We start from the raw sequence: 423160 nt of genomic DNA, 5'->3' as shown, positions 1-423160 counted from the left end.
AAAATATGGGGAACGTTATGGACTTGAAAGACAGTTGTTCAATATATAACACATTCATCGTACGTTGTCAGTTTGCTATTGACATGACGATCTATCATTTGAATATGAGGCAGGCATTAGTACCTGTATGAAATTATTATAGGCATGGTTATCAAATTGCCCTAAAATATCCTTATAATTGCCTTATTTTTACACACAGTTACGCTATCCCTTTAAACTCGTCACAGTTTAATCAGAATCATTAACATCATACATTAGTACCATATTCAGTTCCATAGCTGATCACGTTTGCTAATCAATTAAGAGTAATTGTCTAGCATGTGTCATATGGCCAACCTGTATACACACGTATATACACACACACAATGCTAAATGTATGTATCAAACATCTGTAACACAGCTTTGAACTAACTATAGGAATTATCGCTGCACTTATCATCCATACTTTTTATCACTATCTGAAACTCCACAAAAACCACTAATTGACAAATAATCATCAATACAGAAGACTGAATACCTTTTTTACAATGTATAGCTTGTTACATGTATAAATCAGCACAAAGTAACCACGACTACATTGTGTTACTGAATTAATATGAACAAATTTCATGTTGTGACAGTATACTATATCAGTTTGAAAAGCCCAACCTGCAAAACTATAATTTTGCAGCAGTCGAAGTAATGCAGTCTCCAACGCAAAACAAAGGTATACTGTGTGAGTGTGTGCGTATAGGTGTGTTTACATGCAAACGTGATTTCTACATGGACGAAGGTGTAGTACTCTATTGAAGAAAAAAAGTAAAAAAAATATATTATTTTCTTTCGTGCTCTTGTGAGGATCGAACCCGTACGTGTGCAACCTCACGTTTCTAAGACGACGCCTCTAACCACTCGACCATACGTCTCGACGAGAAAATTAGAGGAACGTAAGCTTATGTACGTGAAAGATGAATCAGGAATCGTTTGGTCCGCATTCCATTCTCATTTTCAGTTTTAAATTGCAAAATTGTCAACCTCATGAGGAGATTTCAAAGAATAAAATGCATGATTACTGCAGCTTATTGTCACAGCTACAACATAAATAAGTTTCAGAGGAAATGAAGCAAAATCAGCTGAGATAAAGGTGCTTAAACGTTGTCAAGTCAATGCATGGTTTCTAAAAAAATCACCTCCCATAGACATAACACGTAAACTTGTCCGATTTTGCGTCTTTACCTTTAAACACAATTTAAAGCATGATGACGTCATCAAATTTCAAAACCATGACATGGACTTGAAAGGCAAATGTTCAAAGTACAACATATCTGAATTTGGGATAATATTGAGCTTAAACAACAGAGATACGAGCAAATGAATGTCAGAAACAGTACCTCAAAAAAATTAATTCCACTTTTTTGATTTCAGATGACGATATGATGACGTCATAATGTAATTATGGAAATAATGATACTTGAAACGTCATGTCCAATTTATATGCTTTTGTAATATGCAATAAAAACATAGGGTCACCTGACGTTTTAAAGAGCTATGGCGAAATAAACAAAGACATGTTTTTTCACTATATTTGCACATAGACGCGCAGGCGAAATTTGAACTTTGACGCAAGTGCATTGCTTTGTTATTTGTAGGAATCGATTAGAAATCAATGGATATTGTTGCTCAAAGTATCAGGAATCCAAATCTGTCAAAAAAAGTGTATTTTCATGTTGCTGACGCGCTGTGCGCGCGAAAATGCGCGGACGGACGCGCACGCGCAAAATTGTTTGAAACGCATAAAATTGTCTGAAACTTCGAGATTTCCCATTGGAAAGTTGTTTTGAGCCTTTTAAAATTTTGACGCGCGCTTACGCGCACTTAATGATGTCCTAGGTAATTAGCATCAAAAGAAGTAAGATAGAACGTGACCTGAACTTTATGTCCACAAAAAATGATACAGAAATGACCTTTAGTTATGAAGTTATGATCGATCATGTAACATGGTCCAAAAATCACAAAATGGCGCCTAGACGACGTCATAGATATGTTACTGTCATGAAAACCTTATTGTGGCTAGATATTGTCATGAGACATGTTCCCTGAAAATGTCATGTTATTCCGTAATGTCATTCTTGAGATATTGATGACACAAAATTGTCCAGAAAGAAAGAAGAAGAATAAAAAGAAACTAGACTTGGAATTTGTCAAGACTGACAAATTAGGTGATCCGATTTGTTTTAATCGATGATTCGAGTCCTGATCGCAATAGGCATGACCATATAGGTTTCATCTGTGTTTAGAGACATTGGCCGTGTGATGTTTGGATTCCCATTTAGAAAAGAGAGTCAGGTCTGCCATCTTTGGTACCAAATTCGGTATACACTATAACGAAGATACAGAATGAAGTATATTTGACCATTGACCCAACTTTGCGCAGCCAAGATGGCATCTGAGCAAAAAGTGGTTATTTTGTGAAATGATTCTTGTAACATGGTCTTTGCGTGTGGAAAATACGGGAAAGATAGGACATGTATTCACCAAGATACAGGTTGAAACATTTATGACCTTTGACCCTAATTTACATACCCAAGATGGTGTCTGATCAAGTAGTTGTTATTTTATGAAATAAAGTACGTGACATGACCTAAACATGTGCAAAATATGGGCGTGATAGGGGCTGGTTTTTTTAACTTATTGCAAAGAAAGTGGCATAAAGAAAGAAATATCTCAATACATCGAAGATAAGTATAATTTCAACCAAGTTTTTTGACGTGATATCGGCGCCGTATGAAAAAATGGAGGGTATAGTCGCGATAGCCCAAAGTCTGAGCTACAACATATTAAAATCTGGGAGAAATTCACGAAAGAGTAAGTGAGCTAGTGTTCGATAAAGACCGTCATGTCAATTTTCATTTCCAGAAAAATTCCCTCCCGTAGAGATAACACGTAAACTGGTTAAATTTGACAAGGTTACATTATATCTATTTTCACGAGGTGAAGACATCATCCGATTAAAACTTTGATTGAACAAAACTTAAAGAGTATTACATTGGCTACAACATACTGAAATCTGGAAGAAATTCACCGAAGGGTAATTGAGCTAGTCGTCGATAAAGACAATCATGTCAATTTTCACATCTAGACAAATTCCCTCCCATAGAGATAACACGTCATAATGAAGATAAAGAAAGAAGTACATATGACCTTTGACCCTACTTTGCACAGACAAGATGGCGTCTGAGCAAAAAGTAGTTACTTTGTGAAATGATTCTTGTAACATGGTCTTTAAGTATGCAAAATATGGGAAAGATAAGACATGTATTCACCAAGATACAGGATGAAACATTTTTGACCTTTGACCCTAATTTACATACCCAAGAAGGTACCCGATCAAGTAGTTGTTATTTTATGAAATAATGTACGTGACATAAACTAAACATGTGCAAAATATTGGGCTGATAGAGCTTGTTTTTCTTGAGTTATTGCAAAGAAAGTTGCAGAAAGAAAGGAATATGAAAATACATGGAAGATAAGCTTTAATTTCAACCAAGTTTTTGGGCATGATGCCGACTCCGTATGAAAAAACAAAGGGCACATTTACGATAGCCCAAAGTCTCAGCTACAACATACTAAAATATGGGAGAAATTCACCGAAGCATAAGTGAGCTAGTGCTCGATAAAGATAGTCATGTCAGTTTTCATTTCCAGAAAAACTGCACTCCCATAGAGATAACACGTAAACTGGTCAAATTTAACAATGTTACTTTTAATCCCTTTTTACGAGGTGATGCCGTCATCCAATCAAATTGTTGTTATTATATATCTGAAAGACCATTTAATAAGCTACAACATATTGAAATTTGGACGAAAATCAACTAAAGAATAAGTGAGATATGCTTGAATGAACTTGAAATTTGATGACGTCATTTTGAAAATTTACTTTTTTAACTTTATTAAGAAATTTGATATATTTTAATCATTTTTCCAGCATTGCCAACCCATGAAATGACATGTACAACTCATCAGCTTTCAGAATATGTAAAAAAAATGGGGGGTCACCGTCCATCCTGACGAGTAAAATTGGATTTAAAATTGGCAGTTTTTTGGCATTGTTGCACTGTATATCGCCATTGACGCGCGCGCGGAATTTCAACTTTGACGGACCCGTATGACGTCATCTTGAGTCGGATTGACTTGAAACTTGGTAGAAATATTTCTTGACATTTCACACATCCGATCAAAGTGAAAAAACGGGAAATTTTCATTGCATATGAGCTGTGCGTGCGTATATGTGCGCGCGCGTACGCGTCCGTCCGATTTTTTCAATTTTTCAAAAAATGCTCCAAATGGTCTGAAACGTATGCAAAAAAAATTTGAGCTTGATTGGAGCATACAAATATTTCAACGCGCGCGTACGCGCACGTCTTTACGATGCGAGGAATTTTGAAAATATGGGTAAAATTCCCTTGAATTGAAATTTATGTGACGTAAATTTCATTGAGAAATTCCACTCCATTAATGAGATATGATTGAAAATGTGTTTTCATATAATGACGTCATAGTGACGTCACGGTCGACTGATCACTACGATTTTACTTGACATGTCGTCTTTGGGACATGATACACATATGGTATAAGTTTGACATTCATAGGCAATGCACTTTCTGAGCTCATCTCTACACAACTTTTGCGGAGAAATAAAGAAGAAGAAGAAGAAGAAGAAGAAGAACAAAGAATCAGTACAGATACAGAAGGTGATCCGAGAGGATTCTCGGATCACCTAATAAAGAGAGATTTTGACAATCACAATAGGTGATACGCTGATAGCGTATCACCTAATAATCAGTACTTGCAAGTAGATGTATAAGGAAGGGCTGTTGCGACACGAATTGTCTCCCAGTCACAAATTGTCGCCCCAGAAACAGGCGACAATTTATGCATGGAGCTGACGGCACATATTGCCGCCCGCCCTCGAAGCACATTTTGGGGGGTAATATCATTCTTGACATAGTCATTGAAATACCAACACATAACTTACATTGCTACATCCACGCAAACAAGCCACGGTGTGGTTTCAAGGAAGAGTGTATAAGCGCGTGCGTGTGTGTGTGTGTGTGTGTTATTGCATTTTATGGAAGAATGTGTGTTGAGGTGGTTTGGATTATGTATTATGAGGATTTGTTTGAGTGTTTGTTAGTGTTTGTTTACAAATACGTATGTATTTGCGGTGTGCATATATATGGCAGATCGTTTGTACTAAAATCAACTAACGATTGAGAAATTATTTACGGCTTGTCGAAATTATTCGCTCATGCATATTAAATGGATATCCCTTTCTAGGGGAAAATGGCCTAATTGTGATCCCATAGTCTTCTGTAGACATTCAAGTGTTCAGTACAAAAAAAAAAAATGAGTTACAACCCATCTCCTTATCATTTACAGTCAGTCCGCAGCGCGTGCGATAATGAGACACGAACGACAATTTTATTCAGAATCACGTTTGCGCAGTTTGTGCCCTTGAGACTGACGAGATTTCGCGATACTTTGCGAGAGTTTTTGCAGAGGTCGCAACAACAGCTTTCATAGCTTTCGCAGTGCATTGTTTGACCCAGGATGGTTGGGTAGGTTATAGAGCTGATTATGCTCAATAATTTGATACCTAATTTCCCTATTTTTGATATCAATATAGTAGTTCATTTTGGCATCAAAGTAAACGATTGTTTTGCCAGTGTTCAAGAAGCTTTTAGATCATAGTTTGATGTTTTGCTAGTTCCTGACTGGTATTGAAAATAGATCTCCGTAATTTCTTCGATTTCACAATCGTGAAACTTGAGCGATTATGATTAATTAAAAAACGAAAAGGGGCACCATTTTTAAGGTTGTGAATTTTCCTGTTGAAAACAAGGCAAATTATGTTTTCTTACCGGAAGTGGGGTAGTGAATGAACACGCGTGGAGTGCGTTGTTGATACCCAGACAATGGTCGTGGACAATGACCAGGATTGGAATGCTTCATGAGGAATTCCACTATCGCAGCTAGTCTTTGTTCATTCTGAAATGTGGTGTGTGGAAGCACATGGAAACATGTACTTACTTCTTTCATGTGCATGCATTTCACCCTGTGTCAAGAATTCAGACTAGCAGTGCTCAGGGCAATCCACATGAATAATTGATAAAGCATTCATGTGCCTTGCAGCAGAGCTCGGGACAGGTGGTAGCCAGGTCCATTGTTCAGGGTCATTGTAAGTGCACACTCACATACACATCATTGGTTCCTGTGTAAAAAAGTGCAAGTTTTGTATAGAGAGTGAAAATTCGATCACAATCTGGAACCTAACATTAAAAAAAAAAAAATCATGGATTTCATGAAACTAATATAGGCTTTCATTTTCAAATTACCTCCTACTCAATCGTACACTATTCAGCTATTACTCATATCAATGACACTTTTATCTGATACATAGTTTTTGAACTCACAGCATTGAGTCAGCAGCCAATGGATACTACGCAATGCGACACGCCGCGTCTTGCGACAGATTTTGACCAATCACAGACCCGGAATTCCGGTGCGAACGCGAGGATAATCTTTTTAAACTCGACGCTAGACATGTCTCTGAATTTTGCTAGTTCCTGACCCGTATTGAAATGAAGATGAGAAAACGTGCCCTTATTGTGATACTATATACTTCAGCGGACATAGTCTTTACCAGATTTCAGGTTAGTTTTTTGGCGTCAAACGTGAAGGAATATTTTTGAATACAATACCGAACTTCGAGAGAGATTTTGATATTCTATATTCTTCTTTTCCGTTATATTTTGATCATGAGCATATTTGCTAATATTTTCTCTTTCAGTCGATATCAAAAGTGTCGAAAACTTACAAGAAATACTCGTTCAACACGGATTTATTCATGACCATGTATCTGCTCATTACGTATGTAAGCACTGCTCAGCAGTGCATACGACTTGAATAAATACGTGCGTTTTCGCTCGCGCTGCGGACTGACTGTTTAGATTCACAAATTTAATCATGCTATGCAATCAGCAATCACCAGATTAAATCAAAGTTGCCTTATAATGAGAAATCAAAGGTGATCATTCTTCCTTTTGATGATGACGTTGGTTACCATATCGAAGACTTAGACGACGTCGAAGAGTAGAATTGCGACACAGCAGGGATTCTTTGAAAATCTGTAATATCTTTAAATTTCATTAAAACTTTCTCAAATATTTTAAGTCAGATTTGTAGGCAGTCAGATATATAGGCCTATATTTTCCTTCAGGTAATGATTTTATTAACATCACTATCTGATTGTTTATTTCTTTTATTTCACTGAATTGATATTCATTTGATTAATATTAACTTTTACTCTGTTACCATTTTCTTTCGAGATTTCGCCAACTGGGACTTGCAGGTTATCGACAACAAAATGGGCATGAATGAGGTTGACAAACTTAAAAGTCAACATTAAGTTCTCGTGTTAAAACACTTAAAGGCCCTGTCACACCTTTCCGAGCAAGCTACGCGGGCTTGTTGCGTGTATGAATTTTCCAGCATGCAGGATAATTTTGTGCAGGCGGACAAGGATTTGGGCGAGTTTCACGTGCGTCTTACCTGCGGGACGTGTGCTACTTACGTTCTACTCACGTTCTAGTTACGGGCAACTCCCGCGACTCACTTAGGGAACAAGTTTGAGAATGCTCAAGGACCCGTAACACCTTTCCGGGCAAGAATAAACATGGCTGCGGGTAAGTAGGGTCTGCGTGCAAACCTCCGGGCAACTACGGGCAAGATTCGTGCTACAGATAGGTACTGTCATGTGCAGGCCATCTTCGGGGACCTCCAGGTATCAAAAATTGTTCCAAGTAAGTAACAAGCAAAGCTTGTCCGGAAGGTGTGACAGCATTATCATAGGACTTGGTTGACATTTAGAACAAAATTGAATCACTTACTTGATGGAATTTCATGTACATCACCCGAGGATCACTACTGAACGATTCGAACAAACAGGTATCCTGGTGCAGCTACAATGTACGTTAAGAATAGGGTGTTTTCGCTACACGACGGGAAGATCGAGAATACGCGAAAGCAATCAGCTGTGACAGTCCCCGCACTCAGACTTCAGTCTCCATATCTAAGCAGTATCGCTTTCCTGTTGGGACGGAGGCGTGGGGACAAGATCGCTGATTGGCTGGCTGGCTGGCTCACTCCTGCCCTGTATCGGGTCCGAACACTATTTTGGCTTAGTACCATACTCTTTTTTCCCAAGGACGGGACGTTTCTCCGATTTGATCATGCGCAGAAGCAAATTTTGCGCACGGCACGCTCAACCATACTGGCTGAGTCGTGCTTTCGAAAATTCGCTATTACATTGAATGTAGTAGAAGTAACGCTACTTATAATAATTATAAAAAGAAAGTGATTTTGCAGCCCAACATGCTGCAGAGTGCAAGGGGTGATCAACCGGACAAACATCTGGCATAGCTTCGCTTCCATACCTGACTAGATTTAAAGTACAAACCATGGAGCTACAAACCCACTCACGCACTAACAGGCACGAATCGACGATACGCGTATAACGTACGCCATGCACATTACTGCATACATACTGTATTATGCATATTCCTCGAATGAGAGAGATTTATCAAAATGCATAAAATCTCAGTAGTCTTTGGTTCAATTAACATAGACTTCAACGAATACACCTGTTTTTAATTTCGTTGTTTTGTATAATACCAAAATTCTGGGAGAGTATATATATATATATATATATATTATAAACCTGCGTTTGATACTTTTTTTGAAATTTTTTTTTTATCATTAACTTGACGCAGTATTCAGTGGTATTATAGATGAATCCCGTGAGCTTATTTATAAGCAGTGTTTATGATGTGAGTAGTGTGTAATGCTTTTACATGATTTGCACTTTTTGGGGGGTTGAAACTTGCGTGTCATCCAGTCTTTATGCCTCAATTGTTTTGGGAAGTACAAGGTCGGACATTAAACTTTCCGGTTGGTTTGGTTCATGATATTAAACTTTCCGGTTGGTTTGGTTCATGGTATGTTGTGCACAGACATTAAATAGTTTAAATACTGATCGGTACATTGTATTGTCTGTGATGTCCTTCCCAAGCTTTCCGGTAACTTTTGGTTCCAAAACTGAACAGACTATTATAGTTTACATGTAGCTATTAGTTGGGGCATGGCAAACCATCGTCTGCGTTTTTGCTTGTCATCTACACTTCGATTTGTAGTTTATGTTCATATCATCAATTCCAATGAAATGTTTCTAATCGTCAAACTTTAGGGATTAATGACCGAATGACTGTCATTGTCTTCGTGCATACAACGTACACTACAACAGTATTAGCATAGCCTCTTGACAATAGCATAAAATCCTCAAAATAAGTTCTGCAAATAGTTTGATACATGATATTTCTCTTATACCTGTACTATCTTCATAAAATATGACATCATAAGGAGGCCTGATTAAGTATCTTTAAAATGACACCTCACTTGCTGTGATTGGGTATTCTTGGAATGTGCAAAACGGCTGAGTATGGGGACAGATCAAAAGTGAAAAGTCACAACAATTCTGCTATCGATGATGTTCAGTTTTAATGAAAAAAGGCCACTGGAATAAGCAATGCTGAAATGAGAGTACTTTCAAAAAATCCCATCTCCTAGACATTAGTTTGATTTCTTCATCTGCAGATACTACTGCAGATTTTAATTCATGGATGAAGCCTGGAATCTAATGATAATCTCACAATGCAATCTTTTCAAGCACATTTCTTCCCTGAAACGACAAAGCAAATTGGAATTACACTGTTTGACATAACACGTTTGCTCTATTTTGCAACATTTCACATTTGACCTTTCCTCATACTCAGTTGTACTGTTCATTCCAAAAATGCATAATGTAAACAACTGAGTTGTCGTTGTAAAGAAAATTAATCAGGCTTTTTTATGATGTCACATTTGAATGAAATGATGTACTTTTAAGAGAAATATGATACACCAAATTGGAATTGCAGGACTTTTTCTGAGGGGTTTGAATTTTTTAAGCTTAACTCTTCACTTTATAATAGGACCTATCTTTATGTCTAAATACGGAAGCATGCATGCGTAGAACACTACTTCTAATTACATGCAGTCTAATGGTCTAAGTGCAATGGTACATGTTTTCTCCCTACATGAAAGAGAGAGGCATTAAGTTGAAGAGGGCGCCTTTATATCTTTCACCGAGTGCGAAATAATACTCCATTGCATGAATCAAATCATACATTATTTGTTTTATACAACACCGCGGACATCAACAAGTGTGGCCCACACTGATTCTTGAATTTGATATAGAAATGCCGTTTGTTTGTTTGTTTGTTATTTCATGAAATTAAGGCGAACGGGAAGCAAAGTACTTTCAAGTCAGTCGTACGCGAAAGCGAATGATGAAAGTTGTTGATTATGATAAGCGGATCAGAGTGTGTTTGTAGGATTTTTTTTATTGCTTACAATTCTTATATCGTGAAATGACAGTCTTGAGAAAAAGGGGGAAATAAATGCAACCATACCTCTGCCCGTGTCAGTTACAAGCTTTTGCTAAACAGTCTGGTCGCGGGCGCGGCTCGCAGGCAGTAATTGTCGCAATTTTCAGGAAATGTCTTTATGGTAAACTGCATCTTTCGACAAACCAAATGGCCTCCTTATTGGGAGTATGGATTTTTTTATTCAAACCATAAAACGGGTGAATTGATTGATCATTCAATAACTGATTGACAAAAGTGGCCATGTCTGCGACTTAGCAAAAGCCTCAGTTACATATTACATCCGAAAACCGGACATGCACGTGTTTAAGTGTACAGTTAGGATACGTAATCATTCAAAACTGCGTTGAAGTGTTCCATTCTTCAAATTTTACAGCAGGTAAGGAGTAGGAAAAAAACTTGAGTGATGTTCGTTGTTCTGTACGTTCGTAATTCGACACACACTGTGTCTAATGTCCAATACAAATATGTAAACATGTTCTGTAATCCGAACACTTGTGGCGTTACTTCAAAAGTCCGTTAAAATGAAAATGCTGGTTAATTCTTCAGCACCTTAATTTGTTATCATTATTATTATTTCTCGGGTCTGAACTTCTCCTTAGCTCTCCATTTCTCATGCGCAAACACCGATTATTTGGTATAATTAAACAAGCTTACTTTTATGTATAGGTCACGTCATACCTTTCTTTGCCCAATCCGAACCGCATTATCGATTCCGACTAGTTCTCGTTATGCTGTAAATAACTATTGTATCTCACCTCAAACCAGTTAAAATTTAGGGTGCAGTTTATACACCGTTACAGCCATGACTGCGAGATAGTATGCAGACTGTGTTCGCAAATGTGTACAATCTTCCATTCTCATTTGCCTGTGGATGGTTAGGATAGTTTAATGTTTAGATAAATACGAATCAGAAACATTTTGATTATTCGAAGTTTATGGCGCATCGCAGAATTGACGTTAGCCAATCCGCTAAGAATACCCATGGCAAGCCACTTGTCTACGTAGACCTAACGGAAGAAACATCGCCCCGTTAGAAATGATATTCTTCCGTACTCCCTATCCTAACTATACAGAGCCTAGATATGATCGTTTATGCATCACTACCAGGTACTTTTCTCTTTGTTAAAGCGTAAGCAGTCTCGGGAAAGGATGCCTTGAAGCTAGCTGAATTTGGTTGAAACCACTAGCCATGGTTTCAAACTTTACGATTACATATTTCTTGATTTTAATTTGCCTGAAGTAAAAAAAAAAGAAAAAAAAACAATGACAAGTCATGTTATGAATCTGGAATTTCCGTTCAACCCTGTGAAATGATTGCTTTATTACGTCATCGGGAAAATCGAATAAAGTGTTCCCCAAAGGAAAATATACTAAGAAGTATGCCCAGGTAAATATTTTTCCCCAACGGCCCCTCCCCTCCCCCCTCAAAAAACAAAAACAAAAGCAAAAGCAAACACAAAACAATACAAACAAACAAAAACAAAAAGAGGTGTTATTTATTCATGAATGCTGTTTATACATCGCTTTTTTAAAGTAATTACTGTGCATATCATGAATGGATATTCTTTTCTTTGTTTTATGTTAACAAGGTACAGGAACTTGTGCTATTTCTCTTGATGCAAAATTATCTGAAATGTTTAACATAAATTGAAATTAAAACTGAAAATAAAATAAGGTTTGTTATTCCAAAGGTTCGCTGACTAGGAAGCTAAATGAAGTTCCTTATTCAGATTGTTCGTTAATTTGGACATTGAAAATAAAAAGACTTTTCTTTGTTTCATTTTCCATTTGCCAATATAGCCAGATAATCCACATTGAGATGTTCTATAGCTGGTCTTTCATGCATGGGTCCTGTTGCATGTGAGGCAGGGCCACTTCATCGAGTTATGTTTCCTGCTCTTTGTGATAAACAAGATTAATTAAGCGAGATCTTTTACCTACATCAGTTGTAACTTTCTCATGAACTGGACCTCCATTTTTTTCTTGTCCAAGGGACAGAGTATTTTGCATCCCTTTCTAGAGTGGATGGCGTGATTACACCCAACATTCATAGCATTGCTTGTCATTGATGACTTCGCTAACGATCCCCCCCCCCCCCAAAAAAAAAAGTGCGCACTGTCAATAAAGCAGCCTTGCTAATAGGAAATACGAGCTTCACTTTATTGCCATTAGCGAATAACGAATATGTAGCCAAATGATTACACTGTATACAAGTATAATGAATCAAGAATGTCCCTATAGCAACCGACATGACATTTGTCAAAAAGCGTTTGTGGTCTAATCCATGACCATGACCATTTTATTTTGTTAGTTACAATCACACTTATTCTATTTATGGATAGCTGAAGTGCATAAGTTTTACAGCTGGGTTTTTTCTTGTTTGCTTCGCCAGGATGTAGATCGTTTATCCATGTGTTTTCTCTATTTCCTTTCCCCTTAGTTCTTTATTTTATGTATTATTAAATGTTCTTGCTTGAACAGAGGATAATACAACTGTCAGATTGTATCATTACTTTGTAAACTGAAGTGCATCCATTTTGTTGCTGTTGACATACCTTCTTTGTTATACACCTTGTGACTTTATCCGCTTTCCCATTGTTGTTTTAGGTTACTACTATCGTATCTGTGACGTTCTCTGACTTTTCAAGAACCCAATGACCTTGAAGAAAGATCTGAAAGTACAAATTTATGCTTATTGCATTAGCAGAAATGTCCAAAACTTTACAGCAATAACTTAATTTGCGTTCTCCATACCGTTTCTTATGTTATTTTTTTTACAATTTAGATTTTTCGTGTTCTTACATGTAACCTTTATTTCTAGTTGATAGAGCCTTTAACGTTTGTCTTTTGAATAACCATTAACAACTCATTTATTCTGTTTATACTTCGATACTTCGATTTTCGTATTTATTCATTTATTTATTCTGTGTTCTTTATACAGGGTAGCCTCATCAGTACATAAAACTACTTTACAAGTGAGCCCTATCTCACATAAAACGATTAAAATCCAATTTACAATTACAAACAGATTTTGAACATTACAATGTTACAATCCCTAACAATACATTACATGCAATACAATACAAAATACGAATAACTGAAATGTTGCAATCCCTAACAATACATTACATGCAATACAATACAAAATACGAATATCTGAAAACAGCAATCAAAATATAAAGTTGTACATAATATTAGATAAGTATGATATATAACAACATACAATTGAAGTACGTCTTACATTCAAAATAATAACATACATTTATTATAACCAGTAAAATATCACACATGATTGAAAGAACAACAAGTGTGATCCATCCATTATTCCCTATCCCCCATCCCATCCACCTCTTTTCCAGATAATAGTTGCTGTAGCAAAATGTTTTCGTTAAAAAAAAAAAGAGAAATAAGTGTATATGGTTGGCAAGGATATATCCAACTAAAATAAAGAAGATCAGACTTTGATATTTTACACAACTTCTTAAAAGTTCAATCTACACAAATTTGTGCATAAATGATAAGTCACTATTTGGTTTGGGTTAAAACTCAGGTGGCAAGAATATAATATAATAATAAATTAAAAATCAAGTTTACGCATTTACACTTTTTCTTAAAATTGTCAAACGACGCAGAAGTTTGGACTTAAATGGGTAACATATTGAAATACCATGTGCGTTGATACGATAATATTGACCTCATATATTCTCTACGTGGTTTAGGAATAAAAGGAGGTTTGTTTGCAGCACATCGTGTATTATGAAATATCGGTCTATTCGAAATGAGATTCTTTAAATACGTAGGTGTGCGATTATTCATGATTTTAAACATCATTAAACTGATTGAATTTAATCGTATCTGGGTAATTACCCCAGAGGGCAATTACCCCCGGCTAAATACTGGTTAGTGGGAAGGTATAGAGTAAAGATTAGGTTAGGGTTATGTTTAGGGTTAAGAGTTTGGGTAAGGGTTAGGGTTAGGGTTAGGATTAGGTTCAGGATTCGGATTAGGATTAGGGCCAGGAGAATGGTCCGGGGTAATTGCCCAGGGGGAATTGCCCTAGACCCAAATTTAATCCGTTGTTGCAGTGATTGCCATTTAGGTGACCTTAACAAAATGTCAGTTGATGTATATCTGTCAGCATTTTATATCATTCTAGCGTATCTGTTCTGAGCATGTCGTAATCTCATTATATCACATTTTATCGTATTGCCCTAGATAATTCTACAGTAATCAAAATGAGGAACAAACATAGTTTAATATAAATCAATCAAATTTTTCTGCTTCAAATATGATTTAATTCATATTTTCACCACAATTATCCAGGAAAGTATACTTACATGGTTATCAACATGTTTTGTCCATTTATATATGAGGATCAAAACATGTTTTGTTCATTTCATATGAAGATCAAAATAACCCAAAGATATTACATTTTATCTACAATTTCCAATCTCAAATTATTCCGTAATGATATCAAAATTACAATTTCTTATTTTTTTGATAGAACCACATATCATAACCTTCGTTTTATAAACATTAACAATACATTGTAGTTCTATCCAGCCAATCAATTATCATGTCAAACTGAGACTGTAATATAATCTGTAATTCTTCCATGGTTTTTGCCTTGCATAAAAACAAAACAAAACAAAACAAAACACAGTATCATCAGCATATAATGAGAGTTTAGTCGATGGCATAAACTTAATTTTACAGATATCATTAATATACATACTAAAAATCAATAGCCCAAGGGTGGAACCTTGTGGGATTCATGTTTTCACCACAAGTGAGTCACTCAAAATACCTTCGACTGGAAAACATTGAGATCTGCCTGTAATATGACTCGAACCATCTATACTCTGGACCCTATAATACCATCTATAACCACATTTCTTTAACAGTTTATCATGTGGTATGACATCAAAAGCTTTCTGAAGATCTACACCACCTATTACAAATTATTAGATCATTTTAAGTTATATATTAATTGTAGATATAACATGAGAAATATATTCGTTTTTCCTCTTGCCGAAACCTTGCCATAAAAAGAATAATAATAATAATTAAATAAATAGATATATGTATGTATGTACGTATATATATATATATATATATATATGTATATATATATATATACAAATATATATATAATCATATGTATATATATGATTATATATGTATTTGTCAAGATATGAAAGGAATTCCTTCAGATATTCGAAGAAGCTTCAAGTCATTACGATTATTTCAAAGGAGATATAAATGTCATACCTTTTAAATCAGAACAATGGTTTTTGTGGTTGTTAGGCTGTTTGTATGTAGGTGTGACTATCTGTGTGTGCATGTGAAGGTTCGCGAGTATAATTTTCTTTTAATTTGTTGAATTTGAGACTTTTCGTATTTATCATACAATATTTCAATTACATATGTCATGAAATAAGTTTGTTTGGTGTTTTTTTTTTTCGTTGATGTTCTCTGAAACAGGCACTATTCAATATTTTTTTTCTCGTATATCTCATGAATGTTGTTGTAATTCTAATCTTCTTTACTAATTATGTCTTATTTTGTATGCTGTCTGTCTCTGTTATATATTGATTTTTACGGAAGTGTTGAATAAACCTCAATCAATCAATCAACTGTGATATATTGTCCAATTCATATTGGGCAAACTTGAATGATGGAGGCCACTGCCCTTCAAAATCTTGGAGAGGGTGTCACAGATGTTTTCATCCGTCGACCGACAACCATGGCAGCGCACGACAGTTTCGTTGAAGGCATCTTTCACGTCATGGTGACAATCAATCCTCATTTTCAGCTCCAACTCAGATTGGTGCCCAGCTGTTGGTCATAATTCATGAGGGAGCTATTCGTGTTGCAAGATTCATATTGAGTATGTTTAAGCTCGAGCTCGTTGACTCTGTCCGGGTTAATCTTTGCCATGCCTAGAAAATGTAAAGATTGAAAGTATTTGGTTTGTTTCATGTTCTATTCTGTTGTTACCATTATTTTAGGAAACTATTCCATAGGAATGCATTGACCCGCGATACCATGCTCAGGTGATAGTAGAGCTATCTTGTTACTAACTATATTTCCGAAATCGTGAGGAAGACGTTTGCTGCGTCGAAAATTTGTTACGATTAAACATTGTTGGACGGTAAATGCAATATTCTCTTAAATATAATATGATATATATATATATATATATATATATATATACATATGTATATATGTATATATATATATATATATATATATATATATATATATATAATATACATTACGCGAATAGAAAGAGAGCAAACAAATTTTCGAGTTCATACTTTTCATAGTTTTTGATGAAAATCAGTGTTTTATATACCATGTTAAAGGTAATTTGATTGGCTATAACCTAGTAGTTCAATCCAAATGCAAACTTTCTACACGAGTGAACACATTCGTTTTTGTCCTCCAAGGCACAAAAATAAAAGATTGATATCTTGTCTTTCATTTGCAAATGTACTTCAAGATAATAATGATAAAAAAAGATCAGCTTAACACAATGAGAAACATAAATGAAACAGCAAAAAAGAATAAGTTTTGTTCTCTTTGTCTCCTTTTAACTTCAAAGAAAAACAAAGTGGTAAACTGAAGGGGGAAAATAAGAAGTTTCTGCCAATTCAAACTTCAAATGACGTATAGAGACTAAATGCACAAAGATGATTAAATAAATGTAATTTCTTGATTGAATTCTTTAAATTAAGTGATTTAAGAATTCATGAGCCAAATTCTAGAAACAAATGCCATTTACCATTATCTTAGTTTGAAAAATATTATTCAAATTTCTACCATTTTTTAATACTACTTCTTTTCTAATTTCATTTGAATTTTGATTTGACAAAAGATTCTTCATTTTCCTCAATAATTTTCAGCCTTTATTGAACTATTTTGGTTGTACAGATAGAAAACAGATCATAGATTTATTTTTGCAACTTCATTCATGTTTCTTTATGTGTTACATTTATCTTTTGTTCTCATTGTTATATGGAAGAGCAATTGACATTAAATGACAACTTGTTCTTTTTTTGCGATTTTCACTGTTGTGCCTTGGGAGAGAAAATCAAAGGTGTTCACTCATGCGTACCGTTTCCTTTTTTTTTATTGACCTACCAGGTGGATAGCCTATTAAATTACCTTGAATGTGGTACATAATACATTAACTTTTAGCCAAATGACAATTATAAACTTGATTATAAACTTGCTGAGTGTATATATATATTAAACTGTTAGAATTTCTGGAATACTAAAGAAGATATGATAATATTGCTAATGTTATATAACAAGAGAAGCCATCAATATACGGGCATTTCGCGTTACTTCCGCGAGAGCCCTGGTACTTGTACTCGGTTGTGCCTCTTACTGTATCTTGTATTGCCACTATCAAAATGTATATGCTCGCTGGACTTGAAACACATGTAGGCCTGCATTATTTAGAACAAACTTAATAACTTGCTTGATGGGATGTAATTCGAAGTACGTCGCGACGGCAAGATCCAAACCAACTGAGGTCACGGAGCCGTCAGGCGTATGTGCAAAGCCCAAAATGCTGCACTCACACCAACAAGGTATCAGTTGTGTTTTTTTTTATTTGAATGTCACACGCGTATACACACTTACACTCAAAATGAAAAAGAGATGCATGTAATATCATACAGATTGAAACACAAATCAAATGGCTATATTTCTCTGAAGAGAATGTTTTATCAAAGTCTATTTAGCAAAGTTTATCCAAGTTATCAATTAATGCTCAGCAGACTTTGCTTCCACAAAAATAGATTAAAGAGAAAGACCCATTAATCTAATACTCCCTTTCAAAGACAGCCAAGGGCTTTTGAACAATATTGTCGATATGGAAATGAGTTCAATGTTCGTATTGCTTTTCGGATAATAGCGTAGATTAAACACAGCTAGTCAAACAAAGCTATCAAAGACTGTAGAAAGCAAGGATACATATCATCCCTTCTCAGCAGAAATCATATGGCACCAATTGAAGAACATAGAGCTACCTAGCTCTGTGGATAGAACAAACGCCAACAACATTGGCCACTTTTGAATCGGGCACAGGTATTACAGGTGTTTGTTTGCTTGTTTGTTTATTTTCCATCTGAGAAGATGGCTGAATAGCCCATATTCAGCTACGTTAAGCTGGTCTTCCATGGGGTCCAGTTGGATGTGAGGTGGGACCACTTCACCGGGTTAAACACCCTGCTCTTTGCGATGAATGAATGAAGCGGGATCTTTTACGTGCATGAGTTGTTACTCTCTCATACACGGGACCTCCATTTCATGTCCTATCCGAGAGACAGAGTGTTTTGCCTCTTGCTAGAGGTGAGAGCCAGAGTTGACTGCAACACAAAATAATTAATTAATATAATGTAGATTTCACACGAACGATATCCGCGCAGATACAATAATACAAGATCTGGGGGGCATTTCATGAAGCATTTTTGTCCGACAACTTGTCGGACAAATTTGCTCTCAGCCAATCAGATGCAAGGATTTCTGTAGCTTTTAACATTTTGTCAGACGAAATATCTGACAAAACGCTTCATGAAACGCCCCCCTGAAGTCGTATAATCAGTGACTGATATTATAAATAATAGGAATATGAAATAACCTGTTGCGTTGTAAGTATTTTTAACCCGATTTGACCTCGACGGATAGGGCCGCTCACCATCTAATGTGTTAAAGTTCCACCGCAGCTTTCACAGCAATAAACGGTCTTCGCTGGTAATCTACCAATCTGGTCAAAATAATAACCACAGGTACACTGTAAAAACATCGGTGTTAGATTTAACACCATGGGTGTTAAATTTAACACCGATCAAGTGTTAATAGAGGACCACACCTACAGGACTGGTGTAGAAAATGCACTGTGATGGTGTTGAAAAGTGTTCACCTGACACTTCGTGGTGTTAATTTGACACTGTACCTGGTGATATTTTGACACTGTACTGGTGTTAATTCAAAAATGACACCACATGGTGTTGATTTGATATTTGTTGGTGTTAATATCAATGGTTTAACACCCGTCCAGCTTCAATAAGAGACCACACCAGCTGGTGTTTCTGTGGTGTAAATTTATTTTCACATTTTTTTTCAAAAATCTAGTATTTTGATGTAATATTCTTGCTCGTCTTGTTTAAGTAAAAAAATCAACAAGAAGTGCAGTTACTAAGAAAGTCTTTAAAAAAACAGTTTTATATTTGGAAATGACACCCGGAGGTGTTAATTTAACACCATAAATGAGCACCGAAAATTTAACACCAGCTCGGTGTTCACTATTTAACACCGGACTTTTTGCAGTGTACATGGCAATTGATCATCGATATTTCTTTCATACAGCCACGTAAAATTGCAATGTTTTATTGCTGGTGGATATAGTATACGTCATTAATTTTTCTCACAAACGAATACGGCTTTACAGGTGTGAAAGCCACAAACATGTCGACTGGAAGACCCCTCCCTTCAAGATGACTGCAAAATCACAGAAGACGATAGTGATATTTACATTCATACTTCAATATTCATAAATGTTACATTCACCGTCATATCGGGTTTGATTGCTTGTTTTAATCTCGTTGATAAACTAGTTTTGATGACAGTACATATTTCTTTTTGTTTTTATTGCTGCTGTTGTTGCTGTTGTTGTTGTTGTTGATGATGATGATGTTGTTGCTGTTGTTGTTGTTGTTGTTGTTGATGATGATGTTGTAAAGCAGCCAGCGTTTACCGAAGGCCCAGAGTTCTATACAATTAAAATGATGTCATAGGCACTGGTACAATAGGATCCTACTTATTACCATACTCTTAAAACGTCAAACAAAGAATACGTGGTGCATGGGGTTCATCGCGATGAAAAATAAAAGAACACCTGAGTATTTTTTTTTTCATCATGCGTAAAGGCACAATTGGAAAATATTTCAAAGTACACTAAGTGTGATATAGATGTTATGAAAGAAGGAATGGTTACAATCACATTACAAAGAGGGAAGAGTTTGATTACCACTCATATTATGTGCTGGATATAAAAAAAGACGTGCTAACATAGCAGAAGTTAAGAGTTATCTTTAAAAAAAAAGACATTGATCTAGTTGATCAGTGGTTGCTTGTTTAGTTTAGTTTTGTTTATTTCACACGAAGCGAGAAACAAACAAACAAACAAACAAACAAAACTAGTGTTCTTCTCTCCGAAATTGTCCGTACACCGATCTCACCAGCACAAAACTTTTGCCGTCGCTCGCCTGCTTAACGATGAAGCTTCTATCCGAGTTATCGGCAATCTTCGCGACGGGCCGACTCTCGAAGCTGTCTGAGGTACTGCTGCTCTTCTTGAAAGCGGAAACGGCCACTCGCCCGCGCGGCGTTGCTATGCGACATACTTGCTTCGATGACAACACGTGAGTTGTCTCCTCGTTGTTTTGGTCGCGGAGGACGACTTTCACTACCTGTGAGGTGGCATTGTATATGTGAGAGTTGTGCTGAGGTAACATCATGCTGGCGAGGGAACTGAAGATGCCTCCAAGACCGCTGTTTCGACTGGGCTGGACCGGTGTCGGGTGATTAACATGAATGTCTAGACGCGTCGGAGCAGTCGTCTGTTGCGAAGTGGGCCTCGCCGGTTTTGTCCCCTTTGGCCTAATCTCTTCATCGCCTGATCAGGGTAGCAATTATGATGACAGAGATAAAAGTGAAGGACTGGTGATATGTTTAATAGATTAATTTTCATAATTTTCATAATAACCATAGATATCCCCAGATGCCTGGGTCTAGGAGACCCTTTAAAAGATATTCCCTTCGATTAGAATTCGAAAATATCACCTTTTTCTCTGAAGTGAAACATTATCCGCTAAGCCACAACACTCCCTTTTCGCAAAGACGATAAGTAGTTTTGACGATACCGAAGGCTTGTGGCCGTTTGGTCTCTGATAGATTGTTAAGGCCTAGTGCATTAGGTTTAGATTGCACGCCGCGCAAAGAGGTACTCCCGCATCGACTTTAAGAATGGCAACTCTTACTGGAATGAGAACAGCCGATCAGGAAGCTGGATTCAAATGGTTACTATGACAATTGCCATTCCACCTAGAGTTGTTATCATATCAACTTTTTATGAAATGGGGCCCAGAACAACATGTTATTGCCTAATGGCCGCGTCGTAGGATTAGCATCGAAGATGGACAGCTCGCAAGTAAAGGGCCATCGTATCACGGTAGAGAACCGCTACGGAAAAGCAAACGTGCCACCGAGAGGCATCAGCTTCGATGCCTTTCTGTTTTGTTTTTTTTTATTTGCTCTTTCCTCATGTGGCTAAATCTACACTGTAACGAACATTCATGCAGCATAGTCCCATTGCATGCTAATCTTCTGCGCGACTATTATCCGAACGTCCGAGTACTCCGAACTAACAAGTCCGTCTTGTTTAACATGAGCTAAATTGGTAAGTGGAGGTTTAAATTTCATCATAAATTTTTTATCGTCATGACAATTTGTGACCGTGCATCACAAAACGAACAAAAAGTCGCACACATTGATTTTATGTGAGGACTGAAAATTGGTGAAATGGGTCAACCGAGCAGATCTTGACTTTTTCATATTTTCTGAAAGAGCAAATCTTCTTCAACACTATGCTAAAATTTTGGATCATTAAACGGGCAGGAAAGTGTGTTTTTGAGCAGTTTATCTCAAACATTTTTTGGCAGAATAATGTGACTAAGTGTGTCTTTAGAGTCCCCTTTTCATTTCTTAAAAACCTTCTTTGCTCTCTTCTCTTTTAACTCCTATAACTTTTGAAAAGATGATGCTACTGCTTTGAGAGTTGGCATTAATTAAGAACAGATTGTGTTAATAAGGCATGCTTAATTTCAGTTTAATTTGATGATTTCTTCATTGCTGTTACTCCAGTCGTTTATATCCTGTTTTTTTTGTCCCATTCACCACGACACAGCCAGCACGGCTTGGTAAAGATTAAGCGCTTGAATAGACACTGTACTTCAGAGCCTCTTTTCTCCGCTCACACTTTTCCTGAGTGTGTGCCTTCTTCCCAATATTTACATACACATTTGTAGGTGAGGAGAGTCCATTTGCTTTGAGTTATACATCATTTTAAAGCTTAAAGTCTGCTCTTTCAGAGTATGTTCTTAACTAAAATTTCATGTCTGGCGACTTTATGTTTGTTTTGTGATGCAGGGTCACATTGATCAATGTCATTGGCAAAGTCAGTTCACTATGAAAAATGAAAATATCTCACGGTTTAAACTCTGGTAGATTTGCAGCAGTATTGATAACCATCATCATTTTCAAAACTTTAAACGGTTTGCCTTTTTTTCGTAAAGTTTTCGTGTTTTTTCGTAGTAATGCGACAATTCAGCCCTATGAACTGAAGACGTAAAAGGAAATTCTTGTGTCAAAAAAGAAACAGAAAATAACATGTGCTGAGGTATAGCTTATAATTATAATCATAAGATAAGTTGTCATACTCTTTCAAGGCTGCTAGAGCATAAATGTGGCTATTTAACGCCACAGCTCATATCGCTCGCTTTGGTGTTGAGATGTCTTTTAAAGTTGGTTTCATTTGTTTTGATGTTTGTATTTTACACAAAGTAAATCTAACATTGAAGATCAGTCAAGAACATGCTTCCAAAAGGCGCTAAATCCATCATTTTTTCAATGGATTTAGCGCCTTTTTGGAAGCAAGATCTTCTACTACAAGATATTGCATGCATACATTTAAAATATGATTATGTATGGCGTATTATACCAATGTAGAGATATGTGAATTATAGTAATGTACAAATAATATTGATAAACAAGTAGTCATTCAATGAATTCGAAGAAATTCATGGAGACAAAGGAAAGCTGAACTGTCATGACGCCCTCTAAAAATATATGATAAACTTGTCATTGCAAATTATTGTGCATGCTACTTAATCATGAAAATCCTGTCTTGCTGTATTAGACACCAAAGATTCTAAGTAATTATGATATATGGGCTTCTAAAATTTCCTTCAGTTGATGTATACATATGAATACTAATGTATGCGTTTCTCTAACGTTCTAAATAACATTACTACAACATAGTGATCAGTTGAATATTTCGCGATCTCATTTATTCTAGGAGTATATTATGTAAAATATCGATGACAATGATAAATGAAGATGATAACGGCAATAATGATAATGATATGAGGTATAAGTTTTGTCTGCCCTCTGTACAAAGGAAATTTGTAAGACCGCAACTGCTGACTTTTTCTTTTTCTTAACAAACATATCGGAGAAAAAAAAAGGACCAGCGGGAAACGAACCTGTCATCTACTGCTTTACCGATGGTTCCCTTTTTCCAACATATTATATATATTTTTAAAAAAAATTGTAGATAAGCAGTTGTGGTATTCAAAGTTCCTTTGTACAGAGGACACAGTTAGAAATTGAAGAACACTCATAACTCATTTCCTTGCCCCTCTGCTTGATAATCTCTTGCTTTCAAAGATAATAATGTAATCAATGATGACCATATTAAAGAAGTTCATATGATAGTAATAGCTACAGATGTTATTTTGCTGGGCAAATGTGAGTAAACTACATGTATTTACATTTTCGCAACTGGTCGCCTAGTTGACCGAGGCCACTCTTCTCCAAGATGTCAGCGAGAGTTTCTCGAGTGTTTTCTTCCGTGGGGCGGTCACATTGCCAGCGCACGAGAATGTCTTTGATGGCATCTTTCATGTCAGGCTGATGCTTAGTTTTTACTTGCTCCAACTGCGCATAGCTGATGCCCAGATTGGTGCCCAGCTGTTGATAGTAAGAGGGCGCTATTCGTATTGCAAGATTTTGAAGCTCGACCTCGTCGACTCTGCGCGGGTAAGGTGTTGCCATGCCTAAAAAAGGTTAGGAGTGAAATAATTGACTTGTTTGTGCTCTTTTGATGTTATTGTCATGAAAATCGTCATTAGCACTATACCCTATATTCGGGTACCCCTTTATTTTTGTCTTCTATTTTTGTTTCTTTTTTTCCCATCTTTTGTTGTCCTTTTCGGTCAAATGACATTTAAAATACATAAAAGTTTTACACTATTTATTCTATATGTAATGTGTTCTGCTCCTTCAGTTAAAAAAAAAGTAGAATTGTTCCAAGCCGTAATGTTTAGAGGCCGTTTTCTAAGTCAAGCGATTTGATTATTGACAAATGGTCTCCTCCACCTGTACACTTTAAGATTGTCGCCATGAAACATATGCGTTATTTACATGATAATGTATTGAGAACTCCTGTTTATATGTTCATGACTAGTGAATATGTTTGATATTGTCATACTTATTTTTTTATACAAGAGGAGAAAAAAAAATTACTGAAACTAAAACTGAAAATGAAGAGCAAAAGCAGTCAGGAATATAACCTGATATAGAGATATTTTGTATATTAATACTGTTTTAACATTAGAGTAATACTGAGTAATCATATCAACGTTATGATAGTTTTGTTATCACTTTGATTCAGCGGAAGAATGACTATGACAGTGGGTGATATACATTTCTGTCAAAACATATACATATGTTTGTCAAAACATAAACATATACACGTACTTAAACTGACATTCAAATACACACCCACACTCATACACATAACTTTCAATACTGTAATACATTACTCAATTAGACCAATAATCATTAATACATTCACTCACTTTAAGAAAAAAAATACAGTCCTTTTTATTTGACACACATTTACACACGTCCTGCATACATGCACATCACACCCGACACACAGCTGAATCGTACTTATACACAGGTTAGTATTTAATCTAATGTCATGTACTAAAGTAATAATCTCTGACATTTATATTAGTAGCATATTATTCATTGTATGTCTATCATGTCTATGTAATACCTGTGTTCTGTATGTATATCTACGTACATTTATGTACCGATGTAATGTGTACGTATGGAAACGAAACAAATTTCCAGAAATGGACCATAAAATGGTGTTGAATTGAATTGAAATGAATTTAACTGAAATTAATTGTGTCTTGCAGCCTTTCTCGTCTGCTGGGAGAATGGACTGATAAATGCATACAATAATCTATTCTATATGTATATAATGTATAATATTATATATATATATATATATATATATATATATATATAATAATGATAATATATATAGATGTTGAGAATTCACGTATTGGCTCCAATATAACGAAGAATCAAGAAATAAACTAGTAATGCATTATTTCGCCAATAAGAATGAGTTTATTATACTCAAATTTTCCGTGGAGGCCACCGAAAATTTGAGTACAATAAACTCATTCTTATTGGCGAAATAATGCATTACTAGTTTATTTCTTGATTCTTCGTTATATATGTATATGTATATATATATATATATATATATATATATACATATATATACATATAATATATATGTATATACATATATATATTATATATATATATATATGTTTTATGTTGATGTATAGATTATACATACAAACATATATACATCTTTATGATATCTGTTAGGTATGAAAAATGTGGCCTATTTTTAATCATAATTTAAAGAAAATGCGATGTTAGAAGTGAGGTTATGAATGGATTTCTTTTTTTTTCTGTTTGATGATGAACTTACCTCAAAATGGTCAAAAATGGTGCTTTCCACACTTTGAAATCAAACACTTCATATAATTATGATTATATAGGCCTCTCTCTCTGTCTATAATGAGTGTGTGTGTGAGTATGTATGTGATTATTTGTCTGTGTATGTGGGTGTGTGTGTGCTTTATATTTACTTCTTCATTGAGACAAGCTAAACTGAGCATAGGGAGATTACTGCAAATACAAAAGTTTTACCATTTTTTGGAATACCATGGGGATACATCTTTTTGAAATGATTAATAACGATTCTTGATACACGAAACAGCAAGAAAATCTTCTGGCATTGAGTCAACTACGCGAGAAGCTATCATTCGGGCACTTCGAGTGAGGTAGTACAACTACGTGACATCCCTGGCAGGGAAAGATGGCGTCACACTGTCCCGAAGATGACAAAAGATGGCAAAACGAATATGGAATGAATTTCAACTTAGTCCTGAACTTGATCAAAAGCCGATAAACAGATGATAGAAGCAAATAGGGGTCTGCGATCTTTTGGTATTAGCCTGAGAAGCTCCGCTTGAGATTATACGATGGCTGTTCAGTAAGCTTCCGTCACGAGTGTCCCGATGTTTATACGGATCAGAAACGATTTTGAAATATCCTTTATTGTGTGTCCATCGTTGCTCAGCTTTGGGAGAGTGTGACGCCAGTGGCGCCTGCTCAAGTACTCGGCTATGCCTTTTACATTGCTATAATAGGAAAATATGCGCTCGCCGCACGGAATGGACACATGTATGCATGAATTCAGAGCAAATTGAATAACTTACTTGGTAAAATGACACGAAGAATGTCATTCAGGCATCAAGACTTCACGATTCTACCAACAGACACAATGCACCACCTGTGATAAAATGCGCTACGTTCGAAGTCCAACATTATGAACATGATGGAAAGAGGGTGAGGGGATCACATGGTTACCCTATAAATGAGGTACAGTTTCGCTTCTGTGTTTGAATATCACACACGTACACACACACGCACACACTCACACACACACACACACACACACACACACACACACACAAACACAAATAATTTTGATAACGAGATACATGTAATGACACACATGGACATTACCATACGCATAGCCATGTTAATTTTCTTGGAATAGAGTTATCAAAGTCCATTATGATAAAATAAATATCAGTAGACTTTGGTTCCGCAAACACAGATAAAACAGTAAAATATTTTTCATTACTGCCTCGTGAATTACTGGGATCTTTTGCGCACGTCCACAAAACACCATAAAATTCACCTCAATGTTCATTCTGTTTTTAGGACCACTGTGTGAATTACACAAAACGGTGAGACAAAGTTGTCACGCATTGTAGAAAACAGCAATACATCCGTTCTCAGCAAAAATGATAGATTGATTGATTGATTCTGATTTTATTTCTGAATTTATTTTTCATACATATAGATGAAGTACAAAGTAAATTGAACAAAAAAAAATGAGCACAGTTTAAATTGAAGCTGACAATTGAAGCAAATAAATGATTTCATTCAAATATTCAACTTTCCCCTGATACAAGTCAAAATGAAAATAAACTATTTTGGGCATAATCAATTAATGCCAACATAAGTTACAGTATAAATTATCACTTGCTCGAAGACAAATTAGGCAATTCTTGATGTACAGAAATTCAGGAGACCATCGTCATAAGCAAGCGCTTGACGAGGACAATGGTCTCAGAAATGATTGTTTAAACGATACAACATTTTAAGAACATAACATAACTAGACAAGCACTCTGAGAGCGCAGGCCTCCGCCAAGCATGCAAATCATTTTCACCACTGATCTTGTTCTTCCATTTATCATGATAATAGAGATATCAGTGGTTTCCACCCATACGTACAAAGTTAATCGTTTGTTACTTGTGTCATTCTCAACCTTTCCTGCAAGTTTCATCGCAATCCGTTCACTACTTATTGAGTTACTAGTATTTTGCACACAGACAAACTAACTAACTAGCTAACTAACGAACAAACAATCAAACGGTAACGAAAACATAACCTCCTCCCTTGGCGGGGGTAATAAGTCACCACTCACTGAGTGGCGATAAGGAGAAGGGAGGAAAGAATGAGGGGGGGGGTGGGGAGTGCAGTGGTGCAGTGATACCGAAAAAAAAAAAAATAGAGGTTACAGCCTTCGGTTAGAAAGCTTGTACAACAAGACATTTTAGAAGTGGATCTCGACGAATTTCTTACTTTTCTGATAGAGGTTGTTGTGCTCTGTGACTCTTTGTGCAGTTTGTGTGTTAAAACACGTGCTTCCTTGTTTAATTCCACACTATCTCCCTTCTAATGAAGGGGACAATCCGTTAAAAGTCTAGATCGTTAAATTTTCGCTCTCGCCATTTCTAGATTGAGAAGACTACAACATTTTGCGACATTTTTGTTTTCATATTGTTACCGACTTCTAGCTTTAAGGTAGTATGTATCCCCCTTTTTGTTATTGTTGTTGTGCTGTTTGTTTTCTCAACATTTACCACTTAAAGACGAAACGATAGTTCTAAAAGATAACTTACATAAATTTAAAAAGATAATTCTAAAATGTGTGTTAGGGATAAAAACAGCTAATGTTAAAATGTTGATCAGCATAATCAATGTTAAGTATTGTTAAATACAAAATGTAAATATAAGTTTAAACGAAATTATTTCTAGAGTAAACCATCTATAGTTATGGTTTATTTAGAAAAAATAGTGATATCTCTTGATATATTAAGTTTTATTGCCAAAAGAAAAAAAATATATATATATCATACGATATTTTGTGATACAACTGACCTACACATTATGCATCAAATGAGATAACTCTTTGACATTTTGCTACTGCTCCAAATGGTAAACTGCACCTTCAAGAACAACATAGAATTGGGTCAGAAACAATGTATAGAATGGACATGTGCTCACCTAATCCGTGCTGAATGCAATCTCTCAACCGAAAAACGAACGAATGCAATGTGAATCATGCGAATATTACAATAGCGCCCTCTTACGGGAATTTCATAAAAATTCTTAGGAAACATTTCAATCGAGTTGATAAAGCAAACTCAAACAGAACATAAAGGATAGCTGTTTCATCGGAGTTGAACCCAACAGAATGGAAAATGGAGTATCTAAAACTTCCACACGAGAGAACTGTGATAAATAGGTCACAATCAGATGATGTAATAGTATAATACCTTCCGTTATCTTGCTCACAATAATTTTGACTCAAAGAGGTATCGATACTCACTACCTATTGAGGGCGGACTATGAATTGTAAACTGTGACCGCAAGATAGGGCGATTCTCAAACTGCGTAGAGTAATAACACTCGACAGTGTAATTAGTACAAAACCCCTTTGCCATGAAGAGATTTTGCTCTTTAACATGAGTATGAGAAAAAAATCTTTTAAAACGTTGGTTGAGCATTGTAATGGTTCTGCAATGGTTACGTTTGCAGAGATAAAGGGTTATCACTTTCAAGTATACATTTACAATGTTATTGTGTGTGTAATTTTCTTTTTTTTTTTTTTTTAAAAAACCAATATCTGTAGGGTCCGCCCATAAAAAAAAACCAGAGAGTAATGCTGTTGCGCGTTGACATTATAGCTTCTTCATATTCAAGTATAATGTACTGGTACGACATACACATCATTGCTTTGTAACAGTTGAAAACCAGTCCAAATGATATTTGTTAAATCAGGAACATGTGCCGTCTGAATTTGCTTGTTAAACTTTATTCATGTTATTTGAATCAATTTGAACTGGTTTTAACATGGAGCGAGCATCCATTTAAGGTTCGCCATAACGGCGGAAAAAAACATGTCATCGTGGCTTGTGCACGCGCGCCCTTTGTTTCCGGTAAATTTAAAATCAGTCCAACTATTATCTGCACCATTCTTCATTACCATGACAGCATTAAGTTACGGCTGATTACTGATGTCTGATTGTATCTGCTGGATCTGTGTTCTGTTTTTATGCTGAGGTTTACATCATACAGATGACACTAAAACAGAACGAAAGAAAGAAAGTAGGGACGTAAATGAGAAGATGAATACTTCTTTTTTTTTTTCAAAGGCAGCTGAATATGAATTGGTATGGCAATCAAAAGTCAAACAAGTTACAAACCCGATTAAGCAGTAAACGATTAAAGATTGATGGATGGTACGCAAGTCTCCCAAGAAAAGGGAACTGCTGAGTTCGATACACTGAATTCATTAATTTTGATCACTTATTTTACATGGATATTCTGCAAGGCGTTTGTTATTCATTGTTTTACGAAGCAGGGGACATCAAACTTTCTTTATTTGAAGTATATGGTATAGATTGCAAATAAAAAAAGAAAATCGTGATTTTCTTCTTCTTTATTTTTTCTGTTTGTTTCCTCAACAATTTATTATTGCCTGTTTTCATCACTCCTTATCTTTGCTAGCCCTTCTCTTCCTTTTCCTATCCACTTCTCATCCTCCATCTTCTTCTTTAGATTTTTCGGCTAATGAACCTTCTTTTCCGTTTCCTGCATGTACAATTCTTGAATTATATTTCTTTACCCCCTACCCGCAATTCCTCTCCTCCTGAGTTTCTTATCTCGTTCATTTCTATCTCTTTTCTTTTCCTTTATTAAGTTTGAGGATTCTTCTTCTTCTGATTAAGTCTGCCTCCTTCAATAGGCTGATGATTCTTGCAGACTGTGCTAATTACATTAAAATACAGTTTATTTACATATATTTACAAGTACATTAAAAAAAAATGAAGAAAGTAACTAGCCACTGTGACCAACAGTCGGTTACGGAATGATCCCACAGATGGCGCTGCTCAAACAATTTCTGACGACAGGGAATTCTAGTCCCTTACAGTTCTTTGAAAGAACGAATGGCGAAAAACAAAAGCAAGCATGCATCCAAAATAAGCATCTTCATCTTCCCTTACTGAATCTAAAAGGACTGCCGGCAGCAGAGAAAGAGAACGACATGCGTTAATTAGAACAAAAATAACAACACAGTAAATGGTATTTAGGTGCGGTAACGATATAACCAATATGTTTTTAGGATTGAACCGGACCACGACGAGTGTTAAAACTAACAAATCAATTAACCAACCAATCAATACGTGTAACAACAAAAACAAAATTCATAAGACAAACTAGTAAGGTGCAAATTAAAGTGTTGCACATGGACTGAATGTTTAATACGGAAGATTGAAATCCAAGGACACTTCACTCGAAAGATACAGTATGATAAATAGTGGTAATTCTTTGCTTGCATATTATTATGAAGGCCTGTATGGTATATGAAACTGATACCAGCGAAGGCACGTGCAATTCAGTGCTACATTGTGCGGTTATCCTATGTTTAGGGTATCAAACAGTTATTATTCAAACTCAGATAAAGAGATAAAAAGTCAACCCCTGCTGTATATCATTGCGTTTTATATAGGTGTTATGGTCAATATCAGGTTTAAAGGAAGGATTCCTGGTTTGTTTGTTTGTTTCTTTTCGTACTATCCTGTGGAAAGTCTATGATTAACTGAACCAGTAAGAGAGGGCTTCAGAGCAAAGCATTCATGAAAATAATTCAACCCGCACAAGATACTGGCAGGTTCTAAGTGTCAGCGAGCTAATTTGCAGTACCTGATACAGTCACGTACAGTAGATTGTATTTGTCCTTAATCCTGCTAAATTCTGACACAATTTGTCATTTTCCCGTTTCCTGGGCAAAACCGCATATACAGAAAAACTGAAATGTGCAAAAAGCAAAAGCAAAAACAAACAAACAAACAACCCCTGATGATAAGTAAACAAACAAACAAGCAAAAAGCATACAAATATTCGTTAAAAGAAAAAAAGAACATGTAGGCTTACAGATTAGTGGGTCAGATACACCTGGAATACCCAAATGCAAAAGAATCCAGGAACCGAGAAAATCAAGCCATCTAACAAGGAGGATCAACCCAAGCCTACCTATACAAGGTACAAGGGAGAGGGTGTGTGGTACCTTCTTGGTATAAGGCGTATACCAGCTATCTTTTCGTTTGTTCTTTCGTTCTTTTGTTCTTTCTTTCGTTCTTTTGTTCTTTCTTTCGTTCTTTCTTCCTTTCTTCCTTTCTTTCTGTCTTTCTTTCTTTACTTTCTTTTTTTATTCATTAATGTATTCATTCATCAATTTATTTGTTTATTCATTCATATGTACATTTATTTATCTATTTATTCGTCCATTTATTTATCTATTTTTCATAATAAATATGTTAACATTTTTATGTATCTATTTATCTATTTACTTATTACAGTGGGTCAAGACGGAGTGCTGTTGGTCACGTTCGATGTTACATGATGATGTGAGAGCAAAATTCGAACCAAAATAAGTCCCCTTATACCATACTCGGCAGACAGGGGGCCACCGTTCCCCCTCCTCCCTCCCATTACCCAGTGTACTCGCGTCAGCTGAAGAACATGCTGTTCGTTCGCTAAGGTTTGGTTGGGATGGGGTATTCCAATTTTAACTTCTTCTTTTTTTGCGAGAAAATGAGAAACCACTCATATGAAATATTAAAGAGCATACAATTCTAAGAGGATTTCAAAGTTTATTTGATGAAAATTGGTTTTGAATTGGTTGAGATATCAAAAAAAAAAAGTAAAACAAAATGGTCCTAAATGAAAGGTGGGTCCCATCTTTTATTACGGTTTCTTTATTTCTGGATATCTCAGCCATTTCTCTTTCAGATTTCATAAGAGGTTTCTCATTAGGCTCTATATCCAACAAAACAAGTTGGAAACCTGAAACCCCATCTCAACCAAAACTATACCATCCCTCAATCGACGGCACGGAAGGCAACACTGCAGGTAAGGGACGAAATCGTACAATATCATCGTCATATTTTTTCGCATTTTACATGACGTAAGAAGTGATGCAAATGACGTCACAGTTATGTCGGAGAGAAAGGGAAAGAGGGAGGGGGAGAGAGAGAGAGAGAGTCCGATATGCTTCGTTGCACAGCTATTTTCTTTTTTAAGAGTACAGTAACCAGTTGTAATAACATAGGAAGCGAATGATTCATCCTTATAATCCCCCATCCCTTTATTTCACGTATCGTATCAGAGCCTGATCTCGTTTCCGTTTCTTCATCATTTCTCGGGAAGTTCTTTATAGTGTTTGTTTGTTTACTTTTTTAATCCGTTTTCCCAATTCAATTATAGAATCATCCATTTTCGTCCAACAAAAGACTGAAACAAAACACTACTACTTGTATTACACAACATCTTTATCATTGTTTTATCACTTTGCTAGAAATGCACAATGCAGTGCATATCATAAAATATAATATGTGTCATTATTACTAAAATGACCAGCGGTTTTCTAGTAAAGAGAAGACTTTGCGGTAGAATAAAACAAAAGAGAATTACTTAGACTGTCGGACCATCATGTCTATACGCCTTTCCCTTTCATGATGATCCATGAACTTTGCTACATTCATGCAGAGCTTGAATGTCATCCCGTAATAGCAATCTCTTATATCGATAGTAAGCATCATATTTTCCAGTCGCGATCATCTTGTTATCGCTATTGTCCAATACTCTCTCTCCATATACTGTCTGTATGGAATTATGCATGTAGACAAGTACTAGCATACCGAGGAGGTACAGTACTGGTGAAAGATCCTTGATAATACTTTCCATAATAACATCTTACCTAATTCATTCTTTGTTACACTCGCGTGTGAGTGCGTGCGCATAGGCTTGAATGCACAACGCGCAGACAGGGTAAAAACTTGACCCTTTGTGACTGCAGTCTTCCAAGGACGACTACGGCCGAAGAAAAAAGGCTGAAAGTTTGTTGACCGCGATCGCGCTGTCTAGTCTAGATACAGAGACATAATGAGCAGAAGATAACACACACTCGGTTCACAATATCGAATTTCGTGGTGAAGTGGACTATGATGTACTACATGAATGACTGTGTGAGCCACAGTAACACGCAGAGGGTGATGTTTTTGGGGAAGTGTTTGATAATAGGTGCTGGTACTTTTTATATCAAGTGCGGTTCAGGATACAGACTAAGGTCGTTGTTATTGGTAATCAGCTGGTTCCGTGCCACCGGCTTCTCGATCGTGCCGATTTCTCTCCCAGCAAGCAAGCGCGCGGACGGGCATCAGCCGCCGTCATCTATTTTTTTCCGAATCCCGGGAAAACCTTCAGCCTCCCTACAACCAAATGTGTCGTATCGTATCGTCCGTGCGAGATGAGGCCATTTCACAGCGGTGTATGCTCTTATATTTTCACGTCTAACTGCTGGGACGTAAGAACCAACTTCTGCTGCTAAACCGTGAGTATGATTTTGCGTATATGAAATTCATCCTCTTTCTCCGCAGTAATGGTGAGATACACGTACCCTGGTTACTGACGTAACGGTTAGAGCTATGTCTATAACAAGAAAAGATGAAACTGGCGGGGCAACGTGAGTATTCTTAGGCGGTCGTGCACATTACGACTCGGGACTTTGCGTGCTCGACCGTGATTTTTGTTGGTTTTGTTTTGTTTTTTCCTTTTTGTTTCACTTTCCGTGAGAAAAACTCTCCATTGCGAGTGCAATCACGCAACACGGGAATCAATCGTCCCTTTCTTTCCCAGCCTTCGCTCTGTGTTTGTTCAAAAGCGCACGTGCGCATAGATCTAGTGGTTGTAAAGGGATTAATATCTCGTTTCCTCATTCTTTCCCCCGACTGCTCAATGGATTTTCCTTTGTTCTTTTCTGTGGATATAGCTGCCGGAATAAGTACCAAGTAGTACTAGAGCTAGTAGTACATTATATCATAATTTAATAATAACTGGTAGTTGTTGTAGTTGTACTCAGTAGTAGTAGTAGTAGTAGTAGTAGTAATAGTAGTAGTAGTAGTAGTAGTAGTAGTAGTAGTAGTAGTAGTAGTAGTATAGTAGTAGAAGTAGGAGGAGGAGGAGTAGGAGGAGGAGGAGCTAGGAGGAGGATAGGAGCTGCTAGCTATAAAAGACCAGTATTTATAAACACTCTTACATTCAGTAGAGTTTTGGGGGCATGGGCAATCCTTTCACTGTCTTGATTGCCCATGCAGTTTATGACAATCATCTCTGATAATGCATATTGAACACAATTGTTCACTTATCAGCATGTTATGTAAATGATTAATATCATTGGGCCTGCAAGCTCAATGTTAGCCTGCTTGTAGGCCTATGACCTGAAATTGATGCAAATGATATCAAGTAAGCCCTGCCCCTGGTTATGGTTAATTTCCATCGATCACATTTTGCTTGAAAGGGTGCCTGATGGACTGTGTAGAGCCATTATTACTGCAGAACTCCCGTTGAAAAGGCTCGACCTTGTAGGCTTGATTTAATAATGAATTTAGTAATGCCCAGATGGTTATAGAGCTCTCTTTTCAGTTTTGCCAATTTGTGTTTGTATAGAAGAAAGTTTTGCTAAGGAGAACACCAAGTAGGCCTATATTCTAGTCTACAGAGTACTAGTACTTTCACAACTTGCAAGCTACTGGGATCCGGAACTATAGCAACTCTTACACTGGCACCAATCCAATGGTCCCGGCCAGACTGGTAACAATCACTGACGGGCCAGTAACTTTGCAGGAATTGCCAAATTTACTGGTCCGACATGACCTGTATAAAAACAACTGCATTGTAGGGGCGAGTTGAAAAAAGATCACTGCCAGTAAATTTTGAGGTTCAGACCAGTAAAATATAGAAAAACTTGCTATCTACTGTAGTAGCAGTCGAGAGATCGGACCAGTAGAAATTATGGGTTAGTGTGCAGCCCTGACTATAGGAAAGGAAGTGATAGAATTATTCTGATTTGAGAAAAGGAGCTTCATGATTTACCATTGATTAGAAGAAAGTAAAAGAGCAAGCAAACTTGAAAATTGAAAGGAGTGATTAGGAAAGAGAAAGAGAGAAAGATATAAACCCTAGATAATGGAAAAGGATGGGGAGAGGAGAAGAGGGAAAGAGCGAGAGAGAGAGGGAGAGAGGGGGAGAGAAAGATACAGATACAGAGCTGCCAACTAGCACTGATTTTCAGTAATTTCTACTGAAATTGGAGAAGAATACTGAAGGTTGCAAGCAAATTACTGATTTTAGAAATCATTGTCTGTGATATATTCCATTACACTGTTTAGGATTACTGATTTTCGCTCAAAAAAGGTACAAATTACTGATCTGCAGCCATTAAAGTACTGAAAGGCATTTACAAAAGTTGGCAGCTCTGCAGATAAAAAATGAACTGAAGGACCGAAATATATTATAATGGATTGTGCTATAAAAGACCATCCACAGATTAAAAAAAAAAACAACAACATGATTTAAGGAGATACGGTAGAAAGAAACCCATGTCTGTATTTGCTACTGGATAAATTTCTTGAAAGTTAAAGGCATAATTTACCATTTGCAGATGAAACAAAAACCCGGCAGTAGTGCTTTAAAATAGTTGTATAATGTGAATTAGGGATAGAAACAACCACTGTAAAAATTTGAATCTGTAAAATCGATGTAAAGTATTGGTAATAAAACTGTGAACAATAGTTATGATAAAAATGTTTCCAGACTAAACCATATACAGTTATGGTTTAATGAGAAAAATAGTGGTACATGTATCTGCATATATTTCAGGATTTACTGCAAAAACAAGGAAAAATATGGTAGGATGTCTTGTGATACAACTGACCTACACATATGCATATCTTGAACATTTTCTAAATCACTGCTCCCAAAAGTTAAACAGGATCTTTAATGATTAAACTATTTGCCTCATAAAACATAGCTACATTGTACCTCAGGTGGACTGCCTATCTGTTCAGGATGTTAATCTAAGTGGTAAAAAGCATCAAAGTTCAGAGGATTTCCTTGTATTTATACTGCTAATTTTGGCAGCCATAGGAACTCAAGTCGTTGAACATTCAGTGTACTGTCTGGCTAAATAACATCAGCTGGTGTTAATCCAAGATAGAAACAGGAAAGTTTGAAAGTCATGGCCAATTTCTCCATTTCTTTCTTCTTCTTCCTTTTCCCACAGGGAATGAAGTCTTTCAGAGTTAGCTTTGCCAGTAAAATAGCTGCCCAAAGAGGAAAGATGATTTTCTATAAAAAGGCTTATCTGGCAGTCGATACGGCCTATCTCTTCTTTGCCAATATTTGAGTTGATAGTGACAAGAATGTTGAGTAAGGAGGACGCTCTATAGGGTGAGCTTAGGGTCATTGTACAGAATGTCACAGCCCAGAGCCCACTGGAGTGCCTCTTAAAGTGAAAACTAAGTTTCGGTAAGTGCTTGAGAACCCGTCTAGCACCATTTCATTTTTGCTTGCAATATATCGAAAGAGTCCACTAAGAAACTTACCTGGCTGACGCAGTTTGCCGGAATGATGAGTCGGTTTGGAGTATTTTGAGAAAAATAATAATAGTAGGAAAACCGACTTTTATTCCAGAAGGCTCCAGACTAACTCGGGTTCGGGAAAAATTCGACCCTACTTCAGACAATTCACACGCAGTTCGTGATCACCACATTCTACTGGCCACTGCATAATACCAAATGAGGCCTAACTGAATTGCATGGACAGGAAAGTGCGTGCTAACGTAATCCTGTACAAAACAAAACAAAAATGACAGCACGCGGTCCTCAATTGCTGAGACGCGCGGTCTTTGGAGTTTTTGTTGTTGTTTATCAAGGGCCTTTGATTGTTTTAGAGGTGCTTGATAGGCGCACACTAATTTTGTATGCGCGCAAAAGAGGTTTTTGATGCGCGCGTTGTAACAACTCGGACCATTACTGCGAGTAGCCAGAACACGAAGCGCTAGTTTATACAGGCCGCTCCCATAGGACAACATTGTACAATCAGAGGGACAACCATTACAACTCATCCCGCCGTCAAAGCGAAGCTGAGTTACCCCCGAGTCCGAGTTTAGCCTGATCCCGTTCGGGTAAGTACTGAGACTGAACCTTTTTTGGTTAATATTTCGCATTTTCGTCGTTACCCATCGAATATCTTGTAATAACATCGCTATCCTGCACATTTCCTAAGCATACGTTCACATTTGGGAGCGAAATTTGACAACTTTTGCAGGCGTACCAGTGCTTTGTTTGGGCTTTAATGGTGTAGTTTGGTCTAGGGTTGTGCATAATATTCTTTTCTTCCAGGTACAGTGACAGATGCATATTTGTTTTTATATGAGTATGCAAGGAAAGAAGAAGAATCAAATCAGCATCAGGATTAATCAACTGTGTGGAAAACACTATCAAGACCTGTGGAAAAAGGTGCTGTACTGACAAGAAGACTTGGATCATTTGCAAATTTGTTTTCAAACAGAATGCACGAGGAAGACTGAATTTAGACAGTTGCAGACAAGACAATGGGTCTAAAGTTGCAGCTGGAGTGGAATTTGGTTCATTGTACCTAGTGGCAGCTGTGATTTCTAACTGTCAAGGGTTTGAAGGATAAGCCCCCATTTTGACCTGAGCATGCACATAATATTATAGCTGTAACACTTCCAAAGCTTTTGAATAATCCCCTGAAAACTTGACCTTTCTTCTAGAGTATAATAGACTTTGGCAGAGGCTTAACTGTTCCACAATCCCTTATTAAGGGGATAGATGATATAATAGGGATTAGGGGGATTAGGGGGATTAGGTAATCTCTGCTCCCTGACAGTTAATAGCTTCTGGACATCCGTGCCAGTCAAGCGCAGAAAGTGCTGCAGGAGGTTACCTCAATGGCTTCTTCTTCATCACTGCTTCTTGTGCAGGCATAGCACGACATACATCAGTACTGGTTCAGTTCAGTTCAGTTCAGTTCAAATTTATTACTTTTTTTTTTCCACAGTGAAATAACATATAAACCTAAATCTCACTTTCTTCAGTGACAAAAATGATGCATGTAGATTTACACTAAGAAAACAATTATTAAAAACTTACAGTAAGGATACATTACCATAGTTGGTAAAGACAAAGTATTAAATGAAATAGAAATAATTGTCAATATGCATTGTGTGAAACAAACAGAGGGACCCACTAAAAAAGACAGAGCTTGTAGAATGTGGGCCCTTCTTCGATAATTTTAGATTTGGTCGAAGATTGATTGAAAACAGCAACAAAGCGGCACAGAAGGTTTGGGGGCCCACCGAGAGACAGACGGACAAACAGTTACACACAAAACAACAGCAAGCAAACTAATTAAAGCAAGACAAGACTGGGACAGCAATATGACTACTTGTAGAAGAAAAAATGACTTGACGACATGACACGACAGGAAACAAAACTATGATAGCGTGACAAAAAAAAGGTAATCAAATAGGCATTAGTATGGTGTAGAAAATCAAAGTGAAGATGGAGTTGGCACGTGAAGGGTAGACAAGTGGACATAGAGAGAAATGCAAAACAGGATGATACTATTTTATGGACATGGCGAATCACTGGGACTGCATGCAATTCATTTGAAAGAGAAACTAAAGGCATTTGGACAGCAAACTGAATTTCTGTGAAAGATCACAAGAGAGGGGTAGAGAGTGAGAGAGAGATAGATAGGAAATGATGTTTCATTACATTCTTTCAGTGATATTATTATATAATACACACCCATAATATCTGTCTATCTATATGTGTTATGAATAGACATTAGGGCCTGTATCACACTCAATACATGTATATTGATGAACGACTAGCTTGCTAGATAGATGATTAGATGGAGCGGGGGGGGGGGGGGGGGGGGGGGGAGGTTGGGGACTTACAAAGAAACAGAATTTGCCTATTCTTTTCCCCGTGTGATGAAAGAGTGAAAATCAAGATTGCAGCTGAAAAAAGGGAGCTTTTGGGACAGTGGTCTCTCATACGGAGCTGTTCCTCGCACACCATTTGTGGTTTCTTGTGTCTGCAGACTGAATAACACAGCCCACCACTTACATTGCATGTCCTGAGGCTGATGTCATGTTGGTTAACACTTAGAAACTCCATCAGGCATTACGCATCAAAAGATGTATTCATTTGTCTGAACCTTTTTGCCCCGCTCTTACATTTTTTGCCTACTTTTTTTTTTCTTTCTTGTCTGTCCACCACAACAGCTGTGATGTGGACTGTTGTCTAGACTTGTCTGGTCTTTTTGCTGAATGATGTTAGTCTTGTATTCCAGCACCTATTTTTTTTTTCAAATACCAAAGCAATCTGTTTAAAAAAAGTAGGAAATGAACACATTACCTACTTTGACACATTTTCCAAAGTTCTGTACTTCAATTCCTTGATATCTGTCCACCCCCAAGAAAAGCACAAAAGCAATCACAGGCAATGAGGTGAAGCAGTGAACTTAGATCCAGCTAGCAGGTGCTTACAATTTTCTGGCTTCATTGTAAGGTTCTTATTGTTGCTGTCTTTGTGTTGTAGATTTATTATCGCTTGAAGATTTCAAAGAGAATTGATATCAGAGACTTGAGCTTTCTCATCTGCAGAAAGTGAACTTATACCATAATTATGATTGAACTATGCTCACGCGAGCTTGCATTCAATTCAATTCAATCAAATTCAATAAATTCATTTCTATTTTGTCTTCCACTCCATCGAGAGATTCAAAATCAGTTCGATCCACTAGCCATGTATGAGTATATGCAGTGGCAGATCCAGGGAGGACCGCAACCGGTGATCACCCCCCCCTTTATTTTTTGTTGAAACAAAAGAAATTAAAAAAAAAATGGGGGGAGGGGTGCGTGCGCCCCCCTTTAATTTTGTAAACGCGCCCCCTCTTTACGGAATTCCTGGATCCGCCCCTGATATGTGTGACTCCCACAGTTTAGGTTTAAAAAGTTCTGCCATGGTAAAGGAAAGGCATATTGATAGCTTATGAATGAGACCCCAAGGCATGTAAATGCTGTTCCATGTCCCTGGGTATAGGCTGGGGGTAATTCTACCTTTCAGAACCCATTGAGGACGTTTTGATTTTGCTACAACACACATTTCCCACAGACACCTGCCGGAGTATATTCGAGGCTCGTCATCAGTGGGTTAATATTCTTTAACCCTGAGGAAATGCTTTGCTCATAACATTAGTAAGTGTTCTAAAGGGCTTTTTACACGTGTAAATTTTTGCTTAGTCCCGTACCAACGGTGGGGCTAAGGGGGGGGGGGGGGCCTTAGCCCCACCGTTGGTACGGGACTATCCTTAGCCCACTTTCTGTTTACACTCGTTTTTGCCAAAGTGGGCTAGCCCCACCGATAGTCCAGTACTATCCGGCCCTGCAAAATAGCAAGGTTTGCAACGCAATTGTGGTGCTAGCACCGCAGTTGCAATGCCAAGCAAGTGAGTGTAAACAGAACGAAAAAATAATCCTGGGCTAAGCGACGGAGACGAAGTCCGACCCTCGCTGACCAATCAGAAACGAGGTAATCAAGTGCTGCCGGTGCGTGCGTGTACGTGTACAGTACACAGCGTAATCATGAATATTCATGTGGTTTGGAAAGTCCGGGGCTAAGATATATGAGTGTAAAAGGGTCAGTTTTCTCCTTAGCCCTGGACAAGAGATAGTACGGGACTAATTGGCGAGTGTAAAAAGCTGAAAAAATTGGTACGGGACTAACGATAGTCCTGGGTCAGAGAAAGTCCAGGGTTAAGAAACACAAGTGTGAAAAGGGCTTATGTGTTACCCTGTATAACTTTATATGGAAATAAAATTATTTGAATTGAATTAAATTGAATATGATGGCGATACAATATGAGCACATACAAATGAAGATCTTTGTAGACCTTCTCTTGAAATTGATTTTTAACTGAAATGTTTGAAAAACTAGAAAGAATTTCATGAAATGTGTCATGTCATATCATATAATTATATAACGCCGATATAGATCCTTGTCATTTGATTGGTTGTTTGACACTGATCATTCTTCCCATTTCACTATGACGTCATCATCCCTACAATTGTGGCTCCATTTACCTTGCAATTTTGGATCCGTACGATTTGCTCCATTGTACACATGCCGAGAGCCCGGCATACTACGTGTGTAGAGCGCTTGCTCTCAGTTAACACTCTCTCAATCTCATATTCTCTCTTGTTTCTAAATTAATGAAGCATATGACAAGGATCTATTTTAGGCATTGTATAAAACAAATAATAAATGTTTTTCATTCATGCCATGGACAGAATATTTCATTCAGTGAAAGATGAAATATTTGATCCACTCAACCAGGCTGCACCTCGTTGAATGGATCATTTCATCTTTCACCTCATGAAATATTCTGTCCACTGCACTCATAAACATTCATTATTTGTATAATATTTCATGTCAGATATTTCATGTCATGAAACAGAATGTTTATGTATGAACTTGGTGCATATTAGAATGTAGGCCTACCCGTAGGCAATTTTATTTTCTCTTTCACACCAAATGAAGTAAAGCTACAATGGTATTCATGCAGCACCTTCCTGTTCTTGGCTGTTTTCAAACTGTTCTTCTAATGAAAAGACAATCTATGTTTTGGAAAGTCTGTGATTCAGAGGTCATGACAGACCAATGGTATCTGTGAACTGCCTTATGGGAGGGCTTGTTGTAGTCCCTCCTGCTTTTGCACCACCTAGTCACCTAATGATATTGGTTACAACCACTGATCTCCATAGAGAAATCTGGATATCTCATATTGGCCATATCATGCTGTACAAACAAATGAAGCTGTGATGCTGCCATTTTGCCGCCATTCTACCATGCATGCCTTTATGCGGGCCTGCAACATTTTCCAGCGGAAGACTGTAGCCAAGATCATGTGATCTTGTGAGCTCCATACACAAGTGTATGGGTGATGTGTGTGGTAAGATGGAGGTGCGATGGCTTCAAAGCAATTGGCCAGTGAGATATCCAGATGCTTTCTGTAGAGATCAATGGTCAGAACCACATTTCATGCAGAGTAGATGAGTCATTGATATACTTGATGCACAACATTCCTGATAATATGTGACCCGCTACAACAAAAGGATCCTAAAGTCGCTGAAGGCCGACCCGAGAAAATCGAGTTTGAAGTCACATCATCAAAATTGGTCAAAACAATTGGATTTCTGTTTTTGGTATAATTTTGTAGTCTAATGTTTTGTCCATCATCTGCCGAAATTTCGAAGCTAAAGGATCAAAGGAAAGGCAAGAAATCAGCATTTTTCTGGGCCATGATTTTCCGACTTTCAGTGTAAGAGAAATGTGTCCGAAGATTTGGATTTAGCGCCGCAGCTAGACTCCGCCCATAGCAATGAGAGAGTGATCTTATTGGTCAGTGCGTGGCATCCTGATTACCGATTGGTTGTGCGTAGACCGCTTGCGCTAAGCTTGACTGACCATGGCGGAGGTCGCTAGGAGCATACCTTCTATTGTCAAGCGGTTATAACTGTCTCGCCTCTCCATGACCATAATAGCCTCGGAAGGACATCTTTGAAGGCATTTTTCTCGAAACTCTTGATTTCCTCAACCACCTGACATGCGCTGATAAAATCATCGATATCTCTGCAACCGAGTACTTTTATGGGTTGTGCTATATGAAATTAAGATAGAAGAGTACTGGAACATTATCATGCCATTTTCAGAAAATTGTCCTCCCCCGACTTTTAGATCCTTTTGTTGTAGTGGGTCACATATGATAGGCATTGTCAACAGTTCTGCAACTTTAACCTATACATGCTGAAATGTCTTCATTGCTCAGTTATTGCTATACAGTCCAGGCACAGTAGTTGGGAATAACTTTTACAATTAATAGCAAGAGCCATGTTAAAGTGTGACACTATCTTGTGAAAAATATGAATGATAAAAATAACTGATTTTTAAAAATGTTTTTAATAACATCCAACTCCAATAAAACTTCTATGATTCTCATACCCAATTCTAATCTTAGTCATTGCATTTTTTTTTGATACTTGAACTTTGCCATTGTTTTAGCCGATTCACCTGGCTATAACTCTTTCTCCTTCTCTCTATTCCAAGTCAACTTTAACATGGCATGAAATTACCCAGAGCTGGAAGGATACAGTACCACTTCTCTTGGTTGCACTTCATAATTCCAAAGGTTCACTAATCCAGAAATGAAATATGGTTTGTAGTTCAGAATGTTTGTTAGTATGCACCATCTTTATGTTTTCCTATTATTAACAATTTTACTATATTTTGGATCGACAAGCCTTTTGAATAACGAACATAATTTCATTTTCAGATAAACAAATCTTCCATTAATGAACATCACCCACTTTTTCACCCATGGATTGTGTAGCGGTTTACTCTTGAAATTTAAAGCAGCAGTGATCATTGTTGTCCCATGCATTGTAGATTAGATTCCTGCCATTGTTTCATGCTGCCACAGCAACCTTTCTCACTCACCGCCACTCTGAAATAAGCACTGAACCTGTTACACACACGAGTTGCCAATGGTAACAAAATATTGAGGAGAATAACATGCTATGAACAATCACTTTTTGAAATGATAGTAATAATAGTGGCCTCTTAAAAAGTGTTCATGCTATCTAAAAAAGATACTCATCTTGCTGTGGAAACCATGATGAATGGGATATAAAACATTAAAAAAAATGGTGCATAAAATATAATTAATGTAAAAGATCAATGTACATTAGAGAGGAAAGTTTTAAAGTTCGATTTAAAAACATTAATTTTCAAATTGTCTTCCCTATATTTACACTTTATTTGGGAATGTAGTATGAATATATCACACTACATTTCGGAAAAGAATAGTATAATTCCCACATTCCTGAGTTTCCTATAATATTCAATGCGTATAGTGTACACTTGTAGACAAGAACTTTCACATTTTGCGTATCGTGCCTCTTCTGAAATTTGCGAAATGAAAATGCACCCAAACATTCCTCATTTTACAGTTAGTGTGATGAACATATGAACAGCTGCCTATTTTAGTAAGTAAAGGTCAATAACTGCAGACATTGTTCACATGAAGTTACTTGACCACCTATGCCCACCCCCCCCCCCCCCCCCCCCCCCGATATGAAGTGGGAGATCAGCGGGTTAATATCTACACTAGACATAAGCAACGTCTTGACTCTTGTGAGAAGATATCTTAATGCCATGAAGGTGTTTAAAAATCTATTTTAGTGTCTTGAAACCTATGTAATTATACTCCTCATCAAGCAATGTTCTTGAAAATATGCTTTTGCTGACCAGTCTATATTACAGGGCAGACAATGGGTAGGGCCTACTGCTAAGAATTACTTAGCCAAGTAAAGTATTTACCTTCCTTGTGGAGTTGGGGGGGGGGGAGGGGGCATGAGTTGAGGGGGGTATGGGGTAAGTACCTTCCTATAATGCTGGCTCTATGAATGTGTGGGGATGGGTAGCAGGCCAAGATATCTAGCTGGGAACATTAAAATGTGATCTTTGCAGTCAAAGCAAGTCATGTACAGGAAGATTGAGTCATACAGTAGTTGTCTGTCGCACACCAGGGCAGTGACCTCAAATCCAAGTCAGCTGACAGAGCAGAGAGCATGTGAGCAGGTAAGTGAGAAAGAGGATGAGAGATAGAGAAGGAGGGAGAGAGAGAGGAAGAGAGAAGAGGTAGAGAAGGAAAGAGGAAGGGAGAGAGGGGGAGAGAGAGACAAAGAGAGAGACAGGACAATGAGATCATCCGAAATCAGAGAGATAAAATTTGCCTCTCAAAGGCTCGTACCTCGATCTTGCCGGTGAACTGGTATGACCCTCTTTTGCAAAGTGTTTTATCAGTCAAGGGTGTAAAAGAACAACTAGATGTCAAGATAAGAGACATCTCGCCATGCATTAATGATCCTGGGTCTTTTTGGTTTTCAATGAATAAATCTGTCTTTGGGATTTCAACTGATTAATCTGTGCTTCAATGCCATGGGAAAAAAAGAGAGCAGAAATTGAAAACAAAAAATTGTGATGGGGGTGGGGACTCTGTTGACTGTTTTATGCGGAAGTGAGTTTCAACATACAGTGGCCAAACAGGACTATTTTTGACTCAAGATAACATATCTGTCACTTTGTCGAACTACTTCAGTTTTGTTCAACACATATTAATAAGATAATAACATGTTTGGTTCATGTTGCATAAACAAAGTTGATTGTCAAGATAGGGTTGAACCTAGCTGATGATCATTCTATTTTGTGTGCTTTTTATTTTCATTTAAAAGGGGACACAAGAGGTAAAACATCCGACATCTGTGCTTCAATGCCATGGGAAAAAAAGAGAGCAGAAATTGAAAACCCTCTTTTGCAAAGTGTTTTATCAGTCAAGGGTGTAAAAGAACAACTAGATGTCAAGATAAGAGACATCTCGCCATGCATTAATGATCCTGGGTCTTTTTGGTTTTCAATGAATAAATCTGTCTTTGGGATTTCAACTGATTAATCTGTGCTTCAATGCCATGGGAAAAAAAGAGAGCAGAAATTGAAAACAAAAAATTGTGATGGGGGTGGGGACTCTGTTGACTGTTTTATGCGGAAGTGAGTTTCAACATACAGTGGCCAAACAGGACTATTTTTGACTCAAGATAACATATCTGTCACTTTGTCGAACTACTTCAGTTTTGTTCAACACATATTAATAAGATAATAACATGTTTGGTTCATGTTGCGTAAACAAAGTTGATTGTCAAGATAGGGTTGAACCTAGCTGATGATCATTCTATTTTGTGTGCTTTTTATTTTCATTTAAAAGGGGACACAAGAGGTAAAACATCCGACAACAAAAATTGCTGTGTTACATATATAGATGTGTTATTTGTGCTGCAATGTTTTTGTAATTTTGCAGAAATAGGGTCATAATGCAAGCTTTCTGAATGATAAACCATAAACAGCCTATTCCATTGTCTTTTTAGTTACTGCAGGCAGACGGCAACGTACATGTGCTGCTCGATTGTCATGCTTCGACTGGAACTCAATACAGCGAGCAGCTCCACAGAGAGTAACAAGAGGCGTAAATTCCCTTCTAGGAGCGTGATGTGAATCAGAATTGGCCACCATCCCAGTCGGTTTAAAACGGGGCAGTTGACACCAGACATGGCAGCAATGATGTCGAGAAAGACCTGCTGACATAGCCCCTGCAATTGTCACCATCGACGGCAAAATTCTGGTGACTGGATGGTGCAATTAGGACAGCGAGAACCCTCAGCAGAGCAAGTAACAGCAAAGTCCACCGAAAGAGGGGCTTGTGTCTTGTTTATCTGTGATATTTCTGGATGAAGATAAGAAGTACATTTTGTTGCTGACTGAGGCATTTGTATTGAGATTCATTGTCAAGGTGAGTGTTGATTGTCAGTGCTAGCTGTTCCTCAGATGCTCTCGATGTACTATGTCCCTTTGGGTTATTTTAGTACCCTGGTAACCGATGCTAACTTCTTTGTGGAAAGGAATTCCTGAGAATCATACAGGAGTGTGTAAAAAAGTGTGAGGGTACGCGAAGGAGAGGTCGTTTGAATCTAGTGGAGACATTTGTTGCAGAGGGAGGAGCAGATACATAGATTGCTTGCAAGATGGAAGAGAGAGGGAGGCTGTCCGATGGCAGGCAGTTGTGTCCAGTGGTAGTGGTGGACGTGGAGGTGGACCCATCTACTGACCGCTATAGCCAACTCAATGAGGACATTCTAGAGGAGATGGGTGATGCTAGGGCTGCTGCCGGTGACTCCGATTCCGACTCCAGTTCGGACTCTGGCACCCTGCAGACAGTGGTGGTCGTCGACCAGACCAGGCAGACGATCGACCGGACGAAAGGAAGCATGCCAACAGGGGCAGCGGCATCGCAGGTGCCACACTCGGAATCCTCTGACGAGCTGGTGCAGTCGGTGAAGACGCTGACGACGCAGATCAAGCAGCTGACGGACAACACGAAGCGGTTGGCGCAGGAGGGACTCAGCCTCCGCAACGAGCTGGAGCGCGTCGCTGACCAGGTGGACCAGGCGGAGAAGTCGGACGAGCTGACCCAGCTCCTGGCTGCAGAGAAGCTAAAGCACATTGGCCAGTCTGGAAGTGACCAGACGAGCCAGGGACATCAGGAGCAGCCTATGGTCAAGGGGTCCTACGCACTCGGTAAGCCTAATACCTCTGCCACCTTTTCTGTTATCAGATGTGGGCTGTGTAGTAGTAAAAATGTGCAGGTTGTGAGTGGGAATCTATTGATGATTTGTTCAGCATGTGATTTATAAGTGAAATTTTGAGAGCAGCAAGGTGCAAAGAGTAGGCCTATGTTGTCACAAATGTACACACTAGTAGTTATGTACATGTATGATGTACTGTATGCATGGTTGTTTTAATGTGTATGTACACAGGTTGACCAGATTCATGGAGAACATTCTATATGGTATATATATAGTACATGCAGGCTGACCAGATCAGAGGAGAATTTTCTAGGTGATATACAATGTAGCTATACAGTACATGCATGTAACAGGAAATACATTATAGCTCACTCAATCTAGATTGATTTAACCCGTTCCAGAAAGTTCTGGGAAGTGCTTACATGTTTGGCTGAGTGAGGCACTGTCCCTGTAGCCCAATGTGATTGGTAGTTATTTTTGGTAATGATGTTTTGTACATAGTTAGGCAGTGAGTCATCCAGGTTTCCTGGAACTTGGACTGGCTAGTAGGTTGGAGAGAGTTATAGAATGTGCTAGAAGGGGTGAATAGATAGTATATAAGCTAGAGAAATTCTGCAGTAGGCAGAGTACCCAACACCTCTGCTCTGAGAGTTACGTCACTCCTGGCTCTGAAGCGACTTGTTATAGTCAGTCCTGTGTTACCTGCTGACCTGTTATGTTTGTGGAGATACTTGGCCTGGGAGACATTTTGCCTGCAGAGAATTAATGTGCCTTCATTGGACTCCATATTTTAATGTCAATGGACATTGCTACGGCAAAGCTGTGACGGGCTGGATTCATAGCTGGACAATATAAAGTGAATCATCATTCAACGCATCAACTGGACGTGGTCGTCACAACGTTTGGACTCTGCACGTTTCGCCGTGGACATATTTCGTGGATTTTACCCCGGATCTATAACGCGGACTATTGTAACCTGTGCCTCTGGATTTACGTCGCAGGAATCATTCATCGGTGCATCGCGGATCATTCATTTGTGCATCGAACATCGTATCTGGACACTATCAGGGAACTGTAGCGACTTTGTGATAGTTTGGATGCATGTAAGTGATTCCATTACCGATTTGTAATTGTTTCTATTGATCATTGTTGTACTGATATGACGCCGATTACCAGTCTGTACCCACAATATTACTGTTAATAAACCACCTGAACATCAGTTGATTGTTTCTTTTGTGCGATCATTCTCGGAGTGATTTTGGTCGTAACAAAATTGGGGGCTTGTGTCCGAGAAGTGAATTTTAAGCCAAAACTTAGAATTTGGAATGTTCCGGAAGCCAGAATATTGGTACAGACATAATACCAGTTAAGTTGATTGTTCAATTGTATATTGTGTGTAATACATTGTGACAATGTCAATCAGTACAATGGATGTTCAGGCATTTGTTCAGAGGACAGATTTGTCCCTCAAAGATTTGCACAGGTTACGCAAATGTGATTTGACCGCTGTTGCACAGCATTTAAATGTTGATGTTCCACAAGGTGCTAGAAAGGCAGAGATTCTTGACTTAGTAGCTGGTCACATGGAGCTCAAAGAAGAAATTGACACTCCAGATCGAGCTCAAATGTCTGATCAAACAAGGCTTGAGCTTGCGAAATTAGAAGTGGAGAAAGAGAAGATGAGATTGGAAATGAAGGAAAGAGAAAGAGAAAGAGAAATTGAAATGAGGAAACTTGAAATTGAAGAGAAGAAAATGGAGCAACAACTGAAATTGCGTGAGATGGAATTGACTCATGCACAGACTGTTGGAAATCGTGAAAGGGCTCCCTCTGAATTTGATTTGGCCAAGAACATTCGATTGGTGCCAAAGTTTGAAGAAAACAGAGTTGATGCATATTTTGTGTCATTTGAGAAGGTGGCTAACAGTTTGAATTGGCCACAGGAATTTTGGCCCTTGCTCCTGCAAAGTGTGTTTGTCGGCAAAGCAGCCGATGTGTACTCATCTCTCTCTGAAGAGCAATCACGTGACTATGCTACAGTCAAGAAAGCAGTGTTGAATGCTTATGAGTTGGTGCCAGAGGCGTACAGACATAAGTTCAGAAATTCGTACCGTAAACCAGGCCAGACACATGTTGAGTTTGCTCGTGAAAAAGAAATGATGTTTGATAGGTGGTACAGGTCCCTGAAAGTGGATCAGGACTTTGATAACCTACGTGAGGTTGTTCTCTTGGAAGAATTCAAAAAGAGTGTTGCTTTCAGTGTGAGGTCGCATTTGGATGATCACAAAGTGACAAGTTTGCATAAAGCAGCCTTGATGGCTGATGAGTATGAGCTGACCCACAGAAATGACAACAGACCACCTTTCAGGAATTTCTCTGGAAATAAGAGAGACAAAAATCAGTCGAGCAGTCCAAAGAATGCTGGTTCTGAAAAAGGCACGAGTTCTGAAACTTCATCGGCACCAAAGCCTCAATCTGACAAAGGGTCCAGTACAAGTGCAAATGTCATCAAATGTTTTCACTGTAACAAGACAGGGCATGTAAAGTCACAGTGTTGGAAGTTGCAAAACAAAACAAAGAAGGACTTGGGATTTGTCATGTCAAAAAGTGTCCTACCCGAAAACAGTGTCCCGTTCAGTGAAACACAGGCCATTGAAAGTCAATCTCCCAAATTTAAAGATAGGCTGAAGCAGGTGGATGAGAGCTATCGTAGCTTTTTGTTTGATGGTGAGGTGACCCCATGTACTTCTGGTGAGGCAGGTAAGCCAGTGGTCATCCTGCGGGATACGGGGGCCTCTCAGTCGTTGATGGTGGATGGTGGTTTGACTTTTCCACCAGACAGTGCAGTGAATGCAAAAGTCTTGATTCAGACTGTTGATGGCAGTTATATGTCAGTGCCACTGTATAGAGTGGATTTGAAGTGTGACCTAGTTTCTGGTCCTGTGACTGTTGGAGTTGTTCCTGAGTTGCCCATGGCAGGGATTGATTTCCTGTTGGGGAATGACTTGGCTGGGGACAAGGTGGTTGCGTCTCCAGTTGTTTCAGATAAACCAGTGGTGGTTGCTGAAACTGAGCAGTTGCAGGAGGAGTTTCCTGGGATTTTCCCAGATTGTGTTGTGACTAGGTCTCAGGCTCGTAGAGCTGTTCAAGATGATGCGGATTCTGTTGATGTGGAGGAGAATTCCGGTGTTTGGTTGGCAGAAACCTTTTTCAAGGACTTGAATGATGGGGTTGCTGTATTAGGCTCCGAGGCTAACAGTGATGGGCTGTTTAGCAAGTCTTCCTTGGTTGAAGCACAGCAGGCAGACTCTGAGTTGAAAGGCTTGTCTCAGACGGCGTGTTCTGAGGCTGAGGCTGAAAAGGTCCCTGAGTGCTATTATGTCAAAGATGGCATTTTGATGAGGAAGTGGAGACCTCCCCATAGGCCAGCTGATGAGGATTGGACGGTGGTCCGTCAAGTTGTTGTCCCTCCTAGTTACCGCGGTGAGATCTTGAGGATTGCTCACGAGTTACCTGTTGGCGGCCATTTAGGCGTCAGAAAGACAAAGGATCGGATCATGAGGCATTTCTATTGGCCAGGGTTGAATGTGGATGTGGCTGAGTTTTGTAAGACTTGTCACACATGTCAGGTGGCTGGTAAACCACAGCATTCAGTGAAACCGGCGCCATTGATTCCGATTCCTGCGTTTGAAGAACCATTCAGTCGGGTTTTAGTCGACTGTGTTGGACCTTTGCCTAGGACTAGGTCAGGTCATAAGTACCTCTTGACAATCATGGATATGTCTACACGGTTTCCAGAGGCTATCCCCTTGCGAAATATCACTGCTAAGACTGTGGTAGATGCTCTAGTGCAGTTTTTCACTAGGTATGGGTTGCCCAAGGAAGTGCAGTCTGACCAAGGGTCAAATTTCATGTCAGGCATATTTCAAGAGGTGATGTATCGTTTGGGTGTGAAGCAGCTGAAGTCGTCAGCTTATCATCCCCAGTCCCAAGGTGCGTTGGAGCGCTACCACCAGACCCTAAAGACAATGATTAGGGCATTTTGTGAGGAGTATCCCGAGGATTGGGATAAGGGCATCCCTTTCCTGCTGTTTGCAACGAGGGACTCCCCAAATGAGTCGACGGGTTTCAGCCCATTTGAGTTGGTGTACGGTCATGAAGTCAGGGGCCCACTGAAGCTCATCAAAGAGAAATTCATGACGGAGGATGATGAGGTCCACCTACTTGACTACGTGTCAAAGTTTCGTGAAAGGCTTTCAAAGGCTTGTGAGGTAGCTAGGGAACACTTGAAAGTGTCACAAGACTCTCTGAAGAGAAAGGCAGACAAAAATGCCAAAGCACGAACTTTCAACCCAGGTGACAAAGTTCTTGTACTGCTGCCCATACAAGGTGAACCACTGAAAGCCAAGTTCAGTGGCCCATACAGTGTCAAAAAGAAACTCAATGATGTGAACTATGTGATCAGTACGCCAGACAGAGGCAAGCATCAGAGAATGTGTCATGTCAATATGCTGAAAGAGTGCTATGACAGAAAGTCAGTTGGTGTGACATAGTAGAGGATAGCGCAGTAGAATTTAAGGGTGAAAAGTTTTCATCGCAAATCATTTCCAGTGTATGTGTTTAGCATATTCATTAATGTGTGCAAAACAGTTTGATATGATTGTATAAGTTCCGAGAATCCAAGCAATATCATTGTAAATAGTATCCATGGAAAGAGAACATGGAATTAATACAGCTATCCAAAAGGCATGTGATAGTATGTGATTATTGTTGCTTGACTTGGACTTTACCTCACATTCATTGTAAATAACAATGAGAAATTGTGAAGGTAAAAGAAACCCTTGCTACAGCAAGGCTTTCTTTTTCCCATGGGGGATGGTGTCACAAATGTACACACTAGTAGTTATGTACATGTATGATGTACTGTATGCATGGTTGTTTTAATGTGTATGTACACAGGTTGACCAGATTCATGGAGAACATTCTATATGGTATATATATAGTACATGCAGGCTGACCAGATCAGAGGAGAATTTTCTAGGTGATATACAATGTAGCTATACAGTACATGCATGTAACAGGAAATACATTATAGCTCACTCAATCTAGATTGATTTAACCCGTTCCAGAAAGTTCTGGGAAGTGCTTACATGTTTGGCTGAGTGAGGCACTGTCCCTGTAGCCCAATGTGATTGGTAGTTATTTTTGGTAATGATGTTTTGTACATAGTTAGGCAGTGAGTCATCCAGGTTTCCTGGAACTTGGACTGGCTAGTAGGTTGGAGAGAGTTATAGAATGTGCTAGAAGGGGTGAATAGATAGTATATAAGCTAGAGAAATTCTGCAGTAGGCAGAGTACCCAACACCTCTGCTCTGAGAGTTACGTCACTCCTGGCTCTGAAGCGACTTGTTATAGTCAGTCCTGTGTTACCTGCTGACCTGTTATGTTTGTGGAGATACTTGGCCTGGGAGACATTTTGCCTGCAGAGAATTAATGTGCCTTCATTGGACTCCATATTTTAATGTCAATGGACATTGCTACGGCAAAGCTGTGACGGGCTGGATTCATAGCTGGACAATATAAAGTGAATCATCATTCAACGCATCAACTGGACGTGGTCGTCACAACGTTTGGACTCTGCACGTTTCGCCGTGGACATATTTCGTGGATTTTACCCCGGATCTATAACGCGGACTATTGTAACCTGTGCCTCTGGATTTACGTCGCAGGAATCATTCATCGGTGCATCGCGGATCATTCATTTGTGCATCGAACATCGTATCTGGACACTATCAGGGAACTGTAGCGACTTTGTGATAGTTTGGATGCATGTAAGTGATTCCATTACCGATTTGTAATTGTTTCTATTGATCATTGTTGTACTGATATGACGCCGATTACCAGTCTGTACCCACAATATTACTGTTAATAAACCACCTGAACATCAGTTGATTGTTTCTTTTGTGCGATCATTCTCGGAGTGATTTTGGTCGTAACAATGTGTAATTACAAAACACTTTGTCTGTGCTCAATCCAGTTAACCTTACCCTACCCTGCAGAATCAGTACCATAGAAGCAGTGCCTTTCAGAAGAATGAATACAGCAACCTCACACTGGATATGAAACAGACTCTTCAAGGGAAACATTGTGTTAATGCCTTCACCTTTGCATGAGTTAACTATCACTCTGCCTTCTCAGAAATGCATTCACAGAACAGCGGTCCATTCCATCAGGATTGCCAACAATTACAGTGTAGTTTTCATACAATCTCAATGGCATTGGATCCACATCCTGATTTTGAGAGGGTTATTAAAATTAATACAAAGAAGGCTCCTGAGGGGTTTAGAATAGGGCCTTCAGTGTTCATTCTATCCAGTGGTTTCAGCCACCGTGTATGTAGTGCATTTATAAGCAGCACAAAGAATAAGCAAGAGGAGATTTCCAGTAGAATGAAACGGGACACTCCAGTTGAGTGCACAAAAAGGCTGCAGAAATTTCTTCTGATGCACCTGCTCTTGGCTTCCTATAGAAGCTCAAATGCATTTCCCTGACATTCTCAAACTGTTAACCCGTTTCCTATGGGAACTGGGTGGCCTGTGTATTAAGTCTATGGGGATTTCAGAATTCAGTATGGAATGGGTTAAAATTCAGAAACATGAATGTCCATAACAGGTAAGGCAGTAAAATGTGATAAGCGCTAGCTTGCAAATGATGGAGGTGTTATAAGCACACATCTTTAGTCAGTATCACTTTTGTTTTCTTGATTTTTTTCTTCGCCTGTGGAGCTCTGTTTGATAAAAGTGAATACAAGCTATCCATTTCATCTGAACACATCATAGATAAAGACTTTTTCATTATATATTCTACTCTGTACTCAGTATTCTTGGCACTCATTGAGTAGTTTTACAATTTTTGGTCTAGAGTCAAAGTTAAAACGTTGATAAAGCTCCTGCCCAGTACAGGCAAGTATCCCCCAATTCCTTGTGTGCCTTATTGTATTACCTTAGCTTAGATTATTACAGTAATAGTACTGGTATCATGGTATCCATCACATCACATCACAAGAGACCATAATTTCTCCAAAAAAAGAAGTTTAAGCATTTGTTACTATAGTATGAAAGTTGCAGTGATATCATCATTTACATTACAGACTGCCCGTACTAATCTTAGCAGCATCACATACCCACATCTGTGGATACCTGTTAATATTCCTTGTTTTCAGTTTAGAATCATTAGATTGACTTTAGTAATCCATTATTTATTCAAATATACCTTGGAATATACTGGAGTGTACATGGGTCAATACATCAATCTGGATGAAAATATGAACATTACATGGAGTCACTAAGACTATGCAATAGCATTAGGTGATAGGGAGAAAATCTGTGTTCAGCATTTCTGAAAATATCTCTGTTTATCTGTTTCATTTTGGTGTGTGTGTGTTTTTTTTTTGTCCATAGACTTCATATTCAAAGAGGTGTTTGTGTTTGACTTGTTGGAAGCATTGAGTGTTTCTACAGAAATGTTACTGGCATACAATCTGTACGTGGAGATAGACCATGTATACACAAATGCATCCAAATTTATACGTGCTTCCTCCTTGAACATTATCCAGGGCGCGCCTAATGCCTCCCAAGTCTCCGGTGACATAGCTACTCTTTATGTATGCATGCGTAAATAAAATACGCAGTTGTGGACGGGACATTTTGAGGGGGGATGACATGAGTAATGCATAGGCAGGCATTTGACTAAGAAATACCGATCTGTTTAATTCAATGACTCAATGTTCCCGTCTATGCTAGATATTTGATGACAATAATCCCTTGCATCAAATCTTGCGAAGAAACTGTAAAAAGCATTTTGTGACCCAGTTGTTAAATCTTCACACGAATGGGAAGAAGAATTTCATGACTAGTTTGTAGGAGATGGCTTGAGATCATTTAGTGTCAGAATAATTAGCATGTAGGGTCATGTATGAAAACTTGTAAGCTATTAAACTACATACTGAAGATGTTCCATGACCTTATTTTTAAATAACCTTTTATAGCCTGTTTACTCCCAAAATATGATAACTCAATGTATTTTGTGATCTGCCACAGTAGCCACTTTTACCCACCGAACAACTGTCTTTGACTGGGACCCCCCCCCCCCCCCCAAAAAAAAAAAAAAAAAAAAAAGAATGCCTCAACCTTGTGTGATTTTCAGCATTTCAGGCATGAATAGTTGGGTGAATTTGAATAATTCAATTGGGGAGGGAGTGGACAATACTTAATCTTTATTCACGTTCTTCTCATTTCATTTCCTTGTTCTTTACCGTGGTTACCTAGTTGCTGAATGTACATATGTAAGATACCCAATAAAATTGACCAAAAAAAAAATGCCCAGAGCAACAATGATCCACATCCAGCAACTTGATTACTAAGTGCTTTTTTGAAATCTTTTTTTTATTCCCATTTGAATACATACGTTGAAGTAGTTGAGAATTAATATTCTCAATCAAGCCACTACAGTGTGACATGGTGTCTTTATTAGCCTTGTACAAAGTGAAACACTCACAGTGGTTCCTTAATGACAATTTTGTTATCAGTTTCACCTTTAAACACGCTTAAACTCATATCAATTTTCTTTCGATGATGGATTGTATTCTGTTTTGATTAACCACTTAGATGTGTGATATCTCGATACATAACTTTTTTTTCCCTGTGCCAAATGACAAACATATAGTACTCTGTGATTATTTTTATTCATGATTCATTTCATGTTTTCATTATCCCATTTAATATTAAAAAAATATCGATAAAATATTTAGAATGATGGTATTCCTCTCTTGTTTGTGAATAGAGACCAAAAGTTTCCCAGAGGAAGTGTGAGGTACAAGGGGGGGGGGGGGGGGGGGGGGGGGGTCAGAGGTTGCCATGGGAATGGACAATTGTGATATCTTGTTTGGAATGAAAACAGAAACATTTCCAACAGGATTACATTCATCTCTCGAAAAAGAAAACAACGCCATTGTGTACGCTTTTAACCCTTGATCTCCACAAATCCTCATGTAACTGCTAGCTTGGAACAGCAGAAGTTTCCATTCAGCTGTAAAAACATTTTCTGAGAGTGCGCTGTTAAAAAAAAGAGAACTTTTAACAGAATAAACACTCAAACTCATGGTATCCCCATTTGGCGCAGAAAATTATGCCCTGCTATCACGTACCATTACCATTCCTTTATGGAGCATCAATCATACCATCATTTTATGATGCAGTTAAATCAGAAGTTTTCGTGTGCATGAAACTTTCAGAAATTTTGTTAGGAGCTGAGATTCGTGGAAGTTAAATGCATGCAAAAGTGTTTCATACAGTATGTACACAATGCATTGAATGCCGGTGGTCATGCACAGAGGTGTAGGAGGAGTGTTCAAACTGTGTATGAACATAACTTATGTTGTGTTTAAAGGGTGTGTAGGCCTACAGTTCTGGTCGAGGTGAGGATTTAGCTTTTTAACATTTTGCGAGATATTCAGAAACCACTCTATAAGATGTCAAGGAGCATGCAATTCTAAAAGGTATCAAAAGTTTATTTGATGAAAATCGGTTTTGAAATGGCTGAGATATCCAAAAACAAGGTGAAACAAAGAGATCCTAATAAAGTTGTGGCATGTCGCCTTTTATTATTATTACTTTTTTGGATATCTCAGCCATTTCAAAACCAATTTTCATCAAATAAACTTTTGATACCTTTTAGAATAAATAAATAAGCATTGAATCCTTCTTGAAATTACATGCTCTTTCATATTTCATAAAAGGTTTCTCATTATCTCACTTAGAAATGTTCAAAACATGAATCCCTTACTTCAACCAGTACTGTACAGTCCCTTTAACATTGTCAAAACTGTATTACTTCCCATTCAGTCAAATGCTTTACAGCTGACATAGTGTGTCCCCAGAGCTGGATCCAGAGTATTATTTATAAAAAAATGAAATACTTCAAATAGTATTAGTAATGATGTGATTTTCTGGCTTGTGACAAACTGAGAGGTTAGTCTCAGGCCTGTCTACAGCCTCAGGGGTATTCATAGGGTTAGGGAGGCAAGAGGTCAACCAAGTTCAACCCAAATCGTGGGGAAGAGGGCAGGGAGGTGGGGAAATAAAGTACCGGTACCAAGGGAATGCTCCAGATGCTATCGTTCATGGGGCAGTGACAGTCATGTCATGCCATTCATTACACAGGTTCATGAATATGTTTTTACTTTTTACTGCTATTTCTTTGTCAGTTGCACTCTTGCTGTTTCATTGTTTGTTGTACTCTTTTTTTTTTCATTGTTTAAGTGCAAAATCTTGCATTTTACCCCATAGGCCTACAAATATTGTACATACTTTCCTGGAATTATGAATACATATTTTCTTGTCGCTGTTGCATAGATTTATACCAGGGGTCGCACTTAACTTTTTTTTTAACTATCCAGGCGGACAACTTAGAATCAATTTTGACACTGAAGCAATATTTTGGCTTAAGCCAGACGGACTAGTAACTTCAGAATTTTACGATTTTTAGCTAGTCCGACGTGATTTCGGGTGGCCAATGGCCAGCGGACCATCACCAATTTCGAACCCTGTATGCATACCTGGTGCATAAAACACGCAGATTTTGAATGAGGAAACCTAGCCTTTAGAGTAGAGTTTAGTGGAAGTACCCCTTCCCCCTTACAAATTTTCAGGACTAAATTGAAACCAGTGGATTAACCCATTGAGGACGAGTTCTTAGTATAATACTCAGGCAAGTGTCTATGGGAAACGCGTGTTGTAGCAAAATCGACCCGTCTTCAACGGGTTAAGAAAAATGAATGACACATACCATTAAAATGGCACTGACGAATCAATGGTGCCTTTCGTGCATGAAGAAGTTTTGTCTTTAACATGTCTCAGTGGAGAGTTGTGACTTCAAGGCATTGGCATGGGTCCTTATGAAACAGACTACATTTATCTCTAACCCGAGAGAGAGTATAATGTTTCAAAACGAGATTGGATTGGCATTTAAATTTGTGAATGTGGTTTGACTACCGTGATTCTTGGGGTGCCACATATATCTACCCAACATCCAATTGCGATTCAAGTGTTGTCACTGTGCAACTGCTTTGCGCAGTACGACCTGGGAAGCAGAGGTCAACTGAAGCCTGTGTTGTAGCCTGTGAGTTGTATATTGCATGGAAGCTGACCTTTTCAGTTCAGAGGTGTAAATGCATCTTAAAATGGCATTGCATGTATCTGCTCAGAAAGACGATCATGGTCTCAAATTCGTTTCAAAATTCCCTCTGAATCGAAAGGCAGTTCAAAATCAGCATTTCTAAACACATATGAAAACACACTTGCATTCATCTTTCATCCGAAAATGCCTGAAATGCGTTTAGGATCATGATTCTGCCTCAGAAAATATGTAGATTTAAAATGCAGCCATGGTGTATCTACAGGTGTAGGGCCTATTGAGGTATGCACAGTCTGTTACTTCACTTGATTGGCAAGTAGCAAATGATAATGAGAAGTCATTGGTGATTGGGATTATGGTGGTGGTAGTGGTAATGGTGGGAAAAAAAAAACCACAACTTATACAAAAACAAAAAATAAAAAATAAAAACACAGCAGCGCCAGAGAGTTTTGCCCCAGCTATGACGCTGCTCGCCAGACAGGATTGGAAATCAATACAGAATAATCCACATTCGTAATGGAATATAGCAATGAATGACAGGAGTGTTGGAGTCAGCCGCATCTATTGACTGTCTAGCCTTGAATGTGGCCCACTAGCCCACTAGCAGGTCTTCCATTCGATAGGTAGTCTAATCTTTTCCAAACCTCAAGTAGTGAAAGATATCACTTTTGTTTTTCATATCTTTCTCATTCATCTGCCAAGATCATCATTGTGATACAGTCAAACCTGTCTTAGCAACCACCTGACTATAGCAGCCACCTGACTGTAGCAGCCACGTGCCATATATATGATCACAAAAAACCATTCCCTCCGAGAGAAAAAGCATGTTAAAGAATCTGTCTATAGCGGCTACTTGTCTATAATGGACACTTTTTTCGTTTCCCTTGCATGACCACTATTGACAGGTTTTGACAGCAGTTACATCTCAGTGGTTGATATAGTTGTTTTAATACATTTCAAGTTATGTCTAGTGGCCTTTTCATTGAATAATGCATTGATTGATATATTCTGTCTGTTCATATTATGTTATTTTTCATATATATTGAAAGCAACTTTTATGAGCTTCCTTGAATTACAGTAGCTCATGATGTATAAACTCCACTTTTGTTTCTAGCTGAAAGTTTTACATGCTGGCAGTAGTAGCACATAGCCTTGAATCTGGGACCTTGCTCCATGTATTATTTTGTTTTCTTTTTGTTTTTTGTACACTGATTGCTCAAATTGGATATGTCATTTCTTTAATTGCATAACGATGCTCAAGACAAGCTGCACAAACGTCTTATCTCTTTTCCATTTGTTTTTCCTGTGAATGAATTGTGGCATTAGACTGTGGAACAGCCATAACGAACTAATCAATAATCTTGATTTGCTGGAGACTGCATTATCAATTTATGAACTAATTGGGAAGTGTCACATATATTTTAGTTGATATTTCTACCACAAATGGAAGACTCAACACCTCTTTTACATTCTTTATATTCAGAGATGGCTCAATGCCAAGTTGGCTGGATCAAAAGCAAAGAATTTCTCAAATTATTCAGTCATCTGAGAACATTACCCAACATAGATAGAAAGATATATTTTAAATTGCATTTAATCATAATTCTTGCCCATTTGTCCCACTCTTTTATGATTGTTTTTGGTATGTCTTGGTTCCTTCCTTTTAGATGTTCTTTTCTTGTCCTCATTCATTGCAAATCCGGTTTCTTTCTTATGTGACTCCTAATTTATGAAACAGTGTATAATGACATACAGTTTTAATATTGTATATTTGTTCCTGGGATCAGCCTCGAAAGGCCAATGGTCTACTGCTGATTTCCTCCACCATTTATTGTCCCCGCCGAACGAGTTCGAGCAGGGGACTATGAAACGGGCTCCGTACGTGTGTTGGTCCGTGTGTCCGTCCGTCCGTCCGTCCGTCTGTCTGTGCGTCCGTGTGTGATCAAAATGTTCAATTTGCTACTTCTCTGTCATTTATGAGCCAATTTTGATTCTGTTTGCTGTATATGATGGCACTACATGGGAGCTTTGAAACTTCTACACAAAATTTCAGTTGTGACCTTTGACCTTGACCTTTGACCTATATTGTACATTTTGCTTCAAAATGCTACTCTTTCGCCATTTCTAACCCGATTTCGATTCCGTTTGCTTTATGTGATGGCACTAGGTGAGGGCTTCAAAACTTCTACACAGAATTTTGACCTATGACTTCTTTGACCTTTGACCTTGATTTTTGACCTTTATTGTACATTTTGCTACAAAATGCTACTACTTCGCCATTTCTAACCCAATTTCGATTCCATTTGCTTTATGTGATGGCACTAGATGAGGGCTTCAAAATTTGTACACAGAATTTTGATCTTTGACTTCTTTGACCTTTGACCTTGATTTTTTACCTTTATTGTACATTTTGCTACAAAATGCTACTACTTCGCCATTTCTAACCCGATTTCAATTCTGTTTGCTTTATGTGATGGCACTAGGTGAGGGCTTCAAAACTTCTACACAGAATTTTGACCTTTGACTTCTTTGACCTTTGACCTTGATTTTTGACCTATATTGTACATTGGCTACAAAATGCTACTCCTTCGCCATTTCTAACCCGATTTCGATTCCGTTTGCTTTATGCGATGGCACTAGGTGAGGGCTTCAAAACTTCTACACAGAATTTTGACCGTTGACTTCTTTGACCTTTGACCTTGATTTTTGACCTATATTGTACATTGGCTACAAAATGCTACTCCTTCGCCATTTCTAACCCGATTTTGATTCCGTTTGCTTTATGTGATGGCACTAGGTGAGGGCTTCAAAACTTCTACACAGAATTTTGACCTTTGACTTCTTTGACCTTGATTTTTTACCTATATTGTACATTTTGCCACTAAATGCTACTTACGGCGGGGACATATGTTATGCACCGCGTAATTTCTACTTTTCCTTGTTGTAATTGTTATGTCAATCTTCAACAAACACTTTTTAACTTTTAACTATGATCATGTACTTACCCAAAATATTTGTTGTTTGAATATGTTTGATTTGATTGATTGTATGTTTTTTGACTGAACTTGTAGAAATAAACTAGACTGAAACTGAATATGTGACTGGAATTGTCTAAACCACAGCAATGTTGTGATAATACAAATAGCTACAGTCTGTGGAAATAATTTATGTAACCTTTCGAAAGTGCAGGGGAAAGGAGGTGCTAATTCCAAAGTATTGTCTTGTGTACTCATGTATATTTGTTTGAAGTATAAGAGTAACATTAGCATTAGCAAGCTTCAACCGTAGCTGTGTGCTTTTACACACATGCACACACACACGCATACACACAAACAAACATATGCACATGTATGCAGAATCCCCTGAAAACATACGAAATCAACCAACTATGTATCAGTCAGTTAGAATGAAATTTAGTGTATGGTCACAGGTTTTTCTCCCATGGATGAACATTATTGATATTGTATTTACTGCCAGTCTCTGAAGTTATGGCTTAAACAAACAAAAGAGACAGTAACACCCTGATATTTTATATGGTCTATTGTGTCAAATATCCCATGAAGGCGATAAACTGAGTTTATTGCTCAAAAACTCAATTTAGCAGAGATAAATCAAGTTTATTGATTGATAGATAAAGTTTTTGGATTCATGGGACATTCGGCTTGCTATACCCATGGAGTTACAATGTATTCATGCTGTTAAAATCCTGCTTCTCTCTCTCTCTCTCTCTCTCTCTCTCTCTCTCTCTCTCATATCACCCTGCATACATATTAGTTGCCATGACAATGATTACATATACTTACCAGTGGAACAATCCACATGTTAGCCTCCGGGGAGTTATTACTTCCTTCATTTTTTTTTTAATTATTTTTAATTTAGGGGGAAGTATAGGTGTTTGGCTAAGATCTGTTTTGATTGCCAGCACATCCTAATCTACCGGTAGTTTGCATACTAGTATCACTTTTTGATAATATGATAGACATGACAAAGACATTTTGAAATCATCCAACTTTCTTTAGTTTGGTTGGATTTTCACAAAGCATTTTTATAGGCCTACCATTCTGTTAACCCATTGACAACATGTTGATTTTGCTACAACACGCATTTCCAATAGACAGCCACCCGAGTATACTCAGAAATAGTCTTCAATGGGTTAATGCTTTATGGAGTATAATTCGGGTGCTGTTCGTTATTCCGAAGTTTCGCTATTCCGAAGGTTCGTTAATCCAAAACACAGAAATTCCCTATACCTAGAGGTTCATTAATCCGAAAATGAAAAAGGGTTCGTTAATCCAAACATTTGTGGCAATTTTCCGAAGGTTCGTTATTCCGGAGAGTCGTTAATCTGAAAATGAAATTCGGAATATGTTAACGAACCTTCGGAATAACGAATGTTCGGACTAAAGAACCTTCGGAATAACGAACCTTCGGAATAACGAGCTGTAACCTATAATTCAGCCAACTTGCGTTATGAACTTGGATTTGAGTTTATGCTGTAAGTGTTTCAACGTGTTTACTGTACTGATGTAGGCCCATTGGATGGGTTTCTATACAACATCCAACCTGTTTGGACCATGAAATGGACACAGAACAGGTGCGAGGGGAATGCTGCAAGCATGTGGTCAGAGTGCTTGTGTGTTGTGGTGGGGTAAAGTGTGTCAAAGGTGTGTGGCATACAGGGTGGGTGTTTGTGTTTTTGAAGCATTCATGATTGATGCTTTTGTCACAAACATGATTGTATACAGTGTGTGTATGTGTGTGTGATAGAATAAAAAAAAATTTCATGGATTGTTGTTTATTTCTTGACATATTTTTGGTTTTGTTAGCTTTTTACTCAATCCTTTGATAACCTACAAGAGTGATTGATTCTCACCACATTTCTGACATGCAAACTTGTTTGCTGCATATAAGTGCATGATGTTAATTTCCTGAAGCCAAAACATTCAGATCTGAGGTGCGAAAACAATAGGGTGTGAAAAATAGTCTTTACACCCCACCCACAAAAGGATTTTGTGTTCATGTTTAATAATCATTTATTTTCAAAGGCAGTCACAAATATGCCAGGACAATTAAGGAGTTAGCAATGAGTGGATATTTATGAAGTATTGTTAAAAATAATGTTTTCCTCTTTGATAGTGAACTATGTTCAGTGGATGATTGAAGTTCATCATCTTGAATCAATCAAAAGTTCTATATTCCATGGGGTGTGCTTCCGTTGATATAATAGTACATTTGATGCATTTCATTTGAGAGATATGATAAGTAGAGCTTGAGAGACATTAGATGAAATGAATCTAAAATGAAGTGATCACATTTACCTCAGATTTACCTGCAGATCTATTGATATAAGACGAGGTATGCAGTGGTCAAATAATTTGAGTGGTCAAGCAGATTGAGTGGTCATTGTTGCTGGTGGTATGAAATAGAGAGTGCATATCTTTATGATGCAAGAGTTGTATAACAATGTAGGCCTACATCGTTTGGTTTCAGGGCTGAGCTGTTCTTGGAAAAGACTTCCACCATACATGTAGTCACCTCAGACCTAGGCATAATGCGCCAGGTAACTCAATGTCAAATGCATAGAGTGATGTAAAACATTGGCACACAAGTCAATCTGAATGTCCAAATTGTGCTGTAGAATGTGAAATACGAGCCTACATGACTCGTGCACATCTTTTATTGAGGCCAACAGGTGCTAAATGTCATTATTTGATCCCTTTTATTGATATTTCGTGCTTCTTAAAAAATAGGCCTTTATTTTTCTTTCTATGGGGAGTGATGGGATAGCTGAATGTAAATTAGGCATGACCCACTGATATATCTCTGCTTTGCAAAATATTCATGAAATGTGAAGTTCATTTAAAGAAAAAAAAAGGAATGAAATTGCTAGTGTGTGTATGTGTCACATGCATGAAAGGTATGTTACCATTACTGGGTGGTGGAAACAGCATTGCATGATTTATTTGTCATTCTATTTTTGTGGTCATGAATTCTGGTCATATACATGATCTGTAGTCATAAAATCCCCGTTCCACTTTTAGGGTATACAGTTGAACCTCTCGTATTCGGACAAGTCGGGACCGGGGCTCATCCGGATAAGGGATTTGGCCGGATACGGGAGACTCAATGCTTTATACATGTACATATACATACACATGTACTGATGTACCAGGGTAGCCCGTTGTATAGTACCACATGTTTATAGTAATGTGTATACTGCAACTTTTTCGTTGTTACATTTGGGGATGGAATGTCTGAAGGTAAGTAATTTGGAAGGAAATTTGATGTAATGTAACAGTTGGAAGTAATATGTAATTCATGAGTGTTTGTGTAGGAGTTCTCAAGGAGTTGGGAATCCCTCTTTCCTCCCGTAATTATTAAAAAAAATCATGGCGAGATTGCGTCCGTATAATAGAGAGATCCGGATAAAGGGAGGTCGGATAAGAGAGGTTCAACTGTATTCAAACAGACAAGAGGGGAAATAAAACTTGTCTGTATTACCTAAAATAGAGTGTGATGATAATGAAAACAATTTGATGGTTGCTATTTCTAAGTGGTATTCCAATTTTAGCTGAAGTAAAGTATCTAGTATGTAATAGGAAAGAGAAGGGAATGTGTTTCTATAAATCTTGTTCTTTCTTCTGTGAGCTCTTCAAACGCTGCTTGAATGATGTTTCTGCTTTGTCAAATCTGAGACTCACAGTCTTCCATTGTACTACTCAAGTTTTTGATATTGTGTGATAACTGAAGAAGATAAATAAAAAAATATATAATGGTTGGAGCAACAGACATTAGGAGAGGCATAAACCATTCTGTAAAATGTTTATTAGCTTGGGGATATTAAAGAGTGCCAAAGTGATGATGTCACCGTCTTTTGCTATAGCTTGGGTTGGAAACAGGTGCGAGCATGGTTAGCAACAATAGTATTTACAAATATTTGGACCTGCGGGTAAAGTTGTTTAAAACCAGTTTCTGTGGCAGTGAAAGGCTGACATCACACTATATTAAATGGGTTAGTCAAATACCCATGATTGTGATTGGCTAAACACAGTCACGTGATGGAGGCACATTTTGTTATGTTCGCCCATGAGCAGAACATTTTTGTAATGTTCTCCCATGGGAAAACATTTTCACGTAACAAATGACAAACAATACCGAACGATTGAATGATCATATTTTTACGCAATCGATAGGATAAATTTGCCGTAAAAAAGCAGATGACCTATTATTGTAATGCGTATGAAAGTGTGATTTGACTAACCCATATAATATAACAGATGATGACTTTTGTTGTCGGGAACATGTACCAAACGTTCCACCCTTAGGGTTTGAAATGCTACTAGTGTTTCGGGGGGCTATAAGTCCCTTGACTTCATCTCGGGACTTATAACCTCCCTCAATAGCATTTCAAAGCCTTGGGGTGGGACATTCGGTATGTTCCCACCCCCGCTAGTCATTACCTATATATTGATTTATTCTTTAGACTCTTGATAGTGACACTGACAGCATGATTCTCAAAACTTTTATATTCTGGGGTTTTTGTGCATACATCCAGCCATCTTCTCAGATGGAACATGAACAAACAAACAAGCAAACAAAGAAAGTTTATAACCAAACAAACAAATGAATGTCACGGTAGAACTCAGTCAGCCAAGTTTGGCAATTTCTGAAATTTAGGCATCACATTTTTGAATAATTCAAGAGCAGTTAAGATGTAGAGGCATCTTTGTGCTTCCCCAAAGAAAACAACCTTAAAAGAATTTATGGTTGGACTGGTGTGAAATCTATGTCTTGTGCCATGTTTGTTTTTGCTCAAATCTGTAAGGTGAGGTTTCTTTATGAATGCACTGAATGTTTCTCCCTGCGTTTCCTGTGCTCTACCAGTGGAGCCTGTCATCAGTTATTAGATCAGGCACCCTGGTGTCATGTTCATACAAACATGTGGAAGAAATGATAGAGCACAAGTCTTCTTTTGATTGACAGAGGTCAAAGGTCATGGCTTAAACATATAAACTCTTATGGCCAAATCTTGGAAACTCACCCACGCTCTCCCTCAGTACCTGCAGTGCCAATACTATATTTGGTATCACTTTGAAGCCTTTTGCATCACTTCCCAATGATACTCACGTTTTCTTGAGACTAAATGTAGGCACAGAATATGCAGTTTGTCAGAGTATCAAGATCAACTAGATGAATAATGATATTAGCAGTAGCATGACTGTGGAGTCCTGTATTATTTTGTGCAGTGAATTTAATAATTCCTCTCACAGGAGTGTGACTGGAGATTTTGATCTATAGGATCATCTTGAGGCAAATGGTGTTGATGGACTCTTGTCAGGCATGTATTGTATCCTGTGTCAACTTTTATTGATCAATACAATTATTGTTACAACTGAGTTCATGAATTCGACACTGCTGTAAAGTATATTAATTGATGCAAAGGACATGATTTCCAGATGATACAACTGCATCTTGAAAGAGATGGCATAATAATTGACATTCAAACAAAACCCAGTCAGAATGATTCAGTGCATTTTAGCAGTCAGCAAGTGAGCTTTAATATCAACATGATTTTCTTTTCCTTTTTTAACAAAAATGAAATGGAACATAGAAGGCTGTGGCTTACCAGTTTGTAGCTGCATAAAAGTACTGTAGAGTCAGAATAATGGAAACAAATTCAAAGTGCAGATACTGTTATTTACTTAGAAAGTCAGTAGCAAGGGGATGATCCAATGTTTCAGTTTAATCATGGTCTAATCAATAGTCTTTGCGAGCTCTATTTGATCCATGTGGAATTTAGGTATATAGACTATACATGTAATTGTTTATTTGTATGCCTGCCATACAAAGTATGTTTTGATAGGAGTTTAGTAGACATTCATTCAGCTATAGTTATTGAAGGTGACTCCCTTTGATCTGCAAGAAATTCTGTCGCTATATGGTGGTGGTAAAATTCTCACTGCAGACTAGCAGTTTCTCTCAGGATGTCGTGTTGCCATGGAAACGATGACTAGATTGTTGTGCTCTCTCTACAGCTGAGGTGCTTTCTGCCATTATTTGCACACTTCCTTCAAGAAGTGAGAGAGTGCCTTCACTGTTGCCAAGAACTTGTTTAAAGGGGATGGCTAGTAACAGATCAGTGGGAATTGGTGGGAATGCTTGGGGATGATTGTTCCACTCCTTGTAGGATTCATTTAAGAGTACATTATATATCTATCGTTGTGTGAAAATTATTTGCTTCAGAATGGTCTCATATTCAAGTAATGTGCAGTTTAATGTTTAATGATCGGCCCGTCACTGTACAGGCACGCTAACCTGGAAACATTAAAGTACACATTACTTGAATATTAGACCATTCTGAAGCAAATAATTTTCACACAACAATAGATGTAATGTTATAAAGTACTCTTAAATGAATCCCACGAGGATTGGAATAATCATCCCCCAGCATTCCCACTGATCAGTTACTAGCCATCCCCATGAAAGTGTCTCTGAACACATTTCGTGCTTGGTGAGTCAAGTTTGAAGACTAGTCCCGAGTATATACTCGGGCAGGTGTCTATGGGAAATGCGTGTTGTAGCAAAATCAGTCCATCCTGAACGAGGTTATCATATTTCTCACCATCAGTTTCTCAAATGACATTAGACAAATTGTATATTAGGACACTACCCCCCCCCCAAAAAAAACAAAAAACCAAAATAAAACAAAAACAAAAACAAAATCAAAAACAAAAACAAAAACAGTACAGGTTTGTAGTGACAGAGTTAGAGAAAAGATTACGGTAAAGTTTTGGTTTAATAAAACCATTGTGATGTGCCATCACACTAGGTTGAAGAAGGCTACAAAAATATGCAGTGTCAGTTCCTAAGCAGTCATGTCATACCTCATTCAAAAGGCAGGGGGAAAATTAGCCCTAAACAAATGTCCATAGCAAGTTGAAGAAATGTCTACTTTCCATAAATGAAATAAGGCATAAATGAAAATCAAGTTGTATTTTCTTTGTGTCATTCCTTCTTGTGACATTGCAAATGGTTGCAGCCTTCAATATCCAGGTGTTACAATAGCCCTACTTGGATTTAACCAAAACCTTGACAATAACTTTTTGATAGAACTTTCCTGATGTGTTCTTAATCTTCTCATATTTCTACATTCACCATATCCACATGACATGTTTGAGCCAAATTTCTCTTTATCTGAAAACTTTTTACTCTCTCAGCCCCCTTCAGTTACTCATCTTTTTCTTTCTCATGATAGAAGGACAACATCTTTTTTTTCCCCCGACATGGGCAGTCATAGAAATGAAATAAATAAGATAAACACAACAAATGCATCACAAACACACAATTCTAAGGATGCTTTCCCAAACTTGGAAAGAATTGTAAAAATAGCAGAGATGGTATTTGTGGGATAAATTATGGCATTCTCTTCTGAGAGCTAATCTACCAGATAGTGCTGGTGGGGGGGGGGGGGGGAGAGAACAAATTCCCCTGCTGTCATGAATCATGGCCTCATTTGTGGAGGATGGCATGTTTACGATGATTAAGTTGTATATTTTGCAGGTGGGTGCACTGTACTTTTTCTTTGGCAGAGATGGTGGTGGTGGTGGTTGGGGGGGGGGGTGCACAGACTGCCATCAGAGTGTATTTGTATTTTTTATTTTGCAGTGTCTTATTTTTGAAGCTGTGATGTGGCACAGGTGAATGAAGGCAAAGGTTGTCATGGCAACGAGTGATGAAGGTTTTTTGTGTACCACAGGTGGTTAGGTCAGTGCAAAGATGGAGATTAGGAGATCAATGCACTAATGATGATGGGGATGATGAATTGACTATAATAATAAAGATCATGGTATTAATGGTATCATGGTGATGATGATATTGATGATGAAAATATGTTAATGATAATGATAATGAATAGCACCTATATAGCACTTAATGCTGATGTTTCTAAGGGCATTAATCCGGGGGGGGGGGGGGGGGGAAGATATTTGATGATGGTAATGATGTAATAATAATAGTAATGTCGTAATGATGATACTGAGGATGGTGACGGTGGTGATGATGATGATGTGATGACAGTGCTAGGGATAATGTTGATAATAACTATGAGGTCTTTGTTATATAGAGTGGTATCTGCAATGGTGCCACTACTCTACCAGAGGGCCCAACTACTGCTGATGGTGATGGTAGTGACATGATGGTAGTGATATGATGATAGTGATATGATGATAATGATATTGATGATGCTGATGATGATAGAAGATGGAGGAAATAAGTCCTGTTAGAGAAGTTGGTCTTACAGTGCTACTACAAGATGAAATTGGTAAGGGTGTGATGATAATGATGATGATGATGATGATAATGATATTGATGATGCTGATGATGATAGAAGATGGAGGAAATAAGTCATGTTTAGAAGTTGGTCTTACAGTACTACTACAAGATGAAATTGGTAAGGGTGTGATGATGGTGATGATGATGATGATGGTGATGATGGTGATGATGATGGTGATGATGATGATGATGATGATAATGAGGATGATGAGGGTGATGGTGATGATGATGATGATGTGAATAGTATGCTTATTAATAATGATGGTGATGATGAAATAGACAATGTTGACATTGAAGACAATGCTGGTTGTCATGGCAGTTATGATGATGAATGTAGGGTCAAAATGTGATGATGATACTGTTAGAAAAGATATAAATGCAGAAGATATTAGGGCAATGGCAAGGTTATCGACTTTGGGCAGCAAAAGAGAAGAGAGAAAAAAAACCAACAACATTTATTCTTGTACACACATTTCCACGCAACTATATTCCTGCTGTTTACTTCATATATTGTGTGTACCACAACAGAGGGGGCAAACAACTAATGATCCCTTGTGCCCAGATGGCATATATGAAGACAATAACTCCCTGCTACTTCACTCTGCTTGATGATCCATTTATGTACTAATATATGCCGCAAGAGGATGGAGCGCGGAGACCTATTGTAGGTTTTGCAGTGTATAGTAGATGGTTATCTATTCATATCATGTCTGGCATTATACATTATATTCCTCTACTAGAGCAATGCACACTATGGGTTGGGTGGATATTTATAACAGGCATTAACTGCAATAGAAGCATCTAGTAATGAGGATCAAGAGAGTCAACACTTTTTGCAGACATGGCCAAATTTTGGGGCATGATAGATGGCTTTTTATGCATTATGAAAAAAAAAAAAGAATCAAACACACGCAACTGCAGTGCTGAAGCCTTCTTTGCACTGTGCAGCAGTTTTTATATAGCCACTGGGGTGTGTACTCCATGTTTTTCTTTTATCTGAGAATATATAATGTGTTTGTGTGTGTGTTTGTGTGTGTGTGTGTCTCTGTGTGTATTTCTTAGTATGTAGTCTATATATCTGTACACATTATTGTATGGGTATATGTGACTTCTAAGTGTGCATAATAGATGCAGTTTCAAGTATCTTGGATAGTGTCGTCTGCATCATTATGAATAGTGCATGACTTTCCATCTCTAGTCTTGGTTACAGACTTACAAATACACTCTTGTGATTTTTTTTTTCTTTGTCATGCCAAGTTAATTGTGTTTGTATTAGAGTGTGTCAACCTGTGACAAAGTTTGTTGACCTTTCTCCCCGTTGATGCAATTTTAAGTTGCCATTGATGTAATTAAGTTGGGAGCTGTAAACTGTAAAGCTGAGAGGAAAAAGGAAAACGGTCGTACAAGTTGATCTTGGTTGAAGAATCTGAAAACTTTTGTTTGTTTGAAAAGATCAACACTTTGTCATCCTAAGTGCCTCCTTGTCTAATTTGTTACAATCTTAATGTGTTATTGTATCATATGAAACTTTGGTTTTTTTTTTGTTTTTTGAAGCATGTTTTTTGAAATGACCTATTTTGTGTGAGTGCTTGATCTCCACATACTTCACTGCATCTACATTTTGAATCCTTGTTTATTCAAAACTGGATTGTACACTGCCTGTGTGATATTTTTGTTTTTCATTCATTAAATACATCTTATTTGTTATCATTATGACACTTTCATTGAAGGCATTGGGACAATTACAGTGTGGAAAAGTTGACAATACCAAACTTTAATAGGAGATCAACATTTGACAGCATATCAAATTCTGGGTGTGCTTATTTTATGCCACATTTCAAAAATTAACATTTTTGAGTGTGGAGAGTGTAAACACTACCATTTCATCTTGGTTATACAATGTTTGAGGTGAGATATGATGATAGAAAAACAATGTTCAATCTTGGTTTGTTTGTTGTTGTTGGTTTTTTTGGGGGGTGGGGTGGGGACATTTGAAGAATATGACAAAATTGAGTTCACTCTGCCATTTCTGCTGTCAGGAGGCAATCAGTGGCAATCAAACGATAACTTCCTACTTGTCCATAAATAAATGCATCCATGTTAACTGGTAAAAAAAAAAATGCATCTAACAAGCAATAAAAATTTATTTTAGAAAACGGTTTGTCTATGGAACTGATAAACCACAGTCTGATGAATCTGCACCCAAGAGAATTTGTTGCACAAATTTGGACCTTCATGTAATGCAGTGCAACCTTTCGTGAAAGGAAATGTCGTGTTACTCATTGTTAGAGATGTCATGTACCTTTGAAATGGTATTCATCAGCTCTGCCTGACCTTTGGCAAGTATAAGAATTGGTTGCCATGTTATGTCAAGAAAGTTTTCTCTAAATTACGGGGCCTTCCACGCTGCCAGTTAAAAATCATCATGCTAAAAATGGAGATTGAATGACATACTGTAAAACGAGGAATGTTCCCCATGCATTTTAAGTTCGCAAATCATGGCTGTTGCAAAATTCCCTAAAATTAAAACGCACAGGAATGTTCTTGTATACGCTATGCATTGAATGCCAGCGGCAATTCATGAAAATTTCATGCCATGTAATAAAATGCCATCTGCTCCAATTCGCGAAAATGTAATGCTGCGAAAATATCTTGCTTTGCAGTAAAGTATGTCTGTAGCAAAAAAAAAAGAACATTACCTGGTACGAGACTTTGAAGACAGCTGTGTGCTAGAAAAAAATACCAGCTATCTGCCCAGATACCAGAATGAGGATGGTGTTGTTTAGGGCATATGGAGTGTCTTAAAGATAAACCCATGTGCTTTAGGGGTAATGATTAACCCTCATTTTTTTCAAAATTTCTCAATGTTGCAGGCTTGTTACCATTGTTGTTACGCTTGGGTGGAAAAAAAAATCATGTGGAAGTCTGATGTATCAAAAAGTTGTGTTTAGTTTTTGTTTTTATTTTATTTGTTTGCTTGTTTGTTGTTGGGTTGTTGTTTTTTTTGGGGGGATTGTAATCACAGTATAATAGGTTGTTATGAAGCAAAGATACATAATATTTAGGTTTAAGATATATATACATTTGTTTTACTCTGGTCTTCTGATTGTAAGTAATCTTTGTTGAAAAAAAAAGAGATAATATCTTCTTCATACTGTGCCTTTGGGCTGATCAGAAACGAAGTGAAACTTTGTAGCATTTTTTTTTTTGTCTGCTACTTACTTGTATATGGCTCTGTAGAAACCATATAAAGTTAAAATGAGTCTGACAACCAGTTGGAGGCAGTCTCAGAGATGGAAGGTACCACCACCTTGAGATGGCAGAGAAACAGGCTCTAGACAGCAGGGCATCCATCTATGATGCATGGCTTCATCAGTGCCTCAAGTCAGCCACACACCTGGGCAGCCATACATATATCATCCTCTACTCACCCGTTCTCTTTCCCCAAAAGAGATAAATTCACACAAAAAAAAGAGAGAGAAAAGTGAGTGGTAACCTCATTCCCATTGTGATCCAACGGAACTTAAAGTTTGATGCTGTGACGATATGAGTGACATTGATAATATTTATATAATATTGGATGGCCTTGAGATTAATCCAAGGAAATATTGGACGAGCTATGCACAAATATTGGACGAGTCGAAGACGAGTCCAATATTTTGCTTAGCGAGTCCAATATTTCCTTGTATTAATCGAAAATAGGACATTCAATATCATCATTATTATCCTACAGAGGATTTTAGCAAAGAATGTTTTCACTTTGGCCTACCCTTTCTGTCTCCGACTCCGAGTGCTGTTCCTACTGTGTAGTGATCCTGACATGGGGTATGGTACATGTACACTCTTCAGTGCAAGTTAATCCACTTCAGTCTCTGATAAAACAGTGATCTCTGTATCCAAGGTAGCCGTCATGTTACTGTTAGACCGAGATCTAGCTAATTTAGACCAGAATTAGATGTATTTGTATCCGAGATCTGAGAAACAATTCACGTCACATCTACCGTAGATCGTGAAAGATCGAATTAGGCTACTACTACCACAACTAGTCCTACTGTGCTGTATATAACGTACTTGTACACACTTACGTACATGTACAGTAACTGTAATATGCATATCGCGCATGCAAATGCAAGCGCAGCGGCGGCGGCCGGCTACATTATATCGCGCGCGGGCTATCTAGCAGTAGCGCTGAGCATGCAGAGCTGCAGATCAATCATCGCCTTGCGCCTGCATGCACAAAAAAATGCAACTTGTTTTCATCAAACCTAAATTTAACTTCCTTTTATGAAAGTTATATTTGAAAAATTGTATGAAAAACGATTTCAACTAATTGATATATGAAATTTGTTTGTATAAACACAGAATTTTAGAAGAAACGATATTCTAGTTAATTCGTGATTGACCAATCACAGACGTTTTTACTCCTTATTTCAGGTCATCTCGTATATATCTCAACCAATCACGGTGCAGTTTACAAAAACTTTGGGGAATCCCCCTCTTGCCGTCCAATATTTTAAATATTGGTCGCCTCGGCAAAAAATATTGGTCGAGTTCAACAAACTTTTTAAGTGGGTTGGAGGTTATGAGGTGCGTCGACAAAATAACACTTGTATTTGGGCTCTAAAAATCCTCTGTATGGATAATAATGTGTTATATTAGTTTAAAAAAAATATTGTTTAAAAAAAAGCAAGTGAGTGGGTATTCATGAAAAGAATTATATCCATATATGTCTATGTGTATGTGCAAAATAATATGTATGAAGGAAGATAAAAAAATTGTTTTCTCTGAATACCCATTGACTACTTTTTCTCCATTGATATTGCAATATCTGATGTCCAGTTTTGCTACAGTAGTTACTAAAGTTTAGCATTCATTTTGGTACAAGTTTTGCCATAAGGAATAAGTAACAAGTCTCCATGATTTTGCAGGAGACTGCCTGGGAACTTGGGTGCATTTGAATCTGCAAAATATCTGAAGCAGAATCATGATATAAATGCGTTTGTGGCATTTTGGGGCAATAGATAAACCATGTTTTCAAACATCTTGAGAAACGCCAATTTCAAACACCATTCATAGGGTGTTTTGAAATGTGTTTGAGACCACGAGTGCCTTTCTACAAGTAGATTTATAAATGCAATATAATATTTTCTTGCCTACTCCTATGAACAAGACTAACACCACTTAGCACGAAAGCACTCACTGGCACGCACTTGATGCACATTTTATACAACATTGTGATAAAGAGCAGGATACAAGATACACATGTTAACTCATTCACTACCATCTTTTTTTCCTTTTTTTTTAAGCAGCCACCGCCTGCTGAAGGATGCAATTCCTTAAATAAGAAAAAGAAACAGCTAATTTGGACATGTAATGTTACATAGGAAAGGAAAAAGTATAATTCGTCAATTGGTATGTTTTGCAATACATGTATATCCCCCATATGCCGAGTGAAGTTATCGTGCAAACCATGGAGAGCTACAACCAGTCGTAGCTCTTCGTGCAAACTGAGAATATTGCATGACATTAATATAAAATGGGGACTGGTTCTTACTTTCATGGTGAAATTTGTTTGATTTGAAATTTGAGTCACAGCTGTTTTGAGTCTATGACAAGGAAGTGAATAATCAGAGAAAATAAATGAACAGCAACAACAACAACAACAACAACAACAACAAAAATTTGGGTGTTCTCCTTCCTTCATCCCATTGAACGTGAGTCTCAAGTATACTCGGGCAGGTGTCTGCGGGAAATGTGTATTATATAGCAAACTCAACCCATCCTCAACGGGTTAAAGGAGACCTCCGGATGATTTTCAGATTTTTACTTTTGAACAACTATAATATGTGCTAGTGATAATGAGGACAGAGTTTCTGAATTTATGATGATTGGGATGAAGAATGAGAATATTTTCAAAATTGATAACAAAATTGCAATGAACAAGGATGATGACATGGCAGAGTCACCATGAGAATGCATGAGTTCAGGCTCGAGGAAGCAGCACAAAAGAAGAAGGCATGCATAGAATATACACAAGTGAACTCGCAAGCAAGCGGTATTGCAATGGAATTACACTGCTACATTTCTGAAATATGTGAACCTCTTATGTCATTATCCTTTTTTCAGTGTAATTTGTTTAAGGTTTTTCAAAATATTGTTTCTCTGCTCAAGAACCACAATAAATTACACGAATCTATACATGGAGCTGTTGATTTATGTACCTGGTACTACATGATGTGACATTATAAAAATCGTCTGGAATGCCCCTTTAATTGGGATTCACAATTCAACCAACCAATGCAAGATGTCGTCCTCAAAAATCTACTGAACAGCTGACCAAGACAAGCCAAGACTAGAATGAATGAATATGTCTTTACTTACTGACATTTTGTTTGCTCTTGTTCTCATGGGTGTCACAATCTACCTGTGTCCCTCCGATAACCCCATTAATTTGTTGACATGACCTGGCTTTGCAGAGTAATTATAGGCCTGCTGTTGCATAGATCACACACACTTCTTGGGAAAGGGGAGATAGAATAATCTTCTTCGCTGGCTACCTGTGCAGTAACTCTTGGCAGCTAACCATCTGATGTAATGTTATGTAATCAGCCAAGGTGTCCTGAAGATGACCTTGACACTGTGGACTGGGTGATTGATGAAAAGGGTGGATCAATGACAAGATATAGGGATGGTCAAAGGCTGAAAGACTGAAGATCACATCATACATTCACTTGCACTTGTGTGACATTAACCTGTAAACTATGCTTGTCAAGTACAATTCAAGCTTAGATTGTGTGCCTCGACTGCCTGGAAGAACGATAGAAATGCATGGGATGCATGGAAGGTGTGCCCAGAAGAACGATATGAATACATGTGAGGCACGTTTTTTGTGTAAAACTTTAAATTGGCCTCGGCAATATTCACATTTTTATGCCTCCGCCACGAAGTGGTGCCGGAGGCATTATGTTTTCGGGTTGTCCGTCCGTCCGTCCGTCCGTCCTTCCGTCCGTCCGTCCTTCCGTCCGTCCGTAATAAATTTTGTGGACAGGGTAACTATCAAAACCTTTTAAGGTATCCTAATGAAACTTGGCATGTATGTGTATTAGGGGGTGAAGTTGTGCCTATCAACTTTTGGGTGCACATGGTCAAGGTCAAAGGTCAAAAGGTCAAGGTCAAATACATAAAATTTCACTATTTCCTCCATATCTATGCAATGCCTGAAGATATTTTCTTGAAACTTAGTGCAAACATGTATTACCCAATTAAGATTCTCTGGTGAAAGTTTTGGGTCATGAGGTCAAAGGTCAAAGGTCAAAAGGTTAAGTTAAAATATTAAAACTTCGCTTTTTTCTCCGTACCTTGGAAATTGTTCAAGGTATCTTCATGGAACATAGTATATATACACGTACTGACTGGCAGTTATTATCTAGAGAATCTAGGGTTCATAGGGTCAAAGGTCAGGGGTCGAAGGTCAAGTGCAACACTTCAATTTTTTTCTATTTCCCTCATACATGTATTTATGTAATGCCAGCAATTTTTTTTTTTTTTTACACTTGGTGTATGCATGTATAACCTAGATTATCTGGAAATTTTCTTTCTCTCTTTTTTTTTTTTTTTTTTTGGGGGGGGGGGTTTGCCTCAAAGGTCAAAAGGTCAAAGATCAAGGGAAAGTGCGGAACTAACTTTTTCCTCCATATCTCAGAAGTTGCTCAAGTTATCTTGAAACTTACTACATATTTATGCATGTTCTGCCTGACAGTGATTATCCTATGAATTTTAGGGTCAAAGGCCAAAAGAAAATGGTAACAGTGTACTTTTCAATACAGAAATTACACTTTTTCTCCATACCTTGAAATTACAGTATTCATACACTTATGAACGGGTCAAAGTCAAGTTAAAGTCCTTGAATCCCCAAATACATGCTCTCCTATTCTTCTAATTAAACCTAGGTAAAGGAAGGTGAACATTCAACACATTTGTGACAAACATGTAATTTCAATATTTTGCCAATATCTTGAAAATGTAATTATACATTGTCCACATATACTATACACCTATTAGGAGAATCATACATTATGGCGGAGGCATAGCAGTCGCCTTAGCGACATTTCTAGTTTTTTTTTTTTTTTGGGGGGGGGGGAGGGGGCACATGATGGTACTGTAATATTAACCAGTTGAGGATGAGTCCCAAGTTTACTCAAGTAAGTGGCTTTGGGAAATGCGTACTGTAGCAAAATCAGTCCATCCTCAATGGGTTACAGTGTGCTTTGTTTAGCGTTTGGCACACAGGATGAAGTGCTTCTTTGTCTGTTGAGACAGATGTCTGGAGAGTAACTACCAATAAATATATAGAGCTTACCTAATCCCCCTAATCCCAGCTATGCCACCTTGGCCTTCCTGCTGGACCAAGGTACATTATTACATCTGAGCGGGCTTGCTAACTTTATAGAATACAGCTAGGTCGAATTTATAATGTTCATAATGTGTAAACAACACTGAGAGGAGAGTTGTGACATGATAGCACAATTGCTTTCCTGAGTTTCATATTTAGTCGTGATGAATATCAAGTGCTGTTTGATGAAAACTTTGACTTTCATAATTGTTGTGTTCCATTTCTCCTTTGCTAAAATCTACTATTCTGTTTGTTTGCTCAAAACCACCAGTCTTTGTAATACTCAAGTCAGTTTTTCACGCTGGGTAGCATGACACTTCAAGAGTTCATGCATCTACTAGCAATGATTTATTTTAGTTTTGTCAATGTATTGCATCATTGGCAAGAAGTGAAATTCCCTCCAAATTTTGCTGCAATGTTAATTAAAGTTTGTCCTTATAAAGAGGAAGTGCCTGTCACCAAACATAGTAGATAGGGGATATTGCGATGAACAGTAGATTGTATTTTCAACCATTACTTTTGTTTTTATCACTTAAGATCATCATCATTGATTATTCCCTTTGTCATCATCATCATCATCGTCATCGTTGTCGTCGTCGTATATCCTCACTTTGTCATCTTTTCCATCTGCAAATTGGCACAACCAATGGAAAAGCCAAATCATCTTCAGAATTTTCATTAAATGTTATCATCATCTCAACCTGTATTATACTAATGATGCACAGGATAGAGTGCGTTAGTGTAGGCGTAGTGCACTCTCGGGTATTTACAATGTAGTGCAACATGCACTCGGCTTCGCCTCGTGCATGTTTCACAATTGTAAATACCCTCGAGTGCACTACGCCTACACTAACACCACAAAATAATCCTGTGCATCATTTGTTTTATAAAATGGGTCGAAAATTCGAAAACTAACATCATTTTTCAGCGTTTTTCACGTACCTTTGTGGGTCAAGACGTCCGCAGATGTTCGTCCCAAACTTTTACGCACGTCGCACTCGCGGAAGTCCCGCACATACAGTATAAGTATAATGGGGGGTTGGGTTTCCGGACACCCGCATGAAAACTTACTTATTTTACATAGAATATGCACCCTTTACCTTAAAGACTTGATATAGACTCCTCATATAGGCCTACTAGACAACATACTCTGAAAACGGCGTGAGAATTAACCTGCTAAATCGTTGGATTTGCTCTTCAAAGTGACTCCATGTACGCGTCCGGTCCCATAACGCTTGGTCTACTGTACTGTACAAAGTGTACGTATAGTACAGTATACGTACGTACGCCACATATGTTATGCACAAGGGAAGACAGGCCGGCCGGCCGGCAGCCCGAACTAGAAGTTGTTTACAGGATTGACAGCGCGTACGCATATGCATGCAATTCATCAAAGGAGCCGCCGCGCGCACAGACGATCGGCAATCTACCATAGGATTACAGGCAGTGCAGTTGTACTGAAGTAAAGGAAGGAGGTGTGTCTCATTTCAGCGCTTCCTATTGGCTACATTCTTGAACCCATTTTATAACAATCATTATCGTTTGCATTCATCAAAGCTTGTCTGTTGTTGCTGCAGAACTTGGGTCAGTTTCCATGACAACTACTATATTTCTGTGTTCTCCTCATCCAATTGCTTTCATTCTGTCTATTTTGATGAGATTGTATTAATATAACAGATAGTATCTTCGCACACAGACATTCTCAATAATTTTTCCCCATCTTCAGAATGTGTTTTGATACATTATGAAAGTCTTTTGTTCCTACTTTAGTGGCATTGATGGTTTCATGCTGTTTAGTGGCTGTTCCCAGTCACTTGGGAGGAAACTTTGGGGGCTTAAATCATTTGCCCATTTTCTGGCATATGTTTGTGTTTAAAGGGACTGTACAGTACTGGTTGAGGTAGGGATTCATGTTTTGAACATTCCTAAGTGAGATAATGAAAAGCCTCTTATGAAATATGAAAGAGCATGTAATTTTAAGAAGGATTCAACATTTATTTGATGAAAATTGGGTTCCAAATGGCTGAGATATCCAAAAAAGTGCTAATAATAAAAGGCGACATGCCCCAACTTTATTAGGATCTCTTTGTTTCACCTTGTTTTTGGATATCTCAGCCATTTCAAAACCGATTTTCGTCGAATAAACTTGTGATACTCCTTAGAACTGCATGCTCTTTGACATCTCATAGAGTGGTTTCTGAATATCTCGCAAAATGTTAAAAGCTAAATCTACACCTCGACCAGAACTGTACACACCCTTTAAGCTTTGATAAATGCCTCCAGGCTTTGGTTTTTGTTTTCCACACTATGTGTCTTCCATGAGACTAGCAGCATGGCAAGGGGTGAACATGCAAGGGAGTGGCTTTCACCACTTTCCCTCTCTGTTCCTCTACTATCATCAGCTATTTTTCAATAAATGTGAGAGATGTGGAATATAAGCATAGCAGCTAAGAGGCCTGACAAATGGCTAAAATGAGTGGGGGAGGAGGAGGGAAGGGTGAATCACTTTAGCAGGTTTCTGCTAAGTGCTAGCAAGAAGTGATGGGGATCACTGATTCTTCGACCTGCATTGATTATGACTCTTGCACATGAAGACCTCCATGTTTTTTGTCTTAACCCGTTCCATACTGAATTCTGAAATGCCCATAGACTTAACATGCAGGGCACCAGGTTCCCGTACAGAACAGGTTAATACCTGAAGGGGCAGAATGTCTGGCATTTTGGTTTACAGTGGGCTTTCGTTATAACGAAGTCCTTGGGACGGGCAGTTTTCTTTCGTTATGTGGAAATTTAGTTATAACCAAATAATTAAACAGCTGAAGACATGGAGTGGATAATGTTAGGACCTGAATTTTACTTTGTTGTAACAGGAATTTCGTTGTAACCGGAATTTCGTTGTAACCGTGTTCGTTATAGCGGAAGTGCACTGTATAGGGAGCGCGTGACTGCACATAGCTCAGCTAGACTCTGGGGGCTCGGATCACAGTGACTTTAGCATGGCTTTTACACTACCAGCCGAACCACCTCACCACACCGTGTGCACCTCCTGATCAGACGTCTCAATTCATCTTTGATGGAAATCATCACATTCATAAGAAAAAGGAACATTTATTATGCTACCTCTGACAGCAAGAATAGCAAGCTTTCGATCGGCAATGCGAACGCTAATACAACGCAGCCTCCCAGGTTGACAATCGAAACAGAGCATCTCACCAATGTGCAGAAAACCTGTTTTTGCCTGATTGAGGTACATTCACCATCACTGATCTAAAGCCCACTAATAACTGCTGAACTGTAACAAAGTGCATTTCACTTTTCAGCATGTTTTAACCATGGGAATTGACTGTCCCGGGCACTACCACCTTGAAACAGTAATGATATTTGCATACCATTAAGTGAACAAAGTAATTATAGGTGAACCAAATACCAATGATTAGGTCATTGAAATGAAGCACTCTCCACATGTTCGTTTCAGAGGAGGTATATCTTGTCTTCCTAGGGAGAGAGAGAAGGAGAGAGAGAGGAGGGGGGGGGAGAGAAGGAGAGATAGTATTGTCCACTCCTTCATCACTCTGCTCTGTACTATGGAATAATCTTCTTCCATTAACCCGTTGAACACTAGTCCCAAGAATAACTCGTGCAGGTGTCTATGGGAAACGTGTGTGATAGCAAAATCAGTCTGTCCTCAAAGGGTTAAAGAGATTCATAGAAACACAAGTATACTGGTAAGCGTAAATGCTTTTGAGAACAGCACAAGCTGTACCATTAAAACCTGCATTCGTAATGAGACAAGGAAATTATTCATCTCACTGCTTGGTGAAAGCTGGGACGCACGCAACGCAACTCAAGAGGTAATAAGATACAACCTGCTTTTTTTTTTAATGTTGATATGTGGCTTCTTGTCTCCTGTTGAGTATTGGCAGAGACTAGCACTTGGTGAAAAGTTTGATGACCCCCCTCTTCCAGTAGTTCTCATCTTCTAAGAGCACGCTTCTTCTGTCGTCGCAGTGAAGTTGAAGTGTTGCTCCCATGGATTATTAACATCACGTTGAAGCCATACATGCCTCATATTATTCGTGTGCAACTTCAGCGTAGCTTTTCCTGGTTAGTCTCCATGTTTCAGACCCTTGTCACAGCACAAACATACATCTTGGTGCTCTTCTACAGTGATATTATTAGAAGCTTAACACAGCCTCATGTCAGACTCCTGCAGCATTGTTTTTTAGAGATTAGTCTACAAAATTCAGACCTTTATTGACAGATATGCTGAAATGTGAGTATCCGTTCAGAAGTATTAAATTCTGATATATACTTTAGATACTTTATAGATACATACAAGGACACAGTGAATATGCCAGGGCATTGGGAATTTGACATTTAAGTATGATTTTCCAAGGGACCAAGGCCAGCTAGGGAAAAACCCGTCAGAGGCATCAATACTGGTTGCAGGCAGGAGTGAATGTCATAGTCATGTAATTGCATGGAGTTTACCTGTTCTACCTGTGAGTATTTGGCATGCTGTGTGGGTGCTGCACAAGAGAATCGTGGACATGCATTCATTGTGTATCGCTGCGAAGCAATTTTAGCAGCTTGCAGTTGGAAGCAAATAAAGAGGGGGAAGAGGAGGGGAGGGAAGGGGAGGGGAGGGAAGGGGAGGGGAGGGGGAAGGAGAGGGGAAGGGGAGGGGGAGATGGATGGTGGGGGGATGGTGGAGTAAAGACAAGTACAGGGGAGGATAGGGAATTGAAGGGGAGAATAAGGGTTGGAAGGGATAGGAAGGATACAGGAGAGGGATAGAGAAGGGGGATAGAGAAGGGAAGATATACCGAATGTGTTTTCTTCTCGACCCCTCGGTAGAACAGCTCCACCATGAGGGCGGAGCTAAGTAGGGCCATCCAGCCGCAGATTCATGTACTTTGTGATAATTTCTCTGTATTATTCAATTAGAAGTGATGTACATATTTTTTTTTTTGCGGAAATAAAATCAATCAATCAATCAATAGAGGAGTAAGAGGGGAGGGGGAAGAGAGGGACTGGTAGGGAAAGGTAAGTGGAGAAGTAGAGGGGAGGGGGAGTACTCTGAAAAAAATTGAGTGAAAATATTCACTCTTAAAGGAGTGAATACAGAAAAGAGTGAATTTAGAGTGAAATTGGAGTTAATTTTGAGTGAAAATGCTCATTTTCACTCATTTTGGAGTGACCTCAGGGATCACTCGAAGATTTTGGAGTGATCCCTGAGGTTACTCTATAAAACGAGTGAAAATGAACAATTTCACTCAAAATTCACTCCAATTTCACTCTAAGCTCACTCTTTTTTGTATTCACTCCTTCAAGAGTTAATATTTTCACTCAATTTTTTCTAGAGAGTAGGATGGTAGATCTACCCTCCCCTTCATCTTCTCTCCTCTTCTACTCTACCCTCCCTTTGTCCTCCTTCTCCCTCATCTTCCTCAGCTGTACTTTCTCTCCATCTCCTCCTCTCTATTCTCCTCAATGTTTCCAGTTTAGCGTGCCTGGTCAGTGACGGGGCATTAATCTGCACATTACTTGCATATGAGACCGTTCTGAAGCAAATAATTTTCACACAACAGTAGATATATAATGTACTCTTAAATGAATCCCACAAGGATTGGAGCAATCATCCCTCAGCATTCCTACTTATTCCCACTGATCAATTACTAGCCATCCCCTTTAATGTCTCCCTTTGACACTCTTATTCTCATCAGTTGTTTCCCCCCCCCCCCCCTTCAGCTGGTCCCCTCCTCTTCTTTATCCCCTCTTCTCCCACCCCTCACATCCCAACGGTGTGATTCACCTTCAGCTTGTATGAACACAGGCATCTGCACACACTCTGGTGCTGTGTGCCCGGCTGTAAACACAGCTTGAGCCGCAAACAACTCTTGTTTCCGAGAAGCCTGCAAAATCGGGTTATTTGAAGTCCCTGAATATTCAGTCCCCTTGGTCGTCGTGATGTAATCGATTGTTGTGATACCCAGGAGGGAGTGTAAAGACTGCTGTCATTCTGGTACGAGAAGATGATCGCAAAATATGAAATTTGTGGAGAAAGAGGGATCTTTGTGAAATGAAACTGTTTAAAATGTGAGATATAGTCTCACTTCTAACACAATTTGTGCAGTCCTGGATACAGAGAAAAAATGAACTTCTTTGTGATGATGTGTTTTCTTGTATGTGTGTCTGTGTTTGTGTGTCTGTCTAGTATGTAGATGAAACAATTGTGCAAACAACACATTAAAAAAGAAAAGCAACAAGGGTAGAACTGGGAAAGGGGTGAAGCGGAGGAACAGAGTGATTATGTTGGAGTGAGATTGAAATCTTGATACCGTGACACAAGCAAGGGGGAAAGAGGACCGGAGAAAAGGAATTTAGGAAGAAAATACAAAAATGAAATGAAAACAGATCAAACATATGCACAATTGATGGATATATTCAAGATGGAGGCAACATAAGGAAGGGAATTAAAAAGAGATAGATGGAAAGAAAGTGTTGAAAGAGATAGGGAGAGAGAAAGAGATAGAGAGAATAGGAGAGAAACACATAAAGGGATAGAAATAATGTAGAAATAATGACAAGGAGAGAAAAGAATAATTAAGTGGAGGTATGAAAGCAATTTTGTAGTAGAATTAATAATGATACAGCAATATAATGGGAGAGTGAGAGAGAGACAGGAAGTTACTGTGGGAAGTAATAGAGATAGAGGGAGAGAGAGAGAGAGATAAGGAAAAATGAGAGAATGAAAACATTGAGAAAGAAAGAGAGTCAGTTACAAAATGACATTTACGTATAATATAAATTATAGTGCCAGGAGAAGGAGAAAGAAAAATTGGGGGGAGGGGGAGACCAAAAATATCTGATAACAAGAGATATGTTTGTTGTAAAGGTCATTTAGCAAATAATCAAATTAAGCCAGTTATAGCGATACCAACATAGTGCATTTCTTCCTCAAGAGTTCGAATTCTGAAAATTAATTTACCCTTCAGAAATGATCTGCTGGAAAAACGAGCAAAAATAAAACATCCATACAAAACTACAGAGAATGTATTATTCAACATCTACTTTAGATAGAAGAAGCTTGTAGTTAATGTAGGCTGTAGTTTCTGTACACATTGTACCACCTCTTCAGTTAGTGTTTGTTTCAAGCAATGGATACAAGCATGACTAGTACATGCAGATTGATTTGTAGTGATTGGAAAATCTGGGGCATTCAGAGTATAAATGATCAGATATATGCCTACTATGCATTAATATTTACCCTATAAATGTTTTCTTGTATAGTCTGCATACTGCATTTATGCAGAACTGTACCTTTTTCTATAAAAGAGAAAAAGAATGAGAGGATGCACAATGTTGGTCAATTAGTCGTTGCAAAAATGTGGAATTTGACATTCCATTCCACAGTCAAGTCAGTGAAATAGAATATAAACTCCATACATTTCATCAAAAATCATTTACGGTAAAGTTTGATTTTAAAAGACGATTCTTCTTGAAGCATTAGCAGAGAGCACAGAATGGCCTTTTACATTAAATTGCAGTTTATTGCTGAACCAAAAAAATCTCATTAAGACAATTAGGCTGATCAACGATGGATTGCAATATTTCTCAGACATCTCAGAAATGCATTGATTAGTATGTTGCCCATTTTACACATGTCATTAGTTACTCGCAGTTCAGTTGGTAGGTTAATATGTGTTGGTTTTTACTCCATAAGAACTGTGTCAGTATTTTTGTTGACAGAGTCTCATTAGAAATGAAACCCTTCAAACAGACATGGACAAGGATTTTTCTATATTTTCATTAGTATTATTGAATTCATAACAAAAGAGAAAAATGATTTCTGATTGTCCACATAATTGTCAATTAACTGGATCCTCGATAACCAAATCCCAGACTCTGATTTCCTTCTTTTTCCTTTTTTTTAGGTTTTTGTTTCAGCGCTTAATAATGCAATGCATGTTGCTGTCGCCCGCTGTCACAGGAATGGCATGGACACACATCTGGGCCACATGTGCAGTAATTGACCATGTTCAACGAATGATGTGACATGATTATTAACCAAGCTTCATCAGTTTTATCACCCCTGACGACCCCCCCCCCCCCCCCCCACTTTCTATTTGTTGTGGGAACTCGGACCAACGTTGTATTCAGTGATTGATAAACAGTGTCAGGAAGCCACTAGCCGTTAGAGCCAATTAAAATGTTATTTATGAACGCTGATTTATTGGAGATGTCGTTGGGAGACTAAACAAAGGTCAGTGTTTTTTGTTTTTGTTTTTTGATGAGATGGGATATTAAAGGCCTATCTTGCATTGCGGATAAAATCTTATCCTCGAATTCAGGTTGTTTGGGGGGTTTTTGCCCCATGAGAACTTAGTTCCTATAGTCCAACTATAGGCCAAAGGTGAACCTTGATTAAGATAGACAGTTGTTTCATATAATGAGTCCATTTGCGAGTTGTAGAGTTGTCATTCTTGTTTAGTTTCAATAATACTTGTATATCTTGTGTCAATTTGAGCATCCCCACTTGAAGAGAGGTATTCATATAAGTCTGCTTAGCTCCATATGTACATTTAGGGGGTGTTTTTCACGCCAGCCAGTGTATTCGCTGTTTTTGTTAAACCTGTTGAGGACGGACTGATTTTGCTACAACACACATTTCCCATAGACACCTGCCCGAGTATACACTCAGGACTCGTCCTCGACAGGTTAAAGGTACAAGCAGAGTATCTCTGCTCACATAATCATACACATCTGCATGATTACTTTTGAGATCATCTTTCTTTGAGCATCGTAAATGTCCTGAAAATAGGCTTTTTTTTTAGTCTGCGGGATGTCGACAATGACTTTAAGATCTGTCCAAGACTTGCCTGAATTAGCGACAACAAAGGAAGGCTAATCAGGCTACAAAGAGATACAATGTAAGAAACAGAGTCAGTGAGGGCTTGTCACTAGTGAGTGCAGCCAAAAGTAAATTATAACATCGTGTAACCGTGCATCACAAAACCAACAAAAAGTCGCCAGACATACGAGATTTTTAGGTAATCACAGATTCTTAAAGAGCTGACTTTAAGCTTTAGAATAATGTATGATGTGATTCAAATTGACTTTTCTAACCTATATTGGAATGAAGCGTACACTCTGGAAAAGTGCATTCTGAGAAAAGAGGCTCTGAAGTATAGGGTCTCAAACTATTAAAAGCACTTCATCTTACCAAGCCATGCTGCGTTAAATGAATGGGACAAAAACAGGGTGCAAAACTCCACTACAGTATAACAATGAAAGGATTACTATATCAAGCTGAAATTGAGTATGCTTCATCAACACATTCAACTTTCAAGGCACAGTGTACAGTAACACATCCACCCACACAAGCACACATAAACATGTAGGCCTAGGTATTTTATCTTCAATTTATATGCGTGTAAAACGTATGTAACTGTATTGCGGCATCTACTCCTTGCCCGACCCTGTGAGCGCTTTATTGATGTGACTGCATGTGTACCAGGTATGTTTGATACAGTTAGTGTAGCCACGCATCTCCAATTATTCAATCCATTTGTGAAGGACAATGCCGCAAGGGGGATTGACAATGCAGATTGCAAATTGCATGTAGGATAGAGAGAGCGTGGGGAGATAGTGTATGGGGGGGGGGGGGTTTGGATGTCACTGAGGGAGATGGAGTAGATAGGGAAGAAATCCCTTCCTTGTTCCTGGGAATTTTTTTCTTTGTATTCTCCTCCTCTCATTTCCTTTGTTTTCTTGTGTTCTGTTATTGTTCTTTCAACTGAACCCTGCCATACTCCTCATCACAATATGGCCTCAGTTCCAGACTTGTGTATAATTTTTTTTCTTTTTCTTTTTTTTGTAGTTGGCTTTGACTGATTATGTGGGTTTGACTGATAGGTAGTTAGAACTGACCCATCTGAAGAATTCATTTCCACTTTTGTACAGAATCAGTCTTCTTTCTTTTTGTCAGTGACACAAACTAACTTCTTTATTTTGTTTGACCAAAGTACTACTGATTTTTATTGTGAAATATGTAAGAGGATGAAAAAATATTTCCATAAACACTCATGTATAAGGTGCACAAACTCCTGGTAGATGGAGAATGAGAAGAATCGTGAAGAGTCTGGGCAAGAAGTCTACTCACCACTTCATGTCACATAGCATCATGTTTGAGGTGGAGAAAGTGGCATATATTTGCTGTACAGGAGACAGGGACATAGCAGCTGTCCTGTTTGAGGGCAACATTTTTCTGTTCATTTTATTCTTTATTTTTCAACTTCTCTCGTTTCCTGCACTTGTGCTTGGCCAAGTACATGTGCACATCTTCTGTGAACATTCGCCGGATGTGCATTTCCCGTTTTTCAAATTGACCACCTCCTGTTTCTAGTCTGGGTTCAAGGCTTGCAGTTGATTTTCTGCAATTTTGCAAATGCCTGCCGAGTACAGTCCACTTGAGACAATTATAGCAAATAAGGTATACCGGTACACTTCCTTGGTCTGAAACTACCAAGGGCTTACCTGAATCAGGAAGGATAGCCTCCCTCAAGGCTGTCTACCATTTTTATTGATTCGACAACGCATTTGTTAGAGATAGTCATTTAGGAAAAACAAGGTTCTCCAGCTTGAATATAAGGCTTCTTTTCATCCATTCTCTCACGGGCATTTCTTGACATTTGAGATGGAAATGTCGTTCAAATTAGTCACATTTAAAAATCAGCTTCTCTTGTACATATTCATCACTTTGCAATTGTACAGTCTGGCAAACAACCTGCATGTGAGTTGAGAACTGAGTAGGGCACCAATCTTGCTCCATTCCGTGTATTGTTATTGTCAAGTGTAGTTCAATGTGTGTGTTTGTGTTATGTGTGTGTATGTGTGTTTGTGTTTGTGTTTGTGTTAAATGCGCGTGTGATAGTCAAGGGTAGTTCTATGTGTGTGTGGTAGTCCAGGGTAGTTTATTGTGTGTGTTTGTATAATGTGTGTGCATGACATGGGAATAAATTAGCATATCTTTGCTAAGTTGGAGAAATGAAAATGAGATTTTTTTTGCCCGAAATTCTAAGACATGCAGTAAAGGTGAATTCCTGTAAATTTTCTGGTCATATCCTTGGAATTGCACTTGTACATTATCACTTGTTTGTTTTGTTGTTGATGCTATATGTTGCAGCATCAGATGCTTGGCTGAAATGATTACAGAGGAGACAGTATAATGTGTTAGAGTCAGCAGCTAGAAAATGTCGAACAGTGTGTGACAGCTGTGAGGAGAAATGCTCATAATTTGCTCGATTCGCTAAGACTGCACGAGGATCCTGCCTCCGCTCGCATATCGAGGCACGGGTAGTCGTCATTCGTCTGTTATTCGTCTGCCTAATGCGCGACTCTTGGGAGTGAGAGTGAGCGAGCGAGAGAGAGGGAGAGAGAGAAGGGACAGATACGCTGTGCAGTATGTGAATGCCAAATCATCCGGCTCAGAAGCTGCCCTCAAAGGTGAACAAACTTTCCCCTTATGAATAATGCATGAGACATGCAGGAAGTCTGAGTGGGGGAAAAAAATAAAAGAAGAAGGATCTAGTTGCTCTTGCCAGACTGTGTTTCTTGGTATTGTCATTGTTCTCTCCTTTGCAGGCGGTTACCTTGGCGATTGCTGTTCGCTCTCTGTACAAGTGTCACTTTCGATCTATAGGTCTATAGCTCTCTCTCTCTCTCTCTCTCTCTCTCTTTCTCTATTTCTCTCTCTGTCTGATTCTCTGTCTGTGAGTATTATTTGTATACTTTCCTCTTCTCTTCTTCCTGTTTTCATATCTTTCTTTCTCTCTCTCTGTATATATCATGCTTAGTGAATGTCTCTCATCTCTTGTCCCCCATTTTCTCTCACATCATCTATCTCTCTTTTGTGCCACTATTATGTTTGTTTCCTTTCTGTCAGCCTATCTTATCCCATTGAGGACGGGCTGATTTTGCTACAACAGGCATTTCCCATATAGACACTTGCCCGAGTATACTCGGGACTCATCTTCAATGGATTAATATGCTGTCTGTCTGTCTGTCTGTCAGTCTGTCTGTTCATTCCTGTCCTCCATTTGTATTCCATGCTGGTTGCTGGTTATCCTATTAGTTATTTTTAATTTCTTTTTTTTTACAGCAACTCATGTGTAGAGTTTATTCCAATTAATGTCATTATGATTGCCTTCAGATGTTTGGATGTAATGCTGTAAAGCAAGATTTTTTTGCAGTGTGAAATTTTCAAGAATTTTCACTGGAATTCAATGCATATAGTGTACACAGGAACTTTAGTGTGCATTTACATTTGAGAATCTTTGCATGTGCGTTTGAATTGCAAATCGTTTCTCTCACAAAATCTGCGAAATTGAGATGCAAATATTTCTGGTTTTACGATACTAATTTGTAAGAGTTTGGCAGCTGTCTATCCTTGCTGTTTGGAAATACCTACTGTGAGCATTGACGATTTTTACATGTATGGGTCTTGTGGTGCAAGACTATCACACCCAAGGCAGAGGAGGAAATCAGGTGGCATGGATGAAATGGATATATGGTGAGTGAGGAGTTTAGTCTTTCCCTCTCAGATATCAGACCTCTTGCATATTTCATGAACAATCCTCCTAATCATCACAAATTCTTTTCTTATTCGTTTTGATTTTCAAATGATGATGAGTCTGGCTCCTGTGAGTGCAACGTGCTGACTGATATCTGAAATGATATGCTGCCATCGGATGAAATCAATTATCGATGCGTACCGGTCATATTGCCAAAGTGAAAAGTAGAAACTAGAATAAAAAGGAAGGGATATATGTGGAGATGCAGAGACTACCATAATAGAAGACTGCAGACATGCTAGGTATTATAAATTGATATGTGTGCACACAGAAGTGCTGTCAGATTGTACTAATGGAATTGAAACCATTCCAGAGTGTGTTTCAAATATCACTCTGTCAGTGTCAATCAGGGATGAGGAAGTGTGCATAAATCATTGTTTTATTTTTCTTTTCTTTTCACCATGTCATGATGTTTTGTATTGCAAATAGCCTTCCTGATGTGTCAGACCATTCTCAGAATGACGGACATGTTTCATTTTCGTGAATTTTATAGTACTGTAAAAGTGGACATTTTCACGGTGTTCAAATTTTCGCGCATTTCGCGCAACCAGAAACTAGCGCGAAAATAAAAGCATGCAAATATTTTTGCTTGCCATATGTGCCTGTGGGTGATGTCTTGATTCCGCGGAATTAAAAACACGCGAAACTCTTCCGACCCGGCCAAGCGCGAAAAATTAGTCACGCGAAAATATCCACTTTTACAGTATATTTCTATGGTCCAGGTCACAAACCACTGATTTGTAATCAACTTCATCTCGCTTTACATACCTAGATCCATTTAAAGGCAGCCGATCGCCATCCCTAATGGTACGTAAACTCCGAACGACCGAAGTTTGTGCGTGCAATTGCGCAATGGCAGACTCGGTGCTATATCCATAAACGTGTGGGACAATGCTACCACTGAGACAAGTGTGTGTGTGTGCGTGTGTGTGTACGCATCATACACAAACATTGTCACCGCGAGCTGCGGTGATTGGAGGAGAGAGGCCAGAAGACGCTGCGGCGTGTGTGTGTGTGTGTGTGTGTGCGTGTGTGTGTACGCATCGTACACAAATATTGTCACCGCGAGCTGCGGTGATTGGAGGAGAGAGGCCAGAAGACGCGTGGCTCTTTTGGCCTCTCTTCATGCGCATGCGCACTGAGAGTGTGCGTCCATTCGGAAGCTCTCGGGACAGCCATTTTGGGTTAGGAGATAAGCACAGGGAGCTCTCTTGTAGCCTACCGTATTTTCGCTGACCCATTGAGCCAGCGCTATTCTCATTCGGGGGTCAGTACATTTGATAAAGAATGGGGGAGGCAGCGTGTTGCGTTCGTCTCCGTGCCGCACAAACCACTCGCCACGACTGAGTGTCTTTAACATTTTCCATTCTGATGCTATAGTAGGGCAGATATGTAACAAAAAGTGGTCGAAATGCTCACATCCGGCGGAAAGTATGAAATTTTGCATATAGGGGTATTTTGGGGCGCTGATTTCAAATATTGCCGGATCCAAGAGATTTGACCACGGGGTCGGCCGCCATTTTGAATTTCAATATGGCCGCCATCACAAAACAAATTCAAAGATCCCTATATCTTCAGTTCTGAATGACCTGTGGCACCAAAATTTGGTACACATGAGCGTTTTGACACATTGAATTTGATGACAGATTGATTCGGAGTGTCTGACCAACATCGAATGGCCTCCATTTTGAATTCCAATATGGCCGCCTCGACGAAATATTCAAAATCTCTATCTCGATTTCTAAGTGGTGAGTGACCCTGAAACTAGGTGTAAACAAATATTTTAACATACTGAGTTAAACTATTAACTGATGTGATGTGTCTGACAAACGCAATGCCTGCTATTTTGAATTCCAATGTGGCTACGAAGACAAACATCACGACTAACATTCACAGGCATGTCAAAAAGTGCAGCAAAAAGGAAGCATAATGCACCTTTCACTGACGTCACAATGTAAATACATCAGCGCGCACTCAATCAGTTACAAACGCGCGCTCAATCAGGTAGCCTAATTTACAAACCCGAGATAGAGATTTTCAACACTCCAACATGGCAAATGTGTATTAAATTCAAATTGGCTGCCGTGCAGCTTGTCAGACATATCAAATAAGTCTGTTATTGAAGTCATCATATCTTCATGCTTTTATATATCAAATTCCAATGGCTAATGTCATTCAGAACTGAAGATAGGGATCTTTGACGGCGGCCATTTTGGAATTCAAAATGGCGGCCGACCCCGTGATCAGATCTCTTGGATCCGGCAATTTTTGAAATCAGCGCCTCAAAATACCCCTATATTCAAAATTTCATACTTTCCGCCGGATGTGAGTATTTTTTTCACATATCTGCCCCACTATAGTGTTTTGCATGATAAATAGCCTTCCTGACACTTAAGTGCATTCTCAGAATGACAGGAATGTTTCATTTTCATATTTTTATGCTATTACTTCTATTGTCTGGGTCATGAACTATTGATTTGCATTTAGTGTTCTTCTTTTATCTTAACCAGTCTCTGCAGAGCCTGTTACAAACATGTACCCCATATAACCCAACAAGTTTGCGGGGATTTAGTTGCAGCAGTGTTACCCTCTAACCATTATTAGGTGATCCGAGTATCCTCTCGGATCACCTTCTGTATCTGTACTGATTCTTTATTCTTCTTTCTTTATTTCTTTATTTCTCCGCAAAAGTTGTGCAAGAGTTAGCTCAGAAAGTGCATTGCCTATCAATGTCAAACTTATACCATATATGTATCATGTCGCAAAGACGACAGCGCAAGTAAAATCATAGTGATCAGTCGACCGTGACGTCACTATGACGTCATTATATGAAAACACATTTTCATGCATATCTCATAAATGGAATGGAATTTTTAAATGTAAATTACGTCACATATATTTCAAGTCAAGCGGGTTCTACTCATTTTCTAAAAAATTCATATTTATCTTAAAACGCGCGCGTACGCGCGCGTTGAAATATTTGTATGCTCAAATCGAGCTCAAAATTTTTTTGCACACGTTTCAGATCATTTGGAGCATTTTTTGAAAAATTGAAAAAATTGGACGGACGCGTACGCGCGCGCACATATTCGCACGCACAGCTAGTATACAATAGAAATTTTCAGTTTTTTTACACGGATGGGATGTCCAAAATGTCAAGGAATATTTCTACCAAGTTTCAAGTCGATCCGACTCAATATGACGTCATACGGGCCCGTCAAACTCAAAATTCCGCGCGTGCGTCAATGGGGATACACAGTGCAACTATGCCAAACAACCGCCAATTTTAAATCGGATTTTACTCGTCAGGATGGACGGTGACCCCCCATTTTCTTGACATATTCTGAAAGCTGATGAGTTGTACATGTTATTTCATGGGTTGGCTATGCTGACAAAATGATTAAAAGATATCAAATTTCTTAATAAAGTCAAAAAAGTAAATTTTCAAAATGACGTCATCAAATTCCAAGTTTACTCGAGCATATCTCACTTATCCTTTGCCATTTTTCACCCAAATTTCAATATGTTGAAGCTTATGAAATGTTCTTTCATAAGTGTGAAAACACAATTTTGATTTAATGACGGCATCACCTCGTAAAAAGGGATTGAAAGTAACCTTGTCAAATTTGACCAGTTTACGTGTAATCTCTATGGCAGTGCAGTTTTTCTGGAAATGAAAATTGACATTACTATCTTTATCGAGCACTAGCTCACTTATGCTTCGGTGAATTTCTACAAGATTTTGATATGTTGTAGCGGAGACTTTGGGCTATCGTAATGTGCCCTTCGTTTTTTCATACGATGTCGGGATCACGTCAAAAAACTTGGTTGAAATTAAAGTTTATCTTCGATGTATTGAAATATTTCTTTCTTTTTGCAACTTAATATGCAATAACTCAAGAAAAACATTCCCTATCACCACCATATTTTGCACATGTTTAGTTCATGTCACGAACATTATTTCATAAAATAACAACTACTTGATCAGACGCCATCTTGGGTATGTAAATTAGGGTCAAAGGTCATAAATGTTTCATCCTGTATCTTGGTGAATACATATCCTATCTTTCCCATATTTTGCACACGTAAAGACCATGTTACAAGGATCATTTCACAAATAACTACTTCTTGCTCAGATGTCATCTTGTCTATGCAAAGTTGTGTCAAAGGTCATATGTACTTCTTTCTTTATCTTCGTTATGACGTGGTATCTCTATGGGAGGGAATTTTTTTAAATGTGAAAATTGACATGATTGTCTTTATCGAGCACTAGCTCACTTACCCTTCGGTGAATTTCTCCTCGATTTTAATATGTTGTAGCTGAGACTGTGCGCTATCGAATGTGTGCCTTTCTTTCTTCATACAATGTCGGAATCATGTTAAAAAACTTGGTTGAAATTAAAGCTTATCTTCAATGTATTGAGATATTTCTATGTTTCTGCAACTTTCTTTGCAATAACTCAAGAAAAACAGCCCCTATCACTCCCATATTTTGCACATGTTTAGTTCATGTCACGTACATTATTTCATAAAATAACAACTACTTGATCGGACAACATCTTGGGTATGTAAATTAGGGTCAAAGGTCACAAATGTTTCATCCTGTATCTTGGTGAATACATGTCTTATCTTTCCCATATTTTGCACACGCAAAGATCATGTTACAAGAATCATTTCACAAAATAACCACTTTTTGCTCAGATGCCATCTAGGTTGTGCAAAGTGGGGTCAAAGGTCATATGTACTTGTTGTTGTATCTTCGTTATAGTGTATACAGATTTGGTACCAAAGATAGCAGATATGACTCCCTTTTCTAAATGAGAATCCAAACATCACACGGCCAATGTCTCTGACCACAGATGAAACCTGCATGGTCATGCCTATTGCGATCAGGACTTGAATCATTGATTAAAAAAAAAGATCGGATCACCTTAATTTGTCAGTGATGACAAATTACAATCTCTAGTTTCATAAGTACCTCTGAATTTGTGTGACATCCATTCTCATATAATGTAAGATGATATGAGAAAGATTATAAATTTTATTCTCGTATTTTATGTGAGAAGGAGTATATGGAGGTGGTTACATTCGTGATATTTCTGTACAAATTTAGATGTAAATTTCCAGGAAAAAAAAAAGTCAATTTAACCTGTTGAGGATGGGCTGATTTTGCTACAACACATATTTCCCACAGACACCTGCCCGAGTATTCTCGGGACTCGTCTTCAATGGGTTAAGAGAGACAAAAAAGGAACTTTAGTTTTCATAAATCTTCTTCCCTCTCTCTGTTATCATTTCTATCTCTTCCACTTTCTCTCTATATATTTCTATATCTATTTTTATTTTTCAACTACTCTTCTTCTCTCTGATTAAAGGCACTTTTTAGGCCTACCAGTTGCATAGGAAACAAAAACCCCGCTTCAGTGCTTCAAAATATTTCTAAAATGTGAGTTAGGGATAGAAACAACCAATGTAAAAATGTTAATCCATATGATCAATGTTAGGCAAAAATTGTTAAATGTACAAAATGTGAACAATAGTTTTATCAACATTGTCTCTAGAATAAACCATCTACATTTATGGTTTATTAAAAAAATATATTGATATTTCCTCCTATCTTAGGCTGTAATGCAAAATTTTTATATGGTAGAATGTTTTGTGATACAACTGATACACAAATGCATCAAATGTGATAAAACTCAAACATTTTTAAATCACTGCTCCTAATGGTAAACAGTGGCTTCAGCCTCTCTCACTATCCAACTCATTTCCATCATTCTCTCTTCAGCTCTACTTCCCTTTTACCTCTCATACTGTCCAAGCCTGTCTGACTCTTCTGTAGCATAAAACACATGCAACACATTTGCACCATTTTTGCGGTGGTGTTTGACTAACCTTATTTCCCCAGTATCCCACTCGGCCAGCAACGAATCAATGCGCCTCTTGCTTGATTAGAGCTTGGCTTTTCCCCCACGTTCCTGACTCTGTTTCATTTTAAGTATAGAGTGGATGATTTTTCTGGCAGAGAAAGTGAGGAGGAAAAAAAAAAGTGGGCCGCAGTTGAAATGGAAGCACATTGGGTAGACAGGAGTAAATGGGAGATTGATTTTATGTGCTGTTTGAATCCGAGATTGATTTTGCTGTGATCAATATACCAGGGAATATAACAATAACTGAATCAATGTGATTGATATTGCCACATCTTCCATAATATTTTGTGTTAGGGTTATGGTTAGGGTCAGGCTAGGCTTAGGCATAGGGCTAGGCTTTGTGGTATCTTTGCCGAACAAAAGCTTTTGAGTATCTTATTTTGAAAACTCTAAGTAGAGAAATCATTCTGGAATGTTTTTGATGATTTCTCTTACCCTTTCAGGATGATTGATTCAAAATATCCTTGGCATCTTTTGACAACTTGTTGCCTGTGATGTTCAGGGAGTTAATCAATTTTAGCAGTCTCAATATAATACGTGTTATGAGCAGGTACTAATTGTTGTAGAGCATGCTGGAGGATATGTGAATGATCTGAGGGGAACAATTGAAGAGTTTGTTCGCAAAAACGGATAAGTCTATATTTGAAGATTTTGAAGTACGGTCTCTGTCATGAAGTACAAAATAATACCTTTTAAATGATATATTGGTCACTACATATATACAGGTACATTTTTGAAGTTATGGTCAAAAGAAGCAAATATTTTCTTATCATTCTCTTTATTTTTCTTGACCTTTAATCGCAAATATCTCCATTTGGCAAATATGGACTTATCGGTTTTTGCGAAAAAACTCTTCAATTGAAAAAAAAAAAAAATTTAAATGAAATGAACGAAATTGACCTGTCAGAAGACGAGCTGGTTTTGCTATACCACGCATTTCCCATAAATATCTCCCTGAGTACGCTCGAGACTAGTCTTCAACGAGTTACCACTGTTCAGTTATGGTATGGACTTCGCAAGCATTACTTTATGAAACAAAAAGAAGTGTCTGAAAGCAAGACTATGCTGGTGGCTCTGCACAATGTAATACACATATCACTCAGTCTGAAGGTGATGAATGCATTGTGGTCATTGTTGCGTGAGTTTTGACAGCGTAATAAAAAAGGATGACAATTCTTGTGTTGAAGATGGGCAGGCAGCAGGCCTGTAAACTGTCAAACATGACAGCACTTATGATTTATGGATATATTGTTGTATATAAGTATGTTCTGTTTCTATGTATCAGGACATCAGGAATCTGTTGTTGCACAAGAAGGAAAATCTTTTATCGTAGGCAGATGTCAATATTTCAGAAATGGGGTGATTGTTTTTATTTACTGTGCAGATATCAATGACATCACTTTAGCATAGTGTTAAGAAATGGTTGCACATGATATTGTCCAGAATAATACTCCAAGCCACTGAAGATATTCAATGCACTGATGGGCGACATATTATTATTATTATTATTATTATTATTATTATTATTATTATTATTATTATTATTATTATTATTATTATTATTATTTCAGTTTTATTTACACAGGGTAGTCTCATCAAGACCAGCAGGTCCTACTCTTCCAGAGAGCCCTGCCCATGATAAAAATACATAAACATTCATCGTAACACAAAGTTAACCTTCATACATTATTGAACAGTAAAACATTAAAATCTACACACATGAATACTTATCATAATACAGACAATCAAAAATATATTGGATATATTGCAACTGATTGACAAATTGCCCAACATCGATGTAAATGTTGGGCAATTTGTCAATCAGTTGCAATGAAAACATCTCGACGGAAGAAAATCATGAATTTGAATATTGGATATATTGGACCAGCTGCTCTCCTGGTCACTAGACTATATGTTGGTTAAAAAAATGAACATATAAGACCAGCAACTTCTAACAAAGTCACTGAATTGACAAATTCACAGAATAAATGACCAGTTACACTGCAAGTCTATGGAATATAATCATTTGCAAACTATGTAATAAATATGTGACCAGCAACGCTGCTAATCAATGTCCAATTATACTGGAAAACATAATAAACATCAGGATATAGCAACACTGTTATGTAAGTCAGATCCCTTGACTCTTTATGTGCCACGTTCACACGTCCGACTCAGTCAACGGCATGCCAACTTTGTATATTCTGCTCAAACGCACAAATCCGCCCCAACCGATCGATAAATCGCCAAATGCCTCAGTACAATGAAAGAGTTCCTCACGCTTCCGTTCCTCTTACATACAGCTTGCATTTTATGTTGTGATTGACCAACAAGCAGTGTTCCGTACTGGATTTGCGTGTAAATTCTAAGTTTCTGTCACCGTTTTGTATGCAAAAGTCATGCCTTAACAGTAATTTAGCTACTAAGCAGTTGAAAGAAAAGCAATCATAAGATTTGTCATACAATTTACATCAAAGTAAAGCTTGGCATTTTGTCTCCATCTTCACTCACTATATGTCCAGTTTAACATAAATCTATATAGAGGTAAACATAGATTTGAAAAACAGAATGTTTTCTCAAAGCACGACAACGTTGGTGTCTCAGAATAATGTGGCACACAGGGGGTTTCCACCATGGCACATGAAGAGTTAATTCAGTGAAATCCTGTAATCTATGCTGCTTGTCACTTTCAATTTTTACAAATATAAGGTCTACAAGAATCACACAAAAACAAAGTGATTTTGCTAATAACTGCTAATAACCTTCCTGTATCACTAATATTGAATATATGACCACTAACACTACTAATGATCCTTCCCTATGTTGCAAAGAGGGCCTTGCGATCATTCCATATCTTTGTGGGGATAGTATAACAAGCCTGTGCAGGGAAAGATAACCCTTGCTATTATAAGTGTCTCGCTGCCAAGAGCTTTCAATATTCATCAACTCCAGAGCTGTCATAGGTAATATGGGGCTAATGGAAGAGGGAAATGTGTTTTTTCCACACACTTACTGTATAAGTACAGTGATGAACAGTGATGATTTATTTTGCCACCCCCAGTCAGTACATGTGTATTATGTATGTATGTATAGCCCATAGTGTATTTGTGTATGTATGTATGTGTATGTATCTGTGTGTTTGTTTAGATGGATGTGTTTATACAGTGTTTGTGTATGTGATGTATATGTCTGTGTATATGTACACACATTTATGTATTGTATGTGTGTGTATGTAGTATATGTATAGGACCCTATATCTAGAGAGAGAGAGAGGAGGGAAAAATAGAGATAGATAGACTACAGACAAACGGACAGTACATGCACATGTATCTGTACGTGCACAAAGGTAAATATTTCATGGGGATATGATGCAACAATGAATGACAAGGACATGATTTTTACATTTGATGCGCTTATCTCCAGACCGATTACACCAGCAAGGATAGACATGAGAAACATAATCTATCAGACACTTGATAGGCTGTGTTAGGTGTGTAGGGGGAAATTATACACTTATACAAAAAATGTAGCAAACAATGCTCGTTGAGAAATGGGGCAGGTTGGTTGCATTCCTGGTTGGAAAAGAAGAAGAAGATATGCTTGCTGTCTTACTAAGATATGAAATAAATGGTTCAGGATTGATGAGATCAGTGCCTATTCCTACCACTAATGAGGAGTTCCTCTGCTGATCCAAGCAAGGACTTTACTACTGCCATTCATGGACTGCAGCACATTATGTTGTGCCTCTGATACACAGGTTGAGAGATGTTGACCACAAAGTGTATTTAATACCAGGGATACACCAGTGTGTGTAACATGAGCAGTAGTGCAAGCACAGCACAACACCAGGTTTATACCGGCTTGTTGGTGGTGTAATGAGATCTTTTGTGAAAATAGTGATAAAGCAGAAGTTTCTAGTAGCATAACACCAGATCTACACCAGTGTGTAGGTAAATGGAGTGTGTAATGATGTGTTTAAGCAGATAATGCAATGCTATTTATTGGCAACATAACACTAGAGCTACACAAGTGTTAAACAAAATCATTTGTTAGGTGTAATAATGCCTTTGTACAGAGAATGCAGAGACTAGCAGCTTGAAGGCACCAGAGGAATACCAAGGATATTCAATCTACACCAAGAATAAACACCAGTGTTTAGCATGCTGCCACCATGACATAGATAAATTAAACGCTGACATCCAGGTAGCCAATGTTGGGATTACACCTCTGTTTTGGTTAATGAAAGACGTCTATTCTGTTTGGTGGAAGACTGCCAGGTTTACACCAAAGTGTATTATTACACCACCTCTATGCACACAGTGCAGAAGTATTGATTGTAAGCTTTGATTATGCAATACCAAGTGTTACATCAGTCCTTTTTTCTTCCATCTGCCAGTTGCATAACACCAGACCCTTGCTTCATCGCCTCTCAAAATATGTGATTTACAATATTAAGTAACAACTATGATGGCTGCATGCAATAGTACCATACTAAAGTATTGTAGCTACTGCCTTGATGTGTAGATCATGTTTTAACCCGTTGAGGACTAGTCACGAGTATACTTGGGCAAGTGTCTATGGGAAATGCGTGTTGTAGCAAAATCAAACCATCCTCAACGGGTTAAGAATTAGTTTATTACTGTAATAAGTAGCCTATTGTAAAAATGGGCACTGCCGGTCATAAAGTCACATCTTCACTTTGATATCAATTTTTGAGTACCAAAGATGCAAAAAATGGAGTTGGCATGCTCTGGTGATTTCATATTACCTAGGATCCAATGTGTGCCCCATCACCATAAAAGCCTAATAACATGGTAGAAATTATGATTCCCTGTTATTGGTATCTTGAAATTCTCCATATATGCAGTGATATATAATTTGTCCCATTTTAATGTACAATACCCATTACAGTAATGGAATGGAAGCTGGTCACCAGAGAGAGGGAAAAGTTGCTGTGAGGTTCAGATGCAGTTCACCATGCATGAGTCATGGCTTACATTTGATACAGTAGGTCAATGCAAACCACCTTTTCAAAATGTTTCATCAAAATGGGGGAAAACACCCAGAATTTCAAATTGTTCTTAAAATTTGATATTTGGCCAGGGAATAGTGAAGTTTCAAACTTGCAACCATAAGAACAAATGCCATGTTTTCTTTTTTTTTCTTTCCAGTCAGATCACATTATCTGGCAGATTCCTCAGATGTGTCTGCAACTTTGTGAGGCTGAATTGCAATGGGTTAGACGCAATGAGAAAGCAGGGCTGAATCAAAGACTACAAGATATCTACACCACAATGTCAAACCCAGGTGTTAGACTGGGACAGGAAGCAATACCGCTTGACCAGAACAAAACACAACGACAACATACAAAAATTATCTGACCATGATGCAACTTTCTACCAGCAGAATTTTAACGAGGGTAGGAGCACTTGATAGCAACTGTTACATAATACCTGAAGTTGAAGTGGCATTTTGCTCTTGTATGAATTTGCATCCGTGCCCTAGTTCGTCATAAAGTGATCATACCCTTAAAAACATCCTATTTGTGCCCCTTCCCCCCCCCCCCCCAATGTAACTTGAAGCAAGATGGACATTCAGTGCTGGTCAGTGACCTTTCCAATTCATACCTAAGCCCAACTTTGAAACCGTTTATTTAAAGTTTGTATCTTTCTTTGAACACTGGACATAATCTTCTGTGTATTTAAAATGCTTTGAGAACCTATTTTGGGTTGAATTATACTATGTAGAAATTATTTATTATTATTCTTATTATTCTTATTCTTATTATCATTATTATTATTACTACTACTACTATTATTATTATTATTTTTATTGTTATCATTATTGTTATTATTATTATTATTATTATTATTATTATTATTATTATTATTATTACTATTACTATTATAACTATTATCATAACAATTACTATTACTACTACTACTACTACTACTACTACTACTACTACTACTACTACTACTACTACTATAACCTAAAACCAATATTCAAATGAAAATTATGGTGTTGCTCAGTGATGTGCATACTGGAGCCTGCAAATTATTGATTGACAGCCAGCAATTATTGAATGACCTTCCAAAAGACTAACTGAAATGAGCTGGAATTGAAATACGTGTATGACTCTTCAGTGAAAACACATAACATTGAAGGCACGTTGGAAAATCCTCTGTGGTAAAAGACAAAGAAATATTCATTTTTTGTTTAATTTGTTTGCATGCACAGTACGACTTTATTTGCTTTGTTTTCAGTTCATTTTCTTGCACTCTAGCAGAAAGTTACACATCATGTATTAGTTCCCATGGTAACTTGACATTACCTATCCATAATATGAGCCTCTTGTTTGATTGTTGTGGGAGAAGTTTGAAGTCAAGATACTTTTGCCGCATGAAATTTTCGCGAATTGGAATCGATGTCTTTATTTCATGGCATGAAATTTTCATGAATTGCCACTGGCATTTTACACATAGGTAGTGTGGACAAGAACTTTTGTGTGCATTTTTATTTCACTAATCTTGCCTCTCATAAAATTCATGAAATTGAAATGCACATGAACATTTCTAGTTTTACAGTAGGCCCTATAGAATGTGATATCTGTCATTTTGATTGCAGTGGTAGTACAGCTTTATATGCATTCATTTTAAGAAAAGAAAATGATCTGATTTCTGTTGCTTGAGAAGATCAATAATAGACATTAAAAAATGACACTTCTTTACAATTTTCTATACAATACAAACATACACAAATATCGCAACCCATTTGTACCCTCACAAAAAAAAAATCAAAGGTCGAGTAAGTTCTGTTCCTGCGCACAAAACATAGGGTCCTGTTGACCGATCTACATTTGAAAACATATTTATGTGATGCAATTCCATGTAGGTATGACAATATGTGACCCACTACAACAAAAGGATCCGAAAGTCAGGAGGATAATTTTTCTGAAAATGGGATGACATTATTCCCTTACTCTTCTACTTTAATTTTACATAGCATAATTCATTACAGTATCTGGTTGGGGAGATATCGATGATTTTATTAGTGCATGTCAAGTGGTTGAGGAAATCAGAGTTTCGAGAAAATTGCCTTCAAAGTTATCCTTCTGACGCTATCATGATCAAGGGGAGGCGAGACAATTTTCACCGCTTGACAATAATATGCTCCTAGCGACCTCCGCGATGTTCATTCAAGCTTAGAGCCAGCAGTCTACGCACGACCAATCAGTAATCAGGATGCCACACACTGACCAATAAGATGACTCCCTCATTGCTAGGGGCGGAGTCTAGCTGTGGCGCTAAATCCAAATCTTCGGACACGTATCTGCTACGTTGAAAGTTGGAAATGATCATGGCCCAGAAAAATGCTGATTCCTTGCCTTTCCTTTGATCATTTAGCTTCAAAATTTTGGCAGATGATAGACAAAACATTAGACTACAAAATTATGCCAAAAACAGAAATCCGATTGTTTTGACCAATTTTGATGATGTGACTTCAAATCCTTTTGTTGTAGCGGGTTACATAATGATTAAGTGTACATGCATAGAGTAACAAGTCAAGAATGAAAGACAGAGAGAGAAAGAAAGAGGGGGAGAGTGAGAGGAAGAAAATGGATAGAAGGAGAGAGAAAGAATAGAAAAGGAGAGATAATGTAAAACACAATATTTTCGCGGCATGAAATTTTGGCGAATTGCCCCTAACAGTCAATGCATGTAGCATAGACAAGAACTTTCACGTGCATTTAATTTCGCGAATCTTGGCTCTCGCAAAATTCGCGAAATTAAAATGCACGCGAACATTCTTCGTTTTACGGTAAAGAGAAGGCAAGATGGAGCAAAATAGATAAATGGAGGGGGAGAAAGAGAAAGAAGAGAGAGAAAAGGAGGGAGAGATAGAAGGAGAGGGAGAGGAGACGGGAGAAGAGAGAGAAAGAGATGAGAGAATGTAGCAATCTTCTGATTATGTTTGCAATCTATTGATTGGGCAGTGGGAAGAAATATAGGGCAGGGTAGCTGTGTTTACTTACACCTTGCTGTTTGATCTCAAATACAAATGTATGTCAATCTTTACTCACTGTTTGCCGTTTAGTGTCAAATCTAGGCAAAGCTCTTATATTACCCGAGATCTTGACTCCCACCTCACTGCAAACTTCATTCAATTGAGATCTGATTTTGCCCACATGAATCAACACACTTTCAATATAATTTGGATTAATGTAAATTTTCAGCAGAAAGGCAGCAGTGTACCTGATAGGTGCTTTAATATTCTTTCTTTGTGCAGATATTGTCTCATTTTCTGTTCTCTGAAAACTCTTTCTTTCCTGTCTAATGTGAACGACCACAAACTATAAACTCGGCAGAATTTTCGCCCTTCCTGCAAGCTTTTGTTTGGAAGGACGTGGAACCAAATCCTAACATTATGATTCAAGCGAACTATTGTGAAAGAAAAAAAAAAATCAAAATATAAAGAACACTGAAAATTCCATTAAAATTAGACAACCCAAAGTCATCTTGTTTCTGTTCACTTGTAATGCTTATCCATGTTCCAAGAGAGGCTGTCGGTCCTGTAAGATGACAACTGTTACTTTTTACAGTATTTTTTTTTTGGGGGGGGGGGGGGTGGGGGGTGAAGCCGAAATTACTGCAGGTTTCACAGAAAATACTGTTTTACCCAAATTGTACTACACTCATGCCTATTGCAGGAAAAGTGATATTGCTGTGTTTAAAAAAAAATGCCTTTGCATCAGACCTCATAATACTGTGGGTGCTATTTATAAGGTTGACATCCCTGAAAAATGAGTAAATATATACTGGCTTGTCGAAAGTCTGTAAGCTCAGTCCGTCAATCTGCAAGACAAAAAAAAAGATACACATTTTCAAACAGGAAGAACTCAGAGAGAAGAGAGACAAAAAAGTAGAGATATTGAGAGAATGTTTGCATCTGTGAAGTCTGTTCATGACAGCAATGTAGGTGCAACCTGGGCATTTCCATTTCTTGTTTTAAACAGTGGATAAAGTAAAACTAATTTGTGTTTTCAGTGACAGTGTAAGACAATGGCGACATCCAAAAGTATAGAGGAAGACATTTCTATTCTGCCTGGGGCAGTAAGTGTCTTTGGTAATGCTTTTGTTCCAAACAAGGATGGCTTCTGAGGAGGGCACTTGCATTTGTAAGTCTTTACAAACGTAGCTTCAAACTGAGGCAGTCAAACTGGATTGTAAGCATTTGAAACGAATTTCATTATATGGGAGCGGAAAAATTAGAGGGCTCGTTACTGGATCAGGTGGTTATAGAAATAGTCGTTTTGGTGGTAGATTCCGGGAGAGGGGAAGGGGTAATGGCTGTTTGGAAGACAGGGGGGGGGGGGATTATTATGAACTTCACGATATTAGTAAACCAGCTCATTGTTATCTCTTCCAAGGAGATACTGTGTTTGACAGCATGATTGTGTTTGTTTGTTAGTCTGTCTTCATGTTAGCAATATTAGGCCTACTTCAAGAGTAACGATCAGATTTTTGGGAAATTTGCAGAATACTTCTGGCATGGTAATAAAAGGGAGCAGGTGATTACTTTTTGGTGATGATTGAGATGCTGTAAAATGAGGAATATTCGCGCGCATTTTGATTTCGTGAATTTTGCGAGAGCCAAGAGTAGCGAAATTAAAATGCACGCAAACGTTCTTGTCTACACTATTTGCATGTAATGTTAGAGGCAACTTGCGAAAATTTCATGCCGCGAAAAAAGGCTGTCGGCTTCAATTCACAAAAATTTCATGCCGCAAAAATATTGTGTTTTACAGTAATGATCCAGATCCAAGATGTTTTTAGAGGATGCTTGCCCAGTTTCATATGCATTAGCGACCTTATGGTATTGACAGAGGTTTGTTCCCTATGGCACTTGTAGTTGTGCTATTAACCCCCTTTGGGTCATAAATGATGAAGAGATTCCTGGAAGTGTATGCCATGCCCTGCTCATGCAAAGTAATGAGTGTGTAATGGGAAGAAGTACCACATTATAATCTTTCTCCTCGTTCCTGTAAATGCATAAACCAGGTCTCTCAGAGGGCTGAGACGATCTCAACGTATCCACGTTTGTTGCAGCCATGAAAATTAAATATTAATTGTAAGTAGAAGCATGATCTTCACAAAATTGACAGGAAGGAATATAATGTGGGTAAAAATGAGGGCATGGAGTTGATAACATCCTGCAAGTGCAATGAAGTTTAGCCTTAGGAATGCAACAAATTTTAGGAGTGTGTTAAAAGAGCTATGCTGTCACGTCATTAACACGCCTGTGTGTATCGGCAACATAGCTTTTACCCTTTGCCGACCTCTTAAATTAGTATTGTAATGCATGTGAGTGCTTCTGCCTATTACGTGCTCATGCAGATGTGTGTGTGTGTGCATTGTGTGTGCTTGTGCATATGTGTGTGAGGGAGAGAGTGAGTGTGCTAAGTGTAAAGGTTTCATAGAGATACATGTAGGGGTGTGTTCAGAAACATAGATGGATTGAATGAGGTGTGTGATGTTTGTGTGTGGAGGGATGGGGCATTTGGGCTTGCGAATGTGTTGTGAATCAATGGATAAATTGAGGAAAGGGGTTCGTTGAAGTCTGAATAACAAGTCGTTAGTGCTTACCTTGTTAATGTTGTTGTAACTTGTATTAATTTCACATTTTGAGCATGCTATTGTTGAATCAAGTTTGACATTACGTAATGTATGTGGGAATATGAATAACAAGTCTGAAGTGCCAAGCATGTGTGGTTGATGGCTTGATTTGAACAAAGAACGGTTTCTACATGAAATTTGTTATATTTAGAAGGGAAAAAACTGTCATTAGGACTAATATGTGTTTTTTGGTGTGTGTATAGGAATTTGTATATATATGTTTGTTTAAAAGCCATATGCTGACCTGTCTTTTAACAGAAACCATTTCTATTTTGTAATAGTAAAAAAAAAAAGAATGTTTATATTACCATTTGCTCGCATTGAAAAGAAGTGATTCTACAAAACATTTTTTTGTTGTATGTTGAGATTTGAATTTTCTTCAATGTGTCTTCGGCTCACAAAATGAAATTTGTCAGATCGCAACTGCTGATTTGTGTATGTTGTATGTGTATGTATCCAGTGATTTTTTTTTTTCTTTTTAGTCTTTGCTCTAAGTTTTAAGCATGGAAACAGGAACCTAAAATGGAGCATAGTGGAGCCAAGAAGAGAAATGACTCAATGTATCAGTGAATAGACAGGATGTTTCTGTTATTGTTTGACATGGTATCTGGCAATTGGCTGGCAGTGTTGCAGTCTGCAGAATAACAGTGGTTTCAAAGGACCTTTTTGAGTGAATGAAATTGGTTTCTTGGTTTGAAGGGATGGTATAGGTTTGGTTGAGGTTGCTGGCTTCAAGTTTCTTACTTTTTTGTGAGATAATGAGTAACCTCTTATGATATGAAAGAGCATACAATTCTAAGAGGAACTCAAAGTTTATTTTATGAAAATTGGTTTTGAAATAGCTGAGATATCCAAAATACTGTAAAGCAATCCTAATAAAAGGTAGGACCCACCTTTTATTAGGATTGCTTTGTTATCGTGGCGGAGGCATTATGTTTTCGGGTTGTCCGTACGTCCATCCGTACGTCCGTACGTCCGTCCGCTTTCGTTTGCGCGATAACTTGAGTAATACTGACTGGAATTTTACCAAACATGGTCCAAGTATAAAGTATGATGGGGCAATTACTTGAATTGAGTTTGGGTGAAATCGGCCAAAGGCCAAAGGTCAAGGTCAAATCATGAAATTGTATCCGTTTACGCGATAACTCAAGACTGGATCGAGCAAATTTTACCAAACTTTGTAGGAGGATGATGTATGATGTGACAATTACTAGATTAGTTTTTTAGTGAAATCAGACAGAGGTGAAGGTCAAATCCTAAAATTTATCTGTTTACGTGATAACTCAAAACTGAATGAAGCAGCTTTCACCAAACTTGGTCCAAGTATGATGTATGATGGAGCAATTAGTTGAGTAGATTTAAGTGACATTGGCAAGAGGTCAAAGGTCAAAAGGTCAAGGTCAAATGCTAAAAATGTTGCTATTTCCCCCATATCTATGCAATGCCCGAAGGTATTTTTTTTAAACTTAGTGTAGACATGTACTACTGCGTGAAGATTCTCCAGAGAGAGTTTCATGTCATTAGGTGAAAGGTCAAAAGGTCAAAAGGTTAGGTGAAAATGTTGCAATATCACTTTTCTCGCAAATGGTTCAATGTATCTTCATGGAACTTGGTACATACGCATGTACTGACTGGCAGGGATTATCTAGGGAATTTAGGGGTCATGGGTCAATATTCAGGGATCAAAGGTCAAGGTCAACTCCTCAAAATTTTACTATTTCCCTCATATGTACTAGTACATGCAATGCTTGCATTATTAGTTTTAAAACCTAATATTTATACATGCATTACCTAATGGAGATTCTCTGGGAAATTTCCAGCCAGAAGGTCAAAGGTTAAGGGTCACAGGCCAAGTTTCAATGCCCCCCCAAAAATCTATTTTGTACTGTAATTACACTCTTTCTTCATACCTTGGAAATTACTCATTGCATAAACTTATAAAAGGGTCGGTCAGAAGTCAAGTGAAAATTCTCAATTCCCCAAATATGTGTACCTGCACTCTTTATAGACAATTATAGCAAACCAAGTTCAAGGAAAGTGAACATTCCAGATATTTCTGACAAACCTGTCATTTCAATATTTTGCCAGTTATGTGAAACTGTCATCACACATTGTGAAGACATTGTACTATACACCTATTGGGAGAATCATGCATTATGGCGGAGGCATCAGTCGCCATAGCGACATTTCTAGTGTTACTTTATTTTTAGATATCTCGGCCATTTCAAAATCAATTTTCATCAAATAAATGCTGAGTTCCTTTTATAATTGTATGCTCTTTACTATTTTATATTGGTTTTGTTTTTATGATGCAAAAAGTTTAAAGCTGAATCCCCTTCTCAACGAAAACTATACCATATCTTTAAATGTGACGCTGCACCTCAAAACAAACAAAAAGTCGCCAGACATGAATTTTTAGTTAAGACCATATTCTGAAAGAGCAGACTTTAAGCTTTAAAATGATGAATAACTCAAATCAAATGGACTCTCCTAACCTATCTAAATATTAGAAAGAAAGCACAAACTCAGGAAAAGTGTGAACTGAGAAAAGAGGCTCTGAAGTACAGTGTCTATTAAGAAGCACTTAATCTTTACCAAACCGTGCTGGCTGTGCGATGAATGGGACAAAAACAGGAAGTAAACCACCAGAGTAACAACAATGAAGGGATTATCAGATTAAACTGAAATTAAGCATGCCTCATTAACACATTCTGTCCATAATTAATGCCAACTTTCAAAGTAGTAGCACTATCCTTTCAAAAGCTATTAGAGTTGAAAGTGAAGAGTGTGCACAAGGTTTTATCAGAAATGAAAGAGGGATTCTAAAGACACACCTAATCACACTATTCTACCAAAAATGTTCGAGATAAACTGCTAAAAAAACACACTTTCCTGCCCGTTTTATGATACCAAATTTTAGCATAATATAAAAGAAGACCCGCTCTTTCAGAGAATATGAAAAAGTCAAGTTCGGCTATGTTGACCCATTGCACTTATTTGCAGTCCTCACGCAAAATCAGTGTGTGCGACTTTATGTTCGTTTTGAGGTGCACGGTCACAAATGGTCCCATTCTGCGAATGCATTAAATTTTCATGATGTATGCATCTTATCATAGCTCTCTCTATCTCTTTTTTGCTTTATTTCTTCAGAGCTGCAAGACAGGAAGTCACCGGAAGTATCCTCAGCAGGACCTAGCCCTGGGTCACCCTTCAAACAGGGCGAGCCTCGGACCCCGGAGACCCAGAAGCTGACCAACCTGCCCAGTCGGCCACCGGTCAAGCTTGAGTTCGAAAACATCGCATACAGCATACAGCAGGGGGACTGCTGCAAAAGAAACAGAGGTAGGTGTATGTTGTCATTTTTGTTCACAGTTTAAAGCTCAGCCCTCTGAGTCTTAAACTGATGTGATGTACCAGCAGCTAGAAAATGTAGCCAATCAGCAACCACTTGAACTGTGCTGGTCCTCAAACCCCCATCAACAGTCACTATCATTGTCCCGTCTGAACACCAGCACCTTATTTTAACTCATTTGCATCCTTATAAAACCTACTTTACACCTGGCTTACCAGTACCCTCCATTATGACACCTGCTAGTACCATCCCAATTCTCTCCACCTTTACATCCAATAGCACCGTGCCAATATCCTCCATCTAACACCCACTGGTACCTTATTTATCTCTTGTTATCCTACCATGAGCAGCATACTGTCACCGTGCCAGGATGTTTACTACTGGCTCAGCTGCACCCTCAGTCACCCCACTGCACTCAGCTTGCAACCATTAGCACCCCATCAAACTCAGCCACCACCCCATTAACACCTCACCAGCAAAGCAGTAGCACCCCTTCAATATGAGCGAGCACCCCATCAGCATGCAACAACAATCTCTAAGACTCTTGTCAGCTTTTCACTTCACACTCTTGTAGCACCTACTTGCAACCACCCATCAACCACTAGCTTGTTTTCTGTACCAAGCAGCACCCGGTCACCACCCACCAGTATCATATGGCTGCAAACTACCATCCCATATGATGCCATCCATTGGCACCTCATATCGTCCCAGCTGCGCCACTTGCAACACCTCTGTGCCAGAGCTCTAATGTTCACCAGCAACTCCATTAACATTTATTAGCACAGCTCTTAGAGCACACTTGGGACACATTTTCATCTGCTTGCTCCTAAGTGACCTCTCTTTTTTTTTTTCATGTCACCCCCTTTTTAATCTCCAATAATATATCAATCACAGTATGTCATTTTCTTTTGTGAATGAATGCCAGTGCATTTGTGATCTGTATCACAAAAACACCAAAAAGTCGCCAAACATAGATTTTTAGTTTAGGGCAGATTCTGAATAGAGCAGACCCCCCCCCCCCCCCCAGCTTTTAAATGGTGTATAACTCCCTACAAATCAACTTTCCTAACCTACCTCAATGGAAAGAATGTACACACTCTGGAAAAGTGTGAAATGAAAAAGGGGCTTTGAATTTTATGGTCTATTCAAGTGCTTTATATCTCACCAAGCTGTGCTTTATGCAAGATGTAAAACTCTACAACAATCTCAATGAAGGGGTTAAATTGTGCTCACTGTACTAATGCATTCTTTCATGTCAAATCTCAACTTTCAAAGCAGTTACATTTTCCTTGCAAAGTTATTAGAATCGCAAGTGTATAGTGTGTAAAGGCTTTTTAAGAAATGAAAAGGGGTCTCAATGACATATATAATCCAACAATTCTACCGAAAAAAACATTTCAGAAAAAATGTAAAAACAAAACAAAACAAAAATACTGTTTCCCATTTGTTCTATGACCCCCAAATTTAGGATAATATAGAAGAAGAATTGCTGTTTCAGAAAATATAAAAGAATGAGGATTGACTAGGTTGACCCACTGGAACAAAAAACAGGATGTAAGCCACTGGAGCAACAACAATGAAGGGATTATCAGATAAAGCTGAATTTAAGCACTCATCGTCAACACATTCTGTGAGTGATTAATGCTAACTTTTAAAGCAGTAGCATCATTCTTTTGAAAGATAGAGTTGAAAGTGATGAGTATGGATGAAGTTTTTGAGAAATGAAAAGGGGACTCTTATAAGACACACCTAATCACACTAAACTGCTAAAAACTCAATTTCCTGTTTGTTTTATGATCCCTGACTTTAGTCTTGTGCAGAAGAAGACTTGCCCTTTCAGAAAATATGAAAAACTTCAGATTTGCTGGGTTGACCCATTTCACCTATTTTCAGTCTTCACAAAAGATCAGTGTGTGCACCTCATTGTTGGTTTTGTGATGCATGGTCACAATAAGTGTACATAGTAGTAGCCAAGTCCTGCTTTTTCACTGTTCCTGTGGACAGGTTTATCATTCATGATTGAGAAAGTCACTTACCTCTGTCGCTGTCAGTACTGAGTAATGGTAGATTGTCCTGGGAATGAGCAGCGGACACCAGCTGAAAGTTTGTTGACCTTCCAAGAAAACCCTTCTTAAGGGCACATTTTAACATTGTTTCCACCTTGATAAATCTCAAAGTCGTGGTCCTGTGTTTATGCTGCATGTGTCGTAGATATTGTGTGGGAGAAAAAAAAAAATGGTTATGGGGAAAAAAGGCGACTGAGAAATTGAAACAGACTTGCAAAGTGACTGCTAAATGGTTGAAAAATAAGATAGTTGTGCATAAACAGTCAATGCTTATGTTTTCTCCATGGACAGCTGTGTTTAAAATAACCATTCAGATGTGGGCACGGCAGGGTGATATTAGTTTGTTGATACTTGTTATGATAGTGACAGGTATATATCAAAAACTTTCACTAGATTGAGTGTTTCCTCCCCCTCATTTGACCATCACTTCATAACATATTACGTGAAGCTCAACATTTTTTTTTTTGATCTAGCCACTACATAGAGTCTTTAAGGTGTGATGATCATGTGAGAGGCAGTTGTTACGAGGTGAAATGAGCGAACTTCTGTGGAAACTTCCTTTGACTGAGTCACGACAGGCCATTATGTGTGGAGTGTGTTGGTCAACCAAATCTCTATAATCCCCTTGTAGCTTCCTGTGTTATCTGATTGTTACTGAAATAGATGGTTTAAAGGGAAGATCTATTCCCCCCCCAAAAAAAAAAAGATGAAATAAAATAAAGGGATTATTTGTAGATGAAGTGAATACAGGAAGGGTTTTGAAACATTATTTGTACTGAAATAGATGGTTTAAAGGGAAGATCTATCCCCACCCCACCCCCCTAAAAAAAAAGAGGGATTATTTGTAGATGAAGTGAATACAGGAATGTTTGTGAAACACTTTTCAGTGAAAAATTGTGGATATTTGGATGATCTATTCAATAAGTTTTAAAATTCTAAGCTTTGAGTTGATTTTGTTTGCTGCCCTCATGTGATGAGATCTGTGTGTATCACCTTTTCAGAATTGCGGAACACATAAGAAAACATAGATGAAATTTCACACAAGTCTACATTTGAAAGCATTCATTCTCTTGACTTGCACCTGAGGCAAATACTGTTCTCTGCACCTTGTGGAGGAGCTAAGTTAAGTGACTGTTTGATGTCTTGGAAAAAAGTTTGTGACATTCAGTGCACATATACTCCATTCTAAAATCATTCACACGCTATGACATCACAGATTGTTGTAAATTTTGCATCAAAAGAGAGCAGCAGATAGCATTAACTAAAACCTTACAAACGTATAACTTTTAAACACATTGAGAGATTTTTCTCAAATTTCAAGTGTTTCATATATCTTTCTGCATTTGCTGAATGCCGACATAATATATTGTTGGTTGAGCATTAGAAGGATGTTAGGTTGCCTCAAACACTTTAGGTTTAGTGGCGACTTTACACTCTTATCATTCTCAGCAATGATATTTGGTGGAAACTCATCATTTAAAGGTGCCATATTATCCTCACTGACAAGTGCAAACTTTGTCAATGGCTACCAAGTCCTCCTCCAGCCATTCCCCTGTTTATGCCTCCGCCACGAAGTGGTGCCGGAGCCATTATGTTTTCGGGTTGTCCGTCCGTCTGTCCTTCTGTCCGTCCATCCGTCCTTCCGTCCGTCCATAATGAATTTTGTGGACAGGGTAACTATCAAAACCTTTTGAGATATCCTAATGAAACTTAGCATGTATGTGTATTAGGGGGTGAAGTTGTGCCTATCAACTTTGTGGTGCACACGCTCAAGGCCAAAGGTCAAAAGGTCAAGGTCAAATACATAAGATTTCACTATTTCCACCATATCTATGCAATGCCTGAAGATATTTTCTTGAAACTTAGTGTATACATGTATTACCTAATTAAAATTCTGTGATGAAAGTTTGGGTCATGAGGTCAAAGGTCAAAAGGTCAAGTGAAAATATTAAAACTTTACTTTTTTCTCCGTACCTTGGAAATTGTTCAAAATATCTTCATGGAACAAAGTACATATACATGTACTGATGACAGGCAGTGATTATCTAGAGAGTGGGTCAATCCACGTCAAATCATCCAATTTTCAGAAAAGTTGTCACCCGACCCCCTCCGATTTTCTTTAAAATCGCACCAAATGTTCCCCAAAGTGTCTGACGGAAAATCCCAAAATATTTTGCCCCAAGGTCAATTGGTTGCTAAGATACAGCCTCACATAGCAACCAATGCGCATTCCGAAATATCAGTTCAAAGAAAATTATGCATTTTTGATTAACTGTGGTAGCATGGATATTTATGCAAAAGTGTTCATTATCTGGAAATTGAGAGAACTTTATAGTCTTTGCAAGAAAAACTGACTGTGACGCGAAATTGACTTTTCGTTAACGTGCACGAGGTCACCGAAAATGGTGTTAAATGTTAATTTTGAAAATTTTAATGCATATTTAGAGGCTAATATCTTCCACATTTCATCACCTTAGGTTCTAAAATATTATGCTGTTGAAGGCTTTGACTTGCTCAGTGATTTTGAAAAAAATCAGCGGATTCGTGTCCACTGTTTTTACAGAAAGCGCCCTCAAAGTTGACAAAAATGAAAAATGTGCCAAATTCAAGGTCACGGATCACCCTTCGTCCCACCTAGGAATGGCATCAATTTTTTTGTATTGACAGACATTTACCTATATTATCTTGGGTTACCAAAGAAATTTTGCTACCGAAATGTTCAATGGTAAATTTACCCCACTGAAAATGGTCGTAAACGGCCAAATTCCCATGTAATATGACATATTGGGTTTAGAGGACATTTCAAATGCCCATGCTTTCAAGATGAAAAGCCCTAGCCCTGTGATATTTGCTGTAGGGGTAGTCTGTTATACCTATTTCAGTAAAATATACCACAAAACACTTTTATTACATAATAATGACCTTGAAATTTAATCCAAATTTGACAAAAACAATATGTCGCTCCATTTTCCTCATTGCACTGCATGTAATATGTGTTTTGAAAGACTTTTCACCGAGCAATATTTCACAAATTATGAAAGCTGACAGCCTACCATATTAAGGTTTTAAACTATTTGTGCTCTTCTTTCAGATTTAGTGTCAATTTGGTCATGAATGTTATACCCTTGACCTTGAAGTGCTTCTAAAAATAGCTGCAAATTTGTTAACTACAAATTACATACACAACAGGTGTTTTATGACATAACATACTAGTGATTCTTTCACAAACACAAAAGTTTTTAAAGTGTAAATGTTATATACTGGAATAAATCTATAGGTTCTTGCAAGATATGTTACAATTAATTACTTTGTTCTGACAATGACCCTGAACTTATGACCTTCAAAATCAGGAGAAATGCCTATTCCTGCCCATAAAGACCTGTATTAAAGTACATGATAATAGTTGATATTATGGACATTGCGCCCAACACATAAGATTCTTATTCTAGCCTGTGAAACGCACATTAAAAGCACTGAGAGTCTTCTTTTTGGGGGGATTTGTTCTGTAACTTATGATAACTCCAAAATCATTTCCATTCTTATGTATTTTCTTGTTTTTGGAATATTTGTTATGTATTTCTTTGTTTTTTATTTTCTACAGCATTTGTGTTTTTTTTTAAATTGGAAATTGTCACAGCCGACTTTTTCTACCATAATTTGAATAGAATTAATCAATCATATTGTGATAGATTGTAAAAATGGTCAAGTTTTTATGAGTTTCACCACAAAGCACTGTTTTCCATAGGAAATGCACACAAAATCACAAAATATTACTGTCCCCTTTTGTGATTGAAATTGAGGGTCATTGTCAGAACAAAGTAATTAATTGTAACATATCTTGCTAGCACGTATAGATTAATATCAGTATAACATTTACACTATAAAAAGCTTTTGTGTTTGTGAAAGAATCACAAGTATATCATGCCATAAAACACATGTCATGTGTGTAATTTGTAGTTAACAAATTTACAGCTATTTTTAGAAGCACTTCAAGGTCAAGGGTATAACATTCATGATCAAATTGACACTAAATCTGAAAGAAGAGCACAAATAGTTTGAAACCTGAATATGGTAGGCTGTCAGCTTTCATAATTAATGAAATATTGCTCTGTGAAGAGTCTTTCAAAACACATATTACATGCAGTGCAATGAGGAAAATGGAGCGACTTATTGTTTTTATCAAATTTTGGATTAAATTTCAAGGTCATTATTATGTAATAAAAGTGTTTTATGGTAAATATTACTAAAATATATATAACAGACTACCCCTACAGCAAATATCACAGGGCTAGGGCTTTTCATCTTGAAAGCATGGGCATTTGAAATATCCTCTTAACCCAATGTGTGATATTACATGGGAATTTGGCCATTTACGACCATTTTCAGTGGGGTAAATTTACCATTGAACATTTCGGTAGCAAAATTTCTTTGGTAACCCAAGATAATATAGGTAAATGTCTATCAATACAAAAAAAATTGATGCCATTCCTAGGTGGGACGAAGGGTGATCAGTGACCTTGAATTTGGCATCTTTTTAATTTTTGTCAACTTTGAGGGCACTCTCCGTAAAAACGGTGGGCACGAATCCGCTGATTTTTTTCAAAATTACTGAGCAAGTCAAAGCCTTCAACAGCATGATATTTTAGAACCTAAGGTGATGAAATGTGGAAGATATTAGCCTCTAAATATGCTTTAAAATTTTCAAAATTAACATTTAACACCATTTTCGGTGACCTCGTGCACGTTAACGAAAAGTCAATTTCGCGTCACAGTCAGTTTTTCTTGCAAAGACTATAAAGTTTTCTCAATTTCCAGATAATGAACACTATTGCATAAATATCCATGCTACCACAGTCAATCAAAAATGCATAATTTTCTTTGAACTGATATTTTGGAATGCGCATTAGTTGCTATGTGAGGCTGTATCTTAGCAACCAATTGACCTTGGGGCAAAATATTTTGGGATTTTCCGTCAGACACTTTGGGGAACATTTGGTGCGATTTTAAAGAAAATCGGAGAGGGTCGGGTGACAAGCACTGGATGATTTGACGTGGATTGACCCATTTAGGGTTCATGGAGTCAAAGGTCAGGGGTCAAAGGTCAAGGGCAACACTTCAACATTTTACTATTTCGCTCATGTTTATGCAATGCCAGCAGGATTGTATTTTTTACACTCGGTGTTTGGATGTATAACCTAATAGAGATTCTCTTGAATTTTTTTTTTGATTTTTTTTTTTGCCTCAAAGGTCAAAAGGTCAAAGATCAAGTGAAAGTGCTGAACTAATGTTTTTCTCCATATCTTGGAAGTGCTTCAAGTTATCTTGAAACTTACTACATATTTATGCATGTTCTGCCTGACAGTGATTATCTTATGAATTTTAGGGTCAAAGGCCAGATGAAAATGGTAACAATTTACTAGATTATTCAATACATTATACATACCTTGAAATTACTCAATGCATTTTTATAAACGTATGAATGGGTCAAAGTCAAGTTAAAGTCCTTAAATCCCCAAATACATGCTCTCCTATTCATCCAATTAAACCTAGGTCAAGGAAGGTGAACATTCAAAACATTTGTGACAAACTTGTCATTTTAATATTTTGCCAGTTTTGTGATAATGTAATCACACATTGTCCACATGCACTAGACCTATTAGGAGAATCATGCATTATGGCAGAGGCATACCAGTCGCCATAGCGACATTTCTAGTTATTCATGTAACATGTCTGATTTTTGCAGGGTTATTTGAAATCTTGACATTTCTCACTGAAGGAAGCCATAAATGTCACACCTCTTCACTCGGTGTGAGACAAATTGCCTGTGTAGTCATGGAGATGAACTTGCTGAGGAAGATTTTTTTTTCAATAATCTTTATCTATTGACATTCAAATCAATGCAGTTATCAGCAGATGCCGCTGTACGAACAGAAAAATCACACTTTTTTGACGCAAATACCATTAAGGTCTCTTTGAAATGCCTAATGATAAAGAGGCTAAATCAAAGGGTGAGTACAGTTCTGGTGGAGGTTAGGATTTCGCTTTTAACATTTTGCGAGATATTCAGAAACCACTTTATCAGATGTCAAAGAGCATGCAATTCTAAGGGGTATCAAAAATTTATTTCACGAAAATCGGTTTTGAAATGGCCGAGATATCCAAAAACAAGGTGAAACAAAGATATCCTAATAAAAGGCGTAGCCTGTCGCTTTTTATTATTATCACTTTTTAGCTCACCTGAGCCAAAGGCTCAAGTGAGCTATTGCGATCGCCCTTCGTCCGGCGTGCGTCGTGCGTCGTCCGTCGTCCGTCGTCCGTCGTCCGTCGTCCGTCGTCCGTCGTGCGTCGTCCGTCGTGCGTCGTGCGTAAACTTTTTACATTTTCATCTTCTTCTTGAAAACCCCAAGACCGATTTTCATCAAACTTGGCAGGTAGCATCCCTAGGGGGTTAGGAACTCAATTTGTTAAAATGGGCACCATGCCCCACCCAGGGGGCCCCCAGGGGGGCCCAAACCCCCCAAAATTAAGGAATCTGTAAAAATCTTCTTCTCTAGAACCAGAAGTGATAGAGCTAAGTTAATAATATGAGTTAGTACATTGATGACTGTAGTTTCAAGTTTGTTCATGGCAGAGTCAGGGGTGCCCCCCTTGGGACCCAGGGGAGGGGGGTGGGGAAGGGTTCTAATGGGGCCTAAATTGTACATTTTCATCTTCTTCTTGAGAACTCCATGACCCATTTTCACCAAACTTGGCAAGTAGCATCCCTAGGGGGTTAGGAACTCCATTTGTTAAAATGGGCACCATGACCCACCCAGGGGGCCCCCAGGGGGCCCAAACCCCCCAAAATTAAGGAATCCGCAAAAATCTTCTTCTCTAGAACCAGAAGTGATAGAGCTAGGTTAATACTATGAGTTAGCACATTGATGACTGTAGTTTCAAGTTTGTTCATGGCAGAATCAGGGGTGCCCCCCTTTGGACCCAGGGGGGGGGGGGGGGGTGAGGAGGGGTCCTAATGGGGCCTAAATTGTACATTTTTATCTTCTTCTTGAGAACCCCAAGACCGATTTTCATCAAACTTGGCAGGTAGCATCCCTAGGGGGTTAGGAACTCAATTTGTTAAAATGGGCACCATGCCCCACCCAGGGGGCCCCCAGGGGGGCCCAAACCCCCAAAAATTAAGGAATCTGTAAAAATCTTCTTCTCTAGAACCAGAAGTGATAGAGCTAAGTTAATAATATGAGTTAGTACATTGATGACTGTAGTTTCAAGTTTGTTCATGGCAGAATCAGGGGTGCCCCCCTTGGGACCCAGGGGAGGGGGGTGGGGAAGGGTTCTAATGGGGCCTAAATTGTACATTTTCATCTTCTTCTTGAGAACTCCATGACCCATTTTCACCAAACTTGGCAGGTAGCATCCCTAGGGGGTTAGGAACTCCATTTGTTAAAATGGGCACCATGACCCACCCAGGGGGCCCCCAGGGGGCCCAAACCCCCCAAAATTAAGGAATCCGCAAAAATCTTCTTCTCTAGAACCAGAAGTGATAGAGCTAGGTTAATACTATGAGTTAGCACATTGATGACTGTAGTTTCAAGTTTGTTCATGGCAGAATCAGGGGTGCCCCCCTTTGGACCCAGGGGGGGGGGGTGGGGGTGAGGAGGGGTCCTAATGGGGCCTAAATTGTACATTTTTATCTTCTTCTTGAGAACCCCATGACCCATTTTCACCAAACTTGGCAGGTAGCATCCCTAGGGGGTTAGGATCTCAATTTGTTAAAATGGGCACCATGCCCCGCCCAGGGGGCCCCCAGGGGGCCCAAACCCCCCAAATGAAGGAATCTTTAAAATCTTCTCTAGAATCAGAAGTTATAGAGCTGAGATAATACTATGAGTGAGTACAGTAATGACTGTAGTTTCAAGTTTGTTCATAGGAGATCCAGGGGTGCCCCTCTTGGGGGTGGGGGGGGGGGGGTGGTTGGAAGGGTCCAAATGGAGGCCTGAATTGTACATTTTCATCTTCTTCCTGAAAACCTCATGATGGATTTTTGTCAAACTTGGCAGGTAGCATCCCTAGGTGGTCAGGATCTCAATTTATCAAACTGGGCACCATGCCCCACCCAGAGGGCCCCAGGGGGCCCCAATTCCCCCCAAATTAAGGAATCTTGAAAAAATTGGGCCCTTATTGTACATTTTCATCTTCCACTTGAGAATGCCTCGTCAAATTTTGGTAGAGCTGTGAATAATTTAGATTAGTGACTGCGTGAAAGGTGAACTTGCGATACTCAGGTGAGCGCTAGACCCGCGGGTCTCTTGTTTGATATCTCGGCTATTTGAAAACCAATTTTCATCAAATAAATGTGAAATCCTTCTTAAAATTACAAGCTCTTTCATATTTCATAAGAGGTTTCTCATTATCTCTCTTAGGAATGATCAAAACATGAATCCCCACCTCAACCAGTACTGCGGGGATGTACAGTCCCTTTAAACATTTGCTTGACAAAATTAGGGCTACATCCATATCATGAACTATGCATACAATGTATGTACTGAATGCAATTGAAGTATGTGAAGGCTGTGGTGTAGTGCAGAAGTCATTGTGAGGTCAGCCAAGATGCTCCTCTTTTTTACCCATTGAGAATGAACTGATTTTGCTTTACCATGCATATGAAGAGTTTGTTCGCAAAAACCGATATGTCCATATTTGCCAAATGGAGATATTTGTGGTTAAAGGTCAAGAAAAACAAAGAGAATAATAAGAACATTTTTGCTTCTTTTGACCATAACTTCAAAAATGTACCTTTATACGTACTGACCAATATATCATTTAAAAGGTATTATTTTGTGCTTTATGACAGAGACCGTACTTCAAAATCTTCAAAAATGGACTTATCGCTTTTTGCAAACAAACTCTTCATATGCTATAGCCACCTGCCTGAGTAAAGTCGCTACTAGTCTTCAAGGGGTTAAAACAAGGGCTGTAAGTTGAGATGTGATGATAGAGAAAGATTTGACAGGGTTGCATTTGTAACGAAGTTTTGGCCAAACCGGTAATTACCCCTTGTTTGTTTTAGCAGTGGACATAAATCATGCGGCCTTCTCGATGTCAGAGCTTGAAGAGTGCTGTAATGGTCAAGTGTTATAGATTGCTCGTGTTCGGCACTTTCTCACAGACCCCTGTTCACATCCCAACTTCTGGACGGTTGGAATCGAGGTGGTTCAAGAATGCTTTGAACATGTAATGTTAACCAGTTGAATTTGCCAATTCATTTCCCATGGACCCCTGCCCGAGTATGCTCGGGACTCGTCCTCATCGGGTTAAGACATGAATATTGCTGATCAAGTTCTGGTCAAATGTAGCATGGAAACATGTGTGCTTCCAGTAGCTGAATTTGGAGAATTTATTTCATTATTTATTATTATCCTATAAAATGTTATATAATTATTACTGTTATAGATGCAGAAGTTGTTTATACTATTTTGACAGGATATACGGTGAATGCAACTAAAGTAACCTTTGGTGTTTTCAATATTTCTTCTTCTTCACTGATACATGCAAGAACTTGTTCATTTTGTCAGTGTGAACAGAATGCAACTAAAAATGTAGCAAGAGATTCTGGGTCAGCGTGAACTTTTGTCCAGGGTGAACAAACTTTCTTCCCTTTGCTGCTTCTGCTCGCTGGAGAAATGTAATAAACGATCAGCCACCTATTAGCATCCGTGAGAAAAGGAGGACAGAAGAGTTTCGAGTAGATTTGAAAAAAGATTAACCTTTGAGAACTAGGGAATCTTTACACATTATCAAAGTGTCTGCATAAAACATAAACACAAGCTTATTGGAACTGTGGAAAATGGACCGATGTAAAGAAATAGTCAATATAACCATACCATTATAACTTTAATATGAACCATATTTGCTGACACTCATGTCGTCATAATGCAGTTATTGTACGCCCTGTTTGAACCAAAGCTATTATCACATCACATTTGGGAAATGAGAGGAAATTGAGGAGAATTTAGATTATGTTTCAGAAAGAGGATGAAGATGAACAGGTGGCAGCAAATGGAGATTGGGGCAAAGGAGGAGGATGGAGGAGGAGGAGGAGGAGGAGGAGGAGAAGAGGAAGAGGAGGAGAAGGAGGAAGAGGAGGAGGAGGAGGAGGAGGAGGAGGAGGAAGAGGAGGAGGAGGAGGAGGAGGAGGAGGATGGAGGAGGAGGAGGAGGAGGAGGAGGAAATGAAACAAGAGAAGAGAGAGATAAAGATGCTGAAGGACTGGGAAGGAAATAAGGGGAAAGACAGCATTAGAGTAGAGAGAGGAAAAGGGGAGGAGGGGATTTCCAGGAGGATGAAAATGATGAGGATGATATCATGTATGATGAGGGTTGATGGGAAAACAGAGCCAGAAAATGTGGCGGGATACAACACCGTGGAGTTTGAAACCTGTGAGGGGGTAATGTAAATTATAGACGAGCTAAAAGGGCAGAACTCTTCTGTCTTATAAATATCTATATATTCTGGGTATTTTTTCTAGAAAGCTTTCTTTCTTGTCTGGCATTCTATGTAGTTTTCTCTAGAAGGCTTCCTAAAGAAATAACTTGATTTATAAATAACTTGATTTATAAATAACTTGATTTTTTTTTACATATGTAATTATTCAACTGAACGAGATAACCTTGACAATGGTGTATGTGTGATTACATGCCTTACTGGCTTTTTCTGTCCACACCATCTTCCATGTGATCACATATTTCTTTCTTCTTGATCTGTAACAATTTGTATGTGTAATCTTATTTTTTTGAAATTTTATGTATGATTGTTTGCATGCTTTATCTTATTACATCAGATGTTTTATGTTGCTTTTTAAGATTTGAAATGGAAATAAACAAATTGAATTAAAAAATGATAACAGTAATAGGACACTTTAAAGGTCATCACACACTGAATTAAAAGAAAAATATATGATGACATTGACAGGACACTTTAAAGGGCATCATGATCAGCCAGATTGAAGCAATCTTTATTCACTACCCACCAGGGTTACGTTTAAAAATTATAGATAGTGCCCATCAGGGAATTACTGTGCATCAAAACATATTATGCACATCGGTAATGGCAGACTCCGGTCAAGATTTTTCAGCTGGGTGGGTACAATAGAGATCAGTGATAAAACTGTACACGTTTTGATGCGGGGATTTTCAAACACATCCAAAGCGAGGCCAGCCTTTTTCCTCCGTGGTCATCATGCTATCTGGTCTTTAATCATCAAAATGATAATTGGATACTCTCTAAAAAAAAATCTAGTAAAAATATTCACTCTTAAAAGAGTGAATACAAAAAAGAGTGAATTTAGAGTGAAAATGTTCATTTTCACTCGTTTTAGAGTGACGTCAGGGATCACTCCAAAATCTTCGAGTGATCCCTGAGGTCACTCCAAAATGAGTGAAAATTAACATTTTCACTCAAAATTCACTCCATTTTCACTCTAAATTCACTCTTTTTTGTATTCACTCTTTTAAGAGTGAATATTTTCACTCGATTTTTTTTTTTAGAGAGTATGGATTAGGGAGTAGACCAGAATATGGGTGGAGAGATCTGAATGATGGTGAAACAACATTGCATCAAAAATGAACGGTAAAAACAAAGTGATGTCATATTACAGATTAATCCACTGTTGTGTGGAATTGCGTATGAACATCAGGTCAATGGGAATTTATCGCATATTGGAAGTGTCAGATTAGGGAGTATTTAATATATGCATGGATATTGAGATATATTAACACTCTTAAATGTGACCAATTACTCCATCTCTGTAGAGTCGAAGACAATCCTTGGCGGTCTGACAGGATGCTTCATGCCAGGGGAACTCATCGCCATCATGGGCCCCTCTGGTGCGGGCAAGTCCTCCTTTATGAACGTGCTCGCCGGATACAAGTAGGTAGCACAGGATCCATCATTGGCTCCCCTTCTCTCTTTTATCACTGTCTTATTTTTCCTTATTTATATGTTTACTATATATATTTCTTCCTACTGTTTTATCCCTTGAGGTACATTGACGCATATTGTGGCTATGTTTGGACGTATGCGGTTGTGTATGTGGCTTTTTTGTAGTTTTATGTGTGGTTGTGTGTTTAATTATATGGGTGTGTGGTTATGCCTGTGGATTTGGGTTGTTGTATGTACTGCTGTGCATGCATGCTTTTGAGTGTGTGGGTTTTTTTTAGTGGTGTACACATGATATGTGTGATTATTTATTTGTGTTGTGTGTGTGGCTATGTGTAGCTGTATATTTGGCTGTGTCTTTGTGTGGTTGTGTCTGTGGGTTTTTATTGTACTGTATCTGTATGTGTGTGTTTGTATGTGTGTGCAGGTCTGTATATCAATGAGTGTGTTGTGTGTGGCATTTGTGAGTGTGTATTTGTGGCTGTCATTGTGTGTGTTCGCTGTGTGTACCATGCGTACATGTGTGTTTATGGTTTGTGTAAAAGTACACTATGATTATGCTTGTCATTACGGAGATGAGAAATTATTTTAGCTAGTGTCAATAACCAAATTAACTTGGGGCCCAGCTGTCAGGTTGTTCATATCAAGGGGGCTTTTCCATGTAAAGGACTTTTTCATTATTAAGCATATTCAGCAAATATGACATAAGCAACAAATTCTAATACAGATAGCAACAACAACATGCACATTATGCAGAAGTCAAACATGTCCATCCATCAAGTGCTTCAAATTACAATTGATGACTCCTAATTTGTGCTTATGTGTCCCAAAATGAGAAGTATTTCTTACTTGTAAGAACCTCAAATTTCCATTAAAATTTGATGTAAAGAGAGTGGTATTGAAAATTTCTGGATCAGTTACAGTATAAATAGCTCCCTCCTGGGATCACATCTTTCAGAGTTTTTGATCATCATTTTTACATTTAGTCTATTAATACATTGCTGACAAGCATCCAAAGAAGCTTGACGAATCAACTGAGGCTATAATGTTGTAATGATGCTGTATTGTGCTTGCAAATACTGACCTGAAAATTTAAGGCACAGTGATTTCCAATCTGTGTGAGATAAATGGTATTCAAAGCTTAATTGCTCACCACCTTTTTCAGAAGTCCATTCTATTTCCTGCAAGCTTATCTAATCTCCATTAATATTTATCCCAAATCCATATCTGGTACCGGTAGCTGATATTATTCTTATATACAAGCTTTTAACAGCAACTGCCTGCAGGGATGTTGGGCAGGTAGACACCCATCACTGTAAGCTTGTCGTAGCTACTCTCATCAATTAAGTAAACGAAAATGCTCCAGTGCCCTCCCTGAAGGATGGGAGATATACACAAATCTAATTAAAGGAAATGAAGTTACGTGACAACAATGATTTGAATCATGTGCGCGCAGCACATTTGCCTTAAGCGTCATCAATTTAAGCTTCCATAATGAGCTTATCACACTTTGAGAACATCTTCCACTGTTGAGGATATCGTCCCCGGGGGCGCCTTTCGGTCTCTTTGTGGGAGGAGAATGTGAGTAGTGAATGACTGGTCATCGCACTTTTGTGCCATTCGAATTGTCCTCCAGCTCATGAAAGAAAGTATAGGTTACTCTGGTGCTGAATTTCCATTGCTGGACAGCCGGAGATACATTAATGTGTAGTTGTCATGAAAGTGGAACCAGGTTGAAGAGGAAAAGGCGGGGGGGGGGGGGGGGGGGGGGGGGGAGGGGGGGGGGATAAGTTGGGTAAAGAGGTAGGTACTTTTCCCTTCTTTTCAATTCCCTGCTAAATGTGAGTCACAGGTTGATTATAAGCAGGAGCCCTGTAGTGGTATGCATGGTGGGTAAATAGGATGCTGTTCTGGACCCTCCCATTTGGGCTACATTTATCATCTTTCCCATGTTTAAAACATATGTTTTAGTACCCACTATCAAACTGCATTTGCCAAGGCCTTTTGGATCACATTTCTGGAGTTGATGCATTTATTATCTCTATCGTGAGTCGAGAGGGAGGCCTTGTCACACTGCGCAGCTCCATATTGCGCAGTTTGACCTGAGGAGTGGAGTTGTGTAGTTTGCAGTGGTAGGCATGGGCAGGTCCAAGTTATAAACCCATTTCGAAACAACTTTGTGTTTATCAAGGAGTTTGTGATCACACCTTTTTATTTTCTTTTTTATTTCAGAAATATGTTTCTAAACCCATAATCAAAACAGCTTTGCATTAATTTTCAATATCAACTGCCCAAATCTCCCTGAAAGCTGCGTGGGAACATCAATTTGACGCCAGAAGTGAATTGATAAACACACCCATGGAGACCCTTGGACATAGAATCATCTTCTCTACTGCCTTAATTAACCCCTTTAGGATGAGTCCCAAATATACTCGGGGAGGGATCTATGGGAAATGCATGTTTTAGCAAAATCCGTCCATCCTCAACGGGTTAATCATCAAACATGATGATTCTACACATTATAATGTATCTTCCACTGGACACGGCTGTATTCATTGGTATCTTCAGGTGAAGGCTGGGGTAATAATGGTGGCTAGGGCATCTGGGAGAGTAGTACAAACAGTAAGGAGACTTCCACAATGTAAATAAGGCTATATTATCATTGGTAATGGTGAAAAGTGACCTACTTTAGTTTGCATTTGTATGTTGAGTAATAGACCATTGAGCCTGCTAATGAATGCACCATCAGCCATTATTTCAAGGTTTCGTATTTAAGTTACTGTCCTTTTTTTCTTCCCAATTCATCAAAATGACAGCTCTACAAGTGCAATTAGCTCAATATTAGACGTGGGAGAGGGTAATGACCCATATAAAATTGTACATGCTTGTGTTACATGCCATGTGAGGTGCTGAAACCAGTGAAAGATGTGATGTATATGGAATATACTCCTACTGTCATTCCCTCTCTTGGTTCCCCAGCTGCAGTCCATTACATATAAAATGACCAGTATTATGTGCATAGTGTATTAGATCAACATTTGCCTATCTATACAGTTATTGTAGTATGCACACACAAACATGCACACACACACACACGCACACACACAAACAAACAAACGAATGAAACCCTTTAATAGGCCCCTATGCTCATCTTTCAGTGAAGCTATGTGTTTAGTGGGATTAATTTATCACACTGGTCGGTCGTCACATTGTCTGTACGGGATGGACCGCCCACGGTAATTAATGAGGCTGCTTTCTGCATCACAAGAACACTTTCACTGATAGTCCGGTGAGATGGAGCATTTATCACTAGTTAGGCATTAGCTTAGTCTTTCAGTGACGCAGTTGAGGTCCCATGCTTCAAACTCGCAGAGGGTAGCTTTTTGGAGGATGAAAGTGTATATTGAAGCATGAAGGCAATCAAAGTCGTAGCACTGGATGATAGCTCTTGTGGCAGGCATACAGTACAAATGTCCATAAAGCATGGATTATACTGTCATGCCAACCATTAAAAGCAAGCTGACATTCAGCATTTGAAGCAGACACACACATGCACACACTCACACGTACACACACACACACACACACACACACACACACACTCACACATCATGTTCAGTTGCAAAGAGCTCTCCAATATCCACACACAAGACCAACACACAGAGAAAGGCAGCCATATATCCACCTACGCAGGTCATGTACCTCTTTCCCATGATCTTATCTCCATTATTCTCTGTCTCTGTTCATTCCCACATCCTGTGTTCTCTCCTTTTCACTTTCCTAGTAATGTCGGCCCGGGCCCCATTTCATAAAACCATGGTTACTTTACTATGTAACCCATTGAGGAAGGACTGATTTTGCTTTAACACGCATTTCCCATAGACACCTGCCCAAGTGTTCACTGGACTGGTCCTCAACAGGTTAATGACCATTGCATAAAACTGTGCAAACTTTTTAATTAATGGTAACTCTTCAATCAATGGTAATATTTGTGATTTCTTGCCCTTAATTGGCTATGGAACAGTGTTGCTATGGTAACTGCCTTTGGTTGCATGTAATATCCATAGTATTATGCAATAGAGCTTTGTTTGGTTTAGCTGTCATGGACTGGGCACAACATTGCTTTTAGATTAAGGGGTGTTGTGAGTATTTGTTCACCATTTCTAAGGCATTAGATATATGCATTGTCCAATTCTGAATTATTACTGTCAAATAGTGTGAATGAAGTGTCTTTCTGGGATGTATTAATCTTTTATTCATTCCCACTTGTATGACTATTATTGTGTGTTTTTTTTTTCTACTCAATTACGAAGTATATTGCCCAGTATTTGATTTCACATTTAGGGTCTTAACCCATTCCATACTGAATTCTGAAATGCCCATAGACTTAATACGCAGGCTTCCAGGTTCCTGTGCGGAACAGGTTAATTAAGCAAGTGAACGTGATTATACAAATGATGCACAGGATAGAGTGCGTTAGCTACACTAACGCCACGAAATAATCCTGTGCATCATTTGTTTTATAAAATGGGTCGAAAATTCGAAAACTAACATCATTTTTCAGCGTTTTTCACGTACCTTTGTGGGTCAAGACGTCCGAAGATGTTCGTCCCAAACTTTTACGCACGTCGCACTCGCGGAAGTCCCGCACATACAGTATAAGTATAATGGGGGGGTTGGGTTTCCGGACACCCGCATGAAAACTTACTTATTTTACATAGAATATGCACCCTTTACCTTAAAGACTTGATATAGACTCCTCATATAGGCCTACTAGACAACATACTCTGAAAACGGCGTGAGAATTAACCTGCTAAATCGTTGGATTTGCTCTTCAAAGTGACTCCATGTACGCGTCCGGTCCCATAACGCTTGGTCTACTGTACTGTACAAAGTGTACGTATAGTACAGTATACGTACGTACGCCACATATGTTATGCACAAGAAAGGGAAGACAGGCCGGCCGGCCGGCAGCCCGAACTAGAAGTTGTTTACAGGATTGACAGCGCGTACGCGTATGCATGCAATTCATCAAAGGAGCCGCCGCGCGCACAGACGATCGGCAATCTACCATAGGATTACAGGCAGTGCAGTTGTACTGAAGTAAAGGAAGGAGGTGTGTCTCATTTCAGCGCTTCCTATTGGCTACATTCTTGAACCCATGTTATAATGGAGATTAATTCAATAGATTTGCATCTCAGAAGAGGTGACCATATGTAGCATTAGAGGATGTAGAGCAAAGTGTTCCAATGGTAGCAGCTGTTGTATGCCAGAAGAGCAGCAGTATATGACCCAAAGGTAAGCTTTTGAGGCCCCAAGGGTGGCTGTATAAGTCCCAAAGGGTAGCTTTATAAGACCCAAAGGATAGATGTGTAAGGCTCAAAAGGGTACTGCATTATAAAAGTAGCTGTCTATGACCCAAAGGATAGCTGTATAGGGCCCCACAGGGAGCTGGACAAAGCCCAAAAGGTAGCTGTGTAAGACTGTAAGGATAGCTCTATATTCAGGCCCAAAGGATAGGTGTGTATAGCCCAAGGGATAGACTTATAAAGCCTCGAGGGTAATTGTATAAGGCCACAAGGCAACTGTATAAGGCTCCAAAGGGTAGCTGTGTATAACCTTTAGAAGGGATGGATGTATAAGGCCCCAAGGGAAACTGTATAAGGCCAAAGGGCAGCTGTATACCGATACATCTTTTAATAATATAGCATTGTTGTTATTCAAACACTGCAAGATTTGTATGCAGTCTGGTTTGTGCGATATCTATGTGGTTCATTAGTTTATTACTCATCCATTTTTTGTACTGGTGTAATTTTAGTTGGTCAAGACAAACATATCCGTTCTCCGTGTAAAATTATATGCCTATGAACTCGGGAACCTACAGTTTTACAAGCTTTAAAGCTTTTATGTAGGCCCCTTCATATTTCTTATACTTACTAGTGACATTTTCACACGATATGACCATGTACATTTGTGTCAAGTATATTTTCTTTTTCTTTTTCTCCTACAATCAAAAGACATGATTGTATATATTTTGTATTCTTGTTTTGTTGTCAATAATTTTGTAAACTCATCATTGAGAAAATGGAAATATGAAATAAATTTGAACTGAACTGAACTGAACTGTAAAAGGCCCCAAGGTAAGCTGTAGAAGGTCCAAAGGGTAGATGTGTAAGGCCCAATGGGTAATTGTGAAGGCCAAAGTGTAGCTGTTGAAGACCCAAATGTTAGTTGTATAAGGGCCAAAGGGTAGCTGTGTACAATGTTTGATCCAAAGGGTAGCTGTATAAGGCCCAAGCATACATGTACAAGGCCCAAAAGGTAGCTCTAGTTGGCAAGGATAGATGTGTCATGGCCCCAATGGTAGCAGTATAATCAGGCTGAAAGGATAGCTTTGTAAATCACAAAGGGTAGCTGTGTATGCCCCAAAGGATGGCTGATAAGGCATAAAGGGTAGCTGTGTATGACCTTAAGGACAGCTGTGTAAGGCCCCAAGGGTAGCCGTGTAAGGCCCAAAGGGTAACTGTATAGGACTTAAAGGTAGCTGTGTGGTCTGCATGTAACTGTATAAGGCCAAAAGGCTTTCTATAATAAGGTCCAAACGGTTGCTGTGTAAAGCAGCTGTATAGGGCAATGCCAAATGAGTATCAGGTATTCAATTTCTAAAAAGAGACAGGATTAGAACTAATGTGTAATTGGCCATAAGATGGGTGGGCACCAATTACCAATGATATTGTCAGGGACACAGATTTGAGAATATATAACATTGCCATCACACAGATCACAATTGTCAGGGGGTAATGACAGAATAAACATTTCATGTTTGTGTGCTGGGTGAGAAGGAGAGCTCATGGTTGCCTTGGTAACAGCCTTGCACGTGCTTTGGAGTGTTTGCCTGTATGTGTGACATGCATTATCCATGTATTCCAAACTGGGAATAGCCACATGATTGGTGAATGTCATTTTCCATACTGTACTCTTTCCTATTTCAAATTTTTAGCAATACAGTCCACTTTAACTGATTCTACCAAATGCTATATTTTTACCAAATTCTACTTAGTTTTTAGTTTCCGTCCTGTCTTGCATATTTCCATCTTTTTTACGAGCAGTTGTCAAAACATGACTGAAGTTTGCAAGGGGTATTTGGATGGCTATTTTAAAATCATGACTTTTAAAAAAACCTCTTTGTTTCATCCTTGCTAGTCACCCCACTGAGTTCTAGTAATGTCTTGTGGACATAACCCATGATCTATTGAAATGTCGTATTTTTGTGTATGAGTGGATTTACAAGAAATGCCAATAATTTCGTTTCATACTTGCCTGTGAGAAACTGTCCATTACTGATTTATTATATTATTTTTTGCAGCTTTCATTCTTTCAAGAATTTGTCTCTTTGCTTGAATTTGAGTTTCAATTAAATTGGGTTTTTTTCTTTAATGTAGAAATGAACCAAACCAAACCAAACCTTCCTAACCAAACCAAACTAAACCAAACCAATAGATCTATCATACACAGGTGCTTTGATGGAGATGGAGAGAGGAGAATGACCCAAATCGACAGCTTCCAGCTGACCGGATAATGATATTGGAGAACTATTAATTACTGTCAGTCACCTGGGTGGTATCCATGGGAACCAGAAATTGTGGGTCAGTGAAAGTCGGGTCAGGAGGGGAAACGACAAAAATGCTGTCAAGAGCATTGGTTTAATTTGTGATGATTGTGATCAGGGTGCTTAAGTCTTTACAAATTTTGCCCCCCCCCCCCCCCCACTTCCAAGGGGCTGCAGATGAGGTTTGTTTTGTCATTAGTGTTCATCCATCTGCATCAATGATGACCCCTCGTCATCCCCCGTTTCGTTTCCAGGACAACCATGACCAAAGGGACCGTGCTGGTCAACGGGGAGCTACGTGACTCTCAGGTCTTCCGGCGGATGTCGTGCTACATAATGCAGGACAGCCACCTGCTGCCCCATCTCACCACCCGGGAGGCCATGTACGTCGCCGCCGGTCTCAAACTGCCTCGTCGAATGAAGTGGAGCGAGAAGAAAGCTGTGGTAAGATGGAGGAGGAGGCTTAAGGAAGAGGAATGTACAGATGGAGAATGTACATCAGACAGGGAGAGATATAATCATAATCATAATCATAATCATAATAATGATACTAATGATGATGATAATAATAATAATGATAATGATAATAATAATGATAATAATAATAATAAGAATAAGAATAATGATAATGATGATAATAATAATGATGATAATAATAGTGATAATAATAATAATAATAATAATAACAAAAATAATGATAATGATGATAAAAATAATGATAATGGAGTCTTGTAATGCGCCATGTCTGTCACACACTGACACAAGGTAAGACCTTCTCTCACATTGCTTCATTCAAGAAAAGATCCCAATTGAAAGAAAGAATGAAGATAGAGAGAGGAGGGTCTGTTAACGTAAAGTCAATTAGAATAAAACAAAAGAACAAGTGGTAAGATGGTAGTGGGGAATAAAAATGGATAAAACAGATAAATCGAAAGAAGATACAGACACATACAGAAAAGGATAGAAAAATAAAGATTAAAAGAAGATGGTTTTTAAGTTTGGTGTGAATTAGAATTTATGAGAGATTAGGTAAAATGGTATTTGGGAGTGGCAGATGAATAGGAAAGATGGATAGAGAGAAAATACAAATGCAGACAGAGAAAGACTGAAGAATGAGGATAGAAAGATGGAGGTTTCTACATTTGGAATGAATTAGAGTTAAAAAAGAGCAAGTCGTCAGATAGTATTTGGGAGTTGGAAATCGATAGAACAAGTGGACAGATTGAATATAAGAAAACAAAAAAAAAAGAACAATGAAGCTAGAGATATGATGTAAAGATATGGTTTTGATAATGTGGAGGGAATTTGATAGAATAATCAAAACAAGCAGTAAAATGATTTAAGGAAGAAGAAAAGCGATGGAACAAATGGATAGAAAAAAGATCAGAAAACAGACACAAAAAGACAAGAGAGAGAGAGAGAGGGAGAGATTAGGGGATGATGAAACTACAGTGTATAGATCCAGGAATGGAAAAGGAGTGAGAGAATGCTGGGCTGTGAAAACACAAATAGGACTGCCAGGCCACCATGATGTTGCAGGTGATTCTCTGAAGATTTTATACCTAGTCATGTCCTGACAAGGTGACATGACAGTGTACGTGACTTGGGAATCGTTTTCACCCATGGAGTTGCATGTAATCTCACAAGTAAGTTTCTCCTGGATTGCTCTTTGCGACCACCAAGACTGTGAGATGTGAATATTTGCATTCTCAGAAAGAGAGAGAGAGAGAGAGAGAGAGTGAAGACATGTCTTCATGAGACAGCTAAGTTTCAAAATAGGGCACTATATTGTGGTTGGGAAGTTAGCCCAATATCAAATTAACCCGCTATTTGTGCAATGAAGATGCAAATAGTGTGCAATTTGATATTAAGAAGAATTTCCCCCAAATTTGGGTCTAGTTTGTGAAAATCCCGTGTGCTAATTCTAAGGATGGATAAAATTGTGAAAGTGACAAGAGAAAATCAAAAGATAGTCAGTGGTGACATGGCTTGGGAAAGAAAGAAGAAAAAAAGGGAAGGAAGGTTAAAACAGATAATATCTACCTTTTCTCTTGTCATATTGTGACATTTCCATAGAATTGACACAGGCTCCATCATTCTCACCAGTGGTAAAGGATTCAGTCAGATTTGTGGGTTATTTAACTCTTTATTTGCCATAGTGGAAACCCCCTGTGTGTCACGTTATTCTGAGACACGAAGGTAGTCATGCTTTGAGAAAGAATTTTGTTTTTCCAATCGATATAAATTCTACAAATTTCTGTTAAGCTGGACATATACAGTATACTGTAAAAGTGGATATTTTGACGCGACTAATTTTTCGCGCTCGACCGGGTGAGCAGAGTTTTGCGTGTGTTTAATTCTGCGGAATCAAGACATCACGCACAGGAACATATGGCAAGCAAAAATATTTGCGTGCTTTTATTTTGGCGCTAGTTTCCGGTTGCGCGAAATGCGCGAAAATTTCAACACCACGAAAATTTCCACTTTTACAGTAGTGAGCAAAGTTGAAGAGGAGTGCCAAGTTTTGCTTTGATATAAATTGTATGACAAATCTGTTCTTATTTTTTCTTTTGACTGACCAGTTGCTACATTACTGTGAAGGCATAGCTTTTGCACATAAAACCGTGACAGAAACTTAGAATTTACACGCAAATCTACTTGGGAACAACGCTTGATAGTCAATTACCACATAGAATGCAAGCTGTATGTGAAAGGAACAAAAGCGCGAGAAAGCTATTTATCGATCGGTTTGGGCGGGTTTGTGCGTTTGAGCGAAATATGGGAAATTGGCACGCCGTCGACTGAGTCAGACATGCGAACGTGGCACATGAAGAGTTAACACTTTCTGTTCCAGGAACTTTAGACATTTTGTGCATCTCTATGCAGTGTTCTGTGCCAATGGGTACTTAAAGCACTCAAGGGTTATTGGATAGCAATGGGAGACAGAAACAAATGAAAAGAATAAAGTGGTTGAAATACATTGAATTGATGAAAACAAAAAGCAATGAAAGAAAAGCACACAAAAGGTATGGGATGTCATCCAGAAGATATGGAGGGATGCAGAAAATACAGAGCTAGGCAGGAATGGAGCACGAAGAAAGCTTCGGAACAGGGTGTGCAAGATGGGAAGATTTGGTTCTGCTGACAAGTGTGAATATTGGCAGATAGATGGCTCTTTTCATGTTTAATGTACTACTATTAAACGGGAAAACATGCCATCAATATTCAAGGCTGTCTGCAAAGTGCTCCCATGTCCAAGACATCCCTCCCTTTGCCGCTGATTTAACTCCTTCACTCCCGAGACAGAGTGGTTCCCCAGTTCCCCCACAAGCAGTGGGTTAAAGAGTGAGTGAGGGAGAGGTCAGACAGATACTGACTGAGATAAGAGGGAGACACTTTGTAGTGAAAGGCAAGTGAGACAGCGTGAGACAAAGGTACAAAAAGAAAGGTACTATCTGGCAAAAGTGCCATTTTTTACATAATGCAGTGAAAAACAGCTCAATATTTGGCTTTGTATTTCTTTTTTTTTTGGGGGGGGAGGGGTCCTCTTTCTTCTTGCAGTTTAGATGTGAAACATGACAGAATTCAATTCAATTCATTTTTTTTTTCATTCTGTGACAAAAACATATAGACATCACTTTTTTTTTGGTAACAAAAAATGAAAAATAACTCTTGCTTCAAAATATCTTTGCAGCTTTGTGAGGAACAATGCAAATGTGGGAATGGTACTTCAGAGGTTGTGGGGTGCCTTTTCTGTATGTGACCCATAGAGCTTACACACTCTTACATTTAGCTTCAGGAGTGATGTACGTCTTGGTTCAGGAAGGGAAAAAAAAGAACTAGCAGCCAAAATCCTTGGTAGTATGATGTAGCAAGCATGGCAGTGGTTATTGAAATACTGTCATATGCAGTATTATTGTGGCATATTAATGTCTTGTCAGTATGATTCCCGTCAGAAAGCGTGCCAGTGGAGGCGGCAAGGACCGGGCATAGACCTCAACATCCGCAGATCAGACTTGATGAGAAGACCGGAGTTTGGAAGTGGAAGGACGAGGGGGATGATTGGAAGTGATGGGTGGTAAGAGAAGAAGGGAAAAGAACGTAGAGATGGGAGGAGACAGACAGACAGACAGGCAGAAAGAGTGGAGAGTTGTAGCAAAACCTAGATAGAAGGTGTGAGAAGGGAAGTCGAGATTTAACCCGTTGAGGACTGACTGATTTTACTACAACACGCATTTCCCATAGACAACTGCCCGAGTTTACTCGGGACTTGTCTTCAACGGGTTAAGAAGAGAGGGAGAAAAAGTCAGAGAGGCAGTCGTATAAGAGAGAGAAGGGGAGAGGGATAAAAAACAAAGAATATAATTCTCATGGTCAGGTATACGTCACCTTAGTATTATAGCTGGAATAAGAACAAACAGCTAGCCTGTACAGAACATGTGCCAGAGCTGGCTCGAGTTCGAGTGTGAATAGGTGTGTGTGCTTTGCGTGCTCAAGCATACAGTGTATGACTCTGTGTGGTGATAGAGATTTCAAGGCATCGTTGTTCAGGATCATAGATCTACTATTCTTTAATGAAAAATTGTCAGGAAAATTTCTGGTGGTTATCAGATATGTTAAGATGGGCCATATCTACCAGTTTCATGGAATTTCAATTCGAATCATGAAAGAAAAGTTGATAGTTTTATCTGAAAAAAAAAAAAAAATGCTGATCATGGCTTTGTTTACACTCCAGCCGCCACGAAAATCTTGGATGTTCAACCATGAGAAACAGGTATAGAAAACGAGATGTGTTGAGGAGCTATCAGTGATGTAAGGAGGAGAGGGGAGAAGAGAGAGAGAGAGAGAGGGGAAGAGAGCAAGAGAGACAATTGTGTGTCTCAGTAATGAAGTGGGGGAGTTGAGGAGGATGCTGAGATGCAGCTATGCCTTAGGCATCATTTAGTGGTGAAGGATGGCTGGTGGACCGAATGTAGATTTAGAAGATTAGAAGATAACGCAAAAATGAACAACAATGATGGGACAGGGAAAGGACGCATTGGTGACTTTGTTAAGTAGGAGGAGGCAGGAAAAGAAATACTAAAATAGCAAAGATCAGTGCATATCATGAAATACATTGTGACAACATTTATTGGTAAAGCCTATTCTCGTCCTTGTTGCATACATTATGCTGGGTATGGAGGGTGGATGTCTCCATGAATATGGGGCTATTTGCCATGACTGAAAAATAGCCGATCCAACTCAACAAACTGAGGCAGAAACATGACAAAACCACATTCCATTGTGTTTTGCTTTATACATGATTTTCACTTGATTTGATTTGATTTGATTTGATTTGATTTGATTTGATTGATTTGATTTGATTTGAATTTATTTGATTTGATTTGATGTGATTGTTCCACATCTCAAACACGAATAACATGATACAATCGATTGAACATAAGATTAGACATAGCGTCGTATTTAAAAAGAATACAAGAGAAGACAATTTCGCAAACATGAAATGGGGGACCTACTAAAAAGCAGAGCTTGCAATGTATAAGTCCCTTGATGAAAATGTTGTTCTTGTTAAACAAACAACCTAGTAAAGGAAACTTTGAAAGGAAGGAAAGGGACATAAAGGAAAAGAGATCAACTTGACTAATAGAAACAAATGAAATACATAGAAACATAACAAGATAGCCACCTGTAATATGCTTACAAGATTCCTCCACTTCTAGAAGTACATACAATAGTAAAAAAGTATCTTTCTCCTTGTGATAAAATGCAAAGCAATTGTCCAGAAATGACCCTAGTCTAGCAGATATCAGTGAAGACGTTCATGTTTCAAAGAAGAAATTTAGCCATAACTGTATGTATGTGTGTTTTACAATTAATGCACATTGCCCAGTCATAAATGTGTGTAGCACTAATAGTTAACTCTAATGTGCCACATTCCCAAGCCCAACTCAGTCGACAGCATGCCAAGTTCACATAATCTGTTCAATTGCACAAACATGCCCAAACCGATCGATAAATCGCCAAATACCACAGTACAATGAAAGCGTTCCTGGTGATTCCATTCTTGTCACACTTAGCCTGCATTTTATGTTGTGATTGACTATCAAGTGATGTTACGTACGGGATTTATAAATCTTCTGAAATTTAGTAAATTATAAGCTTCTGTCATTGCTTTTTGTGCCTTGTGTTTGTACAGTAATGAAACAACTGGTCCTTTGAAAGAACAGCAGTCACAGGTCTGTCATACAATTTAAATATCAAAGCGAAGCTTGGCACTTTCTACATATTTTTGCTTATTGCATGTCCATGAAATCTATGAAGCTACATAGATGTGAAAAAAGAATGTTTTTCCAAGTCATGATTACATTGCTGTCCCAAAATAATGTAGCACCCAGGGCATTTATACCGTTGCGCATAAAGAGTTAAGGCATATTGTCCTCGGATTTTGAGCTTACAATCAAGTTGGGAGAAGAAAAAAAAAAAAAACTAGAGAAAAGCTGCTTGTATTTCCTGGGGATTTTACTGTGTAATTTGTGTGTGTTCTGTAGGCTAACAGTTGGGTGTCCATGCAATGAAATGGCAGACACACAGAAAGCATGCAAAGGATATTCCCAACAGCGTGACACATCCATTGTAGTTGTCAGAGAATGGCAGGCTTAGAGGGAGAAAAACTTCTAAAAAGAGAGAGAGAAAGAGAGCATGAAAGAAATAGTTTTTGTTCCTGAAAAGCTCCCCTGTTTCTCTATGGCATGTCAATGTAAACCTGCTATTCTTCTCAAAAGGTTTTATCCATTCAAATGTCATCAGTTGGTTGAGCACGGAGTTCAGCTTTTCAGCCCAGTAATGTTATCAATCTTTGCTGAAAGGGAAATAAAAATTGTAACTACAAACATTTTTGAAAGAGCAAAAACCCTGCCCTGTATCAGAGGCAGAGAAGTACCGTAGGCGCTATGTCATCCCAAAAAAATTGTGTGATCCTCTGCAATGATAAATTTAAAAGTAGTTAATCATCATTAAAATACAATTTCAGGATATGAAACTATAACTCATTGCCCACATCTTACCAAAAAACCCCATCCGATTTGCTTCTGTATCAGTGACCAAAGAGAAATGAGGAATTTTGTAGAGCATGTCAGGAATCTCTTCCCTCCAAGTTCTGGCTATTGTTTTCACACATATGCAGTTCCAAGAGCATCGGAGTGCTAAATTTGGAAGAATCAGACTCATGACATGCTTTACAACAATCTAAATTTCTCTGTGACAGCTTAAACAAATTGAATGGGGTTTTCTGCAAAATAGAGCCAAGATGTTATTTTTTTAAGACCCTGAAGTAGCATGTAGACAGTTTAATCATATCGGGAGTTATCAATGCGAAAATCCGATTGTAATTTTTGGGAGGACATACTGTATATCCCCCCCCCCCCCACACACACACACACACACTTTGTGATGTTTACTGGATATATGTGACCGTGCATCACAAAAAAAAAAGTGGCACCCCAAGATTTTGTGAGATTTTAAGTGAAATATGTGAACCTAGTCAATTTTTAGCATTTGGATTTTTCTTTGGATTTGGATCTTTCTTTGGATATTTCTTTGTATTGGATCTGATTTGCTCTTTATGCCAGTTGATTTGAGCTGAACTGCAATTAAGATTAAATACAACAACATCTCAACATTTATAATGGAGCATTGACAATATTGACATGGTGCAATACAATGTCAGTATATAGAGAAGAACCAGAAATTGGCATACATGTGCAAGTTGCATTTCATTCTTACACAATATGTTCTAAACACCATATATTTTTGTGTGAATATACTTGTAACTAAAAAGGTATCATTTTCCCAAACTTCATCAAAGTGATGAATCTCATTACTGTGCATTCTAGTCTGGACCCATTTTATAAATCAAATAATACACAGGTTTAAGTTTGTGACGTTAGTGGAGATGCAGCTCACTCTCAGGTATTTACATTGTAGTGCATGTTTCACAATTGTAAATACGGTACCTTCGAGTGCGCTGCATCTCCACTAACGCACTCTCACCTGTGTATTATTTGTGTATTCATCCCTCGATAATATATTTCCTACATGCTCTGGATAAGTTTCAAAGGAAAGCTTTGAATTTGGCCTGTCCAATTATAGTGATTAAAATACTTGCATTATAAGATTAACTGATCAGATATATCATTGAACACTGGCAAGAAATGTACCAAACTTGGACTCCACCTTGAAAATGACTTATCAATTTGTTTCAGACTGTGGCTCTTTATCTTCAAAACTATCTCAAACAGTAACACTTTCTGTCTGTTTGTCTGTCTGTCTGTCTGTCTGGCTGTCCCTGTGTCTGCCAAGTGTGTTTGCCCTCTGTTACCATCTATACCTATTCTAAAATGTCTGTATTGTTCTGTTCCATTTAGTTCAATTCAATTCAGTTATTCTACATTCTATCAATAAAAGGAAATACAGAACACCAGGTGATACAATGTACATAATCAATTCAGCTGTTAAACAATAAAGGAAAGGGCAAATCATTGAATATGATACAAAACATCATTTTGTATGAATGATATTGTGGCAATACCTCAAATTTTGATTTCCTGTTATCTCCACTGACTGCAGATTGAAGAAATCATGAGTCTGCTGGGCCTGATGGAGTGTGCCAAAACAAGAACGTCGCAGCTCTCCGGTGGTCAGACCAAACGGCTGGCCATAGCCCAGGAACTGGTCAACAACCCTCCTGTCATGTTCTTTGATGAGCCCACCAGGTGAGCTTGGAAGGGAGTTCTTGGTTTGTTCATGGGCTTGAAGGGAAGTGGAAAGTGGGGATGGTGGGAAGGGTGGAATGGGGATTCAACTTTCAACTTTCAACTTTATTTTCACCTCCATCAAAATGAACAAAGAAATTGTGTACATTTGCATATACACGGGATATTTGTGATACAGAACAAAATTTGAAAAGGTACATAAGAAAATTATGAAAATGAAAAGTAGATGCGATTACATCTTTGTTAAATACATAAAGCGTATAATGCAAGTCAACTAAGGATGAGGATGGAAGTGGAGGGTCCCACTAAGAAGCAAAGCTTGTACGATATTGGACCCTCAGAAAATACACAAAACATCAATATAAAACACAATAAACGAACTGATGTCAATTGACATCAAAATGATTGGGAAGAGGAGAAAGAGAGAAAAGGAAAGAAAAAAAAAAGAGGAAAAAAGAGAGGAAAAAAGGGAGAAAAAAGGACACACAGGATTGAGGACACACCCTTAGGGATATGTTCCAACTTCAACTTTGTACTGTAGCAATGCCCTTTTGACACTCAGATGATAATGTGCTATCAATTCTCTGCAGGATTGAATCAAGCAACATATTGGTAACGCATGATGCAAATGTTCAATCCAACTTTCAGATGTATGGTGCATAACGTCAGAAATGTCTAATTGAAGTAAAAAGAATAAGGCACGCACACACACACACACACACACACCAATTTTGTGGCAATGAAGGCGAAATATTGTGTAGTATCAACTTAAATACAATTCACCAGAGTACAGCAAGAAGCATTGGCTATCCAAATGTGAATATCTTGTTTGTAATTGTGGATTTGTTTATTTTGTTTTATTGTTTCACTCAGTGGTCTTGACAGTCTGTCCAGTCTCCAGTGCGTTTCACTTCTCAAGAGTCTGGCCCACGGCGGCCGAACGGTGATCTGCACCATCCACCAGCCCAGCGCCAAACTCTTTGAGATGTTTGACAAGGTTTGTCCCCACATCATGGCTAATACCTCCATTCCATAGAGATTTTCTTTCGTCGCTCACTCATGGGAAGCAAAGTTTATTGCTTCCAGCCATCAACCAAAGCATATCGGATCGCAGTCCGATGAAGGTCGACTATCAGGTCCGTGTGACACATATCGGGTGGTGATCCAATGAGGGAAGATCGTTCGATGAGGATCATGCGCGACATGTCTGACACTCACCTGATAGTCAACCAATCCAGTCAGATTCATCAGACTGCGATCCGATGTACTTTGATTGGTGGAAGGATCAACAAACTTTACATACAATGGGTGACCGACGAGAAAAACACCTCTGTGGAATGGCGGTATAAACTTCTGACGATTTGTAGGGTTCTGCAGATCTCACTAGCAGGCTTGTCTGGGAGCAGCTGAAATTTATGCTGTTGAGGACCACCAGCTGATTTTCACTATTGCACATATTTGCCCTTGACACCTGCCTGAGCGTACTTGGAGCTAGACTTCACAGAGTTAAAGTGGGGGAAAGTAGAATGAATGGGCATTTTAATGCTCTAAGTTTTGGGACTTTTGTACTTATTCAGTAAGTAGGAATGAAATGTTTTTAATACCCTGATTTTGTTTTTCTGTCATGGCATGTGAAATCAATGATTGAGCAAAGGTATATGCCAGGACCAAAATATTCTTATTAAATACTAGTAACCATGAGTTAGAGAAATACAATACAACACAATACAGCCCTCACAATCTGTAAACAGATTTGCATATATCATCTCATGTTATTTTTGTTTTGTATTTCCAGCTGTATATTCTGGCAGAAGGTCACTGTCTTTACAGAGGGACTGTCCACAACCTAGTGCCCTATTTGAAGAGCAAAGGTCACATATGTCCTCCCTACCACAACCCAGCAGATTATGGTAAGAAACTGATGGTCAGACACAAAAGGTCTCAAGTGCTTCCATTTAAAGGAAATCAAAGCCCAAATACAAATGTGGATTGAGTGAAAGCAGCAATATTAGTACAACACATCAGAGAAAGTTAGAACAAAATTGGACGATCTATTCAAAGTTACGAACTTTTAGTGACGTGACTGCTGCTTTCCATCAACCCACATTCCTTATATTTAGGTCTTGGTGTCCTTCAAGTACAATATTCCACATCATGACCAAATTAAATTTGAAAAATAGCAGGGAAAAACAAAAATTTAATGATAGAGGCATTTTACAATAACCTAAACCTGAAATAGGGAAAATTATGGAATGTTAAGACATCAGATTTTTGCACCATACAGTGACATTTGTTGCAGTGGCATATCATACAAGAAGTGGAAAGACACTGCAATATTGTGGAGGCTCACCTTTGAAGCTTGCCACTCTAAAGATTGCAGAATCCATGAGGTCATTGACCAACATTATGTACCACTGTGTGAAAAGAATTTGTTTTGTGCCCGGAAGAACAGCATGAACAGTGGTGAGGCCCGTAAGTATAGCACGTGCCCTCCTTGGTTCGCATAGTTCTTCTGGGCACACCTTTCTTGAATTGGGTGCGTCTATGTCATTCTTCTGGGCATATGACAAATTTCTTTGTTAAAAGGTCAGTCAATCTTGTCTAAGTCAACCTCGCGTAAGTCAAATAATCGTCTAAGTCAAAATCTTTTCATATCCTCTTCTCTTTGTATTCTATTGAGTTTAATCCCTCAAAAGTCAAATTTTCTCGAAGTCGAATCTATTTCTTCAACCCATAGATTCAAAATAGGCAAGGTTGATTGTATAGTGTATTCAGTATGAATGTAAGTATGAATTTCAGTATGAATTTCAGGATGAATTTCAGTATGAATGTCAGTATGAATGTCAGTATGAATGTCAGTATGAATGTCAGTATGAATGTCAGTATGAATGTCAGTATGAATTTCAGTATGAATGTCAGTATGAATGTCAGTATGAATGTCAGTATGAATGTCAGTATGAATGTCAGTATGAATTTCAGTATGAATTTCAGTATGAATGTCAGTATGAATGTCAGTATGAATGTCAGTATGAATTTCAGGATGAATGTCAGTATGAATTTCAGTATGAATGTCAGTATGAATGTCAGTATGAATGTCACTATGAATGTCAGTATGAATTTCAGTATGAATGTCTGTATGAATTTCAGTATGAATGTCAGTATGAATGTCAGTATGAATTTCAGTATGAATTTCAGTATGAATTTCAGTATGAATGTCAGTATGAATGTCAGTATGAATTTCAGTATGAATGTCAGTATGAATTTCAGTATGAATGTCAGTATGAATGTCAGTATGAATGTCAGTATGAATGTCAGTATGAATTTCAGTATGAATTTCAGTATGAATTTCAGTATGAATGTCAGTATGAATGTCAGTATGAATTTCAGGATGAATGTCAGTATGAATTTCAGTATGAATGTCAGTATGAATGTCAGTATGAATGTCACTATGAATGTCAGTATGAATTTCAGTATGAATGTCAGTATGAATTTCAGTATGAATGTCAGTATGAATGTCAGTATGAATTTCAGTATGAATTTCAGTATGAATGTCAGTATGAATGTCAGTATGAATGTCAGTATGAATTTCAGTATGAATTTCAGTATGAATGTCAGTATGAATTTCAGTATGAATTTCAGTATGAATTTCAGTATGAATTTCAGTATGAATTTCAGTATGAATTTCAGTATGAATTTCAGTATGAATGTCAGTATGAATGTCAGTATGAATTTCAGTATGAATGTCACTATGAATGTCAGTATGAATTTCAGGATGAATTTCAGTATGAATGTCACTATGAATGTCAGTATGAATTTCAGGATGAATTTCAGTATGAATGTCAGTATGAATTTCAGGATGAATTTCAGTATGAATTTCAGGATGAATTTCAGTATGAATGTCAGTATGAATTTCAGTATGAATGTCAGTATGAATGTCAGTATGAATGTCAGTATGAATGTCATTATGAATGTCAGTATGAATGTCACTATGAATGTCAGTATGAATGTCAGTATGAATGTCAGTATGAATTTCAGGATGAATTTCGGTATGAATGTCAGTATGAATGTCAGTATGAATTTCAGGATGAATTTCAGTATGAATATCACTATGAATGTCAGTATGAATTTCAGTATGAATGTCAGTATGAATGTCAGTATGAATGTCAGTATGAATGTCAGTATGAATGTCAGTATGAATTTCAGTATGAATTTCAGTATGAATGTCAGTATGAATGTCAGTATGAATTTCAGTATGAATTTCAGTATGAATGTCAGTATGAATGTCAGTATGAATTTCAGTATGAATTTCAGTATGAATGTCAGTATGAATTTCAGTATGAATGTCAGTATGAATGTCAGTATGAATTTCAGTATGAATGTCAGTATGAATTTCAGGATGAATTTCAGTATGAATGTCACTATGAATGTCAGTATGAATTTCAGTATGAATGTCAGTATGAATGTCAGTATGAATGTCAGTATGAATGTCAGTATGAATGTCAGTATGAATTTCAGTATGAATTTCAGTATGAATGTCAGTATGAATGTCAGTATGAATTTCAGTATGAATTTCAGTATGAATGTCAGTATGAATGTCAGTATGAATTTCAGTATGAATTTCAGTATGAATGTCAGTATGAATTTCAGTATGAATTTCAGTATGAATGTCAGTATGAATGTCAGTATGAATGTCAGTATGAATGTCAGTATGAATTTCAGGATGAATTTCAGTATGAATGTCAGTATGAATGTCAGTATGAATTTCAGGATGAATGTCACTATGAATGTCAGTATGAATTTCAGTATGAATGTCAGTATGAATTTCAGTATGAATGTCAGTATGAATGTCAGTATGAATGTCAGTATGAATGTTAGTATGAATTTCAGTATGAATGTCAGTATGAATGTCAGTATGAATGTCAGTATGAATGTCAGTATGAATGTCAGTATGAATTTCAGTATGAATGTCAGTATGAATGTCAGTATGAATGTCAGTATAAATGTCAGTATGAATGTCAGTATGAATTTCAGGATGAATGTCAGTATGAATGTCAGTATGAATGTCAGTATGAATTTCAGGATGAATGTCAGTTTGAATGTCAGTATGAATGTCAGTATGAATGTCAGTATGAATGTCAGGATTAATTTCAGGATGAATTTCAGTATGAATGTCAGTATGAATGTCAGTATGAATTTCAGGATGAATTTCAGTATGAATGTCAGTATGAATGTCAGTATGAATTTCAGGATGAATTTCAGTATGAATGTCACTATGAATGTCAGTATGAATTTCAGTATGAATGTCAGTATGAATTTCAGTATGAATGTCAGTATGAATGTCAGTATGAATTTCAGTATGAATTTCAGTATGAATGTCAGTATGAATGTCAGTATGAATGTCAGTATGAATGTCAGTATGAATTTCAGTATGAATTTCAGTATGAATGTCAGTATGAATGTCAGTATGAATTTCAGTATGAATTTCAGTATGAATTTCAGTATGAATTTCAGTATGAATTTCAGTATGAATGTCAGTATGAATTTCAATATGAATGTCAGTATGAATTTCAGTATGAATTTCAGTATGAATGTCACTATGAATGTCAGTATGAATTTCAGGATGAATTTCAGTATGAATGTCACTATGAATGTCAGTATGAATTTCAGGATGAATTTCAGTATGAATGTCAGTATGAATTTCAGGATGAATTTCAGTATGAATTTCAGTATGAATGTCAGTATGAATGTCAGTATGAATTTCAGTATGAATGTCAGTATGAATGTCAGTATGAATGTCAGTATGAATGTCATTATGAATGTCAGTATGAATGTCACTATGAATGTCAGTATGAATGTCAGTATGAATGTCAGTATGAATGTCAGTATGAATTTCAGGATGAATTTCGGTATGAATGTCAGTATGAATGTCAGTATGAATTTCAGGATGAATTTCAGTATGAATGTCACTATGAATGTCAGTATGAATTTCAGTATGAATGTCAGTATGAATGTCAGTATGAATGTCAGTATGAATGTCAGTATGAATGTCAGTATGAATTTCAGTATGAATTTCAGTATGAATGTCAGTATGAATGTCAGTATGAATTTCAGTATGAATTTCAGTATGAATGTCAGTATGAATGTCAGTATGAATTTCAGTATGAATTTCAGTATGAATGTCAGTATGAATTTCAGTATGAATGTCAGTATGAATGTCAGTATGAATTTCAGTATGAATGTCAGTATGAATTTCAGGATGAATTTCAGTATGAATGTCACTATGAATGTCAGTATGAATTTCAGTATGAATGTCAGTATGAATGTCAGTATGAATGTCAGTATGAATGTCAGTATGAATGTCAGTATGAATTTCAGTATGAATTTCAGTATGAATGTCAGTATGAATGTCAGTATGAATTTCAGTATGAATTTCAGTATGAATGTCAGTATGAATGTCAGTATGAATTTCAGTATGAATTTCAGTATGAATGTCAGTATGAATTTCAGTATGAATTTCAGTATGAATGTCAGTATGAATGTCAGTATGAATGTCAGTATGAATGTCAGTATGAATTTCAGGATGAATTTCAGTATGAATGTCAGTATGAATGTCAGTATGAATTTCAGGATGAATGTCACTATGAATGTCAGTATGAATTTCAGTATGAATGTCAGTATGAATTTCAGTATGAATGTCAGTATGAATGTCAGTATGAATGTCAGTATGAATGTTAGTATGAATTTCAGTATGAATGTCAGTATGAATGTCAGTATGAATGTCAGTATGAATGTCAGTATGAATGTCAGTATGAATTTCAGTATGAATGTCAGTATGAATGTCAGTATGAATGTCAGTATGAATGTCAGTATGAATGTCAGTATGAATTTCAGGATGAATGTCAGTATGAATGTCAGTATGAATGTCAGTATGAATTTCAGGATGAATGTCAGTTTGAATGTCAGTATGAATGTCAGTATGAATGTCAGTATGAATGTCAGGATTAATTTCAGGATGAATTTCAGTATGAATGTCAGTATGAATGTCAGTATGAATTTCAGGATGAATTTCAGTATGAATGTCAGTATGAATGTCAGTATGAATTTCAGGATGAATTTCAGTATGAATGTCAGTATGAATGTCAGTATGAATGTCAGTATGAATTTCAGGATGAATTTCAGTATGAATCATTTGTCTTACTTCTGATCTCAGTGGTCATCTCTCATTCTGCCTCCTACGTACAGTTATAGAGCTGGCGTCCGGGGAGTACGGGGCAGCGGCCACACAGCTGGTCAAGGCAGTCGAGGATGGACACTGCGAATCCTTCAGCAGCAACACCAGCCAGTCATCGATATCCCAGGCCCAGGGTGACCCACAGGGGCCCCACCGGGGTGAGATGGGTCAAGCGGTGGGCAACGGGCACTCCCCTGTGGCCTCCCATGCCAGCAACGGGATTGCTACTGTTGTTTTCAAGTCATCCAACGGGTTTAGTACAAAGACTATCGCAGTAAGTATACTCTATCTATGCTACCGTTTATGTAAGTTGTATTTTTACTTGTGTGTCAATGTTATGTATCATGTCTTTTGTTCATGTTGTCATGGAAATGGAAAATCAATTCAATTCAATTCAATTCAGTTCAATTCAATTCAATTCAATTCAATATTCAAAGTGATGTAGTACGATGGATATGATTTGTTTTTGAACTTTTCTGGAATTCGTTTTTATTATTTGAAAAAAGGAAAATTTAAAAAGTCACATATGGGTTTAATCTAATTGTTTATCAGAAGTATTAGCCAAGGTGTTACATTCAGTATGCACCAGATCACATGATTTACAATTTAAAAATGCTGAAGTTGCTTACTGCTAAGAATAATACTCCATGCATTTTGAGAGTGGCTTAACCCGTTGAGGAGAGGCCGATTTTACTACGACACACATTTCCCATATACACCTGCTCGAGTATACTTTGGACTTCTCCTCAACGGGGTAATTTTTGGGGACCTTTCATGGAAAAAAAAAAAGTGTTTCAGCAGACACCAAACTATATGGCCACTATTATAATATTACAGGTAGGCATGTGGTATAATTATCAATATGTTCTGTGTGTTGAATTGCTCTTTCACTTATTTTGTTTGTTTCTTTTTTTTTCAATTGTAACTTCTTGTTTCTACCTCTGCTGTCTATCAGACGGAGAACAAGTTACCAGATTTCCTGACCACCACATTTGGGACGGACATCTTCATGCAGTTCTGGGTCCTCTTTAAGAGAACGCTAATAACGATCTCCAGAGATCCGGTGAGGGTGAACGTCCCTGTACTTGCTTATTCTGTAACACCATTGTGCATGAAAACAAGGAGCACTGTGTGCCATAGGCATGACAGACCTGTGTTCACATTGCCATGAAGTGACAAAGTGCCCTTCGCATTTAATAGTTCAAGAGTATATGCTCACAGGGTATTAACAGGTATACCGTGATGATTCTTTCTGCAGCTGAAAGCTTCCAGTGACCTTCTGAAGAGATAGAATGATATTCTCCCACTTGTACTTAAGAAACAAGGACTCATAGTGATTTTCATTATGACCAGAGCTGCAGCAAAGAGTCATGCTGAGCTTCTATCCCAATTGCCTCGTCATTTGGAATGGATTTGTTGTACTCTTGTTCTCCCTTTTCCAAGTTTGCTGATTTATGTGCATTGCGCGAAACATTGTTTGTTTGTTTTGTTTTTTGTTTGTTTTATGCTAGAAATTATTAGGTCGGTCACATTGACAGTTGTAAGATCTGGGGGGTGTTTCATCAACGTTTGTCGGTGCTGACAACTTGAATCACCATACGTTCATACGTTAACAGTCAGTGACCAGAGCATTTCAGCCAATCAAAACCAAGAATTTTGCTGAAATTGGTCAGCGGCAACAGTTGTCGGCGCTGACAAACGTTGATGAAACACCCCCCTGTATTGCTACTATCAGTTTGTTTGCCTGTAACACAGCACTATGCTTGGATTAGTGAACCAGGCTCAGCTGCAACATGAGTTCTTTCTATACATGCTCATTATCTTTTAGGGCTGTACCCATATTTGAGCCCCTGCTTTAGGTGTAACTGCACTGGAACCAGATTAGGTGCTTGAAATGTCATTATGATAATGGTTACGTTTTATTCATGAAATTTGGTATCAATTGTAATCAGATTATGATAGCACCACAAAAGAAAGAAAAAAAAAACATGATGGTCGCCCATGGTTGTCCCCCCTGCAGACCTTGACACACACTCGATTCTCATCTCATGTGGTGATCGGAGTCCTCATCGGTCTCCTGTACCTCGACATCGGCGACGACGCTGGGAAGGCCTTCAACAATGCTGGCTTCCTCTTCCTCTCTATGCTGTTCCTCATGTTTTCAGCCATGATGCCTACAGTATTATCATGTAAGTCTGTCTACTTTGTTATCCTCAAAACTCAGCCAATGACAGTACAGCCTATCAAGGAGGTTTTATACGCGGAGTTCCAACTGGCTGTAATTGAAGGGGTCGGTGCAATAAATAGTGCTAACCCACTCTTTTGTCAAAATTGAGTTACATGCATTTTCATGATCCTTATCCTTCACTCTAAACTCCATGAAAATATCATATTTGAATTCAACCAATAAGATGGTAAAAAATGCATGCATTCATGTTTTATTAATGTACAATGTATGGACTTTCCAAACATTCAACAGCGATTATCTCAAAATGACCATTGTGTGGGTTAGCACTATATTGCACCGACCCCTTCAATTATTCAAACAGTTGTCAGATTTGTATTGATGTACAATAGAATGCCACAGGTGCACTTGTGCCTTTGATGATCAATGTTCGACGCTGCCATCGTGTTGAGCAATCTGAAGATTCAATTTTAACGTTTTCATAATGTTGGCCATATTTTGCTTATTTATTTATTAAATGAAATGAAATTTCACTTAACCCTAATCAGGCTGGGCTTTTTTGGCTATGCTATATCGGGGGGGGGGGGGGGGGGGGGCGGATTCCGCCCCCCCTTCAGATCTCGCCTATGGAACGCGCGATCGCGCCGAAAATTGGCACACGCAACACCCGCGACGTATTCTATCAAAATGTATGGTTGCTTTCTCCGAAAATTTTTTCTTATATTTTATATTAATTAATTATTGTAATTTATGCATAAAATCAGTTTTGGGCTCTAAATCACTTATTAATGCTCCAATTAAGCTAATTTCTTTTTAAAAATGTTTCTTGTATCATTCTTCTGAGACATAGGATAAAAAAAAATCTGTATCGAAATTAATTTCTTATGTATTTTATTGTTTTTTGAATTTCTTATGTATTTCATTGTTTTTTGACCTTTTGTTTTTGTTTGTTTTTTGGCCAAAATTTGTCACAGACATTTTTCGAAGCATTATTATGCTAAAATAAATTAATTTCGGCCATTCTAAGTGAAGATATGAATTTTTATGTGAATTAATTGAAAAAACACAATTTGCATTGGATTTGTACACAAAATCACGTTTTGGAGCAATTTTGGGGTTGACAGATTTTTTTAGAACGGGTGTCGCGTCAAAACGGTACGCGCGGGTGCAACAATTTGGGTCTCAAAAGTTGCGCGATACTTGAAAGAAAAAAGTCATGAAACATCGCGGCGGGAGCTTATCGCGTTGCGAAGATATTGCGCGAAACGTCGAGGGGGGGCGGATTCCGCCCCCCCCCCCAGCCTGATTAGGGTTAATGATAAAGCATGTAAAACAAAATTCAATTCCGTCCAGAAATTTGTACAAAGGTGTAAATCAGAGCTGTATCATGTGAAAATGTTTAAAACTGTACCATCCTGGAAAGCTGGTTTTATCACTTTTCCGCATAATTTCCACAAATGAAACTAATATAGGATAATCTTCAAGTATAATTCTTTATGGATAGATATATCAGATTAGTGCCCGGGTATGCCCAGTCGAGTAAATTTTATCTTTATTTCAGCATTTTTTGCTCAATTTATATTCGCCCATCCTCGTGTCTGTACCACCTACCGGTACCTTTTATAAGAAGGGACAGCGAAAAGTATGATAATTACCATCATAAAGACATATCTTTCATTGAGAGTGACGAGTCATGATGCAATGGCACATGAATCAATTGTCTTCCTATTTGTGAGGCAGCTCCAGTTTAGCACATACTTCAAATATTTCTTAGTTGCGGCATCAAACATGGGATCAAAGGGAATAACACTGTTGTTACTCCATCTCTTGATCCTCCTTGGTCCTATACAATTTGATGCCTACAGTGTCATCATGTAAGTCTTTCTGTGTTATCCCCAAACTCAATCTGTGACAGTCCTGTGTAATCCATGATGCATACCATATTTATCCCGTTTACCAAGCTTGCCTTTCTTTTGCAGGACATTTCACCACTTGTATGTCATGCTGCTTTGCTAGCTTCCCTTCAAAAAACCCGTGATAAGGTTGTTTGTTTTTTTTGCATCAAAACCCCATGATGGGGTAATTTTGATGGTGTCCCTTCCAAAAACCAGGGATAGGGGATCAAAATCCTATCCCCTGTCCACTCAGAAAGGGGGCGTCTGTAAGAATGTGGAACAAGCATAATGTATCTGGAACAAGCATGTGTATGGTTGACAGCCTGAGTTGGGTTGGGGGATGGTGCAATGACATGTAATTATTTTTTTGAAGCTGATAATTTTCCCCCTTTTGCTCGATGTTTTAATTGATCCCTCATGCAGTCCCTCTTGAGATGAACGTGTTAATACGAGAGCATCTCAACTACTGGTACAGCTTGAAGTCTTACTACATTGCCAAGATGATGGCTGACCTTCCATTCCAAGTAAGTCAGCCATCAACGGAACAAATTTTGCACAAATATTCGAGTTACAATAGGCCCGATCAGACTGCCAAAAGGTTGAGAAGTTTAAGATCACGAAGTCTTCGTGACCTTTTGTGGTCTGGTTACACTGGCAGAAGATCCAGAAGTTTGGCGGGGGAGACATATAGGGGGAAATATCCCTAGTTGGAGTGGGAAGTTTCACAAGAAGTTTGCGGTCATACTGGCAAAACGTCGAGATCTTAAAGATTGTGATCTTTAACTACTCGATCTTTTGAAACACGTCACCAAAAAATCCTGCCTTTGGTCATAATGTACTCTTCAGATCCATCTACAGTCTCTGTCTCTTCCTATGTGTGATTTTTCCCAATTAATATTCTAGAACTTGGCACAGAAACAAAATGAAAGCTGGCAACCACATAACTTCAGTTTTATGGACATTTGTCTTGAAGTTGACAGGCAGTTCTTTGCAGGGGATTAAGCATGCAAATTCAATGGGGAAATTCAAAACATAATATCATTCTGCATTAAAACAAAACTGCTTTGAATCCTGAAACGTTCTTTGACTTTGTTGTTTGTACAGGAGGTACGTTGTCCATCATACTTTCAACTTTTGAACAGGAAATTCCATGTGTCATTAAATTCAAATTAATTCATATCTTCCTCAGTTTTTCTTTTGACTTTTCTGTAAATAGGGTACTATGGTGACAGCTCACCACCCCTTTATTCTAAGTATAAAGTCCTTTTTTCTTGTTGAAAGCAAATTATCAATATTGTGTATTGATCTTTTGGAGTTGTAAAAGGGAAAATGTGATGTCTTAAATGGAGTCATTATTAACCCGTTGAGGACAAGTCCCAAGTATACTAGGGTAGGTGTCTCTGAGAAATGCGTGTTGTAGCAAAATCAGTCCATCCTCATTGGGGTTTGACACTCGTAACAAATGATGACCATCACAATCTCCATCTGAATGTTTGTTTGCAGTGTGAAATATGCACAATAATTTATAGATCCCTAGCCCAGTTTATTCCTCCTGCCACCCAAGATTTTATGCGAGCTGCCCTCGTATAGAGCATTATGGTTTTTGTACTAGTATTTGCCTGGTGCTACAACCTAAGGCAATAAGATTTCTTTTCTAAATCATTTATCATAATAGTATGTTAAAATGTTAAGTATTTTCTTTTATTTAGCCTTTAAAGATAGCACGGACACTCATGAATACTTCTATCATGTGCTAAATTTTCTTCCAATAGATATTAATGCCTACAGTGTACTGCACCATAGTTTACTGGATGACGGGCCAACCAAGTGAGGGAGGGCGCTTCACATTATTTGTCGCCATGGCAATTATGACATCATTAGTTGCCCAGTCCTTAGGTTTGATCATAGGTGCAGGATTGCCACTGGAGGTGAGAGCTGTCTCTTTGTTTGTTTATTTCATTCCAATTTGTTTGTAATTTTCCTTCATCACTTTGATCCCCGAGAGCATTAACTAATGTCTTTTTGATCAGAAAGGTCAATTTTTCATTGGCTCCATTGCTATGAGAACATGATCTTAATTACTACACAAATTGTATATATTGGTGCCTGAATTACTTTTTTTTTTTGCATTGCAGAGCAGCCAAATTCCCTCTGATTTTGCAGGTCTCCTGAAAACTGAAAGTTTTTCTTGTCTGGATAAGAGAACCCTGATTGCACTCAGAATGTTACCATCTCTGATTGCATTCAGAACATTACTATCCCTGATTGCAGTCAGAATGTTACCATGCCTGATTGGTCTCAGAATATAAGCATCCCTGATTGTACCCGGGTTGTCAGCATCTGGATTGCACTCAATATTAGCAGTCCTGATGGCACTCAAAATGTTAGCATTCCTGACTGCACTCAGAATGTGAACATCCTTGATGCATTCAGAATGTTAGCGAGTCCTATAACTCATGAATGTCATCCCCTTGATTGCACTCAAAATGTTAATCTCTGTGATTACAGTCAGAATGTAACCATCCCAGATTGCAGTCAGAATATTGAGATCCCTGATTGCACTCAGATTATAAGCATCCCAGATTGTACTCAGAATGTCACCATCTGCAATTCACTCAATATTAGCAGCCCTGATTGCTGTCAGAATATGTGCATCTCTGATGCATTCAGAATAATAGCAACCATCATAACACTTGAATATTAACATTCTTGATTGCACTCAGAATGTTGACAGCCCTGATGGCACTCAGAATGTCAACCTCTCTGATTGTAATCGGAATGTCACCATCCCCGATTGCATTCAGAATATGAGCATCCGTGATTGTACTCAGAAAGTCAACATTTGCAGTCCAGTTGGCACTGAGGGTGTAACATTCCTGGTTGCACTCAGAATGTGTGCGCCACTGATGCATTCAGAAGGTTAGCAACCCTGATAACACTTGAATCATGGAGGTGGGGTCCCACCTCCCTGCTTGAATGTTGGCATTCTTGATGGCACTCAGAGTGTTAACAGTCTTGATTACACTCAGAATTTTGACATCTCTCATTCCACTCAAAATATTAGCAGCCCTAATTAATTTGTACCGTCTTATCATCAAAATGCTGTTATTATCATTATTGTTCATCTGGCATTTTAACATTATAAATACAAGGAGAAAATCATGTTGCATGATATAAAGAATGTGGAGATTCTAGATGCATGCTGAAGTTGAAGTCTGCAGATAGTGATTCTGGCAATCCTAGCTCTGGTCTGTTTTGGCCAATAGGTGGCAGTCTTTGTGGGTCCCGTCAGCAGCATCCCCATTCTCCTCTTCTCGGGTTTTTTCGTCACCCTGGAGAACATCCCGGACTACCTCCAATGGATGAGCTACGGCTCCTTCGTCCGCTACTCATACGAGGGCGTGATGATCTCCATCTATGGACTGAATCGCAGTGCCATCGCCTGCAAGAGCGGCTCCGTCTGCATCTTCGAGACGGCGCAGGACATTCTAGATGAACTCGACATCGGCTCGGACAACCTTGAGCTGGACTTTGGTGTCCTCCTGGTGTTCTTTGTGGTGCTGCGCTTGATCTGCTACTTCATCCTCCGACTGAAGGTGAAGAGACTGCTGTGAGCGGCTGGAAAGAAAACTCTTTAACAGTGATGCAATAGACCAAACACTATGTTTGTATTGTAGGGTAAATGCTTTTACAATTAGGACTTGCTGTCATTCCAAGTGATATTCAAGACTCTTTTTGAGGCACCAGCGCTGAGGAGAAGACAGGGTCACAGTGTACAATATGACACTGAATCATTCACAGCTGTTGTATGAGAGAAATTTGTGAATTTCTGACTGTACAATACACGCTATCATTGTGCACAATCTACTATCACAACAGCATGTTATGCTGCATACCTAGTGTTCATATTGTCAAAAAAGCACATGCTTACCAAGAATTACACTGTGATAAATACACACTGTGATGCGCACACACTGTGATGAGTACACAATGTGATTTGTTCGTACTGTGATGAGTACACACTGTGATGTGTACACACTATGATGTGCACACACTGTGACTGTCAGGGTTCTCGCCAGGAATTTCTTCACGCTTGTCGGCATTTATGCGCGCTGTTGTGGGGGTGGGTACGGGAGGGGGGTTCCCCCTCCCGCGCAAAGCGCGGACGCCTTCGCTAATGCTCAATACAACACAGATAAATCGCCGCTAAAATGCCACTAAATGCGACATTTTCACGGAGATGTAATGAACGTTGTGAGGGGCATATTCTCACAGAAACAATGCAGAAACTCCATACCTTTTGTTAGCGGCAGTTCCTAAATAATAAATGAAAGAGAAGTAGGTGCCGATGGTGGAGGTTCCGATTTCTTTTAGGCCTTTCCTGTTTCACTGTTATAATAATTAGCCGCCTCTGCATCGCAACAACGCGCGCCGTGTTGCTTTCTCGCCGTCTGCTCGACCACGTGGTAGGCCTATTGCATGCAGATGCGCGAGAAGCGATCGAAAACTTTCGGGACATCGTTGCACTTTCATTTCTGGGTATACTGCGGTAGTTTGGCCGTGACATCAAAGAGATATCATACAAAAATGTAATGATGGTCATTATTCCGAAGGTTTGTTTAATCATAAAATGAAACGATTCATTACTGAGTACTTCGAAGGTTTGTAATCGAAAACAACAACAACACCAAAGGTCGGTACTACAGATGAATGTTCAAAATAAAACTGATTTCGTTCGAAGATTAACAAGCATTTTTTCTTTATTATTTTCCGATCAACGAACCTTCAGAAAGGAATCTATCATCTATCATCGTTATTGTTTCAGAATAACAAACCTTCAGAATAAGAAAACACCCTTTTGGGGCCGTTGTTGTATTCCGAAATTATACTGGCAGAACATTCGAAATAACAAAACTGATTTCGTTTGGATATAAACGAATATTTTCTCCTTTATAATTTTTCTATTAACGATCATTCAGAATTAAGAATGTAGAGTATTATTTTGCCATTATTCTTTCGGAGTAACGAACCCTGAGGGTAAGAAAACTGTAACCGTTTTCATTTCTTCTTTATCGTTTTCCGATTAACGATCGTTCAGAATTAAGAATCTAAAGTATTATATCGTTATTCTTTCGCAGTAACGAACCTTCAGAGTAAAAGAAAACTGTAACCGTTTTGGGGCCGTCGTTTTATTCTGAAATTTCAATGACGGAAACGTTCGAAATAACAAAACTGATTTCATTGTGAAATGAACGGACATTTTTTAAAATCATTTTTGGATTAACGAACCTTCAGAATAAGGAATATAGTATTATTTTTTCATTAATCTGTCGGAGTAACGAACCCTAAGAGTAAGAAAAGTGCATCTGTTTTTTGGGCAGTTTTATTCCAAATTTCACTGGCAAAACGTTCGAAATGACGCACTGATTTCGTTTTGAAATTTACGGACATTTTTCTTTATTCAATTTTCGGTTAACGAACCTTCAGAATAAAGAATCTATTATTATTTCATCATTACTACTTCTGTCGGAATAACAGACCCTTATAGAGTACGAAAACACGCTGTTTTGTGCCGTCGTTTTATTCCGAAATTTCACTGACAGAAACGTTCGAAATAACAAAACTGATTTCGTTGTGAAATGAACGGACATTTTTTCTAATCATTTTTTGGATTAACGAACCTTCAGAATAGGGAATCTAGCATTATTTTATCATTAATCTGTCGGAGTAACGAACCCTCAGAGTAAGAAAACTGCAACTGTTTTGGGGCAGTCGTTTTATTCCAAAATTTCACTGGCAAAACGTTTGAAATGACGCACTGATTTCGTTTTGAAATTTACGGACATTTTTCTTTATTCAATTTTCGGTTAACGAACTTTCAGAATAAAGAATCTACAATTTATTATTTCATCATTACTACTTCTGTCGGAATAACAGACCCTTAGAGTACGAAAACACGCTGTTTTGTGCCGTCGTTTTATTCCGAAATTTCACTGGCAGAACGTTCGAAATGACAAAACTGATTTCGTCGTGAAATGAACGGACATTTTTTCTTAATCATTCTTGGATTAACGAACCTTCAGAATAAAGAATCTAGCATCATTTTATCATTAATCTGGCGGAGTAACGAAAAAAAAATGAATCCTGGTGGCGATAACTGATGCTGGTGTAGAGAAAAACAAAGACAGCTCGCTCAAAAGATGCTTCCTTCTTTGCAGATTATTTTCTCCCCAGTCATTCCTATCGTTCTCCTCCCATGAATCCCTGCCATGCACGGACGATGATCAAAACAAAATGTTACCGATGCTGCAATGAAAAAAAAAAAAGAAAGAAACACTCCCTCAAAGCAAATTATCTACACTTTTCAAGTTGAACAAATTGATGTTCGTAATGAAGAATAAAAAAAAAAAAGCACGACCTCAAGCAGTGGGGAAACTTGATATCATGGCTTGTGGAAATTTCCATGATATTTCCACGAAAGCCAGGTGTCAGATAAAGAATGTCGCGCGTATACTGCCACCTTGCTTCAGTGGTCGTAAACAGCGTGTACATTGCATGTAAACTAACTGGGAACATTGATGAATGATCATCATTTATTTTCTGCCCATGAAGGCCCCCTAACCCACCTTTTAACAAACCAAGCCAGAAGCACGTGGAGCATTACGTATACGTTGAACTTGAAAGACCATCATGACAGAATTACTATAAATTTCGGCCCGGAGAAGGAAAATGGAATATTCACGAATGACGTTTACAAATCCATAGAAATTGAAAAGGCTAAAATGGAACGCATGGCTTTTTAGATTTTAAAAAAAAATAACCCACTAAAACTACCAAAACCTAAATAACAATTTGCATTTGCTTACTCCATCGCACGTTCTTTTTTTTCTTTTCTTTTTTTAACGAAAAATGGAGTTAATTTTCTCTCTGCGGCAATGCTTTGAACGCATCTAATTTTGCGTCATTGCCGATGGCCAGCTTCCTAAAGAATTGATACGAATCCTTTCAAATATACGAAACAGTCTAAAGATCCTGGATCCTGGCGGTGAATTTCGGTGGTATTATAAATCCTGCTCACTATCAAAATTTAATCATCTGTTCCTTGCGCCATTTTACCAACCAACTGTTCCTGAAAATTTCATCCTAATCTGTTCCCAAATTTTGACTTATTTTGCGAATAGAGAGACAGACAGGCAGACAAACTAACAAACAAACCAAAGCAGCCAAAAAAAGAAAAGAAAATACAACCTTTGGCGGAGGGGGGCATGCATTTCGCGTAACCCGACAACAAGCGTGACAACAAGCGAGCACGTGTCAGCCTTCCTCAGCCTCGCTCGGCCTCCGACCCTCTCTTCCCGTCCTCTCTCTCCCTCTCACAATACACTGTAGCGTTGTACACGCAGGCGGCTGGATAAGTGGCCGGCTGGGTGCTTGTGCATGTGTGTGTGGATCCCAAATCAGAGCGCATGTGAGTGAGCAAGTGTGTGATGTGGTGTGTATCAGCAGGGAGGTGAGACCTCCCTGGTATCAGCTAGTACGTCGCTCTGTTGAGCCGCGTTGTTGTGATCGGTGCGGTGACTGCGTGGGTAAATTTTTGCGCTTGTATAAGTATGTAAACTGCAGCTGCTTTCAACATCTAGCTTCTTTTCTAGCCAGATAATAAAGACTGAAAAAGGCGAGAAATTGGTCCGAACTTAGCTCGTCAAGCAAGTTACCCTTGTCGGCAAGTTCACGCGTGGTGTTACCCTTGTCGGCAAGTTTTACCCTTGTCGGCAATTGCTTCTTCAAACCGCACGCTTGTCGGGGCCGACAAGGGTGATATACGCTGGCGAGATCCCTGCTACTACAGTGTTGTACTCAATGTGTATCTGTGTGATTACAGTGCGTTCAGCTTTGCCAGCTGTGCTGAGAACTCACTGCAAATCGTAATTCCATTGACTGCTGTAAATTAGACCCACTTTTACTTAGGGGAAGCACTGCTGTAATTCTTTGTGTTCATTGATAGGTCTTGATATGTCGATATTAATGTACCTCGCTGTCATAACGAGGTCTAGATTGAGAGCCTCAGGTAACATCACTGAGAACAAAGCTTTCAGCAGAAAGGGGGATGATGTTTCTTCAGTGGGACCAATGGAGTAGATATTGTTTTGAATAGTGTGTGATATACTCTCAGCCAAAAGTGTGTGGTCATTGATTGATGGACGGAGTTTCATTTTGAGACTACACTCATGGAACACAGTCAACACTCATTGTCTGCATGTGTACCCTCTTTAATACCCACATAGAATAGAGAGAAGGGTGAGAGTTTGATTTTTCAATTTGTTTCGCTGATAGGCTTGAATAAAATCAAGATATACAGTTATGTTTGCCAAGCAGAATCAAGACAAGATGGACAAGGTGTGAGCAGGAATGTTTAACCCGTTGAGGATGGACTGATTTTGCTGCAACATGCATTTCCCATAGACACCTGCCCAAGTATACTCGGGACTCGTCCTCAACGCGTTAATATCTCATTTGTTATGAGTAGGGCCTAACTATGCAGTTACCTGATTTATACACTTAATGATTCTGTTCCATGCAGAGAATGCACATTGGTCTACATGAAGGATTCCTATACAAATGTAACCTGAATAATTATATCCTGAACAATGGCTACTGCTCTCTTTAGGGAAAAGAAAGTGAGTAATTATTCATCCAGGCCTTGTGTACTGATTCTCATGAACTGGAGTTTGCATGTTCTCAACTGGATTATGTTGTGTGAACAAATACATTTGTTCTGCAATGAGGTATTTCAGCTGAGATGTCCAAAAGTCTGCTCTGATGTCATTGCGAGTGACATACAAAGTTTTACTCATTTGTAGGAAAAATCTCCTGTAGTTTCTCGGAATCTTGGTCCCCTTCCTTATGCAAAAGTAGAGAAGATCTGAATTATTTTTTTTCTTTTTATTTAAAATTCAGCCAGCTTAAAATGTGTATGCTATGCAAGGTGTATTATTCTTAAGCGCACATTCACAAAATGTCAGTGTTTTGTCCCCTTCGGGTCATATAATTGTGGGCTTTGCTATGTTAAATAAAAAACATGAGAATATTTTACTACCTTTTAGAGAAGACTGCACCGCCTCTATGGCTACAGACAACTCTGCCTCTATGACTACAGACAACTCTATCATTATTGTCACAAAAATCTGTCTGGCAGTTAATGTCTGGCATCTCACAATCATGTATTTGGGATGGGGTGGGGTCAGTTCAATTATCATTAAAGATGAGGACCTGCAGACATCATAGTCCAACATTTGTTTAACTGTATTTCAATGACTAACAACTCTCTTGCACCTGATGAAGTAAGGCTGAAAGTTCTGATTCACTCGCTTATGGCCATTGCAGTATTTTCACAAACCTCATGGTTGCATTCTTTTACAAGGTACAAACACTTGGCAAGGTATAGAAGCCAGGTGGTATTATACAAATTCAAACTATGATTAATGTAGTTGGTGCAGGGTTTTTTAAAGTTTATTACTATTGTTTTTACTATTGTTGTTGGGTTTTTTTTGCCAAGCCATTGCAGCAGTACTATCAGCATTTGTGTTGCAGAAACCAAGTATCTTCCAAGCATTTTTTTTCTCTCTCTCTCACTCTTTGTTTTCATTGTAGATGAGGTTGGGGTACAGTTTTCCAGGTCTTTACCTTCAGGCTGAATCATGGGCAAAGTTTGTTGTACTCATGACAATCATGCACTGTCAATAGACAGTTTGATAGTCAGGGCTCGACACTAACGGTGGCCCGGTGGCCCGGGGCCACCAAAAATGAAAGTTGGGCCACTAAATTTCAAAAAAGGGCAAATTTGGTGGCCCGCCTCGGCCCACCAAATTTTTTTGAAAAGTATGTCAATAAATTCGTAACTTTTTTGCGCCAGAAATTAGCAGTTAGATTTGTTTAAAGGATGGATGAAAAGGACTGAATGAGTGCCTGAGAGTGAGTGTTGCAAGTTTGTTGAAGTTTATTTATGAGTAGATAATTATGTCCAACTTCTAATTCTTACTATCATAAAACTTAAATATTTGACTCATTAAAAAGAAGGACTTTTAATGTTTTTATTGTTTTTTTCGGGACACCAAATTTTTCTCTCGGGCCACCAAAAATTTGAAATTTAGGATTTTGGTGGCCCCATCGGGCCACCAAACAAAAAAGTTAGTGTCGAGCCATGTCATCAACATGTTCAGAGTGTGTGTATGTGTGAGTGATTGTTTGTGTATGTCAACTACCTTAGTCTTAAGTAAAAAAAGCTGTTGACCAAAAATATAAAACAAACAAAAAGCAAGTAAAAATCAACCCAACCCAAATCAACAACAAAAAACAACAATGACATCAACAAACAATACATTTCCCCTTTTGGACCACATTAAGAATGCTAACCATTCCCTGTTGCAATAATTTGCCTTCATATTTCTATCGAATTCTGGCAAATTGATTTTTTTAACCTGATATAGGTGGTATGTCATTGTGTTTTATTTGCATGCATTGGAATGATTATGTATTGTAATATTTCAGTGTTTTATCCAGAGTGAGGGCATAATTATTTTGATATGGGCAATGTCTCAGAAATGAAAGTGGAAATGATGATGCTAATAATGATACTACCATTAACCCTTACACTGTGGTGTTTGCAGATTAGAATGGATGTCTGTAAACTAACTGCCAAGTCAAGGGAATAGAGATTGCCTATTACTCCCATTGTGACACAGTGGCTTTCCTGTGGAACTGAAACACACATTGTTTGCCTGAGTAGGCTGGCTGACCTACATCTTGGTCAAGCGTTGATTATGTTTAAATTAATGCTAATGAAAAAAAAAAAACATGGCAAGTTACAGCCGAGAGCTTCCACGCATAAAGGGCTGAGCATATTGCAAATGATAATAACGATAGTGACAATAATCATAGAGAGTAATAATATATTTTTGTCAATTCTTATAACAGTGATAATAACTGAACTTTGTTATGCACCACATCTGCTATACTCTGACATTGCTGAAAAAAAAAAATGATAATGAATTGATATCTCTAGATGTGAGAAGACCATGGACAAAAACATTTAGTAGTATTGTGATTTTCTGTAAAGTATTCCAAAGGGTGTACTGCGCATCAAAATGGCATTACACTAGTCACATATTATGCATGAAGTAAGTTGATCTACTGCCTGTGATGTTATCAACTAAAAAAATTGCAGTATACAGGATATCATTTTGAGTCTCATCATCTCTAAAGTGATTTTCAGAATGTAGTTTACAAATTAAAGGCAAAAGAAAAAGATGCAGAGCTGTCCAAGAAACTCAGCGCTTATAATCATCACTAAAAAAAAAAAAAAAAAAAAAAAACGCAGAATAACCCTGCTGTTCTGTCTGGTTCATTAATACTGCATTTATGCCCTCAGATGAATGGTATTGGATTCATGTTGAAACTATAATCAATTGTAAACCACCAACAAATTTCAACAAGAAGTAAAAATCCAAAGGAAATGTATTAAGTAAAAATGTGACTCAAAAGTATGTTTGCCTGTGAAAAGGAACAGTAATAGTCAAATTACTAGTAGTATACTTTCAGTGTATTTCAATACCAAGTAATGAAAAGCAAAGAGCTATGTAAATAGACGAGCAATATGTAATAATTTAAAACGAATGTGACGTGTGTGATGAAGCAAGGTTTTATTGTATCAAAAAGATTTTAAGAAAGAAAACAGAAGTAAGATTTATGCATATTATGAACCTGGGAAACTGAAGCTGTTGTGTTTTCTTTATTATGGCAGATTTCTTGTCTAAAATGATGGTGTCATTTTTTTAGTGTTTGCTATTTTATGCTGTAAAATTATCTTATTTTGGTCAGTGTGTCGTGATTATTGGAAATGTTACCATTCCATGAGAATCCATTATGTGCATAATCTGTTGTTAATCTTGAGCATTGCACCGTAGCAGCTACAATTCCCCAAGTGTTCAGTGCATATTCATTGCAGAGATTTATTACTAGTATGTTCCTCCAGAAAACTACAGAGCACAGTTTAGTATTTTTTCCGAGATTGGATTGCAGAAGTAAAATTATTTATATTTTTGTATGCAAATATTATCACTGACGCTTTTGTCTATCACTGTGTTAACATTCTGTGTAAAATGTACATTGTTGGAGGTTGTGTTTAGCTTAAATCATGGAGCATGTTTGATGTTTAAAAGCTATCTCTTCCTTGATGATAAAGACTGTCTTGTTTATTTAACCCATTTTGCATAATGTTGTAACAGCTGCTTCATTTCTGCATAGGACGCGCCAAGTTCCCCAAAACAGCGGGTTGAGGCAGCATTTGTGAAGATCAGATTTTACGGCAAATGGAGTGTGAGCCCATACACATGCCACATTGGCACATTGTCAGTGATTAGGTCACACACACCAAACTTACCCACATTGGTGCAGATGATGATCGAAAGTGAACATAGAGGGAGCTATGCTACACTTTGTTTCAGAGCCACCCGTACGTAGAGATACGGCTCTGCTTTGTGTGTTATGTGTGTGTGTGTGTGTGTGTGTGTGTGTGTGGTGATTTGCATTTTGATTGTGGAAACTCAGCATAAAGAGATTGGATATTAGTTCTAACTTAAGATAACTGATAGAACAAACTTTGTTTCTGTGATACCAATGGAACAATTATTGTTTGGTTTTCTTTATTCTTTTTCGTGCCCCTTGACCACTCAGAAAAAGTGGTAAGGGTCATTACAAATACCCTATAATTATTTTTCATTCATTTTGTTATTATTTTTTCCTTCTTTTTGGTACTGTCTTTGCTTTAATGAATACAACTTCCTTGCTCCAAAGATTTATCTTCATATGCTTTAAATCAAGTATCCACTGTTATCTTTGTAGAGCTTGGAAAATTGTGCGAAGTGATCAGATCATGCCACTGATTATCAGTAATTCCTAATTTCATTTGATGCGTTCTTCAGATTAACGTGGCTGGCAAAATTATCTTTCTTTATGACAGCATGCATGGTTATCTTTCTGAGTTATTTGTTCCCCAAGAGAGTTTAATGTTTTGTATCTCCATATTATTTACTTGTAGTGAGGAAGAGAGAGCTGGGCTCTCAAAAACAGATTAAGATTATAAAGGAATAGATAATGTTCAATAATTATTCTGAATGGAAAGTGTAATATTTTGCGTGAAAAAAAATTGTAATTTGTTATAATAGCATAGTCTGTGTGGCCTGGATTTTGTTTTGTTTTCTTTTGTTTTGTTTTTTTTTTTTTTTTTTTGAACAAGGTAGTTGTGTACAGGGTTCACTTGGCATAAGGAAGGTAAAGAATATTTCTACACGCAAGTGAAGGGAAAGCATGTTTTATCAATCATTGTTGTATAAATGTGGATTTTTTTTTCATGAAACAGAATTTTTTTTTTTTTTTTTGCTGGTCTGTGTGTCATGTCTATGTGGATTTCAGAATTCAGTGTGGAACGGGTTAAGATGAAATGAATTGATGAATCATGATTTTATGTTTTTGTACGCATCATATGTCACTGAATATTTTTATAATGTAATGTAGGCACTTAAAATCACTGTTCAACACTATTTCCAATGTGAAAACTCACTATTTTAGTTTATAGAGTTTGATCATAAAACAAGCTAAGTGCAATTTTCCACTCTTAAGTCCATAATCAGATGGAGCAAAGTAAAAACTCTTTAGCGATACCTCGCTTGTTATACAGAAATATTCTAGAAGTCATAAAGAAATACCCCATATTTTCATATTATTTTCTTTGTTCTCTATAGCAGGTTTAATCACAAATATCGCTCGTTTTTTGCGATCAAACTCTAAATTTGTTCACAGATCTTTTGCTGGCGATATAGTTCTCACCATTTTTTGTGTAAGAGAGAGTTTTGTTATGTTTTGTTTTGTTTTGTTCTCTGAGGTATTGGAATTATGTAGTTCCGTAATACATTGGCAGATTCAAACTTTGTCTCTTTTTTTTCTCAGTTCATTCGTAGTGTTAAACAGTTTGTTCTGTTTCGTTTTGTTTTTATAAAAATGAAGTATGAGAATAAGTGGAGGTATCACATCGAGTTACATGGGAGATATCATTTATGTTTCCTATTACTTAAAAAAGAATGATTTACCAGTGTCGGCAAATCCTGTAATCCATTCCAACGTTGATATGATAAGCAGTTGTGCATTCATTTTCCATTCTCGGATCCACGTTCAAAATAATAATCGTATGTATTTCAGATCATATTGAGTTTGATTTTACCCCCATTGTCCATTATTACGTCAGGGATGACAGTATGTTTCCATGACTGCTGATTGGAAAAGAATGACTGGAATTGGAAATAAGCTTCCGAACACAGAGAAATCGATAAAAGTATCAAATTTGGGGGGAAAACAATTATTAGACTATTTAGACTATAAGACGTGTCTCTAGTAACAGAGATGAGTAAATGAATACACATTTGAATAGACATTTGTTACTTCTGTAGATTAGATTTTACGTGCAGTTAGAAGTGTAAATTTGGGGAAAAGCAAATTGTTTTCTAGTGGAATTGAAATAATGCGTATAATGTATACAACGTACGTGATATCTTAGAAGTACCCAGCTGTTTTGAGTTGTGGTTAGGATGAAATAAGGCTACCTGAATGTGATAAAGGTTACTGTGGCCATGTATAAATCCACTTTCGTAAATCACCGGACCGTTGAATAATGCAGCGTAAAGCACAACAGTAGGCCTAAACAAAGAAAACAATAAGCTAAGAATAAGATGACTAAACATCATATTCTGTATCACTGTAGGAGAAGCCTCGTTCTTGCTACATATGATTGTATGAATAATATTGGATTCACGGGATACACTAATTGAAGAGAAAGACTTCATACTTTGAGTGCAAAACTTGATTTACACAACTTTTCCGCCCAAATTATTTCAATGATGTAAAGTAAATAAATCACATTGCTCTTTTTCTCTCATTTTAATCCACGCTTCTGTAAATCTGGGCTTCCATGACTATCAGAGGTTCAGTGTGTACAGTCTCCATAAATTGGAAAGAAAGGCAATTGCCACGTTGGTTGTATTCACGTCGAAAGACCTCATACCTGTCAGTGTAATGTTGCTGTGGTTCTCTAGTTTTAGTGAAAGACGTGAAGTAAGGGATTGTTTCATGACGTCACTATCATACGTGTTTTTACCCTGAGTTTGGATGAAGGAAAGTGTTGTGGCTATAGGTGTTGAAAGTGATTGAGTATATCTTGCCACGTTTAGCCAAATGCCAAGTACTATATTCATTTTGTTTGCAGGTGATTTTGGTCATTATCTTGAAGCAAAGGTCGAGTGTGTTGTCGCTTCATCAAGTTTTTTTTTTCTTTAATTCAAAGTACGATAACTTGCCGCCAACTGTGACCTGTGGTGTGTGTGCGCATAACCTCTTAATTTACGCAAATCATTCTTGCCATTGTTTTGATGAAAGCGAGCAGGAAATCGATATTGAGTATAGATTGAATACATTCTACATTATTGTATAACTATTCTCTTTTTTATATGTACAAGAAAGTCTGATATTGATCAAAATGCGTACGCTACCAACGTGAATATAATATTGTCAACGTGGCGTAATGATCTATCCATTAGAGAAAAGAAGGCTTTAATTAATGTCAATACTTCTGTAAGCTTCAATATCCTCGTCATTCTTAATGGAAAATATTTGTCTCTCTATATAATTATGGTAAAGAATATTATACACTGTTTGTTGAAGATCGCACTTTAAGATGAAGATGGTAGTGGATTTTCTCATGCATGAAGCTGTATGTATGTAAAGGTCTTTAAACAGTATTAACTCATTCTGGTTTTTGTTCGATCAAGCGTTGTGCGCTTTTCTTGGCACATTGAAATCATTGGAATGTCTGGGGAATGAACTCTATGTATTGGCAATGATGACTACCTCAAATACGCTCGTTGTTTTAACATTATACGCTGTATATCGTTTACCTGTACAGGCAGAACATAAAGTCAGGCATTTAGATTCATAGTTCCCTGTAGCCGAGATCCCGGTATACAATGAAACATGAAATCTACAAAAATGTTGGCAGTTGTGAGAATATCGGTGCTTTGCCGTATCATTAGCTTGCGTTATTCGGTTTGTATCATATAGGATTAAAACATCGAAACGGAGCAGAATTTTTTTTTCCTTTAATAGTGGGTAACCTCGCAAATTTCTGCATTGACTGTAACAGAGGAGAGAAAGAAGTCGAAATAAAATGTAACAGTACGAATTCCATTGAAATCGGGCCAAGAATAAGGAAGGCGTGTAATAATCTATTTAACATATTAAACATGCAATGTAAGTAAAACATGACGTCATCACTACAAAATTCTCTGATTGGTCGGTTCGCAGAAATACAGGGAATCATGATTCCTGTCAAAATTTGTAGCGGCTGACCTATGACTCCTTTAACGTTACGGAGGTGTCATTGCTAAATCATTCAACCTGTCATAATATAGAAGTTTGGAGGAGAAGTTTGATGGAAACGATAATTAAAATGTTTCTTGTGGGATTGTTAGAGCCGGGGACATTGAATGTTTCTACAGATAGGACTTAAATGGCGCTGTATAAATGCATTAGGGAAAGTGTGTGCGTAAGGATATTGTAGGGTTTTGAAATCATCGCAAGATTTCATCTGATTAGCGGAATGGCTGTGTAAATGGTCTCACAGATGGTATGAATTTTAAAATATGATTTGCGAAAATTGCATTTGTTTCACGTGTAATGCACGATTATCATTGTGATTCGGCAAGCCCTTATCACCAATGTCCACTGAGAAGAAAGGCAGAGTACAATCTTGGTATAATAAAGCAGACTTAATCTCAAGCAATGTAGAGCGCCAACCCTCCAGTTTGTACAATTTATATGCTTTGCGGGAAACAAAGATAAATGTTAGATATAGATTATAATACTTCTCGCACAGGACAATTTACCATTACGCACAGTACATCGCCCAATATTGACAATTTTATTATGTGCACGATACTTTGTAGGGAGCCAAACCTAAGTTAAAACAGTTATTTTGATACACGTGTTACTGAATTTGGACAATTCGCGTTTGGCCAACTTCCATGCATGTGAGTCTAAGGGTCATTTTACACTGTTGTTTTTTGATTTTTTTTTTTAATTCAGACGGGTAGTGAAACAGAGCAAACTTTTTTTAAGGTGAATGAGAAGAATGCATGTTGCATGTTGTTTTCACTGGACAGATCAATATTTTTACCCGCCATGAATAAGCATGTTAATGTAATATTGCTAGAAGATGCTCTTGGTAAACTTTGCATGAAACACAGTCGATTTTGGAACATTGTAATGCGCTTGGTCACTCTCTCTACCGAGTTCCGTAGTATGACGCTGTGGTAAGGTTCACTTTAAAGAGAGTCAAATATTGATTACATGTTCGAATATTTTGTTATTGTCAATGCATTGTTTTGGAAGTTGTGAATGTTATTAATTATTGATGTATTTCGTGTAAACATGAAAATGGAGTCAGACCGATACACTCCGTATTGAGTATGTCGCTACTTTGTTAATATGATTAAAAATGTTTCAGCTACAATCAATCATTACTTTGCTATTATGAAGTTTGTTTTCAGTATCTCGTGTTTGTTTTTGTTGTTTTTCTCTTCTGGAAACAAGACTACTTGCACAAATTGGAAAGTTATTGTTCTATGCCACTGGGCAAGTAACCTGGCTTCACCGGAGTGTTACACATCACAGTCAACCTCTCCTAAGACGATTTCGCTCAAGTAGAAAATTGCCTCGAGTGAAAGGAAAATCTTCCCCGCGATGAAATATAAGAGTGTGCTTATTCTAGTGTGTAAGTTGAAATTTATTTGTGGTCCCCCTGGATTCGTCTTTATAGGCGAAGCTGACTGTGTAAAGACAATATACAATGACGTAAAGGAAGAATGATATTGACAGCATGCGTTCGTCTACTATGGGGCAGATTCCTGGGAGTTATTTCTTTTTTCCAAAGGGCAATGTCGTCGGTATCCCTGCATAGTTCAGTCATAGTTGCACACTTTTGTTATCGGGGACGGGAAGGGTATATTGGTTCCATAACATCTTACTCCAATTATGAAATATTGGCACGCCAAGCCAAACATAAATCTACCCGCAAACATAACCCTAACCCTAATCCTAATCCTAATCCTCATATCAAATTAAACCTACAACTTTATCACAACCCTTACCCAAACTCTAAGTCCATGGAGAAAAGAAGACGGGAGCAATTGCCGCAGCCGCTATCGTGTCATCGGGTAAATCGTGTCTGATGAATGGATGTGCAAGCAAAGGATTCGAACCCGGGCCGGTGCAGTACCTATCAACATTGTTGCACATGGTACCATACACTATAGTGCACGTATAATGCCCAATTTCTGTCATGTACATTATACATTCAACAACACCTGGATCGAATCCAAATAAACCCGAAAAAAGTCCTTCGACTTACGACATACATGTACTTCCAATTTCGACTTACACAATAATGACTTGTTTATATCCGGTAAAACTTTTTCTTCGCCTTAGTCAGTTTTCGACGACTTAAGCCAGGCTGACACTTGCACGAATTTTGGCTACGATTTTGTCGTGGCAAGTCGTGACCAAAATTTTGAACAATTCAAAATTCTCGTCCGGACATGGCACGCAGGTCACGACGGGTCTACGCACAGTTCACGCCAGTTTACGACTAGTTTGCGCACTGGCACGACTCGAGTCGTGCCAATGCGTGCCACAGAATCGTGCAAGTGTTAAGCCAGGCTGACACTTGCACGACTTTTGGCCACGATTTTGCCGTGGCAAGTCGTGACCAAAATTTTGTCCCGACATGGCACGCAGATTTACACAATTCTCGTCCGACTCGACATGCGCACGCAGGTCACGACGGGGCCACGATCTACGCACACTTCACGCCAATTTACGACAAGTTTGCGCACTGGCACGATTCGAGTCGTGCCAATGCGTGCCGCAGAATCGTGCAAGTGTCAGCCTGGCTTTATGCCAATTGTTTATCAATAAAATAACGTAATGAAATGCACAAGTCGAAAACTGACAAATCCAGAAGATCATCTTTCTTATATAACAAGTGTTCAAATTCTAGATATCAAAAATATGATTTTTATATCAGTAGCAACATGGAAGTAAATCGCATACACCTTTATGACTACAAGGATTAGCATTACTTACGTACGTACACTCACAAAACACACATAAACCGTTGTAGATCGTTTATCAAATGGCATGGCCTTTAATAAACTAATTTCTTTTGTATTTATCATTTTCATTTACAATGGTGTCTGTTTTTGTGTTTTTTAACATGTACAATAATATAACTCCATACACAAAAATAAGAATTGATTATCTGCGTGTGAAATAAAAACATACTGTACAAGGAAACCACGTACGTGACATAAAATACGAGTCTCTTCCAAATGCACCGTTTACGAGATGAAATATGATAAATGCATTTTGACATTATATCGTTCGGAAAACAAGCAATTGACCAACAATGAAAGAATGCATAATGCGTTGATGACGGCATGCCACAAAATATGAATCGGGTCGTTTGCTGAAAAACACTCTTCCGAATAAATTCAGACCAAATTTTTATAACTTCCCTTCCGTGAGGGGAAAAAAGAAGAAAGAAGAGAGAGAACACGAAATACAGAGCTTATACTGAAAAGTGATCTGTTCCATACAGCATGATCAGGTCATGGTTCATAACGCAGACATAATGGTTGGACCAGAAACGCATCGATTTGCAATGCAATGATATCCAGATTTGTAAAGCAATACACGATACATTGTCTGCCCATATTTTCTTTTTAAATCAACATGTGCATGAAATTACATATTACTACTACATCAGATGCAAAGGTATATTGATATATAACGCAAGGGGTGTCTTAACATGCATGCCTCGTTCGCGTCATGAAACCCGACATATACCCATTGAGTTTGATGCTTGTCAGATTCATGTAGAGACTTATAAGAATAATTTTTAACGACTCCAGCAAAACAATTTCACAACAAAAAACAACATTTTCTTACCAGATACACGAGTAACTTAGGGGATGCGGGAGGGAGTGGGTGTGGGTTGCCGGCTCAAACATCGAATCAGTAACGCGTACATCACAATTCACAATTATCAAAAGACACATACAACGTGTATCCTGATTGAGTGAATAGAAAAGTGAACGTTGCGCCCCACTGTGTGGCTTTGTGCATGGCTGTTGTAGGAGGTGAACGAGTAAACATGAATGTGACACAAACGGTTAATTCGTATGTTTTATTTTCCAGCACTGTTACAACATGGAAAACGATGTCATTCACCTCATGGCATAGAAATACGCAACGATTCCTCCTCTTTAAAAAAAAAAAAAAAAAAAAAAAAAAAAAAAAAATCTTACGAGATTCTACACGACCAGTTGTCCTTGAGTTGCTGAAGACAAGAAACATAGTTACAAATTTGCACCGCACACCGCAGTATTTTCGCCCTCCTTACCTTACGGAAGAAAAACTCATTGACATTTTGCTTCTGCAATATTTTACTTGCTGGTTTAACCATTCATCTACGCTCAAATATGAGGCACAATAAGAATGAAAACATAAGAATGGAAAAAAATCGAAGTTAAAGGGCACAACTATCCTCACTTATCAGTCGACTGAACATCAGAACATTTGACTACAGGACACTTATTTCGACACTTTGGAAAATTTGGATTATTCATTTCTTTGTATATTGTTTAAAGTTACAAAATCACTTCCTTCGATTTTAGACAATGTTCCGTAACATAAATCGTAAAGACTTTTCCTTGCAGCACCAAAGCACTAATGTGACTATAGCCAATGTTTTGTTGACATGTCTCACGAGGAAGCATATTTAAGCGCTTAGAAACTTTAGTAATAAGCGCTTTGTAAATTATATTTATTATCTATTATTATTGTATTTAAATCTTTGCACAACGTGCAGTCGAGTGAGAGAGAGCGGCAGTACGGGCTAAAAAAAAAGAAATAAATAAAAATACCAAAATAGAAAAAAAAATGATTCCATTCATGATGCATAACACATTTACCATAGGACCTAGTGTACTGTGTCGAGGGCTAAATCCAGTGGCACAACGAAGCCGAAATGGCGATGCAACGAGACATGTTTTCACGGCTCAATCGATGTCCAAGCATAGCGTAGCAATTGCCAGAAAAGGCAAAATGTTTTAATAATAGCCACACACAAATATGAGAGAATTAAGAGGCACAGTCATGGAATTAGAACGAGAATCAAACACGCAGCATAAATGCAACATCGAACGATCCCCTGACACGTTCATAACGTTCTAAGCGTGTTCATAGCCCGGGTGAGCTCTACGTACTCTCGTCACAAGAGGGCGGAGTGCAATCGCAATCTCAACTTTTGTCACTGTTTTTTTTTTTTTTTCGATAGCACAAAGGAAATGACACGGGTCTCACGGAGACCCTGTCCAATGCGCCTGCGAAGAGGGCGCTGTACTTTACTCAGGCATGTTTCCATAGCAACGCGGTACGTATGTAGATAAATTGTCATTTTCAGTGGGTCAACTGTCCTCGGAAATCGCATATAACCAGACTGGAACCATATCACTTTAGGCATGTATACATAAACATAAACACCGATTTTCACATTACGTTGAGCCACTTCTTTCCGACAATCAAATGCATCGATCTTATCGCCATTATTACAATTGTACCTTGTCTGAAAAAAAAAAAGGCATTATACAGATTCACACATTATTTGAATTCCATGATGATGTAGAAATGAACACTGAATGATTAACCCCGACACGTCAGACTTCATTTTGTGACCTTTACATACACGAGATCTTTCTCTAAATCGTACCCGTTCGTATCTGCCATCATTCATAACTAGAAAATTCAAATTCAATTCAAATTCGAAATTTGGTACAAAAACCAGAAATTCTAAAATCCTGGAAACATCTTTGGAATTGTGAAGTTCCTTTTTCACCATAATCAAATACTTTGAAACAATGACAAGAAACTTACACGCTCATTGTCTAATCAACATCTATTGGATTGATTTAAGGAGCTCCTTCAATTACTCAAAACGGGGAACGATGACCCTGTGACCTTTGATCTTTGACTATAAAGCTTGCTTTCTCTCTAAAAAAAAACACACACACACAAAACCTGTCTATAGTGACATACATAATTACACATAGTTGTTTCATTACGAAAACTCAAATTGTTCCTCGATTAGGATGACCACTGAATAATCGTACTCGCAAAGATCTGTGGAAAGACAACGTGAAAACACGATGCTTTAAGAGGCACAGAAAAGCTTTTGTATCACCTCAAAAGCAACTCGCATCGGGACATTTCCACTTTTCTTGCTTTTTGATAAACTCACGAAGACATAGAAACAAAAGCTATGTGGAAAGTCTACGTGAAAACCTTTACGTCATCGGCATTAGGTTTTGCCTGGGGCCTGTTTCATAAAGAAAGGTGCAGGTATACCAAACTTTAATGTCATGGCAGCTACCACGGTGATGACTGAAATACTAGCAGCCGATTGGTTGTTACCAAGCTGTCACCATGGCAACTGTAGCTTATCCTATACACAACGATTACAAACCGTTCCATGACATGCGTCTCCGATAAGACAAATGAGCATTTTTTGTTTTGTTTTGTTTAATGGGAGGGGGGGGGGGGGGGAATAACGTTACGCCAATGTGATACTGGGGGATAATTTTTAGTACCTCGCTGAGAAATCGGAACATATTTTCATCGAGTGATTGTTGCTGGAATCGGCGAATCCTTCAAAATCACACGCGAATATTAATAACGGGGGGGGGGGGGGATTTCATTGAAAGAACTAAGCCTTAGCGCTTTAAGGTTCGACAGGAATATTCTCACATTGGAATCGGCTAATTCTTCAACATGACATGCGAGTATTAATATCAGAGGTAAAAATGCTCACAGAAAAAAAAGCCCTAGCAATTTAAGGGTTCTCGAGGAGTATTCTCACACCTGGCTTTAATAAAAACACTTCACAGATCTAAAATTGCTCTTTCTAAGACGTCAGACACGCTCTCCAACAATGGTGAACCTTTAAATAAATCTAATGCATATTTCATATCCATTAATCAAACGCGTCAAAGCAGTAATCAATATATATCTCTTCATAAAACTGATCACTCATAGTCTCCACTAAAATTGAATGGAAGCCACATAAAAACAAGACCGAATCAAAACAGTACGATATAGAACGCCACCCACATAGGTCAATGAAAGTTCACATACCGTTCAAAATCGTTGACGCATCCAAAACACAGGGGATACTACGAATGGCCTAAAACATGACTTCTTTCTGTTAGAAAAAAAAAACAAACAAACAATGGCATAACATTGTATTTGAACTTTCCTTATGCATATATTTTTCTTTAATAAAACTGCATGATGCCCTCTGAAAAAAAAGAGGCTAAAATTCATGATTTGAAGGGAATAGTGGAATACCAAAATACCGACACTTTACAAGGCATAGTGGTGATATGCAGCATCGTAGTCACCATAACGAATAGAATTAAGAAGACTATTCAAATCAATCACATCGATAAATGGAATTCAATTCGCTGCGTTCACAATTTAATGTATCAATTGGATTGTTTGACGTGTGTAGGACAGTGTTCGTTTCAGTTCCTTGTTCAGAGCATGGACCTATTGTTGTAGGTCCATGTTCAGAGCCACAAAACCACTTTCTTTCACTACGGTCAGCAGTTTTTAACCACAGATACATTGTATGGGGGAGAAATATGCATAAAGTATTTTGACTGTCGCTGGTCTGAACGCATTAAATACATAGTCGGCCTCAAAATACTTAAGGAATACTGACTGCTTTCACTGATGTGTATTAACCAAAGCATCTCCGAAATGTTATATTCTCGTTTTGAAGAACAAAACCGCCCAGCATTGCTCAGCAGAGCGCTTGGTGTGTTTTTACAATTCATTTCGCATCAATATTCCACTAAAGGATTTGCATTCTTGTTGTGAAAACGCACACACACACACACACCTTGTCAAAGCAGTCAGCAGTTGAAATCATTATAAACGGTGAAATGTTCCCCCGCCTTCACCGCGATCGTTCTACACCATGTCCTGTCGCTCGACATAATCTCGACTAGGCATGACACATGTTTTCAAAATGACATGCCATCACGATGAACAAAGATACAAACAACGTAGATTAGCTCGACGTTTAGGCAGCGAGCATTAGCGCCTACGACCTGCAAACTGGCAAGTGCAGTCATTAATATAAATAAAAAGATATCTCTCTATTTTCTACGATTCCACCACGCAAGGGGGAATAGACGTCAATTAATCTGGGCTAGTTTGGAGACATGGAGGCGTCTTCCTTTGCGGACGAAGACGGCGTGTCCTCTTTGCTCTCGCCGCTACTCTCGCTGGCGCCCGAAGTGGCGATGCTGGGCGCACTGCTCGAGTTGCGCATGTTGAGGACAGGGCGCAAAGGCTCCGACTTGGAGATGATGGATTCTATACTCAGACTCAAGGCGCTCCCCTTGGGTCGCCTCTCGGGTTCCTGGAGCTTTTGGCTCTCCAGAGCAGTAGGCTTGGTGTCGAAATAGTAGTCCCTGAAGCGGCGTAACGACTCCTTCTCCTTTTCCTTTTCCTTCGGAGAGGTCAGGGAGGACGGGGACTCGTGTTCCGTCTGGGTTTCCATGGGACTGGGGAACTGAAAGAACGTCCCCATCTGGCCCCGTTGCGTAGGCGTGCAAGGCAGGGAGCGGGAGGATGGACTCGAGTCCAGGAAAATCTTGGGCGACTTTGTATCGTTCTCGATGAACGAAGGAGGTCGCGTGCTGTCGCGGTTCCACTTGCGCTTGAATCGCAGCTTAATGGGTATTGACTCCATGCCACCAGTCGCTGCCTCTTCCGCGTCCAAGAGATCCTCCTCGGAGCGACTCTCACTGCTTGTGTGCACGATGATACGTCGTGGCGGCGCCGGTCCGAACTTACGCGCCTCCAGCCGGTCGTTGATAGGCGGTGCGCTACTGGGTGGCTTACTATCGAACAGGAGTTGTTTGGAGTCCACCTTAAGCGGGGGTGGCGGTGTCTTTCGGCGCGGCTTATCTCTGTCGCGTCGCTCTTCGGCATGGCTGGGTACCGCGCATTGAGCTGGTTCTGCGGTCTTCCGAACCGGCGAGTTCGTCACGGTGCGATCGTCGATGGTGATGGCGGGCGGGATGCGGCGTTCGCTGGCTTGCTGCTCACTGGCATGCCGTTTTTCAGTCATCCTGCGCTTGTAAAGCTCGGACTGCAGCGGCCGCTCGGGAATACGGATGGAGAGTTCTTTCTCGGGGGACTTCCGAACTCGTTGCTGCTGCTCAAGAGCTTGCTGCTGCTCAAGAGCTTGCTGCTGTTGCTCCTGCCGCTTCTGTTGCTCGAGCCGTTCCAACTCCTGACGCTCGAGTCTCTCCTGCCGCTTCTGCTCTTCCTGTCTCTGTAGCTGCTGCTGCTTCTCCGCCGTCAGCTCCAGATTCCGTATACGCATCTCATTCTCCGTGTGCGTCCGCCACAGCGTGCCGGGGGACTGCGGTAACAGTGGGAAGGCCCTGGCGCGGAGCTGGGCTACCCGCTCGTGTTCCAGCCGGGCGATGGCGGCTTGGGCCTGCGCCTCCTGGTGGGCACGCTGGATCTCCGCCGGAGTGTACGTGAACCGCGGCCCGTGCGGCGGGTGTCCCGGTGCGGAGAGGAGCGGGCTGATGGTGGACGAAGGACTAGCCAGAGGCGAGATGTAGCACGGGCTAGCTGGCAGAGAATGGGTGAAGAATGGACCCGGGCGCATCACCTGCACGAAAGTATTGGGAAAATCATCAAATTTCTGTGGAAAATGGATTCCAGTTCAAACGTCATTAAAGACCACAAAATTAGATCAATCACTTACTTGTACTACAGCTTTAAGAGAAACTGTTCCCATGATATCTGAACAAGCACAAATTTTTCATTGATCTTTTTTGGTTAGAAATGCTTTCAATTATGCATTGTTCCATAGTTAATATGCACTGGGCCAGTTGGCCTGCTCACTGTAGTATCTACTCTCCGTGTATGGAGAGGGATTCACATCGTTCTTAGACTTACAAACACACATTGTTCCACCGTGACTCCCACCCAAACCAATTTGCATGCTCTAGAACACGAATGCTGATGTACAAGCATACTTCGGCGGTAAAGCCGTACCTGGAATGCTGCACCGCTGTAGTTGGGCCGAAGGTTGGGGCTCATCAAACCAGCCAGTGGTCGGTCGGGTTCACTAAGGCCTTGCAGAGTTTGCGGTTGAGGGGCAGGGTGACTCGCCAGAGTCGAGTTGGGCTCGGTATCGCCGAGGCTGTGCGAACGGTGCCGTCGACTGCTCGGCTTTTCGTCACCGTCCAGCGACTCGCCCGAGTCGCTGCACGAACCTTCCTTCGTGAGATGCGAAGGCGTGCCCGGCTCGTCGTCCATGTTGAGGTCTTCCGAAGCCGAGCCGAGTCCAGCTCGGGAGGCCGGTACGAATGGAGGCACATATTTGAGATCGGTTCCCGGGTAGTTCACCAAGATGAGCTTGCTGAAGTTGAACTTGTACGTAAAACGTTTACCTTTGGTCTTGTTCAAAATGCGTTTGTTGTAATAGTATCTGTCGGAGGGAAGGTAGACCATAAGAAAATTACACAGTAAGAGCAGAGAATGAATCAAACTCAAATTAGTAGAAGTATTTTCATACTTGGTATAACCAAGAATACTTTGTACAACCAAGAACTCAGCGTGTTACAATGTCTTTTTTTAAATGCAAACTATTTTATATTTTCCGCCAGAAATAAAAAGAAATCATTAGATTTTGCCAATGTTGTAATTTTCTAAAGCAAGCGATAAAATACATTGCCGAAAAAGTAAAGGTTTTTCTATCCATTATTAAATGGAATCTCATTAATATTATCTAGACTATTTTCAAGTGGTCAAATCGTATTATCTGTTTTATGTATCACATGACGTGACATTTATTTGTACTGAATGTTGATTAGTAAATACATTTTGTTAGTTAAAAAAAAAAGTTGAATAAAAAATGTGAAAAAAACAGAAAGATAGATCACTGGGTTCTGTTAACGAAACATGAGCTCTCGTTTTCGACAATCATGAATAAAAACGGAAACTGTGCGTGTACATCATTACAAATTAATAAATATCAGCAAATTTCTAGACATACAATTTATAAGCTCAGATCGGGACATGCAAGGCTTCCACAAATTCTTGAATTTCAAGGAGAAAAAAACAATTAGCAGACTAAGACAGGAAAAACAATTTTGCTCAAGTTTTTATACATTTTAAATCTACTGCGCTACTTTTACTCAAACAGCCTTGGATGTAAAAGTATCTCACATAGACTTGAGTAGATTCTCATCGTCATTATCATATCTTCGTTAAGTATTATCGTTGAGGGTGTACTCCTAGTCAAAACAAAAACTACGTTTCAGAGTCACTGATCTCTGTTTAGAGGTATCTGGATATCTCATTGTTCTTTTCACGTCGCCGCACCGCCATCTTACCAGGCACACTATGGGGATTTGCACATATTAGCTCTAACAGAGACTGTCACCAAGATCACGTGTTGTCGTGAGCTCTATAAGCAAATGTATGGACGATATGCGTGGTAAGATGGCGATGGGGTGGCTTCAAAGCGATTGGCTAATCATGGAACATTCAGACGCTACCTGTAGAGATTCGAGTACGTTTCTTACCGGAGCGCGCGGCTGAGCTTGTCATAATTCATGTGCGGCTTGCACTTGCGCATGCCCCAGAGGCGCGCCAGCTCGTCGGGGTCCTTGATGAGGAACTCGCCGTAGTCGCCCTGCCAGGCGATCACGTCGCGAAACTCTTCCTTCTGCAGCAGCTCGAGAATGAAGTGCCAGAGCTGGATCTGCCGGCTGCCGGGGCTCGACTCCGGCTTGTAGGCCCAATCTGGGAAGGCAACACCACCTCGAGTTGAGGCGAAACGGGAGAAAGACTTAGAAACGACACCAACCACCACACACTTTTCCAGCAGAGGGGGCAGACACACATTTACACATCGAATTTAGGGAGGATTGAATATCGCATACATCTCAATGGCCAAAATTGACTCCCGTTTATAGAAGATGCTTTTACCAGTCTTCCCAACCATCCTGACTGAAAAATATGGGAGCTTTGGCTCAAAACTAGGGAAGAAAGAGAGGTTTTAATGGCAGTGTGTAGTAACATTATCAAGAAAAAGATAATACTCCTATCGAAACATCAGTCAGGTATAATCAAATTCATATTCTTTCCTCCAAATTCAGAATAGCTGGGAAGTCTGTTTTAGATTCTCTCGGAGGACAAAAAGAAATGATAATCAGGGATAGTTTTCAAGCAGCTTCCTGTAGAATCAAGGTGACTAGCCATTTTCATATCATGTAAAATATCTTCGTTTATTTATCACACGGGAAAAATGACCGGAGAACGAGTGGTTTTATCAGTTTATTCAAATTCTATCACTTTATATGCCCATGAGGCCTTTGTAGTATACAATTCATACAATTTAGCATTTCCTAATGAAAATATTTGACGAGGTGCAACATGGGGAAACATCAGGTAAAAATTATGTTTGGCGGAAACCATCTTGGTTAAAATAAGTGGCAAAAAAAAAATGGCACACTTTGAATCAAAATTAAATTTCTCATTTCAAGTGTCCATGATTATAATCATGACCGTATCCGAATTAAATAATAAATGTTTATAACATACTAGCGTTTATAGAATACTTCTAAGAGCATGTTAATTGTTATAATCCCTTGTTTTATGGCTCCAGTAATGTTGCAAAAGTACAATATGCATACTAATGCAAAAACAACAAAGTCAAAACTATTTAACCATAACAATTGTAGGAAATAATTACTGGAATTCCACATGGGCACGTTGGGACTCGCCAAGGGGCCCGAACTCGGCTGCGGAGGGCCGGCTGGGTGGTGCGAGTGGTGGGGCGGCACTTGTGAAGGTGGTCCCAAGGGCGGCTCCATCCGGCGGTACTGCATGAGCATATCGCTGTGCGGCTGCAGCGGCCGGTGTACGGAGAGCGGCAGGCCCGGAACAATGCTGGTGACTGCCGCGGTGCAGGCAGGGGAAACCCCAGCGTTGGGGGCGCTGCTCAGGGTGGTGGTGGCTGGCGGTGGACAAGGCATCAATTAATGGTGTGCACGTGGGATCGCAAAATAGAAACGGGTGAATCTGAAAAAGTGAAGAGAGAGAACGAAAAAAAGAGGTTGAATAACAGATCTGATTGACGGAACGCTGACGAAGAAAGTTAATGTTGTTATCTGGTAAACAAGAAAGCAAATGCAAAATGTTCCAATGACTTTGGCAAATAAAATGCAAAGTATTTATTTTACTTTTATTTTTTTTTTTTCAAACTAGAATCGGACTTGGAATACAAAAGTGAAGGAAACGCAGTGACACCGCTCTCAATCACAATTAACTCACAATCCTCCAATTCGCTTGGATAAAACAAAAACAAAAACCGGAAAGTGACAAAAAAAAGGATTATCATACAAGTCATGTTTTAACGTCGAGAAGTCTGCAACTGCAACCATTTCCCCGCAACATATTCAACACTCAATTTTCAATGTTTAAATTCCATTTTTTTACTTCAAAATTAATGAAAGAAAGGGCATTGAGTGCAGTTGTGGTTAGGTGAATGGAAGACTTGTCTGGCAGTGACGTCATCACCTCATCTGATTGGCATTATGACGTGTTTGATATAATATCACTATTAGTAAAAACATGAAGTGAAAGTCTATGATCACTGTCCTGCCAAGATTTCCGCAAAGAGATAATGCCTTTGAGACTACCTCAAATCTAAGCATGTCCCGCAAATGAAACCATTTTCAAAACCTTCAGTTTGCCCTATCACAAACGGTCGAATATAAACGTCTTTTTTTTGGGGGGGGGGGGGGGTAATTGACAAATTGATTAAGAGCAATTGCTCCTTACTGTGTTGGGTTCTAATCTGCTTCGTCTACTCGTGTGTTTTGTTTTACTTTGAATGGTATTTTGCCTCAAGCTCGCCCACAAAGGCGTTAACTCTGCAGGATGTAAGTTGGTAAACTACGCATATGATACATGGAGAAAACAATACTTGCTGAACATGCAAGGTAATACACGTGTACACAGTATCGGCACGAAGCTTCATGGTATCGGAAAGGAGAAGCGGCTGAAGGCATTAGATAGGAACGTGGGGATGGAGAAGGAGGAGGAGGAGGAGGAGAAGGAGGAGGAGGAAAGAATAAAAGGTGATGGTGGAGACGAAGATTGGACATACACATCTGTGGCCCTTTGCATAAAACTTACCGTTGAATTTCAATGGTAACTACCGTCAAAATTAGGCGTCACAGCCAATCAGCATCAAGGATTATAAAATTTACCACTAATTTGAAGACTAACCGCTAGAAAGGAGCGGTAAGTGCAGCGGTAAGGGTTTTATGCAACAGGGCCCTAATAACCAGTAAGACTTATAAATTACCTCTGTAATTCCTACGGGCAGTTAGACACAGAGACAAACTATCATTCCGAGTATAGTGATTCTCAACAAGTCAAATCATTATCTCCACTTTATACACCTTTTTGGGGTTGGGGTTGAGGGTGGGGATTGGGTTAAGGAGTGGCGTCACAGTAAGGAGGCTCAATTCCTCCTTCATTTTTTCTCCATTCTTTCTATGTACCTCTGTCTCTCTCCCATGGCAATATAGCCACCGTATGAGATGCGTCACGATAAACTTTTGACAATGCCGTGACATTTCCCAATCCAAAAGGTGGAAATATATGGACTGAAGGGAGTCGTACAAATATATATACCTATAGAGAAACACATCTAAAGAGAGCTTGATCCTTTATAGAAGCAGCATTGTCGAGGAAGTTGCATCAAAACCCCCAAAAGGAATAGAAGACAATGACATATATCGAGGGACTACCTCCGACTCTGAAAAGGGCAAGGAATATACAATCCCCAGGTTGGTGACTTGCCGAGCAAAGGGGTGGGGCGGGAGTAGGGGAGGTAAGGTACAGAAGAGGAAAGACATGACATTGTCGTAATAATATTACAGCATGGAATCATGAAAAGAACACCATAGCGGAGCGCGAAGGGTTGTAGCGGGGGGGGGGGGGGGATTTCATGCAAAGAAACACGTTCGACATCGGAAATGCACAGGATCGGAAATACGCATTCTGACGCGACCTTTGCTTCTCCCAAGAACGCGCTGAGCGGACAATACAAGTGGCCTAGTTTGCTTCTGGCTAAGGATAAGGTTGAGATTTTTTTTTCATGAATGAGTAAAAAAAAAAAAAAAAAACAGAAGGTGGAATTGGAGGAGATACTGCAGTACTGGCAAAACAAAAGCAAGGAGAGAGAGGGAGAGAGAGAGATGGGGGGGGGGGGGAGAAGGGATTGCTGATATTCGAAAAGAGATCTTAAATTCGCCGGCAAAACGTCTCCACGTTCTTGGTGAATAGTTAAAACATAGGCGATGGTTATTCATGGCATTTTTATCCGCTTATTTAGTGGCAGGTTATTTTTGACTTGAATCGATGGATGTAAAACCCGTAGTTTCCCTTTTCATGGAATGGCGGGTTGCTACCGATGTCATGGGAACACCGACCGAGGATTGATGGTTGGCAGATTGGGGGAAAAAAACACGGAAAGGGAAATAATAACTTGCCGGTTGCTATTCCTGTTTTAGTTACGCTCTTGGCTGTTGCTATTTCCGCACGCTGTTTATTCACGGCGGGAGAAAAAAAGCGGCTTGAATCGGCTCAGACGCAAGTCACAGTCGTTCGGTATCTCTCCTGATGGTTCATTACCACTGTAGGCCTAATGCAGCGCGCCATGCTCACTGCGCCGTAGCCTGTGCAGGGAGGCTAGCTATGATCACAGCGGTGACGTCAATCTAATTTACATACGAGAGAAATACCCCTGAACACACGGGCGTGCGGAGTCTCGGAAGGGAAATGCGTAGAAGATCTAATTTTAGTTGCAAACAGATATCCAAGGCTAAACTTATCTGTACGAACGCCATGAATAAAGATGAGAGGAAACAAATGCGTGTGCGGACGAGAGAGGAAGTACCTCGCGCCGAGAACATTGTTTTAAACGTTTGAGCCTACTAATAGAACAGGATTTACGGGCTTTCGACTCGCTTCTCTGCGAGGCGCTTGCGGAAACATTACGATTATAATCGTAGTTGTGTAGAGACGAATCAAAGGGAGTCTCTATAAGGTAAAGGCACTTGACGTAAATTGTTGAATAAGATGGTGAAGGGGTGGGTGGGGTTAGCGAATTATTTTTATCAACTTCACAATTTTGCTTTGAACCATGCTGCGGAGATGCGGTTTAAAGCATTTTCCTTGTTTTATTTTCACGTGGAGAATGAGGAGGTTGTCTCCTAAACACTGGAAATACTTATGCCCGTGTCATGACGTAAACAGATCAAAATAATTAACGCGTTAATCTAACCGGTTGTATACAAACAGAATCATTGTTTCCGTACAAGGAAATGCCGCCATAAGGCTTCTTTACGCGTGTGTTCTTATTTTATCTGTTGCCATTGCATTTACGTGCCACATACAGACACACACACATGGATTTATGATCTTATTATGATAATAGCCTCTAAAAATGAAATGGCAAATCAACAATTTAAATGTCACCCCTCGAATCTTTTGTTTGTATTAAATTCAACGCTCAAAATGTTGGGATTTGCAATTCAGTGAAAGGATGAAAAAGATCCGCGATCCAACATTTTGGTGTTAGATTAAACATTTTGAGTATACACTCTGACATTTACAAAATATTCCAGGATTAACAACATTTAAGTGGGAATTACCGTTTTATTTCTAGAGTGTACAGCTGTCTGCAAAATATATACCCACGATTTTTTGTTTATATCATGCCAATTAATAAACTGATTGATTTTTGCTGTCAACCATCTGTCAAACATCAAAAGGAAGTCAGAAACCGGATTCATTTTCTATTTTTTCTGTATATCTTAATGTTTTTACATATTTTTATTATACATTTTTGTTTTTACATATTTATCCTACATTTTTGCTTTGGCACATTTTATTACATGTTTGTTTTTGTTTGAATATACGGTTAAATTCACATTAATATATTTTTTTGACATTCATACCGCACAGTTTTTAATGTGTTATTAGGTAAATTTTGAATTTTTTGTGTAGTATCAACAGCAATTCAGCCTGTTAGCTGCTATGTTTTACTGTGCATGTTTTTATCAATAAACCACTTCAATACAATTAAATTTACTGTGGCACTCGGGCATGGGTTTGATACCGTACATTGTCATATCAGTAGACAGCATTACATTTCCAGTTTCATTTCATTAGCATAACAAAAGAAATGTACAGATTATTATTAATTTTAAAGGCTTTACACACTTTAAACCAACTCGGATATTAGTCATCAATATTGATCACAAGACATATGTTTATGTCAACAACAGTCAGTGCACTGGATTTCTTTACGTTCTCAGCGAGAATTCTTACATTCCAACAAAATAACCAAAGTATGTCTAAAGACACATAAAGATCTGGAAATCTCTGTAATTCTCTTGTTATGTCAATGGAGTTAAACCCAAATTTACTTAAATTGGTAGATGACCCCTAAATACGTCATGTATATCAAAGTCATACCGAAGTACGATCATTAAATCACTCACTTACCAGAAAAAAAAAAACAAACACATCTTAAATGTTTAATGGTATGAATAATTGCGCAGACAACATACATATAACATTACATGATGTATTCATATACACAGGGCCATATACATAATAAATATAAACGTGTTCCGGTGAAGACATTTGAATCATGGATACTTATGTAGGTCTACGTCACGAATCACATTGAACACGTTCAAGATAATTAATCTATCATATACAAGGATGTTACTTTGTTTTTCTCTTCTCGCCATCGTGTAAATCTGGCCACCGTCTCGACACAATTTCTTTCTTCTTCCTTTTTTGTTATTTTTATTTCTTTTTTTGGTCGCACCTTTTCCAACTTCCTTTCTCCAACACCGATAACTTCATCCCCGCTCCTAAATTTTCGTTATTATGGCGGTAAAAAGTACCAGGCTCAATCACTTCCCAACACAAGAAATAAGCACGATTGGTAATTCTCATGAAATTGCGACTTTTCTCTCCAAGGAATCACGCAACACGCCCTAGAAATAGTCGACCCCGCGTTAACACTCGGAGAAAAAAAAACCAAGAACCGCAAAAAAAAAAAAAAAAAAAAAACGCATGGAAAAAAAAGTGAGAATCTTCAATCGAATACGTCCACAACCTAAATAATATGTCCCAGAGTTTCTAAAAATTTCCGCGATACATTAGTGCACCCATCCCAATACAACCCTCTTGTAACGACCGAACCTCCTCAAGTTTATACGTCGGATGTTATTATCAAAGCGATATCTGGATTGATTTTCACGGGACAGAAATACACAAACAGTCCGCCGACGCACACTCACTCGACCCGCGCTGGCTGTTGCATGCATTTTGTAGACGTTATCGTGTCCTTGCTTGAAAAAAAAAGAGAGAAAAAAAAAGAGAGAAATAATAATAGAAAGGGGCTTTAGCAATGATCTCATCTGACAGACACACAATTGTATTTTCCTGTCATAATTTCTGCTCATTTGTTTGTTCGCCATTTTTTTTTCTCTCTCTTTTTGCGGGTTATCCTGATACATTAAAAGGAGAAAGACTACGAGAGTGATAGATACAGAGAGAGAGAGAGAGAGAGAGGGAGGGAGAGAGGGAGAGAGGGAGAGAGAGGGAGAGACGGTGACGGGATGTTCTGAGACAACCCAAGACTTACATTGAGCAAAGGAAGACGCAGAAACAGACATACAGAGACGTGAATGCGACAAGACTCAGGTGAAATGGGAAGGGGGTATTAGTGTAGACAAAAGATAACGGAGGAAATTGACAAGAAGGCATCTTATACGAAGGCCGCTGTTGACGATGATGGTGATTTTCAGTGTAATGTGAGGTCGCGCCGCCGGTAGTTACGCAGTAGACGGGGCAGAAACCCGAGTAGAAAAACTGACAGCGGTAAGACATTATCAGTGGGTTTCCTGTTTTGCTTGTCTCTCCGCTGAAAATAAGACTATAGCGACATTGCGTGACATTAATGATTAAAGCTAGTGGTTTTCACAACAGCGTGTGTATAAGAGACGGAGAAAGATAAGCCTTGTTTACACTCTGATTTCTTTTATTAGATTAGATGGATTTGGTGCCTTATCTAGAAGTCCGATACATTACTGTTATTATCATCATTATTATTATTGCTATTATTATCATTATTATTATTATTATTATTATTATTATTATCATTATTATTATTATTATGTCCTGTAGTGTTTCACTTTATCGTTTTTTTCCTCTTTCTAAATGTATGTGTATGTATAATATGTATCTTGCATATAGTTGCGCCGACAGCATGTAAATATGAGATAGATTTGGCGCCTTATAAATCCCATATATTATTATCATTATTATTATCATCGTCATCATCATTATTATTGTGGTTGTTGTTGTTGTTGTTGCTGTCACTGTTGTTGCTGTTGCTATTTATGAAGTACATGAAGGAGAAAAATATAAGGCGGTGTGTGGCCTTGTTTTTCGTTGATATTTCTATCGGCTGAAAAACATTATGCACTATTCATCATCATGCTGAACACACACACACTCGAGTTCATGACCTACATCTTTCTATAATATATCGTTGGTGTGAGATCATTCTGTTGAGACTCCCCATAATAACATAGTCGCGCTACTATAAATACACAAAACATCGGGAATGTTAAAGGTACTGTTTACCATTGGGAGCAGTGATTTTTTTTAAAAATCAAGTTATCACATCTGAAGCATATATGTGTAGGTCAGTTGTATCACAAAACATCCTACCATAATATATGAACATTTCGCAATGAAGCCTCAATTATAAGGAAATATTATCACTATTTTTCTCAGTAAACCATAACAGTACACGGTTTACTTTAGAAATAAAGAATTATAACTATTATCCACATTTTGTATATTTGCAATTCTTAACATTGATTGTATCGATTAACATTTTTACATCCGTTGTTTCTATCCCTAAGTCACATTTTGGAACTATTTTGAAGCACTATAATCAATGATAATAAAGCTGGGTTTTTGTTTCATCTGCAAATGGTAAATAATGCCTTTAAACATGGCATGGCCATGGAGTTCTCTGAATGCCTAGATTCATGGTTGCCGACATTGGTTCCACATACATGACATACACGTACACAATAACCTACCTCAAACAACGTGTAGCATATACGAGTCCAGTCACCACAAACATTACTGTAATATTGTTTACGATTGCCATTGCTATACACTTCTGCCTGAACTCTGGACATAATCCTGACTCTCACCGTCAAGATAACAGCACTCTTCCCAAAGTCTATAACCACCTCTTGTAAAAACTGTGTCAAACGACACACAATGAAGTACAGGTTTACAAGAATCATGAGCAATCTATAGATTAAGTCATACGAATTATCAATATGCTCAAAACTTTACTGACCACATCCGCAAAAGGGATGTGCGTAAATGTAGCAACAAGAAAAGAACAACCAGAGAACGGAGCAGAAATGTAAATTTGACCTTCTCCACTGAACTTGTTAAAAAAACAAGAGAGAGATAGTAAGAGAAAAAAGAGCGACTTCGCATCCCTCCTCTTACGAAATATGAGAGAATGGGATATATTCACAAGTCCTCACTTTAATATGCTGAAATCTGATTGGCATCTCTTCCCCCTTTTCAGCAAAGACGCTCCAGATTAAGTCTAAATTCTCGTCAAACCGAAGAGGGATTCTCGTCAAACCGAAGAGGGGGAGATGAGGACAATCACTAAATCTCAGATAATACTGACTCTACAGATCCGACTGCTGGAATGAATCAGGAAATTACACATTCATTGACTGTAACGGGAACAAACAACTCGAGCGAGGAGAAAGGAGGGGGATGGGGAGGGGGGGGGGGGAGAAGAGTGAAAGTGTGGGAGGATAGGTGTATATTGACCTGCATATGCAAAATTATACGTCATTCCACTGCGGAATCAACAATTTTTTAATGTTTTTATTAAACGATAAATAACGTATGTACAGAGTGGTTATGAATACACTTGAAACAGATCAAAACAAAACAAAAATACATAAAAATGACAATAATACTAAAGGAGACTTTTTCGTTTGAACCACCATAAGTTGATTATACTGGATACAGAGTTTCAGAATTTTTAGTAATTGGGGTGAAGAATAAGAATGTTTTTCAAAATTTGTAACAAATCACAATGAAAAAAAGGATGATGATAGCCAAGCCACGCAGAGTGTACGATTAATAGTACAACTCATAATGTAAATAATATGTTTATGGCACAAAGATTCTACAGGTTTTCTTTTTTTTTTTACAGTATTGTCATCGAAATCAAACGGAATTTTTTTCGAGAGAAAAAAAAAATGCCTTAGATGGATTTGTACGATAAAACAATGTGGAATCATCAGCAAGTGACGTCATATCACGTGAGCTCAGCATCTATACAAATTTAACATACCCCGTGATACATTGCCAATTGATTTATTGATATCTACAAGGTTTGATTAATATTGTTCGACTACGTTTCAACCTTCATTATAGAGTTGGATGTGTCTAATCTCTCATCGCACACGAAAAAAGCTTTCGTGCGAGACGGCGGCACAGTGATATCGAAAAGTTCTATGCGTACAGCCGAATACTATATGATACAGAGCAGGCGTTACCGCCTTTGGTGATAACCGCCAAAGAAGCGAGCAAAATGGCAACAGTTAGGGCTTATACCTCCCTGCATACACACTGTTAGTTGGGTAAGATTGATAGCGCGCTGTCAGGGTTCCCGTGTATACATTGTAGGACCTTTACAGGGGACATTATATCCAACAACAAGGACAACAGCACCCAAAAGGTGCTTTCGTTTCCCACCTAAGGTGGTGGCGCGTATTTTGCAAAAACGTTCTCGAGTATCGGTTCTCACATGACAGTAACATATCACCAAGTATTTACATTATTGATTCAATTTATCATTCTCAATGCAATTGTGCAGCTTTAACCATGAAGAGAAAGAGAGAGAGAGAGAAAGAGAGAGAGTGGGAGACAGTGAGTTTTGTTGTTTTCTACGTTTTTCATTGCCTGACAGCATACCAATTAAATCTATACAACTTCTTCGTATCTGCACACGCTGAAAATCTTTTACTGTCGATTTCTCTCTTCTGAAGCTAAAATCACTGAAAAGGGGCATTCAAAAGGAGGAAGAAACATGCGGAAAATGCTTCCTTTTTCTTTTCGTGGATCATGCAAGCATTTTGATCATGATGGCTTTACAACACGGATGCTTCTCTGTATGATTTCTCATTTATGGCCCACTCTCTTTTCTTTCTTTTTTTTCTTTCTTTCTTTTATATGTACGGCTAAGATAACAGAATCCTTGTGAACAAGATCTTCTAAAGCTTCCCTTTATATTTCAGTTTATGACATGCTAAAATGACGCTCATTTCGGAGGTGTTTCAAATATGCCCATGGTCAATAGTATTCTTCATAAATAGTACCACCACTACCACCATCATCATCAGCATGTATAATGAACAACATCGCAGGTCTTACTTTAAGCGTCGATTCCGCCATACAAAGCATGAAGATGAAAGGGGGATAAAAGAGGAAATGGAGAAGAAAGGGGGAAAAACGCACACACGTGGCGGACATTCTCAAGACTTGTAGAAACAGCAAACGGGAATACTTCCCGTCTTACGACAGCCAGATCTGGGGAGAAAAGAAAAGAGAAGAAAGGCGATTCTCTGCCGTACAATCCTCCTCTTGACAAGTTCAGTCGTCTCCCCGGCACACAGCGCTGGACGCGCGAGACTCAACCAGCAGCCATTATTTTTATTGATGGGAAAAAACGGCGGATCGATTGGTAATAGCGGGGCGGAAATTACGACATCGCAAACTCATTAGCGAATGAATCAAAGACGTCAGCAAATTAGGAGTGGGTCGCTTTTCATCGTCTGCGGATCCATTCACAAAACGTCCTCGTATTAAAGTACAGATTATCAGGACGAAGATTCTCGGAGACCTTCTTGCCCATCTTTCAGACACCAGTGGCGACAACGGGTTATAAGTCGAGCCATCTCTATGCCTCTTGGAGGCGCGCTACATAGGCATGACCAATATGTCTGAACAAGTTCGCAAGTTCTGTTATTATATACCGGGAGGCATGAACACCTCTGGAAACAACGCACGAGCTTTTCACTTGCAGCGCGCTCGGCATAAATTGGCGGCTGCCCCCAAACCCCTTAAAAGGCAAAACAAAACAAAACAAAATAACCAAAATAAACCATTCAACGCAAAACAACACGAAAATATAAGATAAAATAATTACAGAAAACACAAACAAATACACAAATACACATATAAAAACAAAACAACATTGCAAAGTCATCTCGACTCTCGTCATCTTCGGCTACACGAGAACGCCTTGAGCAGGGAAACGAGACAGACTTCCCGAGAGATCATGCCTCCAAGTCAAATACGGCGTGGAAGTTTTCCTGGGCTGTTCATCTCCATTGTCCCATCTCATCACTGCTATCAATCACAAGTGTACTGATCACCTGATCAGGTCATTTATCTTCACTAAATTCGAAATGTCGCGACTGATTTCCCGTCCGGAGAGGTGGGCAATTACCGCCGCCTGTCACTCGACAATTTCGTTCTTTGTTGCGGTGACGACACGAATTATGAAAACAATTTACACACTTCGACGTCCATTCACAACACTAAGTAGACCTTTGTTTTCTTGTTTACTCTGAAAATCTATTATACACCGCTGACATAGACCCACATAGAAGACAGAGGCTGAGGCCTTTGGTAAACAAGTTGTCACAGCGGAAATCATGCCCAATGAATAACAACGTCGCACGTTTAGTTCCTCCAAAAAAAAAAAAAAAACAACACACAATTTCCGCACACGTGTCGAGCGTGGGTACCTTAGCGAGCGTGAAATAGAAGGATAAGAAAATATGCATTAGCAGTAACTACAAATGATCTGCCTTTTTGTTTTCTTCGCCGTGTGGAAGCCATACAACTATTTTATTTGAGCAATGTATCCACGTCTCGTACATCCCTGAGTGTTCTTTAGTATATTGTTGCTTTTCTGAATTCGTTTACTCGAGGCCAATACACCAAGTATATTATGTGGGCTGTTTCCCCCCATAATTACCTTGATTTCCTGTGAGTAGAGTTCAGAGATACGCTCTCCAATCAAAAGGCTCTCTCTCAAAAAGAAAAAAGAAAAAAAAGAAAGCAAGAAAGCAAAGATTCAATTTGAGGCTCGCCAACGCCTATCAATAATTCGCGCTGTGTCATACGCATTGAACTCTTCACACATGTTCTCGTGTCAAATCCTCTTTTCTGCAAGTGTACCTATACAGATTCGGAATGGTCTCAGTCAAATGGATTTTGAACAGGGTAGTTTAGACGACATCTCACAGATATCATGTATTTTTCATCGAAAATGCGTTGATTAGCAAACTGGCAGCAATAATATTGTGACTTCTTTGTTACGACACAGCTTCAGACAAATTTACGCTTTAGAGGCAGGTGGACTTATACCACTATCGGCACCATAACCGGGTTTCAAAAGGGTCTCGATGGGAAAATATATATCAAGAATCAGGCTAGTTTATGTACGGCCTCGTTCATACAAAAAAAAAAGAAAGAAACTTAACATTTCGACTAACGGTATATATACATAGATACATACATACATACATACATATGGTATTATACCCTCCTTTAGGCGCGTTGACATCTTGCTCATCATAGGCTGCGATGTATCATCTTCACCTACACTGGTAGCAAATAATCGTATGTTACTTCAGCATCGGGAGTGTATCAATTTCTGTGCATGTTCTAGCCTCCGAGTTCTAAATGAAGGGAATACACTGATTTCGGGGAAAAAAGAATAAAAAACTGCGCAACAACATACATACTCTAGGCAAAATTAGATACTTGGCTACTACACTAATTTGCCATCAAGCTGTAGCTGATTCGTGAAATAAACAAACAAGAAACATAATAGGCACGCCCGTATACCATTCATTTGCATAACAACCATGACAACTGCTACTTAAAGCGAGTAACTCTCAACTCAATACAATCTGAGGGCTTGGGTAGGGAGTTTCTTGAGACGAGGATTCGTCCGGGTTTACAGACTATAAAGAAAACGTATGCCTCATTCTGTCTAAAAACTCTTTCATGGACATTCCGTTCGATTCCCAGTGCCATTCTCCGTTCTGTCTCATGTTTTGCCCACAAATGTTATAAGTATCAGTGGTAGTTTGATGCTTCTGTAAGTTTTTTCAAATTTTTTCCACACGTTTGATTATAATTTATCTTATTTTGAGCATGTTGCCAATTCTTGAGGACGTTGCACGGCATGTTGCTGACTTTTGAGGATGTAGCACCAGAAATTGAGTATGTTACAGCAACATGCTCAAACCCCTAAATTGTGGACCACCCTGGTTATGGTTTGACGCAAACTTTCACTGTTATGGTCATATGACTGCAATCTATCTATTAACCTCTATACATGAGGACAACAAATGGTTTCCATTTCAAAAGACATAACCCATTGTTTTCAGGCTCTTTCTTGCTCAAGTACACTATAACAATTACACAAGAAGATGGCGACAAAGCTCACGAAAAAAAGAGGAAAATCCACCGGAAACTGTTCTTCCGGTTGGCCGGCAAGAACAAAACGCGCTGATCGAACGGTGCGTCGTCTGTATGACGAGTGCCCACTGAATTTCCTTATTTACAGAGAGATAAATCGAGTGTCCGTGTCCCATTAATGCATGTTATATGTATTTGGAACACACTGCCGAGGAGGATGTCGTTTTGCGTCAAATCAAGGAGTCGTTGTTTCAATTGCACACGTGGTTTATTTCTGAACCGGACATCTTAAACCATAAAGCCTTGAGCAGTGAGGAAGCAGATACTGCATAAAATGTGGATGCAGAAACGTCACAAGAGTCGGGTTGCTGTGACAATGTTTTTACATTTCCAAATTTGTTGATCCTCTTTATCCAGATCCCCCCTTCATTTATATATAAATATGCTGTATATATATATATATATATATATATATATATACATATTAACTGCGATAAACTTTGTCTATCTATGTTCTAATTATCTCTCTGTTTGTATTGTATGTGATGACAACTCCCAATGCGCCGCTGAGAGAGTAACACCAAGGTCTAGCTGTCGTATTCACGGGAAAATTGAGGCATGGAGCCCAGCACAATATACAACTGTCAGAAAAAAAAAGAAAGAAAGCCGCTGCTGGCTTCCTTCTGCGCAAATTCTATCAGTTCTTGCATGGACACAAGGCGATAACAAGTAGCCCATAAAATGATCATCAACTAACAATGCACCCTCAATCATGTATAGATATAGGTATGGGTTCTTTGGTAATATATAATTCCTTTGGGAAAGAATGAGTCAAAATATCGCCCAATAAACTCTCGCGTTTTGAACACTGGAATGAGCAGTAGGGATGCTATATAGATCATCTGAGAAGTGATGATTAACACTTGACGGCAGTAATGCTCGGTGAAGTGTCATGAAATACAAGAAAAAACTAAAATGAGCACAAGAATTTCAAAGCTGAATCTGCCAACACTGGCAAGAGAGAGATCAGCAATACCTTACCAATATCTCTCGTGCAAATTTAATACACGCCCGGAATTGTTATGATTACTTAACTTCCACAAGCGACATCAAACCTTTCTTACTGACTTTCCTGTCGCTTACAACGTCCCGGGTGGCACTCGTAAACTTTGAGACGATGAATAATTTGCTACATTTGCTTCGTACTATTCAACTACAGAAATAAAGCTTTCACCTCCGGAATCATGATTTGTCACGTATCCAATGAACAACGAGCAGATGAAACAGTTTTTACTTTTAATTGTAAAACGGAGTGGTAATTGAAGTGTTTGAAGAAAGAAAGGACTCGCATCGCGCGTTTCGTTCATCCGCATGCTGCAAAGGTAAATTACGTTTCTGTCACGAAACAAAACAAAAACAAAGCAAAACAAGTCACCAACAGGATCATAAAAAACGCTCACATGCACACACACACACACACACCAAAGAAGACAACGTGAAAAAAAAAAATTGTTTTAACGGAGAATGTACTTACCAGAATGTGAATTCCTCTTTTCAACAAAGTCGATAATGGATGCGGGTTTGAAATTGCAAGCTTCAAGACGTATGGGCCAAATATCGCACTGTCGCTATAGCGCCGAGGACGGTTTAACAAGTTGATATCTACTGCGGATGACACACGCCGCACAGACTGTGATCAGAGCGAAAGCACTCGAGTTAAACACACCGCGCTGGAGCGGCGCTTGGGCGAACACGCCAACAGCCGCGCGGTGAGTGTACACACATGTGTTAGCGAACGTGTGTGTGTGTGTGTGCGTGTTTGTGCGTGGAAGTACTGAGTAGTTGTGTGTGTAAGTTGTGTATACTAGTCTGTGTGTGTGTGTGTGTGTGTGTGTGTGCGTGGACACATGAGAGTGTGTGCAGACGACAAAATTAGCGTCGTGTCGAAAGCTCCGCAGCGCACGCCGGGTCGCCTGACCACTGACTGAGGCGAACAACTGCCTGTTGTTGATATTTTAGGCGCGATCAGAGGGAGAGAGCGATCGTGCGAAAAGTTCGGGGTTGCTACTTAAGACCGCAAGCATCTGACGTCATCGCAGTTGAGACCCACGTGTGGTAGTGACTTTCAATAGTTCTTTATTTACAGTCGTCTTCATGTATTATGTCCGAAATTATACTATAATAGATATTCGTCAGGTTGCGGAATGTATACGATTATCAACTCCATGCTATTTTGGAATTGAACTTTACTTGACATTATGTGCGATTCAAGGACAAGCGCGCGCGTGTGTGTCTAATTGATAATACATAAGACCTCAACGGACAAAAACCCCAATCAAGTTTAGATTTTAACGTTTAAAACACCGCAATAAAACAAGCCACATGGGATTAAGACAAATCGGAAAGTTATACACGGCGAAAAAAAAGAAAAGAAAATCAACTGAAAATACCGAGTAGGAAATTTCACCACTTTGACAACGCAAGTTTCCAACGTGTTTCCCTGAAGATCTGAACTGCATTAAGTCGGTTGTTAATATTGATTGTTAATTGACAAAGAGATATCACAGATGTCAGCAAGAGATTGTACAGAAAAAAAAAGAACAGATACAGGACAAAGATACATTGGGTTTTGCAAAAAGACATTAAAACCTTGCCGTCGGTATACAAAACTGGCACGTGGATTTGAAATAAAATACATGCACAGATGCATATTATATTTGCTCAACACTCTACAAACTGAACACACACACACACACACACACACACAACGCACGCAAACAACACATGCACACGCACACACACACACACAGACACACATATATAGAGTGAAAGTAACTATACCATCGAGAGATTACACGCAATGCGGTGCGAGAATTCGAGTAAACCTAAAAAACACACGAGCTGGGAAGGAGCTATTTTGAGGGGAAAACAAACCAAAATGGGAAGGAGGGGGTGGTTAAAGAGGTTCCTGAAGAAAAACGTCCTTCCTTTATTTTTTCTTTTCTTACTTATAAGGACGAATGGAGAACTGGCATGTGGAAACATGCGATGGTAGATATTCACTCAAACCTCGCATCATTAACATGACGTTTACATACTGCTATCTCGACACAATCATAGCCGTGGCCCGGTGGACTGGGCCCATTGAAATCTGACGTGTCGGTCCACCAAAATGTTAAAAAAGTAACCTTTTGCTTGCCTGATCGCAAAATTAAGATTCCAAATGAATGTTTTGCTTTTGTTTCGAGCCACTGCATTTCTTTTTCGAGCCATCAACATTTCAGATTTCAAGATTTCAGTGGCCCATCAAACCACCAAAGAGAGAGAGAAGAAAAAAAAAAGTGATGAGCCCTGGCTAAATACTACAGAGGATTTAAAACAGGAGATAATGAGTGCGGGAACTATTATGCGTTGTCTAACAGTGTTCTTACTTCACTTCACAAAGGGAGGTGTGGTTAGATTGTGAGTTCGGAAAAGTAACGAAAAGAAAAAGAAAAGAAACGAAACGAAACAAAAAGAACGAAAAGTCGCTTTGATGGTAACCGCAGTGATAATCAGACCCGAGATCTTAGGAAGACTGGAGGGGATTGGATCAAACCATGTTTAAAATCTGCAACAAGAAGTACGAAAGTCAATATACACATCAAGAAGATGGTTCAAACATTATACACTCGGGAAGAGTCTCGAAATGGATATCATATAAGCTCCCTCTCTTTGCTTTGTTGCTGCCTTTTCTTTTTCTCTCCTTTTTTTCTTAGTCTAGACTTGTTTCTGTCTACTTATTTCCGGTAGAAAAGAAAAAACTGGATTCAAATGAATACTACAAAATCTATTTCATTCATTTCATTACGAAGTCATCAATTTCGTCGAATATGCGGCACACACGCTCGGACTGCTTGTTTTTTCTTTCTTTCTGTTTGACCTACGGATTTTGGTTCGTCGCGGATCATTCGATTGAAAAATATTCAGATGTTTATTTATGTCTTCATATTACAGTTCCCAACATGGAGACCCTGATATCCATCAATCTATTTCACTTTATTGGCTTTTGTAATTTGCTGGCAAAGCCTACAATATGTCGTAGGGAAGGAACGTGCGGTTCACTCTCTTTTCCGTTTGTTCGCCAACCGTAATTCCTGCATACAAAAAACTCGGGGCATATATTGAAAGGAAAACTAATATTAAGGGTGTACTATTGAAGAATGACGACCTTTCTGCCTCTTCGACCGTATATAGCTGTCCTCAAATACGAAAGGACATTTTGCGTCTGTGACTTCAATATTCGCTAAATGACTGCGTTTCCAATATCGTACTTAAATGTTACAAAATATTCACAACGCGATACTACAAGCATGATGCACTTCTCTAGTTTACTTTCCTAAGTAGGTTTTCACTTGTTGCAGAGTTGTTTTTATTGGGCGGTTATTTCTTCAAAATCCAATCTGTTTGTTCTTGCCTTTGAAGGAAAACTATAACATGTGGAACTTTCGATGTCCAAAAAAGACATCTTCTACAAGTGTCTATGTATTATCCGTACAATCAATATACAGAAGCAGTATAAAAAAGTAGAACAGTTGCCATTGATTGCTGTAAATATGATTATTTGGAACGATGTAAGCGCGAAGCAGAAGAGTAACTCGCTAAAGTTTATAGCAGAAGTGGACGTGATCTTCACTCGGATGGGCAAATGCCCAGAATCGCGCCCTCACAACGCTTGCCATTGTCACGTGGTGCGTCTGGCGCTACGACGACAAAAAAAAAAAAACGAGCACACTATATAACAAACAGCCAAGGGCCCTGTGTTTGTTTGGGGTTTTTTTTTCCAAAGATATAATCGATTTTAAATTTCCTTTACACACAGGCTGCTAGAGACTTATGATAGAAATCAACTTTATAATCAATTCTAACTCTTCAAAAAACAGGGCCCAGAATCTCAACTAGCAGTAACACAGCCCGAAACGTTTAAATTACATTACATGGATCAATGGATCAACGTGGGAAAAAGTTTGACATGAAAAGTACAAAACGCGAAATCGTAACTTTCCATGCATCAATTCGACATAATAGAAGAATGAGAATCACTTTAGAATAAGCTAAATGAACGAAGGTGATTGATTATACGGAAAAGAGACCCGCGGGTCTCGCGCTCACCTGAGTATCGCAAGTTCACCTTCCATGCATTCTGGCAGATTCTTACCTGAGAACATTGGAAACTTGTGGTGGGGTAGCTTATGAGAGTTGAGGGTATGGTGCCATTTGCATATTCCATCACACTGGTAAAAAATACCTGCAAGGTACACAGTACTTTATAGAATGTTGGACTATGCAGTTTTCAAAAAAAAAAAAAAGACTTAGAAAGCCCTATCACTTTTGAATCTAGAGAACAATATTATTGATTATTATCCATACAGAGGATTTTTAGAGCCCAAATACAAGTGTTATTTTGTCGACGCACCTCATAACCTCCAACCCACTTAAAAAGTTTGTTGAACTCGACCAATATTTTTTTGCTGAGGCGACCAATATTTAAAATATTGGACGGTAGAGGGGGATTCCCCAAAGTTGTTATAAACTGCACCGTGATTGGTTGAGATATATACGAGATGACCTGAAATAAGAAGTAAAAACGTCTGTGATTGGTCAATCACGAATTAACTAGAATATCGTTTCTTCTAAAATTCTGTGTTTATACAAACAAATTTCATATATCAATTAGTTGAAATTGTTTTTCACACAATTTTTCAAAATATCACTTTCATAACAGGAAGTTAAATTTAGGTTTGATGAAAACAAGTTGCATTTTTTTGTGCATGCAGGCGCAAGGCGACGATTGATCTGCAGCTCTGCATGCTCAGCGCTACTGCTAGAACTGATAGCCCGCGCGCGATCAATGTAGCCGGCCGCCGCCGCTGCGCTTGCATTTGCATGCGCGATATGCATATTACAGTTACCGTACATGTACGTACGTGTGTACAAGTACGTTATATACAGCACAGTATAGGACTAGTTGTGGTAGTGGTAGCCTAATTCGATCTTTCACGATCTACGGTAGATGTGACGTGAATTGTTTCTCAGATCTCGGATAGAAATACATCTAATTCTGGTCTAAATTAGCTAGATCTCGGTCTAACAGTAGCATGACGGCTACCTTGGATACATAGATCACTGTTTTATCAGAGACTGAAGTGGATTAACTTGCACTGAAGAGTGTACATGTACCATACCCCATGTCAGGATCACTACACAGTAGGAACAGCACTCGGAGTCGGAGACAGAAAGGGTAGGCCAAAGTGAAAACATTCTTTGCTAAAATCCTCTGTAGGATAATAATGATGATATTGAATGTCCTATTTTCGATTAATACAAGGAAATATTGGACTCGCTAAGCAAAATATTGGACTTGTCTTCGACTCGTCCAATATTTGTGCATAGCTCGTCCAATATTTCCTTGTATCAATCTCACGGCCATCCAGTATTATATAAATATTCCTTATTTCAGAGGTGCTTTCTCGCATCAAAATTGCTTGGATCCTGGATACCCATTATACCAAAAGAAGCCCGACCTTGCGAACCGAAGAGATAAGTATAATGCGGCGACATCCGTGTCCTAAGAATTTCGTAAGGCTGGCACGTTCTTACATCGCGCGACTACTCGCAGCATGTCGAATCAAATCTAAGTACGACAAACATACATATTGGCACAAACACACACAGGCATACACACACATACAGACAGATAGGTATAAACATCGTGTATACAGTTACGAATGGCAAAGTTGTGTGGTAGGAGATAAAGTGCAAGGAAAGCAGACGAATGAATTGGACAGGGAATTGAATGCTATGATAATTATGCTGTGTTACATCTCGTTCACAAGAAGCCACAAAGTATACCAAGTTGTATTTGGGGGGGGGGGGGAGTTGTCTGGTTTGTCTTACCGGAAATACTATTGCACCGTGGGGGTGGGGTGCTCATTTTGATGAGCGCGCTTAATGAGAGAAGTAAGAACCTTGAACAAGGTCAAGAGGTGTCTAGGACGGACGTAGACCGAAGATCTCGGCAAATGATTAATTCCATCTATATCATAGTATCGAGATGGCCAAAGGACGAACGGGGGCATATGGTGGGAGTGAGAGAGAGATAAAGCACGACAAGAGTGCTGGCGTAATGTGAAGTAAAATAGGTTATAAGGAGGGGAAGATCGACAGCGCACAAGTTACCAACTAAGATCAATGTCACTATACGTCTGCCCACTACGTTATTTTATAATGTAACGTAGGCCTATATGGAAGGTCGATGATTGAAATAACATAAATAAACTTAAAAACACTGAATCATCATTATTTAAAATTACCTAAATGTCGATATTTCTATCCGAATCATCATCAAATTGTAGTCATAATTATTATCTTTGTTACCTTGCTCTTTCTCGTAACTATATGGCTGTCTTTATCAGGATCATTCATTGTCTAGACTTTATTCGTTTTGATTGATTTCTATTCCATTAAAGGTCATCTCGACGTTGTCATAGCGTTACGTCGTCCATTTTTTTTTCAACATTTATTCAACATTTCCATATCGATGGAGCACATTACACTCATATACGGCAATTATACGGAAATCAGAGAGGAAGAATTGTTGAATTAGCAACTATCATCGTTAACATTTCTTATCTCCCTCTCTCTTTCTTCTTTGAGTTTCTTATTATACTTCGTAGTAGGTATCTTATGTACATGGAAACGCAAATGTACGCATTATGTATGCATATTCACACATAATGCAATAACGTCTATAAATGCTTGTAAATGACTGCGTTCTAATTGTTTCGGATATATCTTGTGTTTGCTTGAAATATTCCTGTAATCTGCACGCACAAACAGGTGCACTGTTATAATCCTTTTTTCTTTTTTTGTCATTGTGATTCGATTGTTGTCTACCAAGATGACGAATGAGGTAATATTTGCTAGTTTGTGATGTATACGTAAAAAAGGCACGTCATCGACCACGAGATCACCTACAGAGAACCTTAAAAAGGATATAATATGAACTGTATATACACACACCTATACAAATATATAGATAGAATAGAAAGGTAGGCATATAGAAAGACAACAAGAAAGAGGGACAAAGACGATAAAAACAAAAGGAGAAAAGAGGGACGAGAGGTCGAAAATAGAAACAGGAAGAAATCAAGCAATATCTCGCTGCGCCATCGATAAATCCATATTCTGATTGGACCATTTCGTCCCCCATCAATTACCACCGCCCTGCACGCTGTCCCCTAAAATAATGACAGCCAAACTCAGACAAACAATCCTATTTTTTTTCTCTCTATTCAATGTTTCTTTCTTCTAACGACGTAAGTGCGGAGAAAACGACATGTCGGTAATTTGTTTTTCGCGAAAACAACGCGCATTTCATGTTGGCCACGCCTATTCTAAGCCATGACCACATCCCCCAAGAAGTGAGAGAAAGAGAGAAAAACAACAACAACAAAATGTAATAGTATTTCGTCAGCCGATTTAACACTGTTGAGCAATCAAATTTGCAGATCGATTCATGCGACAGCTGAAGAGAGACGTCCACTGAAATAAAATTATACCGTGGAATACCTTCATTTCCATCAATACCCCTAAAAATAAAGCATAAAACACAGAAAACCACAAACAAATTAAATACGAATTATGATTTGGCGGAAAATACAATTACAATACCGTATCGGTTAAACCAATCATTCTCTTGGTTAAAGATAGAAAATAACATATTGAAGTTGCAAATAAAAAAACAAAAAAGTGTGTGTGTGCGTGTGTGTGCGTGTGTGTGTGTGTGTGTGTGTGTGTGTGTGTGTGTTGAGCCTGAAAGTGTGTAAAAGAGAAGAACAGGAAACGGAGAGCTCGCATGATGTGGAAAGTCTGTTGATGTAAAACACTTTAAACAAGAACGAAGCCCTACATTTAATGTTCGATCGCAATTATGATCAACACGGGGGGGAGGGGGGGGGGGGGGGGTAGTGTCCCGTCCGTCAAATGCAACATCCGTAATGAGAGGTCACTGGAGACGTTCGTTAATTTTCTCATCTCCGACAATGCCGTCTCTTGACATTGGTATCTGCCAGGTTGATTAAGAAGCAACGGATATTCTCGAATGTAACACAACTCTAGATTGACGATGCAGTGTATATACGGACTGCATGCAAACCAGAAAAGATGTCCCATTGCATAGACAAACGAGCATGGTGACCATTTACATCGATTTCTGTGCCTGTTTTTACGACCGTTTTCTAAAGACATGTAGGTAATACCATCATTATCTTGTTCTGGTGATCGTATTAATTGTGCTGCAGGGTCTACGAATGCAGGCGTTTTGCTTTTTTTGCATTTCACCGTGTGGTCAAATTCTAGATTAAAGTAGCTGGCTACTGGAAAAAAAAAGAAGAAGACAACCTTCCTGGCATGAATCCTTATAGTGTTCATGACGATGATAAGGGGAATAATAAGAAGACACTTCTTCTGGTGCCTCGGATAACCGTAAGGCTAAACGACCTCTCGCGACGCAAAACGTCGTCACCAGCATTCGATCGGTTGACATGCTCCGCATTCAGGGGAATCCCCGTTGGCGTCCGTAGAATGCGACGCACGAGATTTTTGTCACCGCCCCACGACAGCTGTGATGGTGGTGAAGCCAGGACTTTGGTGGAGCATACGGTAGGGTGCCGGCAAAAATCCAAAGCTTCTCTCAAGAGAGCTTTTGTTTGTTTGTTTGTTTGTTGTTGGTTTTTTTGTTCATTTTCATCTGAGAAAACGGCTGGATAGCCCATATTCAGCTACGATAAGCTGGTGTTCCATGGGGTCCAGTTGGATGTGAGGTGGGACCACTTCACCTGGTTAAACACCCTGCTCTTTGCGATGAATGAATGAAGCGGGATCTTTTACGAGCATGAGTTGTTACTCTCACATGCACGGGACCTCCATTTTATGTCCTATCCGAGGGACAGAGTGTTTTGCCTCTTGCTAGAGGGGGCGGTATGCTTACACATAACATTGCTCAGTCCAGACTCGGGTTCGAACCCGGGCCGCGTGATCGTAAGGCAGACGCGCTACCGACTGAGCCAACTCAACGCATGGCGGGATATGGACATAACATTTGTTTGTGTGTTTGTTTGTTTGTTTGTTTATTTATTTGTTTGTTTGTTTGCTTGTTTGTTTCAGTTTCCACTTTAGAAGAGGCTGATCAGCTCATACTCAGCTGCTCTAGTTGGTCTTCCATGGGGTCCAGTTGGATGTAAGGCGGGACCGCTTCACCGGGTTAAACACCCTGCTGAGTGAATGAAGCAGGATCTTTTATTTGTATAAGTTAAGACTCTCACACACCTGCACACGTGACCACCATTTTATGTCCTATATATTCGGCGGGCAGAGTTGTTTTGCTTCTTAGTAAAGGGAACAGTATGATTATACACAACATTGCTCAGCTAGACTCGACAATCTAGTCAGAGTCCTATGAACTGAGAAGCACACAAATTCCCTACACCTGTTAGACGTTCGTTAATCCAAAACTGAGAAGGGATTCGCTAATGTGAACATTACTTGTGGCGTTACTCCGATGGTCCGTTACTCCGAAGGTTCCTTATTTCAAAAATGAAGTGAAGTTATTCCGAAATGAAGTCCGTTATGCCAAAGGTTTGTTAATTCGGAAATAAAGGTTCGAATCACCCTCCCCCCCCAAAAAAAAAAAAACAAAAAAAAAACAAAAACAAAAACAAAAACAAAAACAAAAACGAAAGAAAAAGAAAATGCGTACCAACGGACCTTATTTCGTTTGGGACTAACGAACCTCCGGAAAAGCGAACTTTTTTTATTTTTGGATTAACGAACCTTCGGAAATAACGAACCTTAATTTTCTGTTTAATGAACCTTCAGAATAACAATCTGCTCCAAGATATACAAAGTTCGATAAGCGTCGCCACACGAGGCCGCTCTTCTGTTTTCGCACTATTGAATGTTAGACACAGCAAGAGAGGGGTGAATCTAACGATCGTTACAAGAAAAAGCAAGTGGTTGAAGTTCAAGTAGGGGAACCTCGAGCCAGATCTTTACAAACAAGGAGATGGCCTGAAGGGATAGATGTAAAGTTGAACGTGGGACAGAGTAAAAGCATTTACATGACCTCGGCGTTTCATAGAATTGGAGGGGGCCTAGCTGTAGAGAAGTTTCTTATAGAGAAAATATGGAAGAGAAGTTTGAAATTGAAAGGTTGAAAAAAAAAAACACTGTTCGTGAAAGGCAAGGAAATAGACGAAGTAATGAGTCCATAAATTCGTCAATAATTGCTTCAGGCATTCAAAACGAGGGTGGTCTCTTTTGACGCGATGCGAATGGACTAGGGATTTCCCCGTATAAACACTAAGGTATAGGCTACAGACAAGCGTTGCCCCCTTGTTTCGCCCACCCCCTCTTTCCCTCTCTTTCTCTTGAGAAGAACATTATCTATTCACGCGACGCACATCGTGTATAATACGATGAGCTTACAGAGAAAACAGATTATAAAGGCTCATAAGATTACCTGGAGTCTCATAAAAGCCCCGACAAACGAACTTCAGTGTTCTTTTGGCACCTGTTGCTAATTTTTCTCTGCCTGCCCATAGCCAAATCTCCTGCGGGGTTATAATTCAAATTGCATTTTCCATTGTCTTCGAGTGGACCGCCTTCTCGGCGTTCACTGACCCAGACGAAGAGCCCATCTTTTCGCGCACTCGGGGGACCACTCCCGCAATTTCGGCCGAACGGCTGAATATATTGGTCCCACGTATACGATCTCCCGTAGGTACAATAAAGAGTTGTACGCTCAGTTAGTGTTCGCCGAGAAAGGGGGTTTGAATCTCGAGCAGTCCACAAGGGGTTTTGATCACTCGTAAATCATGAAACTAAGTGGGATATCATTTATTTACTTTTTTTTTCCTTTTTTCTTTTTTGGTTTGCCTTTCATATCTCACTGTGGCTCTTAGGTAGGGGTTCAATGATTGCAGAACCACATCGCGTTTACAAACACTACTTACGCCAAGCAGATTTTGATTTTTTTTTCCCTAGTATGTTTTGTGGACGGAGGACTTGTTAGCGCACCCGAATGTTTTAATAATTACTAGATTTTAACATAATCCGACGTTCTTGGTGAGCAAGAGTTTGAGCATTTCTAATTTCATGGAGTTGTGGATTTCATTTCGGGTATGGTTTTTTTTTTTTTTTTTTTTTTTGATTGTTGGTTTGGGGTTTGTCAGTTAACTCATCAGTACGTACAGAGTTATATGATAAGTGTTTCGTTGACTTTATTCGTAATTTTTAGAAGCCACGGCTGCTGGATTCCTGTTACCTTAATCTTCATTTGCAGAGGAAAAGAACTTTAGGCATTTTTTGTTCTTCTCATTCATTTACACAAAGTTCTTTGACACTGGCAAAGACAAATTAATAGTTTCTTGTATTTCTGGAAAGTCCTATACGGGCGCTTCCCAGTGTATGTATAGTCAAAAATAGGAACATTCGCAAATACGGGGCAAAACAAACAAACAAAAAAAAAAAGCTGATGCTTGGATCGCTACTCCAGCGTCGATGCCGATAATGGATCCCAGTCAAAACTTCACTGCCATTGGTATATATGATTGCAGGGCCATAAGAATGGTAAGATTTTGCGATAGCACAACCGCTTATCTTCGAGCAGAACAGACTTACACCCTGGCCACTTTTATCAGCCGTTGACTTTCATGTCAGGGTTTTATGGTTTCATAGTATATCTCATACTCCCAAAGGTGCCATGGGGTCGAAAGAAAAGTTAAAACAAAGAGTAACGTTGAAAGTTACGGAAGTTCACAAAACTACTTGGCAGCGAGTATGAAGATGACTGTGCATACGTAGTAAAAACAAACAAACAAACACACAAACAAATTTGAAATTTGAATTGAAAAATTCTTAGTGTAAGCAAGACGAATGACACGCGCACGAACTTAGACGTCCCACACTTCCGGTCAAACGCGTATCATACACTGCGATGGATCAGTGCGCCTATTGCAACCTCGTCAACTGCAGATATGAACTTATCGGTTCGGCGACGTGGCACTCGCCATACTATATAGCGTAACCTCGTTCGCATCCCGGGAGTTTCTCCTCGGGCGCTTACCTCTGGACGACCGTCCCAGAGGTACACTTCGGATGACTTCTTCCAAGACTCGACAATCCCTCCGGGAAGAAAGCCCTTGCATTACTCACGTAGGCCCTACTACGACAACTGGGATGGGGGCCAACAGTCAAAAGGCCACCAACGTATGTGGTAAATCAGTGGATTCTACAACACTATATACGCGCATGCGCGGAAGGTTGCGAGATAAATGCCCTGACACGAGTGGGCACTGTCATTGTTTAGAAAGCGTAAAACAGACGCCGTTGGTTTAACAGTTTGATACAATATACTGTCATGCTACGACGGGCTCTAATATACATCGTCTGTGTTTTCCTCCCACAATCCGGACAACAGACCAACAATTTTTGATCTTATTAATAACATCATGTTCACTTTTGAAAATCAATGTCGTAAATCAATAATCTTGAAGGTTGGCAGAGTGACTATTCTTTTAAACGTTAAGATATTTGAAATAAAAAAATGATATGGGGGAAAGGAAAAAGTTGTCATGCTAACTAACCTGGACGGGATAAGTCGTCAAATGCTAGTCGTGTCAATGGAAGTCTTTTATTTCATCCCTGCAGTAGGTAGCGTCGCCGGCACAGCCAAAAGTGACTAGAATGGAAGACTACGGAGGATCGCGTGTCTGAGGTAGAGGTTTTCATTGACTCCGAACCTGCATAGGAAAAACATTGAAGAAAGGAAAAAGAACGCGTTACTTTCATTTATATTCTTTCTATGTGCTGCAGAAGTGTTCAGTAATGTGATGACTTTACCCGATTTGATTTTTTTTTTTCTCTTCAATGTATGAGGGCAAATACTTTGAAACCTCGACTACGTCATCTGTGTACGTTATGTTCAAAAGCTTGGTGCAATGGTGATGCACTATACTGAAGAATGATGATAAAAGTGATGGAATGAACCGTTTGTTTTCACACTCAAAGATTCCGAGACAGCTCAATCTACCGGTATGAGAATGTTTCCAATCATCCCAAGCTTCGACGTTTGAATCTGATCATCAGTGGCAAAGTGGCATGGCAAAAGGCCTATAAAAAAATGTCACAATAGCGTCACACGGAGAGATAAACCATGTTTATTTGCGACGGCCATTCTCCCACAAATTCCTGTTTTTAAATGCATTTTTGTGTCTTGTCGGCATTTCGTAGACACTGAGGAGTACAGTTTGCTGGGCGTTAGATATGATTCCTATTTCCGGCTAACCACTGAGTGATGCTATACCATTGCCTTTAGAAAAAAAAAAAAACATATCAAATGTACTTGGAAAGAATTCCTACAAGTAAGGGATTCCATACGTAATGTTTTCCCAGTTAAAATCAAGTAATTCAGTTTAAGCAGACGTAAGTTGATGGGAACACTTTAGCGATGACTATCAAGTTCTGTTACGATGAGATACCTTACACATTACGCGAAAACAGTTTATACGTTTAAGAGACATAATATCACCTCATAAATTTACAGAGACACACATGATTCTGCAATTATTAACTAAATGTAGAAGTCGTCCTCGCATACTTGCTGCGTCGATTTACACACACTTCGCACTACATAGCGTGGATAAGTGAAGACATTATAATATCGAGATCTTATACTGCATCGGTCAGAGAGTAAACACATACATCGAATTCGACACAGATAATACGTTTACTCGATATGGTCATTTTGCTTTCATTTCAACTTCTCGGTTTCCTGAAAGAAGACACAGAGAGAAGGAGAGACAGGGGTAGAGAGAAGGAGAGATAGGGGTAGAGAAAAAAAAAAAAGACCAAAACGGAAAAAGGAAAAAGGCAACAATGCGCGTCACTTTTTGCCCCGTTTTCGCCTATTCACCAGGTCTAGAGATGACTGTATCATAAGGGTGGAGCTAAAAGAGGAATATGGGCCACCACGAAAGGTTGCCATGGAGACCAATACGCGCTGAAGGATATAGGGACTCACAGCCACTCGGATGCGGATCCCTGGGAACGAAAGGTCGGCTTCCGGGCCGCTATACTGGCATCATCACAGATAGACATGCCGGTGGAGGGAGAATGAATTGCAGCGATGCAAAATGAAAGGATTGCAATCCAAGACCTGGAAACGTATGACATCTGCATGCTACCAACGGCGTCTTTTTGTTATATCTTAGCATGTACCCCAAGGTTTCTTTAAGTAAAACTGTAAAAAAAAATTTAAAAAAAAACCACGAGCATATCAAATGACTCACATCAAAGGGACATTCCTGACATTTTCTTTAATAATTTCACATCATGTACTACATACATCGATAGTAAATCGATAGTGTCGTGAGTAGATTTGTGGAATTCATTTTGCTCCTACAGCAGATAAACCAATAATCTAAAAAAAAAATCAAAGACATATTACACCAAGGTATATTACACACTAAACAAAACAAGGATGATGACATATAGGACGCTCACATAATTTTTCCAGTAATGTAGTATTGTTAATTCTACTACAGTACCAATTGCTTAACAACTTCACCTGTGTCGGTTTCATGCATGCTTTCTTCTTTTGCTCTGCTTCCTTGAGCGCCTAATCATGCATTATTATATGAAGCTGCTACGTCATCATCCTCGTTCAATGTGATTCGTAATGAATTTTGAAAACATTTTCATTCCTCATCCAAATCACTACAAATTCTAAAACTCTGTATCCAGTTTAAGCAACTTATAATTACAGAATCGATGTTAAAATGCTCAAGTCTGAAAATCATCCGGAAGTCTCCTCAATATTCAGTGTAATAAAATGTTGTATTGCATAACGTAAGACTGTTTCGTATAAATTCTCAAAATGTGTAATGCAAACTCTCTCACACTCTCTCCCTTTCTTTTATCTCTCTCTCTCTCTCTCTCTCTCTCTCTCTCTTACTCTCTGTCCCACTCTCGCCCACAGTTCATTGTCTGATAAAATTTTGACATGAGCACAGAACTTCTTTTCTTTTATTATAATTTTCTTCACCTTGTTTTCTTGCCTGCTGTATTGTGTCTTCTTTCGTCTTGCATACCCACTATGCTTTCTGTAGATTGTTTGTTCGTTGTTTTTTTTTTTTTTAAACAAAGGAGTGAAGGGGAAGACTTTTTTTTTAGTGTGCTTGTTTATTGCTTCCATGCTCCTCCCGAAACGGAACATGACCTTTGAAGTCAAGGTCTCAGGATGCCAAAAGGCAACAGAATACACTGCTCAGCTGAAATACGAGCCGCTTCGAGACATAACGAGTGGTTAAACAAAGCGTGTACGCACATCAACGCTACGAGTTGCCCTGAAGCTCAATTGCTCGTACGGAATCACTCGTGCTACTGTAATAGTGACAAGTGTTCTTTGTTTCTCTACTCATCCAGAGTTTTTTGTCGTTCTCCTTTTACGTCGTCTTCGCCATGTCCCTTCCTCTTCAGCGGTCGTGTTTTCCAGCGCGGATGTTCATGCGACTACACGACCCGTCGCTCTAGGATGTTTCTTTACCCTTTGTGGCAAAATCTGGGTGAGCATTTCCTGTCTAGCAATCGATCCATTGAATAAATGCATTACTTTTTTCTTTTCTTTTTTGCTTCGCCCTGCATGATTCTCTTTCCTCTCTTTCCGATTTTTTTTCTCCTTTCTTTTTATTTCTGGATCGCTTTATCTGGCTTTCTACATTCGGACATCACGAGCAGCACACTTTTAGAAAATGGACTTTGGTAATACATTAACTTAGGATATTTTTTTTTCTAAGTTCAGGCGAGATCACCCCTCACTAATGACTCAAGCCCGCAGCATCAACGCTATGCATGTCTTTGAAAGGGAAATATGACACACATATACCTTTGAAATACGTATAATCTCCCCCAAACTGCTTTGAAAAGAATACATTTCCAGTCTAGAAAGAAACAAATTGTTTTCTTTGTTTATCCCGTGCCTACTATTTTTACTGCACAAGTGTACACTACATGCTCTCACTGGACTGTATCTTAAAAACAACAACAACAACAAAAATCCTCAAATTTATTGTGTCATGCATGTCTTAAACCCCGGGTAGCATCCGGGTAACGTCCGGTCCGGGTAGCGTCCGGCCGGATAACTTTTTTTTTAACCCTGTCTGCTAAAACGGTTCCCGCAAAATGTTGCTCTGACGTTGTCGCGGTAACTTTTGCCAAATTCTACCCTAGCCAGCTATAATACGGTAAATACCGCAACATTACCCTGACATTACCTGGGTAACCCTTCAGTTATAGAACGCAACTGCAGTAAACACGCATGTGCAACATTGCAAGACAGAATAAATTGACACACCGCGCACCGATCACGTGCATGGATTGTATAACCACTGATTTCTATAAGATTATGGAGCTACAGCTTCATGATACAGTTGAGATCAGTGATTGTAATCCTGTTTTGTTGACGCGCGGCGCTGGCCGGTGGGCGGGGTATTTGCACCCCATTAGTACCGTACCTCCCTGCTGAAACGTACCCGGAGAAGGTTTTTGGTGTGTGTGTCTCGCTCTCTTCTACTGTTTTATTGCCCGAGGTTAGGAATTCTATGTTCTCCTGACGTTGTCGCGACGTTAGGCCCATTTACACTTGCTTGGAAAAATCGCGATTTTTCTAAAATCGCGACATTTGGGTGTAAGTTGCTAAGCAACTACACCCAAACGCCCTCGAAACATCGCCAGAAAAATCGCCAGCCGGAGTGCGATTTATTGAAACATCGCGAAGTTTGAGGCGAAGTTAGCAGAAATATCGCGATTTTTCATCAGCTGCAGAAATATCGCGATTTTTCATCACGTGACTCTCGGCATCGGATTGCACCGGGAGTTTACGCGCGCTCCCGATCCCTCTTTGGAACGTGTAGAGAGCACGTCGGTCACTGGCCAGAGTACTAGTACACGGTATAGACAGCTGTGTACATCCACAGGTCTGAACGGCCGATCCTCGATCGGCTCGTGGTCTCTCACCTCACCCTCCCTGATGAAACTAGTACACTGTACGTGAAAACTACTACTGGTAGCAAACCTGAAGTTCTCCAACCACGTATCATCACCCCATGACAACTTAACAAAATAATGTTCTCCCAGAAATGCGTTGATTCAGATTGTGGGAGTGCCGTACTGCTCTCGATATATATACGTTGTTTGTGGAATACAGGACTCAGGAGTACGTAACAAGTGTAAGTTCTTGCTGTCGCCTGTTAAGATACCAGTCCTAACTTCCAAGTCTTATATACTTCCCACTTTCGTCATATTGGCGAAATTTCATGATCCTCCTGAATGCTGCTGTAGATGAAGTTTTACACACCTACTACGTATGTAATATAGCAAGCTATATAGTTTTACCGTAAGTAAACAGTCTCGAGAAGCACAAATTTATGTGTGCATTGTACTGATAAAAAGCCCTGGCTCAACGTTGTGATCAAAATATACTGCACTGCAGTGAAAACGAACAGAATAGCGCGCGCTTCCACTCGGCTACCGTGTTGAAAACAGGTAAATTACGCATGCGCACTACCGACCAAAAAATCGCGATGTTTCGTGAAGCTCAAACTTCGCGTGCTTTTGCGCAAGTGTAAACGGTGGAACCAAAATATCGCGATTTTTAAAATCGCGATGTTAGTAAGTGTAAATGCGGCTGTTGTCGCGGTAAGGTCTATTAAAACGGGACCTCAGACGTTTAAAAATGACTCCTAAGAATGACTGAGGTTTTGGAAGACAGCACACTAGATAACACACACACACACACGCACACACTCATATACAAATGAACAGCATTGGAATGCTTCCAATTCAGCACGATTCCACAGAGCAATCAGGGAGATACTGAATGCATTTATCATACGGGCAAATATACTTCTCAAGCAGAGATATTTTGATATTCTCTCATCCAGACAAGATACTGACATTTTTTGGAAGAATCCTTCACGGAGAAGGCTTGGCAGCTCTGCAATCCTCCAATTGCCCATCACATATTTATGTTCTATAGTTGCCTCTAGTGGTGAAACAGATAGTCAGCTTTTTCATTTGTGATCTCAAGTCTGGTGAACAGAACAGGAAGGTGACGTCTCTCTCACGTCCGTGTGTACGATTGCTTTGTTTTTGTTTGGTTCTGTGTTGCTACAAATTTCATGTTATATAACTTATGATGTACATTGTAAACCCCATCATCGTAAGCGAACTACTGGAGGTAAGTACTTTTTTGCCAAATTATTGAAAGAATTTTCGATTATTCGGAAACGAAAATACAAAAGTTCCGTCCACTGCCTAGTAATGACATTAATCATTCACCGAGAAACGTGACAAACATTCGGCTATAATAGTTACTTTACGTCATAAAAACTTGACAAACTGCTTATTCATCCTCCTGCTGCTATAAAACTGACAGAAACACAGGCTTTATGAAATGAATTGCAACACACACACACACACACACACACACACGAAAGACAATATGCCAATGTGGTGTGCGCATTATGAGGTTGCACACTTCAACAGAACATTTCCGCTCTTATATAAACAACCCTTTATGCGCTTTTTTTGCAGCTCTTTGAAAAAAAATTCCACGCGACGATATCCGCAGTGCCCAAAATGGTCTCCAAAATGACACTGCCATAATCACTATACAAACTACAAACACTCTCCGTGAACGCAGACCTCTGCCAAGCAAGCAGATCATATCCACACATTGTGATTTCCACCCAAAATCAAAAACGAATGAATGAATGAATAAATAAATAAATAAATAAATATATAAATAAATACATTCATACATACATAAATAAATGAATTAAAAAAATACAACTAAATAAACCACGGCTATTCGGATCAATACCAAAACTAATCATCTGTTCCTTGTGTCATTACAAACTTTTCCTGAAAATTTCAATCAAACAGACAAAGAAAACAACGCTGGCAAAAGCATAACCTCCTTAGCGGAGGTAAGTAAAACATAATTTCATACACTGTTATGTCTGAGATGCAGTGTAAATTTTGAAGCATACAGGTTCTGCACTGGGTGCTGGAAAAGGCGGAAAATGACAAGGTCAGAGACATGGGCCCTTAAGCAGGAACATCGCTTAGCAAAGCAAATACATAACGAATAAACCAAAACGAACGACGACTTCACCTAGCAATGACTTCTGCTCTAGAGCTAGCAGAAACTCAGCAGGATGTAATGACGGTCAGATTTCTTTTTCATTTTCTTTTCCTTTGTTTTTGTTGTTGTTGTTCTAGGAAATTTACGATACATGTTCTGACATTGCCGCAAGAACAACTGGAAGACAGCAAATAATTTTCCTTGTTCAATATTATATCGTTCGATTTCCTTCCGTGTAACACATTCAATTGCAATGCATAAAGTGAAAGCATGTACCATATTCAGGTTACTCGGCCAACCGAGATTTTTGGAAATCGTCATGAAATATTCATGTCATGGCTTGCAACGACGAACACCATATTATGCTCTGTCGGATTCTAGCTTGATTCAGTGCTGACATTTTGTTTGCAACGAATCATCCTAAAGCTATTCTTGCTCGCTATGACGACAATATCTTCCTTTGAAGTGAAAATCTTCAAAAAACAAAAACGAAAACAAACAAACAAAAAAAACAAACAAACAACTTTCTGAACTCTTTTGCTCCTTCGGCGAGTTTGGTGAACTTATTTACTCCAGATAACTACATTTCTATGGTTTGACGCCGTTTCTTTTGGTCATATCTATATATACTGATACATTTATACGTGTATATTAATATAAGCTATATTATATAATATACATTTACCAGCTAGCACAAGAATTCATAGGGTAAAAATAACTTCTCCTTCTTTTGGCCCTTGATTTCTGCGGAATATTTTTTTTGGTACATTTCAGACACAGAGATTATCTCGAATCTCTAAATTGCTAGTTGTATCCTCAAAATTGGCAGCCCATTTAGAAAGATTAAAGTCAGCCTTTTTGTCTTCGTCCTTTCCTTTTTCTACCGCATTTAATATTGGCTTGTAACTTGATACGAAACCTGACCACCTCACGCAACACTGTCGACTTCTGAATACCCATTATTGTAAAAACAGAAATGTTCTGCGGCATTTTAATTTCACGAATTTCGCGAGCGCCAAGATTTGAGAAATTTGAATACACGCGAAAGTTCTTGTCTCCAAGAACGTAGGCAAGAACTATTGCCAGTGGCAATTCGCGAAACTTTCATGCCGCAATAAAGGCCGTCAGCTCCAATTCGCAAAAATATCATGCCGTAAAAATATCTTGCTTCCTAGTACAGTATCATGAACCCTCCTATACGAGGTCATGAGACCAAAGCGACATGAACTTTACTCTGCATAGAGAAGTGTTCAAAAACATACAGCAGAAAAACACAAAACAGAAAAAAAAAACAATGACGTTTTCTATAATTTAGACTCAAATTGCAATATACGGACAAGCGTTTCTCGCGACAAGCTTGCCCGACACAGCAAAGACGTGTGAATGCATGATAATGAAGTTCGAGACTTGCATAAAAATTATCACGGAAAAAAAAAAATGCATTCTGTGTACGAACAAGAACTCAATAGATCGGTCATATGTCATCGTCATAACATAACAGGTTTTGTATAGTGGTAGAGCGGACTCAACTTTCCACACACGCCCCCTGTCCACTGTGTGTGTGTGTGTGTGTGTGTGCGCGCGCGCGCGCGCCTCTCTCTTTCTCTTTCTTGCGCCTTATGTGAAGACAACATCGGCAAAATTAATACTTTCTTTGCCTAGCAGAAAGCTGAATAAGGAGAACTCGCTAAATATAAAAGTGCCATTTTAATATATAAGTGTCATTTTAATTATAAAAAGTGTCAGTTTTGTTCTTTAATTTTCATGGACGCACTTGATCCGCGAGTCACTATTATGACATATAAGATGACAAAATAATGCGCGTTTCCTCGCAAAGCAACTCTTGTGAGGATGTTTTTGGAAGGCTTATCAAAGCAAAGTGTTGTTCGATCGGCGTTCGATACCTGTCTCATTCGTTACCATGGTATCTCTACCTTACAAATGTGACTGCCATAGTTCGACTAGTACTGTAAGGGGGGGGGGGGGGGGAAGCAGATCCAGTCTTGTAAACAATAAAATGGTACAAACGCCTCTATTCGTCTTTTCCTATGCATGTGTCAATACAAAGCATCCGATCTTTTGCATCATTCTTTGTAAACCTAGCGAGGGCGAAAATTGATGTTGGTTATAACCAATAAACAGTTCCTGCGTCACTAGCGACGTCAGAGTTATCTGTACACACAATGCAAAAAGAAAAGGGGACAAAATGGAAAGAAAAAAATGCCCCCACTTCGGAAGGTGAAGAAATGTTGGTAAGATTCGAATCTATTATGATCATTTCTTTCCCGCCTTGGATGGGGAACGGCGCGAATGAAAACGTTTACGTCAGGGAAACATCTAATTACGTCACAGAGCGGCCAATTCTCCTCCTACCCCCCCCCCCCCATTCTTCTGTATCTCAGTAGACAATTAATGTGACGATGCAAATGAAAGAGTCACAGAAAAACAATGTGTGCTTTGTGAGATGACTGTCATACCTGAAGCGACCGTCTAGAAAAAAAAAAAAAGTACAAAGGTTGCTGCAGTGTGTGGTGGTACAATCTACGTCGGTCGGCTGACTGGGCTGTTCATACGTTGCCACGAACGCAGTTGAATGACACGCACAAACTTCAGATTCCTTAGCACTTGCCGTCAAACCGGGAAATGATTATAATGCTCATTTCACAGTGTAAATATCATGCACTTAGAACACTGTCTACCAATATTGTAAAGTGGCAATCCGTTGGTTGGCCATGCATATTAAGTATGTGACTGTATTTCTTTGGAAGTGAAAGTAAAAGACAAGAACATAAACACAGACCATATCAGTTACTGTGTAATGGATTTCCGGGTCGCCACAGAACAATGCGCTCTTGACAAAACTGCTGTTCTATATTTGACCACCGTATGTACATGAGAAGTAGAATAGTTCCGGTTTCTGAATGATGTGCTTTTGGCAGTCGAATCGCTTTAACGCGAAGAATCAAGCGGAAGCGACTCTTATTAAAGCTGTTTGTCTTGGCTAAGTAATAACGCGAAGATTGATATCACATTACAATCACCGCTATGGGAAAAGCATAAAAAACTTTCATTTCATAATGAAAACAAAAAACACTATTTGTTTTGTTTTGTTTTTAAGAGTAAAATCTTGCTTTATTGTATCTGTTCGCGCATATACCTGAACTTTTAGTGCATTTTTTTGTTGTGATCAGAGCTCAACAGGTTACTGCATTGTTATGACAAGTTCACCTTCATATACATGTGAATTGAGAGAATGCAGCAATATCAATAGAACACATCAGTGAAAGTACGAGGAAAATCGGACAATCCGTTCAAAAGTTATGAATTTTGAAATTTCAGTGTTGTCATTGGTGTACGAGAAGACCTCTAGCTTGTGATGTCACATGTGTAGAACGATATAAAGTAAATACTTTTAAAAATCAATATATTTTCACTTTTTCGCATAATAAAACAGCACTTGACTTGTCTCTTTGAGTATAGGCAGGGGGAGTAATATCATCCTCAGCATGCTCAGCACACATCAGTGACAAGTCGAGGGAATGCGTACTGATTATTAAAAAAATTGAATCTTTGTGAGATTTTCTTTATATTTTCTTTATATTGCTCTACACAATCATGTGACATTATAGACTGTGGTATAATCTTCTCAACCAGCAATGACTGAAATCTCAAAAATTCATATCCTACGAACAGATTGTCCGGTTTTCCTCAAACTCTCACGGATGTGTTCTACTTATGTTGTTGCGTTCACTTAATCCACATGCCTATGAAGGTGTACATGTCCTTTAAGCTCCATTTCAACCGAAACTATCATCATTTTGATATAGTAACAAAAGATAAGGCTCCTCTCCTTCAATTCCGTGATATCCGCGCTCCCTTGAACAGCTGCCAATCATGGGAATTCTCACCAGCTATACCCCCCCCCCCTCCTCTCCTTCTCTTTCTTTTTCTTCTCTGTCGACATCGTCACCTTGTTTGGAGGAGTGAACAACACTGATTCGTCTAATGAATGATACGGTCACTATAATGACCATCGCCACGAAAAACAAGATGATGATTAGCCGAAATCAGGTCTTACGTAGACTGGAACCTTGAGTATACTTTCTCCTTTTTCCCTTTCTTTTCCTTCTGATATGTCTTTTCCTTCATCTTCTTCTCATGTTTTTCGAATGTTACATGTCCGCCCATCGCCCTGAAGACGTTGGCAGAAAAGAACAACGACAGAAAAGTCGCTGATGCTCATAATCATGACCACTATATACGGGAAAAGAAAAACAAAATCTAAAAAAAAAAAAAAACTAAGCTGGAGGTCGTGATATCCACAGCGACAAAATAATCGCGTGTCGACAGAAAAACAATATGAATTTGATGAAAATGTCTACTAAATATACAGCAAGCACACACAAACACACTAACACACATACACACATAGGCCTACGTATACATAAGACAGAAAATTCAATCTGTCTTCTCACAAAAAGAAAACTAAATTCGATGTCACATTAATGTTAATAATAGATGTTCTTTGTAACATGGCAACATTTTGACTAACAAACACCATTTGATGTAACATTTTGGTGAAGGGAATGGCAGTGTGACTATCTTTTTACACTACCCAGTATATTGAGCAAACAAAGCTTTCATTCGAATTCCTTCGAATAACGGCGGAAATTACAGGAGCTTGAAAAACAACACCAAACAAATAAAACTAATAAAAGAAACAGACTTAATGCAAAAGCAATCCTCAGAATGACACCCCCCCCAAAAAAAAAGTGCTTATCACGCTCGTTTCACATTTTGTTTACGTTAATTGTGAAATGTCCTTCTTAATAACGTACTTGACATGGAATCCAGCAAACTGGAAATTAAGCTGGCAAACCAATACACAGTAATCACCAGCTGCGTGTGACTATACGCACTTTTTATGGGTATGGGTATTTGTGGTTGTTCTTCTTTTTAGTCTTCAGAGTTGTTGGTGTTGCTGCTGCTGCTGCTGCTGTTGTTGTTGTTGTTGTTGTTGTTTTTGTTTTTGTTGTTGATGATGATGATGTTGTTGTTGTTGTTTGCTGTGTGAGGCCGAATCAAATTAAAGTTTGAAGACGACGAACTAAGGGGTGTTCGGGTAGTCGCCACACTGAACGACTAGAAACATGTCAATCGATCAACTGTGTGTCGGATCTGCTCGGAACTTTTTTCGGAATCGCTCGGAATTTTGTCGGATTCTTCCGGCATTAGGCCTCATCAATGCCGCAATGGCTACAGCATTCTTTCCGCACCAAGCCCGACCCGTTCGGATTTGCTCGGCACGAGTGTCGCATCCGGTCGGCAACATGCCGTATCCGTTCGACAACACCTCGGATCCGTTCTACGCGTCTGCATAAAAGGACCTCGATACACATTCACTCAGTAAAGGACAAGAATGAACTGACGAAGTCCCTTCGCAGCGACTTACAACGCTTTAGAAAAGGCATCTAAATGTAAGTTTCAGATAACCTTTGTTTCTTTTTCGTAACTGTAACACTCACGTACACCACAGTAAAGTAGCCGTAGTTCCGATTTAAAAAAAAAAAACACACACACACACATTATACGCCACGAATGCGTAAATAAACTGTTTTTAGTAGTTACATGAAACGAGAAGGTAAAAAAAAAAAAAAATGCATCCGGATGCCACTGTTTTATGCTGCTTTCCAGCGGAGTACGGAGTTTTAAAAAAAAAAAAAAATCACACACAAACAAAACAAAAAAAACACGATAATCGCTTCAGCCATGAGTGCAAGCGATCAAACAGCCTCAAAAAACAAACAAACAACAAAACAAAAAACGTGGACGTGCGCTTGCCATATGAGATGAATGCCAAGCGTCAAAGGCGGCGGCCTGCGCAACATACGGATCACCGACTTCCGTCACCCTTCAGGCTCATCGCCAAAGGGGCCTCGAGAAGAAATCCGTGGCGTGCTATCGAGTCAGCTACGCTCCAGCTAATTTCCAGTGATAACGCCATCTTTCGGTTTAAACATTACAGTAATCGCTGAAGAGAGGCGGCAGATGTGATCGTTATTACAGTATAGGCGAGTATATACGATGAAATACACCGAGGTGAGGGAACTCCCATGGTGCAGGGAGGTGCTCTGTATGGTGGTATACAGAAAGTGCACTGTGTTCCTGCGGAGCTTTCTGAATTTTGAATTTTGAGCACCCACGACATTGCGTACAAAATTAATGTATCTGTTGACAAGATAAAAAAAATAATATGGACGCCAACCCGGAGACTTTTGGGGGCATTAATGAACCTTGACCTCGCATAGTGCTGTCCCGTCTCACAACGTACAAATTGAAGGTCGACTCTCGTTTGTCCCTTTGGCAGGATTAATTTCCGTCTTCCTCCTCACTCCGACATCAAAGACATTCGATCTTCTGGGTGTATCTCATAGAAAACTAAATCTGCTCCTTCTATGGAGCCCCACAAAAAGCATTAATTGTGACAAAGTAGAACTTCGTGTTTTGGTTTTTGTTGTTATTGTTTTGTTCTGTTTTTGATCCGATACCAATACATGGTGAACACCTGATAGGTTGACGGAACTTCAGAGTATGGTATTTAATTTCTAACACGTCAGTAAAAATGGCACGCCCCTCCCCCTCCCCCCCCCACCCCCCCCCCCCCCCCCCCCCAAAAAAAAAACCAAAAAACAGATATATAAGAAGCAAAATATACATTTGTAATACTGATATAATAAGTGAAAGTATTACAGGAATGATTAATCATTCAAACAATCAAGCAATAAAGAACAAGTAAAAGTATAACACAAAAGAAATCCAGGAAGTACATATTGCTGGTCTATAGGCGTACATCATAGTAATTATAATAATAAGCCTATAGTTCAGCACACCCAGCTTGGTCACACCGGGATGGTGTCGGGGTACTTCTCACACCTCACTGGTGTCACTTAAGGCGGTTCGGAAAGATCAAACGGGCGACTTTTCTTGTACACAGATATGCGATCACTTGCCGAGATGTCACCGTATATACTGTGTGCAAAATAAACAGATGGAAAAAACAAATGTGATTGCTTCCAAATAGATAGCAGAAAAACCGTGAACGGTACTGATACAGTAATTGTAAGTATCGTTTCTATAAATTCTATTGTTGGATAACATTACCAGTACAGGCCCCATATCAATATTTTGAGAGAACGTGTTACAAATGGAAATTTAGATTATCATCATGCAAACAGGTAAACCGCCTCATATCATACGTGGTGTAAATGGTAACTACGACAATTCTGCTTTCTTCCTCCTTTCCCCCTTTTAATACTCTTTCTCTTCTTATTTTTTCTTCCTTCAGTTATTCTTTGTCATCGTTTCCCAAAACCCATCTTAGTCTGAAAACAAGACTAGATGTGAAATGTGACATTTCCCGCGCCTTTCTTCGAAACATCGCACTTCGTCGTGGCTCTGGCACATGTGTGCGCGGCCCCGTAAAGAGGCTGTTAGCAGAAAAAGAAAAAGTACATATACATACTCTCTCACACAAACACACACGCACGCACGGTCGCGTACACACAAGAGGTGAAAAATGTTATGTCACGATCGTTCCGGAGAAGCGCTCTCTCGCGGAGATCGCCCGCCGTCATCACCGCTCAGACAGATAACAGCGAAAAATTAACGCTAATTAATTACGAACGACGAGGCCGGACACGCGCTTACTCATCGACGGCGTGCGTCTCGTAGAAGACCGTCCTATGCGCAGTAATTAATGGTCCTACGTGCAAAGATCCGACAATGCTTGTATCAAAGTCCTCGTTGCTTAATCTTGCGAATTGGAGATATTCCATCACAATTAAGAACGACTTGGCATCAAGTAATATCTTACGATGGATGTGTCCACCTGTTCTACGGTCATGACTTTGACAATGATCTTACCTTATAACAGTATGAATTGTATAGGTCATTTTGAATTAAGTGATTACATACATCGCCACTTTTACCTTTACTGAGAATAATAATAGCAATCAAATTATTTTTTAAAAAGTGTCCGAGAGAAAACAAGAAGGTCGAGCTAACGTTCAAAAATGAACTGGACTGAATGATTAAATTAATATAAATATGTATTTTATAGATAAAAAATACATTTATTATTTATCTACAACTCAAAATAAAATGGTCACTGTAAGATAAACCGTTTTTCTACATCTTAACTCGAGTCAGTGCGGAATAGGTGTTATCTCCATAGCTGAACCAGCCTTTAATCTCTCCCTAACCACGGAATTATGAGTAAGCCTGTGGGCGGCAGCTCGCACAGAAAAGAGTGACACTCGTACAATGATGTTGACCGCTGCCGAGGTAAGGTCGGTCCCTGGACTATCCTCCCCAGGCCGGGCACCCTGCCATTACACGAGGATCACTTCCAGGGTAGTCACTGATGCCAGGGACTGCTGTCCGAGTGGATAATTCCTCTGGACTCGGGAAAAAGTTGTCCCGATGTAACACCGTCCAGCAGGTTAATTGTACGTATATACAAAAATAAAGACGTCTAATAAGTAAATAATCAAACAAACAACTAGTAAAACAAGCATCAAACTGAAATGAGACTAGACCCACACACGAAATCAATGTCATACCAAGGAGGTACGAAATGCTGTGTATGCCTACAAACCAACGTGCTTATCAGCTGGTAGGATTAAACAGGAATTAGCCCGCCCTCTTTTGTTAGATACGGTAAAGTTGTCCCTTCAAATCTTCTTCATCCGAAGATGGATGGATACTAGTAGATGATGCGCTGACAACGCTTTTAAATGGAAAATTAACATTCATTCTCTTCCTTGCGGGATACGCTTCTTTGATATGAAATCAAAATAAGCAATGAATTGGTTGATTGGGTTTTCTAGGAGGGAGGTGGCGGCAAATGAGGACTATAACAGTTCTAGTGGGCCTAAGTCCTGTAATAATGTCACACTGGAATCTCCAGGTGGATGGGATAGAGGTAAGTAAAGGGGGCGGGGTGGCTTATATCGGTCCGGGACAGAGTTGTACTATTGCGGCTTGAACTGATGACTCATGCTATCTTGATACTCGCCGAATTTTGATTCATGGTCATACGTGAAATGTCATTCGCAGATCGGAAATCGAACGCCTTCGCCGAGGAAATCGGAAGGCCCTCGAGCAATCAACACGATGGAAAAGGAAGCTTGGAGGGAAAGCATGAGAGCACTAGTGTGAGAGGATGAAAGGTAGCTACAGAGATAGAGACAGAGAGAAAAATAAAAGAGGACATTCTATGTCCGAAAGCCAAACACGAAGGCCCTGTGGTCTGAAATAAAATGACCCGTGCTATAATTATCCGAATGACGATCCTTCCATGGAATATGCAAAAGGATAGAAGGCACGGAAACGATGGTTTCGGCCACTCAGCGCGAATACGTCACTCTTATCAGGTCTTGCGGCTAATCACTTCACAGTCCCCGTCTACGTCTACTGTAGCCTGCCTCTCAGGTGTTTTGTTTGTTATTCTTTCACGTCTTCACGCCCGTTTGGCTTGCACTAATGTTAGACCTGGAGGAAGAATCAAAACCTACGTACCACGGCTTATGTTATGAGCTACCAAACGCAAAAGAGTCTGCGAAATCATAGACCCTTCATATCCAGCATATCCCAGGCTGAATCTCAAATGTTGGAATCATTCCACAGGGCAGTCAGTTTTCAGTTTCGAGGAAGGGTAGGAAAGGGAAACAATGGGAATTACTGGTTGGGAGCCTGGACGCAAGGCTAACTTACCTCGGCCCCCCTATCTCCGACTGTTCCCCTTGCCCGCCATAGCGGCTTCCCTGGATAATCGGTTTGCGGTATGTAGCATATCGGTTACACGGCGAATTAGTGTTAGGCGCGAGATGAAAATAGAAGCACTTGGACGTGGGCGCTAAAATAGCGCCGAAGCCCCTGGGTACGGGTGATTTCATTCGCTGCATCATCGGCGACGCATCGCGAGATCTAACGCGTGTCTGCCGTGGCCGCTAACGTCACAGCCGCCCTGGTGAGACGCCCGCATCAACAATGGGTCACCTCGATGATGACCACGGGGACGGAGCGAGAAAGGTAACCTGACTAATGATGAATTGATCGCGGAGAGGTGAAACGTTAATGTTAAAGGGAAACATCTTCATCGGCACGTGCTCGTTTTGTTCACTATAATGATATTTTCAGCACCAGAACCAACTTACCAAATCGTGTGTCAAAAGTCATATATACAATAAGCAGTGCTGTATTTTCCAAAGGAAAAAAAAAATCTAAACTCTTTTCCTAGGTTAACAATAGCATCAAGCGGCTGATGATGCATCGAGAATCCAATATAAAAGGGGGCATTCATACATCCAGATTTGTGCGTCCTTCTTCCTGAGAACTAGTTACAGACTTTTCAAATGCCCTCTTCCTTTAAGAAAACCCCTAATCCACTTTGCATGTAGGCCTATTGGTTGCTGCTGCGTAGGGCAAGCCTCATACAAGCTTTTCCAGTGGTCATGAACAACCTTCATTACAAAGAGATACACTTTAATGCATCCTTTGAAATAGTCAACTACCACACTGTATAAATCCCATGAAGCCTAATCATCTTTGTTCGGCCATGGAGGTACAAGTGCATAGTACCCCTTGGTTTACCTCGATACAATCTGTCTGTGCAAGTTCTCCTATTATTGGTTATTCAAGTCAAACCTCAAATCGGTTATTCGATTGAAACTCGTTTTCTACAGGGCAGACAAGGCTCACATAACATCTAAAGCATAACATCTACATTCTGAATAAAGCACGCACATCGAAAAATAAATATAAACAGTTAATGATTACAACGATCATCATTATAAATGCATCTGTAATCCTCACAGCATTTCATGTATGAATTATCGCGATCACCCCCCCCCCCCCCCCCCCCCCCGTAAGGAGTGAAATGCAAGTCAGGATAAAGAAAGGCTGAAAACGAAGACTACTCAGGATGACGAGGGGCTGTACGTCAGCGTCTCTGGAGCCTGTGGGCTCCGATCGGGACAAGCTTTCCCAGTAACTGGTCTCGGGGATGAGTCAGGGGGACCAACTCGGAAGCGTGTGGTCCGCGGATAGGTCGCGGTAGCGTGGGCCCTGGCAATCAGATGCCTGGCCGAGTAAATACTTCCCCATGCCCGACGATGGATGCAGTCATGTCGACAAAATATGTGTCCCTACCTCGAATATAGTGTCCCACAGGGAGCAGCGTTTCTCGAAAACTTGCCTTGCCTGACGCAGTACTTTCCCGATCCGTCTCTCCCTACGTCCTTGTTTCTCTCCCTCTTGTACTCACACATAACATACCTTATACCTCCCTCCATGTTAGAATAGGCCTGTCTCTTTTCTACAGTATGCGAAAGGGAAATTATTTTGATAACAATGATTCAAGTAGGTCGCTCAGAGGTCTGTCACTTTTAAGTTGAGGAGAACTGACTAACTTTGAACCGGAAGCAGGGAGAAGAATTCCGTAAGACTTTTGTTTTCCTTTATCTCCGGCTCTCCAATTCCCGCTGAGCTCACATCGAAAAACAATCAGGCTCCTACATGTATTTAAATGTGTGAGAATATAATATTGCCAGGTGCATATAACGAAAATAGAAACCGATGTTCCTCTGCAATCATGGTATCAAACACACAAACACACACACAAACACACACACACACGCATACACATACACACAAAACAAGGTTTTAAAAAAAAAGTGAACGAAAAACACAGTTGCAAAAGCACGCGTGACCTGTGGTGATACCGAGGGAGACAACGCTCAAAGTGACAGAAACTTATGCGACTATTGGCACTTCGCGGATCGAGTCGCCGCCAATCTGACATTGAACCCATCGAGAAGTGGGTTAACTACAGCGTGCGGGCTTACTACCACGATGCACACCACACGGAGGCAGGAGCTGGAACGGGAAGCGTTAAGCAACAAACGGTTGGGGAGTAATTACCGAAATGAGAGAAAAGTGATGAGAAGGTAATCCACAACTTCGCAAAATTTCCCATGACTTGTGGCGAGACTAGCAGACATACTGGAAATGTAGTGAAATAGAATGGTAAACTGTTATAACACGCACAGCATTAATTCTTATGTGCTATGATATGCACACACACACACACACACACACACACACACACAAAACATCGGCATATACACGTATATGCGCCTTCGTATAAACTGGCGACGGAGACCTTTGCTACTGCACGCACTGACCTGCATCAGTGAAGACAGCGGGAAAACGAGATTCTCGGGACAACATTTCGGGAATACTAGCCTAATGGGGTGTTGCAAGAAAGTTGCAATCAATTGCAACTTGCAACTGATTGTCACTGGCCAATCAAAATCATTGTTGCATGCATGTCTTCTCAATAGGGCAGACCCTGAGCCAATCAGAATGATTGTTTCAAAATTAGCAATTATTTGCAATTGATTGCAAATTTCTTGCAACACACCATAAGTCTGAGAAGACAACGGGGATGTGACGAATTACCCTACATCGCATTAAAGGAGCGCGTTTTTCCATGCGGCACGCTAGTTATACCAAAGAGTTACCTGGATGTGAAAAAAAAAAATCTTGGAATAAGGTGTACGTGTGCATGGTGTGTATATTCAGCAAATTGTTACCTAGTTAACCCCATTGCTAATCATTTTTTGCGAACATCGACCCCAATCGATACGTACTATGGTTTATGATCTACTAGCGTATTTTGAATGTCATACCACTGTGTAGCGCGTAGGAGTCCACGTGGTATAGTATATGGTTGTACCTGAAGATGGTGATGATGAAATTACATCCTCCCATATGCCGGGGACTTCCGACAACCAGGTCTGAAATGGAATCCGGCTGCTCTCCGCCGCATGAGATAGAAGCAATACAGAACAAGAGTAGCAGGGAGGAGGGAAAGAGGTCCCTGAAGGTACGCACTATGATGGTCAGAGTTATAGGCAGGTGCATCCGGAGATAGATAGCTACCACTTGTGAGCCCTGCAGACTTCCGTAAATTCCAGCTGCCGCTGGCGACTGTCCTCAGAATGCCATGACTTGCGTCAAATGAAAATCATATTAAACGCTAAACTGAGCCGTTTAAAACGAAAACAAAACAAAAATCTGATAATGACAAATGGAATTCACGAAAGCGGCGTCTGGTATCAGTAATCCTCTCTTACGTGCTGATGTAATACTGCGATTTAGGTTATGTATCACTACATGAATTTGGAAAAAGAAAAATCGTAATAAGCTGGTACAACAGACACACATGCACAAACACCAACACTGCCACCTATAGGCAAAAAAAAGAACATTAAAAAGTTCTGAAGGCGAGACTACATCCAACGTGACAACTCCATGACTCTGCGCTTACGCGACGACATCGCACGATGCGTATGGACAGGCGATATCCTTGGCAATGAATTGACACTGGCATTGACGTCTCATAGACACTCCTTTTTTTTTTCTCAGAACATGCTGAGGGACGATTGACGCACGTTGTACCACTCAGTACCGACCGCTTCCCCGCTGTCTCATTGCAAATGAGAATGGCAATGATTTGTGATTGTGCTTGGATTCATTACCTGGTCGCTGGTATAAAGTGGGCACGGGGCCTACGGACAAGGCAGTGAGAGAGATTCTTGTTTGCGAGAAGATTCGAACCGGGGACTTCACGACTGAGAATCTACTGAGCCACAACGGGACCTCACTGGAAAGGGAGTTCAGATGGATGTCAGGTTTATGGAATGTGCAATAAATTGAATACCTGAATACGAGAAAAAAAACCAATGTCCATAATTTATTGAATACTGACTAGAAAAGATTTCGATAAAAAGATAACATCCTATACCATTTTTTCATATTTGTGAATGTTACGTATGCAAATAGATTTTGAGTGATTATTATTTCCATTACATCGCCAGGGGTCTCCAAGATGATAGCTACATTTATGCTTGGGTTGCTCTTATAATCCAGGCATTCAATGAATTATTGTATGGTTTTTCTTTCGTTTTTGTTTATTCCTTCTGCCTTTCATTAACTGTTATTTCACTTTCACTGATTGATGGATTGACTGATGGAACAACGGAGCTAGCTCCATAATTGAACGGTTTGTGTGTTCATTAAACAACATCCAATCGATTCTCATCCACCCCTCTTACATTTACGTCATTCGTCTACAAAGATTAGTGTTTTCTCATCATAACGTGTGATTCCATAGCATTAGAATCACCAATCTGTAAACAGATTCACGTACACTTGGATGCCCACTTCTTTGCAATGAACATTGTTTTTGCTTTCTTTTAGCTACATACTCTCTTTCGAAATGACGTTACCTCATGAAATCAAACATACACAACTGTTTTTATACCCAGAAATAAGTATTGCATACAATCAGTTACGACATATAGCAGATACGATATTGGAAGATAAAGGAATTCAGATCTGTGGGTGCATCGTGATTATTACAGCACACACCTCGCTACAGTACAGATGCGTGCGAAAACCGAACTAAAACTGGACGTGGGATGTAGTAATGAGAGAGAAGTTATCAATGTGATTAAACGCTACGTTTCCATTCCATTTTGTGTGTGGGTGTGTGTGGGGGTGTGGGTATATGCGTGTGTGTGCGCGCGCGCGCCCAAAGACATGGTTCAGCCTGGAGGCTGGGTGCAGCAGACTACAAAATCCCCAGGTACTCCCCAAAACCGACTCGACGTCCCTGGATCTCCTAGCCTGGGAGAGGTCACTGACCAGCGCAGGACTCGACTGCGCTCAAGCTTCTGGCCGATCGATGGAGCTTGAAGGAAAGAAAAGGCGTGGGTGTTTTGATGAAGAGGGCAAACTCTCTTTTCATGTGATGAATGGGGCGAAAAGCTGGTCATTGGAAGGAGTGGCCGATTAGCTATACGGTATGAGGTCCCCCCGTGGCAATATTACACTCGGAAGTTGGGAGTCGAGGCTCCGGATGCTCAGACCGCACCCTGGCCGTCCCGTGCGAACGATTCAACATTTCCGAATGCCTCCAACGAACTCCCTCAATCCCCACGCAAAGTCTGGCTTCGCTGGCAAGAGTCATCTCCACATGTATGAGAATTAAAGGCCAACGCTTTCAAGAGCGATCCAACTTCTATCCAACGTTTCTTTTTTCTTTCTTTTTTTTTTGGAGGGGGGGGGGGGAGTATTCTTCCTCCATGACTCGACGAATGCTATGGAAATGATCGCCTCACGATAGCCATGTAAAAGCTGAAACCTCGACGCGAAGAGATCTTGACGAATGATTTCAATTTGGCAACGAGCCTTGATTGAAGTCAGCCCTCCCCCTTCACCCCCCCCCCCCCCCAAACTTCGGAGAAAGAAACCATCAGTGGTACATCCCCTCAACCACTTGGCGCCATGCCGGTATGGGGATGATCTTTTAACAGGTACGAAACGTCATCACATGACACGGCAGAAAGAATCGGATCGCAGTGACATTGCCAGAAACTCGACTGCCTTCGGCATCTGGCGATGAGATTTGAGCAACGTTTCGCCGTTCGCTAGTGTTCCACGTGAAAAGTAAGATGAATCTTAAATGAGAGGAGAGCAGGAATTCTTTAACCCTCTCATGAACCCTCTATACGTCAAAACACCGTAGACAAAGCATGCAAACATGCCATCAATACTCATGCTACACTTAAAAACGAAATCCAGCTCTCTGACGACCATCAGGCTGGCCGATCGAGTTAGCCTCGGGCAAGGCGGCATTAACAATATTCTAGAAGCAAATAAATGAAAGAATGGACACCGTGTGAATTCAACTCGATGAGCGAATCGAAATTCGCAGAAATCTGTCTAGCAGTGAACAACAAACTGGTTGGGGTAGAGAGCGTGGCGGAGCTGAGGGAGTATGTAAAATACACATCTCGTTTGGTTTGAGATTCGGATAAAGAGATTTGGCATGAAGAAAAGAGTGATACAGCAAATGGCAGGGAGTATAATAAAACCTCCAATGATAATTACAGCACTGAATCCCCCTTTTTGTGCGACGGTGGAATTCGGGGACGCGGTCATTGAAAAGAGGGTCTCGTTTGTTCTTTCGTTTTCTCACCGCAGCCCCACGAGGAGTAGATTCGAGGCGGGCGCGCGTTCGATTGAACAAGTCTCCGTTATTTACAATCATGAAATACAAAGAGTAAACAGCACATTGGAGAAGAGGGGCATGAAGAATGAAGGCGAGAGAGACAGAAAGGGTGAGGAGGAGAGAGAAAGAGAAAGAAAAACACTGCCCAAAAACCGATCCGAAAAGGATTGTTGGGAAGAAAGTAGGGCCTTGTGTACAGAAATAACCCCGCAGTGATGACAATGGAGATAATACCACCACGTACAAAGAACCAGCCACGGAGGAGCACAGCGGACCAGCAGCTAGTTTGATATCGCAGACCGTCAATACATTCGTCTGTTTCTGTAGGTGGACACCGGGAGTAACTTCTGCTTGAAGATCTACTGTTTCTACCATCACTGGCCACGGATTTTGACGACTTTTAGAATGAAACTGTATTTGCAAGTTGTCGTGTTAATGCAGGGAGGTGAGAGGAACCCTGGTTAATGCAAAAGTTTGACGTACTATGTAAATGAATGCTTGATCTGAAGTAAATGTTGTGCGGTAACCATAAATTCAGCGAAGACCAGTGAAGTTCGTTATATCGTCGTGATCTCAGCCATAACAGACAATGCACCGAATTACACCGTTTTCATCTACTTCGTATTTTCAAAATATCGTACGATAAAATAAGCCTAGGTATACCAAAAGGAGGAAGAACGAAAAAGTTGTGAAGACGAAAAGACGTCCAAAATTTCAGGGATTATATTACGCCCACTTTCCGATGACCATCTATAGTAGGCCTACATCTATACCAACATGTAGACCTACTGTATTTTACACAAACCTTAGTCAAACCTTTTCATATCCATCGCAACAAGCCAGTACTGGTAATTGATAAAAATTTAGAAATTTAGAAATTTTTCGAAGATTGCTACTTTTAAACAAGAGACCCGCGGGTCACGCGCTCACCTGAGTATCGCAAGTTCACCTTCCATGCATTCTTGCAGACTCTTACCTGAGAACATTGGAAACTTATGTTGGGGGTAGCTTTGAGAATGGGGGCATGGTGTCCATTTACATATTCCATCACACTGGTAAAAATACCTGCCAAGTACACTGTACTTTATAGAACGTTGGATTATGCAGCTTGGGAAAAAAGACTTAAAGCCCTATTACTTTTGATTAGAACTAGAGAAAAATGTTATTTAATATTCATTAATTTAGGAGGTTTGGACCCCCTGGGGCCCCCAAGGAAGCATGGTGTCCATTCAAACACTGTGAGAATTTATCCCTAGATGGGAATGCTACTTGACAAGTTTGGTGAAAATCCATTTTGTTGTTTTCAGCAAGAAGACGAAAATTTGGGCACCCATTTGGACCCCCCCCCCATCCCATCCCGCTTCCGTGGGTCCCAAGGGGGTGGCGAAGGGTACCCCTGATTCTCCCATGAACAAACTTGAAACAACAGTCATCAATATACTGACTCATTGTATTATCTTAGCTCAATCACTTCCAGTTCTAGAGAAAATCTGTAAAGATTCCTTACAGGAGGGGGGAGGGGTGGGACCCCTGAGGCCCCCCAGGTGGGACATGGTACCCATTTGATGGAATTGAGATTCTATCCCCCTAGGGATGCTACCTGCCAAGTTTGGTGAAAATTAGTGGTAGGGTTTTCGAGAAAAAGATGAAAATTTACCATTTTGGTCCAAATTTAGGCCCCCTGGGGCCCCCAGGTGGGGCATGGCGCCCATTTGATGGGAATGAGATTCTTTCCCCTTAGGGATGCTACCTGCCAACTTTGGTGAAAATTCACAATGGCATTTTCAAGAAAAAGATGAAAATGTACAATTTGGGCCCCATTAGGACCCCTCCCCACCCCCCTCCTCTGGGTCCCAAGGGGGGCACCCCTGATTCCGCCATGAACAAACTTGAAACTACAGTCATCAATGTACTAATTCATAGTATTAACTTAGCTCTATCACTTCTGGTTCCAGAGAAGAAGATTTTTAAAGATTCCTTAATTTTGGGGGGTTTGGGCCCCTCTGGGGCCCCCCAGGAGGGGTATGGTGCCCAGTTGAACAAATTGAGATACTATCCCCCTAGGGATGCTACCTGCCAAGTTTGGTGAAAATCGGTCAAGGGGTTCTCAAGAAGAAGATGAAAATGTAAAAGTTTACGCGCGACGGACGACGGACGACGGACGACGCACGACGGACGACGCACGACGCACGACGCACGACGCACGACGCACGACGCACGACGGACGCCGGACGAAGAGCGATCGCAATAGCTCACTTGAGCCTTCGGCTCAGGTGAGCTAAAAAGAGAAGAAGGAAAAAAAAAACATGTCACAGAACAAGAACAATTCAAAGTAGCCCACTGCCCAGAAAGGCCACTGCTCCTGCTCAGGTGATTCAGGCACATTTAGAATTAGGCCTATAGATTAATTTCAAAAACGAAAATATCGACAACCAGAAGAACAGTAATTGTGTGGTCATTCTTGCACACGAGAAAAGCCAAAGGTAAAGGAACAGTATGTGGCCATTCCAGTGAGTTGCGACACTAACGGATTCCACTATTTCCTCTGTTATAAATACCCGCCTGGACATCAGGGAGAGGTGTCACGTCCATACTCGGACTTCGCAGATGCTACAGGGCGCCGATGTCGTCTTTCGTGGATTAAATGAGAAGTTTTAGCTTAGGGCTATATACTTAACTATCAAGACTACTGTTATGATTCATTATAGAACATATGCAACTTTGGCAAGACATTTCATTCAGCAGTGATCACAGTACAAGATGTGTAATCAAACTAGATAAAGATTCGAAGTCGGAGGAACCGAAAAACCTCCAAGCAGCTGACAGTCTCAATTGCAGCGTTTTTAGGACGCCGAAGATCCAGGAACAACATGTAAAACGTAACGAAAACAAAATGACGCCACTTTGAATGTGCATAAAATATTGCCTGGCGTCGTGACTCCGTTACAACGGGTCTGTAACGCGCAGACTAAGGACTGCTGGTGAGGTCAGTCGGGTTGGAATGCGAGTCGGGGGTTTTTCCTCGAACGGCACACCTTTGTCTGCGGTCAGAGAGGAGGGTAAACGGTGACATTGTTCGGGCGGGGCGGTGACCCGACGACTGTCGGCAGACACCCCCTGTCAGCCTGCCCCACTTTATACCGCAGGCCCCGTCCCTGATGACTCCATTCTATGCTCATTCCATGGACTTGACTCTCTCTCTCCTCCATCACTGAAGTGAAAAATGAATTCGGAGTAGAAATAGGAGGGAGGAAAAAAAGAAACGAAACAAAACAAAAAGACAGATGTGTGCGAAAAGAGTTTGCTGATCTGTTGCCCTTGACGAATCTCCTTCATTCTTTGGTTCTCCACGCGCTGGTGAATCACAAAGCAAAGATCCGCCTCCCCATCGAGTTCAAACACCCCTCCCCCTTCCCGACACCCTCTTTGCTCTCTTGTCCTCCACACAGACAAGATGGCGTGACCACGGTAATAATCCGGATGGTTCGGGAGTCAAGAGGATGCCCTACATTCCAAAATGCCATTCCATTTACTCCTGTCCACACATAAAGAGAAGGGATTTTTTCGAAACCTGCTTTGTGCTATAGGAACTCATCAATTAGGATGGCAGGAGCGGGCTTTCCGATGCACTTCATGCACAATGAACTATACGGAGACACAATATATCACCATGTATGTTTCGCCGTTTTCAATACACGGGGAAATCAAGACATGGGAAGTTCACCTGCTGTACCTGCCTTGGGTAATCCTCGTTCTTTCGCGTATCCTCTTCGCATACGATATTACATATTTTGCACAGGCAATGTCAATGCTACCGCTAAACTGCTGAGAAAAAATAATAATAATACACATTTCCTAGACATTTCTGGCAAACGATATCTATGTCAGACCACAACTATCTAACATAAAAAAGTACTTAAATTATACAAAGCATCTCGTACTCTGTATACGTTCTGTACGTAAATAACGCTTGTGTGTATCAAAAACACATGTTTTTTTCTAATCCGTTCAATTTATTCAAGGATGCGAGAATTAGAAGACAATAAACGTCATGATTGATGAATATGTCGCAGTGCCGATGTTGTAAGTTAGCACGTATTCCATGACTTACTAAATAACGCACTATCAATAGTAAAGTAATGTTGTTGATACAGCAAGACAATAGGATACTCACGTGTTTATTGACTGATGTGAAGTGGTACTTGACGTTTCTCCTCAGTAAAGAGATTTTGCGGACGCATCGGTCGCGTTGGCAGAAGTCAGAAGTCAGGAGTTACCTCTTATTAATATTCAACACTCCGTAATATCTCCGTTATCGTTCGCAGAATGTTTTCATAACACACAGAACGGTACTACCACTTGCACACGTGCGTCGACAGGTTGTATAGGTAAGTAGTGTAAAACGTCCATCCCTGTGGATTACCGTGAGCGCGAATGATGTGTCACGAAGGTTAGCTTGATACCAAAAAGCATGCCTCATTTCATTGAGGATCCGTGCCCATTCACGGCAAGGTTAACAATGACACTTACTATTGCCACCAAAATCGATACAATTATAACCACGGGCGGAGCGGCACAGCTGATCCGCTTAATGTGATACAATCATAGTAAGCCCCTGATAGTCTTTATAGAAGAGCTCGCCGGAGCAAAGTTACTAAAAAAAAAAAAAAAAAAAAAAAAAAAATGGAGGGGGGGGGGGCATCCTGTTTGCTTTTACGCCTTGTTACCAACGTGCTGTACCACCATTCAGCAAACTGGAATGATATTCTTTCTCACTGCGAAATATAACAAGTACTGAATCACAAGAAAATATATTTTTTTTCCGAGTGAATCTTTTCGATTCCAGGTACGAATGTTGCTTGCTTTTCTCGATTTCTTGTTTCCACTCATTCTCCAGCGTCTTCTGCATCCGAATAGAGCACGCGCTGTACCACCTGACAGTTGTGACAGCTTTCCATCTCTTTTCACTCTCTCTCTCTCTCTCTCTCCCGGGACTCACACTTCAGAACCCCGACAACGTGACTGAATGGGCGATGTCCAAACAGTTCCCTTGGGCAGAACGACCGGCCTTTCTGGCTTGGCCACACCTCGAAGTTTTCACACTAGTGCTCCCATTAAACGTCAATTCTACACGGCGGCTTTTGCTCCCAGACGTCTTCTGATCCATTCAAGATAAGCGTAAGTTTTCAATTCAATTCAACTCAATTCAATTCAATTCAATTTGTATTTTCCACCAATGAGGTGAAACACCCTCGTCTGCCAAGGCTGGTTTTCAGAGGGGTCTAGACAGGTTTAAAATATTTTCTTTCTTTTTTAATCCATTTTCATGTTCTAAACATTGCGACGGTCATTAATAATGTGACGTCACTCCAGGCCGATCTGTTAGGCGAGTCCGCGGAGATATTTCAAACTGGATTCTGAAGCTGCATTCATTTTCACGATCCTTCATTTCGTTCTTGTTCGGAAGCCCTATCCCAGAGCACCTTTGCTGAGTGCGTCATCGAATACCAAAAAGGCGCCAGTCTGATGGACTAAGTTACATGACAAGTAGGTATCGAGCAAGAAAGCTTCCATCGTCATGGAAAAGCCCGAGCTGTTGCCATGGTGATCGCGATGAGACCACATCCACGCATCATAAAATCACGAAGGTCATCTGTCAGGGAGCAATTATCGATAACGTACCTCTGTATCATTCGTCTGCGAGCATCCCGCGTAACTCGACGGTAATTGTGCGATTTTTTTCCCCTTTCTCCATTTCATTTTTTCTCTCCTCTCTTTTGATGAAAAATCAACGATAATCATCCGCGGAGATGAGTAAAAGGACGAAGAAGATACTTCTGGTTGGGGCAGTAAGTGTACTTGTGAGGTGGGGCAACCTGATTCGAGCATCTGACACGAAACATCAGACGCCCGGAGGATTACGCCGCCAGATCGTTGTTAGCCAGGCGGCTGATGACGTCAAATCGAGCACTCTACCGTAAGCAGAGCGTTTGATCGTGTGGAAATCCTTATTGGCGATTATAGTCTGATGCTTGTCATAAAAGGCTTTTGCTACGCGATTCATATATACATATATACTATATTTGTATATACAATATAGGTATATGGTAACAAAATACTTATAATATATATATGCGTCATATATATAGAAGTTGATTTCTGTACAAAGCGAAAGAGGTGGGGTTGTTGCGCTTTCTTCCCCCTCTACTGGACATTGATATTTTTATCTTTTCATACTTCTTACAAGCGATTGCTGAAACGTACGGTAATTACGCATTTTCTCCACGTGCTTTCCAGGTGCTGCTGGAGGCGAATATATTCCAGTCGATTTTCCACATAAATATACTGATCAATATAAGTTTAAATTCGCTCAATCCTTTTTTGACTCACTGTACACGTTATACCATCCTTACACTGAACAATAACGCAATAAAATACTAAACAAAAAGCTGCAACTCCAGACACGCACTCTAACTCACCCTCGCACTGATGCATTCTTTATGGATTCATCCCCACCAGGCATATGAAATTATTTGTAACGATAGGAACACATCTTATGTATTCTTTGAGGTCGTCATCAAAATCGAGCTTCTGATTACGGTCGCAGGCCCCTGTATTTTGTTCCTAATAATTTGATTGAATGGGTATTAATGATTATAATAATAATAATAATAATAATTCACAACATTTATATAGTGCGTTATTACATAAAATGTCTCTATGCGCTAAATGATTATGATTAATGATTAATGATTATCTATTTGTTCGTACATGACTACTATATTCTAGGATTGGTACATGACTATAATCATTTATTCTTTGTCCAATGAATGATTAATTTTTCCAAACAAAACAAAAAATACATAATTATATATGAAGAGCTTGCTTCTAGTAGGCGCTAAATCCATTGAAAAATGATGGATTTAGTGCCTTTTGACAGCAAGCTCTTCATACATGTATTATATATCATATATAATACATGTATGAAGAGCTAAATCATTGTGTTTGTATGTGTGTATACAATATCAAGCATATACATTGTATATATCATACACACAATTTGAGACTTACCGGAGTGGTGCTCTATCGAGGAAAACCATACACTGTGTCAGGTATCCATACTGGTTCGTGGCGCACAAAGTCTCAGGAGATAGCAGCGCGCTGCGCCACGACACAAATTGGATTCGGGCCTTACGTCCCCTCGCATGCAGGGCGGTCTCTTAGCTGGCCGGTGTTGTCGTTGTGTAGCTAATCCTTTTTTGCTCGTCGTTCCTCGAAATCTTTTTCGTCAACTTGGCGTAGAAATTACCTGTGGATAGGAAAAGAGAAGTTAGACGGCGAGGATGGCAAGACGACGGAAGAAGTCTTGAAAAAAATAAAGAAATAAAGTAGCTTAAATATCTTGCAGAGAAGACCAAAACGGCCAAATGATATCAAGTGAGTCAACGAGACGACAACATTACTACCGGGCTGACGAACGTTTTCTTAACAAAGCTTCAAAACCATGCGGAATAATCTCATTGGACGATAGAAATAAGATTACTACAGACAATGTGATACACGTATCTTATCAGAGGATGATTTAATATCACGTTCCTTCGACAAGCATCGCGGTTTGACAAGTGATATTATCAATATAGGTGACAGGCGACATACCCTCCCCTCGCTCCAACAAAGAGAGGAGAGGGAGAGAGAGAGTGGGGGAGGGGAGGCCGGTGCTGCGTGCGTCAGATACAAGTAATGGATTAATGTGGCAAATGATATAATTGGTTTGTCACGATATGTTCGGGTGTGTTGGATCTGACACCCATGTCGCTTTGTTCACTTTTGATCAATATTCTTATTGGTTTATCGGGAACATGGCTGCACGTGATTTGAGAGCACTCTGCGTAGTTCTATGACCGCATAGTGTGTCATGTTCATGGATGTTGGACTCGGGGTTGGCTAATTTCGAGGGCATTCATCAAACCGGCCACGCTTTGCACTATAAATCCACAATAGATCGACAGCACATGGGTAATGACAATTAATCAGGTAGGAAATATTCACAAACGAACTTTGCGCCCAATTGCTGTGATCTTTCATTGATCCCTGTCATTTTATGGCGATGTCTATTTTCTTCAAACATTAGTTTACATTGTTCCAGAAGGGCTTTGAATTGTTTGTTTGTTTGTTTGTTTTGTTGAAGTCACTCCAGCCAAAGTGATCTAAATCACATCAATGCAACTTTCGTTTTCGTCAAAATTTGAACCGACGAGGATCTGACCCCTCTCGCACATTCTTTGTTCGTTTTCCCCTCATCAGCTCCTCCCCCCCCCCTCCCTCACCCCACCCCACGGCGCCCCATGATGAATCAGCGCTATGCAAGTATGGCGACAACACCAAATCACGGCATCCAATTAAAGTAAATTCGCCCCAAAATAGGGGGAAAGGAATTAGGCAAATTTTCGTCCGTCAGATTTGCATCATATCAGGGCATAAAGATAAACACACTGTGACCCCGGCGAAGAAAGTGCAATGCGCACACGGCGATCACTGCGTCCCTTAAATTAATGGGATTCGAAGTATTTGCTCAGAAATTCAAATTCGCTGCAGAGGATAAGAAAGCACCGAGATGACGGCGCGGGTTTGAAAGAGAACAGCAAAAAAGGAAATACAGGGGGTTTGAGAATTTCTGAGGGGAATTAGATTTGTACGATTTGTGATCCACTTAAACAAGCCGAGGCAAGTGCTGTGTTTCCCGCCAGGACTCGTGTACTTCTACTCCACAGACGCGACATCATCTTTGCAGCGAGGGAAACGTAAACGGAGCGAATATGATAATAAAATAACAGTAGTCGTGTTCACATTATTTTCTGCGGGAATCCGAGAAAAAAAAAAGGAGAAAGCGGGGATTTCCGAAACAAAGAACGACCCGCGATCAAACCCGAGCCGCAAACCGTTCGATAATCCGCAAGGAAAGGTATCGCAGCCTAATTTTAAAGGTAAAGTATTGATATATACGAAGAGTCTCAATCAAGAAGACAAGAAAGAATTGTTAGTTTTACTCAAACTGTACACGAACAGAATCTGGCTAAATTTTGTATTTTTTTTTATATAATCATGTGTACACAGACGACAGAACTCTTCAACTACACGAAATGCAATAAATCTATAGTATCAATAAAGCACGAAATGCTGAGCAACATGAAATATTCATCGAAAATTAATTCTACTTGTATACGATGAAAAGGGGAAGTCAAACAAATACATAAGAGTATCATCAAAACCAGAATATAGAAATAGGGAAATAATGCGATATCTGATTTTCTTCAGTTTTCACGACACAATAATATTTGCTAGTCACGTTATAGCATGACGGGTATAATGGTGACTACGTTCATGATTAGAAAGTGGCAACAAAAATATTTCAAACTTATGTAGTTGCAAAGGAGTTTCTTTCTTTTTTTTTCAACGTCATCGCACATCTTGAGTCCACAATATTCTATATTCTAAAAAAACCCTGAAATGTTGAACATTGCTTTCAATATCCACTACAAATTGATCATTGCAGTCGCAATCAAATCACCATAATCACATCATTACTTTGTGTTGTGAGTGCGTGTATAAAGGACGTACGATGAGGAGGGAGAGAGATAAAGACGACATTTCTTTAAATAAAGATAGTGAATTCCTTTGCCGGTTCAATCGATGGTTCAAACGATGGTTTGAATGCTTTTGTTATACTCAGACCTGACGCCAAACCTGACGCTGGGAAAACGAAATTCCCGACGAGCCTTTGTGAAAAGTGGCTTCGGCGAGGAGATAGTAAGATTCCACGTTGATTTGCTATTGCCATGGCAACGCTTTAATCGTGTTACAAATGACGTGCTGGTTATGACCATTCTTCTGATACAGGTAAAATAAAAAGGAAAAAAATCTCACTATGATGTTCTCCCATCCTTTCCCTCTGTTCTCTCTTCATCTTTCTTTATGTCCACCTACACTCGTCCCCCTTTCAGTATCTCTTTCTTCTCTTCTTGTGGGGTCAGTGAAAAAAAAAATACGCAAATGGTGACTTACTCCCATCCCTCGAATAGAATGCTTTGTACATAACGAGAGAGGGATATTTAGCCACGTAAATAAATGAAATATAAACATGTTTTCCCCACCATTTAATTTCTCCCATACGTTTCTGTAATAGAGTTATACCGGCCGTGATTTGGCTCGTAAACCACGCTGGCGTCCATTCGTTTCGTTTAAGTCTGGCGCGAAGGGAAATGAAATATGTGGATAGAAATGAATATAATAATTACATCATGGTTGTCACGTAATGAGGAAAGGAGTCCATCCGTCACGTTTACGTAGCCTGTCCAATGTTATGGGAAAAAAAGAAAATGCTTGCTGGTTTGTTTCTTGATCACGATAAAACTTTGATTCAGCAATTCAGGGGGCGTTTTGAATTTGTCCACTATATAGGAATATTGCTATAAAACATCACAATCATTAACTCACCCAAGTTCTACAAACCCAAGCCCTCCCATCTCGTTTGTTGTTTTTTTTCTACGAGAGTATATTTGTATATGAGCGTAAGAACACATTCTCCTCACTTGTTTACCTTACAGTTTTTTTATGGATCAAATTAACAAATAGATCACACAAATTGAAATAATTATATATGATATTACACAACTCTTCTACATGTTTTGGTTTAGTTCATCTTTCAAGGGTAACAGTTCTCTATTGAAGGTCCCTCCAAAGCACGGTCAACTAAATCACACAATAACGGACAAATTTCTTATCATTTCCTTTCCTTACTTTCTGAAGGATAAATACTTCCTTCGCCTATATTCCGTACGAAAAGGACACCATAATTACACACAGAAAAGTCGGGAAAGGAATAGGCATTGACGCCGTATAGCCACTGGTTTGAAATGTCATCTACGAATTGATCCCTTTTTCCCACCAGGGAAAGGATTTGATCAAATGAAGGCTGCTTGATCCCAGGTTGCCGTCCCTACTCGACTGCGCTATCTATCTTTACTTGGTGTCTACTATAATTACATTTTGAGAAAAAAAAAAAAAACAGGAAAAAACTTGGGTGGTTTTTTTTTTTTGTTTTTTTTTTGTTTTTTTTTTTTTGGGGGGGGGGGTGATTTATGCGTCATCGAAAACATTTTGTCCTTTTCTGTCCACTGACTGAAATAATCATCGCATATCTACCGTGCGCTGGGGCACTGAGCGTTCGAGGCACATTCCAAGAAACGAACAGAATAACGCGATCATGGAGACGGCTATTAATCACCGAGGCCAAAACGCGGACGGGTCCGTGACAATGACGTAATGCGGCTACTCTCACCGGACAGGTTGACGCACGCGTCTAATGATAATAATGATAGTGATACTGATAATGATAATGATAATGATAAAAAGGTCAACGACAGTCGGGCTCGGGAAGAAACGTTTGAGCGGTACAACATGCCTTACGGAGACACAGAACAGAGTCTAATAGTAATGGTCACCAACATTCAGTGGCAGTAAGACAATCGGAAGATTCTGAAGAGAGGTTTAATCGGCAACACATCATAATCCACACGAACGAGGAACCACCCCCAAAACTATTCCCCTGTGAATGCACAGGTTCTTCTGACTGAACCAGCCAAAACTAAAAAAGGACACCGATCGCAAGATGATACGGAAAAAAATAACGTAAAATAAATTTTATTGCAGTATAATAACGCAAGTATGTCATATCAGATTATCATTTATGATATGATATGATTTATTGCATCATGAAACATATTAGAACAATGTAGTAGAGATGGAAGAAAAGGGTAGTAGGATGCCTCCAAGATAAATATAGGTTACTAATAAGTTTTTCCTTGTGTATAAAACTTCAGTGTCAGTTAATTTAACAATTGCTACAGCCGTTTCGTGATCCCCAATTAAAAAATGTATAGGTCCCCATATCTTTGGTGAAAAATAATAAACTACACAGAAGTCGGTACTGGTGTTTGGATAATCCGCGTGCAATTATTATTACCCATCCACGATGCATAATTTATAGGTTGTGTGTCATCTACAACTCTGCATATTATTACTATGTATGCGTGGGTGCGCGTGTGTACGGCTGGACTGGTAAACGCGCTCGCGAGTGCTTGCTTGCGCGCACGTGAGTACAGGTGTCAATACCAGTAATGTACAAAGGGGAAACCGCTCTTTGTTCTTCTGATGTACACCAAGTATCGGCAATACCTAATCTTCATCAAGGCGTTCGTTGTTTGTCGGGCGTGGGTACTGTTACGAGGCCTTCAATCACCGGGATGCTCTCCACTATGAACGTAAGGGGGTCTTGACCTTGACGGTGCTTCGACATCGCGCATCAGCGATCGAGAAGAGTCGGTCAAACGATACGCGGTTTGCGTCAAAACTTAGCCACTCAGCCCCGAGTGGATCCCCTAACGGGCTCTACATGGGGCAGATATCGTCAGCTGATGCCCAATCATTTTCGGGCTCGACATCCGAAATGGCGTTCAGGCTGAGAAATCATGATGGTGAACGTTTGAGAACAGCGGGATTAAGTTTGAATCGTAGTTGTTCCTATTAAAGCGATATGCAAAATCCGCTCAATCACACAAGAGTGACAAATTCTACAGCAGCAAATCAAGTGCGCATGTGAAAACAAAGGGCATCATGAAGTCAGACATAATGACGTAAAGATGTGCGCAAATCAATCACCTAGATGATTATGCTAGAATAATGGCGAACCTTCACGTGCTTTCTTACAGAAGCATAGACCTCCAACATTAGCACTGTTGGGAAAGACTACACCTTGCGGTATGAAATGTTTCCCGCCAACTGTTGACTGGTGTGCAAAGGACCGAAAAAAAAAAGACAAAGACTGAAAACATAAATCGAAAATAAGATAAATATCGAGAACAGTTTTATTGATCTTCAGATAATCGAGACCAAACGCTCGGGATCAAAAATGATATCAGGTCTAAGGGGTGTGCTGTATAGCAAATTCTATGCGTCACTCAAGTGGTGTGATTTGATCGATAGCAAAAGGCGATCAGTTGCGCATGCGCACGGCTTCGAAGTGACGTCCTATTTACGAGCCCACGAACGTGTGCAGTTCGAAATATTATTCATGACTTACATATGGCGGCATTATAACTAGGCATAGACTCGAGCGCGCTGTCGCGTTTGCATTGCATCAGAAAGCGACACGCTGCCATCATTTAAACGCCACAAATTAGGAACTAAGCCGGTTTATTTTCGTCTTTCATCGGGCACGCCGCCACGCAGATTTATGACATTCGATATGTAAACTCGATTTGCTTGATTTGTCTCGTTCCCCGGGGAACTCGCGCATTATCGTCGCTGATTGTTTTTTGACAATACAATACACGCGAGCCTTGCAAATCAGTGACTTCACAAAAATTGCGATTTGTTCGCTTCGCTCACGCACGACGCTTACGACAGCTCCACTCGTCGTACATCACGCTAACTGTTTGTTGCAACAATTACCATAAACACATTTAAGTTGGCGCGTCCGCAAACCGGTATGTGCAGCGCCATATCAATTAGATTCGTGAACGCGCTGACGTAAAGGTCAGACAGTTTGACGGATATTGATGGGTGGCTCGTCTTCCGTATTGATCAAGGGAGGGACGGACGATTTCACGGTCACTGGAGTGGCGACTGTAGCGTCATGATTGTGAACCATGCGCGACATTTATCGGCAGTTAGGCGTAATGATCGTCACCCAATATTGTCTTTCCTCGCAAGGTGACGCCCGAAAACCCACCGATCTTCTTTGATACCCCGTCTCTAACCCTCTCTTTCTCTCTCAATATATATATATATATATATATATATATATATATATATATATATTCTCTCACTGTTATAGGCCACGGTGAATGCCGTTATGCGCAGTATATCATGTGACTGACTGTATACTCAAAATAAGTTTTCTCCCTCAAAGTAGATCCAGTGTATGCTCCACAACATGCTGCAATGCAAGCGTTGGTACAAGGTGGCACGCTTACTTCGTGCTTTTCGTGTGCGTTTTAACCGTGCGTTTGGGAAAGATTTCACATTCTTTACTTTTTCTTTATCTCATAGTTGTCAATATCCATGCAATGGAAAGACGCACGACGGCACTCTAAAGAGCCCCTCCACTCAGGGTCAAGCCGGAGAGGAAAGGAAGGTGACGTTCTTTCCACCTTCCTGGTCAGACCAGAGAGGTGGAGAGAGATCTATAACCTCCTTCCTCAAACTTGCACAGAAGGCAGCGCAGAGTGTGGCGCCATGTACAAATATCGTATACTGCATTTGTGTTTCATTGGTATGCTGCAATCAGGCATATTATTTTTCTCATAATTGGTATTTTCATATTGATATATATGTAAGCCATTACGTATAATGTGTGTGTTATGTGCTTCGTTTCATTTCATTTCATTCATATTCAATTTCTAACAAGCGCACACAGACACACACAAATTATACACAATGTGTGTGTGTGTGCGCGCGTTGTTACATTATCTGAATAGATTTTTGTACGAGGTCAAAAGACCAGTAGTCAACATGCAGGGACGTTTTAGCAGTGTGAATGCATGGAGATAGCATTTGGTAGCTCCATGGTGAATGTAAGGTCCTGAAATGTTCCCCTCACCAATAAGCCGACTTTTATTAGACTAGAAAACAAGCAGGCCGATAGCTGCCCCGAGGCCGACATTGATATTCTCGGGCAGCAGCAGCAGCGCTCGTTCGCTGCAAAGCCAAAGACTATTCTAGGAATCACGGAACCACATGATAACAACCCTTTCCTTTTACTTTCTTTAGGTTTCTTTCCCACTCTCCCTCTCCGTCACCCTCCCTCTCTTCCTTTCTCTTCCCTTCTCTCCTTTATCTTTCTCTTTCTCCCTCTATTTCTCAACTCATCTTTTGTGACGTATCCGGTCATGACATCTTCATTGCCATGGCCACTTGTTCGCTTGTTCGTCATCGCGATACATCTCAGAGGGTTTGTATTGCCTGCTTGATGTGTGCTGTTCCATTTCCCATCGATTCCCTCTCCAATATACTATATCCTCCTTTTTCTTTTCTACATCTCTCTCTTCTCTCCCGCTACTTCTATTCTTGCGAACAAAAGTTGCCTCTTCAGTCCGCGATTTCGTCTCACCTTACCGATGTGACTCCCACACTGGAAGGATGTTCGTGAGGCAAACGCACGTAAATAGAAAACGATAATTCGAACAGTCCAGGGACCGCGCGACATCTCCGGTTGTAGACTCTGGGATTTCGTCGTGCGTAGAGGTACAAGACCAAGTATTTTTTTTTTTTTTTGTCCCCATCGGCACCGTTTTTGAGGGTCAAAGCTTGGCTAATATAGTAAAAATAGTCCTTTTTGGATGAAGCCACGCACGTCAAAATCATATGCATATGTAGAATGAACATGTATACGTATTCTCCTCGCGAAGAGTTTCATCCAATCAATCCTCAACGAGGAGGGGGGAGGCATTCTCTTAGAATCACTACTCAGGTCACAGGTGTTTTTCTGCTGGCTTATATTAGTGCCGTCTTCTTGATGTCTTGTCAGTTTTAAGGAGTTTTTATCTCTCGTGATGACACCTAGATGTTATGATACGATAGAATACTGTAAAAATTTAATTGTGGTATAGTACAAATTTAGATGAGGCTGCTTCCACATAGAGTTCAGTACGCGAATCGAAACAGGATGCATAACTATAAGTAGTGAGTAGTGTGTAGGATACCCAGGAAATTCGCACGGACTAAAACACTTTCTTTTATGCTTTAGTTGTAAAGCCAGCTTTAGTATCTCACAGGGTTCATCATCAGCGTAGACAACATGAATCTGCTTGAGTTATGTCGGATGGGAAAAGTGTATAGGCCTGACGCACGAATATTGGAGGGGTGTGCGTATGTGTGTGTGTGTGTGTAGCAGTAGTAGTAGCAGCAGTAGCAGTAGAGGTAGTAACAAGGAGGCACCTCACGGAGTTGCATTTAGTACCTCCTTGGTGGTGACATAATGTAAGTATACGACCAAGAAGGCCCTTGGCTTGCAAGAGTACCTCCTTGCCACGACCTTGTAGGTCCATAGTAAGAGCATGGAGGAGCTTCCCACCTCGTACGACGCGTGGTGTCAACTGCACAGAAAGTAGTCAATAATATATGCAAAGTACGTAATAAAGGGGACACGTTTGTCACCCGTAGTTTGCCTCGGCTACGACGCAGCCACCTCCGCTGAGCGTTGTGGTACACCCTGAGGCGGCCATCGCTGAATACGGAAGGGGGCGTGCTGAGTGAGCGGACCAACATCGGGGGATTTCCCGAAACAGTCGCGAAGTTTGTTTGAGCCCATACACAGCAAGCCGGGCTTAAAGGAGAACTCCCAAGTTTGTGAAACAGTCGATCAAAATCCCTTCCTGGGAGAGAAATAAAGAGATGGTGAGAATGTGTGAAACACAGAATCGGACGGTTTGTATAAATATTGCCTTCTACTTGCCAATTGTAAAATGGCAAACTCTCGACACCGAGCAATTAATGGCACGGCAAAGTAAAGCCTTATTCCATTAATTTTGAATGTCTGTCTCAATGTAAGGAAAAAACTGCATTTATATTATCACCCCTGACAAAAAAAAAAATGATTATAAATTATGATCTTGTTTTATTCAGGTTAGTTTCTTTAGAGATACCAATGCTCTTCATGAAAGCCCGGATAACAGGTTTAGCCGTGCATTTTACCATAGCAGGTTTAAGGAGGGACATCGCGGGTAAAAGAAATTGCCGACGGTTGTTAGCACTGACTATAGGACTCGAACGAGGTACCTTCTGCTTGAAAGTCCAGAGCCTTAGTCCCTATATCATAACATGATGAAGCAAATCCTGATCAAATGATTGGTTGAGAGCGCACGCAATTTTGCTTATGGCCGGTCATTAGCAAAGTGTAATGACCGGTCATTAGTACTTTCATGTCGGTATGGTGACTGGGCGAGATTTCATCGCTTTATTTACTCGCGATGAGGCTGATTTATCGAACGACAAGGATCTGCTTCATCATTTCATATAAGCAAATGATACACATCACTTTGTCATTAGTATAATCACCCACACTCGATGCCTTCGAAAAAGTCCCACCGCCCCCGGAGATCGCCTCAGGTGTGTTAGACTTGTAGTTCAATAAAGGTATTGTGGGTAATTCTTAATAATGCCCTCACTGTCGCATATCAACCAACGAGCTCCCCTCCCAAGTTACCAACATCGCATTTCATGGAGACGCAAAAATCTTTCCTTTATCATAAGTTTATGTTGCAACACTATCTTGTATATTTCCCCCATGCCGGTATCGGATGTATGGGCCTACCTCAGACATTGTGTTCTTATTGCATAATACCCTGATGGACACAGACAGGCGAGATATGAAATATTCAGGACTATGTTTCTGAAATCACAAACCTGTTTACCTATCTGTCCCTTTCATAGTCCACGCTCTCACAGCAAACTTTAATCGTTCTTCTTTCAGATAATCAAGGCAGCTAAATTTTGATGCGATTGGAATACACTTGAACACACATGCTGCTCCAGGTAAGGATAAAGACACCTGAAATGCTGAAATTCTGAAGGCGTTTATCATGCTTATGTCCGTCTGAATTCTTGGACAGAATGGGCATGCTTCGTCTGCCAATTGCATTTATACTTCTCGTGTACACTCCTAAAAATCCTCGCCCTGGGAATCGATATTTTATGCATGACAAACAAGATGGAGGTGTTTCGATAAAGGACAAAAATAAACATTATCAGACACAGCATAGTCCCTGTATTAGTGCGGAGTTTGAGATGGAGATTTCTGTATACCTAATTCTTGCCATATCTCCGTTTATCCCACACCTACGGAAATCCATTGGAGGTCCATGGGAAAACTAATTCGGCCATTCATTTGTGCCGCGCTGGGAATACATTTCTCTAAGCGCCTAGGCTATATAACATTAGGCAGTTGAAAAACTGATTTTGTTTTCGTTACGAAGAGAGCGCCTAGTTTGGAGTTCAGGTGCTTCGTGTTGGCTTAAGCCGAGTGAAAAGATGGGGTTACTTATCTCAGGTATTTATTTTAAAAAACAACAACAATTGTTTATAGACAGGCTGCATTAAAGACTCTTTAATCTATTTTCATACACAGTAATGCTCTTGCTTTGTGTTTGAGCGATCATCTTCTCCAGTATTTAGACGAGGGGCTCGGGTCTGGGGAATTATGAACTAAAGAGATAATTCTACAGAGCACATGTATTATTTTTCTGTAATACCGAGTTCTTCTCTATAGCCTCGTTCAAGTTCAAAGTTTTATAGCCGCATGGCTCGCAGGCGACACGTTATCTCATCTGTTGGCCGGGCCTGGGATACCAGGGTCTCCCGTTTCACCGCGCCTAGGTTTTTTCCCGCATCTCTGGGTCTTGAGAGCAAAGCATGCAACTTGGAGGGAGAATGACCGAACTAGAGCGCCACACGCTGATTGATAATGGACGAGGTGAAGAAAAAACACAGCAAAGCATCCTCTTCCACTCCAGATTAGTGACAGGAATGAGTAAAGCCCCGCAGGGACGATAATGTTCACATGTCACGTGACTACATCACCACTTTCACTCTTCTATCCACCAACCAATAATACGCCATTGACATGCATGGAATGTAGTCATGTCCCCGATGGTTAAGGGCTATAGTTACTGTAATCGGAAATCGTCTTCGTATCCTGGATTTTTTTCTTTTTCTTTTCTTTTCTTTCTTTTGGTAAGTGGATGTGCTGATAGAGTACAAAATAACTGATGAATACTAAAACTCCGTTTCAAGAGTACATAAAAGTCAAGGCATTCTTGTGTCGAATATGATTACTATATCATTTTTTCGTCATTACTATTATCTCTTTCAGTTTTATTATACAACACCTGTAATTTGTGAGTGTCAGGGTGGGTATAACATGCTGGTGACGCTTCAATTAAGAAGTTCTATACCGGTTCTTGAGCAGCAGGACGCCGTGCAAGACGATTTTGACGGCATCGACACGATAGTGTCAAATATACCAAGACAAACAGTTTACATTTCAGTTTCTTGCTCAGAGCTCTGTGTTAAATTAAGCCTGTGCAGTGATAGCATGATTATGAAAGATTGTTTGTTTTTTTTTTGTTTTTTTTTTGTTTTGTTTTTTACTGATGTGGTGATAACAAAGTTACTGGCAATCACTGATACTCTAGATCACGCAAGTTTACAAAACGTAACATCCATATTTTTTTTCGTCAGTCGAATGCCTTTACAAAACATCCCCCTGGGCAAAGGTTTTTGTCTCGCCGTCTCGTCAGCATGCACACCCACCTCACAATAAAGGGAAGAGAGATGCATTTGTACAATATTCAATTCCGACACACGCCCTTGACCGAGCACCGGTACCACGTACTCACGATTTTTAGCTCGCGGCATGCAGATTGTGAAGTGCCAATGATACCAAAAAAAAAAAAAAAAAAAAAAAAAAAAAAGATATGCATGTACCTTCCCTCAATTGCGTTCGTTCAGTAGCGCGATTTATTGACAGCTAGTCTTACAGCGGATCATTTCGCCGTCCTTCCCCAAGCGATTCAATTCTGTCCTTCAACCTAGCGGCAGTCACGAACTACTTTGTGCGGAAGTAGATCACGAAAAAGGGCACAACTCCAATGTATTTCTCAGTTTGGGAAAATTAACAGATTATCAATTTTCTTCATACAAAACACAAAATGACCGGAAGTGAATCAACAAAACGATTTGCTCTGAAATCTCGTCAACATGTTTGAGTATACCGATACGTTTTGTAAACTTACGTGGGCGCACACACACATACACACGCAAATTCACGAGGTCGTAGACTTGGTTGTAGACTTTATACATGGCTGCCCTTTTCGTTACTAAGGTGCGATAGACAGTGGAAATGAAACGAGACACAAATCGAAGTCTGGTTCGGAACGACCTTCTCTCTTCTTCCACCGAGAGACGTACAGACATTGTTTGATTTTCTTTTCATGTCATATTATTTGTTTGCACAAGGCGTCTATCAGCCCGCCTTACCCTTAAAAAATAATGTTTGATTTCTCACGAACATGCCACATGCTGACCATGAAACTAAACACCGCCATTATTCCATTTCAGTTGTGGGGTGCTTTTTAATGCTTTATACCGTTTTGGATTGTTTCCAGTAAGGCCGTGTTACTCCAAGTTTACAATTCCCATGATTCTGTTAAAGATCACGTACATGTACGCCTACAGTACAGACTAAGATTGTTATGTAGAAGGCAACGAGAAAGAAAACAGGGGAAAATGACTTTGTTTGCTTCAAGATTCACATTTTTAAAGGCATAATTTACCTTTTGCAGATGACACAAAAGCCCAGCATTAGTGTTTTAAAATAGTTCTAAAATGTGAGTTAGGGATAGAAAAAAAAAAAACACTGTAAAAATTTGAATCGGTAAAATCGATTGTTAAAATTGTTAAAACATACAAAATGTGAACAATAGTTATAATAAAAATGTCTCCAGACAAAACCGTCTACAGTTACGGTTTACTGAGAAAAATACAGATATCTCCTTATATTTTAGACTTTATCGCGAAAATAATTATGTGATAGGATTTTCTTGTAGTACAACAGACCTATACAGTACACATATATGCTTTTATGCATTAAGCGTACCCGGGTAATATCTTGAAAAAATAATTTTAAATCACTGAACTCCCAAAGGTATAGACAGGACTTTTAAGGGGGGCTTTTTAATCCCTTTATTTCAGTGTCGTTTTAAGCATTGCAATCGTGTCAGAAATCAGCTCTACCTATATGTGTTGATTATCAATCGTCTTTCACAGCATAACTACATGTGACATCAAAATGGTTTAATGGCAACACTGTTTTGAAGACAGCCTTTCGCGCATTTAGAACGAAAAAAAAAAAACAAACAAACGAGCGAGTATGTCCAACAAGCTGCTCAGAAGGATTTCTTCGGATCACCCCAAAACATACACAAATTCATTTTCAAGAGTCCTGTATCGTTCCAGGCGATACAAATGAATAATGGGAAAGATCATTATCGAATGTCGACTTTCGAGTGAATTTATCCGTGCGACGACCGAAAAACAAGAGTTGCAAGCGAAAATGACCTAGAAGCCAGTCGTGGTTGTCGTAGATAGACAATGACTAACATGCAGTAATCCAGTAATATATGCATGCACATTCCGAGAAATAATCTTCCACAGATTTACGCTGAATGGTTGTCGAACATGTTACTATTTAGAGGCCTTTGATGTTGATTCTCAATTCTTTATCTTTGGCTCGACTGGCAAATGCGAAGAGAAAGAATCACAGCTAATCTTTTATTCTTACCGCGAACAAAATATATTTTTCTTTTCTGCTTTTTTTCTTCCCATAGAGTTGAACACATCGTCTTTCAAACGGCTCACCAGACCGGGGTTGATGACCTTGTCAACGGAGCGATAAAACGCAGATGATGAAGAAGGTATTCCTGAACATTGTACAATATATGTAGGTACGTACAAGAAGGTTAAATGTGTATCATTAAAGTGTGCCTTTTGCGTGACAACTAACGCTTGAAAACTTTTTTTTTTTCAAAATGGTCATGAGTATCTTACGCAATAGAGTTGCTATAGTGGTACTCATACAGAGTACATACAGGGAAAGTGAAGGTGGTCATGTGATATGCCCAGAGTAAACTCCGTCAATCAATGCAACCGGCGCGTTGACGTCACGAAACAAACGGCAGGGGTGCGTGACGCAATGTTCGCTATGTTAACTCTGCCTGCTAGTGCCAGCCCTTCGTGACGAAACTCAGGTTCCGTTGTATTTACATAAAGTATAGGTATGTCAAGTGGGCGATAAGTCCCATTACTGTCACACACACACACACACACACATACACACGCTACAAGGGAGGACGGACGATCCATCATTTATGATACAGCAACACTCGCCCGACGTATCCACTCATCCACTCAGCTCCCTTAGCCTTGAGCCCAGGCGTGTGTCTGTAATCGCAGGTTACGCATTGGGAGTATCAATTGAGAAGATGTGCAACACTCGCAGAAATTACGTCTTGATGGTACGACAAATTCAAGAACTTGTCAGTCGATTATCGTAACAGACAAACATAATCATTATCAATAATATTCACCAACACTATTTCATAAAATCGTCCAAAAAATTACCGCTATAGATTGATCAATGGGATCGCAGAGGAAGAATTGTTATTACACATTGAACTACCACAACATAGTAATTAACAGATGGCAACTTAAAAAAAAAACACCTTCATAATTATGAATGAAGCCCTTTGAATCAAAACAATTTGTATACGTCTGAGAAGACAAGACAAAGCGTAAATACGATGAAAGCGGGCAGAAGTGTATGTTTTGAAGTGTATGTGTGACTTTGTGTATGTCTCAATATAATCGGATAATAGGCAACAGACAAAACCAATGCATGACTACATAATTCCTGGCAGTACCGTGCAAAAAACAAACAAACAAACAAACAAAAAACAAATAAAACATTCTAAATATTACAACGAGGAAACCAAAAGAATGAAGAAAATGCAGAGTATTCCTCTTGTAAAGTGTTAGACTCAGAAGACTGACGTTTATATCATGACTGTATATCTTTGAAGTCTTGGAGAGAGGATTTCTTATGAGAGGTGCGACACTTCAGATTTAAAAGCATATCGTAATTACCAATAAGTAGGCCTACCTGCGGAAATCTAGGCACGCGTCACACAAACTTTTGCTTGTCATACGGCACGAAGGGGGTCACTGAGAGGACACGAGCGTGCATAATGGATGAGTTGTTCACAGAATTATGGGCACTATAACGACAATCAATTAATCAGGTCAACTGGACCTGAGACGCAGCACCTGCCGCGCCTTGCGAATAATAGTGAAGCCCAGCTTTGAAACTGCTTTATGTAAAATGTAGGGCAACCTAGATCGGGTGCACGCCACGGGTTCGACACCCACGAATCATACAGCCCACGAATCATACGGCCCACGAGTCCGACACCAGGCAAACAATAGGCAAACAGTAGGCAAACAATGTGCATGAGTTCCACACGATGTAAACAAGGCCAGAGAGACTGACATGGGGCGCCCTGTGATGTCATGTCGAACTCATAGACCATTTTTACCCAGTGTCCAACTCGTGGGCCGTTTTCACCCAGTGTCAAACTCGTGGGCCTTGTTTGTCTGGCGTCGGACTCACAGGCCTTATTTGCGTACTGCAGTGTTGAACTCACGGGCTGTTATGACTCGTGGGTTGTATGACTTACGGACCTGTTTTCAATGTCGTACTCGTGGACAGTATGACGTGTGGGTGTTGGTTGATCTCGCGGGATGAGCCTCATATAACTGTACATACGCCCCTGTGCTAAAATACGCCCCGACGTGAACAAGCCTCTGGAGACGATATTCAGAAAGCCCAAAAGGCCCCCCTATAGGGCTGTGGTTGAAAGTCGTTTTGCACGTTACCTCTGACCATTGTCTCTGTTGAAGAGAATGTATTACATTATTGTTTAAGATCGTTTAAAAGAAATGACACCTACTCCCGTCGCCTATGATATTTCATCTAAAAAAATAAAAAAAAATAAAAAAAAAACATTATTGGAACGCAAGTGAATAGAGAGAAAGAGCTAACAAGTGAAGTTTGGATGCTACTCCAATAAGTTCACGTATTGAAAATCACAGCATATAAACAACGTCAATGGAAATGCACAACGTCGAATGTCAAATCAAGAACATTTACACGTGCTTCGGGACGCCTTTAAAAGAATCAGGGAGTTTAGCCTCCCTGAAAAAATCAACTACAGCTGTATTTCTTTCTTCTTGTTTTTTCGGCAAACTGGCTAGAAACACAATAAGCCCACTATAGGAATTTGAAGAATGTACGCCGCCACATTACCGTGAAAGGCTTTATACAGGTGAAAATCGTGTCAACTTATCAGTGTCACTCGCTGAGCCAGTGCAAAATGAACCCGACCTCGACTATCAAAGGATTTTATGACTTCGTAGAAAGGGGAAGGAACCACCGGTATGCCTCCCCTGCGGCAAACGGCGTTCCAAATGCGCAATCCAAATGGCTAAAGACCCCCTGCCACCGGGCGGGCCAGCCCTACGGGCGAAGACAGTTCACACTTACAGACAGTGGAATGTCGATGGATGTCGGAGGGTCGGATGAAATAATGGAGTTACCTTTATGGGCGACGTTGGCAACTGTCATATTTCTGACAACCATTAGAGGTGCGCATCCAACACACGCGATGCATTCGGGGCGTCTTCAGGTCATAGCGAAGCCTAATCTCAGGTGCCATTCGAAAGTACACACGAGAACCGACCCCCTGCAGCGCCCTCACAGGGTCCATCAGTGGTACGTTCGTTGAGGGAGAATCTGGATGATTGCTAGACTTTCGCATTTGAACGTCTACGAACTGGTTATACTGGGTATACAGAGTTTCAATTTATAGTGATCGCAATTAGGAATAAGAGTATTTTCAGAATTCATAAGAAATCACAATGAACGAGGATGATGGCATAGCACCTTCACAAAAGAACGCGTCATTGGGTGCTCAAGGAAACAGAACAAAAGAAGGAAATATGCATAAATGAATATATGCAGTTGTACAGTGAATCCGTATGACATTGCTACATTAATGGAATGCGTGAGCCTCCTACTGTATGTCATTACCCTTTTCAGTGTTATTTGTTTTAGGGTGTCAGAGTATTTGTTTATTGTCTGACCAACGGCCACAATTCCACAAAATCTATACATGGCACTATCGATTTATGTACTACATGATGAGCAATCATGAAAACAGTCTGAAATTTCCACTTGAGACAGTGGCTCGGTTCATGTGTTTATGCACAAACGTTCCGAACACCCACAAAGCTTGATCCGGGCTTTCCTGTCCTCGCAACAATGAGCGCAAACTGGATTTCATGAATATCAAATGAAGGTCCAGGTATCATCAGAAAGAGGCGAGGCGGAGAATTTGACAGGTTGTTGGTCGTTTGGACGAACGAGTATGTTGATAATCATATTGAAACATCGCTTTCTTGTGACGATTCCTCATTTTCCTCACTTTTTTTTAACGTGGTAGAATTGCAAGATCTTCTGTTGCTTGCAAAGTGTGGAAAGCTTCCTTTCTTTCCTTTTTTTTTTTTCACGCAACAACATTCGAGCCAACCTTTTTATAACCCAATGTCCGAGATGTCGGCTAATGTGAGCTGAATTCATACAAATGAGTAACCCTATAGTATACGTCCCTCTTCCAAGTTCGTATTTCTGCACTGTGACATGGCAGAATCATCAAGATTCCTTGGTTTCTTTGTTCGTCGCGAAGTCCGGAGGTTCATGAGATGTTATCAGATGACACTTTCCCCGCGAATCGTGGAAAGTAATGTTGTGTTCTCTCTCTTCCTCCATCTCTTTCTATTTCTGTTCCTATCTCCCGTTCTCCTATTTCTTCACGTCGTGTAGTTAAGAACACTCCACGAAGTACCGTTATGGGATGTCGGATAGGTAACCGCAGCCTTCTTATCAATTAAATATATCCCCGCTCCTTAGCCCTCCAAACCGGCGACGAATTTCCCAGAATCCGAGCGGTCTGGAGAGGTGGAAGTTCCGTTTTGGCTAGACTGCCACACAACAGCCAAGTACACAGGACACTCTGCACCAGCACCCGAACTCGAACTTGTGAAGACCGCGGAGACATGAAACGTTAAATAATACAGCAAACTCTGCGAAGGTGATTTGCTTTAATATTAATCGGGAGAGTCAGGAGACAAGCAACATGCATTTATATTGTGCACAAAACGGGGGATAGGATGTGGAATTTTCAGACTGTTCCGATATCTGTGACTAAAGAGCATGGAACTTGGAAGTACAGTTGTATGTACACATTGTAGGACTACTAGTAATTCGCTCTGATGGCGACACGAATGTTGAGAGATATTTTCCACTGTTCGATTAATTTAGAATTGTGCGACTTCCTCAGATCGTCATGGTGTGAAACTTGAGGGTGAGCGAGGAAGAAACTCTTGTCATGCTTATAATCACACATTTTGTGAACAATCGTGCATTTGATGACAACTTGTGGTATATAAAACTACAAGTGTACGATCAGGGCCCCGTTTTATCAAAAGATATAATCGATTATAAATTTCCTTCACACACAGGCAGCCATAGACTTATGATAGAAATCAACTATACCATCAATTATATAACTCTTCATAAAACAGAGCCCATATACAGGTGTTGTCTCTAGGGACAGAGAGGGAAAGACATATATAATAAGAGAGAGAGAGAGAGAGAGAGAGCAAAAAGATTATTGAAACTATATAGGCCTACCTTTACATTTATTTATTTTGTGATATTTTGTTGTTTGTCATCTGATTATTAGTACAAGGCCCTGTTTTATGAAGAGTTATAATGGATTATATAGGTAAATTTTTATCGTAAGTCTACGGCTATGTGTAAGCCTGTGTGTGAAGGAAATTTATAATCGATTACATCTTTTGATAAAACGGGGCCCTAATCTGCATTATTTCTTATCCAAGATGATTGTGAAATATATGTATAGCATTTAGAGGCACAAAGAAACAAGGAATAAATCTATATAAATTACATATGTATACATGATTTACAAAACGACACAAAACATCTACAGCATGAGGCAGCGAAAAGAGATCATGATTTGACTATCATAAAACAAATCAAATCATAGGTTAACTTTAAAACAAGTCTGAGTACAAAAAAAAAAGCATATATAAGTAAATTATGTATGTATTTGACAGGTGCACAATGCTATCGTCGACTTTAAGATGGACTGATAAAGGTGCGGAATTCTTGGAATACAGAAATGGATATCAGGACGCTGGCTTCCTGTTATCTTATACCGACTGTAACCATGACAACAATGTGACAGAGTGACTCGTGATCAGATGGCGAAATGACGAGTTTGTATAGTCGAAAATTCTAGAAGCCATGAACGGTTGAATCCCCATGGCATGCCCCCCCCCCCGCCTCCCAATCTGAAAAGAAAAAAAAAACACACAATGATGTCTTCCATGAAACACAAAAGTAGACCTAAACAGTTTTATCAGTGACACGTATTTGTATGCAGAAGGACGATGATTGGTAATATAAATTATGTGCAATGTCTCGTCAAAACATATTGTTACCGATAACACCCTTCTAGGTTGTAAACATGTTTTGTTTTGTTTTGTTTTGTTTTGTTTTGTTTTGTTTTGTTTCTATTTTTTTTTCTTTTTCTATGATACTATATTTTGGTAAATAGGAACTTATCTGTCGCCAGTTCGGCCTTGGAAATAAAGTTTTATCATGGCATTAAAAGGATATCGTAGGAAAAATAACGGTATTAAATGACAAGCCTCTCCATTACACAGTCACAACCTGACAATTTTATCCCTGTAGTGGTATATCGGATATTTGCACTGACGATGACTGAAATAGGTAATCTCCAACCCATTTTAGGACTTTGACTGGAATATACTCTAACCTTGATTATTTCTTCGGATAATATTCAGCAATAAGACGAAAGATCGAACAAGAGGAAACTCTCTTAAAGAAAAGCGAATGATTCATTCGAATGTCAACAATGTCCACACAGTAAATAATCAGAAGTAAAAAATGTCTCAGTACGTTATTGTTCAGGATGCGATCGGGATGGTATTAAGAATGTGTGATAAACTTTGTCGTCTACTTTCAAATGCATCATAACGTTGCATGTATATAAAAGACGACGCATACACAATAGCGTTAAAACAATTCAAATGTCATTGTGTTATACTTCTTATTTTAATGTATGCTTGCTTCTGAATAGAAGAGTTCCCTGATTACGGACACATATTGTAATCATGAAGGAATGCGGAATTTTCTTAGAGCAATACAGCTTCTATTCACTTTGTTAAGTTAACACGACTCTTATCCTGATAATTGACATGTTTGCACGACTATAGAAGCGGCGTTATTTCGAACATATGCAGGTCAGGAGGGCAAAGTATTGTTGTAATCACTAAAACAAGGCACAATGCGACTCACATAACGCGATCAATAATCACGGTAAATATATACCTAGGTCTGTCACATTCCAAGCACAGGCGATCGATATGGCATCTTAGGAACACATGGACTATGCATCCGGAGAGATAAGGGCGAAAAGTTTTAGTACTGAGTACACATTATCGTTCCATGCAGACAGGTAGTTCCCTACAAACAAAAGCTTGCATTGCCAATAAACAGTCTCTCGACCTATAATTAGGGTGTGAAAAACGTCTTTGATTGCCATGTTTGCCTAAATACCAGGAAATCCGAGCTATTGATACTTCCGTGACGCATGAGGCGACGAGATAAATCGATTTCATGTCAGCATTCCTCTATCATTGCAACGGACATGTTCGGGCACGAATAATCGAGCGCGATCGTGTATTTCTAGCATAATATCACGCACTAATCGAACGATCGGGACGTGTGTCACGGGTGTTTTAACTCGGCAACATACATTCTTCTTGTCGAAATCTGCGTCGCACGAACACTGAAATAACAGAAAGAAAAAAAAAGGGGGGGGGGGGATTTAGGCCCGTCCCACATTCACGCCATCTGTAAGCCTACACATACGATGTTCATTTCGTGTACGCGTTAACATTCATTGTTCACTTGAGAAAGCTGTTCCTATACCCTATGCCAGTAATCTTATATTATTTCAATATTCTTTGACGATTTAGAGGTGTGCTCCCTCTACCAAAAAAGAGCACATCATAGATGCAGTGAGAACGGGAGTATACAGTGTGTCAGCTAAAAGAAATTTAGCGGACATCCATCGAAATAGTTCAGTTGGCTAAATCATTTTACCCCCACAAACCGTCCCCTTGCAGAACTAATGTTTCCACGCACTTTTAGTTCTTTCAACGCCTTTGTTCATTTGGGGCTTCCCGCCTAAATGGCGCGATGCCAACTGCACCTACGCTTTTCAAATGGATAACTGGCGATTTGAAAGAGGAGTAACAACATACAAACCACCTTTAAGACTATAAACAAAGGAAACAAAAGGTAAAGTATGACAACAACGAGACAGTAATGCAGTTCTTACGGGGAGGGTGTGTAAGAATCCACTAGTATTTGGGCACGTGTGTCATAGCAATCATAATCTACGCGACTCGACGTAGGTTCACGTACTGTTTTGGTTCGCGACAAATTCCTTATTTCGTGAAATTATTGTGCGCATCATGACTAAAAGGTGCTCCGTTAGACACCATTGAGGTGTGTGCGGTGTTATCGCAGAAATATGTTTCATTGTTTGTTCAGGATAAACGGGTTACGATTTTTAAGCGGAAAATCCCCTTGCGACAGTAAACAAATCGACGAGGCGTGCTTGCGCATGATGACCAGAAGCACAGCATAATGTGCGACGCATGAACTTCCGTGTGTGTCGAAGTCTCCGTGTATTCTACGCTCCGCAAACGTATAACCACCTAATAGACAAGTCATAAAGGTGTTTCTACAAGTATCATGAGTATAATCTTCGATTCTGATCGTTGGATATGTCACTGATCTACTTACATTGCTACATTCCGTTACAAATGACAGAATTCTCGCTGTGTTGTGCAGGACTGTGTATGCTCCCCAACATTTTGTTGTTGGCTTTTTGATGCCATTCACTGAAGTTTTACGAAACATTATTACCCTCTTCATGACCATGTTATAAACTCGTCACAACCAGCAAAATGTGTTCCTTGTAGCGCGGACATATATTTGTATACCTACGACTCTATACGAGAGGGTAATATACTGTCCATTCGCGCATTAAACCTACGCAAGCTATTACTAACGTAGTAAAGATGGGAGGCAAAATAACGATAACAATACGGTGAATACTCATACAGATTTCATGGCTGAACTGAATGAAAATAACAGAGTCAATTTGATATTGTACTAAAAAAAAAGAAACTGGGTCATGAGGCACGATCGTCACGTTATCCTTTTACGTTAATGCCTTGGCTCGCACATTGTAAAGGTCGTCTGTGTAATGCTGCGGGCATAAATATCACGTAATAATTTTTGGACAATGGGGCAATCACAACTTAACGATTTTGCAAGAACTATACAATACGCGCTGACAGAATGTTTGGACTAATATTGATGTCTGAACTCAATCCATCCTCCTCTGCCCATTTGATAATCACAACGCCAATGATAAAAAAAAAATAATAATCAGTGTTGTCAGTATCCACATCATTACCAGGCATCATTACAGAAAAAAAAAAGGGGAAAATACACGCCTATTTAGTATTACTTTACAACCAATGAGGTGAAAAGAAGTATCTTTTCGTCTCACCTCCCTGGTACAACCCAGGAGGGCACTACGAGTTTCCCAGTTCAATAAACCATAAACATACCCACACGAACAAACGCACATACACACACGTGGGGTCCGTTTGCGATTTTCATTACACTCTTTATTCCTATCAGTATCGAGTTGACTTTATCAGAGACTTTCACACAAAACTGATTTATACTCACGCTATACTCTCTCGACAACTTTGATTTTGCCTTCGTCCGCAGCACGCCCCCGACTACTTTCTTCCGATTTCCAAAAAGGCAGGGGAAGACCAAATCTGGCCCAATGCAGACTTTTTGATAATTGTATTCCAAGTAATATAATGTATCCAAAGAGACAGCGATTCCGCAAAACGCGTGTTAATAACACGCGACACCGAACAACAATACACACTGGGAGAGCTCGGAGGGATCGCCGAGACCAGCCGCACGAGGAACGGGCTTTGTAGTGTATGCGAACTTCTCCACGAATGAATGAAAATAAAATATTCCCTGTGACAGATTTTTTTTCCTTCTTCTTTTTTTTTTTCTTTTGCGTATGCCCCCTCAGCTCACTAGAAGCTCTTTCTCTTTCGTTTTGTCAAAGTGCACTAGATATGACTAAGCCCAAATTGCTTTGTGTCGCGCTGTCGCGCTGTCACTGTCTTTGCCTCATCAATTATTTAATCAGAAACGGCTAGCCGCCGTTCAAGCCGCTGCGAGTCTGACCCCGCGTCCAAGTAATTACTCGGGTCAACGGATTGCGCACTGCGTCACGCCCAAAGTTCTTGAACCATCGGAAGAAAATATATATATATAAAAGGGGAAAATCACCAAAAAAAAGCAATGGAGGAAAAGAGGCGGAGTGGTAGTCTGAAGAATTAGGCATTCTGCACCCGAGTATCTCCAGAATTCTTTATATTGTTATAACCCTCCTCGCAGACTTCGATCCTCTACTTCCTTTTCATTTCAGATACCTAAGGTTAAGCATTCATAGGGAACTCGTTCTTTCTCCCACATTGGACCAAAGTTTGGAAAGATTTCCCTGTCACTGTTCGCCAGTCATCCTCTGTGGAATCATTTAAATCATCCCTAAAAACATATCTGTTTAATATATTGTAGGAAACAAAACAAAAATGAAGATGTCACATAATTCCTTTTTTCTCTCCCTCTCTCTTCTTTTTTTTTCTTTCTTCTCCTAACCTTAAGACTAAAAGCGCTATGAGCATCTTTTGATGGACTGTTGCGCTATAAAAGTATACACTATAATTATTATTATTATTATTATTATTATTATTATTATTATTATTATTATTATCATTATTATTATTATTCTGGTCCTCATGTAATACTCTAGACAAAGCTGAAAGCCTATGCAAAGAGAGAAAATTCACATAATATGGACGAATCGTCATGTATCGCATACATGTGCCAACGTGCACTGTGTTCCAAGCTTTATATTCGTTGAAAGCTAGTATGTTCAGTTATGGTGTTCCTTTTTGCCCCAGCTAATCCATTTTACGTTTGTAAACTGCTCCTACTGCACACATACGCCGTTTTTGATCTTCCTGCTCACAGACAAGGCATTCGATCTATCTACAAGAGTGGATTCTGCATCGCACTCAGCTGTTCCTCCTTCAAAGTTTGTTTGATGCTACGCTAGATTGCACATGCCAATACTTTTCCAAAGAACTATTCCACGTGATTGAATGACTTACGAATGTGGGAAACGTGTGTGATACCTCCTCGGTTTCAACATGACTCAGCCTGATATTACTTCAAATTTTCTAATAAAAAAATAAATCCAAAACATAAGACCCACATAAATTCGGGTGGATCACTCCAATTGCATACATGCGGTACGATAGATCAGCGCAGATTTCAGACACACAAAAACCAGTAACCGATCAGGCAATTACTCTACCACCAAACCGGGTCTGAAAAATGCAGACTAGAGAACAAAGTGCGCTCGCCAAGTCATGGGACAGTAGCGCCGTGTAACTGATACGGGGTGATGTCATATTTATCGCCAGGAAAACGATTTTGGCCGAATTGATGCGAACTAAATGAGAGACATCATGGTTCTGTCAAAAACGCCAAGAGTTGACGGTAGGCGTGTATGTGTGCCCGGTATGTATACATATGTATGTAAAGTATGTATGTACGTATGTGTACGTATGTATGTGTGTGTGTGTGTGTGTGTGTGTGTGTGTGTGTGTGTGTGTGTGTGTACGTGTGTATACTATACGTGCGTTGATAATTATGGGAACGTTTGCGTTAGTATGAATGCAAATATACATTGGAGAGAGACAGAGACGGTAAATAAATGCACACACACACACACACACACACACACTCACACACAGACAAACAGACAGACAGACAGACAGACGGCCAGACGACCAACAACAACACCAGACGGCGGCTTATCCAGAGCTGTAGCAGACACAGCCATACAAATTATGCGTAATACACTATATGAACTGTGATATTCATGTCACGTACATGAATGTGCTCTACAATGAAGGGTGATAAAGAGACTCCGATGATTCCTGTGACCCTGTCGTCTGCTCTCTCTATCAATGAAATGAAACGCACAGAAAATGCTTCTAAAATGATTGCATCATAATTATATCCATTAAAATTCACGCACAAGGGACAGTGATCTAAAGGTCAAAGCGCTACTCCTAAACGTACTCTCTACCGGCAATGTCACGATAGATAGCACAATACAGCAATGATAACAGGAACAATAATAATAATAATAATAATAATAATAATAATAATAATAATAATAATAATAATAATAATAATAATAATAATATTACTAATAGAGATGACCAAAAATATAGGCCTACTGATGGATCTTAAAAGAATAACAAACAAATCAGGTGGTAATAACAAATAACTTATGTTTATGATTAGAAATTGGAGCAAAAAACAAAGAGATCAGTTCAATAAACTTTTAAGAAAATCTCACTTTTTTTTTCTTTTGGCTAAATAAAAAAAAACGCAAATACCTACTGAACAACAGGTTTATAAAAATAATTGGCAGCTCTGACAACTGAAAAGAAGGCGAAGAAATATAATAGAATAAATGTAAAATTAGCAAGAGAAGAAATAGTGATACTGAGTAACATAATTGTACCTTCTCACGAACTATAGGAAAGGCATATTTTGACAATCTTGTACACCAATGTAAACAAAGAACCTATCCCATTCATTACAACGCTATTCTCTAAACTCCAAACGCTAGAACAAAAGAAAAGAAAAGAAATAAAAATCAAACAAAATTAGAAATCACAAGATACAGACAAAATGTGTACTAATTGATCTTTCTACTACACTAGCCATCAGTCAAGCTTGGCCCAAGCGTGACGGCCCGTCAGTTCCGAATAATATACGTTTGGCGACTGCCAGCCATTTTTATCACCTGTCCACAATTAACATTAACACATATTCAGATTAACCAAAAAAAAAAACAACAACAACAACAATAAAATAAAATTTTAACTTGGCGTCTCATAATTGTGACAGTTCGTTTTTATGCTTTTTTTGGTTTGTTTTTTGTTTTTGTTTTTTGTTTTGTTTTGTTTTGTTTTTTTCGGGGGTATGTAAGAAATTTGTATCATACAAGGTTGCTCTTTGCCTGACAAAGATAATGTGTGTTCTCTACGTTCAGCTAGTATACCACTGGCGGACGCTAAACGCCATGAAATTGGCAAACATTGCCAGACGGAAACACCTCACAAAACAAGCCATGTGGTGATAAATGTTAAGCCAACGTCGCACATACGTATGACCCAGACGGTGCAGAGTTGTAAGCTGGACGTCCACTCCAGCCATCCAGGGAGGAACAAGGTCATGAAACGCTTATGACGCAATCGTCGGCAGGCAATTAAAAACAACAACAAAGCAGACTAATCGAGCACCGTCGATGATATAACGCGTCACGTCCCTATCCATGTACCTCCGTTCGAATGAACGTCATGAAATGTCCCGTCTCTATTACAGCTACCGATAATGACGTTTTGCGTTGCGCCGTGTACATAATAAAACATGAGACCCCACCCACTCCTCTAGCATTAACTGCTGTTTGTGACGCCAATTATTTTTTTTTCAATGCTACTTCTGCTGCTTATCATCGTTTAGATGTTTAGGGGTTGTTTGTCATTGTTGTTACTTTTTTTTTCTCGCATCATTATTCTACTGTATCTCCTGGCTCCAAGTGTTGGCATCTGCTTGGGAACATGGATGAGTTTGATGCGACTTGCTGATGTTGTTACGGACGTTTCTTTTTTTTTTTCTTCTTTCTTTCTTTCTTTCTTTCTTTCTTTCTTTCTTTCTTTCTTTCATTCTTTCTTTCTTTCTCTCTTTCTTTTTCAATCCGCCTAATTGTCATACTATTTCCACAGGTGTAGATTTCTGATAAGTAAGTTTGTACCCTCAGGAGAGACCATTAAAGGGATGGTACAGTATTGTATAGAGGTGAGAATATTGGGCTTTTAACTTTTTGCGAGATATCACGAAACCGTTTGTAAAATAGTACAGAGCGTACCTTTCTAAGAGGAATTCAAAGTTTATTTGACGAAAATCGGCTTTTGGAATGGCTGAGACATCCCAATATAAAGTAAAACAAAGCGATCGTAATAAAATTTGGGTCCCACATTTTATTAGAATTGTTCTGTTTTGGGTATCTCATCCATTTCAAACCAAATTTTCATCAAATAAACGTTGAATTCTTTTTGGAATTACATGCTCTTTCGTATTTCACAAGAGGTTTCTCATAATCTCACCCAAAAATGTTAGAAACCCGAGGTTACAATATGTAGGTCTCAACCAAAACAAGTGAGTACCAAGCCCCGATCACCATTCCCTGTGAGTGCTTGACTGCGTTAGAGGGCGCACACCATTACAATCTCCTCAAATTTGCATAGTGATCACGCGGTGGCAACCGATACAATTTCCATAAGTTAAGAAGCTGAAGATGAAACTAGATCATATACTTTCATTTCTCCACGTTACACTTTTCCTCTGTAATGTTTTGATATTTTGGTTCGTGGATTCTACACACAGGATAACAACTGAATATGGAAAGAAAATTCCTTCATGTAGAGTACCACTGTATCTTCGCTCAAATTGAAGCAAAATATTCAACAAAATAAAAAAAAAAATCTGTGAATACACATTTGTTACTGTTAAATGTGCACGTATTGCACGTGTAACTGAACACTCAAAATTGTCACCTCTGATAAACTTCACGGTGATTTCGAGTGTATCAGGCGGGTCGCTTCAAGTTCAGGAAAATTATTTACCCCATCGCAGCGACAAACGATTAGACAAAGAATTCAGTTTTGCGGTGATGTAGCCCTGGTGAACATCAGTACACATTGCAATCTGGACACATCCTCCTCCCCTCCCCCTTTCCATCCTTGCTTCCACCGATAAACTTCACATCACCGCAATATACATTTGGATCGAGTGAATGCAGCAAGAATAAATCAGTGAAAGTTTGAGGAAAATCGGACAATCCGTTCAAAAGTTATGAAGTTTGTAAGTTTCTGCGCAGTCACCGCTGGATGAGAAACTACTCATTTGTGACGTCACATGCGGAGAACATTATCAGAAAAAGAGAATTCCACATTTTTATTTTTATTTATTTATTTTTTTTTTTTTTTTTTTTGGGGGGGGGGGGGGGGGGGGGGAGTACACATTCCCCCGACTTGTCACTGACATGTTACGGGGAATATTATTTCCCCGCATGCCTTCTGAAAAGGGAAAATATGTTGAATTTTCTTTTATCGTTTTTGTGACATCACAAGCCCGTCTTCTTATCCAGCAGTATAACTGCGCAAAAACTATTTAAAAAAATCATAACTCTTAACGGATTGTCCAATTTTCCTCAAACAAGATGAAGTGTCCAAGATGAAGACTAAATTGCTACAAGTTTTCACCTATATGTGAAGTTGATCAAGCATTTGGAGATAATGTAGCACGTGTTTGATCACCTATAAGGCTTCTCTGCTGAAAATGGTCATAACGCAGTCAAGAGGTCAGAAGAAAATATGAACCTTAAAGGATGAGTCTTTTAATTTTATAATGCATTATCATATGTCAGAATTGTGTTGGTGGACTCAAGTACCATATTTTTAGCCCAAATGTTCCAATTAAAAGACTCGCCCTTTAACAGTGCACAACAAGTTCAATCATGAAAACTACCAATTTTCCAAAATAAATGATCTCCGAAACACCTTTACAATCGGAATAAAACTTGGTTCAATTAAGGAATGTACATAATTATGACAATTCAACATATTTCGGGGTTGTGCCATCAAACTTTCAAACCTGTCATATGTCACTTCCTTGCCAATCATATGAAACTATATCTTTTCACATTGTTAAGGTGTACTGTATCCAGACCTAATATTGGGAGAGTATTTGCGAACAGGGAGAGCTGCGATACAGCAGAGGAATGCAAGTCGCACTGCAATCCATAAATCAGGGAAAATCAAGTGGAAATTTGTGTGAAGGCTGTATTGTATTGTTGTGTATTGACGTACGGGTTGTGCCACGCGCATTCCGCCATCGAAATTTGCATAATGCAAACTATACTTTCGTAAATTTCAGCCTATATGGTCTACATCCTTCATACTCTATGTTCAATTTTGATGAAACTTTAATTTTGGCTATTTGAATTTCCTTTGTCTTTTACAGCCAACTAACACGTTGAGCACGAGTACAAGCAAGGAACACCTTGTTGCAAGCTGAGGACCATCAAAAGTTCAGAACGTGCCGATTTCAAAAATATTGATAACTCCCAACATGCTATTGTCGTGTTTGAAGTATCATCTCGTTTCAAAGCCAGCGCTGTATAGGAGGGAAGATCTCACAAAAGGTAACGGGAAATAATTGCCTACTATAATTATCCTATCATTATTTGCCTTTGAAAGAAGGCGATGAACCACTTATCCACTAATCGACACGCACATACTCGGAAGTGAATTTTTGCACTTAGTCTTGAATTTCACTGAGGGTTCTGTTTATACTTCCTCCCTTATTCATACAGTTGTGATCACTCCCATTACGAAACAAAAACTGAACCAAGTTTGCATTGGTGCTGACTAATAACTTTACAATAACAGTGCTTTGACGTATTTCCGGTACATAACCTGTGATCACAATGGGTATATTGACCGGTAATTGGTCGGTGATTGCGTCTATATGTGACTCTCGATTACAAGAAAAGCATCTCAAGAATGCCAGACAGTACTTGTTATGGATTGTAATTGTAACTGCAAAGTGGCATAATACAACAATATCAGTTCCGGTGTCTTCATGGTCTTAGAACTCATAGAAGTTCATCTTACTTCTTGTACAGCTACTTTTCTTGCAGAGGTTTTTTGTTGTTGATGTTGTTGCTGTTTATATATATGTATATATATATATATATATATATATATATATATATATATATATATATATATATTATATCAAAGTATATACATTATATCCCTGGCCACATGATACACAGCATCCAATATTTTACAGCTATATAGCATTTCTTGAGGTGTATAATAACTGAAATTCAAGCAGGAGTTAAATTTTCCCGAAGCGCTTCAGGTTCTTTTGAAAGAAAATGATTATCTCGAGGGAGAGAAATATTAAACTCGAGAGGACTGTGCTAATGTGCCCAACTGGTCTCATGTGCTAACAACGACACACAAGGCAACATTACGTTGCTATGTTATGGTCTACATGAATGCACATCATTTCAATATACAACCCCGTCGGCAGCCAGTCGAATTGTACGTGACGTGCAATGATGTCACTGCTCGCAATACGGTTACAGCTCGTTATTCCGAAGGTTCGTTATTCCGAAGGTTCGTTATTCCGAAGATTCGTTATTCCGAAGGTTCGTTATTCCGAAAATGTCATGAGGTTTGTTATTCCGAAGGTTCATTAATCCTAAAATGAAATAAGGTTGTTAATCCGAAGGTTCGTTAATCCGAAAATGAAACAAAGCTCGTTGTTCCGAAGGTTCGGTACGAACCCTATCACTTCGGATCAACGAACCATCGGAATGACGAACCCTATTTCATTTTCGGATGAACGAACCTTCGGAATAACGAACCCTATTTCATTTTCGGATGAACGAAACTTCGGAATAACGAACCTTCCGAATAACGCCACAAATGTTCGGATTAACGAACCCTTTTTCATTTTCGGATTAACGAACCTCTAGGTATAGGGAATTTGTGTGTTTCGGATTAACGAACCTTCGGAATAACGAATCTTCGGAATAACGAACCTTCGGAATAACGAACAGCACCCCGCAAAGGTAACCATTGCGATCTTTGCTGCATTAGTCGCGTGAATGCATCATGACCAATCACCGACCAGTATTTTTAAGACCATTCAATATATACGTGAACATTATTGTAATAGTACACTATACCGAAAAGCAGTGGGAAAACTAGTTTAGTGGATCCAGACTTGAAAAGAGGCCGGGATTTGACTCCTGTCATTCATTGTGTACATCTTTAGATAGACTTTTACCACTGCAACTTCTGACACAGGTATACAAATGAGTACCTGACAACACTGGGTTTACAATTAAAAAGTCCTTACACTATAATAACGCAAATCTGAGAAAATAAGACCATCATGTTATGTCGTATGACACGTTGAGTGTCAATCAAGTTGGAAACTTGAGTATGAGTATCTTGATGAGCATCTTTTTTTTAGGTAGAAATGTGCGCTGTATAAGAGTTTATTATTATTAAACCAACACGTGAAGACGAGGCATGATATCCAACGTGGAATTTCTATTTTATTCGTGCAGCAAAATAATGTGCACGGATACGATACGATGTGTAATGCTGAAAAATTTGCTCAGAATGAAATATTTCAGAAAACAAAATGACTTATGAATCTATTTCGAGATTTATGTTATTAGTCGAATATACCCAATCTATGCCAAAGCGAACACGAGAGCGAGAGAGAAAGGGAGGTGAAATTGGACCTAAAAAGCGCCTGCGAAGTGCATACTATCTCTCAAGCGGCATGCAATGACTATTACACACCTTGCCGGCAACATACTGTTGACGCCGACCCAGAACAAAGGAAATCCAATCCATGACATCCGCGTGTGAAATTAATGTGAAATTTGGTTAGTGAGCACAATTCGACATCCTACAGTAACATCTGTCGCTTTCTTTTCTTTTTTTTTCATTAGTCCTTTACACACACACACACACACACACACACACACACACATACACACACACACAAAATAATAATAATAGTGGAAACAAAACCTCCAACAAGCTGTCGCTTTTCTCAGGTATTATGTCCTCCTCCGGATACGGGGAAGTGAGATGTACAAATGCTGGCACGGATATACATTACCGTGAGAATTTAACACTATCGGCGAGAAGTATAGTACACTACAATAACATGTAGGCCTATATGGGTTACTGAAGTGCAGGTATAATCATTACTCTTATACATCTCTCGTCATATCCAAATCTTATACATCGCTACCGTAGTCTTGACGTGCCCCCATAAAGCCAAGTGCTGGTAGATCGTACGGGTGTTGTTCGTTATTCCGACAGTTCGTCATTCCGAAGATTCGTTATTCCGAAGGTTCGTTAATCCGAAACACACAAATTCCCTATACCTAGAGGTTCGTTAATCCGAAAATGAAAAAGGGTTCGTTTAATCCGAACATTTGTGGCGTAATTTCGAAGGTTCGTTATTCCGAAAATGAAATAGGGTTTGCTATTCCGAAGGCTCGTTTGTCCGAAAATGAAATAGGGTTTGTCATTCCGAAGGTTCGTTAATCCGAAAACGAAATAGGGTTCGTTATTCCGAAGGTTCGTTGATCCGAAATGATATAGGGTCCGTAACGAACCTTCGGAATAACGAGCTTTCTTTCATTTTCGGATTAACGAATCTTCGGAATGACGAACCTTATTTCATTTTCGGATTAATGAACCTTCGGAATAACAAACCTCATCACATTTTCGGATTAACGAGCCTTCGGAATAACGAGCTGTAACCGATCGATCGTACGGGTAAATTAAATTTTGATCTCATGTTATACTTCGATTATCTACATAATAATGTCACGTAAATCAGATAATACTTTGGTATCCCGTCTTCATCATCATGCTGGCCCGTGCTGCATAAATCAGGGTATACAATCACATGCAGTGGCAATGTTGCTTTCAAACCAAACAATAAAATACAAGACAGTGTCAACACATATATTAAAGGGGAAAAAAATGTTGCTAAAGCGGCTGGTATGCCTCCGCCATATCGCATAGTTCTTGCATCCAAACATTACAACATACGACTCGAATTTGATATGTAGAGCGCAAAAATACCACAGCAGTTTCATAACCCTAATGGGTAGGCCCTATAGGCCCTACGATGTACAGGACCTAAATCATAAAATGTAGATCTCACATTCGTTAAGGTACCTGCGTTAAAATCTATATCGACCCGCTCTGTTCGTTCATTCATTCATTCAATGTTCTGCGAGCCTTCGTTTTCAAAACGTATAACATGGCCATGCATACTTGACTGTCCATTTTGTTGGGTTTGTTTTTGTTTTTTTCCTTTCTGTCGACGTGATGCGTGATGTGCACTTTCGCCACTTTTGAAATGGGAAATCGTTCCATCATCATGTGAATAAAATGGGTTTTAAGTCTTTCTAGGAAGCAGGGCAGATAGAAAAGGGGATTCAGAAATCCATAAGGATGCCCAATAAGGGCTTCGTTCATGCCTGCCTACAACATTTCGACTTACATTTCTTTTGTGTGGTTGTACGAGCGCGTAAATAAGCCTTACAATCAAAAGCGGCACAATATAGTATTATTATTCAGTACCGTGAAAACAGTAGTGACGGTAGGATCACCAACCCCCCTTTCTCTCTCTCTCTCTCTCTCTCTCCCGCTGATACACACACACACACACACACACACACACACACACACACACACACATTACAGGGCCTATAAATATATTCACATATCCCTCTTTCAATCTTTGCCTATAGAACTATCTTTATGCTATTATGTATATTCTTACTTATCTATAGATAGTTTCCTACACAATAAACTACAACACATAATAATGTACAATGTAGGCCTAGCTACATGCATAGAGCCAAATAGTATTTCTCTTACAGCTTTAAAAGCTAACTGTCATTCTTAATTAGGGGTTTAGCGTCATGTTCTGTCAAATCTTCCTGTTTGACGCGCTCCTATAATAGACAATAAAAAACGAAACAAGCTGAAAAACAACAACGATAGCGAAATGTCCATCATCTCCACTGTAGTACACCGTCACCATCATCGTTCAATCGCCTGTAGCTTGCAAATACGGTCTCTTTCAATGAATCAATCCCTCGTCTCAAGGCGACAACGGACTGTCCTCGCTCACCTGACGAATGTTGTTGTGTGAATACCAAGGTCGAAACCACTTTACTTGTCTAAAATGTATAGCACATTATACGTGACATATCCAGACTTCCATCAGAGTCACGTGTATTCACACAACCACCGGCATTAATGCCATAACGTTATTATATGTTCATATATCTCGTATTAAAATTTGATTTTTTTTTCACAAATTGTTAATGATATGATTTTTAAATTAGATATTATACGTTCATAATCATCTTTTTTTGTGTGTGTGTGTATAGTACCTCTTCTTGTTGGATGGAAATAAAGCAAAACTGAATTGAGTTGAATTGAACTGAATTGACTTGAACGTTGTCAATCTCTTTCCAGACACTTCAGAGTCGATGTGCTGTACAGACTGACAATAGGCAATCATGTATCATCATCTCATCCATCACAACGTCCGTAAGCCCTGCTCTAAAAACACGTCTCTTGATTCCTCGCTATAATCATAACGCAATGAAATCAGGGCACACATAAATAATATGCCGACCCTTTGTCTCTTCCTACCTCCATGGTCTGAGGGACATTACATCCTCTTTTAGGAGCAGACTCTATGGCCGAGGAGAGGACGGACTGACCGTCGCCGGTCCAGCCGGGGAGCGGCGCTCAGGTTTCCGCCAGGTCTGCCCTATCTACGGCATCTCCTGCTGATGATGAATACACCATACAGAACCGCATTTTATATTGCTTCAAAACCATGTAAACTGCGTTTATGAACTAAAACCGTGATTGTTGTTGTTGTTGTTGTTGTTGTTGTTGTTGTTGTTGTTGTTGTTGTTGCTGTTGTTGTTGTTGTTTTCTCTCTCTCGTGTCATGGGCATTTCACTTTTGCTGAATTTGTTCCGTGCAAAAGTTTTGATTTTTGCTCTATAAATTCTAGAGCTCGGAAAGGTTATACCGGGGACATTTCTATGTAACAGACCCCTGGATTTTTTTAACTAGAGAGGTTTTCGAAAATCTTCACACCTGAGGGGGGAAAATGTTCAAATTAAAGTAAATTAAAACACAATCGTCACGTGCTTTAATAAACTACTCGTTCTGTCGAGTACGGAAGTATTGATGTTTTGCGTCGCATGCAATCAGCAAACGAATTGGTCAGGATGTTTTGACATACGATACCGACTTTGGTTCGAAACAATCCAACGACCTCTTCTCCTGTCGGCACGATTCCCGGAAACTTTCGTCACGGGACTGGAAAAGTGCGGGTAAGAGTGTTTACGAGCGCTGACCTTTTGATGGGCATTATTGTCTCTCTTTGTTATCATTATCGTGACAACCCTCTACCACCCCCCCCCCCCCTTCCCAAATTAAGTTTTAAAGCTGGTGTATCTGTCGGACACACAGTAATAGCCACATTCACACATACACTTGGACACAAACAGTCCCGATCCAAATTTCGTGATTTGTATCCCGCTAATTTGCCTACGTGTGAATCCCACTAATATATGCGAGAGATCCATGATTTTTTTTTATCTATGTGTTTTATTGAATTAAGTGAATTACAGCATTCACAAACAATTCGGAATGATTGAACAAACAAAACATAGCAAGAAACAAAAAATCATAGCCCCTAGCCCCCCCCCCCCCCCACCCACCCCACCCCCAGAAAGGCACTGTTTTAACATTTAACTTTTTTTTTTCCTTCAATGACAAGCCTGGCATATTGTGAGATCCATGATTGATATCACAATATTGTCAGGCTTGTCATTGAAGAAAAATGTCGCCACTTCCAACTCTAGTCCTCGTCGTCCTTCTCATAGGCGTCGTCGTCACTATCGTCGTCGTCATGAGCATCAGCTTTGCTGTCACTATCATCATCACCGTTCTCGTGATTATTTGTATTCGATATCTTCCACCTTCTACTGTTTCTGTGTTGGTGTATTTGCATGATCCGACATGATCTCATTTGAAATAGATGCATATATAACGTTATCGTAATGGTTGAGTTAATTTTGAGTGCGGTTTCTAGAAATCGTAACTTATAGTATTATAACATCAACGATCAGTGAGGTTATAAAGAGCAATCACAAGCAACTATACTTGTGTATACCACTCTTCACAACAAGTAAAATGATTCCAAAAACATGGCGAGTTCGGGTTTTTCTTGTCACGACATGCAGAGATATTTTTAACTTTCGGGAATACTCGTGCAGACTCTGGGAGACTTGGCATCTCTGGCTTTCGGAAATCAGAAGAAAAGCAAACAGTTTTGTTGGAAAGGGAGCTGAATTCACAGTATCATCGGGAAGATGGCAGGACATGATTATTTACTATCCAAATAAAACTTTTTCACATGAAAGTGCGACAATACTATTTTGGACGGTGGGGTCTTAGGCTTGTGTGTTTGTGCGCGTGTTCATCTGTATTTTAGTATGATAAAATAAAGTTCTTTACAAGTATGCAAGCACACACAATATTATCACTGAAGACACCAATCGTGAAAAAGTCACATGCTTGATAAGAACAAGGCAAGTCAATTTATTTGGCAACTTCCTCTGCATCCTATGCCGTATTAATCGTGCTCTCAAGGTAATAATCTATTTTTTGTTTACAACATCTAGAGAAAACAACATACCGACGAAGAGTGGTCTATAATCACATCAAAATAGTTTGGCTTACAGTTTTATAACGCATTTTGTAGTCTAGCCCATGTGGATTACGATTAGATAAATGTTGAGAGGGGTTTAGTTCGAAAAGACAAGAGCCATGCAGAGAACGATAAGGACACCTCACATTTTCTATAAAGTACGCCGTAAATATCGCTGTCCAGAGGGATGCACTGACCATCACTGACCATGCTGACACCCTGAGGAGGCCGATTTAGACCACCGTGACCGCTGACAGTCGCCTACAGCGGGCGTTGTTTCGGTAAACAGTATTGGTTTCCACGGAAACGTATATTTCCATGTTTTAAATCTTCGCGCGAAAACCACCCTCAAAATTTACACACGTATCTTTTTATCCTCACTGTGCAACTCGCCTCGGAAACCAAGGCGACGACACTCGCCTTTGTTTGCGTACGCCGTGGCCCAACAGCGAGACACGCCCAACAGCTGGTTACTTTTCTGACGTCATAGTTGCAATCGACAATCACATGCCAGGCGCTGATGAGCGAGAGAACAAAAGCGCTATAATAGTTTATGTCTTCAAAAGGCCATAAATAGCAGCAAGGACATTGACTTGACAACAACTCGTCAAATCACGTGACAGGGTCACCGTCTAAGTTTCGAAATGTGTCGGTTGATTTCCACCTGGTAAAAACGAAGTCATTGCATATTATGTATCCATGATACCCTCGACATCCCTTACAAAATGTACGAGGCCAAATGCATATCTACACATACGTGTCGTATATTTCGTGTCATTTTTCCCACGATTTTTCTTCAGAATAATTGATGGAGACGTCCACAAAAAAACCAAGATTCTGCCTGTGATTTTATCTGTCAATCATTGCTAAAGTAAATGATTAACAAAAGACATTGGAATACACAGTTCATGGGCATAACTTGCATGTTTCAATGTTATTATCATGATTGACAAAGGACATTGCAGGGAAGCATACAGTTTATGCTCATTCAGAAAGAAGGTGCACATTCCGATGTCTTCTGTTGCTAAATCACAATTAGGAGTGGTTTCTATACAAACAGCGACATGCACGTTTTAGCTTTCATATTTTCAGGGAAGTGATCACCTCCACATCACGAGAAATTCTTTGTCTAGGGCAAACTTGAATAATGAATAATTAAGATGACTATACTTTTTTTTTTGTCCAGTTTATTTTTTTTTCAAGATTCGCTCGCTGTCGTTCTAATACACGAAATGAACTGTCGCTCGGATCTCTTAAAGAACACTAAATTAGCTTAACAATTTAATATCGATAGTAAGGGACTTTTACGAATATAAACCTTTACAAAGAGAAAATACCGTAGACGGTTTATATGCAATGGTGTGAAAAGCATTACCCCTGCAGCAAGTAGGATCTATTTGGTTGCTGCCTAGTTAAGATCGGTTGCCATAGAGTCTGTAGAGTAATCGAAACCGATAATAAATTGTTTGTACCTGTATAAGGAAATAAGGGGCCCATGGTAACGACATAACGCCTATTGGCTTTTCCTTTCGTCTAGTACCTCCTTGGTCTAACCAGGGAGGAGCACCTTTCTCGTCTAACAACCGTAGTTCCTTGGTCTTACCAAGGAGGTGCAAGCTTGCCTAGTACAAAAAAAAAAAAAAATGTACCTCCTTGGTCTTACTAACCTCGTGCGTATAATTAAAAGTGTGAGTAGGGAGGAATGCATCAGTTCGTGTCCTTCAGTTAGTGAGGAGTGTGGGGGAGGGGCGAAATTAACAACAAAGACACGGGTCTCAAAGCGGTTACTACACTCACCTCTCCGACAATCAACGGATTTATTTTTTCCCTTTCCTTTCCCGCGATAAAGCGCATTTTCTGGGAAAACGTACGGGGAAAAAGAAAATTCTTCTAACTTATCTTGGTCAAATATGTACCAAGCTCCTCCGCCTCGCCGTTGCGGATATCGCGGCTTTTTAATGGCGATAAGTGATCGGATGGGAGCATTCATTAGCAGCGCCCTGGCTACCGTTTGCAGAAGATTTTTGCTTGGACACCTAACACGAGGTGATAAGCCCTGCTGCATGACTTCGCACTCTACATTATCTGTCCTGGCATGGCGGCGGACGACTAATAGTTATTTCTGGTTCAAACGCCTCTTTTTAAATGTATAGCGCTGAGTTAATCCATATCTCAAGAGAAGGGGATGTGAAGAGGGGATGAAGACTAGATGAATGGTTATCTCTTGAATTATTTTTAATCCTGAGAACCGATTATAACTTATAACCTCACTTGTTGCAACACGGAATTGAAGTTCTCTTTTTTGAACGAACTTGAACGCACGTAGCACATTACTATCTAACACATATTGCAACAGATATGTCGGACTCTGTAATCTAATTTACACTTGAGGTTGACTATCATCGTAACACTCTATCGGGGAAATGCGTGAAACTTTAGAGAGTCCCATCACGTGCTTGCTTTAATATCTGTTGTTGATAACGCTTCGACATTCCATGTTTGTTTGCTGCCGCTGTATATTCGTTTTATGTTAAGCGTTGGAATTTCATCTTCCAAATGTCCTTCTCACGATGGTTGTATAGCTGGAAGACATTATTGCCGAGTTTCCGTTTATTGCAAATCACTGCACGTTTCAACTTTTCAAATTACTTCACGTTTCAAAAGTATAGATCTCTTCTGGTTTTCTCTCCCTCTCTCTCCCTCTCTCTCTCTCTCTCTCTTCAATATCGGGGAGAAGAGGAGTAACCCTTAGGCCTACTTCCTTTACAATCACTTAATACATGATGATTTCTATACAGTTAGTAAATAGCTGCTTGCTCTGCAATGTCGGAAATAAATTATATAATTATAAAGCAGAGACAAATATGTGCGGCTGGTAGTGCAAAGAGGCGTCATCTTACCTCTAATGGTAACGGGCACATAGGGTCCCGCATTCCATATAGGGAAAAAAATAATGACGATACTAATAGAAACAAACTTCAGTCCATTATTCATCGTGTATGTCTAAAAAATATCCAACAAGATGGGACGACATCTCGATTTGCCTTCCGCGCAACACCCCATCAAGTAACGAAAAAAGAAAAAGAAAAAAAAAATGACTCCAAAGCACACAAGACAATAACTCCGTCAACGCGATGACGATAACAAAAACAGCAAAGACAAAACTTCTCTCTCATTCCTTGTCCACAGATATCCTCATATTTTTGTTTCCGAAAAGTTCATGATAGCAACAATCATAGCTAATTCATCATTTTTACGACAAGAGAAGAGAAAAATCCACTGAAACAAGAGCTACCCCGAAACACTTTTTATATTCCTTCGGTTCGCGTTTGAAGTCCAGGCATGGCGCGCTCGGGGCATGGAGCTAAATTGTGTTATATCGCATTCAATTTCAATATGATTACATAGGGGCTGTTTGATACGCCGATGGCTCAATGAATTTTGAAAGGTTACACGAGCAAAAATTGTTTTTATTGCAGGCCCATAAATTTGATAAACGGGGATACCCTGTAAATTTGAATCAATCCTCGAATTGATCCCTGTCATAAAACATGGTTTCATTTGTTCCGCAGCTCGACAATTTTGATCAGCGGGGATACGGCCGGTGGGTTTTCTTTGATTTGTTCCCCGGTTTAAATATCCCCCCCCCCCACCCCCACCAAACGCATAGACACTTTATTTTTGCAGACGTCTTTACAGGACAAATTCATTCTGCTTTCGTGTCGCTCATTGTTCGCTGCTTCCCATTCCTGTCTAGACAATTTATATTGGATGGAGGGGGCGCAGCTAAAAACTGTAACAAAGAGACAATCCGTTAACATCAAGTTAGCTCTAAAAACCATAATTATATGGGTTATTCAGACAGACAGGTGAAAGAAATATGTGGAATCAACACTCCTCAAACATTTTAAGAGAATAGAAATGTCGATCACAGGCCCATTATGCATACATGCATGGTGGTGACGTCATCACCAAACAAATAAGCTCAATATGTTCAATTGCTCACAGTAAGTATATCCTTCTTTAACGAAAAATTCTGACTGAAAAATGATATAATTCATGGCGTGCAAGTTGTAACATTTAGCAGTTATGGCTTTTCAAGGGGAACTAAAATTTACGGAATTAGGATGGACAATAGGCCCTATTACAGGAAAAATAATTATTTCACAATTTTGACGCATATACCACTGGCGAAGCTGAGAGGTGATATATTAATAATACATCAAATAATATCACCGTTTCACGAAAGCATGTTAAACCAAACAAAACAAATTCCGTTCTTTTAACCGATTTTCATGAAAGTTTCGTTTCAAGATTTTGTTTGAATTTCTGTTTACTAAGTTCGCTTGGATATGAAGAGAAGATGTACTCTTATAAGAAGGTATTACAGGCAAGGCTTTGTTCGGATCGATGGAATTCTAAGCGAGAATGATTCTTTTTCTCTTACTCTTTATTTCTTCTGCTTACCAATCCATTCATATCCATTTATCTATTGATCTGTTTCCCCTTTGGAACGCAGATGTACTACTTTTGTTCATCTTCCAAGGTTTTTACCCTTTTTATCGGAAGTAGCGTGGATAAAGAGGATAACTCCCGTATATAAACATCCATTGTGATAGCTTGTGTCTGGTGCTTAACATGTGCTATTTTCCGGGCTGAACAGTGGCGACAAGTCGCGGGCAAAAGTCGTTCATTACCGTTGGCACTATATTTGCCTGTATACTGTCAATGCCACTTTAAGAATACGGTTCTGAGGGGGTTAAAGCTTAAACACGGCTTTGGGGGATTTCGCTCCCTCGGATCCACATATCTGGTCTCATTTCGGCGAATACATCTCATACGATCAAACTTTCCAAAAATCCTCTGCAACTTAAACAAATGACAGCATTTTGTCGTTTTCTTTAAATCTAGTATTGGCTTTATTCATTGAAGAGGATAACTAAGATTTTTTTGCTCTAATGGGGGTAATGCCTCCTCAAAACAAACGAATCTCAACAAGATAAGTTTATGAGCAGCGATGCGACTTGCAGCCAGCGCGTGGAACGAAAAAAAAAAAAAAGAATATATGGGAAGTCGCTATCGATGTCAATGTGTCTGTAAATGTGAAATCACAACAAAACAATGAAAAAAATACATAAGAAAAAAAAGGTAAAAAGTATGCCAAAAGTCAACATAGATCCGTCACAAAAGGAAGGTTTACATTTGAAAACTCGTACATTATTCATTTTCGTGAATGCACTTACTCTACTCGTCTAACAGGAATATTCCACAAATCAAGTGACGACAGAGTTGGACCATTCTGGAACCTAGAGTCATGTCATGACTGCATCTGTGATAAATAATTTTGAAGTAATACAGATAATCACAATCCACGAGAATCAAATTGAGGGGAACAATAGGGATGACCCAAATGACTAGCGACATACTTTGAACTAGAGCCAGACGTTGACGTATATCTAATCTCTTATTGAGACCTGGGGGAATTCCTGTAAATATCTTTAATCAATACGACTCCGTAAATAGCAGATAAAATCCTTCTTTGACCTCTCCTCCCCCACACTTGCTATGAAAGTATAACTAAACCAAAGCGCGACCTTCATCAGTCTTACGCGAGTATAGGCCTACATTATTACTCTGGCCCAAATAATGTCCCCATTTCGATGGATGTGTGAGAACGCTTGTTAGCGGGGGTCTCAAATCCTCTCCATACCACCGCATCAAGAATGTCATTGTCACCATATACTAGCAGTTTGCCAATGGCAGCAAAGGAGTTAAGCGATGATTGGGCGGAATACTTGTTTCGAGGGTACATGGGTGGCTCTAAAGAAAGGAGATATAATGCAGAATATTATGGTCAGTGTCGACAGATTATCCACGCAGCTCGCCCAGACAGCGAGTGACTGATCCCTATAAGAAGAATTTTCGTGGGCGTAATGCACAGACCATCTGACCTATACAATGTAGCTATAACACCGCATGATACTTATTATGGCTGAATATTGTCTGGGGGTCTTCCCTTCTCTCGAAGTCACCTTATTACGGGCCGATCAATACTTGTGTTACGATTACAGAAAACAATGGCTTTTGTGAAGTTTACTTTCACGCGAGGGCTTTGTCTCGCAAAATTCAGCTATTTATACAGAAAGAAGAAAAACAAATTGTATCCATATAAACATTCGAAAAAAACAAATTGGAAGGTTTCCGAAATGACGCGGGGATGTTTTCGATTCTATCGATGTGTTCAAAATATTGTAGGCCTATTTAGCCTGTCGGTCAACATTGCCAAAAATGTTGCACAGATGAGGTTACATGCACTTTGGTGAATCCATGCTAAAGCGTTCTGCGAAAGCAGGAAATAAGACTTACAATGTGAAATCCGGCTTCTTCGCATACCGATGTGCAGGTTCCTGTTTCGTATCACCATGATGGTCATTTTCTCACGAAAGAACAGAGGGGTTAAAGTATGGCACGCTGCTGGTGACTGCAGAATGTTTTGGTCTATGTTATTCATGGAGCTCTTCCTTTCTTTCTTTATGTTTCTTCCGCTCGTTTTGTTCATGTTCTACTTGATCATCTTCTTTAGCAAACATGTAAAAGCATATACGTTCTTCTCTGTCATTCTTCGTTGGCCGAAGTCCGGGGGGGGGGGGGGCATGCAGCATGTTTGAGATGCCTTGAGTTACATATTATAAGAATGAACAATGGGGGAGGGGATGATGGGTAAAATGCATCAGAGCATCCTACATCATGATCATCATAAAGAAACGAGGTGGTGCCAGATCACACATCCAGCATTCACAAAGCTAACCAAGACTCATGCCTAAATCATAAACCAAACAGCAGTCTGAAACCATACACTTCTATTTATAACTGCTTTGCTCTATTCCTGTTCTACAAGCATCAATTAATCATGTTCATAGATCAACCAAAAGCATGGGGGGGGGGGGAGAAGATCATCGTTTCGCTTTATAGAGCGGTAATAATCAAAGCACAAGTCTGATTGAAAGACTACAGAATTATCATATGCATGCCGCCACATAATTTCTGGGTTGAGAAGTGGGAATCCCGTATGCCCTGGGTATATGTCATAATATGTGCATATACATCCCTTCAATATAATATACAAAGCTTGGATAGAAAAGGAAAGGGGAAGATATTAGAGAAAAGAAGAAGTTATACAGAGCATGGTCCATGTTGCACTGGATGGATGAAGAAAAAGGAGATGGAGGAGGGGGAAGAGGAAGAGGAGGAGGGGAGTAGTGAACAAAGAGAAAGAGAGAATGGGAGAGATGGAGAGGAGAGAGAGAGAGATGGGAGAGATGGAGAGAAGAAAGAGAGAGATGGGAGAGATGGAGAAAAGAAAGAGAGAGATGGGAGAGAAAAAAGGAGAGAGAAGGAAGAAGAGAGATAGAGGTGTGGGGTCTGGCAGGTCTTCATGGGTCAACTCAGGTCAGAACCTGAGTGACCCTCCTCAAGGCGACGAGTCAACTCGCTGAGGTCAGGCCACGTTGACCATCTAACGACTGTGCTGAGGAGGTGACCAATGGTAGAACGGACATGGTTCTCCAAGCTTTCCTATTTTAAAACTCTCTAACGGCAAAGCGTATGCACGCTTCGTATACAACTGCTATACTTTTAACTAGAAAATCTTCAACACTAAAACCCAATTAACTATATAAGCCTCGACACTTGATCTAAGATAAATATTATTTCATCGTTTTTAAACAACTCGATCTTTTATCATGTTCAGAATGAGGACTTGATCACGAACGTGGCCTATTTTCAATACTAGTACATGTATCGTCAAAACAGTCCTGGTTTAGTTATATGAAACTAATTCAACGTCTTCCGAATTATATGATCACTTTGTTTTGCTGATTTCAGCAAACATTTGAGATAAGGAGACTCAATTATAACATGATACATTCAACAGCCACCAAATAGTTACAGTGTATATACTGTAGGCCTATAAGTTTGTTTTGTTCCTATTTGTTTAACATCGACAAAATGTACAGAAACAATTTACCCAGACATCTCTTAATTGGTGAAAGTAAATCGATAAGTATAAACAGCTACACTGTAAATAGGCCTACATTTAAGAAAGTAAAACGGTAGGCCATGTACACACAATAATCGATCAATGATTGAACATAAAAGTAACGAAAGGTGGCTTGTAACGAGTAGAATACAAATACAGTGAAAATTCACCGTTGCATGAGGTAGCCAGACAACGCTTTGCAACACTTGAGGCATTATTATGTTATACGCCTAAAATAGTTTCTGCACCCCCCCCCCCCCCCGTCCTTTCTCGCGAGGTCGAGATGAGGCTGATGGAAGGACGAAAAGTAGTTCTCACGATGAAAAAAGGAAGAGATATATTATGAGCACTTGTTACGGCTTTCAGAATTCTGATATACTGATCTAATGATCAATAATCCTGTACGATTTGCTTTGTATAGTTTTCATTTGATCAGTGATTTTGAGCTTTGCCACTGTGCGAAATCACAGACGGGGGACATATTTCATGAAACTATAGTGACGATCACAAAATACACATACATATATTATATATATATATATATATATATATATACAAAAGGTGTATAGTATATATATATTTATATATATATAATATTTCAGAACTGTATTTGTAGGACGGGTCAAACTGAAATGAGAACCGATAGAGGCACACCCCCCCCCCCCCAACACACACACACACATTGTACAACTTCCATAGTAATACAACTTGTACCATCATCGTATTTGTCAAAGATCAATAATGCTTGTGGAACTTGTGAGCTGTTTAGCATGTAACTGACCTACATTGCTATAACACCTCTGCTACGGGTGTATTGACAAATACGGTCCTGTGTTTGGTACACCAGACAATGACCAACGATTTAATGTATACCCCTGAGTGATCAGAAAATCCACAAAATATTACACCCCGGAGCGTGTCGATTAATTCTTTCTTAATGCTGTTGTTGTTGTTATTATTATTGTATTAGTTTGCTTGGTTTTCATTTCGATTTGGTTTGGTTTGGTTTGGTTTGGTTTGCTTTGGTTTGGTTTGGTTTGGTTTTGTTTGGTTTGGTTTGGTTTGGTTTGGTTTGGTTTGGTTTGGTTTGGTTTGGTTTGGTTTGGTTTGGTTTGGTTTGGTTTGGTTTGGTTTGGTTTGGTTTTTCGGTTTTGGTTTGCTGTTGTTGTTTGTGAAGATATTTTACGAGCAGAATGCTCACATTATTTGTCATACACGGAACTATACACTGTAGGTGATGTCTCGCCTAATCCTTGGGTCTGCACATGGAGCTACATCCACGGTCTGGGCATGGAGCTACTACATGTGGCTCCATGGTCTAGGTGACGTGCAATGCCCGACGTGGAACACTCTCTTGTATACCAGTAATTTTAATTGGCGAACGAGGCAATCTGCAAAATCCATTAATGGTCAAATAGTATAGATGCGTCTCCAGGCGTCCTCTGGTAAAGAGGAGGAAGAAGGTACGGTTGGAAAGACATCTAGTTGAGCTATATAGGAAGGTCGACAACGGTCTCGAATAGCCTCGATATATTTAAAGACATGTCGGCAACATAATTTACATCCATTGTATCTGTATTGATTCCAAGCATTCGGCATTCACGCCCGTCATATGGGAACAACGCACAGTCATCGAGCGTGTCACTCGTGATAAAAGTGTAGCTTCAAGAACTATAAACAGATTGATATATAGCTCCAGATTTTGAACTGTTCTTATTTTTTTCTTTTTACTTTTGATGTGACAATTGCCCTAATTATTTACAGTAACTCATACACTGTATAACACTTTGTCCAGGGAAATACTAAATCTTCTCCGTTATGTTCATTTCGAAACGTATTATGCATACTAATAGGTCCTAAAATCATTAAGAATGTTTGAACTTGGCCGATTTTGTATTTCCGTAGATCATTGCACAGGCTATCTATCCTAAATTCGGCTTATTCCGATAGCCAAAATCGCCATTAACTCTTCATCTCCTCCCCTTCCCCTTCCATTAAAAGAAAAACATTAACAACGAAAATCATCCGAATAAACAACTTGCGAGGTCTACATCAAAGACTAAGCGCATAAGTCGGATGTCCGATCATATCAACCTGACCTAGTTAGGGGCAAGTTTCGCTAGCTCCAGCTCCATGTCAGTCGAGCAGATCGGAGCTGGAAAAACCTGTATGATCTCTACACCAGAGATCCAATACCATTCGATTTATGCAAAGTTAGAGTTAGCTTTTTAGGCAGACTATGAGAATCAAAACACGACTTTGAAAAAGAATAAGGGAGTCTGAAATCTGCCTACGCGATAATTCTCGTGGTGACTTCTGCTACCGTTATGTTTCGTTTGGCTTCCAGGTGTTTGTTGTAGTTACCCAAGATCTTATTTGGATAGGTGAAACGCGGCGCATTGTCTGAAAGCAATGTCTCCACACACGATTGTTCATTACCTCCTTTTGTAATGGAAGATTATGCGCAGATCTTGAGAGGAGACTAATCCCGCATGCTGTTAACTTGTCCCAGTGAACTTTTGAGGAAGTTCACTCGGCCGCGAGCTCGGCACGCGACACACGACGCCACTTCGATTCGATCGTACCAGGGAGGTGAGAGTCACCTCCCTGATCGTCACCACTAGGAAGACGAAGAATCCATCTCCTTCTCAATCGTACCTTCTTCATCGTTCAGTCTTGCCATGTCAGAGTAGAGAGGTGGTTGTCACCTCCCTGGTCAGAGCAGCAAGCGAGGCCATCCTTCTCAGCCTGGCTGTCGAAGACGCGGGCATCGATGACGACGAAGAGTTGAATTCCAGTTTGAATTGAGTTGTGTCGTTTGTGTGGTGCAAGAATAGCTCATTATATACAAAATATCGTAAGCATGACGTAACCATTACACACTACTGTGTCTTTCGGAAGGCAGAGCTACCAATTCTCACGCATTCTGCGTGAGACTCAAGCATTTAAGGGCCATCTCACGATCTCACGCATGGCACCCATTTTTCTCACGCATCAGGCGAAGTCTGCAACTTGGGCCTATAATAAAGAGCATAGCTCAAAAGATTAAAGTGATAGTTGCAAATGAAGGTATATTTCCCTTTTGTCTTATAGTCACTTAAGTATGCACCTGATCGCAACATTAAGAGCTAAAAATTGAAAAAGCTCCCTACCGGGGCGACGGGGGGGGGGGGGGGGGAACCCCTCCACACCCTCGCTCGCGCGCTTATTCGCATGCCGAGATGCCGAGTCATGAATATCTCACTCATAAAATTTTTTTGAACTTGGCATCCCTGGGAAGGTGGGAGCTATCATTTTCTGTATTTCTCAATACTTACTCGATCAACTCTCTGATTACCATCGTTGCGACAGACATGATTTTGCACCGTCATGTTAGAACTGCTGCTTCATACTCAGTAAAAAACAAAAACAAAAACAAAAACAAAAACCTATAACAATGAAACATGCATTGCCGACGATGCAGTTTTATTGCAGAAGATGATAGACCTATTAAATGGTTTTGATATAGGCCCTACTCAATTCATCGGGTCGGTTCACGATAGACAGACAACACAATTTCCTCGGTAGGCAGTAGTGTAGTTGATTGCCTTTTCAGATCCCAGATTCCAGTTCTGAGAGAAAAAGCGCTGACTTCCGACGATTTCTCACCATCAGACAGACAGCGTCGCCAGGCGTCATAACAAACATTATGCAGCCCTGAAAGCAGGGTAACTGGCGTTCACCGATTCCAACACGAACAATGCCCAATCGCAATCGTTGTAAATGCCTACTACCAGGATAAAACTTCGGTCTATAGTAATCTTGGAACACACATGAAACTATTGCCACATGACTATAAATTCACAAAACAAGAGGAAATTGCGTTTCTTTGTTTGTTTTGTTTTTAATTAATCGTGAGCTCTGTAAGCATTAATCATTCTTCGCGTCTCGGAATGAGACAGACCCGTCTGTTGTTGGTAGACAAACATACACATCGAAGAGAAAAGCAATTCACACAATACCCTTTCGCAATGCTCTTATTGGGCCATTCAGATACGGTATACGCTGAAACAGACTTATGTTGTAGGTCTACAGCATTGTGCCATCGATTCTTTCTTCTTCTTTTTTTCAGAGCAATTACGAGAATGTTGTGTCACGTAATGGATCGATATTATGTCATACAGCGCGTAAATACATACGCGAGGAATTTAATCGATTTTATTTATTTATATCCCATGTGTGTACGATTGTCCAAGGGAAATAAGGCACATCGATAACATCCATTTTATGTGGTAAATTAATACGACGGATTTCTCGCTCAACTGCAAAATATGACTCGACGAGGCTGCATAGAAACTTCGACATCCTCCTCCAAAATAAACGAATAAATAAATAACGAAATAATTATAAAGCATACGACAAAGAAGAATAAGAAAGAACAACAACACAGAAGAAGCAAGGGTTACGACACCACACAAAGTACATTTCATGAAAGTTTGGTAGAGCACACACAAAATAATGTTGACGAAATGAGCTTGTGATGGGAAACCTTGCACCAATCAGGAAACAAATGTGGCAAGTGGAAACATGGGCACATTCACACAGAGCACACAGAGAGACAAAAAGACAGACAAACAGAGAGACAGATGTATACAGCAGTGTGTAGACGTGTTGTGAACCCATGAAAGCACGGTTACAGACCAAAAAAAAAAAAAAAAAAAAAAAAACCTCCCAACAGAGACCCTGGGAGGATAACTTTGCGTGACCCCGTTGGGTTTCAGCCGGGGACCGACTGACGAAGCACAATGGTTTCTTTTGTGCGTAGGCGAACTAGCTCTATGCAAATTCACTTCTCCCCCACTACTCCCCCCCCCCCCCCCCCCCCCACCTAGATTTATTCGCTCCCATGCTCGCTGACTCTTTTTCACGAACTTTTGATACCACAATAACAGGAAGGTGTGAAGTCTTGTCTAAATGTTTAAACGGTTTTAGTTCTCAACGTATAGGACCCTATAAATAAAAGTGGGTGAGAGTTTTAGCGGCGATCCGACACGACAAGGGACCGGGCGTCATGGGCTGGACATTCCTTGCTCTATACAATGTAGAAGCATCTCTTTATTCGCCCTCAAGCGTGCACAGGGCAGATCACATTCTGTAGCAGCGTTGATTAATGAATAATCACCTACTAGTATGTAAGGCTTTTACGTGTCAAGAAGAAATAAAATGACGAGTTACTACTCACTCATAAACAAAATTTTCAATTCAGATAGTAAGATATAGGCCTACTTGACAAAAATGCAAGAAGTCCTCAGACCCCAATATCTCGGCTCAGCGGTGAAGCGATTTCGAGCTAGAACGCGGTTACAGTGTAGAGTGATTTATACCAGGGAGGTGAGACACCTCACCTCCCTTACCTGGTTATACTAGTAATTATTGTTTAGATTCTCTGTATTATAAGATGCTCAGATGTCCGAAGAAAAAAAAGAGAGAGAAAATCAAAGTGACTTTCACTCGTGCAGTTCGTCTGCAATAAAAGCGGAGGACGATGGTTCATGGTTGAAAGTGATAAATGTTCCTAAAAAAAAACAAGAAGTCAGTCTAACTACTTTGAACTGATCTTCGCTTTTTGTTTTTTTAACTGATTCGTTTATAGACGCAAGAGACATACACGATATTGTACTGTACATTGCAAACACATGAAACCAAAAATGCAATGCGCCATTAATGTTTGAACTCTGAGCCACCTACATATTGTAAGGAGTCAAAACTGAAACATTATTTTCTTTTTAATTAATACGATTATTGGAAGTGCCACAAGAATAGACTGAGGATCGCACTTTTAATATATTAATATATTTTCATACTGTCAATGGTCCTCGAATAATGCAGGAAGCAATTGTGGGATTACAAATGAGGCCAGAAACTACAGTACAACGAGGTGAAGTGTCGATCTGTAAAACAAAAGAAACATGCTGTAAGTGTTCGCTGACACATCACATGGATTGTTTTGCACCATCGCAAATCTTTCACAAGCTACAATGTATGTCAGCGAGTCATAAAACTGTAGTTAAGGTCGCCTACTGCACTGTTGGGGTAATGAGCACTCAACGGGATTCAGTGTATCAATTTACAGTACACTCCCAGAAGACGATCAGCCTCATATATAACTCCCATCGCTTTCTAAGATTTTTTTTTTGATTTTTTTTTTTTTTTTTTGGGGGGGGGTATATTCATCATAAAGTTGGGTTTTTTTTCAATTACAGAATGTACACTCTTAAAAAAAACTTATGCAAAAGAAATACAGAGCAAGTTTTACTTTTAGAGATTAAAGGTGTGGGGATCAGCCAAATAAAAAAAAAAGTGACATGCTTGCGAAAAAAAAAAGAAGAAGGGGGAAGGGGGAAGCCTCACAACAAAGATGTCAGTATGTGGGACTGGGAATAATATCCATGAGTTTTCTTTGCATGAAAGTGTGTCCTTGTTTGTAAGTATGTGTGTGTGCATGACTTGTACAATATTGTACCCAGGGTGTATCTAAACTTTACATTTCTCTCTGCAATATATCAACATTCTGAATTTCAAGTGTTAATATTGCTGATACGCATTTCATTCATTAGTGTACTCTGATAATAATACAAATTGTACTCTGATAATAATACAAATTGTACATGTACAGGTATGATTTCTTCCATCATAAAGCATTATATCCATACAGATGCAATGTTCTCTTTGTAGCTGCTGGCTTCCAATGAACTTCATAGAAACAGTATGGCGACTTCCAATTTGACGATCACGGTGACTTTCCATTGCTTTTATTTTCCATTTCTTTTGTGTAAACATTGCTACACTGTACATTGTACAATAAGGGAGAAAAAAAAAAGAGAAAAGAACTCACTCCATGCGCATCTTGAGGAATAAAGTGCAGGCAGCCAACAAGGTTGCTTTCAATGAGAGTAGCCTACAAGTACAATGTACCTACAAGTATGAACACTAGTTACCCAATCACAATTATGACTGATGATAATAAACAAAGGTGATAAACTGGGAAATGTGTCATCTGTTGATCAAACCATATGAAACAATACTGCATTTCAGATAATGGAAATAAAGCCTGAATCATTTCTGTTATCAAATCAAAACTGAACACATTCTGTGCCTTTTGAAAATCACACAAACAGAACAATTTCTTGAACTTATTTCTTTTGATCAATGACAATTCACTTCTTCTCTGATAGTCTGTTGTATTCCCTTTGAGACTGTATACATAGGGATCTACAGTATAATGGGCAATAGTTCGTTTGATAAATTACTCCTTAGTTCTCATCCATTTATCAAAATGAAGAGACTTGATTCCTCTGCTGAATGGACATCTGCATTATATTGTGGGATATCATGAATGCCATATCATCAAGGCCTTTTTATTCATTTGATAATGAGAGCCTAAACCGGCGTGTGACTCACTTCCGAAGTGTTAAAACTCTCTGTTTCTGTTGGGTGTGTTTGGGGAGGGGTGGGATCATTGCTCGTCCACTGAAACTGATACGGCCAGGCTTGATGGACATGACATAAAGCTATCACATCACACAAAGGAAATACAATCGCTAACACACGCGACGAATACCTGCAGAGTGTATCATAATTTTCTCTACAAGTGAGATGATATTGTACAATGTATGATGTAAAAACGTGTTGCAACCAATCAAAAACAAGCTGGAAGACAGACATCCCGGCGAAGTTCTTGTTGCTCCGCCCAATGTGTGTGCTACATTGTATACACCCACTTTTGTGAATTCATGAATATTCATCACAATGTAGGCCTGTAGGCATATCATGCAAAAGAGGCTTGCCTCACTGACATGGTTATTAACACTGCCAGCACCATATGTGTGTTGTGAATGCAGTGAAAAGATAATCTTTATCAATTACTGGTTAATTAGTTTTCTATGGGATTCTAAAGTCCCAACAACCTCTGTACTGAACCCATCAGATTCCTGCCTGGGGTGAAGAAGAAGAAGCATTATGATGTCACAATGCTAAAGTGGTAAAAGATGGTCACATTCCCTCTTTTGCAAGGCCCTCTCAACTTTCAAGTCATATCTGAAGGCATGAGGTGGTATTGTGCTCATAAAGCATACATGTACAAACATCATGAAGTACAATGTACAACATACAGTACAGTCAACCTCATGATCGCCTGCATTGTACGACATTGTAGGCCTACGGTATGTCAACTTTGCACCTGGGGAAGTCGAAAAACGGGTGGAGTCAAGGTAAAATCCTACCCCTGATGGATATTACTGAATGCACTCTGAATATTTCTGTGTCAGTTGAAATTCAGCCACATCACAGGTTTTTCTCTGGGCCCTTTGAATTTGACTTACACCTTGTACATGTAGGCGAAGTTGATACATATCATGTGAAACTGGCATCATTCTGCATACATTGTACGTACAGAACTCTTCAAATGAGAATAGAAAGTAGAAACTCCCCCCCCCCCTTTTCTACTTCTATTTCTTCTTCTTCCATCTGCCAGTCACCTTACAATAAAAGATTCACAGCTGCCAAGTGAATGTGATAGTTATGATCATAAAATGAAGTTTGATATGCCTGAAAGGAACCGAGACACCATTCCCAAGCTTGCATTGCAGTATTCTGACATACTGTACATGTATTTCCTACAAAGTGACTCCTGAATTCAACATTGTCCATAAAAGCACCACTGTTAACATGGAAAGGAAAGTCACTCATTTAAGTACACAACAAATTTCAATTTCATGTGACAGAGGCAATAACAATTACACCACAATTACACAACATGTCTTGTTAAAATACAGGTACAAAGGTTGTATCTGTATCGTGAGCAACTACAGATACACATGTGGGACTACAAGTTCACTGTTCAAACTTTACGGTGGGTTCTTCGACCAGGTCTGATTTGGGGGGGGGGGGGGGGGGGTTTGCTTTTGTTTTTGTCTTTTACGGATCTGACTGCCTTCTTCTACAGCTGGTCCATCAGATATCTACATGTACGCAAGCACATGAGCGGGCGACATGTACAGTACAGGTTGTACATCGTGTTAACTGTACAATAACACAGCAGCATTCTACATCGTAACCCACATGCCTGCTCAAATGAGACATCTGAATTTGTGATGGGCAAGTATAAATATTGGATACACGCATGTAAAATACTGTACATTGGGCACTTGAGCAAACGCTGTAAAACCAGAAATTCTTATGTGCATGAAACTTTCACGAATTTCACAAGGAGCCAATACAGTATGTGGAGAGGAATCCCCTCTTATCATTCACAACTAATAAAAACACATGTAACATACACTGTAGAAATACAACTTATATTTGCAAACCAAATTTAGACCTCATCTGGGAGACTGTTAGTCCCCAAGGGGAAATACTCCTGTACATGTACAGTACGTGATAGTTTTAAAAACAAACATAGTACATTTTATATGTGAGAGTGGATGCAAAACATCAATTTAGATACATGTACATCGACCTCGTACATTCACTTTTCACAGTATGTGAGGTGAAAGTCAGACATTTAAGAATAAAACGCATGCAGTGAAAAGTTTGACAGAGGTTTTACTGCTGCTTGGCCATCACAGCAAAAAGGATGTGGTTGTAATAGATCTGTAACTTTCATTCATCTTGATATATCAAGTGTACCAAGAGGTCAATGGCTATTCTTTTATGCAGCTGCACAGAAAACATTCTTTTTTATTCTGAAATTGATTTCATTACTTTATTGGGCACGAACGGTACTGCACATCTCCTGCACAATTCTGCGAAAAAGAAAGGGGGAATTCCATGTAAACCTATTGAAATAAACCTACATTGTAGATCCAAGGTGTTGTTTTGCACCATCAATACAGAGTTGCATTGTTTGGAGCTTGTGCCATTAAGCAGAAAAGTTTAAAAAAAGAAAAAATGAAATGAAAGCTGGAAATTTTTCAGAAGATAGTTTGCCCATATCATTCCCAGCTCCTAGGCAACAAAACAACTAGGCTGTGCTTTGAATTCAAGCTGCTCTGGATGCTAAAGACATACAGTCATCTTGTTCGGCGTTGCAGGCCATTCCCTTTCCAGTGCATCACCGGGGCATGATATTTACAATGCAGGTGCATTAAGTATGGGATGATTATCTAGCTCAATTCATGCCTGCAGCATGGTGTCATCAGCAGCAGTTGTACCTGAAATATATGCTAGTACTACTATGTGCACCCCTAACAATCAATATGTCCCGAAGCTGTAACAATACACCATGGGGGGAAACTGTGCGACAAGAACATAACAGCAATAATAACAAGTGGTGTTTGACTGCACAAGTAAGATTATTCTAATACATTGTGTTGTTTCTGTGCATTTTTTCTTTACACAATAGAGAAATTAATCTAGGGGATGAGGGTAAAATCCACTAGGCAGATATGGTCCAGGAGCTAGGTCACAATAGAGTTGTCTCAAATTTCTGTGATTACTAGAGCAAATGAAACCCGCCCCCCTGTTCTCCCCTTGTTATGTCCCCACACTACACTCTAGTGTTGTATCTCCCCCCCCCCCCCCCCCCACACCCTACTGGCTGCCTCACCTGATGAGGTAGCCAGAACAAAGAGCAATGGTGTTCCACAATTCCAGGGGTGTGGAGCAGCCAAACGCAGCTCTCTAGTCTTCAACCTACAGACAACCTGATGTGACTCACAATGTCACTTCACTTCCATCGAGGCCTGAGCCAACATCATATCCCTGTCACTGCCAACTGCAGGACATCATGTAAAATGGCAATGGCATTTTAAGACAGCGGTCCTGACAGTGTTCATGGCAGCAGAATAGCAGCAGGTCCTTTATTGCTCGCCATACGTGCAAGTACAGTGTACCTGGACATTTTCTTGCCTACACAATTTTGTAAATTTGCCGCAAGTTGACAAACTTGTTCTGCTGAATTTTCTTTCCTGCATGGACAATTATGTAGCTCATGCTGTTCATTTGCTATGCCTATGGTCCATATTACTGGGGATTTAAACAGCTGTCTATGCTTAGAGCATGGAACAAGTCTACAGCTCTAAAACATCTCACTTTCAAGCAGCATGCTCCTTCTAGCTTCTCACAGGGGACTGGGACATACGGAAAGGCTTTTACAAACAGCAGTGCTGATCTAAAAACATTTCAATTATAAATCTATAAATGCTGGGTACAGGAATGAAACACAATAGACATTGCATGTACTCACATACAATGTAAGACATTACAAGACTAAGACCCCAAGAGGCATACTGTATAATAAATTCCATGTAAAGAACAGCTGTTTATTTTTTTTTTCCAGTAGACTAGAGTTTTACAATGAGCTCTAGATGATGGCACTATTGCAAACTCCATAACTTGTACATACATGTTTATGTGCACACCATGGCACTCTGCTGAACACAATGCAAAAATGTACACAGTACACACATGTATAACTTATTACAGCATGCGTCATACAATATTCAGGCATAAGTACTGTAGGTGTGTGAACATTTATATCATGATACAGTACAGACCTCTACTCTAGCATACAGAACACAAATTTCTGTGCCAGCTGAACTGTTGAACTGATCTGAAATGTGTCATTTCATTACACAAAAGCTTGCATTTTGTCAGTGCATTAACTGTGAAAAGCTGAATGACAACTTCCCTATGGTGGGTGTGTTCTTTTTGTTTCGTTGGTTGATTACAGAACAGTTGACATTGTTCTGCTTGAAAAAAAAATTTCCGAAAGGATGTCGTGTATTGTGTTCTTTCACATCTGTTATCATGCATCATGAAGTTTGACTCTTATATTAATTCTGTGTGACTTTGCACCAATTTGCTTCATAGCAAAGTGTTTCCAAGATGAAAGCTGATGTTTAACTTTTACACATGTACATCTACCAAGAAGCATGTGTGCAGATGAGATATGTAACCTGTACATGTATGTATAGGAATTTGTCATACAAAAGTGACAGTTGTACATACAAAAATGTATGAGACAGTCATACTGTGCATACAATTTGCTTTGAGTTATACATGTAGCAGTTACCTAGGCTATAATTTTATAAACCAGTCTAGACCCTACATTTGTAGTTGTATGTTTTGTTTTGTTTTGTTTTATCATGGGTGAAGGGAGGTGATGTATTACTATGTAGAACCTAGGTAGCTTTAAACCCGTCGAGGACGGACTGATTTTGTTACACCACGCATTTCCCATAGAGACCTGCACTCAGGACTCGTCCTCAACGGGTTATGGAAAATACATCAAAAGACTAAGAGCATTGAAAAAAAAAATTAACTACACACTCTAGCGGTCTACACTCAATTCTGTGTCCGGTATTTATATTAAAAGTTGAACATGTTTAACAGCTCTATACTTTAAGTGCTCAAGAGTAAACACGGTACTGAAGAGAGAAACAACAAGTTGACAATGGTTGTGTGATCTATGATGTTTCTTAAGATCAGGGAAAATCGTTCTGAAGCTCGCTGAATAATGAAAAGAGTAAGACTGGAGTCTGCACTGGAGAGCTCTATAATTACAGTATTACCTACTAAGTATTTATTGGCTGGGCCTACTCGCCTGTCCCTAGGTTTATTTAGTTGGTAGACAAAAGTATGAAAAGCACAGGACAATGAGGAGCCTCGTTGTTATTTCCTTTAGCAACAATAACCTGGATGTGTTGTCTGACCCGAGAAAGCCTATTTATCTGCTAATTAGTTCCCTGCAAGCTGCAACAAAGACTAAAAACCGTGAGCTCCATTCCACCAAATTTCCGGGTTTGGGGACCCGGTGAGCTCTGCGGTCCTTCGATTGACTTTGCCTTGAATTTCTGCGTGTCACTCACTCCAACACGGAAATGTTTGTTTCCTCTTCTTAATCTAGCCTATTCGAGGTGAAGCACTGGAATCTGTCCTCAAGTTGTACCCTTTAAACCCAAATATGGCAATAGTAGATATGACTGAACGTGATGCAGCTCAATAATTCGATGGAAATCTAGCAATGGGAAGATTGAACCGTCTGGTCAACATACCTTGTTCTCAATTCAGCATCGTGCGTGGCAATAGTAAACAATGAAACGGTCGCCGCTCTTGCGGGTGCTCTAGCTCTGTTCTCCGTGTAGACCTTCACACAGCTCCAGCAGTGTGGCTGCTGCACGCGTCGCAAAACGATGCCTTGGTTATGGGCAAATCGCGCACAGACACTGGACAGAAAGTCGGCGAAAATCAGCTCAGAATTGATCCAAAATCGACGTTGACGTATCAGCTCAGCTCAAAACTCGTAGATGTACATCTAAGAAACAAGAATGAGGTGTAGTCAAAGACGAAAGTTGATGCTCGCCTTCGTAAAGAGCAACTTAGGCACCATTTTTGACCGCACAGATCGCTTCGCTTCGCAACCGATACAATGTTATGATATTATTTCGTTGATGCGTGTGCGTGCGCGTCGCTCCCGATCCCGTGCCTGTGTGTGTGTACGTACGTGTGCGTAAAGTAGCGAGCGTATGTACCTTCGCTCGCTCGTTACATAGCCAGCTTTCGAGTGCGATAAGTGTATCTGGGTCCTGTGCACGCACTGCATGCCAGAATGACTCATATCCCGCACGTTGTAATCGACGTCCGTGAAATGAACTCGGCGGCCCCAGGTCAACCCGCCGTGACGAAGCGATTCAAACTTATGTCGAAAAAGAAGCGAGGAAAGAAAGGGGGAAAAAAAACGAATGCTCCGTTTCTATCCAAAGTCAGACAGGTTTTTGTTGGGTACTGGCCAAATTTTCCTGATCACATTAGCTGCCAAATGCGTCTCGGGTCACACCACACCCGCTTCAAAATCACGTTCACATGACCCGAGGTGCGTGAACGTTTGCCCGTCTTGTAAAACGGGGGGGGGGGGGGGGGGGGGGGGGAGGGGGGGGGAGAAGAAAACTTCCTATGTCGTTTCACATCTCTGGATTATTCATAGAAAGATCTAGCAGATGAATACATTATGTGCGGAGCATGCAAGTTTGTTTAGCACAAATAAACAATGTCGAAAGAAGTTTAAAAGTGTGCATTGTTTGGCATTATCAAGCACTCACGAGCTAAACTATGCTACCCTGAGTAGTGGGTTAGCAAACTAGCTCTGTTTCTTTCTCTCTTTTTTTCTCATTATATTGTTTTACATACAGCCACTTCATTAAATGTAGGGCCTAAACACACCAGTGTGATTAAAAGCTTGTAAGCTCGGTTATCACTTGAACTCACAAATCTCACATAATAAGCACACCCTGCACACACAACGTACAACACACGTAATTCCGCTCGTATCGTTCCAACTCGCTCTCTCTCCCTCTCTACCCCTCTCCCCAAGTCCTTCCTGCTCTGTATGCGTAGCTGGTACTTTGTGCGCATATCACACAATCGGAAACAAGGCAGGCGCATTTCCCATTGTTTAGGATGTAGAAGTTCCGCGAGTGTTAGTGTAGAGTTTCAGACCATTTTTAAAAAGTACAGAATGTTAGTATTAAAAAAAGGAACTATCTTAACTAAAAAAAGGTTGGTTCACTTGTTAAGATTCTGGTGTTTGATTGTACAAATATACTTTCCTATAAATGAAGTAACTGATTATACATTTTTGCAACTTTCCTGAGGAGATTGTGATTAATAGAGATTTGGGTGTTTTCTTATACAGACTAAGAAAGGTTGAAAGGTCGATTTCAGGTCGGCGGTGTATTTCCAGGGGCCTCGAGTTCCACGGTATGCCAAAAATGTATATTCGCTCAGACGGGAACCGCCTTTTCATTTTGACGCTTTATAAAATAGAGCGTTGCATTGTGCTTTGTATGATTTTCGGGTGGACCGCGCCATAGCTTCATTGATAGGTTAAATTCTTGGGGAAAACTCTGCGACATTTCTTCTTTCGCTTTCGTATAAACTTATGAAATGGATGTTGGAGCTGTTAGGGACCTATGAGCCGACAATCCTAAGGTTTCAGAACACGTCATAAGTTATGTCAATGTTTCGAGCTGGTAAAAGGGAAAGAGGGAACGTAGTGCTAGACTACGGTTCTATCCAGGCAAGCCTTTAGCGGTGGTAATGACCACTGTAACATGTTCTCCTTTATGAATATGTATTGCTGTTCTCCTGTCATGAAAAGTCGTCATTCTTTTTTCATAAAGGCGTCACCGAGAAATAAAGTTTAATGGCAGTGAACGAAAGAACCTCCAAAACGTAAACTGGTCATCTCCTGAAACCGAGACGCAGCAGAAATACGTTTGACTGACGTCATAATTATGTGCCATCTTCTTGATTATTCAATTAATCGTCATTTTTTCTATAAAGAGGTCCTCATACTATAGTAGGGCCTAACTGATTTGTGCTGTATTTTCTTTTCTTTCTTTTTTCAAGTTTATCCAGGGTTTCCCGATGGTATAATGACGTAACGATAGAGTTTCCTTAAATTACCGAATTTGTAGCTCCATGGAAAGTGTAATTCGTGCAACACAAAACGCCTGGCCAAATGCTGTGTAATATAACACAATGATCTGATAGTCCTTTCCTCACAAAGTGATCTAGGCACCTACGTCATAACAGTGAAACAGAGTTACTGATGCAATTGTCCATTGTGCTCTAGCAATCGAAATGGCAACAGCTGTGAAAACTCATTCGTGGCACGGTGCAATAATATTTTTCTCTTTTTTTTTTGTTGTAAAGGATCGTTTTCATATCCATCACTTCTGTCCTTTTTCACTTTTCGATGCAGCTATTAGTTCCCTATCAATCTATGGCAAGCTAGGTTGTAGCTCAGAAGGATTTTCTTTCCTTCTCAACCATTATACCAAAAGTAAAATATTGGTATGGAAAGTAGACTACCTCAGTTCTACCAAGAAACTGTGGGTGGTCATCGATAACTGGCGTTGCTCTGGAGTCCAAAGTATAGTGCAATAGTTCATCTTCAGCCGTAGTCTCTCCATATAAACCTCGTCAAGAATTCATTTGGCTCGATAATTATAGAGATGCTTAATTCTAAACAGAGATGTGGGGCCCATCTCCCCGGTCTGAAACAACATAAATGAAATCTAGTATTTCATGAAAACGTTTGCTCTGAGATTTTCGTTTTGCAATGACTGCATGAGACCGTGGAAACTGATTCTCTTTTTTTTTTCTGAATGACAAGTAATATTCAATTTGTGTGTGAGAACAATTGTATTGTGCATTAGTTCTGACGTGAACGAGAGCCTATACGTTCTCCGAACAGTTTACAAATTAAAGATGTTATAATTATTGTTTTTATCAAAAGTATATTAGATGTGCAAACCGACCCAGATGACGCAGAATAGGTCCTACATCTATGAACGTGCATTTGTACACGATAAAGGTTGATTAGTACAAAATATTGGCTTCATCCCCCCTTTACCTCACACACACACACACACACACACACACACACACACACACACACACACACACACACACACACACATACACACTAGTCTTCTTTCTCTTTCTCTGCCGCGGCTCTGATTTCATGCGAAGGCGTTGACCTTTGAAATTGCCTCTATTAATACCCTATACCATGAAGCAAGAAGAAGAGAACGAGGAGAGAGAAAAAAAAAACCTGAAGTATCTCTAGCCATACAATGACGTAAAGCTCGGCCTTTATCGTCTCCCCTGTTCTGCATTCTGAATAATCACTGTTTATTGGAAATAAATTAATCCTCTCTATACAACAATGACCAAAAAGCAAAGATCGTACGCTTTGCGTCACTGCAACCTCTCATTTGCATTACATACAGATTATTATCGTGGGTGCATCATTAATAGAACCCCTTGTTTGTGGTTCGCAGCCGATGTGATCGTCATTACATTACATAACTGTTATCCCCCTGCGTCAGCCGAAGAGAGTGGCTCGAACATTGCTTGATGTTGGTGACACTGCAAGTATGCAAGACAGTTATTATTTTCAGGTGACAGATGAAGGCGCGGCGGGGTGATTGTGTCAATTCGAGCACCATTTATTGTAATCTCGCAATTAATTACATTGTAATGAGGTGACGTTCAAAACAAAGCATAATTTGATGTTGCTTGTGGTATACTATCGTATTCATTGTTATCGATACCCCGACGTTTGTTACTACATTACTATTGTTACACTATAGCTACAAACATTGTACTGATGTATTTCATCACTTCTACCAACACTATATACAGTCGTGAGAGCTGTAATAGCCTATACAGCTATACGAAGGCATTGTCGTTACTATCATTGCCAGCTTTACTTTCATCATCGCAATTTGTGCTTGATTCAGTCAAATTTTCGAAAGCATAATCTCAATGAACAGGTTCCAAAGCCCCCACAGTGCAAGCCCCTGGGAGCCGGGGGTGCTGGGGGTGCTGCAGCACCCCTGACTTTTTGAGCAGGGGGGCATAGCACCCCTGTGAAAAATAAAAGTTGGGGTGCTTTTGCACCCCCAACTTATATCTTTTTACAGGGAAAATTGCTTGCTTTTTTTAAATAGAAAATTGTCCAAATATCCCACCCAAAGTGGGCATCAGATTGCTGAATTTCACTTCTGAAAATGCGAAATCTCCATAGCGTGGGAGGGGTATACCCCTCCCACGCAGAACAAGCTTATAAGTGCAGACAGCACTATTAAAGCATTTTCATTGTCCCTGGATATTTTGCTTTTCCTACTTTTCTATTGTTTTTTTTTATAAATAATGCTACCTGAAGGGCTCACTTGATTGCTGAATTTCAAATCTAAAAATGCAGAAGTTCCCTCATTTAGGGGGAGGGTACCCCCTTCAGGAGAGCATCGATGGAGGGGGCAGCATATCATTTTGCCCCCCCCCCCCCCCCAGTAATTTCCAAGATGTGGATTTTTTTTATTCGACACTGTCCCATCACACAAAGTGTGCAGCAGTCAATTCTGAAATGCGAAATCTCCCTTGTATTGAAGGGAAATACCCCCTCCCACGATATTTTCCTTTCTTTTCTAGAATAATGCAAAAGTTTCCTCGTATGCAGGGGTGCGGGGCAGTTGCCATGATATTACCCCCCTCCCAATGATTTTCGGGATGTCGGAGATTTTCTTGCTTTTTGTGATGGAAACTGTTCAAATATTTTACCGAAACTGTGCAAGACATTGTTGCAGTTCAATTCTGAAAATATAATGGATTTATACCCCCTTCCACATCCTCCACCTTTGGTCCTTTCCCATAAGATTGACATATCTCCGAATGATTCTTTTATCAATAGATCTGTCATTTCTGTTGAAAAAAATGCAAAAGTTTCCTCGTGGGGGAATATAATATCCTCCTTTCATTTAGGCCCTAACCATTTCCCCGCTTAGTTCCCCTCCATACGTTCCATAGACGCAGTAGTAGTACACTTTGTGGATTGATAATTTCCCTAATTCCACCAAAATGTGTTTGCGAGATAATGTCAATTGGATTCTAAAAGTGCCACAGTTTCCTCGTATCAAATAGCATCAATCCTGGAAAAAAAATATTGGGTGGGAGCTATGCAAACACATCACTTTGCCCCCCCCCCCCATTCCCCCCCCCCCCCCCCACGATGCGGTATCCCGACGATGCGGAAAAATTTCTTGCTTTTTTTTAATAGAAACTGTCCAGATATTTCACCAAAAGTGCACAAGATCGTTTAATTTCTATTCTGAAAATGGAAAATGCCCCTAGTGTGGGAGGGATACCCCTAGCTCCCACACCCTCCCCCGTTAGGCCAACTTCTATCCACTTAGTAGACTTTTGAGATCGACACTTTCTAAATATTTCATCAAAAAGTGCGCACCAGATCTGTCACTTTAATTTAAACAAATCCAAACGTGCCAAAATGTGGGAAGGGGATATTCTCTTTCAGTTTACCTTTATTCCCCTACTACATTTAGTATGCTTATGCTTCTTTGACAGTTTTTCAAATACTCCATCATAAATGACTATATTGTGTAGAACCAACATATTTTCATTCCAATCCTTAAAATACAAAGGCTCTCTCGAATGGGAGGGGTTAGAGGACACCCCCTTCTCAAACCCTCCCCCTTGCTGTATTAGCCTCCACCCCTTGCATTGATTATGGCTACATTACATAACATATCAAGTAAAAAGTGTGCGCCAGAAATTCCACATCTTTGAATCACAATCATAAAGATGCAAAAGCTCTCTCATGTAGGAAGGGGATACATCCTCCCACATCCTTCCCCCACTTGGTCTCCCTCCATAGATGACTTACTACACTTGTCTGAAACAAATTCCAGGATATTCCACCTAGATTTTGCATCAGATCATTGTACATTGTATTTCAATTCTAAAAAATGCAAAAGCTCCGTCGTGTGAGAGGGGGCTACCCCTCCCAACCCCACCTCCTCATCTTCCATACATTTATTACACAGTGATGATGCACACGCAGAACAAGAGCTGATTATACCCCGATTTAATGGTCATTCACATTTCTGTGAATATCCATTTTTCATGCTTTTTTTTTTTAATTTCACCAAAAGTGTGCACCAGATCGCTGAATTTGAGGTCTGAAATCTCAAAATCTCCTTCGTGTGGGAGGGGGATACCCCCTCCCACACCCTCCCCCTTCATGTTCCCTTCCATGAACTTATACAAAGTGAAGATCCACACACACGAACGCTGATACAACTTTCGAAATATTCCACCAAGAGTGTGCATCAGATCATTGTATTCAATTCTAAAAATGCAAAAGTTCAATCGTGTTGAAGGGGTCTGGCTACCCCTCCCATCCTCGCCTCATCAACCATACAGTTATTACACAGTGATGACGCACACCCAGAACAAGAGCTGATCTAATGATTTAATGGACATTCACATTTCTGTGAATATTAGTTACCTTTCATACTATTTTTTTTTCATTTCACCAAAAGTGTGCACCAGATCGCGGAATTTCAGGTCTGAAAATCCAAAATCTTCCTTGTGTGGGAGGGTATGCCCTCCCACACCCTTCCCCCCTTAGGTCCCCTTCCATGGACTAATACAAAGTAAAGACCAACAAACGATTATCTGATACAAATATGGGGATAGTCCACCAAGATTGTGCATCATATCATTGTAATTAAATTCTACAAATGCAAAAGCTCCGTCGCATGGTAGCCACCTCCCATCCCCGCCTCATCAACTTCCATATAGTTATTTCAGAGTGATGACGCACACACGGAACAAGAGTTGATTGTAACCCAATGTATTGGTCATTCACATTTCTGTGAATATTTTATTTTCATACTTTTTGAACAAATTCACCAAAAGTGTGTGCCAGATCACTGAATTTCAGGAATGAAAATTCAAAATTTCACCAGGGTGGGAGGGGATACCTAATCACAGTAATGACGCACACACGGAACAAGAGTTGATTGTAACCCGATTTAATGGTCATTCACATTTCTGTTAATATTTTTGTTTTACTTTTTAAGAAATTTCACCAAAAGTGTGCACCAGATCGCTGAATTTCAGGTGGGAAAATTCAAAATCTCTCAAGTGTGGGAGGGGGATACCCCTCCCACACCCTCCCCCATAGGTCCCCTTCCATGGACTTATACAAAGTGAAGACACACACACACGAATCAACAATTCATCCATGAACATAGTCCACGAGTATTCACTTTTTTTTTTTTATTGAAGAATTTCAAAATTTACCACATAAAGTGTGTGGAATTTTACTAAGAGTGGAAAAGTTTCCTTGTGTGGTGGAGGGCTTTCTCACCTCGTTTCGATGTCCCCATCCCCTCCCTTCACCTCCCCCTGCCCCCCCCCCCCCCCATAGATTTATAAAAAGGCATGTGAAGAGAGAGATACAAATCACGATACAACATGATCATACAATACGACCATAAAGAGAACAAAATGATGTGTAATCAGAGAAATATATTAATACACATGCAAGAACAGACTCAATAATGCACGAACGAATTATTCAGGACAAGACGATGCCATCCCTCAAAAATCAATTTATTTCTTGCCCATGCGGGCAACCTCATTGTTGTCACGCTTGACAAACGCAATGATGAAAACTTTACAGCAAGATTTCATTCGGTCTGAAAATAGGAAATTCGACGAAGCAGTTGCCCCACATGCAGTAGTCCAATCATGGCATGAAAATAATTTGCATGAATGAAAACAAAATCCGGATTGAATTACTCAAGGGTGAGAACAAAAGCTAAAATTATTATGGTATCCTTTATTCGACGGCTTTCTTTCGCTTTGTTCTCGTTATTCATACCGGTATCATAATTATTGCCGTTATGACAATATCGATAATGGTGTCCGGTAATAGTGGCAATGTTCGTTTGATAAGGATATAGAAATAATGATTGCATAAAACTCATAATCATCTTAATTTGGTCACCATTTCCTGTCTTTTTATTGCAATTTAAAAGGACAAGTTCATCCAAACATATTTGTGGATTGAGTGAATGCAGCCATAATTAAATAGTAGAACACATTCGTGAAAGTTTTTTATTGATTTCTCTTTATATCATTTTCATCTATATCGTTCTGAACTTGATACTATTTATAGATTGTAATATAGTGCATCTCTCTCTCTCTATTTATATATATATATATATATATATATATATATATGTGTGTGTGTGTCACTTTATCTTTATCACTTTATCTATCTACACTCACATCTTTATCACTTCAGTTCTCACAACGTATTACAAGGTTCCACAATTATTTTGTGCTCTTCTCAATTTACTTTGTTTTGTTTATGTAGCCTTATTCTTTGTTACCAAGGAAAGTGAAATGTCTTTGTTCTTTTCGAAAAATGAAATGAAGTTTGAATTAAATTGAATTGAGTGTAAATATATATCCATTTATGTGTGTATGTATGTATGTATTTATTTATTTATTTATTTATTTATTTATTTATTTATTTATTTATTCATTTATTCATTTATTCATTTATTAATTTATTTATTTATTCATTTATTTATCTATTTATTTATTCAGTTTTCTTACCCAGGGTAGCCCCATCAGTGGTTTACACACTGTTATCCTAGGGGTCCCTGCAACAGAAGAACAAAATATAACAATTCAACAAACACAAAATAACAAATCAAGGACATTCCTTTTTACATCATAACATCAACACAATATCAATACTCTATATAAATGAAGAAATGCAAAATTAATGTTTGGCGATATTAATACACAAACTCATATTATTTGAGGAAAAAAAATAATACCTTAACATTGAATAGGAATATCAAAAATACCCGAATTCTACCCCAAGTGAGATATGTATGCTCTTACGAACGCTTGGAGAGAGGTGGCGTTTCGGTCTTCAGCGGGGAGCTGATTCCAAATACATGATGCATAGAGAGAGAGATGCACTATGCTCTCTATTTATAGTATCACATATTTGTATATATATTGTATCACAAAACACTGATGAAACACAGCTCATGCTGGTCATGCCATCTTAAATACAACCTACTTTGATGAATTACATATAGAATTATAAATCTTGATAAAAATTTCAAATAGGCAAACATCTTGAAGAGAGACTAACGTCAACGAGTCACGTCGCTCCCCGCCCGAGCACAAGCTGCCAAGAGTGTCTTGCCCTTGAAAAACTCTGTCCTTGACCTCGCGGCTATTATACGATTACAAGCGTGGCAAAACTTGCTGAATCATGGTGCTAACATGTTCAAGTAGGACACATGACCGCGGCAGGTATAAAAAGCGGAGGTTACTATAGCTTTTTGGCATAGTCTTTTTGTATGTAAGAGTTTAATGGTGTGCTTTGGTTTTCATCTGTTTCAGCGTGTGAGATCCTCCCCTGTCATGTGGATAACAAGCTCCTGAAGACAATCATGAATATGCCTTTCACATGATTTTTTTTTCTGTTTTTTGTTTTGTTGTAACATATTGCATTATTTCCGTTTTATAGAAAGAAAGAAAAACAAAATGTAAAAAATATGACTTAAGAGCTGACTTAAACAAAATAACAACTATACATGGTATGAAACTGTACGAAATTCATTTGTAGCAACGGAGAGAAAATCAAAGTGTGGGTAGGAAGCTGGATGATTTTGGTTACAGTTCGTTATATTACGAAGGTTCGTTATTTCGAAGGGAGGTTATTCCAAAGGTTGTACCTTTAATTCGAAAATAGAATAAGGTTCATTGCAACTGATTGACAAACTGTCTTACATCGACGTGATAAGCACTGGATTGATCAGTGTTTTAGTATATATTCATGACAACAGAAAACATGAGCATACATTATGCTAGGAAGGATTCCAACCTACGACCTCCTGGACTCCGAACAGGCGTCTCATCCAGTAGACCACCGAGCTTCGCTCGAAAGCCAGTGCTGGTTCTAATCCTTTAGCATGCAGCGGGTAATGCGCAATGTTATTCAAAATTATGAAATTCAAATTGATGAAAACAACAACAACAACTCGACGCAAAAATTGATTGTTGTGACAAGAATTTGCTTTTCTGATCTTCAGTTGCTATCCTTTATCCTTAAATAAAATAAGTCCTCGATCTCACCTGGAAACTTCTTCTATCCCTACAGGAGCCCAGATTGTCGTCACGTTGCAGTGAATGATATACTGTAGGTAAAAATCAAATAAAAGCATAAGTCTATACACCATCTATATACTTTGCCGAATATAATGATCATAAAACCAGTGATGATAAGATACTTACAGTTTCTTGTAATATACCTTGCATCGATTTCCTTTTTTCTTTTCTTTTCTTTTCGGAGGGGGGCAGAGTTTGCGGTTGCTATGATGATAGAAATAACACGTGTATTTCTAAATGTTTTTTGTCCTATAACCGATAGGTAAGTCGTAAGGTGATTACGGCATCGGCTATACCAGTTTGCTTGTATACTAAGGGATGGAGACATGTCAAACTTCATAGTTTCCAGACATTTTTTATCTGACTTCATTCCCAATTTTCCCCTTTTTGCATGAGTTCATTTTCTATTGACTTTCTGTACCTGAGGGGCCCACATTCTACAAGCATTGCCTTTTTAGTGGGTCCCTCCATTTTTCGATATTTTGGGTAATGTTATATCATCTATATCACTTCAGTCAATTTTCATTACAACATTATTTGTCACCCCAAGGTTCCACAATTATGTTTTCTCAATTTACTCTGTTTTGATTATATGTAACCTTATTCTCTGTTACCAAAGAAAGTGAAATGTTTATGTTCTTTTCGAAAAATGAAATAAAGTTTGAATTGAATTGAATTGAATTGAATTGAATTGAATAGTTTCATAACTTTTTGTTTTAATTTTATGTCAGTTTTTGATGAAACTTCTGTGTCATTCTGTTCGTTTGATGTCAGTCTTTATAATAGAGTCAACGTGTACTTAGGTTTGGAATTGATTAACAAGTAGACCTACACTATAGGTTCGTAGGAGCAAGAAATACCTACAACTCCACTTGAAACCAAAAGATACAGGGCATCATTGAATCCTTTTCAATAAATTTTACATGCTTTCATGTCCATGCAGTAATCATTATCATACTGCCACGATTACCATCGTCGCATATCATAATTATAAAGTCGTGCTTGTAATGTTATCTATATATTATTATAAACGAAGTCACCATTTATTCTGGTTCTACATTCATAACCTGACTGAATTACCACTTATACACAATCCATAGATGAACGAAACTCTTGGATTGGTCTCGAAATAACCGCGATGCCGATTCAAGACACAAATGGAGTTCTTTTTATTTTTCGTTCTAAAGCAAATAGATAATACTCGAATCATCTTTGTAGTTTGCCGCATGTTTAGATAGTCCATGACATGTGCATGACTGTAATTATGTGTACTCGTGTTTATAGACACGTGAACATACGCGTAAAAAAAGAAAGAAAGAGTGTGTTCGAGAGATATTATGGGGGGATGGGGGAGGAGATAAATAATTACGGCGACGCACCATCTGTTTCCCACATGTTCACAATTCAGCGACACCGCCAATAAGAATTCAATCGCAATATTGTAATGATTTTGATGAATGCTCGCTTGCTCTACGATTCACTGAACGGGAGAGAGGGAATCATTATGCAGTATAATCGACCTTGGCGTTGAGTTGGTGAGCGGCACCGGCGTTCCTGGGACGTTAATTGCGTCCGCTTTCCCACGGGACGGGGCAGGCAGAACACCAAAAGCGACGGTACCAGGATGTGGTCCGGGAACCCAAGCGAGGAAGGAAGGTGCCACTGAAGGATAGAGGGGGAGTGGGGGTGGAGAGAACGAGAGAAGATGGGTGGAAGATTTTCGTTATCCGCTCGTATCGGTGTCGACTGAGATTAGTTTCATCAACAGCCATCCCAGGCATGATTATGAAGCTTATAGCAAATTTAATGGCTTCACAACATCGTTTTCAGGTCGCAGTGATATCAGTAGCAACGATATGAATATATTATGCAAATTAGATGATGTAATCATGATATCACCTCTCCATTCTCTCGACTGTGCTGCCCTTTATGAGTCAACATATTTCTTTTCTTTGTTTTTTTTTAAGTAGAAGAAATAAAAGAGAAAATATGAATAGGCCGATTCCTTTTTAGCCTGTCTGTATAGACAAAGCTCATTTCATGGTTTTCATGATTATTCAGTGAGCAGCTTGTTCGTCTTGTTTCAAGATTCAAGATTCAAAGTTTCGGGACCCCTGCTGGATTGTGGCTTCTATATACGCTGTATTCTTCTCTCTTATCTTGTTCATGTCCCCGATGAATTTCCTATATATACCATCCAAGGAATTCCAGGGCAGTTATGAATTAGGCTGATGAGGAAGAGTAAAATCTACGACAGTGAAAATCAAAATTGGAGAAAATAGGGACAGTTATGACATTGTGAAGTTTCGCTAATTTCTGCTAAACAATTCTCGTACAATGGATGTGAAAATAACAAGTGAGCTGATGATGTCATTACCTCAAAATTTTCCATTGATCGCGTAGATAAAATTGACCCCCCCCCCCCAAAAAAAAAAAAAAAAAAAAAAAAAAAAAAAATATATATATATATATATATATATAATTTTATGCTAATGAAGTGTACAACATAATGTCATTCCTGGCTGACTATCTTCTAAATATAGTGATCAGACATCAGAATTTGGAACAGGGGGGATTGCTCTTGATAAAAAAAAAGAAATTAAAATGCCTTTATGTTCATACTGAACGTCATATTGTGAAGGGATGACATCATCAATGAACTATTTGCATAATGTTGATTGTTGAAGAACGGTTTGGTGAAAATTATAACAAAAAACTTTAAAATTTCATAACCTCCTCGGAGCATACAATCTATGAGGAATTTAAAGTTTATTTGATGAAAATCGGGTTTGAAAGGGCAGAGATATCCAAAAGCAAAGTAGAACACAGCATTCCTAATTAGGACCTATTTTTGTCTAGATATTCCAGACATTTCAAAACCGATTTTCATCACATCGGGCCTGAGCTTTTAATCCCTCCTAGAATATATCATGTTCTGTGATATTTCATAAGTGGTTTCTGAGTATCTCACAAAAAGTTCAAAGCTGAATCTTCACCTCATCCCCGACCTCATCCAATACTATTCCATCCCTTTTTACATTAAAGGACAAGTCCACCTTCATAATATATATACATGTGGATTGAGTAAATGCAACAATATTAGTAGAACACAGCAGTGAAAGTTTGGGAAAAATCAGACAATCCGTTCAAAATTTATAAAATTTTAAAGTATCTGTCACTGCTGGGTGAGAAGACTACGACAGTGCATGATGTCATATGCGTACGATATAGAGAAAATAAAAAGAGAATTTCAAAAAAACTTCTCTTTTTGAATAACGTACAAATTTCTTCGACTTGTTACTGACATAAAGGGTAATATTATTCCCCCTGCCTTCTGAAAGAGAGAAGTCAAGTGTTCTTTTTTATGTGAGAAATGTGAAATATTATGTTGAATTCTTTCTTTATATCGTTGTACACAATGTGACATCACAAGCTATAGTAGTCTTCTCATCTAGCCTTGAGTGAGCAGAAACTTTAAAAATTGATAGCTTTTGAACAGATTGTCCGATTTTCCTAAAACTCTCACTGATGTGTTGTACTGATGTTGCTGCTTTCACTCAATCCACATTTCTCTTTAGGTTTGGGTTCCCTTTAACTCTAGCGAGAGATGGGGGGGGGGGGGAGAAGAGAGAGAGGGAGAGAGGGGGGAGGGCCGGGGGGGGGGGGGGGGGCCGGGGGGGGGGGGGGTTAGAAGTGAGTATGAAAACCATTATTTCTGTACTGTTTCGATAGTGATTTGTTATGGTTTAACCATGGAGCTATTATCTCCATGATTATTTTAACGTGTCAAACATGTCGCCCGCTGCTGGGAACATCAAAGAAGCTTACTGCTTTCGGATGACTAGAAATGACTGTTTTATTGGATGCTCAGTACCACACACAGAGGGGGTAATGTCGTATGGACCTAAAATTTCACCTCAAGACCGTTGAGGGGGCTTGAGAGGCTGTATATTTTTGAAATATTATTTTGTTTTCTGCCTTCAGGAGAACTGCGTGAGTGCTGAGCAACCTTCGCAGTATGACTGCGCCTTATAGAAATTATACGGAAAATGTGCGATAATTTCTCGACATAATATCGTAATAAAGCATCCGACAGTGTCGTCCATTGTCCAAATTACCTTGATATTATTTCCCCCTTTGAACATGGATAATGTGTGGCGAAATTGTCATAGTGGGTCGGTCAAAGAATTGGTTGTAAAAGCTTTGTTGCTGAAAAGTGTTTCTAGTGACAGCTATCTGCCTTTGTAATGTTACCATGGTTACGCCTCTACGGGCCCACAGTATTTACAATATCATTCAGACCGAGACAGCTGCTGTAAATCCATAACCTTGGTCAATTTATTCTTCCTCTGTGAATTAAGGCGATGAATATTCATCAAATATCTGTTCAATAAAAAAGCCGATTTTGTTGATTTTAGCTATCATTTACATGCACCATAAGTTTGATGCACTTTTTTTTTCAAGGTATCACATCGTCATCAGAAGGAGGATAACTTTGTATTTTGCTACCTTTAGTAAGTATAATATTCGAACACGTTTTATAACCTTACCAATAAATATTGTAATCAAGATTAATTTTCTATGACAGCGGAAGGGAATTCTGTCGTCGTCGTCGTCGTCGTTGTTGTTGTTGTTGTACAGTGTGTTGTACAGGGCGTTTGTTTGTTTGTTTTTTACTGTGTGCTTGTTTGTTTGTTTGTTTTTATATAAGACGAAGAATTTGTCCATGACATTATCAAAATCTAAAAAGACCGCATTTCCATTCTACATTTTTGATGATTATACCTCCTTTGCCAAGGACAGTCTTATCGACCTTCGTGCAGAATGAAAAGCCGACTCGCGTTACCGTAGAAACGTGGTCGGTTTTAAAAAGCACCAGTAGATGTCTTTGTTTTCCCCAGCGGTGTTGACATGCCCAGTGCGACAAGAGTGTGGTCGCTGGAATCGCAGCGGGCGCTCTTTAGGGGGCTTCAACCCCCAAATTGTTTCGGTGATCTCGCCGAAAAAGAAACAGGCGGCGCAGGTGATGAGTAGCCGTTAGTTCACAGCCAGGGGCAGGCCGAAAAATCACGGTCGAGTGTCAGTGGTGCGGGTTGCTTCTTGCAAGTGATGCATGTTTTGCTTCTCTTTGGCTTTTGAGAAAGGTGCATTTATCTTCCTTTGTGGGCGTTCAGTGATTGCGATGTGAGGGGCCATTTAAAGCTATTAGGAGCGATGAATTTCTTTCGTTTCTTGCTGCATGCCTTCTCCCGTCACTGTAATACACAGATTTTTTTTTCAGTGATTCCATTGTTTTGTTTTGTTTTGTTTTGTTTTTGTGCTCATTATAGGCCTGCACAGCCAGTAAATACGTCTACTATAGTCAGATACCAAGAGTGAAGGCAACATGTGGATATCGCAACAACTTTCACTCTCTCCTTGATCAAATATATAAGATTTCGCTCAGATTTTGGTTTTCATTTTCCTGACACAACTTTATGTATGTATCTGTTGATATAATTATGTATACTATATATACATTATAATTAACATCGGACTATGATTATTACAAACCATCCAATTAGATTATATTTTCAGTAAACTATCAATAGGCCTATACAATATCATAAAAAGGAACATGTTTTCATATCAAGGCAGTTGTTGTTACCATCATCAAATTTTATATTTCCCCACTATTCACTTTTAAGAGTATTAATTCTATTCTTTCATAATGGCAATGATTATTATTCAATGTCGTTATCATTATAATTATCATCACTATTATTCATTTGTTTATTCATATAGAGTAATCTATTTCTAAATGATAATGATTATTATTTAGTATCTTTATTATTATGATTATCATCACTATTTTTTATCTGTTTGTATTACAGTATTCTATTGATTCATTTATCTATCATTCAGTTTTCTGGCTACATTATTTTGTTCCTTTGGTGTTGTAGGAATATAGTATATACAGAATATACATCACTGAAATGCGTTTTTAACACATGCAAGCAGCAAAACAACTTATGGATTCTTAGGGACGTGCCAGTACTATAATGTAGATCTGATACTATCAACACAAGGCCAAGAAACGCTATTAACCCGTTCCATACTGAATTCTGAAATCTCCATAGACTTAATACACAAGCCACGAGGTTCCCGTATGAAACGGGTCAAGTAAACATTATTGGAAAACATCTCCGAGCGCGCTGACAGCATACTGTATTTACAACGCGCAAGTTCATTAGGCCTTGAGGAGTGTGCAAAATGTACGGACATTATAGACGCAAATTTACGGAATTTACCGTTTACACTCCGTTTGATTGCACTGCCAGCGATACTTATTGAAAATGATTCAATTGCTTATCGAAAATCAGACTGCGTTGTTGGATGTTAATGCATGTGCATTACAAAGATCTCTCTATCTCTCTCACCCCTACCTCCCCTCCTCTCTCCCGCTCTTTACCTAAATACATATCTATCTCTATTCCACACTTGATGATCACTCACATCAAACTATCGCCTGATGTAGGTCGATCAGTCTCTCTCGCACTGCCAATCAACCGAATACATCAATCAATGTCGTACAGATGCAGCAATCAATCATGCGCTCACTCGTATCCACTTTTCTGCGCTCGGAAGTTTGATCAATCTCTTTTCGCGCTATCTGCTTGCACTTTGGCGTTAAACACTGTGACGCTATATGTTTCATAATACACATAACGGATTGCCAATTTCGGGGCGTGCCCCCCCCCCCCCACCCCACCCCGTCTTTCGCTCCCTCTCTTTTAATCTTCATCTCTTTTTCTTTCCGTCGCAAGTTATGTGAGTTTATATCCTCGCCTTTCGTAAATTATTTTGTCGCTCTGGGAGTGGAAATGTTTATGTCTACAAAAAATCCATCCCAATTTGTTGTTTATTGTTCACAAGATGATGTCGCGTTTCTTCATTCAAGTCAAAGTGTTTGTCTATTACACTCCGTCATTCCATCAACTGGAGATACAACTTTCTTGTCCCAGCATGTTTGCCTTAAAGTGTTCATTGTTTCAAGCGTTCATTGTTTTGGGTATTTGCCACATAATCACTTCTCTGCTCCTTTTTCTTCGTATCAAAGTAATTCATTCACATAATATCATCAGTATTGTCTACATAAGAATTACCGTTATTTTGATGTGGCCTGGCGGATTGTGTCACGGTCTTTCAAAGAGTGGTTTCAGGATTCGAACCCTAAAACGGGACGTGTGTCCCTGAGCAAGACATTACCAACAGAATTTCCTGTCCACCAGGAAAACGGAAATAGATGCCTTGTAGGAAGCTGGTTATGTTAGGCCATACAAATTATGGTAGCATATAGCGTATGTGTGTTCGGTGAAGCGACAGCTAGCCTTGCTACATGCGTATCTCCTATAGTAATACAGGAGGCGGGTGGGATCTATTATAGGTGCGGCTTAAAGGACAAGTTCACCTTCATAAACATAAGGATTGAGAGAATGCAACAATATTAGTAGAACACATCAGTGAAAGTTTGAGGAAAATTGGACAATCGATGCAAAAGTTATGAATTTTTGAAATTTTTGTGTTGGAACCGCTGGATGAGGAGACTACTACAGCTTGTTAGTCATATGCGTACAACAGTATAAAGAAAATGTAAAGAAAATTCAACATATTTTCACTTTTTTCGCATAATAAAAGAGCACTTGACTTGCCTCTTTCTAAAGGCAGGGGGAATAATATTACCCATAACATTTGTCGGTAACGAGTCGGGGGAATGCGTACTTTTTTCAAAAAATGAAATTTTGTGAAATTCTCTTTATATTTTCCTTATATTGTTGTACGCATGTGACATCTAAGTTATTCACACACTGCAGTAGTCTTCTCATCCAGCGGTTACTGCACAAAAACTTCAAAAATTCATAACTTTTGAACGGATTGTCCGATTTCCCTCAAACTTTCAATGATGTGTTCTACTAATATTGCTACATTCTCTCAATCCTTATGTTTATGAAGGTGAACTTGTCCTTTAATTTTGATTCCGGCGACAGGGGTAATAAAAAGCACTTTGATCACAAAGTGGTATAGAATACTATGACATCCATGTTTCTGTTATTTTCCCCGATTTGATTGAAATAAATAGATAGCAAAATTATGTAGGCCTGTATTCATACAATTATTGTTATAATCATTGTTATACTGTTATTGTTATTATAAACATTATTATCATCTTCACCACCACCACCACCACCACCACCACCACCATCATCATCATCATCATCATCATCATCATCATCATCATCATCATCATCATGACTTGGCAAAAGGAGCGTTCCTGTCCCCAGCTGGTTTGATAATCATCAAGTATGCTTTTGAAAGTCACCCTGTGAAAGTAACTTTCAGGTCAAGGATATTTTACCGAAAACTAAAACTGCTGTAACCCATACGTGCAAAGAGCATTTCCATGTAACTGCGTATTCAATACCAATATGACTTCTTTAATCGAACAAGAGATGTATGTCAATGTTCTTTGGTCGGTATTTCCCCCCATAACTCGACATGAACATGATGAATACAATAAATTTAGATCGCAATGCTCTTGATGCGAGTCATCGGCCCTTTAATAAGGATTTCTTTCTGTTTTTTCTGGAATCAGATGCTACTTTGAACTAGCTCACGAAATCAATCACTTATGATTGTAATTCGAGATGAATCATGGGGCCCCTAAGAACATCCCGTATGGGAAAGAAGATCTTGTCGTCAGTATGTTATAATAAACAGCTATACACCAGTAGCTAGTAATAAAAGTACATCATACATATTGTATTACCGGGGCTCGGACGGCGAAATTTCCAAGCACGCGGGACACACACACACACACACACACACACACACACACACACACACACACACACACACACACACACACACACACACACACACACGCACAGCCCGAGCATCACGTGACGCGTGACCTCAACAAAAGTTCACAAAGAAAGACGCCCCTGGATCAACGAAGGGAGGGGACCCCCCCCCCCCCCCCTCATGCGCCTCGATCCCTCGCTCCAGCTTGCCGTTGTTTGATAATTTACAGAGTTCATGTACTAATAAAATGGGACGTATCTACATTTTTTTTTTCAGAACCGTCTTCGCGTCACGTGAATCTGAACACGATGTGGGGGTGAAGTGCAGACGAAGAGTTATCAAGGTCGAGCGACTCAACCTGTCATTGTTATTGCTTGCTCGTTTATGTATTTGCTGAAAGCGCGACAAAATAGCGTTTAGCAGGAATGGCATCGTAAATATCCAGAATGATATCTTGCTGGATGGATAATCGAAGGTTAGGCAAGGTTCGCGGAAATGTGAAGACTCTCAACAACCCTCGGTATCATCATGGACCTACCAGGTCCATGGCCTCATGAAGACCTTAATGTGCCCTGGCCGTATCTCTGTACTTCGCATATCTCTTTCCCCCTAAATGTTCAGCCCATGTGTTTCGTATTCTGCGTGTCGATGCGTGGAAAGATATACATCAATCAATAATGTTTCGGAGCCACAGAGCGCTACAATATATATACCCACATGCATTCAAATTATATGGATCTTTCTCGGAAGGGGGAGGGGGAGCGGGGATGAGACATTTTAGTTGATATGCTATCCATATCATACAGGCCTACCTAAAGAACGAATACTGTAGTTGGAATATGTTTGCATATTCTCCAGTTAAGTTCATTGCAGATTTTATTTCTGTTGAATTTTACCTCTGCATTCCATTTTCAATGCCGTATAACATGATTGAACAAAAATGTCATGTTATGCATAATCTATTTCTAAATCATAATTCGTTTTTTTCGCAACCAGACAGCTCTCGTTATAGAGTTCATCGGACGTAGGCTTAGCAACTGATAGTGTAAACTAGATTCCAGTTATTAGAAAGATATTTTTGGGGTACAGGAATTGAACAAACAGAATATCAATACACACTGTAGTTATATTCGCACCTGACGCTACCCGATGACAGCTACAAGTCAGACAGGGTCGTTTATGAACCCAACGTTTGTGGATCCCATACTAGTGGATGCTAAAATCGATATAATTATTTATTGTAACTTACGATTATGACTCATGCTATAACAATGTTCACTTGTTGACATGATGTAGAGTCATTTTGTATCAGGGCGTGTCCAATTACAAGCTGTGCTTTAGGATGCCACGCCTCCTATACGATGAACCTGCACCTGTTGTTGGAATGTCTATACCTTATTCATTGTTTACAAAACAATCATGATGATGATGAATGCTACTTGAATGAAACATTATCAGAATGAAGTAAACAACGGTCAATGTAAAAATCAAGTAGTAGTCTACGTACCAGTGTCTTAACCGACTGACGAAACACGTGACACCTTTTATCTTGATCTGAAAATGTTGTCTTTGAGTATAAAAAAATGAAACTGGATGGAGAAGGGGAATGAAAGAGGAAGATGAAGGGAAGGAACGATTTTTTCCCGGTGATGGTAAAAACTATTTTCAGTAAAACAAGCAGGTAGTGCAAGACAAATGATGTAATCACTTAGCCTGAGTAAGTCCACAGGAGTGGACGAAAGCTAGCCAGCAAAATTATTTAGGTTTGGTAAAAGTCTTAACCTCCTATTGTAATTTTTAGCGTGTTTGTATTCAAAATCCCAGGTTTTTCGCCACCAAAAAACAAGGAGTTGCAGGATGATCAAATAGTAGGCTACGACCATTTCGAGAAAGTTTAAACCACACAGGATTTATCTCAGGCAGTGCTGTGTCGTACATAATGTACAGCTATCAGTGTACATGTATTACAGTATGGACAATATTCTCCTCAAACAACAGTTACGCAAAAAAAAAAATTGTCGTAGATGGCATACTACCACTTACCAACTCGGAAAAAGAAATAATGTACCAACTTACTGTAAACTTGAACAATCACGCAACTCTTAATGTTGAAATCAAATGATATAGGAGAGGAGAAATTTGCAAAATAAGACGTTTTATTTTAATGTGTATCATCGCGGTGACATTCTTTACATTCCCCAGTCAATGGCTGGATAGCCGATTTTCAGTTGCACTAGCAGCTGGTCTTCATTGGGGTCCAGTTGGATGTGAGGCGGGACCACTTCACAGGGTTGTGCACTCTTCTCTTTGCGATAAATGAATGAAGCGGGATCTTTCACACTCGTGACTTGTGACTCTCTCACACACGGGACCTCCATTTTATGTCCTATCCGAGGGACAGAGTGTTTTGCCTCTTGCTATATAGCTGAGGCCAAGGGGACTCGGGAATCGAGCCCAAGTCCTGTAGATCATTTTGGAGGCAGACGCGCTATACCGACTGAGCAAATCGCCGACTCCCGTGCTGTAATTATTGTGTCACAATTTGGAAATTATACACTGAATGAGACAAATTGTCCCTGAAATATGAAAACTTATCATGACCGGCGGATGTAAAGCAATCCCCAAATTCGGTCTTTTTGTTGTTATGATATTACTGTATACCAACTTAAGGAAAAGGAAGCCTGATTCGAAATTTTGTTTCGTCTTCTATGACCGAAATCGATAGCGCCCACGTTTATCGCATCTATCTATTTTTCTAGAGAATTTTATTCACAATTTTTGCATTGTCAGAAAATATTTTTGATATAACACTTCTTAAGACACTACGTTAAGATTTATATTTCCTTTTCAATACTTGTAAATACGCGTATATAATCAAAGTTAATACATAACCAGGATTAAATACAATTCTTGAACCACACAAAATCTTCCAACATTTCGAAGAGGATATTGCGACGGCTGTACAAAAAAAAGACAAAAAAGAAGGATGATACTTTTCATGGAAAAATCAAGTATAGCGATAATTAATGATTCCAAAATCGGATGTTACAAAACTTCGCACTTTTAACATGTTTATTATTTTGTTTATTTCCCGTCCTTAGGCTTATCTGTGAAATTTGTGCGCATTTGGCTTATTGGGACAAGAAGGGTTAAAAAAAGCAAACAAAATAGACTCAGCGTCATTGAGAATAACAATGCACTTTACTGACTGAAGCATAAGGATTATTTATTAGTATGTTAGCATAAACATTGTGATAACAGTGATGACTATGGTCCTACTGACAACAGTTAAAGAAATTGCTATACAGTGACCACTAACAAAGTCTTCTACCCTCATTTTGTAGAGTAGGCGCCTAACCGGCAAATATTTATATCAAATATTGATTTTCATGAATGTGAAGACTTGAAATATTTCCTTTGTTTTCAGCAGCTGCAGTAGTTGCAGCAACAGTTGATAAAAATTGATAATATCCTTATCCAAAAGTCGATAAATTTGCATAATTATACAAAATTGTATGATAGGTTTATTTTTAAAACTCTTGATGATCATAATGTTCTCATTTTATTTGGGTATTATGTCGGGACAACTTATTTCTAAAAAGGTCAAGTTTTTGTTAATTTGCAACCTATTCCCCCCCTCCCGGTTTTCGAACATGATAGAACTGACAAAGAAAAAAAATCCAAATTATGACATCTGGGCCCCGTTGCTAGAAACTTTGCGTTTAAACGCAACTTGCAACTGATTGTCACTGGCCAATCAAAATCATTGTTGCATGCATGTCTTCTTAATAGGGCAGACCCTGAGCCAATCAGAATGGTTGTTTCAAAATTAGCAATTATTTGCAATTGATTGCAACTTTCTTGCAACGGGGCCCAGATGATGTTATCAGTCAGTGGCAATGAAGTTTTATTTTTCATGACAAGACATAGCGTTGATCATTCGGGGTCATCCCACTAGTCCGACACCCACGAGTCATACGGCCCACGAGTTCGACATTGAAAACAGGTCCATGAGTCATACAGCTCACGAGTCCTACAGCCCTTGAGTTCGACACTAGACACATAAAGTCCATGAGTTCGACACTAGGTATATAAAAACACCCCACGAGTTCGACAGATATAACACGGGGCTTAATGCGTCGGTCTCGTGGGCCTTGTTAGCTTAGTGTCGAGCTAATGGGCTGTATGACTCGTGACCTGTATAACTCATGGACTGTATGACTTGTGAGCTACATGTATGACTCATGGGCCGTAAGTATGACTCGTGGGATGTCCCCGGTCTCGCGACGTGCACCCGATCATTCAAAGTCTCACAACGTGTGTTCCAGTGGCCGTGGGACCGGTCACAGCCGCAGCTGCAGCTGCTGCAGCTGGACTACTGTTAAAGGGATCGTATTGTTTCGGTTGAGACCTAATTTCAGGTTTCTAACATTTTTTTTTGTGAGATAATGAGAAACCTCTTATGAAATATAAAAGAGCATGTAATATTCTATGAGGAATTCAATGTTTATTTGTTGAAATAATTGAGTATCTGAATATAAAAACGACCCAAGTCTATGGAAGACCATTTTTCGAGTAAACTTAAAAAAACTTCCTATCTTTTTCATTTGTCCAATAATATTTTATTTAACTGTGATCGGAAGGCAACATTGTATATACAAATTAGAACATGATAGTGTTATTATGACAAGAATAAAAGTAACATTTCGCATTAATCGTGGAGAGGGCATTTTGTGTGATGGACTTGGGTCATTCTTTGAATCATATGGACTTTGGTCGTTCTTTGAATCATTAATATGGACTTTGGTCGTTCTTTGAATCATTAATATGGACTTTGGTCGTTCTTTGAATCATAAATTATACATGATATTCTGCCATAGAGATGAGAGAAGGATGAGAGAGGGCGTATTAATATGAATGTAAGAATGACCCAAGTCCTTCATTTTTACATTCATATAAGAATTAATTCATTCATTTCAGGCACTTCAGGGGGTAATTACAATTTATCATTTATACACAAGATAAGTGCATGCATAAGCTACAATTTCCCATGTCAAACTGAATTTGGCCAAAAATTGGATTTGGGTCGTTCTTATATTCAGGTCTTCAATTATTGGTTTTGAAATGGCTGAGATATTCAAAAAGAGCGATTCTAATAAAGTGTGGGACCCACACTTTATTAAGATCGCTTTGTCTTACTTGATTTTTGGATGTGTCAGTCACTGAAAACCGGATTTTCATCAAATAAACTTTGAATTCCTCTTAAAATGGTATGCTCTGTACTATTATAATCATAAGTGTTTTCTTGGTATCTCGCTAAAAAGTTAAAAGCCCACTTCTCATCTTCACCAATCCTGTACTGTCACTTTAACTAGTATCAATGTTGAGCAGACAGCACAGGGCCCTCTTTTATGAAGAGTTTAAATTGATTTTAAAGTTGATTTCAACTGTAAGTCTATGGCAACCTGTGTGGTAAGGAAATTTAAAATCGGTTATCTTTTGATAAAACGGGCCCAGTCAGTGTCGTGATTCACCCTCACCTTTAAGAACGCAGAGGGCGGTTTCCATTTCTGCAGATAAAAATAGAAACGTGGGAAACCCAAATCAGAAAAATAACACGAGCACTTGTCCACGATGTGAGTATATTTTGCCACTTACTGATATATTTTAACTTAATGACATATGCTCTAACTTAGAGTTCCCATACGTCTCTGTAGTAGTGTATCCAGATCATATTCAATGATCTTAGATGACGAGTGTTTGTTATTGAAATGTTTGCTTGTGTGAGGGAGGGAAGTGCGGGTGAAGTTATAACAGTCCCATGTATTGATGTTTGTGTTTGTCGTGCATGACTTGGTTTAGATCTACACAATATTTGTACATCACCTGACATATTCTATCATCCAGTGTATCATTGTCTAGCATGACCAGGTGAGCAGTGTAACATATTAAGTATTTTGGTCTCCAGTCTAGACAAACGTAAATTTCTATACCAATAGCTGCTAAATATTTGCAACCAGGACCAAGGCATACAGCCATACCGGGGCGATACGGCATAGACAAGTCAATCTTGCCACTTGGCTTCTTGCTTGCTAAAATTGGAAGTGGTTACAAATTTTAATACGGCACGACTGTATGGGTATTCAATCAATGGTAGGATATTTTTAAAGAGTGTCTTTCTATGTTCATGGAGCTCGCCTGTCACCATGCACACTGCACATGCATGCACTGATGAAATATACACTATACAGCAGTGTCTGTGAATCATTTCATTTTCATTTTCATTTCATTTTCGCATATTGTAGAGCCCTATGTATATATTGTGCATAGTTTTCAGGCTGAAATTTCCAGTCTTGTGTATCTGGTGGCTTTTTGCTTTGTATCTGTAAATAGGAGTTTCTGCAATTTACAAGCTTTGCTTCTCAGCAGGACTTACTATCTTTTCCACCTCATGTATTATATGTGACCCTGCACCTCAAAACAAACAAAAAGTCGCCAGACGTGAATTTTTAGTTAAGACCATATTCTGAAAGAACAGACTTTAAGCTTTAAAATGATGTATAACTCACATCAAATGGACTCTCCTAACCTATCTAAATATTGGAAAGAAAGCACAAACTCAGGAAAAATGTGAACTGAGAAAAGAGGCTCTGAAGTACAGTGTCTATTCAAGCGCTTAATCTTTACCAAACCGAGCTGGCTGTGCGATGAATGCGACAAAAAAACAGGAAGTAAACCACCAGAGTAACAACAATGAAGGGATTATCAGATTAAACTGAAATTAAGCATGCCTCATTAACACATTCTGTCCATAATCAATGCCAACTTTCAAAGCAGTAGCACTATCCTTTCGAGAGTTATTATAGATGAAAGTGAAGAGTGTGGACAAGGTTTTTCAGAAATGAAAAAGGGATTCTAAAGACACACATAATCACACTATTCTACCAAAAATGTTCAAGATAAACTGCTAAAAAAACACACTTTCCTGCCCGTTTTATGATACCAAATTTTAGCATAATGTAAAAGAAGACCCGCTCTTTCAGAAAATATGAAAAAGTCAAGTTCGGCTAGGTTGACCCATTTCACTTATTTTCAGTCCTCACGCAAAATCAGTGTGTGCGACTCTATGTTCGTTTTGAGGTGCACGGTCACATATGTTAACTCTTTTTGCTCTATCTGTCATATTTGTGTAATCATTGATTTCTTGTCTTCACCCAATATTACAATTTCTGTAATTTGTTTTCTTGGTAGAATTGAACAAATAAAATTGAATTGAATTGAATTGAAAAATGGAGTGGTCACATAGACCACAATCATGGTTAGGGTAAGGGCATGGCACCAGTATTCGGTCAGGTAACGGTACCGGTATTCGGTCACTTATCAGTAGTCACCAGCCAGTAAGTTCAACTGTCGCAACATATGCATATCACATCAATTCACATACTTTCACACTCATTCACAACAGGAAACTCCCTTAGCCCCCTCCAAAAATCCATCCAAAATCCCAAATTTTACCGTCAAAAGTACAGAATTGGCGCTACTTTGCAAAAGCATGCGCGGATAAGGCCCAGTTTTAAGAGTACGGGTCGCCGAAGAAAGCGCTAAAAATCGAGAAATACGCCGTTCTCTCATGGGATTTTTTGCTTATCGCAAGCTTGGAGTGTAATGGTATCCTCAAAAACGCAAAAGAAAAACAAAATTTCCGTACGGGCCGATACAATGTCTCAATGTACAAGGGCTGAATGCAAGTGCCGAGGCCCCAGTATTCGGTCACCAACGGTCGCCGCAACATCCCCGATGCAATTTTGCGCCAACATGGTAGCGCGCGTGCGCATTTTTCAGCTGCCTTGAACACGCATTGTCTTTGAACACGTACATCGCGTGACCGAATACTGGTTGCAGTGACCGTATTCTGGGGCCTTTTCAAGGTGAAATATTTCGGGATTTTGTGCAATTCTGTGAGATATTTTACAAACTGAAAGTTGAGATTAAAGAAATTTGATATGAACATACATTGCTCTAGATATAATGTATGTATGTATTATTTTAGTTTGAAAAATACTGCAAAAAACCTTAAGTGACCGAATACTGGTGATGTTACCGTATTTGTAATATAAATTGTGGATGTTACCCTATTTGTAATATAAATTATGGATGACTGATCTTTCCTTGAGAATTTGAGAAGCAAGTATGACACATATATTATTCATGTCACTTACGATCTAGTCAATGTAAATTATAGATCTAGTAATAGTATTATGCTGTAAAAGAGTCGTGATGAAATATGGTGACAAATTTGTTCTTCTTATGACACTCTTTTTGTTAGTTTTGTCTATTCTTGTTCCATTTTCAGCGTGCTAATTAACTTTTGTTTTGATTTTCTGGACAGATCTACAGTACTGCATATGTTGAATTTAGTCTGAGTCTAGTGGAAAAAGCAGTGGATAGTGTTCAGCCATGTCGTACACCTTCAGTGAGGACAGTGACAGAGATGTAGAACCTGTGGATGTTGGGTAAGTCAAGATATAGATCAGTGCTGTGTAGGTTTCTGCCATATTTTTCAAACTATTTCTTGCCAATATTTTCATGAGTTAGAATAAACCTTTCTTTAAATACATTGAAGCCTGTTGTGGTAATGCATCGCTATGTACTGCAGAACGGTTTTGCAAAATCAACCAAAGTCTCTATATTGCTAAATTTATTCCTGATCCATAGGGAGCAACACATTTAAGAAGATTGTATTGAATGTTTCAAATGTCTCATATTTGCAAAATTTTGTATTTTCTGACCAAGTTTGCACAGATTTCATACAGTCAACCAGTTTCATGTAATGTGACCCTACATTGCAAAACCCAACAACAAGTTGCCAGAGATGGATTTTTAAATTGAGGGCAGATTCTGAAAGAGCAGACTCTAATATTTTAAAATAGTGTATCGTGTTATGTACCTTGGCCTTCTCTTTACATGAATTCTCATTATTGCATCTACATTGTAAGTGGACATGCCTCCTTTACAACTAGTTGCAGTTTTGGGAGATTTCTGAATGCTGGTGTTAACGTTTGGCAAGTTCAATCTATCTAGTGTCTGAGCAAATAAAAAAATTCAACCCTCCTGTGCATACCCCATGTGATGAAATGGGGAAGACAGTGTGCAAATATCTCAAATTTAGGGTCAAAGAATGCGTGACGCATTGCATGATGGGAGCAAAAGGTAACCCCTTATATGCTCAGGCACTAAGCTTACTTTGCAAAATTTTTTCATCAGCATTCATTACTGATAATCAATCCAAACTTTACCTAATTGCAGATTAGCAAGCCCACTCGGGTGTAGCAATTTGTTTCAATCCAATAAGGAAGGCCATGGTGACACAATAGGGATCAGAGGGATAAGGTAATCCGTATTCATCGACAGTAAGTTTCTAGACATCTGTGCTAATCTGTGAAGAAAGCACTCTGGAACTGCTTGCACAACATGCAAACAAAACACAGTAAAGATGAAGTGATTGCTCGTGAGAATAAATTGTACCGTGTATTGCATCTATTGGGAATTGTGATTTTCAGAGACAGTGGGTCTACATTCAGGCAAGAAGCAGATAGAGATTGCCATGAAATACCACCACTGTACCTCACACCTCCTCCTTCTCATGTTTTCCTCCAAGAAATGCGGATGAGGATGACGAGAACACAATAAAGATTCTGGTGGCCACCGACTGCCACGTGGGGTACATGGAGAAGGACCCAATCCGTGACAAGGACTCCATCAACTCCTTTGAAGAGATCCTCCAGTTGGCCAGGAAGCATGAGGTATGACATCTGAAATTGAAATGCCTATCAGTATCAAGCAGTATCAGCCCTTTGGCTTTAGTCTTTCTAATTCTGGTGCAGTTCGGTCAGCTTGACATCTCTGTGTGTTAGAGCACATTCCAGCTTCACTGAAGAGATAGTACATGTATTACAAATTACTGGTACTTGGTGTTACAATACAACAATCCCACTCGGAGGCTGATTTGGAAATTATACAAATATTGGCAGTCATCCTAATGACATCTTGACAGATCAGCAGAGGGAAACAAATTAAGGAACATTATATAGACAGTACACAATGTAGGTTTTGAAGAAGATAATGTTTTGCTTTGCTGGCATAATCATAGAGATTTTAGTGCACAATGCTTGTTTGTTTGTTTGTTTGTTCATTTTCCATCTGAGAAGATGGCTGGATAGCCCATATTCAGCTATGTTAAAGGACAAGTTCACCTTCATAAACATAAGGATTGAGAGAATGTAGCAATATTAGTAGAACACATCATTGAAAGTTTGAGGAAAATCAGACAATCCGTTCAAAAGTTATGAATTTTTGAAGTTTTTGTGCAGTAACCGCTGGATGAGAAGACTACTGCAGTGTATGAATAACTTAGATGTCACATGCGTACAACAATATAAGGAAAATATAAAGAGAATTTCACAAAATTTCATCTTTTGAAAAAAGTACACATTCCCCTGACTCATTACCGACAAATGTTATGGGTAATATTATTCCCCCTGCCTTTAGGAAGAGGCAAGTCAAGTGCTCTTCTTTTATTATGCAAAAAAGTGAAAATATGTTGAATTTTCTTTATATTTTCTTTACACTGTTGTACGCATTTGACTCACGAGCTGTAGTAGTCTCCTCATCCAGCGGTTCAAACACAAAAATTTTAAAAATTCATAACTTTTGCATCGATTGTCCAATTTTCCTCAAACTTTCACTGATGTGTTCTACTAATATTGTTGCATTCTCTCAATCCTTATGTTTATGAAGGTGAACTTGTCCTTTAAGCTGGTCTTCCATGGGGTCCAGTTGGATGTGAGGTGGGACCACTTCACCGGGTTAAACACCCTGCTCTTTGCGATGAATGAATGAAGCGGGATCTTTTACGTGCATAAGTTGTGACTCTCTCACACACGGGACCTCCATTTTATGTCCTATCCGAGGGACAGAGTGTTTTGCCTCTTGATAGAGGGGACGGTATGCGTACACACAACATTGCTCAGTCCAGACTTGGGTTCGAACCCGGACCGTGTGATCGTGAGGCAGACGCGCTACTGACTGAGCCAACTCACCGCTTGTGCCTCAAGATAGTAAGAATATTTTTTCCTGTGTGAGTGTGGCCTCAGAAACTAGAAAAGGTTGGGATATCAAGCAAATCTTTATTGTTTCCTCTTCATTGAATACTGTCTCTTCCACAACTTTCGTGTGGAAAATGTTATGTTTGATGAGTTTACCAACTCACTGTCATTGGGGCTACACGTTTTGTACTTGTTTTGAAGCACGTTTGTGTCTAGGACGAATTACAAGAATCATTGACCTGCTTAGATACCTGTTCTAGGGATGGACTTCATGTGAAAATTGATGGTTTTGTTCAAAAATATGAATGCTCAGAAGGTATGACTGGGCAATTTATGCAATCTATAAGTGCAGAAATTGATAATTTAACCAGTTGATCATTGTTCTTCACAAAATACATTCATCAATACCACACAAATCAAAGAACTGAATTCTGCACATGAAGACTAGAGGTAGAACAGTGGTATTTTACTCTCAATCCATTGAGAATGGACTGATTTTGCTTCAACATGCATTTCCCATAGACACTTGCCAAAGTATATTCGGGACTCGTCCTCAACAGGTTGTATAAATATCTTAGATGAATACTGCAATAGTGAAATAGCCAGTCTTTTCTGAGTCAATTGTGTCAAGAAAATGTACTCAACCTTACCAAAAACTTGTAAACATGTCAATGTGTGCATCAATTTCTAGGTGGACATGGTACTCCTTGGGGGTGATCTCTTCCACGAGAACAAGCCATCACGCAAGGCTCTCCACGGAGTCATGACCTTGTTGCGGAAATATTGCATGGGAGACCGACCTGTCCAGTTGGAGTTCCTCAGCGACCAGAGCGTCAACTTTGCTGCCAGTCCGTAAGGCGTCGAGCGATAAAATTTTCGTAGGGATCTTAGAGATGTCAGAAACATCATTTTATCCCTTTCCAAGGGAGATTTTACACGACTTCTTTTCTTGTCGGCCTTTGATTAAAAAAAGAAGAAGAAATGTTGTGCAGAAATATTTCAAAACATTTCTTTTTATTTTTCACTCATAAAGATGAAATGTCATGTTGCATGTTTACAGTAGGCAAGACATTTAACTCCAGAACATAATTTAAAGTCATTTAATCTCATTGCTGGGTTTGATATTTTCATCGTTGAGGACACTTTATCACCCTAGTCTGTCACACAGTAATCAATGTAGTCACTTTCTAACACAGTTACAGTGTTAATTTTAAAATCCCAACCCATGTCCTATTTGCTGTGAATCTTTTGCAGGTTTCCAAATGTGAACTATGAGGACCCAAATCTGAACATAGACATGCCGGTTTTCTCCATCCATGGTAACCATGACGACCCGGCAGGAGTGAGTGTTGGAATGTTGGCTGTGATACTGGAAAACCAGAAATGTTTGCGTGCATGAAACTTTCACCAATTTCACGAGGAGCCAAGATATGTGAAAGAAAAATGCACATGAAAGGTCTACAAATCATTTAATGCCAGTGGTGATTCATGAAAGTTTCATGCCATGAAAAGGGCCTTAGTCTCCAATTCACAAAAGAGTCTCAGGCCTCGAATTAACCGACGGCCATGGCCGTCGGTGCCCCTCTCGTTGACCGCAATGCCTTTTTTTCCTTGATCAAAGTTACGGCCAAAAAAAATGTGCCCTTTTACTTGTGGCCGTGGTGCCCTTTTAGAATGAAAGTTATTATTTATGACGTATAATATGCCCTTTCTCAAAGTGTACACTTTAGTAAGCTTGAACAACTTTCCTGATCTCAAATATCATACCTTCAGTTCACTCGCGTCCCAATATATCTGATTCAAACTCAAAGTATCTTTCCGAGATACGAGACGACGTGTACATACATGTACGCCCGACTGGCTTTTACCGTCCCGACTGCCTCCGCAGCGCAGCGGCCATAGAGTTACGTAGCTAGACAGCGGCGGGCCGGAGCAAGTGGTCGCAAGCCATGCTAAAAAATGTCAGGCCTGTCGGGCGGCTGCGAGCATTGCCATTTCTCTCGCTCTGCATTGCATGCCCGCATGCTCAAGCAAAATGGCGCCAGAAGTGCTCCAAAGGAAGCGCGGCGTATGCGTTGAGAACATACTGTATTACAGAACCTACATCGTATTGCGTATGGCCTACTGCCTAACGTCGTCTGCTGCGGAGAGATCTTATGCTTGCATGCGCTGCTGGAGTGTAGCAGCACGGTCGATAGCATACAGCTCTATGGGGCATTCACATCAAGTATAAACACCCAACATGCCCTTTCCAATGTGGCCTTGGTGCCCCTCTGACTGACCTAAGTGCCCTTTAATGGCGGGCCTCTTGGAAAAAGTGCCCTTTTCTAAATGGCCTTGCCCCTCCAAATCCTATTTCGAGGCCTGCTTGCCGCAATGTATACATTATGTGTATGGCCAGTCTTGGTTGCTTTATAATGTTTTGGATTTCGATCTCTATGTCTGCAATTTTTGTACTGGGGCAGTAAAATTTGGGATCATTTGAACCATCACTGTGCACTGATCTATAGCCCATTACTAGGTACTTGATGGATTAGATGTCCATATACTGTAAAAGTGGATATTTTTGCGCGACTAATTTTTCGCGCTTGGCCGGGTAAGAAGAGTTTCGCGTGTTTTTAATTCTGCGGAATCAAGACATCACGCACAGGAACATATGGCAAGCATAAATATTCGAGTGCTTTTATTTTCGCGCTAGTTTCTGGTTGCGCGAAATGTGCGAAAATTTCAACACCGTGAAAATTTCCACTTTTACAGTAATATATTGAGTAAGCCAGCCTAATGGTACATGTGCCATTATTCCATGATGTGCCACTACAGCTTGGAAACCTTTGCTCTCTGGATATGCTGAGTGTGTCCGGTCTGATTAACTACTTCGGGAAGTGCACATCAGTGGAGTCTGTGGACATATCACCCATCTTATTGCAGAAGGGCACAACTAAGCTTGCGATATTTGGCTTGGGTAAGTTGTAGATCAAATACATGTTTTTATGCTATTTGTATTCATTATTTTGTTTCTTTCTTTATGAGTTATCAAGAGATAGGTAGACCTCAGATCTGTCTTTATTTCTTGGAAGAGCATTATTATCAACTTTGATATCTTTTGATAATTTTTTCAATGACATTTGGTACCTGTAATATTTCAATTATGCAAGCAGTCACGCCAACAATTGCATTAACGTCATTGAGGAGCCTATGGAATGCCTGGGCTGTAAGTTGGCAAAACAATGTATGTCGCAATAAAACTGCACATGTTGTGATTTGGCAAAACAACATATGTAACCCGCTACAACAAAGGGTCCAAATGTCGCGCACGGTCGAAGCCGTGAAAATCGAGTTTGAAGTCAGAGCATCAAAATTGGTCAAAACTTACGATTTTCTGATTTTGACATATTATTGTAGTCTGACATATCTTCTATCATCTGTCGAAATTTTGAAGCAAAATGGTGAAAGGAAAGACCAAAAAATAACATTTTTTTCTGGGCCATGTTTTTTGGCGTTTCAACGAAGCAGAAACTGGTTCCAAAATTTGGATTGAGCGCCACAGATAGGCTCCGCCCCTAACAACAACCAGAGTGATCTCATTGGTCAGTTTGCTGCTTGCCGCTAACCGAAGCGTGAAGCTCACACACTGCCCAGTCGACTGGTGCGTGTAGGCGGGGTGCGCTATGCCCAGCCGCTTCTCCTGGCATCCTGGTCACTGATTGGTCGGTGAGGAGACCGCCGACGCTGTGCTTGAATGAGCATTTCGGGAGTTGCTAGGGCTTGCCTTCTATTGTCCGGAGGTGAAAACTGACTTGCGTGTCCCTTGATCGCGATTGCGTCGCAAGGAAAACTTTTAGGGTGCTTTTCTCGAAACAGTGATTTCTCAGACGTCTCGACATGCTCTCTTTTAAACATCGATATCTCCGCAGCCGATTATTTTTATAAGATGTGTTACATATTAATTTAAAGCAGAAAGATTAGGAAATTATGCCATGCAATTTTCAAATAATTGACCTCGCCCGACTTTAGGATCATTTTGTTGTAGTGGGTCACATACATGTATGCCCTTGCTGTGATTCGACAAAACAATGCAAGTCAACATATCTTGCTTTTCAATTTATGTGGATCAGAATTGAAAGGTCGCTAATATCAAGACTGAATTTTCTTGAAATTTAGATCGATTTTAAAGCTATGATTTTGACAGATGAAAAAGAATGTCTTCATGTATCCAAAAAAAAGTCAAGGACACAAAGAAGGTCACAAAATGACATACATTGTTCTGCCAAATCATCTCCATAGCAACCAGTGAAAGACCAACATTTTTTACCCAAGCTGCCTTGGCTGCTATTCCCACCATATGAACTGCACACAAAATTTATTCCATTTTCCTATTTGGCTGGCCATCTAGATAGATGGAGTGAATTAAAGAGAGAGAGAGAGAGAGAGAGAGAGAGAGAGAGAGGGAGAGAGAGAGAGAGAGAGAGAGAGAGAGAGAAAGATAGATAGATAGATAGATAGATAAATAAATAAATAGATAAATAAGTAGATAGATAGATAGAGAGGGAGAGAGTCAAATTAAAAGATAGATCAATAGGGAGTGAGGGGATAGTCAAAGTCTGTCTATTGGCCTACACAGTAATTAGTCTCGCTCTTTGTCCTTCACTGGTCTACCTGGGTTTCTATTTAGATCACTGAACCATGACAAATGTGGTCTGGGTGCTATTTATATCTACCTAGGCTTCCAAGATCTATTTTTAGTGTTATGGTGACTGGCTCAACTAAGTGTGGATTAATCCTTCTCGACCAGGTGAAACCTAGATACTGGGTAACCTGTGTCAATGTTTTGGATTAGTGTTGAACAGAGTTAGTGTACCACTGATACATGTAGGTGTTCACTGTTTTATTCTGTGATTGTGCCTGCTGGTGAAACAACTTGTGGTCCTTAGCCCTGCATGTGCCCAGGCATTCAGCATGACTTTCCAAGACCTTAAAACTTAAAATCCGAAGTTTTTTATCCCTTTTTACCACTCGAATAGGACATAAAATGGAAGTCCTGTGTGTGAGAGAGTCACACCTTGCGCACTTCATTTATTCATCACAAAGAGTAAGGTGTTTAACCCGGTGAAGCATTAGTCGTCCCGCTTCACATCTAACACTGCTTCCTCCACTTTAATTATAGGCTACCTTGGACTAGGCTTCAGCTGCATTTTTACAGCATTCTGATGCTGACTGGCACATTTAGAAAACTCAAGACACACAAAAAAAGTCTGCCAACAACACATTTTGAAAACTTAAAATACATCAATATAGATTTGATCAATTCATGCTGTTGGTCATCTTTAAATTTAAGATAGGGTCACCTTTTAGATTTCATGTGAGAGTGGTAAAGGTATTTGTTTTTTTCAGAGGTAACGAATACAGTACTTGCAGATGTAATCATTGGTTAATGGCACAAGCATTTGCAGCGAAAAGATAAACCAAAAACATATATGTGGTGAGCTAGAAGCAAATGTTTTGTATTCGGTCATAGTCAGCTTTCGCTGATTGGATACAGTGCAACTGGAACGATCAATTATGCCTCCCTTGGCATCGCGCTCTTCTCTCATGCAGGGTCGATCCGAGATGAGCGCTTACATCGCATGTTCCTCCAGAAGCAGATCTCTATGCTGCGACCAAAACAAGACAGGGAGGCCTGGTTTAATCTATTTGTCATCCACCAAAACAGGTAGGCATTTTGTTGTTCATTTTGCGGACCTGGGATTCAATCCCAACCTTCTTCTCCTTCTCCCCTCCTCCCCCCTCCATCTCTCTTCCTTCTATCTTCCTGCTATTTCTCCCTATCGTGCACCTCCTCATCTTCCTCTAGCTCTTCTTCCTCCACCATCCCTCTTCTTCTGCCTCCTCCATCATCCCCTTTCTTCCCTCTTTTCATGCTACTCATTTTCCCCTCTTGTTAGTCCTCCATCTCCTGTTTCTCCTTCTCCTCCTCTTCTCTTCTTTCTCCCCCTCGTTCTTCTCCTTACTCCGACCTCTATGTCTCTTCCTTCTATCTCCCTGCTCTTATCTTCAATATTACCACTCAATTCCAAATTCTTTGTTTAAGTGCAAACTCCTCTGTTTGTTCTTTGTTTGTTTGTTTTTTACAAAAGAAACCAGTATTTTGACAGTCTTTCGCTTTATAAAGGAAAGGTGATTTTTCCAACGTTTGTCAATATGTGACCTGCCACAACAAATAGATCCTAGAGTTGCTGATGTCTGAGCCGAGAAAATTGAATTCAAAGTCAGATCATCAAAATCGGTCAAATGACCAGATTTCCATTTTTGGCATAATGTTGGTAGTCTGATGTCTTATCAATCATCTGCTGAAATTTTTAGGCTAAATGATCAAAGGAAAGGCGAGAAATTAGCGTTTTATGGGCCATGATTTTGAGACTTTCAACGGAACAGAAACGTGACCGAAGTTTTGGATTTAGCGCCGCTGATAGACTCACCCCTAGCAACGAGGGAATGATCTTATTGGTCAGTGCGTAGCATCCTGGTTACTGATTGGTCATGCGTAGACCACTAGCTCTAGGCTTGAATGAACAGCGCGGAGGTTGCTAGGAGCAGACCTTCTATTGTCAAGTGGTGAAAACCGTCTTGCCTCCACTACAAGTGATCGCGTTGAAAGGAAAACTTTTAAGGCGGTTTTCTCGAACGCTGATTTCTTAAACCACTCGACGTTCGCTACTAAAATCATCGATATCTCCGCAACCGAATTCTTTTATGATTCATGTTATATATGAAGTATAAGTGCAAGAGTAAGGGAATGATGTCATGTCATTTTCAGAAAATTGTCCTCCCCCGACTTTTGGATCCTTTTCTTGTAAGGGGTCGCGTATTCATTATCATTCTTATCATTTCCATCATAGGGCCAAGCATGGTGAACACAATTACATCCCGGAGCAGTTCCTTGATGATTTCATTGACCTTGTGATCTGGGGTCATGAGCATGAGTGCCTCATTGAGCCAAAGTGGAACGCCTCGCAGAACTTCTTTGTCAGCCAGCCGGGCAGCAGCATTGCGACCTCACTGTCTCCTGGGGAGGCAGTCCCCAAGTGGGTTTTTGTTCCTTTAAATTCACAAATGTTAATTTTGTTCAAGATTGTCATGATTTGTGGCAGAGTTGCATTGTGTGACAAGACTGAAATCCAAACTGACTGACAGATGTACATAACTTTTTCAAAACTCAGGTTTGGAATTTAGATATTGTCAGGTATGCAGGCAGTCAAGCATACAACCACAGTGGCCCGTATTCTGCTAAAAACTTAGACCCGAGTTTAAACCCACGCTTGGGTCTAAAGTGGGTTTTTTGGGTTTAAACCTGGGTTTAAACCACCAGTTTAGACCCAGGTTTAAACCCAGGTTTAATTTGTATTCTACTAAGTCCAGCTGTGGTCTAAATTGGGTTTAAATTAAACCTACCCAGGAGGAGGTTTATTTCGAGTTTAAATCGAGTCTAACGATACAAGTCTAAGGGTACCAGCACACAGATCAATGCCAATGGCACAAAACGAGTGGCTGCCTGGATACGTACAGCAGCTAGCTTGCCGGCCACACGCGTGTACACACGAGATACGCCTACTGCGTACTAGATCCACGGTACTTGTACACTTAGAAGAGACTCGAGATCTAAATGTTAGAAATACTACTACTACCTATAGTATTACATATACGTTAGTCTAAACTTTACGATGAAAATAACCTGAAGACTAGACCAAGAACTCAACGTAGGACTAGAGGGTAGAGCCTGCAGATGAGGTCGATTTGGCGTAGAGTTCTACTAGTAATAGACTAGATCGAGAACCTACCCATGCCATAGATCGTAGGACTAACGTTAGGACTAGGAGTAGGGTCCTACTAACGGTAGAACCTATTCGAATAGCTATTAAACGCTAGAGTACATTATTGTAATGTTAGGACTAACGTTAGATCTATTAAAAGTTAAGTTAGTGTGGTACGGTAGGTAAAATCTACTTCAATATCGAGACAGGGTTGATGGATTGGCCGAGATCTATTTCTAAATTTTAGAATGGTTTCCATTTTTATTAACTGACAATCTTAAGAGTCTAAAATTGGTTTAAACCTTGGTCTACAGTAGAATACGGGCCAGTAAGTTCATGTATAACGTCGTAATGACATGCTTTGTGTAAGATAACAAACTAAGAACAACACATTCTTAGATGTCAAAAGTTGGATAGGAAGTAGTTTATAAAATTCTTTGTTTTTACAAGAATATTGACTTTATCAGGGTGACTCATGATAGGTTTTACTTACGTAAGTTACATGACTGATATGATATGTGATGAAATAGGTCACGTACTGTATGATTCTGATACATATTTTAGTATGATCAGGCAAGCAGACTTGCCAAGGGGCTGAACAAAAAATGACAAATCCTGTCAAATGTACAAAATAAATGAAAGGTAATTGCATAATCATAACAATGACAATGACAAAGCGATGATAACGACATTGATTATACTGTATGTGGGCTCTTGCCTCCAGACATGTCGGCTTGCTGCGGGTGCGAGGAAAAGCGATGAAATGCACCAAGTTGCGACTGGAGACGGTCAGGCCGTTTTATCTGGAGGACGTCGTCCTACAAGACACTCCCATCGATCCCAACAGCACAAAGACAGCGGAACAGGTGCTGGCGTACTGTACAGAAAAGGTATGGAAAAGTACAATGTATGGTCAAACGTGTGTTGTTAAAGATGCGTAGACCCGGTTCTGGGTCTAAGCAAAAGCGCTAAAGAGGAGTCCTTGCATAGGTGTGTGTAGGAACCTTGCGCCGTCCTTCCGTGTACGCATTCGACAAACACACCGGGCCCGTATGCCTTTAACCGCGAACACACAAAAGCCCACTTACATTGGCGTGGATATAAAACAAATGCATTGTTTTTTTTTTTTTTTTTTTTTTGCAGATGAAGAGCTAATCTCAGCATAGGTTGATGAATTGTTTTAAAGGATGTGTACTGTTTTGGTTGAGGTGAAAATTTAGCTTTTAATGTTTTGTGAGATATTCAGAAACCACTGTATGAGATGTCAAAGAGCATGCAATTCTAAGGGGAATCAAAAGTTTATTTGATGAAATCGGTTTTGAAATGGCCGAGATATCCAAAAAGAAGGTGAAACAAAGAGATCCTAATAAAAGGCGTGGTCTGTTGCTTTCTATCATTATCACTTTTTTGGATATCTCAGCCATTTGAAAACCAATTTTCATCAAGTAAACGTTGAATCCTTCTTAAAGCTACATGCTCTTTCATATTTCATAAGAGGTTTCTCATTATCTCACTTAGGAATGGTCAAAACATGAATCCCCACCTCAACCAGTACTGTACAGTCCCTTTAAGTCTGTCCAGATGAATGTGACCTTTATGCAGATTACTAACTATCAGATTAATTGAGTTTGAGTTCTTATTCTGGGAGTTGTCATTTTTACTCTCTATCTCTCCTTCTCTTTATGCTTCTTTGTGCTGCAGAGTACATTTTTCATGTGATAAAGGATAAGGTAGTTAAACAGTTTAAAGCACAGCTATTCAGTTTTTCATTGGTTTGTACAGTTCCGAGCACTACAAGGAAATGCTTACCTGGGACTGAGGGTTGTGTGAAGAATTGTTTACCGTGACATGATTCTTACCAAGTGATCTGTGTGCATGCAGTCATAAACACTAATAGGAAAAATGCTCTGACAATAAACGGTTCATGTTTTCATTCCTCCAGGCAAGCAGTGCGTAAAAGAATTGCAAATACTCTTGGAAACGTATTCATGTGGGCATTACTCTAACAAAGTGATCTTTGTTTCCTTTGTCGAGCCAGTGTGAATTCAGTCATACCTAAAAAAACACGACTGGGAATGCTTCAGATAAAAGCATCATGAATAATATCATGTCGTGTTGCAGGTGGAGATGTTAATACAGAAGGCGTCCGATGAACACACAGGCAATCCCAAGCAACCCCAGCTTCCTCTCATCAGATTACGGGTATGTGATAAGTATGTGATATGTGATAAGTTTTCTCACCTTTTAGAACTTGTTTATGTTATTTTTTGCATGGAATAGTCACTAGCCGGGTTCACACGTACATCAATTAGCGGGATACAAATCTCGAGATTTGCATCGCGATCGTCATCCCGAGTTTTTTGCACGTGTGGACAGAAAAAACCCGAAAATTAGCGGGATAAGCATCGCGATGCTAATCCCAAGAAATCTTGCGCTGGTTCGCCAATTAGCGAGATAATTGGCCACGCGTTGGTACGTGTGAACGGTCGGGATTAGAATCTCGAGTTTTTATATCCCATCCTGCAATGCGCACACCACAACAGCGAGACCCCTGTGAAGAGGTCCTTCACCTCTTTGGAGCGCAACAACAACAGCGCGCGAACCACACCACTGACGCGTAAAACACAATGGACAAAGGCAAGTGCGCGCAGGCAGTGATAGAGAAGGGCGCTGTGTGACCCAGTTTGCAGGCTTTACTGTTTTCTCTATCGGCAATTAGCGGGATAATTCGGTACGTGTGGACGCTCGCCAAATTAGCGGAATACCGATCGCGATCGCTATCCCGCTAATTTGGTACGTGTGGACGCTCGCAAAAAAACTCGGGATGTGCATCGCGATCGTCATCCCGCTATTTTGTACGTGTGAACCCGGCTACTGTGAAGTATGTTATCTTTTCTTTTTGAAACTGATGTTTACTAAAATTCTGCCTCATTTAGCCCTAAATTAACATTGAAAAACAGGTGGTCAGCAAATGCCTTCTTTTGTTTGACCTGTTTGTGGATATTTGGTGTGTCAGGCATTGTTATTTTCAGGTGATGTTTGTTTACAAAATGTTTGCCACAAAGCCCTGTCATTGAAGCTGAAAGAAACATCTCATAACAGGTGTTCAGAAAATGCCTTCTTTTGTTTGACTTTGTTGTTTAGTACTCCTGACACATTCCAACGTCTATTCAAAGGTGGTGTTTGTGTAAGGTCTTGCAAGCTGAGGTATTGAACCTGAAATTTACAATGATAGACAGGTGTCCAATAAATGCCTTCTATCGTTAAATCTCTCTATTGTGTGCCACAACACTTTAGCAGAGCAACTAAAGCAAGCATGCACATGACTCATAAGTCAGTCATCTCATTGCACTTGCAACACACTGCCCTTTGTAGTTTGATGTACAAATAATGCTCATCATTGAGGGCATTTACAGGTAGTAAGAATTGCCTATGCAAGGTACTTTTGAACAGTCAAACCAAGGAGGTTTAACCCTAATCAGGCTGGGGGGGGGGGGGGTGGAATCTGCCCCCTCGACGTTTCGCGCAATATCTTCGCAGCACGATAAGCTCCCGCCGCGACGTTTCATGACTTTTTTCTTTCAAGTATCGCGCAACTTTTGAGACCAAAATTGTTGCGCCCGCGCGTACCGTTTTGACGCGACGCCCGTTCGAAAAAAATTTGTCAACCCCAAAATTGCTCCAAAACGTGATTTTGTGTACAAATCAAATGCAAATTGTGTTTTTTCAATTAATTCACATAAAAAATCATATCTTGACTTAGAATGGATGAAATTAATTTATTTTAGCATAATAAAGCTTCGAAAAATGTCTGTGACAAATTTTGGCCAAAAAACAAAAACAAAAGGTCGAAAAACAATCAAATACATAAGAAATTAATTTCGATGCAGATTTTTTTTTTATCCTATGTCTCAGGAGAATGATACAAGAAACATTTTAAAAAGGAAATTAGATTAATCAGAGCATTAAAAAGTGATTTACAGCCCAAAACTGATTTTATGCATAAATTACAATAATAGGCCCTCGGTGATGTGAAAACCATAACTATGCCCTCAGCTTTGCTTTGGGGATAGTTATGGTTTAACATCACCTTGGGCCCATAATTTTAACTGTGCCCCTCATAGCTGTCATTATTTGTATACTTATGAATGGTCAAAAGCAAAACTATGTGTTAGGCAAAATTTTTGCTCTCAACCACCATTTGATTTTGATCCCCTTCATCATTCTGTAATACAGTATTCATCACATAATCGGGCATCTGATAATCGGGAACCTCGCTTAAATGACATACATTTGTACACTTCCCAGAAACATTTCCAATGCATGTTATTTTCACTGGATAATCGGGCGGGGACCTCTGATAAACGGGACAATTTTTCTTCAAGCGTTCTTTGATTTTGTTGATATTTTACACAAAAAATCTAACAAAATATCACAACAATATTTCAAAGATTCCCTGTCAGTTGTCGTTTACATCGAACTTACAAAGCAAGCTTCGGACTGGTGTGTTTTGACCACCGTCCATCCAGTACACGTACATGCATAGCCACGAAAGCGCTGTGTATAAGTATCCATGCCATTGCAAAACACATGCTTTCGCGAAAATTCTTCTCCCCTACATAAGCAAAGCTATGTGCTCGCTTGCAATTCCTACTCACATCCAATAAAAACATGCCTCGCTCACACAGCTCAGGCTGTGTACGTTGTTTAATCTCAGTCACACACTTTGAGGGCAAAGTCCAAATTCCTCATCTCTGAGTGTTTCAACTTTCAATACACTGTGATCTGTGTGTACGCCACAATCTTCCTCAGTTGTGAATAGGCAAAAGTTGCTTGATTGAAATGAGGGTGGTTGTGTATTCATGTACATGTACAGTACGTCAGTATGCATGTGTGTGTGTGTGTGTGTGTGCACTACATGTACATGTCGTATGCCGTTAGTGTATGGTGAGTGCTCATCGCGAAATTGGGCACCCCCGCTTAAAGGGGCCGTGTTTGCTACTCCCAACCTGTCCCGATTATGCGATGAATACTGTACTGACTATTTTTATACACCAATGTATGTGCCAGTAAATTAATTGTCCACACTTTACAGTGCTGTTAAATGAGGGTTGTCTTAGAATCCGGCATTGAAGATAAGAAAAAAAGAAGTTGACTGGTGTTCAATACAGACAAGTTTCCTGGTGTTCCATTTGTTTACCCTAATTCCAATTGCAATGTTCAATTCAAAGGTACAAAAGCTGTCAATGTGCAGAATGTGAAATGTTCTGGAAAACAGATGTTTAACAGATGTTTGTACAAATCAATCATTTGTTCCAAACAAGTGTTTATAGTAGTCCTTCTTTTGTTATTAACATGTTTATGAAGAAATGCACCTTTTGTTCAAACAGGTGTGTGCAGGAATCTAGCTTTTGTTTAAACAGGTGGGATTAGAAATCCATCTTTTGTTTCGGACAGATTTTCATAGTAATATATCTTTTACTTCGGCTTCATTCATGCAAAGTTGGTATGTGTGGCATGTCAAGTTGTTTACCAAAGTTCTTTTCAAATCATTAGCCGGGTTCACACGTACAAATTAGCGGGATGACGATCGCGATGCTCATCCCGAGTTTTTTGGCGAGCGTCCACACGTACCAAATTAGCGGGATGGCGATCGCGATCGGTATCCCGCTAATTTGGCGAGCGTCCACACGTACCAAATTATCCCGCTAATTGCCGATAGAGACAACAACAAAGCCTGCAAACTGGGTCACACAGCGCCCTTCTCTATCACTGCTTGCGCGCACTTACCTTTGTCCATTGTCTTTTACGCGTCAGTGGTGTGGTTCGCGCGCTGTTGTTGTTGTGCTCCAAAGAGGTGAAGGACCTCTTCGCAGAGGCCTCGCTGTTGTGATGTGCGCATTGCATGATGGGATGTAAAAACTCGAGATTGTAATCCCGACCGTTCACACGTACCAGCGCGGGGCCAATTATCCCGCTAATTGGCGAACCAGCGCAAGATTTCTTGGGATTAGCATCGCGATGCTTATCCCGCTAATTTTCGGGTTTTTTCTGTCCACACGTGCAAAAGACTCGGGATGACGATCGCGATGCAAATCTCGAGATTTGTATCCCGCTAATTGGTGTACATGTGAACCCGGCTATTATGGATCTGAGTCACTTGGTAATAGAGTTCAGCACTTATGACCTACTTTTTGGCAAATCTTTCCATGACAAGATTAAAGATTTTCAGGTCATGCCCCCAAAAGGCAACAATTTTTCTTTAAAGTGATGATTAGAGGAATTTCGTGTGCTTTTTGCTGCAAAACAAAGGATGTTGTATGGTAAATGCATCAAACAGCAATGAAGGTTCTAGAATTAATTCCCAGATAAATGCTTTTTTTTGCCCCTTTTCAAAAGATTGACCACAGCGGGGGCTTTGAAGCCTTCAATATCAACCGGTTTGGGCAGAACTTTGTGGGTCGCGTGGCCAACACCAAGGACATTGTCAGATTCCATAAGCGGAGGCTAGTGACCAAGCGTGAAGGTGAGAGAGTGAGAGCATGGGGTAAAGGTGCTCAATGTATGGTAACTGGTGCCAACATGATAGGCTGATGTGCTGCATTTTGGTGTTTGTATTCATAATGCTGCATAGATTGATCGGAAGAGAGATAAATGCAGTCAAACCTGTCCATAGCGTCTACCGTCTATACCAGTTGCCTGCCGTGTGCGATGGTCTACAGTGGCGGATTCAGAAGGGGGGGGGGGGGGTGCACCAGGTGCGCGCCCCATCTTTATTTTTTGTAAAACAAGAAATAAAAAGAAAAATTGGGAGGGGGGCGTGCGCTCCCCTTTAATTTTGTAAAGGTGCCTCCCATTTATGGAATTCCTGGATCCGCCCTTGGTCTATAGCAGTCACCTGCCGTATGCGACCACTAAACACGATTCCCCGAGGAGAAAAGCCATGTTGATGACCCTGTCTATAGCGTCCACCTGTCTACAATGGCCACTTTTTTGTTTCCCTTGGATGGATGCTATGGACAGGTTTGACTGTATAGGGATGAATAATAAAAGGGAGAGGGAATGATGCAATGTTATTTACAACAAGCTATCGTTTGATATAAGTAGATAAGTAGATGTTTAGATATAGAAGTGAATATAAGCACTGAACAATAAATGCTTATTCAGATCCCCTTTTGAAATGGCAGTTGAATGTATCTCAGTGTATGATATTAAAAAATAGAAGTGCTTTCCTTATTAAGTAATCATAGTGGCTCCATCTTTTTTAAAGGTCCATTAATGTTGAGAGGAGTTTAAATTTGTGAGATGTACACATACTTTCTAGATTATGACATCAAGGATTATGTTGACAGTCGATGTAACTACCTCAATATTCATCATGAACTCAGCCACTTGAGGATTCTAAATTCAGGAACAATTTTGCAAATTTCGCAAAATCACAAATAGACAAATTATGAGAGGAAGTTCTTTCTCAAACTGGCAACACCTCCTCATCCCCTGACCCTCAGACACGAAGCCAGGAGAAGATCTGGATGAATACCTGAAACCAGAGGCTCTGGAGACTGAGAGGGTAGAGGACCTTGTCAGGAAGTACTTCTCTGAGACGGACGAGGTTGGTGCAAGGGATTCTGGGATGTGTTTGCTCATAACGTTGGGAAATTCGCACAATCCCCAAATGATATACTGTGTTATTATGTTGTTGTTTTTTTTTGTGAAATCTGTGAGTTGATTGCTTATCACAAATTTAAGGACACGTTAAAATATGAACTCTGAACCTGACATGAATGTGACATGCACATGTACATTACTCTTTTCATTGGTGTACTCTGAGATCACGAATTTAGCAATTTGAGAGATTGTCAGAAAGTCCTGATTCGCGAGAAGTTAGGCTCACAAAATATATGGCTTATACAATATTGATTTTTTTCCCCCTCATGGTGAAGGAATAAGAAATGAATACTGTTGGAGTTGTGGGGGTCTGTAAAACTTGTAATGTTGAAGAAAGAGGTTAGTATCAACTCACCATTGTATTTTTATTCTGATGAAATCGTGTGCATAAGTCTTATTTTGTGATTCATGTAACTGTCGAGGAATGTATGCTGCAATAAATTAGGTTTTGAAGTAAATGTATGAAAGTCATCATTGGTAGCTAGGCTGGAAATGAATCTACCCAAAACTGCCAAACATAAGGTGTACACCTGCTAGTTTCTGGTTTACATGGAGAGCTAGATCAATGAGTTATAATGCAAGTGGAAGATTCACTTTTTTTTTTTGTCTTGGTACAATATAACAATTACATTTCTATAGCACTCTATACATATTGTTTCACAGCACTATATGTCAATTAGAAAAGAGTAATGACATTATTGTGGTAGATTTAGTTTCTGAACAAAAGGAGAGTTTTGAGATGCTTCTTGAAAATTCCAAGAGAAGGGGACCACAAATTAATCGTAAAAGCTCGTTCCAGAGTCTAGGAACACATGCCTGGAAAGTGTTGTCACCAGCTGTGGCATATGAAAGTGGTGTGGTGTTGATGGGGAGGTTTTGACAGTGCATATATGGCTCGCTTCCCTCCCTAGACTAAGCAGCTGGAACTGCTGTCGGAGAAAGGCCTGGGCAAGGCCATCCGTGAGTTTGTGGACAAGGAGGAGCGGGAGGCCATCCAGGCATTGGTCAAGCACCAGCTGGACCAGACCCAGGATCAACTCAAGTCCAGGAGGGTCACTGAAGAGGCGATTGTTGATGAGGTTTGACCAGGAAATAATATATGTTATTTTTTTGTCAACATCATTCTGATGTTCTTCAAAGCCTCTTACTCTCCTACAAGCTAAACAAACAGATTTCGAAGAAATGAGACATATGTCCATGTTTACTGACCCCTTTAAATGTAATTGTGATTGACCCAATTACAAGGATACTATCATGACAGCAACTACTTCTACTACTACTACTACTGCTACTACTACTACTACTACTACTACTACTACTACTACTACTACTACTACTACTACTACTACTTATAACTTTTACTGCTGCCACTATTACTACTACACTGATACTACTACTACTACTGCACGACACTCCTGTTACAACTGACATAGTATAACAAAACTTAATTAAAACAAAGGGAAAATTCAGGTCCACAAATTATTGTCATTAAAGTCTATAGTGCAAAATTCCCTTCGATTATAACAAATTTTGATACAATGAAAGAAAACTTATGATAACTACTTCTACTCATACTACTACTACTGCTGCTGCTGCTGCTGGTACTACTACTACTACTACTACTACTACTACTACTACTACTACTACTACTACTACTACTACTACTACTACTACTAAGGAATAGATTACTCAGTATGTTTAGGGAATATTCAAGTGGTAATGCTATTTTCTTGTTTCAATGCTGTCTCTTTCATGCCATTCTCACCATTTTTCTCATACCAGCTGCTGAAAGTGAAAGAGGAGAGAAAGGCTCTCTCAGAGGCAGACATACAGAAAGAGGTGAAACAGGTACGATGACCACACCCTCAACCCTTCTTTTGTATTTCTGGATTTTATTGATCAGAACAAAAACTTTGTCCTTTTTCTTAAATCATATGACATATACATTTTTGACATCACAAAACAAACATTTTAATAGCATTCAATGATAGTAAAATTACTAGGCGTCTGATCCTTTTTTTGAACTATACTCTCTAACACACTTCCAACATACGAAAAGATGATTCAATGGGTTATGAAATGAGTCAGGTGCATTGCGGTGTCAGGGCATGAATTAGCTATTGCTACGCATACTGAAACCCCCCAATTACGGCTCATCAGACATTAGCATAAAAACAGTACCCAAACCGAATCGGCCGACAGCAAAATCAGTTTGCCTCAACGGGATAAGGGACCTTCACAATGCAAAAGCATGTTGACTTGCATTGACTTATAATACCCTGATCGTCACTCTTGTGCCCAAAAGAATATTTACAAAATATGTGTCATCATTTGTCATAATTTTTACCTGCCATATTTTTTTTTCACAATAATTGGATCTGCCCACAAAAATTCAGGATTTTGTTGATGACATCATCTGTCAATCACTGTTATTTATTTTATACTAGTTTGATTAACAAGGGACGGGATTGCAGCTGCTCCATAAACTGAGCGTGATATGCGTGTTTTCATGTTACTATTAAATATAATGAACAGGAGACACTGTATGGAAACATTGAAGTCCTTCCCTTGCTCTGATTCTAATTACTGGTTGTAGGCTATCAGCCAGGACAGGTCTCAGAGACCACAAGCCTACCAGCATGAATTCGAGGATGAACAAGAAAACGGCAGCGATGACCCCGATGATGACAGTGCGCCCTCGCGGCCAGCAACCACCAGAGGGCGTGGCAGGGGGAGAGGGAGAGGGCGAGGGAGAGGAACGGAAAGCTCCAGTGGTAAGGCCCCCTACACTTATTCGCCCTCAAATGTACATTGTATATGATAGGGTCCCATTCATGTGAAGCTGTGTTTTTGATGACGGCCCCCTGTAATGATTTCTCTCTTGTTCATGTGTGATTACAGTGTACATTACAATGTTGCTACATGTACATTCATAATTATGTTATCAGGGGTAATGTCGTTAAATTAACAATTTCTATATTGACTGGTATGTGTTACCTTTTTTTTGCATTGTTTGTATCTATTTGTCATTGTATTTGGAAAAAAGTAACAATAAAAAACAAATAAAACCAAACCAAAAACAAACAAACAAAAGACTTTTGCCTTTCCTCAGCTAATCATATTGATAAGTTTCCTTCTCTGATGGCTAAGGTATCTCAATTTGAAATTTCAGTCAAAATCCTTCAGTAGTTCTTACATGATGTCCACCTGTTCAGTATTTAATTTTTTTTATGCGGTCATTTGCTGTAAAAAAGTGCATTATCATTGCTTTTGGAATTTTTGTTTCCATCTAGCATCTTGCAATTAATCGGCAGTTTTGTGGATTCACTTATGGCATCATCTCGCATTCTTGTGGCTACAGAGAATATTGTATTTGAAGCAGACTAGTCGGTATCATTGTGCATGTGTTCTAGGATCATGGAATGAATGTGCTACAGTGGCCTCTGGTTATAGAGGCGAATATTACAAAAACCCTCCTTTTAACAAGGTAATTTTGCAGGTCTCTACTCTATATTTCCTTGTTTTTTAATCCTCATGTAGTGAGAAACCTGACATAACAAGGTTATCCTCAAATCTTTATTTCCTCATTTTAATGTGTCCCACTTTATTTGTATTCAAGACTAAGCTGCTGATTTCATCGAGTGTCTTTGGGTGCGTTCGAGCGCTCTCCTAAAGCAAACTGTACCATACCGTGCCAGAGGAGCGCTTGAACGCTCCTAAAGTGTACCGTACTGTACTGTGCTGAGCCAAAAGTGGACCACTTCCCGATGTGCTCCAAAAGCGTACCAAAAATTCGCTGTATGCAAAGACATTATTCTCTTTGTTCGGGACAGCTGTAAGTAGTTCAAGCTCCAGGTGAATGACATTCTTGCTACAAAAATACAAAAATAACTTGTGAGGTACGCTTTCTCAACTGCAGAGCTCTCGAACACTTCAAATCTGGCACAGTTCGGTACGATACGCTTTGGTTCGCTTTAGAGCGCTCGAACGCATCCTTTCATTTTTTTCTGAACTTTTTAACTGCATGACCTACAGGAAGAGGAAGCAGAGGTGGAAGAGGTGGAAGAGGTCAGAGTTCAAGGGGTGGAAGGTCAGGTTCTACAAAGCAGAGTCTACTAATGTCCTCCTTCTCAAATACATCATGTAAGTCTATTTCATATGGAGACATGACGTTTGCTCCTGCGACAATTGCTCCGATCTTATTTTCTCAAAGAGCTTTGGGTAAGGGTTGAAGTTGTGATAGGGTTTTAGGTTTACATGTAGGTTGATGTGAGGATTAGGATTATGGTTAGGGTTATGTTTGTGGGTAGAATTTATATTTGGCTTGGCGTGCAGATTTTTCATGGGAGTAATTGTCACAGGAGCAAATGTCATGGAACCATATAAGTAATCCTTACACCTCTTTCTGGGTTTAACCTCATATGTGTTGCGTACATACATATGTACATTTGTAGCTATATTATCGTATGAAGCTTTTTCATTTCCTTTCAGTAAGGCCACATAAACGTGACCTTTATCGTTAGATATCCCAGCTAAACAATAGTTACGATGTAGGGCCAACATGAAAGCCTTGGTGATACATTAGGAATAGGATGATTGGATATTATGGTCAGTTTAATTTGAGACATTTGTGCCATAGAACAAAGCACTCCTGTGGAAAAAAAAAATACACTCGAGCTGATGTGCCAGTTGGTGAATAACCCACAGCATGTGTTACGCTGTAGGTGCGATAAAGTGAAATGTATACTAGTTCAATATTGATCTTTTGGTTTTTTTTTTTTTTTTTTTTTGGGGGGGGGGGGAGGGATGTGAGTTGGTTGAGGACAAAGGTAGAAAGTGTATATGATTTGAACCCTCAGGGTGGTAAACATACGTGTTTATTTTCTATAGTGCTAATTTTTGGCATGTTTAACCACATCCGTTGTCATGGCATCATCACTGATTTTATGTTTATGATAAAACCTCCTCATTCAGCAGATAAAGAATTCATTTAACAATGGATAAAGGAAACCAAATTGCAAATGAGGTGTAAAAAGAAAAATTCATCACTGGGTTGGAACATGTCCGTAAATGTTCACTGCACATGTATGTAATAGATTTGCATATCCGATATGTGTAAGAGTATTGATTTGAATGATGCATTAGATAATGTGCCATTATGTGTGCCTAGTTTTTTGTTTATTTTCTTCTCTCCTTCAGCATCAAGCTTCTCTAAATCCAAACCAGCTACTCTAAATTTTGAGGTAAGTATGAGCCTGTTGGGCAGGGTTACTTTCAGTTGGTTTTTCATTTCATTTAGGAAAACCTGATAGTTTCTTCTAAGTATCATTCTTTCTAATTTTGTTTTTTTCTTGTTTCTCCACATACCAGAGAATGATTAAAAGGTTTTATGAAAATTGGCAGTAGGAGCACTCACTCTTTATACATTTCTGAGAAGTGAATAATCGAAATATTCCCTTCGGAGATTTCTCTTAGCATGGGCTGGCTCTACAATATAAGTAATATTTCCACTTCTTATTATTTTATGTCGTGACTGTAAAGTCGAGGGGTGTGGTGTGTAGGCCAGATAAGCTTTCTTCTTGCAACGAATAAACACCTTTTTGCTAGACTATTCCCTGTCCTATTCCATCCACAATGCCCATGAAGCTCTGTATACAATACAGTACAATATAGGTACTCATGTAGCACTCTTACAATGAGTAAACATGTATCACAGAGCTTCACAAAATGATAATACACTGTAATTTTAACATCAACTTTACATTTAGTGGATACCAAAAATAACAAATGAAAAATAAATGATCAAATGATTATTGAAAAGGAAGGTCTTCTAGGATTACAGATGACTCTATTAAGATTCTTGATTAAAGAGAAAGAGAGCGAGAGAAAAACAGAGAGAGAGAGAGAAAAAAGAGAGGGGAGAAAAAAATAACAGAAATTATTGTAATTGTATCTACAATACCAAATGTGGCATTCAATAGAAATCTTTATGAAAGATATTAGCAGGAGAAGGGATGCAAATCAAACACAGCTTGTTAGACAGTGCCTTGTGATCTGTAGCTGAAAACTCTGGTTGCCCCTTGCCAGATTTCTGGACCCTGTTGTGTAAAAGTTTGGTAATTTTACAGTCAATGGTAATATGCAATGGGACCCTTGTGAATCATCTACAGAACCCCCAACCATTCTGAATTTGGAGGAAAGATTCTGAATTTTTATCATTTCTAGCTCTTGTTTCAAGAGGAATTTCCTATTTTTCTGGATCATTTTTCTACACACTTCTATAGGAACTGTAGTTTTTTCCTACTTTTTGGGGCAAATCCTCCCTATTTTTCACTCTGAAAGGATGGGAGGTCTGCATTTGTAATACAACGTTTCAAATCTTTGTATTCAATGAATTTTTATGAAAATGAACATAAATATGATTTCATTTCTCCTCCCATGTTCCTTGCAGGATGATGATGATGATGATCTGGAGGAGGTGGTGGAGACGTCTCGTTCAAGAAAGAGAACAACGTATGTAGTCCTGGGGTGGACAGATAATAATGATTATATGAGCAACTCCCATTTGGAGTCTTTGAGACTGGCAGTTTTCTTTCGTTATATTAAAACTTTCATTATAGCCAAACAATGAAATATGTAAAGATACAAAGATGATAATTCCCTGACCTGAAGTTTCACTTCACGGGAACAAAAATGTTGTTATAACCATGTTCGTTGTAATGGGAGTGCAATGTATATGCATATATGTTTATGTACAATGTATGTATGTACATGTATGTATGTACATGTATGTACAATGTGTCTGTGTGTGTTTATGTATGTACAAATTGTATGTATGTAGTTACGTATGTATGTATAATGTATGTATGTATGTATGTAATTACGTATGCATGTATGTATCTTTGTTCATATGTAGGGATTTAGGATCATATGTATGTGGGTATGTATGTATGTATGTATGTGAGTTTTGTGTGTTTGTTTACTGTCCCGAGGTAGCTATGTCTTTACCAGTATGAGTAAAACTTACTAGTACTTCATCTGTAATATTAAACCCACTCTTTCCTTTGGTGGGTCAATTTCAAAAAAAAAAATGTTGGAACTTTGCTGACTATCCGATGATGATTTCCAATTCATTAAAAGATTCTCCATCGTACAAAAGTTGTAGTGATTATGCTGTCCCTCCCATGGGAGTCATTAATGATGTTGCCATACTCATAAAGCATTTAGTAGTACTCTGTACTTTATTCTATTGTAGTAGTATCGTGTGTGGGATATACTGAATGTGTTAAATCTGGTCATGCACAGGTGTCTGCTTTAAAAAAAAAAAAGAAGAGTCCAATTTTCATTTCAGCCACATTTGTTATTCCTGTTCTGGGCTTCATATCCACAGAATATCCGAGATTCTGGTTCATGTAGAACCATGCAGCATAGATTTGTCAAACTTAAAACAGAGCTACGCAGTGTCAGAAGGGTTTAAAGCTGTAGGGATTGAATATGTATGTTCCACACTGTTGCTTGTCGTAGCTAGGAAACTTATGTGTCATTGTTGGTTATGTTGCATTATCCCATTTTTCTCCACTTTTACAGGAAAGCAAAAGAGCAATCCAACGTCATCAGTGACTCAGAGGTAAAGCTGTTGACATATTTTGTTAAGGAATTAAATATTAAGTTAAAGAATTCTTGCGTTGAATCTTTATTGCAACTGATTGACAAATTGCCCTTCACAATTTCACTGTCACAGTGATGATTCTTTAAGTGTCTTCTAACACCACTGAACGAATCAAATTATGTCCATGCACAGGCTCCCAGCTGACCACATTTAATTGTTTGTCCATCACTCGTGGTGATTCAAGTGTGCTTTTTTGTGTCTATCTGATGGATTGTTGTCTGCATGAATGTCCCAAAGTTGTGGAGAGGTTTCGCATACTGTAGACCAAACACATAATGTGCTTTGAACAATGTGTGAAAGGCAGGCTGAATGGTATTCCCCGGGCGAGATAGTTCCAAGTGGTCAACAATGACATGATATTGGTGTATGTTAAAGGGATAGTACAGTATTGGTGGAGATGAGAATTGGGCTTTTAACTTTTTGTGAGATACCAAGAAAACACTTATGAAATAGTACAGAGCATACCATTTTAAGAGGAATTCAAAGTTTATTTGATGAAAATCAGGTTTGGAATGGCTGAAACATCCTAAAACAAAGTAAAACAAAGCGATCGTAATAAAATGTGGGTCCCACACTTTATCGAATCACTCTGTTTTGGATATCTCAGCCATTTCAAAACCAATTTTCATCAAATAAAAGTTGAATTCCTCATGGAATTACATGCTCTTTCATATTTCATAAGAGGTTTCTCATTATCTCACCAAAAAATGTCAGAAACCTGAACTTAGGTCTCAACCAAAACTATACAATACCTTTATCTTTCTGACGTCTTCTGGCCAGCAAGTAGAGCTGTATCTGCTTCTGCTTTCCCTCTTCAAGATGGTGATCAAGGCTAGCATCAGACTGAAAAGTGAGGAGGCAATGTAATATGAACAGACATAATCATTGCACAATGCATGAAACTGTTACAAATAACAAATTAGACATATTCGACTGTTACCTATGATCTGATCCCAAAATGTAGTTAGTACGACTCAGTCATACACAGGCTTACCACGTCTTATTTACATTATGATTAATAGTTTTCAAGTTATCACGCTCACTGACTGATGGACTACTTAACACCATAACGGCTCCGGCACCACTGTTTGGCAGAGGCTTAAAAAAGGGCTCTTATCCCATTTTAATGATCACTATAATGTCACAATAAGAACTCTCTCAGACCTAATTTTTCTCTGCACTGTGAAATCTAACACTTTTCTCAAAATCATGGGCATACATACTTGGGTTGTGTTCGAGCAACGATCTCCTGATTACTACACGGGCGTGAAATCCACTAGACTACCAAGCTTCCATCTAGCAGCCAGTGCTGGTTCTTGTCCCTTATAGCATTGGGTACTTTCTTTTTATTCAGGTTAATGAATTCTTGCATCGAATTGTTTTCATTGTTACTGCCTTGTCAATCACCACCTACAAGTTGTACTGCTGTAGAATAAAGAGTAAAAGAAAGCAGGTAAAATTGATATTTGGTCATCAATTATTTAGGCTCAGAACAGCTATGAAGAATTTGGTTTTCACTGTGACTGTTCGAGTTTTACACCTTTGTCATATTAAGTAGCTGAAGGGCTACCCAATGATGATGATGATGATGCAGCACAGCGTTTGTATAGTACCATATCGTTGGTGGGGTGACAAAACCTCGTATCTCAAAAATGTCAAATGTTCAGGAGAGCTAAAAAACATGGCTGCCATAACATGTAAGTCAATGGAAACAGCCAACTTTTGTTTGTCATTTGTGACCTTATTTTTGCAGATGGGCATATAAGGATTGGGAATTACATAGTAATGGTTCCTTGCTTCAATATAATGAAGAAAACTCATTTTCACCAAATATTGAGATACGAGGTTTTGTCACCCCACCAACGATATACAGTGTATCTGTTCGTAGAAACATTCAAAGGCACAGACTCCTCCAAGAGAGTTAGCAATTGAATGCCTGGTGAAAAATGTGAGTTTTGAGTGAGGCTTTGAAGTAATCCAGTTTGTCAATTTCACGGAGAAAAGATGGGAGGGAGTTCCATAGGTGAGGAGCGATAGAGGAAAATGCCCAGTCTCCATATCCCTTGAGATGTGTAATGGGCGTCTGGAGAGTAATGCCAGATGAACGGAGGACAGAGTGAGGCTGACCCTGCTTGATTAGGGAAGACAGGTATCCTGGGGGCCAGACCATGAATGGCCTTAAAAGTGAGCAGTAGGAACCTGAAATTAATTCTGTTTTTGACTGGAAGCCAATGCAGCTCAGCCAGGACAGGGGTGATGTGATCACTACTTGCTCAGCCCAGTGAGCAAACTTAACACTGCATTCTGTACTACTTGAAGTCTGTTTTAGGTTGCAGATTGAAGACCAGCTAAAAGACATATTACTGAAATCCAGTCTTGATGTTATGAGTAAATGGATGAGACTTTCTGCTGCCGTCGTCATGTGACCTCAATAAAAACATTGGTGGCCTTTGAATGATATGCAGATTGCATCAATGGACGTCTGGTTGCTATGTTGGGCAAGCCTTAGAGATGCAACAAACTAGCTTTGTCTGGTCACAGAAATCCTTTCTGAATGATGTGTATGCATAATTTTTGCGCTCGAAATGAAATACATGCTCAAAAGGATCAAGCTCCAAATCCTGCTCATTGTACAAATGTGAAGAGAGCCCTCTCTTGTCATTATCATACCAGGGCAAAGAACTTCTGCTCTCTGATATTATATATTTTGCATGTCACAACATAGTTATGTGGTCAGTTGCAAAGTCAGTTTTGATGGGTTTAAGTAATACGGCATCAGAATGAGAAGTTGTTTCTTTAAGGTTAACAAAAGGTACATGTATTGCCGAAGGCAACATGCATAAACATTGGCCATGACATTATGTGTGTAGCATCATTTTAACCTGCCTGGTATATGTTAAGCAAAGTGTCTGTAACACATCAATGTCATTGGTTGGGTATTCTTGAGTTTTTCATATTGACATGGCATACTTTTAGTCCTTTTGTCATTTAACCCGTTAAGGACGAGTCACGAGTATACTTAGGCAGTGTCTATGGGAAATGTGTGTTGTTGTAAAATCAGCCCGCCCTCATGACAACGGGTTAAAACCTCACATAGATACAGCACCGTTGATACACAATCATGATGTGTAGAGCATTTAACCTGTCTGGGACCTGTTAAAGTGTCTGTATTATATCACAGTCACTGGTTGGGGATTCTTGAATTTGTCATATTGACCTGGCATACTTTCAGTCCTTTTAGCTTTTAAAACCTCACATAGACACAACACCGAGATATAACCATAAAGTTTCACCTTCAGCTACTCTGAAGTCATCATGGGAGTTTGTAGATATTTGTGAGAAATTCACGTGCAGCTTCTGTGAAAAAAAAAAAGAAAAAAGAAGAGAAAAAGAAGCTTACTCTACCAGCACAATAATGGTGCCGAGGTATTTCTCAAGTCATCCACGTGCCAGCAATTACTCATAATGTGAATTTATTTGCCAGTGGACAATATCAAATTGACAGAAACATTCCTACATGCAACTGTTCATATGTAACCCACCCTGTTTTTGGTGTTGTTGTTGTTGTTGTTGTTAATGATGCTCATACAATTGTACATTTATGCTCTCTGGGTTGCATCGTTTTCTTCTATTGTTATTCCCCCAAACATGTAATCTATCATATACAATACAATGTAATTTCTTTGTACACTTGCCAAAGAAATGACATAAAAATGTACAGTTTTCTTCATGACAGTTTAGAGTTCACTCGTAACCATACCATAAACATTACTGAAAATGTAAGTGAATACCTGCTGTATTCATCAAAATGGAAAATACAGTGTAAACAGTAATAGCATTCATCCACACACAGACAGACAGACTTTTGTAAGGAGTTTATTCTTTTCCATTCAAATGATAATGTAAGGATGTAAGGACAGTAATCTCATATACATACACACATACGTAGACACACACATAAATACGGGTGCTTGGGTATCAGTTATTTTTGAGAGTTCAGATGCTCTGTTAATGTGCTGAGGGCTTGTCCATGCATGTTGTCCAAATCATGAGATGTAGTAAGATTACTACTGCCGAGAAACAGAAAGGCGTTGAATACCACAAAGTCATCGTAAAATGCTAACACCCTTGTGCTTCTAAAGTCATGATGTTCCTTATGTGTTATCTTTTCTTCCACACAGGACGATGATCCCTTCTCTATGCAGAGCTCAGGCAGGAGTCAGCAAAAGGCAAAGCGAGGGAGACGGTACTAGTTTCTCACTCCAGCCGCCATGCAGTCACCTTGGGACCCTCCCCCGCTGAGAAAGGATTATGTTCCAGTCTCTAGGTGGCTAAGGAAAAAAAAAAAATAAAAGGAAGATGGGAGTTGGCTCCACACAACATCATTGACCCTTCACTGGATGGGAAATGTGAACTCTCCCCCATACAGGTCTCTGTCTCAGAATGTGGTCATTCATGAAATGGCAAGTTGACTCGAAATGCGTTCATACTGACAAGGTGTGGGCGCCATTGCTAAAAGTGGACGAGGAGAGCTGAGAGTGAAATGCTCAGTTGATAGCTGCTCTCATGCACCCACATCCAAATGCTGCTGGAGTAGACGGTATAATGTGTCCTTATCTGTTGTCAAGCCTGCATTCAGTAGATTCAACATCATCATGGACGTTAACAAGTTACCACAGGGAATGAGAATGGCAACCCATATTTCTTTTGTTTTTCCTCTTTAAGTTCTATTAATCAAAATACCATTTTTACCTGACCTTTGAGTTGAAGCAACAAACAAAAATCACCCAAAGTCTTCCCATCTCTGTCTGTTCAACAAGTAATAAGATTATCATGACTGCCTTGTTGTCTTACTATGATTGCCATATTCACTTGGACTGCCTCTTCTGTTTTTGGGTCTGTTCATGCTGAGCACCAGAGACCTTTCTGACACGAGTCAGAATTGTCTTTAAAAGAAACAAACAACAACAGACTTTTGCTCAGCATGAATTGTGCACAAATCGCCAACCTGTGCAGCTGCTACGCAAGTGAGCGTTAATCGTTGCTGGGGTGACAAGACCTTGTATCTGAAATTTTGGTGAAAATTTATTGGATTAATGGTCAAATAATGGGTCAAGTGATGTCCTGGCCAAATCCCAACTGTCTTACTCCAAAAATTATGCCACCACAGCATGTCAAAGGAAAGGCTATCCCATTCGCTATAGTGCTTTGACTGCCATGTTTTTTTGCTCTCCTGAACATTGGACATTTTGTAGATACGAGGTCTTGTCGCCCCAGTGACGTTATGCTCTTGTTGAATTCCAGTGTTACCAATGGAGTGTGCATATAGCATTATGTGAAGTGTACAGCACTCGAAGAAATGATACCGAGGTCTACTTCTGTGTCAATTTGAGACAAGGCTAAGGTGCTAAGCACTTAAACCTTGATGGAAAACTCGCCAGGAAGGGATTAGATGTGGTGAAAGCTACAATGTACTTTTAATTACATGTAATTAACATTTTCTCAAGGGGAGAGGAATGTCACTTTGCTGGTCAGGTTTATTTTGGCTTCATGGAAGAGCCTCTGACATGGAAATTTCAGCTTTCTTTCACAAGTATTCAGATCATTAATGAATAACAAGGTATGATGATGATGATGATGATGATAATGATGATCAGGGGTGGATCCAGGAATTTTGTAAAGGGGGGGGGGGGGCGTGACTAATATTTCTGGTGGCACTTCCGGGTTTCATTTCATAATTTTTTAAAATTTCTTTTGTTTTTCACGAAAAATAAAGGGGGGCGTGCGCCCGTTGCGCCCCCCTCTGGATCCGCCACTGATGACGGTGATGATGATAATGATCATGATGGTGATGGTGATTTTGATGATGATGATGGTGATGATGATGATTATCACTATTTACTGAAAGTGCCATTTCAGCTTACTGAACCTGTTATGACAGTGATAATATAATTGGAAGAGATTATTTGTCTTGAATTTCCTTTCCACAAAATGCTGGCAGGGAGTGCAGCTTTAAACACATGTTGGTAGTGAGTTCAATTTATTTGGTCAGTGTCTCCATTTAACCCAGCGTGGAATGATCCGAGTTCACAAGCGTATTGGGTCACGTGACTTCATACACGAGACCGCGAATGGATGAGATGAGTTTCAGCCCGAGATAACGTCCCAATTTTTTGCAAATAATTAGGGCATCATAGTGTTGGTACCAGGTACTGTTTCATGCAGAGGTTCCAGGTCGTTACAAGTTACTGGTAAAATTTTACATTCATCACATTGATAATAGAAAAATGCCAATAGTGATCGGGTTGCTGCGAGGTGGTTGCCATATTAACCTGTGATAGCTCTATCATGTAGGAGTGACTACTGTCTTCGTAACAGGACCTCACAGTTGTGATCACAGTCTTAAACAATATCATTATGTGTGAAATTCGCATTATATTGCATGGTGCGATGTCTATACAGTATAGTTGTTAGTCAATATTTCATTAGCACGTGGCATGGCATGATCTGTACACATATACTACGTAGTAACACATTATTGCCCATCGTCTTCATCCACGGCTAGATTATAGCAATAAATATAGGTGGTCACAGAGCCTTTTAAGATTGTCATGGTTAGGTGAAAACTGCGTCACTGCCTTTGTTGTAATTGTAACTGCAGTATCGGAAATGCAGAAATCTTCTGGCGGGCAAGGAGTTTCATGGCTTAATGCAATACAGTGCACTCCCGTTATAACGAACACGGTTATAACAAAATTCTGGTCACAACGAAGTACAAATTCAGGCTGCAACTTTATCCGCTCTGTTTATTTATTGTTTATTTGTTCGGTTTTAACGAAATTTCGATACAGCGAAAGAAAGCTGCCTGTCCCGAGAACCCCGTTATAACGGGAGTTCACTGTATTACAGATTGACGGCGCTGAAATAAATAAACAAACAAACAAACAAATGGAGTCTTTACGGGGTACATTCGTCACGCTCTCTGCTTTTTAAGATGGTGATGGTGCTCATTAGCCGCCGTTGGACATGTGTAATGCGTATCTACAAAATTCTTTTGTCCAGCGGGATATCGCTATGACAGAGAGAATGATATCTGATCATGAATAATGTAAGATAGTGATGTCATAGAGGCAGACGCGATGTTTTCATGATTGTTATAATGTGGTGTGGTGTGGTTGCTGTCCGCACTGAGCGACATTCTGTTCCTGTTTGGAACAGTCTGTTGTTGCTTAACTCATAAACGTGTGTATGTGTTTGGTTTGGGTGTGTGTGTTTGTGTGTGTGTGTGTGTGTGCGCATGTGTATGTTTAAGCAATCATAAGGCAACAATATTAGTGGGTTTTCTCTCTTCCACACCCGCCTATACCTGAAGCCTTGTACGCAGAAAATGATCCATTCCTGCCCATCCGCTATCCAATATTTGTCCTGCGTTTTGTCATAGAATAGTACGTGTATATTGATAAAACAATCTGCTGTTGTCTCCACCAGAAGAGCTAATTTGAATGAAAGTTATTTAAAGGTATAAATACATTTTTTTCCCCCACTGGGATATTTATTATTCTCTTTCATCTGTACACGTATTACATCATATTTCAAATAACATCATACCTTTTTCAAATTCAATACAATATACATCAAGAAAAAACAGAACATAAAGTCATTCCTGCCCATCCGCTATCCAATATTTGTCCTGCGTTTAATCATAGAATAGTACGTGTATAAAACAAGCTGCTATTGTCTCTACCAGAAGAGCTAATTTGAGTGAAAGCTATTTAAAGATATAAATACATTTTGCTTCATTCACGTGACTGGTGGATGTTGTATTTGGTAATAAACTTTCGATGACCTCGCAAAGTACAAATCAAATTGAAACAAAGCAACAAATGCACGAAAAATTGTGGTTGCTACAATTTACGAGCTTCTGTACATACCAGCATAATAAATTACAAGTGCATTCAAATTGATTGACTTTACCATGTCATATTATTCTATCTTTTGGTTCGTCTGTGTGCGTGTGTTATTGCCCAACGACATTAGGCACATGATGATTGGCAGGGTTAGGAAACATAAATTATGTTACATGAAAATCCATGGTATATGAAATGCTAGTGAGGGTGGGGATTATTATCTCCAAAAAAAATACATGTCATTGTAATATGTTGGAACTTTCTGTGTTTAGTATATCACTAATACACCATTATTTTAAACGGCAAAGGTCATCATCTTTTGTTCATTCTATGTGTTCGTCAACGTATTCTGACCAAACAAAACTTATCCCGATGAGGATGAGTCTTCGAGTATATTCAGGCAGGTGTCTATGGGAAATTCGTGTTGTAGCAAAATCAGCCCTTCCTCAACGGGTTAAGCGATGTTACAGAAACTGAACCTAACCCTCTGCGTTTGTCAGGTACCCAGAAGACTTAAAATTTATCCCTCGGCTTTCTCAAATGGTAGTTCCACACGCGTTGTGTTTTCAGCACTGTTTTGTACAATAAATATTTCTGTCAATCGATAACGTCGTTCTATCGTTTAGAGTGTTTGTTCTTTTGGTTTAACAGTTTAATGAGGAACATGATACATGTGACACTAAGACCATGGGTGAACATTCTTATCTATGACTATTTTAACCAATAATCGATGATTTGTATGTTTAACGTACGTGTACACATACAATGTATTCAATTCTCTGCTTTTGTATATGGATCCATTTAAAATGCACTCCCGTTATAACGAATTACTCTGGATCGGCGTTTTTTTTCTTTATATCGAAATTTCGATATAGCCGACCAGTGAAGTATCTAATGATGATTATATAGATAGTAGTTATGGTATCCGAATATTTACTTCGTTGTAACGAGATTTTCGTTATAACCGTGTTAGTAGGGCAGATATGTAGCAAAAATTGGTCGATATGCTCACATCCGGCGGAAAGTATGAAATTTTGCATATAGGGGTATTTTGGGGCGCTGATTTCAAATATTGCCAGATCCAAGAGATCTGATCACGGGGTCGGTCGCCATTTTGAATTCCAATATGGCCGCCATCACAAAACAAATTTAAAGATCCCTGTCTTCAGTTCTGAATGACCTGTGGCTCCAAAATCTGGTACACATGAGCGTTATGACATATTGAATTTAATTACAGATTGATCTGAAGTGTCTGACAAACATCGAATGGCCGCCTCGACGAAGTATTCAAAATCCCTATCTCGATTTCTAAGTGGTGAGTGACGCTGAAATTAGGTGTAAACAAGTATTTTAACATATCACTGAGTTAAAGTATTAACTAATGTGATGTGTCTGACAAACGCAATGCCTGCTATTTCAATTCCAATGTGGCTACGAAGACAAACATCACGACTAACATTCACGGGCATGTCAAAAAGTGCAGCAAAAAGGAAGCATAATGCACCTTTCACTGACGTCACAATGTAAATACAGCAGCGCGCACTCAATCAGTTACAAACGCGCGCTCAATCAGGTACTTCAGTAGCCTAATTTACAAACCCGAGATAGAGATTTTCAACACTCCAACGTGGCAACTATGTATAAAAATTCAAATTGGCTGCCGTGCAGCCTGCCAGACATATCAAATAAGTATGTTATTGAAGTCATCATATCGCCATGCTTTTATGTATCAAATTCCAATGGCTTATGTCATTCAGAACTGAAGATAGGGATCTTTGAAGGCAGCCATATTGGATTTCAAAATGGCGGCCGACCCAGTGGCCAGATCTCTTGGATCCGGCATTTTTTGAAATCAGCGCCTTCAAATACCCCTGTATGCAAAATTTCGTACTTTCCGCCGGATGTGAGCATCTTTTTCACATATCTGCCCCACTATGTTCGTTGTAACGGAAGTGCACTGTAATGTAAGCACGTACGCAGCGTTCGTGCGAGTAATCCATAATACGATGAACTACCGTTGGTTCGTCTTGTTCCCTCGTCAAACAACAATGGAAGGTCTTTGCGCTCAAGTGACGGTAACAGTACATTGCACTGAATTATGAAGTTTTCATTTTGCAGAAAGTTGTCTGGAATGAAGCAAATGATTATTGCGATGGCCCGTGGAGTCGAGGAAAAGTAGAAGAGCGATCTAAAAATGTCTGACCTTTACTGCTGAAACAGTAGCACATGTATGACGGCACGTTTTATGATATGACTTGCTATATAATGCCATGACGCTTTAAGAGTAACTGGTAATATGATTTTGATATCATTGATATGTCAATGGATACTCAGTATGAAGTGCAGAGAGTGTGTTGACTTTTCATTCTGCCAAACCATGGTCCCGTATATGATAATGAGAAATGCAATGAAATTCGAGTATGTTAAAATACAAAAGATACCTGTTCTTCTTGCAGTCAATCCAAGGCAAGATTGATGCCTGACAGTCTCAAGTCCTTTGCCGAAGAGAAATTGAATTTGTTTGCGGAAAATCAAGACACGCTGTTGATACAAAAAAAACCTTTCAAAAACATAAAAACATGGTGCTACCAAGTGCTGATGATGTTTTGTGATGCATTGCAGAAACATGTAAATTATATGTTTTAACACCTGTTTTGAACAAAGAGAACGTGCCAAAATCGTCAAATTTCCAACAGCCGAAGAAAGGCTGGAGGGTAACACGTGCGGTAAGTTTCATCATGTGCGTGTTTCATGATTATTATCCCTCGCCACTTTCTACAAACAATTTTGCGAAAACTGTACTAGCCAAGGAACATCACGCATGTAGAAATCTCAACAGCGTAGAGCCGACATGAGGAAACATGCTCCGCAATTTTGTATGATTATAGAGTGTGACGCAATCTTTCTGTACTTTGCCATGAATCAATTAAAATAAAATGCTTTTTATGAATTTATTGTTTCAATGCTACTCCGTTTCCTTCTAAACTCACTCTCAATAGGATGGACGGACATGCAAATGCATGTAAAATGCTTTTACGCAGCATGAAGTGGCGATGCCTACATGTTAATGTGTGTGTGTGTGTGTTTGCGTGTACTCTGTAGGAGATCGAACAAAGTATTGTAAAAGCATGATTTCCAGAAAGTAAACAAATTTCTTCAGACTCAATCGGACATGTACGGAAGCTTTAAAGTGCCATTCGACTTGGAGACTTGGCGAGATAATTTATCTTGTCAAGTCAACATAATAGCTCTATCATTTCGACTTATCAACTTTATAAGTTGACATGGAGACAAAAATGATCATGTCAAGTCGATTTCTAAAGATTTAAATGTCGTCATGGCAACATAACATATCTTGCCAAGTCACATCTAAAAAGTTACATGTCGTCATGGTGAGATAAGGTATCTTGCCAAGTCGACATCTAAAAAGTTACATGTCGTCATGGTGTGATAATGTATCTTGCCAAGTCGACATCTAAAAAGTTACATGTCATCATGGTGACATAATGTATCTTGCCAAGTCGACATCTAAAAAGTTACATGTCGTCATGGTGAGATAAGGTATCTTGCCAAGTCAACATCGAAAAAAGTTACATGTCGTCATGGTGACATAAGGTATCTTGCCAAGTCGACATCTAAAAAGTTACATGTCATCATTGTGCATAAGGTATCTTGCCAAGTCGACATCTGAAAAAAGTTACAAGTCGTCATGCCTACATAACGTATCTTGCCAAGTCGACATCTTAAAAGTTACGTTATCATGGTGACATAAGTTATCTATCCAAGCTGAATAAATTTGCATGAATTTCATTATTTCGTGTAGAAGTTTGGAAGCCCTCACCAAGCCCTATCAGATAAAACAATCAAAATCAAAATCGGCCATGAAATGACGGAGAAGTAGCATTTTCTAACATTTGAGCACTCACAGACAGACGCACGGACGCATGGACGGACACACACACACGCATTCACTTGTTATATTTGATGGTTTTTATTTCATTTTTTTTTGTAAAATATATACCATGGTATTAATTTTGATCATCTTCCTCCTCATCTTCTCACCCTTTTTATAGGTCCTGATCAAGCAAGAATCACAAGGATTGTGTGGGATATGCTGTGATAGAAAGAAAGACAGCTTTTTCATTCCGTGTGGGCACACACTCTGCCTTCCATGCAGCACAGTCCTTGAAGAAAATGAAGGAAGAGATTGCCCATTTTGCAAGCAGAAAATACAGTCTGTTCGCAGTTTGTATTATTAGCTACCTTACCCCCTTAGTTTGTGTCTGAAAGGGGTACATTAATGCATAATGATCTCCCAGTTCATGCTTATGTGGCAGTCCTCGATAAAAGGGGAATTCCACCCAAGTCAGTCCGGTGTTTCTACAGTGTTTCCTAAAAAAGGGAAACCAAACCTCAAAGGTAAATTATATCACAAATGCATAGGTTTTTTGTTTTTTGTTTTTGTAATTTGTGTGCTGGATTAAAAAGTAGCTCATTAAGTTAACTTTGACACCTTGCTTGCGTCAACATTGCCATGGGTTTTGTTACAGATCGAGTAAGGTTTCATTGAAGGAAAATGATACAACATCTACTTTTTCCAAGTTTCAAAGAACCCTTACTCTCTAACTCATGTCAACGTTGACGCAAGCAAGGTTTTAAATTAAAGCTGGAGAGCTACTTTTTATTCCATTATACAAATTACAAGAAAAAAAAAACTATGTATTGTTCAGTTGACTTTTGAACGTGCCTTTCCTTTTTAGTAACACACTGTATGGAAGACGATGAATTAAAAAAAAATTGATCTCATCATGAGTGAATAAGGAAACTACACTCATTAACATTATCTAGTACTTCATTGTCAGTTATGCAAAATGGCAATACTGATGAAATCACGATATTTTTAGGAGTATTTCTCCATTCACATTTTACACAAAATTTCTCATTTTTTCAGAGTATGCATTTTCACATCTTAAACTCTGAGTATATTTAGAACAGTTGTCACTCTTTGTCAAACAACTCCTTAGAGTATAGGGTAGAAAAAAATGTAGCTTTCAAGAAAATTTAGAAAAAGGGAAATTCTTATGTACAGAGAATGCAATGGAGACTTGATGACCCATGCACCATGACGACATGTAATTTTTTGTAAGTCAACTTGGCAAGATACCTTATGTCACCATGACGACATGTAACTTTTTAGATGTCGACTTGGCAAGATACCTTATGTCACCATGACGACATGTAACTTTTTAGATATCAGCTTGGATAGATAACTTATGTCGCCATGATGACATGTAACTTTTCAGATGTCGACTTGGCAAGATACGTTATGTAGGCATGACGACATGTAACTTTTTCAGATGTCGACTTGGCAAGATACCTTATGCACCATGATGACATGTAAGTTTTTAGATGTCGACTTGGCAAGATACATTATGTCACCATGACGACATGTAACTTTTTTCGATGTTGACTTGGCAAGATACCTTATCTCACCATGACGACATGTAACTTTTAGATGTCGACTTGACATGATAATTTTTGTCTCCATGTCAACTTATAAAGTTGATAAGTCGACATGATAGAGCTATTATGTTGACTTGACAAGATAAATTATCTCGCCAAGTCTCCAAGTCGAATGGCACTTTAAAGCTTCCGTAGACATGGAATCTTCCGTCGAGTTGTTATTCTTGCAACTGATTGACAAAATTTGCCCTATATCGACGTAAATAATCACTGAATTACCGGATATTTTATGATAATAATTATTAGTGGAATCCATGATAAGAAATCATAGGCAGACAATGTTCCGGCAGGATACAGTTGTATATCCTTGCATCAGGAGGTCGTAGGTTCGAATCCTGCCTGAGCACGTATGCCCATTATTTTCTATTGTGGCTTCTACTAAACATTTTATGTAGATTTATATAGTGCTTATTTACGTCGATGTAGGGCAATTTGTGAATCACTTGCACCATAAACAAATTTCGTTTGATCGAAATCAGTCACCAAATGTCTGTTATTACGCACTGCTTGTAGAGGATCAGTCTCAAGGGAAAGTTGTGCGATGTGATTGTATTTTCGTTACCTCTGTGCAGGTGCGCATCGCTTTCTGAATGACCGACACTTCGCGCGTTCATTATCATAACCCAAAACATCGAGTGTTTTTAGGATAATTATCCAGGACCGCTCAAGTCTTCACTTTTTGCACTGCCAAAAAGGAATACAAAGCAACACAATACGTGTCGGGGGGGGGGGGGGGGGGTATATTTCTTGTGCCACATCCGGATTACATCAGCTGACAAGCAAAAAAAAAAAAAAAAAAAAAAAAAAAACGTGCACTTTTTTTTTCGTTTCTCGTGCCACTTCCGGTGTTAATAGGCTGATTAGCTCCTCCCCTCCAAAAATCTCTTTTTTTTCTTTATATTTCTCTTACTTTAAGAAGAATTAAAGGCGGTGTCTACATAGCTATGTCAGGAAAGATAGAGACAAGAAAGGGAGGATGAAATGACGAATCCATGCATATTTGCCTTCCCCCTTTCACTGGGCTCTTTCACTTATACCTTCATCTCTTCATAATCATCAAAATTAGTCTCCGAGCTTGCTTTCGCGGTCGCAGCGATACGTACACTTGCTAGTAAGCATTGTTATCCTGCCATATGTAAATGTGCCATAAATTGAAGTGTTTTACAACCTTTTTTTATGTTGTGCACAAGAACAAATTTGTTACCGTTGCATCCACAATTATATATAATTTTGTAAGTTTGTATTTTGCTGTTTCGTTGCAACGCGGAACACACAGACTGTAATATTAAAAAACAAAACAAACCAAAACTGTAGGCCCTACACCTATTACGAAAAAGAAACAACATGACTCACCGTTATTACAAAAAATATTCACACGAAAGTTTCACTTGTCATGACAATTTGATGTGCAATAACTTGTTATTACTTTTTTATGATAGCATGTGACATCTTACGAGTGATCTGTTGCATGCAATGTCATTTGACAATTACTTCGTAATGATGATTTAAAAAAAAAAGATCTGAAACACAGTTTTATGAAAAACATGGAACAAAATGATAACTTCGCATTTGATTCATTATCCCAAAGTATTTAAGTATGTATAGCAAGTATTGCTCTTTCGGAAGATATGATAACTAAAACAGTGTCTATGGGTTAACACATTTTACATATTTTGGGTCCCCACGTAGTATCTGGTATTGCGACATTTAAGACACAAAACAGCTTGTAAAATGCCATAGAAATCACCAAAAAAAAATTATCAGATTAAGCTAAAATTTTGCACCATCTGTATTCAAATTCTCGTCATGATCGATAGCAGTACCATTATCCTTTCAAAAGTGCAAAAAGAAAAGGAAATAAAGTGAAGAGTGTGTAAAGAGATAATCATACAGTGTAACAAAATGAAAAAGAGCACCCTATATACGTACATACGAACTCTATTCTCGAAAGAAAACGTTATAGAAAAACTGCAAAACACGATGACCATCGTATATCTCTTTTATGATCTGTAACTAAAACTGGGTTAACAAGGAACTAAGTAAAACTATACAAATCAATCAATAAAGACTCGCTAGGCTGACCCTTCTTACCTATTTTGAGTTCTCACATAAACACGAACGCCTTCGGCATTTTGTTGGTTATCTGATGTAATTCTGGATACATAACAGATTTCTTTCCTGATGTCAGCTTTTTCAAAAAATATAGATATCATATGCAGATATCATGTCCATGCACCCAAATAATATTGATATCAATGTTTATGCTTCTTTATTCCTATCTACCCCAAGACGATTTGCCTTAAGACTGGTAACTTTCTAATCCTCACTGAACTTTCACGTTGATTGCCGGTGATTGAACTAAAAAAAAAAAAAAAAAAAAAAAAAAAAATGTGTTCTCTTTGGAAGTACATTTTCTTTAGCAGGAAGTTCGCCTTCCGATTTCCGTGGCTTACCAATGGAATAAGTTCCGTTGAACGAAATGCACATTGGTTTTGTTTTCGAAGGTCAATTTGTCTGCCACTCTTTGCGTACTTGCCAGATACTGCCTTGTCAACCCACTGCTGAGCAATACTTACAGGAAATCTGACACTCTTTGGGATTTAACCCTCTCCACACGCTATGATTCCAAGCATCTACTCGTGATGTTTGAGCTACCTATATAGAGATCAGAAACGTGTTTTAGGTATCGTAGAAAATACACACACATTTGCGCTATATGATGTATTTGATACCGAAAGGAAGCGCTGGAGACAACTTTGCAGACTTTTGTTTTTTTAAACTAAGCCTTACTGCTCTCTGTATTGTCATACACATTTGCACAATGCATTGTGAACACTTTGAATTCATTTCTAAGTCTTCCAATTAAAGGTTTCATCAAATGTGAAAATGCACATATTTTGACTCATTGACTCACATGAAAAGCATTCTGACTATCTTACAATAACTTACAATAGAATAGGTTATATCATTTGCAAAACCCAAAACACTACGGTTCAAGCCTCAACTTTTGGTTTTTAACTTTAATTTTCGTCTGCGCCTGTACTAACATGGCTAATAAACGATGTTTTGGGGAGGAAGACTTTTTCCTCATGTTCAATTCATGCAAAATAACTCAAAACATAAGAAATTAAAATCATAAAATATGTTCAAGATATTGTCTTAAGAACGTCGAAAATGTAATCAATAAAAAAGTGAAAAGTATACAGACATACAGATAATGACTCTAATGTGATTGGTGTATTCCTAATAACGACAAAAACAAACAAACAAACAAGCAAACAAACAATCGAATTGCACTAAGAAGAAAAAAGTATACTACCTATATAACTCACGTGGTATAAAACCATGTATAAATCCAATTGGATACTTACAAGGAAAATATCTTACACAAAATGGCTTGGAATATTCCACTGAAGGCAAAATGTTCATACGGTTAGATGCTAATGTCGTTCCCAAGGTATTTGGACGACAGGTTATTACCTTGTATCACAAAACCAACAAAAGTCGCACAACCCTTTTTCCCGTGAGGACTCAAAAAAACTGAAACAGGTCAACCTTATCAATCTTGATTTTTAAAAATATATTTTCTGAAAGAGCAATACGAATTCTTCTTTGAAATTCTCTCTAGAACATCTTTTCTTTGTAGAATAGTGTGATTAGGTATGTCTTAGAGGCCCTTTTTCATTTCTTTAGAACCCTTTACACACTCTTCATTTTCAACTAATATAACCCTTGAAAGGATAATGCTACTGCTCTAAAAGTTAACAGTATAGTCAGGAAAGGAATGTGCTGATAGATTTTGCAAAATTCCACGTTATTCTGATAATTTCACATCCTTTTTGTCTCGTTTATTGCACAGAGCGCAGCTTGGTGAAATTAAGTACATATACTTGAATAGACCCTAAACTTCGAAGCCTCTTTTCCCAGTAAATATTTTTTTCCAGAGTGTGTAAATTCTTTTCATTATTTCGGTAGGTTACTAAAGTCCATTTGTATTGAGTTACGAATCATTTTAATACTCAGTTTGTGCTCCTTCAGAATCTGCCTTTCCCTAGAAATTAATGTCTGGTGTGTGTGTGTGTGTGTGTGTGTGTTTGATGCAGAGTCACATACAACCACACACGCATAATGTATATACATGTATGTATATATATATATATATATATATATATATATATATATATGCATATACACTCAGCAAAAAAAAGTAAAAAATTTTTCATGTTCGTATTTTTCATAGAAGATTTTGATGAAAATCAAGGTATTATAGACCATATTAAAGGTAATTCAATGAGGTATCAATCTGGTAGCTCAATAGAAAGGGAAGCTTTATGCATGAGTGAACACCTTTGTCTTAGTGCTCCAAGGCACAAAAGTAAAAATGACAAAAATATATATTGTCCTTCATTTGCAAATGCCCTTCAAAGTAACACTGATAGCAAAATACCAGTTTTACACAAGGAGAGGCATGAATGAAATAGCAAAAATAAGTTTTCATTCTCTTTATCTCTTTATAACCTCAAACAAAATCATATTGGGAAATAAAAGGGGAGAACTAAAACTTCAAATGACAAAGAAAGTAAGGGCACACAGATGATTACATGAACAAAATATCTTTATTTCATTCATTCAATGTAGTAGTTTGTGATTCATCAGACAAATTCAAGAGCCAAATGTAGTTTACAAGTTTCCTAATTTGAGAAATCATTCAAATTCCTCCCATTTTAGTTGATATTGCTTCTTCTCTCATTTCATTTAAGTTTGGATTTGACAGAGAATTCTTCATTTTTCTCCATTACATTTAGCCTTTATTGATCCTTTGGGTTCTAAAGATATTATTAAGATCATAGGTTTATTTTTCCAACTGAATTCATGTTGATTATTGTGTTTAATGTGTCTTTTGTTCTTATTGTTACATGGAAGAGCATTTACGCATGAATAGCAACTTGTACATTTTTCCAATGTTTACTTTTGTGCCTTGGAAGAGAAAAACAAAGGTGTTCACTCATGCGTAAAGGTCCCCTTTTTATTGACTTACCAAGTTGATACCCAATTAAATTACCTTTCATTTGATTATGGTATATAATAAATTAACATTTAACCAAACATTCCATGAGAAATATGAACTTGTGTTTACTTTTTTTTTTTTTTTGATGAGTGTAGTATGTATATGATGCAACCATGACCTCCACATACAATCCCCAACGTCACGGCCATTACAGTAACTTTTCATATTTTTTTTTACTTCATTACTGTCGCAAATGATATTGTGATGCATCATTACAAAAGCCATTTAATGTGTGTGTTTTTTGTTTTTGTTTTTTGTTTGTTTTTTGGTTTGATACAAATAGCCACATGATTTGATTTGATTTGATTTATTCTCTGTATACTTTTTTTTTCAAATACCTCAAGTTTCTGCAATTTCATTAACGTTGTACAAATTAACAGTAGTCGTAACATGAATATTTTCAAAAATTATTATCATTTTCATCAATTATATTCATCTGTATTACAAGTACGTGAGTTACATCTTAATTTGCGTACAGAACGATTGCCAAGAATAAGCATAAAGCTTGATTATTTGACAACCGGTAACGAATAACATAACAATGAAGAAAAACAAGGGGGTCCAGCATGATGCTCCTGGAATAAGGGTTACAGAGAGAGAAAAGAAGAAGAAGAAGAAGAAGAAGAAGAAGAAGAAGAAGAAGAAGAAGAAAGAAGAAAAAGGGATGGGGAGGGGATGATAAAAACATCCCGATACTAGTCTTGCCAGATCAACTCGAGATATGTATACCTAGACACATACATACATGCACATGATTATACTCATAAGTTACAGTGATGTATTCACATATTTGTCATATAAAAGTTGCGTTGTAGTCACATTGAAAGAGAGAGAAGAAAAAGAAAACAAAAACAATCATCTACAAAGTATAACATTCTATTATGTTAATCACCCTCATAGGGCACAGTGCACCATGATTTGTCCTACATAACATGCATAATGAACAACAGAGAAAGGATTAATCCCAGTTAGATTAGAGGAGCACAGCAAAATGGAGATGCATCCGCACGTACCAAGACTAAGTAAGAAACATACATAATAGATATAGCGATGAATAAAGAATGAGTCATTAAGGGTTTCCACATAAAGTATTACTGGTAGTGTGAGTTTTTTTTAATGAATAAGTAAGCTTGATGTTACGTAAATCATGTGGAAGTTTATTCGAAATATCTGGGCCAGCATGTCTTAAGGAATTGCGTGCTAGGAGTGTTTTGGGGTTATCAAAATGTACATCCGTTGCATGCCTTGCTGGGTAGAAATGAATTTCTGCGTTCACCTGGAACATGATAATCTATACATGAAGATGGTAACAAATGAATATGAAAGCGGAACATCAAAAGTGCATTAAGGTGTGGATATCATTTACCTTTCAGGTATGCAAACAAAAGAACAGGGGATCTGTGTGATCATTATAACCATGCAGCATTTGCACATACGAATAATCTTTCTTTTTTTTCAATTTAGTATGGTATTATTGGCAGATACCAAGTTTGCCCATATTACATTACAATACATGTACGGTATATAGGATGAGTGCATTATAAAGCATAATCATTCACTTAGTTTACTTAATATTCCAACATTAAGAGCAATAGGATATGGAATATATTTCACATGATAATTTCAACTAATAGTCTAATTGATTACATTAAATTTCAAGGAATTCAGTGGATGTTGCCTTTAAAGAGGAACATCATCCATTATAAAAAAAAAAACAATCAATATCTCTACCAATCAATTTCCTTGGATGTTTAGCATGTATATAATTCATCTTTTTTGGTGTTGTTGTTGTGAATTCAAAGATGAAATACATATTACCTTTGAACCACTGTAACAATCTTGGTAATTCATCATTTAAAGATCTAATTAGACACTGAAATTCTGAGTTTGAGAAAAATACATTGATGTCATCAGCAATACTTGTAATAAGCTTAATGCATGAGGAAAGTTAATGATTAGCATAGAGTAAAAAAAAAAGAACAGTGACCCAAGAATTGATCCTTGCGGCACTCCACAATTTGATCAACAATGTTTACGAATAACTTAAATTCAAAAATGTAAATTGCTTTCGATCATTAACTTGTGACCAGTTTCAGAGCTGTTTTTCTTATACCATAATAATGTAGCTTTGATAACAAAATAGAATGATCAAGCGTGCCTTGCTTAAGTCCATGAAAACCCTTAAAATATGCTTTTGGTCATCTAAGGCATTTGATACTCGCTCATATAATTGTGCAAGTGCAAAGTCAGTCGAATGTGATTTTTTGAACCCATACTAATCAGGATATTGTGTTTTGTTAAAAATGTTGAGTTTATTTGAATATTTCAGAAATGATAGTTACTAGTAACAGAGAAATTGGTCGTTAATTACTTATATTCGAGGAATCATCATATATATATACACGCAGGAATAACTTTTTATTTTAAATCCTGAGTGGAGTAGGAAATACTCCAAATAATAAAGAGAGATGAAAGATATGAAAAGGGAAGGGGGGTAATAATCGATCTAATGATCTGTTTCAGCAAAACAGTGCTGATTTAATCATAACCACCTAAAAGTATTCATTTCAGGCAGTCAGGGATGATATTATATGCATAATTTGGCAATACACTTTCTTAGCCGATTAGGGCAATTAAAAAAGACAAAAATAATTCATTACAAAAGGCATTACCATGCAAAGCTTTGAATTAATTACTGGCATACCGTTTGCAAGGAAAATGTTAAGAAATAAGTGAAAGGTAGAAAATAGCAGAAATTGTTTTGGTAAAGTCAGCTTCACGCACATTTGTCTATTATGATGATGTGCTGGGCATGAAATTATAAAGTGGATTGTTTCATGTTTCAAGTGCATTGGTGGTTGTTCTTGTCTGTCACTAATTCTCTTGCATCATGAAAACCATTTTCTCAATTTTGCCCTGAAATCTACGAGTCGAAACCAGCAGATAGAGGGATTCAAAACACCATTTAGGGACGCGAGAAGCTGACAGCATGCAAATGGAATTACAAGTAAATGGTCGTAAAATGTATCAATAGTCACAGAATTTGGGTTTACGAATGGAGTAGCAATCGTTAGCGGGAGAAAGCATACTAGTGACGTACCGGCGATTAATGCAAATGTCACGAACAATCTTTTATTGTTTCTATTCCTCAGTGCTACAACCCCATTTTCCAAATTTACATTTCGAAACGACAAAATGATTGTCCTGTACAACAAGAAGTAAATTGCTAGCATCGCTGCTTGGCTGATAAGCATAAGAGCAGAAAGCCCGATGTAAAGGTTGGGCTCCAACGTATTAATGCATAAAATGCAGCAGGCAAAAACAAAACACCAAATAAGAACAATCGCTAATATCAATTTTTTCGAAGTGACGCGTTGATCGTGATTCAGTGGGTCCAGACGTATCACAATCAGTCGGTAGATAGCAATCACTAGTGTACTCATCGTCGACATAACCGTTGCAGGATAAAAATATTGAAGTGCATAACTTTGTAGATATCGGCCTGTCCCAGTCTCCTGATAATATGTAGATAAAGAGAGAAAGAGAGAGAGAGAGAAAAAAAAAAGAAAGAGAGAAAGAGAGAGAGAATTTCATCTTCCATTAATGAGAACCGCACATGCCCAAAATACATTTCTTTATACCGGACCCAGACTTTGGAATAATTTAGATAATAGTTTAAAAGATTCCCCCAAATTTGTTACATTTAAATACAAACTCAGAAAATATTTACTTTCTACTTTATTATCTTAGATAATTTAAATTGTTTTGATTCATGCTTGAGCATTCACCTGTCCTGACGTCGCAGCACTTGGCGTGTTCTGTGTGCAGACTTCTCTTCTTTCTTCTCTCCTCTTCCTTTCCTGTCTTTTGTTCTTCGTAGACTTGTATTGTTACCGTCTTCTCTCCTCTCGGTACTGTCTCGCGTCTTACAGTGTACATACTGTACGTGTGGGTAATCGAATGTGTGTACGAACGTGTTGTCTTTGTCATATTTTCCCGGTACACGTGGTTCAGTGAGCATTGTCCGGGCACTAGCATTGGTATTCTATATTTTTTTCCCAACCGGTGTATCTCAAAATAATTACATGTATATTATTATAGAATAGTATATAATTTACTCATTATTTATCTAGCGATCCACGTCCGACAAGCTTTGCTTTTTAGTGGATCACTATTTTCCATAATCGAATTTATTTTCCGCTCGCCCACGAAGAATTCATACAGTGTTTTTCCTAAATATTGTACATGTTATAATAGTTGTTCTATAATTTGTCTCGTATATATATTACATGAATCTTTTGCAAACGTTTGAACCTTATTTCATGACATGTATAATTTGTACTATGTTTTTTGATTTTCGATGATTGGAAATAAACTATGATTGAATTGAATTGAAAAAATGAATAGGTCAATGGGCATAAAATCTGACCATTATAATTGCTTTACATAACGACAATTCAAATGAGTATCACAAATACCTTTTGAAGAGTTAGACATTAATAAAAAGCTAGTAAGACAATATTTAAAGATAATAAAATGTTTTGGTACCTCAAAAGTGTCCTTGAATTTCCTTGTCTTAGTTTGTGTTTCAGGTTAAAGTACCTTTCATATAACTAACACTGTGAGACTTACTCGCCCCAAAGTGCTCTCATGTCTTAGTAATCTTGCAATTAACTGCGGCAGCAGCCCCATACGCATAGCGACCAGCAGTCCCATACGCATAGCGTAATCGGGCTTCGCATTGTAGCATTCAGGATCATGACAGATTTAGTATCGCAGGGTAAATGTCAACTTAAAATCCCATAAATTCTTCAATTTGAAGACTTACCAATTAAGTTGAAGTATTGAAAACAGGCTTCGGGCAACGTTTGGTTCTGCCTATAGTCCCTTTCTGTTCGAATTGATGACTGAATGTGACTCGGTCGACAGGACCTTAGGAGAGCTACATACAGTACACTGAATACTACAGCCAGTGCCTGCGAACACATCACATGCGCACAAATTTCAAATCCATGAACGGATAAGATGTTTGTGTGCGCATGCGCTGGCCGTAGTATCCAGTGTATGTAGCTCTCCCAAGGTCCTCTCGACCGAGTCACATTCAGTCATCAATTCGAACAGAAAGGGACTATTGGCAGAACCAAACGTTGTTCGAAGCCTGTTTTCAATACTTCAACTTAATTGGTAAGTCTTCAAATCGAAGAAATTTTTGGATTTTAAGTTGACATTTAGCCGCGATACTAATTCTGTCATGATCCTGAATGCTACAATGCGAAGCCCCATTACGCTCTGCGTATGGGGCTGCTGGTCGCAGTTAGCTATGCGTACAATGGGCTGCACGCTGCTGGTCGCAGTCAGTGGTTTCGTACAATATTTATCGACGCTGTACAGCGTCGGCTCTGGTACGAAACCATTATTGCATGATTACTAAGACATGAGAGCACTTTGGGGCGAGTAATTTTTACAGACAACGTACTTTAACCCGAAACACAAACCAAGACAAGGAAATTCAGGGAAGCTTTTGAGGTACCAAAACTTTTTATTATCTTTAAGACAATTTCAGATATCAAAGTGTCTTGTCACGTTGTCCTCAAGAAAAACAAATAAAGCTTTTATAAAGAAAATTAATTATCTACTACAGTTTCGTGATTTTCATTTTTGTTGTTTTGAAAAAAAAAATCCAAAGGGCTCATTAGGCAAATCCACGCTATTACGTTGCAATGTTTGGAGAACATATTATGGTGTACATGTATAAGAAGAACTGATTACATGACCGGGAAGGGGGGGGGGGGGGTGTCATAAAGCTGTTCTTAAAGCTAAGGACGAATTACGCGCGACTGGTGATCAGTTCTTGTGCTGAATTGTTGAAATTCCAGTAAGTATAGCACATCATAACTGATCGCCAGTCCCTCGTAAGTTGTTCGTAATTTTAAGAACAGCTTTATGAAACACCCCCTGGTACTGTGTTTGAATATGATTTCTAGAAACTACATCGCTATTTCATGGTGATCGGATTTGGCCCAATGTGTTGATGTGATATTTACCATGCACTGAGAAATAAACTCCTACTTACGAGGATATGAGATTCAAAATGGATTGGTCACGTAACGAAATCGCAAATGATACCTTACCTACCTCTAGAGCAGGCAAAAAGTTATCTTTTATCTGATATGTTGTACTTTCGTATGTAGGAAGATGACGATAACAATTTCCTTAAAGGTTCCCTGATATACAAATGCATGCTGATTTGTGTTGATTGATATGACACCCTCAACATCACCTTTGCAGTGAAACGAATATCTAGAAACATATTTTTAACTGATTTTTCTTCTATTTTTCTTCAGATTACTTGGATACGCCCACAAAAAATCTTTCCAATCCAATATTCCTGTTGTGACCTCATCTGCCTATCATTGCTGAAGTACTGATATATTTAACAAAAGACATTGAAATGCACCCTCCCCTCGACTCAGCATGACTTGCATGTTTCGGTGATATTAACGTGAATAACAATAACATGGCGATTCAAACCAATATTCTTCATTTATTGGCACGTCCAAAAACAAACTAGCAAACAAACAAACAAACAAACAAACAAACAAACAATAATTGATTATACCGTGCTCCAAGAACATTCAATGTACTGATTACTAGTAATGCTATAGTCATGACGTAATTTGATTGGTGATTACACGGGTCACAGTTTTAAAGCTTGAAAAGACGGCGATGGGAGGGAAACATAGCCTAATTTATTAAATTAATAGCGAAAACTTGAAATAAAAATCAACAACAAAAGTTTGTGGTGACGTTCTTACTGAAGAAGTGAGCAACGCAGAAGAATACATAGCTCCAGTCAGGGCTGCCAGACAGTCAGAGAGGGCCAGGTTAAATATGAGGACATTCTGCTTTGTTCGTAAGGATCGACTTGCCAGAATCGCAAACATTGTGAAGAGGTTGATCATGGCAGCTAAACAGGAGACGAAAACCACAGTCCATTGTAAAGCTGCACTCATCGATTCATCGTAGTTAGGCCTACTATTATTTACGTAGTCTTCACTACTCCAATCGTACCATGAAAAGTTTTCCATTGTGTAAATGTGAGAATGGTTTTGTCGACAGAAACCAAAAAAGATGTTCCGCGTTCGCTTGGCAATGAGTGAATACTGACGTATGACTAGTAACTTTTCACCCTGTATAATCAATACCAAATGACTGCACCATAACTGCATACCTATAGTATAAACTGGAACTGAAACTTCCCAAGTTCGTGCCAATAACAGGTCAGATAATTATGATATGATACATCTAACATCACGTAGGTTGTGCAAACCCTCGCCATGCATGTGATATCCTGTAGTTGAAAAAGCACGTGCAGCTTTTCGCTTTCAATATGATCATGACAAAGAACTTGGTCATGTTTCATTTTCTTTTTTCCTTTTTTTTTTTGGGGGGGGGGGCAATTGAGGATAATTGTTTTGACAGGTGTTTCAATAAGCTCATGTGGAAAAAGAAAAAGAAATAAAAAAAGTGACCTCCTCTGCATGGTGTTTATGCGAGCGCGTGCGTTCGCCTGATTTGAGTTTGCAGCCTTTCATTTTCAGATTGGAGTTGAACGCTATACTAGTACTCTCTGAATGATTGAAATTTTCCTCTTTATAATGATAGACAATTAGATCATGTTTAATTCTTGGGGGGGGGGGGAGGGCAGTTGTTTTGACAGTGATTGTACATGTAAATAGAGACAAACTTTCTCTTTTTAATAAAATGATAGATAACCTGGCTGGTGCCATTTTTTTTTTTTTTTTAGTGGGGAAGGGGGAGGCAATGGAGGACATCTTTTTTTTTTTAACACAGGGATTTCAATAAGTAGGCTTTTATGTTGAAGAAGAAAAAGTAAACAATAAAAAGTGGCCTTCCATGTTGTGTATGTGCGAGCGCGTGCGCTGGTCTGATTCGGGTAAAGAAGTGTTTCATCATTACAACTGCATTACATCAGTGACTTTCAAAGTTCAGTTCAATTACTCATGCACCACAAGCAACTGACAAGAGCGTTAACACTAGCTGGTAGGCGTAGAGGATAGGCGATTCTTAATCCTTAAATACATGTATCATCAAAAAGTCGATTTCCTTCTCTCTCCCTCAGCTCTCAACCCACCCTCTTCTTTCTCTCTTCATCAAACATGGAGAAAATTCTTGATCGTCTTGTTGAAGTTCAAAATCAACAAGAAGAACAATAAGTAAGAAACTACTCAAAAAACAATTTTTGTATTTTGAAATGACACCCGGAGGTGTTAATCTAACTAAATTATGAGCCCCGGAAATTTAACACTAGCTCGATGTTTCATAGGCCTATTTAACACCGGACTTTTTGCAGTGTAGCATAAGATTCTCAATCATGGTGAAGGGCATGGAGAACGGTACCAACTCAATTTCTCAAAGTAAACATTGAGATTACGTCTTGTCGACATGATAAATTCTAAATCTGCCACCCATTTTGGATTCTTAATACCGTAATCCGAATTCCATTTTTCCTTTCACATCTCTTCATTTGAATACGCAAAGCCGAAGATGTCCAATCTGGAATGTACATTGCAAAGAATGTTACATAAACACCTCGGAGCTCTGCTGGTGAGAGTTTGGAAGACTTCTACCTTAACTTTTGGAGGATCTGGAGACATATCTATGGGTATTGCTCTGTGAATGAAAGAAGAATAGTTAATTAAAAAAACCCGCAGATACACGGAATGATTGAAATTAATGAAAAAAAAATGAGGCATGGTTTGGATGCCAGAGGGATAGCGTAGAGTTGTTATCGACTACAACATATTTAAACATCGATATAAATTTCTATTTTACCACTTTATAGTCACTCTATCAAAAGAAGGAAGACCGTGAGCCTATAGTGCTAGACCAAGGAATCTGCCTCTTGTTCAATGGCTTCTTGCAAACTGTATGGTCGGTAATACGATCGACCCTTTCCCGTGGGAGAAAAAAAGAAGAAAGTAAACGAAGTTGAACAGGGTTAAAGAAGAATATGAATGACTCGTTGGCGATTTAGCTCAAGCATGATTGTCAACTCCCCGAACGAGTGCAATTTACTACCTTGCCTTTTCCTCGATGAATAGTTTGGACCATGACAATGGGTAATGTGTGACTTTTTACTGTATCCATAGTAATGGTTGTGCGCCAACTGTGTTTTAAAGAATGGTCTCCGTGGATTTTTCGTTGGACCGGTCATTTGTGTTTACATTGGATACGTTGCATTATACGCATACCCGGTATAAAAGATCTTTTAACTTGCCACGTGTTAGTACTATTTATCTTTTTCGCACAGGATGAATTGTATAAAACCTATCGCTGCGGGAGTCCGTCAAACTTTCTTGCTGCATTGGAGAATCAAAAGGAAAGAAAAAAAAAGAAATAAGAAATGGGGAAAATTTGAGCAAATAACCTTCTCATCTACGAAGTGCCACCATGCCCCAAGATAAAACCATACAGGATGTGTTGTTCACAACTCTCGTACATTTATATTTTTCGTCCATGTGCACAAACAATAAGAGAAATTGCTAGTTTGAATTACAATGTATCATTCAACTCGATTCTGTAAGCAATTCGGAATAACTTCATACCTATTTGTAATCATCAATAATTAGGTATTAAAATCTTGACATTGTATCTTGTAATCGTCATCGCGAGGTATACCCATAATCAGTTCAGATTGTTTAGTGATGCAGTTATTTATCGTTCATGTGTGACTTTGTTAGAATAATCACTGCCCTTTCAGTATGTATATATAAGTATTATTTTATTCATTCATTCATTCATTCATTCATTTGTTTATTCATGTGTGTATATATGTATGTAAGTATGTATGTATGTATTTATTTATTAATTTGTTGATTTAGTTATTAATTAATTAATTCTTTCATTCATTCATTCATTCATTCATTTCATCTATTTAGTCGCTTATATATCCAGTCATCTACTTAATCATCCCTTTATGAATTTTGTTTGAAGGTAAGAACAACATTCCATTCAAAGTTTGCGTTAACGAGAATTTTATAATCTATCTCACTGAGTTAGTGTTATAGGTCAGGTTCAATTAGGTAGATTTAACAAAATTTATTTCATTCAAACCGTAAACGTGACCAACAAGAATATCATGTGGAAAGCGCAATACAACCGAATGAGGAAAATGGAAAGCAAATGGAAAGCAATCTTAATGGATATATCACGTATACACGTGTAAAGCAATATCTGCTCCTTGTGCCGTTTCATGATAATTATTTCGATGGAAGCTGGGGTTTCAAATTCCATACGGCCTTCGGACAATTCTGGGGGTATATGGCGCTGTTTCAACGTAATCTTTCATCCAATGTATATTTTTTCTATTCATATCAGCGGAGAACGGATACTACCATTGAACTAGGCATCCATTCAAACTCTGACTGCTTCGGGCATATGCATACCCGCGTTTCTCATTGGGTAAACAAAGGTATTGGGCATGTCCATCTACCGGTCAAGCAGAGAAGTATAGGACTCGCTGTCAATCATCACTGGACGTTTTCACCCATGTCATATGGAAGAACGTAACGAGCAGGATGCTCATTTTCTTCCTTTTGGCTCTATACAAAACAAAACACGGACAAAATCAAAATTATTTGTGACAGGCAGCCACATACTTGCACAGTAATCTAGGGATACTCTTACCTTCAGCAAATTGATACAGCTCGTGGGAATAGTGCATGGTTATGGTAGCCTAACAGAAACTTGTCTTTTTTTGCTCTTTAATCTGTATTAACCATAATATGTGCTACACAATGATTAACAAGAACATTCCTTTGATAAGTTTCGTCGATTCTGTAAGATATCAAAAGAGCACTTCACCTAGCTCATCAGAAGACGTACAATAGTTCGAGAATATTCCATATAAAAAAAGAACTATTATTTTGTTTAGAAAGGAACATATTTTTGTGACCCGTTACCGAATTTTGTTTAAAAAAAATAATTTCCCATTTGCAGATGAAATAAAAACCAAGCGTTAATGCATCAAAATAGTTCAAAAATGTGAGTTAGGGATAGAAACAACAAATGTAAAAATTTGAGTTAGTACAATTAATATTAAGTATTGTTAAATACATAAAATGTGAACAATGGTTATGATAATGTTTTCAGACTAAACTCTCTACAGTTATGGTTTATTGAAAAAATAGTGATATCTCCTCATATTTTGGGTTCTTTTGTAAGATTCTTATGTGGTACGATGTTTTGAGATAAAACTGACCTATACATAATATGCATCAAATGTGATATCTTGATTCTTTTTTTTTTAAATTACTGCTCCCAAAGGTAAACAGGACCTTTAAGGTAAATGATAGTATGATGTAATATGTAATGTGATGTAATGTAATGTAATGTAATGTAATGTAATGTAATATAATGTAATGTAATATAATGTAATGTAATGTAATGTAATGTAATGTAATATAATGTAATGTAATATAATGTAATGTAATGTGATGTAATGTAATGTAATGTAATGTAATGTAATGTGTAATATAATATATATATGTATATATATATATATATACACGATATATCAGAAGTTCTTTTCTCATTTCGTTTTACTGTTGTTACATCTTCCGTTGTTTCAGAGTTCTATTACATAGGGCAGCCCATCAATTTATATGCAATGCCAATATTTATATTTTTGTAACGGATTGTTTATTTTTGTCATCATAATATATTGTCATTATAATGAACCCTTATCCATCATACCCTTCATATTTTTGAATGATATAGGCCCTGGTAAATAACCCCGGGCACCATTACTGGTGAGTATTTTACGTCACGAGGTGTTCAATTTAACTTCACCTTGGAGGGAATACTGGAGCAGAGCGACCACCGCGTTCCGAATCGACCTCAAAGTTGAGTAAAAGATAGACACCGCATAAATAACAAAGTTGGGATATCAAATCACTTTTCAGATCATCACTGGCTATTACATAAGATGATGTATCCATTGCGATCAATTTGACGCCTGTTTTATTGCTTTACTTATTTATCTATTTTTATTGCGTGGTATGATGTAATAGCGCAAAACAACTGGGTAGCTAGAAGCATCTTACAACTTTGTTCTGATCTTGTTCTATCTGTGGAAAATTTTCTATCAAGCTAAATTCATTGGTTGATGTACACGTTACTTTATTCTCACCGCTCTTTTTATTGTGAATCATATTTCTGATATCGGAAATCATAATTATACGAATAGATTACGCCATTATTTTAACTTGCATCCGTTCTATCAATGCTATGTTTACTATGGATGTCCCAGCAAAATTATACAAATCTCGTTAGAATGTATTAGTATGAAGCATGTTGGTAGCAATTATCATTAACTTGTATTGTTACGAATCTAATATCAAATTGTATTGTTACGAATCTAGTACAGCCCTACCTTTTCCTCGGGCCGGCCATCTTTTCAAGCTATGCTTACCTCTGCATAATTGCTTCTTAACCACAATTGTTGTAATCCCCGCTGCATAGACATGCATACTGTATATTATCATTAATTTCCTCTTATATTGTTGTTTATGCAAGTCAAACGACTCTGTTTTGAATTTACTTTGTATATTTCCCACATGTTCATGATTATGTACCTTATGTATATTGATTTGCTGATTGATTTATTGATTTGCAGAAAATAAAGTATCTATTAAAGGGGATGGCTAGTAACCGATCAGTGGGAATCAGTGGGAATGCTGAGGGATGATTGTTCCAATCCTTGTGGGATTCATTTAAGAGTAGGATCTACTGTTGTGTGAAGATTATTTGCTTCAGAACGGTCTCGTGTAATGTGCAGATTAATGCCCCGTCACTGACCAGGGACGCTTACCTGGAAACATTAAACTGCACATTACTTGAACATGAGACCATTCTGAGGCAAATAATTTTCACACAAGAATAGATATATAATGTACTCTTAAATGAATCCCACAAGGATTAGAACAATCATCCCTCAGCATTCCCACTGATTCCCACTGATCAGTTACTAGCCATCCCCTTTAAACAAAAAATGCAACGACAGTTTTATAATGTATGCCAAAGGAGGTTCCATAAGCAAATCATGCTTTACAACATAAACAAATGATAGCTCGGCCACAATCATGGTTCACATTTTAGTACAGTTTTCCTTTTTTCTTTTTTTCCCCCTTCTTCTTTTTAATCACATAGGCATACCCCGCTTTTCTTATTTGGCGCCATTCACTCGTCTAGTTTTATCTTCTATCCGTTCTCCGTTTCTTTTTCACAAACACTGACTACTCGGGGCCTGCAGCCAAAGAAACTTGCTTTCATGTAGGTCCAATCATACTTCTTTTGTTCAACCCCATTCGATTTCGACCAGTTATTACTTCAATTGATGTGATATTACCATGTGCATTGTTCGTTTTTGCACATTGTTTATAAGGTAAAAGAACCTGTATTATTATTTCAGATGTGACGTTCATGTACGAGAAGAAGTATGAAAATAAAATGAATTGAATTGAATCGAATTATCTTCTGTGCATCTACATGTAAGCATATTACTACTATACTGGTACTGGAGGAGGTCCAACACAATAAGCATTTTTAGTATACCATATGCCATTACACATTTAGTAGAAGTAACAGTAAAACCAGTTTTTATTATCCTTTTACTACTTTTTTTTTAATACTCCAAAGACCACTATTTTAGTTTGCATGCTAATTGGTGTTACGGAAACTCAAGATTGTCAGTGCATCTCGACCTGACGGCTCAGAAATTGATGTTCTTAATGATTCAATTACGATAATTCGTCTGTGTCAGGAAAATTTCCGTGTCAGATGAACACAAATAGATGTTCCATGTATACATTATACCGTTTGCAATAATATTGAAATCTTTGAAGGCTTCCGTAGTGGTAGAACGTTGGGTGGTAGAAGGTTTCATGGTGCACTACGTATTCTTTCCAGGGTAAGTGTGTGGCCGTGAAAGGGCCTCCCAATCCCGACGTTTCGGCAAGCATGTTCTCGCCGTTCTTCAGGGAATGCAATAATATTGTTAGATGGACCGTCAAATTCTATCTATTGTCGCATGATACCCGAGGTTTAGAAGTGCAGACGACTCACATAATAAGTTGTCATTAGCCAGACGTCGACCTGTCTTGTGTCATTAAAGGTGTTATTCATACCATTTACAGACGAAGCAAAAACCCAGTTTTAGTGCTGCAAAATAGTTCTAAAATGTGGGTTAAGGATAGAAACAACTAATTCAAAAATGAAAATTAGTATCCTCAATGTTAAGTATTGTTAATTATAAAAAGAAATCTAAACAATAGCAATAATAAAATGGTTTCTAGAATAAACCATATACTGTCATGGTTTATTGAAAAAAAAATAATGGTATCGCTTTATTATTTTCAGGCTTTATTGCGAAATTTTTATGGGGTAGGTTGTTCTGCGATACAACTGACGTACACATGCATCATTGTGATTTTTTTTAATCACTGCTCATAATGGTAAACAGTACCTTGAAATAGCATATTCTGCCTTGCCACTGAATTACTGTTTTATCCACATGCGCACTGCTCCTGACATTTACTATTCGAGGTACTATACCGTGTATACTGTATGTGTCTATCGCTCAAAAGATTTTTGCCTTCATGTACGACGTACTGTAGGTCTCACGCTTTCCAGAGCCTTTCATCAAAAGAGCGCCATCTACGGAGGACTGTCCTATCTATTCATGCAAGATTGTGCGTGCAACTAGTTATAATCATGCAGAATAAAGTCTGTGTTTGCATTTCGTTTCCCTTAATATATAGATAGGTAGTTTGTAAAAACGGCAGGCTAAGGCTGCTTATAGTACTCTGCGTATTAGAATTTCGATGTTTTTTCCCTCTTTTTTGTTTCAAAATGTCGTGTTGATATTTGATATCATGACAGCGTGTAGAACCATTAAAGTGATTAGATAGTGTGGATTCCACTGCGAGGTCAATGAAAAAATTATCGTCGTTCATTTGACCTTCAAAAATTAGGTCAAATCGGATGGAAATTGGCGGCTCCCCCAAATATTGTGGCGTTTTCGTTTCATTGAACTCGTAAATGAGATGGTGCATGCATTCGGTATTTTCATTAACGACTTGCAGCTGTTGCAAGGGATGAGGGTTGTTAAAACAACTTAATAATTATCTATATCATATTTTTGGAGTCAATAATTCAACCGCACTTGTTTCTACTTATCGCAACCCTGTGAACCATATTCCTTCCTTCTGCGGATTGAACAAAAGTAGAGATTTACTGGATGGTTGTTAGGATTCTTCACTAATGTTGGGACTAACAGTTTGTCTACACTACGAGAATGCATAATAATCATACCTATATTTTTTTCTTCCAGTAGCTACAGGGTTTTCATTAATATATATAATATATATATATATATATATATATATATATATATATATATATATATATATATATATATATATATATAGAGAGAGAGAGAGAGAGAGAGAGAGTAAGATTTATCTATCCACAAACATACTCATATAGGCTTTTAACCAAATGCAATCAGATTGTTTTGAAAGATAATCCTCAACAAAAGGTACACTGAACACTGCTCAAAGTTTTGCAAGCAGAACATGGTAAGATTGTAAATCAATAGAATAAAAAACCCATCGCCTGTCAATTTATGGATAAAAGTGTAATCGATAAACAAGTTGTTTGGACACTAGTGTCTCCTATCAGTGATGATATTCAATCTGATGATCAAAATATATTAGTTACGTCAGATGTGTATAACAACAATGCAACATGAAAGGCCATACACGTATAACTTGACGACACCCACCAAGTCACTGTATAATTAGGGATGAAGAGTATGCTATCATTATGTGAATACAAATTATGTCACTATATTATTATGAAATTACGACGCACCGCAGCAGTACAAAGAAGAACAAAATAATAACAAGCAATCATCTCATAGCTGCCCCATGAGGGGAAAAAAAAACTTAATTTGCTATTGGAAATCAAGCAAACAGAAAGGGTATTCGAGTACGAATGATCATCTGATACGTACTGTAACGCACTCCCGATGCGAACTTTTTCACTGGATGCACTGTATTACTTTCCAGTATTGGAATTATCTGGGGGGGGGGGTGTTTCATCAACGAGTTCGTCGGAGGTTTTCACTGACAAATTTGCTATCAGCCAATCAGACGCAAGGATTTCAGTAGCTTTTAACAGTTGTCAGTGCAAATCACCGACAAAAAGTTTCATGAAACGGTCCCCTGGACGAATAAGACAATGGTAAGCTGGAGGAATATGGATGGGTAGTCACGTGAGACCCAAGGGAGAGGACAGTTAAAAAGGGAAGAATGAGAATGAGAGTGATAACCGCTGAGCTGTAATGGAGCGAAACATCAAATTTGAAGATTAATGCTAATTTGATGAATGGCAATGTCATATCAATAAGTTATCATGTGTGACGTCATGTGGGAACGTCATAATGGCTCTTATGTCCCACGGTGTGTTTGACATTGTGAGTAATTTTACAGTCCCTATTGCATGACCTTTAGTGAGACTTGTTCATTTTTCATTAGGCGCTATCGATACTACAACAATTATCATATTACTGTTTTCCTATCAATAGGAAGTTTAATCTTGTTTAATATTGTTCTTGAAAAAAAAACTTAACAAGCCAATTGATATTGTGTAATGTTATAATGTCTGATGAACACGTTATTTCCATGTTCAGTGTGACAGTTGATTTTGGTATGTATGTGGAACAAACGATACCGATAACTCGAAGAAACGTGTAAAGACGTTTAATTTTTTTTATTCATTTATTCATTTTTTTTACTGTTTTTGTCACGTGGGAATTGTGGATAGAAGACTAACAGTAAGTGTTCATGGAAACTGTGGTGCCATCTGGCTAGTGGAATGGATAAATTCAGCCGCTAGGTATCTGAACCTCACATCCACTCTTCTGTCTGGTCATGCAAGTTCATGGTCTGGTAGAGCGAGTCCGCACGCAATGCAATATTTTGTGTTGCGCATGCGCATTATAGTCAATACATCAATCCGTTACACATGGTTATTATTAGTACATTTGTATATCTAATGCTCCCGTGAGTCAGTCCCAAGAGTATATCACCATACACATGTAATGCCAGTCAGCATTCTTCCAGCATGAATATCAATAGTTAGTGGGTTTGTGCGCACTGTGTTGGAGCCACTCTTTATAGAAAAGCACTGTGCATGTCTTCAGAGTTCAGAGCTAGGATTAAAAAGTAATCATAGAAACATTATATGTGCCTGTCTCCCTCCCCCCAAAAATTTTTTAATATAAATTATATAATATATATTTATTATATAATTTATATAATATATATTTATTATATAATTATATAATTATATTTAATATAATATGATTTTAATATAAATCGTTTAAATTGTAATGACGCTTTATGCAGTCAAGATTTTCTTAATTTCATGTTGTCAAAATACTTCATTCCTCTTATCAGGAAACCTACTCGGATATCTGATGCTACTTCTACTCTCATTGATAATATATTCGTTAATAATGTTTTTACTGATGTTACTTCTGGTATTGTAGTTTCTGATATCACCGATCATTTCCCGATATATGCGCTTGTACCACAGTTTTCTATTAGGAAAATGCCAACCCTTAATTCAGGTTCTCGTGATATGTCCGAATGTAATCTTGATAGACTTAGAGAGGGATTGAGGTCAGTTGATTGGTCCTCTGTTTATAACCAAAGAAATGTAAATTCGTCCTTTGATGTTTTTATGAACATCCTTATAAATATGTGTAATGTTTATATACCCTTATTTAGACGATTCAGATCAAATTATAAGAGAGTACCAAAACAACCATGGATTTCAAAGTCCCTACTTAGGTCTATCAATAGGAAGAATAAATTGTTTTACAGATACCGAAAATCTCCGAATGATGTAACCAAATCCCGTTATATTCGTTACTGTACCGCAATGTACTTACTTCTTCGTTGCGCTTAGCCAAGCAACTGTATTTTGCAAATCAGTTTGAAAAATGCAAGTTCGACATTAAGAGTACGTGGAGGGTGATAAACACAGCTTTGAAATCTAGCACTGTTACAAATTCCCCTACTCATATTTTGAATGACGGTCATCAAGTTGATGATCCACAGGAAATGGCCGATGTATTCAATGATTACTTTGTTAACTTAGGACCTGATCTTGCTAGCAAAATACCAAATACCCAGACAACTTTTCATTCTTTTTTAAAAGACAGGAATGTACAAACCATGTTTTTCATTCCTATTGTTGAAGAAGATTTCAAAGAAATTGTTGATAACCTAAATATTAAGAAAAGTATAGGTAATGATGGTATTTCGGCTTTTCTTCTGAAGAATATAATAAATGAAATAATTTCTCCACTCACTTATGTTTTCAATCAATCTTTATCTAGTGGCAAAGTCCCAGATAATATGAAAATCGCTCGAGTTGTTCCCATATACAAAGAGGGTCCAAAAGAATTTGTGAGCAATTATCGCCCGATATCTCTCTTAACCTCAGTCTCAAAAATTCTTGAAAGGCTTGTTTATAAACGAACTCTTAGATTTCTTGTTAATTGCAATATTCTTTCTAATTTCCAATTTGGATTCAGAAAACAGCATAGCACAACTCACGCATTATTAGCCTTCATTGATAAAGTAGCTCATGCTTTAGATGATGCTTCCCACACCATCGGTGTTTTTCTCGATTTTTCGAAGGCTTTTGATACCATTGACCATCAAATTTTGCATTATAAGTTAAGCCATTACGGTATCCGTGGGAGGGCTTTAGAGTGGTTTAAAGACTATCTCACAAACAGAAAACAATTTGTTTATATAAATGGCTATGAGTCAGGTATGACGTCAACTTCTTGCGGTGTCCCCCAGGGTTCTCTTCTTGGCCCACTTTTATTCATCCTGTACATCAACGATCTCCAAAATTCGTCACAGATTCTTTCTTTTATTTGTTTCGCTGATGATACAAATTTATTTCTATCTCACCGCAATCCCAATACCCTCGTAAGTATAATGAATAATGAATTGAAATCTGTTCAGTCCTGGATTTACGCTAACAAGTTATCATTAAATGTTGATAAAAACACATTATATGTTATTTAGCAATTCCTTGCAAGTTATTCCTGATGTTAAGATTAATGATATTAACCTAACCCGAGTAGATAGTACAAAGTTTTTAGGACTTTACATCGATAGTGACCTTTCCTGGAAAACTCACTTTAATTTTTTATGCAAAATTTTGTCACGAAATACAGGAATCCTAAACAAACTGAAACATTTTTTGCCCAACCATATCTTGCAGATTGTATATTCAACCATGATTTCCCCATATCTTAATTATGGAATTCTTGCGTGGGGTAACGCATCTAAATACTTACTGGATTCACTTTTTCTTCTTCAAAAGCGAGCGATCAGAATTATTAACCATGCTGGGTATTTATCTCACACTAACGCCTTATTTCAGAAAAATAAGATTTTAAAACTGATAGATTTGTTTGGTTATAATTTAGGTATTTTTAAGTTTAAACTTTCCTCAAAAGATCTTCCTGGTGTCTTTTTACAGATGTTCATAAGAAACAATTCTGTCCACCACTATCCAACTCGCCAGAGTGACGCTTATCACCTTCCACGAACTCGAACAGTTTTCGCTAAAAACACAATTATGTATACAGGTCCTAAATATTGGAATGATCTCCCAACAGAGGTTAAAAGCTGCTTGTCATTATCATCCTTTAAGCGTAAACTCAGACAGCATGTATTGAATAGCTACAACACACAAGTGCACTAAAATTCCTTTTTATTACGCTGATAGCTGCTCTGTTATACTACTCGGTTGTTGCCATGTGAACAGACTCATGCATATACATTTTAGTTGCATGCTCTCTCAAATTCCTTCCCATCGGTGTTTTTCCTTCCACTTCTAGTAAGACCTTGGTCGTGTCGCATAGTTTCCCCTCCTTTCTTTTTTTCCTTTCTTTTATGCATCATTGCAGCTGGCTGGTATATCACATATAGGAATTGCAATTGATTCATGTTCTCCATTTTTTAAATCTTTCCCCGTGTCTATGGAAGCCGGAATGTTTAAACCATAATAGTACTTAAGTATTCACGTCATTGTCACTCCCATGTCTAAATTGCTATGAGAGCAAATGCTATAGTGTGCAGCATGTGGTTACTTGTTCTCATTTTATCACACACATAAATGCATGTGAGAAGAATCTTCTGAGCCCCGAGTAATAGTCATTCTCTTTTGTTTATCATTACTTTTGGTCTTAATTGTACCCGTGCTCCTCATCCTGTTCCCCTTACTAGGCTTTTGTTGGGACCTACACTCAACAAGCTTTGCTTTTTAGTAGGTTCCATCGTATTTCTCTTCGCATCTTTTACTTTGATTGAAAATGACACATCGACCGTTATGTATTACCTTGTATTCCTATTTCTTCATGTATATATCCAAGCTGGACATTCTGTATTTTATTTTGTTATATACCATGTATTTTCCATCGAGAAATACGAAAATAAATTGAAATTGAAATTGAAATTGAAAAAAAAATAAAAAAAATATATATATATATCTTCCTTTTCCAGGACACAATTTCACACCATTCAAAGAAATATCTTTGTATTGACCTAAATTCGTTACCAGAAAACAGATGAGTAAATTCTCAATGGATTGACTGTAAATTTCAAGTTCAGCATACTCGCACACTTTTTGGTAGAGACAACACTATGTAGGTTGAAATGTTTTTGCACACCTCACAAACGATTACCTTTCTACTATCTCATGACAAAAGTCACTGGACAAGGGATGAGCAGAAAAATCTTATTTTTTGATTTGATTTGATTTGATTTGATTTGATTTGATTTATTGGTTTCTGTATCATCATTGTATATACACATTCATGTACAAACATAAATGTAAGTTGTCCGCAGAGTATTTTCTTTTTCATTACCTTTGTACAATGTACAGCAAAGTACAACAAAACATACAACAATGAATAATACAGAGGGGCTACAGCATAAGCGTGGCTTGATTTGCGTGCAGCCCCAGTAGCATAATATAATATTATAATATACATCGCAAGGAGAATAGGAGGGAGGGATGACTTGCATAGATATAGGATAGTTGAAATGAGAAGGGAAAGGAGAGGTTTGTCTACTTTCATTAGAGGTTTATACAAAATAAAATCACCTGTATCACTGATTAGCAAGGTATGACAAAATATTTTCTCACCGAGGTACAGGTGAACAGTTGATACAGGTCATGGTCAGTTACATAATCATTATTACATGATAAATTAAATGCGTCGATATTTCTGCGAAAGAATTTCGTGTATAATACATTAACAATGACAATGGAATTACTGATATCAAGAAAGCAACATTGTTTTTACAGCTTTCCTAAAAGAATATATGGACTTTAAACTTCGAATTTCAGAAGGATGAGAATTCCAAACATCGGGTCCGGTGTGTCTGACAGATCTCAGAGCCATCACTGTTTTGGGATTATATAAATGAAACTTATCAGATTGTCTTGTTGGATAAGAATGTATGTCCTTTTTTAACTGAAATAGTGAGTAAAAAGAAGATGGCAACTGACCATTATGGCAGCGGAACATAAAGAGTGAGTTTTGCAAAAAAATAATGTCATTTACATGTACCTTAAGTGTTTTTAATTCTGCGAATAAAGGATCTGAATGGTCTCGATAACCTGAGTTGGTGCATATACGTATAGCTTTCTTTTGTAAAAGTAATATACTATCGATGTGGCTTTTTGAAGTTGCCCAAACAATGTTGCAATAAGAAATGTGCGATAATATTAACGAATTATATAACATAAATAAAATATTCTGAGGGGCACAATACTTTAACTTCTGGAGTATACCAATATTACGAGACACTTTATCAGAGATATATTGTACATGAACGTTCCATTTCATATTTTCATTTACATATATTCTGAGGATTTTGATACTTTCTTTTTGTTCCAATAGTATACCATCCACCATAATATTCAAATGTTGCATTTCATTGCCATGCTTCTCATTATAGAAATACATAAAATTTGTCTTTTTTCAGATTGAGTGATAATCTATTACTCTTAAACCACATAGATAATTTCGGTAATTCAGTATTGAGAGTTCTTAGGAGCGAATGGAAATCAGAATTGAAGCACTGCAAAAAGTCCGGTGTTAAATAGTGAACACCGAGCTGGTGTTAAGTTTTCGGTGCTCATTTATGGTGTTAAATTAACACCCCGGGTGTCATTTCCAAATTTTAAACTGTTTTTTGAAGAGTTTCTTAGTAACTGCACTTCTTATTGATTTTTAATTTAAACAAGACGATCAAGAATTTTACATTAAAATACTAGATTTTTGAAAAAAAATGTGAAAATAAATTTACACCAAAGTAACACCAGCTGGTGTGGTCCCTTATTGAAGCTGGACGGGTGTTAAACCATTGATATTAACACCAACAAATATCAAATCAACTCTATGTGGTGTCATTTTTGAATCAACACCAGTACAGTGTCAAAATAACACCAGGTACAGTGTCAAATTAACACCACGAAGTGTCAGGTGAACACTTTTCAACACCATCACAGTGCATTTTTAACACCTGTGGGTGTGGTCCTTTATTGAAGTTTGATCGGTGTTAGATTTAACACCCGTGGTGTTAAATCTAACACCCATGTTTTTACAGTGAACAGAATACATTGTTGTCATCAGCAAACATAATATATTGCAGTGACTTAGATGAGTTTGAAATATCATTTACATACACTAGAAATGATAGCGGTCCCAATATGGATCCTTGTGGGACTCCACATTGTATAGGTAATACTTCAGAGTTAACAGATTCATAGTACACATATTGCTTTCTATTCGACAAGTAATCTTTAAACCATTCAAGTGGAATGCCACGAACACCATAGGATTGCAATTTACGTATGAAGATAGTGTGGTCAAGAGTGTCGAATGCCTTGCTTAGGTCCATGAAAACACCGATGACATGTTTTGGTTCAGCTAAGGCAGTCAACACTCTATCGTATAATTGGGCTAGTGCCATATCTGTAGAATGAAATTTCCTGAAACCATACTGGTCTTGGTTAAATATATCAAATTGTGTCAAAAAATCGTACAGTCTGTTATATACAAGCTTTTTTATTACCTTAGAAATACTAGGAAGAATAGAGATAGGACGGTAATTTGATACAAGAGAGGAGTCATCTTTGTTATATATTGGAATAACTTTTTTGGTCTTTAAATTTCTCCACACGCAAGGAGGCGGAGGATTGAGGAGTAGTGACCTGGGGCTCGTTTCAAAACTTGTCATCAGTGACAGCTGCCAGATTCCTATGACAAATTTACTCTCAGCCAATCAGATGCAAGGATTTCAGTAGCTTATCACATCTATGACAACTTGTCACTGATAACAAGTTTTATGAAACGGGCCCATGATTGCTTAAAACACACACCCATGCCCACACGCACGCACGCACGCACACACACACACACACACACACACACTTATGCATATATCTACGCATAGTAATAGGCGTATCTGCGAGTTATGATACGGACGTGACAAAAAATTGAAATGGAATAAAACTATAAGAAACACTACATTGCTATTATACAAATATGTACCCAACTCTCTTTATTCACTTCATCTTGTGTGTGTGTGTGTGTGTGTGTGTGTGTGTGTGTGTGTGTGTGTGTGTGTGTGTGTGTGTGTGTGAGTGCGTGTGTGTAGAAGGGGAAGTAGCGCACAAAATCAATCTGGAACTTTCCGAAAAAGAATTGGCTTTCGTTCTGCTATCATGACGTTAGTAAATACCTTCTATTCGTGTTTGATAAGGCGCAGCGATGAACTTATAATATCCCAGACTGCGGGTCTTTTCCCCATAATTATAGTGTTCAGTGTTGAAGTCCCAAAGGAAACTGAGAAACAGCGCATGAAATTGGACTAGAATGAGGGGTCATTATTTTCAACTAGCAAGAACAGAAAAATGAATAATTCAAGAACACCATAAATTTCTCTTTTACTTAAATTGCTTTGAACTGCGTACTAGTAGTGCTGTATATTATATTTCAATTCGTCGACTAGTTCAATGTACACATTGGCGATAGATGTTTAAGCCTTACGGCTTGATTATTGGTAGTAAATATGCACTGTGAATCTGATCCACAGAAGCAAAGTTATTCGAAAACAATACAATTATTATTAAGAAAGTGAAATATTAGTAGGTTAATATTATATGCTCCGGTTCAGAATCTAAGGAGTGACAACACAAAGTACATGCTATATGCATGCCATGATACATCAGTCTCGGGTGTTATTTAAAAAAAAGAGTCTATACATGGGTTTAAAGGGGATGGCTAGTAACTGATCAGTGGGAATCAGTGGGAATGCTGGGGGATGATTGTTCCAATTCTTGTGGGGTTCATTTAAGACTACATTATATATCTATTGTTGTGTGAAAATTATTTGCTTCAGAATGGACTCATATTTAAGTAATGTGCAGTTTAATCGACCCGTCACTGTACAGGCATGCTAACCTGGAAACATTAAACTGCACATTACTTGAATATGAGACAATTCTGAAGCAAACAATTTTCACACAACAATAGATACACAATGTACTCTTAAATGAATCCCACAAAGATTGAACAATCATCCCCCAGCATTCCCACTGATTGCCACTGATCAGTTACTAGCCATCCCCTTTCAGACTACTTTTTGGATGGAAAATCCACTTGTGTGCTTGTTTGATGTGAATAATGTTTCGTTTAAGTGTGTAATCTTCTTTGCTCTTTTGTTTCGTGTTTGCACAGCCCACACAGAGCGTACCATATTTTGTTTTATGATAATGTGCTCCGTTTTATACCGTCGCATTTATATCATCATAATAATCATCTTTTTTTACGCACATTATAATTCTTGAAAGAAATTTCCTCTTCGAGGTAATACCCTTTGATAGAATAGGAAGCCAAGGAAACCCATGGTGTAGATAAAACACCGTATGAGAGCGGGAAATGAGTAGCCTAATTAAGATGACCCCAGCCGACTTTGACTTCGAGCTAAAATACACGCCCTCAATGTCAATGTACATTTCACAAGACTCCAAGAATTCCTATGATCAGAGAACCACCAGCAAAGTTGTAAACAGTGTAACACAATCGTAGGCATCGATGGTGTATTGCATAATTTTGCCAAAAAAAAAAAAAAATGCCGGCATGAAGTACTAAATAGCACCAACGTAATCGCCTACTGATTTGTCCCTATCTATTTTATAGGTCGACACAGAAATTACTGGCATTCATTTTATGCTACTAAGACTGACTTTAGTGCTATGAATATTAGTGCGATCACCTGGAAAGCAGTCAATGCGACTGCCATGGAATATCCAAAGTTGTTAGGTGCTTGTGACGTCACATGGGCATGCACTTTTCATTATTATTATTATTATTATTATTATTATTATTATTATTATTATTATTATTATTATTATTATTACAACAACTTACACTATCACTCTATATGGTTGTATTCGAAAACGTGATAATATAGCTTCCTATAGTATCTCAGGTTCGATCACGGAATTATGCTTGTTTTATAGTTTACGTATGAAAATACGACAGTGGTTGTAATGCTTGGTTTGCATGCTTTTAAAATCAGAATCATTTAAAAATCATCAGAAACAAGTCAGAAGAATGTTTTCGGGCCTACTGAAAATCTACCCCCTTAAACGCCTTGTAATGCACGGGCACACACTGCAAATACACACATACACACAAAAAAAAAAAACCCACCAAAAACAACACATCATACACACACGATCACACACGAACACACACACGCACACATTTGTATATGTACAATACCTCAAATGATTTAATTGTATTTGAATGGTCATAATATTTGAATAACTTATCTTCATTTTCATGGTATAGAGTTTTATTATTCCTGTAATTAAGATCAGGTTCATTTTGGAATGAATTCTTTCCAGCGAGCCGAAAAATCGAGAACTGAATCCTTCAATTAGCGAGGATAAGCAAACAAATCGTCGAAAGAGGGAACTCATGAGGAACGCAGTGGGATTCGCAGTAAATGACACGAAACAAATAGATATTCGCAAAGTACTCTTTAGAAAAACACAAAACACTTCATGCAAATCAACCCAGCCTTCTGTGAAAGGAAAGCTGAAGCTTGAACAACACTCAGGCTGATATATTAGGACAATTATATCACAGTGTTAGATTTATTAGGAGGCCATATCCGCGGAATCCCGTAATGGTCAAATAAATATAATTACTCATGGATTTAATGGAATGCATTTACCATGCCTTTTGCAAAGGTTCGATGCTCATAGAAAAATTCCTGGGTCAGTTGTCACGGCCCCGTCTGTGATTTTGCCCCATAGAGAACAATAACAAGTGGAATTCGGGAGTAGTAACAAAAACAACAACAGCAACAACAATAATGATAATAATAATAATAATAATAATAATAATAATAATAATAATAACAATAATGATAGTAATAATGATAATAATGATAATAATGATAATAATGTAATAATGATGATGATAATAATAATAACAATAATAATGATAATAATGATTTATCATGACAATAACCATAACAAAAAGAGAGAGTCAAACAAGCCCGAAATAAGACCCAGCAACAAATAACTATTTCCATAGTGAAAGATTTCATAATGTAAGAAGAATTCATGGAATTCGTTAAAAAAAAGAGGAAGAGAAGAAAGTGAAGGGGGGGGGGGGGGTAATATACACCATACAGATGACCACCTGATGAAGGGTGGTATACCAGGGTCATCCAACGAGACTGACATCCACGAGTTCGACATTGATAAAAAGGTCCATTAGTCATACGTTCCATGAGTTCGATATTCACAAGGCAAACCAGGCCCACGAGTTCGGCATGAGGAAAAAAAAAGAGCCCACGAGTTCACTCGACATTACATCAGGGGAATACTGTGTGGGTCTCGTTGGGCCTATTTTGCTTACTATCAAACTCGTGGGCCTTGTTTGCCTATAGTGTCGGACTCGTGAACCTTGTTCACCTAGCGTTAGACTCATGTGACTTTCATTTGCCTCCTAGTCGAGCTCATGGGCTGCATGACTTGTGGGCTGTATGACTCGTGGGCTGTATGACTCGTGGGTGTCGAACTCGTGACGTGCACCTTGTATACATACCAACATCCATCACGATACCCTTCTTATCTGTAATCCCGGAATGTGATTCAATAACATCACATCCTATCTGTTTCGCCATTGCTTACTGGACATTGGCGTGCCACGCAATAACTTCTTAGAGAACTAAGACATCTTGGACGCCTATCAGTAAACGTACAGACCAGACGCATTTACAATGAGCCTATAAGTACTGTACTGAAGTTAACGGCGCCAATCAATTACTGTACGTAAATGTTCTAATAAGCTGATAAAGAAAATGCACCTTTATGACCAGTGACTGGATGTCAACCAGTATGAAAATAAAGATTTCTAAAATATGCAACTGACTGACAAATTGCCCTACATCGACGTAATAAGCACTGAATTGATCAATGTTAAACATCTCGACGAAGAATTTCATGAATTCAACAATATGATATTGCGTTAATATCAAATCTGACACGAGGAATATACCTCATTTTCAAAGCTAAATGATAATCATTACTTGTGCCTAGAGATGAAAGATAGTATGTTTATGATATATCTGTGCATGTGGATGTCTGTTGAAGCATGGAACTACACTGTACATATATAGATATAGGACTGGTCAGTGATTTAAGCATGTGCAACTTATTCGTGAACAAGAGATGTATACATATGATTTTTTCCCTTTATGATCTTTACTGTTTTCTTTTCAGATATTTTCATATGGCGAGGTCAAACAAACCTTGCACAGACCTTCGACGTTCTTTTTTTCAGAAAAATCTTCGGAATAGCCTTCGGCAAACTGTATGACTGGAATGTCGTTCTTTCTTGCCGCTGTCGAGAAAGTGACCACACGAATTCACTGTCCATGCATGTCCCTGTCTCATATTCAGACATTTTCCCCGTATCCTCAAACTGCTTTTTGCGCACACGCTTCCAATGTGCAGAATCCTGATGCAAGAACACCGTGTGTGTAAAAGGTAAAGTAGGCCAATACTTCACAAATGAAAAAAATTGTGTATCATGATGGTGTTGGTTTGACCACCATTCAAAGGACATGTGCGCTGGCGCACCTGCCCTGTGAATCATTCACTGTGACATGGTGGATAAGACCCATGACTCCCAACCGGAGGACCCGAGTTCGAATCTGGTCCAGCGCTTACCTCCTCAGACAAGATGTGTTTAAACCCATCATATTCTTCTCGTCCCAGATGTTTAAATGGACATCTGGTAACGCTGGGGTAATAATAATGGCAGCACCCTCTAGTAGAACTGTGCCAACATCGAAGAGGTCATACATGGATAAAGACAATATATGTACATAATAATACGCTCAGAAAAAAAAAAACAGAAAGAAAGAAAGAAAGAAAGAAAGAAAGAAAATAAACACTTTTTCAAATTCATATCTCTCATAGATTATTTGGCTAATATTGATGGAATGTATACCATGTTAAAGGTAATTTGATTCGCTTTCATCCTGGTAGGTTAATACAAAGGAAAAGTCTATGCATGAATGAACACATTCAATTTTCTTTTCCAAGGCACAGAAGTGACAATTGCAAAAATGGACATGTTTTCATTCACGTGTACGTGCATGTTCTTCCATATTACAATAAGAACAAAAAACAAATTTAACACAATAAGATTATTATGCAAATTAACATACAAAAAAAAAATCAATATAATGACCTCTGTAATGACTTAACATAGATGCCGCAGAGCGGGATATGTTTCTTTTGATCTACCTTCATTTCTTGTAAATATTTTTGTAAACAAATTACGTACGGTTTATTGTGTTTACCATGTACTGTTTCTTGATCATGGAATGAGTTCAAAAGTTTAAAAGGGGAATCTGTTTTTTGTCTACCACATATGAAAAAGCAAGTTTATAATTATACTACGATATGTGGAAATACACATGCAGTTAAAGAACAAGTCCACTTTCATAGACATGTGAATGCAGCAATATTAGTTGACGCCTTAGTGAAAGTTTGAGGAAAACCAGACAATTCATTGGAAAGATATGAATTTTTGAAGTTTCTGCTCAGTCACTGCTAGATGAGAAGGATACTGACAGCTAGTGATGTCATAATTTACTTTAAATTCATAACTTTTGAATGGATTGTCCGATTTTCCCCAAACTTTTACTGATGTGTTCTACTAATATTGCTGCATTCACTCAATCCATATGTATATGAAGGTGGACTTGTCCTTTAAATCAGAGTGCACTTTAATCTAACCTGGGAAAGAAGGCCTGAGTAGTGATACAAAAATAAATTGGACTTCACGTATAATAGATGGTATAGACTATTGCAGGACGAGGGGTGTACCATTAAGATGTTAGAGTTGTAGAGATTTATATCTGCCAATAGACCTGATACATCGATTCCACCGAACATGCATTTCAAGATATTAGCCGCGAACGACCACGCTCGGTATTGTGACAACACTGAGTGTCACGTGCTGCCAAGAGAACAAACAATATTATATCTACTCTGATATCTCTCTCTTTTTTTTCTCTCTCTTTCTGTCGATCCTCTTGGTGATATGTCATGCATAATATTTGTATGCAGGCATATACATGTACGTAAAAACAATGCTAGAAATGTATGCATGAAATTATATTCTTATGTATATCGGCTTACGTATATATTTGTATGTCTATCAACACGTATATAAAAATATACGAATATAGATATTAATATACGTATATACACGTAATATATATACATATAAATATCTATCACGTTTCTACGTATGCACGCACACACACACACACATATATATATATATATATATATATATATATGAAGAGTTTGTTCGCAAAAACCGATAAGTCCATATTTGCCATATGGAGATATTTGCGATTACAGGTCAAGAAAAATAAAGAGAATAATAAGAAAATTGTTGCTTCTTTTGACCATAACTTCAAAAATGTACCAGTAGTGACCAATATCATTTAAAAGGTATTATTTTGTACTTTATGACAGAGACCGTAATTCAAAATCTTCAAAAATGGACTTATCGGTTTTTGCGAACAAACTCTTCATATATATATATATATATATATATATATATATACACATTGTATATATATATATATATATATATATATATACATATACACACAAATCTTATATATATTCTAATGTCTTATAAATCCTTTAAAGGAATATATATATATATATATATATATATATATATACATATACACACAAATCTCATATATATTCTAATGTCTTATAAATCCTTTAAAGGAAAGAGAAAACTAAAAAGAGCTAAAATTAGAACAAAATACTGATTGGAGTTAAATTGTGGCTTAGTGGATCAAGCACTTGACAACCTAAATAGGAGGCTCTGGATTTGATTTTTGCTCCGTGCTTATGTGGAAAAGAAAAGAACCCCCCCCCCCCACAAATCTGTTAACGCTGGGCGTAATGACAAAGATACGATCTTATATGGATAAATGGAGAAAAGTGGTGCCACACAACGGAAAGTGTAAAGAGCTTGCTTGAACTCGACTGTAACTAAATATCAAGGACAGTAAAATAACAACACAATACTGATAAAGCGACATACGATTACTATTTTTTCTTTGCTAGAACCTCACCTGAGTAATGGTTATTTTCGTGCTGCATGTTTGTCGATAATAGTGATTGTCTCGAAGAAAGGTAAAAACTTTTATGAATTTCATTATTTGGCCTCAAGCCAACTCACATCAACGTGAAATAAAATGCCTCATTTTATAGGAAGCAAGAGTAGGCCCTATTGAGAACAGCTCTGTTGTTTGTATAACATTTAATATTTCATTATATTCTAAAATCATGGAAATATTATTGCAAGAGTAACCAATAAGGGTACGAATGAACGACTTGTGTCGTACACTCTAAACAGCAAATACATGCTCAATCTCTCTTGACAAAAGTTGACAAAAGGCAAACACAAGAAGACAATATGAAATTTAATTTGAAACTGATCATTCTATTTTTGGCAAGTAGCCTATAATCAATTATAGTGCATTCAGTGCTCACATATTCATGTAAGTGCCTGCTTGCGAGCAAGTATAAATAGAAGAAAATCAAGTCTTTTATTGACATGATTGTGTTCCCCAAAGGACTACAAAAGCCCGACTTAACTTGCCTTGCTGTGGCCATCTGATGTGATCTGATGTGTATTTGTACGATCGCATCGGAGGCTAGTCATTCCCGAGGCCATTGAATACAGGCAGGCGACCGTGTCAGCTATAACTAAGGACTCCCAGTAAGATGTACATCACATGTTCTTCCTTTAATTCTCCACATCCAGAAGATTATCAATCTCTGCAACATGTATCCCCCAACAACGCATGTGTACATTTCGCACGTATGTGTGTGCGTATGAATGTGTGTTATGTATGTATGTATGTGTGTACATATGTATACATATATGTACATACAATATCGTCGCTGGGGCGACAAGACCTTGTATCTACAAAATGTCAAATGTTCAGGAGAGCCAAAAAACATGGCGGCTAAAGTACTGTGGCGAATGGGATAGCCTTTCCTCTGACATGTCATGGTGGCTTCATTTTTGGAGTAAGACAGTCGGGATTTGGATAGGACATCACTTAACACATTATTTGACCATTAATCCAAAAAAGTCATTTTCACCAAAATTGCAGATACAAGGTCTTGTCACCCCAGCGACGATATATATATATATATATATATATATATATATATATATATATATATATACATATATATATATATATATATATATATATATATATATATATATATACTTATATATATATATATACACACACACACACATATATATATATATATATATATATATATATATGATATCAATTATCAATTTTCTAAGCATAATAATTTTCATTTTTTAGTCTTCACACACACATACACTATAATATATACTCATATAACACATTTCATCATTTTTGTATCATGAAATCAGGGACAGCATTTCAATGTGTGTTAGAGAGACAGTGATATCGTTTCTTTTCTGAACGAGTATGAGTGTTTAATCGACACAAATATTAAGCATTATGATCATTAAAACTCATTTTCTGTGTGCGTTATTTTGACATTTAACAATTGTCATGGTTACCGTCGTTCATCTGTTTAACTACTTCTATTTTAAATGCGTACAATTTATACGCACTACAGCCATCTTCACTGACAGTAATCTTCTCACATTTATTTCATTCTATAAGAAAAACATACTTATCCTTGTTCTTATGTCTACTTCTTTAGAACAATTGAATTCATCATTATCGTCATCATCATTATCATCATTAATTCTTTCACATTTTCGTTACCATGGTTACGAGAAGATAAGGCCACACCAACGCAGAGTAACATTATGGGGAATGGACAATCACAAAGTCCGTTGTAGTAAAGTTAGTAATTTTCACAGTAGTTTTGATGACGATGTGTAACATATCTCTCTCTCTCTCTCTCTCTCTCTCTCTCTCTCTCTCTCTCTATATATATATATATATATATATATATATATATATATATATAATGTATGAAAAAAGGCTTATTAATTTTAGGGTAATGTGTCATTCATTCTGGTAAATAAAGTACATTTATGACATGATTTGTTAAGGGAAAGGGAAAATGAAATAAACGAATGCCGTAATATTGCAGTGGTCATCGGTAGAAGAGAGCACAATTAAACGAAGGAATGAGAAAACACGTATTCTATTTCACCAATGAAAATGTGGAAAATCAAATATGAAAAAAGTAAGGCCCTCAGACCCGTGGATTTCCACAGGTGCTGCTAGTATGTATATATATATATATATATATATATATATATATATATATATGGATATAGGCCTATATTACATATGTATACATATATTCTGAAGTAATATACATAACGCCATGTGCGAGTTCATGTAGGCTTGTATATTTCTTTCTTTTTAATACATGCGATATCAAAATGTATATTCATACGAATATGCACAGTACGTTCACATCATACATCACATGACCTAGATACAGAACCATTCCTTCTTTTTTTTTAAATACAATCTGGTTAAATTTGAATCACTGCCTATTGATATCGCCACCACGTCTTCGATGAAATGCAAAAACAATGACAAAACTTCGATAATAAAGCCGTCATTTTACATAAAATTCATGTCCAAGCTCTTTATTTACACCATTGACCTAATTTTGGTGGCGCCCCTTTAAAGGGACTGTGCAGTACTGGTTGAGGTAGGGATTCATGTTTTGAACATTCCTAAGTGAGATAATAAAAAGCCTCTTATGAAATATGAAAGAGCATGTAATTCTAAGAAGGATTCAATGTTTGTTTGATGAAAATTGGTTTTCAAATGGTTGAGATATCCCAAAAAGTGCTAATAATAAAAGGCGACATGCCCCAACTTTATTAGGATCTCTTTGTTTCACCTTGTTTTTGGATATCTCAGCCATTTCAAAACCGATTTTCATCGAATAAATTTTTGATACCCCTTAGAACTGCATGCTCTTTGACATCTCATAGAGTGGTTTCTGAATATCTCGGAAAATGTTAAAAGCTAAATCTACACCTCGACCAGAACTGTACACACCCTTTAAAGTTTTAAACACGCATGCAGGTACTCTCCTTCGTGCGCTCTGCTTTTTTTAAGCTGTTGAAGGCCGTGATTTTGTCCCAGAAGCAAAAAAAAAAGAAAATACATGAAAGGGGATGTCACCAGACAGAATTGGGAGATAAAAGCAACAAACAACAATCCCTCGTATAATGAAAGAAGTCATCAAACCGTGCGATTTAAACCACAGATCCACGGTTTACACGCCGAAAATACAGGCACGAATTGCATTTTTCATGCGCACCTCGGCGGAACGGAGCTTGCAGTGAAAAAGAAATCGAGAGGAGGAAAAATACACGAGACTGCGAGAATGTCGCACACTCGCAGGTTTACAAAGTGTGCGGACACACAGTGCGGAGTGTGGTCGTATATCTCGACGGAGGAGCAAAGCAAAAGCCGTGCTAATAAGATTGTGCTTGTGTGTTGGGTCGCCTGTGAGATATTCCTCTGGTCCTGGACCAACCAATATAGGACTTAGGGATAAACAGACTATCGTAAGAGGTGAGGGGAAGCCCACGGTGATGTGATCTAGGACCTGGTCCTTTGGTACAGACAGGTGTTTGCGTTGTGAAAGGTATCTGAGGAATTTTCCTTCTTGCTTCGTGTCGAGCGATTCTCGTGAAGGTAAGTGTACGAGCCGATATGAAATTTATGAAGCAGTAGGAGCCCTACGTCATGTTTGATCATGGAACTTTGACAGTTAATATTGTGTAATACTATACTATATTACAGTCTATATTATATTCATTATGGACCCAATTTATTATCTAGTCAGTTATGTCGTTATGGGAATAGCATGGGCTGATTTTGCTCTGTTTCGTAATCTACGATGAAATTATATACAAAAATATACTTGTTCTAACTGTAACGGAGACTTGACTGTTATACGAAAGACAGCATCAGCGTGAAGTCAAAGTTATTCCATTGGTATTCATGGAATACCTGTAGCTATAGGATTGCGTTAACAACAGCCGTTTGTAATGCTGCGTCATTTTGTAAAGCTGAAGTTTGTTCAGATGAGCTTCAATGCGGCCTTCAATCGGCACTATCTTGTGTGTAGGGCGATAGAAAGAAACTTTGCAATATGTCATGGTAGCTGCTTCCAATACAAGCTCTCATAGTCGCCCGGACAGGTTAGCACAACGAAATATAAATGAAACGACATAAGAAATAACGATGAAATAATGTCGAGAGTAGGGGCAGGGGCTATGGCTATGGGGTAGGTTTAGAGTATAATATGGTTGATATTGGTTTGTAGCAAGGTTTGCTATGATATCAAGTTAAAGAGCCTACATTGTATTTCTCCCTGACTTATTAACGATGATAAGAGCTTTTCATTGGTTTGAAGCAAGGTTTGCTATGATAACATGTTGAAGAGCCTATTGTATTTCTCCCTGACTTATGAACGATGATAAGAGCTTTTCATGATTATATCATATCGTGCAACATCATCTCTCACAGCAGTTGGCAAAAAATGTAACAATAGACTAAAATACGACAATTATTTAAACAGTAATAGGTCTTTTACATTGCATGCGCCTCAGCGCATTCTAACAATGAATGTTGTTGCCACACATTATAGTTGATTGCCCTTTTTTTTTAGCTCAGAAGGGGACTATGAATGTGATGGATATATTGATGGTTTGGGTGAGATGCGTTTGATGGATGAATAGGATATAGTTTCTATTGATGGGAATTCATGCCGGTCGATAGGGGACCATCAGACCCTGCCAGCATTAACTGCAGTGGGGGCCATCATTTCGCAGTAAATCCTGCTAAATGGCAGGAGGCCATATCAAGGAGATTGCCACTAAAAAGACGATGGAGCATCTACGCGATGAAGAAATGGAAATCCTTTCAACTGAATGCGAGGAGGGGGGGGGGGTAGAAGATGCGTGAGCACCGATGGCCGATTGCAAACTTCATACACCCTCAAGTGTGCAGTGTAAATAATTTTTTTTTTTTTAAAGAACATGACACTGAAAACGAAATTATTCTATGCGCCTTGTCCGAGTAAACGCTGATCATGATAGTCTCTTTTACACTTGAAATCAAGATGTGTTCTTTTACATTGGAGATAAGTGGTTGCATATACAGGTGTAGCTCCAGCTGGCTCCGGATTAATCATCAAACTGTGAAAGCGGAAATTGTAAGGCACTGTTTTTGATACGTATTACGATCCTTGGGTCGTGTTACGTTATTATGACAGTGCAATCGCAAATTAACTTTTAAGAGAAAATGCTGGTAGCAAGGCTATGAACGAGGCCATGCGCAAGCTGAGAAGCCTGTTCATTGATACCGAACCGGGCTGGCCAGAAAATACGCTAAAACGGCCAATGACGGGTAATGACATTCTATTTTAGAATCTCCAAAATTGCAGGAATAATGCAGCGAAATTGATTTTAATTTGTGTTCTTCAAAGGAAAAAAAAGATATTTGTATAAATCTTAGTAGGTATTAGGTGTAAATATTCATGATTGAATGACACACGCCTGAAATTAAAATAACAACAACAACAACAACAACAACAGCCACACTCCTTTACAACAACAAAGACACTTGCAGACCAAAGGGGGGAAACCTGGTATCGCCTACAGGTTAGCCAGGTCTAAACAGAGCCAGTGTAAGGGGAAAATAGATAAATGTATTTCCCCTAAAAGCCAGCAAATAACAACAACCCCTCTCCCTGTCTTCATATTATGATATTTAAACCTATGATGTAGTGATTTTATTTCTGCATTTCTTTTCCATACATACCGTAAGTGCAACACAAAGTCAATGAAACAAGGCTATTGTGTACATGTATTGTTTGAAACAGGTGATTAACTACAATGCACCACATTATTCCTCAACAAAGCAAAATGAATACGACCAGATGTTATTTCATGCATATACAAACTTTAAGATTTAAATGCACTTGGCGTTCATAAGACAAATTAAGCAACTCTTTATATAACAGAAATGCAGGACACCATCATCATAAGCAAACTCTTTACTAAATATGGAGAGAAATCAGCGTCATGTTAAGTTGACAACCCCCCCCCCCAAAAAAAAAAAAAACAAAAACAACCAACAAACAAACACACGCACACACACACACACACACACAACAAATTAACAAACAAACAAACAAGATCTACCGAAAATCACAGCCACAATAAATCTGAAAAAGGAGAAAATAATGAGAAGGATATGACATTTTTGGTTTCCAAGTGTTTTCACGAAATAATGATATTTGTTAGATAAGTAACTTGTAACTTGCCTGGCGGGATTGTCATTTTCTTTTTCACAAATCCAAACTATAGAAGGTAACAAAACAAGCGAGAAATCAAGTCATGCTGAGCTTTTAGAGATTCAGCGATAATACCTTTTGTAATTAATGATTGTGAATGATCTACAGTGGTTGCGTCATGTGCAAAAATGAATTTCCATAACACTTTCACGTATATAATTCAATAGGAAGTTGCTTTGCGGTGATACATGTGATTTGTATGTGGAACATCTGGACATTTCAAAAGTTTACTTTCGGTTGAATTGTATTACACTGCATCTGTTATTTGAATCTAGTTTATTTCTAACTCATGTATTTGTCTTATTTTTTTTTTGGTCAAGTCAAAGTCACCTCGAGCAAGAAATAGATTTTCAGTGTGAGGTATAAATGAGACTACGAGACCTATATAAGCGATGACCTTCCATTTGCTCCTATTAAAGGGCGCGATATACATACATGCACGTCTTCTGAATTCACGTGTCATTCTTGCTATACGTGTAGTAGAAAGCTTCTGATTAATGAGCCCCGAGCCACACTTTCCTACTCACGTCCGTACCCGCAAGAAGAGAAGCGTGATACCCTGCCATCCAAAAAAGTATGACTTTGAGAGATTACATAAGATGACTGTCATTTTCTGTACTTGTTGTCGCATAACATACTAAAATTCGACCGACACACCTTGATCACCAAAACCTAAAAAGACTCATAGTCATTGTAATTGTTAACATTCGTTGGAATGATTCTACGCAGCTTTTAGTAGTGTTAAGTGATAAAATAATGTGATCCGCTCTGAATACAACGACGTGGAAATGGTAGTCCTCAACCATGTTTGGGCAAATGATTGATTGCTGCGTGGCGGGTGCGATATTTTCTCTTTTCAGACGAACCCAGCTGAGGTCCCCTCAAAGTCCACTTGCAAACTGTAGGTAATGACGATTCTAGGAAGGCTGTCTTTCATATCACTTTCTGCTTTGTTTGTTTGTGCTCATGAGCAGGTGAGGCACAACGCTGTGAAAATTTGACAATAACTGCCCTGACGGAATCTTACACATATTTGTCAGACGATCCCTTGTATGCAATCCCACTGATTTTTGTTCGCCAAGTTCCACTTCTATTGTAACCTAGCCATGGGTAAAATGAAATATCATTCTGCCCTTTATTCTCTCGATATACTAAAGCCCATGAGTGCCATCAAGAAAACCAGATAATTCCTCGCCTTCTCGGCTACATTCAGTCTAAGAAGGCGAGAAGCCGAGAATCTTCTCGACCGCTGCCACGTCTACGACCTACAAAGTCGAGATGACGAGATCTCATTTGTTGCCTTCTCGCTCTCTCGACCCCATGACGCCAAAATAACAAGATCTCCTATTTCAGCACCCTCTCGCCTTCTTGAGGACCATCTCGTTTTGTAGGTGACACTAAGTTTCCAAATATCTGTGCGCTTGCATGGAGGAAAGCTCTCTCAATTATTCGAGAGTCATTCCACATAGCATCAGCAAGATGGGTTCAATACAATTTCCTATCAGTCCATCCTACAGCGTGGACGATATTTGACTATAACAATGACTCATGGGCTTGTAACTTCAGTCATCACTGTCATTGACTGTACAGTTCATGGGTGCATAAAATGCGATGCAGCACTAGACATGTATCCCCACCCTTTAGTTATTTCGAAACGCTGGGTGCAGATATGGACTCCTAGCTGCGCACCTCTCCTATTATAGTCTTCCGTAGCTAGGACTTCAATACTGATCAGTGTGCCACGTCTTTGTCGTATCAGTGGTGTTGATATATAGATTTTTTGTTAAACGTGAGAAACTGCGCCTCGACTATGCCACACGAATGGGTGTTACAAACAATGTCACTATTTGTTCGAAATTCAACTGAGATAATTATCATACACCACTTTTGTTGAGCTTCCTGTAATACAGTGCGAGAGATCCGGGCCTACATGTACATTATTTCGCTGTATAAAGGATGCCGAATGCGGTGTGCATGTAACTGAATTTAAAGACTCTCAACATGTTTCGCTTCGCTTCCTATAGCCTTTGTCAAATCTGAACAGTTCCCTGTACTGCTCAAAACCGTGACAGGGAGAGAAGCAAAAACAGAAGCTGTTTCTTAATCAATTACAAACACGTGATCTTTGTCGCACTGGAATATTTTGTAATCATACGAGCTATAGCTGTCCATAGATCCTTATTCCCAGTGTGTGACAACGTACATGAGATATTTTAGCTCTACACACCAAGGTACGTCTGTATGGTCGTGAAAAGGGAGAAGCGTGTCTAAGCGTATAAGACTCGATACTTCTAAAGCGAAGAACCGCGGGATATAAAGCTCGACTGCACTTGTAGTTCGAAAGTTATGGACAATAATGTTTATGCAAAATGTCCCCATTTGAAATAGTTGTAAATACGGGTTCCAACAATGTCCAATGCTGGGATAATGACGGCATGATCTTCTTGGAGAGTAGCGCGTACTTGTGTTGCGATGAACTGGATGAATGAAAACCTCACAATAACCATCTATCCTCATCGTCAGAATCAGTATCATTATTATTTTTCACCTTGCGCGCGCGTGTGTGGTCTTTGATGTACCATGAGTCCAATGCAATCTAAATTTCACCTGATTGCCGACAGTACTAACAGTTACTCTTATCCACGTAATTGGTAATGCGCTAACAGATAAACAGTGCAGTCTGGTTCATCGCTGGAAAGTTCATTGAAAAGACAAAGAAGAAAATAAAACAAAAATCCGCAGAACCTCTGTTGCAGGTAGTCGTGTATTTTAAACATGAATGTTTGACCCGCATCTATACTCGTTTGAAAAAAATGATCGCGACATAAGAGCCTGCAACAATATCATGTTCGTACATACCATAAGTCTAAAGTGAAAGATTATTGGACGACAATTGAAATACGAGCTACATTCCTCTAGTAGTGGCGAACAAAACGATAATGATTATAGCCATCGCACTTTGTCACTAACAGAGTGTGTTCGTGCACGTGAGAGATCGAGGGACAAGAGTTAAAAAGGAAACATTTGATACCTATAATGACCACTTAAAGACATGTACTGTTGAGAACACAAAGTATTTCATAGGTTTCGCCAATTAGATGGTTAACCTGAAGAATAGAAAGAACAAAGCAGCGTATACCATATTGGTTACATGAGAACAATAAAAATAGAAGGACTCATTGTTGTTTAGCATTTTGAACAGCTTTTACTTAACTCTTCGATGACATCACAGGATCAAAGTAGCGTACTCAGTTTTATTAGGTATTTAAGTAGTTATAGCACCTAGTCAGTAAACAAATAAAACGTATTTCGTTCTGGTCTCAAGTCTTGGGGCATGATTTTTTAGTGGCTCAACCTTACAACCACGGTTCCTGACGTGCCAATCCGGTTGTAAGAGAAGGACGGGTGTAAATATGAACGTTGACAGTTTTATAGCATTTCTTTTTTGTTGAGTAGCTTGGACATATTTTGCCAGCACTTCTACCACTTCTTGCATACCTTTATACCATCGGACCAGCGTTCTAGACAACCCCAATGAAAGTATGCCTTGGTAATGTTACTGAAATATTTTCTCGAGTACCAACACTTCAATGGCTCACCGAGGGTGTGTGTTTAACACTTGATATCATGTTTGTATCGGTATGAAGAACAATCAAAGATGCCACGACAATAGCCATTTAGAAGGTTAGAAAGAGGGTTACATTCCTTGGATAGTGTCTCATATTATAAAAAAGTGTACATATCGTACTTGAATTTAAGAAAGCATTTGAGACCTGTTAACTACAAAGCGCTTTGTTATAAAAAAAACCCCAAACATATATATCTGCCCCCTCGATCCCGTTCCGACGCGTCACGTTACTGTTGAATATGCAATGAAGGGCAAACTAATGGAAGCAAAATTACTTTGACATTTGTATATAGAGGTGTAATACCAAATAATTCACTGCATTTTAAACACATTTAATTTTATCTCTCCATGTTGATATAAACTATACGTATTAATTTGGGGGCTTGTCCGGTAATTGATCACAAGACCCCTTTTATAGTATTACGTGGTATCAAAGTAACCCAAGATAGGCCATGACGAAAACCTGGCAGGTTTTGTGTGACATATCTCGATGGTACAACTGTGTTTGTGTGTGTGTGTGTGTGTGTGTGTGTGTGTGTTTTGGGGTATATTTTGTGGATAAGGTCGTAGAGTAGATTGGTAAACGTTCACTCTGTGAATCAGAAGAAACATCAACAACAAAAACAACAAAAACAACAACTGCAACAACAAAGACAGAAATGTAAATACACGAGCGCAATTGTAACGCTAACGGCAATGCTAGCAGTTTCATGCCAAAGTTCTTTCCCATGTTTTCCTTCAGCTATTTTCAATTTCCCTTTACAGGTGTTTCCCCCAAAATAACAACAAAACAACGGAAAACATAACTACATTGTAAATGCAGTCGCCTCTCATACCCTGCGAAAGAAAACTTACGTAGCTTGCAATAACAACAGCAACAACAACAACAACAACTCTTAGGCCTACGTCTACCACTGGCGATGCTGCGATCAGCAACTAATGCACCGACTTGTACCTCTACCAATCTTTACTACAACTTGTTCTTGCTTGGCTCTTTAGAAATTCATCATACCTATGAAATTATTTTGTAGTATATCTGCTATCAAAACTACTGGTGCCTATATTATACTACTTAGACTCACTACTACCACCAACACTACTGCTATTCATACCACTGCGAAAACTTCCTGTGGTTCTGCTCCTACTATCTTGCGCTGCTTCAGCTGTTTGATATTTTTTCTAGTGTGACCACTCCTTGAACTATCATTGACGTATCAATGTGTTGTATATGGTGTGTTTAAACAAATAAAATTCAAACCTTATTAGCAGATACTCTATCCTTGAAACCATTACGTTTGTTTGTTTGTTTGTTCATTTCCATCTGAGGAGATGGCTGGATAGCCCATATTCAGCTACGCTAAGCTGGTCTTCCATGGGGTCCAGTTGGATGTGAAGTGGGACCACTTCACTGGGTTAAACACCCTGCTCTTTGTGATGAATGAATGAAGCGGAAAAGAATCACAAAAATTGCAATGTAAATATGCACTGACAGTAGGCAGCTTATTTTGCTTTCCCTTCCCTTTTTCCTAGTCAATTTACTGCTGATCACTGGCTTGAAATATTACTGGATAAAAACAACAGAAACGCATGCCATAAACACTGGAAACGCAGAAAGCACGAACAGCTCATTGAGGCATAGCCAAATACAAATAGGCATGCCATTGTGGCGTGGAAGAAGATAATAAATCCTACTTACAAACAATAAAATCTCCATCCTTCACCTCTTCAGGAGTGCACATGTCCATTAGACATAAATACCACCGTTTAATCTCATCGGCTATAATATATTCATGACTGAAATGATGGCTCGACAAGAAAAGCAAAACAAAAACAAAAACAAAAGTCGACGCGCTGCGCGTCTGATACAGAATTATATCCACTTCAATCCTAGTAATTGTGGTAGCAACAATGGTATTGGGGGGGGGGTCATAGAAAGTAGACTTGGCATTATGATGATATTAATATTGAGTACACTGACATTAGTGTTGATTATTACTCGGATGAACTTCGACGAGTCTGATACAAAATAGCGGCGATGGGGATACCGGAATTCATTTCAACGTGGGCGTTGATGCTAGAAACGTCTTCAGATGTAAGTATAGATAAGCTACCATAAGAAAGCAAAACGTATATCATGTGCAGAGCTTCCTTGAAAAACCGGTGTGCTGGATATCAGCAAAACTGAACGGAATGTCTGTGTTTAAAGATTAGAAAAGAAAAATGACCAAATAGATCGATTTACATATAAGTAAGTAAATGAGTGAATGAATAAGTAGATAAATGCATATTATATCGTTCTCTCTCTCTCTCTCTCTCTCTATATATATATATATATATTCATTTATATATATAATGTTAATTGTAGTTCTTCAAATATTTCGTGTGTATTGACAGCATGATTCATGCTCATTTTTAGAGTTCTGTTCTTATATATAATATATATAATATACATATATTATACAATCATATACACTACATTGTATGTGCGACTTATTACAATTACCGTAATTACGATTTTACAGTTTTTCACTAAATAGATATGGACACAAAAAAGGAAAGAAGTAGCTCCGCGTTCCACCCAAACACCACTTCCTTAAAAGGGAAGGCTAGTAACTGATCAGTGGGAATCAGTGGAAATGCTGGGAGATGATTGTTCCAATCCTTAAGGGATTCATTCAAGAGTTCATTGTATATTTATTGTTGTGTGAAAATGATTTGCTTCAGAATGGTCTCATATTCAAGTAATGTGCAGTTTAATGCTTCCAGGTTAGCGTCCCTGGTCAGTGACGGAGCATTAATCTGCACATTACTTGAATATGAGACCGTTCTGAAGCAAATCATTTTCACACAACAAAGATATACAATGAACTCTTGAATGAATCGCATAAGGATTGGAACAATCATCTCCCAGCATTTCCACTGATTCCCACTGATCAGTTACTAGCCTTTCCCCAGTGGCGTATCTAGGGGGGGGGGGGGGGGGGCAAGGGGGGCACGTGCCCCGGGCGCCACTTTTTGGGGGCGCCGAAAACGAAAAAAAGGAAAAAAAAGAAAAAAAAAACGAAGAAGAAAAAGAAAAAAAGAAGGGGAAAAAAAAGAAGAAGAAGAAAAAAAAAACTCGCCCGGACCGGGAAGGAGGGAGAACGGGGGTGGGGGGGGGGGGGGGGGGAGAAAACCAAATCAAACAAGATGAAAACAAAAAATGACAATGTTTATTGTGTTCACACAGGAATTCCATGTTTTGTAAGCTGAAATTTTGGCTCGCTCGTTGCGCTCGCTCGCCAAAATTCATATAAAGAGAAAAAAGAAGATAAGAACAAAACGTGATGATGACGCGGACAAAATGACAATGTATATTGTGTTCACACATGCCATCGTTAGAAGGCAAAATGTTACACGGAGCAGCGGCTGCAATTTTATTTCTTTCGTTCTTAAGCGATCGCCTATTGGATCAAACGAGGGCGCCAAAGGTGTCGAACATAAGGGGGGGGGGCGCAAAAAACCAAATCAAACAAGATAAGAACAAAACGCGGAAATATACAAAATTCGGCTCACTCGCGCGTACTAATTTAGAGTATTTTTTTTCAAGTCCTCAGTTTGTTGGTATAAATCGTTATCTATAAGGCCGTCACCATTAATTTTCTTGATTAGAATTGTAAGATTTAACAAGCAAAAAAATGACAAGAATTCCATGTTTTGTAAGCTGAAATACAAAAATTTTCTGCTCGCTCGCTGCGCTCGCTCGTCAAAATTTATCACAAAAAAAACTAAGAACAAAACGTGATGATGACGCGGAAATATACAAAAATTTTCGGCTCGCTCGCTGCGCTCGCTTCGCCAAAATCTATCTACATTTATTACATTTAAATCACCCTCATCTATAAGGCCGTCACTATATCTTTATTAGAATTGTAAGATTTAATAAGCAAAAAATGACAACAATTCCATGTTTTGTAAGCTGATATACAGAAATTTTCGGCTCGCTCGCTGCGCTCGCTCGCTAAAATTTCTCAAAAAAAAAAGAGATAAGAACAAAACGTGATGATGGCGCGGAAATATACAAATTTCAGCTCACACGCGCGTACTAATTTGGAGTATTTTTTTCAAGTCCTCAGTTTGTTGGTATTAATCGTTATCTATAAGGCCGTTACCATTAATTTTCTTGATTAGAATTGTAAGATTTAATAAGCAAAAAATGACAAGAATTCCATGTTTTGTAACCTGAAATACAAAAAGTTTCGGCTCGCTCGCTGCGCTCGCTCGCCAAAATTTATCACACAAAAAAAGATAAGAACAAAACGTGATGATGACGCGGAAATATACAAAAATTTTCGGCTCGCTCGCTGCGCTCGCTCGCCAAAATTTATCTAAATTTATTACATTTAAATCACCCTCAAAAGACCCCTTTTAAGTGCTTGAAAAAGCATATCATGTAGACTTTTTTAAAGTCCCTACCGGGATGGGCTTGGGGTTGAACACTTTTTCAGAAATTAGGGGCGCAATTTTCGCGCTTGCCCCGGGCGCCGTTTTCCCTAGATACGCCACTGCCTTCCCCTTTAAACCTGCTTCCCCATGTCAGGTTTGCTACACAACCACTACACAGATACAGGTCCAGGCTACTTAACCCTCCAACCAATTGCGAACGATACGAAGAAAATAAAATTATAATATCAATCTACAACTCAGGGACAGGACACTATACTGTTTCACTATAGTTCGCTAAACAACGTATCACGTTTTCAAAATATCCTTCTCATTCAGTTTAAATTGCGAGGTAAATAGTTCAGCAGCTATATGTATCTGTGCTGTATTTCTTTGATTCCTCATTCGCCTCATAATTTTAAGGCTTCTGATTTATATTAAATTTCAACATCGTAACTGCATGGTTGCCTTTTTCACTGTTCATGTAAGAATGTCAGATGTTCACTGCAAGTAAAATTATAATACACCATATACTGTAAACTACAATTGTATATACATGTCCAGAGTGTTTTCATGACCTGACAAGTGTGTGATCACAACTGTATAGCCACGAGTGGCTATAAAGAAGAGCGATATAGACAAGGATTAGCCAGGAGAAGCAAACTGACAAACTAACAAGCAAACAGAACGATGGGAAAAAGTGAAGAGTTTGTTCGCAAAAACCGATAAATCCATATTTGCCAAATGGAGATATTTGCGATCAAAGGTCAAGAAAAATAAAGAGAATAATAAGAAAATTTTTGCTTCTTTTGACCATAACTTCAAAAATGTACCTTTATATGTAGTGGCTAATATATCATTTAAAAGGTATCATTTTGTACTTTATGACAGAGACCGTAATTCAAAATCTTCAAAAATGGACTTATCGGTTTTTGCAAACAAACTCTTCCAGTCCTGTCAGTAATATCACATCTGCAATCACTTAAAGAAAAAGATTGTATCATTGTCTGATTATAGAGAAGAACGAAAAGAACAGAAAGAAGCACAATTACGACGTTCAAAATTTGAGTGGGGCGGACCTTCTCAATAGAAAAGTCGGGAATGGAGACTAATATGAATGTATGTATATACAGCTGCAGATAGGAGAATTTGATTAAAATATGCGTGCTCATGATTGCGAGGTTATTACGTGTATAGTGGGAGAAGAAAACGAAATATGTGAAGACGCATTATAAAAAGTCATAACGTCCTTTTGATTAAGGACGTCTCTCTGAGATCTTTGCTACAGCAGGGTCGTCGAAATTCCATCAAAAACATGATATTTTCAGGACCGATTAAAAAAATGATAAAAAAAAACAATCAAACTAACATAACTGACAAGCAAAATGATCTGAAAGCAAAGCTCTTTGTGGTTGTGGCGTCTTAATCTCTTTGCTATATCTTTGTCACACCTGAGAAAAGTTTTTGTAAGAAAAAAGTAGAAAAAAAAACTAATCCAAACAATTCTCATTATATTATAGATAGAGTTTATATGAATACAAAGAGGTATGACGCAGCCCACGTCTAACCTTGTTTTTTTTCTTTTGGTTTTCCCCTTCACAGGGAAAAAGAGAAGAATATTAAATCAAATTAAGATATAAATATAAAGACACGCACATACTATACCCCCAACTAAATTGCAATAAAATATAAGAATACGGAAGATAACACGAGATTAAGGTTATCGGGATTATCGAAATTAATACGAATTCCCGCTTCCAGTGTGATATTATACGAATAATTTATGAGTTGTGAGTGCATAGGGCACGAATATCGCACGAGGCGCGAGATGAGCCACTGGTCTATTCAACAAGGCGCGTAGCGCCGCGTTGAATAGACCAGTGGCGAATCTCGCGCCGAGTGCGGTATTACGTGCCCCAATGCACGAACAAAATCATAAATTATTCGTTTTATACAACACCTTGTCCACAATCACAATACAAAATTAGTGACCGCCAACTCAGGAAGGCCCAAAAATAAATGTAACAATTAGGCAGAGAATTGTAAACCACCCTGTGTACTGCTTTCAAACACTCGTCATGATTCGACCACACAGTCACAGGAATCACGAACTCCGCAGGGTCTATACCCATTCTACGCTAACGTTAGATCGAGTTAGGCCTGGCTGTAGTGTTAGGTCGATCTGAGATGTCGGTAGATCTAGTAGTAGGTCTAGACTTTGTCTATTTCCGAAAATGATTTTGTATAAAAACACAGAAAAATAATCAAATTACGGTTTCTCAACTTGAAATGATGTCTTGATGTTGGGATCACTGTGGTCCACGTAGCAGATCAGAGTAAAAAGTAAAAACACAGCAGTACCGCTAGGTGTATACAGGCCGCGATACATGCAACTAGCTAGGTAAAGTAACTGCGCGTATACGTTAACGTTGCAGTACTCCGCCGCGCCTGGTCTGTGAGACTTACCGGCAGCGCAGCGCAGCCGGCCAGCACGTACACTGTACAATGTAGTTTGCTGGCGCTTTGCTACGGGTGTGAGCCACAGAACTCTGTGAGCGGCCATGCATTAGTAGCCCCCCGCGAAGCCGTGCTATAGTACCTTCGAGCCGTGCTATAGGCCCATGCCAGGGGCCTATTGTATGGCTGTCACTCTCAATGAGTTTGATAGGTATTTTCTATTGAATGTCATGTGACATGTTCTTGGCCAATCACAATTCGACATCATTCTGAGGTGTTGTATAACAATTCATATCTTACAGAGCAATTCATTACAACCTTATATATTACTTTATTTTGTTTAATTTTGAATATTCATGTACATTCTGACTTCTCATGACTTATTTGGCTAAGATGATGTTATTATCACTAAACCATTTCAATCAGTCAGTCAGTCAGTCAGTCACTCACTCACTCACTCAATCAATCAATCAATCAATCAATCAATCAATCAATCAATCAATCAATCAAACAATTAGTCAATCAGTCAATTACGATGATTTCTCTCGACACAAATCAGGTTTTAAGAGAGCGTGCCGCATTAAACGAGAACAACCAAGGTTATAAATGCTGATATAATAATAACGGTTTTATACTTGGCATAGACATTACCTGCCATGCAGTGTTTTCGTTGCAGTGTATGGTGGTGAAATTATGTTTAATCGATAAACGCATTATTAGGAAGTAGTGTTCTTAATACAGGTCATGAGTTTAATGTTTATGAGAGGCATATTCAGTCGTGCACAATGTATGCACTTTAGATTTGTTTGATATACAGGCCTTAAGTATAAACGAGTTGAGTGCGTACGAGATAGCATCTCACCCCGTTATTTTATTTACAAATTCCCATAAGAGTGTGTATTGTGGCTTAATACAATCACGCATTTTACTGCATTGGGAAATAATGTAAATGAATGTCATGAATTGCAGTAAACAGTACACCATTTCCATGCACCCGTTAAGACTGTAACATGCACACTCAAAATGCGTATGAACCAGTAACGTGCATGAGAGATCATGCATTTGATACGCTTTTTAGTAGCCTAATTAACCTCTACATTACTGACATCGAATCATGCATACGCAAATTAACTTCATATCAAGGGAAGATTACACGGGTATATTATGTTCGCCCGCCATAGCTCCCTTTGTTCCTGAGATTTTCTTTGGCTACCGTCTATAGGGAGGAGATGAAGAGTTGAGGCCTGAAGAGAACTACGGGCTAAAAGGGAGATATTGGAGTCATACCATAATCTATGCCAGACATTCTCTCCACTTCTTCCTTCCAAAAGCCTTCCATCAATGTCTGGTCATCTTCCCGATCGCTCATCTTTGCAGGATGATGAGGCGAGCTCGCATTTTAAAGGTCGCTTCGACGATTGCAAATATTTAATGGCGGTAATTAACGGAGGGGCCTTTTGTTTTTGTCGCTGTTGCTGTAGTTGTTTTTGTTTTATTGTTTTCTTCTTTCTGGTTATGCCAGTGGAGGACGAATTTCTGTATTCATTTTAACAGACAATAAAATACCTTTTGTTTCCTTGTATCCTTTTGGTCTATGCTGAAATAACTAGAATCATGTCTGTATGACCATTCATTATGACAATCAAAGCATGACCGTATTATTTGGAACAAACGGACGAGGTACTTCCTCTTTAGCGAGTGTAGGAGGGGAACAACTGGTGAAATTCGGGAAACAGCTGTAACTTTGTCACCATACGATAATGTATATCCGATCAGTGTTTCACCCTGAAAAACTAACGATGATAATGGTTCTAATTTGCTACATGCAAAACTTAAAGTAGAGGCAAGAGTCATAATATTTCGGGGTGGCGTGTAAAAGAAGTCAACTCGACAGACTCAAATTTCAGTACGAATGAGAGAGATAAAATTATATCTCTCCCATTCGTACTGAAATATGAGTATAGAGGATGAGATATATATATATATATATATATATATATATATATATATATATATATATATATATATATATATATAGGCAGAGATAGAGGGAGAGAGAGATAAAGAAATAGAAAAAGAAATAGCAGGAGAAAGGGGGAAAATACGCGACGGATTACGAACCAGGAGTTCGTGCGTGCGTTTGCGCGTTGCCGTATGGAGAGATGAGAGGCCATTAGTATCAATCATGTCAGCGCCTCTAAATCCTCGGAAGCGTCAAATCTAGCAGACACGAACGGCTGGAAGTCTACCGGCGCTCGTTCTCATGCATAATGCGTCACTGATGCATCTCTGCATAAGAGAAAAGAGAAGGAAAGGGGAAAAAAACTTTTCTTCAAGCGCAATCTCAACATCCTCTTCGACCATCATAATTCCAATAAGGATTCTAGAAAAGCCACGAATTTCGGCTCAATTTGGTAAAAATAGCCGATAAGTGCGTTAGGGATACACTGTACAGAATGTGTGGAATACTTTAGCCGGTATACGTTTTGAGTAAAGCTTAGCAGAAATTTCTTTTAGTTGCCAAAATATGACATTTACTTGTCAAAATAAAACGTTACACCACAATCCTCATCTTGTAATTTCATAAAGAATAAAAACGTTATGACGTCATGATACCGTATGCATGTCGAAATTTAAGACGATACGTTCTATAAAACATTTATATAAAATACCCATGTTCTCAGATGTCACAAATTGATACCATTCATTTGAGCTGCTGTAATTATTGTAAGCCTCGTCAGAACAACGATATATCGTGTGTGTGCTGGTCAATTTTGCATGGTGTATTTCGTATTCGACAAGAGTGTCACAGAACCATGAATAATGGTCGTGGCGTAGCGTCTATTCTTCTTGCCGACCATGCTGTAAATGCTTATTATGATTGAAGTTTGGCAAAGAATAAATGATAAATATTAGAGAATGTGGGGTTCTAGACCTGGTAAGTCACGTGACGTGACAGCTCACGTGGCCTTCACAGTCACGTGACAGAGGGTGCCATTGATATGTTTCCACATTCGACACTAAGCCATCATCCCGCAGGCCGGAAACTCGAAACTGTGTTATAACGCGTTGATCTAACCTAGTTTTGTCGGAGAGTTCGCTGCTTGGTGTTATATTAATTAACAGCTCTGAGAACTGGCGCCATGGTGAAGAAAGCAGTCTGGATGTAATTTCTTTTTTCTTTTTTCAAACCGGGGCCGTTTGATGTCGGTACATTGTTTCTCTTTAAACCAATTACTTCTGTTCCAGTCATATGGCGAGGAATAGGGTAAGATGATACATACATGTCGGCGAGAATAGGCCATCAAGTTTTTAATAATTTCCCTTTACACAATCATCCATCACTATCTATTTTTTCAAGCCTGGACCTATTCCAATTCGATTAGCAAAGGCAATGGACATTTGTTGTTGTTGTTGTTGTTTGGGTTTTTGTTTAGGATGAAGAGAGTACTCTACTTAGGTGCGGGATATAGTCTAAACATTAAGCTATAGCACTTTAAAAAGGACACACAGCACCAACCGGCTTATTTTTATCTGTACCTAAAGCGCTTTGCATTGAATGAATTTGGAAGGGAAAGCGGGGTTTATATTGGTAAGATGTAAATACTTTGCTTCTAATTCAGTAACGCTGTCACAAAGGGAAGAAAAGCCTATTTCAGATACCTTGGGATGATAAGCGCTGCAGACTGGCGAAACAGTTACGCAAAGTTGCGGGTAATCCTCCGCCCCCTGGCCATCTCTTTGGCACGCCTGTTAAAAGCTGCTTTGTTATTGATGACCTATTAAGATATAGGTGCAATGAATTTGAATAATTCAGTGTGACGAAGAAATGTTTTGGCAACGTATTTTAGCCGTCTATTCTTAAATCATTTTGCACTCCCATCTATCTTTCTACTTAAATCTTCCTCTCTCTCTCTCTCTCTCTCTCTCTCTCTAATATATATATATATATATATATATATATATATATATATATATATATATATATATATATATATTCATATATAATACAATACAAGAAGAGCTTGCTTCCAAAAGGCGCTAAATCCATCATTTTCCAATGGATTTAGCGCTTTTTGGAAGCAAGCTCTTTAATCTGTAATACACAGCTGTATATGTATGTCTGCCTAATGACATATATTTTGGATTTTTTTTTTCTTCTGATGATTGAAGTGATAACTTATGTTTATATTCGCAGTTGGATAAGTCAAATGATCTATCTTCTCGCCTAATACATGGTAATTTGTTCTTCATTATTTCATAAGTAATAATATGAACATGCATGTCTGCAGCTCTCTCTCACAGTAATATCTCAATGTTTCACATCACTTACTGTGCATTATATTCAAACAGTTCTCCATGCTATCCACGGATTAGTAATTATAGTTTTAGCTACATAAATTTCTGTCAAAACGTAAACTGGAACTCATTCCATACCTGATTGTATGTGATCACCCTCTTCGTAATCTAGCAGAATTCTAAGAATACACGATAATTATAGTCATGACGATATTGCACCCGAATATTCTACCAAAGCACTCTATCTCGACCAGACGTCATAAGCAAATTCATCGCCCTGGCCCCCGAGGTAGAATCAATAAAATGACCTTTTTTCCCCTTTTTTGTTGGTTGAAACACCTTACACCATATCCACTGCAACCTTGCGCGATTAGACGTGACGCCTGTACACACTGACCTTGTATTTGATCAAACGTTACATCACGCCTTTCCTGTTTCGTCATACGTATGTACGTGAACGGGATACAAATTTTTTAGCTATCATTATTTTTCTTTATTTCATCAAAATGAACTGTATAGTGTAATATAAAAAGTAATTCCTTGGTCATACACGTTATATTTGAATTACTGCTTTGTTGTCAGCTCTAGATTTTAATTAGAGAAAGAATGAGATATTGAACTCCAGCTTTAATCGTCCTGATATTCGACAGGGCCCAAGTCCTAATTCTTGTGAATGGAATCGTTCTAAACTCTGATAATGGCACGTAAGCCCTGAAAGTCATTACTATTATTGTTTACGCCTAAGCACAGGCTGACGTCGTTGCCACCATTATAGTAACTTTGTTGGCTTGTAATTGCCTTCGATGAATAATGTACGCAGTTAATTATTGTAATGGTTCTCATTTCCTTTGACTTGCCTTGAATACATAATATGTGCACCATCGAGAGAGTATGTGGCTCAATGCTAAATTCATCGGAGAGAAGTGATGTGGCTACGCCAGACAGTCCACACTACGTCTCTGTACTATGGTAGGGGTAAAAAAAAAACAACAAAGCAAACCGTCAAAAAACAGAAACAAAACCCATTTACTTTATTTTCCCTTAGTGGTAGGTTATGCAGCCTACAGCCAGGCAAGATAAGGCGAGATAACATATACAAGCGTTATTTCCTTTTGGCTTTGTTTCTATTATTTTTGAACTTTTGTCTTTTATTTTTCCCTCCCTTTGTCTCATTATTAGACAGTATCTATTTTCTTTATATTTATGCTTTTGTTATAGATCATATTTTTTGGTTTCTCTTTTCTCGCTTGACCTTTTCTTCTTCCACTATCCCCACCCTCCTCAACCTCCTCCACCACCACCTCCTCCTCCTCCTCCCTTCCTCTTCCGCTCCTCCTCCTCTTTTTCCCTCTGGCCCGCCCCTCCCTCGATCCTTTCACCTGTTCCATCATCCCCATTGACTTCCTATTCCCTATACCTCATATGCTCCTCCTCTCCTCCTTCTTCTGTTCCATCCTTGCTCCTTCTTTTTTTCTTCATCAAGCATAATCTCATCCATCTTGTCGTATTTCCTTCTTCTTTCCTTTCATTCTAAATATGTCTCCTGCTTACGATTCCACATTGGCCGCTCGATGTCCGGCTTCTCGTACTCATCAAAGCAGAATAAACATGCTTTGCAAATAATCTGATCAATAACAACGAAAAAAAAGAGAACATTAAACCTTAAAGGGACTGTACAGTACTGGTTGAGATGAGGATTCAGATTGTAACATTTTGCGAGATATTTAGAAACCACTCTATTAATGTTAAAGAGCATACAATTCTAAGGGGA

The 423160-nt window shown here is 38.8% G+C and overlaps 3 protein-coding genes across 5 annotated transcripts; 2 read left to right on the top strand and 1 right to left on the bottom strand.

Moving 5' to 3' along the window:
- The first annotated feature begins 34448 nt into the window (after positions 1 to 34448).
- LOC139731848 (ATP-binding cassette subfamily G member 4-like) lies at positions 34449 to 157335 on the top strand. The gene is made up of 14 exons (XM_071642722.1): positions 34449 to 34509; positions 47041 to 48238; positions 111554 to 111745; positions 125629 to 125746; positions 133619 to 133808; positions 141990 to 142135; positions 143009 to 143132; positions 143931 to 144045; positions 149378 to 149640; positions 150322 to 150429; positions 151387 to 151555; positions 153870 to 153970; positions 155219 to 155374; positions 156713 to 157335. The coding sequence occupies exons 2-14, from the start codon at positions 47686 to 47688 to the stop codon at positions 157058 to 157060; spliced, it is 2583 nt and encodes an 860-aa protein (XP_071498823.1). The 5' UTR covers positions 34449 to 34509; positions 47041 to 47685; the 3' UTR covers positions 157061 to 157335.
- An 18910-nt stretch (positions 157336 to 176245) lies between these two features.
- Positions 176246 to 297644, bottom strand: LOC139731920 (uncharacterized). Of its 3 annotated transcripts, none has more exons than XM_071642796.1 (7): positions 297288 to 297644; positions 238820 to 239057; positions 209048 to 209203; positions 182458 to 182786; positions 181286 to 181523; positions 179751 to 180186; positions 176246 to 179361 (listed from the first exon to the last, which is right to left on the bottom strand). In XM_071642796.1, exons 4-7 carry the CDS (start codon positions 182738 to 182740, stop codon positions 177880 to 177882), a joined length of 2439 nt encoding a protein of 812 aa, XP_071498897.1. In that variant the 5' UTR covers positions 182741 to 182786; positions 209048 to 209203; positions 238820 to 239057; positions 297288 to 297644; the 3' UTR covers positions 176246 to 177879. The 3 variants fall into 3 exon arrangements, with proteins under 3 accessions (XP_071498897.1, XP_071498898.1, XP_071498899.1); XM_071642797.1 differs by lacking the exon at positions 297288 to 297644 and adding an exon at positions 262362 to 262614; XM_071642798.1 differs by lacking the exon at positions 297288 to 297644 and adding an exon at positions 256016 to 256209.
- Positions 297645 to 322245: 24601 nt separating this feature from the next.
- Positions 322246 to 355150, top strand: LOC139731847 (double-strand break repair protein MRE11-like). The gene is made up of 20 exons (XM_071642721.1): positions 322246 to 322283; positions 325037 to 325160; positions 326306 to 326450; positions 328444 to 328604; positions 329007 to 329094; positions 330573 to 330714; positions 333348 to 333462; positions 334649 to 334834; positions 336285 to 336450; positions 337682 to 337762; positions 341960 to 342086; positions 343084 to 343172; positions 344140 to 344307; positions 345011 to 345076; positions 345825 to 346002; positions 347264 to 347371; positions 348428 to 348471; positions 349680 to 349741; positions 350816 to 350855; positions 355079 to 355150. Exons 2-20 carry the CDS (start codon positions 325105 to 325107, stop codon positions 355148 to 355150), a joined length of 2094 nt encoding a protein of 697 aa, XP_071498822.1. The 5' UTR covers positions 322246 to 322283; positions 325037 to 325104.
- The last annotated feature ends 68010 nt before the right edge of the window (positions 355151 to 423160 follow it).

Source organism: Diadema antillarum, unplaced genomic scaffold (genome assembly GCF_040938485.1).
Source record: "Diadema antillarum isolate AM-2024a unplaced genomic scaffold, OU_Dant_1.0 seq00000386_RagTag, whole genome shotgun sequence".
Classification (NCBI taxonomy): domain Eukaryota; kingdom Metazoa; phylum Echinodermata; class Echinoidea; order Diadematoida; family Diadematidae; genus Diadema; species Diadema antillarum.
This window is presented reverse-complemented; position numbering and strand designations above follow the sequence as displayed.

Coding starts and splice junctions, on each gene's coding strand:
- LOC139731848 (XM_071642722.1), top strand. CDS start 47,686: ATGGAAGAGAGAGGGAGGCTGTCCGATGGCAGGCAGTTGTGTCCAGTG. Junction 143,133..143,930: donor TCTTTGAGATGTTTGACAAG/GTTTGTCCCCAC, acceptor TTGTATTTCCAG/CTGTATATTCTGGCAGAAGG. Junction 155,375..156,712: donor GTGCAGGATTGCCACTGGAG/GTGAGAGCTGTC, acceptor TTTGGCCAATAG/GTGGCAGTCTTTGTGGGTCC.
- LOC139731920 (XM_071642796.1), bottom strand. CDS start 182,740: ATGCCTTGTCCACCGCCAGCCACCACCACCCTGAGCAGCGCCCCCAAC. Junction 181,524..182,457: donor CGTGCCCATGTGGAATTCCA/GTAATTATTTCC, acceptor CCTCAACTCGAG/GTGGTGTTGCCTTCCCAGAT. Junction 179,362..179,750: donor ACAGCGGTGCAGCATTCCAG/GTACGGCTTTAC, acceptor ACTTTCGTGCAG/GTGATGCGCCCGGGTCCATT.
- LOC139731847 (XM_071642721.1), top strand. CDS start 325,105: ATGTCGTACACCTTCAGTGAGGACAGTGACAGAGATGTAGAACCTGTG. Junction 342,087..343,083: donor GCTAGTGACCAAGCGTGAAG/GTGAGAGAGTGA, acceptor CGAAGCCAGGAG/AAGATCTGGATGAATACCTG. Junction 349,742..350,815: donor CGTTCAAGAAAGAGAACAAC/GTATGTAGTCCT, acceptor CCACTTTTACAG/GAAAGCAAAAGAGCAATCCA.